Below are 576,716 nucleotides of genomic sequence, written 5' to 3'. Positions count from 1 at the left end.
GTAGAGATGATAGATAGATAGATAGATAGATAGATAGATAGATAGATAGATAGTCGATAGATGTAGAGGTAGAAGTAGAGATTATAGATAGAGATATCTAGAGTAAAGAAAATGGCCAAAATGAATTCGGACATAGTGTAACTCCTTCAACTATCTTTTTTTGGGGTAAGTGCCAACCAAGGTCATTAAAGAGAAGTATGCTTGCATATATGCAAGATACCCAATTATGATATTAACATGTATAAAACTTGTAGATTTGGGCGGGGGGCGTCCAGCTGGCTCAGCCAATGGAACATGTGACTTTATCTTGGGGTTGTGTGTTCAAGCCCCATGGTGGATGTAGAGATTTCTTAAAAATAAAATCTAGAAAAACAAACAAAACAAAACAAAACCACCAAAAAACAAATTTAAAAAACTGCAAATTTTGGGTTTCAGACTGGATAAAAAAGCAAGACCCATCTATTTGCTGTCTACAAAAGACTCTTTTTAGACATAAGGACACCTACAGCCTGAAAATAAAAGGTTGGAGAACCATGTACCATTCAAATGGTCCTCAAAAGAAAACAGGGGTAGCCATCCTTATATCAAATAAACTAAAGTTTATCCCGAAGACTGTAGTGAGAGATGAAGAAGGGACACTATATCATACTTAAAGGATCTATCCAACAAGAGGACTTAGGCAATCCTCAATATTATGCCCCGAATGTGGGAGCTACCAAGCATATCAATTAATAACCAAAGTTAAGAAATATTTAGATAACAATAGACTTATACTTGGTGACTTGAATGTAGCGCTTTCTGCAATCTACAGGTCTTCTAAGCACAACATCTCCAAAGAAACAAGATCTTTAAATGATACACTGGACCAGATGGATTTCACAGATATCTACAGAACATTACATCCAAACGCAACTGAATACACATTCTTCTCAAGTGCACATGGAACTTTCTCCAGAATAGACCACATACTGGGTCACAAATCAGGTCTTAACTGATACCAAAAGATTGGGATTGTACCCGGCGTATTTTCAGACCATAATGCTTTGAAATTAGAACTAAATCACAAGAAGAAGTTTGGAAGGATTTCAAGCACGTGGAGTGTAAGGACCAACCTGCTAAAAGATGAAAGGGTCAACCAGGGAATTAGAGAAGAATTAAAAAGATTCATGGAAACTAATGAGAATGAAGATACAACCATTCAAAATCTTTGGGATACAGCAAAAGCAGTCCTGAGGGGGAAATACATCGCAATACAAGCATCCATCCAAAAACTGGAAAGGACTCAAATACAAAAGCTAACGTTGCACCTAAAGGAGCTGGAGAAAAAACAGCAAATAGATCCTACACCCAGCAGAATAAGAGAGTTAATAAAGATTTAAGCAGAACTTATGAAATAGAGACCAGAAGAACTGTGGAACAGATCAACAAAACCAGGAGTTGGTTCTTTGAAAGAATTAATAAGATAGATAAACCATTAGCCAGCCTTATTAAAAAGAAGAGAGAGAAGACTCAAATTAATAAAATCATGAATGAGAAAGGAGAGATCACTACCAACACCAAGGAAATACAAACTATTTTAAAAACATATTATGAGCAGCTATACGCCAATAAGTTAGGCAATCTAGAAGAAATGTGCACATTTCTGGAAAACCACAAACTACCAAAACTGGAACAGGAAGAAATAGAAAACCCGAACAGGACAATAACCAGGGAGGAAATTGAAGCAGTCATCAAAAACCTCCCAAGACATAAAAGTCCAGGGCCAGATGGCTTCCCAGGGGAATTCTATCAAACGTTTAAAAAAGAAACCATACCTATTCTACTAAAGCTGTTCAGAAAGATAGAAAGAGATGGAATACTTCCAAACTCGTTCTATGAGGCCAGTATCACCTTAATTCTGAAACCAAAGACCCCACCAAAAAGGAGAATTATAGACCAATATCCCTGATGAACATGGATGCAAAAATTCTCAACAAGATACTAGCCAATAGGATCCAACAATACATTAAGAAGATTATTCACCATGACCAAGTGGGCTTTATCCCTGGGATGCAAGGCTGGTTCAACACTTGTAAAACAATCAATGTGATTCATCATATCAGCAAGAGAAAAAACAAGAACTATATGATCCTCTCAATAGATGCGGAGAAAGCATTTGACAAAATACAGCATCCATTCCTGATCAAAACTCTTCAGAGTGTAGGGATAGAGGGAAAATTCCTCAGCATCTTAAAAGCCATCTACAAAAAGCCCACAGCAAATATCATTCTCAATGGGGAAGCACTGGGAGCCTTTCCCCTAAGATCAGGAACAAGACAGGGATGTCCACTCTCACCACTGCTATTCAACATAGTACTAGAAGTTCTAGCCTCAGCAATCAGACAACAAAAAGACATTAAAGGCATTCAAATTGGCAAAGAAGAAGTCAAACTCTCCCTCTTTGCAGATGACATGATACTATACATAGAAAACCCAAAAGACTCCACCCCAAGATTGCTAGAACTCATACAGCAATTTGGCAGTGTGGCAGGATACAAAATCAGTGCCCAGAAGTCAGTGGCATTTCTATACACTAACAATGAGACTGAAGAAAGAAAAATTAAGGACTCAATCCCATTTACAATTGCACCCAAAAGCATAAGATACCTAGGAATAAACCTCACCAAAGAGGTAAAGGATCTATACCCTAAAAACTACAGAACACTTCTGAAAGAAATTGAGGAAGACACAAAGAGATGGAAAAATATTCCATGCTTATGGATTGGAAGAATTAATATTGTGAAAATGTCAATGTTACCCAGGGCAATTTACACGTTTAATGCAATCCCTATAAAATACCATGGACTTTCTTCAGAGAGTTGGAACAAATTATTTTAAGATTTGTGTGGAATCAGAAAAGACCCCGAATAGCCAGGGGAATATTAAAAAAGAAAACCATAGCTGGGGGCATCACAATGCCAGATTTCAGGTTGTACTACAAAGCTGTGGTCATCAAGACAGTGTGGTCCTGGCACAAAAACAGACACATAGATCAATGGAACAGAGTAGAGAATCTAGAAGTGAACCCTCAACTTTATGGTCAACTAATATTCAACAAAGGAGGAAAGACTATCCACTGGAAGAAAGACAGTCTCTTCAATAAATGGTGCTGGGAAAATTGGACATCCACATGCAAAAGAATGAAACTAGACCACTCTCTTACACCATACACAAAGATAAACTCAAAATGGATGAAAGATCTAAATGTGAGACAAGATTCCATCAAAATCCTAGAAGAGAACACAGGCAACACCCTTTTTGAACTTGGCCACAGTAACTTCTTGCAAGATACATCCATGATGGCAAGGGAAACAAAAGCAAAAATGAACTATTGGGACTTCATCAAGATAAGAAGCTTTTGCACAGCAAAAGAAACAGTCAACAAAACTAAAGACAACCTACAGAATGGGAGAAGATATTTGCAAATGACCTATTAGATAAAGGGCTAGTTTCCAAGATCTATAAAGAATTTATTAAACTCAACAGCAAAGAAACAAACAATCCAATCATGAAATGGGCAAAAGACAGGAACAGAAATCTCACAGAGGAAGACATAGACATGGCCAACAAGCACATGAGAAAATGCTCTGCATCACTTGCCATCAGGGAAATACAAATCAAAACCACAATGAGATACCACCTCACACCAGTGAGAATGGGGAACATTAACAAGGCAGGAAACCACAAATGTTGGAGAGGATGTGGAGAAAGGGGAACCTTCTTGCACTGTTGGTGGGAATGTGAACTGGTGCAGCCACTCTGGAAAAGTGTGTGGAGGTTCCTCAAACAGTTAAAAATAGACCTGCCCTACGACCCAGCAATTGCACTGTTGGGGATTTACCCCAAAGATACAGATGCAGTGAAACGCCAGTACACCTGCACCCCGATGTTTCTAGCAGCAATGTCCACAATAGCCAAACTGTGGAAGGAGCCTCGGTGTCCATCGAAAGATGAATGGATAAAGAAGATGTGGTCTATGTATACAATGGAATATTCCTCAGCCATTAGAAACGACAAATACCCACCATTTGCTTCGACGTGGATGGAACTGGAGGGTATTATGCTGAGTGAAATAAGTCAATCTGAAAAGGACAAACATTATATGGTCTCATTCATTTGGGGAATATAAAAAATAGTGAAAGGGAATAAAGGGGAAAGGAGAAAAAATGAGTGGGAAATATCAGAAAGGGAGACAGAACATGAGAGACTCCTAACTCTGGGAAATGTAGAAAGGGAGGTGGGCAGGGGGTGGAGGTGACTGGGTGATGGGCACTGAGGGGGGCAGTTGATGGGATGAGCACTGGGTGTTATGCTATGTGTTGGCAAATTGAACACCAATAAAAAATAAAAATAAATAAAAATAAAACTGCAAATTTTGAGTATGGATTTATCTTTTAACTTGGAAAGTGATTTATAAGGGACAATTCCTGCCAGTAACTCTTTGTTTATGACAAGGGAGACCTCCTTTGCAAGTGTACTTCACTACATGTAATAAGCATATCCAAATTTTATATGCATTCTAGTCTTCTAAATTAAATCATACTCAGGCTCACAAGAGAAAACCTGCAGGAACAGAGTACAACTGTTTTACCTATAAAGTTGAAAGCCCACTTAAAAATACATAATCTTTTTATATAAATTTCCCATAGACCTATAATATCTTATATAAAGTAAGTAAAAATGATGTTGGTCTTATTAACTGTTCTTAATCTGCAAGGACCAAAGTGTTAAAATGTATAAGAACATGAAAATAAAGATATTACTTTGTTTTCAGAGATTGTCAAAACAATAGTATATGTACTCTAAAGATGAAGAAATGCAATTTAACAATGAACAAAATTATTCTTAACCATTAGTTACTTTTCTATTTTTTAAAAGATTTTATTTGTTTATTTGAGAGGGAGAGAGAGAAAGAGCACGAGTAGAGGGAGGGGCAAGCAGACTTCCCACTAAGCAGGAAGCCTGGCGAGGGGGTCAGTCTCAGGACCCTAGAATCATGACCTGAGCCAAACACAGATGCTTAACCAATTGAGCCAACCAGTAACTCATTAGTTACTTTTCCATATAAAATTCATATTTTGTTTAATTTTTATTTATTTATGATAGTCACAGAGAGAGAGAGAGAGGCAGAGACATAGGCAGAGGGAGAAGCAGGCTCCATGCACCAGGAGATTCGATCCCGGGTCTCCAGGATCGCGCCCTGGGCCAAAGGCAGGCGCTAAACTGCTGCGCCACCCAGGGATCCCCATATTTATTTTGCAGAGTTTCTATCAAAAAGCCTTGCATCTAGGTGGGCCATATGGGTAGTTCTCACCAACTGAATATGAGGGAAAATTTATTTCATCACTTTCAGGTCAAGGTGGTGAAGAGGCCAGGGCAACTGAACCCTTCCAGCAGCTGGAAGCAGGACTTCAAGGATTTGCAGCATAACAAAATCACAAAAGGGAAGAGCCTAGGATCTTCATCACAAAGAGAAAAGCTGCCTGACAACTGGGAACACCCATATTAGCATATAAATGACCAAGAAATATTCATCACTTTCTTACACCATACACACAAAAAAATCCAAAATGGATTGAAGACCTAAATACCATAAAAATCCTAGAAGAGAACAAAAGTGGTAACTCTTTGAGATTGGCCAACCATAAATTTTTTCTAGATAGGTCTCCTAAGGCAAGGGAAACAAAAGCAAAAATAAACTACTGGGACTACATCAAAACAAAAAACTTCTGCACAGTGACGAAAACAATAAAGAAAACTCAAAGGCAATCTGCAAAATGGGAGAAGATATTTATAAATGACATCTCCGATAAAGAGTATCCAAAATAATATAAACTTATAAAACTCTATACCCCAAAACTAAATAATTCAATTTAAAAACGGGCAGAAGACATAAACAGACATTTCTCAAAAGACATACATATGTCCAAAAGACACAGAAAAGACGCTCAACATCACTCATCATCAGAGAAATGCAGATCAAAACTACAATAACATATCACCTCATACTGTCACATTGGCTAAAATCCACAACCCAAGAAACAACAGGTGTTGGCAAGGATGTGGAGGAAAAGAAACCTTCATTCACTGCTGGTGGGAATGCATACCGGTGCAACCACTGTGGAAAACAGTATGGAGGTTCCTCAAAAAAGTTAATAGAGCTACCCCATGACTCAGCAATTGCGCTACTGGGTATTTACCCAAAGAATACAAAAACACTAATTTAAAGGCATAGATGCACCCCTTTACTTATAGCAGCATTATCTACAAGAGCCAAGATATGGAAGCAGCCCAAGTGTCCATCAATTGATGAATGGATGAAGAAGAAATGGTATACATATACACTGGAATACTATTCAGCTAAAAATAGAATGAAATCTTGCCTTTTGCCATGATGTGGATGGAGCTAGAGAGTATAATGCTAAGCAGAGTCAGTCCAAGAAAGACAAATATCACAGGATTTCACTATATGTGGCATTTAAGAAACAAAACAAATGCGCAAAGCAGAAGAGAGAGAGGGAGACAAATCAAGAAACCAACTTCTAACTACAGAGAACAACTAACTGGTGGATTTCAGAGGAGAGGAGGAGGGGGGTGGGTGAAATAGGGGAAGGGGATTAAGAAAATACTTATAGTGCAGAGCACTGAGTAATGGATAGAATTGTTGAATCATGACATTGTACTTCTAAAAGTTACATAACACTGCATGTTAACTAACTAGAATTAAAATAAAAACTTAAGAAGCTGAAAAAAAATTCTCATCATAACTAAAATGGTCGGGTTTGTTTCTTATTATGTCTAATAGTATCTATATAAGAATACTGTTTTTCGGGTATCATAACCACATACTTTCTAATGCAGTGCTATACCATATAATGTTCTATAACAACAGAAATATTTCTGTACCATCCAATATGGCAGCCACAAAATACCTGTGGACTTTGAAGAAATAAACTTATTTATTTAACTTTAATTAAATTTAAATGTAACGACCATGTGTGGTTAATGACTACCATACCGGGAAACTCAGTTCCCATCTTTAGTAAGATCATTTCAACTTTCAACAGGATACAAGACAGTTTTCCACATACTCTGTGTTCCTGAACCTTGAAACGTCGACAAAAGTAAAGGTGAATTTTGGTTAATTATATTTTTTTTCTAAAAAGAAAAAGGATAATTAACAACTATCTAGATCTCTTGTCTCCAAAACATATTTTATTTTTCCTTCAGAAGCACATTTAAGGGTAATGTTTACTGTTGATCACCACTGGGGCAGAGGGCAGGAGGTTTGTCAGAAAAGTCCAGAGAATCATATTCTTAGCTACACAGGGTCAATTGTTGCCTGTTGGATAAATACTGCAAACTATACATATCCTCTTCCTTTTCCCTCATGTCAATAAAATTTCTCAGGCCACCAAGTTATCCAGAGCTACATGGACATAGATTCTATGTCAATAAATATAAGTGAAATATGAATATGAGGGTTCATAGAAATGCATATGGTCATAGCCTCTCTTTACTTTTTACAGTATTTCCATAACCACCTGGAATACCTGCATGATCCTGAGGTATAAACTTGGGAAAACTCCACCCGCTACACACCCTTCGCAGTGAACTCATCGTTGATAGCAGTGTAATTTATGTAATTCACTCTTCTCCACTGTTTGCTTGACCACTAGATATGTCACTCTCACCCATGCCCCAAAGTCCAGTGCAATGGCAAGCACCATTTGCACCTCGTCTGAGTCCTACGGCATGAAACACTTTCTGCACTCTGGCAAAGATGATTAGTATAGAGAGAAAACTGGAGTAAAGCAAATCAAATTTTCCTAAAGACAAAGTATAAAGTAGTTTTTTAATCAAAGGGCAAAGCAATGAGTAAATTCTGTTGATTTAAATGCTTTGCAATTGCTTAATATTTTTCTCTTGGCAATTTTACATGTTTAAAAAGAACATTTATTTTGAAAAATTAGTATTTATCACTGTTTGTAAAGATACAGAACAAACTAATCTAACTGAGATACTATCCAAAGAGGGAAAACAGAAAACAAAACAAAACAAAAAACAGATGAGGCTCTTGTCAATTTTTAATTGGCAAAGCAAAGAGCATCACACTAATAAAACTTAATTAAATCATTAAATATTTAAAATGAATTTCTAACTCTAGTTTATGGAATGAATTCCCTTTTATGTATCTGAAGCCCCATTATGAAGTCTATACATAAAGCAAAATCAAATGTAAAACCAAATAATTTAATGTATTCATCCCAATCAAGAATTCCATTTCATTTATCCTTCCAAATTCTAAATCACCTCAAGAACACTACATGACCATTTATATTTCCTTCACATCAGGAAATACATAACAAAACACTGTTACAAATACATTGCCCATGAAGTAGCCATACCTTACAAAATATAACTCATTCATTTTACATGTTTCATATCATTTCAATAATAATGTATAATAACATTGTCCAATTCACAGTGAATGTCAAATTTCTGGTAGAAGATATATATTTTTTTTTACTAACTTCATTTTTTTCATATAACTTACAACCAACCATCTATACATATGTATGTCTTCAATGTCCTTCAGACAAGCATTTCTTATACTGAGGAGTAGGTATTCACCTTGTAAGACAGAATCAGATTCATAACTACTTTCTCTGGTAAAGACCCATTATATCAACTAATTATTACATAGATTTGAATATGCTTATTAGATAACCACATCTCTTTTAGAATACTATATATAGTAAAAGCTTAACATAGTGATGCTAGGCTACCAATGTAGTAAATACCTATAAATACACAAATACATTACAAAAATCATAAGTACCCTCCCCTGGCAAGCAAGGTAGAAGAGAACACTCATTTGTTGGCATGTATACTGAAACTCACATTAAGGTGGCTTTAGCAGGAACTAGAGCCCATGCTAGACCCAGAACATTGATAAGTATGGAGATCATTTCCCCCTCTGAAATTTTCAGGCTCCCTCTGAATGACAGAAGTGCTTCAGACTCCTTAGTGTAGCACCAGACATCCAAGCCATCTGCTTCCAAGCCATGGACCTCCCTTCTCTTTGCTCTGCCCACCAGTGATCTCTCAGCATCCCATCTGTGTACCAAATCACAAACTGTACTCATTTTTTTTTCTGCCTCTTCCTTAGAGTCATCCAAATCTTCCAATTCTACCAAAACATCTTTGAACTTCTCCCCACGATCTCCCTTTCATGACTCCCTCAGTCCAGCCTCCATGACCTTCTGCACTTGCTTGGCAAGTGGCTTCCTGGTTTCTCCCTGGGCTTCCCTTTTGTGCACTGCACTATGTATGTTTTAAAACCACTTAAGAGCTTATTTGAATCTTTTCTTTTCTCAATCTCAATACTTTTGTAGGTTCTCATGCAGAGAAAGCAAAGGAAATCTTTGTGAGGAGGAAGACTGTCTAAGGGCATTGAAGTCTGTTTCAGGGAAATAATCTTACAAACACACCACTTAGAGCAGCTGCTTCACCTTAAAGTGAACAAACAACAACAACAACAACCCTATACACAGTTTTATTCTCTTTTTTCTTACTCTTGGCAGACATGATAGTTATACCTGAGGCAATGGTAGCTTAAGATTTTGGGTTTACAGACAAAAACTTCATAGTTTATAGCTACTATGTTAGATTGTTGTTTCCCCAACAGATATATTAGGGAAAATATCTGTTGCTTTCATATTCTCACTAAAAATTTTCTCATTCTACATCTCCTTCAAAGCTCACCAGGACCACTCCTTAAGGATATAATCTAAATTTGTTCACCTGTCATGCAAGTCCTTTGCAATCTGATCCGACACTATCTGACACACCTCAACCACAGACCCCATGCTGCAGGCAAAATGGACTGTTATGAGTGTTCAGCGTTCAGCTGCTGTCTGGACAAGCTGATACACTCTCATCCATGTTTTTGACCTGCCATTCTGTGAATTCTAAAACTGGAGTTATTCAGGCATTTGTCAGATCCTACTTCTAGGAAATAAGGAGACGTGCTTAAGGCCTTGGGATTAAATTTTAAAACCAAACAGATCTGCAAAATAAAGAAGCATTGTCAGATGATAGGAAAAAAAAGTCAAGAGGGAAAGTTATGAAATGATGAAACATTCAAGTGTGTCATTTAAAAACTTTAAGGGGACTTTGTATTCTCCAGTTTTATAAACTGAAAGCATTGATTTGAAATGTACATTATTATCTGTTTGTCTCTTAAACAACTGTATTGAGTTTTACAAAGAAATAATGGCCTTAGTATTTGCTACAAATGATAAGATTTTTTTTCTAGTTTTCTTAAATCATTCTTCTTTTGTCTATATAAGGCAATTTTATTGTGGTAAAGACAACATTTATAATTTATAAACATGATATAAGTTTATTGTCCAAGGTTAACCACTTCAACAAATAATCATTATTTTTATTGTCTAAGGATACCATTTCAATAAAGTATATTCTTTAAACATATATAGATAAGGAGTTTTTAAAAAGTCTGTACTCTCTTCTTTGGTCTTTTAATTGAGTACATTGAAACAAACTGTTAAAATGTTTTCCAGAAATATGTTTTTTTCAATAAAAACCCTCTTCTGCTACTTCCTGATATTATAACATGGAAGATGGGGTTTTTGCTGTCTTAATTATGCGTGGCTTTCTATATATTTTAGTGAGACTCCAACAACCTATCTACCTCCTGAGGGAAAAACAAAACAAAACTTCTTTCCCAATATGGCTGAGGTGGAAGGGGATGAGTTTGACAGGCCTATCGAAGAATAATGTTAAAAATAATTAAGTACTTAAAATGAATCAGACTAAAGAAAAAGGAGGGGGCTACATATATCACTTTGTATATGTTATTATTTGGTCTTCTAGAAAACAAATTCGGGAAACTGAGTTGGTGATAAAATTATTTTTATAATTCAATATAGAGTTAAAAATAATTTAGCTGAAACTATGGAAGCTTACCATATATTTGTCGGACTTAATGGATATATTTCAAATGATGCTATTAAACAAAAAAGAGGGGCAGCTGGGTGGCTCAGTGCATTGAACATCCAGTTCTTGGTTTCTGCTCAGGTCATGATCTCAGGGTCATGGAGTCAAGCCCCATGTTGGGCTGCACACTCAATGCAGAGGCTGCTTGGGATTCTCTCTCTCTCTCTCTTCTTCTCCTCATCCTCCCAGCGCCCATGCATGCTCTCTCTCCCTCTCTCTCTCTCACTAAAATAAATAAAATCTTAAACTGAAAAGAATGTCAGATACAAAGTCAGATGTATCAGGCTCTTCACCCATGCTACATTGTCCAACCTCCATGCATTAACTCACCTCCAGGGAGCTGTGATGGCCTGCAGAGGGCCCTCCTGAGTGACTAGTCAGCAAAAGGGGCACCAGTAACTACATTATAGAGGAGAACAGACAGCATGCCAACAACTGGAGAGTTAACTAGGTGGGGTCACTTATGTGGATATTCATGTGTGTCACTGGGCAGGAAAGACACTGCAGAGGACATTGGGTTTCAAAGGATCCTAAAGCAGCCCCCTCCAAATCTAAAATCATCTGTCATCACTAAGAAGATATTCTTTAAAGCTTTTTTCTTGTCATATGTCCTGTTTCCTCAAGATTATAGAGCTGGTAGAAACTGGTAGAAAACATACTTTCCACTTATTTACTTCATGTGGAGTGAATATGGTGCTGTTGTATCATGAAAAGGTATTTACAATATATATTTAAACATAATAAATTAATTAATGTATTACAGCATGAGTGATGCCCAAAATGTCTACACTAGGACATGGTCCTGGCCATGATCTATTTGCTTACTGTCATCCAAAGGCTGACCTCAGGTACCCCAAATTCATTTTGCTTTTAAGATGTCCTGGAATGGTTTGGGAAAGTTCAAGGCACTGTCCCATTTGCAATTAAATCTAAGCTGACCATTAGGATTTAGTTAAAACGCTGGCTCTGATTTCATAAAGTGCCCACTCTGATCTGTAGCCCCAAAGCCTTTAGTCAGGAATGGATGACTTACAGATAACGCATCCACCTTGGGTTCAAAATAAATTTGCAACCCACACGGCACTTACAGAGCCATGGCAGAAAGTACGCTATCTAATTAAGATCTAAAGAATGCTCAGGAATCCAGTGGTGGCTTTTCTTACCACTCCAGCCCAAGCATTTCAGGCCTTCTGTTTCCAATGGTGGTAGTAAGCAATAAGGAGTTGCCCCTGATAGAGTAGCATGCAAGCTCCTCATTTGTAAATCCATGGGAGAGTATATTGAGAGCAGTCGCCTACAGTGGCAGCCATAAAAGAAGATGAGAAATGAAGTATTTTATTGCTCCAATGATCCTTTTCCCTATCAGCTCACACACCCAACTTATTTTTCTGCCTTTTCTTGTCATATTTCCACCAGTGCCAGACCTGGTGGAAATAAACAAAACAACAGTTGTCAATTGTGGATAGCACTTATTTGATTTTTGCTATGAATAAAATAATTTTTTCTACCAAACAAATTAATACTGTCAAGAATCTGCAGGCAATAGATACACAGTTGGGAGTTTGTTTCAGGCAACTGGGATTCACCACTTAGAATTTTCAATTTGCTTTTACCAAAAAATAGTTTCATTTTTTGAGAACTGACTTGTGAAACATACCAAGAGTCTCTGTAAAGAGCATCACATACCGCATTTTTATTTATTTGAAAACAAACAGAAACTCTTGAGAGTTTAGTGAAAATGTCACTTCCAGTGTTTTTTTTCCTCTAAAGAATATTCCTTTTAGTTCTAAAATTGCAAAAGATATAAATTAGTAAAAGAAACAAATATTACAAAGCTGTTTTGTCTTAGAGAATCTCACAGAGTGTATCAAAAGGTCAATATTTCATTGTTAATACTCAAAACCATCTTCACTTTTCAGCTGACCTACAATAGACATTTTTCTTTCATATTCATGAGTCATTTGAAACATTTCTGTATTTCTAAATGCCTACCTCTGAAGTCACTACCTAAGAAATGATGTCATTGGAGTCAAGGAGAGGCTGACACCAGCTATAAACTCATGCAACCATATTAGTCCATTTTATAAGCAGGGTGTCATGGTTAGGTTGAAAATTCCTAACTCTTAAACAACAAACCAACCTTCAAAGATTTTTACTGTGACTATTACACAGTAGACACTACAAATGCTACATCACAGCTGTAAATTACCTTGGGAAATTAATTTGAGCATCATGAAAACATCCATGGAAAGTCACAAATGAATGCAGGTAACAGGAAAAGAATAAACTCCAATAATATTCAAGTTGAAGGTCTCCATAGCTATTTTTTTTTCAAACTTTCACCAATAAGAAAGGCAGGTTCATTGGATTCCAGAAAGCCTCTCTGTCCCTGAATCTCCTTCCAGAGTAGAACTGGCACCAGTCAGAAGTAGGTGACTGCCAGGCAGCAGCTACCAAATATCAATTACTCATTAAAATTTAAAACAGACTTAAATGCCTACCGCTCACTATTAACCAGCAGTAGAAGTGTTTCTATATCTTCAATTATTCTCCTTTTCAAGATGCGTAAAAAAAATGAGGTCTGAAAGAGGAACCAGGGGAAGTTTCTACATCCTCCTTAATCATTAGTCTCAGGCAATCTGTAATTTTTGTAAACTGCTAACAACCAAGAGGTATTTATAAATATTGGTAGAGAGAAGCTAACCAAAAGCCAGGGCCAACATTTGCACTTCTATTACTCAACACCGGTTGGACTGGGAATCAAACTTCACAGATCAACTAACTACTGACAAACATAAACCAGCTTCACCTTCCACATGCCAATTGCTTGTCAACAGAATAATTTGTCCTCTTTCTTTTACAACATAAACAAACACGGCTACACAGCAGCAACTGATCTCTTCGTGGTACTGTGTATGCAAAAGTAAACACCCGAGCAATATTGCGATTTAAAAGTAATCTCTCTGGGAAAGCTTTACTTCAGAAAGACTATGAGATGATAAGAAATTTATAAGCAGGGATTCCTGGGTGGCACAGCGGTTTGGCGCCTGCCTTGGGCCCAGGGCGTGATCCTGGAGTCCCGGGATCGAATCCCACGTCGGGCTCCCGGTGCATGGAGCCTGCTTCTCCCTCTGCCTATGTCTCTGCCTCTCTCTCTCTCTCTCTGTGTGTGACTATCATAAATAAATAAATAAATAAATAAATAAATAAATAAATAAATAAATAAATATTTATAAGCATTGTATGATCACAGGAGGGTTATAATTATGAAACTTTTTCAAAACATGTGGGTATATCGCCAGTTGCCAAAATACCATAATCTGTAACAATCTTTTCAAAACACATTTTAAAGTACATATCCCAGGGATGCCTGGTGACTTGATGGTTGAGCATCTGCTTTCAGGTCAGGGCATGATCCCGGGGTCCTGGGATCGAGTTCCGCATTGGGCTCCCTGCAGGGAGCTTGCTTCTTCCTCTGCCTGTGTTTCTGCCTCTCTCTTTCTCTCTCATGAAAAGGAAAAGAAAAGAAAGGATAAAAGAAAAAAGAAGAAAGAAGAACGAACGAACATATTCGTTGTCACAAAGAACTTAGAACTTTTCAATATCTAAAATTATAGCTATCAGTTCAAGGACCTGAGGAAGTCTGGTGTGGCTGTCCTGGAAGAGAAGGGAGACGATGCGGCACAGGTGGGTCCAGGGAAAAGTCCAGACCTGGGAGATCCATTGGCAGTGACACAGGATTGTAGACTTCATTCTCTGGACAAAGGGAGGCCTTCCAAGGGTCACAAGAGTGGAGATGTAATTACTTTATATTTTAAAGTGAAGTCGAACTGGAGAGCAGAAGCTGTATTGTAGGTGACAGAAGTAGATGCAGGGATGTTAATTCAGGGACTACTGATAATCCAGGAGAGGGATGCAACACTTTGTGATAGGAGGTCAGGAAAGAAATGGACAAATCCAAAAGAGTTTTAGGAATAAAGAATGGTTACAATTTGTAACACTGTATATGTAGAAGGGATAAGGAAAGCAAGAGAGAAAGACATTCTCCATCGGCAAAATAAGGATCTTAAGCCCTGCCATGTATTGTGTGGATAAAAATGGAAATGCGACACCCTATACCATGTATCTCCTACAGTACCTCATCCACAACAGAAACTTAAAAAAAGAAGAAAAAGAAAGAAGGAAAGAGAGAAAGAGATAACAAGCAAGCAAGCGATTTTTAGGATGAAACCAAATTTTGCTCAGTTTTTCTCACAATCAAATGCAAGTGGGTTTTTTTGTTGGTGGTGGTGGTTCTTTTTTTTTTTTTTTTTTGGTCTGGATAAGATCCTGTTATCTCTGAATCCTTCCCAGTGCATGCAAAGACTGCAGCCTAGCAAAGCAAAGGGAAGTAAGTGTGGCAGGTGTTTGTTACACTGCTCTGCCACCATATAGAAATAGCCCATGGAAAGGCATCCAGATGATGAATTGCCCACCTTTACCTGTTGGCAGGTACTCCTTGGACAATTAAAAAAAAAAAAAAAACCTACCCTATGAAAATAGACCTCAATTAATTTAAAAAGATTTCAAATTTAAATTCTCAGGGAAATCAAGGCCGTGAGTTTGCATTCTTTTCTGGACATCTATTTTACTGCTATGGGTTAAAACCTCAAGGTGAAACCCTTTGGATTGAAAAATTTCTGGAGGCACGGCACGGTGTGTATGCCACGGTCACCAAAGCAAAGTTCTGGAGAGCAGTACAGCTGTAGTTAAAACCGTGCACAAGGTACAAGGTACATGCAGGTTGAGTGGGCGCTTGTGCCACCGGCCACATGTTACCATCGTGGAGGGCAGGGCACAGGAGAACAATCCCGAGACATGAGGAACTTGTCCTACTTCTGTGACCAGAGATAGACTATCATTACCACCAAGGAGGAGTGTGGCCTTTCTACACTGCATGTTGACATGCATACATTTACACTTCAGATTTCATAAGGATGCAGTCCTAATAAAAGATAAAGAACTGAACAGGAATTTTCTAAATGTATAGAATCTGCACACCATTATGCAAAATTATTATTTTCCTCCCTGAGTAATCTACTGTGCCATACAGTGGTGCTGTATCATACGCAGCAATTAAATCACTGGGGAAGAAAATCTCAGAGAAAGTTACTCCTGAACGTTCTTTAGATTGCCCACGAAGAACGATATATGTGGTTTAGTATGTATGTTACTGTCTTGGAATAAACCTCGTACAGTCAGCTTTGGTTCCATCTTCAAAACAACCTGCTGTTTCTTCAGTTAAGAAACCGGATGAAGGGATCCCTGGGTGGCGCAGCAGTTTGGCGCCTGCCTTTGGCCCAGGGCGCGATCCTGGAGACCCGGGATCGAATCCCACATCAGGCTCCCGGTGCATGGAGCCTGCTTCTCCCTCTGCCTATGTCTCTGCCTCTCTCTCTTTCTCTCTCTGTGACTATCATAAATAAATAAAAATTAAAAAAAAAAAAAAAAAGAAACCGGATGAAACCAGGCCTGCCTGTAGTGGCTATATTGTAAAAAGTTATTTTTGTTTGTTTTTGTGTTTATCAAGCACATGTAATTAAGTAAGATAATGTCCTATAACTCCACTACATACAAAAGAAAACTTTTTTATCCATTTTCAAAACAGACACTCAAATAAAGTCCCACTCTAATTACTGACTGAAGGGAATGTTTAAGAACAATTTGCACTAGTGCATTATCTGATTTAACTAGTACATTAACCCTTTGTTCTCCATCTCATTAGAGAAAATGTGATGGCACTGACCAAATTATTTGTGTTCCTAATGAACTGGAGTGTTACGTGTGCAGAAGAATAAAAACGAGATCTGTGGGGCACCTGGGTGGCTCAGTGGTTGAGTAGTCGGCCTTTGGTTCAGGGCATGATCTCAGGGTTCTAGGATCAGGTCCTGCGTTGGGCACCCCATGGGGAGCCTGCTTCTCCCTCTGTGTGTGTCTCTGCCTCTCTCATGAGTAAATAAATAAAATCTTAAAAAAACAAATGAGATTTGTTTTCCTCTTTTCTTACACATATATGTACATAAATCCAAATTGATCCCAAAGTTGCCTCATTCTTTCATTGATACTTATTTAATTTTAGAACCAGAAGACAAATTGAAGATCCTTCTAATTGCTTGTGCAGATCTGCTCTCCATGCTTCTCACCCTGCTCTCCACCTCCACGGACCACATCGGCAAGGCCCCTGTCCATTCCTGCTGAAGTCAGCAAATGGGAAGCCTTGGCAGGAAGACTGATGAAAGGAAGGAGAATGGGGCAAGTGAGCTTATCCTCCCTGGCTCTCCCCTGTTAAGTTTGTTCCAGACACAAGTCACTGCTTCTTTCTGCAAGAGTCTCTCTGTTCAGTTTCAAGATATGCTCCCTGCCCTCATCTCTTTGGATGTATACTACTCATCTTTTCTTTTTTTAAAGATTTTATTTATTTATTCATGAAAGACACAGAGAGAAAGAGGCAGAGACACAGGCAGAGGGAGAAGCAGGCTCCACGCAGGGAGCCCGACGCGGGACTCGATCTCGGGTCTCCAGGATCACGCCTTGGGCTGAAGGCAGGCGCTAAACTGCTGAGCCACCAGAGATCCCTATACTACTCATCTAATACCACCTCACTTCCATACCTTTATAAACCAGCACCCCTTGAAATATTCTCATTTCATCATGCCACCTGCTTTCTGTTTGAATTCTAAATAATACCATTTTGTATTACAGATGAAAAATCTAAATCTGAGAAGTTAGGTGGCAAACCCGGAAGTAATACAATTAGACAGTCAATGAATGAGGAGTTGGAATAAACCAGACAACTCTGTTTCCAGAAATAGAAACTTCTCTGAAACTAACTAAAGTGGTGATGTTCACAGCCTCCAGAGCTGTTCATAGGAACAGACTTTGAGCACGAGTAGATGAGGGAGCCTGACCTCTGTTACCAGGAATGCGGGGCCCTGTTCTCCATACCCCTGTCTTTTTTTCTCATTGTGATTTCATTCTCAGGCAGGCTGTCCTCACAGGATAGAAAGCACAGCTACTAGAAGCTATAAGGTTACTCCTCCCAGTGGTTCTAGCAAAATTCCCCTAGATGATTGCAGTTAGGCTAGCATTATTCACATGCCCGCCCACAGACTAATCATAGTGAATTATGGTTGGTCAAATTAACACAGCTAGCCATCCCCAGAGTAGGATATGAGGGTCAGGGTCCCTCAAAAAGCATGGACTCAAGTGAGGAGTAGATTCTTGAAAGAAAGAAAAAAACAACTTTTCCCAGAAGTAAGGGTAAAAGAAATGCTGCACAAGCAGAGCCAACAGATAGGTATCTGGTATATAGGAACGAGAACAGAATCAGTTACTCTGAAACCCATTCGGTGTCTGTTTCACTATCACACACACACTTCAACCGAATAACACTTATAACTCGAACCTTATTTCAGGGAAATGAAAGAAAACTATCAAGGAATAAAAACAAATGACTGGCATCAGCATGACAGTGACAAGTTACACAGCACTTTCACATACACTATTCTCACTTAATTCAGCTATTCCAGGCTAGGAATTCCAAATTCCTTGCCTATAGCTTTCTTCAAGGTCAGACGAATGTTTGTGAATTTTGAGAATCTGAAGATTATTTCTAAATGCTTCAATTGTGTTCACATGTTGTTAAGAAACTACAGTGTAAACATTTAAGAAAAGCTCATGGTTGTCAGTTTTATTACGCTAAGAATTGCTGTGGAAATTCAGCCAGAGACCCATCAAGATATATTTCTGGGCCAAAGGCCAAAGTTCCAGGATTGGTCATGTCTTCTTTTCTGCAATCTGCATTTTACCCAGGACCCAGGGGTCACTTGAATACTAAAAATACAGCTTCCCCACCCCCTTTGAAAACAACTTGACCAAGACTTTTACCATAATATTGCAGAAATGCATGGATATGTGTGCTCACTTACCCAGAAATGTGTGGTTAGTATAAAAATCTCAAACAAATGATCAAGAGGTCAAGGCCAGTAAACTCTTGTGATGGTTTTGAAGTAAATTGTGGGTTTGCTCTGGTGAAATTTACTGGTCAGAAAACACATGAAGACCTCATGATGAAGCTTTTAATAAAGCAGCAAATAATAACAAACTTTGTCTGGATCTCACTAAATTTAGTGATAATTAGAACTTGATTCATAAAGTGGAGAGGAGAAACAAAGTACGCTAACATGAGAGATGGAACATAATTTGTTTTGGCCTTTCTTGGTAAAAATTAAAAAGTATTTATCAGCTATAAAAAAAAGAATGAAATCTTGCCATTTGCAACAACATTATTGGAGCTGGAGAGTATAATGCTAAGGGAAACACAAAGAAAGACAAATACCATATGACTTCATTCATATGTGACATTTAAGAAAAAAAAAACAAGCAGGCAAAGGGAAAAAAGGAAAAGGAAAAAGAGAGATAGGCAAACCAAGAAAGAGACTCTTAACTACAGAGAACAAACTGATGGTCACCAAAGGGGAGTTGGGGGGGGGGGGGTTGCGGGTAGGTGATGGGAATGAAGGTGGGCACATGTTATAATGAGCACTAGGTGATGGATGGAAGGGTTGAATCACACCTGAAACTAATATTACACTGCACATTAGCTATGCTTGGGAAAGAAAAGAAAAGAAAAGAAAAGAAAAAAGAAAAGAAAAGAGAGAAGAAAAGAAAGAAGAAAAGAAAAGAAAAGAAAAGAAAGCAAAGAAAAGAAAGAAAAAGAAAGAAAGAAAGAAAAGAAAATAAAAATAAAAAGAGAAATAGAGAAGGAAGAAAGAAGAAAGAAGAGAAAGAGACAGAAATAGAAAAAGGACCTCTCACCCATTATGCTTCCTTTCCCGTTCCTTGTCCTTCGTTCCCTTTTCCTTCTCCCCGGATTTAAAAAATAATACACTTCCTGATGTAATAACCTTTTCCTTCCCTGCCCTGCACCTCAGCCTCATTATACCCGTCCATCCCTTCCCGAAATCCCAAAATTGTTCCTTCGTTAATCCTTCCTTCTTTCCTTTCCCTGCACGGCCTTCAACCATTGTCCTTGGCCTCACTTGAACTTCCCTTCCCTCAATTGATCCTTCCACTCATGTCTTCCTCCACCTTTCCGCCGTTCCATTCCCTCCGTCACATTCCCGCCCTCCCTCAAAAATTTCCATTCACTTGACTTGAAGTCGTTGATACCCTCGACATAACAGGAAGGAGTGAGAAGAAGAAAGGAAGAAAAAAGTAACACAAACATTAAGATATTGCAAAGGTTATTATATATGCACATATATATGCATATATATATAAGTATATATGTATAATTGTAATACACTTAAAACTGTAGACAGATATTTTTCAGAGATTTTTCTAAATCTCTGAGTAAGGACAGCAGATGGATACCGAGGGGTCCAAGTACAATTCAGAGTCCCATTGTGGGATGTTTTAAATAGTATCTTCCTGAAAAGTGACCACAACCATTGATCAGCGTCAATGGGCCGACTGGAAGTCAGTAATCCCCAGGACAGAGTGTAATTCAGTGCTGCTAGTTAGAAAAACCAAAGTTGATAACATCTGTCAAAACTCAAAAATATTTTCCTAGCACTTGACATGAGAGTCAAGTAAAAATACCTGCTCTCCGGAGGAAAAGTCAGAGAACCGTGGACATACGGGATAGGAGAATAAAAAAAGAGGAGCAAGTGAAAGCTGACTCTGAAATTCTGAGCTTCTATCATGTATTCACTCAACAATGCCTAGGGAGCCCTTTTCTTTCCTACCATTTGCAGGATGGAAAGAAAGCAGCCCGATTCTGCTTTTTACCCCAGTTATTGAGCAGTATAAGAAGGAACAATTTCAGAGCATGCAATTTTATTCTGTAAGGAGCTGAAAGTCATACTTTAGTCTATAAGCTGCATCTGAGGAATTATCTAAAAATAAATTTGAAGGAAACTGATCAAAATCTTTGATGCCTTTTTTGGAGTTTACGTTGAATTGAAATGCAGTAGTAGGAACCAAGATTCAGTCACAAATGAGTCAGGTCCAGAATCAATGTAGACAAATCTCTGAGTGTACCAGCATCTGGACAATTTGGAATCCTCCCATTTTCTAAACAAATGACTGTGGAGCATCACTTAAAGCCCACAATTCAAATACTTTCCATCTCAATCTGTCATATGAACTTTGACATGTTAACACTGTGCTGGAAAAGGTCACTACCAAGCAGACTTACCACAGCCTGAGAAGCAAAGTAAGAGCTATTGCTACGGAAGGAACACTACTGGCTCACCTAACCCTTGATATGATGATGTCCAACGTGTTGGGGCAAAGTTACAAAACAGATCAGTTTCATGATTCAATCCCTGGTTCTCCTTCTGTGAGCTGTGCATCCTTGACATGGTTCAGTTACAGTTCATCATCAACATTTCCAGAAAGAATACAGAGGGAAGGGGCGTCTGGGTGGCTCAGTCTGCCTTCAGCTCAGGTCATGATTTCGGGGTCCTGGGATTGAGTTCTGCGCTGGGCTCCCTGCTTAGCGGCGAGCCTCTGCTCCCTCTGTTCCTCTTCCTCCTGTGCTCTCTCTCTCTCTCTTTCTCTCTCTCTCAAATAAATAAATAAAATCTAAAAAAAAAAAAAAAAAACCCAGAATATAGAGGGAAGAAGAAGAGTTGGTGGGAGACTTAATTTTATACAATCCTTCCATCACACTACGGTTAATACTTTCTAGCAAATCAGATAATGTGTACGTGACACAAGTGCCAAATAAGTAATGAAAGAATACACTAAACAGTTTACATGCTAAACTATAAATGCTCATTTCAGAGGACACCTTCTAATGTTATCCTAAAGCAAGTTCAATATGTAAAAATATCAGTCCGATCCCCCCAAAGAGTATATATAGACATAAAGATTGTTAAAGATAATCATATAAATAAATATATAATTAAACTGTACTTAGGAGAGCGACCGACAGCCATACAAGGGGTCAACCAGTATTGTAACAACCGTGGAGAAACGAACAGCCAGTGCAAACCAATTTGCTGAGAGTGAAAGAATCTAAAGGGTTAAACCACACTATCTCTGTGTTTCTCATTTTATATTCTCCCCTAAAATGTTATTTCTCCAATAAAGTGTAAATAATTTGCATTCCAAAAGCACGGGGGTGGGAGAAGGTCTGCCACTCTTGTAACCTAAGTGTACAAGATTATCACAGGTGCAGGCAATTAGCAAGCAGATTGCCCTACGCCCAGAGTCCTTAGGGACCCGTCAAAAAGCAGTAAAGAGACATTTGAGATCTCAGCTCAGTTACAAATAGAATGAAGCCGAGAAAGCTTATGCACCCTGTTCTCATCTTCTCCACTTTCTTTTGAAATTGAGAACACACATTAGGAGTTGCTTTGAAGTTAGGGCTGCCTGAATATGATATTATTGATTCCCATAGCATGTTTTTGCTCTGCAATGCGGATGTGCATTTTTCAAACATATTAAGCAAGGCTTTGATCTGATGTGTTACACCAGAACACCGTCTAGAGGCCGAAAACCATTTCTATATAAGGGTTTGCTGCGCTGAGGCAGGGGGAGACTGCTCTAGCTTGAAAGAGGTTGGAAATATCCCATCTGAAAGCTCTTTTAGTTCTCCTCAGCCTAAACATTTTACTCAGAGGGGTCAAAGGTCACCAACTGTCAAAACAAAACCAAAATTACACAGTGCTCCTGCAAGGAAGCTAAGCAGAGTGGAAACTCGGAGTTCACCAACTTGGCTCCTTAATGCAGCATGTAACAAACAGTAGAAATGCCCTTGAAAAGTAACAGGTATATTCTTACAAATCCTACTGATTTCCACAAGTCATTCAATATGTTTAGAAGATGAGACTCTCAGTTATCGATGCAGAGACTGATTTGAACTATTCTAGAAAGAGGAGTGGAGGGCTAGCGCAAACTTTGAACTGTCAGAGCAACCAGTCTGCAAGCCCCAAAGCACCAGATGGTTTCATAACCCTGAAGGTTCATAAATCTTTCTTTAAAGTTTCCAATTTCAAAAAGAGGCTGTTTTCTTTGTGGGATCGAGTAGTGGGGGAAATTTTTGCCATTAGGAATCTGACCCACAAAACCCTAATAGTCTTTTAAGCCTTCTCGCTCTACAAACTGGAGACAACCAGAGACAAACAAGAAGCTCAGAGCAGGATGTCATCTGCTAGCCAACTCCCTGTGAAGAGAAGATCGACCTGAGCTTAGATTTCTCAACCCTGACCGTCTCATCACAGCTTAAGGACGTTCTGTAAGTTTAAACATTTAGGGTCTGAGTTTATCTACTCATTACTCAGTCAGGAACTTTACAAGTAATTCTGATTTAAAAAAAAACAAAACACAATTCCAGCTTTTAAATCATATTTGGCGGAGCTCATGAAAAAAAAATGGAGAAATGACTTCTTAAAGGTCTTCCTGGATGGAAGTAACTTCAACTTTTTTTGTGAGCCAACTTTATCTCCATGCTTTTAATACACAGATGTGTTTGAGCTCCCCTCTTTCTCCTCCCTACCCAGGGGGAGACAGAGCAGACAAGCAAGAGAAGTACAGAGAACTGGAGGGAAAGAGGGGAAAGCCAAAGAACACAAGTAGCATGATATGGATAACCAGCTTATTTCATTTATAAGGGCCTGGGTGTGCGCCTGGTGCGTGGCAAGTTGATCTCAGTGGGATTCAGTATCCATCTTAAGCAGGCAATAAGTCTGCAAAAATTAGGGGCTTTGGTTTTGATATGGAAATTAGTGAATCAGGAAAGGGAATCTGTTCCAGGCAGATACATTGGTCTTGTATCACTAGGCAGCTGAAATCCACTAACACTACCATATACTCTGCTCTAGTGTCCATCTCCTATTCCATCTGAGCCTTCCTTTCATACACATATACCCTTATCCTCCTCCCCAAATCCCTCCTTCCTTATCTCAGTACATGAACATCTCATCTCCCTGTTTAGCACAATGTCTGTGGAAGGACCAAATAAAAGAGAGCATGAATATGAAATGCATAATAAACTATGAACCTTTCTAATAATCTCAATTATGATTAGTAATTCATACCCTAACATGCATAAAAGATAGAATGAAAAGTGAGACTTATGAAGAATGTCAAATGCTTAGGATTATTTACCTTACAGAAAATTAAGTCTAGGGCATCTAGGTAGCCTGGTTAATTAAGCTTCCAACTCTTGATTTCAGTTCAGATCATCATCTCAGGGCTGTGAGATAGAGCCCCACGTCAGGATCCAAGCTGGGCATGGAACCTAAGATTCTCTCTCTCCCTCTGACCCTGCCCCTAATCATGTTCTTTCTATTTCTCTCTCTTTCAAAAAAGAATTATGCCCAAGATCATTTAATAACAACATTCAAGTATATTAAGAATTATTATTAGGCTAAGGAGGAGGTCTTCAAACTCTGTGTAAAACCAGAAAAAGGAAAAAAAGAGTGACTTCAAGTGTCAAGGTATATGTAGTAAAAAATTCCAACAGTCTGGATTGTTGAATCCTGAAGTGGATGAATCATTAAAGGAGACTGTGGTCTGACTTCCCAGGAGTTGTATAAGAAGCAAAATGGTCACTGTCTGATGTGGCTCATACTTTGTAACCAAGCAAAAGGAATGAGAGTGATTAGGTCACCCCAATCATATTTTCCAATTCCAAAATGTCAAAGTATTATATATTTAAAAACCTTATGCAAAGTCCCTATAACTCCAGTATAACACACACACACACACACACACACACACACACATTAAAAAAATAAAATCTATTAACTTGAAAATCAGCTTAAAATTCAGTTATGCTGACAAGTAATAAAAAATATTTTTAAGATAAAATATGAGCACACAATAAATGCAAACTTTACAAAGGCCATTTCAGTCGACACTTCTGCTTACAAGACACTCCAAGGGGTTTAAAATTGTATCACAGGTGTGGTAATAGCAACACAAGGGCAAGTTTCTCTTTTTATTTGTATCACCATAAAGCCTTTAGAACCTGAGTTGTCAAAAAAAAATATTTTTTAAGGATTTTATTTTTTTAAGTAAACTCTATGCCCAATGTGGGGCTCAAACTTATAACCCTGAAATCAAGAGTGGTATGCTCTGACTGAACCAGCCAGATCCTCCCCCAAAAAATATTTTAGCCAAATCAAGAACTTCCAATTTTTCAGGGGCCAGTCATCATGAACATGGTCATAGTACATCCAGACAAATGTTAACAGCATCCTTGTTAATAGATCCCTCAGCTACACTTTACATATACGTACATATTTTATTTCATTTTTAATTTTTTTTAAGAAAATGAAGAGGAGAAGTTATAAATTCTCTTTTGACTTCAAGGTTTTAGAGTATGGTATTTTCACCTCTCTCATTCAGATTTTGCACTGAAAGAAAGAGAAAAGAATTACAGTAATAAAAAGAAGTCTACTTTTTAGATCTTTTGTGTAGTGGATTGTGAGACCCTGATTTCAGTTCCAGGACTATAGCTTTATTGTACGGTGTGTGTGGGCGTGGGGGGGGCATATATACACATACATACAAGTTCCACTGCTGCTCAAGCAACCTGAAAAATTTCATATGCTGCCTATCTAGTCCTGACAGGAAGAGTCCAGGTAGGAAAACAAAATCCCTCCTTTAGCATTACCTCAACTCTTTTTAATCTCATCAAGAACACAAGTGAGAGAGAGGGTGGTTATTATTCCACACCAGTTGTTTCAAAAGATAGGGAACTTTGGCATGTCTGGGGCCTGCATACCCACTTATACCAATGACCATTTTGGGGAAGATTGCCCTGTTGACTGGACCTAAAAGAGATGGCACCTACAAAAATTTTAAAAAGTCAAAGAACAGGCCCTGTTAAAACTGAAAGAGGTTGCTTTCCAACTACCATTTACTACTTATATGTTAACCCTTTGGCTTAAATAATACTCAAACTACCCAGTAAGCTCTCAATACCACTTCCCAGAAAATGCTGTCAAGAACAAGTTTTTTTTCCTACACAAACACCAATTCGAATAGATCAAATGTCACAAACAGTGAATAGTTAAGAAGAATAAGAGGTTTTTCTTTTTTAATTGAGGCATAATCAACAAATAAAATTGGAAGACGTAAAAAGAAAATAAAATTGTAAAATGTTTAAAGTGTATAAAGCTCATGATTTGATCCCCCTTCCCACTGGGTTAATTAACACATTCAACACCTCCTACATTTGCCCTTTTGTGGTTGACATTTAAGTCCAATTCTCCTAGGTTTCAATTACACAATACAATCTGAGCAAGTATTGTCACCATGTTATACATTAGATCATCAGACCTTATTCATCCTAGAATGGAAAGTTTGTAACCTTTTATCAATTTTTTCCTATCCCCCATCTTACCCTCCCCAGCTCATGGTAATCACTTTTGTACCCTGTTTCTATGAGTTCAACTTTTTAATTTTTTAAGATTCCACATATAACTGCTATCATGCAGTATTTGTTTTTCTCTGTCCTGTTTATTTCATTTAGCGTAATAACCCCCAATTTCATTCACATTGCTACAAATGGCACAGTTTCCTCCTTTTATGGCTGTATAACATTCTACTGTGTGTGTGCGCGTACACACACACACACACACACACACATCACATTTTCTTTACCTATTCATCCGGTCATCAACACTTAGCTTGTTTCTGTATCTAGGCTATTGTGAATCATGCTGCAATAAACATGGGAGTATAGCTATTTCTTGAGAGAATAGTTCCATTTCTTTAGATTTATACACAAAAGTGGGATTACTAGATCATATAATAGTCCTATTTGAAATTTCTAGAGAAACCTCCATAGTGGTTTTCTGTAATAGTCACACCAATTTACATGCCTACTGACAGTAGGCAGGAGCTCCCTTTCATGCACATCCTCCTCAACACTTTCTATTTTTTGTCTTTTTGATAGTAGCTATTTTAAAAGGTATGAAATGATACCTCATTGTGGTTTGATTTGTATTTCTCTCATGATTAATAATGTTGAACATCTTTTTACTCTCTGTTAGCCATTACGATGTCTTCTTTGTGGGAAAAATGTCTATTCAGGAAAATTGCTGTATATAAAAGAGATAAACAAAAATCAGTTGTGTATCTATACACCAACAATAAGCTATCAGAAAGAGAAGAAAACTATTCCATTTATAATAGCTTCGAATGAATAAAATAGGAATAAGTTTAACACAGAAGGTGAAAGATCTCTGCACTGTAAACTATAAGACATTGTGTAAGAAATTGAAAAAAACACAAATAGAAGGAAAGATATTCCATGCTCATGAATTGGAAGAATAGTGTTAAAATCTCCTTACTACCCAAAGTGACCTACAGATTCAATGTAATCCCTATCAAAGTCCCAACAGCATTTTGCACATGTAAAAAAACATCTTGAAGTCCATATAGAACCACAAAGACACCAAATGGCCAAAGTTTTCTTTTTCTTGAAAAAGAAAACCTAAGCTGGAGGCATAGTAGTTTCTGATTTCAAACTACACTTCAAAAATATACTAATCAAAATAGTATAGTATTAAAAATGACACAGAGATCAATGGGATAGAATAGAAAGCCCAGAAATAAACACACAATATATACAAGCAATTAACTTATTATGAAAGAGCCAGAATCTCCAATGGGAAAGGACAATCTCTACAGTAAATGGTGCTGGAAAAGCTGGATAGCCACATGGAAAAGAATGAAACTGTACCCCCATCAATATAAGACCTGGAATCATAAAACTTCTAGAAGAAAACATAAGAGGTTATCTCCTAGACAGTAGTCCCTTTGACATTGGTCATGGCAGATCTTTTTAGATTTGACACCAAAAACAAAGGCAACAAAAACCAAAATAAATAAGTGGGACCACATAACTAAACAAGCACAACAAAGGAAACCAAAGGAAATCATCAACAAAATGAAGAGGCAGCCTAAGAAATGGGAGAAAATATTTGTAAGCTACATACATAGTAAGGGGTTAATACATAAAATATATTAGAAACTCATATAATTCAACAGCAAAATATTTTTTTTTTCAAATGGGCAAAGAAGAGTAAGAGTTTTGATAAATTTCCAGATCAGACTCCAGATGATAGGCATGGCAAGCTTATCCTACCAGAGTAACAAAGGCCTTCCATGTCTCCTGGGCACTACTTTTTTATTCATTTCCACCCATCTTTTTTTTTTTCACCCGTTTTGTGATTGCAGTCCCTGCACTCAGAAGCTATCACCCTAGAGTGAGCTGTAACATGGGCCCCAGAAGAGCCCCAGTGTGCAATAACTAATATTCACATAGTTACTAATAGGTATATGAAAAGCAAGGTAACATCTATGGTTCAACAGCCCATTGCTCTCTAAATTTTATTTCAAAACTGAACGGCATAGTCAGGAAAAATGAGTTAGGGGACCTCAATAATATATGGATAAAAAATAATGAAAAAATGACAGCCTTAATGAATTATATGGTTTGGGGGAGATTTATTATTACTGTTGTATTTTTATCTCTTTTAATTCTCTGGTACATCAGGTTAATGATATACTATGAAGATTAATACCGACACAGAGGCACATGGTAATGAAATCAGAGTGAATAGAGAAAGACAAAGACAGAATATATGAGGCAGGAAGTGGAATTTTAGAAAGTCAGCAGTGGGATCCAAATGAAGGATGGTTTGCCTAGAGACAAAGCAAAGTTCTCAAAGTTGCTTAAGAAGCTGAGAACAAGCCAGAAGTGAGGAGGCCAGCTTAAGTTATATAACAGAAGAAAAAGTAAGTTCATAAACAGACGATGAAGCAAAAAGCCAAACTTTAAGAGAATCTGAGAATAGTATACATGTAGGTATGAAAATTTAGGAATGGAGGTAGGTCTGAGAGCAAATACACTCATCAGCATCAGGAAAACCAAAACACAAATGACCATGAAAAATAAATCACCAATGCACTCAGGTGTCTGCCAAAAAAACAAGGGAAATCATTATGGAGCCAAAATACAAAAGCTTATGCAAATGTCTGGGACCAGAGGATCCTTAGGCATGGGGTTTGGTGGATCAGAAAATGGAAGAGACTCCAGCACCAAGAACAAAGACTCTGAGGCAGGAGTCAAATCTGTGCACTTCTGGGAACTAGCCCAATTCTAATGCTTGAACACTATAACACCTAAAAGTGAATAAAGGCAGAGTTTGAATGTTGCTATGACACCGAGTTGAATAAAATAGTATTTGTCAATTTTTCTTGTTGAACTCTAAAGGTAATGCATATTTATCCAGTGATTATTGAGGTCTTTGGTTCAAAGTCTGGATGACCTATTGAGAATTTCTTTAGTGATTTTTACATACTTCAATAGGTTATCTGGTCATAAAAGAACAATTTTAACCGAACAAAATCATACATTTGCTCATCTACCAGTGAATGATCAATCAGACAAAGATTTTATGCCATACTTATTGCTACACATAAAATGTACTCAAGATAATCCCCCAATTGCTCTATAGCAATTAAACGTATATTTATATTTGTGTATAACACATGTAAATATACACAGAAATACATGTAGACAAACATATATATATGAGCTATTATTCCCCTTAATTTGCCACAATAAGCTCTAAGTATGTTGAGAGATACAGTCATATATTTCTCTAACTCATTCTTTTTTTTTTTTTTTTTGAGGGCCATTTCTTTTGTTTTAACCACCTAATTATAAATAACAATTTTGCTCTTACAGATGATGGCCATTTCCAATTGACTAAGAGCATAGAAAATCTAATAAGTGCTGATATCTTATCCTTAATTTAATTACCACTCTTCTGATCAATTGGAAAAACAATCATGTTCAGATCTCATTCAGGATGATAAAATCTCTCTCATTCATCAATCTTTTCCCAGGCTAAATTCTTTCTCACTTCAGTCTTGAATTCCACTTATTTACAAAGGTCACTAGCTCATTATTCCTCCAAGTTTGAATCAGGTTCTCAATATACTTTTTCCAGTTCCAGGGGCAAAAAGGATATCAAAGTTTATTAAAACTTGATGACAACATGAAAGTTAGATCAGACCCGACTAGAGCAGTTTTTGCAGGCATATTTTTTAAATTCTCTTCTCAGAAACATTTTTATCATGAAATATTAAAAATGAAGATTTTTTAAAACAAATAGGGACATTAAAATACTTTAGATAAAAAGGACACTTGCCTATCATCTGATATCCTTTTTACAAAAAGGAAAATAAACATTTTAAAAAATTCAATTGAAATTTTTTTATCCAAGTGCAGCAACATAACTTTATATAAAATAGATCATGGTTTATCTTATAACCATAGGGATGTTTATAATTTTCAGTGTGGGATATCAAAAGATTTGTGTTTTGTTGGATTTCAAAGGAAGATTTAATATCCTCCAATGTGCACATACCTGAATCTCCTAATATACTTTCTCTTTCTGCTGGTCTTAGAAACTCTGGGTCAAGAAAATAGAAAGAAAAAAGAGAAAGAGAAAGGGAGAGATTAGAGGGAGGAAAGAAGGGAAGGATGAAAGGAGGAAAAAACAGAGAGGGAGGGAGAGAGGAAGGGAAGGAGGGAGACAGACAGAACACAAGCAAGTGAGCAGGAGAGAGAGAAAGGAGGAAGAGCCAGGAAGGAAGAAGGGGGGAGGGAGGCGGAGAAAGGGAAAGAGGCAGAAACATACTGAAACATACTGAAGAACACCAAATGCAAGCATTTCTAGAAGACAGGCAATATTCAGAAGAAGGGAAAGACAAGGGTGATTTCTCTGTATTATAAGACTTTCAACTTGAGGGAAGACTGCAATAAAGTTCTTCTAGGTGGCTAAAACTTTCTTGGAAATCCTACAACTACTCTGGGCAATTGAAGCCACTTGAAAATGAGCAGACAATTTCAGAAAGGAAAGACTCAGTGAAGAGGAGACCCAAATTCTGTATAAAGTCTGTGCAAATTTCTGGCTGACCTCTAGCCGACTTCAATCAGCACAGATAAGAATTAAAGCACTGAACTAAGGTTTAAATTGTCATCCAAGAAATGTAGATTGAAGCTTTATTCTTGTTAAATTAATTGCCAGCTAAAACAAGCAAGCAAGAAAAATGCAATACTCTTCAATTAACTATTTTGAAATCCAAACACAATATATAATTTACAATGACTACAATTACAATTTACAATTTACAATGAAATTGATGGGAAGAAATGAAGAAATAGGAAAATGTCACTTATTTTCAAAGGAAAAGTCAATTTGCAGAGTTTGATCTTGAGATGACTGAGGTGTTTGAGCAAACAAGAATTTTAGAACAATTGTTATATCTATAATCAATAATATGAAGATAAGTATGATCAAAATGAATAAAAGAAGAGAATTACAGCAGAGAAACAGAATTAAAAAGAAACAAATGAGAATTCCAGAAAAGTGCAGTATTTTTTGTTTGTTTGTTTAATTACAGAATACAAATGACAGAGTCAGTAAAGTGAACGTAGAACAACAGAGATTAATGTGAGGAACAAAAGAGGAAAAAAGAAAAACAGAGCCTAAAGGACCTATGGGACAATTCTTAAAAGTCCAATTTACATTTAATTGGTGTCTCAGAGTGAGAAGAGAACATGGGGCAAAAGTATTTGAATACCACCCAAAAAGTTTTCAAGTTGATGAAAATAATAAATGTACAGATATAAGAATTTCAATGATACCCAAGCAGTGCAAATCCAAAGATTATCACATCTAAGCATATTATAGTCCAATTATTTGAAACCAAAAATAGAAAATCCATGAAACCAACAAGAAGGAACAGTATAGTGATTAATAAACATCTGACTTCTCATAAAAAATTATAGATGCTAGAAGACATTGGAATATCATATTTAAATTGTTAAACAAATATGACTAAAATTTCATTGGGCAAAGCTATCACTCAAAAGGCAAAAAAGGAGAGTTTAGATTTTTAAAACGAGAGAATTTTCATAGGCAAATTTGTACTATAAGAAGGGTTAAAAATGTTTCAGTCTAACAAGAAATGATACCAGAGGTAAATTTGGATTTCCAGGAAGCAAACACTAGAAATGCCATATTTCTGGATAAATAGATAATACTATTTCCTCTTAATTTCTACATAATATGTTTAAGGCAAAAACTATAACATTGTTTTGTGAGTTGTATCATGTATAGACATGTAACACATAGGACAAAAATAGCATAAAGAATGGGGAGGGGAGTAAATGGACCTATATATAATTGTAAGTTTTCTATATTCTATATGGAATGAAACCCTGTTGCTAACTAGCCTGGGAAAAATTATGAAGGCACACTGTATTTGCTAAGCAACTAAAAGAATATTTATTGGAATCTGAATGCAATCATAAGTCATTTTCAAGACAGTAACTGTCACTTCAATCAAATCTAAGGAAGTAAATACATTTAGACCTCACAGAATAATCATGGACTTTACATTCTTGATAAAATACATTTTATGTTGTTTCATTTCAATATATTTAACATTTTTCATAATTGCATTATATGCAGAAATTATAATAGTTCAAGAGAATCTGTAAAAGACTGATTTAGTCACAACAGTAACAAATTCCTAATTTCATTTTGATTATTAAGAGAATTTCCTGTCAATATTTCCCATTAAGGCATGTATGCAAATATTTATCACCCAACTGCTTATAGTGAGGGAGGAATAGATGTAATTTGGAAGAGTGGATGAGTAAAATGTTAATATATTCAATGGAGCATCAAAAGGAGTTAGAAATGACACAGTACAAATACATATAACAACCTGAATGCATCTTATAAACATAACAATGAAAACAATGAATAAGACAAAGAATGAAATCTCTAGGACCATATGTTTGAGATAAGGTACAAATATATTCTCACTCAGGAACAATATACATCTTACAGGAACACACATAAAGTAATTCCTATAAACATATTGGAATGATCAATTGTGGGGAAAAGGAAATAAAGGGAGTGTAGAAGGGGATAAGAAGAGATAGATGATATAGATAGATGATAATAAAAATAATAAAGGGAGCAGCTATGCATTGAACAATAGTGATAACGTACTCTGAAATAAATTACTCCTTTACCTAAGGTTCATTTAAAAAAAAAAAAAGGCAGGAAAAAAAAGGAATAGAATTTCATGACATTGCTTTTTTTTTTCCCTTCTTTGCTTTCCAGCTCTGGATATTTAGGATTCACTTCCACACTAGTTTTATAACTTAAATTGATTACACATTTTATGAAAGGTCCATCAGGCAATGCTTGGTAACTCTTTGCAATCAGAATTGAGAGCATTAAGCAGAATAGTTGCAGTGACCAGAGCAGAGAATCAGGCTTCAACACCTCCCCATTCCTAAAACCAAATTAAATGTGATTCACCGGTTTTAAAAAATTTTATTTGTAATGTTATCTTAATGATCTAGGCCAGAAGTTAACAAACTATACCTTGCAGACCAAATGTAGCCAAACAAGCTGTTTTTGTACAGCTCATGAGCTAAGAATGTTATTTATACTTCAAAATGGTTATGTTAAGTACCTACGTTATATCCTTAATTTTGCCTCTGGGCTTTCAAAACCTAAAACATTTACTCTCTAGCTCTTAAGAAAAAGTTTCCTGACTCCTAATGTAGATTCTAGAAAAAAAATAATTATTTCTGATATCCTTTCCTTTGTAAGACTTGTGTGTCAGATCACAAGAAATAATTTTAGAAATGCTTTTTTGGGCCAAAGGAGGAATCTGTCACTGACTGGCAAGCCCCAAACTAGAATATGGGGAAATGTGCTGCTGGTTGAATTAAAAAAAAAAAAAAAAAGATTAAATGCTACACATCAAAGTTCATTTGCAGAATAATTTAAGGACAGAACATAATATCTGCACTTAGAATAGAACGATTATTGCCACCTACGTCCTGCAAGACGGACATGATAGAATCTTCCATTCTACATGCTTTTCTTATAAGGCTGGAGCCCTTCCATTGACAGCCACTCCTACTCTGTCGCCTTGAATTTGAGCATGCCAGTGACTCTGAAGGAAATGCTATGTAACTTCCAAGGTTTGCGCTGGCTGAGCTTGGAACCTAGCCTCCATGCTGTGGGGAAGCCCAGACCACACGGAGAGGCAATGGGCAGGGATTCAGCTGGAAACTACAGCCGACAAACTACATCAACTAACTACCAGACATCTAGCTGAAGAAACCTTTCAGATACATTTGGCCCTAGTTACCCCTTGGCTGCAACCGACATGAATGAAAGACCCAGAGGAAGAATCTTGACAGATATTAACAAATTGATCATTATTGTTTTAAGCCACTAAAATTTGGGAGGACTTTTTTGCAGCAATAAATAACCAGAACAACTAATTATAGTCTGTTTTACTGAAGATTCAAAGGGTATTCATAATATTATTCAACATACTAAATAAGTATTGTACACATAGGCCACTGTCCCACAGGACATATTTGACATGTGTGATTTCGTGATACCTTAGCTTGATACCTTAACTGAAGTGTGGCCATTGCTGACTTCTAATTGGGAACATTCCTGAACCATGACATATCATACTCATCAAATTTGGTTGTAAACCAATGATTTGTCACCATCATGTAAGTATAGCCCCAGCAGCCAGAAATGGAGTCAATAATAATATGAAACTTATTTTCCTTACTCAATGACTTATGCATGACACTATATAACTCCTTGATAAACAATAAGATACAATTTGTTTCAAGAAATAAGCGTATGTCTTCATTCAAAATCTTGGAGTTTACTCCTACATAACCTCTTTCTGAAAAGATATGAATTTGAAATTTGGGGCTACAATGAAAGCAGACAGCTTTAATATCATCTTTTATGAAATGTGTGCTAAAATATATCAGCTGGGAGGGAGAATACATATAATAAAGTCTTTCATAACACTACAAAACAACATTTTTGGTTTTATGTTTGGAATGATAAAGTTTCCTTTGCTTGGAATGACATTGAAGTAAACTACAAGAAAAGACTTTTGAGATTTTTTTTCCGACAAGGACAAACCCATGACATTTTCACAAAGCCTTTGGTCTTAACCTTGGAAATCTGTCTGCTTAGGATAAAGGCAAAGAAAATGAGCAGGAAAGCTCTAAAGGTGGGCTGCTGTTATTAAATGCAAATATATTCATTAAGGAATTGGCCAAACAGGAAGGTATATTCCACTTTTAATGAATTTTTTAAACACACAAATATTCTGCAGGTGTGCGTTCATAATTTAATTAACCTTTGAAGGAAGCATTGGTTATCAGTGTAAATGGACCTGGGTGATAAAATGCTATCAGACCTAAGTTTTCACCTTTTATTTTATACACATTATAAAAAAATTTAAATGCATCAAAAGTAGACCTATTTCCACTTTCATATCTTTGACCTTCTTGCAGTCACTGAAAGCCCTAATGGCATCATTTTTATGGGCTTCTTAATTTGCATCGTATTGCTAGAAATAACCCAGATAATAGAAATAATACATTTGTTTTAAGAAATATTTTCTAAAAACAGTAAGACAGGGATGAGAAATTAAAACATATTTTGCACATATCTTGCAATATACAGTGACACTGCAACGACAACCTGAATAATTTAGAAAACATACTCATAGACGTCCACTACCCCACCCCCCAGCAAAAATTGATTAAAAGTGACATAAAATTTTTAAGGTTAAAATATTCTAGTAACATTAATAAAATCTACCCATCACTGTATATGTTATAGGATTCTGATCACAACACTAAAAAATGGTTACATTCTTCTAATCATCATTGCTTGAAAAGTAAAAATTATTACTGATTTCACTTCAATCTACAAAACTTAGCAAACAATTTCATTGACTCTTTTCAACTAATTTGCTCCCATGTAAACAAAAATTTTTAAAGTTCTCACCAAAAGTAAGATACACATCTACACACACAAATGCAAAGAATACTTGAAATTGCTTGAGACACTAATGGGGATAAAATTTTGTGTATTGACATCTGAGATTAAAGTTCTCTTTAGCTGAATCCTATCAATATTGCTTTATTTTTAATACTTCATTTATATGTACAAGAATTTGGAAGATATGGTTATTTCACATACTTATCTTCAAAACATATTCTCAAATGATAAAATAGATGTTTCTATATACTTGAGACCTTAATGGGAAAGTTTTCTATAAACCAAACACAAAAACATTCTCACAATTTCATAACTGTTTCCTTTATACACATCCACGACTTTCATTTATATAAATGGTCATTATTTTCAGGCATAGCTGAAAGTAAAGTCTATCTCTTATCCTGCAGTTATTAACAGAAACTTACAGCTTATATTCACTCTCTCTATGAAATTAATGTCCCTTTCTGGAAGAAACACCCTATTTCTCATCTATTAAGTTCATCGTATAAGGTAGGAGTACAAATGGCCTGTAGAAGAGAGGACATTCAAATGCCACATCACCCATAATGGTAATAATAATATTGCTTCTCTCAAGTGGTCGACAGATAACCTTTTATTTTTTTTAATCTACAAGAATTCTTTGACTTTCATTCTACTAATGATGTAGAAGTGACAAGTGAAAAAGTTAAATGAAGATTTTATGACACATGCAAGACTCCTATTAGTAAAAGAATTCTTCGAGACCAAAATGGCAGATAAACCAAAGACCAATTTGAAGTAGAAATAAAATTAATGGCTCTTCATTCCTTATCTACATAACTCATTAAGAAATAGTTTAACAAACGTGCTGTTTTTTTTTTTTAACGTGATTAAGAATCACACTCAAATTCTATCTGACAGTGTCAGTGTTCCTTAAAGGATTCAAAGTGTTTAAAACATTCCATTTCTCTCTCCTCTCTCTTTGGGAACTCAATTACCTTGGCATTTTTCCTTGAAGTAATGTGTTTCTCAATGTGTCTTCAAGGTCACATCTGCATCTCCTCAGCAAGACTTACTACCATCAGCTGTACATGAAGCTCAGGGGGCACAAGCATGAATGTGGAAGGCAAAAAATAATATTATCAGCATGGCAAGCAGGAGTACTGAAGTTCCAGGACAGTTCTGTCAGTAATTAAATGTGCTTACTGCATTTTCTTCACCTGTGCAATGAGCCATGTGGTTAGATGTACTCTCTAGTGCCTCTGATCTCAAATACTATGGTTTAGACAGATAAAGCCTTGTACAAGAAGTTACCCTTCAGGATGACTAATCTTCTTGATGGATAAACAGGTTGAAATTGAAGTGGACTCAGGCAGAACAAAATGGAGAAGCTAGTAAAAGTATCCAGGTCAAGATAACCTGGGATGAGGACAAAAGAAAATTTTATCAAAGTTAAGGAGGCAGAATCATTGCAACTTAGGAACCGATGAAGTGGGAGTCAAAGGAGACGAAAGAAAAGCAAATAAACACAACTCTGGGAGGTTAAGTGTGGGTCATGGAGAAGGTAGTAGTTCAAGAGAAGAGCTGAATAGTTATGGATTTAAAAAAAATATTCAGTGTATGTTGGTTGAAGACAGGTTGAAATGTGTAGCAGGTAAATGGCACTTCAGAGAAGGCAGAGAAGGAAGATAGAGTTGGCATCACCTTCATGGCTATTACAGGTAAAATGTCCCAGAAATGATATAGTTACAAACTCAGGGAGTTATTCTGAACTGGTAATGAAATATTCACTGGTGATTATGAAAAGAAAACAGAACAAAATAAATTGAACTATTAATCTTCTTTCCATGTATGGAAATACGACACCATCATAGTTTTTTGGAAAATTGTTACATTTTCATTATGGCCAAGTATGTCATTTATTGCAGAGGTTTCCTAGGTGTGTCAAATGCACGCACACATTTGATCTCCTACTCTTGTGTATTAGTTAATTTCCCCTCACATTTTCTTACTATACGCTTTATGTTTTGAATCCCACTACTAAATGCATAAAGATTGTTGATAGCCTCATCTCCATTGTATCACAAAGTATGGCCTTTTCACATTTTCACCTTAACTTTAAACTTTCCTTATAGTGATGTTGTCACTCCAGCAATTTTAAGTAATTTTTCCTGATGTGCTTTTTTTTTTTTTTTTTTTTTTGTACTTGCGCCTTAACGTTTCTTAACCACTTCGTTTTAGGTCAGAGCTTCTCAACATTAGAGATACAGACATTTTTGATGGTGTCATATTTGGTCTGGGTGGTTGTGCTGAATGTTGTAGAATATTTAGCAGCATTTTTGGACTCTGCCCAGGAGATGCCAAGATCACGCCACCTTCAGTTATGACACTCAAAACTGTCTCCAGACATTGGAAAATGTCCCCAAGAGTAGAGGCACAATCAGTCTGCAACTGTCATCCTTTGAAAATAACTTTTAGATGTATCACTTGTATCCAGCATCTAATTGGCATTTGCCACCTTTAAAGAAACAGGGTGGGGTATTATTCTTTTAATAAATAACTTGTCCCATCCTATCTTTGATGTTTGGTCTTATTCTGACCTTTAATTGTGCATGTGGGTGTGTGTATCTGCTTATGTTCCCTATGCTTCCTATCTTTTGTTGAATGTCTTTTATTTTGTTTGCATGTGCATGTGTGCCTGCTTGTGTGTGATATTTCCTTTTTCTGAGTTAGAAGGCTGCTAATCTGTTTCCATATTTTTAGCGGTTATAATAATTGCATCATCTGTCGATTCCCTTCCTTTTTTTAGAAAATTAGCTTGATTTTATCTAATGATTTCCCACTCTGAGCCATGAAAAAATAACAGGCTCATATGTCTTCCTATCTTGGACAACAGGTGTAATGTTGCTAGTTTTTTTAAGCTTACTTTTTTGCTCATTTTATTAGAATTAGGGAGAGCCAGAATTCTGTGATCTCCTTATCTCAGAAATCCTTATAATCACTGTGTACCTTAACTTTCCCTCTGTAATTTACATACACGCACTAATATATATATATATATATATATATATATACACACACACACGCAGTAATATCTATATAGAGAGTATAAAATATGTGTATATGTGTGTCTGTACATAGAGCAATTGGTCAACAGAACATTCCATCAATTATTATTTATATTTCAATCCCAAACGATAGAGAATTTTCTAAACAAATGTCACTGGAGTTACTCCCTGAGTATCAAAGTATATATTATGTTGGTAATACATTTTTCATTTAATGAATAAATTAAAGGAAAAAAGGGACATGTCCCAGATAAGATATTTTAGGCAAATTTCAACAGAAAAATGTATTTCAGGATGATGGGTATATACACTAGAACTGAAGTATATTATTTCCTGTGAAGAACTTGCCCTACTTCTCAATCTGAATTCTTTCAATACACTAAAAATGATGACCCATGGAGGAAGGCAGAGATGACAGCTGTCAGTACATGTACGGCTCTATGAGTTATTACACTATTGAAATACTTCTCTTCGGATCAGTACAGATTTGCTGCCCTGACTCCTCCCAACTGCCCTAGTCCTTCCCCGAGGACACTGACAGTCTCACCACAATTGAACAATTAAAGAATTAATGCCTATCAGGGAGTACGGCACCCTCAGGGACCCTGGTCTGTTGCTGGAGTGTTCTGTTCTGTTTGGTGGTGCCCATGCTAATTATAAAATTTAAAATTATCCCTGGAAGTAGCAATGGCTCAGAGTCCCACTTCCCATTAGATGATGACTCCATGTGTGTGTGTCCATATCTATATATAGATATATATCTCCCTGAAAGCGGTCATGCTTTAGAACTACTTCCCATTTGACAAGAGATCCACACACACAATGTTGGAGTATGAAGAATCTTTTAGAAGAAAAGTTATTATCTGCCCCACTTTGCATTAGCCTACAGCCAGTATTTGACACTTTTACTTTAAAAACTGTAATCTTAAAGAGTGAATCTGCGAAGTTTCCAGACACATCAGCCTTAGGTCTGGATTTGTCATATATCACCTGTTAAAATTTGTCCAAAGGTACACACTGTTCAGAACAAACATGTGACAAGATACTCTTAGGAGAAGCTAACACAGAGAACTCAGAGAATTAAATCAGAGGACATGAATATTGTATCAGTGAAAAGAAATTACAAGAGAAATTTCCAAACGCTTCCATTATGGCTTTATTATCTAAGGAGCAAATGCCCTCAAGACCCTGCTAACAGCTTCTTAGATGAAGAATTTGGGTTCTGGAGTTACTTAAGGAAGCTGATGACCTGCAAAGCCCTGGCAGAGATAAGCATTAAATACAAGCACTTAGGGGAAAATGTACATCTTAATATGCATGAAATTGACGTACATAGAGGATGTAACAAAATCATTATTTTTGGTTATCCTGAAAAAAGTGCAGTTCAAGAAAGCACCATTGTGATTGATTCTTTTTCCAACATACCCTTCATATTTGCTGTTATGTTTTATAGAAAACAACATACAACCTATCTGATCTTTCAGTCCAAGTTTTGGAAGATGGCTGTTGGGAATTCTTAAATCCATTAACAATACACTTTTCATCATTTTCAACTTTCACTTTGTTAAAGGCAATTCATGACTAATATAATTTGAAATACCATTGTGGTCCTCTTATCTGATGGTTTTTAAACTTCATTTCTTTTACTTTATATCCCACATAATATCTTGCAGCAGACACCTTTCAAGCTTTGTGATATATTTTTAACACTTTTGCATCACAAATGAGACAAGAAAAAAACAGTGCTATTCCAAATTTAAAAATAAACAAAAGAAAATTCAAAGAAACTACAAGCTCTATTCCTAATTAGTAAAAAAAGAAACCTGATGTTACTTAATGTTAAAAATTAGAATCATTTAGAAGAGATGACAAAATTGTTCATTAGTTTCAGGTACTAAAAATTTCATGGCAACTCTAACATCATTTCAGCTATATATTCCAGCTTTTGACAGAAATCAATCATCAGCTTCAGGTATATCCTAAGTCCCCAAATGGCAAACAAATGAAGTTTTGTAAATAAAAACAGACAAGTCTATTCTCAGTGAATGTCTTTGTTGCTCTAAATTATGGACAGGGTTTGGTAAAGAGAGAGATCTTTAAAAGAGTCACGTACAAAAATTAAGGTGAAAGGTAGGTGTAGATAGCAGAAAAAATAGGACAACTATAACTCTTTGCATAAAATATGCCCTTTGCATTATTAGATATTGCAACATCCCATTAACAGGAAATGGGGGTGGGGCGGGGGAGGACAGTGAGGCAGAAAGGAAGCAAAGAAAGTTTACAGAGAAATATGCCCTTCTTTGGAGTCAAATAAATCAATTGGCCTCCCAGAATAAACACTACTCAGGTGTTCCTAGATAGCTTTTTTCCTGGCCATCTACAAGAGTCACAACACCTTTAAATTTTAACATTATATTGTCAGTTCTTACAGCAGATTTTCCTATTCGTAAGTTTCTAGAAGAAGAGGGGAATGGAGGGCAGCATTAATTTCTCTACCACAGAGCACTGGTCTCTTAATAATTCAGACTTTCACTGTCCAGGAGAAAAAAAATGGATACCTCGTAGAGTCAATGAAATCCTGTCCCAGCTTCAGACTGATAGAGCCTATATATCACCACACTTGTTGCCTAGGATGTAAAATCTAGTACTGCTTACACTAAGGCAATTAGAAAGATAGTTTTTAAGGGATGCTAGTCATTAAGTAGTAATTCATTAAGATTTTTAGCTCTCCATAAGAGCATTTGGAAAATTGCTAAGGTACAATTATGGCAGTCAAAATTATGGAAAAAGTCAATGCCATTGAAAGAAATTATTTAAAACATTACTTCACCTGTTGATTTACCAGGAGAGGCATATGGTGACATTGAAGCTAATGGTCATGGGCTGCTTTAGATGCAAGGACTTAAAAATGAGAGAAAGTCGTCAACAACCCAGTTCTTATTCATTATAATCATTTCATTTAGGAAATCTCTAAGAGGCAGATGGAAATTTTGAGCCTATGAAGAAAGATGACTTTTGTCAGCTTGGCCCTGGAGGGGTGCTGGGTCATGGAAATAAAGTGGTCATAAATTAGTGACAGTTCGTCCACCCTATCCTTGAGGAGGAATGCAAATTATTGCCTTAGAATTTTGTTTTCCTACATCATACTCTGGTGTGTGTGTGTGTGTGTGTGTGTGTGTTCGTCCTTGAAAACCACTATAGTGCTTCCCCAGAATAAACTCCTGAAGGGCAGAGGTGATTTCTTGTTCATGCCCAATTGTGTTTGTTAAATGATTCATTTCCAAGTCTTCTTTACATCCCTCCTGATCCCTCGTGAAGTAATAATCCTTCCAGCATCTCACTTGGCCAATCACTTCAATATTATTTTTTTTTTTAGACTTTATTTATTTATTCATGAGAGACACACAGAGAGAGACAGAGACATAGGCAGAGGAAGAGGCAGGCTCCCTGTGGGGAGCCAGATGCGGGACTTGATCCCAGGACCCCAGATCACAACCTGAGCGGAAGGTGGACTCTCAACCACTGAGCCACCCAGGTGTCCCAATCACTTCAATATTCTTGATGCTGAATCTCTCCAGGCCTTGGTTCTTTACTCTGTCAACTGGGGTTGCTCATCTCAATTTACATAAATGTTAAAAGAAATGAAGAGATGAAAATACCCATTTTAAAACAAAGTACCATACATACATGTCATTTTGAAAAGAACAAAACAGAATGTGTAAAGCAAGAAAAAGATGCGGGCAAACATAAGGAGAGCATGATGGGGGATTGAATGTACCACATTCTCCTTATTCTATACTTCCTGATATTTCCTGGGTCAGTTGTGGAATCATGATTTCACCTCACAATTTTGAACTAGGAAAAAAAGAATCCCCTTTGCTAATACAGGAGACATCTAAGTGAAATATAATGCTATCTTCAAGAACCTGCAGAGAAAGAAAGGTAAATTTTAAAGCAAATGACTTCTGTAGTGGCACAGGCCCTTTCACTCAAAATAGTCTCCAGATCTCACCTTCATCATTTCTCTCATTTCCTTTTCGTCTAATTAATCAAAATCCTTCCTGGAATGTTCATTTCTGGTCAGTATGTCTTCCTGAATATGAATAAGAAATAAAATACCATTTGATGTTTGAAATTATGGGGGTAATCTCAGTGACGGAAACAGATGACTGGCAAAAGGGAAGGGAATGCCTAGTTAAATATATTCATGAAGATGTTAAAGGCTTATAAAGCCAATACCTGGGAGAGAGAAAGCTGTTGGACTACCAGATCTCTGGCGACGTGTGTTTCTCGAAAGCATCGCCACCATGGATAACAAAGGGTGGTCGCTGAAAGGTATGTGCAACAACTCATGGAATTGCTGAATTATCAATACTCTTCAGGGGGGTGGCACTCATTTGAAATTTTAGCTAATATTTTCTGAGCAAGAGGTTTCAAGTTTACAGAGTTTAGAAGAGCTATCTAGTCATTGCTCTGGAAAGCAATTGTATAAGGGCACAGTAGAACACTCATTCTCAAATGAAGATCCTCCTTCCAGAGACATTGGCTAATGTCTGAGATGTTTTTGGTTGCCTTAATTCGGAATGGGGGTGCCACTGATACCTAGTGGGTAAAACTCAGAGATGCTGCTAAATGTACCACAATATACAGGACAGCTCCCAGAACAAGGAATTATCCAGCTCAAAGTGCCAATAATGGCAAATTTGAGAAATTCCGGCCTGGGATAAGACCATAAATCTCTATGATCCAATTTATCACAACTCCAGAGGTAGATATTAACATTTTCAGGTTTTCAGACTCTGACATGGTTTGGCCACAATGAGTCAGCCTGGTAAAACTCTCAACTTTGAAATCGTAATATATGGACAATGATAGTAGAATTGTCTCTTATAATACTTTGTCAACTGGGTTTAAGCCAAGTGACATTTCAAAAAAGAAAAACAGCCTGGTAATAATTAACCATCTTTACTTTCTTGGTTGACATTTGCAAGAAAAATAAATTAGCAACAACCATAAAATTTATTTTATGAAATGAAGAACAAAAACATTTATCTATTTTATCTCCTCTTTAGACTGTGAGAATCCTTCAGATGATAAATGTACAGATAAATGTAGTCAGAGTTAAATAATATCTATGAAGTTATGAATTTCCTAGAACTGATATTCCAATTTCTTGACCTGCAGCGTACTTTTTATTTATACCTGTAGATTAAATATCTGCTCAGCTAAATTACATGACTATAAAGTACCTAAAATAAACTTTTTGGAAGTATCATGTGTTTGAAAAATTAAAAGTCTGTTATATGATTCACTTCACAACATTTAGATCTTTCATTTTGCAGTTAACAGATTGTGAGTTGCATTCTCTATTAACAAAAAATTTTAGATATTTTAGGCATTTAGGCTTAGGATGTTTTTCACACATAAATCTCTGATAAATGTCCAAGATTTGAAAAGTAGGTGGGGTTTTTTTTGTTCTTGTTTAAGATGGAACAGAAGAAAGGGATAAAATCAACTTTCTAGGCCATTGTTAGCATGGATTAAAGACAAAGTACTGTTCTTTCCAAGTAATGGCAGTGACTCTGCAAGCACTGAGCCATTGTCATGCTCCTGGTTACAGGGATGCTGCCTGAGAGCCCACAGGTGTGCGTGACAACCCCATGACAAAGTCAAAGTGATAATACAGGTGACCAGCTCCACCTGCTAATCATAGGACTTGAGGGAAATCACTTAACCTCTCTAAGCCTTCTGCTTCATCAATGTAATTTGATGATAATAATGAAGGTCAAAGCACTCACGAGGTTACCGGGAAACACAAATTAAAAAAAAAAAAATTCAAAGCCTTTGGTAAGGGGTCAAGCAATCACATAGGGTTTTTAAGGTGAGTTAGCAGAGCTAGGCCATAGTATCATCTTATGTTAGATTCTCTTCATACTCCCTATTAGCCATTGCCGATCATATTTATTCTCATCAGGCATGAAAGTAAGACAAACAGGTCTACTGTGCTATGGTTGCCATTTCAGGGTTTAAAAGGAGTAGTCAACACAGAGCTAAAAAGTTATAAATTCATAGAAAGCCCGGCTGCTGGAAATCTGCAGTAACTCCCAAGATGTTAAACTACCTTATAAGAATGACTTAAACACCCTGGCTCAGAGTTAATTTAAGCTCCAAATGTTTGCAAAGTACAGAAGGACTCCTGGGAGCAGTACAAAAATGCAGGGAGTAACCAACTTCTCAAACTATGTATCTGTGCAAATATAATTCTATATCTAAATTTACACAGCAGGAGGCGCGGGTTCTTCCCCACCCTGGCTATAACAGTACCAAATCCGGCTAAGGGCAGGGGGGAGATAAGGCTTCCCGGACAGAATTACTCTAGATAACCTCAGCTGCACAGATCACCTCGGAGTGGTTCGTGTTTTTATTTGAGCAGGGTCACTCCTGCTCCTGCTGCTGCTGGTGTCAGACCTACTCCTGTGCCAGAGCGTGGCCTCCCTGCCCATCTGTCCCAGCGGGGCTGTCAACTGCCAGGTGTCCCTCCGAGACCTGTTTGACCGTGCAGTCATCCTGTCTCACTACATCCACAACCTCTCCTCGGAAATGTTCAACGAATTTGTAAGTATCCTACTCCTTGCTTCTTCCCGGAAGGAACCTTACGTGAATGATGGGGCTCCCCCCATACCTTAAACATGAAAGCTGCAGGAACCAAATCTCAAATAACACACTTTGTAGATTCATTTAAAAAGCCATCAGTTCATAAAACGTGGAACAAGAAAGGGACAGTTTTGTGAAACCTCAAGGTTTCGTAAAGAGTTATAAGAACTCTTTAAAATTTTCCTTGAATTCATTGTCTTTAAAATTTTTTCCAACAAATTTTTTAAGTACCTGTATTAGCCAGCTGGGGCTGCCATAATAGATATCCCCAGGTTGGGTGGCTTAAACGTAAATGTACTTTCTGACAGTTCTAGAAGCTGGAAGTCTGAGATCAGGATGCCAACATGGTCAGGTCCTGAGAAGGGCACACATCTTCCAATCATGCCTTTGCGCTGCCTTCGTGGTGGCAGAGAGTGAGTGGGGGTGGGAGTGGGAGGTTCTCTGGTGTCTCTTCTTGTAAGGACATGAATCCTATTGGATCAGGGCTCCACCCTTATGACATCATTTGACCTTACTTACCTCCATAATGGCCCTATCTTCAAATACAGAACATTGGGGGTCAGGACTTCAACATAGGAATTTCGGGAGAACACAACCTATCACTCCTTAACAACATCTGGCATAAAATACTTGCGGGTGATATTTAAGAAAATGGATGCATGCTGATTTCTTGTCTTTGTGTGTAGAGCACATGTCTCCCTTAGACATTTGTCATCTAGCATACTAGATATTTTAAAAAATGAGAATCACACTGCTCTGAACAGAATTCATCACAAGAAAGTTAACACAAACAATAAACAAACAATAATAGCTCTTCTGAAAACCAAGAATGCTATAAATTATTGTTCTAAGATAATCTAGTTCTAGATTCAGAACTAGAGTTGAAGTGTTGGTTTAGAATTGAAAACAATATTCTACTTCTGATCATGGGATCATGGTACTTTGAAAGTTGTATCAGATCTCTTAGGTCGACCAAGGAGCAAACAGTGTACAAAAGGTTCAATAAATCAGTCACTATAAAGAATGTAGCTCAATGCTTATAATAAATATATATTCCATAGTTCTCTGTATTCATGGAATTTTCTTTCATCCTCAACTTTTTGATAGCCATTCCTTTGTCTTTCACATCTTCCTGGTAATCTCCTTAGATTTTCACAGCTTTGGGGAGAGATTAGCTTTATGTCAATGCTTTAGCTAGTTGTTGAGCAAGGGGTCTCTGTGTGTGTATTTTCATTGAGTCCACTGATTAATATTTCCTAAAGTATTATACCCTTGTTTTTTTACTTACCATTTTGAAGAATTGACAAAATTTTATTATGTACCTATGATGAGCATGGTAAAGTACAGTTGTGTGTATTTACATGTTGGTCAAAGAAAAGTCATAATTTTGTAATGCCTATTTGGCTTGGACCCCCAGTAAACAAAATATTAAATGGCAAAATATAGGTACATATGCACTAGGACATTGGTTCAAATACTAAAGAAAGAGTATACTTAACAAAAATACCTAATGTTTCATATTTTAGTATTTGCTTTCCAAATAGTATCTCATGGAAAGGGTAAAATTAAACAAACAAACAAAAAATCACAAAGAAGGGAATAGGTTGGAATTTTTTTTAAAGAGTTTATTTATTTATTCATGAGAGACACACAGAGAGAGGCAGAGACATAGGCAGAGGGAGAAGAAGGCTCCCTGTGGGGAGCCCAATGTGGGACTTGATCCCAGGACTCTGGGATCATGACCCCAGCCAAAGGCAGACACTCAACCACTGAGCCACCCAGGTGCCCAAGGTCGGGATTTAGAAAGTGAGATTTCTTTTTTTTTTTTTTTTTTTTTAATGCATTGATAGAGAAAAGTCTAAATGAAAGGCAGGGAAAGGGTAACTTTTTCTCAATTCTTTAGTTTTAGTTTTTTATGTAGTTCTCAATTAATAAAAAGATTATACATCTATGAAGTGTGTTAATATTCTGGTAATGGGCTCATTTAACCAATGCTCAAACAACTATAACTAATTAAATTTGCTTACTCGCTTTCAGGATAAAAGGTATGCCCAGGGCCGGGGGTTCATTACCAAGGCCATCAACAGCTGTCACACCTCCTCCCTCTCTACCCCTGAAGACAAGGAGCAAGCCCAACAGATCCACGTAAGTCTTCTATCCAGCTTTCTCACCAATACCACTGAGGCAGTACACTGGTGTTAACATGCTACAGAGTATCAGAGCTCCTGCATTAAGTAATGCTAATCATACAGGCAGAGAAATAGGGAGGAAGAGCAAGTAATCTGAGAGAAATGACAGAATATAATTGAGGAAGCATCAGTAAAACCAGATGCTGACTACAGATTGTAGCAACAAAATAAAAAAGTCTATGAGTAAGTAAATAAATAAATAAAAATCTATAAGTTGTTCATACAAACAACATTATTTTAATCAATGGCTTGAACCCAGGATCACATATATTATACCATATGAAAGCCCAAACTGAATTGTACTTCCATGATGTATAAAATAGAAGGTTTGAGAAATTCATGGATAGGTAAGAAATGCAAATGCAGCTCTATTTATTACATGATACCCTTGGCTGCTCCACTGGCAGCATTTCACACTACTGAGCACAGCACCGGGTGAGCCATCTCTTCCAGACTTTGAAGGCCCTCCTTCTGATTCTACTTCTACTTCTTTGACACCTAGTTCTGTCTTCAATCCTCTCTGACTTCTCTGTCACTTCTCACTTCTTATTTGTAAGATTCCCCCAAATTAGGTCCTGTAAAGTATTATGTTTTATTTCTCACAGCTACAATGATTGCCTGTGTTCTGGTGACCACAAAATCTGCCTAGGAAGCCCCAATCATTTATCCTAATTATTTTTTATCATAATAATCTCTTCCTTCTGATTTCCTGCCACAACCACAGTCTTAACATGACTTAAAATAAGCATCTTCACATATATATCCTCATGAATACAATCTGCTTTCTCTTCACAACTTTGTTAATGGGTACTGGCATTCTTTCTGTCTACTAAGCTCATTAATAGTAGTTATGATAATGATGATAATGATGATGTTAAAATTAAGGGAAAGGGTGAAGAAGGATGAGGAGTTAAAATTTATTGAGAGCCACTGCACTTCCAGACACTTTCACAAAGCAATGTACATGCATTACTGTTGCTAATCATCACACACACAAAAATCCTAGAACACTAGGCACTCTTATCACATTTGCTGAGATGAGGAAACTGAAGCTTACAGAGGTGATAGAATTTGGATTAGTGATGGGGTGGTAAGCTGTGAGTCTTAGCTTCATCCAGTTTGAAGCCCTCACCCTTAATCGCTGTGCTACAACTAACATGCTAGCATAACCAGATGGCCATTCACTCTGCAGCTTATACATCCTTCACTTCGTATCCCAGGACGTCTTTCTATCTCCACATCTGTTTGATTCTTCTCTACTCTTCACCTCCTTTACACTAGACTAGTTCACGGACCTCAGGAAAGCAAGCATTTTAAATCAGGGCCAAGCAGCTCCTAAGAGTTTCATGTGCGATCCCAACAGTGGGAAAATAGGGGGCAAACCTCCCTTGTAAATTCCACCAAAGCTGTTACTACAGCTAGCATCGTACCATTTTATTCATCAACACAGGTCAACAGAAGAGTCTGCTCTGGTAGCTGCCCGGGGGCAGGGGTTGGTACAGATTGAGGAGAGCATATTCATGAGTGCCATGTCTTCTTCGCTGTCCCTTTGTTCTAATATCATAAAATAAAACCTACAAATCACAAATGAATACATTAAAGGATGATGTGATTCATTAATATGAATGTGTCCTTGGATGAAGGAAGATGATTTGGGCCTTTTGTCATTGGCACTAGTGGAATCTGCCTTTCATGGGGTAGACACACAGTGAGTTCCAACAAAGCTCTTTTTTGGACAAGCAAAACTATCAGATATATAAGAACTCACTGAGTGGGCGGATAGTCAAATTTCCAAGGGAAAACTAAATTCTTCCTGCTATAAACTAGAATTCTCATCTGAGGAAGTAGTTATTCAAACAATCCAGATTTTTTTTTTAATTTTAGCGAAGTTTAAGCCAATAGCTTAAACCTTTTTATTTTTACAACTTTAACCACCTACAAAAAATGTCACATACACATAGGAATAACAAAGAGATAATTTAGGTCAGCCTCTCAGAGCAAAAATCACAAGTGACTAAACCCACTGTCTTATGCATTATTCTATTCTATTCTATTCTATTCTATTCTATTCTATTCTATTCTATTCGAGAGACAACAAGTAGAGGGAACAGCAGAGAGAGAAGGAGAAGTAGGCTCCCCACTGAGCAGGGAGCCTGACATGGAGCTCGATACCAGGACCCCGAAGGCAGACGCTTAACTGACTGAGCCACCCAGGCACCCCTTGTGTTATGCTTTTTTAAATACAATTGTTTTATATGGTCACTTAGCATGAAGACCTTCTGAATCTGATACTGAGGGTGCTGCGCTCCTGGAATGACCCCCTGTATCATCTAGTCACAGAAGTGCGGGGGATGCAAGAAGCCCCAGATGCAATTCTATCCAGAGCCATAGAGATTGAAGAACAAAACAGAAGACTTCTAGAGGGTATGGAGAAGATAGTTGGCCAGGTGAGCAGCCTCCTGATGCTTTTTTGTTTTCTTCATTGATGAAAGAGGTGACCTCCATGGTGAGAAGCAAGTTCCAAAATACCTTGCTTTGAAAGTACAAAATTTAGGCATTTTATATCCTAGGCTGCTATTAAATAATGAAGATTCTAGTAATTCACACGGATAGAATCTATGGTAAGTGAATCTTAGGATATGATACACGACAGGTGCAGCCATCCCCATTTGACACACAAATCCACCAAAGGCTTGCCCCTTCCTGGGGACCGGGGTTTACAATATCTTCTAGGAAAAGACAACTGGAGGGTGGAACTGGCAAGATAAACATTTCTCTTAAAGTATCCCAGGATACCTGCTACTGAAATTCTGCTCATGTTCTTTCTCTTTTCTCCCCACACCAGAGGATGACAGTGGGAATGGAGAAAAGAGAAAAGTAAAATCAGAGGAGACGGCATTTTGTGCTACTACCCCAGCCCCACTTCTATTGGACACATTTGTCAGAGAGAGAAGAGACTGTCAGGGATTGAAAAGATGAGGTCAGGCCATCAGTGCTGCCTCACAAGCACCAGATTTCAGGGGGTCACAAAAGAAGGGAGCATAACTTTTTGAAATGTTCTTTATTTTGTCACTTGCAGAATAGTGGTTTCCTCTAAATTCTGTGTTTTCTTTTGTGGGGGGGGGCTCCAAAATCAACAGTCATGTCATTACATTTAATCTCCCCAAATAATGTCATATTTAGACTAAGTTAATATTTACAATATAGATCTCCGATCAGATGGAAAAATTTTGGCAAAAGTGAGGTAACATTCAAATAGCTTTATGAAGTTGTCAGAAATGATGTATCATTCTAAAGAAGAAGATGGGACTGTAAGAATAACCAGAGTGATTTTATTCTTCCCTTACTATCTACAAACTATATGTTATCATGTGTCCTTTTTGTCACTTTCATGGAGAGGAGTATATCCAACACAAATACAAACCACATTTGCACCTTGAGACATATGAAATAAACAACTAGATTTTCAAGTTATTTTTATCATTACTGTCAGTTTACTTTCTGAGGGCACTGATTTGTTCTAGAATACTTCATTTGGTATTTTGGTTTTCTTTTTTTTTTTAACCATTTCTTTATTCTTATTCATATCATTGTCCCTTGTACAGTAAATTTCATCTTAGGGCCCAAGCACCAAAAAATAAACAGAAAAGCAAGGCAACAAATACACACACTACAAACAAACACACTTTAAATTTCAATGGGGAATCCCAGGTTTAAAAATTACTCTTACTCTTAAAAAAAAAAAAAATTACTCTTACTCTGTAAGAGATGGTTCAGTAGCTCAGCATCACACTTGGACTTGGGAGCTCTCAAAGCAACTGACATGCCTAGTTGCCACGCTGGCTACTCCGTTTCTCAATCCTCTGGGGATTTTCCAGCTTGTAAGGGCTCGGGAAGCAGAGATCAGGGTGCCTCTCCCTCATGTTCCTTAGTGTCCTTTTGTTATCATTGTCATGCTTCCCAGCCTACCACCCACCTCTCACCATTGAGGGGTCACTGCTAGCATCCTCACTCTTTTTCATAGGCACTTTCCTCAACAACTCCCACTCCAGAGATCTCAAAACAAAGCACCTTTTGCTCAAAGACATTTGGGGGTTCTCAGTCCTGGGTAGATTGTGAAAGTCTCCTAATTCAGCAGATATTCTTTGTGATAGATGTCACTAGATTATCTTCATCTTAAACCATCAGCTGCAATCCTTATCATTTCTGAGGTCTTTCATACATACACAACATGGAATATATAATCAGTTTGAAGCAGGGAATAGATAAATGTAATTGCGCTGACCTATCAGAAGAAATACGGTACAAAGAACATATCAGAAACAAGGTTTAGGACATGAAATAGATCTTCAAGTTAGAGAACAACCATATATATGGCACAACTATATTGCAACTGAATCTCTCTCAATATGTAGCACCTTTGTGGTTGGTTCTCTGTTTATTTCTATGCGCACATACTTCATCTGTGATCACATACATGTTAGAACACTTACACTTGAATTCAGCTCCCACTTTTTATACTATTAATAGATTTATGATACACTGGCTCAATAATATGTGCCTTTATCTAGAGAGCCTTACATTCATGCTTCTTCCCCAAATCTTCAGGAACAAAGATAAGCAAATACTAATAATACTAAGTCACTGTCTTTTGGTGATTAGGTTCATCCTGGAATCAGAGAAAATGAGGTCTACTCTGTCTGGTCAGGACTTCCATCCCTGCAGATGGCGGATGAAGACACTCGCCTTTTTGCTTTTTATAACCTGCTCCACTGCCTACGCAGGGATTCACATAAGATTGACAATTATCTCAAGCTCCTGAAGTGCCGAATCGTCTACGACAGCAACTGCTAAGCCCACATCCATTCTATCTATTTCTGGGAAGGTTCTTAATGATCCGTCCCATCGCAAGCTTCTCTTAGCTTTATAGCTTTTTAATGCATGCTTGGGTGTAATGGGTCTCATCTTAAAAAATAAAAACTGACTCCTTAGAGATGTCAAAAAAAAAAAAAAGGGAATTTGTCAAAGTTTCTTGTCTTCATTTAATAGAAAATAAAAAGAAAATCCATCACTACCATTGAGAAGTTCCCATTAAAATGTGTCACAAATAGCAGAAGCTAGCATTACAAATAAGACCATAAACAGCTTCTTTTAAAATCATAGTAAATTGTTACAGGTCACATTATTAGAATCAAAGAATTAGGTAATTATTCATCATGCTTGTCATTCTACCAAGAAGAGTGAACTCCCAGCATCATTATGAAAGTCAGCTACACACTATCAGCTAACTCTCACAGTGTTCCAACAGACAACGTAAGCACTCTGAGGCTGTGATGCACCCTCATAGCATAAAGTTTACTGAGCCATCTGCAACTCAGTCCATTCTGGCTGTTATAACAAAACATCATGGACTTAAAAACAATAGAAATTTACTTCCACAGCATGGCCAGGTGAGGGTTCTCTCCCAGGTCCCAGACTTCTGCTGTGTTCCAGAGTAGTGAAAGGACCCAGGGCAGCTCTGTGGGGTCTCTTTTATAAGAGTACTAATTCCATCATGAGGGCTCCACCCTCATAACTTAATCACCCCCAAACCCCCACCTACTACTACTATTGCCTTCTAGCATTTAGGATTTCAACATATGAAATTTGGAGGGTTAGAAATATTCAGACCAGGGCAGATTCAAACAAGAAATGGCATTATTCTTCTCCAGTGGCTGTATTCAACCATGTACCACTGAACTCATCTTGTTGGCCTTATCATGGATGCATCCCATGGATTCGAGTCACTCTGGATCTCATAAGTCCATTCATTTCTCAACTCCATTTCATATTCAACCTATTTAAGATTTTCCTCTGCCCTTTTGTGGCTCATAGGACCTAGCAGGGGAAGCAGGTGTTGTCAATTTCTGCAAGGTTTCTTTCCCTCCTACTTCTGGATCTCCATCTCTCGTTGCTATGCTAGAATGGGAGAGAGTATGAGGAGAGATGGGCAAGTTCTGGCATCACTGACTTCTGTGGTGCTGCCGTAGCCTTCTCATTGCCAATAGAAACTAACCTTGAATTCCCTCAAGTGGCAAGTGTCTGTCTTGTGAGACACCCTTGTGATTTTCAAGGATATTTATAAGTGGGACACCCCCACTGTCTAGTTTCTTTACCAGGGGATACTCTCTGGCTTGATTCTTTATCTACCCCACATTTGTGCCACTTGCAGTATTCTCCCCAGCCTCTGCTGCTGCTCCCCTTGCCTTGCCAGCAGCCTACCAGAGAAAAGTGGCTCAGGGTCATCTGTCTACTAGGGAACCCACAGCAAACTCATGCATCATAACCATTCCAAAATTTGGGTAGCTATTATACTGTTTTCCTTTTATCCCATCCTGGAGTCTCCTGACAATCCTTTTCTCTTCCTGTTCACATAGACACAAGTGGATCAGAAAGTTGGATTCATAAACACACATCAATCTGATGGATGATACGTGGTTTTCCCCTTCTTTTAAAAACAGTGAATAATTATCTCTGTCAATAATTGTCTTAGAGAGTTGGTCTTGCAAATACTTCCTGCTGGGCCACTGAATCACAACAACCTTCTCATATACTTAGTCTCCTGCTGGAGAAAGGTAACTGGATTAGGGTAGCTCAGCTTGTCCAACTGCTGCTAAACAACCCAGGATTAGGGCTGATCTCTGCTAGCTCTCCTTAGAAGGCAGTGGGATTGCGAGGCTGTTTCTGCAGCAGCTTTAGGGATTTGGCATGAATTCCTAGACAACAGACAAGAGGAAATACTCCATCCAACATCCTGCGAGAGAGGATATAAAAAGTTAAAGCAGGAGGAGGATGAAGAGGGAAGGGGTGGGGAGAAGAAGGGGAAATGTGAGTAAAAGACTTGAGTTTTGAAGGATGAGATGATATCAGCACTGTATTTGGTGACAACTTGAATCTATTGCTTTATTTTTACACCCTAAGAGCAAATATTATCTCATATTCTCCTCATATTCCACTTTATTCTTCTCTCTTCCTTTTCTGAAATTTCCTTTGTATTAGAATATTCTTTGCCCTTGCTGATTAGCTTGCAATAGCTCTAGAGACAAGCAGAAATTGACACATCTTCTGATCAGAACTCAAGGCAATTTCCCTCAACCATGTGGTGAAGCCTTTCTCACAAAGACAGGAACACTGTCCAACAAAACTAATTTCCCTCATGGTCAGGATTATTTTTATTTGAGTCCTGCTTCTGCCTCTAGCTGTGCTGACCCAAACCTTTTAGAACACAACAGAAATCTCTGCCCTAAACCAATCATGAACTTCCCTTTTCTCCTGGATGCATACAAAATGTCAGCTTTCTCATATTTCAGATTTCTTTTAAAAGTATGAGAAAAAACCTGTATGCACTTCCTTTCTCAGTCATTTATTGCTGGAAATATCTAATTCTATTGTGTTACAACTTCACTCCCTTTCCTTCAATTTCTAGATATTTCCAACAGAGAGGATGGTATTTATAAGGGGTGAAATTTGGCAACAATGCAATTGTATGAAACATAAGTTCATCATTAGCTCACAGACATCTTCATGTATTCTTCTCTTATAAAGTTTATTCCCAGCACAAATTCAAGACTTCAGATAAATAACTGAGGTGGTGATATTAAAAGGTTTCTCTCAGCTTGACCATGACATATAAACTGAATACTGTAGTTTTCAGACAAGATTGAGCAGAGCCATGGGTGCTCTGTAGAGTCAGCAAGGGGCAGGTGGAAAGGGGATATTTGGGAAGAATATAACAATCACTCCCCTGCCAACCAGAGTGAGTCTATTTTTTTGCTTCTTTTATGGATTTCCGTGTAAGATTACATTTGAAGAAACAGGCCCTGTTATAGAAAGAACAGCAGCAGTGATTACAAAAGAGAAACAAACTAACAAAAATCCTTGAAATGCACTGATCTCATAGATTTGTCAATCACATATCCTGAGCATGATAAGGACTTAAAGAGATTTTAAAAATCTCTATCTTCCAGAGGTTTGCTCTCAGGTTGTGGAGAGAGTGACATAAACATGCAAATTACTATCCTATGTGGTAGAGAATAGTCAGTACACCAAGTGATGCTAACCAAAGTACTAGAGTGAATTCAAGACAATGAGAAGACATCTGGTTGTGAGAACAAGCAAGTTTTATGGACTTAGGGTTTCTTCAAGGAGTTCTGAGGGGTTGATGGGATATTGATAGGCACAAATAGGATAGTATATCTGTCAATTCATTTAAAATCATTTTGGGATGTCAGTATCTCCTGCATTCTGAACTGTTAATCTAAAAGGAACCGGGCTGTTAATATTTATAGGTATCAGCAAATAATTAAGTTGATCAAAACACAAAAAAAAGTTCACTTTTTTAACAAACATGTAATAGCACTCATTATTATGCTCAGATGATATACTATACACATTACTGCAGGGTAGCAATAGGGGAAAGCATTCAGGGATTGCTTATGTATTATGGAGGATCACATACATCAATTTGGAAAGTTTGCACTTAATCTACAAGGCAATAGGAAATTAGGAAATTTTAGTTCAAGAGAGCAATATGTTCAGAATTGGAAAAGAGAAGCAATAATCTGGTTTGGAGGGTTGTGGGAGTATTGGACTGGCAGGAAAAAGAAGCAGGTCCAGGAACAAGTTGGAATACTGTTATGACACTAAAAGAAAATCAAAGAGGACTATGCCAAGCTGAAAGAAGCAAAGTATATGAGATGTGCAGGTACAGAATAGGGCTTGATCAAATTGAAGAAATGAGGGAGACGTTAAGAATCAAAAGGGCATCCAAGTACATGAGACTGGATGAATAAATAAAGGATGGGAAAGCCAGAGAGAAGAGGGGAGATCAAATAAGTTTTTGTCCAATGCATCTGAACTTAATTTTCCTGTATTTCATCAACTTTGTACCCGAAACCATCAAAAATTGTAGGTTACTTTAGCAAATGACAGAAATGAGTACACTCAAGAGCCATGGCTAGACTATATCAAATACCAGAACCAAAGAATTTATACTATCCAGTAATAATGAGTACTAAGTCACTGGTCTCTTTCAACACTAACATAAGGCATACATTGTAAAGCACAGTGGATGAGTAAGAATAAAATGAAAACAATCCATTTCTTTACAGAGCCAGCTCTGCAAAAAACCTAAATAAAAGTAATGCCCATCTCCCCAAAATTTGTCTTACCCTCTCCAGGAGTTTCTCATTCTCCTCTCATGAATCCTCTCCTGTTTCCTATCCCATTATTGTTTTAATCCCGGCAGATGGTCAAGAATCAAGAATTAAATACATAATTTAAAAGTATCTACTCCTAAGATAATATTCATATTTAAAGATTCTTGAAACTGGGAAGCCTTTAATCCCCTGAAAATATAGCTCTAATAGTGAGATGACTGCCCTCCAGCATCTTTCCAAAATGCCCTGTAGGCATCTAGATATGACTCTGCCAGTCAGAAAGCTTTTGCAATAACTATAACCTATTGGACAGCAAAGATAGAAAAGACAAATGGAGCAATGAACAACATTCAGAAAGCAATGCATGAAGAAATGGAAAAGATAACATAGGTTTTAAAAAAGGTCCACAGGGAACACCAAGGTAGCTCAGTGGTTGAGCATCTGCCTTTGGCTCAGGGTGTGATCCCAGAGTCCTGGAATTGAGTCCCACATCAGGCTCCCCACATGGAGCCTGCTTCTCCCTCTGCCTATGCCTCTGCCTCTCTCACTCTGTGTCTCTCATGAATAAATAAATAAAATCTTAAAAACAAAACAAAACAAAACAGGTCCACACTTGCATGCCATAGCAGCACAACAGGAGCCAGGAAAGCCTCAGTGACAGCTCTATATGAATTGGCTACAAGAAGTCTTACCCAACTCAACTGTTTAATCATGATTCTTTGATTCTAGCACTCAGAGCCACTCATTCCACTTAACTGTACTTACAAAAAGAGAATATGCTTATTACAGATTTGAAAGTTGCTAAGAGAGTAAATCCTAAGAGTTCTCATCACACACATAAAAATTTCTGTAACTATGTATGATGATGGTTGTTAACTAGACTTATTATGGTGGTCACTTCATAATACATACAGATATTGAATCATTATGCTATACACCTGAAGCTAATATAATGGTTAGGTGTCAATTATACCTCCATAAAAAATAAATAATAAAAATAAGTATTATTTAAAGGAATGGGTTTACATTTTGAATAAAGAAAGCAAATCAACCAATACTATTTTCTTTTTTATATGTTGTATTCTAGCCAGCATACTGGGTCTCAAAATTTAATCTCCAAATATAGTTTAATAAAAACCACTAAATCCTAAAAGTTGTGGGCAAGCCCTGTACCCTGCTGTTGGTCAATTAACAAATATTTGATGAATTCCCACATTACACAGGCACTGTTGTAGGCATCTGGTTTATATCATTGAACAAGGCAGGCAGACACTTTCCCTCATGGAACTGACATTCTGTCTGAAGGAAGACACAATAGACATTAATGCAAGTGCATTATAGTAAGTTAGAGGTGATCTATGTTATGGACAAAGAAATAGCAAAGCAAAGTAAGGAATTTAGGAAGTACAGGTGGAAAAAGAGAAGTAATTTTTATAGACAGGTGTGAACCATTAGGAAGAGCAATGGCTGACTTTCCTATGAAATCATGCAGACTAAGTGTTCTCTCAGACCCCAGCTTCAAGCTCTGTCCTGTTTGGTCAGATTTCCTTCTCTCCCACATGACTTCAAAAATGTTTCTGAGTCTCTAATCCTTATATGTATTCTCCAAACTCATGAAAACATGACTATTTTACACATCTGCCTTTCTTTATTCGAACTGAAAGAGTTGAGGGTAAACTCCTCCAGATTGAATACCTTTGTATGCAGCAAATTTTTAAAAATTTCTGTTCCCGAAATCACTAATCTCAAAACTTTTCTCATTTTATAGTCAAGTACCCTATCAGGACCCCAAATTATATAATTTTAAAATTTTCTGCATCTGTTGTTATTCTAATATATTATGGTATTTAAAACTATGCATACAATACAAATTAAAGGACAATGAGATCAAAATAAATAGAAATGCTGATAGTTTCTTCCCAAAGAAATGAGGATATTCACTTTTAAGATCACAGGACTAATAGATTCTGTATGCACACATATAATTATACTACAGTTTAACTATCATAAAAAATAATTCTTTTATATGCAATTCAAATCAAAGTACTCAGAGTGCCACAAGGGGCTGGGAATATTACATGTGAATAACTCTCTTCATATGCATATATAAAATTTTGTAAGCTCAATTAAGTAATCACCATTAGCCCCTTTTATTATTACATTAATTAGTTCAGTGCTAAGTAATAATCCAAATTTTACAATACAATTCTTTTCTATATGGATTTAAATCTCGAGGCATGACAAAAGTAGAGCAATGGCCTAGAAGAAAAAACAAAATCTAGTATGTTTATCATTACACATACCAATCTGTATAGAGAATTAATGAAGAAATACAAAACTTAAAATTGGATGAAACAGAAAGCATACTCACTCAGAGATGGAAGTGCAATTCTTCTAGAACATTTATTCAAATTCCCACTGCTTCCAAAGGAAGAGGGCTCCACTTCCATTTCTTTCTGCCTGCTACAAAGTTTTCCATTTTCCTCTACAACTGCCTTCATTTAAAAGTCTCCTCTAAAATAAATAAATAAATAAGGGGGGCACGTGATGGGATGAGCACTGGGTATTATTCTATAAGTTGGCAAATTGAGCACCAATAAAAAATAAACTTATTTAAAAATAAATAAATAAATAAATATCTCCTCTAGGGCAGCCTCAGTGGCTCAGCAGTTTAGCGCTGCCTTCAGCCCAGGCAGTGATCCTGGAGACCCAGGATTGAGTCCCACATTAGGCTCCCTTCATGGAGCCTGCTTCTCCCTCAGCCTGTGTCTCTGCTTCTCTCTCTCTCTCTCTCTCTCTCTCTCGCTCATGAATAAATAAATAAAATCTTTAAAAAAAAGTCTCCTCTAAGACATTATAAAAATATAAAACAGAACCTAGATTTCTGAATGAGACAAGATAGCATAGGTCTATTTGTGCCCACTCTTTGTCCAGGCAATAACAAGAGGCCACCAAAGGAGGTTTGTAAGAGTTGTTAAGAAGACACGGAATTCGTTTGGGACCTGAATACTGGAGAAGCAACACAACAGCATCCAATGAAGGTGACGCATAGTCAGCATTTCCTGACCCCCAAACAGCATCAGAAGACAGCTGAGGGAGGGCTATTCCTTCCCCAGATGGAACTCAAATGCATACCAGGTCAGTCAGGCCACAGCAACAAGGGGAATGGATTGGAAGAGTCTGAGGCTACCACACAGCACAAGCAAGAGACACCACACAAGCAGTCTAACTATGGAAGGCTTTTTATCCCCATGATCCTGTAACTTCCCTCCAGAGGGTACCTATAAAGAATTCCACCACAAGAAGCAGCACAGCCTGAGAAACACTCTCTGTACCCCTCGAGAAAAAGATCCCATCAGGCCAGCACCTGGCCATAGATGCCTCTGTAAGCCTGAAACTCCTCTACACATTGGGGGCACTAGGCAGACTATGTGGGGAGGACCCCCAAAAGAGACCTAACCACACAAGCAGCAGGATCTAGAAAGTCTCTTTGTCTCTAAAAGTCTAAAACTCCCATCCTCTACCTGGAGACATTGGTGCATCTGGGAGGAACTTTAGGGGGATCATGCCATAGTAACTTTGGGCTCAGGAAGCCTTTTTATTCCCATAGGCCCTTGTGGGTTTGTTTGTTTGTTTGTTTGTCTTACTTTAAGACAAGCAATGGTCCAGATTGGAGAAACCATTTTGCTTCCTCAGATAGCATCATTAGGAGCCAATGAGAGCCTAAGAAACATCAGGTAAGGCAAAAAGACTAAAACAACACGGCAAAAGTTTTGAAATTTAAATGCAATGGAAGCACAGCCCATAAAGTAGACCTGAAACTGCATGCTAACTATAAACAGGTTGACTTTCTGCCAGAACAAGATTTAAATAAGATCCAAACGTTTTCTAACATAAGATAAAAATGTCCAAGCAACAAAAGAAAATGACTTGTCATGCCAAGAACCATAACAATAAAACTTTGCATGAGTAAAGACAACCAACCAATGCCAACACTGGAATTAATCAGATATAATTATCTGACAGAGGTTTTAAATCAGCCATTTTAAAAAGACTTCGAGAAATTACAAATTCTCTAGGAACATATAAAAAAACTTATAGAAGAAGAAATAGAAGTTATAAAAAAAGAACTAAATGGAAATTGTACAAATGAAAGATACAATAAAAGAAAAAAGAGTAGAAACAACAGAAGATAAGAATCAGTAACTTAAGGACAAGTCAATGGAATTCATGGAATTTGGACAACAGAGAGAAACTTGAAACTGAAAAAGAAATGAATGGAGCCCCAGAGACCTGTGGGACATCAATAAGAAATCTAACATTCATCTCAACATATTCAGAAAAGAGGTAGAAACAGAATAGAGCTGAAAGACTAATCAAAGAAATAATGGCTGAAAGCTTCCTAAATATGGAAAACAACACAAACCTGCAGATTCATAATGCTCAGCAGCTCAAAAAAGGATAAATCCAGAGAAATCCACACCAAATCACATCATAATCAAATTTCAGGAAATGAAGGACAAAGAAAAAATATAGAGAGTAACCAAGGAGAAATGATGCATTATCTATAGGGAAACACCAAGTCATATATCAATGGATTTTTCTAGTAAAACTATGAAGGATATGGGGAAATAAGCTATACATGTGGAAAGAACTATCTATCACAAATTCTATATTTGGCTAAATTACCCTTCAGGAATGAAGGGAAAATAAAAGCATTCACAGATGAAGAAGAAAACTAAAAGAATATATCACTAGCAGACCTATTCTTAGGGACTGACTAAAGAATTTCTATAAACAAAAAGGAAGTAATGAAAGAATCTTAGAGGCTCGAGATAAAAGAAAAAAGAAGGTGGAAAGAACTGAGTATGTACAACAGACGGACCTTGTCCTCATGAGACCTATGTATCATATTTATTGATTGAAACAAAAAAATATAATACCACATGATATTCATGAGAATGGTATTTAAAAGTGGGAAAACCATAAATGGAAATAAAGTTTCTACATTTCACTATGGTAATACTAATAGGCTGCAATAAGTCATTCATCCAAAAATGAATAGATAGATAGATAGATAGATAGATAGATAGATAGATAGACTGACCCCAAAAAAAGAAAACACTCAAAAGCACTAGAAATAAATTAACATGTAATCTTAAAAAATGCCCAAGTAACATAAAAAGTCAAGAAAAGAGAAAGATTAATGATAACCAGAAAAACTAAAGAAAGTAAATAATAAAATGGCAGACTTAAACAAGGCATACCAATAATCACCTGAGTAGATTGATTTAAGTAGATAGATTTAAAGACAGATTGGCAGAGTTAAAAGAGAGAGAGAGAGAGAGACTGTAACAGTTGATTCAAAGAAACTCACTTCAAATGTAATGCCAGAAATATGTTGAAAGTTAAAGGATTAAAAAAAATGTACCATGCAAACAATTTTTAAAAGAAGCAGGAATATTTATATAAATATCTGATAAAAAAAAGACTTCAAGGTAAAGAAAATTCCTAGAGACTGGGGCGCCTGGGTGACTCAAGCAGTTGAATGTCTGCCTTTGACTCAGGTCATGATTCTGGGGTTCCAGGATCGAGTCCTACATCAGGCTCCTGCATAGAGCCTGCTTCTCCTCCCTCTGCCTTTGTCTCTGCCTCTCTCATGAATAAATAAATAAAATTTAAAAAAATTCCTAGGAGCAAAGAAAAACATAAGGACATTACATAAGGAAAGAGGATCAATCCATCATGAAGACATAATAATCTGAAATATATACACATCAAATAACAATGTCTAAAATATATATAAAGCAGAAACTTATAAAGCAGAAAGGAGAAATGAATAAGTTCACAATCATAGTTTTAGACTCCAACACCTCCTTCTCAGAAACTGATAGAAGAACTACAAGATGGAAAATCAGCAAGGTTATAGAAGATATGAACAATACAATCAAACAGCACCTAAAGGACAGAATTACAACACTCAACAATAACAAAATACATATTTTTTCAAAGTGCCCATAGAACATTAAGATAGAGCATATCTTGAACCATAAAACAATCCTCAACCAATTTTAAAATATTAAAATCATAGAATCTGTTCCCTAACTAAACTGCAAAAAAAGCCGAAAAAAACAAAACCAAAAGTGCCCAGAAATAACATAAAAATAAAAAGAAAATCTCTAAACATGTATAAATGAAAAACATTTCTAAATGATCCATGAGTCAAAAAGGAAATTTTAACACAATTTTAAAAATATAAAGAACTTAATAAAAATGAAAGTACACATATCAAAATATGTGAAATGTAGCTAAAGCAGTGCTGAGAGGGAAATTTATAAAATTAATGTTTACATTAGGGACATCTGGCTGGCTCAGTCGGTAGAGCATGCAACTCTTAATCTCAAAATTGTGAGTTCAAGTCCTGTATTGAGTGTAGAGATTACTTAAAAACAAAAACAAAAACAAAAATCTTTAAAAAAAGAAAGAAGGAAATATCTACCTTAAACTAGACCAAAAAAAAAGTGTACAGAAAATCTAACACAAGCAAAAGGAAGGAAATAATAAAAATAACAATAGAAAGCAATGAAATAAAAAACAGTAAAAACAATATGAAAAAAAACCCAATGAGGCAAAAAGTGGTTCCTTAAAAAAAAAATCAGTAAGATAGATACATTTCTAGCAAGACTGGGGGAAAAAAATGTCACAAATCACCAATATTGGAATGAAATAGAAGAGATATCACTGCAGATCCTATAGTTAATTTTTAAAAAGAACACTACAAATAATTTTATAATCATGAAATTGACAACATAGAAGAAATGATCAGTTTCTTAAAACTCACAAATTGCTGCAACTCAACCAAGGAGAATTAGATCATCTGAATAGTCATATAATGTTTAATGATAATGAAACTGTTATATAAAACTCCTGAAAAAAAAATCTTTAGCTAAGTTTTATTTTATTTTAATTTTTTAAAAGATTTTATTTATTTATTAATGAGAGATAGAGAGACAGAGACATAGATAGAAGGAGAAGCAGGTTCCCTGCAGGGGAGCCTGATGTTGGACTCGATCCCTGGGATCATGACCTGAGCCAAAGGCAGATGCTCAAACACTGAACCACCCAGGTGCCCCAAGCTCAGAAGGTTTTAAAGGAGAATTCTACCAAACAAAGAAGAATTACAATCAATTTTATAGCACTTCTTTTAGAAAATAGAAGAGAAAAAAACCTTCCCAACTAATTGCCCTATACCAAAAACAAAGGCAGTACCAAAAAAAGGAAACAACAAATCAATATCATTCATAAATTTAGATTTAAAATTCCTCACTCTCACCTAAGCCAGCAAAATGAATCTAACAATGTATAAAAATAGGTATCGAACTGTTTCTGCTCCCTTCCAAGGTCTGGTTGCACTACCTATCTCTTGAAAGAGTGTGCATTAGTCAGTGACACAGTCAGTCTGGGCCCTAATAAGATTATCATCATTACAGCAATATGGTGACAAATATTCAAGTCTGTGTCAAATTGTAAACTAACTTTTCCATTAAAGTTAATCTTGCCGAAAGTCATACTCAATGTCTATTAAAAACATATACAGCTAGCTTTGTATTATAGGATGAAGAAACTATTTCTACAGAATCAAATAATGGATATATTTGATATTCTTTCTTTGCCCCTCTAGACCTGGCCAGTCAGCATTTCTTTGGCTCCCTTTGGCCAATGACAGACACCAGTAAGACATCAGTCAGTGGAGAAAGAGAGAAGTACCTCTCTGGAAAGCAGCCAGACTTCCTCACTGAAGCCCAGAGCTCTAATCAGAGGCCCTCTGCTACAGTTATTAGCTACCCACAAAACTCTACAGATTCCAAAGTCCACACTCTTTGTTTCTGCAGCCGTAAAAGTATTAATGCTTCCTTGCTTCTGCCTGTCCCAAAGCTTTTTGTCATTCCTTGGTTAACCTTAACTCTGACTACAACTTCCTACTAGCTACTTAAACTCTAACCAGCTCATTAGGTTTCCCTTACGGTCCTCATTGAACTATCTTATTTCCTGAAAATGATACATATAGCTACAGAGCTGCTAGGTGAAGATAAAAAATCAACTATTCAACACAAAAATCTGTTGCACTGCTATATGCTAATAATGAAGTAGTAGAAATTTAAAAATCTCCCATTTATAATTACACCAAAAAGAATAAAATACCTAGCAAGAAACTTACAATAAGGTAAAAGAAAGGAATAGAAGATGACACAAATGGGAAGATATTCCATGCTCATGGATTATAAAAATTAATATTTCTATAATGCCCACACTACCCAGAGGAATAATATTGTTAAAATGTCCATATGACCCAAAGGAATCTAGAGAGTTAATGCAATCCCTATCAAAATACCAACAGCATTTTTCACAGAACTAGAACAAATAATCCTAAAATTTGTGTGGAACCACAAAAGACTTCAGGTAAGCAAAACAATCTTGAGAAAGGACAATGAAGCTGGAAGTATCACAGTTCTAGACTGCAAGCCATATTCCAAAGCTGTACTCATCAAAACAGGATGATATTGGCACAAAAACAGACACATAGATCAATAGAATAGAGAGCCCAGAAAGGATCCCACACTTCTATGGGCAATTAATCTATGATAAAGTAGGCTAGAATATACAATGGGGTTGATGAGACAGTCTCTTCAACAAAGGATTCTGGGAACACTGGACAGGTACAGGCTAAAGAATGAAACTGACTGCTTTCCTACACCACACACAAAATAAACTCAAAATGTATTAAAAACATAAATGTGAAAATTGAAACCATAAAAATCCTAGAAGAAACATAGGCATTAATTTTTTGACACTGGCTACAGAAACATTTTTCCAGATATTTTTCCTAAGGCAAGGGGAACAATTAAACAAAATGGCAACGTATTGAATGGGATAAGAGATTTGTAAAGGATATAACCAATAAGGGGTTAATATCCAAAATATATGAAGAACTTATACAACTCAATAACAAAAGGTCCCAAACAATCCGATTAAAAAATGGGCAGAGGACCTGAATAGACATATTTCCACAGAAGACATAGAGATGGCCAAGAGACACATGAACACACGCTCAACATCAACTAATCAGCAGGGAAATGCCAATCAAAACCACAATGCCATCACCGTACAGATGTCAGAATGGTTAGAATCAAAAGATCAAGAAATAACAAGTGTTGTCAAGGATGTGGAGAAAAAGACAACCCTGTGCACTGTTAATGGGGATGCAAATAGGAGCAGCCACTGTGGAAAACAGTATGGAAATTTCAAAAAATTAAAAATAGAATTACCATATAATCCACTAATTCTGCCATTGGACATCTACCCAAAGGAAATAAAAATAGGAATTAGAAAAGATACATGCACCCCTATGTTCATTACGCAGCATTATTAATAGCCAAGATATGGAAGCAACCCACATGCCCATCAGTAGATGAAAGGATTAAGGTGTGGTACAGACACACACACACACACAATGGAATATTACTTAACCATATAAAATCATGAGATCTCACCATTTGCAATAACATGGATGGATACAGTGGATACTATGCTTAATGAAGTAAATCAGAGAAAGACAAATACCATATGACTTCACTCATATATAGAATTTAAGAAAAAAAAAAACAAAATAAAAAAAAGAGATACAAACAAAACACAAAGTCTTAAATATAGAGAACAAACTGGTGGTTGCCAGAAGGGAAGTGGTTGGGGATGATGCATGAAAAGATAAAGAGGATTAAGAGTGCACTTATCATGACGGGCCCTGAGCAATGTATACGATTGTTGAATCATTATATTGTACAACTAAGACTAATATAACCTGCATGTTAATTATACTTCAATTATATGTATATAAAATATATATATATATATAAATATAAAATAAAAGCCATAAAGAAGTCTTCCCTAATTGGGTGTATCCAGCATTGTGCATGAATGGGGAGATTAAATACTGAAAATGTGTCAGATCCCCAACAGTAAGTTCAATTTGCTTCCAATAAAACAAATATCAGAAGCTGAGAGGTCAGCAAATGGCTAAGACAAATATTTAAATAAAAACCAAGATTAAAAAAAAAAGCTATTCAGATGCTTTTTCTTTACTTTTTTTTTTTTAAGATTTTATTTATTTATGCATGAGAGAGACAGAGAGAGAGAGGCACAGACATAGGCAGAAGGAGAAGCAGGTTCCCCACCAGAAGCCTGATATGGGACTCGATCCTGGACCCCAGGATCACTCCCTGAGTCAAAGAGAGATGGTCAACCACTGAGCCACCCAGGCGTCCCTTTTTCTTAACTTTTTACATAATTTTATAGGTATTTCAACCAATAGTCTTAACATAAAAAAGGGATATCATATCCTAAAAATACCCAGTAGGATTCACCAGATATCTAGAAAAGGAAGGAATCTTGAAAATCAAGTAGACAGTCCTGCTGTTTTAGAATTGTATAAATAAATCCAAGAATGATTACCTCATGTATCTAAACTCATAAAGTTAGATGACAAGAGTAGAAATAGAAACTAAATTTTCTAATTTCAATCCAGTAGAATATCTTATAACTATGCTATCTCTTAAAAACTCTACTTTTCACATAAGCACAGTCTGGAGCATGTACTGCTGCAAATCTAGCTTTTTCTCATAAATTTACGTATCTTATAACTTTATATATGCTATAAATGCATGTGTGATATGCTTCAGAGGTAACGTTTAATAAACAAATGTCATACCCTAAGTAGCCTGGAAACAAGAATTCCCTTGTAGATATTGACAAAGGTCATGGCTATCAGGGGCTCACCCAATAGCATTTTTTGGAGATCACAAAAATAAAAACTGAATAATTTAGTTGTTTCTAAAAAGTGTCATTAATATGAGTCACATCTTGAGTTATATTCCTTCATGTTAATTATCAAATAAATTCTTCTACATGACCATTAAGTTTCCACGACTCCCTAAATATCTGTATTTCTGATGACCAGACTCTTCCTGGCTCATACAATTGTCATCAAAGCTCCTCCAGCCAGGCTTATATGTTATCCATAAACTCAGCCAACTATCACATACCATATGTCAATATTTCTGCTTATATGTCCTAAATGTATTTTTAAACAATTTTTATTTGGAAGCTAACGTGACTATCCGACAACATTTAGGAAATCTCTCCTTTCCTTTGGGCTTTATTCCTGTGTTTATAGATGTCCCTTCATAATTGAACATAGAGTGGGAAATGTACTTTTTATGGTAGTCATTTTTTTCTGCCCCCCCCCACCATTTATTCAACTGAAAACAGGAAATGAAAAAAATTTGAGTGATGGAGTTGAACAAACTATAAACTACGTCTATTTCTGGCAGGCAGAGACCTATGTCAGTCTTCACAGTGGTTGGGGACAAATTCACTGCTTCTGTTTGCCTTTTGCTTAGTCTAGGATTTCACATAGAAGATTTCTCTAACGTGACAGCAAAGTGCACAAAGACAATATAAAGAATAAAGCAGATGCCAACAGCAGGGTGAACCCAAACTAATCTGAAAATATTGCTATAATTTTTCAGCCTTTTTTTTTCTTTTTCTTAGAGGACTAAGCTTGCTCGGAGTGAAATCTATAGATTTTAAATCCTGTAGACCATCCCAAAGTGAGAAACAAGAACATTCCATGAATACATGGACACCAGTCAGCTATAACTCTGACTGAATAGGAGCTGTTTGTTAGGGGGCAAAGGGAGGCAAGTCTGAGAAAATAAGTGATTGGCCCCTAAAAACAGGTATGTGACTGAAAGTTACAAGAAATCTTTCTGACATTGTGGGATACTGTTTGTCATCCTGAAAAATCAAGCATCCATACTGTGTACTCAATAACCAACTTTGGTATTATTTCAATAAGAAAATAGAGAATAGGGACACATAACTTTTGCTAGGGGGCACGGGTAGGGGGACTATAAAGGCCTCAAAAAGAAGAGTGCCATGTCCCAGTAAGGGTAGAGAAAGGAAGGCAGCAGGGTGCAAGAGGGGTATTTCACCAGTTTCCCAAGATGGCTGGACCTGGTTCTGAGCCTAGAGAAAAAGAAAAATGCACGTACTCTGCCTACTGCTTCTAAACCCACCTGGACAAAATTTAGGGGAGCGTAGTAAATGCAATCTTTCAGCTTTCGAAACAAAGAAAAGAACTTCTGTAAACTACCATTTGAACTTGACTATCATATTAAATAAACATTGCTTCTATGGCAAAAGAGTTCAAAATGGCTTACAATGAATTTTTCCCAGGTAAGAGATTTCCTAATAGGAGGCAAAGGAAAAAAAAAAAAAAAAAAAAAAAGATTATCTCAGGAACCAATTTTGATATGTCTAAGAAAACAGAAAAGTTTTAAATTTCTCTAAGCCACCAAATCATATATTTTGGGTAAAATAACTTTAATCCAAGATTGTGATTCATTAGCAAAGTCTTTATACCGTATATTAACTTTACCCCCATCATTCAACTAGTACTATCCATGTGCATAACTGTATTTTAATGTATGTAACCTGACTTGAATGTATGTAACCTGACTAATGTATGTAACCTTTCTTTATCTCAAAAGTGAGGCCAGAGAACTGAGGTTTGAAAAAGGAATTGTTTGAGTTAATCATTTAAAGTAGGATTAGGGGGCAGCCCTGGTGGCTCAGCGGTGGCCCAGGGTGTGATCCTGGAGACCTGGGATCGAGTCCCACGTCAGGCTCCCTGCATGGAGCCTGCTTCTCCCCCTGCCTGTGTCTCTGCTTCTCTCTCTCTTTCTCTGTGTCTCTCATGAATAAATAACTAAAATCTTTTTAAAAATGTTTAAAAAAAATAAAATAAAGTGGGATTAGATTTTCTAATTTTAGCAATAATCTCTTTATATATCATAATGGCAATCAAATCACTGACCACCTGAGTTCCCAATTTTCAAGTATGTTTGGGACTGCCCTGACATAAATATGTTTTACTTAGTTGTCTGTTTATTCAAGGGTTTATTATTTGTTTCCCCTGACAAAAGTGTAAATTCTATGAGGGCAGGGACTTCAAATTGTTTATCACTATACTTCCAATATCTAGAATAGTCCAAACCATGGAGGAGTTGTTGATGGAATGAATAAATTATATAATAAAATGATTTTCCTATATCCATCTTGTGAAAAAAGTATGAATTCTGAAGCTACTAAGGGGATATTTGAATCTGTGGTTAATGTTAGGATAATATCAATTCTAATTACTTTCAGCTATCTTTCAGTTGTCAGTAAATCATTAGCTTGTAACTTCACTACCAATATGGTAACCATCTCTGTCTTTACAAAAGCATTCAGGTTCAATAATGCTAATCTAAATATAATCCTAGAAGGTAAATATTAAGGAAAGTAATTCCAAGCCATTAGGTTAACTACAGGCCAACACCATTCAACAGTATCAAACTCTTGGCTTGAGAATCAAGAAACTAAGATTCTAGTCTAAACATTTACTTACTACTTGTGGGAACTTGTGTAGGCCATTTGACCTCTCTGAGCTAAAGCCTCATCTGTAAAATATCAAGATTGGATGTGATTGCCAAGACCCTTGCTTGCTTTAAAAGCCTATAAGGGCAATAAATTGAAGTGATTAGCTAGAGGAAAACTGTACTTTGCATATATACACACTAATAACAGAAAACATATATAGTTTTTACTGAGGGCCAGACATTCTTCCAAGTACTTAACATCAATTGACACACAAAATATCCAAATAAGCCTAGGAGCTAGCTTTCATCCTCTTTGTTTTAAAGAAAGAGAAACTGAGGCCAAGGCATTAGATCATTTTCTCAAGGTTCAAATAGGTAGATATGCACAGCTAAAGGCACCAAGTGATCTGCACTCTGTCTGCCATCATCCTCCTGTCTACCTCTTCTGACATTTCTATGCTTAAGCTCCCTGGACTTCTCTCTGGACTCTGAGTACACAAACTTGTTCCTGTCTCAGATCCTTTGTCCTAGTTTTGCTCTTTGTTGGAGGGTTCATTCTATGGCTGGTTCCCTTTCTTATTTGGGCCTTATAGCAAAGCTCATTGGACCCTCCTGATCCCTCTAACCAAAGTCATCAGGATACATAACCACTTCTTTTTCTTGGCTGTATCTGCATCTGAAATTATCTTCATTGCTTATTAATTCATTCATTGAGTATCTCCTCCTGAAACTGGAAAATAAGTTCCACAAGGGCAAGGATTTTGATTTGTCATCACTGTATCTCCAGCACCTAGAACAATAGTGAGGACAAAGTAGTTACACTAATTAACTACAGGAAAAACAGACATGGGAATGAATGAAAAACTAATAAAAACGGCTTTCCCATATTCATCCTAGGTACTCAAAAGTATGAATTCTAAAGCTACTCCCAGGATACATGGAATCTCTGTTATGCCATTTAAATAAGATTTTCAGACAAAGGAGAATTGAGTTTACTGACAATATTTAGTACCCACATTTCACAGAATTTCTGCTTTACTGTCAACTCCTATCAAAATAATTATGTAAACTTTTTTTTTTTAAGCGAATGTGTTCATTTTAGAGAGGAGTTCAGATCTTTTACTAAATCACCCAAGAAACTGAGCATCAGTGAGTCATCAAAAATGTTAAGCCCACAGAATCTAACACTTCCAAGAAACCTTAAGTTTTATATTAAAATTTATATGCTTGTAGAGCACAGCACAAGTGGTGTGCAGAGATAGAAGCAACAGCAACCATGTCTCATGCCCTCTCTGGGGAAGGTGGTAATATATCATTTTATCAGTACAGGAAAGGGGAACAGGGAACAAGTGTTGAGTGTGGTCTGCTTTTGGGGGAATGGCTTAAAGAACACAAGGAGCCCTAGACTGGAAGGGCATGAAATAAGGAAAGGTCGAAGCTTTCATTGTCCTCAAATTCTCATGCTCACTTCCCCCAATTATTTAAGGTAGCTTTAAAAATCCATACAGAATACTAAGAAAAGATAAAAACAAAGTGGATACAAAAAAATGGCATCAAGGCAAAATGATAATAGGACAAATTCATGGAGGGCAGGACTAAAATGAATACACAGCTGCCTACAGATCTGTGCCCCTGGACCTTTGCTAGATCACATATCGACTCTACCTTCTCTGGCATCTAGTGCAGGAGGCCTTAGTGGACAGAGCCAGGAAGTCCAGGATTCAGATGTAGCCCAATCAGGTGCATGATTCATAGCATGGATGGGCAATGGGGCCCAGGACAGGCACTGGTTTAAAAATCTAAGACAATGTCCTCCCATGGGTCCTCACAGGTGGGTTCCTGGATGGCTCAGTTGGTTAAACATCTGCCTTTGGCTCAGGTAATGATCTTAGGGTCTTGGGATAGAGCCCCACATCAGGCTTCTTGCTCCACAGGGAACATGTTTCACCCTCTCCCTCTGTCTGCTGCTCTACCTGCTTGTGCTCTCTGTCAAATAAGTAAATAAAATCTTAAAAAAAAAAAAAAAAAAAAGAGGACACTGAGTGACGAAAGAAATCCAACAGCACCCTTACACTAAAGGCAGCAACATGTTTCACGAGATTATTTCATATAAAATTACTCACTGTAGGCTGGGGGCCTTGTACTAAAAAAGCAATTCAATGAAAACAATTATTTGAGTAGCCAGCAGTCAATGCCATTCCCAGTCTGACCACATATATCTCCAATGGGAGGTGTGTCTGTGTGTGAGTAATGTGTGCGCGTGCACACATGTGTTTATAAGTATCTTTTGTTTAAGTGAGTTTTCCACAGAATTGGAGCAGTGGGACCTTAAGGTAGTATTCCCTAACACTTACCTGGAATGCAGCCATCCTGCATAGTCCCTTAGCTTGGAACAATACGTCCAAATTGGGATGGACTAATATTCTTGTAGGAAAGTCAAGGTGTCTGCCCTACAGGCCATACAATGAAGAGAGATGCCCTCAGTCCCTAAGGGAAAAGGCAAGAAGCTGTTCAAGGTATAATTTTGAAAATACAGATGAAGAGACCAAAAGATCCCCAAAGTTCACCAGTAGAAGGTCTATGGTTGAAACAAACTAATCTGAAAATTATATATGCAGGCAAACCAAGTATGCATGCCTTTTGGCATTTTTTCTTTTTAAGTCTCAGGAAAGCACTTTTGAAATGGTTCATCTTGAATAGCAGGTCATTCTCTGTACAGTATAGGAGAACTGATTGCAAAAGATATACCTAGAGAACTAAATAAGTTCATGTGCTGCATTTAATCAAAAATTATAAGGGGCACCTGGCTGACTCAGTAGAGCATGCAACTCATGATCTCGGGGTTGTGGGCTTGAGCCCCACGTTGGGTTTAGAGATTACTTAAAAACAAAATCTTTTAAAAAACATTGTAAGTCAGTTGTATGGTATGGTTAGTTGTTTTTTTTTTTTAAATGATGACTTTTGTTCTAGAGTGAGCCCCTCTGCTTGTCAAGAAATGATATGGCCAAATGTGTATTCAAGGCATTGCTGGCTCATGGTACTTACAAAGACAATACATGTACCTCTCTATTCTCTGCTTTGTTGTAATACTGTAGGAAAGCATGTCATTTAATATTTAACATTGATGTTCTATTTCTGCACTCATATCAGTTCACACATAATACATTAATGTAAATATAGTAATTCTAAAATACTTAATATATATACATACTTTTTTCAAAACAGACCCCCTAAGCTCTTCTGTAGAAATCTCATGGAGGACACAGTCCTTTATATTATTCTCTTAATGAGGAGTCTTGCACAAAATTCCTTTCTGGGATTAGTACACAAAATAATTCTACCTCTTGAACAACTGGTCTATCTTTAAACACATAAGGTCTGTGAACTATGGAATTGTCCAGGTTACAATTTTTCAGTTAATTGTTAAAAAGTTTAGTGCTGACATTTCGGTGTATTTATAGCAAGTCTGTAGGTGTTATAACATGCTTTTAATATTTTTGTCACTGTTTCTCTTTGAAAACTTCAATTGTTTTTAATTTAATTTACTTTGAGTGATGTTTTGCTATGTTTTCTTGGTGTGTTTTAAGTCTGTTAAATCTACCATAGTGGAATATATAATATGGGATTAAGTAGTCTGCTTTATTTAAAAACAAAACAAAATAAAAAACAGAAACAAAAACAAAAACAAGGGGCTCCTGGCTGGCTCAGCCAGAGGAACATGCAACTCTTGATCTCGAGGTCATGAGTTTGAGCCCCATATTGGATATAGAGAATACCTAAAAAGATAAAACTTAAAAACAAAAACAAAAAACAAAATCTGGTGTAGTTTTAAAAGCATATCATTAATAATCTAATTAGTGGAAGATCTGGAGGACAAGAAAATAAATACATTGTGGACTTATATTTTGATTACTTTGAAACAGAAATGAAGACAGCCTAACTTCCAAATATCCTTAAAATTTAAAAAACAAAAGTAAACTGATTTCCCTTAAAGTCTTACCTTTTTTGTTATATGTTGGGGGATGAATTGTTTAATGTTGTTTTACCTAAAACTATCAGAGAAAGTCTAATTGTGAAGTAAAACTGGATTCGAAATTTGAGCACATGTAGAACATAACACAGCATTCTAATCATGTGTTAGAGAATTTGCATCCTTTGTGAAAAGTATTTACTATCAGTATCTGAGTTTTTTTGCCTTATGTCATGCAGAAATAAATTTCTCCAACTACTATATTCCAAAATTCACCTCAATGGATGTAATGTTATATTACTATATGTTTTGGAAGCCAGTAGGTCACAGAATGAATTTAACAAGAATATGAATATAGTGATATTTTTTAAGTCTCCCAATATTTGGTAACTCACAGTGCTCCAGTTCACTCACACTTGGAATATCAAGTATTTAAATAAGCTTAATAGGAACAGAACAAATAAAAATATTTAAGTAACTTCCTTGAAAACTTCCATCTCAAATTTCTAGTGTAGCAACTTTTTTTTTTAAAGATTTTATTTATTTATTCCTGAGAGACAGAGAGAGAGAGAGAGAGAGAGGCAGAGACACAGGCAGAGGGAGAAGCAGGCTCCATCAGGGAGCCTGATGCGGACCGGATCCCGGGTCTCCATCCCGGACCCCGGGTCTCCATCCCGGACCCCAGGATCACGCCGCGGGGCCGAAAGCAGGTGCTAAACTGCTGATCCACCCAGGGCTTCCTGCAACTTTTTTCAAAGTATTTACTATGACATAAATCTTCTATTTTAATTCTTTTATAGCAAATATTTGATGACATTAATGATTTTGTCTAGTTTGACAGTACCCTCAATATCACTTTACGATATTTCTAACTTCCTTCCAAAGTTCTTCTTTACTATCAAATACAGTTTCCATACATATTGAAGGCCATATGTCTATATGGAGATATTTTCAGTTCAGAAAATGACTTAAGAAAAAAAGGCAATCTTTGTGTGTGTGTGTGTGTGTGTGTGTGTGTGTGTAAATGTCCTTTAAATTCAGAAAGCAAAATAGGGGAACCTGGGTGGCTTGGTTAGTTAAGCATCTGACTCTTGATTTTGGCTCTGGTCATGTTATCTAGTCCCACACGGGGCTCCATGCTCAATGCAGAGTCTGAGATTCTCTCTCTCTCTCTCTGCCCCTCACCCCCACTCTTCTCTCCATCTCTCTCTCAAATAAATAAATATAGTCTTAAAAGGGCGGGGGGAATAAACAGCCAAAGACCCACAAGGCTAAGAGACAGAGGGCACATGCAGTTTCAGTAGTTTTCTTTAATGAACGCTTTGTTGTTTAAACCTATTGAATTATCCAGAGTCTGGACATATTGCTGGACAATCATTACCCAAGCAACGTGGAGGAGATGGAAACTGATAAAGGAGCAAAAGGAAGCAAATGAGAACAAAATGAAATTGAGGGAGAAGATTAAACTGTTACAACAAATATGCTTTAACTTCTAAGAAGCACCTGCAGAGCTTTCATACACGATCCCTTCCAATGGTGAAGAGGTGGCACAGAAATATTTTCTTCATTAGTAAGACCAAATTTTAGGCAGCTAATGAGAGTATTCTTTGCAATTTTTGTGGTGACAAGAATGGTGCAGATGGGAGTTTAAGATAATGAAACTAATCCCACAATCACACATAAAAACCAGTCTAGTTTCTGACTCACAGAAGTTTTGTTTTTCTAGTTGTTTGTTCTTTTGTTCTTAATTCTTGGGGTGCCTGAATGGCTCAGGTGATAGAACATGTGACTCCTGATCTCAGGGTTGTGAGTTCGAACCCCATGTTGGGGGTAGAAATACTTAAAAAATAAAATATTTAAAAATAAATAAATAAATCCTATCCTGGTACAAGGCTTTATTGGGCAATCCTATATAATTGGAATATATAGAGTATATTTGGTCTTTTTGGCTCCAGTAATCAGGAAAATGAACTGATGCAAATGTATTCATCAGGCCTCAGAAAGTGAACTTACCACATGACATATGAAGAGACATATTGAATGTGACCTGATTCAGGCACTCTTTGTATATAGTTTAAAAGCACTTTATAAATGAAAAGTATTATTATATTTAGTGTAATCAATATCAGCAAAATCAGTAAGATTAGGAAATAATGGACTTGCTCCAGTGCCCCTTAATGTAACTTTCAGTATAAATAGTAAATGAATTTTTCCATCACCTGAAAACTATGTATTTCTGTCTAGTACCTGACCTAGTCATTTCAAAACAGTTTATTTTATTGACCTTTAGTAAAAAGCTATGCAACAATCTCAGAACCAACTCTGAAATGAAGAACGAAAGATTAAAAAGTATATTGAAAAGAAAAGAATCTTCTTTCAAATGAGAGCAAAATTGAAAAGCTCCAGCTTTGGTTTGGTTTCTACCTACTGAATCTCCATTATTCTCCGTCATTCCAAATCTTCAACTAGATAGTTTTCTGAACTCACAGAAATATCCTTGATCTTTTTAGCTCTCTTCTCATTTTCCTGGACTCCACGAGATTCAAGAAAAAGCTCTAGAGATGAAAAGATGTTCATTGCCTTAGCCTTGTCCACAGAGAAATGATAGTTGAGACCTAGAAGAGAGATAATCCCCAGAGAAGGAGGAAAAAAGCAGATGTTCTGGAAATAGGAATAACAGAACATGTGCATTTAAAATAGTGGAAAAAAACAGTAGCGAGATAAGGAGCTGTCCCCAGGAGAGAAGACAACCCAGAATCAATGCCACAAAGGCCAACTGCTTTGAGAAGCAGGGAATGCTCAAAAATGTTGAAATCTACAGAGATGCTATAAAGATGGACAATGAGCAAAGGCCACTATATATGGCTAAAACAATACATTAATAATATTCTAGAAGAGAGTCTCAGTGAAAACATACAGAATGAATTTGGATCATAAGGATATAAAGTAGACATGTAGATGTAAGATATTGACTCTTCACCCTAGAATTGAGGGAGTAAAACAAGTACAGTAGTCCCCCCATTGGTTCCAAGACCCCTGGGGGGGCGGTGCCAGATGCCAGAAACTGCAGATAGTTCAGAATCCTACATAGACTGTTTTTCCTATACATGTATACCTATGACAAAGTTTCATTAATCACTTAGGCCAAGTAACAATGACAACAAGTAGAACAATGGTAACAGTATGTTCTAATAAAAGTGACTGTGATCTATCTATCTCTCAAAATATCCTATTGTACTGTACCCACCCTTATTATGATGAAGTGAGATGATAAACGCGTAAGTGAGGAGATGAGGTGAGGAGAATGACGTTAAGCATGTGACCTAGCATTAGGCTGCTATTGACCTTCTGACAAGAAGTCAGGAGGAGGCTCATCTGCTTCCAGATCATAGTTTACTACCAGTATTTGAAATTGCAGAAAGCAAACCACAGGTAAAGGGAGACTACTGTAAAATGCTGGGGCAGAAGCTATGCACAGATAAAAACATATCATCATGAGACATGAAATCACATCCCTCCTCAGTTTTGGAAGCATTTATCTTTGCCCTAGATTTATCAGCTATTTATTTATTCACTGACTTTTCATTTCATTACTATTCTAAATATAACATTCTGTGTTATTTAAAAATATACACTGGGACTTATTCACCTAGATATAGTACGAAGTACCAAGTAGTGACACATTTTAAAAGAGCCCTTGAGCTACTTTTATTTAAAGGCAATTCAACGACTGTGACTCTCCTAGAGTAAATGCGTAGCACAAGTACATGCTAGTTCAGTATTCTTCACAGTTATATCATGCTTTGTAAATTATTGTGCTTTGCATTCTATTTTTAAAATTTAACTCAAGAGTTGTGTATCATTCTATTGGATTACCATAATAAGTTCAAAATGAAATGGAAAGAATACACTACAAATAAAATCCAAAGGATATTAAAAGTCTGTTTAAGGGATCCCTGGGTGGCGCAGCGGTTTGGCGCCTGCCTTTGGCCCAGGGCGCGATCCTGGAGACCTGGGATCGAATCCCACGTCAGGCTCCTGGTGCATGGAGCCTGCTTCTCCCTCTGCCTATGTCTCTGCCTCTCTCTCTCTCTCTCTCTCTCTCTCTGTGACTATCATAAGTAAGTTTAAAAAAAAAAAAAGAAAACTAAAAAAAAAAAAAAAAAGTCTGTTTAAAAGGCACCGTGCAACACCACAAATTACATCCCTTTGTACTACACTTAGAAATAAAATTAATGAAAGATACTTCCAAAATATCTCTACCAACCCATCTGGTGGTGCCTATTATGTAAACTCATGGTTTCTTATTTCTCCTTGTAGGTATTTTAACTATACAAGAGCCTAAAATTTGGGTGAGTGGCCTCTCAGTGACTTCTAAAAAATTAACACATTATTGTTATAAGTGTACATCAATATATAATACCATAAGACAAATGTATTTTATTCAATATTTTATAGTTATGGAGGGGTGGAGAGAGACGGACATGGTGGCTAGGTAGAAGAAGGCATTGAGAAAGGTAAACTATCAGCTGTTACAAGGAAAGGCAAATTATAGTTGCCCATGACATTTGTCGCTAATTATAACAATCATCTTCCTAGACAACAGGAGGATAATGATACTCAATCAAGAGCAAGTACTCACAATTTCCTCCCCAGGCTCCACAGCACCATTGGGTTCAGCTCCTGTGTCCTTCTCCAAGTGGCAACCAGATCGTTCTTTCTTGAATTCATTCTAATCCTTTAACCCTTTTTTCTAGCCCATGATCCACGAGTTCTTTGTCTTGGGATTGAGCAATCTGACTGAAAAGTCGACAAAGGAAGAGAGAAAAGAAGGAATCTATTCAAACTAGGAAGATACACATGAAGAACAGCAAAGTACAGACATCTAAAAACAATACATACCCATAAGTAAAATATGATGAAAGCACACCTATCAGATGACTTATGCTGTGTTGAATAATTCTCAAAGTATAATATACAAGAGACTTCTAACCTTTGTCTTGAGCTTAAAAATCTGTCTGAAGCCACCCATTTCAATGCCAACCCTTAAATGAAAAAATACATCTGAAAACATAATTATTGAAGACTAAACAAATACTACTCTAAAGAACATAGTCCCCAATTTTCCACTGCAATTTTCACAAACTGTTATATGTTTGTGAAGTATGTACTCAAAATATGTACTCAATTCTCATGCACTTTCTATAATAAGGGCAATTTTTGAAGTATATAAGCAAATATAAATTAACCAGATACTTTTATAAAGCTGGAAATACCATAATGTATAATCCCATAAATGTATAAATGAGGGGAAAGCTGCGTGCTCTGATGTTGGGTTGATAAAATATAGCTATCACAGACCTCAATCACATCAAGAAATATATAGTAAATGCTGACCAGAGGTTTTCATTGTGCAGTGAGGAGAGATCAAGGTGAAGTAAGTTTAAATTGCAGTAGGTGCGATTTTGAGCAAACAAGAAGCAATCTTTGACATGTCAGAAAAATCTACAAAGGGTGGTAATGGATTCAGCTTGATCTGCGAATGAAAGAAACAGCCATTCATTACTGTCGCTGCTATCATATTCAACATGGCCAACACTGGCTCCCTCACCATCATCAGTATCTATATTCAAAATCCCTACACAGTCCCTAATATTATAAACAATTATCACACACTGGATAATTCACTTGCTAAGACATGTTCAAGTAAAGCAATGTTTGGAGGCAGGGACAGATCTAGTTTGAGTGGGACTTGAAGCTTATACATTCTAGGGGGGGGGTCCCACTTTAAGAGAAAAATACAAAATTGTAGATACAAAATTAGGCATAAATATTTGGAATGAAAAAAATTGTAACAGATTTTAAAATATAAAAGCTGACAAATATCATCAACATTATAGACTCAAGGAAAACAAACATTTTTATTAACAATCTATCAGATCACCACCACAATAAGTTCGACCCCCATTATTTTGGCCTCAATCTCTTTCATTCCCTGTCTTGTAAAGATGCTAGACAACTACTTTTTAGTCTCTCCTTAAACATGGTTAACAAAAATTTTATTTTCTTTTTATTAATAGTTTAGAAATGACTCTTTTTGGTTTTGGATGCATTATCAGTGATTTCCTTTTTAATTTTTTTTATTTTTGCATTATCTGTAAATAAAGTTTTATTGATAACTTGGGAAAATTTATATTGGGTCTTGTACACATGAGCATAGAATTTAGAACAATTTGCACAGACAAGGTCCTAGGTCTATATATTTATATATTGTAAATTGCATTTTTCCTCCAACAGCCACACAGGTCCATGCTCAGTACCATAGCACACATTCATATGGCTTTAATACTTCCCATCAAGAAGCACGTGACAAGAGTAGGCACCAGAAGTAATCCCAGAAGTCATTCCTTAAAGCAAGATGACCAGCACTGATTTAATCATACATAAAAGTGACTATGAATCACATAAATAGATGCAAATAAGCCCAAACTAAACATATCCCTGGCTCAGTTTCTTTTTATGCAATCCCCCAAAATATCATTTGACATTAAGAAGTATTTGGGGCTAATAAACATATTTATTATCTGATGGCATATTAGGAACACATTTATATATCAAAATGTATTAAATTATACGCTTGAAATATGTGTGCTTTATCATATGTCAGTTACAAACTTGTTTTTATAAGTAATATATCAGTTCAAATCTAATTAGGGTACATAAAACACAAGTTTTAGGGAGAGTATTCAAATAGGAACAAACTTGGAAGTGATGCCCTCCTCAAGGCTGAATGAAGACCTTATTGGAAAAGGTAGTCTTACTACCCACGCCATAGCAGAGAAGTTAGCTGGACTGCCTAAACCAGAGATGGTCCATGGGTATTAAGCAATAGGAATGAATGAATGAATGAATGAATGAATGAGTAAATGGCCAACCACCCTTTCCCAGTTGCAGGTGAAACAATGCTGGTGCACAAAAGGAGTCAAGGTGTTGTGGGTACACTCATTGCCGGTGGGGGGTGGGGGGAGTTGTGTGTGTGTAGCAAGAGGTACGCAGTGTCTTATGTCAGGAGGACTGCGGAGAATGACCCTTTGGGATACAAATGGGAAGAGGCTGGTGGGGTATTGTGCAGAGGAGTTTGGAGTGTTGGAACCCTGTTGACCAAAGGCCTAAGCGACACTTGGAGCACATGGTGTCCATATCAGCAGGGCCACAGTGACTGCAGTGGCCAGGGCAGTGAGTGTTTTGAGGAACTGAGTCCTCTGTGTGTGTTTGCTGGGGCAGTGAGATGCTGACAGCCATGTAGCAGGGGCAGAAAGGCAACACAGCAGCAGACTGGAACTGGTGAGTCTGCAACCATAAAAGAGCTGAAATGTTACCAGATCTATAAACTGGCAAGTTAGCCTGCCACAGATGTCTTTCTATGTGTATGTGTACAGAGGCATAAATATGCAGAGGGGAGGGGTGTTTGTGAGCATGTGAAATCTCTTGTTCAGGGAATAGACCTTTCACACACAGAGCACTGTGTGTCCCTTCCTCATGATTCAATTCTTCCATACGGAGATGCGGTGGAGCATCACATGCTCTATTTCCACATGTGGAAGTTGTTTCAAATGAAAATACAGGGTGATGCAGTGCAGCACATGCACCCTGTGCGTAAAAATGAGCTTTGCACCACAGGAGAGGAACTCTAAAATTAGGAAACTCAAAGTGTATACAGGGCTGCTGGCACACCAGCCATCCTCCCTTTTAGAGACCTTTGCTCCAGAATATAAACAAATCCTCTCTGGAGATCCCCAACTCTGCCCTCTATATAACCACTTGGAATATAAACAAATGTAAACAAAATGGCTCTGGGGAGATAAATCAGTATCTCTCACCGGATATCTCTATCTTTATAGTTCTATTCAGTCATCCTTTAACTCAGGTGCCAGAGTTCTTTGTTCAAAAGCCCTCACTGCAAAAATGTGAAAATATACATAGAGCATTGACTCCCTACAGGAGTCAGAAAGAAAATTCACTCCTCTATAATGTCCTCCAGTGCCTTCTTTTGACAAAGCTTATTATCACACTTGCTGCAAAGAAAAAATGTTTAAAGCTCCATTCTCACAGAGCAGGTAAAGAGTCGACTTTGAGCTGAGATGTAATAAATTCATACCCGGAGCACCTAATAAAAATATTATAAATTTTATGTCTATAAGTTTGAGAACTAGATGAAACTGATAAATTCCCTAAAAGACACAAACTGTTAAAAGTCATATATGAAGAGACAGTCTGTAGAGCCGTATATCTATTAGGAAATTTAATTGGCAATTTAAAATCTTCCCACAAAGAAAATTCTATATCTACATGGCTTTATTGGTCAGTTCTTTCAAACACTGAAGGAAGAAATAAACACTTCCCAACTCGTTCTGTGATAATAGCATTATTCTGAATCCAAAATCAAACACATTACAGGAAAAGATAACTACAGACAAGTATCCTTCATGAACGTAGATGCAACAAGTTCTTTAACATTTTAGTAAATCAAATCCAACCGTGTGTGTGTGTGTGTGTGTACATTTTTTTTAAGATAATACATCATAAGTAAGTGGAACTTATCCCAGAATACCACTCTAGTTTAACATTAAAACTCAATGTCATTTACCATATTAACTGATGAAGACACGCACATATAATTTCAATAGATGCAGAAAAAAAATCATTTGGCAAAACCCAAATCCATTCCTAGTTTAAAAAAAACAAAACAAAAACTTTTAGGAAAGTAGCACCAAAAGGAAACTTCTTCAAAATAATAGCTATCAAAATAATGTAGTTAACTAATATTTAATGTTAAATATTGAGAAATGGCATTTGCTTTCACTACATCAACTCATCATTTTACTGGAGGTTTAAGCCAGTGTAATAAGATAAGAAAAAAAATAAAAGTTATCTATATTGGAAAGGAAAAAGTTAAACTACCATTAATCCCAAATGACAAGATCATCTCTGTAGAAAATCCTGTGAAATCTGCCCTCAAAAAACTAGAACTAAAAATTGTGTTTAACAAGGTCATGAGATCCATGATGAATACCAAAAAAAAAAAAAAAAAAAATCAATTGTAAATTTATAGACTGATAGTATTCAGAAGTTGACATTGAAACAAGCAATACCACTTAGGCAAGTGTCAAAAACAGAAAATAATTAAATATAAACATGATATGCAAGATATATATGCTGATAAATAAAAGAACTTAGAACTTTGCAGAGAGAATGTAAAGAACACCTAAGTAAATGGAGAGATGCAATTAGTTCACAAATCATACAATTCAATAACAATTCAATATCATCAGGTTACCAAATATCCCCAAATTGATTTGGACATTAAATGTACTTCCAATAAAAATCTCAGGAGGCTTTCTTATAGAAATTGACAAATGGATTCTAAAATGTATATGAAAATTCAAAGGTCTAAAATATCCAAAGCTACTTTGGGATAAATAAAAACAAATTCAGACGATTTATATCGTCTAACTTCAAGACCTATAAACCTATAGGAATCAAGGTAATGTGGAATTAGCAGAGACAGAGAATCATAACATGAAACCAAGCAGTTTATTTCAGAAAGAAACCCATATGCATGTAGTCAAATGCTTTTTAACAAAGTTTTATGGGGGAGAAAGAATGAGAGTTTAATAAACAGTGCTAGAATAATCAGATATCCACATTGCAAAGAATAAAAAATAACTTTGAGCCATATGTAATACCACATTCAAGTTTGTAGAGGAATTACAATGGGAAATAAGACAATATTTTGGGGTGCTGTTATAGTTATTAGTTTGGTTTTGGTGAGTTATATCCGTATATCAAAATATAGCAAATTGGGTACTTAAAATACATGTAGTTTATTAAATATCAGTTATACTTCGATAAAACCACTTCAAAAGCTAGTTATTTATGTCTGCTTAGAAATTAAAGGTCTTTTTGATACATGCATTCACATATATTGAGTGCATATCGGACATATTTAACAGATACTTATATTCATAAAATAGAACTGCTATTGTCATCATTTTTTGTTTCCCATCACAAGTTTACTAAGCATTTTATAAAAGATGAAATACTTCTACACATGTAAATAGTGTTCCAAGTGAAAGAGCATTGTTTGGTGGAAATCAAGAAGAGATCTTGTATGCTGGAAGCCTATTTTCCATATTGCTTGGCTTCATTTAGTTGGAGAAAATAACAGAGCCTGTCTGGCCACCAAAGAAATCCTATCATCACCACAGATGCTTACACAGTTGTTCTGAGGATCAGCTAGGATCTTGACCCCAGTTTCAGAAATGTAAACTCCCATAAATTGATCTGTACTATAAGAACAAATGAAACAGTAGAATAACTCAGACTCTCAACCATAAGGAATTCTAGATAGCATCTAATCAAACCCTTTATAATCTAAGTGAAGAAACTGAGAGATTAAATGACCTGTCCAAGGCTTGGTAATGGCAGAGTCAAATCTAAAATCCCAGAATTCTTGTGACCGAATCCTATGCCTTCTTACCACTGCAGCATTGTCCTTTGAGAACTTTCCCCCCTAAAACACCCATTAATCATATCCATATAGAAAAGCATCTTCTTACACTTTGTTTTATTTAAGTACATTTTTGTTTAATTATAATGAAAAATATCCCTGCAATCTTTACTATTGTCAAACCCATCTGCAGACTCCGGATTTGACCTTTTGGAAAATTAGCTATTTAATTTATACACACTTGGGACAATGTCCCCTGATTTGGTTCCTATTTCCTTGACACTCATTTTTCATTATCCATGGTGAAGACAATAGTCTCTGTCCTTCATCTGGAATAACTGTTTTGAAACCTCTTTTAAAACAAAAGCACCAGGTTAAGAGTAGTTTCTGTAACAATAGACTCTTTAAATATAAGAAAAATATGCAAAATCCCAGGGACCTCTTAATTATATTGGTACAATCCAGGTAGAATTAATTTTTTATTTAAATATTCCCCTGTTTTCTTTCTGATTTCAAAAGCATTTTATGTTCATTAAAGAAACTGTTGAAAACAGAAAAAAAGCTCTAGAAAGATAAAAATTACCCATAAACTAATCAATTAGCTATAGCATTTTTAATAGTTGACATTTACTCAATTATATAAGTAGAGAGAGATACCTGTAACCAAAGATATTTAACTAAAAAGCTATAGATAGATCTATAAAGCTGGAAGTCCTATCACATATAATTTTGTATCTTTTTTCAATTAACATATAATCCTTTCCCCATCACTAAAATTATTTGTAATATCATTCAGAAATGCACATTGTTCAACCATACTGCTATATTATTATTTAATCTTTCTCTTGTTGCTGAACATATATGTACTTTTTAATCTTTTAAGTGAGGCCAATTATGTGCATGTCAATCTTTATTAGCATTTCCAATTTTTTTTTCATAGGATACATTTCTGGACAACATTTTTTAAAGGTTCAAAATTTCCCAGTAATACATGATCATATAAGCTAATTCAAGTCTACATAAAGTTCTTCTTTAAAAAGAATGTGTGCCAAATGTACTTGGAAAGTAAGAATGGAATGCATATAAAATGTCTTTTCCATGCATAAGTAGCTAACAGGAATAGCAGCTAATTTTAAACATTTTGCTTTATTTCCCTTTATAGTAATAGTGGCATAATATTTGCACACAAATTCCCAGTATCTGGACATTATGGTGGATTTGAAACTGAAAAACTGTCATTGGCTAAAAGACTAGTTCCTAGAAGATCTATTTAAGATAAATTTTTAATAAAGGCATAAGCACATGGTGTCACCATGGTGATAAAAGGAAGCTGGGAATACCGTCTGATGGAATATAGGTTGAATAAAAAATAGGTTGGTGATACAGTAGAAGAGGTTCAGCCGAAGAAAGGATCAGAAGTAAAAGCAGAGGGTTTCTCTAATGAAGGGGAAAAAAACATCAAGAATCACAGAGGTATTAGTTTCCAATTAAATCATGTAAATGCCACATTTGGTTTTCTTTTGCAGTTTCTGTCGACTTATTAAACCTCAGGCTAGCTATGCAGTCCATAGTTCATCTTCCTAGCCATCAGTGGGCAAATCTCAAAAACAAGAGACAAAACGATTTCTTCCAAGGATGCTTCTTACAATGTACCGTGTGGCTTTGTTGTTTCTGAACGCTAATTCTATTGGGGCATAGGGATGGAAACGGGGGAGCCCTGCTTCTTCACCTCAAGCTCTTGGCTACACTCAGACATTCTCAAGATATAATGAGACCACTGCCTAAGAAGATAGAACAAAAGAGGGCTTTAAAGAAAAATAATGATTCTTTCCCCCTGCTCATTCCTGGGGCTGAGAATCTGTGGGGATGTTGTTTAGGCATAATTAGCTGGAGAAAATGTTCATTATGGTTTTTTTCTCCCCTTCGAAGAAGAGGAAGAATAGAAAGGTGGCGAGAACACGGGCCTGAGTGCTGTGTCTTTCACTTTATAGAAATCTGTGATCAGGACAAAGGTACTTACGATTTCTCAAAGTCAGCTTCTTCATCTATCAAATGAGGCTAATGCTTCACAGAATTGTTGTCAGGATTAAAGCACCTAATAGAGGACTTAGTGTGTAATGAACACCTGATAAATTATAGTGGGCATTATTATTAGTGTTATGTATGGATTATCCTGGGAGATATGAAAATATTTCCAAAATATTCCAAAACTGATAATCATATGGTACAAAGTGGATAAAAATCTAAGACAGTATGATAGTTACTAGGGAGAAAACATTTTAAGTCAATACTGTTTTATTTTTCTTGAATATTTCAATTGTGCTTGCTTTAAATACTTCTGCCAATACATACAACAACTTGCAGACTGAGGATTCTGCTACAATTACTTTCCAACCCTTGGAAATGTGCTCTCTCAGCCTAAGAAGGAAGTATGCCCAAATTTCTGTTTAAGATGATGAACGAAATCAGCACTTCCTGCACATAAATGTTCATAGGAAGTCACCTGGGGATCTTACTAAAACACAGATTTGAATTCAGTAGGTACAGGGTGGGTCTTGAGATCTTGTGTCTCTAACAAGTTTATAGGTGATGCTGATGGGCTGGCCTACACACCACACTCTGAGGTAGGGTCGGGACCAGTGGCTCTCAACTGGGAGTGATCTGGGGCCCCCAGGGGACATTTGTCAATGCCTGGAGACAGTTTTGGTTGTCACAACTGGGGTGGGGGTGAGGTGCTGCTGGACATTCTATAATGCACAGGACAGTCCCAACCACAAAGAATTCTTATTGCCTAAAATGTCAACAATGTCCAAAACATCAGTCGTGCCAAGGTTGAAAAACTCTGGACTAAACAAATCTATGGATCTGCTCCACTTAACATCAACATATTATCATGAGGAATAAAATATATTGTGTTTTATTCATACCTAGGTCCAAAGGAAGGAAAGACGGAAGGAAGGAAAGAAAAGGAAGGGAGGAAGAAAGAAAGAAACTGAAGGTGGGAGTGGGGTGTGAGGCTGGAAACATTATAAGTGTGTGTTCAAACCTAAATGATGAACCACAATGAGAGCCACAGCGCCCATAATGGGTCATCCCAACCTGACACACCCCTCAGGGTCGGGGCAGTAGTTCTATCATGTGGATTGTTTGGAAGCACAGGTCCTGGGCATAAATGAGGAGCAGGCAGGTATGAGGTCCACGAAGCTGTCTGCCCTGAGTAGACTGAGTCCACAGCTGCCTGGATATAATAGGAATGTAGTGCCTGATGATCACAGGTGAGGGGACTAGGTACACCCCACCTGCAGAGACAAAGGATAAATGCCATGAAAATGACTCTGTAATCTAGGCAGAGGAACATTATCTCAAACTGCCTTTTCTAAACTGATACTCTCTTCTACTGGGATTTGACAAATTATCATTTCACAAACTAAGTTTTGATTGATAGAATGATATCTACCAACATGTTTACTAATAATTTTTTCCCTAAATTTTCTTTTAGATTCATCAAGGAGTTTATTTTTATAAGTTGCCTTGAAGATTTCACAAAGATATTTTCATTAGCAAAATCGTAATCAACACCAGCTGTATTAAGAATTTAATTGACCCACTTGGGCAATCATTCATGTAACAAAATAATTTATCTTAGGGCAAGAGAGAGATAAAAGACAGAGGTTGGAGTTTAAACAGGAGACAAATCAAAATTACAGAGAGGGTTTATCACTTCTAAATGGTATCAGTAACATTTCTTGGAAAGAAAAAATGAGCTAGTATTCTGAATGCAAAACTGATCTCAGTGGAAACCTGAATGCCATCTTACACTAGGAGACATTAATCCGATGCCCTGGGACTTCCAGTCTATGGCCATACCACCCTGAATGTGTGTGCCCTATCTTTTCTGATATCATGACACTTGTGAGACATCCAAACACAGCAGTCCGAAATCTGGATAACAAGCTCCTTGTCTTAGTTTCTCCAAAAGAAATATGAGGTACATTTCCTGTGCTTTGATGTTTAGTGTTATGAGAGGAATAACAATGAACACATATAACCTAGTAGATTATGGACACGATCAATTACTGAATTTAGGGGGAAGCTGTACATTTTAGTTTTTCACATAAGATCAAAATATTTTTAGAACAGCCTCAGACAGAAAAGGAGAATACCAATGCAATTCAGAAATCTGGAGACTAATAACTGTGTGTGTGCATGTGTGTGTAATCCAAAGTTTGAAGATTGTATCTACATAGATTAACTTCTGTAAGGTCCGGAAAATATGAAAATGTTATCGACTTTATATACTCTGACCTTTCTCCAATTTCCAAGCCAGTTAATCAGTATTATTAAGCACATATTATGTTGCATAATAGGACTAGGTCTGTAACCAAATGCTATCATGGAAAAAGGCCTAAATTCCTTTTAAATGACACGGAATGAAGGTCTTGGGAGTGAATCATCCCTGATGATTTTTTTAAAAAATTCTAATCTACTGAGAGAAAGGGAGTGAAAAGACCTCAGAGAAGCTGTGCCTTCTTCACTTTGTCTTATGTTGTGTAATGGGAATGTAGAAATAGCCTCATTTTAAAATGTTTTATGAGCTTACCCCCATTGGTTAATAACAGTTGTAGGCGGTCTCTGAAATTTATCCAAACTTCCTGAGGAAAGGAAGGCTAATTAAAGTGAAATGTGCCTCCCTTGTCACATAACACTTGCTTTTTCCTTGAAATGGTCAACTTCAAGTCCATGGAAGTCCCAACAAAAACACCTCCCTAACGGGGAGATTTTTCCATGCCCTAGTCAATCTGTGTTTACATCCACCCGTCTATACCTAACTCTCCTATAATTAAATCAAGAGACTTAGGAATCAGTCTTAACAGCTACCCCCAAATCCTAAATGAATTCCTTAAGTAGTCTTTGTAGGAAAATGTGGGGCTTTTTAAAAGGAACGCTCGCAGTGAGGCAGCCGCACCTTATTTACCAGCCGGGAGCAAAAGCAGGCTTAGAGCTGTGTGTCAACACCGACCATTGTTCCTATTAGGGTACAATTTTCATGATATTTTTTAAGAATGTAAAATAAGGTGAGTTGGAACATGCAATTCTAATTCCTTTCAGGGCTTATCACTCTTCAAACATTCAATAGCCACCCTTAATACCATTACCTCTGGGATAACATTTGAGTAGGGCCCCTGCAATCTAACAACAAGAGACGGCCAGAGCAGGACTGTGGTTTAAAAGCCTGGTTAAAGATTAACACAAACAGTAATAAGAAGGTTCTTTAGGAAAGAATCAGGACAGCTGCAGCTGAATCCCAGCTACCTGCTGAGGGTTGCTAGGCAACATGGGCATACCACTGCCCCAAGGGTGTTTTACTTTACAATTAGGATTTTTGAAGGGGAAGAGGGGGAAGGGGGGTGATTCCTAGTGAAACTGATGTAGAGTCATATATATAGATACGTGTTGTTGTGTTATTTTTTTTAAAATAGGAAAATGGTGTCACTCAGTTCGTTCAAAGGTAGAATACTGACGATAAAAGCAGATTTCTTTTTTTGTATGTAACTGACAAAAATCTAGGAATAACATGGAGTTTTAAAAGTGACATTTTGACTCTAAGGGAGGAATTATTTGCAATTTGTTTTGAACAGAAGCTTAGTTCATGTCAGATGTGAACCTCCAGACAATCATTAGTTTAAACTGCCTGCTATGTGTTTAAAAATTTCAGTCAATTTAGAGCTGATCTGAATTGCAAATGTGATGATAATAAGCCATTAGGGAACTGCCTATCTTTTTTTTTTCTTCCTTGCACTTACAACCCTCTGCTTTAAGGAGCTCCGACGACACTGAAATATGAAAATATCATTTTAATCATGCGTGTTGTCGACAAACATAGAAAGGCCAGAGACTCAGAAGTGGCATTCAGAGGCTGGAAACAAGAAACTGGGCAAGAAAGAAGAAACAGACATGATCTTTTCTTGAAATCATATACAGTAGTAAGATTTCCCCAAAAAACAAATATTCGATTTTCTTGGTAATGCAACACACATCTCCGAGCCCAACATCTGGATAAAATTTATTTTCTTTGGATTTTGGAATTAGAGAACGTTAGCCCAAACCTTTTATGAGGTCGCTTGGGAAATTAAGAGAAGAGCTTCTACGGTCTAATTTCAGCTTGCAGTACAAATAAGGAGTTTTTAAGAGTGCTCATCAATAAAAATTCTTTAAACAGCACCGAGTGTTAAACTTTATGTTGATAAAATGAATTTAAATAAAAAAATTTAAAAATTTTAAAAAGACAAAACAGAAAATCAAATAATTCTATGGATCTAGAAAAAGAAAATAAACAGCCTATTTTGGTTTTCTAAAACGCTACGGCTTTCAGTAGTCTCAAAACCATCAATATCAAGAGGTATTTTATTCTCCCAAAGATGTTCCGGTTCAGAAGCTTACACATTAGCACAAAACCTAGATAATGAAAAATTTCAGTCAATCCTTGGATCTATCAATTGGCAGCTATATACCTAAGAGAAGAGAATGGAATTGAAAAAAAGAGGTGAGCTCCCCACATTTTCAGCACGTAAGACACATTTTCTTCCTTCTTAGATGCCCGTTTATTAAACCATCTGATTTCCAAGCTAAGAAGACCATTACAAGGAAAAGGCTGATAACTGATCAACCAGCCATATGAAATCACTTAGCGTAACTCTGTTAGCCTCTATACAACACCCACTTTCTACCCCTCTGAATTCACTAAAATTTGGCACTTGGCTTTGTTTCAATTGTATTAATAGGACCCCAGAAGTTTCATCTCTACCACTTGCCAAAATCTTTGGGAAATATGGAAACTTATGAGTAATGCATTCATGACATATTTTCTCTCAACAAGTTAAATATTTGCTATGATAAAGATAAAGTGTAACATTATTGGCAAATATAGCACAAAATGATAGAATTTGAGACCCAGGGGGAAGATCTTAGTTAGAATTTAACCCCAGTGGGCCTTCATCATCCAGAAAGTCAGGGCTCTGGCCGATCCCAATGTTTGTTTATATCCCCGAGAATGAAAGATAAGAGCAGGAACTCTGGTAAATTGGGGAAAGGGGAACCTTCCAAGTGTCAGCTTTTAGGCCCCATCTGGACTCCATAAAAATTAAAATTTTAAAAAAGAAAAAAATTCTCAAAAATAACAGCCCTTCTTTTCCATACAGTGTCACTTCACTTGATTTTAAATTATGCCTGTCTAAAGGATGGTTCTCAAAGGGAGAGGCTCCCGCTGGGTCTCAGCCAGAAATGTGAAGCAGAAATGGAGCCAATCATGCATATGAATGAGGAAAGCGAACCCAAGTCCGAGAAGGGATTTTCCTGAGCCACATGCACCTTGTGCTTAGGCAGTCACCCACTCCCTCACTCAACAAATATTTACTGAACCTCCTTGGTGGGCCAAGAATTGTGCTAGGCGCAACTAGGATACAAGGATGAATTAGATGATGGGTCCTGCCCACCTGGAATTTGTCAAGAGAAACAAAGCCTTCACATGAATAAACACCATAGAAGAAGGAGGTGAAATGTCAAAAGTCAAGCTGTTAGGAGGTAGGCATAGGAGGGCAGATTTTGGGGCAGTGTTAATAACCATGCTGCTCAAGGTGCAACTGTTCTCTGCATTTGACAGAGATTGAGCAACTTTCTGTTTTCTAAGCCAAGCTGTTTTAAATCTCCTCAACTCTCTGAAACCTCTAACTCACCACGATTCCCCTCCCTTGCAGTAAATGACCTCAATTCCCATCCTGCAGAGAAAATGGAATCCATCAGCTGGAAACCCACTCAGCTTCCTGCCAGCAGCCTACACACCCAATGGCATCCAAACCCATCACATTCCCTCTTCCCTCCCACAGGCTCCTGGTCCTGTGTATTCTGAAAGGCCAGTGCATCCATCTCTGCTTTATGTCCCATCAACTTACCACCTCTCTCCTCAGAGCCTTTATTGAATACTTCCTTGACCCTCTCCTGCAACTTCCAATGCTCCTCCTTGCTGCCTACTACTCATTGGCATTTAAAACTATACAAGTGTCTACTATCTTAACAACAACAAAAACAAAAACTCCCTCAAAAATCTCTTTCTCTTTCTATAGATCCTGTACTCTCTGCTCTGTCTTCTATGGTCACCCCTTGTCATGTGTACTTATTTCAACAAAGTCAATTAAAAGGAAATAAAATTTTAAAATCCACTTCTCAGTGGCTCTAGCTACAACTCAAGTGGCTCATGGTGACCATGGAGAAGAGTATAAACTTAGACCTCTCCAACGTCGCATAAACTCTATTACTAGATTTTGCCTTCTTTCCATTCTTCCTCCCTCTTTAGCCAAACTACACTGGGGACTTCCTCTGTGCTGACATTATACTCTTACCCCCTCTTTACTCTTCAACTCACAGCAATCTGACTTGTCCCCACTCCTGCACTGAAGCTGCTCCTGCCAATGTCATCAACCCTTCATGCAACTCAAAAGCAGAGACATGACCAGGATCTTCACTGTCTTGACTAATTTGTAGCTATCGGATACCAAGGACAATTATCTAAAAGAGTCTCATTCATTTTTTTATTGGACCCCACACTCTGGCTTTTCCCTCACTTCTTTGACTGCCCCTTCCTAGTCTCCTTCAAGAACTTTGCTTGCTCTGCCCACTGCATAAATGCCTTTTTTCCTTGGACCTGTCTCAAGGGCTCTACTCTCTTGCCTTTCCAGTTTTTCCCTGGATGACCTCACCCCCTCCCATGTCCTTCAATGACCATCTATGTACCCCTAATATTGCCACACAGAGACTTCTCCACTGAGCTACAAACCATATACACACTCCAGTAAGCTACACACACATAGACACACACCATGGGACATTTGAATCTCTTATTCAGTATGGCTCAAATTAAGTTTATCTCCCACATGCCACTGCTCAGATATGTCCCTCTTCCTTTGAAACCTCCAGCATTGAGTGGTGTCACTTTACCCATGGTAAAATCCAGGACTTCATTCTTGCACACAACCACTCACAATTCCAGTTATTTTTTTTCCTTTTGTCTATGCATTCCTCCTCATCCCTAATTCATCCTACCCTCCCCTCTCACCCAAATCACTATACAGTCTCCCTGAGAGCCACCCTTCTGTCTTGTCCTCTTCCAAACTACATTTCCCACTGGGGTCAAAATTATCTTTACAACAAACCAAACAAAGAAAAAAAAACAAAAAAAAAACAAAAAACAAATCAGCTTGACTCTAGCTTCCCTACAAGCCCTCAGTGGTTTCTAATTACCCTTAGGATAAAGTCCAAGTGCTTTACAGGATCAGGGAGTCCCTGCTGCCCTCTGTCTCTCTCCTCTAGGGCACACTAAACTCAAACTACACCTAACCACCCATTGATGTTCCATGGGCTGTATGCCGTGAGCAAACGCCTTCACCTTGGGTCTTTGACTGGAGTACTATCACCACACATAATCCCTTAACTTTGCTTAACACCTCAAGGTCTCATTTCTGATATTATTTCTCTGAGGAAGCCTGCCCAACCCCATAAGTCTAAGATAGGGGTCCTACCATTATGATATCTTTTGCTGAACAATAAAACACCTCAAATGTAATGGCTTATACCTCCAATTTATTTGGCCCAAGTATTCAAGAAGGGCTCAGCAGAGTAGTGTTGGCTCAGGAACCTTCCCATGGTTTCAGTTAGAAGGTGGCTATTGCTGGAAAAGCATCAGGGACACAGCCATGTAGGGACTGGCCAGACATCTCTCATGCTGTCCATAGTCTCGAGAGCTCTCAGTGTGGTCTCTCTACTTGAGTTAGTTTGAGCTTCCTCACAGCAGGCATGCCTTGGGACAGATGGACCCTTTATACAGCAGCTGAAGACTTCAAGGGGAGAAGTTCCGGCAGGCAAGGTGGAAGCCATGATGCCCTTCAGGGCCTCACCTCAGGACTCACGATACCACCGTCATAAACCAGCCCAGACTCAAGGAGGAGAAGCACAGATGTCAGCCCTTTAATGCAAGGTCACACTGGTATCAAGGTCACACTGTAGATGAACAAGCACAATGGAGGACATTGTTGCTGTTTCTTTAAAAAATGCAATCTGCCACACTACATTTGTTCTACAACACTCAGTATTCTTATCAAAGTACTAAACACACTCTGCTGTAATTGTTTGCCTATGTGTATTTTGAGTCAGTACTATGAGGTACCATCATTTTACAGCTGAGTATTGAGGCTCAGAAAGGTGAGGTAATTTGACAGAGATCCCCTCTCCCCCTCTCCAATAAGTGAAGTCACAGAATCTGGACTGGGGCTCAAGACTTTTGGAGCATTCTGTCTAAATCACATTGTTCTCTAAATAGCTTGATCCACTTTTCAACCTTTGGAATATGACACCTATGTTCATACCCTACCCCTAATAGAATCAGATGATCATTAATATTGAGGAGCACAGGTTTAATGAGCCTGGTACCCAGAGGCTCCCTGCTATTTGTAAGGACATACAGTGTGATCACAAAATCAAAGGCAAGGCCGATCTGCCACATTTAGTGCTATAGCACTGCTAGGACATCAGCTTCTGGATGAATCCACATGGATGCTGTGCATTAATAGACATCACTATTTTCACATATTCCCCTACCTTCATTTTTACCATAAGATCACGTTTTAAGTGCTAAGAGTTGTGAGGGCTCTAAGTCTGTACTTGCCTAACGTACCACTAAAGGCTTATCCTTTGTCTAGTACATTCCCTGCTACAATTTCAGAATTCCTGGGGTCACAGAAACTGATCCTCTTGGAGGCTTGCTTATTGCCCTGCCCAGGGAGGGAGAAGCACAGAGGTACCTCTCAACCAACCTCAGAAACCATGGACTTCAGGAAAGCAGGCTCGCTGCCTTGGCTGTCTCCAGCCACGTCTCACTGCAATGTATGAAGCAAGCCCTTTGTCATGGCCACCCTCTTACCTCCTACTAATGGGGCTACTCGGATGCTCATCTCTAAAATTCACAGTTCCATAACCTACAACCAAAAAATATCTTCTTAATTAATTTAAGATGTGGAGTTTTATCCAGTTTGGGTTAGTATGGCCAGGAGAAAGTAATTTATCTCCTTCTGAAGAGATTTAGTCCCTCCTTCTTCATCTTCCCCATGTCCTAGAGCCTTAGATTTTTTTTTTTTAAACTCATTATTGAGTATAGTTTGACACGCAAGGTCATAGAAGTTTCTGGTATACAACATAGTAATGGGACACTCACAGTTTAGCACAAGAAGTGTAGTCATGACACAATGTTATTCACTATATTCCCTATGATGTACTTTTCATCTCTGTGACCTATTTATTTTATAACTGGAAGTTTGTACTTCTTAATCCCCTTAACCTATTTCACCCATCCCCACCCCCACCAATAGCCATCAGTTTGCTCTCTGTATTTAAGAATCCAATTTAGACATTTTTTTAATTCTACATGCAAATGGAATCATACATTTTTATCTTTCTCTGACATATTTCACCTATCCCATACTTTAGAATTCCTAGCCTCCTCCACTCCAGACATACATCTATTATCGAAGAAGTTCGGGATCACTGGGTGGCGCAGCGGTTTAGCGCCTGCCTTTGGCCCAGGGCGCGATCCTGGAGACCCGGGATCGAATCCCACATCGGGCTCCTGGTGCATGGAGCCTGCTTCTCCCTCTGCCTATGTCTCTGCCTCTCTCTCTCTCTCTCTGTGACTATCATAAATAAATTAAAAAATAAAATAAAATAAATAAAAATTAAAAAATAAATGTTACTTTAAAAAAAAAAAGAGTGAAGAAGTTCCTCTGCCTAGTCTGTGCCTAACTTAGCTACTATCCCAAGGACTGTGGACAATGGGAATTATATGCCATAGCCCAAAGAGACAAGCACACCCATAATAATATAAACTCGTGTTTAAAAAAAATATATATATATATTTACCCACATCACTCCCATTATGCTGGCTACTATAAAACAAAACCGAAAATAGTAGGTACTGATGAGAATGTGGAGCAATTGGAACCCTTGTGTGCTGCTGATGCCAATGTAAAATGGCTCAGCTGCTATGGAAAAGAAAGTATGGTAGTGACTCAAATCTTTAAAGATAGAATTAGTACGGTATCCAGGATTTCTACTTCTGAATATATGCTTTGCTTGTGAGCTCTTGTTCATAGCAATTTACTCACAATAGTGAAAATATGGAAGCAACCATGTTTCCATGGACAGTTGGATGGAAGACTAAGTGTGCTATGTACATACACATGAGTAGGCCTTGAGGACATTCTGGAGATGGATGGTGGCAGTGGTTGCAAAACCTGTCAATGTATTTAATAACACTGAACTGTGTACTTGAAAATAGTTAAGACAGAAAAAAAAAGTAGGTAAGATGGTAAATTTTATGTTGTGTGCAATTTGCCACAATTCACACACACACACACACACACACACACACACACACGGGGTGGGGAGGGAAAATACAGATAGAGTTCTGGGCTTAGCTCTGGGTTAAGCATTTTCCTTGAGTTGCTTCACATAATTCTCACAACAGCCCTAAGAGACAATACTATTATCACCATTTCATAGATGCGTAAGTGGAAGATTTAAGTGATTAAATGATTTATTCAGGGTTATGCAAACTGGAAGCAGATGCATCACGATGCAAACCCAGGTCCTCTAGCACTAAAACTCACAATGCCCACCATTATATTTTAACACTTTGTGACCAGGACTATTCAGTGTTATCAAATGTCATCTTGTTACACTGAGCAAACTAAGACCATTAGCCATTCAAATTTGCTATAGTCCCTCCATAACCTTGGACGAGTAGTAGGGCATTGTAGTAGGGCAAATATGTAGAGTTGAACTACGTATTTTTTTTAAACACAGAATGTTTTCCACTAACTCAAACTTTTCTCTATTACCTAGCATTCAATGGACACAATGGATTCCTATTCTTAAATTTGGCTTTGGCCTCAAGTAACCTTTCATATATTAACACAGCCTCGTTATCATCATTAAGGCAACATGTGTCTTTTGAAAATCACCTTTCAAAGAAAATATTTTTATCAGTTATCTCACCAGTGGAATTAGCAAGCTGGACGAATGAACTCTTAGTTTAAACATTTCCTAAATCTCTAATTCTATTCTACAACTGCATTACGATGAGAAGGCTCATCAGAAAGATTAAGAGACTGGACATAATTAAGAATCTAATTCAGAGAGGCAAGAAGTTTCCATATAACCTCAATGTCCCACTATAGCCTCCTAGGTCTTGCCTTAGAAATTCAGCCTCTTAAATATTACTTTTTACATAACATACTCATGACAGCATTTATTATTAATGATCATCTGTGAGTTATGAAGGATAAAGTCATGTGAATGGAATCCAAACGTCAAACAACAGCCTCTCAGAAGCAACTGAACCTCATCCAACTGTAGGATAACTTTGGGAATGAGCTAACAAGTAATGCTGAGGAAAATGCTCTGGTTGAGCTAGTGATTTAATCTCTAAGAATCACCACAAAAATGTAAATGGTGAAGAGAAGAAAAAATGGTCACAGTATTAAAAAGTCACCAGAGTCAATCTCACAATAGGTCACCTGTATGTAGAACCCTGAGCTTTCAATCAGATGAATTCTGAAGGCTTGGAGGCAGACAAATTTCTTCATCTAACATTTCCTGGCTCCTTGGTGTTGGCAAACACAGTCAGGTTTGTGAGGGGTCAAATGTGTTGAACTCCTGTCAAACTTTCCAGGGTGGGTAAAAGTCAATAATTTTAATCTTAATCCTGAGGACATGGTGTGTTCAAGTTAGAAATCTACACCATATGTTCATGATGTGATTTCACAGAAGTCCTTAGAAGGTTTCTCCATAGGAGCTCTGTGAGATTTCCAAATTTCCTTGGCCTCAGGGGTTTAACCATTACAGTTATAAGTAAGAATATCATTGGTAAAACAACAACGACAAACAACAACAACAAACAATGATCCTTGTTGAGAATCTAGTATACGCCAGGCACTTCTACGTGCAGTACCTCATTTAAATTCTCATTACCAACCAGCAAATTGGATGGCACAGTCCCCATTACTCAGATACTGAACCACAGATGGATAAATGACTTTCTCAAATGTGTCCAGCTGGTATATGACCTCAGTGGAGTATATCTGACTCCAAAACTCATATCCTTTTACTACATCACCTGGTTTCTTTTTAGATCTATGAATTGATAGGTATTCTGTTCAAAATATGGAATATGCCCTTGTTTAGAAGGAAATGAAGCCCAGCAACATGTTTTCTGTTACTGAGCCAATGTCCCAGCTGACCTTGCCAGCTGCAGTGATATCATAATGTTAGTATCCCCTATAGAAAGAGCTCTTTATGTGAGTCCTTTAAAACTGTAGACTAGTCATTCTGAAAAAGTCAAGCAGCCTGAATTTATGCCCATAAGGGTTGTTTTTTTTTTGTTTTTATGCTCATTACTTATGCCCTTTTCTTTTTAAACTGAACTTGTCAAGCCATTTTTGCAAGTATTCAGTACATTGCCACCCATTTAATCCTTTCTAGAATATAAATTCGGAACTACTTCTATGGAACTAGAACATGCTCATTTTGATAACATTCAGAAAATTTAAAATTAAAACAGAAAGATGATGCTAAATGATCAAAAAGGCAAGAAAAAAATCACCAGGGCTAAGATGACTCCCTGTGACCCACCAACTCCACAGCTGTATACTCAATGAAGTTTCTGTTTCTCTGTTATCTTAAGAAGATGCATATTTGACTCTCTTGGAAGATATGAACAAAGTCAGTTGCAAACCTCCATGTAATAAAATACATTATTACCGATGAATTATCAAAGGGAAAAAATGAAAATGCTAAAAGAAGCAAAAAATGTTTTTGTTTGTACTCTGTGCCAAATGTGTCAGGTGTTTTCATGGAGAGATCTCTTTCCTAATACAACTTAATAAAATGGATTTTTTTTTCTCATTTTATAGATGGCAACAGAGGCCTTAACGAGGTCATATATCTTGCCCAAGGTTACATAGGGAGTAAATGGAAAACATACAATCAGAATTAAGCTCTAACTCCAAAACTCATTCCTTTTTCATTTTATTAAACTGCCACCTTTTAATTTTAAAATACATATGGAAGTAGTCACTTAACTATATTTCCATCTCCGGATAACTATTGTGGGGAATTCTTATAGGGTAATTCATACAGCAGAACTTGCCAAGTAAACACATTTTTAATGATGATGACCAAAGCACACTCAAGCAGTCATTTAAACAGGTGAGGTGATCATTATATTTCTCCCGTTTAAACAAAGTTTCCATTCATTTAAGAAATATAACATGGCAGGATGCATGTTAGGAAGAGATAAGACATGCTCAGAGCCAATATCCGATGGGGTGAGGCAGAGGCCTATGATGTGAGGGGGAAGACAGTGATGCAAAATGCATTTTATCTCAAAGAAGCAGATGCCTTGAGGTTCTTTCATTGAAAGCATTAAAGTTCAAGAAAAAAACTAGAGTCTCTCCCTTATTTTCCTCATCAACACAAAATGATTTATCTTCCTAACCTTATATCATAAATAGAAAACGTTTGCAAAATAACTGTGCAAATAACTATTGCAAATAAGTTAGTGACAGATTATCTATTTAACCACCATGATGTCATTAATATTGAATAACATCACATAGATCATTTGAATCAGTTATCATTTAAGTTAAACACATTGACATCCTTCATGAGTTTGCATTTTCCCTTTTGTAAGAGAGAAGCACCCGTTCAAAAACTAGAATGATAAACACAAGACAGACCACACTAAGAAAACAAGTGGGTCCCAGAGTCTGTGAAAACTCACAGGCTCACCCTCCTGCTTCCATTCCTTCTCCTGCCCATTTGGAAGCTCCAGCTTTCCCATCCCATGGCTGTTTCCTTCCCCCCAAATATGCCACAGTCTGGCTTAGTGTGAAAACTGAACCCAAAGCCACTGGCACAGGGTGATGGTCAACGGAGAAAGGTTACATGCCTCCTCATTCTTGATTTTCTCACTCCTTTTGAATGTGCTCTTGCCAGGAAGCAGGACACATAAAATCCTATTGAGGACTGCCATCTTTTCCCTGCGAGGGTCTTCCCACCCTTCTCTGGCCCTGACACGGAGAGCTGATTAGCTGAGATGCCCCCCTGCCCTAGCACAGACACTCAAACCCCCAGCTCCTTCTCAGTGGCCATGCTTTCCTTCTTGTCCTCTCATGCCTCAGACAATTGGTTAATTCCTCTTACTCATCCGTCTTCTATTGCCAGGAAGCTTTGGCTCACATGAATGTAGTTCTTCTGTTCAACCAGATTTTGGTCACTCCATTCACCATGACGTGCAGCTTGGGCTGTCCCAGCTTCTGCCAGCAGAGCTGGTTATAAGAAGCGTTCATTTATGTCTGTTGCTGAGCAGTACTCCAGACTCTTACATGGAAACTCCTATTATTTGATTTAGTGAGGAGTTTTTCAAGCCTCCTGTTGCAACTGGCTGGAAAACTCTGGACTAATGTCTCTGGGACTGTTGTTACACAGACATCCTCCTCTTAGGTCTGGGATTTTGGCTTCATGTTCTATCCACAGATACCTCATAGAATATCCTTGAGTCCTTTGCACACTTTTAAGGTGAAATAATGCCAAATAATATCATTTTCCCCAATGTGCTTTCAATAGCATGTGTCAACTTAGAGCATGAAAATCTGCCATACGGCTAAAAGATGATTATTGGGGAAAAAAATGTTGAAAGACATTGTACCATTCTGCCAGTCTATGGTGGAGTTTTTTTTTTTTTTTTTTTTTTTTTTTTTTGGCATTGGGTATGTATCAGAATCATCTATGGAGCTTTTTAAAAAAATATAGCCATGCTGGACCCAGTATGTCTGTGCCCCTTCCCAAAAGATCAGACTGCTATTCATGATTTTCCCATGATTCTGCTGCAACAGTATTATAAGGTTTATTCTGAGGCTTTTATAGGAATGTGCATAGTAAAAACCTTAACCATCTCCACTGTTTGAGTAATTTAAAGGAGTATAACCTTAAAGAAATGTTACAGTGTCTGTGAGATTGGTTCACATTCTAACCATGTATGCCTACCTACTGGAGCCCAGTTTAAGAATTCCAGAAGGTAATTGGGTAAATGGGATGAACATCCACGTAAATAAGATTGCTATTAGGATCTGCAAAGCTCCTACGTTTCTATGACCCTGTGATGAAGTAATTTGCCTTTCTGATAAAAGTGCTGTTCCCTTATAGGTCATTGCTTTAGTTATGCTGGAATCTTCCTGGTTGTAAAAATCAGAGATAGGCCTAAGCTAGCTCAAAGATGGATATATAACGTATGGCTCAATGAGACAGATAAGAAACTCCAAAAAAGATCTATGCAATTCACACTAAAGATTAGAACAGAATGCTATCCATGCTATTCATATTTTTTAAGGGTGGAATAGGTGTTGCCGTGATGGTTCTTGAATTCATCTCCTTAGAAAAGGGTTGGAATTGTGGTCTAGTCAGGAAAGCAGAAATTACTCTAGGTATTTCAATATGAGGAATTTAGTAGAGGAACTGGTTTCCCAAATGATGAAAGAGGTGAGAAGCCCATCAGGGGTAATAGAGCTCATTAAAACAGCTAAAATCTGCTGTCATCCTGAGGGTTGAAGAGGCAAAGGGATGTCCAGGGTTACTAGACTCCACAAAGGACAGCTATGTGGAGGAAAATGCAACCATGGATGGAAAGCCTGACTAATGGAAGCTGAGACCATTGATGAAGGAGCTTTCAGACAGAGCTGGAATCATGAAGGTAAAATAGTCTCTGCCTGAGACACCAACGAAGATGGGAAGAGAGGGACAAATATGGTGGCTTTTCCCTTCTTCCTGAAATCGAATTTCTCACCAGTGCCTCCCATTGGCTTAACACAACCAGTAGCTAGTGCTACAGATCAATGCAGAAGCAGCACAGGGAGTGGATCTAAGAGTAAAGGGGTAAATTTCAGTACAAAGGGCATCTGTACATCCCATGCCCATCACACCACCATTCCTGATTCATTGTGTCTCTGTCTTTGCTTTACCTTCTATTTCTAACTTCTCTTTGTATGCTGTGAATTGAAAGCCACCAAAACAAAGGGTATGTTTGGATTGATGTTCCCTGCTCAAATGAAAGTAGCGTTACTAAGGAGAGTTCTCATAGCAGGCCAGCCCTCTTCACCACTACCTCTGATTCAGCCACTGATCCAATCAGCTGTAGATTTCTTAGTAAAGTCACTTGTACAAAGCAAAACAACTAATACAAAAGGAGACATCTGAGCTAATTTTCTCAGGAGAGTGATATATCACATGTACAAAGCACGCTGAGGGTTTTTTTTTTTTTTTTTTTTTTTTTTTTTTCCCAGAAATGGTCAGTGTTATGGGCTAAATGGTGTCCTCCCAAAATTTATATGTTGAAGTTCTTAACCCCCAGGACCTAAGAATGTGACTGTATTTGAGAATAGGGTATTTAAAGAGGTAATTCAATTAAAATGGGGTCATTAGGGTAGGCCCTAATCCAATATGAGTGGGGTTCTTCTAAGAAGAGATGAGGACACACACAGAGATTACCATGTGAAGACATAGGGAGAAGACACCACCCATAAGCTCAGAGGGAGGCCTCAGGAGAAACCAATCCTGCCAAACCCTTGATATTCAACTGCTAATTTCTGAATTGTGAGAAAATTAACATCTGCTATTAGAGCCACCCAGACTGTGGTGCTTTGTTATAGTAGCTCTAGCAAAGTAATAATAGCTAATATAGTAGGTTGAACTACATGTACAGATCTGCTTCTGAAGATTCTGAAGTCCAATGGTGTGTTCCATATACTTAGTGATGACTGTTTCAGTTGCTAGTCATCATTAACATTGGTCTTTGTATTAGTTAGCTAGGCCTTTTCCTCTGTGTGCACATCACAGAGAAAGTTATCTTCCTCTTCTTATAAGGACACCAGACACATTGGATTAAGGCCAACCATATGACATCATTTAACCTTAATTATCTCCCTAAAGGGTTTATCTCTAAAAACAGTCATATGGAGGGTTAGGACTTCAAAACCTGAATTTTGCAGGGACACAATTCAATCCATACCACTCTTTAAACACTTAGTCTATTCCACTTGTAGTTGTAACAGTTGAAGATATTCCCATTTGGGCAGTAAAGAACTGGTCTAGAAACCTAGCTCAGATACCTCTCCTGAGTGCCATGAAGTTGATCACAAACACTCTGACTATTCCTCTCCTCTAAAACCAAATCCTTATCTCACCAAGTTATTGTAGAAATCTAATTATGTTGTTGGTAAGCATATTTTATGAATAGTAGAGTGTTCTTGCCAATATCTTCATTATTATCCATGTACCTCTCAATTCTTACCTGTTCTTATCTAGAATCACATCTATCTTTCTAGTTATCTTTCAGACAAACACCAGGTCTAGCCTATTTTCCTCATAGACATACTGCCTCAATTAACATTTCCCATGATGCCTGGGTCTTGCTTTCCTTTGCTTCCTATGTAATCTCCAAGGTCATAGCCATTCATAGTTTCCTTATCTATAAAATGGGGATAATAATACTATCTACCCTCATATGGGTGTTGTGAGGATTAAGTGAGTCAATAGCTATGGCACACTCAAAACGATGTCTCATATGTATTAATCACTGTAATTGTTTGCTATTGTTAACATCACTATCATCATTATCAGAATTATAGATAATTGATCATTTTTCCTATATGAGAAGCTGTTGCTTCCCTGATTCCCCTTCGCTCAGCTACTGGAGGTGATAGCTACGAAAGTTTCATGCCCACCACCTTCTCCAGAAGACTGTCATTGGCTGCCTCTCCTGAGAATGTCTGGGGTGTTGTGCCACCTTTCCCTGGAGGCAACTCATAGCCAGCGACTGACCAGTGCAATAATAGGTAAAATAGCCCAGTCTCCAATTCTCCGTGTAGGACAAACTCTGCTATATGATTCGTTCTCCAGGTTCTGCAATGATAACAATCTGAGGCTAAATGTTTTCTCAAACAACACATTCATCTATCTGGTATCTCTTATTCCCTTGAAGGGATTTCTGAAAACATCACTCCAATTATTCACTTGCAGGAGAACTCTTTGGACGTGGAATCTATGAAACCAACCTAAAGGACTCGCCTAAGCAGATAGTGTATTTTACACTTAAACTATGCCATATATATTTTCTCTTCTCTGCCATGATATCAAACTTCATCCCACTCTCCTGTTAGGTGTTTAATATTTTCTGGTTGATCAGTTGAAATACTGGCAACCAAATATCTACAGGAGGAAAGCTTACTAATTTGTTTTCAAGACCAAGAAACCAAGAATGTAGATGCAAAATACAGAAACCATGCAATTAGAAAACCAGCTCATCTGTCTGAACAACAAATGTAAATCACAATTAGTTGGGAGCAGTGATTTGTATTGAATGTGAACACTGCCAAAATGATAGGATCAACTGTGTCATTTGGAAACTGCATATACACCCAGAAAGCATGTGAGGAATATTGTCATTGAATACTGTCATATGCTTTGTGGATAACTTGTGTCATCCTAGTGACAGAAAATCCTACAGAAACGGCCTCTGAGGAAGGCAGAGGACAGGTCTTTATCTTTTCAGTCCTCCTGAGATTTCAGGAACAAGTTTCAATTAGAGGCAATAAAAGAATGAGAGCATCCTGCACTGCTGTGAACAACCAGAAGTTTTTACCTTATTTCACATTATGTTTCATATCATAGTAAAAGAAAAACTCAGTGTGATCCACAGATATAGAGACTCATGTACATCTATGACAGATTGGCTCTGCCCATCTCACAGTTATGACTACATGAAGTAATATATGAAAGCATATTATAAGCAGCAGTGCACAATATGATTATGTGGTCCTAAATTATTATTATTAATGATGCAAGTAGAAAGATAAACATTTCCCATAGATACACTTATATGTTTCAGGTATATTAATCAGGATTCACTTAGTAGTAAGTAGTAGAATCCTAACTTTAACCTCAGCCAAAAAGGACTCACCCATTTGGTAGATAGAACCTAGACAGTTCGGGACACAGGGTGGAGATCCAATTGTTAGCACTAGCAGTAGCGTTGAATGGGAACAGCATACCAGTAGAAGGGAATGCCCCAGATTGTATGATGTATCAGATATTTGACAGAGGCTGGGACTTTGTGACTAAAAGAACAATGTTATACCAATGGCTAATGCTGAGAGATATTGACAACACCATGGTTTCTGAAGCTTTACCATGAATCAAAATAACTTGGGAGATTTGGTAAAATACAGATTCCTGAGCCCCAATACAATTTCCCAAAGTTAGAAGGTCTGAGGTGTTGCCAAAGAATTTATATTTTTAATAAGCTCCAAGGTGATGCTGATGGTTCTGGTCTGGGACCTTTGAAATGGTTCTTCTGGGAAAAGTTAATGAAAAGGTACAGGTGCTAAATGAAAATGAAAGTGTAAAAGCCAGAGAACCTCTATGGTCCCTCACAAAGAGACTTCATTTCCTATGACACAAGGAAAAACAAAAAACAACTGGATTTGACTCTGGCTTAATAGTGAGAATGACCAAACTTCAAGGTAACCAAGGCAAGTTGTTAGATGAAGATCAAGACCTGGTTGGGACACTTTCCCTTGGGGATGAGATCATGTGGTCAAAGGTCCTTCAAAATTTTGAACCTCAGGGTGCTCTGCACCTTTGGAATCTGTGGAAATAGCCCACACATCCCTGTAAAGAGCTAGCATTCTTCCCTCCACTGAAGACCATGCTGAGACCTCTCTCCTGCAAGATAACATGTACCCACTTCTCAGTGTACAATCAATGGGCGCTGATCACTAAATTATGCAGCACGCCACACTCTATCTCAGCATCTGCTTCTGAAGAACATAAGTGTGACAGTGTGCCTCTAGCTGGTGAAAACTAGAACCTGAATCTCCACAGCATTCAGACTCGTTCTTTCTAAAACTTTTGTCCTCTGTTTTGCCAATCAGCTTAATTCTCACCTGCTGAAGGTGCAGTTTCTCAATCCTGTGTGTGGACAACACATTCATGAACTTATCAGATCAATAGGACAGTACTTCTGTGGCCTAAAAAACTAAGAGGCATGTCTTCTGGTCTAATTTGAAAAAAATCCAGGGAAAGGAACTCATTGGTCTGGCATGGGTTATATGCTCACATCTTGGACTAATCACTGTGCCATAAAAAATAAAAAAATAAATTAATTAATTAAAAAAAAAAACAATTATGGCATCTTGAGTCAAATCCTCATTCCTGGGGCCAGGGTCTATTACCAGAAGAAGAGAGAAAAGACATAGAATGGACAATAGTAAGCCATTTTTTAACGTGATTGATACTAATTTATAGCAGAATCTTTCCATATGTCCTCAATTATTTTGGCAGCTGAAAAAGGTGTGTGGGAGGGTAGAGAAAAGAAAGAAGAAAACAATGACTATTTCTTCTACCACAAATTTCCACATCAGACTGGCTATGAAATTAAAAGTCAGTAATAAATGTTGGTTGCAACAGACAGAACCCAAACTCTAATTTAAGCAAAAATAGAATTTTTGGAAGGCTCACATAACTGCAGGAAGTAGAGTAATTCAGCTGGCCATAGACTCAAATACTACCTAAGGCCACCCCTCTCATCCCTTCCCTTGGCTTCACTGGATCACACTGTGCTCAGAGACCAACTTTCTTTACAGAGCAGGGAACAATAGAATGTGAAGCCACCTGCTTCCTATTCCCCAACTTCATCACATATGAGGAAATGCCTTTTTGTCCTTCATCTCTAGCTTGAACAATTATAGGAAAATTTCTGATGCCCCGATTTAGTCACATGCCTGACTCTGTGACCAATCACGCATGATCAGGAGAAAAGTCATCTAGGGTTGGAGCCATTTGATTTCATAACTGTTATGAAAGAGGAAATGAATTATTCAAGAACATAGAATAATCAAAAGAATCATATGGCTAGGAAGGGAGAATGAGCAATTTCCATAAGAAGGAGTTGTACTTCATGTAAAATGAGGATAGTAGACAGAGAAAACATGGTCTTCATTTTAGGGAACATGAAGGTGGGATTAGCTTTTTACCAGAAGTAGGGGAAATCACAGGTAGAAGCCTGCAAAATTTATCATACCCACAAAAAAGAAAGGCATAAATTCCCCTTCAATCTCTTCAATCTTTCTGTAAAGATACAGGAAACAACAACAACAAGCCAAACAGGTCATCAGATATAAGTCCCTCTATGGACTTTCATAAACCACTAAGTTCAACTTCATCATTTTTCAGGTGAGGCAGTTAAAGCCCACAGAGAAGTGATTCATGGAAAGCCACTCTTTGGTGGTAGGTACCATGGTTTCTAGTCCAATACTCTTTCCATTATGCCTCTTACAAGAGCTCCATTCAAACGTGGTTAGTACAAATATCACCAAGATTCTGGACAACTATTGACCACACTTCTTTATTTAAAGGGCTGCTACAATTTTGAAAGATTTTTCTTTGTTCACACAAGTTTTTCCATCAGGAGCCAATAAATAAAGTTTAAAATATTGGAGACTAGGAGTGAACATAAAGTTCAAAATTTATATTCAGGAAATCAAGTTTTAAACACAATGTACTATACATTGACTTATGACCAATGACATTGACTTATGACTAAATGGCAATTTAATTACTTAACTGTAATCTGTCTCAAAACTATTGACTCATGTATTTTACACTCTTTGTGTACATCCTTCTAGAGCTGTAAGGAAGTTTGGCAAAAAAGAAAAAGAAGAGTGAGGACCATATCTACATTCAGACAGGAAAAATGAAAAATCAGTTAGCATATAAAGTACCACCAGAAAAAGTTAACTTGATCTTACTCTCTTATGGAGGCAATAAAACAAATTCACCTAAGTTCAATCTTCATGCTTTTGGAATTAATTATGAGTATAATTGGCCTCTCCCTCATCTGTCAGAATATTAAAATGACTTAAAAACTCAAACAGAATTACTAAAATATTTTAGGAATTCACTTCAGAGCTTAGATGGTGAAAGTTGTCTTTCTACATGTCAGTTTATAAAATTGAAATGAAAAATAAAATCCAACAGACCTTGGTGTCCTTTACATTGAGTTTTTCCATAATTTTGCACCTTCTCTGGAGTTTGAATAAGTCTGGAGGAGAGATAAATATTCATTAAAACTATTGAATCAAAAGAGACAAGGGAGTCAAGTAAAAGAAGATAAAAGGCATGAAAACTGAGCCTCGTGTCATGTCAACATGACACAGGATCAAGACGATGAGAAGAGAAAAGAAGGAAATGACAGAAAGGTAGAAGGAAGTGAGAGAATGAGGTCTTGGAATCCAAGTGAAGAGATCATTTCAGTGTGGATGAAGTGATCAACTATGTCAAATGATGAAGTAAGATGAAAATGGATCTTGTACTTGGTAATGTGGAGGCTGAAGGAGGATTTGATAAGAACCAATACATTGCAATGCTATCTATAAAAGATTAATTGGAGGGAGTTCAGGATGAAATGGGAGAAGACATGTGACCACTCATCAAAAATTGAGCAGAGAAGTGGTGAGGGAGCTGCAGGAACATATATGGTTACATGAAGTTTTTCTGCCTTTCTATTAAGCTAAGTGCTAGCAGAGTATGTTTTTATGCTGATGGGATGATTTAGTAAAGAAGAAGAAATTTATAAAGCAGGAGGAAAGAGAGAGAATTACAGATGAATAACCTTGACTAGGCATAAAGAAAGGGAGTGTCCTTAGAAGCAAAGACAGCTCATCTGAAGTGTTCCATGTACACTTGAAAAGAATGTGTATTCTGCAGTTGTAGGATAGAATGTTCTGAATATATGTTAGATTCCTCTGGTCTAATGTCTTATTCAGAGCTACTGTTTCCTTGTTGATTGTTTGAATGATATAGCTATAATGTAAGTAGGCTGTTCAAGTCCCCTACTATTATTGTATTACTACTGATTACTTCATTTATGTTTATTATTAGTTGCTTTATATATTTGAGTGCTCCTTTCTTGAGTGCATAAATATCTACAGTTGTTACACCTTCATGTTGCTCGTTCCCTTTCTGATCATGCAGTGTTCTTTGTCTCTTGTTAAGATGTTAAACCACACTAATTGTGGGAACTCAAGGAATTAGTCCCCTCTAATTTTCAAAGCCAAATGTTATGGGGCTTTGCATTGCAGGTTCCCAGTGCCTGGGGTTATTGGTAGGAGGCCTGTTTCTTCTATGTCCAGAACATCCCTCTTTCCTAAAGACAGCTGTGTGGTTCCAGTTAGCTCTACACTAGGTCTCTGTCTTTCCTACCATCTTCAGTGTAGTCTCTTCTCTACATTCAGCTGTGGAGAGTCTGTTTTGGCAGTCTTTGGGCCAGTTTCTGGGTTACTACTGATGACCCGGTTGTATCCATGAGACAAGGTGCACTTAGCATCTTCCTACTCCATCACCTTCCCTCAAAATCTAAATGTGCCTTTCTTGAAACATACTCATATATTTTGTGAACAGGCAAGTGAATGACGGTGGGGGGAAAAACATGTAATTCACTGGCCATATTCTAATTACTATTTAATTATTCCTATTATATTTTCCGTGTCTGTTCACTCTCACACTAAGATGGATATTTCATATCTTATTCTCTCTTTAGTTGCTCATCACTTTTTTCCAACTTTTCATTCTCAGCTGATAAGTTTTCCTCTTACTGAGAAAATATGAGCAATCTGAAAAGCAATTCCACATACTTTCACTACCACATCTACCAACCTACTTGCTCTTTCCATCTGTTCTTCTATTCCACCTGCTACTTTAGATGATGAACCATCTTTGCTTCTAAGGACACTCTCTTTCTTTATGCCTAGTCAAGGTTATTCATCTGTAATTCTCTCTCTTTCCTCCTGCTTTATAAATTTCTTCTTTACTAAATCATCCCATCAGCATAAAAACATGCTCTGCTAGCACTTTGCTCAATAGAAAGGCAGGAAAACTTCATGTAATCATATATGTTCCTGCAGCTCCCTCACCACTTCTCTGCTGCTCTTGATAGCTCAACTTTTGATGGGTGCTCACATGTCTTCTCCTCCCATTTCATCCTGAACTCCCTTCAATTAATCTTTTATAGATATTATTGCAATGTATTAGTTCTAGAATAGATCATATGTTAGGCCACAAAACAAATCTCAATAAATATAAAAAGTTGAAACTCATATCATGCATCTTTTTGACTACAGCACTATGAAACAGGAAAAATCTGGAAAGATTTTTAAATAACATGCTACTAAACAATGAATGGGTCAACCTAGATATCCAAAAGGAAATTTAAAAAAAAAAGCCATGGAGACAAATGAAAATAAAAACACAATGGATCAAAATCTTTTGGATGCAACAAAAATGGTTCTAAGAAGGAAGTTTGTAGGAATACATGCCTACATAACCTTACACCTAAAGAAGCTAGAAAAAGAACAAGCAAACCCCAAAACCAATACAGGGAAGGAAACAATAATGATGAGAGCAGAAATAAATGAAATAGACATTAAAAAAACAATAGAACAGATCAATGAAACCAAGAGCTGCTTCTTTGAAAAAAAACCAACAAAATAGATAAACCTATAGTCATACTCATTAAAAAAGGAAAGAGATAGAACTGAAAGAAAATAAAAAATCAAAGATAAATAATAACCAACATTACAGAAACACAAAGGATAAGAGAATATTATGAAAAATTATATACCAATAAATAGGACAACCTAGAAGAAAGGTATAAATTCTTAGAAACAAATAACTTCCCCAAACTGAATCAGGAAGAACTAGAACATGCGAATAGGTTGTTTACCATCAATGAAACAGAATCAGTAAACAAAAATCTCCCAAAAAACAAATGTCCCAGGCCAGACGACTTCATAGGTGAATTCTAACAAGAATTTATTTTTATTTTTTTAATAAGAATTTAAAGAAGAGTTTATACCTATTCTTCTCAAACCACTCCAAGAAATAGAAGAGAAAGGAAAGCCTCTAAATTTATTCTATTATGAGGCCAGGATTATCCTGATACCAAAACTAGATAAAGGCACTAAAAAAAAAAAAAAAAAAGAGAGAGAGAGAGAGAGAGAGAACTACTGGCTAGTATCTCTGATGAACTCAGATTTAAAACTTCAACAAAATATTAGCAAACTTAATCCAACAATACATTAAAAATATCCTTCACCACTATCAAATGGTATTTATTCCTGAGATGCAGGAGTGGTTCGATATTGGCAAATTAATCAATGTGATACATTACATCAACAAGAGAAAATGATGTCATACATTATATCATATGATCATATCAATAGATGCAGAAAAAGCATCAGACCAAGTATAACATCCATTCATGATAAAACACTCAACAAAGTAAGTATAGTCCCAGAAACATACATAATAAAGGCCATATATGAAAAAGCCACAGCTAATATCATCCTTAATGGTGAAAAACTAAGAGATTTTTCCTCTAAGGTCAGGAGCAAGACAAGGATGTCCACTCTTACCACTTCTGTTTAACATAGTACCAAAAGTCCTACCCACAACAATCAGAGAAGAAAAAGAAATAAAAGGCATCCAAATTGGTAAGAAAGGGGTAAAACTTTATTTGCAGATGACATGATACTATATATAGAACACTCAAAGGACTCTAACAAGAAACTACTAGAACTGATAAATGAATTCAGTAAGGTTGCAGAATACAAAACCAATATACAAAAATCCAATGCATTTCTATACACTAATAAAGAAGTAGTAGAAAGAGAAATTAAGAAAACAATCTCAATTACAAATGTACCAAAAGGAATAAAATACCTAGGAAGAAACATAATCAAGGAAGTGAGAAACCTGTACTCTGAAAAATATAAAATATTGATGAAAGAAATTGGAGATAGCACAAACAAATGGAAAGAAATTCCATGCTCATGGGTAGGGAGAATAAACATTTTTAAAATGTCCATACCAGCCAAAAGAATCTACAGGTTTAATGAATCCCTATTAAACCATTTTTCATAGAACGAGAACAAATAATCCTAAAATTTGTATGGAAACACAGATGACCCCAAATAGCAAAAGTGATCTAGAAAATAACAAAGCTAGAGGTATCACAATCCCAGATTTCAAGATATGCTACAAAGCTGAAATAATCAAAACAGTATGGTACTGGCTCAAAAACAAACATATAGATCAATGGGACAGAACAGAGAACCCAGAAATAAGCCCATGATTATACGGCCAATTGGCCTTCAACAAAGAAGTAAAGAATACGCAATGGAAAAAAGTCTCTTCCATTGGGAAAATGGGACAGCTACATGTAAAATTATGAAACTGGACCAATTCCTTATAATTCAGTTGACATGCAGTAAACTCAAAATGGATTAAGGAGCTAAATGTGACATCTAAAACTATAAAAATCTTAGAAGGGAACACAGGCAGTTACCCCTTTGTCATCACCCATAGCAACTTCTTTCTAGATATGTCTCCTGAGGCAAGGAAATAAAAACAAAAATAAACTATTGGAACTACATCAAAATAAAAACTTGTGTACAGCAAAGGAAGGCATCAACAAAACTGAAAGGCAACCTACAGAATGGGAGAAGATATTTGCAAATGGCATGTCTGATAAAGGGTTAGTATCCAAAATATATAAAAAACTGATACAATTCCACATCCAAAAAACAAATAACCCAACTTAAAAGGGGGCAGAAGACATGAATAGGTATTTCTCCAAAGAAGACCTTCAGATAGCCAACAGACACATGAAAAGATGCTCAACACTACTCATCATCAGGGAAACGCAAATCAAAACTACAATGAGATCTCTCCTCACACCCATCAGAATGGCTAAAAGTAAAAATGCAGGAAACAAGTGTTGGTGAGAATGTGGAGAAAAAGGAGCCCTCTTACACTGTTGGTGGGAATTCAGACTGGTGCAGCCACTCTGAAAAATAGTATGGAAGTTCTCAAAAGTTAAAAATAGAACCACCCTATAATCCAGTAATCACATTACTAGTTATTTACCCCCAAAATATGAAAACACTAATTCAAGGGGATATGTGTAGCCCTATTTTTATTGCAGCATTATTTAAGGTAGTCAACCTATGGAAGTAGCCCAAGTGCTCACTGATAGATGAATGGATAAAGAAAAATTGGTAAACTGGGACACCTGGGTAGCCCAGTGGTTAAGCATCTGCCTTTGATTCAGGTCATGATCCTGGGATCCGGGGATAGAGTCCTGTGTCAGGTTCACCACAGGGACCCTGCTTCTCCCTCTGCTTCTGTCTCTGCCTCTCTCTCTGTGTCTCTTATAAATGAATAAATGAATAAAGTATTTTTAAAAAAGAAGAATAGGTAAAAATACACAAAAGACTCTTACTCAGCCATAAAAAATGCAATCTTACCATTTGCAACAACATGGATGGATCCAGAGTATAATATTAAGTTAAATAAGTCAGAGAAAGATAAATACCATATGATTTCACTTGTATGTGGAATAAATCCAAAGCAATCAAAGAAAAAAAGAGACAAACTAAAAACCAGACTAAACTATAGAGAATAAACTAATGGGCAGTCAGAGAGGAAGTAAGTGTGGTATGGGTGAAATAGATGAAGGAGATTAAGGGTATACATATCATGACAAGCACAAACTAGTATATAGAGTTGCTGAATTGTTATACTGTACACCTGAATTTAATATAAAACTGTGTTAACTATACTGAAGTTAATTTTTCCTAAAGTCACATTTAACTTAGGTTGAGGTTATACGGTGAAGGGAAAGAAGACAGAGCAGTTATAATTATGTGCACAGGAATTGTCATGATAGTAGACTAAGCAATGAAAGCTTAGTAAGGAAGGAAAGGGGGATATAAAGAGAGTTGGGGAGTAACAGATACTAAGGTTGTATAGAATGAGGAGTGGGGGACATCTGCAGAAGTAAGCTGGAAATACAGGAGATAGTGTTTGAAGAGCAGGATACTCAAGATTTAATCTACACAAAGTGAGGTTAACCACTGGTAGCAAAAGGAACATATGCAAGGAAATGGATGGTTGAGGTAAGATGAATATGAAGATGGTAGGATGAAAAGAGATCAAAGACTTGAGTCCTGGTTATTGAAAAGATTACCTACATGCACCAGTAATGCTACACTACAGTAACAAATAATCCCAATATTTCAGTGGTATCAAACATATTACCCAATTTCTAATCACACAGTTGGATTAAAGCCTCTGCTGTCTCTACTGAGTGACTTAAAGAATCAGACAACTTTCCAATTTTGACTCTGTGTCTCAACATGTGGCATCTTTCATCACAGAGAGGATCTTCTCTTTCCTGACAATGGAAAGTTGATAAAATGGAGATGACTTGTTGGCTCTTCAGTGCACCAGCTCAGAAATGATACTCATCATTTTATCTGCACCACGTGCATGGTAACGTGGGATATTGAGGGAGCACTTCTGGCTGCCACACTGCGGACATGTCATTATTAGGAATTATCAAGAAACTAACATTTAAGAGAGAGGTGGTAAACCAGGTGCTTCACTCTTCAGAGAATAGAAGAAGTTGACCCAGAAGGTATGAATGTCAATGTATGAAACAAAGGAACTAGCAGGTAGTTGAGATTTTTGGCATAATGGCCAAGTTTCTGAGGGCTCCAGTGCTAGAAATTATCTCCCTGCTATCCTAACCTCTGTCGGAAATCTATGTATATGATGTCAAATATCCAGATATGGAATGAAATTCAATCATCTAGATCCTTCCTAAGGCAGTAAATTTGAAGCTATTAAAAAACGGACAGCGGATGAAGCTGATTAATACAGAGCTAACTGCGTTTTCCATGTGGATTACCAGATTTCAAGGAATAAAAATATGGGAACCATAAAATTTTACTGAACCTAATTTATTCTTTCCTTGATGATTTAGCAGGCACCTTTAGCTCCTAGAGTGACTTAGGGACAGAACTATGAACATTAATTATAATTCAACTACGGATGTGCAAGGCTATAACTCACATGGGCTCTCTGCATGCTGGGAGCACATGCAGCACAGCAAGAAGAGTAATGACCATGGGGAACAGAAGAGTCTAGAGTTGGGAAAACTAACCAGGTGTCAAGACTTGTCAACAGTTGAAATCCTAAAGTTCAAGTAGATAAGGGACCCTGGGTTTCAGTCAGAGCTGATACTTATATCCAGGAGGTACTACCCAGGGGGTGGGATAAGACCACAAATATATGCACTCACCATGCAGGCAGATAATGGATCTCCAGTCTAGTAGCTTAATTTATGTGGAGTATACAACTATTGGGTTTTCCAGTACACGGTCCATCAACCTGAGTTTGGGGTTTTCCAAGATAAGCTGCTACTTATTTTAAGGTCCAGAACAGGGCTCTAGTTCCAGGAAGAAATCGAAATGTAAACCAGGAAACTGACAAGTTAAGTAGAGGCTAAAGATTTTGGGTGTAGGGCTATATCAGGTACAAGAGGGCATGTGATTTCAGAACATAATCACCTGGTAAGGAGAGGGAATCCTATTTAGCTTCTTTAAAAAGCATAAAAAGAGGGGTGCCCGGGTGGTTCAGTCACCTAAACATCTGCCTCCAGCTTGCGTCATGATCTCAGGGTCCTGGGATCGAGCTTCACGTCAGCTCAGTGGGGACCCTCCTGGCTGAGTGGGGACCCTGCTTCTTCCTCTCCCCATTCTCCCCTCTGTGCATGCTCCCTTTCTTGCTATCTCTCTTGCTATCTCTCAAATAAGTATATAAAATCTTTTTTAAAAAGGACAGGGAGGAAACCTTAGTGTATAATACTAAGTGACAGAAGCAAATCTGAAAAGGCTGCATACATACTGTATGGTTCCACCTATATGACATCTTGGAAAAAGCAATATATGGAGACAAAAATATCAGTGCTTGGCAGGGACTGAACGAGGGAAGGATGACTAGGTAAGCACAGGGAACTTTTGGATGCATGAAATTATTCTGTATGATACAAAAAAAAGGTATATACATGTCATTATACATGTGTCCAAACCCATAGAACATATACCACCACCAATGAAACATAATGCAAACTATGGACTTCGGATGATTAGGCTACATCAGTAAAGGTTCACCAGTTGTAACAAATCGACAACTGTGGGATATAAGGAAAATTTCTAAGAAATTTTATTTTCTTTGAGAGAGAGCAGGTTGGGGTGAGGGCTGAGGAAGAGAAAAATCTTAAGTAGGCTTCATGCCCAGCATGGAGTCCAATGCAGGACTTGATCTCACAAACCTGAGACCAAGACTTGACCTGAAATCAAGAGTCAGATGCTTAACCAAGCCAATCCGGTGCCCCCATAGAGAAAATTTCTGTACCATCTTCTCAAATTTGCCATAGACCTAAAACTGCTCTAAGAAAATTAGGTATGTGTAAATAAATAAACAAACAAACAAATAAATAAATAAATAAAGGCTACTCTACAGTCAACAATATATTGCACACTTAAAAAATTAAGAGGATAGATCTCATATGAAGTGTTCTTACCACAATAAGATTCAAGCAAACAAACAATACAAAACAGGCTTAATCAATAGACCATCTTCTTGAGAGTCAAGAAGTGTTGGACAACACAGGAAATGACATGCAGAAATAAAATGTGAAGAAAAATTATTTACTCCATCTCAATGCCAGACAGGGGTGCTCTACCTGGATGCTTCAAGCTAGTATTCCCCACCCCTTTTATTTTGCAGGGTCTATACTTATGCTCCCTTATTTGGAAGTTAGGTCAAAATCCAGTTAAGAAAGTAATTTCTTTGTAATACAATTCAATTCACAGAAAAGAGTTAGAGAATATTTGTAGCTTAATATAGGATTTAAATTCTTATTGTCCTGTAGATGTTTTGCTTTCCTTTAATCTCATTCTCTACTCCCCAGGGATCTAAATCCCGGGCTATCTCTAAAACAAAAAAACAGATGGAATTGAAACTGGACCAAAGGACAGAGGACTGAAGAAAGTAGGTTGATGCCTGGGGTGCGATGGGAATAAGGAGGAAGAATAGAGTTTCAAAGACAGCGAGGTCTTTGGAAACTAAGAAGACAGTGGTGGGGGCGGGAAGGGAGGGAAAGAGGGACTTAGTTCACCTGAGAAGGCTTCCAGACAGACCAGTAGGGGACGACTGTGTAAAAAGCCTCAGAAATCTATTACAAAGGACCACCCAAGCAGGAGAGAGCTGGATGCCTGAGTACTGTAGAAAGTACTCTTAAGATGTCCACTGGAGGCAGAACAATGATCCACAGAGAAGCCTTGGCAATGCAGAAGGAATTAGGCATTTTCAAAAACATATGCCAGAGTTGGGAGAATTGCCAATGGTGTCCAAGTAATTTTACCCAAGGGCTCCTATTTACACAAAAATAACTATTTAGAGTTATTTGTGTTTTAACTTTGTTTATTAAAGTTAAAGTAAAAAAAAAAACTTGAAACAGACTTTGATTGAAATTCAACGTGCAAATCTCATCTATTTATAAATATAATACATTTATAAAAAGTCAACCAACTTTTGGAAGAAACTTTGATTAGTGTTGGATACACTCAAGTTATATAAACTTAGTTCCTCTTAAAATAACCAATCTCATTTAAAAACTTAATTAAATCCCCTTAGAAATTTTAAGCTGCACTTATAAATTAAAATACCCTTCTTCATATGCCTGGTTGAGTAAATTTATGATTTTAACAAACAAAATCTATCCAGGTTCTAAGAGAAGGTGTTCAAGGACTTGGATGGAGAAGTCAAGTGCCTAGAACTAGCAGGTGCCAGTCTCCATTTTGCAGCAGCTGGTACAGTTTAGGACAAGAATTTCAAATGCAAAAACACAATTCATATTTAGTTCTATTGGACACAGTCCAAGAACCTAAATACTGACACACCAAAGCAAACCAAAATTCTGGTGGTTTTCTGTTCTGTTCAAATCGTGCTCCTGAAAGGAGCACCACAGACAACCATTTTAAGTTTGAGCCCAAAGAGAATTCCTTCCAAATAAAACCCATATTTCCCTGGTATTCTGTAACTCCTAGGGGCAGAACTTCGTGTGCATCCTAGTGCCGCATCAGCTTCTCTATTTTTGTAGGAGACAACAATTCCCAAAAGTTTTGTGACTCAAGTTCCCTGGGAGGTTTCTGTTGTTTGATTGCTAGATTAAAATAATTCTGAGCAGGAATCAACTCAAAATGAACACTTTCTCTTTCAAGGTCCAAAGTGAAATATGGGGTAGATGTCTCTACAATGTCTGCCATCTTTCCTAATGTCTGTTTTTGTGCTGTATTGGACAGATTTATCAGCGTCTGTTTGAAACCAAAGTCATGTCTATAATCGACAAATCTATTTTAATTTCAGTAATTGACATGCTTTTGAAAATCATTGTGAGGAAAAACTAGTGATTTTGAGGATAAAGAAGTGAATTATTTTTAATTTGACAAAAAGAAATCCAGAATAATAGGGCAGATTTTAGTCAATTGCATAATCATTTTTCTACATAATGCTATGTATGTCGATAGTTTAAAGCCAACACATAGGTTGACTTTAATTTCAAATATCATTGTTCCTGAATGTAAAACAATTTCCAGGGGCACAAAGGAGGAAACTGCTGGCTAAAAAGAATAATTTTGAACAATTTGTACCAATTGGATTATTTTATAGTTTGTTGCCAATAAAGGTGTCATTATCTTTTCTCATGAGGACTGATTAGTGGTCACAACCAGAAGGTGAGGTTGGGGGAAGGGACGAGGCAGGTATGAGAGCCAGAAGAAAGTCAGTTGAGCTTAGAACTGCTAGAAAAGATTCCTCAGTGTATTTGTAGACTACACATTTCTCAAATAAGAAGTTTATCATGAGGATTACACTACCATGGGCTATGGCATATATAAGAGACTTTTCTTTGACTTAAGCATTTTCAACCCGACAAGGTTGTTTTATTCCCAGGCCAGTGGCGCCCTGCACCCATGGGTCTCTTACTGAAGCAGATGCATGACTCAGAGAAGAATGATTGCTTCCTTTTAATTTATGGTTTAAAGAATGTTGTGGAGATCAAGCTCAAAAATTAATTTCAGATTGGTCCCAGAGGGATTGCTTTTAATGGTTCTGTTAATTCACTTTGAGAGAAACGCTATTAAAGTTGATGAAAATGGCAAAGACCCACTAGCCCATTTCTAATCTAGATTTTGTTTGCAACAGACCTCATCCTTCTAATTAGAGTTGTTAGAATCCACTTTAATTTTATTAATAATAATTAACATTTATAATACTTCAGTTTACAAAGCACTTTCTCATTATCAATTAAGTTTTCAAATCATCCCAGTAATCTATTAAAGTAGCGTATTAGTTTCCTATTGCTGCTGTAACAAATTACAATAAATGTAATAGTTTAGAACATAAATTTATTATACTTTTGGAGGTCAATGGCACAAAACAGGTCTTACTTGGCTATATGATATGTCAGGTATACTTCAACTAAAAATACAACTACACACACAAAAGAGTTGTTAGCAGGATTTCATTCCTTGTGGAGGATCTGGAGGAGAAACTATTTTGTTCCAAATTTTCAGGTTTCTGGAGGTTTCCTATGCACCTTGGCTCATGGTCTCTTCCATTTACAAATCCAGCAAGCAACATACAGACAAGTCTTCCTCATGCTATATAATTCTGAACTACTGTTATCACATCTCCTGACTCCCTCTTGAACTCATAGGGTCCATGTGATTACAATGCCAAGCCTCTAACTAATCCAGGAGATTCTCTCTTACTTCTAATTCATAACTTTGTTTCATCAGCAAAGGCCTTTTTGCCATGTGAGTTCACATACTCACAGGTTCTGGGATTAGGATGAGGCATCTTTGGGGGATCATAATTCTGCCTAGGAACATTTTAAATGTTTAACCATTAGTGATGGCAAAAGTAAGAAGAAAATCATTTCACAGATGAGGATAATAAGACCAAAGGATCCATAATCACTCAGTATGAGATACAACTACAATTTAAAATTGATATTCAGATGTTAATCTACTGTTTGTTCAACTCCATTATGACATATTAAAGTACAAAGCAGAAGTTTCCATTAGGCATTTGTAGTGTACGTAAAATGACATGCTCAGCAATTTTTTAGATCATTTCCCAAAATTTTGCTTAGAGTTTTTTGTAAATAATATCCACCATACTTTCCACCTCCTTATTTTATTTATTTATTTATTTATTTATTTATTTATTTATTTATTTAATTTATTTATGATAGTCACACACAGAGAGAGAGGCAGAGACACAGGCAGAGGGAGAAGCAGGCTCCATGCACTGGGAGCCTGACGTGGGATTCGATCCCGGGTCTCCAGGATCGCGCCCTGGGCCCAAGGCAGGCGCTAAACCGCTGCGCCACCCAGGGATCCCTCCACCTCCTTATTTAATAATAAGGAGGATAAAATCTAAAGGTGATGGCTCTGAAAAGTACAGAAAAAATGCTGAAAGTTCTAAAGTACAAAAGCTCTGAAAAAATTTTCCTTAAAAAATGAAAAAAATACTTTCAGTTCTCTTAACATAATAGAAACTGCTCAAATGTCAACATTTTCACATACTATGGAATAACCACATAGTTCAGTAAGGAGGACAAATAAAACCATCCATAAAAAAAAAAAAATCTATAGCCCACACCTAAAGCATAACAAGGAATCGGAGAGTTGCCTCTGTAGGAACCATCAGAAAAATACTGAAAGACTAGAGCTACTATGCTACTGCCGTGAGTCATAAAGTTATGTGTCTTGGATCCAGGAGACACAGGCAAAAGTATACGTTATGTTGTTAGCTGGTAGGAAGAGCAGAATCTCAGACCTCTCAGGATCTGGCAGTTTAAAAAATAAAGACAACAGTAAAATTAAGGATAAATCTAAATAAGCATTAAGTATGAACAAGGATAATACTGGGGTGCCCACTGGCTCTGTCCGTGAAACACATGACTCTTGATCTCAGGGTGGTGAGTTCCAAGCCCTACACTGGGTATAGATGCTACTTAAAAAAATAACATCTTAAAAAAAAGAAGAATATTACTAATAGGGGCTAATTTATAAGAGATATTTAAATACAAAGAAGAGTAGATAATAGATTGAATTACCAAAAAGAGATGTAGCAGTACTCACAATAAAGTATAAAACTTGCTTATTGAAAGATGGATTTTCATACCAGATTTTAAAAACCTATTCCATTTCAAAAGCTACACAATGATATGTACAAATTGAAAAAAAAAAAAAAACAATAGTAGGAGTCCTAACCAAATAAAACTTGAATAATTTAATGTCAGACATTTAATATTTAATAAATACATCAAAAAATATCCAGCACTCAAATGAATTAATGTTCCCTGAATTAGGGTACACAGCACTAGGTACACTATGTATTGCTTTAAGATTGTTAATCACAAATACAGGTGTCAAATTATTAACGCAGCTAATGAGGTATTAACTTTAACTCAGGCTCTTGCATCTGTTTCCTGGTTACTAGGAAATGCCATAAAATGCCTCCTTTATTCAGAAAAATAATCATTGTGGACATTTTAAAATCTGAATCACTCTTCTGGGAAGATTCTGAATAAACCTGTGCCCAAATGGAGCTTCCACATACATCTCATAAAAGATTCATACATAGACACACAGAAATTTCAAAACACATTTTTAAAAGGCTAATGAGGGACTTCATTTACCTACACAGTCCCTTGTTCTACTTTGGTCCACATATGACAAATTTAATCATTCTAACCCTAGTGCCACTCTCATGTTACGAACCTAATTGTTGCCAGGATTTATTTTGTTTGTTTTATACTGAATCAGTGTTCCGGCTTAGAGGGCCAACATTCCAAGAAGCACAGGTTCTCTGTGTCATAGGTTATGGTTCCCACCGTCAAGCACCTGGAGGAGACCTTAATTCCTTAAGGAGATGGATCCATTTAAAATGTTTTCAGGGTACTGGGCTGGTTCAGTCTGTAGAATATCCAATTCTTGATCTCAGGGTTGAGAGTGAGCCCCACGATGGGTCGTAGAGATAACTTTAAAGTAGAATCTTTAAAAAAATAAAATAAAATGTTCTCTGGGTACCTGGACAGCACAGTCAGTTAAGCATCTGACTCTTGATTTCCACTCAGGTCATGATCTTGGAGTGGTGAGATAGAGCCCCAAATAGGCTCCAGCTCAGCACAGTCTGGTTGAATTTCTCTCTCCCTCTCCCTCTGTTTCTCCCACATTGCACACTCTCTTGCTCTCTCTCTCTAAAATAAATAAATCAAAAAAATTTTCTACACTAATGGCTCCAAGGTGGTGTCCTCTGACTAGGAGCATGGGCATCACCAGAGAACTAATTAGAAACACAAGTCCGTGGACCCCAACTCAAATCTTCTGAATCAGAAACTCTGAGAGTGGGGCCCAGTAAGCTATGCTTTAACAAGATTTTTAGGTAAGTTTTATTACCTAAGGGCTCTTCGATTCTCTGAAGAAGTTCAAGATGGGCTCCCCAAATAACAAAATACACAATTAAGTAAGACAAAATGGCAGAATGCAGTACTGGATTCTCTGGTCTTTATTTCCCTTATTCAAACTCCTGCAAGACTGAGATGAATCTTGCACTAGAATCTTTAGAAGTTTCAGGAAATAGAGAAGATAACTTCCGTATTCCTAACATGATAAGCCCATTTACAGCATGTTACTCTTAATCAGTATAGCCATGGTGGGTCTGCATACTGACCTACCCGTGTTACATAGAACAGACAAACAAATAGGCTTTTCAGATGGCAAATTCTTTGACTCACAGGATCACTAGGAAAAGACCTACCAAATGGTAAGACAGGAATTTAACATTCATTTCAAGCTCAGGGTTAAGTATCTTCCACTAACTCCATGAGTAAAAGAACAGATGAGCTGACATTTTTAGAGTACAATCAGAGTGAATATATTTGCTGTGTGTGTTATTTGGAGGATATGCCAAGAAGTTGGTTTGTTTAGGGTTCACGTTGACTTTAGGATTTGACAAATACAAGTGTCAGATACAAATATGCAGTTACTTGTCTTGAGCCATGAAGTTAAACTGAAACAATTAACATTCTATGTGAGCACATAAATTTGCCGAAGCAACCCAGAGGAACCCATCACTCACCTTTAATCCTTTTTTAAGTCTTTGCGATAACAGAGGAGATCTCAAGCCAGGATTCTGTAGAAGTGTAAGGGATGGACACTGGTTCTGCCATAAAAAACAGCAGAACTGGTCCTTCAGCAGAATATCATCATTCATTATTATAACAATTCAGGCCAGAGAAAGAGGCAGGAGCCAAATTTTCTGAAATATCAAGAACTCTTTTATGTTCTGAGATATTTCAGTTGAATAGAAGGCACCAATGCTTGCAAATTTAACATAAACGTTCATATGTGTTACATTGTCACCAGTTCTTATTTCGCCACACTTTAAAGAGTTTGACAGTCCAAGAGAAAGTTAACCAAGATGATAAAAATCTGTGATTCATGTCATATAAGGAATTGTTCAAGAAACTACTTTTAGAATGGAAAGGATAAAATTTAAAAGATGTTTCTACTACTGAAAGAGTCACTGGGTAATTTCCTAAATGTTGAAGCCCATAAATTGAAACTAGGACCACTGGGGGGAAAAAATGTTAGGAGAAACTGATTAGAGATCTATTAAATTTTTTTTCTAGTAGTTTGAGCTATCCTAAATTAGAATGAGGGTACTTTAGGAAGTGGTAAGTTGCCATTCCTGCAGTGTCCAAATAGAAGATAGATGATAATGTTGTCAGAATTTCTGCATTCTATGAAACAGAAAATATATTGGGTAAGAGCAGGAATCTGTGACCTCAGAAAAATGAACTATTATGTCCTTTAGTGTTCCCATTTATAAATTGGAAGCGAAATAGTTACATCTCAGGGCTCTTAGGTTTAAATAAATAGCACCAGGAAAAGGGTCACCACTGTGTCTGGCACATGGTAGGCACTAATAAATATAAAATGTAAATATAACTAACACCATGGTAATGAATCTAATAAGCATGTCATAATAATTTAATTGCTTTACAATGAAGAGGGCTTTGTGACATACCTCTTTTTATTTTAACTAGGATTCTAGTCTTCTAGTTAGCCTGTTTAGCAGGAAATATAGGCATACGGACATCTCAGGGGATTAGTAAATTATACCACCAAATTGGTCAAGGTTCTTAGACACAATTGGCCTTTGTATCTTTGGTATATTACTGCCCTTTATTATTTGTTCTATTCTTCTTTATAAACGTATATTACATCCCCATCCATTACTACACAAATTGCAGTGCCTTGTAAGTGGGTTACACTTCCCTGTGCATTGTAAGACTTCTCCACATGACTGGCTTTGGCTAAAGGTACAAGAGATGACAAAATGTGAGCCACATATAAGCAGAAGCTTGAAGACACATTGGTTGCTTCTGAAAGCCCTGTTGTTCCTTCCCTCCATCATAAGAAGTGGGGAAAGAATGTATATAATAGAGTTGAAGTGTGGACAGAGAATATACAGGATGGTTCCCTCTGTATACATGTTGGAATGTGAAGACATGTGGAGAAGACCAGCAGCTACTGACTTGACAGGTGACAAAATGTAATGAGAGCAAGAGGCAAATGTTTGTTATTATAAATTAATGGGATTATATGGTCATTGCTATCATAAGGAAAAACAAAAAATGTAAAAATTTGGGCAAGAAGAAATTGGTACCAGAAGTACAGTGATGACTTAACAATACATGAAATATGAGTGCATCCACCTTGGCACCTTCTGAACTCCAATTTTTATTTCCCTCTCAGTCACAATTTTTCAAATCTCTGCTGCTGCTTTCAGCATGGTGTTTGCAATTTTCTGTATACGTGCAACTCACATATCAGTTAAGGCCTCCTATGCAAAATTTTGAACTCATTTCTCTACAGTTTTTCTGTCTCCAAGATTCTGACCTTCACATCCTAGCAATATGGAAGCCCCACGTTATAGCTTCTGTCTTCTCAGGCCAGTGAGACTACCGTTCCCCACTCAGAAACTGGTGTTTCCCTTTGCTATGACTTGGTAAATGCCCTTGAGGAAAAAGTCAGTGAGATTTTGAAGCAAATCTTGATGCACACTCCTTCAATCAGAAATTGAAGTACCTTAAGTCCTGCATTAGGTGCCCTCCAGTGCCTTTGAGCTTTTCCAGAATGTATTTTGTTTAGCTTTTGTAGTTGTGCTTGGGAAAAGTGTTGGAGTGATTCAAGGCATTCATTTATGGCTAGAATCAGGAGTCCTCTGTGAACAATTCTAAGATTCCTTCTTCAATTTTTAGCATTTCATTATGGTATGCCTAGGTTTGGTTTACCTTTTTTCCTACATTGCTTTTGTGAGGCTCTCTGAGTCTTTGACTTGGTGTTTTTTCATTTTGTCTAATTCTCAAACTTTTTTTTTTTTTTTACTATTCCCTTTCTCCTCAGATTTTGATTACATATATGTTACATTAATTCACTGTTTCACATATATCTATCGTTTTCCATATTTTCATCCTTTTTCTATCTTCATGCCTTAGTATTAATAATTTATTCTCACTTGCTTTAAGAAACTTTTAAAAAACCAGAAATAGATCCACAGACACATTATTCTCTTGAGCTACGTCAAACTGTTGTCAAACCCACATATATATACCTTGACCCCAGTTATTTTATTTTTTAAACTTTTTTCTATTGGCCACAATTATCCTTTATTTTAGCACATCATTTCTTAAATATTTTCAGAGATATTTTCAAGCCCATTGTCTGAAAACTGCTGTATCCAGATGACTTAGATTTCTATTTATTGCTACTTCATCTCATTTTTGTTCAATTTATCTAGTCCTCTGGTGTGCCCCATTATTCTTTATTATATTCAGGGCATTGTTTATAAAAAATTAAAGAGATAACTTGAGGCTCTATAGGATATTTTCTTATGTGTGGATCGAATTTTGCTCCTGGCAATCAGTCAAGCTAGAGGTAAATCACTTTCATTTGATCAGGTATTTTCCTAACTTGAATCTGAATGTAAGTCGATCTTCTACTTGCCCCAAGTTAAGACTTTCTATGTTTTATTCACTTTCTTTTCCTAGTGTGCAACTCTTCTAAGGTGCTGATCCACAACCTGGAGTTTCTCCTAGGGCTTCAGTGTTGGGGAAACTGAACATTACTTTCAGGCTCCCCAGACTAGGAAGCACAGCAGAGTTCTGTGGAACATCCAATGCTCAGCTGCTGTTTGAAATTACCATGAGTTTTTGTTTTTTGGCTTTTCTTTCTTTCTTTCTTTCTTTCTTTCTTTCTTTCTTTCTTTCTTTCTTTCTTTCTTTTTTTTTTTTTACAGAAAATCAGCATCATATATGAGGTTTACCTCTTTATGATTCTCTGATCCCTAGGATCTTGGACTAAGTGCTAGTCCCCACTCCCCAAAATGAGAAAAATCTGATTCCTTCCACTTTCTTTTTTTTTTTTTTAATTTTTTTTTTATTATTTATTTATGATAGTCACACACACACAGAGAGAGAGAGAGAGGCAGAGACACAGGCAGAGGGAGAAGCAGGCTCCATGCACCAGGAGCCCGATGTGGGATTCGATCCCGGGTCTCCAGGATCGCGCCCTGGGCCAAAGGCAGGCGCTAAACCGCTGCGCCACCCAGGGATCCCCTCCTTCCACTTTCAAATCAGGATGAAGGGTCAGAATGTAACAAGACAGTATTAGTAAATTATACTAAAGGCATGAATAGCATCATGTGGAAACACAAAGCAAATTATGGCATATTACTGATGGATTCTTAAAGGAGGTATACTGTAGAGTTTTAACTAGAAATAAGATGGTCATTTATCCTATTTACCCATGATAATTTCAGCTTATGCCTGAGGTTCTGAAGAATTAACAAGTGCCTACTTTTATTCTCAAACATGTCTCAGCTTAAAAAGTCTATAGTAAATTATAAATTATGTAAGCTCACTCTGGCCATATTATTATTTAAACCAGCAAGAAAAATGGATGATAGTGGACAGGAGTGAGGACATTCCAGGAACAAAAAACAGCAAATCAAAGACCCAGCAATGAAACAGTATGCTGTGTTCAGGTACACCAACTTGCACAGCAATATTGGGGATACACATAAAAGCAATGAGTGGAAATGGGTCTGAATATACAACAAGGGCTGGAACATGAGAGTCAGTGAAGGTTATATTTCTGTGGGCAACTGAAAAGCCACTGGCCAAAGGAGATTTTGCAGGTAATAACAATAACTCACGTGAGAGATGTTGTTGACATAAATAAAGGCATGGGGAATAAGGAACAGATTCAAGAAACCTCTAGAAAGCAAAATCAAATCACATTTAGTTACTGAGTGTGTGGAGGTGGAGACTCAGTCTGGCCAGGGAGCTGTGACAACAAATATTTCTAAGAAAACTTACTAAAAATTACACGAAATGCATGCCTTCTGTTGTGAGCAATCTGTCCTACTGTTGTTATACAGATAAGAAAAGCCCCAGGGAGGTTGGGGGAGAAGAGGGTCACAACACAGAAAAATGATCCAGTCCTTACCGCTAAAACAATGGCACAATGGTTTGAATATTTCAGAACATCTGTTATTATGGATAAATTAACACCCTCAACACATGGGCATTGTTCTCTTTCTGGAAGGACATTGTATTAGTCAGCTCGGGCCACCATAACAAAATACCACAAACTGGGTAGCTTGACAAATTATAAGATATATATATATTTCTAGGCTGGGAAGCCCAAGATGAAGGTCCCAGCTGATGACTCCAAATGAGAGCCCTTTGCCTGGGTCCTTCAGACTTTCCTTTTAAATTTGTCCTCATCACAGGAGTGGGGCAATTGATAGAGCTTTCCTTTTCTTTAAGGCCACATTCCCATCAAATCAGGGTCAAACTTTATGAACTAATTTAACCTTATTTACCTCATAACGACCCTAGCTCCAGATACTGTCACATGGGGAGGGTTGTGGAGGGGTCAGGGCTTTATCATATGGATTTTTGGGAAGACACAATTCAGTCCATAGCAGACACATAATATGTTTTCATGGTCTCTCATGTGATTTCAGGTTTGTGTTCAGTTAAGCTAGTGAGGGGTGTTGATAATCTGAAGCATCCACAAGAGAGAAATGAACCAGAACCTCTTTACTGCCTTCTGAAAAAGCAACTGCAAAACACAAGTGTTCATGCTTTAGTAGCTAAGGTAGAAAAAACAAAAAACAGCAAGAAACAAAATTAAAAACTTAAGTCAATATAATCACATGAACAGCAGGGAATTGTGTCATTTTCTGAGGCCAGCTAGTGGAGGAGGAAAACTTGCTTGTCAGGGGCGATCTCTGAGAAGCTGTCTTGGGCATCATCCTATGAAGGTGGGTATCAGAAAACTGGCCCTGGCCATACACCTGCCCAACTACAGATCCAATATGCAGAGCACCCTCAGAATGCCACACTGCTTCTCTTATTCCTATCATTCTACCCTAGCAGATATTCATTTTCAAAAACTTTTATTGGGGCATATTTTAAGTATAATAAGACGCACCTATGTTAAGTATTTAAGTCAATGAACTTAAGAACATACACAGATCTACAAAAACAACAATTTAATTTCTGAACATTTCAATCATCCTGAAAAGAAATGTATACCATTTTATCAGTCCTCATTCCTCTGGTCAAGCCCTAGCCAGCCACCTATTTTGTCTCTATAGATATTCATTTTCTCTTTTCTTTTCTTTTCTTTTCTTTTCTAAGATATTCATTTTAGATGACACTGAAAGTGCATAGTTTTCTTCCATTTAAATTATTTTTCTATTTATTTAGTCTTAAATCACCCAAGGAAATAAATGATAGATCCAATTCCAATACTGTGGCTCTGAACACGGGAATCTGCTTTTACCAGGAAGGATCTCACATGTGGATGGGGACAGAGAAAGAAGCCAATGGGTTAACCTGTTGTTTAGAGTTTCTATTTCTGCTGTACTTCAGCATAATACAGCTCCATCAAACTAAGGGGGTGGCACCCCATGGAGGCTCTGATGGCAAGGCCAATCCTGTAATTGTGGGTTTTTTAAAAGATCTTATTCATTTATTCATGAGAGACAGAGAGAGAGAGAGAGAGAGGCAGAGGGAGAAGCAGACTCTTTACAGGAACCTGATGTGGGACTTGATCCCTGGACCCTGGGATCATGACCTGAATCAAAGGCAGATGCTCAATCACTGAGCCACCCAGGCATCCCCATAATTCTGTTTATAAGGGCAAATGGGATGCCAGTTTGCTAGCCCTATGTTTCTATTTGCCAAAATAAAAAATCAGCACACAGGAAGAAAAAGAGGGAAACAGGTCCTTGGAGTTCTGCTCCATGGCATTGGATAACCTTCTTTGTCCTTCCCTCTGTGGAATAAAATACAGCCCTATCTCCTAGGATCACCACCATAAATCCACGTGCATCTGCAATCAAGTTCTTGACAGATCAGCTTATTTGACCACAGTTCAGTGCTTGGTTAACTGTGTAGTTTTTATGTGCATTAGCTTTTTCTAAGCCAAATCCAGTTTTCCCTAATATTATATAAAATTAATCCTCATTAGGGATCCCTGGGTGGCGCAGCGGTTTGGCGCCTGCCTTTGGCCCAGGGCGCGATCCTGGAGACCCGGGATCGAGTCCCACGTCAGGCTCCCGTGCATGGAGCCTGCTTCTCCCTCTGCCTGTGTCTCTGCCTCTCTCTCTCTCTCTATCATAAATAAATAAAAATTTAAAAAAAATTAATCCTCATTAAACACTAACTACACATTAGATATTAGGAGAAGAGTGAAACATGGCAAGCACAGCCGCCATCATCCAGGGTCTAAGGTAAGACATTTAAATCAACAAACCTCAGTAAGGGGCACTTAGAAAGGAGATGAAGTCAGCAGAAAGTATAGCAGAGTCTTTTGAGGAGTGTGCATGTTCCGCAGGGAGTGGGGGGGGGGGGCAGGACCTCTCAACACTCTAATTGATTGGTTTTAAATCATAATATTTAGTACATTTTGAAATTCAAAGAAATACTTAAGAATGTAATTTTTACATTAATCAAATACACGAGTTTAAAGATTCATCACTTGAATAAAGGGTAGCATAAAATTCATGCTTGAAGAGAGATACAAGCAGTAATGCTGTGAAAAGCTCAGAGAGATTGCTTGGATAGCTCAGGAGGGCTTCATGGAGGAAGTGGTATCTGAGATATCTGGGATAGGTAGGCACGGAGCACAGATCTGGGAAACCCAGGTGTGTTTAGGGAGCAGATGGCATATAAAACAGTAAGCTTAAATCAGGTAACTCCCAAAGGCAAAGCTGCTTAACCCAAAGGGCAGGAGTCGTGATCAAGGACCTGGGTCGAGTTTATGGCAATTCTATGAAACAATACCAAGAATAAGAAAGGCCCAGACCTGGTAACTTTGCAGATAGGAAGCAATTTGATAGAGCAAATGGCAAAGAAGAGAGACAATAAGAATGATACCAGGGTTTCCAGACTCCACGAACAAGAGAAGTGATGGCATTTTTAGAAATGACGATGCAGTCTAGAGACTTGGTTTGGAAGATAATATGATTGGGAGCCCAAGGACTGGCCCTGAAGAGCTGGAGTCAATACACAAAGCACAATGACTACAAATGACAGGCTTCTCAGTTCCTTCGGGAAGAGTTCCAAGAGATGACTGTACTAGTGTCCTGATAGTCCCCCCACACTGCACGTTTCCCACAAGGAGCCCAAGCAATGGGCAGCCAGGCTCCCTGTCAGCCTTCATTCTCCCATTCTAGAACAGGCGGGGCTTCTGAGCAATTTGGTTGAACCTGTTTCAGATTCACTGGGCCTTTAAATGGCCTTTTCGGGGCATCAGGGTATCTTAGTTAAGTGGCCGACTCTTGGTTGCCATTCAGGTTGTGATCTCAGGGCCCTGGGATCAAGCCCCACATTGGTCTCTGCTCTCAGCAGAGGGTCTGCTTAATATTCTCTCTCTCTCCCTCTCTCCCTTTCTTTCTGTTTCTCCCTTTGCTCTCATGCTTGCTCGTGCTCACTCTCAAATAAATAAATTAAATCTTCATAAAAAATAATAAATGGCCTTCTCTATGCCTCTTTTATTTTATATATTCTTTAAAAAAAAGATTTTATTTATTTATTCATGAGAGACACAGAGAAAGAGGCAGAGATATAGGCAGAGGGAGAAGCAGGCTCCCTGTGGGGAGCCTGATGCAGGACTCAATCCCAGGATCCTGGGATCATGACCTGAGCCGAAGGCAGATGCTCAACTACTGAACCACCCAGGTGACCCTATTTTATTTATTTTTGTTTGTTCATGAACCATACATCCAGGTTGCAAGATTACAATTAAGACAAATCCAGCTCTCTGGTAGAAAGAACACAAGGTTTCCTTTAAGACAGAATAGGGGGGATCCCTGGGTGGTGCAGCGGTTTAGCGCCTACCTTTGGCCCAGGGCGCGATCCTGGAGACCCGGGATCGAATCCCACATCGGGCTCCCGGTGCATGGAGCCTGCTTCTCCCTCTCCCTGTGTCTCTGCCTCTCTCTCTCTCTCTGTGTGACTATCATAAATAAATAAAAATTAAAAAAAAAAATAAGACAGAATAGGGTTTGAACACCAATTCTGCTACTGAGTTTCACTTCTTTGACCTGGTCTTCTCACCTTGAAAACAGAATGCTAAGTTCAATGTTATTGTGAAGATTAAACATTTAAAAGGCATATTTAAGACACCGAACTTAGTCCATAAAGCCTAGGATGTATTTTCCTCTTCTTAAGAGCACGAAGCATAATACCAAATGATAAAACCAGAAGTTTAATGTTGGCTAAAGCTGAGGTTGGCAAATGGTGCTAAGTTGGAAAGCAGAAACACGGGGTAGAAGGGTAATTATTAATAGCTTGGACACTTAGCTGTATGCTGTTTACAGCATGCCCTACAGGATAAGAAACTCTCCAAGGTCAAATAAGGCAAATCATCTGAGCCCACTGGATCTCAAACACAGCACATGCAGAATCATAACCCTAAATGGTGCTGCGGGAGCTGTAATAGCAAAAAAAATCACACAGACTGGGCAGCATAAATGACAGAAATGTGTATTCTCACGGTTCTGGGAGCTGGAAGCCCAAGATCAAGGTCTCATCAGTGCTGGTTTCTTCCAACAGCCCTCTCCCTCAGCTTATACATGGTCTTCTATGTACATCTACGTCCAAATTTCCTCTTCATATAATGACACCTGTCATATTGGATTAGGGCCCACTCTCATGACCTCATTTAGATTTAATTATCTCTTTAAAGGTAGAAACTTCCAGTTTACAAAATAAAGTCATGGGTATGGAATGCACAGCATGGTGATCATAATCAATAATACTGTATTGCATATTTGAAGTTCCTAAAAAGAATAGATCTTAAAAGTTCTCATCACACGCAAAAAAACTTTTGTATTTATGTGTGGTGATGGGTGTTAACTGGACTTATTGTGATGATCATTTTGCAATCTTTATAAGTATCAAGTCATTATGCTGTACACCTGACATTAATACAATGTCATATAACAATTATACTTCAGGGCAGCCCCGGTGGCGCAGCAGTTTGGCACCGCCTGCAGCCCAGGGCATGATCCTGGAGACCCGGGATCGAGTCCCACGTCGGGCTCCCCGCATGGAGCCTGCTTCTCCCTCTGCCTGTGTCTCTGCCTCTCTCTCTCTGTCTGTCTCTCGCTCTGTGTCACTCATGAATAAATAAGTAAAATCTTAAAAAAAAAAACAACAATTATACTTCAATTAACATAAAAGGAAAGACTGTATCTCTAAAACAGCCACATGCTAAGGAAATATGGAGATTAAAACTTCAACATGAATTTAGAGGGGATATGATTCAGCCTATAACAGAAATCTCATCATAGAAAGTCTTTTCTGGTTTGAAAGAAACTGGTATATTATTCCCCATCTCATTTGCCATTCAAACAACCCAGAATGGCAGGCGGGATAGTCACCAAGTCCATTTATCAGGTTCACAGGAAAGTCAGTTGAGCCAGGACTCAAAGAGCCAGGAATCAGAGTCTAAATATAGCACCCTTTTCATGTCATACTGCCTCTCTGCAATGAGGGGCTGACAGCAAGCTCAGAGAAGGCACTGGTGACCTGCTAATTCTGTGTTGGACAGGAGACCAAACGCTCCACGTTTCTTTTCATCTCTAAGCTTCCATGGATCTTCTTTCTCCTTCACACCACTTTGGCACACAGCACAGTGCCAGACACACAGTAGCTGTTCAGTATATTTGGATTTAATTGAATCTAATTAAGCTTCACCATGCAGACTACACACATTTTCCAGTGCCCCTTAAAATATCCAAACTACCTGTCTCCGCGCTCTTAACTCTAGAGGTCTCAGCACTCTGCTGGCAAATCCTTAACATGACAATGTAGAGGACAAAGATGAAATGTAATATACTGTCCTTTTAATAGGTGTTCATTACCAAATAAGGACATTCTCTCTCTCCCTGTCAAAACTTTAAATGTAAAGAGCAATTCAATTTTATGGAGAGAGGTCAAGTGTTCACATTCGTCCCACTCCCACGTTTCAAGGCCATCATTTAAAATGCCTAAGTAATTTCCATTAAACCAACCTGTGAAAATAAAAAGAACTATATAATACAAATACAAATCCCTTGAGATCAAAGAATCCATATGAATTTTCTATAATCCATGTGAGCACTTCATAATAGGTACCTAAAACAGCACAGCATTTATTGCATTGAGTTTTAGATCAGAAATATAAACTGAGCCAAACAGTTCAACCTGGCTGACATAAAAAATGTGGGCATGATCAGCTTTAAGAAAAATGCTAGGTAAGGAAAGTTAATTTGCCAAGCTTATTTGCCAAGCATTTCATTTAATCTCCTCTTTCCTGCATTGGGGTTCTTGGAACTTCAAGATAAACTCCATTACCCAAATTCCCTACATTTTCAGGGTCTAGATCTTTCCTTTATATTTTCTTATTTCCCAACCCACCCTAATGTGGTATATATCTGATTTGAAATAAAACCGCAATATAAAACATCTATCTACCTATGTATGTATGTATGTATGTATATGCATATATATATATTGTTTTTTTTTAATTTGAGAGAGAAAGAGAGAGCATGAGTGTGAGAGGGTGTGAGAGGGGCAGAGGGAAAGGGAGAAGAAGACTCTCTGCTGATTCAGGGCTCAATCCCAGGACCCTGAGATCATAACCTGAGTCAAAGGCAGATGCTTAACTGAATGAGCCACCCAGGCACTCCTATGACATATTTTTAAATGAGACATCAAAAAGGCAATCATTTAACAGAGAATTTCAGAATTAATTGGTGACAGAGTCAGTTTGCTACTCAGCACCCATTACTTTGTCAGGGCCTTAGCAATCACTTGGTAGTAAACTAATACAACAAGGTTCACTTATTTGTGGTTGAGTCTGGACCTTGAAAATGAGTTGGTACTTCAACCAAGGACTTAAGTTTAATCTCCAACAGATACTGTAATAGCCCAGGGTGATAACTAAGAGGCTTTTTAAAGTCTATCCAATCATGATTTTGGCTCATTATTTTACCTATACTGACTCCTCTTCGTTGTTTCCAAAGACTGGAGGGTCGACAGTAACAACAGGAGACTGTGTTTCAATCCCTTTAACACCACCATTATAATATAAACCATACTTTTATTTGTGGCAGAATAGGATTTTGTAATATTAGCTTATACTCCTTGACCCCTGCCCCATTTATTCTGTTAAAGCATTTTTGTAATGTCTTGCTTTAGAGAAGGCATAACCCAGCAAAAGGCTGAAACAGAACAAGACAAAGACAAAGCAAATCAACTAAATGTTTTAACAGCTTAGTCCTCAGGAAGAAAAGGGACAAATCTCAAATAAGCAATAGTCTTCAGAGTATACTCAGGAGCCAAAGACAGCCATCTCACTCCCACGTTGGATGTTTCCCTCGCAGAGAAGGATAGAAGATTGAAGGAGAAGCAAGGGTGTGGACTTCTGAACAATACTGGTGAGATGGGGGTGTTGGAGAAATCCAACAGGAAAGAGTACATTAGCTCTTTTAGGCCTGGGAAGGTGGTAGGACACAGGAAAGAAATTTCAGGGAGGTGTATTTAGACAAAGAGGTTCTCAAAGAATCCCACAGAGAATCTCATGGGTCATCATGGTGGTGAAAAAGGACTAGAAAGCTCTCCATGTGATCAAGAGAGGCCTGAAAATTCTGGAGAGTGAGTCAAAATTAAGACGCTGTATGACAGAAAAGGATAAAGGATTAAATGTAAAAAAAAAAAAAAAAAAAAAAAAGATATCTCCATCCATCTCAGTATGGATGGATGCCAGCACAGAACAAGACCAGCATGGCTATACATGGTGCCTTGGGAGAGCACCCCCTTTTCAGCCTCTACCCTTTCAATACTGTAGCTCTATGTTACCCCCTAAAATGTAAGCATAACCCTTGGGGAAAGGGACACATCCCTGAAGTGTTATTAACATCTAGAGGTCAAAGGCTCAAATGTGAAATTAGGTTTAAATCTCGAGAAATAAGTTCAATTTCTTGCACACCTGAGTTGGCATACTGAAGTTCCTACCCATTAGACATTTCTCACACTTTCGGTTTTCCGCATTTGCCTCAATGAAAACCATTATAATCAACCTGCTGAACTTGAAGTGAAAACCCTCGGGCAATATAATTATAAAAATAAAGTTATTAAATATTAAATGGAGACCAGGTAAACCAATTTATGTTTTCTTTATTTCACTAAGGAGCATTAGTCTTGAAATAACATAAGTAAAGATTGGTGGGGTATTTTGGTTTTTTTTTTGACAAGCTGCTTTTTATATGCATGACATTCTTTAGTACAAATATATCTGAGACCCCAATTTTCTCCTGGTCTATGGAGACCATTCCTTGTCTTTGTTAAGTCACAGCTTGTCATGGCACAATTTTTTTCCCATTAAAATATTTATTTTTGTTCTCAGATTGCTGAAGATAATTGAATATTTAAGTTTTAAAATATTGGGGTATACTTGAGGTGCCATAAAATGCCTAGAGTTGAATACCAGTTTTCTGATCATTAAAAAATTTGGTCAGTTTTGTGAAAAAATGAACACCACTTATGTCCATCTTTGACGAGCTCTAGACTAAAAGAGTAATGTTGCCATCATAACAAACATCTATTTATATTCATATATATAGCCCCTCCCAAAGGCTGGTAGTTAGGATAATGTCCTAAAGATACCAACTCTCCAGCACCTGCACAAACACAAAAGGCATAGAGCATGGATTATCATCCCCTGTCAAGGTGATTCAGGGTCATACAATTAAAAATTAAAAAATGCTACCATCCTTTCTCTAGTTACATAACTACTCATTCAACAAGGTCATGAGCCTACAGATGAGGTTCATTACTTTGGCCATGAATGGCAACCACCACCAATAGGCAAGTCATAAAAAGCAGAGAGGACTGGGGAATTGGTCTGAGAAACCAGAACCAACACCAAAGGAAGAGCAAAGAAAGAAGAGGAAGCTGGCTCCGGGATTTTTGTCCTGATTTAATGTATTTTCAGTGTTATTGTAAAATTTTCATTATTTCAAGCTTTGAAAACCCATGGTGTGAGCCTTTTGTACCAAAATATATGGGCCTTACCAAAACAGCCATGAAATCAGGAGTCATTTTTCTCATTTTTAAACTATTGTATGACTGAATGGCAGAGGTCTTTTTCAATCCTCACATTTTATGATTCTTTGTCATATCCCTTTCCTGCCATTTCATCCCATCCCTTCCTTTCATCACTCTCCACAGTAAAGAGGAGCTTCTGACCCCTGCATAGATAATATATGTTATGGAAGAATCTTCCCTTCCTACCTGGGAAGCTGCCAGGGTGCTCAAGTGCACACAGTGCATAAAAGAGAAGCTTTTTCAATGGAGTGTGCATGGCATAATGGGCCATTTTTGAATCCAGCTCTTCTTAATTGAGGAAAATGATTTGAAGACCTCTAAGGTTGGACAGGACTTTAACTATGTGAGAAGGCATGAGTTTAGCAAAAGAAAAAAGGGAATTCCAGGGTTTTAAATTGTATGTTCAGTAGCATTGGGAAGAGAGCCAAAGGACTGCCAAAGAATAAACCTTAGCATTCATAAAGGAGTCTCAAGAATCATCCAGTCCCCGAGCATTATTGTGAAGATGAGAGAAAAAAATCCAAGAGTTTTATTCCTGGGACTAGAAACATACATTCCTCCAGAGCAGGGTTCAGAAAACTTTTTTTGTAAAGGACTAGAGAGTGAATATCTGTTGCAATTATTCAACACTGCCACTGTAGCCTGAAAGCAGTCATAGACAATATGTAAATGAAAGACCATGCTTGAGTTCCTATGAAAACTGCAAAATAAAAAAGAAAAATATTGCAAAAACAAGCTGCAAATCAGATTCAGCCCACTGACCCTACCATACCAAGCCATATATCACAGGACATTCTTCAAAATCACAGCTCACTGTTCCACTCATCACAAACTAAGGAAAACAAAAATAATTCTCCCAGTACAGCCAAAGTAGCCTTTAATGGCTTGAAATGATCCTTAAAAGGGGGGACATTTATTCGAAGGTAGTCTTTGCCGCCATATGCAAAAAGGCTGCCTGGGAAAAAAGACAACATGGATGAAATATCAGCCACTCTCAGCATGTTCCCACTTCTGAAGCGTGACTTGTATCATGGATTTCCCAGGTATGTGACTTCACTTAGCTTTAGTTGGGTTTCTGTCACCTGCAACCAAACATCCTCAGCAACTAACTGTTGACTTATCTGGGGTTCACCACTTAGAGCACTATTATGTCTCTTGTTTTGACTACCTTTAACGTAAATCCTTCACACATTGGATGCACACTTCTCTGTGGGCTCAAGTAGACATTAGCTTACCTATTTAAATGTAATTTATAAAGATTTTATTTATTTATTCATGAGAGACACACACACACACAGAGAAGAGAGAGAGGGGCAGAGACACAGGCAGAGGGAGAAACAGGTTCCATGCAGGGAGCCCGATGTGGGACTCAATCCTGGGATTCTAGGATCACGCCCTGGGCTGAAGGCAGGTGCTGAACCGCTGAGCCACCCAGGGATCCCCCCTATTTAAATGTAATTTAAAGAAAAAGCAGCATTATAAACACATAAGAGAATATATCTTACATTTGTATGGAACTTTGAGTGTATCACATACTTTTATTATAAAATTGTTCCTTATTACAATTGTGTGAGCTACTTGGCAAGGTTATTAAGCAAGGTTATTATCATCCCCATTTTATAGATGTAAAGGGAGATCATCTAATTGTGCAGTTCCTCAAAGTCTCCCATCACTAACAAGAATAGGATTCAAATCTTAAGAATCTTCATCTAATGCTCACTTAACTACATCTCTATGTGTACTATGCAGTAAAGCACTTCCTTGTCAACATTTTCACTATTACCTTTCTCTGTGCTTCTATCGTCTCTCATCCACATACCAATTTCTTTACCATCAAGGTTAAACCAAAAACTTACTGTTTCTTAGACATGGGGCTCTGGAAAATCAGGTAATCAAGCCTGTTGAGGATTGCATCTTAAAAGGCTCCAATTTACATTTGGTGACAACTCAAGGCAATGTGGGATAGTATGGAAATACTTTTATACACACAACATCTTGAGTGATGTGCTGCATTATACCGGGTTACCAAAATAATGGCCTATGGATACTCAGGATCCCCAGGAAAAACACTGCAATATGAGTAAGTAGGTTACTCACATGACTTTCCTGAGTTCAAATGATATATTGTGAACTCCAAACTTTGGAAAACATGAGCAAAGACCTGCACAGAAGTACTGATACTACATTGGGATTTATTTTCCTCTTGAAAAATGGAATGAGAGATCAGTTCTTCCAAAACTGGCTTTATAAAAGGATCCTTGGCATGCTTACTAATATCTCTTCCAAATCTATAGTTCGATGAATTACTCCCAATACTCCAATGTTGGGACAATTCACATTCCCTTTCTCATAGCTGTTCCTCTGGTTATTGGAAGGAGACTGACTTTTTTGCTTTAATGAAAACAATTTAATTTTACAATTCCCAAGTATTGAGTTACCTGGCAAAGTGCTTTTTATTTTTCTGTTGACTAAAAAGAATATAATAACTTAAATGTACCTCTCAATTTAACTTGATTAGACCTAGGGGAGATTATTTTCTCCATATGAATCCAGAATATTTGTCTTCCAGAATCTGAGGATATTAAATAGATAAATGCCAGATAGACTTTTCACATGATTCTTCAGTACTTTTCTTCATTATGATCATCACAGCTAAAATTAATGTGGGCTCACTCTGCTCCAGGTATGTCCCAGGCAATTCATATATTGAGGTGTTATTAACACCATCTGATGTTCAGACCCACGTGTTAAAACAGTGGGTCCATTTCAGAATCACACCCAGCAATGAGTTTTCCAGCTCCAGACAGGAACAGTTCCTTAGTCTTTCTTTGACTTTCATACTGCTGATATTTTTGAAAATTATAGTCCATTGAGTAGAATGTACCTCATAATGAGTTTATGAAGTTTCCTCATGATTCAGCTTATGTGTCTACAGCAAGGATATCACATATATTTCTCATTGCATCTATCTGGTACCACTGTTGACTGATGCCATCTGAAGACCAGCGGTGTTTGCTTTGATCATTAGGTGAAGGTGGTATCCACCAGGTTTTCCCACTCAAAAGTTATTCCTTTTCCCTTTGTCATTATAAATATTTTGTGTGGGTATATTTGAAAATATCTAATTATTCCATTCATTAAACTTTCAATGTATTCACTGATTTACTGAGATTACTAAGGACTTATAATTCTGTATTTAATAGGTTAAAATAGATTGCTGTCATTTATTTTGATGTTCAAATTACTGCCCATTTGACCTCTGGGAGCCTCGTAAGGAGGACTTCCATGTCCTGTGCACATATTCCCATCATTCCCTGAGCACCTCCATACTTTCTGGCAAAAGATGTTTCAGGCTCCTATTGCATATCCTCTATCTGAATTCTGAAATTAGCTGTTCTTCCCCCAAGAATATCTTTCTTCTTTTACTTCTCTTAGACTATTAGAAGCAAGATATGGCTGCTAAGAATGCTTGTTGCTATTGCAGAGTCTGTTCCCAAGCCCCTTCAAAGGGGGAATATCCATACACACACACACACCTACACAAATTTACATCTCCATGTATTACTCTTTAATGCAAAATCACGAGTTCTCATCAACACTATCAATTTTAATATATTCTCCTTTTCCATATTTTTAACTTCCCTGACAAGGAGAAACTTGGCTTCCATCACTCTCGATATATATGCCTATCTGATCTCACCAGCAAATACAACCAATTTCTCATGTCCCATTCTCTCCTGCCCCAGGCAGATGGCCTCTTCATCCCACTCTGGATCTAATACCTGGGCAACATCACTTCCTTCATAGATTCTCTCCTATGCTGCCTGGGTTTTACCACCCACAGGCAGCTACCCCTCAACGGGGATGTCCTCACTCCTCTTGATGTCTCACTCCCCTTGATAAGCTACTCCCTGCCATGTTATAGAGAGTTGAATAGTAGTCTGCCAAAAGACAGGCCTACCCTGTAGGATGTGACCTTATTTGGAAAAGGGTTCTTTGCAGATGTAACTAACATACGGCTCTTGAGATCATCCTGGATTAGGGAAGGCCCTAAATCCAATGACTGGTGTTCCTTATAAGAAACAGAAAAGAAAAGTACATAAAGACACACAAGGGAGAGTATGATGTGTATACTAGAATCAGATATTGAAGTGATGTGTCTGCTAAGGAATGATGACAGCCATCCAAAGGTAGGAAAGATGCCTGGGGTCGGTTTTCACTAAGAGCCCCCAGAAGGAAAAACCTTACTCATACTTTGATTTCAGTCTTCAGGCATCCAGAACCATTAAAAACTAAATTTCTGTTTTATTGTCAGTAAGTTGGTGGTAATTTGTTGCAGAAGCACTGGGAAATAAATACAGAATTTGGTGCCAGGAATTGAGACTTGGATAGATCTATTTGGGGTCTACATTTCAACCCACTACACAAATGGAGATCCTTCTTCATCCTGCTTGGGCTTCAAAACCCCACTCGAGACCATCCTCACACATGAAAATCCTTCTTACCTTGACAAAGCCCTGGTACCCACCCCCAGTCAGCTCTCCTATCAATGCCTACTCATCACGTGGGCTGGACGCCCTGCTCTGAGCCACAACTGCTCCCCCTCCACCCCAGACCCTATCTCCAGCTGCAGACACCTACCTTACTCTGCCTCACATTGAGGCTTTCAACTTAATTTCTGACACAGAAGAAGAGAGTAGAATTCCATTAACGTCTTACCACACTGTAAATTAATTTTGGTAATGATCCAGTATTTCTTGCCATTGATTGTTTACCTTCCTTCTAAGACAAAAGCACAAAAGTACCTTTTAAAATAAAGTGAAAGATGTCAAAATTATGCCCATTTCCTGGCGTGAGGAAAACACATATAATGTCCTTGACAGAGACAGAAATTCTTTTTGAAAATGGTTATCTGTCTTATTTTCAACACAGTCCTCTATCTGATCTAAGTAAATATGACATTTTAAAACAATAAATGTACTCATAAGTCCCATGTACTGAATTGAATACAGAGATAAATCACTTCATCACAAAAAAAGAAAGTCAAAGTGGCTGAAGATGTTGTCTCCCCTTTCAGCTTCTGAGATTTTTTTGGCAGCTTCAAAAGATACAATGATGATACAGCAACAGGATAAAATACAAGGTTGTTGTAAAACCATAAATAAACCATGATAGTCGCAGGAGATCTTAGGTTTATGTTATCATACTCTGACAACGAAGTCCTTAATGAAAACACACTATAAGTTCACAGTTATGAAAAGACCGTTCTGAAAGCCCAGACATGAGGGAGAAAATGGAAAATCAAGCTTGTTTCATTCTCGTTGCTTCCAACAGAACACTTGAGGAAAGCTTTGAGTGTTAGCTAAAACAAAGACTTTAAAACAATGTTTTGAAGTTTTACTTTTAAAAAGTTCTCTTTTTCGTTACACCTGCTGTGAATGGCATTCCTGCAGGTAAGTTAGCATCCAATGTAAGAGTAAAGCAAAGTTTATCGGTCCCTCTTGTTATGTAGCCCTGAACTACATGGGAAGTTTTATTGCACATTTGCTGCCTGCAGCTTTCCTAGATTGTTTAACAATTCTGTGCTTCTGTGACATAAAAGATGGGCCAGAAACCTGAGGCCACACTTTTCAGCTCCAGATCGAACATGACATTACACGCTGACAGCATTTGACAATTTGGCTTGTTCTTTTGAAAGCAATCAGACTGCACAATGACTAGGATGCAGGAAAAAAATAAATAAATAAAGCCTTTGTGAGGCAACATTTGCAAATTGCAAAAATGTAATTCCCATTATTCTCTGGCAAGGTTTAATTACAATTAGTAATGATTAATATTAATGAAAACTGTTTGTAAAGCGTGCAAGAGGGACATACCTCATTGGGGAATAACTCAGTACCATATAGTCTGGTCTATCATGCTGCAGAGAGAATATCTGATGTGAAGTCACACCCTCGCAGGACTATTTGGACTCACCAGCTTGCACTTCTTGCCGGTTTTAAGTACTAAAGAAAATTTAAAACTACAGTAGTCAATATAATCATTTCTCAAGTGGATCTATTCATCTCTCATCAAAAAGAAAAGCCACAATGAAAGAAGAACATTTTTCTGTGTTTGAATTACATTTAATACCATGGGATATAATGATGCTGAAGCCTTAAAATCTATAATGTTGCCTGCAGTGTTTGACAATACTAACTTTAGCCTGTAGAACAAATTACAGTAAAAAGCCTGCATATTTTGGTAGTCCATCAACCAGAAGTTCCTTTTTACTAGCAATTCCATGCTTTGCAAATATGGTAAAAATTGATATTTATGATTATGGCTGGTTGCAAGATTCTACTCATTCTCAAACAAAGGTTACATTTTGTCAGGCAGTTTTATTGTGTATCTCTTCTGCTCTGGAGTTTAAATCCAGTACTATCATGTAGTGTGTGTGTTAGAAACATAACCCATCATATTGCAGTATATATTATTTTAAGCTTTAATGTATAATTCACATTAGAGCGTTGCAAATATATAGCATACATTTGTTTTAGTATATATTTTATAATATATATAGATTACTCAATCATACAGTTTAGTTTATATACTTAATAACTTACTTCTGGTTCTTTTAACTTTTCTGTTGCTTCTTTGTCTCTGAGGATGAATAAATCTCTCTTAGCATCTCAGCTCTATTATAGTCTCACATTTCAATGGCCTGAGGAGTACCTCTTCTTTTATAACCCAATATTTGTTCAGGTGAAATTATAGTGATCTTGTATATGTAATGTATACATATATGATGGTACACCTGATACACAAACATATAACCTGCTGTTTCTACAGCACCTAATTAGATTCCAGGTGTTACTGAATTTTATCAGCATCAATACATATGTATATTGCCTCATTTAATTCAAACAGTTAACATGCACTTCAAATGGCATTATTCTAAAGATGAAGCATAGGCCTCTGAGTTGCCAAAGTCATGGAGCCAGGACTCAGACTGGACCCCAGGAGCAGCCAAGTGCCAGTCCTTCCGTTATACCACTCTTCTGATTTCTAGACTGGCCACCTTCAGGGTTAATAACCAACTTTTACTTCATTCATATACTTAATTTGAAAGCAAATTATCAATTTTTTCCCTTCACTTCATTTCCAGCCTTCTTCCGCCATTTCTGCTTTCTCTCTCATTACTTTAAAAGGTAGACTACTACAAGATTTTTGTACTCCAGCTAGTCTCTTTTTAAGATTTTATTTTTTTAAGTAATCTCTACACCCAACGTGAGGTTTGAACTCACAACCCCAAGATCAAGAGTCTTATTATGTTCTATCAACTGAGCCAGTAAGATGCCTGTCCAGCTAGTGTTTTGCCTCTTAACCCCATTCTGCGTATCAGTACCAGGGACACAGTTCACCATGTTATTCCTCAGTATCGAGGACAATATTTCTCAAAAAAAGCTGTTGCTTGGGGTGTCTCAGTGGCTCAGTCAGTTGAGTGTCCAACTCTTGGTTTCAGCTCAGGTCATCTCACAGGTCCTGGGATCCAGCCCCAGGACAGCTCCATACTCAGCGATGAGTCTGCCTGAAGATTCTCTCCCTATGCCCCTCCCCTACTGGTTATGCCCACTCTCTCTCCCAAATAAATAAATAAATAAATACTATTTTTTTTTTGCTTGAGAAACACACACGTGATGACCTAATAAACATTTCCGTACGTACATACACATAGTTGATCTGCATTATTCAAATTACATATTTGCAAAACCATCCACTTGCTAAAAGTGACTTAGGGCCCCCAAATCAATACTCATAGCACTGTTTCATTCATTCACAGACCTGTATAGTGAATAGAACAATTTTAGTACCCTGATGCACTTGCTCCCAGCTGAGCGTGAACAAGGTGATGCTCTGCCTTCTGTAAACAAGTATACTCTTCACATTCTATTTAATGTCACCCTTTCTGTATTTTTGAGCTTTTTGTTGGTGACTTTTAGAATGCTTAAAATTGCCTACCCCCAAGCGTATGCTAAAGTGCTAACTAGTGTTCAAAATGCTAGATGGCTATGCTTTGTCTAATGAAGAAAATACTTGTGTCAGATACGCTTTGTTCAGGCATGAGTTGCAGTGCTGTTGGCTATGAGTTCAATGTTAATGAATCAACAATATATATTAAATAAGGTGTCTTTAAACAGAAATACACAAAAAATAAGTTTACGTATAGATCAGTTGATGAAAATCAAGTAACCAAAGGTTCAAAGGATCCCAACCCTGCATTTTCCTTAGGAGGAATCATTCAGTATTTATTAATTCATTGTTTTCACTGACTCTATAGAATAGAACTACCACAGATGAGTATCAAGTATATATAACTAAACCAATGTTTCACAAAGACCCTTATTAATAGCAAGACATTTTGATAATTTCCATTCTGCTCTATTCTATCCATTTCATTCAAAGAAATATGTTGACTGTGACCCAGTACATTAACTTTACAACCTACTAAGGAGACAAGATACAAAGTTTAAAGGTCACTGATTTAAGACCTAGCATTAGAAGACAAAACATTTGCAATTGGCTCTTAAGGCCCATCATGATCCTACTTCATTCTCTCTCTAATCTTATATCTAATGCTCTGTCCTAACATGCTTATTTCAACTGGGGGTAAGGCAATTGAATCATGCCCACATTCCTATCACAAAAGTTCTCCCAACTTGCAGTCTCTTTTTGAAACCTGGCCAATACTATAAAAGGGCAACTCAAGAGCTATCTGTTATTTATTTAAAACACAAAACCTTCTCAGATTACTCAAGGTCACACCTGGATCTTCCACTACTTTGAAATCTCCTGGAACTAATTGTTTCAATGTGTAAACTGTCCTTGTGGAGGAGATGGAGGAGATTTTTGATGGATAATATTTATCTTCTCATCAAGTAGAATGCTTGAGAAATAGGGCCAATGTACTGAATTCAAATCACCCTTCCACCACAAATAACATAGTGGGCTATAATGGGCAGGGTCCTTAAATACTTAAAGCTTCCCATGTCCTCCTCTATAAAATGGGGGTAATACTACTAAATGCCACATTAGGTTCTAGATAGAGAGATAATACACGTAAAGTGCATCAAACAATGACAGGCAGACCTAACCGTTAAATACCTTTCAGTAGGGGCACCTGGGTGGCTCAGTTAGTCAAGTGTCTGCCTTCAGCTCAAGTCACGATCCCAGAGCCTTGGAATCCAGTCCCACATAGCTCAACAGGGAGTCTGCTTCTCCCTTTCCCTCTATTTCTCCCCCAGCTTGTTCCCTCTCTTGCAAATAAATGAACAAATAAAAACTTTAAAAATAAATACATAGGGCACCCTGGTGGCTCAGTGGTTGAGTGTCTGCCTTCGGCTCAGGTTGTGATCCCAGGGTCCTGGGATCAAGTTCCGCATCAGGCTCCCAGGAAAGAGCCTGGTTCTCCCTCTGCCTATATCTCTGCCTTTCCCTCTGTATCTCTCATGAATAAATAAATAAGATAAAAATAAATACATAAATATCATTTAGTTATGATTATCATGGCCACTGTTTTTATTAATATTATCATGGAATCATATAAAAATTAAGCAGTAAATAGTTTTTGTTTGTTTGTAACTTCTTTGTGAAATCATTTGATTTTAAATCAACTTCTCTGCTATTAGTCTGCCCTGGTTTTGTTTCTTGATCTTTCCTAAGAGAGTCCTCTATCACCTCAGAAGAGAGAATACTTTACACGACCTTATTATGTGATGAGTGTTGCATGAGATTTAACGAATATATCTCTGGTCTAGTATTCACAATAGTTTATAAGATGTAGATGGCATAAACATTAATATCCACACATATTAAATAACTGGCTCAGGGTCACACATTACACTGCTATAACAGGACATGTTCCTCAAAAGAGAGGAAAAGAGAGAATGCCAAGGACAGAGATGTTTTATTTATTTATTTTTCCAGGTTTCAGTCTTTTTGCTCTTCCCATGCCTTCTAACCTGCTTTTGCTTTCCTGGGGGTTTTAACCACTGCTATACAGCGAGAAATATTAGAAGAATAAAATCATTTAATCAAGTGAAAAATAAGAATCAAAAGAGCATTGAGTTTGTATATGGCTTTAAGTAATTAAAAGATAATGTTCCTGACACCTTTCAAGAGTCAGCGTGAAATATTCTTTCTGAACTATTTGTGTTGACTGTTCAATGAAAAGTATTTATTACATATTCTTAACCAAAGACTATTTGGGGTGCCTGAGAGCTCAATTGGTTAATTGTCTGCCTTTGGTTCAGGTCATGATCCCAGAATTCTGGGAGGGAGCCCTGTGTTGGGCTCCCAGCTCCATGGGGAGTCGGCTTCTCCCTCTCCCTCTGTTTCTCCCCCTGCTGGCATGCTCTCTCCCTCTAATAAATAAATAACTTAAAAAACTATTTTAACTTTTTAATATTGCAAGTAGTTAAAACTAATTTGCCCAATACCGGCCCAGTCAAAAGAATAACTGGGAAACACAGGAATATGGACAAATCATTCACTCACATGAAATTTAGCGTGCCAAGTATTTGTTTTTAACAATTCCAATGACAATATCTATGTATACTCTGGGTAATTAAAATCACTGCATCCTTCCCTCGATGCTTCAAGTTTATGTATTTGAAAGACATTCTGAGTTGGTAGCCATTAGACATATGTGGCTATATAACTTAAATTAATTAAAATTAAGTTATATTAGAAAGTCAGGGATCCCTGGGTGGCGCAGCGGTTTGGCGCCTGCCTTTGGCCTAGGGCGTGATCCTGGAGACCCGGGATCGAATCCCACATCGGGCTCCCGGTGCATGGAGCCTGCTTCTCCCTCTGCCTGTGTCTCTGCCTCTCTCTCTCTCTCTCTGTGACTATCATAAATAAATAAAAATTAAAAAAAAAAAAAAAAGAAAGTCAGTTCCAGGGCAGGTGGATGGCTTAGTCAGTTAAGTGTCTATCTCTTGATCTCAACTCAAGTCATGATCATAGGGTTGTGAGATCAACATCGAGTTCTACACTCAGCGTGGAGCCTGCTTACAATTCTCTATCTCTCCCCTCACTCCTCCCTTTCCTCTCTCTCTCAACCTCATTAAAGAAAAAAAAAATCAGTTCCATAGATCCAAATAGACACATTTCAAGAGTTTAACAGCCACATGTCAAGGGTGACTACTGTACTAGGCAGTGCAGACATAGTTCCATCATTGAAGAAAACTGTATTAGGCTGTAATCAATACTTATTAAACCTTCCTTTAAAACCTTCAGCTTCATTGTACTATTTGATTCAAACTGTTAGTCCATCTTCACTGAAAGAGGAACTCAACACCTCTGTTTCTTGAAAGAATTTAAGATTAGTATTTTTCATTTCTTCTATCTTTAACATAATTTACCAGTAAAGCCACTGAAGCTTCTAGTGTTCTTTGTTGGGAACTTTTAATTATGAGTTAAGTGTCTCTTATTGATATTCAACATCAATATATTCAAGTTTCCTATTTCTTTTTAGGTCAACTCTCTTAAATTTTGTCTTTCAATGATTTTGTCCATTTCATCCTTCTGATCAAATTTATTCTTGTGTATCTATAGGACCTGTAATAATGTGCCTCTTTCATTCTTGATATTGCCAATTTGTGTCTTTTCCCATATTTTTTTGATTGGTCATGGGATAGCTATCAATTCCATTTTCTTCACAAAGAATGAACTTTGAGTTTACTATATTTTCTATTTTCCCATTTTTTTTTTTGCAGTGATTCCAGTTTTTTTCTTTACAATTTCCTTTTTTTTATTTCTTCCTACTACAGGTTTAATTTTTTCTCATTGTCTAACTTCTTACGGTGGGAACTGAAACCATAGATTTTTAGAATTTCTTTTCCAATTAAAAAGAAAACTTTTTCCTCCTATTCATATACTTCTGACAGCGAGTCTATGGGGTTTTCCCTTATATTATGCAACTGTACAATTGGAAGATAACTTCTGGGTGTTCTAAAATAAATTTAGGACACTAACTAGCTTGAGTTAGCACAGACCCCACAGGTTAAGGTCTTAGGCCCACAAACCTGCCACTCTCCCCAGTTTTAGAAACCAAACCCAAGGCCCAGGTTGTGATTTGTACTCCAGACCAACTGGCTATAAATCAGGGGTTCCCATGATGGCATTCTCAGCCTCAGTAATTTGCTGGACTGGCCTGTAGAACTCAGGAAAGCACTCTGTTCACTGTTACCAGTTTATTATAAAGGCTATAGCTCAACAACAGCCAAATAGAAGATATGCATAGGGCAGGGGTAGGGATTTGTGGTGGGGAGAGGAGTGCACCAAGTCCTCATGTCCTCTCTGTCTCATTGACCTTTTTTTCTTTCCTGTTTATAGGATACATCTGGATATATATATATAGGATATTTACTGTAGGATTATGTAAACAGCATGAAATTACATTTTGCCTTTCTTAATCCTTTTGAAAATCTCCTCATTTTAGTTAGAATATTTATCTCAATACTGTTTAGTTTATGTATTTATATGACTAGGTTTGTGTTTACTTGTTTGTTATTTGTCAAATCTATTTTTTATCTTATCTTCATTGTCCTTTTTTGGGTTATTTGAATTTGGTTTAGAATTCCATTTTACTTTTCATATATAGGTATACATACACAAACCTGAAGCATCACTGATTAAATGACTTTCAATAGCCAAAGAATTTATAGGCATTGTCATTAAACTCATTGTATTATAGATATCAATGGTTTTCGACCACTGTTTTGGTCCCCAGGGGAATGTGTCTGGACATTTTCAGTTATCATAACTGGGGTAGGCGTGGGAAGTACTACTGGTGGGGAGATGCCAAGGATGCTGTTAAATATCCTAAAACACATGGGACAGCTCCATATGACACAAAACTATCTGGCCCCCAAAATGTCAACACCAAAGTTGATGAATCTTATTCTGCGAACTACAACATAAATTCTTAAATTTCCACAGTCATCTTATAGCTAGTATTGCACAATTTCACAAAGTAGATACTTTGTAATTATATGGGTCCAAAGCATCACCCATCCTTTTCCCTTGTTCTATTGCTATGACATATATTACAGCTATAAAGGTTATGAATACCATAAAAACATTGTTATAATTTATCCTTTAAACAACCATATGTATTATAAAGAAGTTATATGGAAAAAAGTTTATTTCCCCAGGTATTGCCCATTTCTGATACTCGTCATTCCTTTATGAGGATGAAAATTTCCATCTGGTATCATTCCCCTGAAGAACTTCTTTTAAAATTTCTTTCTTTTTTTTTTTTTTTTATTTATTTATTCATGAGAGACACAGAGAGAGAGAGGGAGGCAGAGACACAGGCAGAGGGAGAAGCAGGCTCCATGCAGGGAGGGTGACATGGGACTCGATCCCGGGTCTCCAGGTTCATGCCCTGGGCCTAAGGCTGCGCTAAACCGCTGAGCCACCTGGGCTGCCCTCTTTTAAAATTTCTTGCGCTGTAAGTCTGCTAATAACAAATATTGGTGGATTTCTCTTATCTGAAAAATGTTTTTATTTGGTCCTAATTCTTTTCTTTTATTTATTTATTCATAAGGGATACAGAAAGAGGCAGAGATACAGGGAGGGAGAAGCAGGCTTCCTGGGGGAAGCCTGATGCAGGACTCATTCCTAGGACCCCGGGATCATGACCTGAGCCAAAGGTAGACAGACACTCAACCACTGAGTCACTCAGGTGCCCTATTTTGTCCTAATTTTTAAAGGATATTGCTGGTGAATATAGTATTGGAAGATTTATTTTTCATTTCTACGTTATAAACATACTGTTCTACATTCTTTTGCCTCCAATGTCTCTGAAGAAACGTCATCTGCTGATCAAATTATTATACTCTTGTCTGTAATACATCATACTGCTGTATGGTGTAATACACCTCACTGCTTTGAAGATCTTTTCTTTATACTGGCCATCTTTCTGTTTATTCTGCTTGGTATGTAGTGGCATTCTGTCTTCCATCATATTTGGGGCAATGTTGGCTATTATTTATTCAAATACTTCTTTCTGCTCCATTGTTTCTCTATGTCTGAAACTCCAAGTACATGTAAATTAATCCACTTAATATTATCTAACAGGTGTCTGAAGTCCTCTCCATTTTTATTTCAACCAATTCTGTTTTTTACACTGAATAATTACTATTAATAGATCTAAATCACACTTTTTCCTTTGTCATCTCTATTTGCTGTTAGTCCACAAGTAAATTTCTTTTCAGTTCTAGAATTTCTATTGGTACTTTATCTTTTCTATTTTTGTGCAGAGCTTCCTTTCTCCTCATTCACTATGAATAGGTCATATTTATTTCATAGCAGATGGTCATGATAACTATTTTAAATATTGTCTATTACTTCCAACACCTATGTCAATCTATTTATATCAGTTCATGTTTTATTCTTATGAGGACATATTCCATTGTCTTAATTATCTATAGGTCATGCAATTTCGGATTGCACCCTAGACATTATGAATTATAAGATATTGACACTCTGGATTCTGGGTTGTTTTTTTTTTTTCTCCTGTGAGCGTTATCCCTTTAGCTTTAGTTTGCAATTATCTTCCTCGACCAAAAACTGCCAATTTTGATTTTTGGAGGACAGTTCTGGTCCAAATTAAGATATTTTATCATTACCTGAAATGCTTTGACTGTGTTCCATATATGTGAATCAGATAAGCCAGATAGCAACAAAATGTAAGAATCTCACTTATAGCTATTCTTTTCTGGGATTTCCTCTTATCTCGGCTGGGTAAGTTTTCCCCAGATTCCATTTTCTGGTTTCTGCTGTAGAAACACTACAGATTTCTTCACCAGCACCCTCTTCCCCTATATGCTATCTAAAGATTAAAGTCATGAAAACAGGCAATAATTCCATTCAATTCTCTTCCTTCAAGAAATGCCTCTGGTAGAGTGTGCCTACTTTTTTTTTTTTCTCTTAGTGACTTTGGCTGCTTTTTGTGTCATAACCAGAATTTATCGTTGTTTTCCAGCAAAGGTGTCCATCTGTAGGATCCTACTTAGTTATTTCATAAAGCAAAAGATGCCTTTCCTTTTGTTTTAATGGTTGTTTTCCACGTCAGGAGTCCTGATCTCAAGAGTTACTATAAGTTGGTCAATCAACATATTCCTTTCTTTTAGTCAGCAAACAAGATGTCCCTTTAGTGTTTTCAAAGTGTATTCAGATCTGTTCAGTTCTTTCCATATTATCGACAACTAGATTTCCTAGAAGGTGAAGGGTCCCTGATAGATTTTGCTGCATTACGTATTTTGTGATTCAAGAAACAAATTGTAGAGAGCTAAAAGATCTTGGGCTTTAGTAATGTGATTAAAACAAACAAACCAGTAGCATTGAGGTAGTTCATTCCCAAGATAATATAGAAACAACTACTTGATTCTAAATCAAGACATATAAGCCCAAGTCCAACATCATCAAATTGCTTACCATGTCTATACCTGTTTCCTCACCACTTAAAATTTTTAAAAAGCCACCACAACTCTAGAGGCTGCAAGGAGTTTTCGACCATATAGGAAAAGACTCTAAGATAGAAGTCTAAGTCTAACAATGTTAAGTAACCCGTCATGCTTTCTCACTACTTTAAAGCAGTAATGAAATACACTAAACAACATGAACATAATCAGTGATCTATTCATTCTCTCTCAAAACTTAAATTCAATACTATTTTCAAAGAGCCCCACAGCTTGTTCATGATGATGGTGGTTATCCCACAAGTTTACAGTTGCTATTGCTCAAATGTTTTGTTATTACAGGCAAAGTTATAAAACCTTTTATGATCCTTTAGGGCATCCATTGCAGCTATTCTATTCCAAATTCCATAACTTCCCTATTATCGTGAGTCCTATGGGTAATTATGCCTTTTGGCATTGTGAAAACCTCAGATTGAATCCACTTGAAGCCAGCAAGCTGCATTGAAAGAGGAAAATTCCTTTAAAAGCCAAGACATCTGGCACTGCAAAGATTAGAGGGGTCTTAGAAATTGATTTCAATCAGCTGACTGATTGTGAATTGGTAACTGACTACACCCATCTCTATATCACTGATGAACATTCCAAGTAAGCTCTCTAGACTTAAAACATGAAGGTGGGAACTCCCAGAAGGAACCTCCAACCCATCTGTGGGAAGTTCACTACTCCCAAGGATTTCATAGGGCATGCAGCTTTCTCAAGGCTCCACAACCACTCTGGTAGTCACAGGCTTCTGAGACTTAAAGAACTATTCTCCACACAAAAAGTGAACAAATTATAGCACTAGATGAGAGCTATCACACAGAAATATAATGTGAGCTACACACAAATTTTAAATGTTCTAAAGCCCCATATTGAAAAAGTAAAAGAGGAATTTAATTTTGATAACCATATATTTATCCAATATATCCAAACTATCATTTAACATGTAATCAATATTTAAATTAATTCAATATACATTTTACATTCCTCTTACTGTGGTAAAGATTCTTAAAAGACCAGAGTGTACTGTATCTCATAGCATATCAATGCATACACACTGCCCAATAAATACTCTCTTTATTTGGTACTTTTGCTATATATTTTTGTTTAAGGTAATCATACTTTATGTCCCAGAGGTTAAAAATGAGAACAAATCTGGTAGAGTTTCAGACCTAGGACTCTTCTTTTACTTTAATATAGGGAATATCACCAGTTCCTTATGATACAACTTTAACTGTGTCACATCTTTGTTTGGAAACTGACTTCCTTTAATTCATGAAAGAGTCCACAGACCATGACTGACAAAAAAGATACTTTGGTTATAGCTCCAAAAAACATATGATCACTTTTTCTGAACATTGATGGTGCTCCCCCCCCCCGCCAAAAAAAGGAGAAACAGGCCCAAAAGAAGCAAACCAAGACTAAATTGCTGGCATGTAACCTTTAACCAGTCAATATGGAATTTCCTGATCAGCATGAGGTCATCTGCAAGATGGACCCCCACTCATCCCCCAAAGAAGGTGACTTGGCCTGAGTTACTCTTACTGGTAACTTCCTCATCCTGTTCCATTTCTGCCTATGAAAGTTTTCCATTTTGTACAACTCCTTGGATCTGCTTTCTACTTGCTAGATGGATGCTGCCCAATTCATGAATCATTGAGGAAAGCCAATTAGATCTTCAGATTTACTCAGGTAAACTTAGCTTTTCCAACCACAGACTTAAGGAACAGAACTAGAGGGAACTACTTATCACAATGCTGTCTTCTCACTGGGTAAAGCCTGTTGCTTGAGAGACTAGTCATTTGTCTAAGCTCATACAGCTGGTGGACAGCAGATCCATGCTGGAAATCCACACTTCTGGCTTTTAACCTTCTGTTCCAGTATGCTGAATGCCCACACACTCACTATGTATAGATTTCTATTGCAAAGGATCACATCAGGATTCCTCCTAGTTCTCCTATATGAGCTCTTCTAATACTTACCTTAGGCATGAACAAACATAAATGATTTTGAAAATGTAAGCATTGGAGACTTCTCCTGAGGTAGGAGAAAGAGGCATAAGGTATAGCAGGGTCACAGAAACACACATGTTGGAATCAAAGTGGAGGGGCAGTTAGGGAATGAGCTCTGGAAAAAAAACTAGCTGTGTGACCTTGAGCAAATCTCTTAACCTCTCCATGACCCAATCTCCTTATCTGCAAAATGACTGGCAGTGGGAGGATTAGATTATTTCTGAGGTCTCTTCCAGTTCTAAGATACTTATTCTAATTCCTGCTAGACAAATGGTTATATAATAATAACCTTTCTAAGTTAGTCTTCTGCTTAGAAGAAAAAAATAATTCTGCCACCTGTTCTCTCTATGGATATTTCTAAGGATTGGTCAAATAATACCGAATATTTTATCAAGAAATTAAATCTCAAAGTATCATGACCATAACAATTTCTAAGAAAGAGCGTCCTATAACAGAAAGCATCCTACAAAGCAATAGCATGGCTAAAATTACACTTTTCTTCAGGAAATTTCATTGTACTTAAATAAAAGTTGGAAATTATGACTTCTCTAACAATGTTGCATGGATTCTTTTTTTTTTTTTTTTTTACATTTTTAACTGAAAACTAATCATTTACATTGGGCATTTTGGTTTAAACGGTGTTAACACCACTTCCACTGCTTTCAATTCATTCAATAGATGAATATATAGCACTTTTTCTGAGCCAGGCAATGGTGAGCTAAATTGATATAAGACTTGCTCCCATGGAGTTATATAGTCCGATGTATAGATCTGAAGGAAATTAACATAATCGTTCTTTAAGAATTGAGTATAGTACAGCCATATCAACCTTTTATATTCAAAACTGATCTTAAAAAAAAAAAAAAGCAGCTCTCTAAAAACAGAGACCTTAATCTGTGTTTACCTTTCTACTCATACTTGCGATTTAGATGGCAGAGGGGAGTACATCATTTCTAAGCAGAGTCCTGGACATACAAACTCCCGGAAATCCAGTATAGTCTTATATGATAAAGTGGTTCTTCAAAACACCAAAAGCTTCTGAGACTGTACCTCTATTGCACAGCATCCCATCACTACTTCTTCTCAAGGAATTCATAGTTGTCCATCCTTCCTATGCTCCTCAGAAATGAAGCCATCCCCACCAACACCAACTCCCAATTCTCAGCAATAAACAATACAGAGAATTCATGGAAAGAGAGATGCAAATGTTTGAACTCCATTTGCTGGCCCTCACCTGAATTGTCTCTAAGCAATTAACATTTAAAATTTTTCTGCAAGACTCCATCTACACAAATATGTGTTCCCTTAAAAAAAAGAATTAGAGCTCTTTGATGCTTCATTCAGGAGTCCTCGTATTTTATAAAGATTAATGACTGCCAAACATCACTCCTGCTACTGATGTGTTTTCTGATGAAGCAATTTAAAGTGCAAAATCCTATATCATTTTTTTCCTGTAAAAAATGTAAAGAGATTTCCTTAATGAAATTACAAAAATTATAATTCTGTTTCACCTTTCACTCTGAAAATACCATCAGTTAGATGTGCCAGTGGTTATCCTTGGGAAACAATCTGGCATCCCTCATTCTTAAAACTAGAAACCTAAACCAAGGTTGGTTTGTAGTATGAACTTTGATTCCTATGGTCCTGGAAAAAAAAGGTGAAGTAAATGTGTCCATGTAACGGAGCAAGGAAACACATAAACCCATAGTGGACAGAGAAGGAAAAAAATATAGTAAACCCAATGTTGTCTATAACATATCTTCTGAGCATCCTTTGTAAGGTTGATGTCTGCCTTTGATAACAAGAGGCATAGACGGAATCCAATGTCGTATATCAAACACATCTGAAAAGAAAACAGGAGAGGAAAAGACCACTTCTATAAGGCACCAGTCCAATGCCAATTCTTATGTACTGGCTTCTTTCAAAATATTCAATCACACCTAATAATTGGCAGGAAACACAAAAAGGCTCTCACTTCCATGCTGCTGTATTCACTCCCCCTGCGGTACGTGGCCATTTGTGGCCACTAGCAGCAACAAGGGGAAATCCTCAGAGAGATAAGATATGTTCAGTCACACCCTCACCCCTCCTGGCTCTATACCTCTCTGGTATTAATATACTTCAGTTCATGGGTTAGGAGAGGGTCCTTAAAAGCATCAAAGTAATATTTTTTTTCTGGGCAGATAGAGAACTAAAGGATTTTTTTATTATTAAAGAAAAATAAAAAGACAAGTCAAAATATCAAATTCCACTGATGTTTCCTGAACACTTTTCATTTAATAAGCTTCTCAATGGTTTGTTAGAACCAAGAGCATGTCTCGCTCCTGGAATAAGATACATGTTTTATGAAATCGCCACAAAAGAAGAATAATCATTCTTTTGTACAAAACGCTTGCCGTATAACAATTGCTATTTTTGCTACTTTACAAAAATTGGTTTCCCATCTCTACTATGTCTAAATAAAAAATGTATACTTAACTGTTTCTGATCATAGAAGTTACAATAATGTTTATATTTTCTCATTTACTGATTCCGTAAGTAGACAAATAAGACCTTCATTTTTTTTTTTTTTTTGTGATGTTCTAGGACAATGAGATAGATTGACTCATGAATTTCACCATGAATGTGTACTTACTACTATCGGTGTGGTAAAATTCCAAGTGAGTAATTTAATTTGAATCAGTATAATATACAGAATGGATAAGCTTCTTTTTTTTTACATTTCCTTTTTTAAAATTTAAATTTAGGTAGTGAACTAATAGTACATCATTAGTTTCTGATAAGCTTCTGACAGTCACTTGCTTCCCAAATATTTTTTGAGCACTTAGCATGAACCTATCACTCTACTATGAGGTGATGGGAATATCATATTAAAGACAGACACCCTTCTCCTGCCTTGTGGTTCTCACAGTTAATGGCAAGGATCAGAGAGATGAAAAGCAGGAATAATGGTTTAATAAGTGGTCTGCTTGGGGACCTCAGGGTGCTCACACAAGAGGATAACCTAGGCCACATGTGAAGGCCAGAAAAGGGGTTCTGGGGAACATAATTACTCAAGAGAGGCCAAGAAGGGACAGGGAAGTTAGCCAGGCAATGATGAATAACAAATGCTCTTAACAATTCAACACAAAATCAGCTTAAGACTGAGGAACCTTTGTGGACATGTGTTACTTCTAAGCTGTTTAATCAGGATAAATTTTCTGGAGGAGATAAGCCCTGAGTGTAATTTTCGAGAAAGAAAATTGTAGCCTTAGAAGAGCCGTTTTCCTCAGCATTGGTCTTTGGCCTTACTCTAAACAGACAAAAAAAAACAAAAAACAAAAAACCAAAAAAAAAAAAAAAAAAAAAAACAGCAACAAAATAAAAAAACCCTACTGTGCCTCTAGGACATTCCTAGAAGAAAATATGTTAAAACACACCCACAACCAATTAAAAAAAAAAAAAAAAAAAGGCTGACACAGCCAAGCACACAATTCACTGACAGCTTTTTGGATACCTCCAGACTTCTGGGCTTCTGTGTCTCCTTTGCTCTTGGCTTCAGGACTTCTGATTCCTCACAATAAATAAAGAGATGCCTCCTCACATGAAGGAGAGTTAGCCGCAATGATGCCACTAGGATCTCAAAGCCTCACACCAGCCACACAATTCTTTGTCTACAGAATAACTCCCCAAAATGAAGCAAGAACAGAAGCCACAGCACCACACACATTTTTGTGAACATTCACCATCTACCAGGAGCATTTTATGTTCCTGATCTCACTTCACCCTCACAGAACTCTGGTGAAGTAGGTACTCTCATTATCCTTATTTCATGAGGGATAAAGTTCAAGTGTCATAGGTCACATAGCTGGTGTGTGCCTGTGTGAGATGTCAACCCAGACTTGCCTAACACCCAGGCTTGGGCTCTTAGACAATACATGCCCCTGCTCACTGCCCCGATACCGTCAACCAAGGTCAATGAACTCTAACCATAAAACAGAGGAGAGAGGAGATGCCAATGTAGCAAGAGAAAAGGTAAAAATGCATAGTGTAGAACTTCTAATACTGAAGGTTAATTACTATATAACGGAAAAGAGACTGAGGAGGTCAAGTCAATGAGATAATGCAGCATTTAAATTGATTAATAGAATCTGTAAACAATAGCAAGCTGCAGTGGCAATGCTTCCAGATTTACCATTTTGCACCTTTTGATTATTGGGCCAGCTCTTTGAACCAACAGAAGTAGGGGCTCCTCCTGTCCCTCAGAAGGAGAAGGATAATTTGGGGAAGTATCAATATTCCATTCTTCTTTTTTATGTATCAGATTATAATAGCATTATATATTAAGAAAGAATGACATTCCTTGCTCTCATCTTTGATTTTTAAAAGAAACCACTCTGTGTTTATTTTAAACACAAGGGAATAAAATTTGGTGGACTAGCAATGAGTTCTCATCTCTAAAAAATAATATTGGCCCCTTTGTCTTCATTTTTTTTAGTTGTTTGGAATGCTTTATAATATCTTGATCTTCAGTATACATGTCCTTTGTAATCACATCCTCAAAATATCATAGGTAAAAATTACAAAAGAAGGTCAGCAAACTATAGCCCATGACCAGATCTGGCCGATTCCTTGTTTTTGTAAATAAAATTTTATTAAAAATCATGCCACCCTCATTCAGGTACCCAATGTCTAGGGCTGCTCTCTCACTCTACTAGCTAAGTTGAGTGGTGGCTATCTGGCTTTTTATCAAGAGGTTTGCTGTGCCCTGCCCTGTACCACTGAGAAGTCTGCAGTTAGAAGACTTCATTATTCTTCTCTACAATTTGTCTTCCATATTTCCATTAATTCACTCATTTATTCATTTGTTAATCAACTAACATTTGAGGCAACTTCCACGCACATGGCATGTAGATGAAGACTGGGTTAGAGACTCAATGGAGAAACAGAAAAAGGACCATGTAATGAATGACTGCTCTAAAAGTAGGAACTTGGGGAAAAGGAAGCCCAAAAGGTGTCACCTTGAGGAAGTCAGATAGGTCTAATTTTGCTTTGTTACAGAGGTGATCACATGGGTGAAAACCATGAATATGGTTTGTTAGTCCTTTGCTTGGGAAACTCAGGGGTGGCCTCACAAGACAGTAAACTAGTCACGCTTCAAGGAATGGAAGAAGGTTGTAGGTAAGGGGAGCAAACCAAACCAAACCATTTACAGTGACTCATACAGGTCCAGGTAGTATTTAGTTTGGGGACTTAAAGGTATTTGACATACTATCATTTAAATAAAAAGGCTGAAAATCTCTGGGTTACATTATTGCTCTCATGACTTCACAATAGACACATTCTGGTTTACTGTTAGATCGCCAATATTATAGTGTTCTGATGGTTCAGAAGAGACGGAGCCTGTTCATGACATGAGGAAAACTGATCATTTCCAGGCACCCAGTACCGTCATCCCCAGCGCTGCCCCAGATTATAAAGATTACATTATGTTAGGTGTTAGAACTCAGTAAAGGAAATGAGTTCTAACTGTATTTGGTGCCCCACAATGACCAACTGCTATGTTCCTTTTTCACTGCGCCCAACAACATCCCCCAAACTCACAGGTCCCAAATATTGAAACTTATACAAAGTGGAGAAGCTAGCCTCATAGGTGAGCAGAAAGTAAATACTTACCTAATGAATAAGTGATTGACAAAATCATTGAGTGTGATTGTTCCTTTGGCTTTTTGATCAATGGCAGCAGGTGAAGCTAATACTATGGACATACATTATAAAAGTTCAGCTTGACAATAGAAATTAAGCTTGACCATAGCTAAGGCAGCAAAAATAACACTTGAAATAGCCTTGTCTTTTGCTTTGACCCACCTGATATTTACCTCTCTCGTAACAGAGGAAAGCCACAGCAATGAAAAATTCTTAACAACCTAACCAACCAAATAAGATTCACGCTGGACGATTTCAATGTTATCAATTTATTATTAATCAAACAATAAATACTTGATCTGATTGGGTACCTGGACACAGGCTGTACTTAACATACAAATTAGGCATCTGTCCTTAACAAATATGAATGAACTTATGCTAACATTTTTCCCTTATTAAGTGATTTTAAAATGGCACTTTATTTCTGTAACTTTGAACTTAAATGACTGTCCATTGACCGAAGCAAGGAAAGTAGCACAGAAGAATTCAAATGCCCACTAAAATAAATGAAATTCCTTCATTTTGGAAAGAGCAGCACAAAGGTAATCTTTTATTTAACAAATATTAATGGATACTCTTTTCAGTTAAGAAACATTGTTAGTGTGGTTGAAAACCTTTACAAATAAATGTTATTTGGGGGATTCTCAAAGTTAGTAAGGGTATGAAATATCAGTCATCAGAAAATATACCGTATTTTAGCTTGATAAGGTAAATTTTAGCTTGATTTATATGCTGAAATGTAAATACTGCTGGGCTTAAAAACGAAGAAGATTGATGGATTTCTTGACTCTGACACTATTAGAGCATATTTTTGTTGTTGTTTTGACTGTGGCCTCTGGTATAAGTGGAAACCACGGTTTAAAAACACATGTATCTAAATCATTCTGAATATTCCTAAAAACCTAAACGAAAAAAATCCACTCCTACATTTCTTCATCTTTTTCATGTGGCCAAGGAATCCAGTGGTCCAAGTTCCTAAGAATCTACACTATTCCTCTCCCTTATGTAGCCAAACTTCTTGTTTACTTGTGATATCACAGCATGTGCTTACAAAAAATTAATTTCAAATCAAAAAGGCAGGATAATAATTACTTTCAGCAGTAAAAGTTTACAGAGGGACACTACCATTTAAGCCCAGATAGTGTATAATTAAGAACAAGAAAAATCAAAGTATTCTTGATTAGACATTCATTGCTTTTCTCTTTCTCCTGATGGACTTTCAGTTTACCTTAAAAGATCTATTAAAAATCACAAGCACACAGACACTTGGAGAATGCCCGAGTGGGAAAGGAAAAAAACGGGTCATCTTATAAAATTGATTATGTGAGCTCTCTACATGCAGTGCTTATGTCAGCAACAAGGAAAAACAATCTCCAGATAAATTCTGCAGATAATATTTTTTCTGGGGAAAAAACCTAGGTCTTTCTGTATGTTGTGAAGCCGAGGGGGTGGGGTGGGAGCAGTTAAGTTTTATCCAAGAGCATAAACATCAGGCCGGCTTTTGAAAAATGAGCCAAACCCAAAATAGCCCAGAAAAAAAAAATTGTAATAAAAAAAGGGCATACATGTATATAGATATATATATCCCCCCCCCCATCTAAATCTGGAATCCTTACTATCTTATTTTAAACAAGCCAGAGATTGCAAGCTTCAATCTGTTTGGATAGAAAAGAATTTATATAAATGTTTTGTTCCAGCCCAAAAGGGAAAGAGTTTAAATATACAGTGCATGAAAGATGCATGCCCAACTTCAAAACAGCTTAGTACACAGAAGAGAAAAAATAATCCAACCTTCTGTTGGTCATTCTCAGCAGACTTTAAGCTTAAATATCTTGCAATTTGTAACATCGTTTCAATGACCCCACCAATAAGAGATTAACCAAATTTCATAACTGCCCTGTTCTCTCCTCCCCTCCTGCCTCTTGGAGGGGAGAACGTGAAGGTCAAAGAACAAATGGAAACAAAAATCTGTATTTTGCACCCTTTCTCTGCACTTGAGAAAGAAAAACGAGGCAGATAAATCTGTATAATACTGAACCAAATCTCTTTAATTCCAGTCAGCTTTTATCATTCAGTCACTGAGTCTGTGTGTGGAAAAAAAAAAAATCATGCTAATTCCCCCTAGCAACAGCCTCAGCCTATCAGGAGACTTTATGTACCATGCAGCTGCCAGCCAGAGAGAATAACTCTAAGTAGGTCAGGCCTGTATTTCTAAAAATGCTACGGTCTAGTAACCCCACTGTCCCGTCTGTCTGCCCTGCCCCGTAATAACCTCAATTGCTTGGTGACACAATGACATACTACCCTGTTAGAGTGCAATCACATCATGCTACATTATTCTGCTGTGAGCGTGGCTGCTGGGTGAAGGACCCTCAGAGGGACAGCATTAATCAGGCAGGCATTCATGTTCACTAGCACTTCACTCTAGAAATGGGGACCGCATTAATGACCAGCTGTTGGAACTAACACAAACAAAATAATGTCTTCCACCCTGTTGGGTGCACAGAATACACTATTCTGATCTGGCGGGTTCCGCTTCTTGACTAAATGGAAGATGTAAATTAAAAGGGCTCAGACAATGTCAGCGTTGGCAACCCCAAAGTAAGTATATTTAAATTATATTACATGTGATTCAAAAAGCTATTGATTTAATATACACAGCTTTCCCTGCCTACAATTTTCCCTAATTCATATTAAAAAGGGAAATGCATATGCGGGTAACGCAATACAAATGCGCACATTACCCAGGAAGCCAAATGCACAGAGCTGAACTAAAATTGACTTCTCTCCGGGCAGAGAAACAAAGCAGGTCAGGAGTAATTGTGTGGCGTGAACACAAATACAAATACTAAATGAATGCTGTGGAGAAGCACCGAAGAAAACAAGAGTAAACATCCCCAGCCCGCCGACCAATCAGCTCTTCCCACCATGTCTTTGTGGGGGCTCCTACTCCACCCCAAATCTCCAGGCGCGGGAGAGGGAGTAGGAGGGGGGTGGGAGGGGGTAAGGGAAGTGAACGTGGCCTTCAAGTCCTTTCAGCCACCGTGGTGCCCTGACTTCCCACGGGGCTTACTAAGAGACGGCTGTTTGCCTGCAAGACAGCCAAGGCTCCCACCAGGCTGAAACCGGGGCTAGCAACCCAAATCAGAACCCCACAGCCGACTGTGAGTCCTCCAGTGGGAATTTGGGAAGGTAACTGACCACACGTCGTGGAATGCAACTTTTGACTCCTCTCCATTCAATTGCACAAAAATGAGCAAACCAAAAGTAGGCGCAGGGTGCAGGAGTAGGACCCACAGCCCTGTTTGGGGCAACTGCTCCGAACCTACGGGCCCCACGCCTGTGCTCTGTTTGCACGGTCCTTCTGACTTTTTTCAGGGTTCGTAATCTCATTTCAGGAGCATACACCCCCTGACAAATTGAGAATTCAGCCTTCAATTATGCAGAATTCACCAAGTCTTAAACGCAGAATCCATCAGTATTTGATTTACAAACAGAGACAATTCCTTAATCCATTTGCCCTTGTTTGAACCGGGTTTGATAACTTAGTTATGACTATCTTCTTCACTTTGTGGCACACATCACATAGTTATTCTTGGAGAGATCCAGTCACTGACGCAACCATGAGCCGCTAATTACAAGCTGCTGACATTCTGCTTGTCTATGCAGCTTTGAAGTTCTAAGTCTGTTCTCTCTTATGTGCTTGCTCAGTCTCATTGGACACCCTCCTCCTCCCCGCTGCCTCCTTCTGCCCCGTTATTCCCTCTCCCCTTCTCTCCACGGTAAGCTGTTCTGGATTCACTCGTGGACTATCTCGAGAAAGCGGTAAGAGCGATCAGATCCCCCAGCCTGCTTTCTTTCCATTGCCTCCCCACGCTCCATGCACTCAGATCTACAGTTTGGAAGTACAGTAATGAGATCCCTACCCACCCCCGCCCGCAGGAATGCATCAACAGCTGGCCAAACATAATCCAACACACAGAGCTGCCTTTGTAGAAATAGTAACAAACAGTGGAAGGGCCAGACAGGCGTCTCAGAAGAGCTTCCCCATGACAACAGTTGTCAGAAGCTCCTCCTCCCCAGGTCTGAGCTGACTCCACGGAGCTGGGGTTGGATCACCATAGCTCACTCATCTGAGTCCAAAACCAGCCTCCAGCGCCTCCCCCAACCTCAGCAGAGGCTGTTCCGAGGGCACCCGCCTCCCTACACAGTAAGTTAGATGCGCGCTTTCCCTGTGCTGACTCTGGCCACGCTTTGCCGCAGGTCACGCGCCCGCCCTCCCAAATGCAACACCACGCCACCGCCCCCCCAAGCCTCAGGAACAGCATCCTGCACCTGTGCCTACACCCATTCCTAGCTCAGAGCTGGCACGACCACTTCTCTTCCTTACACGAGGATTTTAAGTTAAAAGCTAAACTGGAATTCTGCAACACGTAAATATAACACTGCATTCGTCTCTATTGAACACTTAGCATCTGAAGCCTGTGGTAGCCAGCTGGTCTCAAAGTCATCTGGGATACATTTATTTTGATTAAATTGATCAGATTTCTATTTACAGGATAGAATTCTTCACCATACTGAATACAGCTGTGTTTACAGGGATTTGTAGAAGAAGAAGAAAACAAAACTCCACAATCAGTCCTAGCAAAGCACAGAGCACTCAGAACTTCAAGGAGTTAAAGCTGAGGGGTCTTGCTTTCACATTAACAAGAAAATTCTGCATGCAGCTGCTTTGGCCATGCTCTCTAGCTAGTCAGGAAATGGGTGTTGAGCTGAAGCTGAAAATACAAGCTGCAATCAAGCCCGATCCAGCAAAGTGACAGACTTCCTGTGTAAAATGGTCAGAAATCTTTCTTTTCATGTCTCTACATGCACGCACATGCATTTAAATCCATGCTGCAAGGCTGCTCTTTTCTCTGGGGACATGGTACAGTCACCTAGCCCATCAGTTTCTTCCTTGACAGCCCCGGGGACATCCAGACTACAATTTACAGTTCCTCCATCCATGTACTGGGTTATAAATTATGCCATCCTCCCTAGAATGGGAATGCAGACCAAGCGGCAGACAATCAAGCGGCATTCGGCACCTCCTCTTGCTTTTCATGCGCTCCCCTCACTCTGCCTCTCTCCAAGTCTGCCTCGCCAGGCAGACACAGCAGATACCTGGTTCATCCATCTTCAGCTCCACTCAGGTAAAATGCCACCACATCTTGGCTTGGTTCTCTCTCCCCCCCCAGACTCATCCCTGGGAGCAGCCCGAGCTGGGTGCCTACGGCAGGGGCTGTTGCTGCCCTTGCCCTGCAGAGGACCGCCGGGCACAGGATGTATTCCTAACTCCCCGGCCCCGGTCCTTGGCGTCCTCTCTATCCGTCCCACCCTGGGTCTTCTGCAGCTTCACCCTCTCTTCCAGCTGCGAGGGGCCCCGGTCAGAGCTCCAGAGCAGGTGCTTCTTCTGCACGGCGCCGACCGCCGCTCCCGCTTCGGCCAAGCCCAGGCGGGGGACGCCGCAGGAGCAGCTCAGGTAACCGGGGAAGCTTGCTGTGCCCACAGCGATGCAGCCCTGGAGCTGTGAGGAAAGACGGTCTGGCTTCAGAATTTAAAAAAAAAAAAAAAAAAGAAAAAGAAAAAAGAAAAAGAAAAAGAAAAAAAAAAGAGAAACACAAAACAGCGCAGCTCAGCGCTTGCGGGGGTAGAAAAAAAAAAACAGACACAAACCATATAAAAAAAAAAAAGCAAGAGTTAAAATCAAATTTCAAAAAATAAAAAATAAAAAGGAATACATAGATCAGGGTACTTCGTGCGACTTTTATTTCTGACGTTTCTCGGTTTATTGGCCGCCCCGCCCCCTCCAAAATCTCTCCTGTCCCTGAATGCTACTGTCCATGAGTGCCGAGTCACAAAGGCTCTTGCTCAAAGTGCTGCAGCCCCAGCATCACATGAGAAGCCACATGACAACTACAGTCGGCTGCTGATGTGGTCAACTACTTTACCGAGGCGGGGGGGTGTGCAGGAGGGAGACAAATCTCAAGTGAGACCGGCCCCTCTCACGCTGCCACGAAGAAATTTGCTTGCAAGAACAATGGGAAGAATGCATCTCCGAAGAAATGCTTTTGCATACATATATACTTTCACATATGCACACTTGCGGAGACCGAAGAGACTACAGATACTTGAAGACATTGGGAGGGTGCTGTACCTCACACACTAGCTGGATGGCAGCAATATTATTTCTAGTTTGTATTAGTCAAAGCTGATTCCACTTAAGTGGATTCCTGAAAAGCACACACCATGTCTTCATAGCATGATCAGGCTTGGAAAACCAATTCTATTATCTCTCCCTGCAATCTGTATCTGAACCTGCATTCTGAATAATTTATTTTTAGACTTAATAAGATGCTTGCCAAGACCGCTCCCTTTCTTCGGCGAGTGGCGCGGGCGATAGTCACCCAAGTGGGAGAAGCCTGTCCCTTTGTAGGGAGAGGAAACGAGACGGTGGTGTTCATCATTTTCAAAAATTGCAGCTTCTTATTTAAAGGCACACAAACACACAACAATAAAGTTCTCCCACAAGTAATCATTAAAAACAAGTGAAATGTTTCTGCTTCATTGAATTGACATGCTTCTTATTTGCAGTTTGGCATCTCATGCTGGCAAATGGTGGTGATATTTTTCTAATGCTGTTCATGGCTGCAGCTAGAGCCCTTAAGCCACACGGATATTGCCACTTCTCAGCAGGGTGAGAGCAAACAATTGCTTTCTGGAGCACCTCTCTGCAGAGGTGCAGCTTTGCCAGGTATGTTTTAATAGTTACAATAAGGCAGAGAGGAAGGAGATGGCCTCAGGGTCTTGATTCCCTTACTTAGGAATTAAGTTGCCTTTTTAGGACATCGTGCCCATGATGTCAGAAGGAGGTCTTTTTAGAAAGACTGATCATGCCAGCTTACTAGAACAAGAGAATTGTTAAACAGGCGGCAAGATGGCCTAGACCATGGCTTATTCGAGGTGTAGATATCAGGGAGAGAGGCCCTGCATTCATTAGAGCTGCACTTACCAGCCTCCCATTGTGTGAGGGTGCCAGGGACTGTTCTAAACCCCGAGAATCCAGGGGTGAGCCAAATGGGCATGGCCTTCCCGTCATCGGTTCAGTCTAGTAACTACACACATCCTTTTCCCTTTGAAGACAGCCTCCTTTCGATTTGGACATTCCTAAGTTACCAAGGAAGACAGCAAGCAGCCACTTTTACACTCTTTCCTTGCCATCATCTTCTAAGAACTGCCAAATCCTGTGGATTCTTTCCTTACAAACACCCCTTGAATTTAAGATTTCCATCTGTTCCCCATTTCCAGAGTCTAAGCTCAGCACTCATGCCATCACCCTCAGCAATCTTCTTTCTGGTCTTCCTCTTTGCATTCCAGACCATTTGGTGGCCTGCTACCCTATGAATCCTGTTAAACCATCACATTTGTGATGTCCAGAACCCCTGTCTAGAGGGTCTGGACCACCCTGTCCCCAAAACTGAGGACAGTACTTACTTGATCACATTCATAGGTACCAGTAAAGATGCCCTGTTATCTGACTGTAAACTATTTTTTAAAGATTTTATTTATTTATTCATGAAGGGAGAGAGAGAGAGAGAGAGAGAGAGGAGGGAGAGAGGCAGGCAGAGATACAGAAAGAGGGAGAAGCAGGCTCCTTGCAGGGAGCCCAATGTGGGACTCGATCTCCAGACCCGGGATCACACCCTGAGCCAAAGGCAGATGCTCAACTGCGGAGCCACCCCGGCATCCCTGACTGTACACTATTTATACAGATTAATCTATTCCTGAGCATTGGAATACACCATCCATTGAATCAGAAAAAAAAAAAAAAAACATTACTGATTTGGGCTTCCTGTTGTTAATAACAAGGCATAAAACGCTGTGAGGGAAACAAAGACACTTGGGGCACTGTCCCCGCCCTCCGTGAAGGTCTCTATGGAACCAATGGCACGTGCTCTATTGGCACTAGCCATGTACTATCCTAAGCTGCTAGCTCTCTCTTCAACTTGTATTTCTCATAAAAAAATAAAATAGGGTGGTTTGGGGATCCCTGGGTGGCTCAGCGGTTTAGCACCTGCCTTCAGCCCAGGGCGTGATTCTGGAGTCTTGGGATTGAGTCCCACATCGGGCTCCCTGCCGGGAGACTGCTTCTCCCTCTGCCTCTGTGTCTGTCTGTCTCTCTCTCTCTGTGTCTCTCATGAATAAATGAATAAAAAACCGTTAAAAAATAATAAAATAAAATAGGTGTTAGGTCTACCTGCTAAATGAGCATCAGATAAGTAGTGCCAGAGAAGGACTGAGAAGGGAAGCATGACTTCTACCTAAAAACCGAGAAAGATCCCCAGGGAATCCTGAGATTTACAGTGAGCTAGGAGATGTCTGGCCAGGGGAAGGGGTAAGGTTTGAGTCATAACCAAAACAGCAATGACAACATGGATAACGCAAGCACTTATTATGAACAATTTATGTACATGAGCCCACTTAATCTTAATGATCCTAGGAGGGAAGCATTGTTCTTTTCAATGCTATAGAACAGAAACACCAAAGAGGGAGTAAGAAGTTGTCCAAGACTAAATGACGAGTGAGTGGACATTCTGGTCCGTGACATACTTTCTTAACCACCTTGCTGGACTGTCTCAGAGCTGGACACACCGTGGAGATAAAGGAGGCCAACAGTGTGAGAAGACATAACTAAGCCTCAGGGTATGTGCAAAGATCAATTTGGTTCAAGTCATACTGTGCTGAGAATCAGCCAAGGGAACATCCAAATTGCATGATATGGAGTCTGGTAGTCACAGCTAAGATCAATAGGGGAGGAGGGACCTTGTGTAGAAGGAGAATAAAAAAGAGGCTCCCACAATAGTCTCACCGTAAGGGGATGGTGCCTGAACTCTGGCAGTAGCAAAGGAAAAATCAAGATGGATTCATGGAGAATGAGGAGAAGGATGGTCACAGAGCTGTACTTTTTTAAAGCCTGGATAAATAAAGCAAGCAGTTCCCTGTGCTTAGGAGTCATGTCATTAATCTCTGTTTCCCCAATAGCTAGCTCAATGCTTGATGTATTTTTAAAAAATGATGAATGAGTGAAGGAAAGTCATGGAGGTAGAAATGGGAAAATGAGAAGCAATGCTTCATATAAGGAAAAATTCTACAGAGAACTTAGAGTTTCATAGGACATTCAAGGGGAAAGGTCCATCATGAAATTATATACAGAGAAGTGGACTTTTCTCTTTCCATCTTTGGCCCAGATTTTTGATGATGGACTCTCCCATCGCATGCCTCAGATATACTTTTCCAGCCTCCTTAGATGAGGCAGTGTTTGCTCCCTCCCCCTCTGGCCACCCCAGTTGTTACCCACTGGCTGTAGACCTACCTCATCTAGTCTAGCCCCTAATCCAGACGCTGCACTCACCAAGGCAAGGAAGTATGTATTAAGAGGTTTTACCGTTCTTTCATTTTTTTATATATATAGCAAAGGGAAAAAACAAAACAAAGGGAAGTTTATCAGCTTTCTTATACAATCTTAGCTAACCAGAATACTAAATTAATGAACGCACCTCATTTCTTAGGCAGTTAATGGAGGTTAATATGACATACTGCCTCTGGCTCTGGAAGTAAAAAAGGGTGTTATTGCCTCATATTATAGCTGGGGAAAAAAAGTGCTAATAATCTTTCTCATCAGCAATAAAGAATTGGGCTTTTAATACCCAGATATATTTTAGTAAAAGGCTAGTATATCATCTCTAAGTGGAGTTCAAGAGCAATGTTAGATATAACTAGGACATTTCAAGAGCCTGCTTACACTAGAGACAAAAAAAAAAAAAAAGAAAAAAGAAAAAGAAAAAGAAATACACCCAAAGCCTAATTTATTCTTGAAGAAAAAAAAAAAGGAAAGAGAGGTGAATTAGAAAAAAAAAGTGAATTTATGTTGGACTTATGGATTTATGTTTTTATTTCTTCTGCTTCAGATCAGTTCTAGGAATTAATCTTTAAATATTAAAAAAATGATGGATCTTGCAAATAAGTGATTTCAAGTAAATGGGGAATATGTGACAAGGTCATTGTTTTATTCAGTGACACGCACATGTGTTATGTGGACTGCTAACGTAAGATGATGTGTACAATACAAGAAGGGTGTAAAATGAATGAGACACTGTCTAGGCTCTTCAAGAGTTTACAATACCCTTACTCTGAAAGCCACTACCCATTTTTTGATAAAGGGGACCTATTATTGCTTTGGAAGACAGTAAGGACTAGCAGAGGTTAGCCAAAACAAAAAACAAGAATATCCAACACATACGCCTTTTTGAGAGGAAATCAGCCCAACCAGGCTACTCTGAGGTCTTATCATTAAAAAATAAAAGATTAAAAAAGAAAAACAACGTAGCTTGGATGATATGAATATTCAAATGGTGGTACTCATAAGTTCCAGAAGTGAATAAGAATGTTATGCTTTAGCTTTGCCATCCTGGGAAATGATGGTGCTGATGAGAGAGAGAGAGAGAGAGAGAGAGAGGACGGGTCTACAGGTTTATTTAGTAGGTTGCTAGAGGGCGGGAAATAGCATGCCATGTTTTCTAACTTCTCCAAAATGGATACAGAATTAAGATGAGCTCTGCAACAAAGCAGACTGACAAAGTGACTAATTGCTGGCTGCTGGCAGAGAACTGATTTCCCCTCTTTCTGTTACCCAGTATCATTACCCTGCTCCCTTACACGGGGGCCAAGTGGCAATTTTAAGGTGGAAGGACTGTGTTTGTTCACCTGTGAGTGGTTTGACCTTAGACTTTACAGAGCACTGTCAGGAAGTCAGTTTTTCCATGCTCTTTACAGTAAACAAAGACAGTGTGGCTGGGCTCCAAATGTTACAGAAGGTCAGAGACCAAACTGCCTCAAAGACAAAGACCGCTTCCAGAAATTGAAACACAAAATAGATGTAAGCACCACCAACATTCCAAACTGCGATCCTGTCTGTTCTCAGTGTTTGGTTCAAACAATGTGACACGAATCCAGCATCAGTGCAGAAGAGAAATAGAATCATAAACCCCAGGTGCTGGAAAGCACCATAAAGGTCATCTGGTCCAACTGCAAATCTGAACTGTGAATGCTGCCCTTTAAAATATCTCCACTACGCAACTATCCGGGCTCCCAGGGAGGGCCTCCAGTGGCTGAAAATGCGGTGTCCTGGAAGGGAGACAGGCCATCCCATCTTTGGAATGCCATAGCCTGATTATTTAAAAGCCCTGAGCTAAAACGTCTGATTCCACGTTGGGGGAAACTTTGCTGTACCTTCTGTTTCCTGGTTGTCAACTGAGAAGCTTGGGAGCTCAAGTTTTGAATGTTCTCCATCTAAAGGTCCTTCAAATACTAGAGGGAATCGACCACGTAGGTTTTCGTGCTCTCCAAGGAATATTTGCAGTTTCTTTTGCCACTATTGTGTGACTTCTACTCCATTCAACATCTCCTCAGCCAATGAATTCATTCTACTTTACTGATAGTTCTTTGAATGAAGTGTCCCATGGAACAGAACACAAAGTCCCAGAGTGCAGATATACCATGTAAATGGTACCATCACCATTCTCATTCCAGGAGGCCAGATCTTGATTCGCACAGCTTCACCTGCCTCTGCTTTCCTAGTGGATACATTTCACTGGTGACTCCCTGGGCTCACCTATGCCTTCCTGAACACAGGTTCCACCTAAATCACATTATGGCCATTGCTGGATAGGGACTTTGTGCAATTATTTGACCTTTTATGTTGTTTTGGGTCACCGCATAGAAGATCCCATGGTATGAACAAAACATACGAAGGTAAGGCAAAGTAGTGAACTATCCTTGAAGGAAACAGGAATGTATTTATAAATATAAAAATCTCTTGGGGCTCCTGAGTGGCTCAACGGTTGAGCATCTGCCTTTGGCTCAGGTCATGATCCCAGAGTCCTGGGATCAAGTCCTGTAATGGGCTTTCCATGGGGACCCAGCTTCTCCCTATGCATATGTCTTTGCCTCTCTGTCTCTCATGAATAAAGAAATAAAATCTTCAAAAAAAAAATAAAATAAAGATTTCTTCCATCGGAAGATACAACCCCCAGGAAGGCATACATTTCTAGAAGACCATGAGTATAACTGTTCTTTTTCCTCTATTACAATAGCACTGCTTTGAAGGAAATGCCTCCAATTATGTAAAACAGCTCTGTCTAGAAGGGAGAATACTGGCCTGGAAGTCAAAAGCTCTAGGTCGCAGTACCCATTCTGCTGTGGGGTATTCATTTGCTATCTGACCCCGTAGGTAAGGGGCTGTTTTCCAATGCTGGTTTCTTGATGCGAAGTAAGAACCTCAACAATTATGTACCTTGAGCTGCACAGCATTTGAAAAGTTAATGTTTATGTGGGATTTTAATTAAATTTCTAAAATCTGTTCTTGAGTACTACAGCAAAAATAAAATATTAACCCTTTGATAAACTTTCCTACAGACTTTTACATTAAATGGTTTCAATGCAAGCGAACAGCACATGGGCAGATCATAAAGTTCCTTGCGTCCATGGTTGTTTTAAAAGACATGCCAATTAGGTAAATGATGCAAGCCGGACTAGGGGTTGGCAATCTTTACCCTCTGATAAAAATAAAATGGTTTCAAATAGGTGAGCCAATTACTGAGATTCTTGGGGTAAGGCAAGAAATAAATGTCATAATGTGATATCATCACTTTTCTATAATCCAAATGTCTCCTTAAAATGTCTTTAATTAACTATACAGAGGGAACCTTTAGGTCGAGAAGATTCAGTTTCTTTCACATTTTTTAAACTAGAGCTGTGACAACAGAGCTGCTTGATGTCGATCAGCAGTTTTCACAATGGAAACAGGATCCCCATTCTTAGAAGGTAGGGAAGGATGGCAAATCGTTACAAGAGGATACCAGCTCACCTGGAGATCTCACCATGAGGTTCGAAGACATGTGAAAACTTCCTACTATTAACCTCATGGAGCACAACAGTTGATCTTTTCACTAAGTAGGTTATTAGACTATGCAATTTTTCTCTAAGATCAAAGGATTGAAACTAAAAATGAGAAAAATGGGCTTTTCTCAAAATTGGAGCTCAGTAAGGGCCTAGCCTTTCTCTTGCAAGCTCTTTGACTGCTCTGGCGTCAGCCCCAGATCATTGCTAGGGAGTCGGCACAGAGTTCTCAACACACTGGGCTTACATAGCAAGGGCCATGAAGCACAGCCGGGAGTCTGAAGGAGAAGCAGCAGCTATGCGGTAGAGGTATAGCTCCAACACAGGTCACACCGAGGACAGGGACTGATGCTTTCTGATATGTGGTTGCAAAATATCTCTAGGTAGCAAACTGTTACATAATTAAGTGCCTCCTGGTATCTGGTTATGAACAAAAGTTGTAAACATTAGCTTATTGTCACCAATGGAGACTCTAAGATGATATTAGCACAGATGACCACATCTCCATGCAGGCAGTGAGGCAGACTTTTGAAGGAAGCTTTAAGATAATAAAATGGCTATGTTTAGGATGCCAAATGCATATAGATATCTCACTGGATGCAGAAGCAGTGAAGCTTTCACAAGCAATAGGGGAAGCAGGCATATGCCCAAGACCTTCAATGAGACTGAGCAGCTCACTGGAGCACAGCTCCCTGAATGTGATGCTCTTTGCCACAGCTCCTCTGAGGTCAGTGCCATAGTGCTATGGTGTCTGCAGGAATGTAAAACTATGCAAGGGAAGAAAAGAGCGCCAGAATCGGAAAGACAAGAGATGTTTATTTGTTCCTCTACTTGCTTGAATGCATGGTTAATGTAGAATTCGGCCCCTTAGGAAAAAAATTCAATTATGCTTTTGAAAAATATTCTGGGACATGAGCGGCATTCTGTGTGATTTTTTTTTTAAGTGAACTGTGGCTCAATGTTTGACTTTTTCATGAAAATGATTCAGTTTACATTGAACAGTGGTTCTCGACACTCTCCCTCTCAAATATGCACACGTTTTATATGTAGGTATTATGTGTATTATTTTATTAAAATTATAAAGTTACATAATTACACCAGTATCTGAAATTATATAAAGATTGTCAATATAGATCATTTGGTTAAATTTAATGGAGTTGGCTCTCATTTTTGATACCCTAAAAAACAAAGATTTGCTATTAATGAGGATATCCAAAAGAATAATTTTAGCAGAATACAAAGACAATTTGATTTTTTTTCAATTATAAAATAATTTTTTAATGTTGAAGTATTGACACACATGTAGCACTTCTTGGTATGACTACAGTGAGAGAACATATTTATTTATATGCATATACAAAAAAGATGAAGACAATCTTAGTAGTTTGAAGTTACCAAAGCTGAAAAAAAACCCATTTATCAGTAAGATTTACCTGATGCAATAAATGTTGTGAAACTGGGAAAGGAATAATAATATTGAACACTTAATTATTACTTAATAATGCTGTGAGAACTCCACATTTAATCCTCACCAGGAAACTTATGAGTTAGACATGCCCTACCTCCATTTTACAGGGGAGGAACCAGCAGTAACAGAGAGGGTAAGTAACTTGACCAAGGCTACACAGCTAATACATGTGAGCGGTAGGGAAGGGTAGGCTACAAATTCAGGCACTTGGGGTCCAGACCCCATTATTCTGCCTGTATGTCCTCCTTGTCTCTCCCCTCTCCTACCTGACCCCAGACACAGCCAAGTACGAATCCAGCGCAGATCCTGTTCTTGGGTCTGCCTGGCTTTTTGTTTTATTATGAAAACAACATACATCAAAATGCAAGGAAGAAAATAGAACACTTCTTTTTTTTAATAATTTTATTTATTTATTTATGAGAGAGAAAGAGAGAGAGGCAGAGACACAGGCAGAGGTAGAAGCAGGCTCCACGCAGGAAGCCCGAAATGGGACTCGATCCCAGATCCCCAGGATCACAACCTGGACTGAAGGCGGTGCTAAACCACTGAGCCACCCAGGCTGCCCTAGAACACTTCTAATGACATGTTTACACTAGTGGGAATTACCTAAATGACATTCTATAGAGTTTTGAAAAGGATTAGAGCAGGGCACAAAAGTTGACAAGTCTGCTCCTACCACACAGTGACTAGAAACACATGTGAAGGTGTAAATCAGTAAGGCTGAGACATGGCTGGCAGCAGTGGAGAGCCAGCTAGAAGGGGCTAGGGAGGTGAGGGAGTGAAACCCAATCAAATCATCAGACTGAGGACGGTGAGCATATATTAAGCATCCATGATAGAATCAGGTATTCTAGAGGAGCTCCAGAAAAATTTCAATCTGATTTTTATGACAGCTCTGCTAGTCTGTTATTTTTCTCATTTTACAGATGAGGAAACTGAACCTCCCCAAAGATTAAGCAACTGCCTTACAATGAAATAGTTAACACCAATTAAGATTCATACCTCACTTTATATGACTCTAAAGCCTGTACCCCAGATTAGTCATACCTTGATAGGCCATGTTCAAAGCATCATCTAAATGAAAAAAAAAAAAAGGAGGTCTGAGCAAAGAGGTCACACCCAGAGTATCTGGGTCAGGTGGAATGGCACCTTTGAGAGCACTGGGTTCAGAGGATCAACAGAGCATGGCCACCTGCTCTTTGGTCATGAGCTTCAGCCTTGTGTTTGTCAAACAGAGTTGGAATTAGAGGTGCCTGGGTCATTTCAGAGCCAAACAAAATTAGCTGCTGCAAAGCCCTTTGGGAATTAATCAGTGTAAATAAACACATCACCATATAGTATGAGCTCTGATCAAGTCTGAAAACAAGAGACTCTGGATTATCAGAAATGACCAAGATGTTCATGGGAAGCCAATAAGCAGGGGCAAACTGTAGGATAGAGCCACATCTGTGATGGAGGAGGTACGACGGGCCACAGACAAGATGGTGAATTCTAGATAATAAGAAATGTTCATGGGATGGAAGAACCACCTGTTTTATGTAAAGCTCCAAATAATGAGATCACAGTGGACAGCCACTCAAATAATGCCTTCATAATACAGAGTATTATTGAGAATAACTCAATTCACAGGGAGCTTACGGCGGCCGGCACTAGATGGCCTGTCAGGAAAAACAGAACAATAATTACAGAAAAGAATCATATCCTCAGAAAAACAAAAATTAATCAAACTAAGTTTGTAAAGCCTATCTTACAGACACATTGTCTGGACTCATGCTCTCAAAAATGTTGTGTTTTTTCTTATGCCAATTTATTTAGTTAATTTAATGTTTTGTCCTGTTAACTTCTAAACTGGACATACTCTATGACTCATAAGATCTTAGAACCTTTAAATTTTAACAATTATAAGAAATTCATAATCACAAAGGACAGAATTCTTTTGCCCAAACTTAAACAATAACAGAACGGTTTCTGTGTCTGCTGTAGAAAAATCAACCTATGACAATCACCTTAAAAAAAAAAATCTGAACTCCAATCAACTGGAGGTAATTCTTGACCAAACACAAATAAAACTGATAATAAGCAAATTTCATTAAGATGGCACTGAGATTAAAATGAAAGACTTTAACATGGATCAAAATTTAAAATTTTTAAAAATTTTAGAATAGTTTTGGATATATTAAAAATGGAAAAGCGAGAACAGAATCCCATATTAGTCCCAAGCTTCCCTATCATTAATTAATTTCCATCGTTTTCGCATAATATTCTTTTTCTGTTCTAGTATCCCAAATAGGACACCTCATTATATTTGTCATGTGTCCTTAGGTGCCTGTGGGTTATGTGCTTCTCAGACTTGCCTCCTTTTTTATGATCTTGAGTATTGCTCAGGTATTACAATAGCCCTTACATTTTGGTTGATCTGGCCCTTTCCTTATGGTCTATTTGGGGTTATGGGTTTTGAAGAGGAAAACCACAGAGGTGAAGTGTCATTGCCATCCTCACCACATTACATTAAGATTACATACCATCGGAGTACCTGGATGGCTCAATGGTTGAGCATCTGCCTTTGGCTCAGGGCATGATCCCAGGATCCTGGGATCCAGTGTCCCATCAGGCTCCCTAGAGGGAGCCTGTTTCTATTCTCTGCCTATGTCTCTGCTCTCTGTGTAGCTCATGAATAAAAACAAATAAATAAATAAAATCTTAATTAAAAAAAAAAAAAAAGGCTACATACCATCAACATACCCTGAACTGTGGCTATGCACCTTCAACATCTGGCCATGGTAGTGTTTGGCACATTTCTCTATCATCGAGTTACTCACCTCCACAACCTCACCCACTTTCCATACTGTGCTTTTCCAAAGGAAGGAAGTCATTATGCACAGCTCAAACCAAGGAGTGAGGAGTTACTCCCCAGCTTTTTCTGAGTAGAATATCAACATACATTATTTGGATTTCTTCTGCAGGGGATAATTCTCTCTTCTCTCCCACTTACTTATTTATTCAATCATTTTTCATATTAATATAGATTCATGGATACTTATTTTATACCTTGAGTGATAAACCAACACTACCACAAACAAAAAATTTTAGAAAGAGATTTATTCAAGTTCATTTGCAAAAACAGGCTGCCACTTTTTGTCTCCTGGCCAGGGAAAGAGTGTAGGTAGAGTCAACTATTTGGAGGTCATAAACACCATCAAGAATAAGATGCTGAGGATTTGCAGGAAGACATTTCCACTATTCTGTTTACAGAGAAAAAAGGATACACACTTTTTGTCCCAGGGGACATTCTCACTTTATTTCTGATATAGCCGAAATAAAATTCATTACATAGTCAGTGTCTTCAAAGTTAACCATGGCTTGGTTATTGAAATTTGTCAGACAAATGCTGAGTCTACACTTAGAAATAACTTTAGTGATATAAGTATCACACAACTCAATATATTGACTGTATTTATTTCACCATATATTTATAAATGTGAAAAACATTGGCTTTTTAAAAATTGTGTAAAGTATACAAGAAGGTTTAAAAATGTAATGGGAGTTAGAAAAGTATAATAAATATTTTAGATACTTACTACCTATCATTCATTACCACTAAGTAACTTCGGGCCTAAAATGCATGGTGAAACTCCATAATAAAAAATATGCAAAAGCAGTGGAGCAGAAATGCATAGAACAAGTATAGAAGGGAAGGAAATCAAGACAATAAATAGATTTCATTCATTCAACAAACAGTTACAGAGCGCCTGCTATTGGTCAAGAACCATTAAAAAGTAGTGCCCAATGCTGGGTAAAAACAGTTATCAATTTTGGTCTCATATCTTCTGCTGGGAAACAATAATAGCACTATGGAAATGTACCCGAAAGTGTAATGCGGCAGGCCTTGGCTCTCAAACCCTGTACATTTCCCAAATTGTTAGGAGTGGTCCTTGGCCTGACAACTGAAACATGACCTCTGACTCCTTGGAGTAACTTACCAGTTGTGTCGCTGTACACCTGAGGCCATGGGCAATACCAGATAGCTTATATTAACCACAGGGTTTATAGTGAATGAGCACCTATTTTTGTAAAGCTTGAAGTGTTGGAACACACTGAATGAATCTGACCTCTAGGGGAGCTGCAGACTGAGAAGATAAGGTACCGCCTGCCTGTATAATTGACCCCCAGTAAAAACTGCACACCAAAGTCAAGTGAGTTTCACCAGCTGGCAACACATGCCTTATGTTATTGAAAGAACAATAAGTTGCTGACAGAATAAGGAATTGTACATGTCTCCAACTGGGAGAGGACAACTGGAAGCTTCCACCTAGTCTCTCATGGATTCCACCTCTACATCTTTTTCCTTTGTGGATTTTAACCTGTGTCCGTTCACTGTAATAAACCATAACCATGAGTATACCAGCTTTCTTGAGCCTTGTGAGTCTTTAGTGTTTAGGACAAATCCTTGGGCCTAAAGGTGGTCTTAGGAACACTCCAACTTTAAACTATAATAAAAATTGGGGCACATACTCTGAAATAAAATAATATTAATTTATGAAAGCTCATTACATAGTTACCTGAAGTAGAATAGAAGGTCAGAGAAGGCTTTCCTGAAGAAGTGTTGTTTGAGCTGAAAAATTTATTACAAAATGGGGCAAGAGTGGGAAGAGCTTTCTGGCATGGGAAAGTACATGGGCAAAAGTCTCTGGTGGGGGGTGAGCCAAGTATATGTAAGGAGCTGTAAATGGATGGCTGTGAATGGAGCACAAGGAACAGAAAGGATGGGAGAGAGACTCAGGAGATCTCACGGGTTGGGACTGATAGACCATGTAAAGAACATCCCAAGAGAAACAGGAAGCTATGGAAAGGATTGAAGCAAAAAGGAGATCATTGGGGCAGCCTTCTTAAGTTATAATTCTTCCAACAGGGTGGAGAATTTACTGGAGGTAATGAGTAGATGGAGTAAAATCATGGAGACCTCTTTTTATAGTACTCAAGATGACAGATGGTGGTATCTCTACCTGGGATGGTAGCAGTGGAAATACTGAAAAAAGAGAAGCTTTTAATAGAAATTTGGTTGGTCAGACTGAAAGAGATTGGTGATAAATTGGACAAATAAAAGAGAGGTCATGGGAGATGGAATCTAATTTTCTGGCTTGTAAACAAAAGATGGTTGACCTACTCATCAAGGCAGGAAACAGTAGATGATTTTGGATACATTGAGTCTGATGCATCTTTAGAGCTGAAAGTAGAGATATTTATAAACAAATAAATACATAAGTATCTAGAGTACATAAACTTAGGTTTTATTCAAATATTATAATTAAAGCTATGAATTCGAGGGGCATCTACTATTAAGCACTTTATATAAATGAATTAATCTGATCTTTACCACAACTACATGCGGCAGATATTATAATGATCATTATTTAACATGTCATGAAACTGTTAAGACAGTTAAAGCCATTTGCCTAAGTCACGCGATTGGGAAATAACCCCAGATACTCCTGCCCCCTGTCATGCTAAGCAACCTCTCATAATAAGCCAAGAAGGGGATGCGACGCATTTTGGAGGCAGTATGGAGTAGAAAAGGAGAGAGATTTTGAGGGTAAAATTATTTTAAAACTAATTAATGGCAGAGGAAGCTGAAAATGTTAATATGAAGAATAGTGGACATGGACTGCCCTAGAAGCTAAGAGGAGTTACTGTACAAAATGAGGACTTCTTACCATGCTCTTAAAAGTCGACTCAGAGGCACCCAGGTGACACAGTCAGATAAGCAGCCAATTCTTAATTTCAGCTCAGGTCATGATCTCAAGATCGAGACTGAGCCCCTGCATCGGACTCTGTACTCGGGGGGGGAGTCTGCTGAGGATTCTCCCTTTCATTCTCCTACTGACCCTCCCCCACACTTTCACCTTCTCTCTAAAATAAATAAATCTTAAAAAAAAAAAAAAAGAGTTAAGAAGCTCACCATGGGATTGACAAGAAAAAGTCACTGTAAACTTAGGAAAAGCTATTTTGTCAGAAGGATGAAGGCAGAACTACATGAGAGAGGCAGGGGGAGGCAAGGACATGAAGACAGAGCTATGTTTTCTGCTAACTCTGGCCATAAAGAAGAAGAAAAGAAGGCAGACCTGTAGGAGGATACAGACTCAAGAAAGGGTGGGTTGTTGGTATGTAAAACTAGACCAACAGTAAGCTTTGAAGTCAATGGGAAGGATTCAACTGAGAGGGAATAGTTGACTATACATGTGAGAAAAGGGGTACATGGACAGTGTGAGCTTCCTCTGTACTCAGGATGGGTCAGATGCAAAACACATCCATTCACGTACATTCAAGTAGAGTGAGACAGTGAAGGGATACTATACTCTTCACAGAATGTCATAGAATCTAGTAACAGATCCAGGCTCTGCTACTTTGCTCTCATCTTCCTCAGGCTCTCACTACTTCCTTTCCTTACTCAACACATCACATTTTTCTGGCTTCAGATACTCCACATATGCTGCTCTTTTGAGAACATTCTACCCTGTGCCCAATACTGCATCTCTTCACCCAGTTTCTAGCCTGGTATAGGTGGTCAATAAACCATTGTTAAAGGAATGAAGTGTGTTCAAAACACTTTATTGAAACAAACAGCCCTCTGAGGCACAGGACTGGGGATTTTCGTTTCAATGTCATTCTGCTTCCAGGTGCCATTACAGTATTTTCACCAACATAAATTTGAGTTGTCAGTTATGATTCTACTCATAAGTGGGACCTAGAAACAAATTAATAAACAAACAAAAAGCAGAATCAGAACTATAAATATAGGAGAACAAACTGATGGCTTGTATTCTCTGGCCAACTCTAGAGAGTTGGGCAAGGTGAGTGAAGGGGGTGGGGGTATAGGTCTTCCGTTATGGAATGAATAAGTCATGGAAATAAAAAGCAGAGCGTAAGGAATGCAGTTAACAATACCTAAGAGTGATGTAACAGGACAGATGGTAGCTATTCTTGTGATGAACATAGCCAAACATATAAAGTTGTCAAATGACTAAATTATAAACTTGAAACTAGTGTAACCCTGTTTACCAACTATACTCAAAGAAAATCATAAATTTTTTTTCATCATATAGAAAGAAGATGCTGAAGTGTTCCAGGCATCCTGACCTTCTATTTTTACTACCTGTTTATTTTTTTTTTAAAGCCCTAGGTTTTGAGGGATGGGGCAATGTCTGTTTGTGTTTGTGAGTTTTAAGTAATCTCTATACCCTAACATGGGGTGTGAACTCCCAAAATCAAAAGTCACATGCTTTATTGACTGAAACAGCCAGGGATCTTTAGTTATATTTTTAAATCCAGACTCATATACAACTCTCCCACAAATACAGAAAGGTATACATGTGCCATTTTATCTTATCAAAGAAGTATTTTCAAACACATACATGTGTGTGTATTTAGCATGTCAGTGAATTCTATTCTAAGCCACAATGTAGAAAACCAAATTCTAAACAGAATGTCAATCAATTTACAATGGGATGCACAAGTGTCCATTCAACCAGATGTTGTCAATCTGACCGATGCCTATTTTCATCCTAGACAAGGTATACCTACATGTTGGCGAACCCCACATAAAAATGTGAGTGGAAACAAATAATCTGATTAAGAAATGGGCAGAAGAAATGTACAGACATTTCTCCAAAGATGACCTACAAATGACTGACACATGAAAAAATGCTCCACGTCACTGAGCATCAGGGAAATACAAATCAAAACCACAATGAGATACCACCTTACACCAGTCAGAATGGCCAAAATTAACAAGTCAGGAGATAATAGATTTTGGCGAGGATATGGAGAAGAGGGAATGCAAGTTGGTGAAGCCTTTCTGGAAAACAGTATGGAAGTTCCTCAGAAAGTTGAAAATAGAGCCTTCCCTATACCCCAGCAATTTACTAGGTGTTTACCCCAAAGATACAAATGTAGTGATCCAAAGGAGCATCTGCACCCCAATGTTTATAGCAACTATGTCCACAATAGCCAAACTATGGAAATAGTGCAGATGCCCATCAACAGATAAATGGATAAAGATGTGGTGTACATATACACAATGGAATACTACTCAGCCATCAAAAAAAATGAAGCCTTGCCATTTGCAATGATGTGGATGGAACTAGAGGGCATTATGTTAAGCAGATTAAGTCAGTAAGAGAAAGAAAATTATCGTACGATCTCACTCATATGTGGAATTTAAGAAACAAAACAGGACCATAGTCCCCTATGGGATGGAAAAATAAAACAAGACAAAATCAGAGGAGACAAACCATAAGAGACTCTCAATTATAGGAACCAAACTAAGGGTTGCTGGAGGGGAAGGGGTAGGGGGCGTGGGGTAAATGGGTGATGGACATTAAGGAGGGCATGCGATGTAATAAACACTGGGTGTTACATGCAACTGATGAATCACTAAACTCTACCTCTGAAACTAATAATACACTATATAATAATTGAAATTTAATTAATTTAAATTAATTAATTTTTAAAAAGAAAGAAAGAAAAAGTGTGAGTAGGACCATAAAATAGACCAGAAGCTTCCAGAGGCTTGGGTGGGCATAGAAATTATTCTTGAAGCAGCAGGAACGATTTGGGGGAATGAGAAACTCTTCTACAACTTGATCGTCTTGATGGCTACATGACTGCAGGTGTTATATGATTTCTTAGAAGCTCTTAAGAAGTTTCTTTTAGGGGTGCCTGGGTGGCTCAGTCTGTTAAGCATGTGCCTTTGGCTTAGGTCATGATCGTGGGGTCCTGGGATTGAGCCCTGTATTGGGCTCCCTGCACAGCATGGAGCCTGCTTCTCACCCTCAACTCAAATTAAAAAAATCTTAAAACAAAGAATTTCTTTTATTGGTGGGAAATAGTTTTGTGACAACAAAGTTATATGGCACAGTTGGTGACTCAGTGAGCTTTGGAACCCTTGTATCTGGGTTCAAATCCCAGCTCTCTAAATGAATTGCTTGGTAATAACTAAATTATTAGAGTGAATTGCTGAATCTACCTAAGTTTTATTTTCCTGAACTGTAAAATGTAGATACTTCAAAATGTAAGAGTAGTTCAAAAGTAATTTTGAAGATTCAGGAGGACAGTGTAAAGTTTTAAACACGTACCTGGCACATAATAGATGCTCAAATTAGCAATAGTTTTTCTGGTAATGTTCAAGACTTTTATTTGGGAATTCCTTTCCACCAGACTATGCTTTAATGGGCATCAATAAATTTACCTTTGAGACTTTTCTCTACTTTCTTAGTCACATAAATATAACCTGGTTATATTTATACAGCCTTTCTTAAAACAGGATGCAATACGCTGATTGTTTCTGATTAGCAAATTATAACTGTTTTCCAGTCCTGCCTCTTAGATTTTTCCCAGGGACCACCTTGATTCTTGATTAGAATCTATGTGCTTTTTAATCTCTTGAGTCCTGTATTTATAGAAAATTTTCAGTCAGCACTTACTCATAATAAATCATATCTATTTTGCAGAGACTTATTCAATTTAACTCTTAACAATCTTGTATCTGAGTTGTTAGGGTATACTTTCTCATCATGCCATGTATTAAATACATTATTTAAATATCGTCAAAGAATTAATGTGAGACTAGGCAGTAGCACCTTTGTATTTATAGGAATCAAGATCGAAAAGAAAATACTCTTGCACAGATATTACCTTAGAGCAACGAGCTTCAATCTGCTAGGACTGTCATATTACACCAGAACTTGACAGAGGGAAAAATGGATAACTGATACAGGTGTGTGTGTGTGTGTGTGTGTGTGTGTGTGTGTGTGTGTGTGTTTATGTATATCAGGTCGGGTCTGTCCTGGAATGCAGCTAACAGGTGGCTGACTCTTCCTATAATCTCATTAACAGCATCAAGAAGGCAGGAAAGGTAAGATATTGAAGGTGATGAGGTATCTGTGAGCAGAAACCTCAGATATTCCCAAATGCCAGAAACAAGAGTCTGAGTTAAATAGAAAGAGTGGTAGTCTGCAACCAGAGCATATGCCTGATTATCTAAGAGAGTAGCAAGAGTGCCTGGATCAATCTGTCTTGTAATAAAGCAATGTTAAAAGAAGTATTCTCATCAGTTGATGCTCACAACTTGTCATATGTGCCAGTAAGCCTTTGGAACAGAGAGGATTTATGATAAAACATACTTGAAATTATTAACATGTGATACTTAATAACCTAGGAGATGCAGAACTTTTATGGACATGGTCAGACATCTTGAGACATCCCTATGCTCAAACATACTCCATGAAACAGTGGTTCAAGCCTTCAAAAATCCTTCCAGGAAAAAAAAGAAAAATCTAGCTTCTGGCCTTAGAGCATTCATAAAGCTGGGTTCCATTCTTCTACAAAAGAAAATACATATGAGGTAGCCAAACCAACATGAATCAGTTTCAGACAGTAAAGAATAGACTCATGACAAGTCTGAGCAGTTGGTGACAAAGTACAAAGACAGAATTTTGGATTTGGATGTTTTATAACTGGACTCATTGCAGGATGAAAAGAAGTATGAGCAAAGATGCCAGAAAGAGAGAGTGGCTGAGATTTAAATTCTGTTTGAACCCAAATATTAAACTATCTGGAAGGGAAAGAAAGTCTTAAGTATTCAGGAAAGGTAACAAAAACCCAGAATGCACACCACGCAATTAATCTACCTACCACAACCAAAGAAATAGCTCCCTTCCTATTTTTTTTTAAGATTTTCTCTATTTATTCGAGAGAGACAGACAGACAGATAGACAGACATAGGCAGAGACATAGGCAGAGGGAGAAGCAGGCTCCATGCAGGGAGCCTGATGTGGGACTCGATCCTGGGACTCCAGGATCACGCCCTGGGCTGAAGGCGGGCGCTAAAGTGCTGAGCCACACGGGGATCCCACTGCTCCCTTACTATTTTAAAAACCTTTAGAATGAGACTCTAACTGGAAAAGATCAGAAAATTAACTTTTTATTCATATTTTCATCTTTCGTTTTTAGAATTTTCATAAAAATCTGGTTAAAAATCTCTATTATTTATTTTTCCTATGTAGATACAGAGAACAAAATAAAACAGAAATCAGAGCTTCGTAGGTCAGAGAATAACAAAATACTAGGACTTTGCCAGTTTCAGGGTATCTAGAAACTATTTACCAGGTAGACTGAAGATAAAGGATTAATAGATTAATATAGATTATGAAGCAGTACAATTTTTTTAGAATAAATTTTTATGACTTTTAATGACTTGCAACACTCTGGGACAGAAAAAGAAATCACGGATAGTCATTTAGCCTCCATGTGATCCAGTTTTCTCATTAGCAAAAAATGTTACTGAGATAGTAATAGGATTAAAAATATATTTCCCCAGGACATATCATATTAAATTACCTAACAAATCTCAGAAAAGAGGGCCAAAAAAATCCATCATTTTTATTAAAGCATGGCACTGTAAAATTCAAGACACAGAGTGATGTCAATCACTTTGATCTGAGGATTGCCAAGGAGGCTAGAACCCAGGAAAGGGGAAAGGAGGAGGTCTTGGCCCGTACAGTATGCAAAATTGCTATAAAGTTTCAAAATTCCAAATTCCCATTGCAAACTTAATGAAGTTACACATCAGCTAAGGCAAAGCTGCTCACTCTACTCAAAATTTACTTTTTTAAAAGGCACATCAGGGATGCCTGGGTGGCTCAGTGGTGGAACCTCTGCCTTTGGCTCAGGGCATGATCCTGGGGTCCCGGGATCGAGTCCCACATCAAGCTCCCAGCAGCGAGCCTGCTTCTCCCTCTGCCTATGTCTCTGCCTCCTCTGTGTGTCTCTCATGAATAAATAAATAAAATCTTTTAAAAATTAAAGAAAAGGCATATCAGAGGAGATGCCTTAGTGGTTCAATGGTTGAGTGTCTCCTTTTGGCTCAGGTCATTATCCTGGGGTCCTGGGATGAGTCCTGCATCAACCTCCCAGCAGGGAGCTGTCTTCTCCTTCTGCCTATGTCTCTGCTTCTTTGTGTGTATCTCGTGAATAAATAAAATCTTTTAAAAAAAGGCATATCAAAGAAAATATATTTTGTGCTTATATGTGCTTCATTTTGTTTCACAAAATAGATCCAAGTGTCTTGCCTACTGTATAACAGGCATTATAACATGCATTACAATATATATTACATATGATGAACATTTGTGCAGAATGCATCATGCTGCGAAATTCAGAGATAATACCTATTTCAAATCACAAAAATTGGAATCTCTCCCAAAAAGGAATTCAACTGAGAATGATGTGTTTACTTAATCCAGCAATTGAACCAAACATAGTGTCTTTTTATACCTTCATGCCCAGTTGAAGTTGAGAGCTGGCGGTCTGTCGGAAAGTCGGTCTTGAAGCACTGTGCTGGGCATGGCAGGTGCTCAGATAAGATGACAGGCTTCCAACACCCTGGCATCTCATGTTATTGAGGAGAGGAATTAAAAAAAAAAAAGTTAAGATACAGAAGGGTCAATGCAACAATAGAGTTCAAGACAAAGGGGAAGTCTAGCCTAAATTTACTTGAGGCCAGGGAAGACTTCATTGACAGTGCAACAGCTGAGATGGATCTGGAATGAGAAATAGAAATCAGCCATGTAGACCAGAGTGGGGCTTATTGTTTCAGGGAGAGAAAACAGCACCGTGACATATCTGGAGAATTGCAAAATGTTCAAAGGGCTCTTATAAGTAAGGGAGATTCCATTGGTGGGTTCCATCATCCAAGTGACAGAATTTAACCCGTATGGGGAGAGGAAAGGAATGTGCCATGGAAAATTAAGTGAAGGAGAGTGGTAAGAGCATGCTTTTTATTTTAGGATATATCAAAAGATATTTCTGGAAATCCTGCCCAGGACCAGGGTGATGAGACATAGGTGACAGAGAATCTAATTAGAACAAAACTGTGATAGACTAATTATAGCTGTGAGTCACAATTGAGAGAAACTGGTGGATAATTGAACATGGTAGGAGAAGATGCACCAGGACCATTTAAGAATCTAAGTCTAGAGCGGGGCCACCGCCTGAGAGATACGGAGAAACAGAGTGGTTTGGAGTGGGATGCCACAGAAGGTAATGCAATCATTCAAGAAGTAAGCTTTTAACCATTTGTTAAGGCTTTGGCACCCTTGAGAATCGCATAAAAGCTAGGAATTCTCCTCTCAGAAAGATGCAAATACCTAAATCCATACTGTAGATGTAGAATATGATCTTGGGGCATTTGCAGCTCTCACTTCTGAAGACTCTACTTTTAAGACTCTCCAAACAGAGTAAGAAAAGAAAAGCAAGGCAAAAACCCTGACAGCAACTGTCACTAAAATGACTGGCAAAGGAGGACAGTTCAGTCAAAGAAATGATCAATCAGACAGTTGGATGGGAAGCCAGGAAAGAATGATGTCATGGCTTCAAGAAGGTTGCAAATTTCCAGAAGTAGGAAACAGGCAGCAATACCAAATGTTATTAGGAGGTTACGTGGGATGAGAATCAATCATAAGCCATTGGTGCTCACTGGTCTGTAGATTTGCTGCTCCAGAAGCCAGACAGTTGCAGCAAGATGAGAAAGACGACTCAGAATCTATGCAGACATGCTTTTGAAGACCGGCAGCCCGGAAGTGGGAAGGAGTAGCAGAGGTAAGACAACAGATGGTTATTTATTGTGTATGCATAGGGTAGGGGCAAATCTTGAGCATATGTTTTCAGTTGAAGAGAAGGAGCAGAAGGGTAAGAAAGATGGAGACAGAAGAGGGAGGAAGAAAATGGACTCAGTATCTTCTTAAAATTAATCAGGTCATTTTATGGAGGAAAGCAGACATTTTCCGTCAAGTAGAACAAGCAGAAGAAACACCTTTGGTCGGTAGACAGCAGTGGATACGGAGGAGAGAACATGGAGACAAGTGTCCCAGATGCCATTTCTTGGTCAATTATAAGGAAAGGTCACCTGCACGAGAGGGCATCACGTGCGGTTGATGGTGGAGATGAGAAAGGCAGGCTTGTGTCACAGAGACTAGTACATGACCCCTCACCCACCACCACATGCCAGATAGCAAGAATGACCCACAGCACACAATGGAAGCTCGTTAAGTACACATGGAACAAATGATGACAATTTGAGGAATCTAGGCACATAATACAATGTAGAACAGCTGACATGTCAAATGAGAATAAAAGCTACTAAGCAGGGAAACATAAAAGGTGCTCCAAATATTTTCAAGGTGTCCAAGAAAAGAAAGCCCCGAAAGGCTGTTATTTATTTATATGCCTTTGCACAGAGCACTGGATGACCTGCAGTGATCTTAGGAGATACACAACCTTCTCAGGAGCTACCCAACGCCGCCATCCTTGTACATCCTTAGAAAACAGGTATCCACTTAATGAATAAGTCATCACTGACAGCTGGCAGATAAGACATGCAGTGTTCTTATCCAACATCCAATATTCTTCAACAGAGAGGGACAACACAGAAAAATTAGGTGATTATACTGTCAGTTGGTCACCTAGCTCTGCAGACCACACAAAAGTGGAAAAAAGCAAGCAAGCAGGACCAAGCCGACTTCTGTGCAGCACGCAGCAATCTAGATAAAGGAGAGGACCAGGTAATCTGCACTTTGTATTCCACGAATGACTTTCTCACGTCAAAATCCATTCAAATTTGAAAACAAAAATCCCTCTCAAATCCAAAATAACGGCCAGTGAACAACAGGGAATGGAAGGCATATTATTAAATCCCTTCTGATAAAAGGCTGTTGAACTGGATTCTCAGCGACTTGGGCGCATGATGGGTTACAGATGCTGTGTTCAGGTGTCATTTGAATTCACATTATATCTAATAAATCACAGTATGTTCACTTGTCCTATTAAAACTGTATTCTACTTTACTAGGTCTGAATAATTTGTATAAAATTGATTGCTACAGTTCTCACTAGAAGCTCTAATTGCATTCCTGGTATAACTTAAAATGATAACCTTATCTTAATTAGTAGCATGATGCAGAAATGCTTTTGAAAGCCTCTGAGAATTAACCTGCATTTTTAAACAGGAGCCCTGGGGCTTAAAAAAAAAAAAAAAAAAAAAAAAAAACAACTTAAAAAAATATTCCTGTTGAGTACGTGCGGCAATGTTAATTTATCAAAACTACAAAAGGAAATAATCACATAGTGAGGGACCAAGCAAAGCAGCTAACACTTCCACTGATCAAACAGTCTGCATTTCTCTTTGCAGAGGCACACACAATGAAATTCTAGGGCCAAGATCTCCTTGGCTCCCACCCATTCTTGGTGCCAAGAGGGGTCTCTCTCTGGTTATTCTGATGAAAATCACTACTCAGAGTAAGTGGGGTGCTACCATCATGGAAGTGAGTGGACAGATCAAGGCATCTACTGACCTCACAGGGGCTTCACCACCATGAAGGTCAGCTTTAGTATTTCATAAGCTCCCAGGCCAGGCTTCTTCCTGGTCAGTCATTCTCTCTCATTCAGTTAACTCTGGACTTCCTCGTCCATCCCATGCTGTCTAACACCACTTTCTGTCTACCCATATTTGCAGTGTCCAAGCAAAGCTCCAGAAGCAAAGGTCCCCTGTAAAGAGATTAGACTGTGTGTATGTTTTCCATATTATCACTCTGGTAAAGAGATGTACATTTAAACCACCCTAAACTATATTAATGGCAAGATAAAAAGACTTCACAGTGAGTCATCATCCTAAAAACCCCAAAGTAGATGTTAAACATTCTCCAGTACACTGCTTGCAGATTGAGCGTCCTTCTAAAAAACATGATGCAGCTTGGCATGTATTTTCCAAAGTCTAGCCCAAGAAATATATTGGGTAGATCTTATTATCATCCCAAACTATAACTATAGCCACCTCTATAAATGTTAAATGCATGTTTTGATAAGAAGACTACTCTCTCAAGTTTGGCCTCTGAGGTCTATGGTTTCTATCCCTAAGCTAGTACCACTGGAGGAATAATTATCTTCCTATAATGCAATTTGACATTCCCTTATTTGAAAACGAGTACAATTCAAAAAAAATTTATTTTTTAATTTTAAAAATTTTTAAATTATTTTCTCCCTACTAGAAGTTAAGGAACAGTTTTAGAGGTTAGAGCTGGTAGAGAATATTACAGCAGGATAATCACTGGAGCTGAATATAAAATTAGCAGAAAGCAGAGAGGTATGAATACTTCTCATGTTTGGGGATAAAGTCAAATAAAGTTCCATCTATCTTAATTTATAAGCATAGAATACAGTAAAATCAAACAGGAGAAAACAGGCAAATACTAATGTTAGTTCAAAAGCAACTTTTCTTACAGTTTCTGGTACCTTCTTTAATGGCATTAAAACACTATTTAAAATATCTATTATATGTAAGGAGCTATGTGTTGTAATTGATGTTGAGTATAAATTGCTCTTATAAAATAGTAAAGCATTCTTTTAATTTACATGCAGCTTCTCTTCCATAAGATAGGGCATTTCAGAGAAGTATCATCGTGTGACATATATGGGCATTTATGGCATATCTGACATCATATGACATATATAGATTTCTATAAGCAAGTTTCCCATATCTGGAAAGTCTTGTAAACGTATATAGGACTGGGCTCATTTTCTCTTATTTAAAACTATCTGTGGGTTTGAGAGAAAGGAGACTAAACATTGCTTAGCACTTTAAAAATTCAGCCTGAAAAGCCCCACTGAAAAAGACATCTTAATCAACAGATATTTCAAATTGAGTGACCCCAAACCTGTTTAACAAGACTGCTTGTTCTAAAGAAGGGAAACCCTCAGATAATTTCACTTGCTTTTAGTTTCACTGGTGTGACAACCACACTCTGATAGCATCTTAAGGTTGCAACACCCACGTCTTCTTCCTACTGCAGCTAGAGTCTCATTCACAGCACTAATGTGCTGAACAGGGACTATGGGAAAATCTTCTAGTGCTTTCTGGCAGCCTATGTAGCATTGCTGCTAATTCTAATGCCCAGCAAGCATAATCATCATAACCTCTGCTGTGATCCCAACAAGGATTCTTCAAACTCCTTATAAATGCATTAATCACCCCTATGAAAGTCACTGCTTGCTTTTAACGAACAAAGATAATGTATGTTACTGGGATTATACCACTGCATGCACAATCATTAGAGAAAGATAGATCAGAATTTATGATTAAGCCTTTGGACAGCAGGGCACTATGTTAACCATAAAAATCACAACTTGCAAGGATAGTGGCCAAAGCAGAGGAACCATTAAAGACTTATAATTAGCATCAATCAAGGTGACACTACTGTTGACATCTTTATTACTTTAAATACACTAATCAAATACTTCTGCATTGAGATGGAAAGATTGATAGGTGGCTAGACATAGAAAACATCCCTGTGGAGGACAATTTAAAATGATCTGTTCAAAAGGTAACGGGGAAAAAAAAGCTTTGGTATCAGTCAAGTGGGATCCAAACATGCAGCTCTGAAGTGGAAAAACTCAAAATGGGCCTGCTGGGTTGGCAGGGTTCTCTTGCGGATGTTTTATCACCAAGCATTGCTACAAATAAACACATACCCGTATGTCCCTTCTGTGCAACCCGTTGGAATTGCTTAATTTAGATGAAAAAATAACTCAGGGGAATAGAAGCTTCAGGCTACTGTGTCAGGTAAATAAATAGCTGAGCATTCCTGCCCGGTATTTACTCACTGCCTAGCCCTCTTCTTGCATGTGTGCATGGAAACACACGATACAGGGAAGCTGAACTCGGTATTATTTACATAATTACAATAGAGCTGTCAATATTATCTAATTGCATCAGTGCTCAATTTCATACCACACAGACTCTAAAATATACTGTTATTATTGCTGCTCATATAAATATTTCCATCTTAATGAAAAAGAAGCCACTCAGCATCTTTGCCACCCCTTGAGCCCATATGGCATTATTCCTTAACAACTGTAATTTTGAAAAAGGTACTTTTCTCCAAACAGTTTCTGGCTGTTGCAATGCTCACCAACTGAATCCTTGACGTTAAGGGATTAGATAAGAGAGAATGTGTGTTGTTTTCAGGTAACCATCTGGCTTGGAGTCAGTTCAGAACTACAGATGAAGATTTGGCAAGGCAAAGCTTCCCAAGGGGACAATTTCATATTTGCCAAAGGAGCTTATAATGAAGAACTATTGTGAGGAAGACTCAGGAGCCCAACTATCATGGTGGCTTCAAAGTTCAACTTTACTTCTAGGTTCTTAATTGGTGTATCTACCACTAGGTTTATTTTGCTCTTTTTAAGATTTTGTTTATTTATTCCTGAGAGACACAGAGAGGCAGAGACATAGGCAGAGGAAGAAGTAGGCTCCCTGTGGGGACACCGATGTGGGACTTGATCCTAAGACCCCTGGGATCATGTCCTGAGCCAAAGGTGGACACTCAACCACTAAGCCACCCAGGTGCCCCACCACTAGGTTTATTTTTTTTTTTTTACCACTAGGTTTAAAATAGAGAGTATATCTTCTCTGAATTAAACACAGGCTCCTTAAAAAAAAAATGTGTATATCCATAAAAAAACAGGTGGGAAGAGTAGAAGGAAATTCCCCATTGTTTCTTTCCAAGCAATGAAGAAAGAACTGAGGAAAGAGGATGGGGACAGAGTTAAAATACTTGGAAGGATAACATTACTCAAACTATATTGCTCACAAGTCACTGAAAGAGTATCAGAGGACTCAAGCCCACTTCCATTTTTAATTTCATGGTTAAGAGAAGAAGATTTTCCAATATAGCCTGATAGCCTCACAGAGGCAAGGTAATAAGAAAAATGCAGCAATTGAGCTACTAAAAATCCCACTAGTTGAAGCCAATATTTATCAAATCACCCCTCCAACAACATTATGCTACAATTTCTAGAGGGTTCCAAGACTCTGACCTCCCCTGAAATGATAATAGCAAACCCTGCTGGCCCTTAAAAGCGTAGTAGCCTATTTCATTTGAATAGGTTTTTGCAATTGACAAAGTTATTTTATACACATTAAATTATGCATGAACTGTGAGGTAGATACGATTATTTCCATTGTACAGATGAGATCAGAGACTAGGAGAAGTTAGGGAACCTTTTAATGGGCACCTGGTCTGCTGACTCAGTAACCTTTTCACTATACTATGCTGACCCTGAGTTACTATCAAGTGTTCCAAAACTCAATTAAGGAGAGAAACCACAAATTATAGATGCTGATTACCTAGAGGAAAGACAAATTTTAAAAGGTACTTTAGCAAGAGAAAGCTGTTTCATTGAAAACCAGTAAGATAAAAAAAAAAAAAAAAAAAAAAAAAGAAAACCAGTAAGATGCAAAATGAGCAAGAAAAATCCTCCTGGTCTGAACATTGGTTTGCTTTGTTCAGAGACTGGTCATCTTTCTACCCTACTCCAAGATTTTGTTTTTCACTGCTAAGAGTCATTTGATTCTCACTGACGCACAAGGAATGAGGAAGGTTGTGTAATACTGAAAGAGGCTGACCTTACCACTCTGGAAAAATTGCCAGCCAGACACAAAGTGTCGGCTAATAATGAGTCAGGGATGGGCTCAAGAGTATCAAAGACCTTTATGTCGAATTTTTAACAAAGAAGTTTGGTATAAACAAGACTTAAGGGCTGGGAAATGACACAAGAAGAGGACAGTCACTTCCTCATCAGAGGACATGGCTTTTGCCAAAATGTGCTGAAATGTGTACACAATATTTGCAAATAGACATGACTTAGAGAACTCTTATCAATAAGTGCTATGTTCTAGATCCAGATGCGGAAATATTTGAGGCCTGGCAAATTTTCTATCCTACCCTATTTGAATAGCTCAAAGCTATTTATATACTTTCCAGTTAATACCATTCTTATTAAAAAAAAAAAAAAGGAGGACAGAAAAGATAACACTAAGAGGGCTAAGCAGAAATGGAAGAACCAAAGAGAAAAAATAATTGCAAGTAAAATACATAACAGATAAAAAAGAAAAAGAGATGCTCATCGAACAATAATGGCAAAAGTAGTTGGTCATAAGCACAGTATTACTCTGTGTCCCATTGTGTTGTCTTTCCCAATGCTTTAATGCCTCTTGCACATTGTGGAACCAGCTGCCATCCAAGCCTTCAGTCCTGGATTGACTACACAATAAATCTATATAAAACAAATGGAGGATCTTCTCAATGTTTTTAAAACAGGTAGGGATATTTTTCATTTACATGTTGCACAATGGAGACATTATAGTAGAAAAAAGGAGCTATAGATATGAAGGAAATTGAGTTAGTAGTATAAAAGATTTCGATCATTAAAGGAGCTTATTATCAGAAATGTCCTCCCAATCTAGCCCAAAATAGCCTAACAAGTCATTTTATTTTTTAAAAAAGATTTATCTGTTAATTTGAGAGCGAGCGAGCAGAAGGGCAGAAGGAGAGAAAGAAAGAATTTCAAGCTGACTCCCCACTAAGTGCAGAGCCTAAAGTCGTGACCTGAGTGAAATCAAAAGTCAAAGGCTCAACCAACTGAGCCACCCAGGCATCCTCCACAAAAAGTCATCCCAAATCATCTATGTGCTGTGTTGTCATTTTTGTAAAGGGATGGATAAGGAGATTTGTTTAACCCGAGTGTCTTTAAATACATTGCCCACCAGATTGGACAATAATGGATATACAGTGTATAACAAAGAGTCTCAGCATCACAGGCCCAAAAACATGGGTTTCCTAATCTCACTTTCTTTAGTCAGTGGTAATGAGTAGAGATGGGTTAGAAAATTCAACTTAAAGACTCTAAAATATGAATATAAAAAGAATTTCAAAGGAACTTAAGATGTGAATTTACAATACTCTAATAAAACCCTGATCTGACTTTGAAAACAAAAATCATATAAAAAGGACGGACACACTCTCTTAACATTCTAAAAGAAATCGCGAAAGTGTAACTTGTATGATTGGAGAAGGTTCTACAAGGCCCACTGAAATCTGATGGAAAATAAAAAACTCCTAAGCAAGGAGAAAAACATTCTTTGATATGTAGATCTCAGAGAAACTCACAAAGTGGAGTTTCCACAAACCTGGCTAGGTACAAAATACATTAGCAAGGACAAATAGCATTGAAGAAAGCCCTATAGATCTATTTCTACCATCATGAACTACAGCTCAACAAATTCAAATGGACTAAATATTGAGAATAAAAAGTTTATAGTGAAAGGTTGACATACAAGATGCAAACATAAATAAAAGCAGAAAATCCTTGACCATCAACTTAAAGTCTCCCTCCCAATTTTAATAGCACCCATCTATCTAAGATCTGAGCTATAGACATGTAACACCAATTCATGATCCTGAAGTGGACCTGCTAAAGCAAGGCAAAGACATGCAGCACTTCAGGGTTCTAGGTCAAGGCCAGGAATATAAGCCATAAATTCACTGATGCTAAAGATGAATGAATAGCCAAAGACACACAATGGTCTCTATTACTCTATATTGAAGCTCATAAGAGGTTTCCAATTATCTTACAAAATATGTTTGCTCTCTGTCCTTTGTATTCTGTTAGATTCTGTCCATTATATGGCTAAATCTACTATACATCAAATAAGAGTGGATCATTTCTAATTTAATAGTGACACAAATCCTTTGGAGCTCATACACTATTGACATTGACATAGAATATTGACCTTGAATTTATAAAATATTGACTCACTTTCATTGTTCTCTGCATTTCTCCTAGGATAAGAAATGATCAGGATGAGTTTTCCATAGGCTGTTGTTTTGTTGTGCCAAGATGTAGCCATAGCCTATCACATAGACAGGCTATTCTAGTGAAATTTTGACTAACACAACCAAAGCAAAAGAATGAGTTGCATACTGGTAACAAGAGAATATTTTCATTTCAAATACATCCTGATTAAGCTCTGCAGTAATATTTCTTTAAAGAAGTGAAAAAGTGTGTAAGAGACCCCAACAAATAATCATACCATTGCAGAGACTAGGATTCCAGAGAGAAACAAAATGAGGGCCAGTGGAGTAACATTTGTGGGGACTCCTCAGCATAGAAAGAAGCTCTGAACTATCAGATGCCTTGCTTCTTTTCTCCGTCCTCAGCTACCTGCTCTGGGACAAATCTTCAATTTCTTCACGTGAACAGAAACATAATAATACTGACATTACCTCATTGTGTTATGGTGAGAAACAGATGAGAAAGTGTATGGGAAAGCATTCCCTACATTACCAAATATTACAAAGACATAAATTATAAATGAGACCATGATACATATGTAAGTTATAAACAGAGGAAGGCAGACTAGTGTGGTTAATTTGAAATTTATTCATTATGACACAGATGTATAAAAACCAATTTTGTAAATAAAATGTTTTCCCATCACAGAACTGACCTCATCTTGCTCAGAAGTCTCCATTCCCACTCGGTGGCAAAATGAGCAAAACAAAACAGAACCTTAAAGCTTATTCATTTGGTATTACTCAGGTTCCTCAGAAAATAGTCTTTTGGGGGACATTTTTAGGGTTTCTGGGCTTTTTATCTCTTGCCTCTTCTCCTGAAACATTGGCATCTCCTCAAGAAGAAGTTTAAGTAAGCAAGATTGTGGTGGCAGAGTAGGGTGTCTACTCTGTTTATTACCCTTCTGGGAGGGCTGCTCCGTCCTGAGAAGGGCAGAGCTACTGTGGCTCAGTCTTTGGGTTTAAATCTCTACCTTCGCTGGCTGTATCTGTTTCTGAAGTGTCTGGGGTGGTTCTCTCCACGAGTTTCTAGCCGTATCCCCCAGTTGACCAGACACTCCATCTTGGCTCCTATTCCTTACCTTACAGACTTGGCTATGTCCACTGTGGGGATCGCAGGTGGAAAGGGGCACACTGCACACTCTGTCACAGATTCCGCTTGCTCTGTGAACCTATAATTGGTGCTATTGCTGACTTATAAGCTCAGTTAACCATCTCTGCCCCAGCAGAAAATCTGGGCCAATTCTAAGACATGAGTTACCTGGAGAAGAGGTGAATAGAGTGGCCTCTTTGGAAGATGACACTTTCTGCTCTACTGCACAGGCCCGGGGTGGGGTGAGGTGGGGTGGGGGAGCCCTTCCTCAACCTTCTTGTCATTTTAAGTCACCTTGTCCCAGCTCCCAACCCCCAAAATCTCATCAAACATCTTGTTGCCTCACTGCAGGGGGCCTTCCCTTTCTGTGTGGTTCCATCTCACTTTTATAAGCTAGAGTCTCAGACCTTCAGACTTTCTTCTCAATATGTAAATGGAAGCGTTAGCATTTTCAACAAATCCTAGCTTATACAAGAACTCTTCTGACAAGTGCACAATGACACATTTGTTCCACAATTTTTACTGCATCTGCCATGCTCCTGAAGCAAGAAAGGCCATTGATTCCATGACTGAGGCAGGTGCACAGCAACAAGATTTACAGTGAACGGTTTTAAACTATCATTAAATATTTCAAAATTTTATTCCTATTCAAAGAGCTAAGCCATTTAAGAATATTAGAGATTTCAAGGGCTTCTTGAATAAAGGTAACTGAAATGACAACCATATACAGTAGCTGTTATTAACCCATTTTAGAGATGAAGACATGAGGGTTCAGAGAAGATAAATAATTTTTCCAGGTAGGCACAGCATGTAATGACACAGTGATGACAGAATTTAAACGCAGGTTATTTGTACTGTAACTCCAGCATTCTTTTTACCACTAATATAAAAGTCCCTTGGCAATGTCAGTCAACTCCAGAAGGGAAAATATGAACACAAATCTCTGCTACTTACCCAAAAAAAAAGAAAAATATATGACTTTGGTGAAGATTGCAAGAGAAATTCAGGTAAGTTATTAACTTACTCATTCAACTAGCATTTGTTGAATATTTCCTAATATAACAAATACTACACTAGGGATCAAAAATCTAAATTGTGATAAAGAACTTATATAATGCCAAAATAAACAAAAACAAAAACCAAGCAATCTAATTAAAAGATAGGCAGAGGACCTAAATAGAAATTTTTCTAAACAAGACATACAGGTGGCCAATAAACACATGGAAAGATTCTGCTCAACATGCCTCATCATCACAAAAATACAAATCAAATCACAAAGAGATACCACCTCATACCTGTTAGAATGGTTAAAATTTTAAAAATAATAATAAAAAAAAAGCAAGAAATAAGTGTTGCTCACCAATACTTGTTGGATGTGTAGAAAAAGGAACCCACCTGAGAATGCTTTGGAAAACAGTATGGCGGTTACTCAAAATATTAATGGAATAACAATATGATCCAGTAGTTATACTACTTGGTATTTACCCAAACAAAACAAAAACTCTAATTCAAAAAGACATTTGCATCCCTATGTTCATTGCAGCATTATTTACAGTAGCCAAGATATGGAAGCAACCTATATGCCCATCAATAGATGAAAGGATAAGGAAGTTGTGATATGTATGTTTGCATACACACACACAAAATGGGATATCATGCAGCCATAAAAAAGAATAAGACCCTGACTTCACTTGTATTTGGAATCTAAACATCGAATAAACAAAAAGCAGGACAAGACCTATAAACAGAGAACTAATGGCTGCCAGAGGGGAAAAGGAGGGAGCCAAACTATGGGCAAAAGGGATAAAAGGGGAGTGGTAAATATAGGCTGCCAGTTATAGAATAAGTCACAAGGATAAAAGTTACAGCAGATGGAATATAGTTAATGGTATTGTAGTGGCATTGTATGGTGACAGATGGAGCTACACTTGTGGTGAGCACAATATAAAGAATAGAGTCGTTGAATCCCTATGTTTTACACCTGAAACTAATGTAACATGTGTGTCAATATACACAAGCTAAAAAAAGACTTCACAATCTGATTAGTTTTAAAACATCCAAAAAGAAAGTTTAAAAAATTAAAAAATAGGGACATCTGGGTGGCTCAGTGGTTGAGCATCTGTCTTTGGCTCAGGGCATAATCCCAGAATACTGGGATCAAGTTCCACATGGGGCTCCTTTCATGGAACCTGCTTCTCATCCCTCTGCCTCTCTCTGTGTCTCTCATGAATATATAAATAAAATCCTTAAAAATAATTAAAAATTAAATTAAAAATAAAAATTGCCCCTGCTCTTAATTAAACCAAAATACAGTAGACAAGATAGACAAATGTAACTATAATACAACTAGGCAAGTTTAGCACTATATGATTTTAAGTATCATAGTACTCTTAGGGTTTCCAAGTCAATTTTTTTCATGCTTCAAATGGTTACTAGAATTTTACAGTAATTCTACAGGTAGAAGATTTATTATACATTGGGATGTGAGAAATTAACTTAGTGCAAAATTCCCGTGTCAATATTTTTTTTTTTTTAATTTGCGAGACCATGCACAAGTGGGGAAGCAGAGGGAGAGACAAAGGGATCAATCTCATGACCTTGAGATCATGACCTAAGCCAAAACAAAGAGTCAAATATCTAACCAATAGAGCCCGTTCTCTCCCAATAAATCTTAATCACAAAGGGAAAGACAGAAATGTAGAGTATGTAGTAACATGAAAGTCATGAGAACCACTCATGTTCACTTTCTATCCACTTATCCCTGGTCATTTTACATCTCAACAGCCTCAGGAGACTACAGCTTCCTCTCGGGAGCTACAGCTTCCTATAAGACTATGCTTCCTCTCGGGAGCTACAGCAGCTGCCCAAACACAGACACACACACACACACACACACACACACAGAGACACACACACACACACACAGAGCACTAAAAAATAAAATTTGGTAAACTTCATTAAAACATTTTCTGGGGCACCTGGGTGCCTCAGTTGGTTAGGTATCTGCCTTCAGCTCAGGTCATAATCTCGGGATCCTCAGATTGAGCCCTGCATCAGGCTCCCTACTTCATGGTCTCTCCCCCAGCTTGTGCGCTCTGTCAAATGAATAAATAACGTATTTTAAATAAATAAATAAACATGTAATTAATAGGCTGATGCATTACTTAAAACTGTTCCTTTTAATTTTAAAAAGTACAATTATACCCCAAACATAAAATAGTCTAGAGATACTTCCATAAGGGAAATACCAGACCCATTTTTCCTCTATTGTACAGGGGGAGCATTTATATATCCCCACATAATTACATATTATGATGCAATGATAGAACTATGGAAACATAGATACATGTTTATATATATATATGTTATATGTTTATATATATATTTATGCTAAGCACAAGCAAACATAAATATGACAACATATTCTATGACAATTTCAAGTTGAAGAATTACCAAAAACATACAAAGGCAAAGAAAAAAAAAAGACCTAGAAAACTATTTCTGCCATCTTGCTTATTCATCTGTGAACATCCAATATGCTCAGTGCTTTGACATCTCTATTCATTTTCAGGTCTGAATCAGCTACAGACGTATGACCTTAGACTGTGGGATTGGTTTGTCAAAATTTCTGAAAAACATGACACAAGAGACAAATTTCATGTGAATATAAACATTTTCGTGGTGTCCTAAGCCACAACTTCCACAAGACATGGAGACCCCTCAATAAAAGAATGTGTTTATTCAACTCAATTGTCCAAACATTCATACCTATTTCTTCACCATAAAGCTCATATTTGTAGGATTGTGTGTGGGTTTTTTTTTTTTTTTTTGCAGTTGTGTTGCCAAAAATACTTGACAAGAGCATTCTATAAAAGTCTCTGTATGTTGTGAAAGGCAAAGGGAGGCCTCATTCTATTTATGCTCTACTGGGACAAACTGACCTCTCTATGTAAACTTTAAGCAAAAAGAAAGACACCCATTGGATTAAGTAGCACAAGTTGCTCCAGGTTTTTGGGCCTTAGAGCAACAAGCTGGTTTTTGCATCTGGCAAACATATGTAGGAAACTAGGCCAAATATGGCTGATAGACTTGGCTGGGTTCTTCCATGTGACCTACTGAGACAGCCAACCTAAACTTCCCATTGTCAATTCAATTCCCAAATGAAAATGCCATTTTCTTATTCATATGTGTCAATATTTAAGATATAGATATAAATAAGCCCATCTCACATGTTTGGAGTAAAATGTAATGCAGTTTTTAAAATAGCAAACATACTGTATTTGTATTCTTGGAAGGGATGAATATTTAGTAAGATGCATATAATGGAAATGGATCTGACCAAACAATCTTATCCACACAGTCAAGGATTTAGAAGCATAAGAGAAGAATGTTTCCAGTGCTTTTGCTGAAAACAAAAAGGCATGTGGAATGCCTTTTACATTGACGAGAGTAACTGGCTACCATGACTAAATCTCTAATGTCAGATGAAACTTCATGACTTCAACTACATTTGCAAGTCCAGAATTTCTAGAGGTTCTACTAATTGTCAAATGCAGGATTAAAAATACTCAAATAGCCACATGCTTTAAAATGTTGACAACAGGGGAGCTGAGGTGGCTCGACTAAGCATGTACCTTTGGTTTAGGTCATGCTTACCTAAACAAGGGCTCCTTGCTCATTGCTCAGCAAGGAGTCTGCTTCTCCCTCTCCTCCCCACTTGAGCTCTCCCTTGCTATCTCTGTCTCTCTCTCAAATAAAATCTTTAAATAAGTTAAATCTTGTTAACAGACTTACAACTATGTTACTACTCTCTTTCAATACACTTGACACGTTGAGGCACCTATCATCCTAAGAACAATGAGATGCATGTATATGTTTGTACAACATTTGTCCTGCAAGACACCACTACCCTAGTGGAAACCTCAAAACTCATGCTATTTAGAGTTGCAAGCTGCTCTTTTTGGGTCTCATCTTTCAAGACATTTTGCATTATGTCAAGTAAGATGGAATCATTTGAGTTATTGTGTCTATTATATATTACTACATCAGAACGACAGTGGTTTATTGCACCATTACCAAAAAGCTGTATTCTGACAAAGTGCATATCAACACACATCAGTAAAGAGGAAACAACTTTTCCTTGCTACTTTGTTCAAAAAAAAAAAATTACCAGGAAGATGTAGGTGACATTAATATATAGGTCTCTAGGCATAGATAAGTTATTATCTGACATAGGAATATATTGAAACTCTACAAATTATTTGCCTCTTAATATTGCACATAAAGATATATGTACTCCCAGGAACCCCTCAATACACATCCCAGACACATCAACTAACCTTACACCATTCCAACTGTCCATTTCCTCTCTTAGAATGAGAAATTTTCCCATTCCACTGACATCTTCCCCATCCTATAAACAAGTTCAAATTGCTTTTACTCTTAGAAACCACTCCTGTTCCAATGTCACTATCTATGCATCGATCCTTCTTTTCCTATCCAAACTTCTGGGGGAAGTGAAGTGTTTTTACTTACCCATCTTCATTTCTGAATCCAATTGATCCTAGTTCTAATCTTTGCCAGTCCAATGAAACTGCCTACTTGCTAATGTTACAGATAATTTTTTAAATTGCTAAGTACAATGGACCCCTTTCATTCCTCACTTGGGTGAGGTCTTGTTGACTGGAACCCATTCTTTCTTTTTTTAATATTTATTTTGAGAGAGATATAGGGGAGAGGGAGACAGAATCTCAAGCATATTCCCTGCTGAGTGCAGAGTCCAACATCTGGTTCAATTTCACCACTCTGAGATCAGGACCTGAGCTTAAATCAAAAGTCAGGCACTCACCTAACTGAACTACCCAGGTGCCCCAGACTGGACCCCATTCTTAAAATCATATATCCCCTCAAGCATTCGCCTGCACTTTGGAGTAGCCCATTCTTTGATTTGCCTCAATCCCATCAGCATTCCCACTGTCCTACCTTTGAAGCAATGATGCAATGTCCTACCTTTGAAGCATTGTGTAGCACTTATGGGGACTCAGAGCCAGACTCTCCTGGCTCAAATCTGTTTTGCCACTTACTGGCTGAGAAATTTAATGTCTCTATCCTTAGTCTTTCATCTGTAAATTGGGATCATACCAGTATTATTAGCCCCTTGACACTTGTTGGCCAGGTGGTAGAAATTGAGGTGTGTTCTCTGTTGCTCTAATCAGGAACATGATGAGTTCTTGGGTCTTGGAAATAAACCTCCTCCTGGGTCCTGCCCCACTCCTAACTTGTAGGCCTGAGCCCAAGATATACTGCTGTCTCTAACCCAGAGAGAGAGAGAGTTTTTCCAGACCCTCTTCCAGCTGCAATGAGCTTTCACCAGCATCCTAAAGACAACAGTTTCTTGTTCTTTACCCCCATGTGATTTTAAGGCTTTTGTTTGTCAGAAGAGAAGGGTGTAAATGGCAGAGGCAAGACTTCCTGCCTCTCCTCCCACAAGAATTGATCCACTCCCCTGGCCTGCACATAAAAATGACTTCTCAGGACTCTTGACTTAACATTTTTATGCATATATTATGCATCAGAAGAGCCTGGAGTGACTACAAATTCCATTAGTGTCTAGAAGTTTTACCTCCTCTTACTATCCCATAATGGGCTTTTGACAATTTGTTAGCAATGTTACTTGAATTCTGCTTGCCAGTATCTATACACATAGCCTTGGTAAGCAAGTGCTTGCACCCTATCTCTCTTTGGAAGAACTTGTCTTTCCTTAGCTATCTCTCTTAAAAAAAAAAAAAGTTCTTATTTATCTATTCATGAGAGACACAGAAAGAGAGGCAGAGACATAGGCAGAGGGAGAAACAGGCTTCTACAGGGAGCCCAATGCATTCTCGATCACAGGACCCTGAGATCACAACCTGAGCCAAAGGCAGATGCTCAACCACTGAGCCACCCAGGTGCCCCCTTCCTTATATTTTAAGGTCACTTGGCTTCTTTGGGACCTCAGCCTTCTTGTGACTTGAAGAATTGTTATGTATTTGCATATTTTCTGCCATTTTGTTGCTGTTGGGAGGATGGGAACACTGGTCTTTTCATATTTTTACATTCTCAATAGAAGCCCATAGTAGTGACTTTTCAACCAAGGCCCCAAAACATTTCTAAAGATAAAGAGAGATCTCAACCAGTGACGCTAGAACAATTGGCTATTTATGGGGTGGGGGTGGAGGGATGAACTTTTACCCATACTTCACATCATACATGAAAATGTATCCCAGATTATCATAGATCTAAACAGCAAAATTAAATAATAGAACTTTTAAAGGAAAACATTAAAGAATATCTTTGTGATCTTGGAGGAGGCAAAAATTTCCTACAATGCAAGAGAACATTGATAACTAAAGAAAAAAAATTATAATGTAAACCTCATTAAAATTAAAACCTTTGGCCTTTGAAAGACCTCACTGGGAAAATAAGTAGATAAAGCTACATACTGGGAGAAAATATTCTCAGTACATGTATCTGACAAAGGAGGGCTAACTCCTACAACTCACTAATATTTCTATTAGTGACGACTCAATTTGTAATATGGGCAAATTACTCGAATAGGCATTTCACAAAAGAATATATGTTAAAAGCCAATCAGCTCATGAAGTAGTACTCACCAACATTAGTTGTTTTGGAAATACAAATCAAAATCACATGAAACACCATTTATACCTACTCAAATGGCTGAAACCTGAAAGACTGAGGACACCAAATGTTGATGAGGATGTGGGGGCAGGGGGAGGGGCAAAAATTCAAAAAACCCTGAACTCTCCTGAATTGCTGTTGGGAGGAGAAAATGTTATGGAAGTTATTTTTAAAGTTTGGAAACTGGTATGGAAGTTACTTTTTAAAGTTCAACACCTACCTTTTGGGATCTACCAGAGAGAAATGTAAAATAAATAAATAGATAGATAGATAGATAGATAAATAAATGCACATATATATACACACACACATATGAAATAAATAAATATTAAATAGATAAGTGTGTGTATATATATGTATGTGTGTGTGTATATATATATACATATATATATTTCAATCTGTTACATAAAATATTGCTAACAGTTTTAATTTTAATGGCCAAAACTGAAAGTCATCCAAGTTGGAAACTGTATTTAATAACTTGGGGCACACCCAGACAGGAACAAGAAAAAAAGAATGATGACTATAGAGCAAGAGCATGAATAAACATCAACAATCTTAAGAGGAGGAAGAAGTCCAGCCACAAAAGAGTACCTACTGCATGATTCCACTATAGGAAGTTCCAGAATAGGCAACACCAATCTATGGTGAAACAATCAGAAGAGTGGTCGCCTTGGGAAGTGAAGATGACAGGTTATACTGTAAAAGGGTTGAGGTGCTCTATTTCTGGGGATAGAAACATTCTACATATTGACAGAGGTGCAGGTTATATTTATCAAGACTCATTAGATCACGTGCTTAAAATCTGTTGAATTCTCAGTCCGTAAATCTGTAAATTATATCTCAGTAAAAAGCCAACAGTGGAAAAAATGTACACACACACACACACACACACACACACACACACAATTAGAGAGAGGCTTTCTCTGGCCACCCTTCTGGCATGAAGGAGCATACCCCTCTCTCCATCTTGGACACTTGGGTCTGCTTTACTATTTGTGATAATTTTCATTAAAATACCACCTTCCAGCATATGCTAAACTATTAATTATCTCTACTGCCTATGAACATGGAAGTTTCCTGAAGGTAAGTAAGGACCCTCTGTAAGTTTGCCACTGTTAACCAGTATTGATGGCTGTGGCAAAAAGGCAATAACTAATCAAACCAGATGCTGAACTTTGGTTTGCTTTCTTGGTTATTTATATTTCTTCTATGCTTGCCTAATGAGGATGTTTTGAAATCAGAAGAGGTAAAGCATGGGAAAAGTACTTTGAAATCAATAAGTACTCTACTACATAAAGGATGATTTAAATATGAGGCCCTAGCTATTGTCCTTGAAGATGTCTAATGTAAGATGGCTTAAATTTTTCTGTACAACATTTCATTATGGTTGTAAACTTTCTTCTAAGAGTTGTCTCCAAAAAGCAAGAATGAGTCCAGGGGAATCAGGTGGCATGCTGGCAAAGTAGAGCTTCTGTCTAACTGGCTAAGTCACATGGATTGCTCGCTTTCCTGAAGTTTGTGACTTTGTCTTAACTCCATGGCTAATGGGAATTCATTATGAGAACACTTTTTGGGATAAAAGCATCACAGAAGTGTTAGTCAGATGGGGAGTTTTGAATTAAACCTCTCTTCCAGGATTTATAAATTTATAACTAATTAGAGCCTGTCCACACCTCACCTGAAATCATGTTAGCAAGATCCATATTAAAATACATTTATCACTAGTAGGGGTGAAACACAGTCCTTTATGCCATTGCTGGGCAGTGGAGTAACAAGATTTTTTTCTATTTCAAGATTCCTTTAAAAGAATCAATGAATTAGTTTCAAGGAAGCCCCAGACAGATTGCCATGGTTCCAGAATGATGGTACCTTGGTCATCTGCCAGATATAATCTGATGGATAATTACATACATGCATGCACAATCTCACGTGAGGACACAAGCACAGAGTTTTTAAAAATTTAAATATATTAAGAAAGAAGAAAACTGGAAAGATCATAGAATAGCTGATGGAACATGGAATACAATGCATATTCATTTTATGATGCACAGATTACTCAAGATTTAGGCAAATGATTACCAAGCAATCTGTTATAACTTACAGTTTATAGTGCCCTATAGTGGCTAACACTATAGGTATCTTAGATTAAAGGAATCTCTTGAACTAATGCAAGCAATTTGAGAATAACAACCCAATATTACTGACATAATTGGACCAGTATAATTTATTCACATGTAGAACCAACTCAACTTCCAGAACACAATATTCAAGCACAAGCAATCCATATTAAGAAATTGTGTAATGATGACATCATCAATCTATTGTATGAACCGAAATACTATTAACCAGCAGGGCACAATATTTCAATTTAGTTCAGAGTACAAAGAAGGAATGCAGCATTCTGAGGGTCTCCTTGAATTCTGGGCAATAGTTTCATGACAGATCAGTTAAGAGACTCACAGGTTTCCATATTCAGGATGGACAATTACCTAAAGATCGGTGGACATGCATTCCTTACATAAACTCTTATGTTCTTAATCAAAGTTGAAATTCAGCTCAGTTGAAAATGGGGCACAATATGGTCTTTGTGAAGCTCTAAGTCTAAAGAAACTAAGAAAGAAAAACCTCTTCACATACAATTTGACTCATGGTTGTCTTTTATTCATGGTCACTGTCAAGGCCATTTCCATTTACTCAGCCTCATCTGTTTACTTGAATCTGGCTTATACTTACAGTGAAGAGAATCACTTGTAAAGCAACAAATTCATCCACAAATTAAAAAGAGAGTGCATGCTAACAGTTCAGAATTTTAAAAAATAAAGAATAAAAAAGACTTTCTTCTCTCCTATAAATTCTCTCTTAATGCTGTAGCCCAAGCAGGTAGAGTTACAGTTCGATACAGTTATTCAAAATGTTATCAGACCAAGTTTTAAGCATCCCTTACCTTTAGGAATTCCAAAAGATGACAAGTTGTCCAACAATTTAGACAAAAACATCTATGGTTTAAGCAGCTGAGTATCTCTACTTGCTTGCTTCCTCATGTGAATTTATACAGAAATAAAGACTTTGGGCAAATGGAGTCAGATTTTTAAAAACATAGAGACCTGTATTACAATAAAAATTTCCCAATAATAGGAAATTGAGAATGGACTCCAGGGTCCTGAACACATAGCACTCAGTGAAATAGAAAGGAAGTGCTTTTACACACCCAGTGGGTTCCTCCACCCTAACTATTCGTCTTCAACCATTAACAAGTCACAATGACCAATAGCTGGTTGAGCACTGCATCAAGTCAGACCCCTGGCTGGGAAGCCAAATACAGTACTGGAACCCGCAAACTGTGAGGACAAACTGACATTCGCTGACAGTTCCAGGATCTGAATCAAGAGGCAGGGCAAAACTCCCATCTGCTGTCCATCTGCCATCCTGCCCCGATCAGAAAAGGTTATACCACGAACGACTGACAGATGGGCATTGCAAAGATCTATTAGGGAAAAAGAGGGGTCTGAGATGATTAGAATAATGACCTTTGATTCAACATAGAAATCCCAGTAGTAATGAAAATCATGCATAATTTCAAGGTCTTTTAATTGTGCTAAACAGATAATGTGTCTTTTGCCAAAAAGAAAAAAGAAAAAAATGAGGCTTGGCTTCTATTACTAAGTACAGAGTACACCAAGTACTATATACCTGAGAAAAAAAAGTTAATAATATATATTGTACATACATATAAGCACATACATATGAAGTATTTACCTGATATTGTTTTTCCACAAAGACACATCGATGAAGTTTAATATAATGTAATTAGAATAAAACAGAAATATTTCATAGGTTCTTTTTTTTTAAGATATTCATTCATTCATTCATTCATTCATTCATTCATGAGAGACAGAGAGAGAAAGGCAGAGACATAGGCAGAGGGAGAAGCAGGCTCCCTGCAGGGAGCCCGATGTGGGACTCGATCCCTAGATCTGGGATCACGCCCTGAGCCAAAGGCAGTCACTCAACCACTGAGCCACCCAGGTGCCCCGTTTTTCATAGGTTCTTGATAGTGTGCATTTCCATCAAAAGTCTGCCCTATATAAACAGGAAACTGGGATAAGTCAGCTCATGTATTAAACAAAAGACTTAAGACAAAGGGAATAGTAAACGCCTAAGCTAAAGCTAAGTGTGTGTTATGTTTCCATAGCAAAAACAACTCCTGCAAGGGAAATAAGCCCCCTAGACAAAAGGCAGCTATTCAATTCACACAACACACAAAATATATCTACCATGTGCCAGGCAAAGTGCTGGATGCCAGGGATGGAAAGATGAGTAAGACACAGATGGCCTTGTTCTCATGAGGAATGGACATATGATTGCTTATTACATAGTAAATTCAAAGAGATTAGTGGGGAAAAGACATGCTACCATGTGGTTGGTCTTTGAGGAAGAAAATAATCATATAAGTTGTTTGGGAAAAGAGACTCTCATAGAGGTGGTATGTTTTAATTTTCATACGTCTTTTATAGGTTTACAATGCTTAATTTTTCTTTAGAGTTTGTACAAGAGAATCAAATATGGACAGTCCATGTTTGAATAAAGGGCAACTAATCTTTCAAAAATGTTAACTTTTTTAGCATAACATACATCTGGGGACCATTTTTTTCTTTTTATAGCAAAGTATCTTTTTAAAGTTGACAAGAAAAAGGAATAGAGATACTGCTATACTAAACACAATTTATAATGAACTCATATAATATGAAAAATGTGAGCTATAATCCACAAAAAGATGCATATAAGAAAATTCTAAGTGTTTTTATTCATAACAGCCCAAAAATGGAAGCAAGCTAGCAAGAGAAAAATGGACAACCAAACTGGAGCATATTGATAAAACTAAGTAACTCCTCAATGGTGGAAATGAAAGAACTATTGATACATACAACACACAAATCTCAAAGCATTTATGTGAAAGAAAGGGTACACACTGTATGATTCTATTTACATACAGTTTAAGAACAGGCAATCTATATGTGCTGACAAAACCCAAAATGATTAACTCTGGCTGAGGATGGAAGATATTGAGAGGGAAGGGGAATGAAGAAAGTTTTATGCATCAGGGCCAAGAGACATGATCCAGACCTTGATCTGGGTTACATATGGAGAACATGTATTTTTGAAAAGCCACGGTGCTTTACACGAAGCTTTGTGCATTTTACTGAATGCAAATTACAGCTCAATTTTTAAAATGTGAAACACTGAGGTAACTTGATATAATAAAACAATGATTAAACACAAGTATTTTCTACATCCTTGTTGCCATACAACAAAAGCTCTAAATGGTGCATCATTTTACAAATAACAATGTAAATTCAGAGAATTGCTATTTTTGTACTAACCATATCAAAGGGCAAAGAAGAAGAATAAATGCTTAGAAAGTGCACATTACAAAATTCTTTCACCTGAACTGCAATGTGTTCCTTATCTGAGCCCTATTTAAATAACTTGATCTAATTCAGGGTCAGAAGGGTATCATAAGCATATGGAAAATCCTATGCTATATCGCATGCTCATACATCCTATGTTTAAAAAAAAACAATATAATTTCATTTTTGCATAAAATGGCTTTGTTGCCCTCATTCTTCGTTTCCTTAAGAGTCTTACTTAATCACTACCCAAAAAGCAGAAATCTTTAATACACAATACACACCAGCCTCTGTTTATTCTGAGAAACAAAAAAAGAATATTGTACTATTTCCAAAACACACATCATTCAGACATAATAATTTATCCTTTGATATTTTTACTTTATCATTATATAAACTCACTTTCATAAGGAAGTTGGCGCTGACCTATACTATATGTATTTCACAACAGGAAATATCACCAATGTTAATTCTTAAACTCCTTATTCTTAACTGAAACATATTTAAGTTACCACAAAGTATCAGTCCTAAAGGGCTTGAACAATACCTACAGATTAGTCGTGTGTTAGAGTTATATATAGCTTCATTCTGATGGCTCCAAGCATATATAACCTATTCTATCCTGAACAACCTAATGGAGAGAAAAAAAGCATACTATTGTTTTCAATGCCCTTGAAATAATAAAGGCAAAGTTTACTTGGAATGCAAAATCTGAAGTATTTTTCTTAAATTGTGTTTGTGTTTGTAATGAACACAATTTGACTATCACTTCTCTTCTCTGCACAATTCACACACAGAGAGAATTTTGTCACAATGGCTTTGCTAATCTGAAGATTCTATACTTTGGCATAGTTAATGTTTTTCTGGAGGAAAAAAATCAACATGGGTTCTGGTTCAATTGTGGTGGGTAAGTCCACTATCCCCCATTCTTCATGCAGATTACAATTAAAAACCTTAAACTTTATACACACACATAGGTACATATACACATACATACACATGGCAAAACATATATATATGTATACATATCTATCTCAGTCACCTGAGGACCCTCAAAAGCAGGCAGATTATGGAAGAGAATCAAAACTTGGAAAAGTGATTCACATAATAATGAGTTTCTCATCTCTATTTTTCCTGTGCAGTATGACCCCAGCTGCAAGGTGCTGAGCAACGATGGCTGCACAAGCAGGTAAAATCTCAGATAAACTCTTTCTGGCAAGAAAAACAGAAGGGAAGATTCCAGCAGGCTCAAGAGTTTGGAGAGCATCCCAGAGATGAAAGAGTGAGAGAAAGAGGATCCCTTAATTTTGTGAATATGTATTGTATCACTTAAATTCTTGCCCTACACACATACAAGACAGTCCCAATGAAGGAATCAAAGGCATTGGGTGCTGAATGGAGATCTGAGGCTTCTGACCTCATGCAGCAGGGATGCAACAAAGCAATCCAGGCAAGCTTGAGAAAGATAAATGGAGGTGTGAATCACCTCCCCAAAAGGGGGGACACAACGTACAGTCTCATTCTAAGTGACTCAATTCCTTGATAAAATAAACATCAACATCTCCAGATGGTTATGATAGAAATATTATGATACACTCTGCACAACACAATCCTCACAAAACCAGAATACAATCCCAAACTATTCTACATACAAAAACAAAACAAAAAACAAAACAAAACGGAATGTAACGGAAAGGAAAGGAAAGGAAAGGAAAGGAAAGGAAAGGAAAGGAAAGGAAAGGAAAGGAAAGGAAAGGAAAGGAAAGGAAAGGAAAGGAAAGGAAAGGAAAGGAAATTTCCTTTCAAAGGAAAAGAATTCAATTGAAAATTGAAATTTCAATTTTCAAAGGAAAAGACCAGAAAACAAACAAACCCAAAAAGATGGCCTAGGTACTGGAGCTATAAAAACATATAAGCAGCTAAGATTGACTATGCTTTATGAATAAAGAAAATACTCTTGAATGAAAATACAAAAGCTCTCAGTAGAGAAAAGCAAAATAATAAAAAAAAATTTTGGAGGCAAACAAAATTTAAAAGGAAAAACTCACTGGGTGAACTCAATAGCAGTATGTAAATAATAAAAGAAAGAATTAGGAACTTTAATATAGATGGGGGAAAACAGTGAGGGAAATAAAATGTAATAGATGAACAGAGTCCCCAGAGTCCTGCAGGATATTTCTAAACACCTAATGTATATATGGAGTGCCACAAGAAGAGCAAAGAGAAATTGAAAAGAACTATTTTAATAAAAATTGTATTTATTTAAAGTGAGCAACATGATGGTTTGATATATATACATGTAATGAAACGATGACTAGTCACTATTTTGCTGGCAAATCACCAAAATTCAATGCAGTATAACTGACTGTAGTTATCACACTCTACATTAAATCTCCATGTTTATTTATGCTACATAACCACAACTCTGTACCCTCTGACCAACATCTCCCCATTTCTCCCAACTCTACACCTCGAATACCCAATATTCTATCTCTGCTTCAATTTTTTTGGATTCCACATGTTACATTGTGACATTTTTGGAAAACAGTTTGAGTAAGTAAATGCCTAAGAGTTCATAAATATAGTCATATACATAAATTTACAGATCCAAGAAACTCAGTGATTCACAAGCACAAAGAAAACTACATCCAGACACATCATGGTCAAACTAGTGAAAAACAAACATAAAGAAAAAAATATTAAGGCTTTATTTGAGACAGAGAGTAGGAGTGGTGGTGGGTAGCAGAGGGAGAGGGAGAAGCAGACTCCCCACTAAGCAGGGAGCCTGACAGGGGACTCCATCCCAGGACCCTAAGATCATGACCTGAGCAGAAGGCAGATGCTTAACCAACTGAGACACTCAGGAGGCCTTAAGAAAACCTTTTTGAAAAAAAAAATCTATTTATCTGGCCCATTGTACACAGGAAATGGTTTGCAATACTGACGATTTCTCAGCAGAAACATTGCAAGCCTAATGACAGAACATCATCTTTATGAGCTGAGTGGAAAAGACTGTCAAATCAGAATTCGGTAGCTAGTGAAAATATTCTACAAAAATGACAGTAAAATCAATATATTTGATGTGACATATAAGATTTGCTAATGGAAGTTCTCCATACTGAAGGAAAGTGACAACCAGAAGGAATGAAGAAAGAGCAACACAAATGATAAATTCTTGGATCATGTAAAAGATTAATGTTTTTTTAAGTTCTTTAAAATGCATATAACTAAAAGAAAAACTTTTATAAGCTGGTATGATTTTCAGTGTACATATAAAAGCTATAACATAATGGTTGACAGGGGATAACCTGTATCATTGGAATTTTCCTACATTTTATGTGAAATGGTACAGTAGTAGCTTAAAATAGACTAAAATATTTGGTATATCAATATGTAATTCCTAGAGAAAATACTTTTATAAAAGAAAATACAATGAGACTTTGCCAAAATATACACATTAAACTAAAGTGGAATACAAAAGAATATTGAAATAATATAAAAGATCACAGGGAAGAAACATGTGAGAATCAAAAACTAGAGGAGACAAACAAAAAATATAATGGAAAAAATATATATGTATAATGGAGAGTATAAATTAAACCAGAGTCCAAAGACACTAATTAAATGGCACAGCTTGGCAAAATGAACATAAAAGCACGAACCACTATACACTAATCATAAGAGAGACTTGATTTATGACAATGAATAGACAAATATATACTATGCAGTTTATAAGCATCAAATGGAACTTTAACATCGGAGAACACAAATTTCAAGACAAAAAGTATTTCCAGATTCAAAGGAATATTTCAAATGACAACAAGGGCAAATTATCCAGGTAAACAATTATGAATGTCAATTCATCTCATTAATAGAGACTCAAAATATATAAAACAGTATTTAGGGAAGAAATGAACAATTTTACACCCTTGGTAAGAGATTGTAATACTCCTCTGAGTAATTCTTAGTTAAACTAGATTCTACTCTTCCGCCTCCAAAAAAAAAAAATCAGCAAAAACACAGATCTCAAAAACAGCACTGCTTTGATCTAATTAACACTTATAGAAATCCCTCATCTATCAAGTTCAGAACACACATTACTTTCGCATATGCATAGTACATTCACCCAGATAAATTATATTCTGGTTCAGTAACAAAGTCTCAATATTAAAAATTATCAGAATCATACAGATTATATTTGCTGATCACAACACAGTTAAAGTAGCAAAGAATAATAACATAGAGAAAAACACCAAATATCTGTAAATCAAATAACACACTTCAAAATAATACATGTATAAAAGACAAATGCATAAAATAACTAGAAATTATTTTGTTTTTTAAATTTTTAAATATTTTATTTATTTACTCATGAGAGACACACAGAGAGAAGCAGAGATATAAAGGGAGAAGCAGACTCCCCTAAAGGAGCCCGATGCAGGACTCGATCCCCTGATCCAGGATCATGCCCTGAGCAGAAGGTAGACGCTCAACCGCTGAGCCACCCAGGTATCCCTGGAAATTATTTTGAATACAACATACTTACAGTTGTGCAGTGTAGAGAAACACATGACTTTAAATGTTCATATTAGAAAAAACAAGTGAAAGAAAATGACCTGAGATTTCTATCATAAAAAGCTGACCAAAACAAACAAACAAAAAAGAGCAAAAACTTAACCCCAGGGTAACTAGAATAAAACAGTAAAAAGCAAAAATCAGTCAGAGGAAACTACAGACAAAATCTAATAGCTACTTATTTCCAAAAAAAAATCAACAAAATTGACAAAGCCTTAGCTGGAATGTTCAAAAAAAAAAAAAAGAGAGGAGACACAAATCAATAATATCAGGAATGAAAGAGCTCATCACACAGATCCAATGGGTTTTAAAAAGGTAAGAAATACATGACAGTAAAATATATAACAACTACACAAACTGACAAATTTCTTGAAAAATACAACTTATCAAAATTGGCACATGAAAATAGAAAGTTAGAATATATATGAAATTATGAAACTTCTTTCCTAAAAGAAAACTCCAGGCCAAATGTTTTTAGTAGCAAATTCTGGCAAACTCCCAAGTCACTTATTTTTCATAAATATTTTGAGAAAATAAAAAATTTGGGGTCATTTCCCAACTTTGTAAGGACAATACTAACACCAAAATCTAAAAAAGATCATATAAAAAATCACATTTCAATATCCCTGCAATAGATGTAAATATCCTTAACAAAATGTTATCAAATGTAATTTAATTGTGTGTGTGAACACACAGTGATAGCATAAGTAATGAGACTTTTTTTAAGATACAAGTTTAGGGGGATCCCCAGGTGGCTCAGCAGTTTAGCGCCTGCCTTCGGGCTGTGATCCTGGAGTCCAGGGGTTCGAGTCCCATATCAGGTTCCCTTCATGGAACCTGCTTCTGCCTCTGTCTCTGTCTCTGTGTGTGTGTCTCTCTCTCTGTCTCTCATGAATAAATAAATAAAATCTTTAAAAAAAAGATACAAGTTTAGTTTAACATGCAGAATGAATGTCATTCACCCTATTAATAGAATAAAGGAAAAATTATTTCAATAAATGCAAAAAGAAAAGTATTTAACAAATTTCAAAACTTTCATGATTAAAAAAAAAAACAACTCTCAGCAAATTAGGAAAAGCAGATAATTTCTCTAAACTGATAAAAAGCATCTAGGATAAACCAACACCCAATATCACAGTTTAAGAATGAAAGACCTAATTTTTCCCCATGAGGTAAGAAGGCAAGGATGCCTGCTTTCAATATTGTCATTTAACATTTTACTGCAAGATCTACCCATTGCATTAACTGAAAAAAATCAGTAATAAAACTATCAATATTTGCATGCTTATATTGATTACCTACCTAAGAAAATACCAAGTAACCCATAAAAGTCTACACAAACCTGTTGAAAGATTTAAGTGTGCACACATATGTTAATATTTTTTAAAATGATTCTATAATAATGTATTAGTAGCAAATATTGAAATTAATTTCTTATAATTCCTTTTACATTAGTGAGGGGGAAAAGGAGTACCTGGGAATAAATCCAAGAAAAGTTACTCAAAATCTATATACTAAAAAATATAAAATACCACTATATTAAAGAAGAAATAAATGGAAAGATGCACCATATCCATAGTTGGCAATTGTCCCAAACTGATCTATAGATTCCATGTAATTCCAAATTAAATCAAGTAGGTTTTTTGGTTGAAATTGACAACTGATTCTCAAATTTATTTAAAGTTTCAAAGAATCTAGATAGTTAAAAGTTGGAGAATTTGCCTTACCTACTCTCAAGATTTACTATAAAGCTATTCAAGAATGCGTGTTACTGGCAAAAAGAGAGAGATCTACATTTACGGGAAAAAAAAAAAAAAGAGTATGTCCAGAAATAAACCGACATAAATATGGCCAAGGTTTGACAACTGTATCAAGCCAGTACAATGGAGGGAAAAAAGTCTTTTCAACAAGTGATGCAGGATCAATTGGAAATCAAAATTTAAAAAGTATAATGATCCTTATCTCACTCTTGACAATCATAGATTCAGAAAAGACTACAGACCCAAATGTACAACCTAAAATGGTAACATTTCTAAAAGAAAACCATACGAGTAGATACATGTAATCTCAGACTGGGCAGTTTGTGCAGAAAGAATGCACAGACACACGCAAAAATACAAATAACTGAACCTAAAATTGGTAAATCAGACTTTGTCAAAATTTAAAACTTCTGTTCCGGGATCCCTGGGTGGCGCAGCGGTTTGGCGCCTGCCTTTGGCCCAGGGCGCGATCCTGGAGACCCAGGATCGAATCCCACATCAGGCTCCCGGTGCATGGAGCCTGCTTCTCCCTCTGCCTGTGTCTCTGCCTCTCTGTCTCTCTCTGTGACTATCATAAATTTAAAAAAAATAAAAAAATAAAAAAAAATAAAACTTCTGTTCCTAGAAAAATACAACCCCCCACAAAAAGCAAGCTATATGCAGCAAGAGCATTTTCTCCACACAATGTCAGATGAAGGACTTATTCAAACACTGAGAAGAGTATTTACAATAAAGTACAACCCATCTTTTAAAAAAGAAAATAAACAAGATTTAGGCACTTCACAACAGAGAATACCCAAATGCCAAAAGCGCATGATGCAAGCATCATTCATCCTCAGAGCAAAGCATATTAAACACACATCCTTTAGATTGGCTGAACTTAAAAAGACTGACCATAACCAGTACTGACCAGAACTTTGAGCGAACAGACTCCTCCTTTACTAACGATGGTGGAAATGTAAAATGGGGTAGTCACTTCTGGAAACCACTTGGTAGCTTCACAATATGTTAATCAGGCATGTATCCTACACCTCAGCCAGTGCAATTTCTAGGTATTTGCCTATAAGAAAATAAAAAACATATATCCACACAAAGATTTGGCTGCTTAGTTTGCAATTCCCATTAACTGGAAATTAACCTAAATGTTCAATAAACAAATGCAAATTTGGCATATCTGCCCACATAATGGAATAACACAGGGCAAGGGGGAAAAAAGGAAAAAGGAATTTTTTTTTTTTTTTTAAAGATTTTATTTGGGCAGCCCAGGTGGCTCAGCGGTTTAGCGCCGCCTTCAGTCCAGGGCCTGATCCTGGAGACCTGGGATCGAGTCCCAGGGATCGAGTCCCACATCGGGCTCCCTGCATGGAGCCTGCTTCTCCCTCTGCCTGTGTCTCTGCCTCTCTCTTTCTCTCTCTCTCGCTCTCTTTGTGTCTCTCATGAATAAATAAATAAAATCTTAAAAAAAAGATTTTATTTACTTATTTGACAGAGAGAGCGCAAACACAAGCAGAGGGAGCAGCAGAGGGAGAGGGAAAAGCAGACTCCCCCCTGGGCAAGAGAGCCTAAGGCAGACACTTAACTGACTGAGTCATCCGGGTGCCCCGACAAAAGGAAATTTGTATACACACAATAGCACAGATGAGTATCAAAAACACACTAAAAACATGCTAAGTAAGTGAAGAAGGTTGGCCAAAAAAGTGTATATTTATGATTCTATTTATGTAAAATTATAGAAGATGGAAATTATGGTGGAAAAGACAAACCTGCAAATGGGGTCAGAAGTAGAGACGGATTGCAAAGGAGCTCTAAGGAAAGTTTGGGGGATGATAACATTATTATTTATCTTGATAATGAAGATGTTTTCGCCACTGTATAAACATGTCAAAATGGATCACATTGTATTTAAATATATGCAATTTTATACCTCCATAAAGATGTAAAACAGATATGTAATGGTCTTGCACAAAGTCTACAAAACACAAATACAACCAAAATTAAAAAGCTGCCAATATGCAGGTGTTTGGTTTAAAGAAATTAAATTTAGCCCCTTTTTAAAAATATCAAAATGGTTTCTATTTTTTTCAGGATAAAAAGTAAAAAATATATTTAAAAAGATACTATTGTATTTAGTATCTTTAGTCCTAGCATTTCAAATGCAATGCCGTCCTGTGTTGCTTTATAGACTGATTCACTCAGGTCCCATGGGACCTCTATAATTGAAATACTGAACCTCATAACTTATTATATATATTATTACACCTAAGAATAATCTATAGAAAGGTCCAAGAGTGATCAGAGTATTAACAAAGTGATTTATTTCACCAAAGAGACTACTTCCCTACAGTCGAATTATCTATGCACGGTTTATATAGTTATAGATTTAACATAAAACCTTAATATACATATTATAATCTAAAACACTTCTTTTTCTAAGTAAAAGCATGCATACCATATTTACACGTATCTTAAGAGAAACGATGAGACCATTTCGCATTCCTGGGGTGCATTTATCCCTGTATTGCTTTCATGGCTACTGAATGAAGGTAAGTATGATGAGACTATTAGAATAACCTCTAACAAACTGTGTTACAGCATGGCTTTGCTTCTACCTACCTGTTACCTCAAACAAGCCATAGGGATTCAGATTTCTCGTCAATAAAATAAGAAGGTTGGGTTTAATGATCTTTTGAAATTTTCTTTCAACTTTGAACTGTGTTTTATTTTTATCCCCACACGCATAAAGAAAACAGGATCAAAGGATGCTGCTGAGAAAGGCCAAGGACACTGTACAAAGCAGCAGGTGCAATCTGACCTGGGGTTGGAGTCCCAGACCCCACACACCCAGCACTGCATTCCTTCCACTGCTCTGTAAGCCTGCCTGTGGGGGTCTTAGGAATAAGACACATCTCAACATCTGCAAGACTCTGCTGAATTTTTACTTGAACGAGCGAAGAAAAAAATACACGTGGCATGGACCAATGATTCTAAGATACTTGGAATTTTATTTCAGTATATAAAATTCCTAGTACATTAAGATTAGGAAGAAAAATAATTTTTTGAGCAGATAAATTTTATGACTGATTTCGTCTCAATATTTATTTTGTAGAGATCTTTAATAAAGGTGTGCTCAATCATCTGACTACCAGCATCTCTTTTCTCAAAAAATAATTTTTGTTTAAAAAAACAAAAAGGTTATTAAAAGAAAAAATGGAGAGTACTTAGGCATTCAAAGCAAAGCTGAGGCTTCACGCCCACTTCCTATTTTAATCCACAGGGCTCTGGGTGTTTAGATTTGGAAAGTGGCACAGTAACACAGGAAGAATACGGATTGTAGGACTAGAGGCACTGAATTAATACTTGCTGTTTCTATTTAATTTTATTAATAATTGTATTAATTTTATTAATTTGAATATCTGTTTAACAACTTTGGATTTTGAGGAATTGCATTTCAATGCCTTCCTCTGCAAATCAAGATCATTTCTCACAGAAAAGTAGCCTTCTTGCCCATTGTTATGAAATTTTTCTTACATACAAAAATGTTAAGAAAAGTACACAGTGAAGAGCATTTTCTCTCCATCTCAATTCTACAATTAACATTTGGTAACATTTGCTTTTTCTCAGATACTTATTCATCTTTCGATCCTTCTCTCATTTACTCAATTTTCTGATCCATTCCAAAGTTAGTTACAAATCTCAACACACATTACTCCTAAATACTTCAGCATGCAGGAAATGGACTTCAAAATTTCCCAAGTGTTTCATAAGCAAAATGTATATATAGGGAAATACATAAATTTTAAATGTGCCATTCAATAAGCTTTGATAAATGTATATACCCATATTAACACAAATCTCTGTCAAGATAGAGAACATTGCCGTCACCCCTAAAACTTCCCTCATGACCCTCCTGGTCAAATTCCTGCCCCAACCCTCCTCTTCTGATAGGTTTTCATCACAAATTTATTCTGCTTGTTCAAGGACTTGACATAAATGGAACCATACAGTAGATATTCTTTTGTGGAAATTTCTCATGCAGCATTAAGGTTTGGGGGATTAAAAAAAGTTTGGGGGATTCATCCATGTTGATGCATGAATCAGGAATTCTTTTTTATGGATGAAAAGTATTCCAGTTATGAATCTCATAAAATCAATCTACTCTTGTCTTGATGGGCTATTTCCACTGATGGCTATTCTAAATAAAGCTGCTATGAACATTCTTCTCCAAGTCTTTTTATGGACATGTGTTTTTATTTCACCTTGGACCTAGAAGTAAAATTGTAAGTCCCAGGGTACATATATGTTTAGTTTTATAAGAGATTACCAAACTTTTGTTCAAAGTGGTTCACAAAAGTACATGTCCATAGAAGACCTAAGAGCTCCAGTTGTTCTATATCCTCACTGAACTTTGTCAGTCTTTGTAAATTTAGTCATTCCAATGGATGCCTCTCATTACAGTTAAATTTGTACTTCCCTAATGATTCATGATACTTAGCATTTTGGGCCCATTATTGATTTATACATCTTCATTGGTGAAGGATCTGAACAAGTTTTTGCCTCTGTCCTTATTGGACTTTTTATTACTGAGTTGTAAAAGTACATTATATTATTGTGGGAAACAACACTTTGTCAGATATGTATTTTGTCAATTTCCCTTTTTTAAGATTTTTTTTTTTATTTATTCATGACAGACGCAGAGAGAGGCAGAGACACAGGCAGAAGGAGAAGCAGGCTCCTCAAGGGGAGCCCAATGTTTTACTCGTTCCTGGGACTTAGGAACCACACCCTGAGCTGAAGGCAGATGCTTAACAGCTGAGCCATCCAGGCATCCCATGTATTTCATCAATTTCTTAATGTTTTCTCATTAACTCGAATTTTCAATTTTGTTTAAGTCCAATTTATCAGTTTTATGGTTAGTGCTTTCTGTAATCTAAGAAACTTTTACTTTCCCCCAAAGATATTCTCCTGTTTTCTCCTAAAAGCATAATATCAGCTTTTATTTCCAGGTTCACAATCCACTTCAAATAAATTTTTGTGGATGGTATAAGGTAAAGGTTGACATTCCAGTGTTTCACAGTACCATTTTCTAAAAATAATTTCCTCTCTCCATTGGAATGTTTTGGCATCTGTGTTGGTAACCAGTAGACTGTATAAGTGTGGATCTATTATTAGGTTCAATTCTGTTCTGCCCTATTTTGTTTTGTTTTAATGAAGGTATCACAAAATCTTGATTACTACTGTTTCATATGGAGTAAGGAAGTCAGAATTTGTTCTTTTTCTGGGTGCCTTGGTGGTCATGGTCTTGACCATGGTCATGATCTTGGGGTCATGAGGATCAAGCCCCACATGGGGGCTTCATGCTCAGTGGTGAGTCGGCTTCTACCCCTCCTGCCCCGCCCCTGCCCCTCCCCCTATTCACTTCTCTCTCTCAAATGAATAAATAAAACCTTAAAATAATAATGTAGTCTTTTTCAAGACTGCTTTGGATATTCTCGGCCCATTTCATTTTCATATATATATTTTAGAATCACCTTGTCTTTCTACAAAACAAGCAAAAAAGCCCATGGAACTTTGGTTGGGATTACATTCAATCTACATATCATGAAATAGAGATCTTAACACTATATGCTTTTTAAATAGAATGTTAAAACATTATTTTTCCAGGGCTCCTCACTGGCTCAGTTGATGCAATGTGCAACTCTTGATCTCGGGATTGTGGGTTCAAGCCCCATGCTGGGTGTAGAAATTACTTAAAAATAAAATCTTAAATTATTTTTCCCATTCTTTGTGCTAGCATATAAAAATACTTTAAGTTTGTATATCAACAACATATCCTGCAACCTTGCTAAATTCATTAATCCTTGTTTTCCAGATTCTTTAGGATATTATAAGCAAACAATTGTGTAATTTGTAAATAGTTTAACTGCCTCCTTTACAATCTGTATTTCTTTTTCTTCTCTTATGGCATTAGCTAAGACATCCAAAACAAACAACAGCTGAAAGAGATGAGAGTGGACACCCTTGCCCAGTCATCAGTTTTAGGGTGAAAGCATTCAGCATATCATCATTAAGTATAATATTAGCTAAATATGTTTTGTAGATTCACTTAATCTGGTAAAATTCTTTATCATTCCTGTTTCAAGTTTTTTTCTAGATGGATGTTTCACATCACTAAATGATTTTTCTACATTTTTTTTAAGTCATCATGTAGCTTTTTCTCCACTATCCTGTAGTTTTGGTGAATTGCACAGATTAATTTCCAAATGCTTAATTTTGAGTTTGAAGGGATAAATTCGATTTGTGATATAATCATATTTATGCATTGCTGCATTGTTTAATATTTTGCTAAGGTTGCTACTTTTTAAAGTTCTTTCTTATTTTTTGGTTTAAAATCAGGATTATGATAGCTATGTAAAGTATGGCCTCACCCTCTCCTAGCTTCTGAAAGATTTTGAATAAGATTGGTCTTATTACTTCCTTAATTGTTTGGCAGAATTCACCAGTGAAATCATCTGGGCCATGAATACTGTTTAATAATTGCTGTGTCCCAGGCACTACATAAGATATTTTATCTCATATTTATAACAATTCTTGAAATGACATAATACATCATTTTACATATGTCAAAATTAATGATTGGCAAAGATTAAGTAATTTATCCAAGGGCATGTTGCTAAGATGTCAGATATAAACACACTATTATGTTTAGCTCTCAAGTTCTCCCTGTATGGTAGACCGCAAGTTATACGGAAAAGTATCACTTAAGAAATGCCATTATATATGGCGTTCATAATAGGAGCAAGTGGCTCTACTGGTCATAGTTGCCTTTCCATGACAAGAAGTTATTTCTCTAAAATATATTAAATTCAGGGGGGATCCCTGGGTGGCTCAGCGGTTTAGCACCTGCCTTCGGCCCAGGGCGTGATCCTGGAGACCCGGGATCGAGTCCTACGTCAGGCTCCCTGCATGGAGCCTGCTTCTCCCTCTGCCTGTGTCTCTGCCTCTCTCTCTATGTGTCTATCATGAATAAATAAATAAATCTTTAAAAAAAATAAAATAAAATATATTAAATTCAAAGTTCAATTTCAGGCATGCTACTATTCTGGTTCTTTTAAAAAAAAAAAAGGCACATTAGACAATGAAGTTAGTTACACTTACTATTAACCACAGATCACATTCACTACACACACAGAGACACACACACACTCACTCCATCTCGGTATTATTTCAAACAGTTGATTATGTAATTGTGCTTACTTAGAGGCTAGAAGTATGTTAAGTAAGTCACTGGCTGTGCTTATTCCCTTACTAGTAGTCTTGCCATCATATAAGGGGATTGAGAAGATTTTTTATACTGCATTAGACAGTGAAGTGCTAATTAGTAAATAAAAGAACCTTATAAAGAAATCACATTTGTGCAGCATGAGTTACACACACACACAAGAAAAGAAAACCAAAAACCTAACATTTTTATTTGTTCTGACACTGAAAACAAACACTCAGACCTTTAGATTCTTTATGGTTCCCTGGTAACTCAAAAGAGGTAGATCATATTTGTTTCTCAAGATATTTCATTGCCTAATGGGTTTAGATCATAAGTCAAAAATGAAAACAAAACAAAACAAAACACATACGCACCAGCCATGTCAGGCATACTGGCAAGTTGATTGGGCACTGATTTTATCATGTGTGAAAACAATTTTAGAAAGGAGATACAGGCACACAATCCCAACATAACACTTTCTAATATTATTTTCTTCATTTGAAATAATTAAATAAGCAAAAAAAAAAAAAAAAAAAAAAAAGGAAAAGAAATCTACCCAGTCTTTTACCAGCTACACTTTACTCCATGCATTTTTCTCCATCTCATAAATGTGAATTCAGAATGCTGCAGGTTTCTCAGCACACAAGACTAGGGGAAAAATTAGCTTGACAGAGCTCAGTTTTGACAGCGTATCCAGCTGTTTATAGCTTTTCATTTTTTCCATAAACCTAACCGGTATCAGTATATGTAAAGTTTCTAACACTTCCAGCTAGGAAATACTTCACATAAGAAAAATGCTTTCCTTGGAGTTTACAAATGCCATTTGGTCTAATTTTTCAGCAAGGGTTTGTCTCGTTAGATTATGAGATTTTTCCTGGAGAGCAACAAGAGAATGTCTCCCATGCTGTCAGGAAAGGAGAGTTATATTTTTGTTCCTTGGAAGAAACATATAATGTGTAATGGGCAAAATGTCAAGTGGGTGGGGAGCCATTAGCCCACAGAAACCTCCAGAGAGAGCTCTAAGAAAACGGAATTCTGAATAAGACACTACACTAGCATATTTTGTTTCAAAAATAGTCCAAGGAGGCAGAAGGAGGCTGGGTTTCATGGGGGCAAGACTTCCACCCAAAGTTCCTCCCTAAACAGCAAGAGATGGTGGGGCCTGCGGGCTGACCAAAGTCAGCAGTTATTTAGTGAAAATTGCATTTCACACACTGTTTAGAAACTAACAGCAAAGAATGAACCTAGAGGGTCAAGGCAGGATCAACACGGGGACGTACAAAGATGTAAGTTGGAAGCTGGTTCAGAGAGAGAGTACAGGAACAATGAGAGAGCTTCTTGGATGGTTTCTAGGAGAACTTTTCTGCCTGAATTTCTTGTCTGTCTATGGGAAGTGCTGGAATGGCTTGAAAAGCTAAGAGCAAAAATTAGAGAGGGGAAGACAAACCATGAGACACTCCTGACTCTGGGAAACAAACAAAGGGTTGAGGAAGGGGAGGTGAGTGGGGGGATGGGGTAACTCGGTGATGGGCACTAAGGAGGGCATGTGATGAGATGAACATTGGGTATTATGCTATATGTTGGCAAACTGAACTTAAAATATTAATATTTTTAAATTAAAAGAAAAAAAAGACTTAGGTTGATTCAACTGTTAACTATAAACTCTACATTGGACCAACTATCCTGCCATAGAATATTACATTCCTTTATTAGTCTAGTTAATTCTTATTTCTTGAACTCAAATGCTTTACTACAGAGGATTTCTATTGTAGGTAAGCCTGATAGTTTTAAAAACTAGACAAAAAAAAAAAAATAAGATTTAAGCTAATGCCCCAACATGAGTAATATTTTCATACGGCATCAATGGAGGAATGCATTATATTTCAAACCCAAAGCATTTTAAAAGAAGTTGATTTGTAAAATATTTTTCAGCCATCCACAGATCCTGCACATGAGTCTTTACTTAGTACCATGAGTAAAAGAGCGAGAACCAGGAGAGTCAGGCTGCAAGGGCTCAAATTCCAATGTCACCAGTTACTGGCTATGTGATCCTAGGAAAGTTGTGAAAGCTTTTTGGAACTGCTTTCCTCCACTGTACACTGGGGGAAAAGAGGTATACTTATCTCACATAGTTGTTGTAAGAATGAGCTCTACATCAAGAATTCGGAGACAATGCCTGGCCAGAAGAGGTGATATCCTCATGTCAGTTGTTGCTGCTGTTATATCATGAGAATATAAGTATTACTTTTATTCTTTTTACTGGACTAAAAAATGATCTATTTCAAGAAATTCCAAAAAGCAGGTGGCCCCATCCATCTTAGCATCTGCCAAAATCCTTCCTTAAAGAAACTGAAATCACTTGGCATAAGGTCAAACTTAATGAGTTCAGACTGTATCTACAAATCCACAAAGATGTGGAAAAGGAATGATCTCTTTATAACCCAGTTATTATTTCAATTGCCTGGATCTAATATATATATATATATATATATATAAATATACCACAAAGATACCCTTTCCCTTATAGAATCAGATGTGGTTACAGAAACTAAGAACTCAAAATTCTCCTAGCTCCAATCTTTACCTCCTTCCTCAGACTCTACAGCCAATTCTCTAAGGATCCCTATCCACACAGCTGGAATCCCTCAAGGTGATAAAGCCAAAATAGCAGTGTCAGGAAGGCTGCCACTTTTCCTGGTATCCCAGGCCACAGGAGGAGCCTCTCATGGGGCTGCAAGTTTCCCAATGTCAGAAATTAAAGCCAATCTGCTCTGAAGGCTTTTATTTATAGCCTTTCTGTTTCCCCCAAATCCCAAATTCTATATTCTTTTTTAAAAAAAATATTGTATTTATCTATTTGAGAGAGAAAGAGAGAGAGCATAAGCAGGGGGGAGAGAGAGGAGCAGACTCTCCACTGATTGGGGAGCCAGATGCACGGCTTGATCCCAGGATCCTGAGTCATGACCTATGCCAAAGGCAGATGCTTAACAGACTAAGCCAGTCACCCAGGTGCCCTACAAATTCTGTTTTCACATGTCCATTAGAAATAACTTTAAAATTTAGGTATTTCTGCAGTTTATATAAGACTCTTTTTACCTATACAAACTCTAGATAACTTTGCCATGGACAGGATCAGTTACAGGCGAATAAATGTGCACATATTGAAGTTGTGCAGAGTATTACTGAGCTGTCTTGGTATGTTTGGCCTTCACCAGCCTCCACCTCTGAACTCTATTTCCACATTGAAATAAATGACAGAGCACATAGAAGACTCCCCTCAAAGAGGGAGAAGGTGCAATCCATAGACTTCTAAAGTCTTACCAAAAGATCTTAGAATCAGTTGTGGAGCTGGGGTTTGGGAACGGGAAACGGCCAAGAAAGCAGAGTTTTGTTTAATATTTATAACCAGGTAACTGAGAGCCCAGAAGAAACTTACATGGAGAAAATAAATGTTAGGATAAGAGAAGTACACTGAACATTATAAGCCCTCCTATATCCTACTTTGCTGTTAATCGTTGCCAGTATACCTTGGGAGACTTGAATCAGTACTCCTAAAGTAGTCCATATCTATAATTTTTCAAGAAAAAAGAGATTTCACAAATTGATTTTAACATCACTATGTTATCAGTGTTGTTAGTGCTTTAATAAAAGGACATTTGTCAGCTGGGAAGGCTGAGTTCTGATCCTTCTCCAGTAGCTACAGACCTTCACTGTCCAATATGGCAGCCATTGACCACACGAGGCTATGGCGTTTGGCAAGTCACTAGTCCAAACTGTAAAATACACTGGAATTTGAAGACTTCGCATGAAATAAAGAATGAAAAATACCTCAGTAACTTTTATAGTGATTACACATTAAAATGATACTTTGGATCTGTTGTATTAAATACAACATTTAATATTAATGCCACTTGCTTCTCCTTATATTTTTTATGTGACAACTGTAAATTTTAAACTTCTTGATGTGATTTGCACTTGAGGTCCATGTTCCATCTGGACAGCACTGGGCTGAACCAGTAAGAGTGCAGGGGAGGGAGTGGCAGGGGCAGGGAGCAGATTTTCTGAGCAAGCAGGTTCAGAACAACTACCACAAAGAATTACAGAATAGTGTTTGTCCCAATATCCCATCCTCAATGTGATATGGAAATCTTGAAATGAAGAACCTATCTACTGTTGCAAGATGTGATTCCTGCCCTACATGGTAAGAAATATAATCAAATAATTAAAAAATATATGCATGGACATTAAGGAATAGACAAATAGAAATAACTATATGCTTTCCTTCCTGTCTTCCTATTAATTCTTATCCATTCAATCCATCAGCCTAACCATCCATCCACCCAGCAGCAGAAATATTTATAATACTAGAGGAAGCATGATGGCCTGAAGAACACAGTCAGCTCCAGCTACAGTTAGAGTTAAAATGCTTTTTGGAAATGTATTGTATAAGACAGGATCAAAAACAATTGCCCATGCTGGGAAACTGGAGGAAGGAAGGAGTTTTAGAATTTAGGATGCCCTGGACCAATGGTTTTCAAACTTTGTTCAGGACATAGCTAATAGAAATTTTACAGAACTCTGATATATCATTTGAAAAATCTGGCTGAAGTCTTCTCTTTCTGAAAAGCCAGAGAGCTGTTACCTGTGCCTTCTCTCATCTCTGTCTTCCATGGCATCATAGGCATCCTGGTACTTAAAACTAGATAGGACACAACTTGAAAGTGACCAACTTCTAGAAATGGGGCCTCAAGAGTTTTCCTCACTTTTATAATTTCAAAAAATTATAGAAAAAGTTAGGAAAGTGAGAATTGGGAATATGTCTTGGAAAAACAAAGCACTCAGCCACATCATAGACATCACAGGTAATGTGACGGATTCATATACTAATAACGAGATATCCATTCTAGGCTGCACTCCTAGTCATTAGTCTTTTTTTTCCTAATTAAATGGCAACCAAGGTAAATGAAAATATAGACATCAGAAGCAATAACCTGATAAAAATCAAGAAACTAGCTGCTGACAGAGAAGAGAGAGGGGCAGGCAAGAAAATGAGCTCTTCCTTCAATTCTGATGGTAAGAATGTTTCCCGAACAATCCTTATACAATTTTCCTTCCCCTTCTTCATTTCCCATTGCTAATATTTAGACATATGTTTCTGGGAGAACAAAAAGGTCTAATTTTCTGTTCAATAGTTTAGTTGCTTATCATCTGAGCCCAGGTGAAAAGCACAGTGACAAATCACTGTCACTTATTACTATCAATCAGGAAAAATGCAATCATGCTATTTATCAACATCCTACAAATATGGTGACACAAAGTGACATATAGTACAGGAACATGTCTACACAAAGTTTTGGGGTCCCCTATTTTATTAACTGCTTGAATCCAAGAAATCCAAAGATATATGGATTTTCCCACTTTTCTACTATGCCTGAATAATTCTCTTTTTCTTTATTGAGAAAAACAATTAAATCTCTCTCTGTGATTCTTACTGTCTGTACACATACCTTCTGCCAGATGGTGCTTTAAGAACCAACAGCATTCTATCCAAGACTGTACCTTCACCTTGGGCTTTGACCATCAGCAGAGTGTTTAAATGTTAATTACCTATAAGCTTCAAGTAATTCTATTGGGTTAAATAGAGAAAGCTATTCTTATCACTTAAATGTGAAGCTTAGGTATAATAAGCTATCATAACATAATATGCAGCTACCAATATTCAACAATAACAGAATAGTTAGCCTGCTACTCTAGCTGCAGCCTGGCTTCTCATCCCAAAAAACTTATTCAAATAGTTTTACTCTAAATATCAAGTAATATGCATTTATATTTTCACAATTAATTCACCTAAGAAATTAAACTTTTCATTGATGGAAGACTGACAAACATTATGCTGAATTCTAATTTGCACAAGATATTTCCTTGAATTTTCTTGAGCCAAAATATACTGACAGAAAATTTCAAAACTTAAAAAAAAAATAAAGATGTAAACAGATATAGTAAGTAGGGTCAATTATTGTTCCTCTCTTAATGACATTGTCAGACTTTGTACATTTTTGTAAAGAACTTTCAAACAGAAGTAGCACTGTGACAAGCTGATGCAATTAAATGTAGCTTGATGCTAGGTTAAGAATCCAAGGCCGTACATGATTCTACCATTCCACATCAAGATAGCCTCTTTTTTGGGTTTTAAGATTGATTTTATTTGTTTGTTTATTTGTTTGAGAGAGAGAGAGAGAGAGAGCATGTGTGAGCGAGGAGAGGGACAAGCAGACTCCCTGCTAAGCACAGAGATGGACATGGCCCCAATCCCAAGATTCCAAGATCATGACCTGAGCCAAAATCAAGAGTCAGATGCCCAACTGACTGAGCCACCCAGATGCCCCACACGAAGACAGCCTTTAAAGAAATAATGGAAATCAGTGTTCAGGAAAAAGTTCAAGACAACAAACTAGTGCCCCCTTCTCTCTAATTCAAGTGCTAAGTCAAAAAAAACTGTTTACATTTCCTACCATCTAAGAAGAGGTGGCCTTCACATTATTAATTAATAGACCAACACCACTTTGTCTCTAACCAATAGTAAATGCAATTCACACCCATTGCCTCCTTCAGGAAATCATCCCATGTCCTCAAGGGATCACCGGCTTGGGTATATTCTTCATCAGAACTATAGGAGAGTAAGACCAAAGAAGTAAAGCAGGAAGAGAGAGAAGATTAAGTAGAAGAGGGGGAGGAGGAAAACAATAAGGAGAAAGAGGAAAATAAAGTCTCGTTTGCATATGGGTATACGATCATTTATACACAAATGTCAATCAATGAAAGAGGAGGTAGAACAGTAAATAATTCAAGCTACAATAAAATGCCACTTTTCACATGTAATAAGTTCTTTAAAAATTACAATATCCATTGCAAGTTAGATTTTGGTAAATTTGATCTTGGAACACATGATGGATAACCTCATTAAAGGAAGATGTGCATATGTATCAAAGGCAATATTCATCACCCAACAGCTTAACTTACCACATCTCTCAATAAATAAAAAAATTCAAAACACAGGGGAAAAAAAAAAGTTATGTGTATAAAAGGTTCATATTAAAAAGAAAAAACAAAAAAAAAAGCCCACAACACCCCCCACTACCAAAACAAAGTAAAATAAAAACAATTTCTCTGGCTTAAAACTCCATACTGCATCATACAGCAATTTTTATTCTTAATATGTTTCTGCTTTTGCCTTTTCTTTCAATGGGACCATCAGCTCCCTGAGAATGGAAACCATCTTTTTCATCTCTTGCTCTATATATTACTGCCATCCAGTACTCATTATTAATAAGGTAAAAGTCAAATCAGATGGCCAACAGGCAATGGGCATTCTTTACCTAAGTGGTCAGATTATGAAACTGGATCAAATTCTAGCTGTGTCTTCAAATACCCATAGGGAATTCTGACTTCAAAATGTAGATCTTTTTAATAGATGAATTCCTGGCATAATACTAGTACTTCATAATATTGTTTTCCTGTATTTTGAAAATACTTGCCCATAAAATAAAAGAATGAGCTCTTAGAAATTAAAAATTTGACCGCTAAAAAACACACAAAGGAAAAAGCTAGAAAACAGGCAGACTCTCCCACAAGCTAAGGATAAAGAAAGATGAAAAATGTGAAGATAAGACATGTAGAGGATCAAGTGGGGGGGGGGGGCGCAGTGGAATCCAACCTCTGACTAGCAGAAAGGAGCTCTATAAGAACGAACAGAGAAAACCTAAGAAAAACATATCAAAATAATAAATGATGTGCCAGAGGGCCAATGGGGGATGTAGAGTCTGGATTACTCCAAGAGCCACTTAGAAATTAATAAGACCCAAACATCATTAGGAAATTTGAGAATACAGAGATTAAAAGAGATCCCAAAAGCTTAATGAGAGAAAACACTGAACCCAGAATAAAAACTCAACTTCTTAAAGAAGTTTCTTCTCCCAGCAAGAAAACAAACAAATAAAGATCAATCATTTCAGGGTTAATAAATTGTAAAAGAAGGTTAAAAGCCAGGTTTGAAGCAAACTCAATGCTGTATGGTTTCAATTAATTGATAAAATTAAGTAAGGAGTCTTCCTTTGACCCTCTGCATTTGACCCCTTTCACAGAGAGGTATAGGGGTCATGAAATTGGAAAAAAATGTAATCAGAGCATCTTAATTGGCTTGTAGTGAGCATTACTTATGTAGTGCTAGCATAAACACTGGTTACTGGTTTTCAATTTTTAGTATCAAATGAATACGTGACAAAGGAGACTCGATAATAGTTACAGAACAAAATTGTTAGCGACTATACGCGATGTGAAAATAAGTGCACACTTTGAACATGATGGAAACTGGAAGGAATACAGAGAAGCAGAGATAATGATGAAGTGCCTGTATCTTTATCTCATTAAGTAGATTTTTAAATAAAGTATTGCAAAGTTATCTAAGGAAACCAGGAGTAGTTTTTTCTTATTTAAATGATACACACATTAAAAAATGTGTATTGAAGAAATTCATAAGACACCGAGACATTTGCATCCATTGAGATTGGTGTTGGGTGGTGTCTGATTTTCTTCATTTTACATTTGATTCAAAGTCACTATGTTAGTGCAGCCCTAGTGGCGCAGCAGTTTAGTGCTGCCTGCAGCCCGGGCTGTGATCCTGGGGACCCGGGATCGAATCCCACGTCAGGGCTCCGTGCATAGGGCCTGCTTTTCCCTCTGCCTGTGTCTCTGCCTCTCTCTCACTCTCTGTGTCTATCATGAATAAATAAAATACAATCTAAAAAATACAAAAAAAAACAAACAAAACTAAAGTCACTATGTTAGTAGTTAACAATTAAAAATTAGGCAAAACAAAAGACCTCACATGCTGTATGTTAGTCTATTTGATAGGAGGCATTTCTTAGAAACACACCAAATACCATCTGGGTGCACATTGTACAGAAGACAAACTGTGACATTCAATTTACAGGCCAGACAAGATCATTTTCATGACAAAAGCATATCGCCCGACTGATATCTGAACATCACAGAGGCTCATTTTGGCATGAGGTCATATTAAGTGTGCCTCTGGACTCAACATGTACTTTCTTATTTCAAATTAAGAGGAAGAACTGGGGACGCCGGGATGGCTCAGTGGTTGAGCATCTGCCTTTGGCTCAGGGTGTGATCCGGGAATTCCAGGACTGAGTTTCATATCTGCCTTCCTGAATGGAGCCTGCTTCTCCCTCTGCCTATGTCTCTGCCTCTCTCTGTGTGGCTCTCATAAATAAATAAATAAATAAATAAATAAATAAATAAATAAATAAATAAATAAATAAATTTTAAAAAAAGAGGAAGACTGACCAACGGTACTCATCAAAATGCTGACTTGGCAGAAAAGGAATAATTATCAATACTCAGTACTGTCTCGGCAATTGAAGGAGTTGATAACCCCACGTCCTCTCAGACTCCTGTGCTCTTCAGTGTAAACAGTCTTCCTCTACTTCCATCTACCTATATGTTCATAAAACTTTCCTTCTAAAGATTCAGGCCACCTTATACATCTTCTTTTGATTGTCCTTATGAAAAGAAATCATTGTGCAACTCCATGAAGAGGGGAAAGGTGATGCTCATGAATCTTTTTTTTTCAAATGGACAAACAGGTATGGAAATTAAATAGTGAAATTACCACAGTGAAGGAGGACCAACATTCCTGTTTTCTGACTTCCTAGACAGCTTTTTCTGGAGCCACAGCACAATTATCTCATGGCATTTCAATGACATTAGTGTGGGAGTTCACAAATTCAGATCAGAACAGATATACACAGCTCAGAGTCAATGGCCATAATGGATTTAAAGTGCTTAGCTAGTTTAATTCCACCTATTTGAAAAATAAGATGAACAACTTCCAAATTTAAATATACCTTCCCTTAAGTTGCTCTCAAAAGAGGATGATTTTTCTCCAGTAACATTTCTTTTTTTTGTTTGTCTGGGTTTTTTTTTTTTAATGAATTTATTTATTCATGAGAAACACAGAGACATAGGCAGAGGGAGAAGCAGGCTCCCTGCAGGGAGCCCAATGTGGAACTTGATCCCAGGACCCTGGGATCATGCCCTGAGTCAAAGGCAGATGATTAACCACTGAGCCACCCAGGTACCTTTTTTTTCCTTTCCACATAAATTTGTTTTTAATAAAGGAGTTAATTTTCTTCCGATGTAAAACGATAGCAGTTAAAAACTTCATTTTTAGGGATGCCTGGGTGGTTCAGTGGTTGAGCGTCTGGCTTTGGCTCAGGGTATGATCCTGAATTCCTGGGATGGAGTCCCACATCGGGTTCCCTGCAAGAAGTCTGCTTCTTCCTCTGCCTATGTCTCTGCCTCTTTCTCTGTGCCTCTCATGAATAAATAAAATCTTTAAAAAATAATAAAAATAAATAAATAAAAATAAAAAATTAAAAATTAAATAAATTAAAAATTTCATTTTTAAAAGTAAAATACATACGAACAAGTAACTATGGAAATTTTACATGAAAAAAATGAGGAGTCAGGGATTTCCTAAAAGAGAAAATAAAGGGCATAACAGTTTTTAGAGCCACGTGAACTGTAATTACTTTGCTAAGAGACTATAAGCCAGCTGTGGGCCAACCTTACGACATCCAGAGCAGAGCCTATTCTTCATACGAATTTTTTTATTGCAGATATACTAATTGGTTCTTTATATTTTCAGAGGGTGTTATGTTAATAACTGTCTACTGAGAGTACTTTTAGGACTGGAAATATTGGCTTTCTCCAGGTGAACTCTCACATCACCTTAATTCACCCAGGTGTGAACTGAAGGCTGGTCAGTATTTTTCTCAGTCACATTTAAGAGGAAGTTGCTTGAGGGGAAGGGGGTGCCTGGGTGGCTGCCTTTGGCTCAGGTCATGATCCCGGGGGTCCTGGGATGGAGTCCCAGATCAGGCTCCCTGCAGGGAACCTGCTTCTCCTTCTGCCTGTGTCTCTGCCTCTCTCTCTGTGTCTCTCATGAATAAATAAATAAAATCTTAAAAAAAAAAAAAGAGGAAGTTCCTTGTCCATGGATCCTGACAACATGTTAGGAGAAAGGAGGCGTAGGAAGGGGACATCCCTCCACGTGTTCCAGCAGGATTACAGTAAGCATCAGACTGCCAAACTTCCCCCAAATGCTTTTCTACCACCGTCTGGAGTATCTCATGAACTCATCCTCACACAGGGGAACAGAGACTTGCAGAGGACAGGGAAACAAGGAAACTTTGAGTAACCAGAGTCCAAGTAACAGAGGAATTCTGGCTTCAGTGCATATTTGCCCTTCTAACAGTTTGGAAGACTACCACCTGTGATTTAAGGGAAAAGCATCAAAGCCCAAATGAAAAAAGTGGGTTTTGCCTTTGGAGGAAAGGTTTATGGTCAACAGAACTATAAGAGAGGGACAAACACCACCAGGTTGAGGAGAGTGTGTGCATGAGGCTCTCTCACTATGGAAGCAGGGGGTCACCTTCAGGGTGGTGGCAGTGGTGTCTCCAACCATCCGAGACTCAGGCATGCCCAACAGGAGGGGTCCAGCCGTACGGCAGGAGGGCTCCTCAGGACAAAGTACAACCTGGGATCAGTCCCCTCACAACCCCCCTGCCCCACTACCCCCAGAAGTCAGCTTTGCTTACATTTCTGACCAGCTTGCAGACAGGAAGCATTCCCGGCCTGACAAAGAGGCAAGCAGAAGCTCAGAGTAGATTGCATTTCTGAGGTTCCAATGCTTTAAAAACGGAAACCATATGGGAATTATTTTATTATTCCACGGAAGCCTTCAGGTGGCTTTAAATTAAAAGGAATATTATCAACCACATCCCTGGGCTCTTTATTCCCCCTTCTGCATTCCCTCCTCCTCTTTTCACATCTTACAAGCCCTGTGATTTAACAGTGGAAATTCCCTAAATATAAATTAAGCATTATGTCCACCCAAGAAACTCTTCCTGGCACTCAACCAGTAGTTTGGCATTAAAATCTTTCATGTGACTCCTGGGAGATTAAGTGAGGGGGTCAGGGGAGGAAAGAGAGAGAGAGAGAGAGAGAAAGAGAGAGAGAAAGAAAGAGAGAAAATGAATGAGGAAACAGATTTTTCCTTCTTGAGAATTACTCTCCAGTATGTAAAGATACTTGTTGAAAAGTATACATTCCAGTGTCAGAAGGGATGTCATCTCCTTGAAGAAATGTAACCACCACACCAAAATGTAGGTCACATCTCTGAGAAATGGCACCAAAATTTTGTGCAGCAGTAACTACCGCGCATACAGATTTCCTATAGCGGGCACCAGGGCCGGTGTGATCAACCCCTCCACAGCCAAACACCTAGCCCTTATGTCTTACGTCTGAAGAGCTAGTCATACTGAGGGCCTGAGTCAGGCTCAGATGATAACACTGCAGCAAGACACTCTTCCCAAATCCTTGTAACTTGTAATAACCAAAGTTTACGTCTTGCTCACACCACATATCCAATCCGGATCAGGGTACCCTTTCCATGAGGCCCCCTCAGGGATCAGACGGTGCAGGCTCCATGTCAAAGTGTGTTTCCATTAAGGTAGGTAGGAGGGATAAAGTAAATCCTATAGTGACTCCTAAGGCTTCATCTGGGAAGTAACATGTGACCTTTGCTCACATTTCATGGGCCAGAGCCAGTCACATGATCATGTCTAACATGAAAGGAAGGAAGAAAGTACATCCATATGGAGTGTCCCGAAGGAGGGCAAACAGATGCATTTCTGAGCATCCTAAATGACCACAAGAGTCTCACAAAGGCTTTAAAAGACAAAAACACCTCTTAGAACCCATAAAAGGTATCATTTGATTCTTGAGGTACATATAGATCTCCTCATAATCACTCCTAGCCTCCAGGACAGGGAATTCAATGTCTGCCTGCCAAAAAAAAAAAAAGGCTGGACAATATGTTACAGTAGCTCTGACTCCACTGAAGCCCAGGGTTAATACATCAGGTTAAGCCAGAAGACAAAAGTCTTATAGCCATCGATAACAAAGATAACGTGAAATGAGTGAATAATGCCATCTTTTCCTCAAGTACTTCCTCGGTTCCTTAGGAGGCAGGAAAGGCATGCTCAGCCTCCAGTAAGCTTGTTAAGACAAATTCATAAAGATATATGGAAAGAATTTCCTCACTAGTCACTTAAAGAGGACCAAGAGCATATTTCATCACTCACCTACCCTTAATGCAGATGCAAATCTTCTCCCCATTAAGCACTCGGGGACACAGTATTCCATTTTAATATGAATAAGTCTCTCTCCACTTAGTACATACAAAATGGCAAAAGAATGTCTGCATAAATCTTGGCTTTCCCAAGAAACCGTCCAAAAACTATGTTATCTAACTAAGAGAGAAGCTGAAGGTCAAATGGAAAGGAATACATAGAAGAGGAACCTTATTTTCCCTAGCTCTGAAACACTTTCTTAGCATTCCTTCTCTGGTACATTAACCCTGCCCTACACCCTCAACTTTTAAATGGGGAGGAGTAAAGGAAGTGAATTGGAGAGAGACTTGAAGGCTTTTAGTACTGTTAGAATACTGCTTACTGTTTACTAGATACATGGAGAGACTTAAATAAAAAATTCATGCCAAACAGTAACTGTACAAGAGACCAGCTGTTCTTATTTATTCCAACAGACATGGTTACAAGACTCTGAACTCTATTATCCAGGCTCAGCCAACTACTCCAGCAACAATCGCACAGGCTTTGAAGCATTTGGGGTTGCAGAACAAGGTCTTCATTTTACAGAGAAATGCTGAAGACAGTTTATTCTAAGAACTCTAGGTTCTACCTGAAAGCTATAAAGTATACCCAAAAAATAAAATAAACAAACCAAAACAACAACAAAAAAATCCAAAAAAACAAAACAAAACTCACTGTAAACTCAGCTCCTAAATTACTTTCTTTCTCCCCCACCCCTATGCCCAAACAGGCCAGCTCCCCTCATGCACAAGTTCTCATGCTCATCCTTGATGCCTGATGACATCCTTTGACATAGAACCAGATACTGATGATCCCAAGACAGATAGCCTTTCAAGGGTGAATCTGGAGTGAATGCATGGACCTCCATCCTGGAAGGTCCTCGAATACAGTCACCTCACGTGAGAGGTTTGTGAGCACTCTTATTTTTTATTTTCTTATTTGGAACCACATCAGTAAGTGGCTGAAGACCGTGTAACTGCAAGGAAGCAGCTCTAAAGACTAGCTTTTAAGTATTGAAGGGACAAGTGCAAAAGCAACCTCTACTGTAACAATGGACTTTCCAGAGTGTTTTCTTTTTTTTTTTATTTTTTTTCTTTTTATTTTTTCCAGAGTGTTTTCAAAGCACTCTGTGCTGTGCTAAGAGCTTTATCTTCTCATTTAAACCTCAAAACAATCCTATGAGAGGTGTCCAGTGATTTTCTTCCAAAGACATGGTTTGCAAAGGGAGGGAAAGAGTGTCACTTGACACTGGAGAAACCTGGCACTACGTGACCTCATCCACGTGATCAAGGTCAAGAGTGCAAAGCCATGTCGAATGTGTCCATCCTTGATGGGAAGCGTGGAGAACAGTGATCCACCTCTGCAGTCTTTCTCTCAAAAATGCATAACTCAGTCTAATCTTGAGGAAAACATCAGGTGAAACCACAAATCAGAGACAGTCCACACCATACTACCTGGTATGCCTCAAAACTGTCAAGGTCATCAAAAACAAGTCTGAGAAACAGTTACAGAACAGAGGAGTCTAAGGACATATGAGTAAATGTCATACATCCAGGAGGGGATCCCCAAACACAGAAAAGGCATTAGGAGAAATTCATGAAATTCAAATAAATTCTACAGTTTAGTTAAATATAAAGTACCAATGTGAGTCCTTTAGTTTTGACAAACACACCTTAATAAGGTAACATGGGGTGCCTGGAGGACGCAATTGGTTGAGCATCCAACTTGATTTCAGTTCAGGTCATGATCTCAGGATCATGGGATTAAGCCCCGCATTGAGCTCTGAGCTCAACAGGGAGTCCACTTCAGATTCTCTCCCTCTCCCTCTGCCCCCTCCTGCTCTCACATGCGTGTGTGCATGCTCTCTTTCTCTCTCTCTCTCTCTCTCTCTCTCTCAAATAAATATTTTAAAACATGGCAACATGATAACAATAGGGAAACCAGATGAAGGATATATGAATATTTTTCTGCTATCTTTGCAACTTCTCTGTTGATCTAAAACTATTCTACAATAAACTTATTTTACAAAACCTCTGAGGTTAATGCTCTTTATCTCCCTCCTAGACAGGAAAACGTATAGGGTAAACAGCTTCCCAAAGTTACAAGCTAACTCGTCAGATACATCTACTCCACATTGAAGGAACCAGTGGAATAGGGCTATAAAATATGCCCTTGCCTAAGATCTATTAATATGATTTTATGCCAGATACATGCTAAGAAGCGTCTGCTAAAGGCATTTCACTTACATCCCTCATAATAATGCACTTGTATCTTAGCACACACTTTTAAATAAAGAGGCCATAACATTATATTCTCAATATCTCATCTTTATGTCCATCACAAATTTCAATTACTCAGTCAATGCCATGTGATGATCACATTTAAAAAGAATTAGTTTCAGGTTTTGCAAAAACGTTGATGCTTCAACATTCCATAAGAAGAAAAAAACATTAGCCAATGGACATTTCACCCCTCATGCTCCATCTCTCACTCTTCCTTGTTAACACCCACATCTTCTCATCCGGATGCTGGATATTTCAGTGCTCCTATGCTCAGCCTGTTGCTGTAATGGGATGAGGGGATTATAAACCAGGATACCCTTCAGGAGGAAATGCAGCTATCAACAGAAGACCAGCATATGCTTTGGGTTTCATCAGATCCTGAGAGATACAAGATCAGCTGTGGCTACTCCAAAACCGAAAGAAAGCAAAATGCCATCTGAAATACAAATGCTAACAGTGTTATCTACTGAACCAATGTTTCCCACAATGTGAAGCCAGCCTCTCTGGGAAAACTCTAACATCTTCCCAGGAAAGCTCATGTGGTCCAAGACATATTCTTTTTTTTTTTTCCCCTTGAGATTTGCCAAAAAATCAGACAGTAGGATTCAACAAATATTTCTAAATACTGTACTTAATATATTGTTCTCTGTGAGACGATAAAGTGGAAGTTATCCAACAACTAAGAAAACAGGCTGCCGTCTTTGTGTGATTAGATTAGGCTGTCTAAAGTCATGTTTTTCTCAATCGTGTTCTATTTACAAGGGTTTTTTATTGCTTTTGTTTTTCAAGGCAAGTAATTCCTCAAATTATTGATTTTATCACTCTGGGCTTGTTTCAGGAACAGCTTAAACTCTCCCCACCCCGGACCCTTCTTTATACTTTAAAGTATCCCAAGACAATTAGCTAATGGCACCATATCTGGCTTAACAGGAGAGAAGGATACAGAGAAAAAGAGGATGTGAGAATAACCAATTTTCCCACAATATCACAGAAAACCAGCGGGGGAGCTGGACAGATGGAGCTAACTCTCCTGATTTACTGAACAATGAAAATAGAACCAAATCCAAAGTTTGACTTGTTCTCTTCACCAATGGGAAAGAAATGAGCAAAATTCATAAAGCCACAATCATTCCCCCAGACAAATATACACAACAACAACTTGGCAAATTGATACTCATCCAAAACAGATCCTTTCTCAAGAATCTTTGTTATTTTTATAGCTGAACTCATGAAAAATCTTTTCATTTGGGATGCCTGGGTGGTTCTGGCTAGAATTTCAAAATTTCCAACCTTTTACCAACAGAAGAGGCCAACATATTGAGAGGCCACAGGGAAAGTGACACTTCCAGGAGCAGCCATCAGAAGACTGCCTGTTGGGTAGATTCTTGGGGATTCAGAAGCATGTAAGCTTCTAGATGAGTATCTGCACTTCTGGGGAATCCTGATCCTCCCTCAGATATCCTATTCATATCCTCCACAGTCTCAGCATTCCAGACAGACGGACACTGAATTCACCACGCTAATCTCTCCCCTTCGAATCCTGTCCTACCACCCCAAAGGACACCTGCTGAACATTAAACTGAGATTGAGTTTCAAAGCCAAAAGCCTACAAAATAAGTAGAGGTCAGATTTTTCAAAGCATTTGCCGCTATGCTTTTGAGAGTCCTTTAAAGTTTTCATAAATGGTGTCAAGTTTGCCCAGTGATTTTCTGCTTGCTTGACCTGGAGTCACCAACTATCCACATGGTAGGAAAAACTTAACCATGTGAGATAGTATAGACCAGATAAAACACATATGTAAGAACATGAAGCAACAGGTCACTATTTAGTGCTTGCATGTCCACAGAATTTTCCGATTAGTATTAATAGCTCCGTTGGTAAAGCCACAGTTATCAGTCTAACAAGTAGAACTGATTCAGCCATTTGCCATGTGGAAAGCACATACCAGCACTTGTACAGTGTCTGGCACACATATATCAATGAATAAATCAACCAGTAGTCTTTGACATCTACTCAACAGCTATCTGCGGGAACGAGTGGGGAGAAAAGCTCTTTTGCTTCCTGATCCTCACAAGTATTTCTGGATAAATTTTACTCTTAAAATTATATTTCCATGATTAGCCTTTGTTCCATTACTCAGGCAATACATATAAATATTAGAATATTGTTAAGAACAAACAGGCAAAAATAAAAATACATTACTACCTTTGAGTCACTGAGAGATAATAACTTTAAGTTTTATATATAAATCTCTCTCAAACTATTTCTAAGACCCAGACATCCATGTATGCATACAACACAGTATTTTTAAATAGGAGCATAGAAAAAGCTACAACACTGTTTTAATGCTTCATTTGGTATTTTATTGTGCTTTTCTACTATAATTTATATGGCCACCCTAATACTAGGTTAGACAATTATAAAATTCACATCAAAAATAAGATTGTGATAAAGAATCCTTGTAGTAAACCCTTTTACACTTGTTCGATAATAATCTCAGGATAAATTTGCCTTGGAGCTGTTTTGCCAGAACTATGAAAAAGCTCATTTTGTAGCTTTTGATCTTATATACTGCAAAACAGTCTTCAAATAGTACATAAAATTCCCTCCTCCATAAAATCTTTTCTCCCCATGCCTATAGGGATATTGGATTTCTAATTATTCCCCAACTTACCCAGTTTTGATAGTTCAAGAGTGGATCTTACTTTATTTTATATTGTTTCAAGGGTGATTGTTCTCATATTTAAATATAAGTAATATGCATAATATTTTGAAACAGCAGCTCAACATGGATGTTCATAACCAATAACTTACACAAGTAGCTTTGGTAAACTAGTCATTGCTTAAGAGGTACAATATAGATTGAAGTCCTAGTGTGAAATGGTCGGGTTTTCTACTTTTTATTTTTATTTTTTTGAGATCATTCAAAACTTTTGTAGAAATTTCCTAAAGCTCAATATACATCAGAGTGGTTCAATTAGAAGGAGAGATGTGGTTTTTGTTTATTTTTAACTAGCACCATCACCTTACCATCAGATATTTAAGAATATCACATTATCACGGCGCCAGGATGACTCCATCGGTTAAGCATCTGCCTTCGGGGATACCTGCGTGGCTCAGTGGCTGAGCGGCTGCCTCTGGCTCAGGGCATGATCCTGGGATCCAGGATCCAGTCCTGTATGGGGCTCCCTACAGAAAGCCTGCTTCTCCCTCTGCCTGTGTTTCTGCCCCTCTATGTCTTTCATGAATAAATAAATAAATCTTTTTTTCTTGAAAAAAAAAAAAAAAAGGGATCCCTGGGTGGCGCAGCAGTTTAGCGCCTGCCTTTGGCCCAGGGCGTGATCCTGGAAACCTGGGATCGAGTCCCACGTCGGGCTCCCGGTGCATGGAGCCTGCTTCTCCCTCTGCCTATGTCTCTGCCTCTCTCTCTCTCTCTCTGTGTGTGTGTGTGTGTGACTACCATAAATAAATAAAAATTTAAAAAAAAATTTAAAAAAAATAAAGCATCTGCCTTCAGCTCAGGACATAATCCCAGGGTCCTGGAATGGAGCCCCACATCAGGCTCCCTGCTCAGTGGGGAGTCTGCTTCTCCCTCTGCCCCTCCCCCTCCTCCTGCTTATTCTCTCTCAAATAAGTAAATAATATCTTAAGAAAAAAAGATTATCACATTCTCTTTAGTTCATGGCTCACTTGAGTTTTGCTTTAAACTGGCATGTATGTCTACAAATATATGTGTATATGCACATACATCTATACAAAGGCAGACATCTACATACTTTTGATATATATCCACGGGCACCAAATCTTGCATTTTTCCCCTTAGTCCCAGTAAATCGGCCACTGGGATGCTATGAGCTACACTTGCTCTGTCCCACGTCCCACAAATACAACAGGCCTGTCTTAGCTCTGTGAGGAGGGAGCCCAGCCCCACACAGTCATCATAACTGACATCTGTGGGCAAGACACCGAGGTACACCTCACTCACATGTGCCTGTTGGAGAATGCTCACTCACACACCTGCTTTAACGGTGTGAGTTCAGCCTGTGGGTTTTCCTTGATTGATGTCGGTATAACTGCTTCATGTTCTCTGTGGGTGAAGGGAAGTGGGCTCTGCTCAAAGCAGTTTGCGGTGCCTTCATACTTCCACTTGAGATTACACAAGGAATAGCAAGTTAAAGACATGGGCGCATGTGCCTGTAGGCTCTCCATACCCTCACTGACAGAACAAAAAGGCACTCAACCCTAAAATAAAACAACAAAAAAGAGGCTTTGAAAACCAGGAAACAAGCAAGCAGAGGAAGCATCTGTCGCGCTCTGCAGAAACCTTCCACCACGAATCACACACACATACCACCACCGCCCCCACCACCACCATCAGACCACTGATGGCACGACATCCAGGACTTCTTAGAGACTCTTCATTTTACTCGACTAAGTGAAGTGGTGTGTTGCTCAAACCGTAAGAGTATTCCTTGAATTGTTCTGACCCACAAAACCGGGGGATGAGTTGGGCAGAGAATGCCTACCTGAGCAAACCTCATAACCCTAGAAGAGACTCAATCTATCCTTTGAACAGGTTGTGATAGATCACTGTCCACGTAGGTAGCTTTTCATCTTTTCACATCCATTTCTGTTTTCAAAATAGAAGCCTGCTAAGAGAAAAATCCAATTTTGGATCTTGGTACCCCCACCCCCAGCCAAACCATCCGCCACGTATGTCCCCAGATGGGTAATCTGACAACACTCCACTAGCTTCAATTGCCTCATGCTGTGTACTCCTTTCAGGCTTTCTTCTATGAGATTTAAGGCAATAACTGTCATTTTAGGGAAAAAATGGTAACAGAAAAAATCCAAGCAGAACATACCTATATATTCTAGCCAAGTATATGCCCAAACAAAAGAAAACAAAACAAAAAAATCACCAATTGGATGACAGAACATTTCTGGCTTTTTAAACCATCCTTACCCCAAGTCAAAGGACCTAGAGTGATGCTGACAAAAACATAATAATTTTATTTAGTTGAGCTATGTAAAATTGCCATGTTTGTATAACTGCAATACTGACAAGTTCCTAAGAATCAGCCTGAATATTTCCTTGGATTTTCAACATGTCACAATACTTGTGGGTGATTTGGATGAAAAGTTGATAAAGGGCAGAAAATCACCATTTTCTTCATCTCCAATTTTCAGCCTTTCTCTTTCCTCTCTTTGCCTCCTCAACAGGGTCAGATGGAGGTGGGAGCAAGAAGTAAGGCTAAGAGGTCACTCAGAACCAAATCTGGGTCAGGGCCCAAGCTCAAGGACCTGAGGCAGACTTACACTTCTACTCCTAAAATGTTTTTAAAGCAGGGATCTAAAAATAACCTTCTGTCCCTCTCATTTTCTTCTGTTCAGGGACTTTCATCCCAATAATGACATTCACTCACACTAGGTGGGTTGAAGACAAACATACGCCATGTGGTTTGATTTTTGGACTCTAGAAACTGAGCTGATCACAAATCATTTTTCACCTCTTACATCTGTTTTCTCCTACTGGTCCCAGAACCGCCTTGACATTTTTCTAACCACCTTGACTTCTTTTCTCTAAGAAGCTTTTCAATGGAGCACATAAGAGTTTTCCAGACACCTTCACAAAATGAAAGAAGAAATTACTGCACTGTTGTCATCCTTCACCATTTTGAGACGAGTGTATGCCTTTAAGGGAAATATCCACATCTAACGGAAACCCATCATTGCAGGAAGAAGAAAAATAAGCGGAAAACCTTGTATTTCTTCACCACACATATAATAACCAGGAAGTCACCCCCCCACCTGGTGTGGCCAAATGTGTGCTGGAACTCTCAGACAGATGTCAAAGATCAGGCATTAGAAAAGATACCAATTGAATATAATAACATAGGGGAAAAAGTCCTTTGAAACCTTAAAGAATTGGAGCATAGAATGCTGATAAAAGACTGCTTTCAATCCACTTCAATCCAAATCAAAATTAAATTTAACTTCCACTTTTAAGAAAATATATTAATTAGGGCATCTGGGTAGCTCAGCGGTTGTGTGTCTCCCTTTGGCTCAGGTCATGATCCTGGTGTCCTCGGATCAAGTCCCACATCGGGCTCCCTGCATGGAGCCTGCTTCTTCTCTCTCTCTCTCTCAGTGTGTCTCTCATGGATAAATAAATAAAATATTTTTTTTAAAAAAAGAGAATATTGATAGAGTATTCTCATTTCTGTACCTCTCCCTCCATGCAAATTCCAGGAGCACAAATCTAAAATTACAAAGTCAGGACTCAGGCAACAACAACAACAATAACCACAACAACAACAAAAACTCCACAACCAAGTGTCTACCTAACATGAACTAAATTATAAAAGGTTCCCCCTCGGATGCCTGAGTAGCTCAGCGGTTGATCACCTTCCTTCAGCTCCAGGCATGATCCTGGAGTCCTGGGATCGAATCCCACGTCAGGCTCCCGGCATGGAGCCTGCTTCTCCCTCTGCCTGTGTCTCTGTCTCTGTCTCTCTCTCATAAATAAATAAAATCTTTTTAAAAAATAAAAATAAATAAACAAATATACAAACAAACAGATAAATAAATAAATGATTCCCCTCTACGGACAATGCCACTCTTAGGAGCAGTCTCTATTGTATTATTTTCTTAAAGACACTTTCAATTTTATACTGCAAGATAAAAAAAGAAATACGGGAAGGCCAGACACAGGTCCCCCTACTGTCCTAAGTAGTAGAAAAGTGTATCCAACTTTGCAACATGATCAACATGACTTCAAAGAATTGGTATCAGCTCTCTTGTGATACTTGGCAACTGAAAAATATAGTAACAACAACTCATGTATATAGCAGTCATACCAGCGATGGACACAGCCAGTTTTTTTTTTTTTAAAGACTTTTTTTTTTATTTATTTATGATAGTCACAGAGAGAGAGAGAGAGGCAGAGACATAGGCAGAGGGAGAAGCAGGCTCCATGCACCGGGAGCCCGATGTGGGATTCGATCCCGGGTCTCCAGGATCGCGCCCTGGGCCAAAGGCAGGCGCCAAACTGCTGTGCCACCCAGGGATCGCGACACAGCCAGTTTTAAGGGTGTCAGGCATACTACCTCACTTCATACTCTTAATACCCTTCCCAGCAACTGTGTGAAGTGAAGACCCATTTTCCCCTCTGACACATGAGGAAACTAAGAGTCAGAAAGTTAAGTAACTTGCCCATATGAAAGCTGGTGATGAAGCTAAGAGTCAAACCCAGTTCCTCTCCATTCCGTAGCTTCTGTCAAGTTCTCTCACAAACTTTGCCTGCAGAGGCCAAGTAAGAACCAACTCTGAGGGGGTGAGAAGACCCCAGGGAACTGGAAACTTTGCAGCACCTTGCCCACTCAGGATGGGTATCAGGTAGTCAGTTACTTAGCCTCAACTGATATTCACCACAGGAGATACAGTTCCAGGGAAACCAGATATTCCAGTTTCTTTGGAAAAATTCACCAAATTTATACAGACACATACATTTTAATGTTGGCAGCTAGTTCTTTAAATACATACACATACGCACTTCCTTGTATGGGCAAACACTACATATCTGAGGGTTAGATCAGGTTCTGTGGGCCACCAGTTCATGAAGTCTGTCCTACTGCACACTGATTCCTATTTATTACATCCACCAGGAGGCCACACAATATAGTCCAAGTCCAAAAGTTCCAACAGGGTCATTATTAATTCATATTAGGGCTCTGTCCATTTTGCAAGGAAAAATTCTCCTTAAAACTACAAATATTTTCAATGGATGGAAAAGAGGCCCAGTTTTAACAACAGAAGCATCTGTTTTATCACATGTTCAGTACCTGAAAATGAGCAATAAAATACCATCAGAGCCACTAAAAGCAGGCCAGTCCAATAGCAGTGAGAGCGGCCCCTGGGTTCAATTAGTCCATGCTTTGCCAGATCCACAAACCAGTGAGAATTTAAAAAAAAAGGTATATTACAAAGGCAAAAAGCACCTGCAGGAACCACTCTGCCCATAACCTTTCTTGTCCCTTTTCCCCTTCAAGTTTGATGATTTGGCAGTTCTGGAACTCTTCCGAGAGGAGTCAAGACTCACTCTGCCAGCCCCAGCTGTTCAGAGCGCAGCCCAATCTGTTCCATACAGTTGGCTGTATTATAACAATAATGTGGCTACAGTTCACCTTCATTTGCTGCAAAGATCATTAACTATCCCTCAGAGAGATATAGCATTAAAGAAAGAGGGTGCCCAAGGCATAATAAATGGAAGTCTCTGGGTAACAGGGTTCAGAAAAGGTAAGATGATGCCAGCAAGGCCACCTGACAGTGTCTGTGGTCAGAGAAAAGAGAAGAAAACAAGGACAGGCAGGAGAGATGGAAAATCAGAAACAGAAAATGGAAAAGCAAGAACGTGCCTGGAAAACATGTATGTTCATGTGATGAGAGAAGAGAGAATAAAAGAAAATTTGAAATAAAGACAACAGTACATTTTGCGTTCAATCATAGGAGAGACATGATTCTACTTGTCTGACAACTCAAACTCTCTACTACAGAGGGAAGAGTAAATGTGGAAGGGGTGAGAACAGGAAAATGAATTATAGTCCCATATAGGAGGAGTGCAACATTCTAGACAATTTTAATACTGTAAAAGATGGTGAATTCACTGAAACTAGTCTTTAAGTCACCTATCTGACCTCCCATTCATAAAGCTGCTGAATTACAGTGTAGCCTGGGTGTGTTTCCTCATTTCATTCGCGCACTCAGTTATTAAAGACTTATATGAGCCTCATTTGAATCTTACTCTCCTGCCACTCCATCTTCCCACCCAATCAACTAAGAGATCAGGGACCTTCAGAGAAACTTCTGCAGAGAGAGTGTTCTTGGGTTGATAACAAAAGCATCAAAATCGGTACTTATTCTAAGCTAATTGCAACTGTATTAATTTAAACTCCATTCTAATCAATAATGGAAAGATCACTGGCGGTAAGTGGGGACTCGACTGGTAGACCTCACCCCCCAAGAATTTACATTCTTTGGAATTACACAGGTAATACTTTTAAGAAGCAAACACAATAGCTCCATATTCTCCATCTTCACTGCTTTCTTTATCTTGTTTGTCCTTAGTCACATCTATGTCTAGAACAGTAGTCCCCAACTGGGGGCAATTTTGTCCATGAGACTTTTATGGTTGCACCCTGGGGGAATGGGGTGCTACTGGCAATTAGTGGATAGAAGCCAGGAGTACTAATAAATTCTATAATACACTGGAAAGCCCTGTACAATACAGAATGATCCAGCTCAAAATGTCAATAGTGCAGAAGTTGAGTAAACCCTGCCTGAGAATTGTTTCAGGGATTAAACTACCTCTTAGGTTCATATTCCATTTGGATTTTAGGAGTAGTCATTCAGAGGGAGTTTCTAAATGATACCTTGCTATCAAGAGAATACCTCCCCTCCACATAACAGTAACATTTAACACAAATGAAAAGGAAAGCAAGGGGCAGAAATTGGAAACTAATTTAGAAGCATGGACGGAACCCTGGTAAATCCTACAGTAGCAGCAAACTTTACAAAAGATTCCAACCAGTGACTTCATTACTAAAATGTTTTTTTTAAGGCATAATCTAATTCAATTCACCTAGAAGGTAGCTTCAAAATGTGTGCCCCAAAGACAGAAAAAAAGAAAGTAAAGAAAGAAAAGAAAAAAGAAAAGAAAAGAAAAGAAAAGAAAAGAAAGAAAGAAAAGAAAAGAAAAGAAAAGAAAAGAAAAGAAAAGAAAAGAAAAGAAAAGAAAAGAAAAGAAAAGAAAAGAAAAGAAAAAGTGAGATTAATAAGGAGGAAACACAGCCTTGGCCACCTCTTGTGGATAGAGACAGATACCCCGCCCCTCCATAGCTACACCAAAGCTCCAAGACTCCGTGTTAAAGCTCTTATATTGGCTTTGAACAGAAGAACCTCACCTGAGGGTTGAAAAAAGTTATGCTTTAGCCCCTTCCTGAAAGAAGAGAGACAATCCTCCCAACCACACCTGGAAACTAATTAGTAGTCTTTGATGTACTCATCTGTCCTCGGCCCCAGAGTCATCCTAACATTTATAGCGCTTGGTAAAAAGTTATTTGCTGTGAGGTAATTTAGTGTAAGCTCAGGTCACACTACAATCTTGCCAAATAAACAGAACTGCCAAGGATCCTTTCCTGTTGCTTTAGTCTTCAGACTGATGTGGTTGCTCACCTGGTTGGCGCTCTTCCCCCCTCCTGAGCCGCACTCATTTCCCTGGGGTTTTAAGTGTGTGTGGCAGGCTGCAGGAAGGTCTGACATGCTCAGGCTCTTTGGCTTTTTTGGATTCATCTTGGCAGTCATACTTAGACTTAACAGCTCCTGGGAAGGAAAAAGCACAAGGGAGGTGCAGTCTTTAACAGGGCTGGAGCTGTGGCTCCCCAGCCTAAGAAGAACATGTCCTACCCTGTCAGGATGGGGAAATCACTTTTGAAGTGGAGCCCAGGCCTCCCCAGTGCACACCATCCACCAGCTATTGTTCCAGGGCAGACTTGCACTCCACTTAATAGAGACACAATGACAAAGACATCCATTCAACTGTCTACTGAATGCTCACCATTAACAAGGTACTGGGACCAGAGAAAATGGACTGGGGAAAGGCCTGTGTCCTTGGAGTAGAAGAAAATATTGCAAAGGAAATTTTATTTGAACAATGTGGGATGGGGGACGCAACCTGTTCCCTCTTGTGTGCTTAGAATACAGAATGTGAAATTGGTGACTTATTTTATGAAACTGTCCGTGTACTTTAAAACAAAAATAAAAACACGGATCTGGTTTTGTTACCATCCCAGCTATTTCCCAGATCTCACCCCAAAGTTGCTTTTGTAACCCACTGTCGATAGACTCCCCTACCATGTAATGGAGATAACAGCAAGTTATTAATCTCTGGCTTTTACAAAAGAGAAAAATCCAGGAGCAGGGGGAGGGGACCATTTCTACTGTAACCAGGTCAGTTAAGGAAACCTGTAGTATCCAATATTCTTATACCCACTGGAATGTATTAAAACACCAAAATCCTGTCCAGTTCAATCCCAGAAGGAAAACATGCAGAGAACGGCAGTATTCAGCATTGGGCATTGAAAGTGTTTTCAAGTCTGGGCAGAATGCTAGAAATTACTAAATCAGCCAATGATGTTACACTGAAGAGAACTCTCATCCCAAATGTAATTACCTTACAACCCCTGAAGATTTCTTTCCTTTGATCGAAGGAGGTTAGACTGAAGGGAAAGGGCATATATGGACAGGGTGTAAAGATGACCAGGAGATAAAGGAAAGGAGGATCAGGAAAAGAACATCTATACTCTCAATTCAGCAGTTCATTTAGTAAAATGACAGATCGTTCACACACTTCTTTTAACTCACAATACTCAATTTGTCATCCAACACTACCATCTTTATTAGATATATTGAATTTTTAAAATTTAAATCACAAAATGAATTATATAACAAAATGTGCCTTTTTAATTCCATGCTAAGAATGTGTTTTCTCCTCCGGTGACTTTTTTTCTGGAATAAATACCAAGTTGATCGTTATGCCTCCTACTCATCTTCTAGTTTCCCTGGATCAGAACATCATGAACAATATATTCAATTGTACCTGTGTGTGTATGCATGTATTTATTTTTGACATCATGTTCTTGTCAAGTTTTGGCAACTGTGCTCTTTTAACTTACACAACCCCGTTTGGGACACCCAGTTGCTTTACCAAGCAAATGAAGCAGTCGGAATCAAGTTGCTTAACTCCAGCCACTAGTGTCAGGGAAATTTTATTGAAGAGTATATTTTTCTGAATAACTATGGTGGATACCACATTTTTGTGAGTCCTCCTGGAGAGTGTACATGAACTATCAGTGAAGACCTGTCCATTATAATCCTGTAGTTTATAGTATTTGTGATTTATGACTGGAAAATCATCTACTTCCCTGATGATCAAGGAGAAGTCTTAATTATATATAATGTAATTAAGGAGACAGTAAATCTAAAACAAGTAAAAAGAGCTTCATACTTATCTTAGCCATCTGCAAAGTTTCTTATAGACACAAACTATTTGACATCATGTTGGACAGTTTTATGAGCTTCCTAGGAGTTGTATGTTATTTAAACAAGAACATTTTGCTGTCCTGATATAAAAGTCCAAATTAGCACATTTAAGGAACTCAACAGAGGAAGTCTCCCCATTAGCATGCCACGCTTCTCTAGGATAGCCTACAAAAAGCCAGAGGAAGCAGTGAATGGGCACTCGCATAGTCATCAAACAGACATATTCTAATGGTATCACAAAAAACACTATCCCCTGAGGAAAACAAATAGGACAAGGGTGTAGAAAGGAAAAGCAGAAAACGTTATATTGCACTGTGTCACAGCATGTGGCTTACTTTCTTCCTGACTTCCTTGGTATAATTAAAGCCTGATGTGGATAACACCTACATCTAATTCACATCTATCAAACCAACCAGAAAAAGCAAGAGCGAGACAAGCAGCAGAAGCCCAATTCTACCCAATAATAAAGAAAGAAGTGAAGACAGCCTGGGGAGATCCTTGAGCCCTGACTGTTGGTGGCGTATCCTTCACAGGTAAATGACGCTGGTCACAAGGTGATGATAATTCTTCCTATCCTTCCAGTGCTCTGGGCTTTTGAGGAGTCTAGTCTCCTACACACATATCCCCTATTTTCCTTCCCACCTCTACTTCTCCTAGAGAGCTCAAATGTCTGCTGATAAACATAGGAGGAAATACCTCCTTCCTCCCTTGTGCCCTTAAAGAACTTTGCATTCTGCTATCATAGCACTTCTCGGACTGCATTTTGATTAGCTGAGTACACAAAAGTGTGTTCTACCAGAATCCAAATGCCTTGGGGACAGATTCAGCATCTCATCTACAGTTTATCTCCAGTGTCCAGCAGAGGATCTGTCTTACATAGTAGGTGTTCAATAAGCATCTGTTCAGTAAGCATGCCAGTGAACCAAGAAGTGTTTAAATTATACAAAAGACTAAAAGCAAAAAGATGGAGGGGAAAGGACCTCCACCCTTCAATCACTACATCTGAAAGGATTCTAATGGCAGGATATTTTTAAATATAAAAGAAAAATGGATTCTCAAACACAAAAAGATCAACAATCCCATGTAAATTATCACAAGGGCAGTGGACATTATAAATTATAGCTACGAAACTCTAGTCCTTTGAAACCTAGGTGGTATTTCCTTTAGTTCTACTCTTTGATCTTTCCTGAGATTTGTTTTTCCGTCGCTGAGTGGTTCAGGCTACAAACCAAAATGATGCAGGGACACCTAAGTGCAAAGACACAAAATCTTCCACTCTCTCCAAGCACAGCTAAAACTCTAATTACCAGGAAGTGTGCCCAGAGAGCTTTTGCTAACCATTCCAAATGACTGAATCTTTTCCCACCCTCTAACTATGCCTTGAGTTCCATTTCATGACTACTTATAAATAATAAAAAAAATATGATGGTTTGGTAATACACACTCAAAACTAGTTCCTAAGTCAAACAAGGCCAATTAAAGTTCTCAGGGAGTCACAATCGCTAACTCATCAGGATAGGAGGTAGCATTGTAGAGTGGCCGTGGAGCCCCTGCACTGGGGTTTGAACCCACGCTAGCTTTGAGACTGTGGCAAGTTATGAATCCTGTTGTGCTTTGGCCACTTCATGTATTAAAAAAAAAAAAAAAAAAGAAAATGGTACCTACCCCCCGGAGCACTGTGCAGAACAAAAAAGTCAATCCAAATAAAGACAAGAGACACACATGTGATACACATTAAACATTCAGTAATAGTCAACTGCTATATGGTCATCTTTGAATGTGCCTCTCTTTTACATGATTCCTTTAGTAGAACATTCCAGAAGATGAGAAAATGCTCCTTCTGAGAAGGTCAGTGACAGAAAGTCACTGTCATTTCATAGATGGCAATATAAAAACCTGGTCCTAATGTATGCTCCTATAGGGCATGAAATCACTGAAGGTTTTGAAAGGAAACATAATTGTAGTATTAATTTTATTATAACCCATATGATTGCACAAAAGACATCTTGTTGAGCCACATAAAACGGACTAAAGAAAAAAAATATTTGATTTTTTGATGCTTACTAGCAGTGTTTTAGGCCAAGTTAGTGCCTCCCTAAGTATATTTCCTTCTCTGTCCAATGAGATTAGTCATGGGTCACCATGACTAATGCTTTTGATAAAATGTAATATATATGAAAGCACCTAATTACAGATGATCCACACAAACTTTATATCTTTATTCCTCCCAATTTGTATCTAAATCTCATTTGCTGTGATTCACCTCATTTTCCAAGATCCTCTTCTTACTTTCCCTCTCTTCCACATTGGATCACGTCAGAAAGAAAAAAAAAAAAATACTAAGGAAATCGAACCTAATGAATGAGTTCCCTGTTTCTTTGAGCCAAGAAAATCTGTTGCAATATGGATGTGAGGGGGCCAAGAAAAGGTGAATGGTTACCAGAAAACTATAGCAAGAAAGTAGATGGTGGAATATGCATTGTTAGTATCAAGCTAAGCCTGGACTTTAGTGGAGGATAATAGACGTATCCTATGATGCTCATTCTTCACTTTGAAAACAGATGGTGAACAGGAGCTGAGAACACTGAATTGCTTATGCTTCTGGGTCTTTCTGCAAGATTAGAGAAGACAATAAATAATAGTGTATATGTAATCTGATAAAAATCAGATTGCGGGCAGCCCGGGTGGCTCAGCATTTTAGCACCTACCTTCAGCCCAGGGTGTGATCCTGGAGACCGGGGATTGAGTCCCACATCAGGCGCCCTGCATGGAGCCTGCTTCTCCCTCTGCCTGTGTCTCTGCCTCTCTCTCTCTCTCTCTCTGTGTCTCTCATGAATAAAAAAATAAAATCTTAAAAAAAAAATCAGGTTGCACGTTCTCTCCTCTCTTCATAATTGAGTAACATAGCAAATTAAAGATTGGACATGAACTTCAAGATGATTTGTGTATCGTTTTTTATTTATTAACTTTTAAGCATCTTATTTGTGCCTCCGATCTACTATTAAATTATCACTGGTTCGCAGCCCAAAGGTTTTGATTTTAGATAACAGGAAAAGAATAATTCACCACCTAAAAAGATAACAAGGAAAGAAAGGATATCTTAAATTCTGAGTTCCCCATGTTCATTTAATACAAAATCCAAATTAACCACAATAAGTAGTTGAATGAAAAACTAAATTTCTGACCCTGCACTATATATACTCATGCAGTATCACAAATGAAAACAGAAGTGTGTACACACACACACTCTTTTTTAGCCTTTAAAAGACTAAGATTCAGAGGGGTGATGTGATTTGACAAAATCCATATAGCTCAGAAACACAGCACGGCGATTTGAGCCATGTGTTCTAAATCTGACAATGCACGCCCTCTCCTCAGACTATGCCTCCTCTGTGCACACAAATTAGCAAAGCAGAGTTTCACTATTGGAAAGGCAAACTGGAATCAACTAGCAATGGTCATGGAGCATCTGCTTTACCTTCAATGTGTAAGGAGCCACTAAAACTCTATTAGGAAAATAGCATTGCTGAAGAGGAAGGGAAATAGTATCTGCCACAGACAGATGGAATTTAAGAACTGAAACTCTTCTTCCTGTAACAGTGCTTTCTCCTGGTCAGATGCTGGTCTCCTGAACAGTTTCAGACACACTGTTTAGTGAAAGGATAGTCAACAAGTCACTCTTTCGAACCTTCCCAAATTTCTAGGATATACCATATTTATCATGATTATCTCCTATATCCAAACTCTCCCCAGAGGAAAAAAAAAAAAGGAAAAAGGAACCAACATTTTCCTATACTGTGAAATCCAAGATCAGCTTTTATGAGATCCACTAAACACATAAAAAGAAATAACCAAGAATACCAACAATTTTGAAAGAGAACAACATAGTTGGAGGACTAAACCTACCCAACTTCAAGACTGAATAGAAAGCTATAGTAACCAAGTCAGTGTGGCACTAGTGAAAGAATAGAAAAACAGATCAGAAGAAGAGAATAGAGAGCCCAGAAATAGACCCATAAAAATACATTCAACTGATCTCTGACAAAGAAGAAAAGCAATACAATGGAGCAAGGACACTCTTTCCAACAAATGGTGCTGAACAACTGAACACCCGCAGAGAAAAAAAGAAGAAGAAGAAGAAGAAGAAGAAGAAGAAGAAGAACAACAACAACAACAACAACAACCACCACCACCACCACCACCACCACCACCACCTAGATTTGCACCCTTCACAAAATTACCTCAAAATGGATCAAAGAACTAAATGTAAAACACAAATTTACACAACTCCAAGAGAATAACATGGAAGAAAATGTAGAGGAATGTGGTTGGGCAGTGATCTCTTAGATACACAACAAAGACACAATCCATGAAAGTTGTAATTGATAAAGTAGACTTCATTAAAGTTAAAATTTTTGACTCTGTGAAAGATATTATCAAGAGTCACAGACTGGGAGAAAATATTTGAAGAAGAAATATCTGATGAAGGGCTCTGCATCTCTAAAATATCCAAAGAACCCTTAAATCTCAATAAGGAAACAAGCAGCCCAATTTAAAAATGGGCCACAGACCTTAATAGCTCATCAAATAATATGTACAAACAGCAAATAAGCACAAAAAGATGTTCATCATATGTCATCAGGGAAATGCAAATTAAAACAACGATACCACTACATACCCATCAGAAGGGTCCAAATCTGGAACATGGACAAACCCAAATGTTGGCATGGATGCAGAACTACACAAACTCTTAAACATTACTGGTGGGAATGCAAAATGGTATAGCTACAGTGGAAGGCACTTGGGCAGTTTCTTCTAGAACTATACATTCTCTTATCATACAGCAATCATGCTCCTTGGTATTTACGCAAAGGGGTTGAAAAGTCTGCACACAAAAAAGCCTAAACACAGATGTTTAAAGCATTTTCACTCATAATTATCAAAACCTGAAAGATAATCTCGGGAGATTAATGGATAAAGAAATTGTGGTACATCCAGACAAGGGACTACTATTCAGTGCTAAACAGAAATGAACTAAGAAGCCACAAAAAGACATGGAGGAAACTGAAATGTATATTACCAAGTGAAAGGCTAAATTCTTTAGGATTCCAACTTTATGGCATTCTGGAAAAGGCAAAACTATGTAGACTGTAAAAAGGCTAATTATTGCCTGTGTTAGGGAGATGAGGAGGGATGAACAAGTGGAACAGAGAGAATTTCCAGGGCAGTGAAAATACTCTGTATGACAGTAAACGATGGATGCACATTATCACACATTTGTCTAAATCCATAAAACGTGCAACACCAGTAATGAGCCCTGATATAAACTATGACCTTAGGGTGATAACAATGCATCACTGTAGGTTCATCCATTGCAACAAATGTATCCCTCGGATGGATGGGGATGTTGGTAATGGGGGAGTCTGTGCATGTGTAGGACAGGGAGTATTATCAGAAACCTCTGTACTTTTCTCTCAATTTGAACATAAAACTGCCCTAAAATCTATTTTTTTTTTTTCTTTTTTTTTTTTTTTTTTTTTTTTCTGAAATATTCTATTTTTATTTTTTATTTATTTATTTATTTTTTTTATTTATTGGTGTTCAATTTACTAACATACAGAATACCCAGTGCCCGTCACCCATTCACTTCCACCCCCCGCCCTCCTCCCCTTCTACCACCCCTAGTTCGTTTCCCAGAGTTAGCAGTCTTTACCTTCTGTCTCCCTTTCTGATATTTCCCACACATTTCTTCTCCCTTCCCTTATTTTCCCTTTCACTATTATTTATATTCCCCAAATGAATGAGAACATATAATGTTTGTCCTTCTCTGACTGACTTACTTCACTCAGCATAATACCCTCCAGTTCCATCCACGTTGAAGCAAATGGTGGGTATTTGTCATTTCTAATAGCTGAGTAATATTCCATTGTATACATAAACCACATCTTCTTTATCCATTCATCTTTCGTTGGACACCGAGGCTCCTTCCACAGTTTGGCTATAGTGGCCATTGCTGCTAGAAACATCGGGGTGCAGGTGTCCCGGCGTTTCATTGCATTTGTATCTTTGGGGTAAATCCCCAACAGTGCAATTGCTGGGTCGTAGGGCAGGTATATTTTTAACTGTTTGAGGAACCTCCACACAGTTTTCCAGAGTGGCTGCACCAGTTCACATTCCCACCAACAGTGTAAGAGGGTTCCCTTTTCTCCGCATCCTCTCCAACATTTGTTGTTTCCTGCCTTGTTAATTTTCCCCATTCTCACTGGTGTGAGGTGGTATCTCATTGTAGTTTTGATTTGTATTTCCCTGATGGCAAGTGATGCAGAGCATTTTCTCGTATGCATGTTGGCCATGTCTATGTCTTCCTCTGTGAGATTTCTGTTCATGTCTTTTGCCCATTTCATGATTGGATTGTTTGTTTCTTTGGTGTTGAGTTTAATAAGTTCTTTATAGATCTTGGAAACTAGCCCTTTATCTGATGTGTCATTTGCAAATATATTCTCCCATTCTGTAGGTTGTCTTTGAGTTTTGTTGACTGTATCCTTTGCTGTGCAAAAGCTTCTTATCTTGATGAAGTCCCAATAGTTCATTTTTGCTTTTGTTTCTTTTGCCTTCGTGGATGTATCTTGCAAGAAGTTACTATGGCCGAGTTCAAAAAGGGTGTTGCCTGTGTTCTTCTCTAGGATTTTGATGGAATCTTGTCTCACATTTAGATCTTTCATCCATTTTGAGTTTATCTTTGTGTATGGTGAAAGAGAGTGGTCTAGTTTCATTCTTCTGCATGTGGATGTCCAATTTTCCCAGCACCATTTATTGAAGAGACTGTCTTTCTTCCAATGGATAGTCTTTCCTCCTTTATCGAATATTAGTTGCCCATAAAGTTCAGGGTCCACTTCTGGATTCTCTATTCTGTTCCACTGATCTATGTGTCTGTTTTTGTGCCAGTACCACACTGTCTTGATGACCACAGCTTTGTAGTACAACCTGAAATCTGGCATTGTGATGCCCCCAGATATGGTTTTCTTTTTTAAAATTCCCCTGGCTATTCGGGGTCTTTTCTGATTCCACACAAATCTTAAAATAATTTGTTCTAACTCTCTGAAGAAAGTCCATGGTATTTTGATAGGGATTGCATTAAACGTGTATATTGCCCTGGGTAACATTGACATTTTCACAATATTAATTCTGCCAATCCATGAGCATGGAATATTTTTCCATCTCTTTGTGTCTTCCTCAATTTCTTTCAGAAGTGTTCTATAGTTTTGAGGGTATAGATCCTTTACATCTTTGGTGAGGTTTATTCCTAGGTATCTTATGCTTTTGGGTGCAATTGTAAATGGGATTGACTCCTTAATTTCTCTTTCTTCAGTCTCATTGTTAGTGTATAGAAATGCCACTGACTTCTGGGCATTGATTTTGTATCCTGCCACGCTACCGAATTGCTGTATGAGTTCTAGCAATCTTGGGGTGGAGACTTTTGGGTTTTCTATGTAGAGTATCATGTCATCGGCGAAGAGAGAGAGTTTGACTTCTTCTTTGCCAATTTGAATGCCTTTAATGTCTTTTTGTTGTCTGATTGCTGAGGCTAGGACTTCCAGTACTATGTTGAATAGCAGTGGTGAGAGTGGACATCCCTGTCTTGTTCCTGATCTTAGGGGAAAGGCTCCCAGTGCTTCCCCATTGAGAATGATATTTGCTGTGGGCTTTTCATAGATGGCTTTTAAGATGTCGAGGAATGTTCCCTCTATCCCTACACTCTGAAGAGTTTTAATCAGGAATGGATGCTGTATTTTGTCAAATGCTTTCTCTGCATCCAATGAGAGGATCATATGGTTCTTGGTTTTTCTCTTGCTGATATGATGAATCACATTGATTGTTTTACGGGTGTTGAACCAGCCTTGTGTCCCAGGGATAAATCCTACTTGGTCATGGTGAATAATTTTCTTAATGTACTGTTGGATCCTATTGGCCAGTATCTTGTTGAGAATTTTTGCATCCATGTTCATCAGGGATATTGGTCTGTAATTCTCCTTTTTGGCGGGGTCTTTGTCTGGCTTTGGAATTAAGGTGATGCTGGCTTCATAGAACGAATTTGGAAGTACTCCATCTCTTTCTATCTTTCCAAACAGCTTTAGGAGAATAGGTATGATTTCTTCTTTAAACGTTTGATAAAATTCTCCTGGGAAGCCATCTGGCCCTGGACTCTTGTGTCTTGGGAGGTTTTTGATGACTGCTTCAATTTCCTCCCTGGTTATTGGCCTGTTCAGGTTTTCTATTTCTTCCTGTTCCAGTTTTGGTAGTTTGTGGCTTTCCAGGAATGCGTCCATTTCTTCTAGATTGCCTAATTTATTGGCGTATAGCTGTTCATAATATGTTTTTAAAATCGTTTGTATTTCCTTGGTGTTGGTAGTGATCTCTCCTTTCTCATTCATGATTTTATTAATTTGAGTCTTCTCTCTCTTCTTTTTAATAAGGCTGGCTAATGGTTTATCTATCTTATTAATTCTTTCAAAGAACCAACTCCTGGTTCTGTTGATCTGTTCCACAGTTCTTCTGGTCTCGATTTCGTTGAGTTCTGCTCGAATCTTTATTAACTCCCTTCTTCTCTTGGGTGTAGGATCTATTTGCTGTTTTTTCTCTAGCTCCTTTATGTGTAAGGTTAGCTTTTGTATTTGAGTTCTTTCCAGTTTTTGAATGGATGCTTGTATTGCGATGTATTTCCCCCTTAGGACTGCTTTTGCTGCATCCCAAAGATTTTGAACGGTTGTATCTTCATTCTCATTAGTTTCCATGAATCTTTTTAATTCTTCCTTAATTTCCTGGTTGACCCTTTTATCTTTTAGCAGGATGGTCCTTAACCTCCATGTGTTTGAGGTCCTTCCAAACTTCTTGTTGTGATTTAGTTCTAATTTCAAGGCATTATGGTCCGAGAATATGCAGGGGACAATCCCAATCTTTTGGTATCGGTTCAGACCCGATTTGTGACCCAATATGTGGTCTATTCTGGAGAAAGTTCCGTGTGCGCTTGAGAAGAATGTGTATTCAGTTGAGTTTGGATGTAAAGTTCTGTAGATATCTGTGAAATCCATCTGGTCCAGTGTATCATTTAAAGCTCTCGTTTCTTTGGAGATGTTTTGCTTAGAAGACCTATCGAGTATAGAAAGAGCTAGATTGAAGTCACCAAGTATAAGTGTATTATTATCTAAGTATTTCTTCACTTTGGTTAATAATTGATTTATATATTTGGCAGCTCCCACATTCGGAGCATATATATTGAGGATTGTTAAGTCCTCTTGTTGAATAGATCCTTTAAGTATGATATAGTGTCCCTCTTCATCTCTCACTACAGTCTTTGGGGTAAATTTTAGTTTATCTGATATAAGGATGGCTACCCCTGCTTTCTTTTGAGGACCATTCGAATGGTAAATGGTTCTCCAACCTTTTATTTTCAGGCTGTAGGTGTCCTTCTGTCTAAAATGAGTCTCTTGTAGACAGCAAATAGATGGGTCCTGCTTTTTTATCCAGTCTGAAACCCTGCGCCTTTTGATGGGGTCATTAAGCCCGTTCACATTCAGAGTTACTATTGAGAGATATGAGTTTAGTGTCATCATGATATCTATTCAGTCTTTGTTTTTGTGGACTGTTCCACTGAACTTCTTCTTAAAGGGGAATTTTAAGAGGCCCCCTTAAAATTTCTTGCAGAGCTGGTTTGGAGGTCACATATTCTTTTAGTTGCTGCCTGTCTTGGAAGCTCTTTATCTCTCCTTCCATTTTGAATGAGAGCCTTGCTGGATAAAGTATTCTTGGTTGCATGTTCTTCTCATTTAGGACCCTGAATATATCCTGCCAGCCCTTTCTGGCCTGCCAGGTCTCTGTGGAGAGGTCTGCTGTTACCCTAATACTCCTCCCCATAAAAGTCAGGGATTTCTTGTCTCTTGCTGCTTTAAGGATCTTCTCCTTATCTTTGGAATTTGCAAGCTTCACAATTAAATGTCGAGGTGTTGAACGGTTTTTATTGATTTTAGGGGGGGATCTCTCTATTTCCTGGATCTGAATGCCTGTTTCCCTTCCCAGATTAGGAAAGTTTTCAGCTAGAATTTGTTCAAATACATATTCTGGCCCTCTGTCCCTTTCGGCGCCCTCGGGAACCCCAATTAAACGTAGGTTTTTCTTCCTCAGGCTGTCGTTTATTTCCCTTAATCTATCTTCATGGTCTTTTAATTGTTTGTCTCTTTTTTCCTCAGTTTCCCTCTTTGCTATCAACTTGTCTTCTAGGTCACTCACTCGTTCTTCCACCTCGTTAACCCTCGTCGTTAGGACTTCTAGTTTGGATTGCATCTCATTCAATTGATTTTTAATTTCTGCCTGATTAGCTCTAAATTCTGCAGTCATGAAGTCTCTTGAGTCCTTTATACTTTTTTCTAGAGCCACCAGTAGCTGTATAATAGTGCTTCTGAATTGGCTTTCTGACATTGAATTGTAATCCAGATTTTGTAACTCTGTGGGAGAGAGGACTGTTTCTGATTCTTTCTTTTGAGGTGAGGTTTTCCTTCTAGTCATTTTGCTCAGTGCAGAGTGGCCAAAAGCAAGTTGTATTGGGAAAAAGAGAAAAAGAGAGGAGAGAAAGAAGGAAAGAAAAGAGAAAGAGAAAAAAAGGGAAAAAAAAAACGAAAAAAAAAAAAAAAAAAAAGAAAAAGAGAAAGAAAAAGAAAGGAGAAAAAAAGGGGGTGGGGGAAGGAAACAAATCAAAAAGCAAAACAAAACAAAACAAAACAAAACAAAACAAAACAAAACAAAAGAACCACCGGGGAGTATCTTCTGATTCTGTGTACTTTAAGTCCCTTGGCTCCTCCTGGAAGTTGTCAGTCCAGCTGATCTTCTGGGGGAGGGGCCTGTTGTGCTGATTTTTCAGGTGTTAGCAGTTGGGGGAGCTGCTGTGCCCCTGCCTGGTGCAGGGCTCGGTGGGGGTTGTTTACCCCGTGAGGCCGCAGGAGGAACAGCCCCAGTGGCAGGGCAGCTCTGGAAACCTGGATTCAGCTCCGGCAGGAACCACGGAGCTCTCCGTCTGCAGGGCCTGGAGGCTCCGGGGCGGGGCCGCTGATCTGCTCAGCTGGGGCAGGAGCGTCCTCGCTGTCCTGGGCCCTCCCGGCCTCTGCCTGTCCCGGGGGAGGCGGGATCCTGGGCTGTGTCCCGGCGCCCTGTGCTCCGGAGCCTGCGCTGGTGGATTCGCGCTCCCGGGCCGCGCAGCCCCCTCCGCGGAGCCGCCGCCCGAGCCCCTCCGAGCTGCTCCTGGAACCGCGCAGGCCCCTCTGCACGGAGCCTCTTCCTCTGCCCGAGCCCCTCCGCGCTGCTCCCGGGGCCGCGCAGCCCCCTCCGCGGAGCCGCCGCCCGAGCTCCTTCAGCTGCTCCGGGTCCCGCCGGGTCCCGCCGGGTCCCGCCGTGCGCGCTGCAGCCCTTAGGGAGCTCGGCGCACTCTCCTGGGCGCGCAGTTGCTGTTACTGTCCCCGGGAGCCCGAGGGCATCCCCGCCCTCCTGGGTCCTGCTCCAACTCCCCGCGAGCCCCTTTCCGCCCGGGAAGGTCGGTGCAGCTCCTGCTCCTCCGGGACGGGGCTCTCCTGTCCTGGGGACACTCGCTCCGGCCTCAGCCCGGCTCCTCGCGGGGCCCCTCCCCCTTGGAGGCCTTTGTTCCTTTATTTCTTTTTCCCCGTCTTCCTACCTTGATAGAAGCGCGAACTCTTCTCACTGCAGCATTCCAGCTGGTCTCTCTTTAAATCTCAGGCCGAATTCATAGATTTTCAGGATAATTTGAAGGTTTTCTAGGTAGTTTGGTGGAGACAGGTGATTTGGAGACCCTACTCTTCCGCCATCTTGCTCCTCCCCCCCCTAAAATCTATTTTAAAAAAGAGAAAGAGAACCAAAGAAGAATAAAATATAATCATACCGATATTTATAGTTTTAGTCTCCTTGGAAAAAAATGTATAGCATTCTTCATCTTCTTAGATCTAGTTAACACAAAATTTGTTCAAGAACAACCAAGTTCCATGAGATCATCTAAAGAAACAAATTATCAGTAGGGAACAATAATGATGGGTAAAGATAATATATAAATGAGTAAAAAAAAAGCACTTCTTAATTCATCAATACAAGTACCTATGTAAAGGGTATACTTGTATACATATGTAGAAAATTAAAACAGCTTTAAAAGTCACTCACTGTGAGCCCTGGTTATGATAGAATAAAAAGTGTTATCCCTTGACAAGTATAAAATAAAAATCTTTGGCTCATGCCAATTTGGAATGTAAAGAGAACCTAGAAAACCACTGTCAGGAGATATGAATGTCTATGTTAGCAATCCAAATCACACAGAAAGGAAGAGGAATAGCTCCCACATGATGTTATATATAGACTAATATAAAAATGATTTACTTAGGAGATAGTGTCTATGTTGGAGGGGAACACAAGGTTATAAACAGCTTTTATTCACTTGGTTCAACACCAATGCAAAGCTCATGCCTTAAATGGCTCCATGAATGGTTCATTAGGTGCCAACTACAAGTCTACAAATGCGTTTATTTTAAAACAAGAGCAAGAAGAGGCTGGCTCATGGTTCATACAACTTTCTGAGGACCAAGCTCTCATATAAAGCTTTCTGAATGAGCCCATATACCTACCAACTACAGTTTTGTTGGCTTTCATATGCACCTAGGTATTTTTTTTCTGCATTTCATCTAAAAATAATCCACACAGTCAACAGAGGATTATGTTAGAGAGAAGCATCTGAATTCTGGCTAAGGTTGAAACTCAGTTTTTAGAAAGCCAATTAAAATTCTCCAGGCTTCAGGGAATACCTGAATAAACTAATCTGCTCATTCTACTTTTAAAACTTCCAAAAGGAGTGATTCTAAAAGCAATGTCTCCTTTTGAACTCAGATTTTTTTCCTTTATAAACAGACTCCTTTCCAAAGACAAACTAAAATCCATGACATTGGGTCTTTACCTCAGTTTCTTGGGTTGCTTTCACGAGGAAAGTCTCCTCCAGTGGGTGAGGCGAACTAGTCAGAGATGCAGATAACTATTTCCAGCATACTCTGAGTGTTGAGCATACAAATGGCTATGACCAATCTTGAATACCGCATGATATTCTTTAAGCAGTATAAACTACAAATATTGTAATCCCTAATAAAATAATAAAATTATAATCAAAAGTATTGGACTTAAAAGCAGAACCATAATGCTGAGTGAAGGCTTAATGGTAATTCACAATAAAATCTTATCTCATAAAAAATGAAATAATTTCATATTTGGATATGAGGTCCATAAAAATCAAGTTTTTCTACCACCTTTATAATTCTAGTTAGTGGTGAAACCAAGACTATACCTCCAGTCTTGACTCCTGACCATTTCTTATCATTGTAATGAATTTTTTTTAAGATTTTATTTATTTATTCATGAGAGAGAGAGAGAGAGAGAGAGGCAGAGACAAAGGCAGAGGGAGAAGCAGGCTCCATGCAGGGAGCCCGACGCGGGACTCGATCCTGGGTCTCCAGGATTATGGCCTGGGCAGAAGGTGGTGCTAAATCGCTGAGCCACCCGGGCTGCCCTGGAATGAATTTTTTATTCTACATCTAACATATTTAATCAGACCATGGATTCATTCCTTTCTCATGGCTAGATGTTAGTAATTTGTGTTCACAAATCACTAAAAGTTCAGGGATCACAGAATATGCACTCAGGACTAGACCAAAGACAAGTCCTAGGATTGCTGAGGGCATCGGCTATTGCAATGGGACTGTGGGGCCTGCAGGGTGATGCTATGTGCACTCCACCAACATACACACTGAAGAGGCAATTCTCCAATACTAGTGTCGACCAAAATCAATTGAGAGAGTCAGGAAATGTCTATCTTCTTTTTCAATGAAGAGAAGGTAAGGGGGAAAAATTGAAGTAACACTATTTGAACAGTCACTCCTGCTAGATTAGAATAGGGCAGGGATGATGGAAAGCACAGATAGATTTCCTTTACCTAAGTTCGAGGTAGAACTAAGGTAGACAACAAACTTGGAGCAGAGATATCACAAAAGCCCCAAGCTTTCAGGCTAATGCAAATCACCACTGTTCCAGAGTTCTGAAATTTGTTACCTATACTATCATTGAAAAAGGCTAGTACTGGGAAGAAAGAAATTCCCAGCTCCCACAGCTTATGAACACTGAAACTGGTGCTAGAAGATGTCCAAAAAAGGTAAAGGAAAAAGTCATTTGGCCAGAACAAGGTAAATGGTCTCATGGATATTATGGATGGATGGATGGATGGATGGATGGATGGATGGAGAAGGGTAAGCAAGAGCAGTTAAAGGACATGGATCTTGCTTTTTACATTTTTGCCTTAACAATGGCAGCTCTTAGGACTGGGACTATTACAGCTGATGGAGGTCAGAAAATGAGGAAACTGTTAGTTTACAGTCCACTCTTGACAATTTAGGGTGATAGATATAAAATATTTTCTCAGGCTACTGGTTGTATGTACCTCCTGTCCCCCCTAACAGGTAAGACAGATCTGGAGAATGTTCAACAGATTACAAACTGTCACATATGTATCTTGTCTAATAGAACCACCACCCAAAAACAAAAACAGAAAACAACAAATACTCTCTCTCCATCTGACAAATGAGGAAAGCAGAACACCAAGAAATTGCAAAAATTGCCCAGTGCTGACTGGTAATTGGAAGAGGCTGGTTTCTAAGCCAGAGTTCCAGATGCCAAGAGTTCTAATCCATAGGCACTCACAGAAGGTAACATCTCTCTCACTCTTCTGCCCTACACTTACGTTTAAAGAGCTGAGCACAAGAAATTTTTGAAAGTTGGGTTTTTAGATTTCAATTCTCCATGTACTTCCTACCCCTAGATTATTACTAATAATGCAGAGTTGGGCTTATGTCTGACCTCATGGGTCTTTGGAAGAGAAAATAATTTTTTAGAAATAAAACAAAATATGAGCTTAACATCTGAGGATTGGGAATGGAAGTTAATCGTTTTCTCTGCCTTTGTTCTGGGAACCAGAGGGCCAACTCTCCAGTGGAAAAGTCAATTCTGTCTTCCAATCAAATAAATGAACTCTTCTACATCAATCTTTATGAAAGGGATACAAAAAGAAGGAATATAAAGGTCAATTTATGGATGCCAGGAAAAGAGAACATTTGTTCACTCAAAGCTAAAGTCTGTCCTTCCACCGAGGCCTCAGAGGAATTAACTATCTTTTTTGAAAGGAGGATTCGTAATCCAAAATAGTAATGTTCTTTCACCTCCCAAGACAAACTTTCTTCAGATAATTGGGATTTGAAAGAGTGCTGTAGCTTTTTACATCTTGTGCCATCGTGAACATGGGATAATTAGCATTCGCTGCTAAAGTTATGAAGTGACCCCTTGGCTGTGTTATTCAGAAGCACCAGCTTCCAGTTTTCAGATTATAATGAAGACCAAGAGACAGAACTTCAGATATGTTTGAACATCTGGGGGCTGTTTTCCCCACAACCAACAACTTCACCTCAAGTCCCAGCTTTTAAACCGTTAAAACCATGGAAACATTAATAATGACCCTTCATTAAACCTCAACTTCCCCTCCCACTTGTACTTGTGACCAATTTACTCGCTTCAAAGCAAGCAACGGCATCCTGTTGAGTTAGTGAGTAGGATTTTGTGTCTTCACCCAACACCTTCAACCAGAAGAAAGCCAGAAGCCACAAAAAAAACTTCATGATCTCAATTCTCCTAGGCCAGTGACAGCAATTATGTAACCCTAGTGTTTTTTTGCTTTTATTTTTTATTTTTTCAGTTGCTATGGGAAAGATTGTATTTGGGCAGCTCCATCTGCAAGAGGTAATTACTGGCCTTCCAAATACACACACACACACACCTACAATGCTGGGAAGAATAAGTATACATAATTAAAGAATTTTTCAGAGGCCAAACAACTGTTAACCAAACAGTGTATTACTTAGTTACTGGCAAAAATAAACAAGGGCAATTATTTATTGTCAATTAAACTCAACATTTTCAGAAGTATTAGTACCAATTAATATTTCCCCATGGGATCCCTGGGTGGCGCAGCGGTTTGGCGCCTGCCTTTGGCCCAGGGCGTGATCCTGGAGACCCGGGATCGAATCCCACATCGGGCTCCCGGTACATGGAGCCTGCTTCTCCCTCTGCCTATGTCTCTGCCTCTCTCTCTCTCTGTGACCATCATAAATGAATAATAAAAAAAAAATTCCCCATAATTTTGTATTTGTCAGGCACTATGGGCTACTTTACACTGATCATCTTTGCACGGAAAAGCTCTATGAACATAAATTTGTAATTCCAATTGTAATAAATAAATTTGTAATTCAAATCCAGAGCCCACAGTCTGTTGGCCATAGCTCACAGTGCCAGACCATGCCCCATGTGAGAACTATGGCGAGCTCCTGGTCCGGTCTACTGACCAGTCCAAGCAATTCAAATGAATCACTCAATCTATGCAGTAAAACTAAGAAAAATGGAAATGACTTTTGGTAGCAAAATGTATATGGTCGTAAGCCACAGCAATAACAATGATCCTCTTTCATTGCAGTGGCCCCTCCTTATCCACAGGAATACATTCCAAGACCCCAGTGGATGCCAGAAACTCTAGACTATACCAAACCCTACAGAGAACTGTTTTTGCCTACACATACAACCCTATGATAAAGTCCAATTTATAAATTAAACCCAGTAAGAGATTAACAACAATAATGAATAATACAATAGAACACTTTCAATAATATACAATAATAAAAGCTATGTGGCTGTAATCTCTCTCTCTCAATGTCTTACAGCACCGTACTAACCTTTCTTGTGATGATGGGAGAGGAAAGATAACCTATGGGATGAGAAGTAGGGAGGTGAATGATGCAGGCAGCATGAAGCAGCATGAGACTGCCATTCACCTTCTCACCACATTCCAGGAGGATCACCTGTTTCCAGATGACAGCTGACCACAGGTAACAAACCAAGAAAGCAAACCATGGATGAACATTGATCCAGAACAACATTAAGCACACATGTGTGACCTTCAAATAGCGTGGCCTCGGTTTTCATATCAATGAGTTAACCCCCTACCTGATATAATACTTCTTGTCAATAAAAATACTATCTGCTAAGACCTATTATGAAGCCAACATTGAGTTGAAGGAGTTTTGTGAGTGTAGAGTAGTGGCAAGAGTAGTTTTTCTACCTTCATCTATTTTATTTTCCTGGGAGAGGAAACATTTTTTACTTTGGCTTCTCCTTTACATTAGGTAATTATTTAGGGTCTTTAGGCTATAGACCAGATTCCTAAGGCTGGGAGGCATATACAATTCCTGGAGAAATCTATGCTAATAAAGTTTAAAATATGATTAAAAGAGATTAGGTGATGTCAGAAGCACAGCCTCAGACTTGGCTAGCAGTATTAATCATTCTGAAGGGCCAGACTCAACCCTGTCTCCCCCAAAGTCCTCTTGGCTCACTGTCTTTGACTCCGCCTACCAACACAGGGATTCAACACCATGGCACCCCAAGGCAGCCCTTTTCCATGAGGACAGCATGCCCAGCAGCCAAAGTGCTCCCATGCCAAATTTGGCAAGACTCTGGCTCCAGTCCCTTGGCCTCATCTGACCCTCTCTCTCTGCCACTTCACTCATCTCCTGGAGAGACACATTATGTCCAAGCCTATTACACATCAATGGTAGGAAAGGAATTTCAAGTCCCTGAGTGTTAACTGACCAGGGTAGAACCAGCCCTGGCTTTTCAGGAGGGAGAAGAGATGGAGGGGTAGGGAAATACCACGATACTTTTGCTCTGCCAAATTCCTATCCTTTTTTTGACCTTAAGCAATGCCAGAAGAGAAAGCCAAAAGGAGGTGGAAGGTAAGTGGAAGTGGCCCCTACCCTTCCTTGTGCTTCCAGGCTGACTATCTGTAAACACATCTTTACCACCCTTCCTCCTTGCAGGGAGCCGGGGAAATGCACAGGCTTGCCTAACTGCAGGAGCTGCCTGAGAACCTGGGCACAGAAGGGGTTCAGGATGGATCCACAAGACAGCTCATTTGATGACAATGACCTTTCCATTACCACCCACAACTCTTAGTGTCACTTCCCAGGGGTGAGTGGACAGGTATCTGGACAAAGAAAAAAAAAATCACAATGCTTTCCTTCCTTTCCTTATCTCCATGCCACATTTTTATCCTTCTGCAGGTGCTCCAGCCCAAGGAGTGAAGAGGTGCAGCTGGTTAAATGAAGTCCCCTCAAGGATAGGCAGGCAATTCTGCCCCTGGGGGCAAAAGGCAGGCCGGGAGTACTGGGATGTGGACCTGAAATCCCAACTCACAGGCCCGTGGCAAGAGCAGAGCCTGTAATTAAATGTAAACATGACAGTGGCTCTTAATACAGGAGGCAAAAAGTGAATGTCTGATGGACTGGGGTCCAATGCAGAACTCCAGTTCAGTGCCCTCCGATGAGGAGGTAGCTCAAAGGGATGGGGTCTAGAGATGGCAGGACAATCCACATTGGTTGCAGGAATCCCCTCTTCTGGGCCGCTGTGACCCTCGAGGCACATCTCCCTCTCTTGAGCACACAACACCGTGTTTATTCTTTAGCAGTGCATCTGGCACACTGGGGCAGAGCCGAGGGCTGACCTCTGCAAGGCTTCGAGCCCCTGACTGAGTCTGCTAGGTCCTCCATCTAATAAGGTGACTACTAGATGCATGTGGCTCTTAAGCACTTGAAATGTAGCCAAACGTAACTGAGGAGTGCTACAATTTTAAATGCACAGTATATTACAAAGACTAAGTATGAAAAAGTCGACTGTCTTCTCCATTTTTATATACATTACATACTGAAATAACATTTTGGATATATCATGTTAAATAATATGTACAGTTAAATTGGTTTACCTGTTGGGCTTTTCTTTTTTAACAAGGCTGCTAGAAAATTTAAAATCACCTATATGGCTCATATTACATTTCTATTGGACAGCATGGTTCTTTCTGTATATTCCACTAATGCTGTTGAATGAATGAAAGAAAGAATGAATGAATACTGACTTAAGATTATCAGTGATCTTTTCATTTTTTCTATTTCTCTTAAAAGTTTTATTTTTGAGTAATCCCTCACCCAACGTGGGGCTCAAACTCATGACCCTAAGATCAGGAGTCGCATGTTCCACCAACTGAGCCAGCCAGGCACGCCCAGCAGTAATATTTTTAAATCAACATAGAAATAGTCAATAGGAATGGTTAGAAAGGAGTGAGACATAGTGGTTTCTGAAATAATTTCTATCTGGAGCTACATTTCATTCTGACTCATCTGCTGCTGAGAAAATGCTTACTAATCAGCCAGGACTCAGAAAGGATGAGCGGGCGACAGACTGTCTGTCGGCCAGGCCACACCACTGACATCAAGCTCAACCCCCAGGCCTTCAGGGGAGACTGAGCCGTGCAGAAGACCCAGCAGACAGAGGGCAAGGAGCTGTCACGAAGAGATGAAACAGCTCATCGGGGAGCCTGCAGTTTTCCAGGCTCCTTGGTATCCAGAGTCTACCTATTTGCTCAGCCCAACTGTTTACTTTTAATACCTTAAGACTGTTATAAGAACATTCACTGCAAATCAAAACCACAATATTAATTATGTCACACATATCAGGATAACCCCCATACGAAATAAAACAAGGGCTAGTGAGGATATGGTGTAACTGGAACCCTCTTGCGCATGGTTGTTGGGAGTGTGCAATCCTACAACCACTATGGAAAGCAGCGTTGAGATTCCCCTAAAAATTAAAAATAGAATAACTATATGATCCAGCAATCTCACTTCTCAATATGCATACCAAGGGGAAAAAACTCTGAAAATAGATCTCTAAGATATACGCACATCCATGTTCATGTTCATTACAGCATTATTTCCAATGACCAAGAAGTGGAAGCAGCCCAAATGACTGTCCAAAGATGAATGAACAAAATGTCCTATATACATACAGTGGAAAATTATTTAGCTTTAAAAAAGGAAAACTATCACATGCTACAAAATGGATAAAGCTGGAGAACATCGTGGCAAGCGAAATAAGACAATCTTGAAAGAATACTGTCTGATTCCACGTATATGAGATATCCAAAGTAGTCAAACCCATAAAAACAGAAAGTAGAATGGCAATTGCCAGGGGCTCGGGGAAGTGGCGAAGAAAGCTGCCATTCAAAGGGTACAGAGTTATACTTCTACAAGATGAAAAAGCTGAAAAATCTGTTGCACAACAATGTCAATGATACTTAACATCACTGAACTGTACACTTAAAAATGATCAGAATGATAAATTTCATGTTGTATTTTTACCACAATGAGAAGAAAATGCATGGCACAATCAATGCTCCAGATAATGAAGAATCCACATGAGGACCCTGACACAATAGAACATCTCATCATCTTTTACCAAAATAAAAGAAGAAAATGTGCTCAAATGGTTGCACACCAATGTAATAACAGCTTTACGCACCACAGTCAAAGGTGGAAATAACCCAAATGCCCACTGACAGATGAATGGATAAGCAAACTGTGGTATCAGAATACTTGAAAAGGATGAAATTTTTTTTTAAAGATTTTATTTATTTATTCATGAGAGATGCACAGAGAGAGGCAGAGACATAGGCAGAGGTAGAAGCAGGCTCCATGCAGGGAGCCTGATGTGGGGCTCAATCCCAGGACCCTGGGATCACAACTTGAGCCTAAGATAGATGCTCAACAACTGTGCCACCCAGGTGCCCCCCAAAAGGATGAAATTCCAGCATGTGCTACAACATGGATGAACCCCGAAGATGTTATGCTGAGTGAAATAAGACAATCACAACAGTCTGTGACTGCATGATTCTACTAATACGAATCATCTATCTGGAATTCAGAGACAGAAAGTAGCAACAGTGGGTGCTGTCCATGGGGGTAACGGAGAATAGAAATTTATTGTTTAATAGGTGGAGGTTTCAGTCTGAGGAGATGACAACGTTCTGGAGATGGACAGCAGTAATGCTTGCACAACACGTGAAAGCACCTAATGTGATTGAATTATACATAGAAAAATGGTTACAATGATGTATTTATGTTATGCATATTTTACCACAATAATAAAAAAAAAAAGACAATATGCCAAGAAAAGAAGGGCAAAGGAGGTGAGACTCCAGAGGAGACAGGAAGACGTGAATGGCTCTTGGATCATCAAAAAGGAAATTCTCACGCACATGACTGCCTGGGAACGTTGGTGGAGCATCACCCCTCTCTAAGCCACACGGTCACTAGGACAGCATTTTGCCTTCTGCGAAGGGTACAACCTTCTCATTTTGTGGCTCAAACCTGCAGTGAGATTCAAAAACTAGACTGAGGGTGCGCACACAAGTCAGAAAGAAGGGAAGGTGTGCACACACTCTGTTTTCACAAAGAATTCTCTAGTTCGTTTAATCCACCACTCATATTCTTAGCCCAACGTCTATCTTCGTCCAAGCCTAAGTCAGCAACAACAAATTCAGTTGTAGTGGTGGTGAGAAGATGCTCTCAGACGCTATAATGTCATTTCCAAAATTATCTAGCAAGGCAAGAATAGATATCATGTAGCAGACATTATGCAAAGTGCTTTTTATTTTTTTTAAATAGATTTTATTTATTTATTCATGAGAGACACAGAGAGAGAGAGAGAGAGAGAGGCAGAGACACAGGCAGAGGGAGAAGCAGGCTCCATGCAGGGAGTCTGATGTGGGACTCAATCCTGGTTCTCCAGGATCACACCCTCAGCTGAAGGCGGCGCTAAACTGCTGAGCCACCCGGGCTGCCAGCAAAGTGCTTTTTAAATTACAGTATTTTTAACAACAACCTTGAGTTATTAATGCCATTTCACAGATGAGGAAACTGCATCTGATAAAACACGTTCAAGAGGAAGGGGAACCCTCTTGCCATGTTGGTGGGAATGCAAACTAGTGCAGCCACCATGGAAAACAGTATGGAAGTTCTGCAAAAAGGTAAAAATAGAACTACGTTAGGATCCAGCAACTATACTACTAGGTATTTACCCAGAGGATACAAAAACACTAACTCAAAGGGATACATCCTCCCCAATGTTTCTGGCAGCATTATCCACAATAGCCAAATTATAGAAATAGCCCAACACTGCATATCGATTGATAAATGGATGAAGTAGTGGTGTATATGTGTGTACACACACACACACAAACACACACACACAATGGAAAACTACTCAGCCACACAAAAATGAACTCTTACCATTCTCAATGACATGCATGGAGCTAGAGAGTATCATGTTAAGTGAAATCGTAGAAAGACAAATACCATATGATTTTCATCACATGTGGCATTTAAGAACAAAACAAAAGTTGGATAAATAGGCAAACCAAGTAAACAGACTCTTAATGCTAGAGAACACATTGATGGTCACCAGAGGGGAAGGGGGTGGGGGAAACAAGTGATGAGGATGAAGGAGTGCACCTGTTGTGATGAGCACCAGGTGATGCACAGAATTGATGAATCAGCATATCATATACCTGAAACTAGTATTACATGGCATGTTAACTAACTGGAATTTAAATACACACTTAAAGAATATATGTGCCCGGGACACCTGGGTGGCTCGGCAGTTGAGTGTCTGCCTTTGGCTCAGGTCATGATCCCGGGTTCTCGGGATCGAGTCCCACATCAGGCTTCCTCCATGGAGCCTGCTTCTCCCTCTGCCTGTGTCTCTACCTCTCTCTATGTGTCTCTCATGAATAAATAAATAATATCTTTTAAAAAAAAGAATATATATGCCCAATACAAGAGAGAGGAGATTTTTCACTCAGGCCTGGTGGATTACAAACTAGGTCTCCTGACTGCTGTGAGGGCACACTTTGTAAACTGAGACCACCTGAAGGGGAGGAAAATTTGCAAACTGGAAGAACCAGAAGAGCAAGCAGGGTAAGACTGAGAAGCCACTGACTAGCTAACTCCACTGCCAAGATGTGGGTAACACCTAACTGAGCCACAGAAAGGTCTGAAATCTCGTTTTAGGAAGAATGATTACCATGTCAAAGTGAACGTCTTTTTAATTTCTGAAACTTGGCCTTATAAACAGGAATCAAAGGAAAATTTCTCAATCTATGCAAAAAAAATTCTGGCTGGGAAAGAACGTTAATCTCTCCTACCAGGTCCTTTTCTCCAGGTTATATATTAAAGGAGTTATTATTCAAGAGGAAGAAAGAAATCAGAAGGGAAACAGAAACATATTCCAGCACGTGTGCTGACCCTTAATGATATTTTCCTCAAAATTATTGGTGCTTTCTAAAATAGTGTACTTTATATAAAAGTCAAGCCATGGTATGAGAAATATCATCAGAGGACTTGATTCTTTTTTTTTTTTTTTTTTTTTTTTTTTTTTTTTAGAGGACTTGATTCTTAAGACTCAGCTGTAATTGATGGCTGGACTACACACTCAACAGACTCAACAACACAGACCTCAGATTAGTGGATAATTTGGTGAAAATGGGACAGAAAACCCACTAAGGAGCAACAGCTTCTGGAATCCATTCTACTCGTTTCCCATCTCACCTGAAAAATCCAGAAAATGACCTTCAGATAGGCCTGGAATCAAAGCCTCTCCTTGCATGAGAAGCTTAAAACTATACAGACTTCCCCATTTGCTCTGCTCTTCCCTTCACAGTTATGATTTCTGAAACTCCCAAATTTCTTCCCCTGCCAACAAAGCCTGGTCACACATGATACTGCCCACCCTCTCATCTCTCAAGATACATTTCTAAGTGCCTGGAAAACACAAGAAGGGGAAAACAAAGGGCAAATGCCAGTCTGTGACCTCTGTCTGGACTGAGTCAAGCGTGATGTGTGAATCAGGTGTGTGGAATGGAAGTTTCCATGGCAACGAGACTGCAAGGCAGCCAGGAGAGTCACATACTCTTTCCCCTCAGGTAAGAGGAACAATGAGGCCACTGGAGGGATGCTGGGGGGGACCAGCAAGTTCAGAGCTCCCAGGGGACTGTAAGGACCCTCGCTTGCAGGTGGCTCCATCACCTTCTGCTGTGGGATCCTTCCCCACCAGCTCTTTGTGATAATCTATCACGTCTCTTTTTAGAAGGAAAGGGAAGAACACATTCAAGAAGTGGTCTCTAAAGGGAGTTATTTATGAGAAAAATGTAGAAAGGACGACAAGAGAAAACATGTTTTCGTCACATAGGAAAGAGCAGCTCTCATAGACAGAAGTCCAGCTACGCTGCCAGCCTGAGCTCGCCGCCTGTTGGCCAGAAGGACATACATTTCCACCAAGTTTCTTTGCTTGACCTTGCAGCAAGCTCCTATTTGTGAACCTGATGTGTAATGAAGAGCTCCTGAGCTCCATTTTGTTTTTACAACGTTTTTATTACCGTTAGCTATATACCGTTACTTGACCACGATTCTCAACTTTTAGGAAAAATAATTTTTTTTTAAATAGCTTCCATTTTTAAGACCCATGGCTTGAAGACAAAGGAGAAGGTATATCATTTTAATGAAATCAAACTCAGCCTTTGGTTATCTACCTGGAGAAGGGTAGTCAAAATGCCAGATCTCTGTTGACATTATGGCTTCTGAGGCTATGTTCTAACTTCAGTTTCACAGATGTTATAAGGAACTGGAATAGGGTGTGTGCATTTGGGCCAGAATCGTGTTGGGACAGCAGACTTCCCTTCTCTGCTCTCCAGCTCATAAAGCTTTGCTCCAGAAGAGCGGGCTTCAGGTTGCTTCAGAGCACTAGTCCAGACCCTGAAGAAGAGGTTACCTTGTTACCTCTCCTAATGGCTCTTCTTCAGCAGACTACCCTTCCCATTGCATCAGAGGAACCTTCTGACATGGCAAGCTTGGGCCAATCCAGGCCTGATGTCCCCTCCCACTGCACTGAGAAGCTAAGTCTCTAACCATGGTTTCCGAAGCCACCCCGGATCCACCTACCTCTTTAGTTTTATCTTCTACTGCTTCCTAATTGGCACATCAGATTCCAGGCAAATTTGACTATTTTTGAACTCCCAAATATACCAACCACCACCCTCTCTCACCTTTTGGCCCTTTAAGGCATGGATTCCTGCAAAGGAATCCCCCAATTTTTTCCCCAACACAAAGCTAACATATCACTTCCCCTCCTGGGAAACTAAGTCCCTCCCAAAATTTCAGCCTTAAAGTACCTTCGTGATACACCCACAACACCACCCATGCAGACTGTACCAGACAGCTCGGCATCAAGAATCCTATCCAACTGGAAGGGGAAACAGGACGTAAACTTTGTGCATCTTTGTCATAACTTGGGGTCCTGCCCATAGGAGGTACTTAGTCAAGATCTGCCAAAAACTAGTGAACCAGTGAAAAAGCACATGAGTTAACAGAAAGGGCCTACATGACAGGCATTGGCATGACTGATCACAAGGGGCAGGGACCACATCTGGGCCCGAGTCTCACAGTCTGCTTCTGCTATCTGTTAAGTTACTTTTCAGGAGAGTTTCTAAACTTCACTGAACCTCGGATTCCTGCTTTAAATTGGTGTAGCAGTGCCTGTCCAATGAGTGTCAAATGAGATAGTGTTTGGGAAACTCATTGTGACAATGTTGTTGTCTGAACATAACGGCATTTTCAGGAGAAGACTGAAGAGTGAAGGAGCTAGAATAATGACTGCGGGAACAGCAGTAGTCAGGAATCTGAAGAGACCTGTGTAGCAGGTCTAGAAAGGAGTTACAGAATTTCACGGTGGGCTTCCACCGACCACATATATTGACTTCAGAGAGATCATTATGTTCCCCTTTTGACCATCATACATAGACATTCTCCTTACCTCAACTTTGCACTTATATACCATATTTATTTCCACAAAACACTGCTACTAATAGTTCGTAGGCCTTTGTTTATTGCCTTTGCAATCATTAATACCTTCCCTTTCCCTGTGCTCCATGTAAATCCTGTCATCCTTTCATATCCATGATAAATGTCACCTATACCTATGAAGTCACCTTTTTTTTAAGTAAGATGTATGCCCAACATGAGGCTTGAACTCACAACCCAAAGATCAAGAGTCAACTGCTCTACCAACTGAGCCAGACAAGCACCCCTCTATGACGCCTTTCTTGAATAAACTAGTTCACACTCATCTCTCCCCTCCTGATCTCCTAGTACATCAAGGGCCCACATTTCACTGTTCATTGCTTGATCTCTAAATTCTTCACATATATATATTCCACATCCCCTTTCTAAAATGTGGGGAGGACCTCCCACGACGAGGAGAGCCACATCTGGGTTATAAAATGTGGGAATCTGGCAAAGGAGGAAAGATGAAAGAAGCATATTAAGAATTAGAAAATAGCACTGATTAGGCTACCAAGAAAACAAAAAAATGACAGGAAAAAATTACCTTGTCACTTCATTTCTAAAGCCTTTGAGGTTCTGTGGTAGTTGAACAGGACACATGAAGAGGGCATGGAGTCATGCTTGAGAGAGAGGGAGACAAGCAGGAAACATGAAACAAGGATACCAAGTGATCCTCAATCCTGACAAAATGAACAATAGAAGAAATGGAAAAGCAAAAGGAAATATAGACAAAACAGACAAATTGCCACCAGTGAGATCAATCAACAACATTTTGCTGAGTACTCGGTTCCCCATGCTCTTCCTGGTAGTGCTTAACCTGACACAATAAACCACCCTGACCACAATTAGCTCAGCAGAAAAGCTATGGGGGAAATTCTGGGATAAACTTATGAAGAATTACAATATGACCATTAAATACTGTGTTTATTATTACAGAAAGATAATTAGAATTCCAAACACATATACAGTGAGATCCTACTTAAATAAAAATGCATACAGACATAAGCACATGGAAATAAATACTAAAAAAATATATCCAAATTCTCTCTGGTTTATATAATTATAGGTTATTTTTATTTTCTTCTGGAGGTCTTCCTGTATTTTCCAAATTTTCTACATTAAGCATGGATTACTCTATAATTAAAAATTATATTTGGATATTGAAACATGAAATAGACATTTTAATTGGAACTCTATTTAGAGAGAGTGGTCCATGAAAAGTGAACATAATCCCTACTCTCAGCTGCCTAGTGATGGAGCCTCAATTCCCCCAGAGGAGAGCACATTTCCCTTCTAAACCTCATGACTCTGTGGGACACTAAAGATGACATATAGGCTTGTTCTCTCCACATCTTTTTGTCCACAAGAAATGACTTTTAGAAATCCTTCCACTACTGTTCCTTCCATAAGAAGAGATTTATAAGAAGAGTAAATATTAACTTTATTTCAGGTCTTGATTTTTCCAGAACACCTAAACTCCATGAACTACTCAACTTTCTGTTCCTTCTCCACTCTGTCATCCCATCTCCATCGGCATGTCCATCTCTTGTAATGCAAAGTGTATGTCTCAAATACTGCCCCAGACCAAGATGGCAGCATTCTCTTTGATTTTGTATGTACTTTCTAGAACATTCAGAGTAGCACCCTCTATTCAAACAGAACCTAAAAGTTTCAAAAACACAGCTCCAGTTTGGTCACACCTTTAGCATACTTACAAGGGTCCCAGGAAACAACCGCATGTGTCAGAAGTCAACATGGTCATTCAAGATAACATGTGACAAATTGCTTTCTCAACTACTCAGTCCACATGGGAACCAGGAGTGGGAAGTAGAAGCTGGAAACAACCCACCGCTAAAGAGAGGGGGGAAAGTGGTGGTAACTTTAAATGAAAGAGAGGAGTTTGAAATTTTTCTATTACCAAACCAGGCAATTAAAACATTAAATGTGAAATCCGAAGCACTGTAAATTTCCTAATATGGTATGAGTGCTGAGTTTCCCAAATGATGCTTTCTCATCTTTCAACATATCAAAGAGCATGCCAAAACCCCAAAGAAACATTTCCATTTTGAAAACAAAAATAAACCACACACATCCACATGCTATTAATAGTGTTGTCTTGCCTTAAAGACCCTGTATCCTTAGTCGGGGGAAAAAAAAAAAAAAAAAGAAACCACTGCAGTTTACATAAATGTGAACGTTATTGAAAACTCCTGTCCAAAGTCAACTGGACATGGGTAGGTAAGATAGGTGGGACAGAGGCAAAAGTAATCAAATCCCTTCTATATTTTCATTTCTGGAGACCAAATGTTATGTTCCTCATTGCCACACCTAAGAACTTTGTAAATATGTTCTACATCTTTAGCAGCGTTTCTTAAGAGAGTGTAAAAGAAGGAGAGCTGGCATAAGATACACAGGTCCAAGCCAACTCCTCAACATTAGGAGGCCTATGAGAGAGAGACAGAAGCTTATGATGGAAACTGCAGAAGGAATTGCCAGAGGAAGCAAAGGACATGTCAATGATCCCAAAATCTGGCCTATAAACTCTTGAACCTGCCACCATAAAAAAGGAAAAATGCTGTCCCATGGCATTTTATGTTTAGAGACAGGAAGAGGCTTTTAAATGTGATGTTCTCCTTCCTCAATTCAAATACCCCTGAGCTGCTATGTATGTGCTCAGCAGAAAGTCAAAGGCTTGGTATGGTGGGAAGTCTATGCCATGGAAGCTGCTCACAGGATGCTTCCGTGTTGGAGAGGGAGGAGAAGAACTGACACATAGAACAACGAACGACTGTTCTTTCCATTCTAAAACACTGACTGTGCAACTAAAGTGGTCATTCCAACCCCAAAGTCTTTTGGAGGAAAGAGCTGTTCTCCCCTGTCTCCATGGACCACCTTTAACATTTAAGCTCTGTATCATAGGCCTGAGGATGTCTCTACAAGGCCAAACAAATGGGAAAACCAGAATGATTTAGGGACCAAACCCACCCCTGACCCAGCAAGGTGAGGAGGAGTGAAGAGAACTGAGCTAAGATACCAACCCAAATACAACTAGGAAAAAAAGGAAGTAGGGTGAGCGGTGAGGTAGAAAGACCATTTCTTCCAAGCTAACAGACTCAGGTTCTGACCTTAACCCAGCTACTTCCTTCTACAAACTGGGCACGTTGACCTCTATTTCTATCCTCTTTACTTACAAAATACTTCTCTAAAGCTATGTGGTAGAGATTCTTCTAAGCACTCTACAATTTGTTATTTAACCTCAACAACAAATGGGACGCCTGGGTGGCTCAGTGATTAAGCATCTGCCTTCAGCTCAGATCGTGATCTGAGGTCTTTGGATCAAGTCCCACATGGGGCTCCCTGCGAGGAGCCTGCTTCTCTCTCTGCCTGTGTCTCTGCCTCTCTCTATGTATGTCTCTCATGAATAAATAAATAAATCTTTAAAAAAAATTTTTTTTACATCTCAACAACAAGCAACTGAGGTTAGTCCTGTATTACACTCACTTCACAATGGGGAAACTGAGGCATGAACAAATCACATACTCTAAGAGTGGTAAATTTGTAATTATATCCTGGTGGACTGGCTCCAGTCCCAGCTCTGGAGCTCTACACTGCCCCTCTTATAAAATACTTACTTTCAGAGCTGTGGTATAGGTGCCATGAAATGCATATATAGCACCCAGCACAGTGGCTGACATTTAGCAGAGGCTGATAGATAGATCTCCCTCCTCCCATTCCCCTCTCCCCACACCGTGGGAGGCTGGAGGCAAGATTCTGCACACAGAGAAAAGCAGCTATGTCCATCTGCAAAGGCTCAAGGGCTCCAGGGCAAGCTAGAAAACAACTCACTGTCTTTATCCCCTGAGGCCTGGAACAAGAGTTCTAACTCAGGCAGAGATGTCCAGCATTTCCAGACAGAGCCTGCCTCTATTTATTATAATCTGTATTCAAGGCACAAACATTGGAGACAAGCCTTAGTGAAACCAAAAGATTTTACAAGTTTTGTACTAGGAGCTATGTATATATATGTCAAACACAAATACACCACATGTACCCACACGCACACACCATCTAAAATTTACATCGTATCTACCAGAAGGGGAAAATGATCCACTTTCCAGAACCTTCCATGGCCTAGAAACTGGCAGAGGGTCTATATCAGGCTGCAGCTTGCTTTAAGACACTCTGCACACTGATGGGGAGCTAAAGGACAGAGTCCTTTTTGAAAATTACTAAGGACAAATTAGGCCCAGCGTCCCTGGGTAGCCGTGTTGTAAAACATGAGAAAATTTTGTTTTCCAGCCCTTTGGCAGTATTTTCATGAACCGATGACAATAAAATAGAGGATAGAAACTATTTTTGTATGTTGTTATTAGTCTAAACGATCACTGAGAAAGGTGCACATGTTACCAGTTAAGTGACTTACTGACTCGGGCAAGTAGTGGCCCCCACACACAAAATAAGGGATCTAACAGAATTAGAATTTTCCTGGTGCCCAACCACTACACAGTGATAATTATAAGAAGTTTACACATGCTACCAAGTTAGCAGCGCTGTCTCTACACTCTTCACTTCTTCCTCAATTAATAAAAGCACCTGAAGACCATTAGTTTCTTGCTAGAAAAAAATATATATATATCAGTACAATGAAGTATTGAAACTGACACTGAGAATGTGCTAACATGGTTTAAAAGTCATTAAGAAGGAAAGCTGAGTTTCTACATTTTCAGGCTCAGTCACTGTGGCTACTGGGTTCACGGATGCCTGCCAAATCTTGCAAAATTATAGCACTCCTATCCATGTGGTTTCTAAAACTATAAGCTTCGATTGTGAATAAGCTTGATCTTCTGCTTTGCAAACCCATCAGCTGCCAGTCTGCTCTCGTGGCACGCCGTTAGGAGAGAATCCACAAAGTGCCCAGGTGCACACACCGGGAATTGGCTTCCTCCCGCACATTCACTACAGTTAAGCACAAGTGAGAGAGGTGGGGGAGGAGGCTTCCTCATCACAGGTCCACTAGGAATGGCAGTGTTCTGTTAGGGAGACAAGGACACCATCCCCTAACTCGTTCATCTGCACAACGTCCCCCCAACATGAGAGAGGCCCCTGAAATTGCCTGCCAACCACACTGAGGCTTGTGGCTCAGCCCAGGAACACTACAAGAGAGGAGACAGGAACAGAATAGGAAATAGTGAGCAGCTAAAGAGGAAGACGAGGATTTTCAGCCTTGGACCTGTGTGCGCAACCAGGTCTATTTATGACCTCAGCCAATTACCCCTTCGTAGGGAGATGTGTTATCTTCTTAGTCATTTTGAAAAACCATTAAATGAGGATGGGGGTGTGGGGCGGGGGGAAGGACTGAGCTTTTCAGTGTGTGTCTGTGAGTCAGCAAAAGCCGGAAGCCTTACAAACCAGCTTCAAACAACAAGCTGGAAAGGAGGACAATAAGCTCCCACCCCCAGGCAGTGAGAAATTGCATTATCCTAAGAGATCACGGCCACCCATGTTCAGAGCAGATAAGTGAGAACCCTCTCTGCTTCTGGCCAATAGGAGACCTGCAGCCACAACAGCTCACAGAAGCCCTGGGTGGCCTCCATCCCAGCTGCTCCAAATGGTTGCAAGGCAGAAACACTGCAGCTGGGTGGTGCTCAGAAGTGTAGTGGGTGGGAGGAATAGCAGGCAGAGGGGAGGGCAGCAAGCTGCATCCCCCACCAGGTTCTCAAATCCCCTCTTGGGGCTTAGGGAAATCTGGGGTCTGTCTTGAGGCTGATCCCTAAGGTGGCTGGTCAGAGCCAGGCCTCACCCCCATTCCACAACCAGAAACTGAAACTGCCTTAGAGACTCAGAAACTGGGGAAATCACCCCACCAGGCTGCTCTTTCTGCTCTAGGAGCAATGGTATAATTAATGCCACTTGCTGAAAGATGGGGGCATTCCAAATTCAGTCATAAGGAAGAAAGAAGCCTTGCCGCACACCCTATGCGGCACCCACAGAGCCCCTTAAGACATTCTCTTTAAACAGGCCAATCTCATCTAGAAAGCATGTGTGCAGTAGCATTTTAAATTAAAAAAAAAAATGTATTAACTCTCCTCTGAGTGAGAAAAAAGAAAACTCTTAACATTTGAGGCCAAGTGTATGAAAGTCATAGTATGAGCCCACTTTGGGGATCCTGTCATTTGCCTCAAGAATTATCTAAATAGAAAACATTTGTTGCTGTGAGTACCTACTGTTACTTTCTTACATTTCCTATTGTCACTAGTTATGTTTTTATGTTTTCATGTCTGTGGCTAATGCCAATGAGGTATACTCAAATGGCAAGGAAGACAGTCCAAAAGTCTCAGACTCTTATATCTGCACATCTGCACGCCATTCCCATACCAAACAACCCCTTCACAGAACCTGATTTTGTATGCAAATTCTTTTGAAGGAAAGTATATAATTTTTTATTATATGCACACACGAGTATAGGTGTGTAATAAATGAGAAGGGACACAAAAGACAGAAAAATTCACATGAAAATTGTAGCTCCATCTACTCTAGGAGGCTGCCAACATTTTAAGCAAAACCCAAATGGGCATAGGTGGTAAAATTGAAATTAAGTCATCTGGCATCCAGATGAGAAAAATGGAGGTTAAAAGTCAGGGAGCCGTTTTGCACTTGGCCTCTGATTTGCTGCAGGGCCTACCTCAAGTCGTGCTATACCTCTGTTATAACATCTGCAAAATGGAGATAACACTTCACGCTGTCTACCTCAGAGAGCAGTTAGAAGATTAGATACCAAGAAAGAAAATCCTCAAAGCCCTTTGAGTTTCTCATAAATATAAGACATGCGATGTAATAAAATACCAGTACCCTCTACAGAAGTCCTAAGATGCTCAAGGCTATAGAAATAGGAAACAGACACAGGCAATACTCCACAGTAGACAGCCCATGGGGCATAACATTTAAAATCAGGGAGGCAGTGGGCAAATCTGACTCCAGCTTGCTTCCGTTGAAGAGGTGGGGAAAATAACTCCAATTCAGGCCTATTCAGATAAAACAAAATATCCAGGGAAAGAAAAGAAAAGATAAAGCAAGTTTTGTTTCAACAGATTGCCAATATGTTGAAAGAGGCAACCCTGACAGATAGAACTCCAAATTCTTGCCTAAAGGTCCAGATCTACAAGATGACCATCCCTTGACTATAGTCTCAGGTTCAGTAAACTCTCCTATAAAGGTAAATTGGTTCCACTGAGGAGTAAGTGTAATGACCCCCTGATGTTGAATAAAAATTTAAGTGAGGAATACATTAAGTTAGAATGCTTTTAATCAATTTGCACTGGAAACAAAAGCCAACATGGACTGTACAAAGGCAAAGTGATCACAGAGGTCGATTCTGAATGGAGCCATCATAAGGCCCTAGAGCAGCAGCCACCAGAAGCTGGAAAAGACAAGGATGCTCACCTGAAGAGAATGATTACTTCCGGATTCATAAGGAAATTGGGAGAAGGGCATTGAATATTATATACCCTAGGATAATCTGAATTACAAAAAAATTGATATCTGAATTGATTAAATACTTGTTTCCTATATTACACTTATTTCTATATTATGTCAAGCACTTGTGCATCGTATGTCACATTAAATTTTTAAAAAGATGAATACTATCGTATTCTGGCTCTCAGAGTCTAGCGAGTAGGAGGCACAGATGCAATCAAATAGAATACAATGTGGTAATGGTTAGAGTGAAATATGAACACAGTGCTGAGGAAGAAGAGTGGAAGAAGTAATGAATTCCGCATGGAAGAGGAGGGTGGGAAGGGGATCAGGGGAGTTTCAGGGAATCTGAACAGAACCATACCAAATGAATGATACATTACCAAGCACAGACAAGAGGGAAAAGTGCATTCTGGCTAAGTAGAAGGCAGCCCATACCTCACAGAATGTCGAACTATGTCCTAGTTAACCAAAGAGCCAGGAGACCATTCAGGAGGCTCTGACTGGCAAGGCCTCTGTGGGAGACAGAGAGGGAGCATCACAGGGTAACATTTCTGAAAAGGGACTTGATATTTTCTCTAACTCCATATAATGTTCCAGGTGCAGGGGAGGTGGATAAGGAGGCCAGAGAAGCCAAAGGGCCTGGCAAGCTTAACCATGGCTCAGGAATAGTCAGGAGCAGGGCTTCCAGGAGAAGGAAATGTCCCACGTTAGGTGTGTAAAACATGGGATAGTGGTCTGAGTAATGGCTTCTGAACATAACAGATCCTAATTCCTGGAAACTGTACATGATCCCTTCTCTGGCAATGACTTTGCAGATGCACTTAAGTATCTTAAGGTGGGGAGATTATTCTGGATCATCCAGCTGAACCCTAAATGTACTCATAAGGACACTCCTACGAGGGAGGTAGGGGGAGAAGACAATGTGGCCATGGATGGAGATCCCAGAGGGAAGCCACCACAGGCCAAAGAAGCCACCAGAAGCTATTAAAGACAAGGAACAGATTCTCCCATAGCCCTTGTCAGGAGTGTGGCCCTGTGAACACCTAAATTTCTATTGTATTAAGCCACTAAATTTGCAGAAATTTGCTATGATGACCATTAGAAACAATACACAGGGAGCAAAGAATTACTCGCCAAGGGCTTTTGGGTATCACGATTACCAGTCTTGGTAAGAATGATTCAGATGAAGGCACCTCAGCTACAAAGAAATAGAAGTCCAAGCTGAAGCCACATAGGAAGAGTAGATTATTATACTAAGTAACTGAGCAAAAAAATAGGGAATGAGGCCCACGTAAAAGCCGCAACTGGGTCAATACAAAGTGGATGGAAGACCTGCAAACCATACCACCAAACAGTGACACACAAAGAACTGGGTCTGCATAGTACAGGAAACAATAAGAGATACAGCAACTTGGAGGTAATCATGGAGCCCCCAACTTCCTGGCCCCAGATAGTCACTTCGTTTTAAGTGCCCACTGGATATGGAAGAGAGGGATGGAGAACATTTACATGCACCCTGGTTCAGTCGAGATGCTCTCAGAAACTAGATCAGGACAAGAACCATCTAATCAAAGACTTCAGTGGATCCAGATATGGTACAATCAGGGAAATGAGATATGAAATGCTAAAAAGCTTACCATGTGCCCTTTAGTCAAGATGTAAAACTCAATGAGATCCATTTCAGGAGGGTAGGGGCAAGGTGTGATATCTCCAGTAACCAATACAACCCTACAAGCAGGGGACTGAACGAGCCACAGCTGGAGATGATAGAGGCCAGATAAAATAACTGGACGAAGGTGGCAGATTGGCAGATATTTAGAGGAGAAGGCAAGTAACTTGCACAGCAAATGAGTGATTAGTGGAGCATGGGGGTAGCAGATAAATGATGACATTAATTTTTCATTACCAGACTGGCAGGAAAAGATTATAGTAGAACAGAGAGAATAAGTGTGCCTCTAGCTATACTGAGTCTAAAATATTAGCGGATTGGGATGCCTGGGTGGCTCAGCGGTTGAGCGTCTACCTTTGACTCACGGTGTGATCCCAGAGTCCCAGGATCGAGGCCCACGTCAGGCTCCCTGCATGGAGCCTGCTTCTCACTCTGCCTGTGTCTCTGCCTCTCTATGTGTGTCTCTCATGAATGAATAAATAAAATCTTTTAAAAAAATTAAATACTAGTGGGTCATGCCAGGGGTGACATCCAGAAGACAACAGATGCTGGCATCTGAAGCTCAGAATGTTAAAAACGTTTGCACGTTCAAAAGTTGTCTGTAATGTGCTCTTTCACCTTCTTCCTCCTGATGCATTACTATGAAAGGAATCCAAAAAAGATCACGAAAATGTTAATATCCAAAATCAACATTTGTGAACTCTTCTCCTACCACCCACTCATAAGAGAAATCTCATGCTGGCAGCACTTAAAAGTAAAGAAGTGTTTCAAAGAACAGTAGAAAATAATTCTTACCATTAGCCTTTTCCCTCTTCTGACAGTGTTCAGGACATTTGATGGAATGGACAAAAGAGAACAACCATCCATGGACCAGAGTGGTGGAGAACGATGTTCGATGATGATCCCAGGGATGACCACATGATGGAAAAGATGGCACATTTGATGAATTTGCAGAGGACATCCAGTTAGACACTCCTGGAAGAACAAATGCAAATCCTATGGAAAAAAAAAAAAACACAGTATATTCACTAATATGGACCACCTGGGAAAAGAAATGAGGGTGGAGGGAGGGCGGTGTGCTGGGGGGGGGGGGGGGGCACAGAGGAGACACACACCGATTTATCTGCGAAAGTACAGGTATGCTTACCAGGTGCTTAAAGGATGCATTTGTGCCCTAGAGCTATAGAAGCTATGCTCCCCCCCACCAAAATGCTCAAGTGTACAGTGCTCTGCGGCAGAATGCTAGCCTGGAACCAGCTAAAAGGTAGAGGAAGGACCTTTGGACCACAGCAGTAATGAGAGGATGGTAAAACAGCACCTCTACCTTAGTGAGCTTTTGGACAAGAAAGACAAATATCCATAAGGAACAACTGCCACAACAAAAAGGACATCATAAAATATATGTAAATAAACAGACATGAGCAAATAGGCTTTATTTGTTAAGACCTATTACAGAAACACATCTCATGGTCTCCAATTGAACTCTGAAGGTCAAGGGACGTTTAGGGAAAGTGCTATTCCAGAAAAAAAGGGACATTAGCAGCAAAAGTCCAAAACATGCCCAACAATTAATCACATCACCTTACATTTGCATTGCATTTATATGAACACTGCTTCCTAACACCTCATCTGAACCCTAGCAGAGCTATGCATATGGTGATGCCTCCAAGATTTGACCATGGATTCACTCTGCTTTTGTTTATTAGGTGCCTACTTTATCAATCATATGGAGGAGAAATATAAACCTAATAATCCCTGCCCCTAGGAAGTTAAAAGCCAGTAAGATGGAAAATATAAAATACAGAAGTATAAAAATAGAAAGCAAAATGTAAATATAAAAATGGACAGGTAACAGTGAAGTAGCCTTATAAGGCAAGAAATGACAAAGCAAAATGAAGGTTATGAGTCTTTAAGCAAAGACAAGGTGGAAGTTGTGAGCTGAAGCTCAGGAGGAATGGATCAAAGACAAGGGAGCAGAAATGTGGGTGAAGGAGATACCAAAGGACTGGAACAAAAGAAGGCAGGAATGAGGCTGACATGATTGGAGTTAGAACACTACACACAGAAAATCAATCCTTCCTGCAAGAGAGAAGATGGTAAGGGCCAATGATGGGCTTTACACAGAACCACTGGAAATTTTAGACCAGAAATGAAACACAAAATATGGGCTTTAATCAGAAAGTTCCACCACCAAGACAAGACCGCATACCTGTCTCATAGAGACTAATTAGGAGGGGGTCATGATCTAGGCATAAAGCCATGAGTTCCTGATCAAGGAAGAAGCAAAGAAAGAGTTGAAGGAAAGACAGCTGGGGAGAAAAAAAAATACTAATGGCAACCAAAAGGTTTCAGTAACCATGTGGATGAAGAAAATAATGGGAAAGGGAAAAGATAAAAATTGTTTAGGATTACACTTCAGCTCCAAGAAGATTAAGGAGATGGCTAATAAGTCACTGGGAAGAAAGAAAATGGACACAAATTGAAAAGTGATTCTGCTATAGAGACGCCAAATTGGAGGTACAGATGGTATAACTTGAATGAAATCTCTTCTGGGGGGCAGGGGTAAGAGCAAATGTGTGCACTGTCACTGCTCTGGCAGGAAGCTGAATAAGGGCTATAATCTTAGAGAAACCATTTACAGAAAGAATTCAGGGGCTATGAGATGGAAAGGTTTTGGAATTTCTCAAACACATCACAGCTTCTGATTTTAGTGGCAAACTATTAGGAAAAATCCCAAACCAAAGAACTTGGAAATACTTCAGAGATGAGGCTGGGTTTATACCATGAACATATTTCTCAAAATATTTCAAAGACAAACATCTAACAAGCAATAGTCATCCTAAAATACCAAGCTCAATTTTATGGTTAGTAATGACAGCCAACAGCATTCGATAGAATTTCACTAAGAAAATAAGTTATGGCTAACTAATAATTTGATTTTACTCACTAATGCCATGACAAAAAAAAAAAATCAAAGCAATGTCACCAAAAGGTATGTAGAGTCTCATATTCTTACTAACTGCCCCCCCCCCCATGACATGGACAATCATAATAATCTCGCACATATAGATTTTTGGTTTAAGACCGTAAACATTGTAAGCTCCAGGGTCAAAGGGCCAACGAAGGTTTCTGAAACTAAGAAGGTAAATTGAATATGGATTGTTTTCAACTTCTGGTAAGGAACACAAAGTTGGAGTCATTTCTACAACTGCGGTGACTGAGCGTTTCTGGCGTTGGTCGTTAATTGGAAGGGCAATGATACGGTTTCTGTGTACATATAAACACATGTAATAATCAAATCCTATCTTCCTGTTAAAGAGATCCTCATCATCATATTACAAACAAAAACATCACCCTGCTCTCCTGTCTCATTCCCTCCTCCGTCTGCAGTAAGACACCAAAAATAAAAGGAAAACCATTTTTTGAAATTAGAAAAACAAAGATGTCTAGTATTTGTTATTAATTTATTTAGTAATAATGACCAATTTATTTAATATTTATTATGTACCTAATACTATTCTAAGCCCTCAAATATTCTCACAAAACTCTATGCAGTAGCTACTGTTACCACCAACCCCATTTTACATAAGGAGAAACTAAGGCACAGAGAAAGTGAGGCGGTTGACCCAAAATTACATCCCTAGCATGTAGACTGCCAGGATTTGAATCTAAGCAGTAGGATTCCAGTGTCCTACACTCAATCTGCATGCTGTCTATCCTGTTTCTCAAATACATGCTCCAACACCATACCTTCTATTTAAAAAAAAAAAAAAAAGTAAACTATTGTTTAAAGACAGTAAACATTGTCTATGACCTAAGTGTTTTTTGATTATTTCAAAAATCTCCAAGAGTACCAGATACAAACAAACCAAAATAGCCACACACATACACTTTCTGAAGACAGTTTAAATAAAAAGGATTCCACATGGATGCAGAAAATTTTGACCATTTAGGGTGACAAAAGACAATGAAATGAGATATATTTAAAGACAAGTTGTAAGCATCCACTCCCAAAAAAAGCAATTTCTCCTAAAAGACACACTTATCTACTTTTTAAAGTAGAGCTTGAAGTAAATACTATGTTACTTTTAAGATAACTTCAGGATTTATTCTGCACTTCATAAATCTTCCTTAAATCTTCCTTCTATCATCCCTAATTGAAATCTAAATCTCAGTTTAAAAGAATTACACAAGATCGAGTACATGATCATGATCATACAGGTTGAAATATCAATTTTTAATGAAAGTTGTCATATTACAAACAAAAACATTACCCTGCTCTCCTATCTCATTTCCTCCTCCATCTGCAGTAAGACACCAAAAATAAAAGGAAAACCATTTTTTGAAATTAGAAACACAAAGATGTGTAAAGAATAGATTTTAACTGAAGGCCTTCACAAGTAACAATCCAATTAATTGCAATTTTAATTTGCCTCACATTTCTCTGGATCAAATGTTCTCAATTGGCTACTTTTATCTAAGACCTTTATTTTCAATGAAATAGTTTACTTCAAAACCAAAAGGAAAAAATTCCTCCATAGTTATTGAAAGGCAGAGAAAAAAGCAACTAAGGATTTTATTGATGAAATGCGATTTTCCATGTGTTCTATTTCAAATATGGGCAGAGGAAGAAATGATTTTGGGATCCAATCTTGCATGATCCTGTGATAATCCAGAATTGATAACATAGCACACAAGTATTAGATCACGTGGTCCTACCAGGACGAATCCAAATGGAGTTTTAGAAGTGAAGTGCTAGAAATAGCATTAAAAGCTTTATCAAGAGTTACAGGAGAGGGACACCCCAGGTGGCTCAGCCGTTTAGCACCATCTTCAGCCCAGGGCATGATCCTGGAGACCCAAGATGGAGCCCCATGTCGGCCTCCCTGCATGGAGCCTGCTTCTCCCTCTGCCTGTGTCTCTGCCTCTCTCTCTCTCTGTCTCATGAATAAATAAACAAAATCTTAAAAAAAAAAAAAAAAAAAGAGTTACAGGAGAGACTGGAAACCACCACAGCCCCATCATGTCTTTATTCATAGGTCCTAGTGAGCCCTTCCTTGAACACTATGGTTGGTATGGGGGATAAAACGGGAAATGTGGGTGGCCATGTTTCTCTCTTTCTGACCATACACGATCTAACAGCTCTTAATATCCACTGTAATGCCAATGTAGTTGAAAAAATACAAACAACAAGGAGTCTTTTAAACTCATTGTCAACGAGAACAACAGAAGCCAGAAAATCAGTACTTTAAAAAGAAACTACATTTAAAATATACCTTGAAATCAGCTCCTATAAATGACTCTGGGATTCCATGAAATCTTGGGACTTCTACGTACTTTAAAAATCTTAAGGACACTTGGGTAGCTCAGTCAGTTAAACATCTGGCTCTTGATTTCAGTTCAGGTCCTAATGTAACGGTCCTGAGATAGAGCCCTGTGTCAGGCTCCATATTCAGCAAGGAGTCTGCTTGAGATTCTCTCTCTCCTTCTCTTGTCCCTCCCACTGCTCTCATGCCTTCTCTCCAAATAAATAATTAAAAAAAAAAAAACTAAATAAAATAAAAATCTTAGCTGCTTAGATCTATGCCTACAAAAATTAAAAATAGCAGGTTGGCTTAACAGGTCATAGTTTCTTATTATTCCCCACTTCAGAAGTGTTTCTTAATGCCTCACCCCAACATAGAACAATCTAAGACTATCTTTTCCAAACCACATAAAACAGAAACTAGCACACAGGATAGCTGCTCATGAGTTCTCTAGGAAAAGATTCTGTGCTTAAAGTGTGAGACACATAGTATGCTATGGTCTTTCCCTCCTGGGGATGCACTGTATACATGAGTAAACTCAAGACTCTGAGAAGTCCACATAAACTTTGCAAAGTGTTGTCTACACTTATATGATAGAATGCATTTCAACAAATACTTCATGGGGGATTAAGAACTGAGCTTTTGAAAAGTTGCTCTAGGTTCCTGACCTCAGCATTAAATTTAAGAATTCATCCCCCAAGTTATCCTTAATCATAACAACACACATTCACAGCTCTGATGAGCAAGGCATATCTAACATCTCAGATTCCCTTACAGAAGGCTCTCATCCAGTCAAATTAATCTCTTCCCCATGTCCCCAACAGTTAATTGCCCTACTGTTTCGTTCAGACCATTCTCAGCGGTAAAATTTCTGCCTTCAATCATTTTATTCAACTTAAACCCCACCCAAATCCCTCCTGTGTCTCTTCCAACTAATGTTCCTTTCCTTGAATAGGTTATTCAAATAAAATAGCACTTGCTCAGGACTACCTAATACCTATATTTCATAATACAGATACTCATGTACATATTTGCTATACAGATATCTGGTCACCCAACCACCCAAGGATTGGCTGAGAATAGGCTCTAAAAGCTCTTAGTTTTTCCTTCATTGCCTAATATATAGTATTTTGCTTCAACAGAGTGGATACCCTATACATAAATGTTGATGGATTAGAAAACCCATGCCAGCAGCCATTCAAGTAATATTGCAATACTACACAGGTTTCGAGCATTAATTAACAGAATGACACCCGAATGACTCAAAACACTTAATTGTGCATATTTTTATCCTCCAGAAAATCTTTTGGCTTGGTTTAGATATTATCAACTTAGGTCTACAAATCAACATCTCAAAGGGATTCCTTAAGAATGACTTAATATACACAGACCACACTCAGACTTTGAAAACAGTGAGTAGCATTAGGATTTCCATGCCATCTGGGATCCTTAAGTCCATTCCTTACTCCTTAGTCTGCATATCAAAATCTGTAACTCCAGATATATTTATGTTGTATAAACACAAGACTTATTTGATTCCCTATCCAAGATATCCGTGTGGCCCTCTCCCTTTCAGGGGACCTCAGGTGATAAGAGCCTAGCTAAACATATAGCAACAATAAGTTATTCCCATCTCTATGGAAAAAATAAGTTCATTTGTAGCAGTATCCAATTTTAGCAAATCAAACAAGGAAACTCAGTGAAATCTGAGGTGCAGAGGATTCACAAAGAATGCTGGACTTCGAGGTAACTGGATAATACACCTGGAGGGAATATAATATGCATTTACCAGTCTGACATCTGAAAAACCACTCAGGAAAATGACTGGCCTAATAGTCAAATGTTACATTTTCTTAACCAGGTAAAAAGATCAATATACCATTATATATAGACCAGCTGAATCATTGCAAAAGCAGTTCATTATGTAATTCCAAAATTAGAATCACAGTTCTGCGGCTTACATTAAGGAGCATACAAACTTCCATAGGAAGTCATAGGAGGACTGATTAAAACCCTGGAGCAAGTGATCCAGGTGCAAATCTTGAGTCCATTTCTTACTATAATCTTACTGGGGGCAAATTTCTTCTGCTTTTCACTGAGTTTCCTCAACTAACAAATGGGGATAAAGTAATGATCTACCCCATTATGTTGTTATTAAGTTTCAATTCGGTGATGCCAGGACACCCTTACGACATTGAGTAGTGCACACTATGCAATATATATTAACACTATTACATCCCTATGATCTAAGTAAAAATTTTAACTTAAAGGCTAGTACTGCAATTACTAAGTTAGGGCATATATAAACCTCCATCATGCTGCCCTTAATGTTAGACATGTTGTGTGGATTACTTATTGCAGATGCAACAGAAAGGACTTGCTATGGATATTTATTAGTAATCAATATTAGCAATCCCTAAGTCCTACATATACTTGCAGGGAAGGTAAAATTAGAACATTAGGCAAACATCATCACTGGGAAATCCATTAGGCAATTTAAATTACAATTTTGCTTTGGCCTTTGTGTGAAAGCTGTATGTTTGCACAGCACTATCATTAATTGATACACATCTACCATGTTTGTATCTTCACATGGGTTTAATATCATGTAGAAAACTTTGAACATGAACGATACTAACATTTTTCTCTTTCCTTGATGAAAGGAAAACTTACCAAAAAATTTGTTTTGGTTCTTTCATTTAACACATTAACGGATGCTTTATGTGAAAAACGTACACATTTTCATCTTATTACCCTAAAAAACTTAATACATCCACAAGTTCTTCCATTATGAATAAATGTAAATTATTTTAACAAAGTCTTAAAAGGTATCATTTGAGGAAAGAGCTCAAATTCAAACCTACTTGATAACATTTCTGGTTATTCATTATTTATTCTATCTTTCCTCATCTCTATTTCCTGTATTTTCTTTTAAAAAATTTTAAATAATCTCTATACCCAATGTGAGGATTAAATTTATAACCCTGAGATCAAGAGTCAAATCCTCTACTGATTGAGCCAGCCAGGGGCCATCGATATTTTTTAACTCACTCTAGGCCCAGCATGAAGCTTGAACTCACAATCCCAAGATCAAGAATCTCATGCTCTACCAACTAAGGAAGCCAAGTGCCCCCACACACACCTCTATGTCTTAATCCTTTCCTATCACTCACTATACCTCAAGATCATATTCTTTCTTATCTTTAAATCTCATACTTCCTTTGTATATAAGCTTTCAGTATTGTGATTCACTTTCTAGAAGTCTCATTTCTCCCCTTTTCCTTTGAGAAGAATCGCTTGTTGGTATTGAATGCTGATACAAAGTGAAATGACAATGTAAGCAGCTAAGATCCAGCTTCAAATCAGCTTGTTCAAGCCAATGCTGATTCTGTAAGGATATGCTCTCCCCTTCATAGAAGATGGTAAGACTTGATTTCCACTTACTATATTCTCCACACCACAGGGCTAAGGAACAAAACGGATTTAAATGATTAACATGCAAACTGAAAATAATTTTGAATTATAGCATACATTGAAAATTTTCTCATTATACATATAACATATGAAGCATAAGTTCTCATTATATTTATAATGACATATGCAATGAGATGTGTTTATTCATATATGGAACCTAAAGCAATTTTATATCTTCTATAATGAAATCTAGTGGTAACTATTATTTAAGAAAACGAAATTCTGAAATTTTATTTTGGTCTGATTAGCACATTCTTAGTATTATAAAACTACCTGAGTTTTGCAAGATGCCTGTGTGCCTTGTATATAAACATGCAAAAAGGCCCAGAAATCCCATACTATCTGCTGTCCTGGTTATTTCTATGTAGTAATACTGCTTAGAGATAATAAACAACATGTTAGCTTTCCAAGCAATGTTTGTTTTTAAAAGATCTTGGTATTTTTATTTAGAATTAGGGTTATAGTTCTCTTAAAAGTGAGCATAAGATCATCTAGCTGAAGTTCCTCCCTAAAATATATATTAACCATAGGGGACCCTGAGGACATGAATCCCTATCCAGAATTTGATATAAAGCTGATTTCATCTTTGAATCTACCTAAAAGTGGGATTAGTTAATGAAGAACTAAAAAGGACACAGAAATTGTTTTATCTAGCAGTATAAACACAGGAATTCAGCCTTAGCAATGAGGATCCACCAAAGAGGTGAGGAACAGGAGTCAGCTCTCTCTAGCCCCTCTGCCTTTCTGTCTAAAGGCTACTGGCTCCATTTGCTCACTATGCAAGCAGACGACCCCATATATGGCCTGTGGACCTGCTGGTAGCTAAATGGAATGGGTCTGACACCACTTCACCTTTCTTTACAGAGGTCACTGACCTCAATTTTCATAATGAATCGCTTTAGAAATGCATTTGTTTCTAAATACTCCAGAAGAGGTCAGATTGGTCTGAGATAGCACTTCCTTACTTAAAACTCACCCAGAGTGCCAGCTGTAGGTCAAATTGTGTGTGTCCCCTGTATTCCTCCAGGACACCTGCAAAATGACTTACCAAATCCTCTTCATCCCCCAACTATCCAATCTAGCGTAACCCTGTCCTTTCCCCATCCCCAAGGATCCCTCACTACAGAGGCTTACTCGGCCCAGCCTTCTCTGCTCTACATCTGACCAGCATTCCTTAAACACTGAGTAATACACAAAAGTTCACTCATACTCCAAGTTTTGACACAAGTTATTTTATTAAATTTTCAAAATATGTATCCAAACGTCACCAGGAATAAAGCCCTTAAGCTTGTACACGACTCTAAAGCCAAAATAAATTTATAAGACAAATTCCAGAAAAGCTATGAAACCAACACAGTGTAATAGTATTAATTGAATTAGATAGAGGAGGCCTGAGCTCACAGCCCAACTACAGTAGCAGGGAGGCAACAGCCAAGATGCTCCCAAGCCGAGAGGGCTTGCTCTACTCTGGCTAGCAGAGTGGTTCAATTCTCCCGCCACTTTTCCAATTAACCTATATCGGAAACGGATGTCACCTAGCCTAAACTTGGTGGAAACTCATCATTTATAAATCAATGGTTAGCCCAAACAACGACAATGACTGAAGAGCAGGCACAAATGTAAACACAGGTGTGTAAGTTCCCTGGGACGATCTTGTTACAACATTACCATCCAAGTGATTCAGCACCTATTTATGCCAGTTTATTATTGTTACCAAAATGAAAACACAAAGTTGTAGTGCCCTGGAAGAGAAGGAAGTCCCCCAGAGTATGTGCGCTGGACAGAAGTCTACACAGCCCACTTAACGGACGAGGTTCCCCAGATACTCTCCTTCTTCCTGACCCCCAGTTCAGCTACCATATGGCAAAACAATAGGATGAGTGGATCCCTCCCAAGGAGCCAAGTCTTACTTTCCAAGAATATTCATCATATAAAAATAAATTCTTGGAAGAGACTACTACGTCTTTAATCCAAAGAGTATATTTTAAATTCTAGAATCCCAGCATGATGGGCAGAGAGAGAAGGAGGGGAGGAGGGGGAAAGAAAGCAGGGGAGGGCTGGGTCGCTCAGTCAGTTGAGTGTCTGCCTTCAGCTCAGGTCATGATCCTGGGGGTCCTGGGATGAGCCTTGTTATCAGACTCCATGATCAGCAGAGAGTCTGCCTCTCTCTCTCCCCTATCCCCTGCATGTGATCTCTCTCTTTCTCTTATTCTCTCTCTCTCTCTCAAATAAATAAAAAGTCTTAAAAAAAAAAAAGAGAGAGAGTGGGCAGGAGGAAGCACAGGAAGGAGGGGAGCTGGAAGGATTTCTTTTGGGGGACAGTTTTTAGGAAAAACTGATTGAATTCCCATCGTTCCCTAGTGCACACACATTCCACACACTTCTTTTCATCCCTCAACCAATAGCCTTTTGATCCTTAATATCATTCCCACAGCAAATGCCAACCTGTGTGTGCCTGATGATGAGAACCCACATAGAGGCACACACACAGCGCAGCCTGTGCCCCACCTCAGGTCTACGAGCTTAGGTCTAAGTAGTTCAAAAGCACCAGCTCCTTCCTCCCCCTCCCCTTTTCCTTTCTCTAGAAAAGTACACATGGGTCCCAAAGGAAGTAGTAGCCCTAAAACAAGAAATGTGTCTATCATCTGCTGTAGCTGTGCAATCCCAAAGGCAGGACGCGTTCAGGCCAGGCCGGAGGAAGAGCAGTACATCCGTCCCCAGGAGGACTTGCACAGTCTCCGCCCAGCACGTCTTCACCTCAGCAGAAACAACTACATTCTCAATCAGTTTAACTCACCTCCCTTTTTCCCAGAGATCTACCACATGAGATTCGTTGTGAAGCCAGTGTCTTTCAAGAAAACCAAACTGCAACGAGATGATCATCATTGATCACAGGGCCAGGCATTAGTGCAAACTCAGATCGTGCCAGTCACGTGCCACACAGGGGCCCTACCTCTGTTTCCACCTTTGGTCTCACAACACTGAGGTATGTGGGATTACTACAAGGGATAGTGCTGTCGCTGTTTCAGTATCCACACACACTGTTCTTCTAAGCTGAAACATTTAAAACTATTGTCCCCAAAAGGTCATTAGTGTGCCCTGGCACAGAAGTCATCTATAATTGACATGTGGTTGGGCACCTGGGTGGCTCAGTGGTTGAGCATCTGCCTTCAGCTCAGGGTGTGATCCCAGGGTCCTGGGATCGGGTCCCACATAGGGCTCCCTGCAGGGAGCCTGCTTCTCCTCTACCTGTCTCTCTGCCTCTCTGTGTCTCCCACGAATAAATAAATTAAAACTTAAAATAAATAAAGACTCTCATCTCCAATCAAGCTTACATTTTGAGGAACTGGAGGTCGAGACATTGACAGATGAATTTGGCAGGGGGGGAGGGGGTGGGGTGGGGGGGGACACACAACCCCATAACTGACACCCCTATTCCAATGCCACATCAGTTCAAGAAACAGGACACTGGAAGCCCTTGTATGAGTCCCTCCCAGGTCACAGCCTTTGTCCGGCAGGGGTAGCCCCTCCAATGGCTTTTGCTTTCCAACTTTTGATAATTTTACCAACTTTATTTGATGTTTCTAAATCTATACTTTTTTTTTTTTAACAGAACCATTTAAAGCAATAAATTAGCCTCTGAGTAGTGCTATAGCTGCATCCCTCAGTCTTTGATACCCGAGGCATGCATTATTGACACTTCCAAATACACCCTTTGACCTGTGGGTTTTTTAGAAGTGAACTGTTCAATTTCCAAATGTGGGGGAATTTTCTAGATGCCTTTCTGTTACTAACATCTGCCTTAATTTTGCTGTTGTCAGAGAACATACTTGGTATAATTTCAATCCCTGTTACAGTAGAGAAGCCTGTTTGATGGCTCAGCACATCAACTTCACATTTAGAATGTTAATAGTAGCATATTTTGACAGAGCTGCATTCACTATGGCCACATGAATTAAAAATATCAGTCACTTATAGGATTGCATAAGTAAACAGAAGCAAGCCAACAACAAAATTTATTTAATGAGGTGAGAATTCGGTTTCTACTTGGGGAAAATGGACAAAGTATTTATTTTTAGTTGCCAAAATATTTTTTTTTTACCCAAATCATTAACAGACTGAAAGTAGTATAATCCTATCTTAGAATTATACAAAATTTTAAAACTTTTTATACAATTTCTAAACTGATTCTTCATACAACTTCTAAACCAAATACTAATCACTCTGCTTCTAAGAGACACATTCTAGGTGTTATCAATAGATCAGTAACAACATTCCTTAAAACTTACCCTGGGTCAAAGTGAACTGGACTAGGACTTGAGATTTTTTTTTCTTAAGAAATATCCGGAAAATGATTGTCCAATATCAACATTCATATATCAAAGTTATATAAAATAAAACTGTAAACCTTTTCTTCAAAGATTTCCAAATAGAAGGGAAACAAAGCTATAAAACCACTTGATTTCCAAAAAAGGATGTTAACTTTAAAATACTGCAAAATTGGGATGCCTGGGTGGCTCGGTGGTTGAGCACCTGCCTTTGGCTCAGGGGGTGATCCTGGAGTTCCAAGATCGAGTCCCACATCAGACTCCCTGAATAAAGCTTGCTTCTCCCTCTGCTTCTGCCTCTGCCTTTGCCTCTGTCTCTGCCTCTCTCTGTCTCTTTTTCTCTCTCTCTCATGAATAAATTTTTTTTCTCATTATTAAAAAAAAATTTTTTCTCATTATTAAAAAAAAATACTGCAAAATTTCTAAAAATGAAAACACCTAATGCTTATGGCCTTTCTTTAGTAAAGACTATTTAGTAAAGTATTGTTCCCCCAAAGCTATTTAAACAGCACAATTCAGAAGTAAACCTTATTTATGTGAGTTCCCAGTCACGGATTTGACCCACATAATTTAAGTTATATAAATCAAAACAGCGAGGCAACATTCTGGAAGGCAGGGTCTTCCATTATACAGTTTTTCAGCTTGAAGATAAACATGAACTAAAAGTAGCATAAATGTTTCCTGGATGCTTTTTGTCACACAGCTAAGTAGAGAGGCTTTCTAATGTCCAATTTTTAAATTGCTCCAAAAATGATTTCCGTAAATACTATGGAAATAGCATGATTAGGGCCAAAGTAGAGCATGCTAACTGCTCACATGTTTGCAATCACCTTTTAAAAGAAGACTCCATAGACACACCTTCTGGGGTCGCTGCATTCCAGCCTGCAATTAGTAATATTGTGTGCACAGAGCTGGTGGCTGGACTATGCTCATACTAGTTCAAACATTCCTCTGCTGAGCCTGTGTTAATGAAAATTCTCCTTTCCAAAGATTCTTTTGGACCATTCTTACAGAAATCTTGTAGCAGAGCCAGCAAACGGCCTCATGCAGATCTGCAACTGTACATTTTTCAGGCATTACACGAGATTTTCTTATACAGTTCCCTATTAAAATGGTTTAAATTCCAAACCAAGCCTTGGGAAACAGAGCAGACACTATCTTGAGCCCTTCTACAGCATCTGGCAATGGGGTGAGAGAACTGAAATGAACAAACAAAAGTAGTTTTCAGCTCTTAAGTTGGAGAAGCAAATTAATCCCTACTATGGGAACAAGGAATAAAGCCTTTTGTTATCATTGATCGTGAAATGTTCTTATGACAATTTTGATTTTACCAAATTAGGTTTTGGCCATAGCCTGCAGGTATTTCCCTGTTGCATTCTGGATTAATCCTCCTTTATAGCTGACTCCTGTCAAAATGACAAAGGAGAATTGATTTCTTTCGGTGAGGTATCCTTATCAATGGAAACTTGTATGCATTGATTGATGGGGTGTTAGAGGAAAGGACCATTAATTGATTTGTAATAAATAAAGCACAATCTCCACTTATGACTAGCAATTGATAAAGGCAGCTTTTCCTTCATTGGTAAATTTCTTTATACTAAAACGTATGAAAGCAGTCCAACTCAACCATTACTCAACTTATTAATGTAACAGCTTTATTCACACAATTCCCACTGACACAGCCCAAAAGAAAGGTCGCTCAGCATGGTCATCATATTAAATACGTAAAAAATTTTAAAGTCAAATGGAAACTGTCATTTAAAGTTACAACGTGGTGTAATGGAAAACCCTGTGGCTCTGCAATCAGATGATCTAAATTCGAATTCCAGCTTGGCATTTATTAAGTATTTTAGTAAAGTTGTCTGGGTCCTGGTTTTCTCCTTCCCAAACTTTGCAAACCTCCATACATTGCAGAATAATTGTAATAAATGAGCAAACCATATAAAATGTATGATACATAGCAAAAAGTGCTAAATAGCCAGTTTTACTAGTATTATTGTTTAGAGCAAAATGTTAAGAGTAACCAATTTTCTCATTTCTGCATATCCATATTAACAAAGCAAAGTAGAAATTCCACTGATTGGGCTTTCTCTAGAGCTCTTTTTTTTTTTTTAACTTAGGGGGGAAAATACTTTTTTTTCAAAAATAAAATTGTGTTATTACAATATTCTTAATACAATGGCTTTCATGTTGTTGATTTTGCTTTCACAAAGGAAGTGAAAGTGACTCTAGATTTTTAAAGTGCATTTATAATATTTAGGAATATCTTCCAAAGGTCTTCTAATTACATGGATGTTAACTATTCTGAATTTATAATAATAAACACATCTCACTGCTCCTGAGGAGGTAGGACATTGGCAAAAATGAGATGAGGCACCAAAAGGCCATGTGTATGCAATGTGGACTCAAACAGAAGTTAATTGCTCTTATATTTCCCTTCTTATAAATACTGATGGAGAAACAAAATTGATGCCATAAGACTGAAGATGAGGAAGATGAATGTTCCCCCTGTCAAAAAGACAGAGAAGAAAGAGAGAGATCTCAATAATACACTGTATTGTATACAGTATGATAGACTATATCCCCTATGCTGTATTTTTCCTCCCTGTGACTTCTTTTAAAATTGGAAGTTTGTTCCTCTGCATCCCCTTCACCATGTCACCCATCCTCCCATCCCTCTCCCCTTGGCAACTACCAGTTTATTATCTCTATATTTAGGTGTCTATCTTTGTTGTTATTTTGTTAGCATCAACATATAAGTGAAATCATATCATATTTATCTTTCTCTGTCTAGCTTAATACATTTAGCATAATACCCTCGAGGTCCTCCACATCACAAATAGCAAGATTTCAATCTTTTCATGGTTGAGTAATATTCCACTGTATCTATACCAAATTTCCTTTCATTAGTTTTTATTTAAGAGGCTCAACGTGAGGCTTGAACTCATGACTGTGAGATCAAGAGTACATGCTCTACTGACTGAGCCAGCCAGGCACCCTCACATTTTCATCTACCAATGGACATGTAGGTTGCTTCCATACTTTAGCTATTGTAAATAACACCACAACTGACATAGGCTTTACCATTTTTAATAAATCACCTAGATGAAGCCAAAGAAGGAATATTTATGTTTTAAGACAGCTAAATAAAAACTATTATTGGTATTGTGCATTATTTTCCCCCAAAATACCTTGATAGACACAATGACTCTTGTACAACTATTCAGTAAGTTAAAACACTTAGTTTTCCATTTTACAAATGAGGAAACAGAGACATTGTAGAAAATTACTATTTTCAAATAATAAAGCTAGAGTCAGGATTTAACCTCAAGTCTTTTGACTTCACATTTTGACCAAAACCTGAGATAGGCAACAACCACAGATGCAGGATCCTAACAGGCCTTGACAAGCAACAGTGAAAGGAAACATCGGAGAAATGCCATAAAATAGAGTCCCAGTGTGTTCTTATGGGTAACACTTTGTCACATGGGCATTTTTAAACGTTTAACTCAATGAGACGTCTGAGTTGGTAAATTTGCTAATCCAGCCAAGCTGATTATCTAGAGTAAAAATGATCTTGGTCCCCCCTTCTCTCTGCTGGTCACAAACTACCCAGACAATAGCATTCAACATTCTGGGTAGATTATAAAAGGGATAGAGGATAACTAGAAAACAGTTATCATGATGGTATAGAACAGGAAATGAGATCATATGAAGAATACTTGAAGGAATTATAGGGTGTTAAACTAGAGAAAGCACAACTATTGAAAGGAAGAAAAGACCAATGGATGTCTTCAAAATATACGTCATATGTTATTTTATGTGTCACAGGAGAGAATGAATTACACAATTCAATAATATATTAGAGTTTGAGCAGAGGGAAGTGAGACCCATCACTATGGGTGATATAAAAGAAGAAATTAAAGGAATTCAGTCTTAAGCAATCAGAGCAGCTGTGTTGGTTTTCCAATGTGGAAATGCTACAGCTCACATAGGCAGGCAATCAAGGAGTGCTGGATATGAAGTACGAGTAGGAGCAAACAAGGAAAAGCTGGTACCCATCTCTCTCACCAACTCCAATATAAAAGACAAGGTGGACCTGCAGGAAAAGGTGGCACCTTCAGCTCAGAGCTGCATACTTTGTCCAGGACCCAGAAAAGCCAATGGAGGAAAGGATGCACGAAGTGGAGCAGGGGAGACCCAAATGCATCCCCACACCAGCACTGAAGGCCAGAGACGAACAACAATGTAAGTGAGCTGCAGTGTCTGGCTTCCAACAGACCTTCAGAGCATGAAAACTGGATGTTCCTTCATTTTACCTCCAAAACCTTGTACAAACTTCTCTCATGACCAACCCTAACCAAGAACCACATAAGGGGGTTGCACCACTGTGCAAAAGAGGGATTCTGGGAATTACGGTTTCAGCATAGCAAACTGGGTGCAGTGCAAAGTCAACAAAAAGGGACACTTAGATTTCCGACCAGCACAGACACATGAAGCACCCAAAGACTCTAGAAAGTAGTGGCCTCTCTAGAGAATTATCACTAGAAAAAGTGATTCATCCATCAGATGTGATTATTTAAGATCCTTTCCTACCCACGGGGTACCATTATTCTACTGCAAGGCATAGGTTGGTTTAAAAAACATATTTTGAGAGTAAATGCTCATAGTGTAGGCATGTAGTGTCTATACCATTATACAAAACAATCATGGATGGGGCGCCTGGGTGGCTCAGTTGGTAAAACATTCCTTTCTTGGTTTTGGCTCAGGTCATGATGTCAGGGTCATGGGGTCAGCCCCATGTCAGGCTCCACACTCAGCACGGAGACTACTGAAGACCCCCTGTCCCTCTCCACCACTCCACCTTCTCACTCTCTCTCATGCTAATAAATAAATAAATAAATCTTTAAAAAAAATCATGGAAACAAATTCAGAGTTCTAAGTTTTAGAGATCAATAGTGATTTATAAACTTAAAAAATATTCACAATATCCATAAATGAATATAATTTTTTTCATTCAAGTGTTATACATTCTAGACTCCCAACAGCATGGGTAGCACATATGAAAAGTATATTATTGCTTAGAACATAGAAAACCCAATAACATCCCTAATACAAGGAGGCAGGAACAATAACATCTTGCCAAGCTTTCAATTCACTGGGGCTGGGGCAAAACCCTCTCCTTCCTCAACACTCCTTCCAACGGAACTCCATCAGGGGGCATCATTTCTCCTGTTCCTGCCCTACATCTAAGAGTCTGATACAACAAGAGGAGGAATCACAGAGGCAGCTTGCATCAAGAACATGTAAGCCCTGCTAAGGAGCTTGTTCCTCATTCTAGTCCTGACCAAGTGCCAGTCAAGCTCAGACTTGCAAGATCAAAAGTTAGAGACACTCATCCAAGTCAACCAAAGGGAAGGTTATTGCAGCCTACCAGCACGACAAACACCATGAGAAATTCTCCAAATAATGAAGGAAAGACCTGTAGGAGAACATATGTTTAATTGCCTACACCAGTAACTTTTGAACTTGTAAAACTGTACATGCCCTTTGGCATCAAACTTGTTTCAACCTTCATATCACTGTTTCTCCTACCCAACTAATTCACAGCCACTGAGGTTTTTGCCCTGCGAGATCTTAAGCTTCAGAACTTTTATAAACCACTTTACATGCCAGATGGCGTTTTGCTTTTATTCATCTTAAAATGTGTCCCATCTTCTATTTCTGACTTGTCCCAGTAGTTTTCTTTGTCCCAACTTCCGCTTCCGGTGATCAACCACTAAAGGCAAAACTCACTAGGTAAACAGCCTTGGTGGGAGTTAGGGTGGGGGGGTTACTTAAACACCACCAAAGTCTAGTAGTCGAGGTTTGTGGTAGTTTCCCACAAGATTTAGTCTAACAGCTTACACTGGAACAGTTCAAATACCTCCTGCTAGTGGCATTGCACCAGCTCATGCCATATGTACAGGAGCCACCCGCCAATGCATTCGATGCCAGCAAGAATCCGTAGATTAATGAAATTCTCCACCAGTGCTGCAGACATGCCTGCAGCTTTATTTCTCTTAACATGATATTAATGCATTTCAGGCTCCAAGTTTATGGCCTCTGAATTTTTTTTTTTTTTTGATGGCTAAGTTACGCCTACCAAGACAACCTAACATCCAGACAGCAACCCCAAGGGCAATGTGAGGAGGATTTTCTGATTATGTCATCAAACAGGAAACCTCACAGAGACTCTAGGATTAATGTATTTTCCACTGGAGCTGAAAGCAGGCAGAAAGTAGTCACTAGAAGGGAGAGAGGGAGGGGAAAATGTTGGTAGGGGTGGAGGTGGTGTCTTGAATATGACATTTAAAGAAGTAACTCACATTTATTCACATCTTAAGCCTCCAAGCAAATAAAGATTTTAAGACTTCAGTTGAATGTGGTAATAAGCAAATTATGTAAGCACTGGATGTGAATGTACCCCACAAAGAGTTTCTCTAGACCATGGCACCATTCTTGCTCCAGATGGCATGGAAAATAATTTATAAATGACAAAAGTTCAATGGGTGTATGGCAGCTGTTCAGTTGCAGCTCTCCGGCCACCCACTTCAGTAGAACGGAGAGCTTTCAATCAACTCTTGTCTCTCGGAGGGCCTTCAAACAGCATCAGAACATGTGGACAATATGTTCTCAGAAAGGAGCTGGCCAAATATGAAAGATCAGAAAATCAAGTTAAGTAGAAATGGAAAATACAAATACATAACATTTTCTCCAAAACCCAGAATACCAAGTAGGGAATAAGAACACAGAACTTTTGAATTTTCACAAGCAAACTTGGCACCATCTCCTTTTTCTTCCCCTCTCCCCTAGAGGTACTCACAGGCTTTCCTCACACAGAATGAAGTGGATGAAGGATTTAAACAGTACTTAAAAAACAAACAAACAAACAAACAAAAAAACAGCCAATATTCTGCTTTCCTCTCTCCCTTCATTCATTCCTATCACCCCTGACATTAAAAAAAAAGCCTGCCAGCTTATCATGGCCAACTGCTACTTTGCAGCCTAGTAGCACCCACATTATATTTGTGTTCCAAGCCTCCAAGCAACACAAACAAATCTTAAAGGTCCACCATAGGAGCACCTGGGTGGCTCAGTGGCTGAGCATCTGCCTTCAGCCCGGGTCATGATCCCACCGTCCTGGGATTGAGTCTCACAACGGGCTCCCGCAGGAAGTCTGCTTCTCCCTCTGCCTATGTGTCTGCCTCTTTTTGTGTCTCTCATGAATAAATAAAATCTAAAAGAAAAAAAAGTTCACCATATTGCAAAATAAAATGAACAGGAAGGGCAGCTTTTGCTCAGTTGCTATTCAAGCCTAGGTAAGTCATTCACAAAGAGAAAGGTGAATGCAGAGGATAATGTTCACTAAATTCTTGGAGTACACCAAACTGATTTATAAAACCACTGAACAAACCTGAACAATTGGACGCTTCCGAAACATCCGATTTCAAGCATGACAACAGAACAGGTGAGGTTATAAATTAAGCAGAGAAAACTTTTACGATAGTAAATATTGTGACGCCATCTGCTAAACAGAATCTTTAGAATATACTCTGACTGACCACAAAAGCTAAGTGCTAATCTGATCAAGTTGGAGCTGGATAGAGTGCGCAAATGATGATAAACAGCTGGCACCCTTCTTTGTAAGCTCCCAAACTCAGAAAACTAAGATGGTGTGACTGGAAGGCACCAACCTACCCCTCCATTCCAATGTCAGTCCTCTCCATAGTTAGATCTCTTAAAGGAGGGGACCATCCAGGGCCACCAAGATAAATAATGTTCCTGCACCCTGGCAATATCATGGGGTTAGGATGTTAAGAAAAAAAAAAAAAAGAAAAGAAACCAGAACATCATAACAAAGCACCAAGTATCACATTAAGCTTACAACAAACAATTTTAAGTGAAGATACTTGAAGTCACAAAAGATTTTAAAGGACCACCAGTTCTAGTTAAATTGTTCTCCATGTTCGTAATTAATCTCCTTTAAACCCTTGGAGGTATGCTTATCTAGTCATTTTTTTTTTTTTGATGGTCATTGAGCTAATTTTGCACTTTGTCAATTATCTTTCATACATTCACCTACTCAATGAGAAAGAAGAACTAGCAAAAATTCATAAGATATTGTGTGCTTGGAGGGAGTAAGATCAAGAGAAACGTTAAACCAATCATCTTCTGTATCTTTTTTTAAACACATATTTTCTATACTTCCCGTTTGCTAGAGATGAAAAATCAGAAGTACACAGTAGAGTTTTCTTCAAGCTGTAGAGCATTTGGAGAGCTGAGCAGTAGATGTAGAGATCTGGTAAGTGTTAAAATTATTCTGAAGATACTAAAAGGATCAAATTTCATAGCAAAGAAATTTTATTCACTGTGCAAAATATCTCTAGTTAAACAAATTATTCAAAATCTAGGACTGAATACATTCAATAAAGCTGTCAAAGAACAAGGATCTGTTGTCTCTTTTCTTTGCCTCAAGGAACTTGGACAGACAGCCACCAGACAGTCTGCTGAACTCCCTGCAGCCCTCAAGGGTGAATTTCTGTAGGACGATCTGTAGACTACAAAATGAACTTAAAGCAGTTGTGTAACTTAAGACTCCCTGTGTTAGGATTTTATATCAAAGTAGTTTGAGTCTACAGCTGCTCCTTACCAGTTTATTCAGCAAAGATACAACCGATCAAAACCAGCAGTGCAATGTATTTAATAAAATCATAGTTATTCAGAATAACAGATTTTGAAACAAGGTTAAGTTACAGCAGCCAGCGCTATTACATATGCTAGAGCAAATAACATAATACATAGCTGCTTATGTGGAATTAGAAATATTGGCCAGAACTTCCTAAGCCCGCTCCTCATACCATAACCTCTTCTGGCTGTAAGATCTGGCTACCTTTTATGGCAATTACCCAATTTATAATGTTTTAATCCAAATAAACTAATTATTAAAAGCAGTTCATTACTACCCAACTTCAAGACTTAGCATAGAGCTACAGTAATCAAGACAGTGTGGTATTGGCAAAAGAATAGACAAACAGATCAATGGAACAGAATAGAGAGCCCAGAAATAGACCCACATAAATACAGACAACTGGTCTTTAACAAAGGAGCAAAGGCAACACAAGGCACAAAAGGGTAGTCTTTTCAACAAATAGTGCTGGAACAACCGGATATTCACAAGCAAAATAAAATAAAATAAATCTAGACAGACCTTACATCACTCATAGAAATTAACTCAAAATGGATTACAGATCTAAATTTACAATGCAAAACTATATAACTCCTAGTAGATAACACAGTAAAAAAATATGTACATGATTTTGGGCATGACTGACTTTTTAGATAACACCAAAGATGTAATCCATGAAACAATTGATGAGCTGGGCTTGATTAAAATTTAAAAACTTTTGCTCTGTGAAAGAAAAGGTCACAATAATGAGAAAACAACTCACAGACTGGGAGAAAATATCTACAAAAGACACATCTTACAAAGGACTGTTATCCCAAATATACGAAGAACCCCTAATACTCACCAATAAGAAGACAACCTTCCAAAGATCATAATAGACCTCTTACTAAACAAGATATGCAGATGGAAAGTAAGCATACAAAAAGATGATCTACATATATCAAGAAATACAAATTAAAACAATGAGATACTACACATCTATTAAAATGGCCAAAATCTAGAACACCAAATGCTGGCAAAGATGTAGAGCAACACGAACCCTCCATACATTGCTTAGGTAAGTGAAGATTCCCTTTCCATAGGATTCAGCAATCATGCTCTTTGGTATTTACTCAGAGGAGCTGAACACTTATATCCACATAAAAGCCTGCATACAGATGTTTATGGCAGCTTTATTCCTTAATTGCCAAAACATGGAAGCAACCAAGAGGTCCTTCAGTAGGTGAATGGATTAAAAAATTAATTAATTAAAAAAAACTATGGTACATTCAGACAATGGATTATTATTTAATGCTTAAAAAAAAAAAACCTGAAAAACAAGGAGTGATCAAGCTATGAAAACATGGAGAAATCTTAAGCACTTGTTACCAAGTGAAAGAAACCAGTCTGAAAAGGCTACACTGTATATAATATCACGTATGTCATATTCTGGAAAAGAAAAGGCGATGGCACCAGTAAAAAGATTAGTGGTTGCTAGGACTGGGTAGGAATGAATAGGTGGAATGCAGAGGTGTTTCAGGGCAGTGAAAATACTCTGTATACACCATATGGTGGATACCAATCAGTATAGCTTTGTCGGAACCCATGAGAGGAACAACACCAGGAGTCCAAGAACAAGCTGTGATATATGGATTCTGGGTGACAATGATGTGCCCATGTAGGTTCATCTTTTGTAACAACTGTACTACTCTGGTGGGAGATGTTGACAATGGGAGAAACTATGCATCTGTGGGGGCTGGGGGTATATGGGAAATCTGTGTACTGTCCCCTCAATTTTACTGAGAATCTTAAATTGCCATAAAAAAATAGTCTTGATTTTTTTAAAAGACTTTATTTATTTATTCATGAGAGACACAGAGAGAGAGAGGCAGAGACATAAACAGAGATAGAAACAGGCTCCTCACAGGGAGCCCAATGTGGTACTCAATCCCCAGACCCAGGATCACACCCTGAGCTGAATGCAAATGCACAACCACTGAGCCACCCCAGGTGTCCCAGTCTTGATTTTTAATATCATAAAAACAGTCTTTAAAAATCATTAAAATGATCCTAGATCATCAATGTCCAATAGAACTTTCCATGATTCTAGCAATGGTCTACATCTATACTTTCCAGCCTGGTACTCCCTAAGAATTATCTGAATACTAAGCATTTGAAATATGGCTATTACAACTGAGGAACTGAATTTTTAGTTTTATTTAATGCTAACAGATTTTATTTTATTGGATAGTAACTAAAATATTAGACTCTATGGTTTGTTTGTTTGTTTTTAAGATTTATTTGTTTATTTACACTATGACTAATGGAGTATCCATTGATTGTTGGCCATGTGCAGGGCATTCTCTCCAGGATTGACTTAAGTTAGTATTATCTCCATTTCTCAGATAAGAAAACTGAAGTCCTTATCTGAAAGACAGAGAGAGGCAGAGACACAGACAGAGGGAGAAGCAGGCTCCCTGCAGGAAGCCCAATACGGGACTCAATCCCAGGACTCCAGGATTATGCCCTGAGCTAAGAGCAGACGCTCAACCACTTAGCCACCCAGGCGTCCCAGACTGTATGGTTTTAAGATAGTCTATCAGTAGGAAAAAGAAAATCATTATTTGAGCCCTGATTCAACAGTCTAGAAGAATTTTGTAATTGGAATTACAATTTCAATGAACCAAACATTCAATGATCTCCCAACATCTGAAGGAGATACTTTAGGAATCAAGTCAAGGTAGAAACTGACATCAATCTAAAAAAAAAAAAAAAAAGTCTATTTTAAAATAATGTCATTTTCTATAGATTATAGTACTTTTTTCATACAGCATTAGTATCTAGAAAAAAAAAGAATGAATTAAAAATGGAATCAGGTACATGAGTATTTTAGGAAGGAAAGCTACAATTGAAAAAAAATCATCTGATTCTATCAGTATTATTCGTCCCTAATTTTAAGAATGGGAAGATAGAAAAGGCCTTTGTCTAATACTTCACAATTTGCATTCTTATACCTTGATAGACATAACAGTGAGTTGATTTTGTCAGGTGTAAACAGTGTTTTCACACTTCTTACAGAAGTGTGCCTTCGTTATTATTCAACATTTAATTAAGTCATAACACCAGAAAAGATCTGGTAGTGAGTTACAGCATACATGCTCTACACAGCCAGCTAACTACAGAAACAGGGTGCTGGATCTTGAGCCTATAAGTAATACATCAGGCAGGATTTCTGGTATTGACAGAAACAAGCACAGGAGAGAGAACTGAGGATCACGGTCAAATATAGACACAACTGGATGGTGGCACCATCACCCTGTGTGACCGTAGGCCAAGCACATCTCCTAAACTGCAGTTTTCTTATCTGAGAAATGGAGATAATACTAGCTTAAGTCAATCCTGGAGAGAATGCCTTGCACATAGCCAACAATCCATGGACACTTCATTAGTCATAGTGTAATAAGATGACTGTCTTTAGCTATTTTAAGTTACAAGACTCTGGGATAGTTAACTCCTCAGTATTAATCCACTCGTGGCCACATGTGGACAGGTAAAATCCTAAAAATCCTATCCAGGTTTTGTGTTTTGTGTTTTTAAATTCTTTATCTCATAGGATGAGTGGTCTTTTTGACACATCCCATTCATTCCCTATGCTCAAGACACTGCTATTTTTAACAGGTAGTGAAGGAAATAACCACTTCATCCAACAGTCTTTCCAATTCTTATAAACATTCTGTTTCTATTTCCTCAGATATTGCCAGACACTAGGTTAACTTTTGGAGGAAAGATTAATGAGGCAAGAAATGGATGAAAAAAATCATAGATTCTGAATGATCTGAAGCTGGAGAAACCTTAAAGACAATCAAGTCTAATTCTCTGATTTTGTTTTTTGGAACCTAGACCCTGAGAGAGTGAACTACCCCAAATTTCTGAGAAACTCTATGCCTGTGCTCTTCTTGTCATGGAACTTTGCATCAGAAGTTGATATCAATATTTACTTAGAGCTCAGTGGTTCTTTGAACTTGGTGTTCGTCAGAACTTTTCAAGTGATGATAATTAAATTATAGCAAATGATCATGGGTCCATAAGAAAAAAAGTATGGATTGCGGACTATTATTACACTTACATGAGTTTTTTTCAGAGGACATAAGTAAATGGCCCTAGTCAATCATTTGGGTAAACACATGGAAGAAAGTATACCTTTGTAAACTCCCTCTCCTCCCCCCCCCCCACCAAAAAAAAGAATACAGAAAGACCTATAACCTGCTGGATATTAGAAAGAAATCCAATCCCAACAGATTATTTAGAAGTTCCACTTGTGTCCCTCTCCTCTTGTATTAAATCTAAGTCCAAAACCACATTGACTTGCTATAAAGCTAATATGTTCCTTTCACTAAACAAACTGGCTCCCAAGAAAGCCTAGAAGAAAATAAATTCAAATCAATAGTTATCTTAATTGTAAACATATCTAGTGAAAAAGTTTAAGGAAATCTTGAAAACCACTGGCTAAAATACATTTGAGATATTATCGATGATATTATATTTCCCATTACCTGATTGAGTTGAACAGACTGCCCAGATGGAGAAGCAGGAATGAAAAACAGTGTTAAGTGAAGACGAATTTCATGGGTTTTGGTCTCCCCACCACACACGGAGTCTTTCCCCATCTTTACTATTCCTTGTCTTCAGGAACAGACAGGTTCCAGAGTCTTTGGATCACACCAAAAATCTCACTCTCCTTTTCTGCTGTTTATTCCCAAATTCCAAATGCATAACACTTTTATCCACCATCACTGAATAGTGGAAAGGACACAAGCTTTAAAAACAAATGGCACTTTTGAAACTAAACTCCCCCAGCTGAATGAAATAAATTAGCTGAATGAAATAAATTTGTTTTCTCTTGTAAAATACATGTTTTATGTCATGGGATAATTGGAAAGTTAAACGAGATAGCATGTATAAAACATATAGTACAATATGTGAGACAGGATGCACCAAATGGGCAAATATCTTTATCGTATCCAGCTATAACAGAAGTTACTTTCTTTACAACATTTCAAAAAGCAAAGAAAACCATATTACTTCCTTCAAGGGACTTTCAAGTCAAGTGCAGAGGCCCCCTATACTCAGAGGTGAGTGGCACTGCGTATAGCAGAAGCCACCCACCAAATGAAGGTTATAGCAAGCAAGAAAGAGAAGTTCAAGGGGAGGGCGGGTTACACGTTAACTCAAACAGCTGGAGACACTTCCTGGAGCAAGCAGGACCTGAATTACGAACTGAGGCTCAGGATTGAATATGCACAAAGGAGCAGGAAGTCATCCGGGTGCAGAGACAGCAATGGCGAAGCTCAAATGCTGCGGTGCAAACATACTGAGTGGCCTGGGGAACACTTGGCCAAGCATTCATGTAGGAATCATGGCTGGAAATTAAGTGGGGTTCAGATTGAGTACCTTGAATGTCAGGCTAAACAGTTCAAATTTATCCTACAAATTTTTCTTAGCAGGGGAACAAATAAGGACACAGTGATAGACTAGGAAGACTCAGGGGCAGGGAGGCAGGGAGGCAGGAAAGGAGGGTGAGGAGAGAGGTGATGGGGACTAGTTTTTACCTACCCAGGGGGCTGGGTCAGGGTGCTCCTTTCTGTTCTGGGTTAGTACACTAGAATTCAGATGGGAATGCCTCAGATAGCAGATAAAGCACGTGCTTATTATTTACCCACTGAATGGGGAAAAGAGTGACAGCAGATGGGGCAGGTCTTTTTAGGATTACAAAGAACCAGAGGAAGTTGGCCAGGGATAGGCATGCACCATATTGAATGTGGGGTTCCTAAAAGCAGAGTTAGTGGCATGCAGCAGGATAATAAGTAGGGATTAAGGTCCTGGCAATGGACCAGGTAGCTTGAAGGCTGGGTGGGATGTGAAGCAAGACTGATGAAGGGAGCCAGGAATGGGGTGGCTATAAGAAAGTACTTTAAGAAAGTCTATTTAATCCAACAAAAACAACAACAGCAACAAAAAAACTAATCTTATGGAGTTGCTCTGGTCTTTCCTCATGATTACTATCCTTAGCATGCTTATTCCAGGTATAAAACACAAAAGCCTATGGAGATAGATCCTCATCCTTTATATGCCTGTAGCTCCAGCTTTAGAATGTTCTTCCCTATTCTCTTCTTGCGGCAGAATCTGTGTCTCCTAAAATGCCTAAAAGCTTGGTGCTGGTGTGTGAAGGCTAAGTTCCAATAACTCCTAAGTCTCAGAAAGATCTCAAAGGCTAACCTCAGTCATTCTGGGCTATAGCAGCAAAGCAGACAGATGCAGCCCTCACATTTAGAGAGCTCACGTTCCAGGGCACAAGCGGGAAAAAGGACAAATAGCAAGTTAGATGACTACATTGCAAGACCATGTCAGAGACATAAAGAGATTCTAAAATAGACAGGCAATAGACATGGCCAGCCAGGCCGCCTTTGGATTGGGGAAGGTGAAATCTAAGCTGAAGAAGACAGGGGCACTGGGGACTATCACCAAGGAGAAAGAAATCACCCTTGAAAGAAATTAAGGAGGAAGGCAGGACAAGATAGAGCACACGTTATGTGGCAGGCACTGTGTTTGGTACCTTCCAATCATTGTCTCCATAGTCTTCCCAACAACTCAAGTTGTTATATTAACTTTTGGTGGTTGAAAAAACAGGCTCATAGAAGTTAAGTGAGCTGTCCAGGGAGAACAGGTAACACATGGTCTCATCCGACACCAGAGTCCAAGGAAAGTTACTGATCAAGGGGAGCGTGCAAGGTGGTTTGCTAAAAAAGACTGCACGTTGTAGTCCAAGCTTGCAGGTGTGAGTAACAAGGGGAAGCAGGAGTGAGGCATGTGCACAAGTGACACCACAAAGGAGTGACCAGGACTTGGTGACATGCCATGGGGAGCGATGAGCCTACAAGCCCAGCAGAATGCAGCTGACACTCCAAGAAAGAGGACTCCCTGGATTCCTGGGTTTCAGCCCCAGACAATGAGTAATGAGGTTCTAGATTTGTTGAGCTGATGTAGGGTAGGTAGGCAGGGTACTGAGGGGATAAAGACGTCCTAACAGGTGAGTGGAAATAAACTCAATTTTGAAAAAAAGCTGATCCTGCAGACATTAATCTAGAACCACTCAGCCACATGGGAGTCAGCAGCATTACTACGGTTTCCTACATGGGAGCCCAGTGTCTATATTGGCTAGAAGAGCAGCCTGACATCCCCCAACCTTCAAGCCACCCAATGACAAGACTAGCCCCAGACTTACAGATGCACACACAGACACACACACTCCTTCTAAGTTAATGACCCTACTACACAAACTCACAGCAAAAGGACATCTTATTTCAATTCAAATGCACCGAGTTAAAATGCTCTGAAATCATGTGGGCTTAGACTTACTATTATTCAATTGATGTCATTAAAATGGAGGAGTTAGTCTCCTAATTATTCCCTTCTGAGCTCTGCTATCTGTCTGAAAAAAGGAAGAACACTCATTTCTGTCCCCAAACCAACTTGTCTTGGAGAAACAAGATGGGTTTAAGATAGCAAAAACCAAGTTTCAACATGCAGGTGGGGAGAGGAAGGAAAGTGCATGTCAATAATGCATAATCCCCTGCCCCTCAACCCAGGTCTTGCCTTCTTCCATGTGGATTATGCCGTCTGGCTGCCACAAGGTGAGGACAGACCATTCTCTCTGCTTTGGCCTGCCAGCCAAGCTTAGCGCTCTAGCACTTCATTAACATGCTAACATGAGACCATGGTTTTGTGCAAGTACCATTGTATATACACCTTTTAAAGTCTCTATCAACCATGTCTGGAATGCAGGGAAATGACTGTGGAAAATGACTCAAATGCCAACTCACATCACTATTAATAAGAAAACATGCTGCTCGGGAGGCTTCTGCACCCCCGCCCCCCCATTTTAGGGCTTTGGCAGATTAATCATTCTTTCTGTGAACATCAGTAACAAAAGAAGCTGATTTCTCTGAAGCATAAGCAAATCATAACTCTACCAGGAAAAAAACAAAAACAAGGTATCAGAAATATATGGCCATGGTTTTGGCAAAAGGAATGGACTAAGTAAGGGTTAGAAAATTTGATTTTGATTTGAGATCTTCAGGCTAACTCTGCACTCTTCAGTGAGTCCTTTGACCTCCCTGTGGATTAGTTTTATTTATATTATGGGGGGGGGGGGTGGTATCTGAGATTAACCTGAAGATTTCTTCTATATGAATAATCCATGATCAAAGAATATTACTGCCTGAACTGCTAAACCCTTAATCTCTATAACTACTTTAGGATCGTTATATGTATTATTTGCCTTCATCTTCTATAGGTTCCAAGTATTAACAAGAATACCAGTATCTGGGCAGCCCAGGTGGCTCAGGGGTTTAGTGCCGCCTTCAGCCCAGGGCCTGATCCTGGAGACCCAGGATTGAGTCTCACATCAGGGTCCCTGCATGGAGCCTGCTTCTCCCTCTGCCTGCCTCTCTCTCTCTCTCTCTCTCTCTCTGCCTCTCATGAATAAATAAATAAAAATCTTAAAAAAATAAAGTAAAACATGTTTTCTAAAAAAAAAAAAAAAAAAAAGAATACCAGTATCTGCAGAGAGTCATTTGAACTGTAAAAAGGTATAGATGATAGAACAGAAAAACAGTTAAAACTGATGGAACCTATTAAAATGATGTTGTTTTCCTGTTTTAAGCTATACATTCAATGCATTCCAAATTCGACTTTCAAGTGTATTTTGAGGAAGTTAATAGACTTCTCAAAGTGCATATGAAAATACTTCAAACATACCTAAGTCCACCCTGAAAAAGAAGAGCAATATGGAGGACTTACTCTGCTAGATATTGAAATACAGTAACAAGTTATAACAACAAAACAGCTTAAGTGTGGTTAACAAACCAATGGAGCACAGAGTTGGTACCAAATCTAGAGGAAACAGAAATCACCATATGAAAAAGAACTGAATTCCTACTATACACACATACATACACACACGTATATATACATATGTATATACATATGTATATATGAACTCCAGATGGGTTAAAACTTAAATGTAAAAGATTAAACTATAAAATAAAGTAGATAATATAAATTTTATGACAGAGAGATAGGGATTAATTTATCTCACAAAGCCCCTGAGTGGAATCTTGATGAATTACATTAAAGATCCTGACTCACTAAAAGAACATGATGGACAAGGTTAATAGAAAAACAACAGGCTAGGAGAATACTTGGAAAGTCTAAAACCAGCCAGAGACCATCTGGAATATACAAAGAACTTTGTAAATTAACAGGAAAAATATAAAACCTACCAGTGGACAAATGTACAAAGAATCTGAAGGGAAATTTACAGAAAAGGAAAATCCAAATAATAGTAAGCCTATAGAAATAACTGAATTCATCAGTAATCCTATAAAAACAAGAAAAAAATCATCTTACATCCACTAATCAAAAATATAGAAAATTAGAAAACTCAATGTTAAGTATTGGTGGGAATGTAGGTATATAAACACTCATACTGCTGGAGGGAGTGTGGACTTGTGAATTAATCTGGAGATCATCACAGTACTTGAAAAAAACTATGCTGTTAAGGGTATCTGAGCCGTGTGTGTGTGTGTGTGTGTGTGTGTGTGTGTGTGTACACACACTCTAAGGCCAAGCAATGCCGGTATCCACTATTTGTCTGGACCCAAAATGAATGCCCTTTGATATTTTCCAGCAGAAGGGCATGTCAGAGGCTATTCACAGCAGCCTTGTTAGTGGTAAGCTAAGATGGAGACAATGCAGGTGTCCATCACTGGGAAAGAATATAACTGTATTCTCGGCACAGTAACATACTCTGAGCACTTAGACTCAATGAGCTAGATGTACACATGGCAATAGTCATGGACCTTCAGACGATGCCGGGTGGAGAAATCAGAAAATAGGATATATAACACATTCACATAAATTAAAATATAGGCACAATAAATTCAAAATATGAAACTGTATGTTTTGTAAAAACACATTCACTGGCAAGTACCTACACTTTGAAAATCAGTTTTTTTAAAGATTTTATTTATCTCCTCATGAGAGAGACAGAGGGAGAGGCAGAGACATAGGCAGAGGGAGAAGCAGGCTCCCTGTGGGGACCCTGATGTGAGATTCAATCCCAGGACCCCAGGATCACATCCTGAGCCAAAGGCAGATGCTCAACCACTGAGCCACCCAGGTGCCCTGAAAATTGAGTTCTTGTTAGAATGTAATGGGAAATAGTGGGGAATGTCTGATGCCAGCACGTATGCAGCCACAAACAAGTGGGTCCCCTTTGTATGTTTTATATGTATATGTATATCTGTATCAAACAAAAGTTGAAGAAAATAACACATATAATTACATGTCATGTCTTCTGTTTATATCGTTCCCTATTTTTAATGCGGATTTCTATTGGCTAAATAGATTGCATGACCTACCAATTGTTGACAACTTTCAATTTTAAAGCACAACTGCTCTAGACAACAGTAAGATCATTCTAGAGAATCCCTGGAATAACAGTGCCATGCATTCATTAAAAATTCAAGCCCAGAAAGCAGAATTGAGGCAAGGTCCTTCTTGTGCTGCTTCTCCCAGACTCACATCCACAGGGAATCACTGGGAGTCTGGGGCTGCTCCTGGTCACGTGAGTCAGACCTACACAGCACTTCCGGAGAGTGAACTTTTCACCCTGCTTCAGCCCTGGCTTGCTGGCCTAGGGCCAAAACTAAAGCAGGAAATGATATGCCACTTGCTAAAGCATAAAGGGATACTTTAACACAGAAAGGAACTTTTTTTTTTTTAATAGTCCTTACACGCATTTGAATACTATGTAGATATAAGAAAATGGAGCCCTCTCTTGGAAATCTACATTTGAAGCACAGGCTAAGGGTAGAAGGAAGAGGACCAAGAAAATAAAAGAGAAGACTTGGGAAAGGGGGGAGGATGCACATAATCCAGAAGAGCAAGAAACCAAGTCAGAGAAGGAGATGCTGCAGAGACAAGACAAGTCGACAGTCTCCTCAGTTGTAGCTCAGTGAAAAGTTACAAGCAAACAAAAATAAAATTTCTGTCCCAAATCAACTGAAGATTGTCTTTTGAGGACAGCTTTAGTTATACCAGAAGGGCTTACCAGAAAACACATTTATTGAGCCAATACTCCAAATAGTCATTTTAAAGTATTTAAATAGGGCTAGAGAGGTCTGGGCTAGAAGAGGTTAGAGAAGGAAAACCACACATGTACACTCACACAATTAAGAGCAGGATGCAGAATTTTGCTTCCACCTTGGCAGCTACATCCAAGTAGAGAGATGAGAGATGCACTGGCATACATAGAAACAACACTACTACCCCTCTCTACAGCCAGCAGCATTTGAAAGCCCCCATCAAAGCCCTGGAAACAATGCCTCCCAGAGGATATTTTGAGCAGGAATACCCAGGAATTGGCAGTGTGAGCTTGGGTTTCAAGTAGGCATCTAACGGAGAGCTATAATCAACTTTTCAGAAAACAGAATTAAGTAATTAAGAGGCATTATTAAAACAAAACAAAAACCTAGAAATAACTAAGTTCCCTATAATCCATATAACAAACGAGACCTGGAGGAGAGAGAGGATTCTTACAAGGAGAGGAATGATTTCTGGCCTTTCAGGCAGAAGGCAGGCAGTGCACATAAGGTGGGAGAGAACAGAGGAAAGCCAACAGGCTGTGGACAGGTACAGAACCAAGAGATGGACACACAGGAACCATGAAGTCATTTTAATGTTTTAGTGTATTTACTAGTATCTGGTCCTCAACTTGAGAGTATGCGCAAAGTGCCAAAGGGGCACATTCCACATTTAAGATAATGACCAGCTACTGGGGATTCTGATGAAAACATAGTAAGAGGACAATCATCTTAAAAACTCATTTATTTAAAAGGCTCTTTGCATTGTACAATTGCTAATCATCAGAAAAATTCTGTAAGGTCAGTGACAACCCCTTTTACGGATGAACAAACAGAGGACTACAGATGCTAAGAAAAGTCCTCGGGACCACGTGGAAATAAACAGCAAAGCCAAGATTTATCCAAGATTTGTACGTTCCTATGACCTAAAATTATTTCCAATAAATTTTATTTCGATATATTTTATTGAAAAAATGGTAATAAACTTTTTGGAAGGTTACCTCATCTCTTTTTGCTTTGGATATACATGTATCCAACACATCAACATATTTATAGATGGTCCATTTGATGCACAGAGGTATATTTAAGATATATCTATAGAGATCTCCTACTTCATATATAAGTATATATTTAAGATATATGCTGGAGATAAATATAAATTTCTTTTGGAAATATATTTATATATTTTTGTTTCAAGGGCAATTTTCAGTTGTGATGTTCATCCTACAAGAAATAAAATACTGGATGCCTCTTACTCCCATTTGATATTATTAAACTTCCATTAAATACATATTAATTTACCACATGGTGGTATCTAGAAAAGTTTATGTGGCCCACTCTCAATTTTCATTGTTTTTCTTTGTCTTCCACATTTACAGACAGAAACCAGGAAAATAGGCATAGCTCAGTCAGTGGCTCAGATCATGATGCCAGGGTCCCGGGATGGAGCCCCTGCATTGGGCACCCTGCTCAGCGGGAAGCCTGCTTCTCCCTCTCCTTCTGCCCCTCAATCCACTCACACCCACGTTCTGGTTCTAGCTCAAAAAAAAAAATTTTTTTAAGACATTAGGAAAAGAAACCTGGGAAATAGGACTACCTTCATATCTAAATTATCATAAGAATAAAATGCTTAGTGGGCATTTAAAAAGATTGTTTGATTAAAAAAACTTACTTTTTCTAAGAATGATCCACCCACTTTCTCTCTCAGTGAATAAGACAATTTGGAAACAGCTACCATTTTTCGAATGCCTTCTGTGTGCCATTAAATTCTTTTACCAACACAACACTGGGAAGTAAAATTGAATATACCCATTTTACCTATGAGGGGAAGCTACACTAGACAGATTCATTTGTAGAAGCCATACAACTCTTCTTGGCAAAGTGAGATTTCAAACTCTGCTATACCTTCCACCATGCTCAGCCCTCCACACCCTCATTTTTATCCTGAAAAGACACCTCCTCTATTATTTACTAACCAATCCTTAATAGCAAAATATCCATACTAAGCACATTCGCACGCTCAAAGAAAAAAAAATTTCTCAATTTTCATTCCTGGCTCATCTTTGAAGTTAAAGTTTGTTACTGAAGCTGAAGAAAAATCTTAGAAGTATGAAAGAAATGCAAGTGGTATTCCAAGTAACAATATGTGTGCGCCCGAGTGAGAAACATGAGAAGAGCATCTGCCAAATTCATTTTGGCCTCATTTGATACTATCTCACTGATCTGGGTCCAACTTACATTTGTTTCTCTCTGTCCCTCCCCCATTTCCTCTTCATTCCAGAAGCATACAAAACTCATAGCAAAGAAGCAGGATAGAGTTTCCAACACAGTGAAATCACCAACAAGGAAGGGAATGGCTATCCAACTAAGGAAAACCTACATTAAAAACAAATCCTTACAGGATCATAAATAATAACCGGAAACAAAATCATCTAAATATTGATTATAAAGGCAAATAGGTTTTTGGAAGAGAAATGCTCAAAAGAACTAATTAAATATGCCTTTTAATCTGTACTTATGCACAGGGCATTGTAATTTACTATGAGTCAACCTCAAGCAGGATGTACTTTTTAATTCAAACTTATTTTTTTAAGTCTTTAATTATGTTTAATTCCACTTCCAGCTTTTGTTCTCCAGCACTGATGTGTATCTGTTCAACTCTGATGCTAACGAACCTCAGAATCCTGATACTTGGAACTAAGCACCATCAAAACTATGCAATGGTTCTGAAGGTCTAGAAATTTCATGGCACTGTCATTGACTTTGGAAGGTTTTTAGTCTAGTATACGAAACCAGTAATATTTTGTGAAAAGGAACAGCTCTCAATCAGTTATGCTTTACAAAAAAAGTCAAAGTAAAAATGGCCTGTTGATTTAGATTTTTAAAGTCACCTCTGTGATTTCTCCTTGTGGTGGTATTATAAGTAACCCCTGGTTCTCCCCTTCCAACTTCTTGGTAAAATTAAGGGACTGGAAGTCATCAATACAACCGTAAAGAAAATACAATGTCCTAGACAACTCTACAGGCTAAAAAGTCCTGTCTTTTTTTCTAGACAATGAAGTATCAGCTAACAAAAAACACCAATGAATATTTCCTTTCTAATATTCAGGGACTTGGGTAATAATGCTATCAAGCCTGGTCTGCAAGTCTCTTCCTCCTCTTCTTCTCAAAAAGATAAAAATAACTGTCGGGCACTGGGTTAATCCTAGGAGATGCCACAGGAAATATCATTATATTTTAGGGCCCTCCTTCACACATTCATACTCTAATGGAGTAGATAAAGGCAATGATTATAATTCAGTGTGAGGAGGAGTGTTCCAACAACAGGGTGCCATGGAAACATACAGGAGGTACTGTTAACATAATCCAAAGAGGGGAGGTGCTGAGATGTTCAGGAGAGTTTCTGTAAGAGACTAGGAGATAATCATTTTGCATCCACTAGGATGTCTGTAATTAAAAAGATTGGCAATAACAAGTGTTGGTGAGGAAAAGGAGAAATTGGAAGACTCAATCACTGCTGGGAATGTACAGTGGTATAGCCACTTTGGAAAACAGACAATTTCTCAAAAATGTTCAGCATAGAATTCTTCTATCACCTGGTAATTTCCACTCTTAAATTTATACCTGAGAGAACTGAAAAGCTATGTCCACACGAAAACTTGTGCATATATGTTCACAGCAACATTTTTCAAAATAGCCAAAAAGTGCAACCACCCAAATGTTCCACCTGGGTAATCAAAGTATGGTGCATCCCAACTGATGAATGTGTAAACAAAGTATAGTATTATTCAATCATCAAGAAATATTGGTACATGCTGAAAAACGTATGAACATGAACAAACCTTGAAAATATTATGCCAAGTGAAAAAAGCCAGACACAAAAGGCCACAGATTGTAGAATTCCATTTTGATGAAATCTCCATAACAAGGAAATTCAGAGATGGAAAGCAGATAAGTGATTTCCAAGGTCTGAGAGAAGAGAGGAATGGAGAGTAACTGTTAGTGGGATGAGCTGTTTCTTTGTTGTGATGAAAATATTCTGGAATTAGACCATGGTGATAGTCTTACTACTTTGTGAATAGACTAAAAACTACAAAATAACACTTTTCCTATCTCAATGAGAAATAAGAGTGACCAGGTACTAACACAGGGGTCAGGAAGAAGAAAAAGAGGAAAGTGGCAAGAATGGTAGATAAAGAGAAGGGTAAGACTGACATGGGCCAAGGGCAGGGCAAGAAGGCAAATGAGTGTGAATGAGGGGTGTCTCCTCCCACTGGTGGCAGAGGTAAAGTGGGAAGCGCAACTTAAGTGTATAAGGAAGAAGAGAGGGAGTTCACACCTAAAGCTTCTCTTATGACCACAGGCAAGTAGCCAGAGCAAGAAGTTTGAAGTAAAATGAAGAAGGTAAAAACCAGGTCTGTGGAGGAGAAAGTGAGGAATGGAAAAGAAGCCAGTTGTTGGAAGTTTCCCACACTTGCTTTAAAAAACTAAAAAACAACAAAATCTAAAAAAAAAAAAAAAAAATCAGCTTCTATGTTCAACACTATGAAACAATTTACTTGGACACAAAATGAACAGGGAGTCTCAGAAGGGATTTTCTCCTCTGTCAGACCTCCAGGATCCTTGGACTGGAGTGTAAGGGGCCCTAGCTCACTTCCTGTTGCCTTTTTTACACCAATGTTTTATCATTCCCAAGGCTTTCCTATTTAGTCTGTCAATTCTTTAACTCCTACAATAACTTGCTTCTTCATTTACTTGTATATTCTTTCCATTTTATGATATTATTTCAACAAGTAGGTAGTAGGGATTTCAAAAATTCATGTGATAAGGGCTTTTATGAAGTTTTTCATAAACTTAAGGGAAAACAAGTTTTTCTCCTTATTTGTGGTATTTTTTTTAAGAAAACTTAATTTTCATAATCTTTAACATGGAGAAACCAGAATTTTATTTGATGCATTCCAGATCTCAAAACAATTATTTTCCATGCTTCAGTAACTAAAAATTCATATTTAAATGAATGGAACTCGCTTTTACTTACAATTGGTAATGTAGAGAAGTCAGACACTCAAGATTGTGTCCAAAACTTCCAAATCAAGATTTAGATCTCCGCAGGATAAAAACAACAGAGTAACTCTACAAAATGATTTTACTTACAGACGAAAGCCAGTGATTAGAATTCTGTATGAAAGGTGTGATATGGTTCCGAGTAAATCATATAAACACAGGAGTTCTCAAAAAGTACTAAAGTGTAATTTCTACTCAATAAATATTAGTTAACCATTTTGTGAAAGCTTCCTATATAGTTTTCGCATGTAACCTCATTGGTTTCTTATCTCAATACTACTTTTCAATAGTATTGAGCAGCTAGTAGATAGCAGAGCCAGGAGTTGAACCCAGGGATTCTGGCTCCAGGTTCTGAGTTCTTAACCACAACACACAATACTCTATTGCACGAAAGACTCTCAAAGCTTAGATGGCATGAGGAATTCTAGATGACTTAAGCCTGTCTAATTGTTAATGTTTCTCAAAATACATAAACATGATCCAGAATTCAAAATACAATACATTCAGGATGATATGGAGAAAACAGACCATATCAATGGAAGGGAGCCTGGATTTTTCAAGCAGAGCTGAAACAAAAAAGAGCTGTATGTGGAGATACTTCTCAAGCTCTCTCATGCCCAAATTTGCTCAATGAGTTTCTTTCCTCTGATTAGTCCCCTCATGATCCATTCCTTGGGATGTGGGTCAAAATCTGTGTCTCCTCTCACTCTTCCAATTAGATTCTTCTTTCATTTTATACTTTGGCAATGCTGGTCCAGCCTGGATAGTTCAGCACTTACTAGGGTGGTACAATTTCAATTTGTGTCTTCAGGAATGCCTGGGTGGCTCAGTGATTGAGCATCTGCCTTTGGCTCTGGGCATGATCCCAGGGTCCTAGAATTGAGTCCCCGATAGGGAGCCTGCTTCTCCCTCTGCCTATGTCTCTGTCTCTCTCTGTCTCTCTCATGAATAAATAAATAAAATCTTAAAAACAAAACAATTTGTGTCTTCAAATCCTTTTATCAAAGGAGCAAAGTATAAAATAGAAATGCATAATGCTCAATGCTAAGTATCATGTGTGATACGTCAAGAGTTTGACCAGAAGCCCCTTGGGGACAGGGAGCCCTTGAGGGCCAGGAACAGGTGGCAGGATGTTGAGTACATCATGGACAACACGGACTAGCAGTACACTTCCTTCCCTTTAGGGACAGGCCCTGTTTGCCAGCTCATTTTGGTGCATAAATTTACTTACGTTTGCAAATATGTACACATGTTGAGATTCAATGTGAACTTGAAAAAAGACCTGGAGTCATTAGATTTCCTAGGTATTTCTACCAAAGTACATATTTTTCTTTGGATCTTGATTTTAATTCTCCAGTCTTGTTTTCCTCATATTTTGCGTTGATCCTCTCATCATTTCCATTGTGCTTCCTAAACATTTAAAATGCGTGCCCGCCCCCTTATAAAACAGTAAAAGAATCCCAGGGTGCACTTAAGGGTAGGGGCTGGCTGTGAGGATAAGAGAAGCATCCTGAAGAATCAGTATACACAGGGCTAATGTCCAAAATCAATGGCATTTCTGTCTTTTTATCATTAGTGTAAGGAGGGATCAAATTTCCAGCAAATGAATGAAATTTCTTTTAACCAGCTTCTCTAGTATGTATGCAAATTATAGATATTGTGATGATAGCAGCAAGATTAACAGTCTTCACAAAAACTCCATGACATATGTACTATTGTCAATTATTTTATCGATGAAATAAAAAACAGTTTGGTTCACCTGCTTAATGTCACACATCTGGTAAGTAGTGGAGGCAGGATCCAAAGGCCAGACTCCGGAATATTCAGTCCTAATCCCCATAATCTAAAAGGCCTCCCCATCATTATGATATTCACAGTATTGACCCAAGGAAACTCAAAAGTTCTGATTCTTCTCTCAGAAACATTGGAATTAATTTGTACAGCTACACAAACCACACCACAAGTCCAGTAAGTCCTGATTTCATGAAACTATACCCTTCTCTATGCAATTTCACCAAAATCCAAAATGAAAAATCCCATTTAATGACCATACCTTGTATGTTTCTGATACAAATAAACTAAAAATAGAATCCAGAAATGTTTTATTTTTGTACGATAAAGTAAAAACTAACAGCTATGCACTTCTGTACTAGTTATTTTTCATTCTATTTCAAAAGAATTTCAAACATGCAGAAAAACTGGATGAACTATTCAAAGAGCCTCCGCATTCCCATCACCCAGAGACCCTATTCAAGTTGTACCAACTGGCCCAACAGTGTTCTTTCTAGTCAAAAAGAATGCATTTCAGGACCACGCTCTGTACTGAGAAATCTGAGAGGATGACCTTCAATCTACAGCAGCACCCAGCTCTTCCTTGAACTTCATTAACTGAAGATTGCCAGTTAATTATTTTGGAGAAGGCCCCACAACTGGGATTCCTAAGGCTGTCTCATGAGAAGATTCAAGGATTGCAGTTTGGGCAAATGATGCTGTGTTCTCAGTGGATTCCATCATATCACATGCGATGTCGGTTTATTCCATCAACGGTGATAATTTTTTTTTAAGATTTTATTTATTTATTCATGAGAGACACACAGAGAGAGAGAGAGGCAGAGACATAGGCAAAGGGAGTAGCAGGCTCCCTGTGGGGAGCCAAATATGGAACTCAGTCCCAGGACCTGGGGACACGATCTGAGCCAAAGGCAAATGCTCAACCACTGAGCTACCCAGGTGCCCCCAGTGATAACTTTGATCATCTGAGTCAGGTCAACTGTTCTCCACTTCTCCAACAGAGTTACTGTATTATCCTTATAATTAATAAGGCTTTATGGACAGACACTTTGAAATAGTATAAACATGCTGATCCTTATCCAACTCTTGCTCACTAGATTTAGCACCCACTGATGTTTCTTACCTAAATTCTTATCCTGGAGGCTGCTGAAACCACCATCTTTCCAGTCCCCACATTCTATTTATCAGACTGCTTCCTAGTTTAAGGAAAGACTATCTGCCTTCTTCTCACTTATTTATGGCCCCATGGATTCCTGATTGGTTTTGTGGAATATTGTCTCTAGTATTATTTTGATGCACATTTTGTCCCAGGTTTGCAGGAGTAATTTTTTGCTGACTACTATGTCCATCTAGCATCATTCTTTGGGAAATCCTCTATTTTCTAGCACAAGATATTCCCCACTTTGCACATTCCCTGCCTCAGCCCAAGAACTAGACATTTTTTCAAAGACAAGTGGTTCCTTTTAGCAAAGACTGGTGACTCAAAACCAAGATCTGTACAATCAATGAGCTCATATTCTCTGGGTCATCACTGCATCCTGGCCTGTTCCATGAGGAAAGTTAAGAAGCAGGTGTGCTCCGTGTGTATGTATATCTATATACATATTCACAACTAGGCAAAGGCTTTAACATTTATATTTGTTTCTACATTGAAATTCCTATATGTAACTTCTACATATTGACATCCATGAGTTCACATCAATACTCGAATTCCACAGCACAGCATTCATTCTGGTTTTATATTTGTAACTGTCTTCTGACAGTAAGAGGTCTGGCTCCTATTACCTTCAAAAGATTTGCTCATTGGGCTCCCTAGGCCTCCTTGCTTGGACCTGCCTAATGGCTTTTGGACTGAATTAAGAAAGGGAGTAGAGAATAAAGGAAGCCAGCAAGCAAAGAAGACTGGCAATACTAAATTTTTGAGACGATCATCTCTTTACAAAAAAAAAAAAGTAATCCAGGTCCAAGACCAAATATATCACCATGCCATCTCATTTCTTAGCCACAGGAGGTAACAGAGTTTAGAGCCGCTTTCCGGTGGATTCTCATCTGTCTTCCAATGTGCATTAAGACAGGCAGTTGTTCATATATTTACAACAAAAAGAGCTGACATTTTAAAATATATTATTGAGCAATAAAAATTTCAAGAACCAGGTGTCACTAAGTTTTCTAAAACAGAAGAAATTTGAGCATATCCTTACGAACATCTCACCCACTTATAGTAAAAGGTGGGGAAAGCAGGACCCAGAAAGCTCACAGGATTGCCCAAAGTCAAAAAGCTCATTAGAAGTGAAGCACAATCCAAAATCCAACCCTGAGGCTCCCGACTTCTGCCATCACTATGCTATGCTGTCTTTAAAAATGTTTTCTGAGGCACTAAACATACAATTTTAAAATATATCCACCGAGAGACATGCAGTGCTATAAGCCCTCATGAGAAAAATTTATACCCACAGACGTAGCAAGCCAATTTTAAATAACTAGAAGAGAACAATGTCTTTCATGGGAACATTAATAAAACACTTACTCAAATGTTGAACCATAAACATAGTTCACATAACCAAAAACAGTTCCTTATTTTGGAATTCTGCACTTGCCCTGAGTTGTCATAATTAGCATCAATCACCACAGTGCCATGGTTAGGAAGAAATGCAGAATGGGGATGGCAAGACCTCCTACCTTATAAGCATTCCGAAAGGAGGAAGTCAGTGCTTGTGAAAATACTATGTAAATGGGGCTATGCTATACAGCTGTAAGTGGCTCTTTTTTCCCTTCCCTTTTCCCTTAATATAACATTTCTGTCAAAAAAAAAAAAAACTGATTGAATCAACTCTGTCCACAGGGTTTCAACTCTGGCACCAAACTCTTACTATACATCAAATCAACTAGGTCATTCCAACCTTTGGTGTTGCAGTTTCTCTACTCCTCATGTGGAAAATGGAGAGGAGGGCACCTAGTTGAGAGGTGGTTATGCTAGTCACTCGAGGGGAAAAAAGCCCGCGTAAGCCAGGTATCCAAGGCTCAGTTACGTGACAACTCCCTGACCGTCACCACCTTGTCACAGCACCAACATCATGATCTCCATCATCAGAGTTATTACTTTCAAACCTTGACGTTGTTTGCGACACACAAATAAAAGCTGATTGAAAAAAAAAAAAAAAGCTGATTGAAATGTGCTGTGATCATAAATAAAACCAAGCTCTTTCGATATATACAAGTGAACATTTAGGCAACTCCTAAATCATTTCACTGTTTTTCCAGATTTGGCCTCACACAGTCCTGAAGGACAATCCCAGTTCCTAGCTCTACTTCCATCAGGACATGGGATGTGGTCAAGTTTACCCAAATATCCTGGGTCTCACTGAATGTGTCGTTTACATTATGTGATGTGATACTCTGGTGCTTAATAAAGGATGAAATTTCAGACTAAGATACAAAATTTAAAGAAATGAGTTGGTTTTAAGGCAATGCGGGGAAAGAAGATAAAACCCTTAAAAGATTTAAAACAGATTAGGAACAAAAACTGTCTTCAAGCAGGCCAAAAATGGTGGCTCTCGGTTCTTAATACACGACTCCTGGCAAACTCAGCTATGCTTTATTACTTAAAGCTTAGCTTTTTTTTTTTTTTAACTGTTTTTATCTTTTCTAGAAAAAAAAATGTTGAGTGTTCAATGAAATACCAGGTGCACTGTGCCTTTCACTCTTATTTTAAAGATACACACACACACACACACACACACACACACACTGTGGTTTATAGGCTTCAGCCTCGCCTGTCAAGCAGGAATTAAAATCTCTTTAAAAAGCAGCTTTGCATGGTTCATGTGTCAGGCCGACATGAGCTGGATCAGCTTACAGAAGGGGCCAGAGATAAGGCATGCCAAGGAGCCAGAGGAAACAGCCCCCAGAAAAATCTATGACTTCCTTACTCATCTACCCTACCTTCACTCCATTCCTCCCCCTCCCTTATAAGAATTGGTGCAAAACAGGAGTAAAGGGTAATTTCCTTCCCTTTATTAACAACACAGCACTAGATTCTGAAATGTATTCATCAAGAACAAATATGAGTATCTATCTCCTATTTCTCAAGATCACTTTAGTTTTCTTTAAGTCTTGAGACAAAACCACATTGGTTTAAAGCTCTGCTCTCGGGCCTTTGATTTTATTAAGTCCAAATGTACAAAGCCTGCTGAGCAAGGACTGTTGGGTTTATTTTACAAGAATGCATCAAATATTAGCTGAAAATTGGTTGTAAATGGGGCTACTTAAGCCTCCACGGAAAGGAATTGCAGGGACTTGGGATTAAAATTGCAGGAAGCCAAAAAGAAAATTGAGGACGGAAATGATGACTGATGGGCTTGGTGCTATTATCTCCCAGAAAGCTAAGGACGCGGAGGCTTTGAAAAAAAAAAAATTACATAGGTGACCTTGAGCACAAGTCCAGACTGAAAAGTCCACTGGGTGTAGCTTCCTGCAGGGATGGAAGTCCAGCAGGCTGAACTCTTCATTTCCAAATGGGTGATGAAGATGTTTCAGATAAGCAGCTCTGATTTCCTTTTAGCATGCGGAGCTGCAAGCTGCAGCTCCAGAAGAATAAATGTCATGCAGCCCTTGTAAAATGCTCCGTCTTCAGTAGCTGGGGTTGGAAAATTTTTAAATGGTCTTAGAGGATTTCGTGACTTTGGGACATAGGCGATTGGAGGTTAAAAATGGACTTCGTCAACAAAATTACTGTATGGGCTTTTTGTCTTCATCCCCTATCACCGCACCCAGAATGGGAGCCTTGAAACCATTAAGGAGACTCAATCTAAACTCTCTGAAACTGCTTCAATATGAGAACTAGAAGTACACCCCAGATCCCAGGGAATTTAACTACTACAAATTCTCAGTCTGCACTTGATTTTTCTAAGAGTAGGTTTGCCCTAATGCAACCCTTCAGATCAGTGGCTTTTGGATCAGCTAATACCAAGACCCCTTTATTCACTGTAAAAATCACTAAGGACTCCAAAGAGCTTCTTCTTATGTAGGTTACATTTATCATCATTTACCATGTGGCAAATTAAAATTCTTATATATATAATATTTATTAATTCATTAAAACAGAACCTAAAAACCCATTACTATTAACACTGTTTAAGTGGTAAGTTTTCATAAACAATTCAATTTTCCCACAAATGTAGTGAAAATTGTGGCCATTTTATATTGTTGCAAATTTTCTCATGTCTGGCTTCACAGAAGACAGCTGGAGTGTCCTATCTGTTGCACTCAATCTGTTGTGATATCTTATTTTCCTTGAAAGACATAAAGAAAACCCATGCTCACACAGATAGTAGTTGGCAAATGATGAAATAATGTAATAGGCCTTTCAGGTGAATCTGGATATTCTCTCCTTGATACTACACCAAAACTCAGCAACAGGGAGTTTCTATAGGAACCTAGGCCCCCATCAGTGAAGTTTCCATAGTCTAATACATTAAAATCTATTGAGTTCTTTAGCACTTGATTTTTATGCCCATGCAAAACTCTGCAACGCCAATCACTGGTCCCGCAGAAAAAAAAATACTGAGTTATGCAGAGGCTCTAAGTGCAGTGAAAAAACTTCCCCATACATCATGAGAGAAAGAGAAAGAAAAAGGCAAATAATGTGTTAATATTACTACAAAAATAGATTTGACCTTGAAGATCCACCAAAAGATAGCGGGACCCCAGGATCTGTGAACCAAAATTTGAGAATTGCTGGTGTAAGCTTAACGTGGTGCCTGACAATGGGGGCCAGATAATGTGTTTAAAAAACAAACAAACAAAGTGTCCCCCAGTTGACGTTCAACCAGGAGTTAGTCAAAGTACTCAAAATGCAAGACTGGTTTCTAAGCCTGTCTATGTGATTTCTAAGCTTGTCTGTTAGAAATTGGAAAGGGTACAACCCATTGGATTTAACATTTTTCACTGTTAAAGCATAAGCAGAACGACCACGTTGCTGGTGGAAATCCAGATATGAACATGTTTTATGACTAACAAGCCTGAATCGCTTATTATTGATTTTGCCCCTCTTTTTGAAATGTTGAGAATAGTTCTTTCAAAATCATTACTTGTTAGTGGCCCAACTTCTACAAAGAATGTTTTAGACTTGTGGTCATCAGAGGCCTAACTGATACACCTGTATCCTCAAACACCAGCTCCTAGGGCAGAAACCTCAAGTGCCTTATTCAATACTGAATCCCCAGAACCACCACCTAAAACAAGGGCCCCTCAACTATTCAAAGCTCAAGAAATATTTGTGGAATGAAGGAATGATTTAGTTTGTATTTGAATACTGTTGAGTATTTCAAGGCAAATAGGACACTGTGTGTACCACATTGAAGCTATAAATAGGAGCCACCCTAGCATTAATGAATTCTGCAATATAATGGCATTTTTATAGGTAAAGGGGGGGAAATGGATGAACTGTTTATATATAAGGCTGCTTTAATTAAAAAAAAAAGCTTTAATTCACAAGTATATTTTTAGTGAACACCTCAAGAAATTCAGATTCCAAATTCAAACCCTTTAACAATTTTTAATTCAATGGAACACAGAGAGTAGCTAAGGAAAATTGAATCCCTGCTATAGACAAGCTGTTGTTGCAATGCAATCTGATATTTTATTTAAAGAGAAAAAAATAAACGTTCTCCTGACCCTTTAAGGATCAATATTCTAGGCAAAAGCTGGGCAAGAAACAATACTTTAAGTGAAATACCCATGTGTGTGTGTTTGCATGTATGCATATGGATAGATCACTGGAGTTCTCATTGATCTGTCACGGGTGCATTAAAGGTTTCACTGTTCCTTATCTCAGAACCGAAGACAGGAACAAGGTATAGGGAGGAGATGAAGAAGACTAACTTTACCAATGCCCCAGTATTCTACAAGTTGTGATCATTTGGATTATGTATGTTATGGGTTGTTTTATTTTCTTATAGTCCTTCTTAGGAAGAGAAAGTGGGTCTTCTTGGTGAACAAAAATGACTGTTTGTGCAATAGAATTGATTATCTGTTCAAGATGGCTTATGCTGCCCGACTATAAAAAATTGCAGGTGGCTTTGGTTACAAGAGATGCCATCAATCATCCCGAACTATTGACACATTTTTATGTACTGGAGTCTCAAATCACTCACTAAGGTTACCTATTCATCCATGAAATCTAAAATTTGGAGTCCTACCTAAGGGAAAAGAAGGGATTTAAACTGAAAAGTCTTCTCTCCCTAGTCTTACAACAACATCACATTTTTAAAGCTAGGTGGGAAAGAAAGGAATATGTTCCCTTAAGCTCACCATCCCGGGTTAGCACTGGTGTCCTGTGACCACCCTTGTTTAAGTGATAACTCAGGGAGCCAGGAATCCCAGGGATTGGGAAAAGCTACTTAAATTCTTCACAGCTTTGATTTACAACTGGCCATGAACTAATAAAAATTACAGTGAATATTTATTTTTCTCCAACAGGGTGCTTGTCACTGGACAAATTGCAGATAAAATTAATTCCGGTCTGGTCCCAGGAGCTTAAAAATGACTAAGCTCATGTTAACCTTCCTGCATTATTAGAGATAGTCAAAGAACTAAACAGCTGAGAGTGACAATCTCCTCTTGAAGAGATGGCTAAAAACACAGCAATTATGGCTTGTGTGATTTCCTTACCCTAAGAAGAACCTGCTGGGAAGGCTCGCCTGTCAGCTAATGACCATGGGGCCATAATTTCTAAGCACTTAATGCTGGATTTGAGATGAGGCAGCAAGTTGTTTTACTGGCATTTCTTTGCTAATATAAAAAGTCTTAATTTAGGTCTAAATTAATGAATTTTGTTGCTCCTTTATCCCTCGGTTCCTCCTTAAATTCCGAGCTCTATGCCATCCCACTTTCGTCTGCTTTCCAAAACTAGCAATCACTTCCTAGAACTCTGTTATATTCAACCCAATGAAGCACAGGAGTCCTTCCAAATAGTGTTTCTCTTCTCTCCTTCTACCCATTATTTGGGCATTGGAGGGTTTGTCGCAACCTCTATCCAGCAGAACCTTATCAAGCAAAAACATTGGTGAGTGGTAAACTCAATTGTCTAAAGAAATGAAGTTAGCACAGACACCAGAACAACACATCAGTAATATTACAGTATACAGACATAATATGGTTTATGATATATTATGGTAAAAGACAAAACGGAGGAACCCCACTTGGCAATGAGAACAATTACGGCAGACTTTCAAATCTGTGTGCTTTGTTCACTACACCTATTTCTGGCACTATTACCATGATCTGCCATTTGTTTAGTCACATATTCAGTATGTTACGCATGGCAGACATAGTATTAGATGCTAGCAGTAAAATCAGAAAATCACACTCCCTACACCCAAAAATCTTACTGTGGTCCTAGGTTGTCTATATGTTCCAAAAAAGTTTTTTGGTTTTTTTTCCCCCCTTAAGGCAAAAAATTAAGGGAAGTTTGGAGGAGGCATAGGGAAAGGAAACATAAAGGAAAGAAGGGAAGAAGAGGGAGACGATCCTAATACTGTATTGGAAGTGGGGCTTTCATAGTAAGCTGAAACAGGAGAAACCATATATTAAGTGCACGAGGGAGGGAAGAGCGTGAAAGGTCCACCTGAGGACAGGTGTGGAACAGAGTCTGGAAGGACAGGAAGCACTCACCTGATGAGTTGGGAAAGAGTGGGGGTGGCAGGAAGTTCGCGGCAGGAAACAGCAGAGAGGGGACCCTCTTTCCCCAGGCCTGAAAGCTCCTTTAAGACATTCCCACCTTCACAGTCCCCAAGTCCTGACCTCTCCAGCTTGGAGTTCTGAAGGCTAGCGCTGACCCCACTGTTCCCCCTGCTGACTGCACCCCAGGGGGGCACCTCTCTCATAACCTGCCCTCCAGCAGTAGTGGGGGGGGGTATTAGTGGCAGCCACAGGTCACCTCTGGGCCCCCTTATGGCACACTCCTCCACCTCCCAGCCGACCTGCTATCCAAGCAGGCACTCCACTGCTTATTTGAGCTTCCAGGCACTGTACCTGGCTCAGCCAGGTGACTCCAGGTTAAAGTCCTGAAGCCTTTCACTCAGACTAACTCTAGGATCTTTAGCGCCTGCATCCACCTCCTGATCAACTCCATGCTTCACCACGTTGCTCCACTGGAGGCAGTGGCCTCTCTGCCTGACCAGGAGACAAGGCCATAACACGGGACACACCTGTAGCTATCTTACAGGCTTAGACATTAAATGAGAAAGTATACACTAACCTAGCACAGTGCCCAGCATTTTATAAGCCCTCAGTAGTTAGAGGACAGAGGGTGGGGGAAAGAGGGAGAGAGGAGCTTCTCTTTTTAGCCACTCCAAGACCGCGCTGGCTCTTCTTTGCTTCTCATCCTTAAAATGTCCCTTAACAGTTTCATTCTGTCACAACTCTCCCTCCTGGGAGCACAATGCAGTGTTCGTTTTCTCTATTCATTATCGACCGTGCCAAGCTTTAATGCTACTCACAGTATGATCCCTTTAAGGGGAAAACCACCGTGTCTAAGGTTTAGTGGAGTAAAATGTTTCACTCCCTCCTCATTCCACAATTAGTCACTGTGTCCTTTACAATTCTAATCTTCCGCGCCCCCCCCCCCCCAAAGTCAGCTCCATACCTAGCACAGAGCCAGACATGGGGCTTGAACTCATGACCCTGAGATCAGGACCTGAGCTGAGATCCAGAGTCAGAAGCATCACCGACTGAGCCGCCCAGGTGCCCCAAAATTCTAATCTTCTAAATTCCACTCTAATACCGCCCCTCTCCATCCCCATTTCCCAGAATATTCATTGTACGAGAGGTAAATGAATATGCACCCAACGTAGTCACTAAATGCAATTACATTCTCCAGGGAGACATACCTGCAGTTGTACTGTTTGACATACTATGGCTCTTATGAGGATTAAATGAAACAATAACAACAATTTATAAACTCTCTTTAAATACAAAAATATGACAAAAATAGGTGATGTTTTTTATCATGGCCATGGCAATTATTTCTAATAACTTGATCAAAAAAACTTCTGACAGACAGGGCAGCCAGGTTAATGGCAAATTTTAGCATTTGAAATTTTTGGAACATAGTATCTGAGTTTCCAGACATCTAGGATGAGACCATCTTCAATAAGTAATCCAACTTCTTCAATAATACCATGGAGGAGATGAGAGAGACCACCTTTTCCAACAGAGAAGTAAATAACGAGGAGGAAAAACTGTCCACACAGCCTCTATGTGAAGGCATTAGTGGTGCACAGAGGCCCACAGATTCAAAGGGCCTTGGCTGCAGAGAGAAGGGAGCCTGGTATTTGCTGATTTACCACAGAGCCAAAATCTTATGAGGCTGAACAGTCTCACAGAGCTGGGTGGGCAAAAACTGGAATTCATAGCCTGCTAGGGAATGGGGCCCAGTAACTAGCCAGACCTGCAGTTGTGATTCCAAAGTGCTAAACCAAAGGAGTCAGCATAACAAACCAGACACTGAGCAGCTCACACGGAGACGAAGGCCACCTTTGGAGCAGTTTAATCCTGCCTGCACCAATCCTTGTACCTGTACCAAGGTGCTGTTCTCTTACCCGGCCTGCCTCCCAGAAGAAATATAAACACTCTCTGAGAAGATCACCCACAGCTAAATGGGATGTGTATACTTTTAATACACAATGCCCAGCATTCATCAGAAATGACCATGCTTGGGACGCCTGGGTGGCTCAGTGGTTGAGCATCTGCCTTTGGCTCAGGTCGTGATCCCAGGGTCCTGGGATCCAGTCCCGCATCGGGTTCCCCACAAGGAGTCTGCTTCTCCCTCTGCCTGGGTCTCTGCCTCTCTCTGTGTCTCTCACGAATAAATAAATAAAATCTTATTTTTTAATATAATCATGTTTACAAAAATAAGAACAAAAATCAAAAGAAAAGAGACACCAAGAGTTTAGATATTGCATATCAGAACACCATTTTAGAATAACTGATTAGTATGTGTATCTTATCAGACAGTAAACTAAAGAATTTCAGTGCAAAATGAATCAGGGGGACAATTTAAAATATAACCATTTGATATGAAAATATTCAATGTATTATTTTAACAGCATAGCTATATAGCCAAAGAGCTTAGAAGAGAACTGGACACGGAAAGATTCGGATCAAAGCATGGAGAGAACAGAGGAAAGCAACCTAAAAAAAAAACCCAGATTAATACACATGTCATTAGAATCCCAGAAAACAATGGAGTAAAAGCACTATCTGATGAGATAATGGCTGAGAATTTTCAAAGCCTGATAAGAGAAATCAAAGCCACAGATTTGAGAAGCCATGTGTATCTGGAGTTACGTAAATATAAGGAAATTCACGCCTAAACCGTTATAATAAATCTGCTGAAAAACAAAGTGAACGTTAGGAAAGCTGTAGGGTGTGGGGATTCATGGGGGAAGGGGTGCCAGGATATTCAAACAGGCAAAAGTAAGACTGACACAGTGTCAGTGCAATAAACTAGAAGACGCAATGTCAGAAAGGATAGCTCTAATGAAGTGAAAAGAACGTCTCTAAAAAAAAAAAAAAAAGAACATCTCTAAGAATTCTACAGCTAGTGGAAATATTTTTCCAGAATAAAGTCATTCAAATGAAATCTGAAGGATCTTATCACCAGGATACATGAACTGAAGAAACTCTAAAGGGAGTTTTTAGGCAGAAGGAAAATAATCCCAGATGAAAGCATGTCGTACCATTCCTCCCATGGAGTATTTTTGAGTAGATCTGAAACTAGTAGATTGAAGATCTGAAGATTGACAAGAGCCTTTAGGTCTCTTGCTTGATCTGTCCTGGTTGATACTCGTTTCAGCGACTTTAATGACATCGATAAAAAATAACAGAAAAGATAGAGTTGTAAATATGTTGTAAATATGCCCCCACATACCACAAAAACAAACCAATTCAGTTTTACTGAAAAACTCTCATGATTTGGAGATATTGATGTACCTGTATTTCCGGAGCACCTTGCATCCGTGCACCATCATTTGCAAAGCAACAAAATCTCCAGCTGTCCTGAGACCTATTTTAAGGTTCCCTAACAGTTACTGATCGCCTACTGTATTATATGCCTGTTTTCATGACTTTTGTACGAGGCAGTGTTACTTTATGGGGCAGAGTGTAGCCATTGTCTTCCTGGGGTAGGTGTTCTGTGGTTCTCTCTCCTGACTGCACACAACTGAACATATTTTATACAGTATATTTTATCCCTCTTCTAGAAGGAACAAATTCTAGAATGCTCATAATAACGATTCGCTTTTTGTTGGTTTTAACTCATCACTACACCACAATCTCCCCGACACTCACACATCAGTGGTCTCTGTACATCATTTCGCACGGTGTTCTGCACAACAGAGCCTCTACATAAATATCCACGGAATGAAATCTTGACAGGGAGCAGTGGGCCCCAACTCGCATAATGGAGTTCAGTAGAAACAAACACAAAATCTTCCATTTAAGAAATCAAACATGAGCAGCATGAGCACTAAGTGGGGAAGCCCTGCCTTGTGATTTGAACAAAATACCTCGACATTTTAGCTAATTAAAAACTTAAATATTTCAAATGTGCTGTTTAGGCTGAGTCTCACTCTGAAAGGCTAAGGCATGTTTAGCTTATATGAAGCCATCTTCCCGTCCAAAAACCCACAGAAACTGGCTCTTGCTATTTATCCCAGACATAGTCTTAGAAGACCTCACAATAAAACACTAGAAGAAACAGCTCCCCAATGAGAACTGGCATTCAACAGAAAATCTCTTAGCCATTCCAAAAAGAATTTTTTTTTTTTGAGGTACCTGGCTGGCTCAGTCAGAAGAACATGCAACTCTTGACCTTGGGGTCATGAATTTGAACTTGCTGGCTGAAGAGATTACTGAAAAGAAGGAGGAGGAGGAGGAGGAGGGGCAGGGGGAGGAAGAGGAAGAAGAAGAAGAGCATCTTACCATTCCCTACAGTTCAAAGTGTATTGACTCAACCTGCCCTCATTTGGAGCTCTGAACTTGTGCCTGGGTCTCTCCACTTCTGAAACAATTTTGAATTTTGTTAAGTTAAACTCTGTACTCTCATTTCTTTGGTTATTTACTTAACATTCCAGGGATAAAATTGTTCAAAAGGCAAGTCTAGATTTTACCCTATGCTATTCTTAACAGAAAAAGACTCACTGCAAAGGTCTGGGCACTGACGTTTCGGCTCCCCGGTCTCATTTTACTGACCATTTTGTAACCCGCTTTGAAAACATCATACAAACACTCCATCAGACTTGGCACTCTTTGCTATTATGATCGCAGGATTTATCACCTTTCTTGTCCATTTATTCTTTCCCTGAATGCTGTCCTCAGTGCTTCTACCTTCAAGGAGAATTTTTTTTTTTAAACACAGGTGCATATTTCCTTAACAAATACAAAAAGTCAATGTAGCAGAATAGAAGGAGTGTATGGTTTAAAGTCACCTTCGGGCTACCACCCCAGTTAGGGCTGAACAAGTTGCCAAGAAACTTAACCTTCTCAGCTTCAGTTTCCTTATCTGTGAGAGGAGGTTAATACTCTCAAGATCTCAGTACTGTTTTCAGAAGTGAATCTTTAAACCTCTGAACGTGGTAGCTGAGAACGTGCACAAAGACACTCATGTGTGTTCTCTTTCTGTCCGATGGTTTTCTGTTACCATATGCAAGAACGAGTCCCCTTCTGTTTCCAAGCTACACAACTGAGTGTTCCTCTCTGGTTTATTTCAAATTCCCTTATTTCTAAGCCATACCTTGCACGTAATTCAGACACCTGACTCATGCTCACCTCCAGCCTCCGATAGTTCTAGGAATTACTGACATGTTTTCTATTCATCATAAATCATGCGGACTGTTCATCAAAAATCATTCTTGTCAAAGCCCCCTTTCTTGCTGTTTCTTTACAGCATCCACCTCCCAAACTACAGCATAAATATTAGCTTATAACCTTGAAGATCAAATTAGTATTTCCTTTCAATGCGCACTCTTCCTGTTTCTTCAGAGTGGCATTCCACCCAACCCATGACTCCATCATTTTATATACAAAGTCCTGCTCTAGAAAACCATATCCTGTCCCTGGTATCATTTACAAACGCACTCACTCCTGGGTTACATCCTTTTTCCTCTACCAAGTTACAATGTCGACCCTCCAATCGTGTCTCTCAGAAGCCCTCAAATTACTTTGGTTGTCCATTAGGGACACCCACGTCATTAAAACGCCAAAAAAGAAAATATTTACAAATAGAAAGGCTTTCTTTTTTATTGAGTGTTTACTATATCCCAGGTCACCTCATAAGCCCTTTACACATATGAACATGTCAAACCTCACAACTCTATGAGGTTTGAGAGCACCCAGCTAGTAAGTGAAAGACGAGGCCCCCACGCTCAGATACACCAGCACCACTACGCTATAGGCGACTTCAGCCACAGGTGTGCTAGAACCTGGTTAGGTCAATACCATTCCCGGTGGAATGCTGGGGTGACATGATCTAACCATGGTCCCTTGGCTTCACACTTATGAAAGCTCACCCTGCACACCAGAACAAACAAGGAGACAGATGAGGGGACACTGGGATTTGCAAGGCTTGCACCCTACTTTCTCACGTCCATGAGAAAGCTTGGAAGCATTAGGTGAATCACTCTCCCCTTCTCTCCAGAAAACTTGCACTTTTTAATAGTCTGGCAGATAATCTCCTACACCTTGTCCTCTTCTGCTTCTGATCCACATACCAATTCACTTCATGGCAGTTCAAACAGGTGTACAATTACTTGTTGTTTCTGTATGCAGGTTATGTGCTTTCATCACATTTTTTAAAGGTGTATCTATTGAAAAACATAGGCCACATCTAAAAACACTATTTTGAAAAATAAATAAATAAAAATATAAAAATAAAAACACTATTTTGGGGGCACCTGGATGGCTCAGTGGTTGAGCATCTGCCTTTGGCTCAGGGCATGATCCTAGGGTCCTGGGATCGAGTCCTATATCGGGTTCCCCACAGGGAGCCTGCTTCTCTCCCTCTACCTATGTCTCTGCCTCTCTCTGTGTCTCTCATGAATAAATAAATAAAATCTAAAAAATAAAAATAAAATAAAACACTATTTTTAAAAGTTTATTTTTCTAATATTTCATCTTTGACTTAAAATGTGGTACTGATAATAAGAGGCAGATCCTATGGGATGTCTTTTTGTATTTAAAAATATTAACTGGGTGGCTCAGTCATTTGGGCACCCAACTCTTGGTTACAGCTCAGGTCATGGTCTCAGGGTTGTGAGATTGAGCCTTGCAGCAAGCTCTGTGCTGGGTGTGGACTCTGCTTAAGGTTCTCTCTCTCTTCCTCTCCCTCTCACCATCCCCCACACCGTCTCTTTAAAAACTAAATTAAGAAAATTAATTTAAAAAATATTAACTGAGATATGTGGCATGAACAGAAGCTTAGATCTTCCAGTGCCCTTCAATGGTTTCATCTTCTACCTCGCCCAGGTCACACACCTCAAGATCCAACATACCTACCTCCTTGGTATTTGCTTAACATACATTATTTTCACACCTGGAATGTCCTTTATGTACTTTATTCAAAAATGTTTATTTAGATAGAAAACAAAGTTGAACAGTGAGCCTCTTCCTAGTGGAAAAAACAACTAGCATTCAAATGATCGTGCAAATCTCAGAGTACAGCTGTGATAAGTACCCTAAAAAAAAAAGGTGAGCTACTTGATGAGCTCTTGCAGCAGAAAGGATTTAAGGAAGCCAGGGCTCGCCTAAAGAAGTAACGTGAGATCTAGAATCTGAAGGACTGAACAGGGAAGACAAATGGGGGCAGCTTTCTAGGGAGAGAAATGTGCAAAGGCCCTGGGGTAAGAGAAGGCTGGTGAGTAAGAGGAGGCAAAAGAAGACAACATCCTTCTCTGCTTTCAAAATCCATCCTCTTCCATCAAATACCGCTCAAATGTCACTTCCTGTGTGAAGCTGTTCCCTCCTCTCCATTTTCACTGTAAGTGGATATGTCCCTCATATCATTACAGCATTTCGTTCATCCTTCTGCTAGCACTTAGCTCACTATATTATAATTATCTATTTATACATCTGTCTCCCTCAACAGAGTAAGAATTCATGGAGGACAGGAGCGATAAACTATTATCCTTGTGCGTCTAATCACAGATAAGCAAATTTTAAATGCCAAATGTTTTATGAATGAAATAGGACAACTTCCCCCAGGCCACACACCCCCAAGCATTTTACCCTGGAACTGTTTTTACCTACTTCGCGAGTTGCCTAAATTTTTTGCAGAGACTCAGCTGTAAAGCAGCAACTTTTCAAAAAGTCTTTTTTTCTCCCCAACCTTAATGAATCATGAGGTGTTATTTACTTCAGCCTCAGAAACAGCTGCCCAGACTTTGTTAGCACAACGTAATTCATTTTATAAATATCACACAATTATCTAATTTCTAAAAGTCTCTGCATGCTTTGAAAGGTGTTATTTTGGAAACAAGTCCTAGCCCATCCTAGGGAAATTCCCACACCAGCATTGTCGTGGCTAAGTATATCCACAGAAGCAATGGAAGGCCAGAGAGGAAGCATAAATCCCCTGAGCTGCTGTGTGCACTGGGCGTGCTGACAGCCTGCTGAGGAGGGGTGGAGGGGTCTCCGTGCACCCCCAGTCTCAGCTCCCCTCACCTGGCCTGCTTGCTCTTACAGGTAATAATTCTAGAGCCCAGCAGAGCCAGCACTCAGCTTCCCTCCACCAGCCCCTCCACAGCAGCTGCCTAGCTGCCTGCCTGCCTGCCTGCCTGCCTGCCTGCGCAGGACTTGCCAGCACTACAGTGGGAAGGATTCTGGACACAACAGTGGCAGGCTTGTTTGCTGGCCTATCTGCTGAGCCCTCCAGATGGGAATAACCCCCTCGGAGGGTTTTCCCTACGGGGTGTCAGCAACTCCATTGCAGATGGTCCTGCCACCTCCAGATCCAATCCTACCCTTCTGGGGAGAGGAAAAACAATGAAACCAAGATCAGGGTACTCCTGTGGCCACCTAATCCTCAGGCTCAGGGGCCATTTGATATGGGGGTTGTCAGTTAGACCAGGGAGTGTGGAGAGCCCTATCTGGACCTGACATCTCTGCAGGATGGTTGGGGGCGGGTGGGCGGGGGGGCAGCAGGGGTAGGAGGGGTCATTCAAAACCATGCCTCCTGGAGCCCTGTTTACGATTTCAAGCAGATGTGTGCTTATCGTTCCCATACTCCCAGGCACGCTCCTGGGGCCCTTGAACTAAGAGTATATCCCTGAGAACAGCCCTCAGCCCACTGCACACCACTTCCTCCTCTGACTTGTCTCCGCTCTGAAGGGCAGGATGTGGACTTGATGGGAAAAGAGCCCTGGCCAGCCCAGCCAGACGGCTGCCCTTTGATCTCTTCCCACCAGACCGTGTTACTTTGCAGGCTGGGGTTTCTTTCTTTTTTTCTTTCTTTTCTTTTTTTTTTTTTTTTTTAATCTGGCATACATGGAAGTCAGTCCTTTATTACAGATTTCCTGCCTTTATCTCACTTAATTATAAAATCTCCTGGGAAGAAGGAAAGGATCCTAGGCCATGCCAGGGAAAGGAGCAGACCCCATCAAGGAAAGAGGAGGGCCAGGTCATGAGGAAGGAGGGGAGTCACCTGACCCACTGGTCCGACCAGGGCACTGCTGATATAGATGCATTCAGCTTTGTTTCACAATCCTGCATGACTTAATCCTTTTTAGTTCCCAGGATGGAAGCTGTTTGTCTTACACACCGGAGTCCTTGGCCTATGTCCCTTTTCTCAGATGGGACCAGACTGGGGGAAAAACTGCAGTAGGGGAATTTAGACGGTGTCAGGAGGGAGAGTCCCAGTCATCTGGGTCTAAGGCCTGTCTTCATGCTTCACACACACCCCACCTTCTAAGGAAAGGGACCTCCTTAGGGATAGGTCAGAAGGAAGCATTATCCTCTGGGGACCCTCCTCCATGCTGAATGACCCTGTCCCCAGTCCCCTCTTCCAAATAGGCATGCCTCCTCTTCACTTCTTGGGTTCAACTGCATGCCTTATAAGGGGCATTTCCCACCCTTTTGGGAAAGTGTTTGTTGACCAACCAGTCACTCCCAATAGCATGGAAACCCCAAGAGGACAGAAAATGTGTAGTATATAGTAGGCACGCAAATATGAATGAAGGGACACCTGGGTGGCTCAGTCGGTTGAATATCTCCTTCGGCATAGGTCATGATCCCAGGATCATGGGATCAAGCCCTGCTTTGGGCTCCCTGATCAGCGGGAAGTCTGCTTCTCCCTCTCCCTCTGCACTCTCTCTCTCTCAATAAATAAAATCTTTTTTAAAAACTCAAATGTGAATGAAAATAACAAAGAATTTCCAATCAGCGGGCTGTCAACACAAAGTCTCAAGCCAAAAGCAATTTTTTTCATTGGTATACTTCAAATTCCAGAGCTTTTAAACATATTAAACACATCAGTATTTATTCAGAAATTATTATATACTAGGATTAGTCATAGTAGACAAATTTCAACCCATAAAAGCCTCCTTGCTTCACCCTAAAACTTCATTTTGCCCCTCATTTCATGTATTCTGTTGTAGTAGTGAGCCATTTACCAAGGAGCTGCATTCCTCACCCTTGAACTCTTTTGAAAAGAAGCTGATGTCTTTACAAATCCATTCTGAGCCCTTGAGAAAATGCTGAAGAGCAAGATTCTGGCACCAGCTCCACTCCATCCGCCTGTCCCTCTGACACTCATGGTCTTTCTAGTTTTATGATGCTGCACTGAAGCTCACTAGCTTGGGTCCAGCTCCCTGGACCAATGGCCAGAATTTACACCCCAGGCTTCTCCCGTTTTGACTCAGCAGTCCTGCAGGCCACATGCATTAGCCCTACAGCTCCGTAAACTACAGATACAGGAAAACTGTAGGGGAAGATTATAAACATGTCCCCAAGTGCTTACATGTCTCTGAATTGTTGTCTCATCTCCCCTCACAGCTGAAATGCGAAGAAAGGTAGGATCTCCAGATCCACAGGACCAATTATTTAACATATTTTTTTTCCCCCAGCAATTCAGGGCTCCTAGCTTTTAAGGCAGACAAGTACATTCTAGAATCCAGGCGTCAGCAACTTTTTCTCTTAATGGCCAGATAAATATTTTTGGATTTCTCTTTGTACCAACTACTCAGGTGTGCTCTTATAGCCCCAGAGCAACCACAGACAATACGTAAATGGGTGAACAAGGCTTTGTTCCAATAAACTTTATTTACAAAACCAGGTGATGTAATCAGTGGTTGAATTCATCAACATTCCCAGGTAATACTAAATTATGAAAGATCCAAACTTCAATAATGCTGTCCCAAGCATAGTTCGGTCAGCTAGCACTGATTTGGGGCTAAAAACAACTCAACCGCTCTGGGCTAGTGCCTTGGCAAAGAAATATATATGATAATAATCTTTTGTGTTTAAAGACCATGCTTCAGAACAATTGAAATGTTTCCAACATTGGTGGAAATCCATGTTTTTCCTCTTGAAAATAACCTTGAGTTTTAGGAAACTACATTTATATAAGAGCCAAACAGCTAGATGATATAAAAGCTGTATAAACTCAGAAAGATAACTAGGCCACACAGGCATCATATCAGTGACTGATTGGAATACAATCATCTAAGCGGATCTAACCAAAGCCACCCCATTCAGTCATTTCCAGACAACCAAGCTAGGTCATGGGGATAAAAATATTTAACAATAAAAGTATATATCCAGAAAATATTAGCACTGAACAGGATTTGATGGCTCATCTAGGAAAACCATGAAAATTATGCCAAGAAAAGGAGATAGAAACTATCCCTTGCCCAAGATCACAAAGCATTACCAGAGGACAGTAAACTATGTGTCCTGAGAAGTAGGGACAATACAAGTATGGCTCAACACCGTATTCCCAGCCTTGACAACACTTCCTGGCATAGAAAAGGCAATTAAGAAATATTGGCTGCATACGTACATGAGTAAAGAATGAAACAACAACAAATGAGCCAGACCTCCATACTTTCCCATCAAAAGTTGCATGGGCTAAGAAATTCCTTGTTTGAAAAGAGTATTCCGTGGGTAACTTTCTCCCTGATGTTTAATCGTGCACTTAGTCCTTCAGACACCACAATAAACTGCTGAACTAATGCAAGTAGCCTAAAGGAGTAGAAGCACCACTCACGGAGGCTAATTCCGTCCTCAGGAATTATTTATGCATGACGAGAATCTGTCTGGAACATAAATGATGTCTTTATCTTCAACTACTACTCACAGAGGACTCAGCCTGAGTGTACTAATACGGTCTGCCCGGGGTTTCCCAGGACTTGCAAAAAGTAACCCTGATTGCTCAGAGGGGTTATGGCTTATTTCACATTATCTACACCCACTCATCCATCACCGTGTGACTCGGTGGTATACAAAGCAAGCTCTTCAAAGCGAGGGTGAGGAGGCACTCTGACTGTTGCCATATTTTCCCTTCCTGACAACAGACAAGACAGATGCTGCCCCAGGAGACTTGGAGAGAGAGAGAAGTGCTCCTATTTGACCACCATAATATCTAAGTACCTCCCCCAGCTCCACACTTGAAGGTCAAGTGGAAGCAACCTGCATTCCTTCCACAGGTGTCGGCCTTCTAAAAGGAATGCAGACTTTGAGCTCCATTTATGTTTTCAAAATATTGCTTTTTCTTTGAAGTAACTTGGAATGTGTAACTTGATCCAGACTGTGAGATTTTACATTCACCCAGACTGAATTTCCCTGACAGGACTCTTCAATATCTCCACTATTAATTAAATGTTTTTAGAAATCCCACAATGAAGAGCTGGAAGATAAATTTTCTCCTACTACCTCTCCTTGGAAAAGCCATGCATAAGTATGTGTGCATGTATACCTGTGTGTGTGTGTGTGTGTGTGTGTTTGTGTGTGTGTGTGTGTGTGTGTTGTGGGGAGAGAGGCCAAAATATCAACCACTTTGGGCACTCCTAAGTCAGCAACAATGACTAGTTAGCGGGAAGCTATTCGAGAACCCAAGTAATTAAAGACAGGGAAAGGCCCTTAATCATCCAGTCTTTTAAAAAAAACACTACCAAATATATTTGGCTAATTTACAAAAATACTGCCAACATTCCCAACTACTGCAAAAGCAACAATAATGATATTATATTAATTACCAAATAATTCAAACACTTAAAATATAGGGCCAGGGAAATAAATACCATAGATAAAACTTCCTCATTTCTTTGTTTTATGGACAGAACACTCTTCTGGAAGTAATACTGAGCCTAGAAAAATTCTGAAATACTAAAAAGGAGCACACATATAGGTACTTTTCATTTCACACACATACACTTTTTCCAGGGTGACACATTTATACCTCTATAGAAGCAAAATGCCAAATTCAGAATAAATTCAAAACATTTACAAGATAAATTCAGACATCTGAGGGGGTTTTCCCACAATTAAATTTGCAGTGCTAGGAACAAACTCAGTTTATTTTAAGATTGCCTGCCCAATATATAAATTTCCCTTTGTGTTTGAAATACTTTTATCAGATAAGATAGCTTTTGTTTAAACTGCTATTTTCAGAATTTGCTTTGGGGTTTCAAATACACACAGTGAAGTAACTTGAGATTTCCTACCCTGCTCTAAAAATGTGTGTCTTCTCTCTGTTTGTATTTAGTAATTTCCTGTCAAATAAGCTCACATAATTAACTTTCCTTGCTCCAACCTACTTTTTCCCCCCTATTCCTACTTCCTGAGGATGGTAATAAAATGCTGATTACATTCGGCTACTATCTGCCTTCTCTTCCATCCCCCCCTCCCTGGCTCCCTTTGTCATAAACTACACTCAGGTTTCAACCTTTAGTAGAGAGAGACCTGGGACAGAAATGAAGAGCCAACCAGATTCAGAGAGCTCCAGTCCATCTGCATTTATTGGGTAGCTCTACTCTCAGGTAGGGCCAATCAAGTGAGGGGAGAGATGTCCTGTGGTTTTGTGGTTTGGCATGGCTTTTTTTCCCAAAATTCAATGAAATCCACATCCCCCCTCAGCCATCCCTGATACATATGGGACTCTCCTCTTTCTGATTCCTGATAGAGAGTTGAGATGGCTGGGAGAATCAATAGTCCTAAAAGGCTCCAGACTTGAAAGAATACCCACCAACACTTACAGAATTCTATTTACAGATATAAATAGAAATTAAATCTGGCTTTTCATATAACTGAAATCAACACATGTTCCTTCTTGATAATTAATCTCTCATTTCACACTAATTGAACACTTAATAGATAGCATACAAGTAATTCATTAGTATTATTACCTGGGCATTCCAAAAGCACACTTCCAAAGATGGCTCATAACAGAAAGGAAAAAAAAAAAAAAAAAAACCGTGAATCTATCAAATTGTATTGCCGGTACTTCCAGAACACAATGACTGATAACCTTCAGGTACATCAGAGTTTCTTACTCCAGCATTATTAACCTACCGGATCAAATAATTCTTTGTTGTAGATGGCTGTCTACAGGATGTCTAGTAACATCCATGACCTTGAGACATCTGATTCAAGTATTATATTATCTTCAACCCTTCCTGTTCATGACCATCAAAATATCTCTGGACATTGGCTAATGTCCCGAGGACAAAATCATCCCCAGTAGGACAAAGAGATAGACATTAAAATCAGAATAATAAATGGTGCTGTTCTTCCTACAGACAAAAACAAAGAAAACTCTAGCTATTTTATCATATGGAGGGGTTCACCCTTCTAATTCCAGACAATGTTCCATACTGACCACGCAATGTTTGAAGTCAATGATGGCTGACATCATACTATAGCGACACCTAAAGTTCACAAATGACACATCCCATTGTTGCAAACCCACTGCCACGAATAAAAGAGAAGTCCCAAGGGATAGAATCATAAACCTCTTCATAAACCAGAAATGCCAACTAGCAAGACAGGCTAAGACCATGGTTGTTGGAATCCCAAATGGCAGCACCAGTGGTGGTTCTGAGCTTGATGCCTAGTACAGTCCACATCCAAGCAATTTTACTCCAAAGCGTATACCCTAGAGAAGCTCTCTGACATATGCATCAGCTGACATGTGCAAGAGCATCCATAACCGCACTGCTACTGACACTAATGCAATAGAATACAAGTGCACTAATGGGACAATGAGTATATTGTAGTATTTATAAATAATGTAATATTATTCATAGCTATAGTAATACAACTGCAACTATGGGTAACACTAGTGAATCTTCAAAACAGGACGTTGGATAGAGAGCAAGTCACAAAAGACTAGCTATTTTGTTTATTTCATAGTATTTTTATGAAGTTCAAATATAAATCTAAGTCTGTTAAATCTATTTTTAAAAGCCCAACATGTATGTTTTTAAAAGCCAATAAGCAACACTAAATTCAGACTAGTGGTTTTTTCTGGGGAGGAAGTAAAAGGTTATACACAGGTAAAGGAAACTGCATTGGAAATGCCTGTGATGAATTAACTGGTATTCATTTAACAGCATGCTTCATAACATATAACATATAATATTATATATACAATAGTATGTGTGCATGTGTGTACTCAGTATATATTAAATATTATATAACAATTTTTAAATTTCTCTTGCAGGAAAATGTAAAAAGAGACCCAAGAAAAACGGTAGCAAACAAACAAAAAAAACCCCACAAATTTAGAAGATGGACTTCAGTAAAATAAAAACTGAAGTCAATGGGTTATACAAGCATGGGGATATATGAAACAAATGAAACAATTGGCAAAATACAGTAAATGTGATGGACTGACTGATAAAGTACTAACCAATTTTTTTTTATGTTAAGATGTAAGTTCAAACTCTAGCAACAAACACAAGATGAGAGGGGTCATTTAATAGATTGAAGAGAAATTTAGCATGCCTTACCTCAGTTAGGAAGAAGGTAAACATACTGAAGAACTACTTATTTCATTAGGAAGCTGTATAGTTATATGTTACATAGGATATTAAACACTTAAAAGCAATCTCTGGAAAACATTAGAAATCTCACCATGCATTCCAGTGGGGTCAGGGGGAGACTTATATCAGGAAATACAGAAGAAAACCTAAAAAGAAAAGAGGGGGTAAATAGGAATGACTAAGTTGCAAAGAGGTAGAAAAAAATATGTAATTATAATAAGTGTGTCTTGATAAAACACACTCACTCAAAGAGTCTGATAATGGCTTAAAAGAAAAAACTGAAATAATACACCAAGAAAACCTGAATATAAAACAATCAGAGAAGATAGTCCTGGCAAGGCAAATAACCAGAAGTAAGGCTGTGTTATAATTAATATCAGAAAAAGTAGAATTCAAGCAAAACACCTGAAGGGTTAAATATGGACTCTACATCATTTTTAAAAATGCACCTGTAACATTCATAAGCTTATATTCACCAAATATAGCCTTAAAAACAAAATGCAAAAAAGTTATGACAAGATCCTGTCAAATCCAAAATTCTAATGAGATTTTAACATACTTTTATCAAATACTGTAGAGTGTTGTCCTGTTATAGGGCATATCTTCCCCCTCCCCTGTATTTTTTTCTTCAAAATTTTCTTAATTTTTCTTCTCCTTTGGTTCTTCATGTAAGTTTTACGATTGACTTGTCGTATTCCACAATGGATAATACAGTTTCAAGGTTTAATTGAGTAAAATATTAGTAAGGATATAAAACATTAAAATCAGCTATCCAATAAATGCATATAGAATCTTGTAGCCAGCATGTAGAGCATATCCATTCTTTTCAAATACACAGGGAACAGATACTAAAATCAACTCTGTACTGTCATAAATGAGGTCTTCATAAAAATTCAAAGATCCATATCACACGGTACTTGTTCTTAAAATTACTAAAATAGAAAAGAGATATTAAGCATTTATACGAGAAGAAAGGAAAAGTAACGAGCTAACTACCCAACTTAAGATGAATAAAGAACACACAAAAAAAGAAACTAGAAGCATAAGAAAAATATGTAAAAAAAAAAAAAAAGTACAGGCGATGAACTAAACCCAAAGTTCTTTTGAACATTATTAAGACACATGATCTGCTGTCAATATAATGAAAAATAGAAAAGGCACACTATCAAAATGGATACACACATCAGGCATTAAACCATTTATGCCAATAAAAATTTAAAATTACATACTAGCATAGTTTCTCTTTATTGAAATATCACAGCTAATAATTGAAGAATTAGAACATCACCAGTTTGGAAACCCAAAGAAAATGATGCATCTAAGTAATGACCCATAATGGCTGCTAAAATCATAAAAATAAACAGGCCTCATGAGCCTGCTGATAAAACACATCACAAATAATTCTTACCAAAATAGAGAGACTGAGAAAGAGCAACCCTAAATTCAAGCAAACCTCGACACTGTATTGTACATTGTGGAATACAAGTCAATCTTAAAACTTACATGAAGAACCAAAGGAGAAGAAAAATTAAGAAAATTTTGAAGAAAAAAATATGAGAGAGGGGGAAGATATGCCCTATCATGGACAACACTCTACGCTCTGTCATTAGAACAAATTAACACAATGCAGGGACTGACAATTAGACTATGGAAATGGAATCCATATTTCCAACACAGAGCACCTGTGTGGCTCAGTTGGTTAAGTGTCTGCTTTGAGCTCAGGTCATGATCATAGGGTTCTGGGATCCAGCCCTGTGAGGCGAGTCTGCTTGAGGATTCTCTCTCTCTGCCCTTCCCCCTGCTCTCTCTCTAAAATCAGTAAACCTTTTTTTGTTTTAAGTGGTTTGTCCAGGGGTGCCTGGGTGGCTCAGTCAGTTAGGCATCTGCCTTCTGCGTGGGTCATGATCCCAGAATTCTGGGATGGAGCTCCACAGCAGGCTCCCTGCTCAACAGGGAGTCTGCTTCTTCCTGCCCCGCCGCCCCCCCAGCTCATGCTCTCTTTCATATTCTTAAATAAATAAAATCATAAAAATAAAAAGACTCCCAATTCCCAATACAAAGTCATGAACATGTGGAAAACAAAAGATGTAAGTAGTCACTGGCAGTGTGGAATCTGGGTGTAGAAAGACAACTCAGCCCACACACCCACAGAGGTGTTACCAGAACATAGAGAAGCCAGAGGAGAAATGTTCATGAGGGACAGTGATGAATCCTGTGGATAGTCAGAAAAGCACGGAGGGCCCCCATGTCATAGATACAGTCAGAGGTGGGATCTTCAGGATGGAAGGCTACAGCCAGGAGGTCTGTGATGGAGGACACATGAGCAACCACACAGTGCCGAAAAGCAACAGGAGACTTCAATGGTGACCAGTAAAAACACAGGGGACATAGGAGAAGAATAATCATCATTTGAAGCCTAATCCATTTGACAGACATTGAATCCCTATCACCAAAGACTGAAAACCAGGACCCTTGTGTGAAGAGTGGAGGATCTCAATCCACATATATCAAAATGAGCAACATTACCATGTGGCACAGTGGTAAAGACCAAGGAACCCTGACTGTGAAATCAAAACCAAAGGTTCAAGCCTGGTCAGTGCAGTGTAGCGGTATGGCCTCAACTCAGGTTACATAGGCTGCTGTAGCATACCAGGATCTTGGATATGGTATCTTTGTATCTCCATGTCCCCATGGGTAAAACAAGGATCATGACAGTACCTCTCTAATAGGACAAGTGTGAAGATTTAAAAATTTAATATGTGTAAAGCACTTAGAAAAGCTCTCAGAAAACAGTAAGCACTCAATAAACCCTAGCTGTTATTACTACCAGCTTGCTCGTTGAATGCCTTTGGGCCTAAGTCCTTGAAATCCCTGAGCTTCTGTTTCCTTCTTTTTAAAAACATAATATTCCTGTCCTCATAACATTGCTATATGGTTGCAGAAGCAAATAAAAAGAAAAACAGCTTCATAAATTGCCAATGTTATACCAATAGCAGTTTTAGAACTAAGTTCCACCGCATTTCAAATAATCCAGGGCTCTTTTTCTTGTAGAGACGATTATTTGCTAACTCCCTGGGTTGCCAAGAACTTCATAGAGCAATTTCACTTTACAAAATTAGCCACTCTCAGTTCATAATAAGTAATTAAAGGAATTTTCTCCAGAAATCTAGCACATTAATCAGCTGGATACAGCAGATGGATGTCCAGCCTTAGAGATGTCTAAACAATTTAGTTAACCTTTAGCAAAAATACATGTGCACCCTAGCCAACAAGATCAGACTTAAAAGATGTCAATGCCACTTCTTAAAGCACTGTATTTGCAATGTTTATCCTTTCTTTTTATTCTCATTTTTAAAATGTAGGACAACTTTTTTGATAAAAGTTTTTTGCAAGTTCATCTTTGGAGAGGTGAAGAAATAATGCATGCTCATAAAAGAGGCTACCTGAAGGATCCCAGAAGCAAAATTGGAGAATACAAATATATTTTTGGAAAATGGATGATTCTCAAGTATCATAAAATACCCCACCCACACCCAACCTCCTAATCCACATTCAAAGCTGGCCCCAAATTAGTTAAGAAGAGGTTACTATCTTTGTGGATGGGTCCAATCCTCTGCTTCTTTTCCTCATCAGCTCTTCACAGCTATCCCTACCTACTCTCTTTCAATTTTGATACTTTTACTGATTGTCAACCACCTTTACCAGAAAATGAAAAGAGATAACTGGAAGACAAAATCATATTAAATTAATCCATCTTTCTTTTTTGAGGTAGCTCTAATGAAGAGTTTAGGAGCAGAAAAAAAATAACTGAAAGTGATGGATTGAAATTATTTGAGTCAATAACACATAATGAGTAATGACAAGGAAGTCACAGCATACAAGCTTTTTAGAGCTGTAAAGAAACCTACCAGGTTACTCATTTTATATATAGAGAGATATAACCTGAATGTCAAATTTATTAAGGAATCAGGTAAAAGTGGTAACCCAGCATATTTTTGGTCAGAGAGGTGTGTACTGGTATTCCATAAAAGATTGTAAAGATAATCAGTGTATGGAGCCCAGCCAGAGGGAGAAGCAGGTGGAGATCACCAGAGCATCCAATGCTCTACCATGAGATGAGAAAGAGCTAACATACACAGGAAGTTGATTTATGGTGAAGTGGCCCTGCAAGCCATTTAGAAAAAGGATGGTACTTTCAACAAATGACTGGTTACAATAAAGTGGTCCTTTATTTCACAGCTTACATAAATGCCAATTCTGAGTGGGATGTAGATCTACATATGAAAAATAAAACAGGGCAGCCCGGGTGGCTCAGCGGTTTAGCGCTGCCTTCGGCCCAGGCTGTGATCCTGGGGACCTGGGATCGAGTCCCATGTCGGGCTCTCTGCATGGAGCCTATTTCTCCCTCTGCCTGTGTCTCTGCCTCTCTTTCTCTGTCTTCTCATGAATAAATAAATAAAATCTTTTTTAAAAAAATAAATAAATAAAACAATAAAGTTTCCAGAAAATGACACAGAATATCCCCATGATTTGGAGATAGAAAAAAATACTCAAGACGACACAAATGGCATTAATCACAATGGAAAAGACTGATGAATTTGAGGACATTAATATTAATATCTCCTATTCAACAAAAGGCACCACTAGGAGAGCAAAAAGGCAAGCCACAGAGTGGGCAAAGATATTTGTTACACACTTAACTATCAAAGGGCTCATTTCCAAAGTACACAGAGAACTCTTACAACTCAAAAAATTGAAGTAAAATTCAATAAAAAATGAGCAAGTAATTTGATCAAGTTGTTCAAAAAGAGGGTATCCACATGTGCACTAAGTATAAGAAAAGTTGTTGGCTAGATATTCACCCAAAGAATGCAGAATACTAACTCAAAGGGATCCAGCACCCCAAAGTTTATAATGGCATTGTTTATAATAGCCCAAGCATCCATCAATTGATAAATGGATAAAGGTGCAGTATATATGCATGTATATATGTAGATAGATGATATAGATATAAAGATATAGATATAGATACACACAATGGAATATTAATCAGCCATAAAAAGCAACAAAATCTTTCCATTTGCAACATGAATGGATTTAGAGGGTATAATGCTTAATGAAATTAGAGAAAGACAAATACCATATGATTTCATTCATATGTGGAATTTAAGACACAAAGAAACAAAGGGGAAAAAAGAAAGAAATCAAGAATCAGGGGCACCTGGTGGCTCGGTTGGTTAAGTATTTGCCTTCATTTTGGCAGACATGATCCCAGAGCCCTGAGATTGAGACCCAAGTCAGGCTCCCTGCTCAGTGGTGAGCCTGCTTCTCCCTCTCCCTCTGCTACTCCCCCTCTGCTTGTATTCTCACACGCTCACTCTAATTTTTTTTTAATCTTAAAAAAAAAGAAATCAAGAAACAGACTCTTGATTATAGAGAACTGATGGTAACTAGAGGATAAGGGGCAAATAGATGATGGGGATTAAGAAGTGCACTAGCTTTGATGAGCACTGGGTGTTGTATGAAAGTGCTGGATCACTGTATTGTACACCTGAAACCAGCATAACACGGTGTGTTAACTAATTGGAATTAAAATAAAAACTAGAAAAAAAGACTGATGACTTCATTAGCCAGCCAGTAGAGGAAAAAATAAATTTTAAAAATGATGAGATACTTCTATGAACCCACCAGAATGGCAAAAATGAACATGTCTGGCAACAGCAAATGTTGACACAAATGTAGAGTAATGAGAAACCTGTTGGTTCACAATCTCCTGAGGAGCTTCCCAGGTATAATCTCAACCCTCTTCAGCACTGAACTCTCACTGTAGAGAGAGAAAGATAGAGAGGCAGGCTATCCCAGGTTGGAGGTGGCAGTTTTAATAAAGCAAAAGGAACTTACATATGAGGCTTGTCTTGGGTCCCAGCAAGACCAATAGATCACCCCCCCCCAATACATCATATCTTGGAAGTTTGCAGAGAGACCCTAACTGGGTTCAGTCACATATACGACAAAGGCGGTCTCCACACGATGTCACTATCTCAAGGCTGTCTTCTTAGAGCAGCCTGTGGGAGCAGGAAAGGCAAGAGGGACCCACATTCTAGGAGTGGGGAGGAGAGGGAGCGTGCTGTGCAGCAATGAAGAGCCTCTGACTACCTAGGTCCTGGCTCACAGGTCAACTGGCAGTCACATCTTCTCAATGACCTTCTCCAACAAAACTTCATATGCTTGTCCTGGTAGCATAAAAAGGTACAACTAGCTTCAAAATCTCTATGGCAATGTCATTTGAGTGTACAAAAACCTCATACTCAGCAATGTTGCTCCTGGAGCAGGTTTGTTTGTGTGAATATGCACCTACCTACAAAACCATATGCACATGCATCAAAAGATTTGTACAAAAACAATAAAGGTTTTAGGAGCATCATTACTCATGCTCCAAACTGGAAAGAACCTACATCCATTAATGGTAGAATGAACGGTCAATAGAGTGATATTTTACATGATGGCTAAAATAAATAAGAGAAACCCCTTGAACCTTTCAAATAGGATGTGGGGGTGGGGGGGCACATTTGAAAGACTATAAACAATGATATTCCATTTATATATAATTCAAAATCTGGCAAAACTAATCTAAGGGAAGGCATGAGGATGGTTTCAGAGGCGCTGGCAATGACTCTGGGGCTGCCCATGTGAGAATCTCTAGCTTCTTTGAGCCATGCATTTATGATTTGTTTATAACATACATTCACAAAAGAAAAATGTTAAATAATAAAGGAAAATAAATGCTTCATTTACTTGCCTCCAGTAGCTCTGCTTCTAGAACATTGAGGAAAGGATACCAAATATAAAAAAACAAAAAACAAAAAAACAACCACATATTAGGCATGATAGGCCCTGGAGCATTATTTATAATGACAAAACAGGAATACTCAAGAAAAAAAGGTAAATTGTGGCAGATCTAATTAGTATACCAGGACACAATCAAAGATCTTACAAAGATTCAGCCATCTATGCAAACTAACCATTAAAGACAAGACTGAAGATAGGCCAGATGGAAATATGCCAAAATCTCTGCAATATTTAAGTAGCCAGGTTTCATGTGACTTTGCTTTAAAAGATGTGTTATACTTAGACTAGAAAAAAGACAAAAAGGTTTACAGCAGAATGCTTTGATCTTTCCTTAATACAGCTGAGGGGGTGAGTGAAAAATTGCCTGTCTGACTCCATAACAATGCAGACAATCCCCTGGATGAGAGATGTGAAGTCACTTGGATGGGTACCCACTAACCTACCTGCATATACTTCTGCCTCCATAGCCATCACCTGCTAAGACAGACAATTTTGTTCTTTAAAAGGCAAATGAGGGGCACCTGGGTGGCTCAGTGGTTGAGCGTCTGCCTTTGGCTCAGGGAGTGATCCTGGGATCCTGAGATCGAGTCCTGCACCAGACTCCCCACGGGGAGCCTGCTTGTCCAACTGCCTATGTCTCTGCCTCTCTCAATGTGGCTCCCATGAATAAATAAATAAAATCTTTTTTAAAAAATTTAAAAATAAAAATAAAAAGCAGATGAATGGGAGATAATGATGTAGGCCCAGGAATTCTGTGGAATATAGGATTGAGTTTCTCTGGCTTTTGCCCCAGGGACTAAAGAGAAGACCCCTTTAATCAATCACTCTGGAACTAATGTGATATAAGAACATCAGTCTGCTATTTGAAGGCATGCTTGCTGTTCTGGTCTTAATTATAGGAAAAGAACACTAAGGAAGCACAAGGCTACATGTGCTGTGTGGAGTTATGAAGAATACAAAAACCATCGCTACCCTCCAGCAGCTTAGAATCTTGTTTACCAGACGACACATTTATAAGATAAAAACAAATATTAAAATATCATGGAATTAAACATTTACATTAATTATCATCCCTGTTTTTCTAAGCTCTAACCCTACCAGTGAGGCTGCAAGCCTGGAAATTTACATTACTCAGACTCCTTTGGCCCAGCAAGATTCTAGGGTTATGTTCTTTCGGTGAGATGCACTAGCTCCTGTAGTGGAAGCAGCATAGGGCAGAGCAGTTCTGTAGTGACTCGGTGGGCAATGTTGGGACAAATGAACACACACACCAGGACTGGCAGTCGTGGTCTCCTGCAGTCCCTGATCTGGATTTTCCCCTCCAGTCCTTTTAACAATAGTAACTCAATGCCCTGTATTAAATCCTTCTCGGCCTGAAAGACATAAATAGATTCAGTTCCCTTGACTAACCCACAACTAAATCACAAAGCAGCAAAATCTCCTCTTCTGATCCCCTTGGAAAATAGGCCAGATTTTACTAGACGTGAGGGTTTTTTTTTACTCTATCACTCACTCCTTTTAGCTATTTTTGTAAGTTTCCTCTCTGCTCAATGCCAAGAATATGAAACACGGTGAAGCAGGAAAATTAGTTTACACCTCAACCATTGGACAGAGATTCATATGCTCTCGGATCACTGATGTTTATCCTTTAGGATAGGAATGACATACTAAGTACAGCATGCCACTGCTTGAGTTTAATTATATAATCACTGAAAGTTTTGTCTGATTTTAAATTAAGCTTATCAAAATTATGTGTGAATATGAGTGTATTTATGCACACATACTCATATGATATCATTATGTGTGAATGAGTGTATTTATGCACACATACTCATAGGATATCATTATGTGTGAATATGAGTGTATTTATGCACACATACTCATAGGATATCATATGCTTTTTAAATTTTGTCCCCTTACCTAGATTCCCATATTCCTATATACAAAAAAACCTGTCTTGTGATAATTTAGATTACCTAAAACTATATACAACTCAAAAACAATATAGAAATTAATAGTCCTCACAACTTACATGCATGACTCCATTAGTGTAGGGGAGAGAAAAAGCCATCTCTATTGTTCAAAAGTCAACAGGAATTAGGTCAGACTTCTGGTTCTGGGTGAGATGAAATATAAGCATATTTCAAGCACCTCTTCCACTGAACAGAACTATACAATCTGAACACATAATATAGAGGAGAAAACTCTGAGGAATAAATAAGCATATCAAATCATGATATAGAGTTTGAAAACTCTGAGGAATAAGTAGGCAAATCAAAAAAGACCGATGGGACTAAAGCACCAAGTGGCAGTGGGTTTACTTACCATTTATTGACCAGGAGAATCTTTTAGCCTGACCTTAATATAGCCAGAATCCTACAAATGAGCATTGCACTCAAGTAGGTGAAAGCTACAAGTGCTTGATAGTGGACAGCCCAGGTGCCTCAGTGGTTTAGTGCTGCCTTCAGCTCAGGGGCGTAATCCTAGAATTCCCAGATCGAGTCCCACGTAGGGCTCCCTGCTTCTCCCTCTGCCTGTGTCTCTGCCTGTGTGTGTGTGTGTGTGTGTGTGTGTGTGTGTGTGTGTGTGTCTCATAAATAAATAAAATCTTTAAGGAAAAATAATAATAATAATTTTGGCTCATGGAAAAAGAACGGGGACTCCTAACACTCCCAGGAGTATGGAAATCCCCAACTTTGTTCTGTATTTTCCCTTTCCTGCCAGTTTTCTGATGCTCTTGCCCCTAGACAGTTCTGTGGCAGTGATGGCAGAGAGCTGTAACAGGAGTCAGTGAGAATGAAAACTCTGATGATGAAAATCTTTCTACCCACTTCGTAAAGTTGTGATCAGAAGACACTGAGGCCAACCCCTTGCATTTCTTTTACACTGTCCTTCTGCTGCTTGGGCACTAATAGAGATGCACACAGCAGAACCTAGAGAAATAAGAAGGTGATTCGCCAAGAAACTGCAAGGTACAAGGAAAATGGAGAGGGAGATGCTCAGATCATCGCCACGCCCAAAATGGGTGGATCAGATTGTAATTACATACCAAAGGTTTTGAGAAATGAACTAACAGATGGGCGGCTAGAAGGTACATGCTCAGAAAGTAACTAAAGAGTACTACGAGGACTTTGAAAAGTAAACTGATATTGAAGCATAAGCACCCACCGAACAAAGGTTGAAACCTGCAGCCTAAATCTAACCAGGCCAAATGCCTGCCAGGTCAAAAAAAAAAAAAAAAAAAATCAACATTCTTCATAAGATTTAAACACAACCCAGAGTCTCATAATGTAATCTTCAAAATATTCAGGATAGATTCCAAAATTACTCAACATACCAAGTACCATAAGAACTTCAACTCATACAGGAAAAGATAGTCAACAGACACCAATGTCGACATGATACAGATGTTGAAATTCTGTGACAAAGTCTTTAAGGCAGCTATTATATAAATGTTTCAATGACCTATCATGAACATTCTTGAAACAAATGTTAAATAAAATGTCTCAACAAAGAAATGGGGAATATAAAGAGAAAACAGGGATCCCTGGGTGGCGCAGCAGTTTGGCGCCTGCCTTTGGCCCAGGGCGCGATCCTGGAGACGCGGGATCGAATCCCACGTCAGGCTCCCGGTGCATGGAGCCTGCTTCTCCCTCTGCCTGTGTCTCTGCCTCTCTCTCTCTCTCTCTCTCTCTCTCTCTCTCTCTGTGACTATCATAAATAAATAAAATCTTTAAAAAATAAAAAATAAAGAGAAAACAAATGTAAATCCTAGAACTGAAAACGACAATCATACAAAATTTTTTAGATCACTCAGGAGCAGAGTGAAGATGGGAGATGAAGACAGTCATTGGACTTTAAGCTCAATCTAAGAAATGATCAAATCTGAAGAGAAAAAAATTTCAGAAAATAAATGAACAGAGCTTCAGAGACATGTAACTCAATAACAGAAGAAGGTCTACATTCATGCCATCAAAGTCCATGAAGGATATAGGGAAAAACCTGTGTGGGGTGCCTAGATAGCTCAGTAAGGTAAGCCTCTGACTCTTGATTTTGCCTCAGGTCTCAATCTCAGGTTCATGTGATCAAACAACATGTTGGGCTCCACGATGGGTTAGAGTATACTTTAAAAAAAAATGTGCAAAAAATATATTTGAAAAAACATGAGTGGAAAATTTGCTACCTTCAACAAAAGACACGAACCTACAAATTCAAGAATCTGAGCCAACCTCAAATAGAGTAAACCCAAAGCCATCTATGCTAAGACAAACTGCTACAGTCTAAAGACATGGCATTTAAGATGGTAAAAAAAAAAAAAAAAAAAATTCTGGAACCAGACAGTGGTGATGGCTGCAAAACATTTGACTGTAACTAATGCTATGAACTGTACACTGCAAAATGGTTAAAATAGTAAATTTTATGTTATGTGTATTTGACCACAATTAAAAACAACAAAGAAATAATTTCAAAGTAGCCAAAGTAAAATGACATGTTACATATAGGGAAATGACGATTAGAATGATTGTGGATATCTTGTAGAAACCATTGAGGCTAGAAAGAAGGAAGTAGCATAAAATCTTTAACAAACTGTAATCTCAGGTTTTATATCCAGTAAAAACATCTGCAATGACAGCAAAATAAAGACATTCTCAGATGAAGAGAAGCAGATAGCAGACCTGCTCTAAAAGAATTACCAAAAGAAATTCGGAAACAAAGAAAATGATACTAGAAGGAAACATAAACAACAAGAAAAAAGAAAAGAAATGGTAAATATCTGGATAAATAAAATAGACTACTCTCCTCTTGAGCTCTTTAAAATGTGCTTGATGGTTGAAAGCAAAAAGTGCCTGATGGGATTTTCAATACATGTCGATATTATATGAGACAAGAACATCAAGAAGGAACTCGAAAGGGACCTACCGGAAGAGTTCTACAGCCCAAATACAGTGGTAAGATATAAATTATATGTTAAAAAATTAAGTATGTATTTTGTAATCCATGAAGCTACTGCTGGAATAAAACTATACAAAGAGATATCAAAATCACAATTAACATGGAATATTAAAACTGAATGAAAGGAAAAGTAAAGTTAAACAAAAATAATGGACCAGTGGACCTAAATCCAAATATATCAATATTTATATTAAATACACATGGTCTAAACACAGCAATAAAATGTCAGAGATAATCAAATTGAAATTTTTTTAAGATCTATTTATTCCATTGAGAGTGAGGGAGATGGACCATGTACATGAGCAGAGATAAGGGCAGAAGAAGGGCAAGAATCCTCAAGCAGACTCCCTGATGAGTGCAGAGCCAGAGGACATGGGACTCAATCCCAGGAATTTGAGATCATGATTTGAGCCAAAACCAAGAGTCGGCCACTTAAAGCGAAGGAGCCACCCAGGTACCCTTCAAATTGCATTTTTTAAATGACTCAGCTATGTGCTATGATAAATTCACTTTAAATATATTTATATAGGTAGGTTAAAAGTTAAAGGATGAAAAATATATAATGCAAATAATTTTTAAAACCCTTAAAAGCAAACAATACAGGCAAAAAAACATGAACAACATTTCTCTGAAGATATGCTGATAGCAAATAAGTACATGCAAAGATCTTCAACATCAGTAACCATCAGGGAAGTCCAAATTAAAACCACAATGAGGTATCACTACAAACCTATCAGAATGGTTACGATAAAACAAAGTGACAACATCAAATTCTGGAAAGAATGTAGAGAAACAGGATCATTTATGCAGTGCTGGTGGGAATATAAAATGATACAACCACTTGGAAATCCACTAAATAAGGTTTAGCTTCTCACAATATTAAACATTTAAAAATTACTCAGCAATAAAAAAAGAACTATTGGGACAAGGTTACATGAATCTCTGGGGAATTATGCGGAGTGAAAAAAAGCCAATCCCAAAAAGTTATGTGCTATATGATTCCATGTATGTAACATTCTTGAAGTTCCAGTTATCGAAATGGAGAGCAGAGTACTGGTTGCTATGGCTGGGGATTGGGAGGAAGCGGAGGAAAGCCAAGTGTGGTTATGGAAGGACAAGAGGAAGGCCCCTTGTAGCAGTGGAATTGTTCTATCTTGACAATGGGGTAAACACAGAAACCCACACACACACAAGTTACATGTAAAACTGTAGGAATCTAAGTAAGATCAGTGATTTGAATCGATGTCCACATCCTGACTGGGACCTCATATTATACTCTGTAAAAGTGTTATGATTAAGAGAAATTAAATCAAGTGTTCACTCCTATGCTGCATGTGAATTGATAATTATGGCAGATTAAAAATATTTGTGACAGATTGAGAGAGAGAACGCATGAGCATGCACAAGTAAGGAGCGAGCAGAGGGAGAGAGAAAATCCTCAAGCAGACTCCCTGCTGAATGCAGAGTTGGACTCAAGGCTCGATCTCAGGACCCTGAGATCATGACCTGAGCCAAAATCAAGAGTCCAATGCTTAACTTATTGAGCCACCCAGGTGCCCCAGATTAAAAATATTTTTTAAAAAAAAGGAAATTGGGGTGAAAGACTATATAAATATCAGAGAAAGCAGTCTTTAGAACAAAGAAAATTATTAGGGATAAAGATGGAGTACCGCATAATGAATGATAAAAGAACCGATTCACCAGGAAGACATGTGTATATGCACCCAACAACAGAGCTTAAAATACACAAAGCAAACCTGACCAAAAAAAAAAAAAAAAAGAGAGAGAGAGAGAGAGAGAGAAGTAGATACAGATACAGTAAACTCCACTGCATACATGGTTTTGCTCTCGAGGTTTCAGTTACCCACGTTCAAGCACAGTCTAGAAGCAAATGATCCTCCTTCTAAGGTACAGTCAGAAGATCAACAGTAGCCTAACACTATGGTCACAATGCCTATATTGTTCACCTCACTTCATCTCATCACACAGGCATTTTATCATCACACATCGCAATAAGGTAAGTATAGTATAGTAAGATCTTTAGAGAGCCAACGTTCATATAACTTATCACAGTATATTGTTAGAATTGCTCTATTTTTAATATTAGTTATTACTGTTAATCTCTTACTGTGCCTAATTTGTAAATTAAACGTTATCATAGGTATGTATCTATACTGAAAAACAGTGTAGATAGAGTCCAGTACTATCTGCACTGGGGATCTCAGAACACACCACCCACAGGTAAGGAAGCACTACTGTAAATCTGCAATTATAGTTGGAGACATCAAACTCCACCCCTTTCAGTAATATAGGTCAAACAAATAGACAGAAAATCAATAATGATAGCGAAGAACTGGATTTATCAACCAACTGCATCTATACTTGACATACAGAGGACACTCTATCCAACACCAACAAAATACACATTAAGAGTAAATGAAATATTTGACAAAAATAGACCATAACATAGGCCATTAAAAAATCTAGATTTTAAAAGATTATAACCATATAATGTATATTCTCAGACTGTAATGCAAATAAACTACAAATCAGTAACACAAACATCTTCAAATATCTGGAAATGAAAATTCAAATACAGACACTCAGTTTCATTTACAACATTTGAAGATTTTTTAAAAAGATTTCATTTACTTATTCATGAGACACACAAAGAAAGATAGAAAGAAAGAGAGAAGGAGGCAGAGACAAGGGGAGAAGCAGGCTCCCCGAAGAGCAGGGAACCCAACAAGGGACTCAATCCCAAGACCCCAGGATCATGACCTGAGCCGAAGGCAAATGCTTAACTAACTGAGCCACTCAGGCACTCCTAACATTTGAAAAATTTATAATTAAATCTAACTAAGTTCATTGTGCATTAAAATCAGGAGAGAAGGGATCCCTGGGTGGCGCAGCGGTTTAACGCCTGCCTTTGGCCCAGGGCGTGATCCTAGAGATGCGGGATCGAATCCCACGTCGGGCTCCTGGTGCATGGAGCCTGCTTCTCCCTCTGCCTGTGTCAGTGCCTCTCTTTCTCACTGTGTGCCTATCATAAATAAATTTTTAAAAATTAAAAAAAAAAAAATCAGGAGAGAAGGGTGCCTGAGTGGCTCAGTTGGTTAAGCATCTGACTCTGGATTTCAGGGTCATGAGTTCGAGCCCCATGTTGGGCTTCATACTGGGCATAGAGCCTACTTTAATTAATTAATTAATTAATATCAAGAGAGATTTAAGTCTTTGATTTGTAAATCGCAAGGTAAGCCTCATTGAGGCTTGTGTATCTCCCACTCTAATACAGCCAATATTGGTGTGGAGCATTAAGAAATCATTTGATCTACTCTGAAACTGCAAGCTCACACCAAATAAGTACTACTCCCTGATCAGTTGCTCATAAGTCACTAAAAGACTATTAACTTTATCAATAGGATCTTTTTCACCTTAGTTTTCTGTTAATCATCTTGCAATATATATTATTAACAGCAATAATCATTTAAGAATTCAGTGCTATAAAACATAACTAAATCCATGTTGGGATTCTGTATGCCTTGGCCTGATCCCATCTGTCCAGCTTCCTTTTGCTTTGAGATAAGTTTAGACATTTCATGCTTGAAAAGATCTCCATTTCTGAAATGTGAATGACTTTTAGACTCTTGAAATACTTAGGAGACTTTCTAATTTAGAGGAAATAAAGTTTGGCTTCCTAAGGACATAGGTCAAGGTTGAGATAATCTGTCAAATATGTCAAATGAAGGAGGAGTTGGCTAGGGCATATTTTAATATTCTAATTGTATTTGATGCCAGTGTTTCTGTATCATCTAATTGCAAAAATTACACTCTCGTTTCCGATAGATAACAATATAGTTATTTTAAGAGCCAAAGGAATATATGCCAACAGATTATTATGTGTTAATAGATGTAAAATATGCCTTTTTACAATGATCCACATGAAGAGAAAAAAAATGTTTAACATCCATTGCTTCCATCTTCACCTTACCTTCACTCAGCAAATATTTACTGACTGTCTTTTGGGTGCCAGACATTACACAGTCATTGCTCTTTAGAAACACCCAGTTCAACAGGGAGACAGACACATAAACAATGACAATTTAATATGCTATTTGCTGTAACAAAGGGGTCACAGACAAAGGAATATTGACAGAGGCTTCAAGAGAAAACATCCGGGCTAGGCTGGTGAGTAAGTGGCACAGTCTCCAGGAGGAAGAGGAGAAAGGAGGAGGAACCAAGAAAAGGACAGGTCCATTCATGGACAGAACAGGAAAGAGCATTATTCCTCAACAACAGTAGGACCCAGGACACTTGAAACAGAGGATGAGGAGGGAGAAGACAGGAGGACAATTCAGAAAAACCAGTTTGGGAAGGGTCTTGTCTACCCTGGAGGATATGAAGCAAGGGAAAGAAGTCATCAGAAACTTCCTTCAGAATCCAGCTCTGGAGACAGTATCTGTTGCCAGCAAGAAATGATAAGAGAGTGAATGAAAACACAGTCCAGGGATATTTAGCAGATGAAACAGAAAAGACAGTGACTCAATTGGCTGTGAGGAAGGAGTCGTCAAGGATAAATCCCAGCTTCTAACTTGGACCCATTCTAAAGACAAACAATATAAGGAGAAAATATTGGGTGTAGAGAATGAATTTGTTTCTAATCTGTTGGTGTCTAACGTGATGTATCTCCCACATAACTAGATGGAGCCTTATAGCAGAACAGTCAGAACAGGAATGTGGGTTTTAAGAGAGCCACCAAGGGGCTAGAGACAAAGAAGTCAGCGATTAATAAGTTACTGAAGTCTCTGGGGACAGATGAAATCAAACAAGGAAAATATAGTATTGTAATAAATGTAATTGAAAACCGATTGGAAGTTTCACTACACAGTTCCCTTTGTTTTAAAGTTTGTAAGCCATGTTCCAAAACAATCATAAAAAAAAATAACTATGCACTGTTCTTCCATCAACAGTGAACTCCACTTCTAGGGGAGCCTGGGTGGCTCAATCGGCTAAGTATCTGCTTTCAGCTGAGGTCATGATCCCAGACCATGGGGCTCTCTGCTTAGGAGGGGAGTCTGCTTCAGCCTCGCCCTCTATGCCTGCTTTCTCTCTCTCAAATAAATAAATAAAATCTTTTTAAAAATAAATAACAACAACAACAAAACCACAGTGAACTCCACTTCTAGAAGGCCAATTAGTAACTCCTATCTCCTACCTACTCCAGCCTGGGTAGAGTTACAATGGGTGATTAAATAGAACACAGAGTCAGCAGGCCCTGTTCTACCTAAGTTCTCATCAAAACCCCAAAGCATTAGTAGCCTCACTTACATAGAACACTTCTCTCCTCTATTCCTTACCACAGCCTTGTCCCTCCTGTTTGTTTGTTTTTTTTTTTTGGGTGGGGGGGGAGTATATCTATATGTCAAACATACACTACAAACTACAAACCCCTCTTGGAGCAGTTGGTATAGGATAAAATATGATTAATTACTTCAGATATAAATATAGTAAGGAGGAATCATATTGCTTTAGATATCTGTGAGGAAACAGTGAAGGAGTCAGAACTAGAATGGGTGAAAGGAATTACAAAGTCCAAGTAAAATGTGGGTTGCCCCATTAATAATTGGTTTTGGGCATCTAAGTCCACCTCACCTATCTCTAAGTGTACAATGCTCCTGGCAGGAGAACTGAGATGGAGGCCGAGAGTACAGGAAAATTCCTCCAAATTTTAGGCACTCAAGAACTAATATAAAGTAAGAGAGGGACCTAGCAAAGACTCTAGTATTCAATCCCTCTTCCAGAAATCCAGGAAAGCCAATGCTACTAAAGCATCTGAAATTGAAAATAGCATTCTTATCAGAAATCTTTGATAGCAAAATATTGTAGAAAGATCCCCAAACCAGGAAATGTGAAAAAACCAAGAGTCTTGAAGGGTCAAATACCCCAAGTTGACCTGAGCTTTGCAAACTTCATTTATGCATTCAGCAAAGTGATCCTGTGCTGTACTATTGCCCTGACAGAGACAGATGTACTGAGAGACGAAAAACACCTGGAGACTTTTTGCTCCCATCTCCTAACATAATGTTCTAAATAAAATATCTTAATATTCTGTGAGGTCTCTCATTATCACCAGCCACATCTCCAGAAATAAAGAAATATGAACTGCTGGTATCTTGTTAGGCCTGTCTTTCAGAAGTTGCTTTGGGGGCTTTCCTGACTTGCCCTCAAGATTTTTCAGACTGCTCTGTAATAAAGATGATTGAAATGCATATTGTGTTAACAGATACTTCCTTGGAAGGAAATAAACAGGCGGACAATACCTCACTCATCAGAAACAGCCAGACATACCTATAGGGTATGCAAAGCAAGCCAAAATTCTTCATGTTTTGAAAAGTAAAAATAATTTAATACAGATCTACTAAGAAAAATGTGCCAGCAATACTCAAGATGATGTCATATCAGCTGCTAAGTTCAGGTCAACTACAGTGCAACACGAGGCTTGGGCCTGGAGACCAGCAGAACCCAATCCACTGTGCCCCCAAAACCAATCCACACACTTGCTCATAATCTACCCAAATAACACTTTCCACTCTGGATAGTGATACAGTAATTTGGGTATCAAATTCTGGCCTTTCAAATGCTAGGCACAGAATATACTGGAGATATCCAGTCTACAAAGTGTTGTGTAGTTCAGAGGGGGCCATAAAACCTCACTTGAGCACTGTCAAAATAAAGAAGTTTGATTTTCCTCAACCATTCCGTGTCCGTCATCACTGACCCCGATGCTACCAGATGAAAACTGATGTGCCCCTGCCTAAAATATGGGCAGCAATCAAGGCAAGAGAAATTGACAGGAAAAAGTAGAAATCAGATAAGAGAACCCTGGAGAGCTGGGTTTGGGTTTTGTTTAATGCTTACTCTTAGCCGATGCATCTCACGATCCACTTCTACCCACAAAGTTCTCAGGTAAGGTAAGGAGGGCAGCCGGCACCACCACCACAAGGATATGTCTGCCCTCCAAAACGCCACTTCTCTACTTTCTTTAGGAAAATTCTGCTGAAGTGTCTCTTCTGCTCTCCTAAAACTATCACCACATAGTAAGTATAAGCATCATTTCAATAAAAGCAGAGTAGGAGGAGGTCAAGGCTGTGTATACATCCTAACGCCCTAGTGATAGGGACAGAGCAGATTTATGGCCCTGGTCAAGTGTTTTTATCTTTCCATAGGAGACAGCTAGTTAGGACTACAAGAGTGAGATACTAACAAGAATGCAGTCCCTCTCACTCGTTATCATTTGTAAATTCCCTGCCCAATTTGATAACAAATATCACTTTTTCTTCAGTGTCATTGGCAAAGAAAAGAAAAAAACATCACTGTGATAACAAAGGTGCCATTATTTCTGGTAGCATTTTCCTGGGTCCTGTTAATAATCACACATGCAGTCGACGCATGGCCCTAGGTTCTCACATCACTAAATAAATACTGCCTAGTGGCAAATATTAGTTATCCCCAACTTTGCATTCCAAAGGAGTCATGAAACCTATCAGAAAGGTCAGATCTCAGTAAATAAGGCCAAGGCAAAAAAATGTTTTAAAAGTCTCCTATTCACACTATTTCCTAGTTTCAACACCAATTCCTGTGTCTCTGAATCTCAGTGGCATTTCCAACAGACATAACAGTGGTCATTGTGATTCCATTATATTTGACATTATGCATTTGATTGCAGTAGTTTATAAAAACAGAGTCCTAGATGCAGCTTCTAGATCAGGGACTTTTAAGATTTGTTAAATACAGGGTACAAGAACGGCCTTAAATTACACATTCAAAATTTGTGTACATATAGTTTTCTCAGGAAAAATTCCACAGTTTTCTTAAATTCTCAAGGACTCATACTACACTTCCCTTTTTAGAAGAACTGAGAGCAAACTGATTGTTCTCGATTCTTGCTGTGCATCAGAAGAATCTATGGAGAACCTTTATAAAAAATCTGTGTCCTAAGACTCCACTTTACCCTGACTAAATCAGAATCTTGATAGACAAGGCCCACATGCATTAATCTAAAAAAAAAAAAAAAAAAAGAAAAAAAAAAGCCTCTTGAATGATTATAGTACACACCAGGGCTCTGAAACATTATGTAGCTTCAACAGAAAGTTCTTTTTGTCCAATCACTGAACTTTAAACCTAGAAGAATCCTATGAAATAAAAAAATTAGAACATTCCTTTTATAGGGAGGAGCCAGATCTGTTGAGAAACTTGCCCAGGACCATAACTAGTTAGAAATGGAACTGCTGCCAGGACTCTTGTTGCTCAAAACAAGATTATATGCAAATGGATTCTCCCCTGAAAGATATAATATGAACCCCAAAATGTACTGCTTTTAGATTCTTTAAAATCACAATTACTTTTTTATAAGAAAAATCATAAAATCGGGTTTAACATTCTTTCTACTCAGTTTTCTACAACCACCTCCTGAATTTCTTTAACAGAAAAAGTTCACCCCTTATATCTCATATGTAAAAATTAACCAACATCTGCATAAAGACTGTAGTAAATATACAAGAATCATAATAGTAGGGATAAGCCACAGAGGGTAGTTGATTATGATAAATACTCGGTGAAGATTGGCTGACCCCTTTATCAACTGGGTGAGAAATTCCTGATTATCCTAATTATGGCTCACCACAATTGTTTGTACTTTTCATTCTAGCTGTTTTATTTTAATTATCAAAAAAAGAACCAGACCATCCCCACAAAGGGAGATAAAACAGCCAAGGAATCTCCTGTGCTTCAGAAGGTATTTACATATCCCAAACCAGAATAGATCATTTAATAGATCAAATAGCATATTTATCCCAACAGAAAACTTTTAAATGCAATCCAAGTATAAGCGGGGGGAAAAAAAGGAAAGGAGGAGGTGACATTTCCTTTGTTAAACTTCACAATAAATTTACACCCGGATTCAGCAAGTGCCTTTCAGTGGCTTCACAGTAGCTGAGATAATTATACTACAGCCCTCTTGATGTATGAGTCCCCATTGAGAGAAGTCAGCTGAATCCCAAGGACAGCATTCCAGGGCGGTAAAAAGAATTCTTTCAATACACACCCACTGAGTGGCTTGGTTCAGACAAGATTTCCCCCTACCCCAGTGAAGGAGACAGTAGAGGGCATGGGGCAGAGTTCATTTTGTTGACAGGAATGCAGGCAGGTACATGAAAACTGCTAACATGCAAGTACTCATCAGACACCAAGAACTGATCTCAAATTTTAACCTATTACCTCCAGGAGATCATAAATGCTAAAGGACTAAAAAGTTTCAATTTATATGTTTAACCTCTCAGAGAGCCTGGGACAATGCCTCACATACAATGGAGAATGAGTAGACAAGTGATGAATTGAATGAAAAGGAAAGTCCTGAACCTCAGTCCCAGAGGGCACAAGTATTCCCTGCAACTAATGGTGCTCCACACCACATCTTGTTTGGTTACCACTCCTCCCCCATCTGTATCTCTGGTGAAGGCAAAGTGTCTAGTCCCTGGCAGGGGCACATTTTATATATAAATGACAGGAGAGCAAGCCACCTTCAAGGAACCTAACAATTTTATATATTTTATCCTTATTTCCGGTTTCTTCCTATTAAAGTGTCAGTTCTACAAAGACAGGAAGTAATGTCTGCATACAGATATTACAAACATGGCTAAGCTAATACGTAAGCAAAAAAGAAGTAACCAATATAAATATTTTTTAATATATGTTATCAAACAAATAAATATTTAAGTAAAAACAGACTGGGCTTCACCCTGGAGAGACAAGAACCATAAGGCATCATCCTACCTGGTAGGTCTCACTCTTGTCACTGTGTAACATGGACATGATCCAGGCTGAAGTGGAAGCTGAAACTTTCCTGCTAGAAGTCTTTTCATTTATGTGATATTAATACTTTATAAATGCAAAATTATACATATTTTGCAATAAATGCTCATTCTAATCCTGTAGGTGGTGCCATCCTTAGCCCCAGGCCACAAGACTCCATGGCCAAAAGCACATGCCCACTAGGATCCCTGAAACCCCTTCTGTATCGTGGTCTAGGCACTATGGCCCTATGTTCCCTGTTCAAACAGCCCAAGTTCATTTATATAGAGACTGTGCAGGATTTGCCCCCAGATACTCACCGAACCTTCAACAGACAAACCCAAGGTCCACAAGGTGAGGTGTGGACAAGAGTATCCACATGTAGCCTCATGCATGCTAGGCCCATGCTTCTGTTCATGCTACCTGACCAGGGGAAGATAGCTCAAGAATTTGAACACTAGGGGCACCTGGGTAGCTCAGTCGGTTAAGCATCTGCCTTCAGCTCAGGTCATGATCCCAGGGTCCTGGGATTGAGTCCCACATGGGGTTCCTTGGCTCAACAAGGAACCTGTTTCTCCCTCTCCTGCTCCTGCTCCCCCTGCTTATGTTCTCTCTCAATCTCTCTCTCTGTCAAACAAATAAACAAAACCTTAAAAAGAAAAAAAAAAAAAAAAGAATTTGGAAACTCAAAATTTAAACCTGGCCTTCAAGGTTATCATGAAGGTATATTTTTCAGAGTAGGACAAGTGCTGAACATAATGACAGTTTTTTAGTTTGATTTATAACTTCCAAATACTTACCTATACAGAATGTGGACCTGCATTCACATTCTTGTCCTGGGCACCACAAAGAAAGCAGGGCAGTGTTAGGGAAACGGGCTCAGGGCAGGCGGCCGTCGTAAGGGTCCAGAGCCAGTCACCAGGAGAACCAGACCTCAAATCCAACCCTCTACACCCTCACTGTCACTTCTCAGAGCAAACCTTCTCTCCCCTCCACTCCACTGCTTCCAAACACCTGGGTGTGGCCTCTCATGTCGTGATTCCATCACCCTGAAGAGTTGAGGCCACCGGTCTGGGAACCCAGAGGCCACCCTCCGGCATCCTGCGCTTTCTCGTCAATACCACAGGAGCCAAACGCAGGCAACTTTAAGTCCAAATGTTTGCTCTACCTGTGCATGCTTGTAGCTACCTGTAGTGTAGACAGAATTTATGCTACAGGTAAGCAAGCAGTGACACATGCCTCAGGAACCTCACAAGATGCAGCCTGAGGCTTCTGAACATACATCTTTTTATAACTCTAAACCCAGAAGTGCATTAGTGTTCTTGCAAAACAGGCTGTACGGCAGTTTAGAAAGCCTACATATAATACCTTCATAAGACCTGTACTTAGAGATCCTTTCATCCAAGAAATTCAAAGCACTTTACAAGCTCCGAGCCATTCAGCCAAACACTCCAGGGAGGTATGCAGGTGGCCAGGGTTATACTCATTGACAAAGAAACTGAGGCAGGCTGACAGCCTTAAGTACCGTTCTTTAAAACAGTCTGTGCTTTTGGAAAATAAATGGCTTTAAACATCCACAAAAACACACCACCGATATGGGGGAGGGGGGCGAGACTTGTACTATTTTTATAGAAATGAAATTGAATGTAACAGAATTAAATACTATGTCACAGAAATCTAGGCCTTGCTGTATTTCTTTCAACCAAAAGGCCAAAAATGTACGCTCTGTCCACTGCAAGTAGCATATCATTAGATTTGAGATCCCATTACCCATTACCTTTCAAAATGCAAATTTCACAATCACAAATTTTAAACAGAAATCACACACTACACGCCCCCAATCAGATTAGGCTCTTACACCTTTGGTCAAAAAGCACTTAGCAAAGGTGATTAGCATGTTCTCTCTAGGCTAGATAGGAATCAATTTCAAACCAGAGATTACCTTCATTTGCTTTTTAGTGGGAGGTAAATGGCCCCAGGGAAGTCTGTCTGAGAGTGGTGGAGGAAGAGTCCTCATAAATAAAGAAGATTAGGCATTCAGGAAGAATAAAACATATAAAGTAGCCCTTGCAGTTACCTTCATATAAGCAAAACAAACTCTGCACTGAAAACATGTATCTCAAAGTTCTATTCTTAATAATCCAGCACTTAGTGAACACTTATTGTATGCTATCCGCTCTTCTGGGTGTCTGGGTGTTTAGCAATAAACTATTTTACAGACAAGGAAGCTGGCTCAAAAAAAAAAAAAAATTGACCCACACAGCCTCAAAGAGCTCATGGTGGTGCTGGGAAAAAAAAAAAAAAAATCATTTGTTCACTCACTAAGCTCAACTGCACAGAGTCTGAAATACAAACGTTTACATCAATCTTCCAGGAAGCTTTCCATCTGATGGAGGAATGTGCACATGAAACAGGTTTCAAACAGGCACCTCAGAAACACAGGAGCAAAGCAGTGGAGGCAGAAGAGGGCTGGGGCAGGAAGGAGGGTTTGCAGAGAGAAGGTCCATTCCAACAGGCAAATTAGGGGAAGGGGGAAGGAACTTTAGACCGGTGGAAATGTCTTATGCTAATGTACCAAGACATTCGAGAAACAAACCCAAGTCACCTGGGTTGTCTGGCATGGCTCCAGAGAGCCAGGATACATGAGAAGAGTTAGTAAAATGTAATCTGGGGCTGGATAGGTATGGGTAGATAGGCATTGGATATCCAGAGCTAAGGTATACACAACTGTCAAAGTAATTAACTGCTCAGTAAGATAAGTTTCCTGGAGGAGGGCTGGGGGGAACCTCCCTTGGATTCTAGAGTGGTGGTTTTTGTCTCCTATTGTTTAAAAGGACTGACCGGTTTATTCTTCATCATTAGAGCTAGCACAGAGATAATGGCCTACAGGTACCACTGCCAGCACCTTCCTTATATTAATTATTTCAGACAAACCCAAAAAGGTAAATTTTATTACTATGACCATATTCCAGTAGAACTGAGGCACAGTGATGTTCCAGAAGAAACACCTGCTAGATGGGACTTTATGGGCTTCGTGTCCACAAAGCACACCGCAAACCAAGTGCAGAATTATTGCTAAGAATTTCCTTTCTCTCTAATTCCCTATGCTGTTTCCTCCCATCCTGTGCATCCTCACGATGCAAGTGTTGTGGACTCCCCAGGAGATGACTGATAAGCTCATGAACACTATCTTCTCGTCCATCACATAGTGCCTGCCACTTTCCTCCACTTCAGTCTCATGGAGGTCTATCTACCAATAAGAACCAGTGTCAGGGTGCCTCAGTGGCCCAGTCGTGTAAGTATCCAACTCTTGATTTCAACTCAGGTCATGATCTCAGGGTCATGAGATCAAGCCCTATGTCCAGCTTCATGTTCATCATGGAGTCAGCTTGCAATCCTCTCCCTCTTCCACTCCTGACTAGCACATTCTCTGTCTCCCTCTCTCTCTCTCTCAAAATAAAAAAATAAAATAAAAAGAAAATCAAAGGAAAGAGCCAATGTCAAAGGTGCCATGCCCAATGTACTAATTTAGCTGCTGAGACACCAACAATATCATATCCACCTATTATCCACACCACCTACTCTTATTGCTGCCAACCCCAATCCATGATGGAGTGAGTGGTGTCACTTTACATATCAATGTGGCACACAGATATTGGTCAATCAGTTCCCTTCAGTTTTTGGTTTCACCTTTTTTTTTTTTAATTTGGTCTTTTTAAAGATTTTTTTATGTATTTGAGAGATTGAGAGAGAGTGAGAGAAGGAGAGGGAAGGGGAAAGAGAGAGAGGGACAGAGCAAGCATGAGCAGAGGAGGGTCAGAGGGAGAAGCAGAGTCCCTGCTGAGCAGGGAGCCTGACGAGGGGCTTGATCCCAGCATCCTGAGATTATGATCTGGACCAAAGGCAGACACTTAACTGACTGAGCCACTCAGGTGCCCCTGGTTTCACTTTAACATCATCAAATATCCTTAGGTTTCTAGCCTGATTCTAGGAGGTGTTGAATTGTAGAATAACCCAAATGATTGTCAGCATGCCCTCCTTGAACTCCTCCTCCCTTCTAACACATTTTGAAGCTTGGTTTACATAAACAATCCTCCATTGGTTAACAAGCTCCTTTAGACAAACATGAAAGATGCATAAAGTCCACAATTCAGGTTTTGAGATTTGTAAAGTACTTAGAATAGTTCATGGCACATAGGAAGCACTCATTAACCATTGTTTGTTATCATAAGTATTTATTCTCAGATATGTATACTTAAAATAGTTATTGCTTTGATTGTATAAGGTGCCACCAGGTTACCTGTCCTTTCAATATTTCTTGTCCAATTCAACTAACTCTTCCCATTGAACCAGGTCTTTCCCACAGTTTCCTCCAACAATGACAAAAATAGACTCCTAGAAACCAAAACACCAGACCTCTAGACTTGCCAAGACAAGACTGAATTTAAGACTATGAGTAAGCATGGAGCAGGCCAAAGCCATACCACTGGTTACACCTTAAAGTCTGCTTTCACGCATGTATTTAGAAGTATCCATGGATGGGCGAGACTCCTGAACGATAATATAGACTACACCTGACCAAAGAGCCCCCTCCTGCTGACCTGACTGAGGGCTAAAAAAGAATCATGGCCACATGCCTTGCACTTCGGTTGACATGTTGACACAAACCCAGCTGCTGTCAGACTGTGTGACCTCACCCCAGGATGGGAGCCAGACACTTCACTTGAGATCTCTGCATTTATCAGATATGGAAGGTGTTTACTTGCTTTCTCTTTTGGCAAAACGAAAGAGAGCAGGGACCAGAGGAGGTGAGAAGGTAGAACCACAAACTGTCCAGACTCCATTACCCTAAATTACTTGATGAATCAATATTCCTTGTTCCTGTTTCAATAGGAGGTAAACAACTATTAAAAATATCTGATCTTGGGACAGCTGGGTGGCTCAGTCAGTTAGGTGTCTGCCTTCAGCTCAGGCCACGATCCCAGGGTCCTGGGATCAAGCCCCACATCAGGCTCCCTGCTCAGTGGGAAGCCTGCTTCTCCCTCTCCCTCTGACCCTCCTTCTGCTCCTGCTCTCCCTCACTTTAAAATAAATAAAATAGGGATCCCTGGGTGGCGCAGCGGTTTGGCACCTGCCTTTGGCCCAGGGCGCGATCCTGGAGACCCGGGATCGAATCCCACGTCGGGCTCTCGGTGCATGGAGCCTGCTTCTCCCTCTGCCTGTGTCTCTGCACCTCTCTCTCTCTGTGACTATCATAAATAAAAAAAAAAAAAAAAGATTTTAAAAAAAATAAAATAAAATAAAATAAAAATAAAATAAATAAAATATTTTTTTTAAATCTGATCTTCATTGTGCTTTTAATCTCTTTTCCCCCTATATCAGAGAATGAATATTCGTAGCCTCCTCACTAAAGGGTATCCCCCTTCAGGGCAACCTCAGGCAAAACCCATTTCCCTCTTCTTCTACCTTTATACCCTTCTTCTATCACTCCTTGGTCAGTAGACTGCAGTCCATTAACTGTGACAGAGTCCAGCATCCTGGCACATCCCTTTCTCAGCATGTCCCAGTGGGAAAGCCAAGATCACACTCATTGTAGACATTGTCCTGATTCTTGGCTGGTTGAATGATCTCAGGCCAGTTTCCTCACCTCTACCTCTGCAGCCCTATCACCACCAAAATCCTCCCAAGTTATGAGCCCACAAGGTGTTCCACCATGCACAGACACCAAGAATCACGGGAAACCAGATCCCAGTCTTACCGTATAGGTGAAAGAGCTGTGTCCGTAGGAGTGGGGGCCACCTAGGGAACAAATTAAGACAACTGAATATAGGAGGGAAAAAAAGAAAACAAAAGAAACACTTCATCTTAGCCCCTAAGTGGAATTCAAAAGTGTGAGGGCCCACAGTGCAATGCAGAAGAGCTGGCAAGGAGCCCAGTGGTACACCTGAAATCTTTCCTCTCTACCAAGGCAGACTATTTTTATATCTGATGTACTAGAAAGGGAAAATTAGGCAGATGGAGTGTGTTTTTATACATATTTTTTAAAAATTAGAATATAGCACTAACTTTACAAAAATGGCTTAGCGAGTTGTTTCACCACTGATTTTAAAGTAATTTTAGGTGTTTTTAAGACATACAGCCATTTATTAGGTGATATAAAGCATAGGCAATCAAGAAATAATATTTCAATGGAACTGAATAGCTCTCTACTCTTTCTTTTTAGGAAAGATCAAGCTAGGGCCAAAATGTTCCACTCTGTTCCCTCTTCTTCATTTAACGAATGTCCCATGTGTCAATAACACACATTTAGAAGCTCCAAACAGAGGAAGCCATATGTATGACCACATACATTGAAGAATTTAATCAGTTAATGTTCAGGATCTACCCAAACACTGACAGCACACAATCAATGGAAGAAGTTACTTTGTAAATTGGATTTTTTTTCCCCCTTGAATTTGAGATCTAGAAGCCTGCATGGCTTGACTTCCCTGGAAATTTTCCAGATCTGCACTTCAGTTTCAACTTTGTAGATTGGGCTTTGTTTCTTAAAGACAATAGTGAATGGTTTTGCTACTAGCTATTAAATCTGCTTTTAAGAGCAGTCTAGGTATTCTTTGCGAGAGGCTTCTGTTATTCTCATCACGTGTTTTTATTTTTGATTTTTCTTCTTTCTTCTCCATTTTAAATCCCCTCTCTTGGTGGCACGCCTAAGTGCTCAGGTAATATACATACAAATGCTTCAACGGACAGATGGGTAAGTACCATCTCGGGGTGCCCATACTTCTTAGTGAAAAAAGTACCCACAACAGAGTGCAGTAATTTCATCCCCTCAAGTGCTATAATGATCCCTGCAGGGGTTAGTTTGCAAATAAAATTGCAGCACAATGGATATATAAATTAAGGCTACCAATAATGCTTGACAATACAATGAACTAAGTTTTCTAATATTCCCATTTCTAATACACACATTGCACAAAACCAGAAAAATCACTTTAAAACCAGTAGCAACATAAAACTTGTTAAACTATTTTTTTTTTTTTTTTTTGCAAAGTCAGTGCTATATCCTCATGTTTTCTAAATCAATAAAATGGTTTTCAGGAATGAAATATATACTCCAGGAGGGTAAACCTCCAAAGAGAGATCCTTTTTTAAACTGGAACTTCTCAGCTTTGTAGTTTAATCTCCAGAGGCACAGGATACTTGGGCAGCACATTAATGACCAATGTTGAAGACATCTTTGCTAAAGTGCTAAATCCCAACTGGGTATCTTGTCATTAAATTTTAATACATTATTATCCCCATTTTATAGGTGAGGAAATGAAGGCAGAGAGAAGTAAAATAATTGGCCTAAGGTGACATGGCTAGTAAGTGGTAGAACCAGAATGTGAAGCTGAGAACGCCAGCTCCAGAGAATTTAGCTACCGTTCAAGATCACCCCAGTAGTAGTACTCAAGTCTCTACTTTTAAAGGGGTGGGAGGACTTTGCTTATGAGACATTCTTCCTGCCCAAAGCCCAGAAACAGCATTCCTACTAAGGTCCCCCTGAATTATGGGGATTGGTGTCTACCCACCTGTTCCACTTGCTTTTAGGAATCTAGACACGCTCTGTCTCCAGAACTGTGCATATACCATGGAATGTCAAGGCCATCAATATTATATCACATGAATCTGAAGGTCGGTTCAAAAGGGTACCAGTTATTTATGGGAATGTGTTAGTCACCTCAGGCAGAGAGGAGAAAACGAAGAGCTTGGAAATGTTCCCATTTTACCTTAATCTTTAACATAAGAACTCTACTGCCAACTACTAACACATTCCAAAGTCAAAGGTAAAATCAGTATTTTTAACATAAAAATATCACTTGTAGTAGTCACTTTTTAGGATTTAATGTCACCAACAAGTCAAAAGATCCCATCACATTAGATAGTACCTGAAAGCTCTCAAAAGTAAGCAACTCCTCCAGAGTGAGGCTATACCTTAATTTGAGGGTGATTTTTGCTCTAAAGGTGGTATCTGCCATTTGTAAAGAACATGAGAATAAACAAAGCATAGAAGCCTGTATCTGAAAAAGAAGAAGAAGAAGAAGAAGAAGAAGAAGAAGAAGCAGCAGCAGAAGCAGCAGCAGCCTGTATCTATACACTGGTGATGAAACAAACCATTTGAACATTAGCAGATGCCCTATTCTACTTCTGAATTTGCTTGTTTAAAAAAAAAATTCCTGGATAAAGCCCTCTCCAAGGCCAAATAAACCCTTTTGCCCTAAATACATATTTTTTCTTCTTTCTTTCTCTCTCTCTCTCTCTCTCTCTCTTTCTGTCACATGCACACACACACGCACACACAGTTGGGGAAAACTCTATAACCCCAACCCCCTATTTCAGCACTTCAAAACTGGAATGAAGTACATATAAATAAAAATGAAAGACTCAGAGAAACAGGCTAATTTTTGGTAAGCTCAAAAATAGATAACACTGCTAAATTTATCATTACACTACTAACATTCAATAATAAGAACTCACAAAAAAATCATCTGTGTTCTATAATTAGGCTACTGCGTTTCTCTGATGTCCCAACAACCTAAAGAATGTCAAGAAATAAAAAGTACAGGGCGAAGATATACAAAATTTAAGCACACCTACATAATTTAACCAGTGTTGATACGCTCACCTTTTTTAATGGAAATTTTAAAAGAGTAAGATGGGAAAATTCAGAGGACTCTACTGCTCAGCCTGAATGGGTATGTCCCAGAGAGTATCGAAAATTGTATTCTCCCATTTGAAATCCTCTGAGTTTTATCTTCTTGTTTTGACTAGAGGTCTCTTGATAAAGGGCCTGCAGTGTTATAAACTATCCCATTACTCACTCTCCTCAACTATCCCCAATGGAACAGGAAGGAGGTAAATCTTGGAGTCCTGCACTTCTATTCCTTAATCATACACACGAAGACCCCTCAAAGCAATAAATCTGTCTTTCACTGTAGCACCATGATTCACACCTAAAACACAGCGGAGAAGACAGGTACTTGGAAATGCCATGCCCCAAGAAAGGTATCTTAATACATTAAAAATAAGATTACTTAAGCAAACTGGTGGTGTTTCTTCTCAAACAAGACATCACACCAGCAAGTATATCATCCTAATTAAGAGTCATCAGCTGTGTTAAAGGCAAATTTTATAGAGCAAAGCTTTCCAAACAGAACATTTCAGGACTCAGTACCCTTTCTAAGCTCCATTAAAAGCAAACATCTATATCATGTTAACCCACTTGGGCATGACTTTAATTAGTGGAATTGGCCTGGTTGTTAGCATGACTTTCCTCTCATAAATTTGTCAGGGCAGAAACATGACCAATGAATGCTAAGTTTTAAGATGCTACCTAATTATATAAAACAACTCTTAGTTTTACATAGAAGTGGTTAAGAATCACAATATACTATCAATTCTCAAGAAAAATATTTGATGTTAACCCATTTTCCAAGATTATGCGCCCATTTATTGACTAGACCTTGAACAGAAAGAAGACATGTTTTCAATAGTCAGAGGATTCTTTTACTTTGAATTAAAAAAAAAAAAAGGCAACTTTCCAGGTTTATGTGAATTTTTTAAATTTGGGTGGGTTTTCCTATTCAATACACCAGTGCATCACTTTTATTTATTTGTCTTGTTGGGGAGAGGCAGTAACAGAAGTGCACAGTCAATACTTTTAAGCACATTAAAATCTCTCTAGCTGGAGAATAAGAACAATGCCTCCCTCTTGCCAAGCAAAAGCCAGCAGCCAACAGAACAAGGCCAAATGATAGAAAACACCTCCTGCAGATTTTACTAAACTTTTTTGTTGAGTTTGCACCATTATTATCAGCTGCCCTTCACAACTGCCAGCCTGTTACATCAAATTTCCTATCAGCTCAGTATCAGTATGATAACAGTACAATGGTCTCCCAGCTCCTAGATTTGAGATTGATGAGTAGATGCTAATGAGGGCTCTGTCTGCAAGATATTTTTTTATATTTGACTCCCTGACCTTAACTTTATTTCATTCAAAAATCTGGAACTAAAGCTCACATTGGGCGCTCAGAAATGCATGTAGACACTCTCTCAGCAAGAACCAGACCAAGCTGACAGACGGCTTCTTTAACTGCTTTTCAGCAAAATGGCCGCCTCAAGGATTAGCTCTGAAATGGCTGAGAACAGGAATTTTCCTAAGGACAAAGAATGACACATATTTTTCACAGGAGTAAATATATGGGATAAAAGCATTTTTTTAAATAAGAACACCATGGTACACTTGGAAGAAAAAAAAACAGTACTGAAATTGAAAATAGATTTTGTTTCTTAAAGAATGAATTCAGTGCTACCACACTTTTAAGGTTGTTTTATTTTTTATTGATTTTAAAGAGCTTTCTAATAAGATTATATGCCCTACATTGTAGGGCCAAAAGCTCTTTGACTCAATTTAAATGAATTGTGGTCAGCTCAACTTTCAACAAAGGACTCTCTTATCCACACTCCATTAACATTATATTAAAACGAAAGTATCTCCTTTGACTTTTTGGTTGTGCTGCTGGAAAACACTAATAATAATGCCTGTGTCTGAATGTATATGCAAACAGAAATACACTTTCTCCAATAAGCCTGTGTTAATAGATCTGGCATCCATAGTAAAGTACATGGACACAATATGTTACTTAACAAAAGAGTACATCTTGATGAACGTTCCAGCACAAAACATGAGTTCGTGGGGATTATTTCAAACTTACTAGTGGCATGAATTAGTTTTTGAATGACACTTTTTTTTTTTTAAATCACAGTTGTGTTATGTTTTACCTCCAGCTTTAAAGCCATGCAAATGGAAGAAAACCAATCTTAGTAAACATTCCTCTGACTATCATCAGGTTTAGGAGAATGTTATTTCGAGACCTAAAGAACAATGCAGTATAAACCACAGATGCTGGTGCCTGTCAGATATGAAATGTCCAAAGATTAACCCACAGCAAACTCTCCCAGTACTGCATTCCAGGGTCACTTAAATCCGAATGTAAGGAAGACGCCTTTTGGCTAAAAATGTAGATGTCAGGCAGCTGCACGTCAGACTTTAAAAATGATCTTTGGAAAAATCTCACAGGCTTATGCTATCCTAAAACAGCAAATACTGACTTTTCTTTCTTTCTTTCTTTTCTTTTTTTTTTTTTAATGTAATACCAGTAAACCACATTCAAGGTCAGAAAAAGTCTACTTGGCCACCTGAATAACTCTGCCTTATTTGGTATCCAAAATTAAAAGGCAGAGATTTTAAAGTAGTAGTTAAAGGCTAGATTTCGATATGAAAACTTAAAATTGGGGCAGGGCATAAGCCAAAAGAAGGACAACTCATTTAATGGCATTTAGTAGGCTTATTTGTTAAATATACACGTTTTCATATACAGTCCACAAAGTAGTACTAAATTTAACCAAGAATGGCTAATGTCAAAACCAGACATATATGGAATGGTTATGTATGTTTTCAACAGTCCCAAAATTGTTAGGCCTGCCTCAAGTAGGCTAACAGATACCTAAGTATTATTAAAATTGTAAAATATATGAAGAGGTATGCAGATCAAGGAGCATGCTAGGCAAAACATGACTAAATTGAGATCCCTGGGTGGCTCAGGGGTTTGGCACCTGCCTTCAGCCCAGGGTGCGATCCTGGGGTCCCAGGCTTGAGTCCTGCATCGGGCTCTCGGCATGGGGCCTGATTCTCCCTCTGCCTGTGTCTCTGCCTCTCTCTCTCTCTGTCTATCATGAATAAATAAAATCTTAAAAAAAAAAGAAAAGATTAAATTATATCCTTAAATCTATCTTCCCTTTAAAATGCACCCCCATCAGACACACATTCACCACCACACAGAACACAACCAGAGGATTGCTCAGAGTCTACAGCCAAAATGACAGCCCGGCAGTTTGTGGGTTTTATAAATGGTGGTTTGAGATTTAGGTTTTGTTTCTCTATATAAATAAAATATCCATGGAAATATTCTCCTGACACTAGAGCATCACAAAAAAGATTCATAGACCAAGTGGTTTACAAATTTGTCGTGATCAAAGCAGAAGACCAGCTAGTTCAGAAGTCCCCTCTACCTGCCACTTGATTATGGATAGCCAGGCATAAAGCTGGTTTTATTGATTTGCCAGGAAATGCTCCCTGCCATCAAGTTTGGCACTCAATAATGAACCATAGATACTCGATTTCAATGAGGCACTAACAATCTTCCAAGGAACAGAACCAACTTTCTAACAACATCTTAAAGGTTGAGGAAGAGGGTGAGGAGGGAAAGCACAGACTCAAAGGATGGGTATTAAGGAGGAACAGAGGAGGCAGCAGAGTTTTCTATTATCTGAGGATCACGCTAAGGTACAATTATGTTCAGACTGCAAAACAAGTATGCATCTAAGAGTTTTGCACTCCAGGTCCCAGTATGAATAGAGTTTATGAGCTGAAGGGAAACTTTGCTGAAAGTTATCATGGTTTACTGGTGGGTATTTTTGTACAAATTAAAAAAAAAAAAAAAAAAAAAAAACACTTTTTTTTTTTTTTTTAAGCCCACCACTGATGCTGTGAAAGGCTCAAGAATTATACAAGGAAGCATAACTATGTCTCTCTAGCTCTGTCCGGTTGGATAACAAGCAGCTAGCAGCTCTTGAAGCTGAAAAGTTCAAAGAGGGAACTTGTTATACCAGAGCCCTAAATCTATAAATCTTACAGCTGACATTTCCCAACCTAGGGCAAAAACAGATTAGAAGATCAGGAGGGGCATTTCTATTCTTAAGGACAGAACCAGCAGCTGCTGTCCTCATTTGGAATACTTGGCTCATGCAAACTTGTTTACGCATTTGGTGTATTCATATAATTTGCCAATTTGCTAGGCCTGACACCAATAAGGTGGCTGGACATTTGCTGTTGTCCATTTGTTGACTCACACTAACTCCAGGCCTGATGCCACATAAAGAGAACCTGGCCAGCTAGCTGAGAGAAGTCTTGATAAAAGAACAAAGTCTTGATTTCTCTTTGGGGTAGCAGGGCGGGGGGGGGGCGGGGGGGGGGGGTGGTTGTCAAGAAGTATCTTTCCTTTTTAAATTTTTCTAATAACCCTCTTGTTTATTCCGTCCTTTTATCAAAGCTAGGTTGATTCCTAGAATGTTTCAATAAATAGTCATAACCACTACTCAAAAGTCAGGCACTTTAGGTAAAAACAGCTTTAGGTATTCAGCCCCAAAAGAACACCAGCTAAACAAACATTTAATCTGAGAATGCAAACACATAGCCAGTCTTGTTCATCCTAGCACATCATTGGGCCAAGCTTCTCTTGCTAGTGAGAAGCACAACTTCAGGAAGTTGCTTTTTTTTTGTTCTTTCCTTCTCTCACCCTGAGACAGCAACAATTCATACATACATACATCAATTCGTGATCTTTCCAGAGACCAGTGTTGTTCTTTTCCAGCTGTAATATTTAATGAAAAATCTCTAAAGTGGGGTAACAGAAAACTATGCATTTAAAAAAACATTCTTACTACACTAAGGGTATTTAAATATGGCCAGAACCACACATTTGGCTCACTCAGCCAATACATATAAGATTTCAGGAGCATCAAGAAGCCCTACTACTCTAGAACTCTCTTCTAGGCAGCTTGTCAGAGTACCCAAATCCCCACCCTTTAATTAGTGTACTAGGTATCAACTCCCTTAGATAAAATACCTACTACCTCCTTAGCATCAATTTGCTTCATACAGGGATATAGAGACCAAGACCAAAAGGGCAGAAACAGTTCAACAGGTAAACCACAGTCTGAGGGGGGAATATAACAGAAGTTTTATTTAAGGAGAGAAGCTTATAACTGGTGTGGACTGTCACCAAAGGCAGTAGGAGGATCGAAGAAGAAGGAAAGAAGTCCAGGGAAGCCGACCAGAACACAGAGAATTTTCATCCCATACTGAAGTCAACAACATTGAGGCTTGGCTTCCTCCAGCAGAGAGGAGTCTCAAGATTTATTTTCTCATAATCTGCACCATCAATCAGGTAAGACCAACATGTATTTGCTGGGGAAAAAAGGGGAACAAAATCTTGCTTGCTTGTCTTGCTTGGAATTTGGCCCATCTCTCCCCATGCCCTGGGTACCCGCCAACTGTTTGCCTATAACCCACGGATACCTCCCTTCTTCCTCTTTGCTCTGTGTTCTCACTCTTTTCTCCCATCTTTTCATAAAATTCTAGGAATAAGAATTAAAATCCTCTTGGGATGCCTGGATGGCTCAGCAGTTGAGCATTTGCCTTCAACTCAGGTTGTGATCCAGGGGTCCTTGGACGGAGTCCCGCATCAGGCTCAGCCTGCTTCTCCCTCTGCCTCTCTCTCTCTGTGTCTCCCATGAATAAATAAAATCTTAAAAAACTAAAAAAAAAAAAAAAAAAAAAAAAAAAAAAAGAATTAAAATCTCCTCTCCCCAAGTAAAGACAGGAACAATCTTTTTGAAATTCCATCCACCAAAGCTGTTTACATTGAGGAAAAGTGTTGGTCTGTTTACTCAGAGTACAGAGACTTTTAAGGGAAGGAAGGAAGGAAGGAAGGAAGGAAGGAAGGAAGGAAGGAGTAAGAGAGGGAAGGAAGGAAGGGATGGATGTTCTTGGAGGTGGTATGGCTTCTTTCGTAACACCGCCCCTCCACCTCCACCCCCCCCCACACCCCACTCCCCCCCTCCCTCCCTTCCAGTCCCTTCCCTTCCCTCCCTTCCCTTCCCTTCCCGTCCCTTCCCTTCCCTTCCCTTCCCTTCCCTTCCCTTCCCTTCCCTTCCCTTCCCTTCCCTTCCCTTCCCTCCTCCCCCCCTCCCCTCCCCTCCCCTCCCCTCCCCTCCCCTCCCCCCCTCCCCCCCCTCCCCCCTCCCCTCCCCCCCCCTCCCCTCCCCTCCCCTCCCCTCCCCCCCCCCCCTCCCCTCCCCCCCCTCCCCTCCCCTCTTCTTTGATTTTGAGTCTAGGCTTCATCCCCCAGAACCAGTTGTTTCTCACAGTTGTTATTCTGGCAAAGTCACTTCCCTATTTAGGTTGCAGACCAACAGTTCAAAGCCTACCAAAACATTAAAATATTAGCTCTGTGAATGGGATGACATCCAACCAGAACTGGAAGATTAGGCTGAGGACACGGTCAACCAGAGCAGGCCTAGCTTTTACTGTGTGACCAAGCAGCATTTAACATTTTGGTAGTAAGATTACAGGAGCCTGGGCCATAGATCAGCTGACTCTGGTGCCCAATTTGAAATGAGAAGCCTAAGGAACGTCCTGAAGTTTATGCAGTTGTGTTCAGTAGTCAGGTGAGCTCTCCTAAGGAGAATGTTCAGTTATCACACAAAGCAATCTCCCTACAGCAGAGAGCCCTAGTTCCCTCCCCCTCGCCGCCACTTGAGAATGGGATGGAAGCTCTGAGGAGGCTCAGCTCTGGCACAGTTGGAGCAGCAATGCCCAACACCTTTTATACCTCAAAAGACTATCACTTCTTTAAGCATCTAATGCTGCAAAGGAAGCAAAACTGGGTGAAGTCAAGTTCCAAGGAGTGGGAGTGTGGCACAGAGCAGAAGGCCCCCCAGGGATGGGGTTCTGTGGTGCAGCCAGAGGCCCCCAGGAATGGGGGTGGAAGCAGGAGAACACAGCGGAGTTCCCCACAAATTTAAATGTGGGAGATAAGCGGGCAAGTCACAAAGCTAGCATCTGATTAGGTGAAAAACGTGCATTATGGCTGAATAGACCATAAGAAGTTAATTTTCAAGTTTTTTCTACTTGTTCCCCTCATTCTTCCTTTTTACCCCCAAATGACAGTACCTATCCACTTTGTTCACAGCTCCACATTAGCTTATTCAACATCAAGCCACTTGAGAAAAATCGGGAGATAATTTACTCCTAAAACCTTGACAAAGTTGAAAAAAAAATTTCGACATTATCGGGCTCAGGCATTATCACACTTCCTGGGAGTTATGCCCAGCCCAAAGCTCCTCTGGAATGTCATCGACCATGTTGAAGACAGCAACATTTTTACAAATTCAATAAATACACACACAAGACGCAGCATCAACTTTGGTTCTTATGTCATTTCTCAGGGAGAAAAGGAGGAAGATTTCAGCAGCCGAGGCTGGAGACCACCACTAGTGACGAGGCACAGTGGGGCTTGGGGCCCCCGCTCCCAGCTGGTAGAGCAACACAGGCTTGGCCATGAACTCGCTGCAGGGCTTCATTATGTCCTCTTTACCTGTCTAGAAGGTACCTTCTTATCATTGTCCTTCACAGCACAAGAAAAAACAAATTGTGCAGTAAAGAAAAATGCTTTTAGAGCCCAACACAATGGGAGACACACTTGAGGTTTTCCAGCCACTCAAGTTGAAAAAGGAATTGAAGATGGACCCTTCCCTTCTCCACTGAAAAACACAACAAGCATTACACTCTTGGGAATAGTACTTCCTGAGATCTAAAGGAAAAATGCCTTTGTCTTTGAGCTCTGCTTCCTTCCATTAGTGGACTTCTAGACACTTCTGACAGCTACTCCATCTCCTGTGTGCACCCTATTCTTATACTCGGCCTTGTACCAGCTGTGACTCACACAGAACGGTCAAGTCAACATGGCTTGTTTAAAAAAGAGAAAGTTATCTGCACACCCAGGTTCATAGCAGTATTTTTCACAATAACCAAAAGGTGGAGCAACCCAAACATCCATCAGCAGACAAATGGATAAACAAAATCTGGTAATACCCACCCAATGAAACTTTGTTCAGCCCTCCAAAGGATGTTTCTTTCCTTTGGAGGGCTGGTTAATATTCAAGCCACTGCACACAGAAACCTTAAGGACATTATGCTGAATGAAACAGGTCAGTCACAAAAAGCCCAACACTGTATGATTCCACTCACACGAGTTGTCTCAAGTAGTCAAAGTCTTAGGAACAGGAAGCAGAATGGTGGCTGCCAGGAGCTGGGGGCTGGGGGCTATGGGGAGTTATTATTTAATGGGTAGAGAGCTGGTTTTGCAAGATGAAGAAGTTCTGGAGATTGATTGCTCAACAGTGTGAATCAACATTCATTTGATTCTCCAAAATAGTAGCTGCTAGTGTCAATCTTGTTTTAGAGACAAAGGAATTGAGGCCCAGAGTGATGAAATAACTTGTGCAAGATCACGATTCCACATTGACGGGACTGATGGTGGTGAATGCATACGTCACCCCCTTTGTGTCTCACACATACACACCCCTTCTCTTTCAAAAGAATCTTCCTCCAGCTTCTGATACCTCCACATCACTGCTGTTCTGTGAACTTTTCTTACTTGGATTCTCTGCCAACAGGGATACATCTGACCCACCCTTTCCTTCTGGAGATTATCTCTTCCTCAGTTTTCTGGACACAGTTTTCTCCTGGTAATCCTCCTACTTGTCTGACCACTCCTTCCTTATCACATTCCTAAGAAGCAGATTTTCTTCCCCACTTTGCACCAAAACAATGGCTAATGGATGACTAAATGAATGGTGAAGCAAGATTAACTGGAGCTAATTTAACAGATCCACAGGGTTCTTTGGAGGCTTGTAATAGGTTCCAGAGTCTTCCAGATGCAGATCCTCCAGAGTTGTCACTTAGAGATAGGATTCTGTTTCACTTACTTTACACCTCAAAATGCCTAGCGCAGTATTTGGCACATAATAAAGCTTAAGATTTCATTTAATCTTAACATAGCTAAATTCTCACATTCAAAACCGCTTTCCCTAGTAGATGCTGCCAGATTTTATGGAGACAAGCTCTCAAACTACTCAATAGTCCCCCCACCTCCTTCCAGTGCCACTTAGGGGTTGCACAGACGGCCCATTTAACAGCTACAGCAGGAGGAAAGCATCTTGGTTGTACTTCCCAGGTGGTTCACAGAGCCTTGCCATGCCTCCTGGTCTAGGGCGATCCAGGCTATTTTGTACGTGCTTCTGCCCAATACTGCCCCCTCCCTCACCTTCACATCTCAACTGCCATTCCTGCCCTCAGAGGGTCTCACCTGATATGAAAGCACTGAATGAGATTAGAACAGTCAAATAATTTTCCCCCATTTTCTAATTTAATTAATTGAGTTAAATATTTGAAACCCTAAGGAGAAAACCCAAGGAAGTTCAAAAGGTATGTGCATGCTCAAGTCAGCTACATTTTGGTGAAGAATAAATTAGGTTAGCAATAGATTAAGTCCATCTTAATATATCTCAATGACTAGAAAGTTCTGGTCTTTGTTACCTTCCCTTAAAGTCTCTGCTTTGCCCACTGGCTTCTGTAAATGTTCTCCATTTCACCCTTTTTTGGATAGTACATTCTGAAATCTACTTCAGATCTCTGACCTCACAGATGTTCTCCTATCAGTTTTGTGCTCAGCATAATGGAATGTTAATAGGCTCTTATAATTTACTCCACAAAAATCAACAGTATAGCACTTGCTGGGTAAAATAAGGTCCTCTGGTGGGTACAGCTATCCACACAGCTTTGGATGTGAAAAGTGACTGCTTCAAGGAACAAAAATCCATCATAGGAAATTTAGAGCTTTCTTAAACTGACTTTTTTACTTGCTATAGATATTAAGACTAATGTCTCACCTCATTCCGTACACCCCAAAAAACAGTAAGGGAAGAGATCCTTAAGTAGCCTAAAGCATGAACAACACCCAAATTATGGCAAAACAATAAGATAAAAATTCATCAGTGAATGATCGTCAGAGTTGTGAATTTTGGCTAGTCCAAGAGAAGGCCTAACGTTTCTCTTAAGTCTAAGAAACAAAAAAACCTAACACATAACAATAAACAACCAGTTGATCCATTTTGGACATTCAAAATGAAAATGATGGAATTCAAAAATCAATTTTTATAGAAAATTTTCAATAAATAAAAGGTCATTTTTTTTATAACAGAGGGGTGATAGTACATGAGGTAAGTCCAAGCAATCATCAATTTTTAAGACTGAGTAGACTTTTTCCCCAAAGACGACACTGCTTTTAAAGATTAAGAAACCCCTTTCCTGACTTCTCAGAGTTAGAGCAAACATTTTCTTTTTTACCAGAGTTATCTTGAATTATATGTGTATTCAAAGTTTAGGCTCTTTTTTTTTTTTTTTTTTGCTGTTTTTTTTTATAGAACACTTATATAAAATCATCATTTCCAAGCCAGAAGGCTTTTATCTCAAGGAGACAATTGTCTCTGAAGCTCAAGTATCTCAAAGGGACTAACTCCACCCAGAGAAAACTGAAGCACAGGGCAGGTTGTGTGGGATGATTGGGGAGCCGGCCTAGAGTAGCCCTGGGGAAAGGAGTACTCTATCACAGTCTGACTTTAGAATGGCTCCCAGGATAATAATCAAACAAGCAACCAACTTTTAGCCAGTTTTATTATTGTTATTAAATTCTCTATCAACGAGGAAACCTCTCACTGCCTGTATTTGGAACTGAGAACACCCATTGGCATACCACTCTTGAAGAACACATTATATAGAATATAATTTTCACCACCACCTCCACGAAGCCTTCCCAGCTACTATCCACCCCCCAGCTCCTCTATTGGAGGACTTGTTAAAAATCGCATATTCTGTTTATTTTTCTCTTTGTTAGATGAGGAGATCTTAAGGTCATGGACTCTGAAATTACATTCCCACTATATGACCAAATGCTTTGCAGAGTGCCTCAAATACAACAGGTTCTCAATACAGCCAACAGTTTAAGGAAAATCCACTGACCATCTGTTACTGACCAGACCCGGCCCCAGGCCCTGAGGTTACAGCAGTGAATAGAATCTGTGAAAATGCCAGCCTTCATCGGGCTTACATTCAAGTCATCTTTGAATGGAAGAACAGTAGAGAACATTTCTTCTTGATGGCTTAGAAATTTACTCAATGAAATGACAAGTAAAACATACATCTAGCCTACTTTTACATAATTCCTTCAAATTGTAGAAGTTCAAGCCTGAATGCCAATATAATTTAGAGGCCTGGAATTATCACCTGACCCATTAATTTCCCTTAATCAATCTCAAAGGCATGAGACAAGGCCCTTACATTTCTATCATATTACTACTAAGTCCACAAACTCTAACATGTCCCTTGGATGCAGACCACAATTATCCTCAAAAACTGAAAACCATGTTGGGAAGGTATGTTTCAGGGGGATCAAACCTGTGCAACCATCCAATACTAACAACTAAAACATATAGAACATAATCTTCCAACTCCTTTCACATTACACATTGTCTCTTTTGAACCCTCAAAGAGCACATGGAGTGGATAGTTCAGAGTTTCTATCTCCTCTACGGACACATAAGTGGAGGTTCAAAGAGTTTACGGCACTTGCCTAATTTCACACAGCTGGTAAGTTGCAAAGTCAGACTTAAAACCAGAACTACAGACTCCAACATCAATAGTTATACTCTAACAACATTACAGCATCCAGGGGCATGTGGGTGGCTCAGTCGGTTCAGTGTCCGACTCTTGATCTCAGCTCAGGTCTTGATCTCAGGGTCGCGAGTTCAAGCCCTGCCCTGGGCTCCACACTGGGCATGGAGACTACTTTAAAAAAAAAAGAAAAAGAAAAAAAAGTACAGCTGAAAATGGCACTGGAAATATACAGAACACCCAAACTCAAGATGATTCTCTTGCCAACATTGCCTCCTTGCTTATATACACATACTCCCACAATCTAGAGACCCAAAGGCAAATCCACCAGTTACTAGTGATGAAGGGAACTCCTTCTGCAGTAGTCAGATAGTAAACCTTCCTGACAATTTAGTTATAAGTAGTTTATGTAATTGCCTCACTCATTTCTGGATCACTGACAATGGTCTTTCCATATTACTAACTATAAGGTCAAACATAGTAAGCCCCATCTGTAATCTCCTGAAGGATCAGGACACATACATTCCCCATTCATCTATAGCCCTCAGTATATCTCCTGACAAGCAGCAAGAGTGATCACAAATATTGAATGAATGAATGACATTACTACACTAGCAACTGTGAAAATGAGTTTAAGAGCTTCGGTTCATTTTTCTACTGCTTCATTCCAGTCTCCTATTAATTAATTTTGAGCCACTTAAAGGCAGAGATGCTCTCTGTCTTCCAGTATAAATCATGTACAGAACCCCAGATGGTGTCATGCTCATGTGGCATGTGTGTTGCATCAATATTTGCTCATTGATTTGTTGCTCAAATACCACTACTGAGTCATGTTTGTCTGGCAAATCATGCGATTTTAATAATTAGCGTCTGAGGTGGGAAAGTGTCTTTTTATTAAAAAAGTAGGGGTGAACATGAAGTATTGAGAGTGATACTAGTCTACTCAGAAGGACGCTGGATGCAAATAGATCCCAGCCAAAAACAGAAAGAAAGAAAACTTCAAGTAGATAAAATCTGAATGTAACACCACTTTTATTGTTTTTTTACATACACACACACCAAGGAAGCATGCCAAGTAATACAAGTACCCTCAACACCTCTGGGAGTTTGAAGAATCACTTTCTGTGTACTTGCAACGCAGAAACAACAACTATTGCTCCAGGAAAGGAAAGAAGCTCATTCTCAAATCTATAATCACAAATTTTAAAAATTGTTCTGCCCAAAAGTACACACACTAAACATATTAGGTCAAGCAAGATGTTTTAATAAACAGCATCTGATTCACTGAAGACTAAGTAGCCTTCTGATGGGAATTGGGATTGGAGTGGGTGAGAACAGTACAGATCATCCAATAAAAGAACGCCTTTATGTAGTTATCCCTGAGATCTTCAGGAAATGCATTAATTAGCCATGCTTCCATGTAATAAACATAATTTTTCTTTGATGGTAAAGAATTTTCAAATAGTTCAAGTCATGCTTTTGAGTCAGAATTTTAAGTGTAATGAACTGTGATGATGTTGTTCTAGAACACAGAGCCAAATGTAAACAGACCACAGGATATGCCTGGGAAGAGACACGAAAGAAAGAAAAAAAAGAAAAAGAAAAGAAAGAAAAGAAAAGAAAAGAAAAGAAAAGAAAAGAAAAGAAAAGAAAAGAAAAGAAAAGAAAAAGAAAAGAAAGAAAAAAAAAAGAAAGAAAAAACGAAAGGACTAAGAAGGTGCAGTTCACCTTACTTAAGGAAGGGAGGAAGGAAGGAATTCCCTCCCCCCCCTCCCTCTCCCTCCTTCTCTCTTCTCCTCCTTCCTGCCTTCCTCCTTCCTTAATTCAAGGAAAGGGAAGGAAGGAAGGAAGGAAGGAAGGATGGATGGATCCCTGGGTGGCACAGCAGTTGGCGCCTGCCTTTGGCCCAGAGCGCAATCCTGGAGACCCGGGATCGAATCCCACATCGGGCTCCCGGTGCATGGAGCCTGCTTCTCCCTCTGCCTATGTCTCTGCCTCTCTCTCTCTCTCTCTCTCTCTCTCTATCATAAAATAAAAATTAAAAAAAAATTAAGAAAGAAAGAAATCCTTGATCAATTTGGCTATCCTATATTTCTCCTAAGAGATGCTCAAAGGGAGCACATGTTGATTAAAGAGTTGGGATTTGTGCATTCTGGTTATCTGAGGCTCAATTTTAGCTTCATTGAGAAAAATAATTCGCTATTATGAGCTCAAGCAGATTGCCGCCAAAGGCAACGATGTTGTTAATGCTTAATTGAAAACTCTTCTGAATTATTAATAGCATAATTTCTGCCTTCGGATAAATATTTATTTCAATTGAAGCTTGTCCAATGTAAAATTATACTGCCATGACAAACTAGCAGCACACCCTTAAAAGGTACAAGGTTTACATTATTTCACACAGTAGACACAGCACTGAAAACTAGGGTATATATAAACTGTTTTTTATAAATCTCATCACTGCAAAATGTTCTAGGCTAATCCGTCTACCTAAAGAATCCCTGATAACGCTCAGACCATAGTTATCAGCTACCATCTAAATTATATTTCATTTGCACTTCTAAATCTTTTTCTGTTTCTTTCTCCAAAGGAAAAGCACTTCATAGGCTATCTTTTCCAGGAACATCTTTCACAATGCACAATTGAAAAGCACACCACTGGTAAGCAGTCCCTACCCAAATGGAGCGTACTTTCCAATCATCCAAAACCAACTAAATGCATATAATGTCAAAGGGATACGTGGACAATGGCGCTACAGCAAAGCAAGCACACGAGAGGAATTAGGGAGGCCACAAAGATGGCAGGAGTGAGTGGTCAGACCACAGAGTCTTACAGGCCACGTGTAGTGGATACTGTTGTCTACCACCCAGAAATCCCTCCAAGACCAAGACACTGACTCCTCCAGGCACTAGGAAGGCTGCTTGTCAATGGCTTCCAGTGAAGTTACTTCTCCATGAGCTGGGAAACAAAGGAAATTGCTTCACTGGAGTTTCAACCCCCTTCTTGGGGTACATCCAGTGGCCTGGAGGTTAAGGGTAGTAGACAGAGGTCTGGAAGGTCATCCCAGCTTCAGAGATCACTGTAACATCAGCCAATCCTTCTCCTGCCACTGCATCAAAGCTCACCCTCTCACTCTAGGCAATCCTGCTTCTCTTCCCCCTTGGAGGTGTTATTCCCTAGAACCTCCTCCATGAGTCTCCCTCAAGCCAATTTCAGCCTGAGTCCATATCCTGGGGACCCCCGACCTACAGCCTCAGGGCAGGTGAGTGCATTTCTGTACTTACTTTCATTGAAATGAAAGGTCTTCAGAAGTCAAAGCAAAGGACAGCATAGTCTGCCTAGGGTTCCAGAAGGACTACCCTAACTGTGCCAGAGAGCAGACCATCATGGGAGTCAGGAGGCTACACAGGAAGTGTGGGAACAGTAGAGACAACAAGAAGGAAGCAGAAACCTAATGTAACTCACAAAGGCACAGCTGGAAGGCTTTAAAGTGGAAAAATAGGCAAATGGGGCAGCTCCAGTCCTCCTCAATTCATGCCTCTAGACATAGAGGCCCTACACATACAGTCATTCCTCCAGTTTCAAATTTTCCAAATCACTACTGCAGGACTTGAACACATACTTCACCTTTTTTATAAAGGAGAAGTGCCAAACAGCACTCCAGACATGGTTTATAAGTTAAATATCCAGGGCACCTGGGTGGCTCAGTGGTTGAGCATCTGCCTTTGGCTCAGGTCATGATTGGGGTCCTGGGATCGAGTCCCGCATTGGGCTCCCCACAGGGAGTCTGCTTCTCCCTCTGCCTCTCTCTGTGTGTCTCTCATGAATAAATAAAATCTTTAAAAGATAATAAAAATAGTAAATATTCAAGAAACAGAGGAATGAATGATACCAATTCACAATCAGTCTCCTCCAGTAATTCTTGTTCCTCTTTGGCTCAACAATCCCAGAAGTGCTATCCACCCAATCATTTCATCTATAAAAAAAATAAAAATAAATAAAAATTTAAAAAGATGAGCGCCCCACCCCTCCCCTGCTACCATTCCCTACAAACACCACACCACAAGCATCAAAAAGTCCCACCAATTACATCTCCAAATACTTCTCACATCTTTTGCTTCCTGGCCACACTCGTATCCCTGCCTTAATTCAGGCCTTCATCCTGGATCCTCACTGGATTCCCTACTGCAGTTCTCCCTTTTCTCAATCCCATCATCCTCCACACCACTGGAAAACTAATCTACTATCATACACCCTTCAACCACAAATAGGAACCCAAGTTCAAGATCTGACCTTGGCTCTGCTTTTCAGCCTTCCTTCCCACCCCACTATTATCCCCACCTCGGAGCTTGCTGATGTAGTTCCCAGCCTCTCCCATGATGTTTAAAACCCAGATCACCCCTCTGACTAGAAAGCGTGCTCCTCTTCCTAGATTGGATCCTAAAGAATCAGGTGGAGTTAACTCAATGAGAATATTTTCCCAAAAGTGCCCCCTAGAATGGATTAAGCTTTCAGAGTCCTTATTACACTGAACCAAAAGCATCCATTTCTGCACCCACCACCACTGTACTCCAGACTCCTTGAGGGCCAAGACCATTTCATGCACATCTTTCAGCTCCAAAAGACAGCATCATGTCCAGTAAATGACAGGGGAGGGGAAGAAGAAAAAAAAAAAAAAAAAAGCTAGACTTAACTTCTATCATTGCCTAATATTTTTATTTATTTACTTTTAGCATTTATTTTAAACAGAATGAGAGAGAGTGAGCACGAGCGGAGGGAGAGACAAAGGGGGAGAGAGAGAGACTTTCAAGCAGGCTCCACACTGACATGGGGCTCCATCTCAGGACCCTGATATCATGACCTGAGCCAAAACCAAGAGTCAGACACTCAACCCAAAGAGCCACCCAGGTGCCCCTAATATTTTTATACAGGTGGATGAGTGTTTAAGAAAAAAAATACAGTGGCAAAAAAAAAAAAAAAAGCAAATACATTTATGTATAATAGAATGGAATTTTAAAACAACTAAAAATTCAACAAATGCCAGAAGTATTCCAGCTGCAAATATTTAGGATATCCTAGTCTCAGTGCACTGTTTCCTTCTAAAAAAAATAATACAAAACACATTATTAACTAGTGCTTATGGTTCTCTTCTCCCAGAAAGTAACACAAGCACACCCAAGCAATGAATAAAAATGAGTCTCTTGGATATTTATTCTGGGACTTTATATATGGTGGAGGACTACACAGAAAAAGCTACAGAATTATTTTCTGGACTCTTTTCTCTAAAGTTTTGGGTAAATTCTTCCTATGTCATTCCCAGAGTTAGAATACTTAAAATAGAAGTGGTGGTGAATGTGGGTATAAAAAAGGAGTTCTAGTCAAAATAAAAAAGTATTAATCCAAAGGAAGTTCCAGTGTTAATAAGTCCTCACCACTAGTTAATAAACTTTGCCATGAAATTTCTAATGATTTTAATTACATATTATTTATGCCAAAAGTACTTGGAGAGAAAAAGAGAGCAGGAGGGAGAGGGAGAGGGAGAGGGAGAGAGAGAGACAGAGAAAGAAAAAGGCTTCGGTCAAGTCCACGTGTGCCCGTCTAGCCATGCAGTCATGTGGTTTCAGCTGGGCTCTTCCAGAAGGGCATGTCCTCACAAACCTCCTAGGAGGAGCTCAGGCAGGAAGAGGACCCGGGCAGGAGCTGTGTGAAGTGGCAGAACCATGAGTATGGTCATGGAGTCAGCAGACACAGCAAAGATTCCACAGAGGGAAAAAAAAAGAAAGAAACCACCAAGGGCAGAAGTGGCCCAACTTCTGGGAGACCCAGTAGTTAGAGGAAGGTCTTTTTTAAACTCAGTGGAAAAGGCACACATACAGGAGGGCACCAGTGTAATTACCAAAGCCACTAGGCCCTTCTGCCAAGCTGGGTTGATGTGGCCTCTTGACCAGATTTTATTCTTGGCTTCTGCTGTCTGCTTGTCCCTCTGCTCTTCCTGCTACTAAATAAACGAGCAGATGCTCGCTCCGTGTACTACAGACTCTCAGCTCTCCATCTTCTGCTTGGTTTTGGCAGCCACTTCAAATGGTAGGGCATCTGTGAAATGGACCAAAGCCCTCCAAAATTCTACTTTGGGGTTATTGAAGAATTTATCCATTTCCTGAGACTATTGTAATAGTCTTTCTCCCATGGAATATACAACAAGCACAACCCTGACAATCACTAACTAGTTTCTGTTATTTGTCCACTCTAGGCAAATCCTTATCATTGTTCCAACACCAGAGTGGGAGAAGAAACAGAGTTTGCTCTGAGTGGTCACCTCACTTTCCCATCTGTCTCCACTCTCATGTACCATGACTACAGGTTAACTCCCAAATTTGTCTCCAGACCAGATCTCCGTGCTCAAAGCCTGACCCAGAAAGCCAAGGATACAATGGACATTTCAACTACAAATGGCTTAAAACTGAACTAGTCTTGCTCTGGCCAACGCGCTCCATCATCTCCTGGTTTCTCCCACCTCTTGACTTGGGAGGCATCCTTGAACTTCTCTCTTCAGTCTCCCATCCCGTCAATAAGCTATCCTGCCTACACCACACTCTAGTGACCAAGAATAGATACTCCTCCATCAGATTTAAGTATGCTTTCAGAGTAGCCCTCTCTTCCAGACTCAAGCGGGCAATGCCACATCTGAGTGTGACCCACTGTGTGCATATAGCAAATGTCTTCCTCCTTCCCTCAACTCCCCCTCCAGGCCACGCCCCATATCCCAAGTTCAAAAGCACCAGCATGCATCGAAAGGACCCATCTCCTTACATCTTTGGGAGAAAAAGAAAAAAAAAAAAAAACTGATCATGTTTATGAAGCCACTGTAAACTCTTCTCAAGTGAAAGCTTAAAAGAGCAGTCCACACTTCACAACAGCATCCTCTCCAAGGAAAGTTCAAGAACGAAACATCATATTTCAATAAAAACCCAAAACAACCCAGTGAGTCAGTTTAACAGTAACAAGTTGCAAAGCCAAACTAACCTGGATGGAGTCTTAAAGAAGAAAGTTTTGACGAGAAGAATACAAAACAAAGTCAGAAATGGTGCAAGCCCATGGCTGAGACGGATCGAGAGAGCCCCTGCAGTCAGACCCCGGGGATGAGACACCTGTACATTGATTGGCTCGACACTGGTCACTTTTCAGCCTGTCCTCAACCTGCTGAAATGTAGCTCAGATGGAGGGGTGGCAGGAGGATACACTTCCTTAACACTGGACTTTCAATGCAACTCCAAGTTGAATTTCCAAAGAATAAAATGCCTAACTCGAAAGAGCAGGCTTACAGCCTTAGCTCTGGTCGGTTTCCTTAAAGACCATTCCCCAGTCAATGGCTACATTTGCATGAGGTCCTTTCCCTTCCCATCTTTGGAGAGCAGAGTCACCACTTCTAGGACTGACCCCACATGAGCAGTGTTGATCCTAAACCCAGGGTACCACCTGACACCCCACAACCTGGTGGCAGAGGGGAGAACAGAGGTGGCATAAGCTCGTTTCTATAATAAAATTCTTCTTTCCCCTGGGTTGATTACTCAAACTCTAAAGACTCCTGCTCCCTCCCCCCCATTCCAGCCCACTCGCATTTTCCTTAGGCTGATTGACTCTAGGAAAACAAGTATTGCATTATGCTTGACTCCCTGGAATGAGATCAGTTCTAGTTTCAAATTCCCTTCCAGAACAACCCCAAGGCCACAGACCCCGTAAAAATCCCAGCTGCTCAACGGTGCAGAAGGCCTAAGCTACAACAAGAAAGCATTACTTCAGTCCTAATCAGCAAACGCATCCTAACCCTGGACTGGCATCCTCACAGGTCTGTCCCACAGCTCCAGGCAGGAACACGTCTGTAAACAACCCCGTCTCGGCTCCTCCTCCAGAGGCAGCACAGCCAAGGCGAGGCTGCAGTGCAGCGTTCAGCAGTGATTTTCTCCAACTGGCACCATCTGTGCATGCCCTGCCAGACGTGCTGACAGAGCAGGCTGCATAGACCATTACTAATCTACCGGGGTCAGCAGGGTCAGGCCTGCAACGTGATGCCTATAGATTTCAAAGGCCGGCCTTCCCTCCATGCCAGCTAATCAATCTATGTTGAAAAGCCAGCACATTTTGATTCTTCTTTTAAATTTCAAAGAAAAATCTCATTTTAAAGCTCTTAGTGTGGGGATCGCTTGCATGTAATCAGTGTCCTGATACCGGCTGAGTTGTAGGAGAGCTCTGGGGCAGGAGGCTTACCCACTGATCCTTTGCCAAAATGGGGTGACCAGGCCAGCAGGGCAACTTCCCTCCCACAACGAAGGCCTTCAAAGCAGCAACATAGGGGAAGGCCAACATGGATCAAGATTCAAACTCTACTGCAAAGTGCCTCCCCCTAAGGGGAACCTGTGAAAGATAGTAAATGCCAACAACTATCCTACCAGGATCGTAGTGTGTGAGCCTGGGCAGCGTAACTTGGGCTGGTAAATAAAAACACAGCATCACCCACCTTGTATTTCAGAATCCACTCACCAGGGCTGCCAACTGCTATCAGCTGCCAATCAGGTGCTTACTAAATGCCTCCTGTGTGTGAAGGGCTTTATATTCCCTGGTGCTTCTCCAGGTCTGTCCCTGGGAAAAGGAGATACAGTCCACAGGAGGCCAAGGGCCCGAGGAAAATAGGATGCAAGTCTAGCCTCTAAAATGCCCATCAGGTAAGCACACACTTATTTCAGGTGTGACACAGTACCTAAAAAAGATGTTTTTAGATAATTCTGTAAATACAATTTTTGGTGTGTCAAGACCAGCTACTGTCATCATTTCTTTACAGATGGTATGTTATTCTAGATCTTCAAGCCCTATGATGACTCAATCTGCTAAGAGTCAACCAACCGCCACAAAACTGAGACATCAGTAATAAGCTCCAAAGAAACCAGATCTGTATTTATGATGATTAAAGGTTTAAGGAAATTAAGATAAGTGACCTCATCTTCTTACTCTTGCTTAGATATCAGTTTCTCCACTTAACAGAGTTTAAATTGGGCTGAAAAGGTCAGAGTAAGGAGGAATCTGTGGAGCTATAATATAAGGAATAATCTCTCTAACCCAGATTGTTTTCCTTGTAAAACTCCAAACTTGTGAAGAAGCAGGCAGGCAGGTTCACAGATCTGCCATGGCCACTTTGGCATCATCTGAAGAGTAGGTCCCGTGAGTTTTGGGGTAATTTCTTCGTCCAGTTTTTCCAGATTTCAGGCAACTCTAGGTAACTGCAAGCTAACTGGGCTGGGAACACATCTGCTCCTCCTGGCTCCTCCCCTCACAAGGGTGGCTCTGCATTATCTACAAGTAAGTCACACCATCACTTAGGCTTTATCTATTCCAGATCAAAGCAGCATTGCTATCATAACAACAGACCTTCTCACAGCCTTTAGACTTCTTATCTGGATATTATAAAACAAGCCAAGCACACAAAACAAATGGAAACACTTAAAATGAGTGGTTTCACATCCATTGGGACTTTACTAACCCATCCTTAGGACCACCTGGCATTCCAGGTTTCATTCTTTTTATAAAATGAACACCTTCACATTCCAGGAGGACTTGTTTTGGTCTTTGAGAAACAGATTTTATGAGCCCTAACTTCAACATTAGGCTTTGGGCATAAAGCTTTATGATGTCTTTCCTCCACCTTGAGGCTCTATTCTGTTTTAGTGGCTGAAATTGTTCTAGACACCAGCATCTCCTTTGTTTAAACAAGGGCTGCCCAACATTTCACTTCATTCCTCCCTCCCTGTCTGCTTCTGCTGGGGCAGGAGATAAGAATCTAGACAGAGACTTTCATCGTGTTTTACCTGTAACTTGTCTAAACCACCAACTGACAAACACAGGCTCTGCCTTTAAGCACCAAAGGAACCCAGGGCATAGAAATAGCTGCACAGATCTGTGCCTCCAACCTAAGTTCCAGTACAGAAGCAGCGAGCAGAATGATCAGAAGGCAGGATGCCTGGATGATCAAATGGCAAATCCCTGAAGAACCTAAAAATACCAAGTCGAGCAAGAAGGTAGCAAAGTCATAGCAAAAATACAGCCATGGAACTCTTAGTAAAGACCTAGACAACCAAGTTCTAAGTAGAGATGGTAAATCCATGTGTCTCCAACTGCCCAATCATCACCAAAAAAGCAACCAGGATAGATGTGGTCAGATTCTTCCACTTTAAGTGATTCATGTTCCTATCAAGGCACCTACACACTCCTTTGCCTCTTCGATTTCTAAAGATTTAATCGTACTTCACTAGCCTATTGCTGAAAAGTAAGATTTATGTTTGTTTTTATCATCAACTATTGCTACAAGTGTGAATATTAAAGCATAAACTTTAACTCTGCATTTATAGGATTACACTTGTTTGTCAGGGGGGAAAAAAACCATCAGTTCTGAAGATGTAAACAAAAGGACAAGAGGAGCAAGGCTCATTTTATTCTCCGCCTTCCGTGATCACTTAGATTTTATGTGGTTTACTAAGATTCTAAGGAAGATTCTTGCAGGGATCTCAGAAACCCAATCCAACAGGAAGCCCCCACCAAACACCAGGCACTAGGTAGGGCCCCGGGGTACTGAGATAGGACCCTCTGCCCTCTTAGCATCCTGGAACAAAGGGAAGCAAATGCTCCTAAGTCCTTACGGCTATAGTTTAACTGAAGAGAGTTGCTTACATGAGATATCGACACAACAGCCAACCTTCTAGTCTGGGTTCAGAGAGGGAGGAAAAAACCAGTTCCAGGATTAGAACACTGAGAAATATTTTGGTTTCTGATAAAATGTTGGTATAATATTAAAACCAGTTAAGAGTGATCAAAGGAACCTAAAGGAGAAACACTGTGGTCACTCTTCCTTCATGTGCCATTAGCATTTGCCCAAGGGCTGCCTCTGTGACAAATCAAAATGGCTTGCCCCAGGCTCTGCTTGCAGAAGCACAACTGATTTTGCAAACATGTTATATTCCAGTGCCTTTTATAAGATTTAATATAGTTCTTCCTTATATAGACACTTTCTCGACAATGGTTTTAGGTGATCACTATCTAACTCCCAATTCTTACTCCAGGAAACCAGTTAAGAATCCTTAACAGAAGAAACAGGACAACCAGTTACCCAGCCCCCCCACCAGGAAGGAAAAAAAAAAAGCTCTTACTGTAATGTGGGAAAATGGATCACCAGACAGAGAAGCAAAGATGATCACAAAAAGGTGTGAAACAGGAAAACAGAAAGGAGGACTCTTTTTCTCCTTTTTGTCCATGTGAAATGCCAACCTGTGGGAGTGAAAGGGGTAAAAGCTTCACTCCAGAACCTCAAGTTTCTAACACACAATCCAGAAACCAACAAAACACCATTGGACCAAATCCAAAGTTATTCGAGTGGGGCTGATTCACATAGCTGACCTTGCATTTCATGGCAGTATCACCACACCTCATAATACAAATTATTTAAGATGCTGAGGCATAGTCTCTGCCCATAAATATTTCGTTAGTATTTTTTCCAGATGCCCCATCTATTTTCGCCACCGTGTGCACAGTTCAATAAACAAGGCCATAAATAAAGACTGACTTTTTAAAGAAGGCTCAGAATTATATGCTATTTTTAGACCTTTATTGATCATTCCACAACGTGCCATGTCTCCATTTAAATTGTGGAGTAAATAGTATACTTTTGGTTTCATAGGATTATTTTAAATATCAACTTTAAAACTCACAGAATTGCCGAGTCCTAGCATTTCAGAAGTAAGAGCCTACAAGCCAACTAGTTTATCTTTCCTGCCACTAATGGGAAAACAAAAACTCACTCAAGTGACTTGCCCAATGGCACACAGTTGGAAACCAGTCAGGTTATACCAGCCAAGCTGAAATACAGTGACTAAAACACTTAGATGGGCAAAAATTTACCTTTTCAGTTACTTTGTATCGCAATAAATTATAAATAATCCAAGGTTTCTTTTTAAATATATCTGAATTAGTACATTTCAAAATAAATCTATTTCAATCATTTAATGGTTTGGTTAAATGTAATGTTTTCATAACCACCTTTCAAAGCTTAAGCACATGTTGAAACTCACTGGACCACCCAAGTTAAAAATCTAGTTACGCTATTTAATGTTTATTTGGTTTGTTTCTAAATGTGTATTTAAGTGGCAAAGTCATAAAAGGAAGAATTAATGATAATCGATACCAGATCTGCAACCATGGAACTCTTCTTGAGTTTACAGTATTTAGTGAAGTCAGCCAAGGAGGAAAAAAAAAAGTATTCTAACATGAGAAAACTCTGTATAATACTTTAAAAGCAAGTCCCCAGCTATATGCTGTATTTTTTTTAAGATTTTATTTCTTTATTCATGAGAGACAGAGAGAGAGAGAGAGAGAGAGAGAGAGAGAGAGAGAGAGGCAGAGACACAGGCAGAGGGAGAAGCAGGCTCTATGCAGGAGCCGGATATGTGACTTGATCCCGGATCCTGGGATCATGCCCTGAGCCAAAGGCAGACGCTCAACCACTGAGCCACCCAGGCGTCCCTATATGCTGTATTCTTAAAGCACAACTATCCAAAGACCAAAACATGATCCTCTGAAAAATACTCATCTCAGAAGGAAAAGGAAAGGAAAACAAAGACATCTCAGAAGTCGTAGAAGTAGCAAAGGAGATTCAATGCCAGAGAATAGGTTTTTTGCCTATTCTGATACCTTCACAGCTATCTGTCACAACTTTAGATTCGTTTTTTTAAGATTTTATTTATTTATTCATGAGAGACACAGAGAGAGAGACAGAGACAGGCAGAGGGAGAAGCAGGTTCCCTGCAAGAAGCCCTATGTGGAACTCGATCCCAGGACCCAGGATCACATCCTGATCCAAAGGCAGATGCTCAACCACTGAGTTACCCAGGTGCCCCACAACTTTAGATTCTAAAACGAAGTTCGAACTTAAGAAGACCCAGCAACGAAGGATGTATTTACTTATCTAAACATGCAGATGGCTCATACTCTTAAGGAATGGTTGTGATTTATCTGGAACTCAGAATACAGCTCCTCATAGAAATAGTAATCATAACTGGTGACTAGGATTCCAGATGGGCCTACAGAGACATTTTGTGAAATTGCATATACAGCTGAGGCAATAAAGGCTTGTCATTTATAGAACCCAGAAGGGAAAGAATAGCTAAGGGGTAAAGGTGCCTACAAGGAGGAAAGAGGGTTGGCAGGGACAGAGGGAAAGCCTGCTTTCATTTACAGCCTCTCCTTGTGCTTACCATCTGGCTAACCTAAGTGGCAATCACCACTCTTGCTTGCTCTGACCGCTCTGACCCCCTCCCTCCTATTCTCCAGCTCTGCCTTCTGATCCTCCTCTTAGCCCTCCTCTTGAACACCAGCCCTCAAGGAAGAAGAACCAGAGGTACAAGTGTTGCAATTCCCACCTGCCCATACTTCTAATAGGCAACAAAGCCAAAAGAGCACCCGGTATCTGGAACAGAGGGTAAAGAGGAAGAAAGGCAGGAACCCCAAAGGTTCTACCAGAAGTGCCAGTCCACAGAAATCAACAGCCTTCAGGTCTTAGCCTTCAGCTAAACCACCCCAGGGCAGCCCAAGCCCAGGAAGGTACTCCTGACAGCAGGAGTGAGAAAGTAGGCACATGGACAGAAAAACAACTAAAGCCAACTCTGGATGGCTTTTCAAAAAAGTTAGGAAATGGAAGATTTCTTCTCTAAGAAAGAGCTGGGCATAAAATTAGAGGGAGCCGTGCACGAGGCTGGCTTAACTCCAGTGAAAGGGGCGAGTACAGGTCTCACTTGGTGGATCCCTAAATCCGGTTAATGTTCTTGAAACACGATGTACCAAAATAAGAATGTACGGAGGGTGAGCTTCAAATCCCAAAGAGCCTAGGACGTATTGGATCGTGGTCCTGGCCTGAGATGGAGAGGGCTCCTTTAAGTAAGTCATTGCATTGCATAATTGCAAGATTGAAACGTGGTACCTTATCAGTACAATGCATGGCACAAAATCTGGCAGCCGATGACGTAGGAGCTGTCAGGAGTTTGCAGAGCCAAGCCAGTTCTCAAGATTAGTTCGGATCTGGAGAAAGCACAGGGGATCCTGGACACTGGATGCCCGGCCAGGGCCCCTCCTTGGTCTAGGGACGGGTCAAGCAAGTGCTCTTAAAATGGAGCTATGTCCCCCCAAAGACACTCCCCTGGATTTTCAAGAATATATGGTGTCTGCATGAACACCATGCAAGGGGCTCAAATTAGGCTCAGCTGGGGCCGACCTGTCTTTACCCGTGAACTGCTGGGCTCCACCCCTTCAGTCTCTGCCTCAAAGAGGAAAAGACAAGTAGAGGCAGAGGAGGGTGCAGGGTCTACACAGGGTGCAGCAGAGAGCAGAGCCTCGGGGCACCCAATTCAGAGACCACAGGAGCGGCTACTCACCACCACGTGTTGCAGAAACCGGCTCAGGACTTAGGCTGCCATGAGTTAATTCAGCTGTAGGACTAAAATCCACATATGCGTGACCATTACGTAGTCCTGTGGCTCCAGCAAATCTCCAGATAATGAGAGAAACCGTGTGACACTCAGGGAAGGCACTGGGCTGAATCAGAAGACCTAGATTTTCGTACCGACTCCGCCGGCTAATCTTAGGGGAAGGGGCAAATCGCTCCCTCTCTGGCACTGAATTTCCTCATCTGGAAAATACACAGCAGATGGGCTCTTCCAGCACAGAATTCCAGCTGACATGGAAACTGCCACTCAGAGCCATTTCCAGGTCCCCCTGCCCCTGGTACAGGGAGCCCCCCTGACTTTCCGGCCACCACACTCACGAGCTCCCAAGATTTAATGCAGTGGGAGAAGCAGTGCCCCTCCTTGGGCACACTTAGGACACCAACACACGGTCACCAGAACACACATACTACACAGCACAGCACTGGAGGGAAGAGCCACGAGCCCGCTGCTCCTCTGCGCCAAGAAACGGGTCTCCCCCCAGGTGCAGTCCACACCACCCCCGAACATTGCTGTGTGCGTGCAGTCACGTGGCATTTCAGCTTTCTGCCTGGTCTCATGGGATCCTGCGGCAGAGGCCTCCCAACGAGGTAACTGTATTCCACCGGGCAAGTGGCTTCAGTGAGTGACAGCAATGCTGCTCGCAGGCAGTGTAGACACTTGGGCGTGCGTGTGCCCAAGACGAGTCTCCCCAACTAGGCTCCCAGTAGCTCTGGGGCAGGAACAAGTCCATCTCCACATTAGGAATGACACTTAACGAGGTGATGGACTCAATGCCTGTGAAGCAAAATAAACATCAGTCTGCACAGAGCCTGAGAGGTGCGGCTCACTGAGGTGCTCCAGTTCTTCCAACTCCTGCGCAGGTGACCCTGTCCTGAAATGCACCTCCCCCCACCCACCCAAAGAACTCCTAGGGCTACTTCCCCTCCTCCTCACCTGTGACTTCTTTAATTTAAATTCAATTAATTAACATATAGTGGATTATTGGTTTCAGAGGTAGAAGTCAGTGATCCATCTGTCTTATTTTTTTTAACTTTATTTATTTATTCATAAGAGACACACACAGAGAGAGAGAGGCAGAGACACAGGCAGAGGGAGTAGCAGGCTCCATGCAGGGAGCCAGATGTGGGATTCGATCCCGGGACTCCAGGATCATGCCCTGGGCCCAAGGCAGGCGCTAAACCATTGAGCCACCCAGGGATCCCTGATCCATCTGTCTTATATAACACCCAGTGCACACCCCATCACGGGCCCTCCTTCATCCCCATACCCCAGTTACCTCGTCCCCCCCACTTCCTCCCCTCCAGCAACCCTCAGGTTGTTTCCTAGAATTAAGAGTCTCATGGTTTATCTCCCTAATTTCGTCTTGTCTTATGTCTCCCTCCCTTCCCCTAGGATCCTCTGTTTTGTGTCTTCAATTCCTCATATGAATGAGATCATATAATAATTGTCTTTCTCTGATGAGACTTATTTCACTGAGCATAATGCCCTCTAGCTCCATCCATGTCGTTGTGTTTCGCCAGTACCTAGATTTGAACTTCCCACTCAGGAAAGCACAGATGGTGCTTCCTCCCTTCCTCCCCTCACTACTGAGTTCAAAAACCCTTCTCTGTACTGTGAAGTACCCAGGGGATGTGAAACCTCTAACACTGTGAGGAGGGGGAAGGAAAAGCACCACTTGGAGATACTTTTTGCCAAGCCCCAAATCTCTAATATCTGATTTAAATTAAACTATTCGTTTCAGACCCAAAGGAAGTGGGCAGTTGGTAAAGTTGATAGCACAGCCCTAGCAATCAGGGCACAAGGAAACACGCCGTTAGAGGGTACCCAGGCTTTGTCAAAATTCAGCAAATGCACTCAGTAGAAAATTGAACTCGATCTGGAGAACCACTTGGTCCTGCTAAAGAACTATTACAGTAAGAGAGGCACACCACGGGACCCTCCTCACTCCCTTTACTGTCTCCACCTGAAGCAACTTCCCTTCTCATGGTCGCCAACCTATTATCCTCTCTCAGCTTTGAAAGCTAACTGTCCAAAAGCTACATTTCCTCAATGGAGCCAATTCCTAATAGCATTCCCTAGGAGTGCTCGGCTTCCAAGCCTTAAAAAAGAGCCAAGAAATCTCAGGCCTTGGAGATTTAACAACTTTGTGTGGTATGCCTGCATGGCCTGCTCTCTTTAACTCCAACTATAAATCCCCCTTTAATATCTTGACAGTAACAGGGAGGGGGAAAAAGGATTATAAAAACGATTAAAAAAAAAAAAAAAACAAACCTATGGTGCTGATACATGAAATCCTGGATCTACTTCTCGATCCATTCACAGACTCTCTGGAAAACATTAGGAGAGACATGCTGAATGGGTCCCTCCCTTTATGAGGGAGCTTTTTATTAGGCCGTGTTGACATGGTAGCTGATAATGCTTCCAGTCTTCCTTAAGCAAATAAGGAGCACCAAGGCACCTTCAACTGCATCATTACATACATCTGCCTCTATTATTTTATCTAGTATCTTTTATAGGTCTCGGGGATCTGCCCAGTACACTACTGACAACAGAAATCCAATTCTTCCAAAGACATTTCCATTCATGCACAAAGAGGCCAGTAAATTATCACCAACAATCCACTGAAGGAAACCTCTAGAGCCATGAGTCATCTTTGCCCTCTGATACAACATACACCATATACAACGTGAAGAAAGGCCACAAGCTTAGCAACAGTAAAAGTCCTGGAGGCTAACAGGGAACACCAACTTTTCTGGCAAGGATTCAATTCTGGGATGGGTATCTGGTGTCATAACAGCAAAAGAGGGAGAATCCGTGAAATTGCGTTTACTGAGTGTCCGTGTCTCGCAAGCAATTAAGGGGAAATAGCTTGGCTTTATTCACATCAGGACTAACAATTGTTATTTTTTTCGACTCCTTTTCTATCATTAATGGCATCTTGTGCAGATCCTACAATTCAGGGATAACTCTGGGTTCGTAAAACTCTAGGTCAATTTAATTTTTATTTTCTCAAGGTCACCTGTGGTTTATGTAAGCCCCCAGCATAACACCAGGCAAACCTGTGACACCCCCTTCCCCCAACTATAAACAGAGAGGGCTGGGATCTTTTTTTTTTTTTTAAGATTTTTTATTTATTTATTCATGAGAGACACAGGGAGAAAGAAAAAGAGAGAGAGAGAGAGAGAGAGGGGCAGGCAGGCAGAGGGAAAAGCAGGCTTCATGCAAGGAGCCTGACGTGGGACTCGATCCCAGGTTCCTGGGCTGAAGGCAGCACTAAACTGCTAAACCACCCAGACTGCCTTTTTTTTTTTTTTTAGATTTGTTTATTTGAGGAGTATCTGGGTGGCTCAGTCAGTTAAGCATCTGCCTTTGACTCAGGTCATGATCTCCAGGTCTTGGGATTGAGCCCCACTCTGGGCTCCTTAATCAGTGGGGAGTCTGCTTCTCCCTCTGCCACTCCCCCACTCATGTTCTCTCTCAAATCTTTTTTAAAAAGATGTTATTTATTTGAGATAGAGCACACATGCATACTCAATTTCTCCAAGCAGATTCCCAACTGAGCATAGAGCCCAATGTGGGGCTCGATCTCCCAGACCATGAGAGCATGACCTAAGCCAAAACCAAGTCCAATGCCCAACAGACTAAGCCCTCCAGGTATCCCTGGGATCTACTTTTTTACTCCCCCCGCCCCTCCCTGCCCTGAGCTGTCCATACCCCTCCTACAAGCAACTGTTATGGAGGGAAAGACAAATGTCTCTCTACATAGCTGGCCATGACTCCTCTAATACTGGCTGGTGTGTGAATTTTCCCAAGGGACCTCCAAACTGTACAGCTTCTCTGATGTAGGTCTGACCCCAGCCAGCTATGGCCCAACCTCTTCCACCCACCCCTTGGCTCCCATTACCAGAAGACAGCCTCAAAGGAATAGTCTAACAAGATGGATCAAGACCATCTACCACTCGCAGGGTTCGCTTCACCCTCCAAAAGCTCTCCTGTTCCTGCCAAACTAAACAGAAAATGTGTGAGCTGCTCCACTGGTAGCCCCTTCTCCTGTCATGCCTCTCAGTTCTTTCCTTCCCAACCCAAACAGGCACAGGGAGAGATAGACATGTCTGCCTGAGCGGACATTCAACCAGGAAATCCAAAACCATTTTCTGCATTCTTGTAGGCACCCCCAATCTCGGTGGGTGAGACTCTTGGAATCTTCCCTCTCATTTCTGATATAAAGTTGATGAGTCTTCCTCCTCACTTTCCCAATGTTCCATGCAGACTAGAATAGGGGGTACAGGAGGGGGGTGGGAAGTGCTGGCAAAATGGAAAGTTTTGTTTTTTCTTATTAAGCTCTTTGGAGAGGTGTCTGGCTTCAGATGGTCATGGCTCTCATTACACTGTGAGGTCTTCAGAGCCTCGTATTTTAGCAGGAGCCAGAAACACCTATTGTAAAACAACAGAAAAGTCTGAAAATTATTACCAATGAGTTAATAGTATAGAATCACCCAATTACCCTGGCAATTTTCAAATAGAAGCAATAAGGCACCTGGGTGGCTCAGTTGGTTAAGCGCCTACCTTCGGCTCAGATCATAATCTCAGGGTCCTAGGATGGAGCCCCAACTCAGGCTCCCTGGTCAATGGAGAGTCTGCTTCTTGCTCTCCCTCTGCTCCTCAACCCTGCTCATGTGTTCTCTCTTCTCTCTCTTAAATAAAATCTTAAAAAAAAAAAAAAAATAGAAGCAATAATATGAATTCTTAAAGAAAAAAAAAAAACCTTTCATATGTGAGAAGGTCCAATATCATTAAGGCACGAAATTCAATATATCCCTTAATCCTTAATTGTTGTTAACACTGACCAAATCCTTAGCATCTTTATTTGGTATCTGTTCATCTGACTTCTTCAGACAGATATGTGTTTGACCTACTCCTTAAAGTTGCACTTTTGTTGATTCTATTATGTTTCTGGTTAGGACGATGTAAGTTTACTTCTGTTGTCCAATAAAGTTTCAGTATTAAAATTTGTTTTTATTATTTAGAGAGATTACTTCAACTGTACTTCCTATTATTGTGAACTATGAAATTCAAGGCCACCATAATGAAACCAATCTTTAATGTGAATTCTGATTGATCCCATTTCAGTTTTATTTTGTTTCTTTGAAATATTTTTTAGCCTGTTCTAAACAAAGTATTTTGGACAAAAGTATATGTTTGGTTCAAAATACATTAAAACAATACTAATCTGTTTGTTAGCTTTTAGGTTTCCAAAACCCACCAGTAAATTATCTCACATTGCCTTTACAACAATCCCACCTACTAAGACATGTGTTTTTAATCTGCCTTTTAAACATATGAACATTATAAGACACCAAAGGATTTTTTAAAAAGTTATCACAAGATCCAATCAGGTTTGTTAAATATGAAGAGGGATGAAATAGGGAACTTCTCCTTCATCTCAAAATCCTACAAAAATGAAAGAATGCGCTAAATTAGTTGAGAGAACTATTATCTATGGAGAAGCTGAAGGAACTTGGCTGGTGTCCTGTTAACTTCTCAATTCCAAAATAAGTTCCTTAGTTGCAACCTGGATCACAAGATATACTTCCTTACTTTCCCACGATTCCACAATATGGGCTTTTGGATAGACCCAAAAATTTTTTCTTTGAATCACTCAACAATTTTGGAGGATTAAAAAAAAAAAAAAAGATTGACATTTGCACTGCCCCGGATCTTTTAGATAATACATTACCACATTTTTAAAATAGAGATAATAGGAGGCATGATGAAAGTTATGCCTCTAAAATGTTAAATAATTTGCTGAGCGTCTCACCATAGTAAGCTCTACATGTGGCCCTCAGCCCCAGGTCTTCTCACTTTAAATCCTGCACATTTTTTCAATATTCTAGGTGGGCTCGTTCTCCCATGGCACCAAGAATAATGTCTTGGACAGGTGCTAGTTAACTCATTTTATAACTTGCACAGTTCTTACACATACTATATCTCACTTTATTTTCCCAGTGGCCCAATAGTGAAGATTAAATAGATGTTACATCCATTTTCTAAAAAGATTTATTTATTCGGGGGGTGCAGAAGAAAAAGAGAATCACAAGCAGACTCTTCACTGAGCATGGAGACCAACACAGGGCTCACAATCCCACAGCCCTGAGATCATGACCTGAGCTGAAATCAAGAGTCGGATGCTCTACTGACTGAGCCAGCCAGGTGCCCCCAATGTTTTGTCTCTTTTAAAGATAAGGAAATCAAAGATTAAAAGAAGTTGCCTGTCAAAAGTCTTCCTACTAGAAAACATTAGCACTAAAAGTCTTCTGGCTTCTTCTATGGTGTACGTTCCCTCCCTACAGGCCCACCAATGTCCCATTCACCCCCGCTGGGCCCCAGTGACATCCTAAACCCCCTATAGTGCAACAGAGTTCTCACTCTCCACAGTGAGTTCTCACCCTAGGGCACAAGAACAAAAAGAAGTCAAGAAGGAAAATGAACAAGTAGATCTTGAGCCCTTAGGGACGCCTGGGTGGCTCACTGGTTGAATGTCTGCCTTTGGCTCAGGGTGTGGTTCTCCGCTCAAGTCCCACATCGGGCTCCCCTTGAGGAGCCTGCTTCTCCCTCTGCCTGCGTCTCTGCCTCTCTCTGTGTGTCTCTCATGAATAAATAAATAAAATCTTAAAATTAAAAAAAAAAGGAAAGATGGTGATTTACTCATTAGCTTCATTATGTGTGGCTTCACACCTGAACAAAAGTCAAGGGAAGTCAAACTCGAGCTGCCATAGGGGACACCCCTCATCCTCCTAAGATGAAGATAATGCCAAACAAGAAGACCTAGTAGGCTCCTCTGTGTCTTTGCTGCACCCTCCTGTTGTCTGTTCTTCATGACTTGACCCAATTCATGCCTAGAAACATTATCAGGAAAAGAAGGGCCATATTCTGTACATATGTGCTCTGGGAGAGGCAAGGCTGTGAGTTACATACTTAAGAGTCATCGCGTGAAGTACAATTCTGCATTATTTCTCTTGTTATCTACAAGGGAGCAAGTTAACATTGATAAAATAAGTCTTATGTTTATAGGGCAAACCTGGAATAAAGAGTTAACTCCTTTTACCCACTAAATTACCTGGTTTTGTGACAGATACTTGGCAAATTTTTCGACTATTTTTTAAAATATTTTATTTATTTATTTATTCATGAGAGACACAAAGAGAGGCAGAGGCATAGGCAGAGGGAGAAGTAGGCTCCCTGCAGAGCCCGATGAAGGACACAATCCCAGGGCCCTAGGATCACGCCCTGAGCTGAAGGCAGACATTCAACCACTGAGCCACCCTGGTGTCCCTTCTTTTTACAATTTTATAAGCATAAGGCCCCATGAGAAAGCTATTATGCCCATTTCTCATAGAAGGACACCGAAGCCTCCAGAAGGAAAATAATTTACCAATAGAGAAGATAAATGTTCAAACCAAAGACTTCAGGTGAAATCCCAGTTCTGCTACATAAACATTGCCTCAGGAAGGAAGCATCCACAGTCACATCAAGGAGATTCCAGGTATCCTCTCATCAAACACCACTTCACAGAGCCAGATCCTTTGAAGACGATACACTCGTTCAACATTGCAGCTTGGAAGGTCATCGCCATGGTTTTAAAACTCTGGAATTTGGTATTGTGGAAAGCTAGGCAACCTAGAAATTGACATTGGCTGCCTCTATTTAACAATGGGTCCTGGGTGGCTCAGCGGTTTAGTGCCTGCCTTCGGCCCAGAGTGTGATCCTGGAGTCCCAAGATCGAGTCCCACATAGGGCTCCCTGCATGGAGCCTGCTTCTCCTTAGGCCTGTCTCTGCCTCTCTGTGTGTGTGTGTGTCTTTCATGAATAAATAAAATCTTTAAAAAAAATGGATCATTGGAAATTATGCACAGTTAGTTACATGAGCATTCTAAAGCCAAACCACTTTTACTATCTCTGGTGCCCTCAATCTTATAACACAGATAGGAAGAATGAGGAACATAGAAGTAAGCTCTAGATGCTCAACAAGATTGTTCAATGACTGAAGCTTCATTTGCTTAAGGCGTAGCCATTTGCAAAGTGCTTACCAAGCTACAAATCCAAAAAAAAAGGATTTTTGCTGTAACCCTGCAAGCACTGGGGTGCCCTTCACTAGGATGGAATGGTAGCAATGGCTGCCGAGTGTCATGGCATATATAGTAAGACAGCACGCTCAAAAAAAAATGTGGCCAACCATGAGAACCCTGATGTTTCTGGTCCCTGAACCACTGTCAGAGAATACATCACTTCTACTAATGGTAAAAAGCGGACAAGAAAAACGAGACTGCTATTCCCAGAATATCACTGCTTTAGCACACACTCTAAGAGGCATCTGCTTTGTGTGGGAGCTGTGATTCCCTTTCCCCTCCCCTGCCATCCTCTGGCATTCTTGAAAAATGACAGAAGAAACAATAGCTCCACAAAAGTTATTTTCACAAGCCCAAAGCCAAATAAGGGCCAGCAAGTCTGTGCAGAATTACAAGTGATGGAGGGGGGGATACATCTCACACCACTGATTTGCTCTGACGGGGGTTTTGTGTAGACGATGGAGATGGAAAGGCTTATTACTGTCTGTGATGGAGTCATGAAACCACGTGACCGAGGCACTTCCACATCCCTGGCCACGTAGGCATCTTTGTTTTCTATGCTGGAAGACATTCCTAGAAGAGGCTCCTCACATGCTGGGAGGTGGTTGAAAAAGTGTTCCTTCCTCTCGTCCTAATGATGGACAAATCCTTTCTACCATGTTCCTGGTGGTTCCATGGTTGGGAGTCCCCCCCACCCTTGCAGTCCTATTTATGGGTGTCAGCAGCTAGCTGGTAACAGGGAGAGAAGCTCCAGGTGCTGACGGGAAGAACTCTCCCTAAGTAGCATTTTCCCTCTAAAGTATCACATTCCTGAGATGCTGTAACTGAAGTATCCTTAATTTCCCACAGATTTTTTATTTCAGTGTGAATAAGAGCTGTAAGCTCAAGGAGGAGTCCTCTCATAGGAAAAAAGACCAGCCACCCAGAAAGCCCCACACAACCTTTTCCTTTACGACTCCAGCACTTAGACACACAGACCTGGGTATACACAGGACTAAGTGCAACAGACCAGGCTCATGCTCAGTGATGCACAAGGAAGGGCTGCAGAAACCCTGCAGAAACACCCAGAAGGAATTTTGATGAGTTGTTCTAGGCAGAGAAATACTTCTATAGCTAAAATCGCCCTAGGTTTCAAAAGTAGATTTTAAAGACCATTTCCTACCTTTATATTTTAAACACACAAGAAGGGAATCTCTGGTTTTAAAAAGATAAAAACTATTCGTGGACATTCGTTTTGTAGAACTAGAGCAGATTTCAGACATTTTACCTAATACGTTGCGAAGTAACTTTTTGGTGCTAACATCAGATTATTGATGTTCTGACATGGGAACATTTTGGACTGGTCCTAAAAAAAAAAAAAATGCAGACAATTTTCAACTGCTTTTAGAAAACTACCTTAAAAAGATCTGCAACAGACACCCCTCATTCTGTACCAAGTGGGTGAAGGGTAGGCTGCGTGGAGAGAAAGTATGGAGGGGAGGGGAGCACAATACATGGTAAGTATAACTTTGATTAACCTCTGTTTTATAGGTAAGGCCCAGAGGCATGAGCCCCTTGCCTCAGCTAGGAAGTTATAGAGCTAAGACTTGCTCAGGTTTCTTCTCTTGAAATCCACATTCTTTCCACTGTTGAAATTCTTATGTATCAGAGATTTTTTTTCTTATTTCCATCATGTGTAAGGACGATGGACTTTCTTTGTCCAGCCTGGCTAAGCAGCATTAGCTCGTTTGTACTACTATAGCTTGTATACTTTTTAAGATTTAAAAGAGAGAGAGAGTAAGCATGAGTGGGGTAGGGGAGGGCAGAGGAAGAAAGAGAAGCAGACTCCTCCCTGAGAAGGGAGCTTAATGCGGGACTCGATCCCAGGACCCCAGGACCATGACCTGAGCTGAAGGCAAACACTTAACCGATTGAGCCAACCGGGCACCTCTACAGCTTGTATACTTTTTAAATTCATTCACACCCAAAGATGCCCTGTGTATTGGTTTCTTGTTCCTGTAGAACTGACTACCACGTGTTTAGTGGCTTTGACAGCCATATGTTATAGAACAATTCTTCACATCTAAAGTCCAGCACATCATGAGGCTGAAATCGAGTCTTGGTTGGACTGAGTGTTCATCAGAAGGCTGGGGTGGAGTGGGGCATGGGGAGAGGGAAACCACTTCCAAGCTGATTTCCATCACTAGAATTCAGTTCTTCGTAGTTATAGAATTGAGGTCCCAAGCCAGCAAGACTGCACCAAATCCTTCAAGGTTCTCTTTGATCACCAAGACAAAATACTCTGCTTTTAACAAAGCTGATGTGATGAAGCTATGCTCACGTGGATCATCTCCCTACCTTATGGTCGACTTTAACTCCGGATTCACAGAGCTGGGGATCACTGAGAGTGCACCTGCAGAAAGGGGACCTGGAGGCTAGATGAAAATTCTGCCTCCCACACAATGCTTGCTTTCAGACCATGTTTCGTTCCCCCCAACGCTGCCTAACTACAAAAACAATTCCATCCAAATTATCCATGACCCAATAGCATGGCCACAGTTCAGAACTTTCACAGAAATAGGTTCTATTGCTTGAAACAGAAGGCAGAGTGTTTTTTTTTCCTACTTTAATCATTGTATCATTGCTCATAATCAGACTAAAATGAGTCAGCTATCCCCCAATAACTAGCACATAGCCATAAAAACTGAAAGGGGATCAGAGGCTTCCCATTAAATGTGGGCACTACACCTCCCTTCCTTTTGTGCAGCACCCCACCACAGTGGTGGTCAGGGCAGTTTTTAGATTGCCAGAATCCTCAAGGTCAAGGGGACGTGGATGACAACAGCTCTGATCTTGCAGAAGCTTGAAGTGGCAAGGAAACACAGGAGTGACCTAGCAAGCCTTCAGAGGGATCCTAACAGCAGCCCAACCATTCCAAGTACCTCTGAAGGAGGGCGTTGTTAGAAATGCAAAGTCTTAGGTCCCTCCCCCAGCCAACAAAGTCAGAATACACATGATAGATCCAGGTGCTCCACATGCATATCAACTCTAAGTAGCACATTGGTCAATCTATTTTGCTGTTGAACATATCTCAGTTCTCATGTGTTTCATGAATTCGAAATTCAGAAACAGAGCAATTTTATTTACCTTATGTCAGGAATCCAAATGACAAAATGTCCAGGAGACAAATACCACAAACTAGAAAACTGACTGGACTTTGTTTTCTTACATTAAATACAGTTATTCGGGGATCCCTGGGTGGCGCAGCGGTTTGGCGCCTGCCTTTGGCCCAGGGCGCGATCCTGGAGACCCGGGATCGAATCCCACATCAGGCTCCCGGTGCATGGAGCCTGCTTCTCCCTCTGCCTGTGTCTCTGCCTCTCTCTCTCTCTCTCTGTGACTATCATAAATAAATTTAAAAAAAAATTAAAAAAAAATACAGTTATTCGTCACCAAGATTTCATACATTTTTTATTTTAGATGTTGCTGTAACGTTAAACATTTACAATTTATAGTACATACATAAACATTCAAAATTAACATGATGAGCTTGTTTTATATGACTTAATTTGTAAGTTTTTAAAAAATGTTTTTAAATTCGTTTTCCTTTTTGTTGATTTCTTTTTAATTGTGGTAAAACATATAAGGAAATCTAGCACTTTAACCATTTTTTTTTTAAAGATTTTATTTATTCATGAGAAACAGAGAGGTAGAGACATAGGCAGAGGCAGAAGCAGGCTCCCTGATAAGAGCTTGATGTGGGACTTGATCCATGGACCCCAGGATCATGACCTGAGCCAAAGGCAGACGCTCAACCACTGAACACTCAGGCGTCCCTCACTTTAACCATTTTTAAGTGTAGACCTTTGTGGCAATATGGACATTCATGTTGTTGTTACTGTCCACACAATCCAGCCACAGAACTCCTCAAAACTGAAAATCTGCCCATTAAACACTAACTCTCATTTCCTCCACTGCCAACCCCTGGGAACCACCAAGCCTAGGAATTTGACTATTCCAGGCACCTCATACAAGTCAAACATGCAAGTATCTGTTCTTCCGTGACTGGCTTATATCACTATGCATAAGGTCCTCGACGTTTATCCGTATTGTATCAGGTGTGAGCATATCCTTTTGAAATCTGAATATCCTACCCTAAGTACAGACCACATTTTGTCAACGGATACTGGGGTTTCTTCTACCTTTTGGCTATCGTGTGGACATGTTTTAAACTGCCTCCCCCATCCCATTCCCATTCTTAAAAATGATGGTCTTATTGAAATAATAGCAACTTATTTTGGCCTTAGGGAGAAAAATAGAAATCTTTTCTGGAAAACACAGGGATAGAGGCTGACCACAGAAAGTGAGAGGCGGGGGATCACCACCATGCCTTTGACTTGTGGGTCTTTCAGGACCTCCCAAGGTAACCCCACACTTCCTTTTTTTTTAAAGATTTTTATTTATTTATTCATGAGAGACACGGCAGGGGGGCAGGGGCAGAGACACAGGCAGAGGGAGAAGCAGGCTCCACGCAGGGAGCCCGACATGGGACTCGATCCCAAGTCTCCAGGATCACACACCCTGGGCTGAAGGCGGTGCTAAACTGCTGAGCCACCCAGGGCTGCCCACTTCCTCCTCCTTCATGTGGCTGGACCACCCTCATTTTCTCAGCGGTATATAAAAAGTAATTCCTGTCGGGGTGCCTGGGTGGCTCAGTCGGTTAAGCATCTGCCTTCAGCTCAAATCATAATCCCGGGGTCCTGGGATGGAGCCCTGCATCAGGCTCCCTACTCAGTGGGGAGTCTGCTTCTCCACTCCTCTTCCCAGCTCATGCTCTCTCTCTCAAATAAATAAAATCTTTCTAAAAACAGAAGTAATTCCTGTCATTACCAACCTGGGAGAAAAGTAGAGAAAAAGATCATTTGGATTAGTGAAAGTTCTGAATTATAGATTTTTTTTTTTTTAAAGCAAAGCAATCTTACTACTTTCCAACCTGTAAGAAGCTTACAAATGGTCAGTGGAGACTTAGGCTCATGTTCTAAGGAACACACAAGAATCATCATTATCATATCAAGTGCTAGGATGGAAATGGAGTCTTCTGAAGTACTTGAGGACACTTGAAAACAGTTTACACTCTAAGATTTTTAAACACACCACATCCTCTACAATATAACTCCGCTATGAATTCAAAGCATTGATAAAGGTTTACCAAGATAAGCTTCATCCCAACACTTGAGGTTAACAGGTTTTATTTCATCATTAAAATTCTCTGCTATGAAAAAAATAAAAATAAATAAATAAAATAAAATTCTCTGCTATGGACAAGTTTGAAAAGAAAACTGAAAATATTTGAAGGCAAAAACAAAAGCAGCTGTATGATGGATGGGTATATTTAAACTATCTAGGTCTAAATAAATAATTTATTTGTAACCAACAAATTTAATAAGAAAAGGGGAGGAAAAAAAGAGAGAGGGAGAACTCCCATCATGCAATATCAGCTTAGGGGAAAGAGAAAAGCAGTAACATGACCAAATTTTTGTCAGAGGAATAAGTGATCAAAGACAAAGGCAAGCTAGAAAACAATGAAATATCAAAAAACCCAATAAAAACTCCCTCAAGCTTAATAATGCTTTATGTTGGAAGGTTGTCTATTATTCAGTTCCAACCCTCAACTTCAAAAGTGTAGTAAGAAAGAGATGTCTGTAGCTTTGAATCACTGAATGATCGCACATAAACAAACCCATCCTCTCTTTCATTTGTTTTCCCTGAACATTTTCAAATTGACAAGTGCTAGAATTCATTAAGATCATTACTCCCCACCTGGATTTGGCATCTTTTAGAGGAGGAAAAAAAAAAAAAAAAAAAACCTCACATTCCTTTTCTATCTCATGAATATATTCTGCAGAGATGCAAACAAACCAGCAGTAAAAATAAGCAGAAGAACACTCTGAGAACACAGCACTTCTAGCCTATGGGTATCAGCCATTTTGCATCTTAGCAGGACTCTGAAGGCCTCTCCTTGCTAAAGACAGGCCAGGCAGACATCACAAATATTTAAAATCCTTCCTTCCCCACATCCTTGTGGCTCTATCTTGGCAGGTGAGTGAAGAAAAACAGACTAGCTCTAAACCTTCTTGTTTCTAGGGGCTCTGCTCACCTGCGGGTGAGGTGTGAAAATCAGAGCATCACTGAGAAGAGGAAACAGGGAGCCCACACTAGCAGATCTGCCCTCTTCTTCATCCCCCTAATTTTTGTTTTGAATAAAAACAGAAGTCAGGCACATAAGCATTTTCAGAGAATGATTATTCTGCTTAATGAGGCATATATTAAACATCTTAACCAAAGAGTAGTTAGGACTGCCTACTGCATGCCGGAATGGAGAACCAGCGTGGAAAATAAGTTTCCGCACCCTCCGAGGGCTAGTGTTGCGTTGGGAGGCAGAAGCCACGTACCTCTCCCACCTCTCTTGCGAGAGAAAGGCCATTCACAGTATAAAATCCCAAACACCTTAGCCTAGCAACACTACTGCCAACAGGTGAGCTCTCTTCTCCAGTTTCAATACGGCTCCCCCAGGAAGGCTTCCTCAATCTGGCTGTGACTTCCCTTCCCTAGGTCCCTTACAGGAATTGTGCTCGGAGGTCCAGAATCCACAGGACAAGTGGCATTGTTTGTTTGGGTTTAGGGTTTTATTTATTTATTCATGAGAGACACACAGAGAGAGGCAGAGACACGGGCAGGGGAGAAGCAGGCTCCCTGCGGGGAGCCCGAAGCAGGACTCGATCCGGGGACTCCAGGATCATGCCCTGAGCCAAAGACACATGCTCAACTGCTGAGCCGCCCAGGGATCCCAGGACAAGTGGCATTGTGATCCTGTTCAAACCTGCCTGAACCCATCAGCAGGAAGGAGTTCTGCTGGGTGTATTCCTATTATAACATGTGACTCCGTGTGTTGTGCTCCGTGTTTGCTGAATCCGTTTTTTTAATCCATTTTTAAAATAAGCCCCCCAAACGGGTGTGATTCCTTGCTCTGTACTGGCACCGCCTTGTCACTGTTCTGGTTTGTCTCCTCACCAAGTCCCCTCCACCTGCTGACGATCCATCTCTCATTCCCAGCATTCCCGACCTATGGACAGAGCCAGTGGTTCCTCCAGCTGTGCACGACTTTTGGGAGTTAGGTCTGGGAGTGGGAGACTTTTGTTTGCTTGTGTGTGCCTGGGGGGGTTTTTTGTTGTTGTGTTGTTGGTTTGTTTTTTGTTTTTGTTTTTAGGAATTCACAGTAGGACTTCGATAAATAGAGTTGGAAACCACTAGACTTTCCACATGTTCTAGTAGGCAAGCCCATCAGTGCACCTCTGGACAGCCTACACCCATTGTGTGATGCGTATTTATTCTGGACTCACCGTGTGACATCTGGATTAAGCAACACGTTATGAATTCTTCCTTGAATGTTATTCCTTCATTTATTCTATTTGTTCAACAACAAGTATTTACTCAGCTTCTTCCAAGGGACTCCTGGCTTCGTAATAAAGGATTGCCCACTAACGACTTAATCTTGAACTCCTTCCTCCGGGGAAGATTTTTTAAAGCCCAGAGCAATTATGTAGGATTCCAATTCAGGACAAAGTGGGTGGTAACTTACATTTTTAGCTCTCAAGTGGGTGCTCATAGCCATACGTAGCCCGAGCGTGGAGATTATATACTAAATTTACAACAAGGCTCATCTATACAGTATAATTGTGGATTTCTAAGTTTTAGTCGCCAAGCCGCAAGAAATGAGGCAGCTATTCAGAGAAGTGGATTAGTTTAGCAAATATTCTGTTCTTCCCCAACATCAGATTTCAATAAATCCGGTTGCAACTGAGAAAATGTTCCATTCTTACCGCCCACCTCCCCCTCCCCCGCCGCCAAATTTGTGTATTTGATATTCTCCATGATTCCTATTGGACTGTTCACCTCCCATCCACTCTCAAAAGGGTGATTGACATCCTTCACGATTGTTACAGGTTTCCAAATACACCAGCTCTTGGGTGTGACACACTTTGGCACCTGGAGTCCCCATCAGTTCCAAGCGACAACTGAAATGGCTGCAAACTAAAATGGCAGAGGGATGGGACCCCTGGGTGGCTTAGTGGTTGAGTGTCTGCCTTTGGCTCAGGTCATCAGGCCAGGGTCCTGGGATCGAGTTCCACACTGGACTCTCCATGGGGAGCCTGCTTCTCCTTCTGCCTGTGTCTTCTCTGTCTCTCTCTCTCTTTATGTGTGTCTCAACAAATAAAATCTTTAAAAATAATGATAAACTCAAATTAAATAATTAAATTAAATTAAAAGAATAAAAGAAAAGAAAAGAAAAGAAATAAAAGAAAAGAAAAGAAAAGAAGAAAAAGAATACGAAGAAACAAAGAAAGGAAAGAAGAAAATAAAAAAGAAAGGAAAAGAAAAGAGACAAAGAAAAAAAAGAAAAGATAAAGAAAAGAAAAGAAAAAAAAAAAAAAAAAAAAAAAAAAAAAAAAAAAGAAAGAAAAAAAAAAAAAAAAAAAAGAAAAAAAAAAAAGAAAAGAAAAGAAAAAAAAAGAAAAGAAAAAAAGATAAAAGAAAGAAAGAAAAAAAAAAAAAAATAAAAGAAAAAAAAAAAAAAAAAAAAAAAAAAAAAAAGAATAAAATAAAAGGATAAAGAAAAAAGAAAAAAAGAGAAAGAAAAAAAAAGAAACAAAAAATAAAATAAATAAAATGAACAAATAAAATAAAATATAACATAATAAAATAAATAAAATAAATAAATAAAATAAAAAAATAATACATAAATTAAAATATAAAATAAATAAAATCAATAATATAACTAAAATAATCAAAATAAAATAAAATAATAAAATAATAAAATAAATAAAATAATAAAATAAAAATAAATAAAATAAAATAAAATAAAATATAAAATAAATAAAATAAAACAAAACAAAATAAAATGGCAGAGGGACACTTTAAGAGTGAAAACAACAGTGCAGACGACGAAAACAAGAAGCCCCAACAGGGCCGGGTGCCTCGGGTCCGCGCAGCGCCGACGAGAGCGGGGCGGGGGGGGGGCGGCCGCTCAGCGCAGTGGCTCAGGCTCCGCACTGGCTCAGGCTCCGGTGCAACATCCGCCTTTTGTTCTCGTGCAGAGGCGACCCTTAGAAAAAGAAAAAGAACCCAAAACACAGGGAGGAAGCCGCTCGAACCTGACTTCTAATTAGATCCCTAACATCGCCGGAGGAAAAGGAAAATGGATCTGTCTACGGTTTCCTTAAAACCCGCTGGGCTTTATCTGAAACCCCGGCCCACACGTCCTCGCGCCCCGCCCCGCCCCCCCCCCCCCCCCCCCGCGGGGTTCAAGAGTTCAGCGGCGCCCGGGGACCGGAGGGTGGTCAGGCCGCGGGGGCGGGGGCGCCACGGGATCCTGCAGCCTGCGCCTCCCTCCCGGGCCATCTGCAAAAGCTTAGGTCGCGCAGCCACACCGACCTGCAGGCCCAGGGTCATCGCTCAAGCTGCACCTGCCCGGGATTAGGTTTCCTGCGAGCGGAGGACTGTCTCTCCCCTCGGGCCGCGGGCGGCAGTCAGGTGAGCCGTGGCACCTCCAGCGCCCAGCAGAGGCCCGAGGCCCCTCGCCAAAGGGCTGAGCCGGGCGCGCAACTGCGTGATTCATCTCCTTCAAAACCCTGTTCCTGAAAGGCTTTTGCATGTTTTTATCACTTCTTGTTTCAGCTCACAGATAATTAAAGCCTGTCAGAGAGAGAGGGCTCTAACCTGGAAAATAGACCATCTCTATGATTCATTAGAGCCCGTAAGAATGAATGGGCCTCATTGTCTCTTCTTTTTTTTTTCCCCTCCTCTGACCCCAAAGGCCACTAAATCTATGGTTTCTAGGCTTGCTGGAAAACAAGGGAAAACTGAAAAGTAATGCAGCATCTCCCTCTAACCAGAGATATGGTTTCAAGACACACATCAGTTGCACCTGCTTGCTAGGCTTTTTGCTAAACCAAGGAATACAGCCATAGCATTCATAAAATAACCTTGGACAGCCATTTCATCGGTGTTGGGGGCAAAGTCTTAGATGCACTTTTACTCCAAAAAAAAAAAAAAAAAAAAAGCTTCGGGGGAGGTAGGGGTGGTGAATTTATACATTTGTGTAGGACATGAAGAGATCCTACCTCAGAGTACACTGACAAACAAAGGAGCGTATCGTGAAATAGTTCTACTCAAAAACCCAGTTAGGTATTTTAAGGAAGGATATGGTTATTCTAGCTAACATTCCTAATGAGAAGTCACAGCTTTCAAAAGTTGCATGTTCCATAGTTACATGTAAAGAAAACACATAGACTATATTTATACAAAACCCTTCCCAACAGTCAATCGAAACTCCATACGCCTCCTTCGATCAGAGTGAACCAGGAGGAAGGGAGGACAGCTAGGCCTTCCCCGACCTCTGGGGGTCACAGATCAATGCAGGGGTCACACAGTTGCTGGGCAGTGCCTTTCCTCCTGAGAATGTCAATCAATCCTGCACAGCAAGAATGCTATTGGATTTTACACACACACACGCACACACACACACACACCCGCACACATACACAGAACTCGGCATGCCACAAGTGTGATGCATCCTCCTGAAACACCATCATGAGATGAACACCGAGTGGAAAAGCAGGCCGGTTTAGATGGGACTACAGAGTTATCAGAGGCAGAGAAATAAAATTAGGATTTAAGAAAATAAAGCAAGCACTTTCCATTACCATCCACATCCCTCTCGCACCCAGAAGTGCCAACCTTGACTGTGAGCATACTAAGACATTTAAGGCTGACAGAAAGAAACTCCCATCTACTGCATTAGCACTTAATACGGGTAAATGTCAACCATTGGTGCCCAGGTGTTGAAAAGCGTCTGCCTCACTTTTCAGCAATAAGACAAGACGAGCTGAATACCTGTGGTGGATTATTGCAGTGCTCAAGTGAAGGCCAAAATGACTCTGAACACATGAGAAATATCATTCTTTCAAAACGCTCTGACTGAAGTGACTCATTTTCGATTATAAAATGGATTTTATACATTTCAGCTTTAAAAAAGAGAAAGAAAGAAAACAGGCAGATCAGTTTATTTTCTGAGCACAGTATTAATGACAAGATGACATCACCAACAGCCAATCAGAAAGCCCTCCGGTGTCTGGTGTTCTAACACCATTTCATATTTATGGATAAGCACCAGAAGGGTGTCAACCCTAAGCTGCATTTCCCTCCCTACTCACTTCTAAATAAAGTGCCTGCTTTCATTCAGCAGCCAAACTGCCAAAAAAAAAAAAAAAAAAAACCTTCGCAGTCGCTCTTCCGCTCTTCCTCCTCATCCCAGCCGGTTTTCTGACAATCCCCAAACAATAAGTGGAAGGCGGGGGACAGTGGCTGGAACCTTGTGTCATTGCTTCCTGCAAAGCTGCTGAACGCGTTCTAGAGCTTTAGGACAGTCCTTCATTAACAAACCAAAGCCAAGGATTCATCTGTGAAACCCCAAGGAGCAGGAAGGATTGCACTGTCAATGGCAGGGTCAAGGTTCTCTGGACTCAAGAAACAACTGAAATGCTTTTCCCTACTTTTTTTTTTTTTTCTTTTACTATCTACTCATATGGCTTCCAACCCCCCAACCTGAAGGACTGAGAAAAGTTAATTGTGAAATGATTAATCCTTGGCCAGCACAGACACAGGAGTTCAGGAATTCAGCTTCCCACTCCCAGACCAGTGGAGGCCAAGCCTCTCCATGGACCCCAGGAGCAGGGAGCCACGGGGACAGATCCTGCACATCTTTGATGGCGATACTGTTCTCAAGGCTGGAGCTAACAACAGAGCTGCTGGGAGATGTGGTGGCCAGAGCAGGAGCATGGCCCAAATTTGTCTTCAGTCTAAAGATCAACAATCTGGATGAACAGAAGTTGATGATGCAATTAAAATTCTAGGTGGCACACAGAAAAGGTTGACGGCACCCATGAAAAATCCCTGCCCTATTCACCCACAGCGTGCAGTCTGCTCTCACACTTCTCCCAAAACCTTGTCAAGAAAGGAATATGGCCCTTTTCATTTTCCACACCCCTAACCATCTGATGTTGTATCAGGATTGCTGGATCAAGCCCAAACCCAGAATTATAACATGTAATAAAATATGCTTGGCCATGCAGCAAAGATGACAGAATTTGGCATGCTGGCCTGGAGCCAGAGTGACAGATCTTAAGCTGATGTTCCTTTCCTACAGATTTAACAATGTACAAGGAGGGAAAAAAAATGACTCTACTCAAAGCAAATTCAATGTCTACAAGTTCCTTTGGCTTTGAACTCACCACCCCCCATGCCAGAAACATGCAAATACAGTAATTAGCCTGTACCTTTATATAATTCACTTGCTTCAAAGATAAATTAAGATTCAAAGGGATAAGAGGAGTTGGGGTCCCCCTTGTTTGGGGGCCACATAATCAGAATCATCTAACCACCCTTACATGCATACCCACTGAAGCCAACACAAAGATTCTCCCTGCCACATGGTATTTCCATACAAACCAGAAGGATGACAATATAAGGAGAATATAGTTGTGTGTGAAGCAAAGAATATGACTCGGACCTCTAAATCTTAGGTCATTTGAGACTTAAGGGAGAAAAAAAAAAAAGTGGAAAAAGTGTTCGATGCCTAAAAAAAAAAGCATAAGGGGAAAAAAAGTTCCTTTTGTCCCATATGCTAAGCAATGGGTGTTCTCATTTTGAAAGTTATAAAAATTCACCAAGGCAAAATGAAAAAGCAAGACAAGAGAATCTGAGCACTCAGGAAAGGAACATATCAAAAGGCAGTATGCTACTATCATAAATCCAAAAATAAATATTTAAGTAAATGTTTCAAAAGGGCATCCTTCCCAATACCCTTTCCTAAGACAAATGGAATCCTTTCCAAAACCTACCTATTAGAAGGCCTTGTTACTACTCTATAATCTTGGTGCTCCATGGTAGTTGGCAGAAGGAAAAACTAATTTGGATTATCGGAAAATCATTTACATTTGGTTCTAGTTGTATTATATGGGGGTGGTAAGTTGGCAACCAATTTCCCTCCCTAATTACGTTTAGTTTAGAATTTTCAATTTCATATTCCCTCAGCACAAACCAACTAACAACTACAGACAGTGACTGGCTGGTAATAGGAGAAAGCCGATTGTTTTCTGGGTCCTTTGGGTTTTTGTTTTTGTTTTGAACGGTCACAGATAAGTTGTCCACACATACTAATCATATTGATAGAATTAGCCGCAGCAAAGGGGTACAAGTGCTGGTAAGCATCCAGATGCCCAGATTTGCCAGGGATATGTGTGTGCAAAGGTGTGAGCAACAACGGCCGGGTTTAAGAAGCACTGTGACAAACCAAACCCATGTCTTTCATTATCAACTCTCCTGACTCAATTCTCCATGCTCATTACCCTGACCCTGTCCCCGGCGTCAGTTCTTCAAAGGTAAAGCTGTTGCTTCCATTTCTTCAACCTCTAATTCAAATCCAACATATTCACAACACAGTTATTCCAGTCAGAAATGGCAGGTTGAACCTGGATTCCAATGCTGATTCCAGAGGTTCCACATTGAGATTAAGTGGTAAGTCAGAAAAATATTTGGAGAATGAATGCCCAGTGATCTCATCCAGTAGACAGAGGTGAGCCCACACCAAGATTCTCTTTTAAAGAAGTACAGAAAGCCCTCATGTGTGTTGATGCATCACAGTACCTGATTCTTCTGCCATCTTTACGATGAATTCTTCCCTGCGTATGACTAAGCAGTTGAAACGGAAGCTACCTCCTGAGGCATCCTTTTACTCTTCATCTCATTCTAGCCTCTGTCTTTTCATTCAAATCAACCCAATGGTGTATTCTTTTAATATAATCCCCCTGGGGAACACAGAAGCCTCTCATCTGCTTCTGAAATTCATGAGAGGAAGTTTAGAAAAAGTATGTATGTGGAATGGGTATTCCCAAAATAGGACGCCAAGGCATGAAGAACAACCATCTTTCCTCTCTCCTCTCCTCCTCCAGGTAAAATTCCCTTATGATGCCCATCAACTGCAAAATATTGTGTGTGACAGATCCATGTTCAAATTACGTATGGGCATTGTTTTCATTACACATTTGAAGTGTACAGCAGATGAAGATAGGTTTGAGATTTTAGGAAAAACGTCTTGTCTCATTCAAGCGACACATTTTCAGATGCGTTGGCAACTTGGGGGTGGGCACAGGGGAGACACATTGTTCAGTTGATACAAATTACTCCTTGTACACAACACAGGATCAGTTAGGCATTTTTACATAGAAGATAAACTGAAAGCTGACGTTATAAATGTAAAGCTGAGGTCATAGAATGGAAAGACTATGTGGATAAAACAAAACTAAAACATCACTTTCTGTTGGTTTTTTTCTTTATGATTGTATTTACTTATTTGACAGAATACAAGTAGGGAGAGAGGGAGAGGGAGAAGCAGGCTCCCCGCTGAGCAGTGAGCCTGACACAGGGCTCCATCCCAGGACCCTGAGATCATGCTTAACCAACTAAGTCATCCAGGTGCCCCTAGCTTTCCGTTTTTAAGAAGATTCTAATTTGACAAGAGGCAACTTGACTCCCTGGTTCCTTGGATAAACAATGGAAACAATCCATTTGCCCAAACAAGGAGGGTAGACTTCTATGGGCCTCACCATTTACCACTCAACATCCTGTCCCCCAAAACAGGAAGTTAACCACAGAGCTGGGGAACTTGCCCTATGTTTTTCGAAGGAAGAAGAAAGAACTCAAGAGTTAACTTTTTATTCTGAAACCATACAATTTAAGATAGTCAAATTGTTCATTCTGTTGATAATGACTCTAAGTCAGTTCTTATAAAAATTTCATCTAAATAGTTTGCATTTTGATGTACAGGATTTGGTTTCTGTGTAAAAATAAAGTCTCTTACTGGGAACAGCAAATTCATAGTCACATTCTCCCCTACTCCCAGTTAACAGGCAGTGTCTGCATAGAATGTATAGAACATTCATTAGAGGATAAAGGAAGACAGTTACACCGTTACAGGTCATGTTTTCCACACACAGGTGATGGAAAATGAACGGGTATGGAAAAGGACCACGCACGGTAAAGGTAGAGTTAAGAAGTCCATTTCTTAATAGGCATCCAGGAGGCAGATGAGGTCAAGGTACCAAAGCATATCTCCTGGTTTCTCTGTTTACTGGTTTTCATTCTTAACTTTCATCTAATTATAACTAAGCCACTGGATTTGGAGAGAAGGCTAGGATATGAATTTCATGAAAACATACAACTATTACTAAGATACTTATTTATCCAGGCAGATAGATAATCCTAATCACCAACCATCACATTTTTAAGGAATCTAAGAGGCCACTCTGGCATTCATAGCACTTAACTCTTCAGTGCAAAACAAGATCTCCATGCTTGAAATTACCTTCTAAGTTTCTAAAGGGAAGAAATAACCATGGGTCAAATTCAGAGGCCTGGCCGATCCTTGCCTGCAAATCACCACGCTATCATATGAATAGGCAGGGATCTCACAAATACTTCCTTAGACTATCTACCTCGTCTAGAAATCTAAAAACTTAGGTACCTCCTCCTATACATAAAGAATTTTAGATATTATATTGACAGGACTTTATTATGCCTTGAGTATCTGTGACACATTTCTTAAAATTGGAGTCCTACTGAGTGAGAGAGAAACACGCACATAGGAAAGAGGACTGATACCAATTAGTGACATTCTTGGGGCCATTCCACAGAGCTGTGCAAGCTCTGCCCTATACAATGATGCCTACACGAAGGTTATGAGTGAGCGAGCACACACAGCCCTCACCTGCTCTCCAATCACAAGCTCTGGAACCAGCAGAGACACCTTTTTTCTAATTCATTTAAGTTTGGAGAATCTGGGTGGCTCAGTGGTTGAGCATAGGCCTTCGGCCTGGGTCCGAAGAGTCCTGGGATCCAGTTTGGTATCAGGCTGCCCACAGGGAGGAGGAGCCTGCTTCTCCCTCTGCCTATGCCTCTGCCTCTCTCTGTGTGTCTCTCATGAATAAATAAAATCTCTTAAAAACACATATATACATATATTCTATAGATGTGTATCATTCCAATATCAGATCTGAGTCCATCCACCCAATTCCTGTCATGCATATATATGAAGACATTCAGCTCACCCACCTAGTCCTTAGTAGGGGCTCTACGAATGGCTCCTAGATCTGAATTTTTTTGAAGGGAGAGGAAAGAATACCCACCAAAAAGAGGAGATGAAGAAAGAAAGGAATTAAGTCAACAGGAGACAGAAGAGAAACGTGACCAATGTCTATGGACAACATGGCGGAGAGAGGACAAGACTGGCAGGATTGGACTCACACAAGGTTATCTTTGGCTCGCCATCCATTAACTTGAGGGCAAAATAATTTCAGTGATTTCAGCATGGAGTGGTTAGGCCAGAGTCATGGATTTAGCCTAATGTGAATCACATGGTTTCTGTTCCAGGGCCAAAGATTTTGTGCGTACTCAAACTAGCACTTTGCACATGTTTCCAACTAGTCATGAGGGAGGCCAGAGCACTGGGGCACAGAACTCCATCATCCCCAGGGCAAGAGGGAGGGATCACCAGGTACCTGCTCTCCCTACATTGGTCCTTTGGCATCAAGTTTACCTGGAAATTAAAGCACATCACTGAATCAAGACAGTCCCAAGTCTGGGCAGGTCCCAGAGTCACCCAGCACCCCTCAGTTATGTGTGTGTCACTGCTCTTGCTTCTAGGTGGAGGGCAGGGACTGCTTTGAGATCCTGAGCATCTTCATTCCCTTACAGGACAATTAGGCAAACAAGGCTTGAGAATTATCTTGAAACTAAGAGGAAAATGTGTTCCATTATTCAAATGGACACCCCATTCGAAATTAAACATCACATTCATAGTCTTTTCTTCAAACTCCTGGGGTGATTGCTTCACCTTAGAGTCTCATGTCCCCACAGTATTAAGTCAACTTAGTAGTGTGGATCTGGTAACAACAGCAATCTCTAGCTTTGTTTCTTTATTAGTGGCTTTATAAAGTAACTGCATTTTTTTTTTTTTTAATGAAAGAGTTTGCTTCAGGTCTAACTCATGCATACCAAGCTTCAGTTTGTGGTGAAACTTAACAGTCTCATTATAAACCCTTGCATGCTGGGAGTCAGGAGGATGGAAATACTGGCATGACACCAGCCACAGCTGGTGCTGCAAAAGTGCATTTAAATACATGGGCCCTCCCCCAGCAGCCAGTCCCCAGAGCCTGGCACTTGGTAATTTTAAACAATGAAAGTGAAACTCCTCAGCAGTGAAAACCATAATATGGACTGGAGATTTTGGACTTCTGGTAGAAGACATTTAGTGTTAACCAAGACATACTATAAAAAGCACTTGTTCCATTTGTTATTAAATTAGCAGAATAAAGAACGCCTGGGTGGCTCATTGAGTTAAGCATTTGCCTTAGGCTCAGGTCATGATCCCTGGGTCCTGGGTTGGAGCCTCCAATCAGGCTCCCTGCTCAGCACAGAGCCTGTTACTCCCTCTGCCTCTGCCCCTGACTCCCCTGACCCCATCACACTGCCTGTGCTCTTTCTGTCTTTCTCTCACAAATAAATAAAATCTTAAAAGAAATTAAAAAAATAACAGTGTAAGCAGAGAAATACCCAAGTCTTGTGGAAGAAATAACTTTACACTGTACCATTTCTCCTAATAGCAGAGCTAAAAAAGAAGGACCAAACAGAAAGCAGCTGTGATTTCTGACATAGGAGGTCAAAGGCTAAACAAAGAAATCGGTCTGTTTAATTTTACATCTTATTTGCCAGTTCAAATATGAATGAGTAAAAAGGAAAGAATTCCATGGGAAATGACCATTAAAGCTAGAATCTCCTTTACTGAAGATACTTCAAATTGCAGTCATTTCAAAGGCACAAGTATGTATATTAAGGTGGAAAAGAGTACAGAGATAAAAAAGGCAAAACAATACACCTCACCTGGGGGTCTTAATGATCAGATCTCACAGATGAGATTCATACAAACTGGACTAACTCGTAGACTGGCAGCTGCTCTCAGGGTAACCTTCCTGATGACATCGTAAACCACGCTCGTCTCTTTCAGACACATCCTTGGCTCTAAGCTGGACTGCACAGCAAAATAAGAGGAAGGTTGTGTATGCAGTGGGTTTTCCACACTATACCCCAATTAAGCTTATTCAAAGATGTAACTATATGGCCTTTGATTTTTCAAGTCCTTCTGTCTTCAATAATCAAAACCACCAAGCCTAAAAGAAGACTCAAACATTCTGGAAGATTTGCTTAGAAACAGGAAGAAAAAAATAAGTCCACAAATAATACAGTTTAATGAAAGGTGTGTATGCTCCCTAGAAAACAATCTCTATTAAGGGAGCAGCTTCAGCCACCACCTGCCTATGTATGATTCCCCCCATTCTCCTCTCCAAATGACTCTCCCCAACTAAATCACCTATGCACATACTCAGATCTCAACTTACAGGCCAGACAGGAAACTAAGTCAGCATGCCCAAACCAGAACTTTCAGTCTAGTCATCTCTCTGCTGAATACTCCAGCTTGATCTGTGATCCCACCATCCACCCAGCCAGAAACCATCCCTAATCATCATGTATCCCATTTATTCCCCATATGTACAACACAGTATCATTTTATGTTTTAATAATGTCTCTTTTCTGTGTCTACCTTTGCTAGGTTTCAAATTTTTACATCAAGCACAGTCCCATGCTCCTTCAACCTTCCTTCCGATGTCCCATCAGAATATGGCTTTTAGCCCAAAAAAGCCCTCTCAGTTCCTCCAAATTCTTGGAGGATTATCCTTGTCTACAGATTCCAGAGTCTTCGGCAAGAAGTCAGTAGTGGTGGAGTGGGGCCCAGGAAGATGCATTTCATATGCCCTCTGGGTGATTCTGATTGGAAGGTCTGAGGAACAAGAGACGCAAGACATAGGGCTCCCCTTAAGAGTATACAAAAGGTGCCTGAAGATACAGCCAGGGGTTAAAAAGCTTGAAAATCCTGAGTCTCCCTCTTCATAATATGCCGTTCTGCCCTGAAATATAAATCATGAGTATACTCTACCTGCATGACCATTCCCAAAAGATATCATTATGATGCCCTCAGTACAATATGAAACAAGGAAAAGAAAAAAGGTGTACTTCTCAAATAATTTTGCTTATGGAAGTATTTGTGCACAACTATAGAGAAGATGTAATGAATGAGACAGATGCATCCATACATCAAATCATCATGAACACAACAGCTACAAGTACATACCAGCAAGGTCTTCCCAGATCATTCCAGTTCTACAAGCACCTGCAGCCACTGATGACATGATTACCCTACCTTGGGAATTTCTAGTAAAAGTCTATACAAAAGCATGTACCATCTTCCCCCAATTTACATATAGTAGTTTTATTCCCGGAAAACTCAATGTGTATATTAAAATGTCACCACAAATGCTTTGTGCCCATATGTGGAGAGCAACGTTAGGTTCCAATGCAAATACCTGATAACAGGTCTGTTTTGAACCTTACATAAGCATCTGTTTAGACATTTGAGGGTCATGTTCAACACAGGACACGTGTTCCTGTACAGGAGTACTCTGTGGTTGCAAGATAGAAACATCCTGTGTTCTGTTCACTAAATGCCTGCAGGGCCCCCAACCATTCAGGCTAAAAAGAAACAAAATCCATGAAACATACACACAAAGTATCCCACAAATTTCCAATGCCCCCAGAGCAAATGGCATATGATCTAGCACCCAGTCCAATCTTTCCACATAAATGAGTGTGACAGTGACCTTTATGTCTCTAAGTCCAGTAGACATGTGGCCTTCCTCAATTTCTGGCTATAGTTGTGCTCTGCATATTCCCCTTTTATTGGTTTTTATAACAATCTCCCAATGTCTGTCTTTCCTTACTCTTAGCTTCCTTTGCCTCCTCAACCATTCCACCTGGTTAGGTGATGTGCTTCAGCAAATCTGGTCCAGTCAGTCCCCACTCATGATCTAAACAGATCTATGTAGGTACCTTTACCTCAAATTGGCATCTCCCAACCAGACGGTTCTGAACTCTAGAGATATAAAGCCAACCACCACTTAACCTCTCCTTTAGATCCATCAGATGGGGTTAATCATGTTGTTTCATGGTCTACCTTGTACATCATGCCCACCTTCACTTGTCCCCCCAGCTTGGTCTTCCTCTATGCTAGAAGGTAGACCTCTAGCCATCTGATGGTCATGTCAGACACCTTAAGACCTCCTCCCACGTACAATGCATCACAGAATTCTATTAAATATTTGCCTCGTTTGCCAGTTTTACTCCTGGTATGTAGCACAGCACTTGGTGCCAAGTAGGTACACAATAAACACATGTTAAATGAACAAATGACTTTTACAAAAATAGTGAACATTTTTTTAAAGATTTTATTTATTTGAGAGAAAGCAAGCACAAGCAGATGCAGAGGGAGAAACAGACCCCCCGCTAAGCAGGAAGCCCAATGTGGGACTTGATCCCAGGGCCCTGTGATGATGACCTGAGTCGAAGACAGACACTTAACCCACTGAGCTACCCAGGCACCCCAGAAATAGTAAACTTCTTGTAGACCTATCCTTCCTATCCTTCCCCATACCATTTTCCATGATATCCCAGCCACATGAACACCCCACTTTCATTCCCAAAAGCTTACAAGTATGTATTCTTTAATTCTGAGGCCACTTCCTCAGGACAGTTTCCTTTGACCTCCTCTGGCCATGCACTGGGCTCTTCTCCATCTGCAATCATGATGCTACGCTGACAGTACCATTGGAACAGCATCGCTGCCTTGCAATGATGTGGCAGGAGGACATTCTTCCTTCCTTTGGATTTCAGCACATGGCAAAGAGGTAGGCTCAGCAAGAATTTCTGAGTGATTTAATAGTTTAAGTTCTCTCTCCATCTACTTTACACCACCTCTTCTGGTCTGGCCCAGGAAAACATGGCAAAAAGGTATTGAAAAGATTGGGGAGATGATCCTGGCACATTCCCATAACTACATAGACCTCGACACCCAATCTTCTCCCAGTCTTTTATTAGTAACGATAGCTTGGTCCTTAGATCCCAAATCTGGTAAAAGCCATGTGGGGGACTGCAGGGAGAAGCACACATCACCTACTTCACGATGGTGGCCAAAGCCTTCCAGGTAAAGACTAACACTGCAGAGGCACATTTTCCCAACCGTGGGAAAAGTTGTTAGCAAGAGACTATACACACACAAAGCTATTGGACTTCAAGGCTGGAGGAGAAACAAAATAAACAAGAACTAAATTAGGGTTGAAGATTTCCCAGCTGGGATCCACAGGTAGGGCTGGAGCTGCAAAGGCCATCACCAAGGACTCCATTCCAACCCTATAAGACAGCCCTCAGAGACCACCAGAAGCCAAGCTGGGGAGTTTTAAGATTTTTCACACAACCCAGCATTCATACAGCTTTTGTTTTTTCCCTAACCTAACCCCCAGGCACTGTAGAAACCTCAGGCTTTCAGCTCTTCACTTCCTAACTCCTCTCCCCCTCCATAAATTAAGTTAATGAGAAGTTTTCCAAAAAAGTACATTCTCTTAAAGGCTCTGTTATTCTAAAGTTAATGGCCCTGACATGTAGCCAGGCCAAATAGTCACAGACAGCCATAACTCTTGCAACAGCTCCAAAAACTAAGCCTCAAATGTCACGGAGTCCTACCCTGATCTTTCTTCCCCTTTGATTATCAGTGGTTGCCTTCCTTCCTCCCTGAACATTTTATAGCAAACTCAAATGCTTCAAAGAAAGCGGTTAAGGATGTGAAGATTGAGAAATACATTCAATCTTAATGCTATGATCTTGTCTCTTCCTTCCTATATCTTGTCTCTAAGAGAAAAGGACAAGAATAAATTTGATTTCCCACAGAACAAAACAACAGAAATACATCTATGTCTACAAGGGGGATTGACCAATTCAAAATGCCAGTGGGCTAACATACAGCACACACTTACTGCAAGGATTGTGTCATATTTGTAATAGGTTAAGTAATTTTCACATGAGCAATGAGTAGACAGGTACACAGTGAAGGAATTATGACAGAAGTGCTTCAAATCACATTCCTAAATGAACACTTAGGTTATGTTTTTAAAATTGTATATGTATGTGTGTGTGTGTGTGTGTGTGTGTGTGTGTGTATATATATATATATATATATATATAATATATTTGGATTGGTAAAAGAAAGCCCACAGTGTATATAAAAAAGGTTGCAGGAAGTTAAAAAATATAGGGCTTTACTGTTCGGAAAAGCAGTTACACATTGCTTCCTTGGCTTAGTTATCCAGATAATCAAAATTCTGTGTTTGAAACTCTTGGAAGTCCTCTGGGATGGTGTCATTGCAGTGATACTTGAGGTTGGACCAAGTTTTATTTATACACACACACACATAATATAAACAAAAATACATGAGAATCTGATTTCAACATATATAACGGAGTACAAGGTCAGAATCAACAGTAATATTGGAGTTATTAAGCCTCGAATGTAAAGTAATTAGACACACATTTATGAATCCACTTACCTTGAAAGTAAAATGTGAAATATCATTTCCTGGATAAAATGGGTCCAAATCCCCATATCTACAGTTGACCCAAAAATATGGGCTGATACACCCCAATGTTAGTACCTAACACCCCAAAAAAAATCAGGAGGAGAGGAGGAGAAAAGGGAAAGAAAAAGTTGTATCTGTGTCCCCTAACTGACCACGGGCTTATCTGAACCAGCGACTGTCACTTTGTCGGTGTGTTCCTGGGACATTGTGTCTGTCACTGAAAGGCCCTACAGAAAATAGACACCATGAGACAACCGGTATTGGGAGATGGACAGGAGGAGCCAATACATAGAGAGTCTTCTTATCAAACACACATTTGAGAGGTAAGTTAATCACTTAACTGAAAAGACACACCTGCTGGTCTGCGTCCTCTGGACTGCCTTTCTCTACACATCGTTAGAGAATCCTATTTAAAGAAACTCAGGGTTTCCCAGGCATTTCTGCAGATCTCCTGTGATCCAACAGCAACCCATCAAGTAGGCACAGCCTCGGTTCAGCTCAGAAAATTGAGGTTCAGGGAAGTTGCAGAACTTTCCCAAAGTGACACAAATAAGTGACCAGATAGCCCCAATATAGATCTTCCTATTCCTTAGTTAAGAGGTTATGTTTTTTGTAGTACGGACTTCAAATCTACAACAAGGAGAGTAAAAGAAAGTCGGGGGAAAAATGAACCTGTTGTAAACTCCCAACTATCCCCCCAAGTCAGGAATATCGCAGGCAAATCCTATACAGATGACTAGGGAGTGAACTTGCTGCAGGATGGAAGCAAACTTATTTCCACGTAGTAATTATCTTTCGAGTCTGCTTCCTCTACCGGACCCTACACTCCATTTCCCAACATCACAATTTTTTTTTGTAGGCTATGGAGGAGAGTTTATTTATTCAGACCCTGAATTTGTGATGTTACTGGCTGTAATTCCAGCGGACAACATGCTTACCACGGTACACCATGTTCCCTACCAATACATCTTACCATGAGGTAAGAATGCCCCAGCGCTCAAGAAAAGAAGGTCTGCGGATGTTTCATATACACACAGACATTGCTCTTGCAGTATAACTCACTGTGCACGTATCATTAAGGATCAAAGCACAAGCAAAGCAAAGAATGCAAAAGGAATTCAAAAACATCAAAGTTAATTACATTTGGTTGTCCCAATAGCTGTGACTCCTTCAATTAAGACGCTGCTTTGGCTAATCTTAAGTCAAGCTGTGCCTCTCCAAAAGTCAAGCAATAAAAACAAAAGTCAAAACCTCTAAAGCGGAAGCATCTTCCCCTCTACGGAGGGCTCTGTATTTACTAGGGCCTCCACAGCTCCTCTCAATGTGCAACTGTCCATACTCTTTTCACCATCACACGGCACAGCAGAGCCTGGCGCTCCAACACCCGGCACCCAGGCAGATCCTCCACAAACAGGTGTTCCAAGAAACCTCTAGGACCTGGCTCTTCACCGCTGTATTTAGGACACACACCCCCTACATGGAAGAAGGGGATGAGCAAACCAAACCTAGGTCTGCTCTGTTGAAATGTCTGAGATTATAGGTGGCTGCTTGGTTTACAGGGAATGACAAAGATTCCTCATACCTCAATTCTGTTTATTCTCATTCCATCTCTGGCACAAGGGGCATAGGCTGGGTCACGTAATGGCCCTGTTCTCTGCCTCTTCATCCAACTTCCAAACTCTGAGGGCAAGAATATTCAAAGATTAATCTACTCCGTGGTACTATAGGGGCATCTGGCTGGCTCAGTTGGTGGAACAGGCAACTCTTGATCTCAGGGTTGTAAATTCAAGGCCCGTGTTGGATGTAGAGATTAATTAAAAAATAAAATCATAAAAAAAAATCCACTCAATGGTATACCATGTACAGTGTTAAAAAAAAAAAAAAAAAAACCTGTTAAAGAACACAGACAATCTGGCTCTCCCACATATTTACATGTACTGTTAAAAGGGCAAAGACCACTTCAGGTTGCCACTGGTAAAAATGGGTCAAAGAAAAATCATTTTTTAAAAGATTTTATTTATTTACTTGGGGGAAGCATGAGTGGAGAAAGGAGCAGAGGGAGAGGGAGAACCAGACTCCCAACTGAGCGGGGAGCTGACATGGGGCTCAATCCCAGGACCCTGAGGATCATGACCCGAGCTGAAGGCAGATGCTTAACCAACTGAGCCACCTAGACACCCCAAAGAAAGAATTATTAAGGCCACTGGCAGCAACAGTGCTTTACCATCCCTGGAATAATTTCTTTCCCTCCATTAATACATTTATTTTTCCATGGTAGGGGGGCAGGAAGGGAAGTTCACTTTGCCAAGTACTTACTGTATACCAGAAACTGGATGGTGGCATTATAGATGTGGTTCAATTTACTCCTTCCCACAAACCTGTACAATAGGGAAATGATCTGAATTTTGAACTGAAACTCAGCAAGGGTGTATTCCAAATGCATCTGTAGGAATTTCAGTCAAGTATATTTCAAGAAAAATCTATACATCTGTCCTAAAGGCGTGACTCCCCTGAAACCACAGGTCCTCAAGAAGTTGAGAGGAGACATGAACGTGGCCACCAGCTGCCATAAACCCGAAATACAAGCCTACTACTCTGTGTCCACTACACAATCCTCCAAGCTGCTAAGCCACGTACTTCATTTTGATCTATGGTTTTAATTTCCTAGGTGTTGTCACCTTGGGGAGAAAAGCATCTTTCGGCCCATCCCTAGGTCTCCTCGAACCATTTAAAAACACCACCATCTGATTCAATGGAGCAGTCTGCTAAACATTTCAATGGGTTGTCATGGCCTAGTGGTCTATAAAAACTAGCTCTCCATCCTGCACTTCCACTTCTAACTCTGCCACAAACTGGCGGTAGCGCAGGGCAAGGACGCAGAATGCACTCTCTTCATCACTCTCTCCAGCATTTGGAGCAGGGAACCCACTTGCAGAGTTCCCACACAAACTCTTCGTGAATGATGTAATGGAAGCTTGGCACGAAAACTTCTTTTTTTTTTTTTTTTTTTTGAAAACTTCTTTTTGACATTAACCTTTTTCCTTTTCATCAAAGGTGCCAATGTATGACAACGAAACTCAGATTTTCCGAGATCAGTTGATACTTCTAGAATTCCTTACAGATACATTGAAAAAGGTGTTCTGCTTCAAGTCTCAGAACGAATTCTTATATCAGATGGGCTGGAGTTCGCCTGTTACAAAACCGGGACCCTTACACAGATGCTTCAATGGACAAGTATGACAAAGGGTGTGACCACATATTCCCTTTCCAAATCTCTAGCAGTATTTTCACTCTGAACCTTCTACCTGAGACCCACCCTGTCCTAGATTATTAGAGAACATTCTATACCAGTCATATTTAAAAAGCCCCCCTTCAGGAGCCTGTATGGCTCAGTCGGTTAAGCATCCAACTCTTGGTTCTGGCTCAGGTCCTGATGTAGGGGTTGTGGGATTGAGCCCTGAGTCAGGCTCTGTGCCCAGTAGAGAGTCTGCTTCAGATTCTCTCTCACTCTCTCAAATAAATGATAAAATATTTTAAAAAGATAAAAATAAAAAGCCCTCCTTGCCACCCAGAACTAATATTTCGATCCAAATTCACCCTGAATACCAAATGCACCTGGCCTGATCAGCCTGATGAGATCTTCATCAAAGTGGTATGTACACCAATGGGTATGTATGAGCTTTTTGAGCTCAGAGGATTTCTCATTTGTATCTGCAGAGGTTTTCCTTGCAAATATACATCAGTGTGTTAAAATTTAGAAGGTCTAAGATATCCCCTCAAACAGCACGCCCACTACAGGAACAAGTGTGGGGGTTTTCTCGTTCCTCCCACAACCTTTAAAGAAATTAGAGACAGAAGAGAAAAATCGGGCTTCTTTCTTGGCAGTTCTTTCCCCCTCCGTTAATAGCATAACATTGTCCAAAAATGATCCAAAAAAACCTCCTGCTACCTTAAGACAAGGAATACTACTAAACCGGGAACCAGTGGTTGCCAAACTTGAATGTGCCTGAGAAATCACTGGAGAGGGGCTTGTTACAACTTCAAAATCCTCCCCCGGTGTTTCTGACCAAGCAGGTCTACACAAGAAGCCAGGAATTAGCACTTTCATCAAGGCCTCAAGTAGCTGGATGCTGGTGGTCCCAGGACCACCCCTCCAGAAACCCCAGGAAGAGGGGTGAGCTCAAAGGGCTGAGTGAGGGACAGAGTGGAATCTGGCATTTGGAATTCTGATGTGGGTTTTTTTTTTTTCTTTTTCTAAGCTGTTTATGGTCTGTTCCCTTGCTCCTGTTGTAAAGTCTGTTCAGTTAAAAATTCACCAAATACACCACAGACAGAAAGAAGTCTGGCCTAAAAACCCAGATAACACTAATGGTAGTAAATGGATTTTCTTTTTCAATAGGGAACCTGGTTTGTGCCTAGCCACCCTTTTTCAAGATTTATCGAGGTCCACTCTCCTTGCTTTCCTTGCTGTCCGGGTGGATCTTGTTTTCAGGTACTTTCATTTGAAGCAACATGCCCATTGCCAGTAAAACTGGCCCTAGCAGTCTTTGTTCTTTGTAAATCGCACTGACTGCATGCTGTGTGGTCAGGTAGATTTAGATTTTAAAGACTGGACAAGTTTTTTCAGGCAAAGCTCATACAAATTTGAGGTAGAAAAATGTACCAGTGAGGTAATGACGAGAAGACAATCACTCTACAAATACACACACTGAAGTGGAGGGCACTAGTGGGTTTAAAAAAAAAAAACAGAAAACCCTAAAGAACAGACTTAACAAAACATCAATAAAGCCAGAGCACAAAAAGTCTAATGGATAAAAAAGGTGTTTATAAAGAGATTAATATTCAATTAAACATTTATTAAACAGCATAAACTGCTGTCAAAAGCAGGAATGAAAATCGAACCTAGGACTCTGAATTTCCAGCTCTTATCAATAAAGCAATTCCCCCAAATCCAAAATAGCTGCAAGGCTCTGGTTATTCTCTAATATATGGCTTAAATATTTATATTTTAAGTGCCTTCAGCTCATAGTCCACATTATGAACATGCATTAACATTTATGCAACTTTGTAAGGCCATCTCTAAGATCAGACCAAATGCACACTTGAGCAAAATAAACATTTCCAATGGTAGGCTAAAGTTGTTCCCATCATTACCTGATAAACCTGACACCGACACTCATTTGCCATCTGTCCTCCCAGAATAATGTTCTTTAGGAAATTCTCCAGTGCAAAAAAGTGCTAGAATCCAGAAAACTATAAGCACGATTCCAGATCCCAAGCTTAGAACCTGAAAGAACATAAACATTAAGAGAATCCAGCCCATCCATTGGTTGGGTTCACAGGATCCCATTAGCTGATTCCATAAATACTTGTATATATGCCCTGCTCAGTCCTAGTCTCAAAAGATAGAGTCAAAGTCCTGGCCATACAGTACTTCCATTCTAGCAGAGACCATCTACCAACAAGCCATGAAATATTTACTGTAACTGCAGACAGTGTTAAATGCTAGGAGGGAAAACAAAACGGAGGGCAATACAAAGTGACAAAGTCTTGGGGGGCAGGGGGTGGTGGCCATAATACTGCTATTTTAAATGTAAAGGTGGGCAGAGAAAGCTTCTCTGAATGAAGCCTTTAAATCAATCATGGACTAAATCCAACACTGAGAATAATATTAACTCCCACTCCCCAGAGTCACCAGGAATCACTAGCCTGCATGAAATGCTAAAGGCTGCTTACAAGAACATGAACGAAGGAACATTGAAGAATTTTTAAGAAGGGAAGAAATGTGTGAAGCAGCCAATAGGACAGAGAGGCAGATCCTTCATCCAGCCCTGCTCATCGGAGCCAACCAAGACCATCACAAGCCTGGCTTACACGTAGAGGGCCACATCAGTCTCAGTCTCTCTCTCTCTCTCTCTCTCTCTCTCTCTCTCTCTCTCTCTCACACACACACACACACACACACACACACACACACAACAAATCCAAGGAAACCCATTGTCCTTTAGAGTTCTTTTTCAGGGAAAGAATGGAATATACGAATAGTTTATACCATCAGATCCAAGTAACAGAAACAAATTTTGCAAAACCTTATTACTAATTTTATTGTAATTGTGATCAGATATAATCTTTCATTCTTCATAAAGGAGAAACAAGCTTCAAATTCCTAATGTAATTCTCATTTAAAACAGGCACTTTTTTTTTTTTTTTTAAGATACCAACATCCTGTATTAAAAGGCAGGAAGCAACTGCCTTAGAAGTTTGCAGAGTGAAATAAATCCTGTATTTGAAAGGGAATATTTGAAGAGTCCAACACTACAGGAAAACCATAATCTATTTCAGATTAAAAGACTTTTTTTTTTTTTTTTTTTTTTTTTTTTTTTTTTTTTTTTTAAAGTCATAGCTTTCTAGTAGCTGGGATTAGAGTCTGGTTAAAGCTCTAATCATTCATGCTTTTAATCTGAAATTGGTCCTTAAAAGCTGTAATGAATTAAACAGTATACCACCCACAGAATCAATTGTAAAAATATACTGTAACTAAAAGCATAAGGACTCAATTCATTTCCTTCCTCATTTTTCCATAATCCATTTGATCCCCTTCCTGTCACCTCATCTAATCATGGCCTGGGTTTTCATTAAGATCCTCCCCGGGGATTCCTGGGTGGCTCAGTGGTTGAGCATCTGCCTTTGGCTCAGGGTGTGATCCTAGAATCCCCGGATCAAGTCCCACATCGGGCTCCTTGCACGAAGCCTGCTTCTCCCTCTGCCTATGTCTCTGCGTCTCTATCTGTCTGTCTGTGTCTCTCTGTATATATATACCTCTCATGAATAAATAAATAAAATCTTTAAAAAATAAAATAAATTTTAAAAAAAGCTCCTCCCCATTTGCTCTCTGAATTCATTGCAGTAGTCCTCTAGGATTTAAAAGACAATTTTATAAATGTTACCATTTACAACTCAGATGTTACAATGTAGAGTGATTCAAATTAAAGTTTCCAACACTTCCCAATAACTAGAAATATTAGACAAGTCTTCAACCTGGATGAACACTCTCCTAGCACTACTCCATACGTTCACTTCATCCACCATCACCTCTACAACTGACCATGTTTGCACAGCATATTACAATTCTCAAAGCAGTTTCACATACATTAATCACATCTGATCCTCACAACAACCTTGAGACCTTTTAATGACCCTAACTCACAAAAGTAAATTACTTAAACTAAGATCTGAGGCAAACAAGTGCATGCATGCAAACTGGCTTTTGTTTTCATCAAATCCTTAGTTGGTAACAATCAGCTTCATATTTTAGAATAATAGGATTTTGCTGCTGAGCAGACCCTAATCAACCCTCCCTCTGAACTCCTCAGTTTATAGACAGGAATGCCAACCACTCGGCGTCTACTGTATCTAAAATTATTCAGTTACTGTTCAAAGGCAATGTCCAGATAATTGATGGTGTAGGTAGCAAATTAACAGTTTCATTTGAATCTATATTATGGATAAAGAGAAAACTAATCTTTCATCCAAGGTCACACAATTAATAACACTCCTTATACAAACCTGGGCCTGTCTGCCTTCTTTACCACAAGGCTAATCTAGCTGATGATTCAAGATAAGAGTGGGAGGGAATAGGATCCCAGGTAAGGCTTTGACTCACAAGTTAATTCATAATCCAACTTTAAAAGTAGAACTTAAATGGTAAGACTGGAATGCTCTTAAATCAACTACATTTTCACTCTTACTGGCTTTGCTCAGTGGCCATATCACAGCCTATGTGAAATATAATTATTGCTGGTTGATTAATTCTTTTAGCAGGTTTTTGGGGGTTTTGGTCTTTGTTTTTGTGGTTTTGCCTACCAAACAAAATTTAAATCAAATCTAAGAAAATGTTAACCGTTTTCCCCCCACCTTAAAAAAAACTTAGTGACTATTGGACCTCAATCTGTGAAAATGACTGTTTCTCTTCCAGGTTTTGATTCTGTGCTTTAAGTCATGGGGCGGAGGAATATAATTATTATAAGAACAACAGCAGCTTACATTTGTGTAGTGCTTTATCACTTACAAATGCATTACATTATCCTATTTGATCCTTATAATTCACTGTGGAAGTAGCATGGGAATGATTACCCATTTTCACAATTAAGTGAAGGCTCAGAGAGGTTGAGTAATTTGCCCAATGTCACTCAATTAGTAAGGTCACAACAAGGTCACAAATCCATGGCCTTTTGCCTGTAAGCCTTGGGCTCTTTTATTACTTGGTCAGAAAAGCATCATCTAAGGAAATGTTCTGATGACCCCTATATGTCACTCTATAGTAAATTCATTACCAAGTATACTCGAAGGGTTTTCTACTCTATCTCTAGATTGCTTATCCTTCCATTAAGATAACTGTCACACTGTCTTAGAAATGATAGAAGCAAACACTACATACAGAACAGTGCCAAGATAGAGGATGTCAAATGTCCAAGTTCTGCTGAAAAATAGAATTTGGGCCACAAGACCCATTTAGGGAATCCACTGATATGTTTCAGAATTAAACTAGTCAAGGGGGCTGATCTGTCACCCGGTGGTGTCAGGAGAAAAAAAGAATAGGTCTGGGGCCAAAGAAGGAAGAGCACAGAACCTAGGAAAAAGAGTGATGGGGAAGACCAAGCTACTGACAGAAGAATATGGGAACCACACATGAAAATTCTTTCTGTGCATCCTTCTGACACAAAACATCCTTTTACATTCATTTGGTGATTCAAATTATTCATCTACTTACCTAGCTACTAACAGCATCTCTCAAGCCAAGAGACTTTCCTTGGGATATTTTTAAAACTTGAAAGCTAGTTGGGTTGTGTTTTGTTTCTTAAGCACAGATTTTTTTTTAATCCATTAAAAATGGGTAAAAGGTATGGACAGACATTTCAGCGAAGAGAGTATATGGATGGCAAATACACACAAGATGTTCACGTCATTAGTGGTCAGAAATTCAAGTTAAATCTACAATGGAATCACTTTACACCTATCACAACGTTGAAAATGAAAGACTGTGACAACATCGAATTCTGGCGAGGATGCAGAGAAACTAGGTCACTCATACATTGCTGGCAGGAATCCAAAAATGGCACAACTACCCTGGGAAATGGGTTGGCAGTTTATTTTAAAAACCAAACATGCAGTTGCCATACAACTCAGAATTTCACTCTTGGACATTTACCCCAAAGAGATGAACAGGTACATTCACATAAAACCTGTACACAAATGTGCAGAGAGCTTCATTCATAGCAGGCCCAAACTGCACACAGGCCAGATGTCCTTTGACAGGTGAATAATTAAACTACGGTATATACAGTATCATGAAGTATCAGTCCACAAAAAGAAACCAAGAATACATGTGAGTCTGATTTATCTCCCAGGAATTATGAGGGCTTTAAAAAGCCACTCTAAAAGGTTACAAACTGTACAATTCCATATTGTGTATACACACACACACACATTTTTTTAAAGAAATGGAGAACCTGAATGGGCACCTAGCTCAGTCCAGTAGATCATGCCACTCTTGATCTTGGGGTTTGAGTTTGAGCCCCACATGGGGGTAGGGGTAGAGGAAAGAAAGAAAAGAAAGGAAAAAAAGAAAAGGAAAGAAACAAAGTTAGTGGTTTCCAAGGGCTAGAAACAGGAGGGGTGTCATAGGAGGTTAGTAGGTATAGCTCTGAAGGAAAGAATCCTTGTGCTGTTGGAGCTGGTCGGCACCTTTAAGGTGATCATGGATATACAAACCCCCCACATGGTAACAATGTATAACCTAAATGGGGATCCCTGGGTGGCGCAGAGGTTTGGTGCCTGCCTTTGGCCCAGGGCGCAATCCTGGAAACCCAGGATCGAATCCCATGTCGGGCTTCTGGTGCATGGAGCCTGCTTCTCCCTCTGCCTGGGTCTCTGCCTCTCTCTCTCTTTCTCTCTCTCTGTGATTATCATTAAAAAAAAAAAAATAGCCTAAATGTGCGCAAATACACCAGTTAAAGTGAAACTGGGAATCTAAAACTGGTAGACTGCACCAATATCAATATCCTGGTTATAGTGTACTTTATTTTCATAAAATGGTACCATTGCAGAAAAGAGCCAAGGCTATGTTATTTCTTACAACTGCACGCAAACCTAAAATTACCTCAATTAAAGTTTCAACTTAAGAATAGATCGGTAACAAGTATTTGCTAGCTTAGCCATCCCAAAATTATATCGCAATAATTTTGCCTTCTTTGAAACAGAAGCATTCTTGGTTTCCTCTCTTCCTACACAACTGCTTATCATAACTAGCTTCCATTATATATACTGTGAAAACCTTTGGTTAAAATGAAGCTTGTGCATGAAAGAAGCCCTTAACAAAACAGAACATACTGTGAGACTTCATTTGCATGATGCTGGAGGAAAGGCCAATCTCCTCTACGATGGAAAAAACTAAGATCCAAAAAATAAATAAATAAAAGAGCCAAGCAGTGGTTGCCAGTTGACAGTGAGAGTCAAGGAGAGACCAGAGCAAGAAATACCTCGCTGGGGCAATGGTAATATTATCTTGATGGGAGTCTAAGTCACACAAGTATATCCATTTATCAAAACTCTAAAGGACCTATAAGACTGCTGCAACTCATTATATGAAATTTTACACTAACTGTAAATAATTTGGAATTAAGCTTCAAGTACTAGCTCTTTGTTGGCTTTATATTCTTTCAACCAAAGATTCCTGTACACTAAGATACCAATGCCTGTGATATATCCAGGGTCACCAAACTACATGGGTTAAAAAAAAATTGTTCACAATTATCCCATCTCAAATACACTTTTGTCAGGGAAAGGAAATTGCAATCAGAATAACCATGAAGCAAATTCATATAAAAAGTATCATTGAATCAGCCTAAATCAAATTAAAACAGATATAATTAGGGCCCTCTGAAAGTAATTTTGGCTAACACTTTGTTTACATGTAATATAGATGTAGCAACGACTGACCTCAGGCACTTTCAGCTGCTTTTATATTAATTATTACATCTGCTTTTTATATTCCAGCTCAAAATATCCTTTATAGGTCTGAGTAGCCTTTTTTTTTTTTTTTTTTTTTTTTTTTTTTTTTGCCAAACTCACTTCAAATGAGTCTCAGATCCTACAGGGTGGAAGCCCTGGGAAATCTGCATATTGATACTGATGTAACATCATTTGGCCTCTTGTAAGAGTTTCAGGTTTTGCTTTGCTTAACCATGATTTTGTTCTGTTCAGGATCCTTATTTTGGTAAAATTGCAAAAGGGACGGTGGGCTGTTCTTAATTGCAATTATACCCAGTAGGACCCAACCCTTTCACTTAATAGGGTTTACCCTGCAGAGACATGCCTGCTTAATTGGCCAGACAAGTCGAGACGCTCATGAAAATTATTCCTTGACCCTACCAACAATTTGAAGAGAAGATAATGTGAGAAATACCGAGTGTCTACCTCTCCATTTTAGCCTTAAACTTTGCTCATAGTCCAGGCTCCATCACCGGCAACTTTTTAGGTTAAATTACTCTGATTGGTGGCATATACTTCATTGTCAATTTGTGGACATGAGATCTATCACCGAGAACATGAAGAAAATGTATGATCTTGATTCTTCAATGCAGTGAAGGAAGCAACTGCTGAAATATACACAACCCTTAAAATATTTCAGCAACAAATTTTAGGTTCACACTATTTGTTAAAAATACACAAATACGCAAAAGTTTCATTTCATCTCTCAGGAAAAAAGTAAGGATAAGCAGCGAAAATGAAAAGGTAGAGGAAGGTAAAAAATATCAGAGGTTATGCCTTGAAGTACAGTTTCCCAGGTGACGGTCAAGGAAAAGGTAACAGATAAAGATTAGTTATAAACACATTTGTCTTTTAATTATTGGCAATCACATGAAAATAGATGCTAAGACTCATGCTCATGGATCCAGGAATGTCTAACCTCTAATCAGGGGCCAAGTGCTGGCCCACTTTCCTGCTCAAACTGAGAAACTGCACTTTCAGCTTTTATTATGCTTGACCACCACCTTTAATGGGTTTCTATAGTGAGTTGCAAGTCCCAGAAGGTTGCAACAGAACCAGACAGAAATTCCATCTCTAGCTATCAGAATTAGTCAAATCATTTGACTGAATGCTATACTATTTAGGTACAAGAAATGGTACCGAATTCACTAATCAGGCAAATCGATTTGGAGAGGACAACACAACTTTGCCCTTTTGTCCAGTCCAACAAAAAAGTTTCTATACCACAATGTTTTCTAATTAAAAAGGCAAAGAAGCAACCCATTCGTGGTGTTTCCATCTACCAAACAAAACTGGATTTGCCATTTTCAGGCACTAACAGCCCTAAAGAGCTCACCCAGGAGGATGTAAGTGATCACATGCTTCCCTTTTAAAGTTGTTTTCAGGGTGCCTGGGTGGCTCAGTTGGTTTAGTGTTGCCTTCAGGTCATGATCTCAGGGTCCTGGGATCCAGTCCCACGTGGGGCTCCTTGCTCAGGGAGGAGCCTGCTTTTCCCTCTCCTCTCTTCTCATGCTCCCTCTTGCAATCTCTCCCAAATAAATAAATATTTTTTTAAAAAAATAAAGTAGCTATTTTCATACAGTTTGCTTCTGGTGATACCACCAGTGTGAATCCTCAGTCTGTTTTCATTTCTTCCCCTGATAATAGTAGGCACTTCAGTACCAAAAACGTATTTCATGAAATCTACCACAGTTGAACAGGCCAGAGAACTTTATTAATGAGGAATCCTGCAACCACTTGTCCTAAAAAGATTGAAAAAACTAAGTCTCGAAGCAATTTGAGCACTTCTTTCCAAATAAGAGGTTTCTATATGGTGAGAATTGGCATAGTCAAATACCATGTGATGGTTACCATCCAGGAGGGAAATGTCTGTCTCTCCCACTCCCACCACCACCCCCTCCCCCCCTGCCTGTCTACAGACAGCTCTATATGCCCTTGACTGCAGTTAAGTTCTTGAAAGTCACAGGCCCATTTGCAGGAGGCAAAAGAGTGCCTTGCACTATGAATGTGTATTTTTTTTAAAACTCAGCATTTCTTCACTGCTGAAAATCTATTCAGAAATCCCTTCCTCCTTAAGCTAGAGAGCTTTTTCAGCCAGGGGGCCAACAGATGCTGATATTTCAAGAAACCTAATCTCTTAATGACTGGTATCAGGAAAGAGAGGAAGACTGTCAGAGTCATCTTGAAATAAGCTTCATCTCAGGTACATGTGAGCCCATACATGCGAGCCAAGAGTCAGGACTGCCAGCAGCACAGCATCAATGTACTTTAATCTGCCGGTCCAGGGGTGCTTCAGGGGAAGCAGTTCATTTATTAGTTCACACGATCCATTCTCTGAGCATCACCTATGCACAAGTCACTCTTCTAAGGTACTGGAGAAAAAAATTTAAGGAAAGGCACGTTAGGATCTTTATTTTTTTTAATCAAAGGGAAACCAGCCCTCACATACAGAGTTGATTCAAACAAGACTGTTAACATCATCTAGGTCATTAGAATTCCTTCTTCAAAAGCACAGTTTTCAGCTAAGTTTTAAAAATCTAGTATGGAAACAAGTGGATGGAGTTTTAGGAAGATTGAGAAAATCCTCCCCCACCTGAGTTATTTAACTCTCTTCTCACTGGCAAGCTATTACGCGAGAATGGATGAAGAGAAAGATCAACTTGGTAGACACAAACTTCTTTTGAAAGATTTATTCATGAGAGACACAGAGACAGAAAGAGAGTGAGAGAGAGAGAGAGAGAGAGAGAAAGGCAGGCAGAGACACAGGCAGAGGGAGAAGCGGGCTCCCTGTGGGGAGCCTGATGTGGGACTCCATCCCAAGACTCCAGGATCACAACCTGAGTCAAAGGCAGACGTTCAACCACTGAGCCACCCCGGTGTCCTGACACAAAGTTAATTTTCCTGTGTGCTCAGAACAGTGACTTTCCCTAAAAACAAAGTTTAGCTCAATGAACAGCTCGAACATAAGGTACAGTGCTACAGAGCTGCCCCCCCAGGTTCCAAAACTAAGTACAGACTGAGCTTGGTTCTCTGCCCTGCTTGAGTAGAAAGACCCTATTCCAAACCCCATCAACACTGGTGTTCATAGGTCTCATCTGGAGAAGTCTTAAGGGGTTGCATGGGGAGGCTCAAGGGCCACAGAGGGGTGTAGAAAGGACGACCAGGTAGGGGGTTGGGTTTTCATGCTGTCCAACAAGCACCAACAGCCAACTGGAGTGTGTTGTTTAATGGTACCGTGAATTGTTTTCATCCAGAAAGCTCTGCTTTATGCAAGTAATAAAATCATGTGGGTAGGACATACAAAGAAAGAGGGAGATCTGGAACCAAGGAAGTTAGTTTACTGCCCATCTCTGTATAGGTGACTAATGGTAAAGTTAAAGCCAAGCACTTATAACACGGTGAGAACATGTGGGGTGCCCCTGTCCCCCACCCTCATTTATTTCCCAGGCTGTTCGTGCAGAAGGAGGGACATGGGCTTGCAGAAAGCACTGCCTGGTTTCAGACATCAGCATTCATCACAAGGAATCCCTTAGCCTGCACTAGAGCCAGACCCTTGGGCCTATGGTTTGGGTCAGAGAAGTTTAAGGGATCACAGGGCGCCTGGGTGGCTCAGTCAGTGAACTGTCTGCCTTCAGCTCAGGTCATGATCTCAGGGTCCTGGGATCGAGTCCCACGTCCAGCTCCCTGCTCCTCCCACACCTGCTTGTGCTGTATGTCAAATAAATAAAATCTTAAAAATTCTAATTTCTAGTATGTATACTTTAAGGATTTAGGAAAGAGAGTATGGGGAGAATTCAAATAGTTTTCATTTCCCTTAGGTGGCATGCACAGAGGTTGAATCTAAGGCTAATATGCATCAGTAATGGAACAGTTTATTCAATTTGCCGACCTAGGTGGTGCTACTTCTGGTTCAAATGTTCTCTTAACAATATATGGAAAGCAAGTTGTTTAAGAAACATTCTCCTCTGGGCCACGTGTCAAGCACAGCTTGATCATCTCAGACGGCAAAGGCTCAAGCCAACAGCTGTATGTCACTGTTGAAGAGGAGGGTACTTTCTATGGAGTACCTTTTTTGGTAAGAAAAATCTCAGCAGTTCATAAGTGATCTTAATTTGCCACACTATGTTTTTACGGACATCTCTGAGCAATTAAAACAATGTTGCAAATGGAAATTGCTCGTGCCTCATTGCAAATTTTATTGCCGCGGTGGAGTCCTTAAGAAGCACTATTAACTTTAATGGTGACCTGTTGCTCCCTGATTATGAGTCATCTTCAATAAAGTAACTCAGGGATCATCTCCAGGGTGGTGGGAAGAGGATGCACAGCAGCAGCGAGGAGGAAAGGGGAGGTCCCAGGAGGGGGGAGGAAAAAAAAAGAACACACAAATTAGCACACAGGAGAAAGATGGGAACCTAGCAGGAAGGCAAGACTCATTCTATTCTCTTGCTAGAGATCAGAATGTACATCACCCACCCCAGGCTCACCCCAAGTGGTGCGAGTTACACAGAAGATTGAAAGCCCTGCACATAGGAATAGACTTAACACAACTCTGAGCATTTATAAATTTTATTTCATCTGAACTGTATCCGACTATACGGAAAAATCCATTGTCCTACACACTTGTTCAAGTAGGTTAGCGAAAGTTACAAGCTCTGATCATAAAAGATTTACTGGCTCATTGTGAAAAACTGAGGAGAAAGTGTGAAAATGAGCATACAGGTTTGTAATCCCTACTTACTGTTCTGGGATGCTTCCTTCCTAGCCTTAGGATTTTTTTTACACAAATATCATAACATGCAATCTTCTAGTCCTTTTGGGTTTTCAAGAATTGAAGCAGATACTTAAGTTTGACTTAAAGTTCAAGTTAAACTTACATGTACACTGAAGACAGGTCTAAGTGGTCTTAATATTTAGTATTTTTCTCCTGTGTTTTCACTTACATACCTATCTCTCTACAGGTTTATGATAGGGATGTTGTCATTGTTCCCTTGTAAAAGTGCTTTTTGCAGAGAGATGATGTTCCTGAATAAGTCAGAAGCGTGCACCTTTGAGGTATAGAAGACATGCATTCCTAAAAAAGAAGTGTAGAGTAGGAAAAAGTAGTGAATTCTGCAAATCTTAACCACTTTCGCAACTAATCCCAGTGGCTTAATAACAGATGCTAACTTTGGCCCTCTGAATTCTACAACTTCTCATGCATCCCAGACTCTGCATCATGCCCTTAACTTTTTTAGAGTAGCTTCACTTTCTCAAACATGTCCAAGTATGTTTAGTTTAGTAATTCCACTGTAAAAGTAAACACAAGTGGGAGGACAGAAAGAAAAACAATGGTTAAGAAAGGGAGGGGGGGAGGGAGGAGGGGAAGAAAAGGAACGGGTGGGGAGGGAGAAAACGTGTTAACCATACCCAAAGGCCTAGGACATTACATACATACATTGCCCAGAATTCTCCCTGAAAAGATCTACTCTCAAGTTCACAGAGCAAGAAAGCAAGTTCAGATTGAAGGGTGGGGAAGGGGGGAGGGAGAGGAGGGCAAGAGAGAAGGGGGGGGACCAGGCTTGCATTCATCAGAGGGAGGCAGAAGAAACATTTCTGAGCCCCCCTCTTCGCTTCTGCTCCTCCAGGTCTGAAGTGTGGGGCCAACCCTAAAGCCAGCAGAGCTTAAAAAGTCCTGCCCCCCTCGCTGGGTGCTGCCCCCCCCCCCCCCCCCCCGCCCCCCGGCCGCTGAGTCAGGCCTTGTGGCCGAGGGCGCCAGAAGGTCACTGCTAGGTTTGGCACGAAACGCTCACGCGGTGAAATAGGGGCCTCCGAAGAAGAATGAAGCAACAGCCAGCAAAGAACCACTTTGCAAACAGACTTCCAAGGAGAATTAGCCTCTTGAAATCCTCTGTGCGAAAGTTCACACCATAAAACAGCTGCTTCTTCACGTCTCGGGGTCCTAATTAGCCCCGAGCTCCTGATTTGCACAGAACTTCTGGCCAATGGTGTCCGGGCCGCCGCGCTCCTCCCCGCTCCGCTCAATCCCATAAGTGCTCTTGGTCAAAAACGAGGTCATAAACTTGTCCGCTGAGAAGCATTTACTGTCGTTTCGAATGGCGTTTTCTGTTCAAGAGGTTATGATAATAAAGGAAGAGCTGCAAACAGGCTTTGGAGTCCTAGCAAGGCTTGCCAGCGTGCAGCGCGGCCTCCCTACCTCAGCTCGGCCCTTCTGGACTCCAACCCGCTGCACTCCGACTTGGGGGGGGGGGGGATGCAGAAGAATCATTTCTAGAATGACTATATCAAATTTTACTTAGCCCTCTCCTCCTCCCCCCTCCCAGCTTTAACCTAACAGCTCCACGCCAAAAAAGTAAATTCCCGTTTTAAAAAAGCATTAACAGGCCTCACCCCCACCAAAGTTTACAGCAGAGTTACATCCTGTTACATCCTGCCGCAGAGAGAAGGATGGGGCGGGGTGGGAGGCAGGGAAATGGAGCAGGGCAGCTGTTTTTTCAATAAACTCCAGCTCCAGCAAACCTCCCACCAGTTCTTCCACACCCCCAGCAGCGAAGCAAGAGGAGGCAGCAGGAAAAGTCATCCCCCCAAGGCAAGGCAGCAGGAGAATTGGGCTGGCTCACTTTCTGACCTCCCACACAACTGACCAAGGTCCTTTCTAATCCACGGCAGGGGGGGTAGGGGGGAGGACAGGAGGACGTGGGCCAAAGGATTGCTCGGTGCTTCCTTGGATGCTGTGCTGACTGAGCCCAAAAAACTCCAACCTCCTCCCCACCCTGCACCCCTGCACATCCAAGCAGAGGCATCGGGCAAGGTTACAAAAGGAGCATATAAAGAAGGTCATCCCACACCTTCCAATATGCTGGAAGGCCGCCCCACTAAAAGGGCACAGCTGCTGTCAACAATCCTGTGCTCCCCAGCCAGCATGCCCTCCCAGCTCAGCAACTAGGCTCCCCTTGCTCCTCTGCAGTGGGAAGGCTGGAAGGGAACCGGAGAAGGGAGGACCCACCCCTACTCAGGCCAGCTGAGAAGCTCTAATTTGTTAACCTAGAAAACCCTGGGGCATTGTAATCAAAGAGTGACTCCGCCCCAGCAGTACCTCTGATGATTTTTTTCCCTTCTAGTGGGCAAGAAGAGAAAAGGGAAAATGAGGACAAATGTGTTCAAAACAGAAATACTGCATAACACTAACTTGGTTTTGGGCAAGGACCAGATTATAGGCTCAACACCTCCATTTCTGTCCAAGTGGAAAGAGAAACTACAGGGTAGAACCCTGATCCAGCTGTGTGAACTCTGGTGCCCAGAGACTCGGCCAGCCCCAGAAGATCAACATAACCCCAGATTGCTCCTCAGTCCCCAGCTGGCCTTTTTTTTTTTTAAATTCTTGAGGGTTCTTTTAGTCCTTCTTGGTAAACTGATGCTTTTTATGCTGTGATTATAATTACTACAGAATGGTCTCTTAGCTTCCAAATTTATGTTCTTGGTGTGAAATGGTTCCATGCTGGAGAAGATGGTAGGCGTATATGAACTTCTCTCTCAAGACGACTCTCAAACCTTTCTCAGGTGACTGAACTGTAACCAAAGAACATGAATGGGTGAGGTGCTCACAGGTAACTGGTTAAGAAGAAAAATCTGGATTATCGACAGCATTCACTAAAGACCAATGTCCTAACATGTGGCTCATCAGACTGTGTGCCAAAGCATCATCGTTTTACAAGGGGCACGAATTCCAGCCCTTACCCATCCCTAAGAGTAAGCTCAAGAGAACCTCATTCAACATTAATTGCCTTGAAGGCCCATCTGAATTCTACAAAACTAAAAAAGTGAAATTGCTTTAAAAGGCAAAATATACCAAAAGAAAAAAATTTTTACAGTTTTAGCCAAATTTAGAAAAAAAAATTGTTGGTGCAAAAATTGTATTTCTAAAATATACCTAGTCTCAAACGGATGTCACATACCTTCGCTATACTTTGGGTGGTACCATTTATTTACAACTCTGTACATACTCTATTTTTCTTCAAATTAAGAGAAAATAAGGTAAAATCTAATGAGCCAACTCCTAATTCCACATTAGTGGAATGTAATTTGGAAATCTGATTCTTTTTTCAGACTCTCCTCCACTTCTAGGACTATCTAAGCATAAATGGGGGACAGGAAAGAATCAAGTAAGACCTGGAAACACCCAGCTATCATGAACTGTAATTTCCTAAGTAAAGCCAAGGCAGTAGGATTCATTTTTAAGATTTTATTTATGAGAGAGAGTGAAAACGAGTGGGAGGGGTGGGCCGAGGGAGAAGCTGACTCCACACTGAGCAGGAAGCCCAGAGTGGGGCTCCATCCCAGGATCCTGAGATCATGACCAAAGCTGAAGGCAGCCACTTAACAAACTGAGTCACCCAGGCGCCCCCAAGGCAGTGGGATTTAGTAGCTGATTGGAGGCTTGTCAAATAGACCATTCCAGGAATAAAACCAGTTCATTTTTTCTTTAAGTTTTGACGGTAGAACTGAACCAAGTTGTAGGAAACTTACCTACACATGCTTAGAGAGCCCTCTCCTCTCCCTGCCCCAGGTGTGGTTCAGTGTTCACTCACCTTTGTCATAACTTGTTAAAGAATTATTTGCAACCCAACAAGAATATTTATGAACATATCTGACTTGTTTTCGGTCTTTCTGCAAAAACAGAGTATAGAACTCTTGGATCTCAGTGAGGCCCCCCCGCCCCCAATCAGGAGACATGAACCCAACCCCTTCCCCCTCCCAAAAAAGAATCCAAAAGGGGTGAGTCCAGGTGTTTCTACATCTTACTATAGAGTTGGAGTCACGTAGCCTTCATGCCCCAAGAGCCATAGGATTACTATTTGGAGTGTCAAACACTGCTTATCCATTGGATTAGATTCATCAATAAAAATACTTCCGAGTCACCTTTTCTAAAATTGACATAGCTGTAAGAGCCATAGGCAGCCAATCAGAAACCTCCATGTAAAGTCAATATTCTTTAAATAAAAGAGTCGATAATCCTGCACATTTAAAATAGTAATTTACTCCACCTGACCACAAACCATTTACAGTGTCTGCAGCAACTATAAATCAAAACTGCAACAACTAAACAATCAACTGAGCTGTATCATATTCTCCTGAACGCAGGAAACTTAAGCACCTGGTATTGATATTGAATGGGGAAGGACCAAATGAAAGAATTTATATCCTTTGCCCAGAAAAAAAAAAAAAGAAAGAAAAAAGAAAAAAGTTCTGTGAAGATTAAACCAAAGTACTTTAGGAGAGAAAGGAGAAATGAAGCCTAAGTTCTAGACCTACGAAGTTAAATAGGATTATTCAAGGAACCACAAGGTCTATGCTCCACGGCTCAAGTGTTACTAAAGAACTGACTAATGTAGTTTGATGTTTGTAAAAGTAGTACAGCTACATCTTTGCACTTTCCAGATACAGAGTGGGCCTCTACTCTGTTGGCCTTTCTGCAGGAACAGACTTGGAAATGGTTATCTGGGAAGGGCCTGTTTATCTCCATCTCTGGGCCTGTCCAGAGACATGTGGTTCTTTCAAGAATGGCTAATTGCCTGTAGAGTACATTTCAGAGGGCAGCAAAACATAAAAGCATGAGAAGAGAAAAACAGAATCACCTACACTGCCTCACTAGACTCCACGTTAACTGAAGCCATCGGACTCTCAGGCACCATTTTAATGTTACTTTTTAAAAACTGTCAAAGTACACCACACCTCCTACTGCTGCCATTTCAGATGGAGTGTTGGGGTTCCCTTGGATACCCCTTAGCCTGTCCACTTGACCACACTGTGCCTTGAGTTAGTACCATTAACACAATGAAATCTCAGTATCTCTCTCCTTCAATCACAAAGTGATGGAAAAAAGGGGCGCAATCTTAAAAATGCTTACACTGACCTACATTGCTGGGAGATGACAATTTTTAAGTCTCTTACAGTGTGATTATGACGACAAGCATGAAAAGGGATTATTCTTAACTGACATAGAAAATTAAGGCGCTAACGTCCAGGTAAGACAAAATACAAACCAAGCTGGAAGCATTTCCCTTCCTGAAAAGCACTCATCAATCATTCTGGCTGTCTGGTGATAATGCTTCAGCAAACCTTCCGGTGAAATTAGATTCTTGCCAATTCCTATGCATTTAAAAGAGGACAAATATGTCACAGTATGCAAAACATGTGATCAGAAAGACATTTAATTTTGAAGCATGACGATAAATGTCAGCTAATACTTCGGAGTTTAGTGCCTCTGAAACATACCCTTTAGAAGGTTCCTGAAATACAGTTTATACACTCAACCAATTTTCCTTTCTTCTATAGTTTCCATTTGCAAAATGGCTTGGGATGTACGAAAGACATGTGACTGACATCATGCTTGGGCATGAAACCCAGAGAATAAAAGACATATCAATTAAGAAAAAGAGAGCGAGAGAGAGAGAGAGAGAGAGAGAGATGCAGCGATGCATTTTCCAGGACTTCCCTAGAGAGACAGGCACCGTATCATATCAAATCAAAAGCTTTTGCCTATGGGAACTTTTATTACAGCTCCTATCAAAAGGACAGGAAAAAAACAGCTTTCCGGTTTTCACAGGAAAAGAATGATTTCCAAATTACGACTTTTGAGAGCTCAGGAGAAGGGATGACTTATTTGTAGTAAATGTGAAACACATGGTTTTCTCAGAGCGTTTCTGTCTACCCTGCAGTTATTTCTCTTATATGAAAGAGATAAATTATTAAGATTTAAACACAATACCCCTTAGAACGCACTGTACATTTCTGTTTAAAGCCTGAGGGTCGAGACTTTAAATCACAATTCCAAGGGTAAGCAGCAAAACGTCACCCTCCTTACTCCAGAGACAGGCCGTGCAGTTATATCCTACACACCATGGAAACCTGGGTTGGGTGGAGACAGCAGCCAACAGAACATCTGCCCCGTGAGCCCACCACTGGAAGGTGGAGAGACAAACTCCAGCCAACACAACAAATCAATGGTCTCACTGGGAAAGATGGGGATCCATCCACCAAACCGGGAGTGGAACTTTGTTTTGCCCTTTTGTCATTTTGTCAGGGTGTTTACTCTTTATCCCAGTGGCTCTTAACCCCCAGCTGTACAGTAAAATCATTTGAAAGATGGAAAAAAGAAAAAAAAATAGCCTTGTGTGCATGTAGAGTTGAGAATCGCTGTTCCATCCTATCTGGGTTCAACTTCATGAAGACAGCATCCAACTCTATCATCTAGATGCCTAATGAGAACTTGTGAGGCAAGCTCTCCTTCGGCTTTCTTTTTTGAGAAGTGCCAGAGGCTCTCAAGGGAACTTCAGTGCATGTGCCAAGTGTCCTCTCCATGGCTACACGCAGAGTGTCCCTAAGTCTGGAAGACTGGAGGCAACCCTATGGAGTTGTAGCTCACTCTCTTCTAGCCAGTCTAGCCATTGGCTTTCCACCCCACCCCCACTGCCTTTCTCACCTGTGTCACAGGCTGGTCCCCAGGGAAGGCGTGGGAGAGAATTTCTCTGGAGGTCTATCCAATTTCCTAGCAATCTGTAACACAGGAAAGAGCTCTCCACAGTCTGTCACTGTGATGCAAATGCTACTCACAGATACCTAAAGGGTCTCACCCTAAACAAACAAACACCCTGTTAAGCAGAGTTAAGCACAGGCCCTGAACAATTCCAACAATGCGAATGCAAATAGCAAAGCCGGTGATTGCACTCAATTATCTTTTATTGTTGCAAAAGCTGCCTGCCTTGAGCACCTCCACCGCCCCCCAACCACCACCAGACATCCACACCCACAGCAGCTACCTGCCTTTCTGCTGGACCACTTCTCAGGTAATGAATAGGTCCATGGGCATACAGAAGATTACGTTACCAAAACCTTAGTAAGACCTAAACCACAAAAAAGTTGTTCCTATACTGTCAACACAAATTATTAACTTCTAGAAAATCTGCTCATTCACAAATTTAAAATAAAAACCACCTTGGGGGGAAAAAGGGCTACCTTACACTCGACATTACGGCAACTTCAATGATTAAAAAAAAAAATTATCTGGGGATCCCTGGGTGGCTCAGCAGTTTAGCACCTGCCTTCGGTCCAGGGTGTGATCCTGGAGTCCAGGGATCAAGTCCCACATCAGGCTCCCTGCGTGGAGCCTGCTTCTCCCTCTTTCTCTGCCCATCTCTCTGCCTGTGTCTCTGCCCCCCTCTCTCTGTGTCTCTCATGAATAAATAAAGCCTTTCAAAATAATAAACATAAATTTAAAAATAAAAATAAAAAAATTATCGAGGTACATTCGACAATACAGCAACTTCAATGATTTAAAAAAACGTCAAGGTAAAAGGACAGCCTAAGAAAGTTTAAAAAATTAAATCGCTGTGTCGCTAGGTGAATTCCATCAATAGTATGTTGTATTGTACATCAATCGCATAGTCTTAATACTTATTACTTTTGGTATTTATAAGTGGAAAGGTCCATAAAATAAAGACACATTTAATAGTTTTATTTTTGTTAAATGGCTGGTAAGTACCAGGCACTGCGCTGAGTGTTTTGCATATTTTATTCCATTTAATTCCCTCAACTCAATGGGGAAATCACCAAGGTTTCTGTTTTATAGAGGACTGCCTGAAGCTTCCATAGGTAAATCAACACGTCCACCATCAGCTAAGCTAGAGGATGGCTGAGCTGAGATTTGGACAAAAGTCTGGCCAACTCCAATGCCCTTGATCATTTTTATAAACTATTACAGTATAGATCTTCCATAAATAATGTGCTGGAATACTACTTTCACCATCATTTATTAATTAAAAAAAAAAAAAAAAGAGGCAGGGAATCTGAATTCTTTAACTTTTAACCCAAGGAAAGCAAAGTATTCATTATGGAGTCCTGGTGAGAATTGTAGGTTTGGAAACCTGTCTGATCTCAACTGGCCTGAGGCAAGTTCCTAAAGTTCTGAGCACTTTTCATTCTCTTCTGTAAAATGAGGAGAGTAATGTTAACCTTAGGTTGTTGGACAGCCTAAATCAAATTGATTTAGTCTTATTAGACTCAATGACAGCTTTCTTCCCTCTTTTAGCCAGTTTCTTACTCTGTCAACTAGGGATAATAAACACTATCATGCCACTAAAATAGAGGGCCTTAAAGGGGGAGGAAATTATGAAAACAGAAACACTGAAAAGCGATGCTTTTAAAAGACTGTGTTCTGATCACTAGCACTTTTAATGGAGTCCTATAAGAAATGATAAACTGTCACTTAATTCCCATTGAGGAGTTCCCACTTAAGGAAGTCTGAACTTAGTTATTTCGTGAAGCAAATGATCCTGACTCATCTGTTTTTCAACTCTGAATCTTCTATTTGGCTTGGCTTTGTTTCGGGTTTTGACTCCTGCATTTCCACAAGGTTGGTTTTTTTTTTTTCTTTTAAGATTTTATTTATTTATTCATGAGATAGAGAGAGAGAGAGAGAGAGAGAGAGAGAGAGAGAGAGGCAGACACAGGCAGAGGGAGAAGCAGGCTCCATGCAGGTAGCCTGATGTGGGACTTGATCCCGGGTCTCCAGGATCACACCCTGGGCTGAAGGCAGGTGCTAAACCATTGAGCCACCCAGGGATCCCTCCACAAGTTCTTATTAAGTACCCATTAAGTGCTTGGTCCAATAGGGAATAAAAATATATGAAAATATGATTCTTACCGTTGAGAAGCATGGAATATATGTTTGGGTTTTCTTAAAGTAGGCATACATATAATGTGTGGATTAAGCAGCAGTTGCTAGTGGATAGGTCACACTATTAAAAAGTAGCAGAAAAAAATAAAAAATAAAAAATAAAAAGTAGCAGAGAAGGTAGTTGCTTGATGGCAAGGGAAAAGTTTTTCTTTGTTTCGTTTTAAAGATTTTCTTCCTTTATTTATGGGAGGAGGGGGCAGAGGGAGAGAAAGAATCTTAAGTAGGATCCATGCCCAACACAGAGCCCAACATAGGGCTTGATCTCACCACCTTGAGATCATGACCTGAGCTGAAATCTAGAGTCAGGTGCTCTATTGACTGAGCCACCCAGGTGCCCCATTCATTGTTGCAAAGATTTTCTATGTAAGTAATCTCCACACCCAATGCGGGGCTTGAACTCACAGCCTCAAGATTAGGAGTCACATTCTCCACCAACTGAGCCAGCCAGGTGCCCCAGTAAGGGAACAGTTCTGCACCTTGACTGGCAAGATGGTCGCTCAAATACACAAGCGTGATAACACTGCATAGAAATAGGCACTTCCCTGGGGATCCCTGGGTGGCACAGTGGTTTGGCGCCTGCCTTTGGCCCAGGGCGCAATCCTGGAGACCCGGGATCGAATCCCACGTCAGGCTCCCAGTGCATGGAGCCTGATTCTCCCTCTGCCTGTGTCTCTGCCTCTCTCTCTCTCTCTCTCTCTCTCTCTCTCTCTGTGACACTCTCATAAATAAATAAAGAAAAAAATATATTAAAAAAAAAAAAAGAAATAGGCACTTCCCCCTAAAGAGAATGCATATAAAAACTGGTAAAGTGCAAATAAGGTATCAGAGTGAAGAGTATTGTCCCAAAGTCAATTTCCTGATTTTGACAACATACTAAGATACTAATTGGGGGAGGCTGAGTGAAGCGCATGTGAGAACTCTGTACTGTTACTGTAATATCTTGGGAGTCAAACTATCCAAATAAAGTAGTACTTTAAAAAAAAAAAAAAGCATATGAGGAAGTTCGCTTATAAACAGATATGGAAAGAGGTCTAGTATGTATGGTTAAGTATAAAACAGGAAGGTATTACACAATGTGTATAATATGCTACCTTTTGTGTAAGAACAGGAAGTATAGAATGGATACTCCTATTTCCTCATAGAGCAGCAGAAAGGGACCATAAAGTGCTGTATACGAAACTACAAATAGTGATTTCCGTGGGAGCTGAAAATGAGGAACCTGACAGAAGATGCTCAAATGTGGAAGATTTTTTTTTTATTTTGGGGAGTTTTGCATCATGCAAATGTAATACCATTCAAAACAAAGAGACAAATGAAAAGGATAATAGCATATGACAGCATCCATGTAGAAATCTCTACATCAGGTTTACTGAAGAGTTTACATACATTACTTTTAATCCTCAAAACAAAGGCCAAAGTGATTGATATACCTTGACAGAGGATAAGCCAAGACTCAAAAGTAGTTTTAAAATCTGTCACCTAAATCTTTTTCCACATTAATTCAACTCGTCATTCTTACCTAAATATTCTTGTATGCAGCTTTTCCTTTGCCTGAGAACACTCACCCGCCATCCCCGCCACCACTACCCCGTACCTTGTCCAGACAACTCCTTGGTTTTTCAACTTGAAAAACCAAGCTCCCACCCAGTTTATTTTTCTCCAAACCACATTCCTCAACAGAATTAGTACATCTCCTGTCTTAGCTCTGTGTCTCATACTAAGTTAAACCTATCTTAACCATTATTTCTTAAAGGTCCTTAATTCCACAGCCTCTAGCAAAATGCCTGGCAACTATGACTTTTGCTCATAGAATGTTCCTTCAGCTACAAAGGACTCTCTAATCCTCACCAAGAGCATTCAGAAAAAATAAGACCTCATTAAGAGGACCCATTCACTTGCTAACGGGTATAAATAATGATTCTTGGATATTTTGGGATAAAATTGGCTACAAGTACTTGTTAGAACACCAGTATCTTAAGAGGAATCACGCAATTTTAACTGGACATAAGTAGATCTTCCTTACAAACTCTAATACCAAACTTTTGAGTGAGGTTTATTCCCAATACTTCTGGTAAATTCTTTACAAAATATAAATTCATAGAGAAGTAGTAAACTTTCATAAAAATAGATTAATTTTTTAAAAATTCCTAACCATGATCTTTCTGAATTTCTTTTTCCAGGAAATGGGTTTACCTTTTAAAAAGGGAAATAAAGGGCACGGTGTTCAGAAGAGAGCTTGGTCCTTTGTTGCTGAACTTCTAAAATACTTGGTGATCATTTAATATGGCATGGGTTTCAAGACAGACACACAGAACTGACTTTTTCTCCTCAGAATCTGTCCTCCAGAGAATGCTGCCCACATAGCTTATAAGTTAGATCAATGGCAAAGTGCCAGGCCAGTAGGGCATAGTGGTCAAAGATACACAGTCTGAAGTCAGATGCCTGAGTTCAAATCTTGACTCTGACAATTCCTAACTGTGTCCTCAAATGAACCTCTGTCTCATTTGTGAAATCAGTTATACTGGTATCAAACACATTGAAATATTGGGAAAGATTAAATAAATCACGACACATATAAAGGGCTTGGAACATGTCCATCACACCAAGGATTGGATGAACATTAACTAGTAATAATATCCTAACTAACATACAGTACCTGCTCAAATATTAGCTACAGGGAGCTTCCCTATTTAGGTAACCATAAGGTGTCTGAAATAATCATCGGGTCAGGATTGTTCTAGAAGGTAGAAAAAACATTGAAAACACCAAAAATGTGAGGAGAGGATGTATCTTTGGGTGGTATATGCTCCCAAAAGGAGCTATTGCACTACTTTCCAAGAGATAAAGTTTACTCTCTAGGGAAAGACATATGCTCCGAATCCCAGATTATCCTCTGTTTTGAGAATTTTGGTTAGCCAGAGAATGCTAATTTTGGAAGCCACTTTAATTTTTCCAGAGGTCATCTTAATGAAGATTCTAAAACGTAGGTCTTTCTATGATGCCAGACTTTGTTTTAAAAAGTGTATCTCGATGGGTCTTTACCAGGGAAAAGTGGATCTTTATGTCTCGTCAGGTGTGTTCTAAAGGTTTGTAGTGCCATGTGTTTATCTGTCCCTATACGCCTTTGGGGACCTTCACAAATCATACACAACATACTAATTCTCATGAGGCTACAAAAAAGGCTTTGTTACAAACAATATTGAAGTCACCTAATCAGTATCAAAACCAGCATGTGGGTATCTTACACAATTGGACAAAGACACTTTTCCTGGGGAAGCAATTCAAAAATATTGATACTCCAACAGATATTTGTCCATCTATGTTCTTTCTAGCATGAGTCATAATAGCCAAAGGTTGGAAGAAATCCACTCATGCTATTGATAAGTGAATGTATAAACAAAATGATCTGCACATACAATGGAATATGGTATTAAAAATTCTGACACATGCTACAACATGGATGAACCTTGAGGACATTATACTAAATGGAATAAACCAGTTACACACACAAAAGAAAATACTGTAGGATTCTACAAATCATTATCTACCGTTTAATTCACAGAAACAGGTAGAATGGTGACTGCCAGGGCCTGAGAGGAAGGAAGAATGGGAGTTAGTGTTTAGTGGGTACAATTCCAGTTTGGGAAGAAAAGTTGTAGAGATAGATAATGGTGACGGTTGTGCAAGTATGTACTCAGGACAACTCATCTGTACCTTTCACGCAGCTAGGATGGTAAATTTTATGTTTTACCACAAGAAAAAAAAAATGCTATTCAGTACCTACAACACATACAAAAGAAAGTGTTGGCTCCGATGGCTCAGTCAGTTAAGCATCTGCCTACGGTTCAGGTCATGATCTCAGGGTCCTGGGAACAAGACCCACATCAGGCTCTCTGCTCAGTGGGGAGTCTGCTCTCCCTCTCTCTCTGCCCCTCCACCCTGCTTGTGCTTGTACTATCTCAAATAAATAAATAAAATCTTTTTTAAAAAAATAAGTGGGTAGTTATCAATGAACTTGAGCTAAAGAAACAGTTCATCTAGATAATTTGGAGCAAGAGAAACCCTCAGGAACAATACAGCCTTGGTTCTACTTAAAACACAACAACAACCATGCCTCCCTTTTGTTTTAGCTAAACACTTCACCTTAGTATCAAAATGAATCTTCCCAAAAAATTAGAGGGAAAAATATTCAAACTCTGCTCCCATTCCAAGTGTCAGTCATATAATACACGTTTTGTTTGATACCTTGGCTATCCTCAGCAGCACAGAACTTGAGCCATCCATAATCTTTACTGTCAAAGCAATGCCTAATAAACTTCAGTGAGGTTAATCCCATTAAGATCTAACATTGTTATCCTTTTTAAGTGAAAACACATTTAATTAGATCACAGGAATACACAGAGAAGCAGTCTGGTTCCGTCACTTCAGTGTCTGTGTCTGAGGTCATATGGACAATATCTGAGCATGGGTAGGATTATTTCCTTCTGGTGCTTTCTCTCTTTCTCTTTACCTTTCCCTACACCTTACTTATTGAAATTGGATAACATCTACCTACCAAAGAGCTGTTGGATCCCCATCACTACCACATCCCTCACCCCACACCTTCAGTGACAGAAGCTTTCAAAAAAGCCCTTCTGCGAAGTTAGTCTGCTGCACATCTGACCATTCGTTACTTTTAAAACACTCATAAATTAATGGGACAAACTATCTTTGTCCCTAGAAAAGGGTAGTGGTATACACTGTAAATTTGATCTCGGGATTGAAGAACAGAAAAGGATTTCACGGGCAAAGAAGATGGGACAGGATGGCTGGACAGCCGTACCGGTTTAGACAGGCAGGTTTTACTATGTCAGGTCACAAATAGTCACTTTTGTAATAAATAGAAAACAAAAGGTAATATGATCCACAATTGTTAAATTTGGGGACTGCTTAGAAACCTGTATGATCAAAATCCACTCCCCGGAACGGTCTAACAGATCCGCAACTCAAATCACATGTCTGTATGAAACATTATCTCTACTTGGTAGAGTCAACCTTTTGGCGTTGGTGTATTAGTTTGACTTAGTACAATCTGGAAAGATAAGTACAAAAAGTTTAAGAAAATTTGAATTCTTTTTCTGATTTTTCTAAGATTTTTTTTATTTCGTTCTGATCATGGATTTTGCTCGAATTAAAAACAGGTGGCATATGAATATTTGGTATTTCTGGCAGCAAATTTGCATATCAACAGAAAACTTTTTAATCACATAACTCATATTGTAATCACATGAAAAATAGCTTTCGCTTTTCTCTTGGTGAGGAATAACATTTTAGAAGGTCTAAGAATCAGAAACCCTCACGGCCAACCAACACCTCAACCTGCTGTGTCATAAGGAGTCCACAGAAAACTCTGAGCTATACATAAAGGTGTATTTTCCTAAAAGGCACGTTAAACCGTCGACCGTAACCAATCAGGTTTTAAACGTCTGCTGTCAATTAAGAATAAATAAATTCCTGAATGATTAATTTTTCCCCCATTTTAGAAAATGAACTCAGGTCTTATTTTGGCTGCATCTGCCATCAGCAAGGAGAAAGAAAGGGCATGAAATAAAATAAGCACTGGCGTCAAGAAAAGCTTACCTCCTCCCCGCATTTTTTTATTGGAAAAATAAAATTTGTTTTCCAGTACGATATTTCATTTTTTAAAAATCTGTTTCTACTCAAAACTAGAGTTCTATTTATTTTTAAATGAGGCACACGAAACCTCCCAAGTCCAACTCAGATTTACATCTGGCTAATCCTCCAAATGTGACCGACCAAGTTCATGCTGTTTATTTCTGAGTTCTGTGATTTTTGGATAACACGTGTGAGAGATAGCAAATTAACTACTGCTAGTCAGCAGCAAGCCAGCAAAAGATGTCTTGGGAAGCAAGTGGGAGCAAATCCTGCAAGTCAATTTCTAATCACACTTGCCAGAAATTTGGGGGGAAAGGTTACCAATCCTGCCAAGAAAAATCAGTGGTAGAACTTGTTTCCCTTTTTCCATGGAATATTTCAACACTCAACCAACAAATACAGCTCAATCTTTCCTTCCCGTAACCTCGGGACTGCAAGGAAGGCTCTGGTCTCATTGATAGCCTCAGAAACATTAAAATGGCCCACCCTGCAAAACATCAGTCTCTTTCCCAGAGCAATGTCCACTTAGATGAAGGGCAACTGCAGAGGTTGACTCACGGGCTACAGAAATACGCATTGTACCCCCGAACCCCCAAGACACCTACAGGTGTGCAGAGAAACCCTAGTCGAATCTCCTTACCTAGAACTGGCCAGAAAGATTGTGGCATGAATTTGGGCCTCAGCTGAACACAGAACAAGCCAATAGCTTCAAGAACCACAGTCCGAAAAGCACGTATTCGTTTGGAGGAAGCCCCCGGAGAGTCACACTCTTGCGATGTATTTTCACGTAGTTCCTTACCTCTATCCCGAACCAAATAAATTCCTGGTTGTGAACCACCGCCACCGGTAGCGTCCCCTGGAGAACCTTCAGACCACGCTGATGCTGATGCGAGGACCGAGCCCTGTCCCCTCCTGACACCAACTCCCAACTCAACTGAAACTCTTGAGGCCAGGCCAGGTGACCGGGGCCTTTCTAGAAGCTGCCCGGGTGATGCTCCAGTGCGGCAAGCACCTTAGTACCCCAATTTTTAGCAGTGTGCTCTTTTTTAAAAAGTTTGTTTCTCCACCAAACACACTCACAGAAGTTATGGTTCTAATTGGGTCTGTCCCGACATTGTTTCCGGGGCCAGAAGGTTCTAGTCAATGGCCTGCGCGTGCTGGCTTCCCGACAAGGGAGTGGGCTCAGCAGGATGCTTTCTGCAGCCACAGATGGAAGGGGCTTGGTCCAGGCCCCCGGAAGGCAACGAAAGCCTTCAACCCCAACTTGGTCATGAGAAAGCAAACTCCCCATTTCCCTCGACTCACATAACACTCCTGACACCAAACGTGCGCCTTGCCCCCCACCCAGCGATTCTCCACATCTCGAGGGACACAGACTGGGGGTACTGCAAGTTCGTTCAATTCTGACTCTGCACCACCTGCCCAGAGTCGCACAGACCCCACAAGTTAAGGCCTCCAGCCACAAGAACGCTGCCCACCCCAAAGGCCACTTGCAAGCCCCGATCACAGCCTGTGACTCCCACCCACCACCTACATGGAAATCAGGGGTTCCCACAACTCCTTTGTCGGTTCATTAACTTACTAGAACAGCTCGCAGGCCTGAGGAAAACAGTTTACTTACCAGATTACCTGTTCATTATGAAGACTACAATTCCGGGACGGGCAGACGGGGTTGATGCCTGGGGCAAGGCGCAAGAGGCGGACGTGGGCCTCCTGGCATGCTCTGCTCCCAGGACCTGCCCAGCCTCAACCCAGCAGCTCTCCAAACCCCTTCTCCTAGGGTAGGTATAATGAACTAGATGATTGGCCACTGGTGTTTAACTCAACCTCCAGCCCCCTCTCGCCTCCCTGGAGGTCAGGGGGTGGAGCCTGCAAGTACCAATCCTCTAATCGTCTAATCACACGGTGGTTCCCCTGGCAACCAGCCCCCATAATTAGAGGCTTTCCAAGAGTTGCCTTATTAACAGAAACTCAGGTGTGGTTGAAAGGGCTTGTTCTGAATAACAAAACATATCACTCCAGAGCTGTTTCAGGAGCTAGGAACAATAACCAGATATTAAAACAAAAGACGCTTCTGTTAGTCTTAGGAAATTACTGAGGTTTTAGGAGCTCTGGCCAGAAGCCAGGGAGGAAGACCAAAATATATATTTCCTATTATATCACAATGACCCAGGTATAAGTGCACCATCTTGTGTATCTTGAGTATCTCAGGATATTCTGCTGTGTTGAACCCAAAGACAAACATAAAATAGGGTGTGTATAGAGTAAAACATTGGGATTTTCTTTAGACCACTATTTTTCCTTTAACTCTGCAATGGGTTAGAATCACCTAAAGAATCACTCCACCCCCAGAGTCTCTAACTCAGTCTGGGATAGGGTTCAATTATTTGCATTTCTAGCAAGTTCCCTGGTGATGCTGATGCTGGACCACACCTTGAGAACCACTGCTTAGACTAAAGTGGTGCCTCCCAACATACAAAATACCGGAGATTCTTTTCCCCCATACTCTTATGAAGATATAATTAACATACAGTACTGTTTACATTTAAGGTGTATAGCTAAATGATTTGACTTTCACATATTGTGAAATGATCACCCCAATACGTTTAGTTAAGATCCATCATCTCAGGTACAAAAAAAAAGAAAGAAAAGAAAAGAAAAGAAAAGAAAAGAAAAGAAAGAAAGAAAGAAAAGAAAAGAAAGAAAAGAAAAGAAAAGAAAAGAAAAGAAAAGAAAAGAAAAGAAAAGAAAAGAAAAAAGAAAAGAAAAGAAAAGAAAAGAAAAGAAAAGAAGAAAAGGAGGGGAAACAATGTTTTTCCCTTATGATGAGAACTATTGGGATCTACTCTCTCAACTACTTTCAAATACACCACACAGCAGTACTAACCATAGCCATCATGTTGTAAATGGCATGCCTAAGATTTGTTTTTATAGTATGTGTCTGTACAATGAGAATATTGAACAGACTGGGTGTTTCATATAAAAGAATTCTTGTTGGGGCACCTGGGTGGCTCAGTTGGTTAAGTGTCCAACTCTTGATTTCTGCTCAAGTCATGATCTTCTTCATGGGTTGTGAGACTGACTGACCCCCATGTTGAACCCTGAGTCCGGCTCCAAGCTCAACACAGAGCCTGCTCAAGATTCTCCTTCTCCTTCTCCTTCTCTCTCTACCCCTCTCCCTGCACTCTCACTCTCTTGGGCTCTCATAAATAAATAAATAAATAAATAAATAAATAAATAAATAAATAAATAAATAAAATCTTTTAAGAGATTATTGTTAACTATTGTTTTAGGTGTACAAACAATATTGTATCTATGTAAAAAAAAAAAAAAAAAAAAACAAAGAGCTCTCATCTTCAAGAGTAATGTATGCATTGAAAAAAATTTTAAAACACTACAGATAGTTGCCACCTGCCTTATACTCGAATTGTCTCTTCAAGAGCAAAGCCTTACCCTGAAGGTAGGGATTGCCATTACCATGCATGTTTTCTATCACAACATACATATATGAGTAGATAAAAATGAAACCAAAAATATAATAGGGTAATAGCATAGAAAAGAAACTAAAATAAATAAAAGCAAAAGGTGGCCATGAGGATCTTTAGGGCAACCCAGGAAAGAGCAAAAACCAGGCCGCAGCCACAAAGGGAATCAGTATGACCCTTTATCTGTAAATCTCTCCCACCCAAAAAGTCTCTTACCTGAGCATGCAGGGTGCTAATGCTTCCGTAGTCACCTGAGAGTACTAGGAAAGAAAGGGAAACTGAGTCAAAAGTTGCAAGAGTAAACAGAAGGACACAGCAGACTGACATTTCAGTACACATTTTGGTCTACCCTGAAGATTTCTAGAAGAAAAGAACACATAAGAGTTGCTTTTGGACTTGCCCGCTCTAGAGCCATCCCATGCCACAGACTCACTACAGAGTGCTAGGCCCTCCTTATACCTGGAATTAAAGCTGGAAGCACCCAACAACCTGGTTTTAGCAGCAGCTCTGCTACTCCTATTGTAAAGCAATGCAAGCTTGTCACTCTCCCTTTCTGGGGCTAGACTTCATTATCTGAAAAATGAAGGGTTTTAAATGTTCATAGTGACTACCAGAGTTAACAGTGCATTTTTACACATGAAAAAATATTAGCCCTGGGATGTAATCAGAGCAAAGAAAGAAAGCTAATACAAATATATATATATATATATATATATATATATATATATATATATATATTTATAATCCTGACTCACATCATATATATCAGACCCCATTGTCTATTGCTTATTTCATTTACCCTCTAAAACCATTTTTGTAAGGCTTGTCTCAACATCAGTAGAAGGCTATGGACAGAGACTGGCTGAGAGTATGCAGTAACTTGCCCAAGGTCATAGAACTAGCCATAGCAGAGCCATAGATCAAAACCAGGAGCTGGCTGACTCCAAAAGGACTTTCTTCCCACTACACCATGGGCACTTTGCTGAGTGCCATCCTGTTGCTGGTAGACTCACATCAAAGCCACAGTGAATCCTGACTCCGGGACTTACAAAGACATGCAAGGTCATACCAAGGGTTAAGTTTGTTTTCTATGCCAGGACTTCTCTCTTTTAAAAATCTGATATTTTCTAAGAATGTATTTGATTATAGAAATACTTGCCCAAAAGAATACCCAACAAAATTAGCTTATGGTGTTTCTAAGTCTTTTTATTCAAAAAATTTATATTTTCCTTTCCCTAATAGTCTTCATTAAAAAAAAAAAAAAAACAAACACAGTTTATAAGAACAGGTTATATGTCTGGCTATAACAATGCAGATGCTTGCAGGTTCTTCCCTTCCCTAACATTTTTAGAGGCTACACCCCCCAAACTACTTATTTTTCTAAGCATCTGGTTTCAAAAGCAAAGTTCCTGGCAAGTCATGATAGATTTACCTATTTTACATAGTGGCTACTTCTTTTTTTTTTTTTTTTAAATACAATTCTAGAGATTAGAAATATGCCACATTTCCTATCCGGCCAAGGCAGCAAAACAGCTTCAGTGGGTGAACACACTGCATCAAGCAACTGTCTGGCTCTCTGGGGCTCAAGGTCATTTTTCACTCCATACAGGGATTCACGTAATTGGCTACGCACATTCGTCCATTGAATCAGGTGGCAAGACAACCTATTAGATAGATCAGTGGTCTGATGTAGGACACAGCTGCTCTGCTCCCTCCAGGCTTAAAATAATTCAGCACTATCAACCTCCCCCATTAAGTACAATTAATTTTATGAAATGGAGAAAATAAGCATTTTATTGGAAATGGCTGACACACGCTACACACAGCAGAAAATACCAACTGTGCACAGGACACCAGCTTCCCCCGGTTCCCACTGACCTCGAGGTGCTAATAAGGGAATTCTGCAAAGCCTGCATTAAAAGGGATCCCACATTTAGCCAGCCCTGACCCCAATCCAAACTTTTCTCCCACTCCGCAGCAAGAGGGCCTTACTAATTGGAATGTGCAGAACATGTGGCCCGAGGACCAGGTTTCACCAGCATGCACCAACAGAGCATCAACAACACACACACACATGCACACCACTCGGATTCCTTAGCTTTTAAAACCATCTAAATGTGCACAATAAACATGGGTTGAAAGATGAACGCATGTGTTTGTGTGGGTAAAAAAAAAATAAAACTTTAAATTAAAAAACACAGGTGGAAATGGTTTTCATGAGCACAGATCTCCCAGTAAGATTGATGGTATTGACCAGACATAGAAACAACAAAGATCCCCGGTGAAAAGAGACCCTCTAATCACATTAGCTTGTAGTTCTAAAGGAAGATGGTTGCTCTGGATTTCCCTTTATACATAGCAACTTCAAAAAAATCCCCATTTTCTTAGTACATCTTTATGGAGGGAAGCTTGCTTGCCTTTGAAGCCTAACACAAAACAAACAAGAGTCTTTACAAGTCTTGTCTGACCACCCAGGGAGAATCAAATAGTATTTTTTCTCCAGTAGGCCACCCCAGGATATTGTGAATAAAAAGGAAAAGGAGGAACTCATCATGTAACCGGGATGTGTTTTTCTAGTGTAGTTGTACACTGTTTTAATCTAAATATTATGGTATATTTTTTCACTAGCAAAGCCAAAGCAGATCTAATTATTCCTTTATTAATAGAGAAGTTCTGAAATCGCGGGAAATAGATTAAAGCCAAGGGAACAGCACAGAGGTGGGGGGAAGATTAGGGAATTGTCTTCTCAAAATCCCAAGAATGGAACAGGGATTTTTAAAAAGTGCTGATGTTCAGAATGGCAGGCCGGTGGAGCGGGGCGAGCTGTTTTTTTAGTACAAAAGCCCTCCACAAAACCTCTCAGGGGCCAGACTGCAGGAGACACCAGGGGAGGGAATTTCTGGATACCACACTGAAGAACTTAGATGCATGCAAGTATTTTAGAATCATAAGAAAGCTGTATAGTCATAAACATCCTAAAATGCACTCCTCTAATCATGTTATGTCCCAGCACCAAATCTCCACATGGGCCAAATGAAAACCAGATCCTGTAGCCCGGCATGAGGGAAGTCCAACCAGCTTCCCACGCCTGGTTTCTACTACTACCTCTGGGGTCCCTGCTGTTCCTCCCATAATGCAGGGCACTTCCACCTGGTCAAGACCCCACAGATGGTCTTTTATTCTCCTGAAACACCCTGCCAGCCTCATCTCTCTCCTGACTCATGGACCTCCTCCTGAATCACCGCTCGGCTCCTCCACTGCCTGGTGGCTCTGGGCTAATTACTTATTCCTATTCCCTGCCTCACTTTCTCCATCTGCTAAATAGGAATATGAAAGCCTGTCTCACTGCTTTGAACTAAAATGAGCTCCAAGTGAGGATGGTAAGCAACTCATATTCAGTAACTTAAGTGTTATTTCCCTGCACTCAATAAATGCCACCTTCCCCCACTCCAGACAGTCTTCTTTAACACCCAGAGCCAAAAAACATCTCCCCCTTCTCTGAATTGCCCTCCTAATCTCACGGCAGCAGTGTTGGGTAACTGGTCATTCTCTGCATGCACTATTACTATCTCCCTATTGTCACCACACCCTCCAGACTGTGCTCTTTGGAGGTAGGACCCCCGTTTAATTCATGTTTAATTCAATTGGATTCTTTCCAATGTCTCGTGCATAATCAAATATAACAACCTCAGGGTTCTAATATTAACAGTTCCTTTTAAATACTCTAGATAAAACCCATTACTCTGTAACTAAGAAAACAGAGTCCAGGGATGCCTGGGAGGCTCAGTGGTTGAGCATCTCTTTATCTCAGGTCAAGATCCTGGGGTGCTGAGATCAAACCCCACATATGGCTCCCTGCAGGGAGCCTGCTTCTCCCTCTGCCTGTGTCTCTGCCTCTCTCTGTGTCTCTCATCAATCAATAAATAAAATCTTCATAAAAAAAGAAAGCAGAGTCCAAGTGAGATGAATAATCGCACTAAGTAATAGTACCTCTTCCTATATGACCAACTTTGAATGGGGAGGTGCAAAGGTGGGTTAAGGAATGGATAGATGGATGAACAGATAGACATAAGGACAAACCAACCACCAATCAGATACAACATCCAAGATATCATCAGCAATTCAAACCCTGGGAGATAGTGTACTGACCACCATACAATGGCCACCTCACCACTCATCCTTTCTTCATCTACTACACATTCTTAAATGTCATTCCTTGAAGATTAACTAGTTTAATATATAACTGTATTCAAAACTTTTCAAATAAATAGCAGCTCACCTTTGCCTTGGGTAGCTTATTCGTGCCACAGCTTTTACCGAGAGCCAAAAGCCTGTGCCAGGCACTTGCTTGGCCCCACAGGAAGTGCACAGGGGGGTCATCCCTGTGAAGAGCTCCAGCTCCATATCCTCTCTTGTTCTCCTCCACTCTGCCATCCCCATCTGTCCCTCCATTTATGCCGCAGAGTGGGTGCCGGAACGAGAAACCCCATCACAGAGATGATGAGGGGGGTTTATGGGAAGGCCGATTGCAAAGCACTTGGCAAATACTTCACTCTGAAGGTTTTGGGTATAAGAGCCCATTTCTCTTCCCTCTCTAAGGTTCAGGAGACTTTGCAAACCTCTCAGATGGCAGGAGGCTCCAAACCAGGACCTGGAGCCCAGGAAGAATGTCCCAGAACACCTGCCTATGGAGCCACACGGCGGACAGAAGACAGCCTTGGAGACATTCTGGAATGTTGCTGCGCCATGTTCAAAAATGTCCTCCTCTCCCCATCCCTCTCTGAAGTCTCAAACTCACCGGAAGTGTGATGTGAGTAATACACCAAGTGGAAAACTCCAGTTCTTGGTACCGGACAGAAGATACAGAGCAAATTCATAGCAAACTGAAGACACCACACACAAAACAAGTGGCCATCACATCGTGTCAATCACTGTCCTTTCCCCTGTGAGGTTCCAGGACACCCCAGGGTCATCTGAAGTAGTTAAACAAGGCATTTCCTGTTGCACAGGACCTATCGGAGGTCACTATCGTGACCGTTCAAATGTCACACCATCAGAAGTTCTCTCGGGCCATGCCATTGGAGATCACGCTTCTGGCGACGTCTCCATCCCCACCCTCTGCTTGGCTTCTTTACAGCATTTATTATTATGTGACATTAAATCGTATCTTGTTTGTTTGTTTGTTTTTGCCTGTCTCTCCCACCAAAACATAAGCTTCTTTAGGGCCATGACTTGTTTTCTTCACTTCTGTGTTCCCAGTACCTCGAACTGTCTGTGACCCGAGATAGACGGTGAGGGAATATCTAAGTGGGAGAATGGATATCTCCTTCCCAGATCAGAAACCTGCTAACATAGACCCAATGTTACTAGCTACTGACAACGATAGTTTCTCGTCTGTTTAAAGGAACAGCCGACTGGAACCTGGCTTCTCTCCACTCATACCCAAGCTAACTGATGAAGAAGCCCAGAGAAGGAACGAGGTGCTTCTACTAACTATCCTGGGCCAGCGAGTGCATAGTGGGAGGCTCCTGGGCAAACTGGAGTGAGGAGGTCACTTTAAGCCTAAAGCAAAAGCAGATCTGAGGAGGGTCACCACTGAGTACAGTCACCAACTAGTCTAGATGCTAATGGCACAACCTGTTGCCGGGGTGGACCTGAAGGATGTCACCCTTCCCATGGCAGTGACGAAGCTGCGAGGGGATGACATTTCCTGTCTGTGTCTTATGGGGCCCCCGCTGCTAACCAGACTGTGAGACAAGGTTACAATCTTCCTAAGGAAGAGTACACTGGGAACAGGGACAAAAATCAGGTTGGAGGCCTTTTCTTTATTAGAAAACGTGCTTGTTGATGAATACATGCAGTAAAAGGATCTCTCTGCACAGAGCTGCAGGCAGCAAATGAAAAAGAATTAAGAATATCTAAATTTAGGGGTGTTGGGGTGGCTCAGTGGGTTAGGCATCTGCCTTCGGCTCAGGTCATGATCTCAAGGGTCCTGGGATGGAGCCTCCCATCAGGCTCCTTTCTCAGTGGGGGGCGTCTGCTTCTCCCTCTCTCTGTCCCTGGCCCCTACCCCCTACCCTCTGCTCCTGCTCTCTCTCTCTCTCTCAAATAAATAAAATCTTTTTAAAAAGAATAGCTATTAATTCATTAATTCAGCATACCTGAGAGCACAGTAATTTCTGCACACATAACAAACTATATGCATTGAATATCTTTTCTTCCTTCCATGATAAATCATCTGTTAGGCAGGGGTACCCCGCTGGCTCAGTTGGTAGAACATGCAACTCTAGATCTTGGGGTTGTGAGTGGGAGCCCCATACTGGGCATGGAGCCTACTTTAAAATAAATAAACACATTCTCTTTTAGGCATAAAACTAGACCTGCATTAACTATTAACTCGGCAACGCACAGGTTTTCGTTGCACTTGCAGCCTGAGAGAAACACACCCTTTCTCTTGCTACTTAGAGAGTAACTCAGGGACCTAACAACCTCATATTGCTTCTGCTCTTCATCCGTTCCCTCAAACTGAGACATTCTCTCAACAAAATTGCCTTAAAGGGATACATTGTCTATAATAACAAACTGCAAGGCCAGCTAAAGTTCATACTGATCCTATGACAATCTGTTTGCTTTTCCACCTTAGGTGCAAGAAAACCCAGTAGGCACGCTAGAAAATGTCCTAGGACCTCCCTGCTCTGTGCTTAGGCAAGCCTCAACTCGCTCACACATAAAAATGCTGGTTTGGTGGATGCACACTGTCCCCGAAACAGTCTCCAGACACAGGAAGAAAAAGAGTGAGATCTTTGCAGCCTAGTAGAGAAGCAAACATCAATAAGGAGTTGAGGGAAGAAAGGGAGAGAGGAGGAGAGACAGGAAGAAGGGAGCAGAATAAAAGATCAAGCACAGTGGACAGCCAGCCATGCCAAGAGAGAAGACAGCCACAAATGACCTTTTGCACCCCAATCACTCTGAACGTCTCAGACGCCTCCAAACCAGGAGCGAATTCCCTAGCAGGGGGCCAGGACACTTCTGGAGGAGAATTTGAGCCATTTTCCTTTTTCTTAAAGAACAGCACTAGCATCTGCCAAACGAGGTCCTCAACTGCCCATTTATCTTCTCCCTCCCGGCCTCCGAGCTCCCCTTCGATCTATCATAGTAAACACCCCCCCGCCCAGCTCCTCACTGGACTCTCAGTCTCAATCATCGTCAACAACAAAGACATTAGTGAGGGCTTGTCTCTGCATGGCCCCATGCTAGACATTGTACAAACCCAGGTTAACAGACTCGGTCCCTCCCGCCTTTGAGGCTCTTCCCAAAGAGATCATTATTTGGTTTTATAAATTTTACTACCACAAAAACTCCAGGTCCATGTCCTATTCACAGCAGGTCTGTGACTTTGGGTACAAAGCACAGCACATTTTATAAGCCCCTATAAATCAAAGCGAGCTCTCTCACACTCAAGGACTGTCTGCCCATGCAAGCCACAAAATGGATTTCTAAACCATGAGACCAACTGCCTCCTTTCTTCTTTTTCCAATGCATTGGAGTTGTTTTTGCGATCCTGAAATAGCAGGATGGTCTTATTCAGGGCACAGCCAACCAGAGCTCAATACATATCTGAACCATGTCTTGCTGACACACATTAAATAATCATCTCCCAGGATAATTATGTTGGACACATCACTTCATCTATGGAAATATTCAGGTGAAAAAATATATATATTAAATGGAAAACAGAAAGGGAGTACTACAATTTCTGCTTTTCAAGGGCAGGAGGAGGCTTCCTTTCAGTAAATCTATGTTAAAAGTTTAATTTTCTTTAAGGCACTTCTATTCTTATGTTTTAAAATACCATCAGCTCTGAACTATGTGAGCCCAGAAAATAAATATTCCTGGGATTTTTCTTGTAGGGAAGTTCAAATGGTAGAAGAACATTTGATATTTTCAGTTTTCCCGAAGATCAGAAGGACTTTCAGAATAATGCATTTTTCCCTCAACAAAGGGCATCTGCAAAGCTTAGTCTGCTGAAAAAAATCATTCTGACAGTCTTAATGTATTCTTTTCAGGAAAGCCCTGTTCAGAGAATTCCACAAAAAAAAAAAGAAAAAGAAAAAAATCAGTACCCCAGGAAAGCACCAATATAAATCATTATAGCTTCTTACAAATTGATGAGGCCAAAGTATTTTCAATATATTCTAGATATTAGATTGGGGGTAGGGAGAGAAATAAGAATGATCTTGACTATTACATATTTTTTCACATTCCCTTGTTGGACCAATATTAAAACAAATATTAGAACGATTTGCCGGTCTTTCAAAGAACATCTCACAGAAAAGCCCACTTCTGGAATCCAACTGGAAGACAAAAACATCCTTAAGGTAGGAAATATAAAATTGCATTATTGTTGTAACTGAGAACAACAACCTCGACAACAAGAAAAATTATAGTCTAATATTAACATAACAAGGCTCCTTTCATCCAGGACTCCAGAATATTTTGCAAACACTCTCTGTTGCTGGGATGATGCTACTAGGGAATTCAAATATGAGGAATTTTAATGACTTGACTCAGGTCACTGGTCATCTTGAGTGGTAGACCAAAATGTAAATACTTGATTGTGGTCTCCTGATTTAAAGACTCAACCACATAACCTTCAATTAATAATTTACAGAATCCTATTTCAGGGAAACCCCTTTCGGTCTTTTCATTAAATTCTGATTTTTGCCTTTTTTCTTTTTTCTCTGTTTCCATTACTCTCACCATAGCCGGGGCAAGGTGTAGGGTAACTGGGAAAGCCCCTCAGTGGTCTCCCTAAGTAGCTGTTAATGTCTTACCACCCCACCCCCATGCCCCAGATCTCTCCTACAACCCTCTAGCCCAGGATAGTAACCCAAACTCCCACACACACCTGTTTTATCATATCCTTCCCCCTTACCCATCAGAATGTTCAAAGAAGGGACACCTGGGTGGCTTAGTGGTTGAGCCTCTGCCTTCCACTCAGGGTGTGATCCTGGGGTCCGGGGATCGAGTCCCATATCGGGCTCCTGACGGGGAGCCTGCTTCTCCCTCTGCCTGTGTCTCTGCCTCTCTCAGTGCATCTCTCATGAATAAATAAATTAAAATCTTTAAAAAAAAGAGGGATCCCTGGGTGGCTCAGCGGTTTAGCACCTGCCTTTGCCCCAGGGCGTGATCCTAGAGACCCAGGATTGAGTCCTACATCAGGCTCCCTGCTTGGAGCCTGCTTCTCCCTCTGCCTGTGTCTCTGCCTCTCTCTCTCTCTCTCTCTCTCTCTCTGTCTCTCATGAATAAATGAAGTCTTTTTAAAAAATTAAAAAAAAAAAAAGAATGCTCAAAAACCTCTACCATTGATCTCATATTTTTGTCATTCCTGGACATATACCTGACACAGGGACATCCCAATTCTTCTCCTCACTCCCTGTTTCTTTATGCTACAGAAAGCTCCATCATTTCTACTGGCTTTGGTGTACTAAATATATACCCAGTGAAGGAGATATTTGAGTTGGAAGAAACCCTGGAGTCCATTTAGTCTAACCCTGCCACCCTATCCACGCAGCCAGCATTGTTGACATCTAACTTCTTTCTCCTTCACGTTATTGGAAACGAAAAGTTCACTGCTCTGAAAAACAGTGCTCTGTCAGGCATTTTAACTGTGAGAAAACTCTCATCTGAGCTGAATTCTTGTATGGTCATTGGGACGTCCACCCCACAGGCTCAATTCTGTGCCCCGGATTGATAACAAGTGGACTTGTTTCTGCAACAAGATGGCCTTTGCAATGTTTGAAAAGCACTGTTGTTTATCCTTTATCTTCTCAGCTCCGAGTGCATGTGGCAAGGCCCTTCCATTTTCCTCAGGAGACCTGGTATCTGGGTCCTTTGACACCCAAAAACTCCTCTGATTCAGTGCTGCCTAACTACTCAGCTTGTGCACAAAGAGAAAATGATAGTGTCTATATAGCATATTGGGAAGAAAGGCAAGGGCCTCACAAGGGTTGTGAGGTTGGAGCTCCAGCTCCACCTCATGCAGTACCCAGATGGGAAGCACTGAGCTGACTCTGGTGATTACTCTTTTAAAGTCTGGCACTCAGGGCACCTGGGTGGCTCAGTGGTTGAGCATCTGCCTTTGGCTCAGGTCATGATCCTGAGATTCTAGGATTGAGTCCCACATCAGGCTTCCTACAGGAAGCCTGCTTCTCCCTCTTCCTATGTCTGTGTGTGTGTGTGTCTCTCTCATGAATAAATAAATAAAATCTTCAAAAAAATAAAAATAAAAAAATTAAGTCTGGCATTCAAGGGGCACCTGGGTGGCTCAGCGGTTGGGCATCTGCCTTCGGCTCAGATGGTGATCCCAAGGTTCTGGGATCGAGTCCTGCATCAGGCTCCACAAAGGAAGCCTGCTTCTCCCTCTGCCTATGTCCCTGTCTCTCTCCATCTCTCATGAATAAATAAGTAAAATCTTAAGAAATAATAATAATAAAGTCTGGCACCCAAAATTGAACACATTCTGCACAGCCGATCTCAAATCCAATTTATTTCATCCAATGTCCCCCCAGAAACTAAAGCCAACTCATTTTGTCTTCCTCCTGATTACTAAGCACACAGTACCTGCTTGAGCAGGATTTGACATTTGACATCATGACTTTTGACTCCTATTGACTTGGGGACTTTCCCAAATGAGCATCTCATTTCGTGCATCAGATTCACTTTCCCAGCGGGACTCCCACTTCACTAGGAGCTGAGTGTCACCGTCCTGTCCTCACGCCCATTGGTTCGCCTTCCAGGTCTGGGCACCAAGTAGAGCCTCCTGCACACACGTGCAGAGCTGAAGCAGCCTCTGGCCAGGAAAGCATGGCTCACAGGCTACGGTCTGGTTCAAAAGATATAAACCGCACCTGAGGAGGAAGTTTATCGTTCTGTCTGTTTATTCAGGCGTATCTAAACAATGACACAGACTTTCAGACTGGGAGACTTCGTACAAATAAATGCTTCCAGACAGGTCCAGATTGGGAAGGAGGGCCGTGGAATTCCAGCTCCTATCTGGGATATGAGGCCCAGACACTCGTCCCTCAAGTTATAAACACGATTAAACGATGTTACATCGTTTTACTTAAAGCTCTGTTTGCTTTCAGACTAGACTTTAACATTTCATAACGGTTCCCATCAGAATATGGTAGAAGTGGAGAGTATTTTGATTTAAGCTTGGGTTCAAGTACAAAACTCAAGCTGTGCTAGTTAAAACAGGCTCTACTTCTAATTCAGCCTCACAGTGAGGTCAAGACTCTTGGATTCCCCTAATCTTCTTCCTCTAGAACTGAAATGCCTGGGAATTCAGTGAATTTACATATTCTTCTTTGGCCATGAAGCTACGGTCACAGGGTCTCAGCCAAGCTCTTGGTCTCAGGCCTCTGGATTCAGGCTGACTTTCTCCCAGACTGCTCAGCCCAAAACTCAACCCTGGGAGAGCAGATTTTAAGGTACCAATCCTGCCACAGGAAGAAAAGGCCCTCCCTGCCTTCCTTTCCTGGAGAGGAGACCTCCCTCTCGTTTTTCCTCCTCTCCCACTGCTCTGGGTGCAAGTGTGTACATCTGAAACTCCAATAGATTCATGAGAAGTCGGCACTGGTCCCTCTGGACATGATCCATTTTTAAGCGAGCTAGCTCTGAGAACTTGGACACTTGACAGATCCTGGAGGAATGAAATACGAGGAGAGAAAAGGAAGTTTGACACGGGGAGAGAGACTGCTCTCCGGGGTGGGGAGAAGCTAAGAGAAGGGGAAATATTAAGATAGGATGTGTAACATGAACTTAACGGCAGATCACACCATTGAGCAAAAAAATCTGGCTTCTCCGTTAAAGTTTGGAAGTGGAGCAGTTCCTATAGACTTGTCACTCCATGCAAAAAACCTTGTCCTTGTGGCTAAGGACAAGAACCTTAGCACTGCCCCTGAATTCACCTTCCCATTCACACTACTGGTCCTGTGTACCCAAGGCAGTTGCAGAAAGAGGACAAAAATGATTTTACACAGAAGGTAAAAAATTAGGATAAAAATAGGTGTAAAACAGACTAAGTTTGCCCCTCTTACCCCTTACGATCCCAAGCAGGGAAAAAAAAAAAAAAAACATTCTGATGATTCTGGAATGACCCAAGCATAAGGGCAGAGGAGGCGGGAGGCAAATTTTCAACACAGAACCACAGGGGAAAATTAAATCCCAACTCTGCTTCTACCTCTGAAACCGACATTTCCATACACATCTCTTCTGTTTGTCAGAAGCCAACATTATTCAGAAGTGCCACCAATCCATAAGCTCAGCCAGCACTGAGAAACTATTAATTTTAATTCTACACCAGGGCCTTTAAAGTCTGAAGGGAGGGGTGCCCGGCTGGCATAGTTGGAAGAGCGTGCAACTCTTGATCTCGGGGTTGGGAGTTCAAGCCCTGTGGTGGGTGTAGAGATAACTCATAAATAAGTAAATAAATAAATAAATAAACAAACAAATAAATAAATAAATAAATAAATAAATAAATAAATAAACTTTTTTAAAAAGTCTGAAGGGAGGATGATGGCTGAAGGACAGCCATAGCTAATTGTTTAGTTCACGTTAATACAAGGAAAACAACTGGTAAAGAAAAAAAAAATTTCCATCCTCATCTACATTAATGTCCATTTCTTTTAAAAACCAGTAAGTAAGACAACGTGCAGGAAATGACAATAATGTCAGCTTAACACCTAATTCAGTGAAGACCCTTGATTGATGCTCTGTAAATTATTTCATAAACAGCTGATTGATTACTTAAAAACATCAGAATTTATCAACTAAAAACAATACGTTGACGATTGCCTTGTCATGGGCAAGGAATATAGAAAAGATAAATCCAAATGATAATACTGTTTAAATCTCCAAAAGGGCCATGACCAAAGGAAATGAGAATTAAAACAAAAAAAAATCTAATAAAAGCATTTCATGATTCATAATACTTATACTGCATTTCTTTCAAATAAACTGAGTCTGTATAGTTGCATCATCCCTAGGAAATGAATATGACACAGAAAGACACAAAGACATGGTGTGAGCTGAACTAAGACTGTTAGGAAGCTAAAGTTCTTTAGAGACAGGGAGTGTAAATGCTATACAATAATATTACAAGAAATGCTTTCAATCAGCCTGCTGTCATATGAACCATTATCCAAGACGGTTTTTCTAAATGTACATTAATTCTTAAAATTTTCTCCACTCTTTACCATGATTAAGATGAGCTCTGTCTTCTTGTCTTCCTACAATCTGTTTTTGCTGACTACTGTCTTATGGGTAAAGTGTATAATTTTTTTCATTATTTTCTAGAGATTCCTATTTCTTGAGACTATTTTGCTGAGGATATCATTTGACGTTTTGAAATAAGCCAGCCCACTCTAAATTACTTAGCTACACATGGGTAGAAATACCCATGTATTGGGTAAATACTTGAGAGTTTTCTCAGGTTCCTGTATGTAAAAGAAATTATACGTTTATCTTCTCACTGACCCATTTTAATTTCTTTTTTTAAGGAATGGGGGTCATGCTATATAAGGGTGCTTTGTGCTGTCCAATGATGTGAAACAAAATGAAGCCAAGTGGACTTCAGACAAAAGTATCAGACTTCACTTGAGTTTTAAACAAAAAAGAACCCTCTCTCACTAAAAATAATTTGAAAGGTAAGATTAATTCTGTATATCTCTGGAAGGCTTTATTTCTCAAATTACCTAAGTGATTACCTTTGGTAAACTAAATAGATCATATACAGCACATTTTCTTCTCCGCAGTGCTTGCATTTGATTTCCCAATAAATCAACTTTGTGAAAACACTTATTCATCTCAACTTTGAGGGTGAAATTAAGGATGTTACTGCATGAAGAACATTAAGGATATTATTGCATGAAGAACAATCTTCAATTGCTTTTACCTACTGATGTTTACATAGACTTGAATAGATGAATTTGAAATTTTTGATTCAACTACGTAAAATAAAATAAGTTAATATCATGGATTAAGACACACCAAACAATCCAGGCATTCAGAGGAGAGGAAGGAAGCAAGGACTGGGTATTCTTTGAAAACAGAACGAAGTCTTCTACCAAACCCTACAGAAGAGGGACTCTGGTTCAAGTCACAATTAAACAGCAAAATATGTCGTGAGTACCAGGGACCCTGGTGAGAAGACTTGGGCAGATTTTCAGGACACCAAGCATATGCACGAAGCCTGCTGACTCTGAGAAGTTCGGGTGGGAGGTGGGCCTTCCAAGAATACGCAGAGCAGTTAGGAAGGAAAAGCCCCACTAGAATTGAATATACCCAGAGATGAAGAACAATAGAATGATCAAAAGCAGATTCTTCTTGAAGAACAACGGGGGTCAGCCAAGCTGCAGACTTTAGGACTTTAGTATAGCCCACATAATGCTTTGTCTCCTTGCTGTTTGTGGAAGCGTAAAGACAGAATGTATTTTGTTCTTGTGGTGAGCGAGGCATGATATACAGACTTGTCCAATCACTATGTTGTACACCTGAAACTAATGTAACATTGTGCTTCAACTATATTTCAATTTAAAAAAAGCATGTTCATAAAAAAGGGGGGGGGGATGTATTTTGTCCTTTAAGGAGTGATTTTAGCTTTGGATTTTCTATTTGAAAAAATGTTACATGCCATATCTAATTTACACACACAAGACCCCCTAGGGATCACGGAATTCTTTAAATAAATCAAATATTACATGCTTTCTCCAACTCTGATTTAATTATGAGAACTGATAAGTTTTGCTGCATTTCTTAAAGGAAACTCCTTGAATAAATTAAGGCACATCCATTGCATTCCATCAAATGTTATGTGGCCATTCATAAGAATAAGGAAGATGTTGGTATTTGGGCCTGGAATAATGATCATACTATGTGGACATGTGCGGAAAAAGGCAAGCGGCACAAGAGGTATAGCTGCTCACATGGACCCCGGGTGCCTTACCTGGTTAAGTGTAAGGTGTAAAACAATTAAAGGTTGGTTGGCTGGCTAGCTGGCTGGCTGGCTGCATGGATGGATGGATGGGTGGATGGGTGGATGGGTGAATGGATGGAAAATGTTTATAATGGCTCCTTATGAATTCAATAACTTGTTCTTGTGTGAACAACTTCAAGTCTTAGATTTGGCCAGTAATGGGAGAGAAAAAACATTACTACATACTGCGCTGCAAGCCTTCAAGAACAAGTTCAGCAGGAGTGAGTCTCAGGTCTAGGAATACATTTCTTTAGTGCTGTCAAAATGAATCTCCAGTTTTGACTCATTCCACTGATTAAAATGACTAAAGTAGAATAGTTAGGTTTGTCCTCCCCCCGGCCCCTTTCTGGCCCTTCTACACAATAACTCTTGGGCAACTTTCTCACACAAAATAATTCTCAGTACTCCTGAAAAGAATTTATTCAGAACCAGCACATTCAAGGAAGAACCAACAAAATTTAGTCATGCTTCTTTCTAGGGATTTAAAATAGTCCGGCCCCATAGACCAAATGAACTCAAAAATTACAGTTTTATGGCATTTCCATTATGGGCATGAAAGCAATTCTAAGAAGAAAAGGAAAATAAGTAAGCCCTATGCAGGTTCCTCTGAATTGGGGTTGGGAAGGGAGATGGACAACCCTTATCACTCTCCGATCAGTCAGAACTTGTGACATATGTAACAAGAGCAACTGTCACAACAGTAGCAAAATTGTTTCCCTTCAATAAAGGTGTTGGCTATGAAGAAATAAAATATTTACAAGGTCTTAAAAATGGATATTATTCCTATTTTTGCTCTCTTGATAGGCAACAATTTTGAGACACTTATTCTTCATTATAGGAACAATAACCACCCATCTGAACAGCTAACACACAATCCTTTGCCAATATTTAGTGAATAAATTGTGCTGGATCATTTTACACTAGAATTATGCCAACATCTTTGATCATTTCTTCATTTCACTCTCTCTTTCATTAAAACAAATAAAATTTTACTTAGAAAAACTCTTGGTTTTGTCTATTCTCTGGGAAGGATTTTATTTTAAAACAAGCCCTTTCTTCTACTTAAGTGCATTCTTCCAGAATCTATAGTTGGCGTCTCTTGCTTCTTGCTCTTCTTATCTTACCCATCCTTCAAGGACCAGCTTAAATTATATCTTAATCCTAACAATGCTCCCTTACCAGAATACTCTTTTTGAAGAATTCCTATTTCACTGTTGTTATCTATTATTTTGACACCTATTAACTCTTTTAAACATGACGATGCTTGGGTGACTCAGTGGTTGAGCATCTGCCTTTGGCTCAGGTCATGATCCCAAGGTCCTGGGATCGAGTCCCACATCAGGCTCCCCACAGGGGAGAAAGCCTTCACATCAGGCTCCCCACAGAAAGCCTTCTGCCTTTGTCTCTGCCTCTCTGTGTGTGTGTGTGTGTGTGTGTGTGTGTGTATCTCTCATGAATAAAAAAATAAAATCTTTTAAAAAATAAATTAAATTAAAAATAAAATAAACATAAGTTTAGTGCTTCATATATCCAAGAACTGTCTCTCCATTGTTCTTAAGATTCCATAGTTCATAGAAACAGCAACTATGATATACTTTCTCCCTTTCTCTCCTTAACCACCGTATGCCAGGCACTCAGCCAATAGTTCTTGAATGAATGAGTGAAGGAAAAAAATGAACGATCACACACTAAGCATTTTCAAAATGAGCTTTGGAATTAACCACCCATGTGTTAAGGTGATTTTCCCACAGATGTTCCAAAGCCCCCTCGAATTTTCCAGCTAATTAAAAGGAGCAATGAGTAGAATGTTAAAGTAACAATAAACACAAAAGATAGTTACATGTTCCATCTTAGTATAACACATTTGGAAATATGACTTAATCAAATATAATCCAGTAATACTAATGTTGTAGGCCAGGCTTTTGGTTTTGTATTTTCAGAGTTCTGTACCCAGAAGTAATACAACCTAATATAGGTTTCATTATGTATTTAAGAAACATACATTTCCTTGAAGTATCATAAGTTCCAAACAGGGATTCTTAGCCCAGACAGATGAGAAGCTGCTTTGATTTTCTTTGGCTTGGGTGAGGCTACCCTTTTCCAGAGCTTCCCAAAAGGTGGCTGTGAGATTTTTACAGGTATCCATATTGATCTCCGTGGGGCTGGGTTGACTGGATGGAGGATTCCATGCCCAGAGCCCTGGGAACAGCCACAGCCCCTGGGACACATGCAACCTTCTCCATTTACTCCTGAACATGCGCTTATAAATATTTCAGTTGTGCCAAAATGAGGCAAAGCAGAAAAAAAAGTCAGGGTGACTCCCCTATTCTGTTACTGAATTGGTGAATACCAGTGCCTTCCCCCTTTTGCACATATGGTCAAAGTAATCAAAACTCGCTATAATATGGAACAAAAAATCCGCAGATAGGCTACAAGATAGAGAAACAGAGAAAAATAGATAATGCACTTACCATTTGGGAATGTCTTGCCTAATAAGCATATCTATTGTGGGGAAAATAAGTATTATCTAAAAGCTGATCCCAGAGTCTGTCTTGGGGAGGTAACTGTCTTTATTTGGGAAAATATCTTTATAGGTCACTTGAGAGCAAGGGGAGATAGGAGAGAAAGAAGATACTGTAGCTAAAACTCAACGTAAGAATATTGCAGACATTTGAGAACAAGGGGGAGAGAGAGAGAGGGATGAAAAGAAAGGAGAGAGAAAAGGATCAGCAATTTGCAAAATCCTCGAGTCTGTGGAGAAAGGACAGCCAGTAAGATACTGAACAACATGGATGTCTACTATAAATTTTAAACTATTGGTATTACTACAATTGTAAAGACCCTTAGGATGACCAAATTTTCATTAAAATCTCTACACTCACAATACATTGCTTTTTCTGCAAAAATCATGAAAAAGAGCTTGAAGCTCATGTTTCAGTTTGTGCAGAGAGAGGAGAAAGACAGCTCTGCAGGCGGAGAAAGGAGATTAAGAGATCAGATGGAAAATAAACTCAAGACAAGAAATAGCCAGACAACCCCTAAAAATTCAAAGAAATCTTGACAGGGGCTGATGATGGAACTGGGTTCAAATTTACAAAATCTATGGAGTGAGGAAATGAAATCTTAAGAGGTAAGTCAACAGCTACATTCTGGGAGATAGAGTAATAGATAAAGATATGATAAAAATGAGTGTGTAGTAAGAGATGTAACTGGCAATAAATCATGTTCCTATCAAGAATATGAGTGCATTTTATAAAAATGAGGTTTAATTTAATTCCTTGTAACCTCCTTTAAATAGGCTCCCTTAGATCCTCGAGTTAATGGAAAGAAATGACTTTGTCATATATGTTTGCTGTAGGGTCACCAATCGCTCAGACACTGACCCACAGAGTTCTATTGAAAAACCCAAGGGATCCCTGGGTGGCGCAGTGGTTTAGCGCCTGCCTTTGGCCCAGGGCGTGATCCTGGAGACCCGGGATCGAATCCCACGTCGGGCTCCCGGTGCATGGGGCCTGCTTCTCCCTCTGCCTGTGTCTCTGCCTCTCTCTCTCTCTCTCTGTGTGACTATCATTAAAAAAAAAAAAAAAAAAAACTATTGAGTTTGCATGTCTACCAACATAATGATGAATGTATAGACACTTTTGTTTGTCAAAGCTGCAAAATTTTCATAAAATTATCACATCATTAATAAGAAATTCTAAATGGCTTCACCTTCGTGTATATAGAGTTAATATATTGATTTGATCTCATTATTAGGGAGTTACTATTAGTGACCCGTATGTCCTGAGTATATCCAATCATTAGACTTGGATCTGGCACTGAATTATTCACATTTTCTCAACATAAACCATGTGTTCCACAGGTGACATGTGGCAGGCTGCTGCCTAAGGATAGAGTTACAGTTCCCTGTCTCATTCAGGATCCCAAGCTATGCCCATCAGACAGCTGAGACTACTGTGCTCTCAATCTTCTTGAAAGTGTGAGGTTGTTCATAAAGACACTCACCTCACCAACTTGCTCATCCTGGTTTTAATAGAAACTGGTCTTTTTCTTCTGAGATTTTAAACCAAGGTAAACACCAGCTAAGGTATTTTCCAGAATCAATGTTTGTGTAAAAGGAAAACATTTTCACTAGAGTAAGCTACTTTTTAGTATCTGCATTTTTAGAGTTCTCAAAAAAAATTTTTGGGGTGCCTGGGTAGCTCAGTTGGTTAAGTGTATGCTTTCAACTCAGGTCATAATGCCAGGGCCCTGGGATGGAGCCCCACATTGGGCTATCTGATTGTCATGGAGCCTGCTTCTCTCTCTCCCTGCTGCTCATTTTCTATCTCTATCTCTATCTCTATCTCTATCTCTATCTCTATCTCTTTCTCTTCTCTCTCAAATAAATAACATCTTTAAAATATATATATTTTTGCTTTTGCTGAGTTAGTCTATTATCTGCTCCTGCTATACTCAACCACAGCTGATGATGTCAAAAGCTAGCAAAGAAGTGGTTAAAAGCTCCACTTCCGCCCTTTAATTATGTTTAAAATGAATTTCAGCATGCAGACTTAGTGCCTTCACAGACTATGGAATAATCCACAGGTGCAAGAACTTCTACTTCCCAAGTGACACAGTGGCTTATGCGTGCGTTTTCATAGTTTAGTAAAAACATTCAGGTTGTTATACAAAGGAGGGAGAGAATATAAATTTATGATTAAAGAAATCAACTAAGGGATGCCTGGGTGGCTCAGCGGTTGAATGTCTGCTTTTGGCTCAAGGACATGATCCCAGAGTTCCGGGATCCAGTCCCACATCAGGCTCCCTGCATGCAGACTGCTTCTCCCTCATGAATAAATAAAATCTTAAAAAAAAAAAAAAAAAAAAAAGAAATCAACTGAGATCTGTTTGGAACACATTTTTTTCCTTCTAAAAATCACTCATCCTTACATTTGGGCAACACAATGGTGATTTGTAATGCACTGAGGCATTTGCAAACTTTTCCCAAAGAGAGAAACCCATGTCTTCATGGTGACATGTTCCTTCTTAGATAAACATGTCACAATTTTATCATGGGGTATACTAGATTCCACAGCTTTTCAGTTAAAAAAAAAAGAAGTCTTATATTTATATTTAAATCTGGAACTGTAAGCAGTCAAATGGAAGCCATCTTGAAAAGTACAAGAAATAAATTACTTTTGAAGGAAAAAAAAAATATAGAACACAGTTATGCTCAAAACAATAGCTATCGGCAGAAAACATGAGAAGACACATAGCAGCTCATTAAAAATTCAGAAGATATTGGAAAAGTCAAATTTAATTTTCCTACCTTCACCAAATACGTTGAAGGACATTTGACAAATTCAACAACAAACGGTTCTGTGAAATTTAAAAACTCACAAGTTCTATCATCCTATCTTTGCTTCTCAACAGAAGCAAGAGACTGGCTGCAAACCATTTTCTAAAAGCTTACCTCACAGGGACTAAGGGAATGTAGATACGTAGGGGAAACAAACCATTGGTTAATGAGGTATCAAGAGCTCAAAGCAGTCAAGTTAGGGAGACACCAAAAGGTAGAGAAGTATGCTATCTTTGTTGACACTGCCACATTTCCAAAGGCTTTGGGCTAACTAAACTGTGACCATCATGCACAGATATTAAGATTCACTAAAGACCTTAAATGTTGTCCTGTTCTGGCCCTCTGTCTCCTGGTGGATACTGCTATCCATCGTTCAGAGAAAATACAGACCTATAACATTTTGGTAACATTCGCTATGTAAAGGCTGCCCACTACCCCCTTCCCCACCACTCAGCCCCCAATACCCAGCCAACTCTTATGTTCTCAGCCATTCACATTTGATTCTCATTCATAATGGTCACAGGGTGAAGAAGAGGTTACAGCACCAGAATACAAAACCTCAGAGTCATTCAACACATATAGCAGCTACTGTGTCTAGGGTACCAAGAGAATAAAGAAGCAAAAATGACCCCAACCCTGACAGAATGTGGCTGGGAAAAATAAGACCAATACACCAAGAGTCACTAATGGAGGACAAGTGGAGTAAATAATGGGGTACCGGAAACGTAGAACAAAGCCTTGGCTGGGATCAGGTGCTTCTGTAAAGGGAAAGACTCCCTGGCCAGAGACTGCTGGGCAAGGCAGGAAGGGCACCCACAGGGTAAGCAAACACTTGTCCAAGAGTAGAATTGGGACAAATGAAATTTTGCAGTGTACATGTTAAACAGCTCACATGATCAGGACATTGTTACAGTTCCTCGAAGCCTCACTGATGGTCCCCAAACTGACCTACGTGGTACCGACATTGTAATCCATCTGCTATGTCCCACTGTACTTGGAATCAATTCCCTACACACACATGCCACCCCCAGTTCATGAAGCCCAATGACCAGCCTGGCACCTGCTGGCCCCGCCTGGCCCCATCTCTCCCGACTCCTCCACAGTCATGCTGGCCTCCTTGGGGTTCCTCACACCAAAATCCTTCCCCACCCAAGGCCTCTGCTCAGCCTGTCCCCACCACCACCTCAAATGCCCTTGCCCCATCATCAGAAAACAGAATTCTTCATAATTCAGATCTCAGTTTAGAAGGGGCCCCGCCAGAGATCTCTCAGACCAGACCTCACCCTCAGCAACCGCCACATTGCCACCTTCACCTCACCCTACTTTAATTCTCTGCAGAGCAATACCTGACATTTCTCTTGATTATTATTTTTATCACTGAAATTAGTACAGTTGAACTTCAGGAGTCACAGATTTTCTATTTACAAACTTTCCTACCTGGCTAAACTTTATTTATCAATACCCTCCGCACTTTCATGTCATTCACAAAAAGTGCAGAGCAGTGAAAAATTTGTGTTTCCCAAAGCACATATTCCCAGCTGAGGGCCAAGAAGGTGATACTCTGCCTTTTTATTTCAGCTCTCATTCACTGTAAATGATAGTCCTTTCTGTAGTCCATTCACTGCCCAATTTTTGCATTTTTGTTGATTTTTGTTGGTGATTTCACTTTTTAGAATGCCCCCCAAGTGTGGTGTGGAAGTGCTGTCTGGTGTTCCCAAGTGCAAAAAGACTGGTGTGCTTACCAAGAAAATACACGTGTGTGATAGGCTCCATTCATGCAGGGCTTTGGCCATGAGTTCAATGTTAATGAATCAACAATATATATTAAATAAGGTGTCTTGGGGCACCTGGGTGGCTAAGTGGTTGAGCATCTGCCTTTGGCTCAGGGCATGATCTGGGGGTCCTGGAATTGAGTCCCACACATCAGGCTACCTGAGTGGAGCCTGCTTCTCCCTCTGCCTGTGTCTCTGCTTCTCTCTCATGAATAAATACATAAAATCTATAAATAAATAAATAAATAAATAAATAAATAAATAAATAAAGTGTCTTGGATCAGAAACACACATAAAACAAGGTTATGTGTTGCGGTGGAAAATGTTATGAGCAGAGGCTCACAGGAACCTAACCCTGTATTTCCCCTAGGAGCAATAGTCCTGCATTCGTTAATTCACTGTTCACAGCAACTTTAAACAGTGTAACTACTGTGAAAAACAAGAACCGAATGCACTTATTTTTAATATATGTATTTTTGGAATTCTCCAAAGAAAGACATTTTGCTGAGTAGTCTATTTTGCTCCTGCTACACCAGATGACAGCTGGTGGTAACACAAGTAGCAGAGAAATGGTTAAAAGTTCTACTTTTGTCCTTAATTAGGTTTCAAACACATTGTTGCATGGAGATGAAGTGGGTTTACACAGCTATAGCATAATTTATTTTCCCCTGCAAGCAGGGACCATGTCTGTCTTGTTCCGGGCAATGGATCAACCTCGCCTTGCACAAAGTGGGTCTTCGTTAAAAGTGTAACGAACGAATGAAATATTCACTTCATGCCAAATAAAATCCTATTTCTTATATTTATATAAGACATTATATACATTATATATTATATACATTATATGCCAAGTCTAAGGTACTAAATTACTGCCTCTGCTTATCCTGGATGGCATAAAAAATTTGAATCAATTGGGCACGGAGGTGGCTCAGTCAGTTAAGCATCAGGCTCTCGGCTTCAGCTCAGGTCATGATCTCAGGGTTGTGGGATCGAGCCCCAAGTCCAGTTCTGTGCACAACAGGGAGTCTGCTTCTCTCCTCTGCCTCTGCCCTTCCCCCTGCTCATGCTCTCTCTCTTTCTCTCTCTCTCTGTCACATAAATAAATAAATATTAAAATTTTTTTACTCAATTATATGAAAATGAAAGGACCAAGAACTATAACAACAGAGTCCTGGGTTTGGATTCTAATTCTAAATTGCCACGTGTGGGAGCTTAAATAGCTTATTTTACCTGTCAGAGCCTCACTTGTTCTGTAGATGAAAATAGGGATAATACCACCTGCAGCACATGACCATAATATATTAATGTGATCACAGAAAGGCAAGTTTTAGTATACTGCCTCACACATTACAGATCCTGAATAATATCAGCCCTCCAAACTTATGGGGAACCATGAGTCACTCCAAGTAGCCTGAATGGAGTGATAGGAATGAAGTGCTCTTTTGGCATGGCAGAAAAAGAGAGGATTTGGGCAGCCTCCGGCAGGCAAGCCAATTTTTATGTTCATAACTTTGACTGCCAATCCTCTCAGCTCTGCCTTCAAAAGAGATGCCTGTCCTCAGGAGTTGGTATCTCCCCTGAGAAAAGGCACAAAAGTTCCACTCATTAAAACCTACCTTACCTCACACCCAAGGAAATAGGAAAAATATGGCATGAATCCACAGACTACTTTTTTTTTTTTCATTTATTTGCATGTTTCTAATTGTGGTCAAATATATAGACCACCAAATATACCTTTTTTTTTTTTTTTTTCAAATATACCCTTTTAACCATTTTTAAGTACATCCCATTTCCTGAATACAATCACTGACAGGGGCTGTATGAAATTTGGCTGTCACAATATTACGAGATTGGAAAGAACACAGCTACACTTAGATTAACGATCCTTAACCCCCTTCCCACCATTGTCTAATGAATGCCTCACTTGGGAAATAGACATTCTCTTGAAATTTAGCCTGTCTTCCTCATTCTTGAAACTTCAGCCACTTTCTGATAGGCAAAAGAAAAACTTTTGTGAATAGTTTTGTTAAATCAATAATTAGCCACTAAAACATTTTGTGGGTGAATCTCTATTTTACAAGATCTACCCAGATGTCCTAGTTGCTGTAACTGATATAAGTCTCTTTCTCTGCATCTATTTCTTTTTCTATATAGTAACAGAGTTAGGGTGCCTAGCTGAGTCAATAGAGCATGCAGTGCTTGATCTTGGAGTCCTGAGTGCAAATTTCACATTGGGCATGGAGCCTACTTAAAATAAAATACATTTATATAGTAAGAGAGCTGGAGGATGTTTAAGACCCATTTCAAAAAAAAAAAAAAAGACCCATTTCAGGTCACACATATTATTATCATTCCATTATTAAAATCCCAGGAGTGATGGTATTCCACACTATCTACACACAGACTAGAATGTCACATCAGGAAGTACAGCCCAAAAAATTGTAGTCTTATGGTATCACATATTCCCAAACAAAGCATATCAAGCAGTATATAACTGCCACTGAGATAGCTGCAAGAGAAACAAACACCATTTCAGTGACCTCACACAACCTCACTTTATAAACATTATGAAAACCTCTCTACACTAAACTGTTTAAAGGAGCAAGACTTAGTTTGACTTATAAAGCTCTCTAATGTCATTTCAATGACTTTTTCTTAAGAGTTTTCCTGAATTTATAGGCAGATTAATGTGGGAAAGTTTTACAACAAGCCTTCCTTCATTTGATGGATGAAGTGAGCCATGGGTTTGGGTCCCTTGCACGGGACCTCTGATCATTTGATCATGGACCTGTTGAGCTACCCACAGATGTTCCTCTAAACTCCAAACTTTACAATTGTCCATCACTTGTCTCACTTGGTCTTCAAAAGTAAGTATCACATTCAATTATTTGGTGTTCTCCAGTATATTTGTCTGAGTCTATGGCATTTCAAGAGCCACCTTATTAGCAAACAATGTCACCCATTGAATGTGGCTCAGTACTACAAATTCACACTTCATATTTTTCACTAAATGAGTGATATCCAAACCCATCCCATCAGAAACACTTTATTCCAGATAGCCACTACACAGCTGGAGATTCCAGTAGAGAAAAGAATCTTCCACTTGTTGACATAGTAAAAATGCCATTAAAACTGTAATATATTGTATTTCAACTTTTATGTATGAGTTATTAAATAGGAGAATAAAAGGAAGAAAGAAGAGGGAAGAGGAAAAGAAGAAGGAGAAGGAGGGAGAAAGAAGAAAGAAAGAAAAGAAGAAAGAAAAGAAGAAAACTAGAAAATAACTAAGTGGTAGATTTAAATCCAATCAAGCCAATAATTACATTAAATACAAATGAACGAAACATTGCAATTAAAGGAGCATATAAGAAAAACCTACAAGTAATATCATACTTAATTGTGAAGGACTTAATGCTTTCTTCTGAATTCATTTATTTTAAGCTTATGTTCACCAAAAAAGCATTAATAAGAAAGCGAGCTGAGGGGCACCTGGCTGACTCAGTGGGAAGAGCATGTAACTCTTGATCTTGGGGTTATAAATTCAAACCCCATGTCAGGTGTAGAGATTACTTTAAAATAGAACCGGTAGGGCAGCCCAGGTGGCTCAGATGGTTGAGCATCTGCCTTCAGCTCAGGTCATGATCTCCAGGTCCTGGGATCCAGTCCCGCATCAGGCTCCCTGCTTCTCCCTCTGCCTATGTCTCTGCCTCTCTCTCTGTATCTCTCATAAATGAATAAATAAATAAAATCTTTAAAATAAATAAATAAAGAGCTCCTACAAAGAAAACTATAGGCCAGCAGAAAAACTAACAGAAGATATACATTTGTTTTTACTGAAGAGAAACACAAACGGCCAATAATGTATACATAAAGATGCACAATCTCATTAATTCTTCAGGAATGCAAATTAAAACCGTAAGAAATAACTTTATGCTCCCCACAAAACCAAAGGTAAATTAACAAGAATGTTAAATAATAACAATTCTTATTCACGACTCATGAATATAATCTAGTCATTCTACTTGGGAATATATTCCAAAGAAATAGTTGCCCTGTGTACCAGGACACATGTTCAAGAACGTCCACAGCAGTATTAATTTGCAATGACCAAAACTGCCAACAACCAGTCTTAACTTCTCTCAGAAGCAGACCCTGAGGTAAGATTGAGGTCATTTAGAAGGAAAAATAAACAGGAAAACTGTTAGAGGTGTGGACAAGTAATTCGGGCAAGGAAAGACGGCTACTAATGGGTAGATTGTTAAACCAGTCATTATGTGGATGACTGGAGTATCATCTCATGGGGAAACTATGGGAACTGGAGTCATCTGAGGAGCTGACGTATTCGTCTCCCAAGCTGCTTCCAAGGGCACCTCCAGCTGGCCTCACGCAGTGGCAGCATGGCTCTCTGCAGCTGCAGTGGGGAAGAGCCCTCAGACACAGATGCAGGGTCCCACATCTGGAAGTTGCTGAGAGCTCCAAGAAAGATTCAACAGTCATGGGTGAGGCTGACAGAACCTGTCACACAACTAAACCCAAATATTCACTGACAGGACCTGGATAAACTGTGGTCCATTGAATTCAAAATAATACAGTAGTAAAATTATATGTACGACAACCACACATATCACAAGATATGTACTATTATTCATAGGAGGGGCACCTGGGTGGCTCAGTGGGTTGAGCATCTGTCTTCAGCTCAGGTCATGCATGATCCCAGGGTGCTCGGATGGAAGAGTCCTCAGTGGGTTCCCTGCTCAGTGGGGAGCCTGTTTTTCCTTCTGCCCCTCCCCCTGCTCATGCTCTCTCTCTCTCTCCCTCTCTCTCAAATAAATAAATAAAATCTTTTAAAAATATATTATTAACAGGAAAAAGTAAGTGGTGATAGAAGAAATACAGTACAGGTCCATTTATTTAAAGATTTAAAACATACAAAAATACATTATTTAGGAGCATACACAGGTGTGATGGAAATATTAATGAACACAAGAAAATGACAAATACAGAATCCAGAAGACGGAATTATGTAAAATATACTGATACTCCTGAAACCACTAACACACTACATGTTAACCAACTAGAATGCAAGTTAAAAATTGACTTGTGCTTATAATAATCACAATAACATGTTTTATTTTTAAAAACCAACTTTACCTGCACAGAGGAAAACTGCATCTGGAGTACAAGTGAAGGGGTATGATTAGGGATTAAAACCAGATGGGTTCCCTTCTGTTAGGGCTGGATGGCAGTGCACAGGTAGGTAGTGTGCTGCTACTCCTTATGACAGAAATACATGTACACTCCTATGTATGAAATATTTCACGGGCACCTGAGTGGTAGCCCAGGGGGTTAAGGATCTGACTCTTGATCTCAGCTCAGGTCTTGATCTCAGGGTTGCAAGATCAAGACCTGTTGTGGGGCTCCAGGCTGAGCTTGGAGCCTACTTAAAAAAAAAAAAATTTCAAAAACCGTAAAAATCTGAAATAAAAGATATCAAAATGTTCACATAACTATCCCTAAGTGAAGAACAATGGATTTTCCTTTCTTCTTTTTGTCTGTTTTCTATGATAAACATGCATTCCTTTCATATTAATCAAACAATGTAAAGCCAGTCAAGTCCCCATAACTCCCCCTATTTTTCCAATCCTAGCTCTACCCCCTTATATACATGGCCAATCTAGAAAAGGAGAGAAATCAGCTACTTGATTCCCTATTGTAGTTATTAACTTACACAGAGATCCCTGGTTTGCTAATTCAGCTGCAAATTTACATTTGCCCACAGGCACTGAAGACAAAAAAAAAAAGAAAGTAGGCCAATTCTAAAATAAATCATCCAGTGGGCAATTAAAAACTTGATAAAAATTGAAGGGAAGAGAGAATCAGAACACTACAGGTTAAATCCTTTTAGAACAAATTTCATCTGAATATTTCTATTCTCTCCTGAAAGAATTGACTTGGATTCAGATTATATCAAACAGTGCTTACAACAACTGAAATATACATTGAGACTCAACATATTTACGATAATCACAATTTTTAGTCTGAAAGTCAAAACTGAAAAGAAGGGGGGAAACTGTGTAATAGATACAGCTTCTGAATATGAGAAGACGAGAGGCCCCAAATGCTTAAAATAACCAACTTGTGTATTCATCGAATGCCTCGTCTACTTTTTGTCAATCCATAAAAACTAAAATCATTTCTGCTGCTCTCAGAAGTTACATCCATCACACAATACTGGTTCCCCCATTGGAATGCAAATTTATCATCAGTACCAGCCATCCTATCCCTGTTAAAACAGAAAAAAATGTTGTTCAACTGTTGTAAAAACTCACCACTCCGTCGACTACTAGAACGGAGTGTATTTGTGATTCTTCCCAATGTACGTGTTCATTCGATTAGCAGAAACATGTTTTGATGATGCTCTAGTTGCTATGCCTTCCTTTAGGACTCCAAAATCATTAAGGTTTATGTATTCATAATCTGAGAGGCCTAAGTGAATAGGCTGGAGGGCCCCAGGAGCACTTAAAAGCTAGTTGGGAAGAAAAGTGCCTGCCCAAATAGCTTTGGCAGAGCAGTGGACCGTGAATCTCCTTTGTGAGCTCAGAGAAGCTTGGGCTGAAGTGGCCTCCCATAAACTCCTGCTCACCCAAACCACAATGTCTGCCTCGTCAAGTCTCCAGCCTTGACCCCTGACAGCCCAGTCCATTTTCCCTGTTCTTTTAGCATGACTGCCTATAACAAAGGTTGTGCAGGAATGTCCCGTGACCTACAATGTTTATCTCAATCCAAAGCTCTCTGAACAACCAAGCCTGGGAGCAGCAGGACGGCCTTTGCTCCTTTTGAGGGGAGAAGCCCTCAAATTTTGAGGCATGGCAGTGGGCACCTGGTAACTACATATAATTTACAAAAAGCATCATATACGTTAGGCTAAGAATCTGAATTCAGAAAAATCCTGCCACCACCAACAAAGGCTGAGAGATGAAAAGCTGAGTCAATCACAAAAATAACTAGTGTGTTTCTTCCATGCCAGTTTACTAAACCTTTGGTCCAAGTATTACTTTTGTTTAATAAAAGAAGGAAAGAAAAAATATTTTCCGGTTGTCCAATACAAAAAGCCAACTTCAAAGGAGCTCTATAAGTACCGTAAGGTAGTATTGTCACCGAGGCAATTTCAAAAGGCCTTTCAAACCACTCTCGGATAACTAATCTGTTATCTGGCAACTCTTATGAGAAAACATCTTTAAAGAGTCCATAAACAATCATTATCTTCAAACAGCATCCTTAAAAACAAAAATCCCTGGATAACATAGATTTGTTTTTCATTTTTGCCTCCCTCAGACTTTACTTCAGAACACTTGTCTTAACCTTTCTAATTTATATATTTTTTAAAAGTCTTTAATTCAAAAGCTAACAGCAGAACAGGTATTACCACAGATTCTGTAAAAATTCACCTTGCAAAAATGGGTTTGAAATAAAATCTATCTTTGAATTTAGAGAAAAGGGAGAGAGACAACAAAAGGATAGAAGTTTAAATGAGGAAAAATCTTTACATAATCATTTACTTTTCCATTTTAATTAAACCTGAATTCCAAATGACCCTGAGTTTATTAGCAAGATAATTCTTTGTAAGGCGCTACTGAGCAGGTTCTATAAGAATTTTATGGTTTGTCAATATCAAATGGTAAAGAGTAATCTAAGAATTCAGTTAAGCCAATAAAATAAAAGGCAATCACAATACACCCGCTTGGTCACCTGAGAATTCCTTTGCAGACAAAGAGGGAGGGTTGCGCAGTGTCAAGTCCCTTCCAATACCACCAATTAAAGCAAAAGCTTCAGCTCTGAATATTCCATTTCCTCCCCAATGTACCTCATTCCTCCTACCCCAATCAAGAGACGGCTCCCTTAAGCTCAGGATGTATTTTGAGAGATGGAATTAGAATTTCCATAGCTGGAAACTATTCACAGATCACACAAATACTGGTCCATATAATTGAAATAACTTTTGAATCACCAAAATGTACTGTGTCCTAGTGCACCGTTACCTCAAGAGAGCTCTGCTTTTGTGTGCTATTCATAAGGCAGTTCCACTTCCAGGCCGAGTGACCTTTACTAAAACCCAGCATAAGGATAAGTCTTGAAACAAATGTCCTATTGAGGTTGAGCATAAATGAGTGAGTGTGTGCATGAGTGTAGATAAGCGGAAAAGGGTTGAGGAGGAAGAAGCAGAGTGTGTATGTTGAGAGGAAATTCTTCCAAATTCAGCATGAGAACACTGGTAATCCACGATGCTCTTCAATCTGGTATGAAGTATCACTTAAGTAAAAGAGGTCTAAAAGCCCTTATCTTAGAATTCTCCATATTCCTGAATAAAAGATAACTTTAGGATGAAAGAAATCAAACAATCCAAGAATTAGAACCCTATTTTTGGTACTGCAAAGCAGGATCATGTTTTGCTTTTTTCTAGCGATAATATATTATTTTAATGCAATATTTATCGAAAGAGAAAGCTAGCCAAATACTGTGACTCAAAAGTCTGCTATGTTATACGAGAAACATTTCTGTCCAATAGGCAAACAGCCCTGCCTGGCTCTTTCTCCTCTGAAATTGCATTGTTATTGACCTCTCCTATGGAGGAAGTGTCCCCATAGAAGAAAGCCAGAATTGCATTCACCGAGTGTGTGAATCACTCCCACAGCATTAGCATTAATGAAATCTGGCAACTGCTACAAGCATTTCTGTGCACACCCTCTTTTACACAACTGCTATTACTTGTGCTAAAAATTCAGCTGTCACGTCTACATTTTTTTCCAAGATAATAATCCTGCTAGTAGAGTCACCAAAGGGCCATAGCAGAAAAACCCAATGTAGAGAGCACTGAGGGTTGAATAGCCCATTGTCTGTTTTGGAACAAGAGGGCTGTATTCCCAAGGAAACCAGAGTAAAAACTAGATTAGAACAAAGACTTAAAATTCAGAAAGGGCTCAAAAGTAGCTGAAAACTCACCCACATTTTTTATGCTTGGCATCATTTTGTATGTTTCCATTACAAAACAAAAATGTGGAGATGATATAAATTTATAAGGGAAGCACTTTGATATAAAAAAGACTGTTTTTTCAATTTCTCCTAAGCGTTTAGAATGCTTTGGGGGAAACAGAATATCCTTCATATTTTACAAACCTCTACAGTGAATTGAAGATTAATCAACCGTTTACGCATTCAATTTTGTTTGGGCCAAAGATATAAGTCATAGCAAATACATACTATTATTTTATACTTCTGTCTCTCTGCACAGTTTATTCAACAATTTCACAAATCACCATATGCAATCCTTACAGCAACACCGTGAGGTAAGTATGACTGGTCCATCATACGGATGAGAATACTGATCTCCGTGCAGAAGATATTTGATCTGGTGATCAGCACTCTTGGAGCAGCCTTAATGTGGTTGGGTGATTTCTGGCTTTCTGAGTCCCACTTTCTGGGTATATAGAACTTAGGAAACCCAGTTCCCTGGCCTCCTTTGCAGCTAGGGTGAGCTCAGTACCACCGATGAGATCTGCCCTTGCAAAATTGGGATTCACGTGTGAGCAACGAGAGGAAGGGCACTCCATACTGGTATGGATCTGATTTGCTTTTACTGGCCAGGATGGCAACCAGGGTATCCAGCATGGGGGCCAAGTCTTGTTGCAAGGCAGAGCCCCCAGCACAGAGCAGCACTGCTACTGACAGCAGCTGTAAGCAGGCAGATCTCCCACCACCACTGCAAACCACAGCACCTAGTGCTTGTGAGGCAGGACAGGTGACAGCCCATACTCTTGAGCTATTTCTCTGGTGCAGTTTTGGACATTGCTCCTGAAAACGTAGCTATGTGCCTATCTCTTTGCCCCTCCCAAAAGGGCACTCTCCCGTGAACTTCCCAATATCCTTTCAGCAGACTTCACTTCTGCTCAGATTCCATTCCTGTTGCTTGCAATTAAGGATTCTGATTAATTTACTGAGGTTGTGTGCAACATTGATCCTTATGGGGAAGTCTTCTCTGGACAAGGGGTGACCATAAGGCTGAGTCCTAAAGGATGTATAAGATCCAACCAAGCAAAACTATGGGGAAAGGGGAATGGCATTCTAGCAGTGCAAAGGTCCTGTGGTAGAAAAGAAAACCAGTGAGGCTGGGGAGAACTTAATGAAATGAGGCCAGGAGATGGGCAGAGGCCGGAGCACAAGGGTGTGTGGCAAGACATGTTCCACCTCTGGCCTTGCATATCAGAAAAAGAAGTCTTACAAAGCCAAAATAAGTATAGACATAAGCAATATACATTCAAAGTTTCACTCTGAGAAATTTCAGGGTAAGACTAATTACAGGATACAGGATAGGCTTCAAACATGGTAAGATAGTGGTCATCTTTCCCATACTGAAACAGTCCCAGGCCCTTCACCTGTCTAAGGAATATGCCAGCGATATTAGTCTAGCGGTGAACACAATGGAACTGAAGAAACTTGGATTTGAGCCCTGACACCAGTTACTTGATCTTAGGGAAGTCATTATTTCCTGGGAAGGTTGCCCACATCCATAAAATACGGAAGAATCTGCTACCCTCCATATCTCACAGAATTATTGTAAGGTTCAAATGTGCCAAGAGATATGGGAGCTCTATATAATACTAGGTATTGTTGGTAGGGAGATATTGTGACGATGGTAACAGTGGTTATTATTGCTAGAGTAAGGTCTTCTGAACCATAAATAGGGATGTCAATATACTGCAGCTATCAATATTTCCAAATGGGTCCAGAAGAGAATACAGTATTTTTGAAGTAATTTGTCCTACGAAAAAAATGCTATGTGGGTGATGGATGTTAACTAAACTTACTGTGGTAATTATTTTGCAATATATGCATCCTTCAAATCATTAAGTTGTATACCTTAAAACTATATAGTATTATATGCCAATTACATCTTAATAAAACTGGTGAGAAAACTCAGCAATGGTCAACCTTTTAGCATGATACTCTATCCCTTTTTGGGCCTCCTCACTAAAAACTTATTTTCAATGAAAAGTCATTCAGAGAGCCACAATTAAAACAAACGGCCTGATAAGAGTAGCTGGATTTATTTATTTATTTATTTATTTATTTATTTATTTATTTATTTATTTTTAGCAGCTGGATTTATTAAGAGTTTACTATGTGTAAGATACTGTGTTAAGTGCTAATAAAATTTTTTTTAATAAAAATAGTTTTATCAATGCAAAGCACTTTGTGATTTACCTTTCTAATCCTAAACTAGTTCAAGGTAAGGACATGAATTTTTTTGGTTCCCATGGTTTTGACCTCAAATGAACTCACAATCCAGAAGACGTAAAGGAATATATTACAAGGTGACACATTATTATAAAAGGTAGACCATCATTTTTAGGACAGAGAGCTTGCGTTTGTTATCTGCAGAAAGAAATAATTATTTTTAAGAACCAAATTTTGGGGGGTGCACCTCGGTGGCCCAGTTAGTTAAGCATCTGCCTTTGGTTTGGGTCATGATCCTGGGGTCCTGGGATCAAGCCTCAAGCCATATGGCAGGTTCCCTGCTCAGCAGTGAGTCTGCTTGTCCTTGTCCCTCTGCCATTCGTGTTCTCTCTCTTTCTCTCTCTCTCTCTCTCTCAAATAAATTAATAAAACCTTTAAAAAAAAATAAAACATTTATGACTACTTGAATGTGTGTATGATGTATGAGTCACCATATAAGAGCACAGACAATATAAAAATACTTTTATTATAAAATCAAAATAAAATTAAATATAAAAATAAATATTTTTACTATATATATTGAAAATAAAAACAATGATAGCTAACATTTATAAGCACACTTAAGTGGTCCTAGACACTATGCTTAATGCTTCACACAGAGTGACTCAGTAGGTAGTAATGCCTGACCATGCAGATTGGAGTTGGGGTAAATATTACAGGAAATTGTAAGTTTTTTAAGGATGACTTGGCCATCACAATTAAAACAAGGTAATGTTTATCATCTTCACCTGCATCTAGCCATATTCTTTCCCAATTTGAATGTTAAGGGTAACTCAATAAATTACAGCGTGAATTCTCAGACACCCATCTGGTTTGGCTATCTACACAACCAAATCTGCACATGAAAATCCATCACATTCTGAAAAAAAGTAGTAATAACTTACATGACATTCCACAGCCCACCGCTGAAGGACATTCTAATGTTTTACAACTTTCCCAGTCAGACTGTGAGGAAAGCAATTTTGACCCGAAGTCAAAGAGGTGGGCATGAGTTTCCAGATAGCAAAATAATCTGTAAGTTAAAAGAGAACGTTGAGCCTTTTCTAGAAGTAGAAAAGGGTATTAAGAAATGACAGCACTAGTAAGACTTACTGTCAGAAAAAGAAGTACCTCCAAGAACTATTTAATCCATTAAACTGTTGCCCGACTATTCAAGTATATTCAGAACTTCATTTGATCATGCCCTAATCTTCCCTTACATTTTAATTAAGACTAGCTGGGCATATAAGTGAGTTTTGAGCATAATATCCTAGGGTGAATAAGACTGGAAAGAATAGAAATAGGTCCCTCACAGAAGGAAATGTGGGGAAAGGCAATCCTTGGGGATTCTTTGATCCTCCTCCAAGGGAGGGCACCAGCAAGGTGACTACAGTTGGTGGCATTCAGAAGTCATCTGGAAGCACTTTGCACTTCCTCGGAAGTGTGCCAGTTCATGGTGAAGGCAAGGATATGCTTTGTGGCATATCTCCTTCTCAATTGTAATCTGTAGTCTTATTTCTGCATCTTGGTATCATACCTTTAAAAAGCAAAAAAATCTAGTGTTACGTCTTGTCTCACACTTGACTTGTTATCTAGACTATCCATCCATATATTATATTTTGGCTAATTTGCATAGCACCTGCCATTCACCACCTTACATTCCTTTCCTTTGTGTTCTCTGTTTCCTCTGTCCCTCCCTCTCCCTTGTGCTCTGTAACTATGTGAACGCACGTGTATATAAAGTTACTAAACCATATGTATACACAAGCAACCTAAAACTGAATCTGATTCTAGTGTTTTAAAGTTAAGGAAACTCAGGTGCCTGGGTGGCCCAGCGGTTGGGTGTCTGCCTTCCTCTCTGGGCATATCCCCAGGTATGGGATCGAGTTCCACGTCAGGCTCTCCTCATGGAGCCTGCTTCTCCCTCTGCCTGTGTCCCTGCCTCTCTGTGTCTCTCATGAATAAATAAGATCTTTTTATTTATTTATTTTTTATTTATTTTTTTTATAAGATCTTTTTAAAAATAAAGTTAAGGAAACTCAACATCAAGGACCAGGCCTGCAGACTACTGAACTGAAATATTTTTACTACTTTTGGTCTCTTAAATTTTCACAATTACAACTGTTTTCAAATTTTAAACATCCTGGGCAGCCCAGGTGGCTCAGCGGTTTAGTGCCGCCTTCAGCCCAGGGCCTGATCCTGGAGACCCGGGATCAAGTCCCACATCAGGCTCCCTGCATGGAGCCTGCTTCTCTCTCTCCCTCTCTCTCTGTGTCTCTCATGAATAAATAAATAAAATCTTTAAAAAAAATTTTTTTTTAAACATCCTTTAATTTTCCAGGATTTTTTTTTCCCCGAAGTTGTTATTTCCTACCATTACAGTACATCTCTAAGTCACAGGCTCCCCTATCTGCAAATCAACATCATCCATAGGCTATTTATCTCTAAAAACAACTTCAGCTCATATTTATTTTATTCATCAGTTAAGGTGGTAGAGCTGAGATATGATACTCAGAACCCAAGCTCTGCAATCTGCAGAGAAACGATTTTGCATCCATACAATTGCTTCCTGCCAGTGGACTGCCCTAGTACAGCCTTGGGAATTTAAATGACCGATTTACCCAGGGAAAGAAAGCTTATTTTTAGTAAGTGGAGGGAGGGGGGCTGGAAATGTTGACTTAATTTATTTTACTGCCTGTGAATCTACTTTGGAAAGGAGAAGCAGAGTTTGATTAATTAGATTAGCAAATTCAGTAAGTTGTTTATTCAGTTGGGTGAATCAATGTTTCCCTGAATTGACTTTAGCTTTATTTTATGCTTTCAAATCTATCCAGTAGGTAAGATGTTGAAAGCCCAAAGCCTTTCTATCCCACAGCTCTTTCGAGTATCTTTTCACATGTTAATTGGATCTCTTTGTGATTGGAGGCAGACAGATTTCACAGCCCCGCCCCCGCTCCTCCCCCCACGCCAGCATTGGCTAACACGTATAGATGCAGGAAAATTAGATAATAGAAAACTGACTACATCCCCATTTTTTATGCATCTCAGTTTGTAGCATTTCTCCTTTCGTGCTGACTCCAGTTTTAAATTTTATCTCCACCCAGGATTAAAACCGAAATGAAATAAGAAGCTGCTTCTCTATTAGTGACAGCACATTTTAAGATCATTAGGAAAGAATTATTAGAGTAAACTGCTTTATTTTGTTTTAAATAGTTGCTAAATTTCTCAAATATTTGCTAGTTTTCCTTCCTCTCTTAACGATCTTTCTTAGGAAGTTCCTTTCATCTGACTTGCTACACAAAAAAATCATTCCTCATTCATTTGTTACTGAGATTTACAGGAGTACAGCTGTTCAAACAAGTACTTGCCTATGAAAGCCTGAGAAAATTGGGAAAGATAATCAAATTAAAATTCCAGCTATACATTCTTTTAACAGCGCAGTTTTTATATTTTATATTTAAAACATATTAAAATAAAATGGATAAACCCTGCAGCACCACAGACTACATTTTTCCATTAACGACCTAGATGACATGTTCAAAAGGAGAAAAACATTAATTCAGCAACAAATCAAATGTGCCTTACTAGAAGAGTTTTTTTTTTTTTTTAATTAACAAAAAAATTGAAGATCCAAGAGAATGGGAGCTGGAGATCCTAGCAGTTGGGGACCATTAGAGATTATTTGGCTCAAAGTGACAGTCAGAAAATATGAGTGCCGGTGACCTGGGCATGAGAGTGTTGAGTGGCTTCTGATAAACACCAGACACCACTGATTTTCAGCTGAAGGTAGAACTGGAAGTGCTTTTATTCAAAGGCTGCAAAAATCACCTTCTCCAAGGAAGTATCCATCTCTCTAGTTCTCTGAAAATGAAACAGATTATAGGATCAGTCTCCCTCCAACTAATGAGGCATATTCAACTGGCCTTGAAATTGGAAAGTAGAGAGAAAAATCAAAATTGTAGCGGTCACCCTTCTGAGTTTCTTCCCTTCCTCTCTCTAATGCATCTGTCCGCTGGCTGCGCTAGCAAAGGACAAGGTTCTTATGTCAGTTTGTATTAATTCTTTTGAATTACAACTGAAAATAATGTTCACCTCCATAGATAAGTACTGTGTTTCCTAGTGGATAGGAGAGCATCCTCTTCCCATAGCTGCTCAAGATCCCCACCTCCAGTCACTCACCAAGTCCTATTTAGATCCTACCTAACAAAAATCTTCCATTCCAGCCATTCTTCTGCATTCCCACAGCCCCGCCCCTTGTAGAGTTACAAATCATCTACCAACCCGATTAGGATTAGGGCAGGATCTGTCTGGTCTGTCTTCAAATTCAGCCCAAACCCTCTTCACACACAGGCTGCCCAATCTTTCTAGGTAGCAAATCTCTTTCTGGCATTAGAGTAAATCCTCAACACTCAGAGCTCCAAACACCAGCCGGCTGGGCACCAGATCCACCCTGCTCTCTGCTTCCACAGCACACCTCACGGTACAGCCAGGCTAAACCATTTTAATTTTCCCTGTATTTAACTTGTCCAAGCATTTCTCATGCTCCACTCCAATGCTGTCGCTATCCATACATATCTTCCTAGAATGCAAATTCCATTAAGACAAGGGCTGAGTCTACAGCATTCAATACTGAATTCCCTCCGGACACCAAATGCCCAGCCTAGGGCCCAGCACTTTGTGAGTGATCAAGATTTATTCTACTGAATAAATTAATTAATTAATGAGAAAGTTTTTACACTCAAACAGTCCTGGAAGTCTCCATGGTAAGTTTTTCCCTAGAAATGGGCTACAAAGAGGGCCTCTTTTTCAAATGTTTCCTAAAACTTAACCTCTAAGACTAGCACTCAGTAGGTGTTCCATAAATATTTGGTTTTGGATAAAAGAATGAACAGGGCCACAATGCCACTAAGTGTGTGACAAAGTGGTATTGTTTTTATTTCTTTTTTAGGTGGGCCCCATGTTAGGCCAGGAGCCCAATGCAGGGCTTGAACTCATGACTCTGAGATCAAGACCTGAGCTGAGATCAAGAGTCAGATGCTTAACTGACTGAGCTCCCCAGGTGCCCCCTGAAGCTGTTTTTATTAGAACTACTTGCCAGACACTGACTATGAGGCCAGAACATGTCAATCCAGTTATGCAGGTTATTCTGGGTCTAAGTAGTTGTCTTACCCCACCAAACAACCTAGATTGATGTGGATGGAACTGGAGGGTATTATGTTGAGTGAAGTAAGTCAATCGGAGAAGGACAATCATTATACGGTTTCACTCACACCAGGAATATAAGAAACGGTGAAAGGGATTATAGGGGAGAGGAGGGAAAATGAGTGGGAAACATCAGAGAGGGTGATAGAACATGAGAGACCCCTAACTCTGGGAAATGAACAAGGGGTAGTGGAAGGGGAGGTGGGCGTGAGGATGAGGGGACTGAGTGACAGGCACTGAGGGGGGCACATGACAGGATGAGCACTGGGTCTTATATGTTGGCATATCAAACTCATATATATATTTATATTTATATTTATATTTATATTTATATTTATATTTATATATTTATATATTTAAACCTAGATTGAGTATTTTAAATGTTTGTTGTGGTTCCTATGTTAATTATACCGCTGGTTGCTACTCTTTACTCCCAGGTAAAGCCAATTCAAAAAGGGCAGCACTAATAACAATGTTGGTCTTTCTCAGATTCCCAAGTCAAACTGCCAAAATGAGAAACACTTCAAGTTCATGTTTGTTTCTCTTAATTCTAAACAAACAAATAACCTTATCTTCAGGAGGAGCTCCTCACTTTCTAAAACGATTTCAATGTGGCAGCCAGTCACCATGCCCCACACTACATTTTCTGTAAGCTTCGCTGACTATTTGTTGGAGTGGATGAAATAGCTTCTCAGTCTTAAAAAAGGGTGGGGGGTGGGGGGCAGCCGGGGTGGCTCAGCAGTTTAGCGCCGCCTTCAGCCCTGGATGTGATCCTGGAGACCCGGGATCGAGTCCCACATCCGGCTCCCTGCATGGAGCCTGCTTCTCCCTCTGCCTGTGTCTCTGCCTCTGTGTGTGTGTGTGTGTGTCTCTCATGAATTAATAAATAAAATCTTAAAAAAGAAAAAGAAATCGCTTCTCTGGCCAATTATGGTCCCCATTTATTACTATTCACCTCAGGCAAGAACCCAGATCTGGGTGTAGATGTTTACTATAAAAAGAGTGGTAGTAATGGGGCACCTGGGTGGCTCAGTTGATTCTTGGTTTCAGCTCAGGTCATGGTCTCAGTGTCTTGGGATTGAGCCCTGCATCAGGCTCAGTACTCAATGGGGAGTCTGCTTGTCCGTTTGCCCCTCCCCTGCTCATGCTATTTCTCTCTCTCTCTCAAATACATAGATAAAATCTTTAAAAAAAAAAAAAAGTGGTAGTCAGAACCTGCTTTCACCCATTCAAAAGCACCCAGTACCTGCAAGAGGAAATCCAAAGGACTTTACACAGAGGCTTCAAAACCCGTCTAGAGTATCTACACATCTCCATCTCATCATCACCAGTGATTCCTGGCATCCTAGACGCCCGCACGCTACTCAGAGATCTGCACACCTTCCTATGTGCTTTGCATAGGCATTTCCTCTGTTCGCAATGTTGCCATTCCAATCTCATTCCTCACCCTGTCCTTGGACCTGGCATATTCTCCTCAGGCCCAGGCAAAATCAATTATTCCTTGGCCCTTTCTTTCCTTACCTCTTTCAGGCCACTTAACACATTAGATATTGCAATTACTACTCATGCATCTGTCTGCCTACCAACCTGAGAGCTGCTTATAAGCGGATAACCACTTCTCACTCATATTTTTATCGCAGTGTATATAAAATAATAACTAGCATATGAGAGTCCATGAATTTAATGAACTTAATGAAGGAATCTGTTTCATCCCTGCCAACGACTGAACCCGTGTAATAAAATTACCAGAATATGACCATAAGTCCACCCATCATGATTCTATGCATCATAAACATCAATAGAAAACCAAAAATGTAAATAGTATGGTTTACTTGCTATGTAGACTTAGGATAAATTACAAGACTAATTAATAGCAAGGCAATGGCTCAGCCTCTGACAATATAACCTTGAATCATTGTTCCAACTTGGCCAGGAGTTGGAAACAATTTGAAAGGGAATGTTTAGAGATTCTAAAGGACACTAGCTATCTGGCCCTTTTAATATTTGCTCGGCAACTATTTGCTGAATACCAGCAACATGCCTGGCTGGCTTTGGCAGTAAAAGGACCATTGAGCTGTTTAGAAAAAGACCTCTGACCTAATTTAAGAGCTTTTCAGTCTGGTATATGAACTAAGGTGATGATAAGGCATGACATATAGAGGTCACATGAGTATAAACACGGGATTATTGGAACTTACAGGAGGATGAAGTCAAGTTTGTTGTTTTGTGGCCTTTTGTTACATATTGCTAGTAGGGTGGTACATGTGCTCTAAGATGACAGTTTGGGCTCCTTTTAGGCCAAGACTTACAAACTCTTGTTTTGCAGCAGTACTCTCAAACAGCAGTCAGGAGCTGAGGAGTGAGGGGCCCCTTCCTCCCAGGAGGAGAAAGGAGGGCAGGGAGGTCTTTACACTCTTCTGGGTTTTCCTCCTGTGCTGGTGGTTTATCACTGGGAAATCATAGGGGAAAATAGTTTAAATCCCAGAAGACTCAAGATGAAGCTCCAACCCAAAACTTATCTCCTCCCAGGAGATGTCTAATGAAGACTGGCTCTTGCACTCCCAGAGCCCATATTTAAGTACATATGGGAGCTCCCTGAGCATACATCAATAGGATATAGTCCTTGCCTTCAAGGATATCTCTGTTCTCACTCACAGAGCCAAAGTAGCTGTAAATGTTTATTTGTTTTCACTGCATTTATTATTGTAAATCTTCATGTTCAGTGGATGTTCAAAGCTAAAAAAAAAAAGTAAGGGGCAGCCTGGGTGCCTCAGCGGTTTAGCACCACCTTCCGCCCAGAGCGTGAGTCTGGAGACCTGGGATCGAGTCCTGAGTTGGGCTCTCTGCATGGAGCCTGCTTCTCCCTCTGCCTGTGTCTCTGCCTCTCTCTCTCTTTCTTTCTGTGTCTTCCATGAGTGAATAAATAAAATCTTTAAAGAAAATAAAAAAGTAAGAAAGAAAAGAAAAAAACTAAGCCATGAATTTTTCTGGTCCCATTTCTCACCAATCCAACATCCCCAGGAAACACACTCTCAGACTCAAGTTCTCTCTATATAAAGTGTGACCTGTATTGCATGGGCATGAAATCTAGATATGTCCAGATCTCCTACTGTCTCAAACAACCTCAAAGGTCACCTTTCTCTGGGGACCACACAAATTGTGCCCAAAGTCAAGTATATTCAAAATGACTTTTGGTAATTCAGAACAAAGGACTCATAGCCAAGAGCAGGGATGAATCCACCATTTGAAATTATATGAAAAAAATCTTATGTGCATGAGAATGTATGGGTTTCTTCTTGGGGTGAAGATCCATTGCTTTCAAAACGTTCTCATGAAGGGCCAGTGAGAAGCCACCTGTATGCCTCAGTCGGTTAAGCATCTGCCTTCAACTCAGGTCATGATCCTGAGGTCCTGGGATGGAGCCCCAGCTTGGGCTCCCTGCTCTGCAGGGAGCCTGCTTCTCCCTCACCCTCCCTCCCTGCTGTTGTGCTCACTCTCTCTCGCTCTCAAACAAATAAATAAAATCTTTTTAAAAAATAAATAAATAAATAAAAGGCTGGTGAGACAGATAGACAAGACAGACACACATACACACTCCTAAATAAATGAAATCCTGCTAGTTTCAGTGAAGAAAACATTTTATTATACAAACATGGAACAATTTTCATTTGTCTCATGAAAGGTGTCAAACTCTTTTCCTATGCCTTTTCATCGAAAATGTGATTCAAAGATCCACATTAGCAGGTGAGTGCCAGAGCACAAAGATCCCATGAGAAGAGGCAGCAAAGAAATGGAGAAAAAACACCCAAGTAATACATGCTTGAAAAACTTGAAGCATGAAAAGATTAAAAAAAAAAAAAAAAAGTAGGTCTCCATGACTTGACATTCAGAAATAAGCAGCAACATTTCATTCCTCCTGGCTCCACAACCCCCTGCAGTAGTCATATCACCACTATCCTACAAAAGGGTACTGAGCTACCTCAGTGTTTCTGAAACACTACAACGTGGCTACAGAACAACACAAAGCACCTGCCATATAACCTCTCAAAACTAACACTGGGAAACAATATTAAGAACAAAATACCTACATTTCATTCCAAAAACTAACTAGAGCGGGACATGTGAGTGCCTCACTGCTTGAGCATCTATCTGCCTTGAGCTCAGGTCAGGATCCCAGGAGTCCCACATCGGGCTCCCTGCATGGAGCCTGCTTCTCCCTCTACCTATGTCTCTGCCTCTCTCTTTCTCTCTGTCTTTCATGAATAAATGAATAAAATCTTAAAAAAAACTAACTAGGGTAATTTGTAATTTGTCCCTAACAATAAAGTGGTATGACGATCTGTGGAAAGGAGTGTTTTTATTTTTAAAATAAATTAAATATATGAGACTAAAATAGGTTTTTACCTACAACACAATTTATAAGCCACAGGGTGTCTCAAAATGGGACTATGTATGTGAAGACCCCCTTTTAAATCTGATCCTGCATTTTGATCTGACAAAACCAGGGCTGATGTATTTCCTTCTGTCGTTAGAGTTTATAGACATCCTTTGCTGAATGAATCCAGAAGGAAATGTCTCTGCTGGTTCTGTTATTCGCCATTGTCCTTTTTTACCTGTGGTGTGAAGATTCAGCCCTCTTTGATCCTGAACACCAAGCAACTTTCATTTCTTCACACTCCCCAGTCTCCTCTCAGCAGCTCCATGTGGAGATCTCTGGGTAGCTTCAGGCATATCCAACTTCTCTCTGATTATTTATGTTGGTGACAAACTCTTTCTCACCAACTGTCTAGGATCACTCAAAGACACATGATTTGTAAAAGCATTCCATTTCCCAACTGATAATTTGGAAAGTCGAGAGCTCCCAGCTTCAGCTGGCCCAGTGTTAGCACATCGTTGAGCAGAACTCAATTCTTACATTTTATCCAACTTTGTCTGTAACATCCATATGCTCGCCTCACTTCCACATGAGTTCTCAAGTCCAAAAAACATTAATAACAGCAACTATCCTGTTGCTTTTTTCAAATCCTAAGCAATTACATCATAGAATGCACACAAACCCAGATCTGGCATTTGTTACCAGTATGACCTTCAAGCCAAACTTTCTTATCCTCACCGATTCTCACTTTCCTCATCTATAAAATGGGGAGAATACCACCTTCCTCACCACACTGCAATTAAATAGAATAACGTGTGTGAAAGGCTTGGCAGAGACACTGTCCCAAAGCCAGTGCTCAGAGCTGTCAAGAATTTATTTATTCTGAAAGCAGAGAGTCTTAATTATCTCAAGAGCAAAACTGTTGTGCATTTTTTTTTTTTAGGGAAATGTAAATGATTTACATTTGAAGCACAAGCAGACATTCCTGTTCAAAAAATGTCAAGGTCAGGGCTCCTGGCTGGCACAGACGGTAGAGCAGGTGACTCTTGATCTTGGGATTGTCTGTTTGCACCCCACGTTAGGTGTACAGATTATTGAACATACAAAAAAAATTTTTTTTAATAAATAAATAAATGTCAAGGTCCTCCTGTGACAAGCCCCTGGTCTGGAAGGACACTGAACTCTTCTGTCTCATTCCTTGTCCCAATTTGTTTTTTTCTTCCCTCTCTCTGCAAATGAAAATAGCACAGGGGAGACTCTGCAAGCAGGATAGCAGGGCAATGACAACTGATAAGGACCCTGGATGAAGTCCTAGGGCAAACTGGTTGCAGCGCCTAACCCCTTAAAAAGACTGATTAAAGATTTAAATGGGGGCAGCCATGTGGGAGACACACATGTGGTTTTAAAATATCTGAATTCCATTGTGCTGTTCTTGGTAAAATCCGTACCGACCAAGGGAGCTGACACTTTCAATAGAACACATGGGCCTCCATTGTATTTAAGACCCCTCCAGGTATTTTAAGCACTGGGCTTAAAATAAAAAATAAAACAAAGGCCCACTATCTGTCCACGCTCCATCTTGCCAAAAAGAAGAAAATAGATTGTTGTGTGTGTGTTCTTTTTAAAAAAAATAGGTCTGTTGTAGGATGATTGTGGATTTACGTAGCCCATTCGGCAGGATTTTCCCACTAAGCTACAAAGCAAAAGATTTATTTTGTCATTGTCCAACACAAACAATTGAAGAAACTCAGCCTAGTGCAAAAATCCCCAGGAGAAACAATCTGCAATTTAATTAGTGAATAATGGAAGCAATTTAAATACAATTCCAGGCATTTTTAAAAGTAATATTTGAATAGACATCTGCTACATCTAGTAAGTGTTTAGGCAAAGCACAATAATCCCTGATCTGATGAGATGCCCAAGGTTATGAACAAGACTGTCTATTGTTAGAGCAAGACCCATATTTTAAAACAAATGCCACAAATCCACCTTCTCAACACCTACCCCAGCCCCACGAAATAAAGAGATAGGGCAGATAGATGAAGAAAATATCAGTAACAGTCTTTTGAAGGGCAGAGTAATGGAAAAAGAAAGGATTTCAGGGTCAGAGCACTGAGCTGGAATTCTGACTCCATCATTACCTCTCTCCTCGTGCCAGCTCAATTTCTTCAATTATAAAATGGGAATACTAATGTCTACCTCTCATGAGTTCTGAGCATTAAATGAGAATATTTATAGCAAAACCAGATAAGTGTTGGGTGAAGATGGAGAAATGTTAATATGGAGAATACAAATCAAAATAGTGATATGTCACTACTGCACTTTCTACCATTAGAATTTTACTGTTTCAGCTTCATGGATTTATGTGTATAGACAAAATATTTTCATATGCAGAGTTTCAATTCCTTGACATGAAAGAGACCTGCAGATGGATAGTGGTGATGGTCAACAATGATAAAATGTACTTAATATAACTGAAGTAGGGGGCAGCCTGGGTGGCTCAGCGGTTTAGCGCCGCCTTCAGCCCAGGGTGTGATCCTGGAGACCTGGGATCGAGTCCCACATCAGGCTGCTTCTCTTTCTCTCTGTGTGTGTGTCTCTCATGAATAAATAAAATCTTTAAAAAAAAATAACTGAACTAAGGGACCACTGGGTAGCTCAGTGGTTGAGTGTCTGCCTCCAGCTCAGAGCATGATCCCAGTGTCCTGGGATCGAATTCCACCTAAGGCCACCATGAGGATCCTGCTTCTCCCTCTGCCTATGTCTCTGCCTCTCTGTCTCTCATGAATAAATAAATAAAATATTTAAAATATATATATATATATAAGTGAACCATATACACTACAAATGGTTAAGATGGTAAACTTTATATTATATGTGTTTTGCAACAACTTTTAAAAATTATTTTAATAAAGTTTTGACCATTTTCTGGTGGCAGAAGGGAAACCCCTTCCTTTTCCTCCCTATGTTGGTCAGTGGAAGAAGCCAAGAATGGGGGCCGAGGGAGTATACTGTGAGTATATTGCAAAGGCATGTACAAATTCTAGGACCTCAGCCAAACTTTCAGAAAGGGACTTTTTTTTTTTTAACCTTTTGCTAATTGCAAACAAAATAAATTTCAAAATGAAGGTACCCGTACATTGGCGCTCAAGCCCGCAAACTCCTCTGTTTTGTACACTTTCAGGACCACAAGTGATATTTGTATTTATTGAGGGGTAATGAATATGAACACTCGAAATTATTCAACAGTTTTGATTTGAAAATGTTCAACGGACTCCCAACATATGGCCACAGCAAGTATTAAAAAGGAAAAGGAGGGAGTGCCTTGGGTGCTCAGTTGGTGAAGCATCTGCCTTCGGCTCAAGTCATGATCCCAGAGTCCTGGGATCTAGTCCCACAACGGGCTCCCCACAGGGAGCCTGCTTCTGCCTCTCTCTGTGTCTCTCTCATGAATATAAATAAAATCTTAAAAATAGTAATAATAAAAGAAAAAGAACACACAAAAGAAGAAGCAGCCACATTTTCACTCATGTAGTTATGGAGATGGTGGATGTTCCTGGATGTTCCTGGATACACCTAGTGATGAGCTAGAGAAATCCACATATGATTACAAGCCCAGACGCAGAAGTGACTAGGACCAGTAGAAAGGAGACTGAAATGAATCCCCAGTGCTCCCCGCTCTGTTACCAACTGAGTTACCCCGTAGAAATCACCAAAACCTTCTAGGCCTCGGTCTTCACATTCGGGAGGACTGGCTGACAGTGAAGTTCCGTCTTGGTTCTAGCCGTCTGTGACTCATTGCTCTATTCTCGGCTTTGTTGGGAGGCCTAACCACACAATATATGAACCCATCTGCCATAGACTGAATGTGTGCTCTTGAATTCCCGGAGTCAAAACCTAATCCACAACGGGATGGCTTTTGGAAGTGGGGCCTCGGCTGTACCCTCATCAGGATTAATGTCTTTATAAAAGGGATCCCAGGGAGCTCCTTCCTGCTTCCACCTTCAACGGTACAAGGACAGATCGAGAAGACAGCTGTCCATGAACCAGGAAGCAGCCCTCACCAGACATGAATCTGCTGATGCCTTGATCTTGGACTTCACAGTCTCATAACTGAGAAGTAAATTTCTGTTGCGTATACCACGTGGTCTTCAGTTTTTTGTTATTGTAACCTGAGACACCATCCCCAATGCATTGGAGGAAAAGAAAGAACATGAGAAACAACTATACACAAAAGGATGCCAGGGAGATAGCAAATAAGAACCTCCATGACCGAGGCTGGGCCCCCACAGCTCCAACAGATACCACGAGAAAGCACATGGTGATAAAGGCAGACAGCCCAGGTCCACCTGGTGGACCACAGACTCCGCCTCCAACTGCAAGTGCAAGATGCCAACTACTCCTGTCGCCAGGGGCTATCCCAGCAGTCAGTGGGAAACCTCACCAGCCCCAAGAGCCTGGGTCAGAACTACCACTTAGCCACAAAAACTCTGCACACTGTCTCCCCTCTGGGATCAGAGATTACAGTGGCACTAACTCAAAGTGATCAGGAGAGGAGAGGCCATGTACTTCAAGGTCTGAATTACAAAATGATTTCTCAGGAATCCACACTTCTTCGCATATACCAAGTTTTAAACCAAGATGCTGAATAACGCTGGAAAGGAATTATTTTGATTCAGTCCAAAATGGGACACTCCATACTACTGAAGAAGACTATGCAATCCTTTACAACATGACAACTGAGACACTTGAAATTTGATACTAAGCTGAAAGGCTCTTTTTTTTTTTTTTTTTAAGCTTTAATTTATTTATTCATGGGAGACACAGAGACACAGAGACACAGGCAGAGGGAAAAACACGTTCTGTGCAGGGAGCCCAACGTGGGACTCGATCCCAGGACCCAGGGATCACTCTCTGGGCCAAAGGCAGAAGCTCAACTGCTGAGCCACCCAGGTGCCTGAGAAAGTGTCTTTAATCTTTAACTCTACGGGAGGCTTTCTGATATTATATTTCCTTTACATTACATTTCAAACTCAAAATCAGTAGTAAAGACGCTGATTTAAGTTGAGTAGAACCCACACCTGTGTCTGCATGATCATAAATTTGCAAATTGGTGAAATCATCCTTTATAAAAATTCCAAAATTTCAGGTGAAATGAAATAATAGTAAAATGCCTCCTAGTTTCCTATAAATACCTGTTAAAACACCCCAGCAGGGGGGAAATCTCATCATAGGGGGCAAAGACATGGTCATAGAGAGCCAAGACATGATCAGGAAGCCGGCATAATCATAATCTGGAGACACCTCCACCCTCCCACAGATTGTGGCTAGATTCAGAAATACCATTTTGCAACCTGCCTCCTGAGCTATGAGGTGGGCAGTGAAAGCAAGGGGTCTCACCTTCACAGGTGGCACCGGAGCAAGAAACCACATCACCCTGACAAAATGCACAGCCTGCCAGGTCGGTGACCCACATTCGCATTCTATGGGTCTTCCTTTCTACACCTAATAATACTATTAGAAACGCTCTAACAGATTGTTTTCAGAGCTCAAGAACCTACTTCTTGCAAGGAGAGCTGCACAAGAGAGAAAAATGCTAGATAAAGGCAAAAGAGCAATCTTATTTCAAACTAAAACATGATGCTGGGAAGTGGATGGCAGAGGCAAGATGAGAAGCCCAGGAAAAAGCCTTCCTTGAACACTCTTTTTATCTTAGTAGGCCTCAAGAATATTTTGGCTTGGTGCCCAATTTTCAAAGCTGCAATGTCCCTACAAAGTACTCCACCCCACTTCTCCACATGACCTAAGCCTGGAAAGAAATGAACATCCCTGCACTGCTTATAGGAAAGAGAATGAATCCCACACACAGAAAGAGACATAGCAGTTACTAAACACATTGCTAGACATCATCAGCTGAGCTCATCACAATGCAAATCAAACTGCCCTGCAGTATCCGAAAAGAAAGAGGGACTCTGCCAGAGTCCACAGAAAACCGCGAGGGAATTGGGGAATCCACAGCAAGCCAGGAAAGTGCCTGAGTTCCAAGCAGAACAGGGGACAAGATCTGCAGCAAGATGTGGAAGGAGCAAGGAAAGCCTTTGCCGCCACCACCACTCCACGGGGCTCCAAATCCTAGGTCAGGTCCTTCAGAGAGGTTTCCTTCTTGCAAAGACTACTGGGAGGAGAATTCAGACCTAGCTAGGGGCACCCAAGTGGCTCAGTCAGTTGAGCATCCTTGTTTTGGCTCAGGTCATGATCTTGCAGTTGTGGGATCAAGCGCCGCATGGGGCTCCATTCTAAGAATAGAGTCTGCTTCAGATTCTTTCTCCTGCTCCCTCATCTTCCTCCTCTGTTCCGCCAAGTTCACACTCACACTCTCTCTCAAATAAATAAAATGTTAAAAAAAAAAACACAGGATTCAGACTTAGCTAAACCTTGACTTTTAAGATCTCAAAAATCCTGATGGGAATAGGTTTCAAAGTGCCATGAGATAGGAACTCAATAATACCCCTTTGTAGAAAACTTGGTCCTAGGAAGACTTAGAGACACCAGCAGTTTAATATTACAAAGATTTCCTCCAAAATGAAGGCTGTTGGCAGCCCATGACTGTCAGGATTAGTTGTGTCAACTCTGCACATTCGTGTAAACCTTGGAGAAATGCTTCTCATCCAAGACGGGATATGGACCATGGGGTTCCAAAAACTATTCCATGGAGATATCTGCTGTGCTTGAGCAGTTGCTTGCAAGCAGTCAAAGGCAGAGACATAGAGGTCTGGAAAGAAGAGATGGAAGCCCCATTTTTATGTGCTGATGGAAGAAAGACTATCAGTAAAGCCTCCCAGAGAGGATTCTGTGGATGTCCTACCTAATCAATTCAGACTTCAGTGCTGAATTAAAGTGCTTCTTGATCTCTGGAGAGATGCCAGACTACTTTAGCAATGTGAGGAAGGCTATGGATCTGCCTCTCCCCCAGAAAAAGCTCTACACCCACGAAACTTTGCACACGGCTTCCTGGGGCTCATGTCACTCAAACCTGTGTACACAAAGCTAAACGGTTATGCTAAACGGTTATGTACTATGTGGTTGTTTGGCTAGAGCTACAGGTTAAGCTAATAACACTGCAGGTAAGTTGGGATGTTCCTTTGAGAGAAATGAGTATTTCTTTCCATCAGTTGTCCTGGGAAAGGGTAGATCCCAAAGGAGGAAATAAAGGCAGAAAAGACCCAGGCTGAGAAAGAAACTCACCTTTTCTCCCTAATTCTAGTGGGATGTTGGCCTGAACTCTCAGGAGTCTAGATTCACATCCAGGTACCCATGAATGGTGAGGAGTGCTGACTTCCTCCTACCACCTGGGGACACTCAACCTAAATGTAAAACCTTGCTGATGACCTGGACCCATGGGTCCCCAAAATAATCCTATCTCACAACTTTTTGCAAAGTTATTCTCTGTGCCATGATCCTCTCCCATTACCCTAAACTTTTAAAAAGTCATGGTAGGGATCCCTGGGTGGCGCAGCGGTTTGGCACCTGCCTTTGGCCCGGGGCGCGATCCTGGAGACCCGGGATCGAATCCCACGTCGGGCTCCCTGCATGGAGCCTGCTTCTCCCTCTGCCTGTGTCTCTGCCTCTCTGTCTCTCTCTGTGTGACTATCATGAATAAATAAATAAAATCTTTTAAAAAATAAAAATAAAAAAATAAAAAAAATAAAAATAAAAAGTCATGGTAAATGTTACAGCCTCAATTTAGAAATGTTTGAGGGACTAGTGAAAGGGTCTATGTTCAAGCTTGACTAAAGTGATAAAGGGAAGAAGAACCCCTGAAGCTAACACAGTGATGGTGGCTGTAAACCGTGAGACTGGGAGCCTTGAAAACAATGCAGTGGCAGGCAGGTGACAGCAGATGTGCAGGAAACAGCTAGCCATACATAAAAGTCTGTGAATCTTCACATTCTTTCTCAGGAGTCCCAGAGAAGAGGCTAAAGGCCTTCTGTTCCAGGGCAAAGCAACAAGCCAGAGGGTTGTAGGTTAGCCTGTGAATGTGAATGTGAATGTAGGTTAGCCTTATATCAAAATGGGGGCCACTTGGAGAAAACAGGAGAGCTGGAGAATGAAAAGTTAAAGACTACCCTGAAAGGTAAATAAAAAACCAAAAAGCATTACAATAAGTAAATGAACCCATAAGCTGGATTTTGGGGGGAAAGACTATGCAAACCTAACCAGAGAAAAATAGAAAACGCAAATTTAAAATAACTATGTGTTTAAAATTTTATCATTGAAGGTTACCTAATCTATGATTTCATGGTAAAAATTTTATTTGTTTTTTCCAGCTATAATGAGATATAATTAACATCTAACATTGTGTAAATTTAAGATGTGCAACATAATGATTTGATACATCTATATTGCAGAATGATTCACAGTAAAATTTTTAAATCTCAATAAAACCGGTGGCTGTATAGATTTCAATTCTCAAAAGTAAAACAATAACACAGGAGAAATTAAGAAATGGATAAAGTAATTTACACCAACAAAGAGACTAAATGCCCATTTGGTTTTATTGGCCAATTATTTTAAATTTCAAGGATCAGTAATTTCCATGCTATATAAACTGCTTCAGGACATTAAAAAAAGAAATCCCTAAAAGACACAACAGCCACACATAATTGATACCTATACCTATCAAAGAGAGTGCAAAATGAAACCACAAATTTGAAGGGTAAGACCGAGCTTTGGTTCCTCTATGTTGCCTGGTAACCATCAGTATCACTTAATTTGACATTACGGGATGGAATTAAAAAAAATAAATCTCTAAATCCAACCCTACTATCTACATGTCTGGTATCTTCACCTCTCATGAATCCCCCTCATTCTGGCAGCATAGTTGAGAATACACAGAGTGACTGAACCACAACTGGGCATGGGACACAGCAGCTAGCCCCTTATCTCTACGGCATCCTATCCTTCTACTCTCCATCAGTCAGCTACGCTTATCTGGTCCGAAGTGTTTGATAAAATGCTTTGCCATTCAATATTTCAAATGTAAATAAACTACTGCATCATGTATTGATTTTATTTCAGATGCAGTTCCTCCAATGCCTTAAGAATAGTAAAGTCTATATTACATGTCATTCTCTTAAAGATCATTTTCTTGGAGAGGAAAAAGTAGTCAAAAGCGTGATGGATTTTCTTCTTCTGATGGATATGAGGAAACTCACCAGTGTAACAACTGCTGTGATAGATCTATAGAGCTGAAGCATTCTCAAGCGAAAGAAATAATAATGGGACATCATAACTTGCCACAATGTGGTTATAACAAGGTTTGGATTGGCAGAGACAAGACTGGAAAAAACAACCCCGTGACCGATAACCTGATTTCTGCCTCTTTGTAGTGACTCGAACTTTGGTTCCCATAAATATTAGCAATTCCTCACAAGTTCTATAAGAAAGAATTACAGAATTTAAAGCTGCAAAGAATCTTCATTTCATCTACTGATTTTACAGATCAAACAACAGAGGACCAAGAGACTAACGACTTTTATTCTGTCTCCTGAACTTATCAGGCCCAGAAGAGATATCTAGTAGTGGTTGTAAAAAATGCCTAGGACCTTCCATTTCCTCCATGCTGTCTGCCTTAGACCAAAAAAGAGAAACAACTGGTAAAGGGATCCACAAATAATTCAGTTTCAAAATACAGCAGCGTATACACCACAGGCAGGAAATGTACCCTAGTTTCACATGATGAATAATTTAAGACTCAATTCAGAAAGATTTTAGATCCAAACACTTAAAGAAATCTTTATGGGTTTCTGATGAAGTTGATACTATGAAATAAATTATTTATCCTCTCTAACCAGCTCAACATCAATGGGCATTAGAGGCAGAAAGGTAGGTGACCATTGGAAGAGGGAAAGCATGCGTTCACCCTGACGTCTCCCCCTGAACTCCCCAGTAATATCTGGGGAGACCAATAAGCTGATTTCTAAGCATCTTTCTTGTACCCAAGCGACCGCCCCCTGACCTCCCAGAAAAATACCAATCTTCCTAGTGAGCCTTCCACTTGCTTCAAAAAGAAGGGATTATTACCTCACCTGTTAAGAAGCAATACTCCTGTAGCTTTACTTTTCACGTTCTCAACCTTAATATTTTGCAATTGCAAACCTCAATGTCTCACCAATTATTAGATGAGGTAAAAAAAAAATCAAGGAGGGCTTTATCACAGAGAAGCAGTTGAACACAAACGCTGTGAACCAGGTCTTGAACAAATATATCAGAATGCCAGGCCTTGTTTAATTCACCTTCATTATTAATAAAGATTCACGGGAAACTCAGAGAAAAGTGAATTGAAAAGCCACAAAAAGGAAACACTTTATTCAAAAATGATACACTATGTTTTACAAGAACATTAACTATGTGTTAGTATAATATCTCCCTAAGATTAATAATATTCACTATTTAAATTTAGCAAGTTCATAGTAAATTGCTCTATTTTGTTAGAGATTTTATTTATTTATTCATGAGAGACACAGAGAGAGGCAAAGACACAGGCAGAGGGAGAAGCTGACTCCCTGCAGGGAGCCGGATTAGAGACTCAAACCCAGGACCCTGGGATCACAACCTGAGCCAAAGGCAGGCACTCAATCCCTGAGCTACCCAGGTGCCCCTAAATTGCTCTATTTTAAAATACGAATATACATCCACGAGTACTCACATACACACATGCATGTGTCAAAATAATTGGGTAGATGTTTCTAGAACTCAGAATATGGTTTTCCCATAAAATAACGAGGAAGCCTCGTTAACATCAGTAAGCACAATCTAAGTGCTGCAAATTTTCACCCTAAATACTTCTGTTTATCCTTTTGCTATAACCATTGCCTCTTTCCACCATGGAATTGTACTAAGCAATTTCATTTTCGTGCACTTTTATCACTTTCTACACACCTGTCAGGGGGAACACCTTTAAGGTCCTCTGAGCCCACCATTCTGGGCTATTTGTCTTGCTAAGACAAATTTTTGGTCTTTCTGGTCACATACTTTTGGTCTGTGCTAGACACCTAGGAAAAGGATGAAGTGAGCAATCTTCCTCTCATTGTCTAAATTATTTCAATGATAAAAGATCAGAGTGGATATGTGGGGGAGATAGAAGGAGAAAGAAAAAGGCAGAAGAAAGAGAGAGAGGCCTGGGTGGCTCAGTGGGTTAAGTATCTGTCTTTGGCTCAGGACCTGATCTCAGGGTCCTGGGATCAAACCCCATGTCTGTTTCTCCCTCTCCCTCTGCCTGCTGCTCCCTGCGCCTGTGCATTCTCTCTCTCTCTCTCTCTCTCTCTCTCTCTCTAGTCAAATAAATAAAATATTAAAAAGAAAGAAAGGGGGGAGCGCTGAGAAGAAGAACAGAAGGCAATGGAGGAAGAAGGAAAGAGGAAAGAAAGGGGAGAGTTATTCAAATTTAGTAGATGGAGAGAATGGGAAGAGGATTCATCCCAACCAGAAGAGGGAAGGAAGGGGAGAGAAAAGCAGCCCAAATGAATAGGACTGAGCAGCTCAGAGGCAGGAGGGCTTCCTCACCCGTCAGACTGCTGGGGGGCCTGGGGAGTGGGGGGTTGTAGATCAGCATCCTGGGGGAAAGCACAGCAGGTGCAGGCAAAGGGAGGCCCGTTCCAGACCACACTGGGCACTACCCCAGCACCGACACCAGCTGCGTGAGAGCTATTCCGTGGGTGTGGATGGGGAACGGAGCTATAGCAATAACAATTAAAAAAAAACCACAAACAGTAAAACACCTACTCTGTGTCTGGCCACTGGCCAATTTTAAATGTTTTACCTGTATTTACTTCATCGAAAACTCACAAGAACCCAAAAGGTAGGTACTACAATGATGCTTGTAGTACTGAGGCATTGAGAGAGAAGGAGGTGCTTAAGGCCACTTAGCCAGCCAGCAATTCAGGAAGGTTTTCCGATGTTTCAAGAGGAGCAATCAGGATGAGCTTGAAGGGTGAGGAAGAGTGGCTTTAGGTTCTACCGTGAGGAAGGCCTGGGAGTGTCCTAGGACTGGAAAGCATAAGAAAACACTAGGAAGACAAATCAACAGATTAACAGAATAGACTTGAGGAAAGTGGGGGTGAGGAAAAGAGTAATGGATGTCTATAAGATTGGTCCTATTCTTACTACTGGAATTAGCTTAATCCATTCCTTTGGGGCCAAACCTCCACCCAGGGATTTTTCTTTCTTGTGAAAAGGAGCACAATGACGCATCTTGTAAAAGGAAATGCACCCTGATTTATACTTGGCACCCACTGAAGAGAGATACACTCCCTGAAAGTACACAGTAGGTGGCCCGAGCTTAATTTCCCCATTCTTCCCCTGTGTTCACCAGCCCACAGTCAGTGGCCTCAAGATGGAGGATGGGGAAGCTCAGCGCACCCCAGGCCTAGCCTCCCACAAACACCCAAAGCCCATTATGGAAAAGTGGGCCATGTGGTGGCTCACCTATCAATCTAGATCCTGTCACCATGAGTTCCAAACTCACACAATCTCACGAGGCCAAGAAATCTTAAACCCCAAACTTCCTCCAATTTAGGACACATTCCCTACACATTTCCATCTCTTCCCAAGAAAGGTCCCTACACAACTTCTTAAATACAGGCTATATTTTTTTCCTCTAAATTTGAGGAAATTTCCTTAAATTTGCACTGGTAAAAGGCAAGACATCCTATTCCTCCCTCATCATACACACATGCAGAAAGTGGCATCTATTAGAAATCAACCAAGACATTCAAAACGCTGGCACATAGAAACATAGGAAATGACCCTCCAGATTTCTTTCATTTGCCAAAAGACCAATTTGTGACTTTAAGTCATCCTCATATGAAGCCTGCCACTCTACCACTTAGAATTCTTATACTTTGAGAATTCTAGATTTCTACTGATGATCAAACACATCTTTCCCAATAATCCACAGAGAAATAAGGCTCTGCTTCTAAAATCCTCTGATAGTCTTCATATGTGAAGCTTAAAAGAGGCCACAGGGAAGAACAGAGTCAGGACCCAGGACTCTACTCCGGGAGCAACATCAGCCCCATGTGGGCAGCTGACTCCTTCCCCAGAGCCCAGGTCTTTGTGAAAAGGTGGCATGGGCTGGCGCAGGCTGACACTGAGAACCGTAGGCAGGTGGAGTTGTTCTTCCAACAAATAACTAACCCACCTGGAAGGACCACCCTGTTTGGAGAATTCAAACTCCCACTGCTTTTTCCAGACAGATTTTTCCAGCCATCGCCTCTCCAAAATGAAAATGTAACAGCTTGCAACCACTGCAATATCCTTAAGATGTAATAATGGAAAATGAGAGGTTATTGATTGGAGAGGGAGGACAAGTAACCACAATGGTGTCATCAAGTCGGAGAAAGAAAATTAACAGATGAATTCTCCAAGACTGAGATGTTGCCACCCACCGCAGATGGCAGAGTTGTGAGTAGTCCCCAGACAAAGCAAGCTGTGCATTTAATATGGGAGACAGTCCCCAAAAGAAGAGTGCACATCCTCTCAATCATAAGGGAATTCCACATTCTAGAGTACGTGGAAGCGAAAAACTTAGTTGTTGAATCTATTCTGTTCAGCAATAATACACATACACACACACTCCACGGTGTCTTGCAATTGTGTGTGAGACAGATTCCTTCCAATAAAACACTCAAAGTGTACCACGGAGCCACAATTCTTTTACATGTGCTTAAGTAAAACAGTGCATTTTTAAAGGAGTAACTAATACGAAATGTGGTGTGCCATGCCGTCAAGGAGGAGACAATGGAATATTACTGAATTATAAATGAAGCTCCTCTCTGTTCTCTAATTTTGCACCCAAAGAGTAGGGAGGTAGCCTCTCTCTACGGGAACACTCCCTTGGTGAGCATGTTCAGCTAGTGAGGCTTGCCATGTCACTAGGTTGTCAAAGCACGTAATTTACTGAGCTATTAGCTACATGATGCACTAAAGAAGTGCAGTAATATCAAACTTTGAATTCCTAAAAACCAAGGATCTCGAGTAGGTATGATTACTGAAAATTATCTCATTCCTCTTCAGTGATTTAAAGCGAATTTTAAGTTATAAAGTTTTCTTCCCAGAACAAAATAAGTATCTTTCCTCAGCACCATGCTAATATGTTTGTCTCTACAAAAAATGGCTTACAGGGGCACCTGAGTGGCTCAGTGATTGAGCATCTGCCTTCGGCTCGGGTTGTGGTCCCAGGGTCCTGGGTTTGAGTTCTGCATTGGGCTCCATGCAAGGAGCCTGCTTCTCCCTCCGCCTATGTCTCTGCCTCTCTCCCTGTGTCTCTCATGTATAAATAAATAAAATCTTTTTTAAAAAAAAGAAAGAAAAATGACTTACAGTTGACCAGGAACTCAAGAAAATCAAGATTTTTTTCCCCAAGAAATAAATCCTTCATGAAGAGAGAAGAGCGCATCATGGCCCAGGCAAGTATGTATCCAATTATTCAAGAAAGAAGTGGGAATGGGTGGTAGGTGTGGACTTTGTTTCGAGAATTTTAAAATTCTGCTCTTTTCAGTTCTTCCCTTCCTTTAGAGTATGGCATAACTGATGCTATCAAAATCTTCTGGGAGCATAGGGTATGTAGCAGCAGGTAGCAGCTTGGTTTGTACTAACAGGGCATTTGATAGGTCAAGGTGACCTGGGGCTAACCTTAACCCTAGCTGTGGGCCATGGACAGGTTAGCCAAACTCCCAAAGGCAGTTTCCACATCTATAAAATCTGTCTCACTGGGTTATTCTAAACAAGAAGTAGAATAAATGTCTAGCACAAGACAAACAAAAACAAGTAATTCATAAATTTAGTGTCTTCTCATAATCATCCTTCCCTTGGAAAAGCATAAGGGAATTTTCTGAGCATTCTATGGGGTGAATGGCTACCTTACTCATGCCCACAGCCCCCAAACCCAGAAAGGTGCCTACCATATAATTGGGATTTCATGAATGTTTGCTGAATTGTGAATAAATGTGTCCCAAATGTCCTGTCTCCAAGATTCCATAATGTGCCCAGATCTCTGTGGCTAAACAAGTCCCTGTAAGGTGGAACAGCTGGAGAGGGAAGCCAGGAGAACGTGTAGGCAGCAGGGGTTTCCCATGGTCTTCCTGAAGGTGCACTTCTTCCCTCTATTGCATCTTCAGGCTGGAAATATTTCCTGTGCCACCAGCCTGACTTGCAAATGTGTGGGTGTGCCATGCCTTGGGAAAAAGAGATGGAGTTAAGCGATGGTGGTATCAACACGGGCAAATTTAGCGTGCAAAATTATAGGCTCTGGGATTTTTAAAATACAGAACAGAGTGTCTGGTGGCCCTGCATAGTTTTAGCCTAGGAGGGAGGGAGTCTGACCAGGAGCACTCTTCTATCTTTGTCTAACCTGGATGTGGGCAGCGCTGGGCTTTTGGTCACCCAGCTAGAGTCCTCTTTGCCAGCAGCTTCAAAAAGCACTTTGAAATGCATTTAAGCACAAAAAAGAAAATCCTGACTACCGAAACTGACTCCAGTACATTTTCGACAAGCTCATCACTCTTTTCTGGAGGCAGGCTTCACTCTAGAAAGTTGTCACTGTCTAGGCGAGGCACAACACAGAAGCAGAAAAGTTTAATACTCTTCTTGTGAGATGCAACATGGCACACAATGCCCTAAAGACTGTCATCAGGCTTTCAGTCAACAGCTCGGCACTAAGCCATGACCGTAGGCCCGTGACGTTTCAGATAATGGGAGACCCCGATACACAAACCCACCATCTGCCACACCTCACCTTTTCACCCCTACCCCGGTCCATCTCCGGCGCAGTGGCCCCTCCATCATTCACAAATCTGACCTCTCCATACTGGACTCTGAAATGCGCGGTCGGCCCAAATACAAAAGACTCCCTTCTGTTCACAAAAATACGATCTGGAGTTCTGTAAAGAGAGGCTCTCTTCTGGGGCTTGGCAGGGAACCAGGCATGGACCCCTGGGACTACCCCCATGGCACGAGAGGCAGGTCCCCCTGGACAGTCTGGGGGGTGCTTCTTTAGCCACGAAGCTTGACTTTCCTGTTTTCTCTTGAACCTCTGCCCTCCTTTCTCTTGTGCCAATTGACAAGAATTTCTTCTTTGTAGCATCTGCACATTCCCAGGTTCTTTTCGATAAGGGAAAACAGAGGAACACAGATGAGCAAAGAGCTCAGGAACACGAAATTGGGAAGGCATGGGTCTTTCATTGTTTTCCCCCTTCGTTCAACAAATACTTGAATGTCAGCTCAATTCATTTGGCCACAGCCATGTAATGCTGTAATGGAAGGCACTGTGACACAGACAGTGCAGAGGTAGCTAAGACATGGTCCGTTTTCTGAAATAGCATGTGCGGAGTGATGGCATACCAAACACCCTAAGAGCGTGGACCTCTTGCACCAAAGTAGCTGCCCCATGCTACTTTCAAGTAGGTTCCATATCCAACTTGGAGCCCAACTTGGGGCTTGAACTCACAACCTGAGACCCAGACCTGAGCTGAGATCAAGAGCCAGACAATTAACCAACTGAGTCACCCAGGCACAACTCCATATTACTTTTCTTAAAGGTGGGTCACATTCCCCTCAACATGTCAGACTGGAGCATATGTGTTTAGCCTCACCACCCTTCAAACACCAGGCCCTGGAGCTCCTGTTACGTATTAAATCTGTAAACTAAAAAAAAAAAAAAAAAAAAAAAAAAATCTGTAAACTATGTAAATGCTTCCTGCCAACAGGGCACCCAGGATTGCACATCATGGTCAACTGCCTTCCTCAGGAGATCACCAGGCATAGGAGTCTACCCACCCAACATGGTAGTACTCAGTTAGCAGTGCTTATTCTAATTCTTAAAAAAAAAAAAAAAAAAAGATTTTTCATTTATCTATTCATGAGGGACACAGAGAGAGAGAGAGGCAGAGACACAGGAAGAGAGAGAAGCAGGCTCCATGCAGGGAGCCTCATGTGGGACTCGATCCCGGGACTCCAGGAGCATGCCGTGGGCCAAAGGCAGCCACTCAACCACTGAGCTATCTAGGTGTATTCTAATTAGAATAATTAGAATTATTCTAATTCTTGTAGTCATGTATCTCTTCAGACTTCCACTCCAAGAACCTGCAAATCTCACAGGTTTCCTAAAAGGCATCCCTGCCTAATAGCTAAAAACGAAACATGTAATGGAAGAAGAGAACCACACCATGCATTTATGAAGTAAGCTATTTGCAAAAGAAACCCAAGACAACGTTATAGCAACCTAAATAGGAAAGAGAAGATGGTAAGGAACATAAATGATGATTTGGAGTCAACAGGAAACCCTGCCCAGAAAATAAACCATCTTGGGGCACCTGGCTGGCTCAGTCACAAGAGCATGCAACTCTTGATCTTGGGGTGGTGAGTTCAAGCCCCAAGTTAGGTGTAAAGATTACCCAAAAAAAGGCAATAATAAACTTAAAGAAAATTTAAAATAAGAAAAAAGTTTAAGAAAACAAAATGTCTTGGGGTGCCTGGGTGGCTCAGTTGGTTAAGCACCTGCCTTAGGCTCAGGTCATGATTCTGGGGTCCTGGGATTGAGTCAGGTTCCCTGCTCAGCAAGGAGTCTGCTTTTCCTTCTCCTTCTGCCCCTACCTTCTGCTTGTGTTCTCTCTCTTTCAAATAAATAAAATCTTTAAAAACAAAACAAAATGTCTTAAGTGACAACCCAGTACTCACATTCTTTCCTCGGTTTTCTCTATTTTATCTTGCCAAAGCAGTACTATTTCCTAAAAGGCCTTTCATGGAAAAGAGTTATGGCTGTTTTTAGTCAGCAGGTGTAACACGAAAAACCATGTGGATTATCACAGACAGTAATAAAAAACAATGCCCATGTTGACATTACACACCTAAGTTTTGATATATAAGGACATATGAACAGGGTATCCAATATCTTAGGCCAGGGAGCCTAATAAATTGAACAATACAAATGCAGAAAACATATGACGGTGTATTTCCATAAAATGCAAATTTTCTTACCCAAAATGCAAATAATATGCAGTCTTTAAAATCAATTCCAGAAGTATAGTGAGGTCAATACAAAGAAAACTGTTATTCTATACCATCCGCCTTTTGCATTCAAATTTGGTCCCCAGTTCTACAAACTTATGACTTGTGCATTATCTTAAACATGTTACAAAATTTATCATGCTTTCCAAACCTACCTCTTTGCCCCTCAATATTACAATACAGTTAATAAGCAGAATTTAAACATTGAAAGAAATAGGTTATTCTAGGATTTGCTTGTATGGAATTTTGGTAAATGTGAACTTGCAAGCCCAGAAAAACATGGTGGGTATTTTGAGTGCCATAGTAAGGGAGTCTTAACGATGCCCCACAGAACTCTGTGTCTCACTAGAGTGAACATCAGTAAAGGACATTCCTGAGTATCTACACCCATTTTAATAGTCCCTCTTGTACCACTGCAGATAACTCTCCCACAGCATTTGTGGTTTGCTGATGGGAGTGATTTTATCCACTCAAAGTCAATTTTCATTCCCAGTGACATCCTTACTTTAGCTAGAACTACCCATATATTAGTCTTTCATTATAAAATAATGCCCTGCTTTCAGACTCTCACTCTATTTTGGTACATCCTTTTAAAGTAAAATGCATGCCATTAAAATACATTTGTTCCATTGAGTCAGATTTTTAGACTCATTATGATGCTCATTGTTGACACAATAGCTCCTTCAGATACACAACAATCTGTCATAAAAGACCCATACTTGGATGGGTGACAAAAGTGTTTTTGCAAAGGCTGTCTTCTCAATGCAGTTGCTGTCAAAGACATATATTAATATCGTCCTAGTTAAAGAGTATTTATTCTACAAAGTGCAGACCATTTAAATAGAAAATGACTTCATGAGCTATTTCTGCAAGTTCAGTTACTTCTCAGAACACAGTGTTGTTAGATACCCAGTGGGAGAAATGAAGAGCAACCAGTAGAAGGTTATAATCCTGAGCGCCTTACCAGTAGCATATTCTCTCCCATGACATGCATATCCAAAGTTATTAACTTTCCACCCTTTCCCATAATCAATACACATTTCAGGTTTCAACTTAAGTGAACTCTTTTCTTGTATCATTAGAATGCAAATAGCCTGTGTGAAAATGCTACCAGGTTCAAAATACTGAAGTTGGGTCATTTGTTATAAAAGTAAACCTTAAAATAAAAATGTGTTCTCCCCTCAGAAGTGTTAAAACTAGCATCTAAAATGGAGGAGTGACATAATTCTTCAGAGTGAGGTCATGTTTATTCTTGATCGTACTTGGTAGACTTAGGACACAAAGGCATTATTCTGGGCAATTAAAATGCTAAAATGAGCCAATACCAGGTAAACAGAATGAAGAGGAAATACAGAATATTTTTCACAGTTTCACTTCTATAACATTTTATCTGCTGTGCTGACATTGAAATTCTGATTTCCTTCTCTCTAATACACAAAGTATGAAACGGAAAGATTTTGAGGGCCTCTATTACATTTTTAGAAACAAAGATCTAGGAAGACCCTTTGGGAAAAAAACAGAATCCAGAATTAAAGGATTTGCCTGTGTTAAAAACAAGACAACAGACCCAACATGGAGTCACTTATGCTAAGCCCTATAGCATCAAAACAAGACTTAGTTACAGTTTTGGCTCTCCCAGGAGTGGATTCTTAAACCAGTCAATCAGGAATCACCTGATCAGCACTAAATCAGTAATCTGCTTGATAGACCCTGCAGTGCTCTAAGGGAACATATCCTTGCAATCATCGAGCCACTTTTTGGCATAGAGTAACTTTCTTGTTCCTGCTCTTTCTGCCTGTAAAAGTCTTTCATTTTAAACATTTCCTCAGAGCTCCTATCTATCTATAAAATGGGTGCTGCCCAATTTGAAGCAATCTTTGCTTAAAACTTTTAAAAATTGAACATGCTTCAGTTTACCTTTTAACACCTAAGATAACACAGCCAATTTGATGACAGAGCAGAGACCAGAGTTTAATGTTTACTTATGCCTAATTCAGAGATCTCTATGTCACATAATCCTGTTTCCTGTCTTGAAAAACAGTAGGTTATAAGAAGTGGGCAAAATCACCTTTAAAAAGACAAAACAGAAAACTAAAAGCAGTATTAAGGTTGCATACATGCCCAGTAGTTAGATTACCTTTGAAAGTAAGTGGAAAAATGGTAAAATAATTGTATCTCAATAAAATTGTTACATTTTTTTGATCCCAGACATAAATATACAATATCTAGGAATTTTTTTAATATTTTATTTATTTATTTATTTATTTATTTATTTATTCATAAATAAATATTTATTTATTTATTCATTAGAGACAGAGAAAGAGAGAGAGAGGCAGAGACATAGGCAGAGGGAGAAGCAGGCTCCATATTCATAAATAAATTCATAAATAAATATTTATTTATTTATTCATGAGAGACAGAGAAAGAGAGAGAGAGGCAGAGACATAGGCAGAGGGAGAAGCAGACTCCATGCAAGGAGCCCCATGAAGGACTTGATCCCAGGATTCCAGGATCACACCCTGAGCCAAAGGCAGATGCTCAACTGCTAAGCCACCCAAGGCCTCCCACATTATCTAGGAATTAAAAAAAAATGCAGAGCCTATTCAAAAATTTATCAGGAAAACATAAAAGAACATTGAATATTACTTGTTACTGGATGAGAAGAATGAATGATGTGAAAATATCAAAACTCTCCCAAATCAGTCCGATGTCATCTCATTCAAAGTCACAAATCCTATTGAACCCTAACAGGAGTAAGAAAGCCATCTGAAAGATTAAGAGGGTCAGAGGAAGGCCAAGACATGTCTTTTTAAAAGGATAGAAACAAAAAAGAGAGAGAAAGAGACAAAAAATTAATTTTTTAAAAGATTTTATTTATTTATTCATGAGAGATGCAGACAGAGAGACAGAGACATAGGCAGAGGGAGAAGCAGGTCCCCACAAGAAGCCCAATATGGGACTCTATCCCAGATCCCAGGATCATGCCCTGAGCCGAAAGCAGACACTCAACACTGGGTCACCCAGGCATTCCAGAAAATTGGTTTTTTTTTTTTTTTAAGATTTTATTTATTTATTTATTTATTTATTTATTTATTTATTTATTTATTTATGACAGACACAAAGAGAGAGGCAGAGACATAGGCAGAAGGAGAAGGAGGCTCCCTGTGGGGAGCCCGATGCAGGACTCAAGCCCAGGACCCCAGGATCATGCCCTCAACCACTAAGCCACCCAGGCACCCCAGAAAATAGATATTTTATGCCAAAATAACTTATGAACTTTCAAGGCTTAAAATAGTATTATACTGGCACAGGATTGGATAGTATGCATTGAGAGAGTATACAAAGCCCATGTATAAAAAAAATCAATATACAAGAATAAAATATTAATATATGTAGTAATAATTCAGAGAAAGAATTGTTCAACATCTGGGATAAATGGTCATTACTAGAAAAATAATGTTAATCCATACTCTAAACAATATAACAGCATAATAATATAGCAAAATAAGGTCCATGTGAATTGGAGTCAAATGCAAGAGAAATGAAACAACAGGGAAAAAATAGTACAAACAGCAATTTTGAAATAGAAAAGGACTTTACAGTAACAAAAAGAATACATAAGCAAAAAGATTAATTTGACTATTTAAAAATATGAAAAATCTATACCAGAAAATTCCATATGCTGAGTTAAAATAATGTACAATATGACTACCTAAGTGATACCGCCCTTAATATATAAAGAATATGCATGATCAATAAAAAGAATGCACAAATAGACCTCTCTGGTCATTCCAAGACTAATGCAGTAATTAATAGGAAAAACATTCAAGCTCAATGGTAATCAGAGAAATGCAAATTAAAGCAATTTAATATCATCTTTTATCAACAAATTGGCCAAAAAAAAAATTACAGAGAATATTCAGAGTTGATGAGCATAGAAAAAACAAGCATTCTCATATAAAGCTAATGGGAATGCACATCAGTATCAATAGTTTGAAGGACTACGTATCAATTGCTATAAAAATACAGACTCATTAACCCAAGCAGTCAATTGTAGGAATTACTCTAAGAAAATAATCAGAGTATGCACCCAGATGTATCTACATATGGCTATTCATTAGAGCATGATTTACACAGTAAAAATATTTTTTTTAAAAAAACTCTATATGTTCACCAAGAGGCAATTTATTAAATAAATTTTGCCATGTCTTTTAGATATAATGTTAAATGGTCACTATAATGTATTTATAACAGAATCCCTTATGCCTTGGGAAAATGTTCACAATGTACTATTAAAAAATGAACAAGGGAGGCGCTTGTGTGGCTCAATCGTTTAGGCATCTGACTCTTGATTTCAGCTCAGTCATGATCTCAGAGTCCTGAGATCAAGACCTGCAGCAGAATCTCCACTCAGTGTGGAGTCTGCTCAAGTTTCTTTCCCTCTGCCCCTAACCCTGCTCATTCTCTCTCTCTCTCTGTCTCAAGTAAATAAATAGGTCTTAAAAAAAAAAAAACAAAAAAAAAAACAGAAAATCTATCATACAATCAGTCTTATAATTAAAATTCTATTTAGTATGTATATATCCTTAATGAGACCGGAGAACCAAAAAATATTAACTTTAGCTCTCTCCAGAATGGTGGTATTATCAATGCTATTTATTGCCCTATTTATTTATTTATTATTTATTATTTATTTATTATTTATTAGATTTCTCCTAAATATCCAAATTTTATAAAATTAGAAGTATTAATTTTCCAAAAGTTAATTAATTTACCCATTCATTTCCCGTGGGCATTAAAATATACTAATATTCAAGATATTAAAATTAAAATATTCTAATATAGGAATCCATTAAAATGTGGTCACCTGATAAAATTTCGACTTGAACATACTGAGGATTTGGGGCATGAGAAAAAAAGTCAAAGTCAGGATGATCTCTTTTTTCCCCTTAGAACTTTTCAAAAGTTTTCATACTAGAAAATATTGAGCATAAACAGGAGTAGAAAGAAAAGTAAAATGAACTCCCATTGACCCATAACCCAGCTTCAACCTCCATCCACTTTTCCTCTCCTTTGGAAGCAAATCTGAGACATCACATCATTCCTTTCATAAATATTTCAGTATGTATCTATAAAAGAAAGGAACTCTTTCTGTTGTTGCTCTTTAAACATAATCAAAATAACATTACTATGCAAAGATAATTCATAGTAATCCCTCAATATCACTAAATATCCAGCCAGTGTTCAAATTATCCCAATTATCTCATAAATGTTGTTTTGTTTTACAGTGAGTATGTTCAAATTAGAATCCAAATAGGGTCTATACATGTGTGTAAATCTTCTAATCTACAGTTTTTAATCCCTATCTTCCTCCCCCAAACCTCCACCTTGCAATTTCTTTGTTGAAATAATCAGGGTTGTATGTGCTATAGAGATTCCCAGAACCTGGATTTTGCTTACTGTATCTCTGTGATGTGGGTAGCATGTTCCTCTGCCACCTCACATTTCCTGGAAAATATACTGGTCAGGCCTAGAAGCTTGGTCAGATCCAGGTTTGAGTTTTCGACAATTCTACCAAATGATGGTATTCTATACATTCAGGAATCATGTCATGTCTGCTTGTCTGTCTTTTCCCAGTGTTAACAGTTACATTGGTAATTACTGCCTAGGCACCTAATCCATGAAGGATTACAAAATGGTGGTACCCTACCATTCCTTTTCATGTATCAGCTGGAACACTTCTATAGAGAAACTTCTCTTTGTGAGCTACTCAGTTGCTTTGAGATATAAATTATACAGCAAAGTAAGGATAAATATTTGATTCTTTCCCTTTCTTTACATTTTCAAAGTAATAAACTAGTTCCTAGCACAAGGTGATCCTTATAAAATGCAAATCTGCTCCCATACCTTCCCATACAACCTTTAAAAGGCAAACATTGCTCTTAGAAAATATAGTTGTGAAGCCTGCTAGCCCATGAACAGCCTAACTGGTTGATCTTTTCTGGAAGTCTCTCTGATCCAGGACACACATGTTCCCCACCACCACCACCACAGAGCCTTTGCACAGGCCATTCCCTCAGCGGGAGATACTTTCCCATTGGCCCCCTCTCCTGCCTCTACTTCATTCCTGTTCATCCTTCAGAGTTCAAGTGGCACTTTCTTTGGGAAGCCTTCCCAGCTCCCAAATCCAGGTCAGGCTTATTAGTCACACACTCCTTTGCTTCAAAGCACTCATCTCAATCTGTAACTGAACAAGACTTTGTGTTATTCCTTAATCATTGCTTGCTTTTCACCTCCAACTTGAAAGCTCGTAGAGCAGTCGACAAGTCTCTCTGGGACCACACTGACCCAGCCCAGTGCCTAGCTCTGTGCCAGGTGCATTACAGTTTCCCGGTAATTACGTGTGGAAAGAAAGAAAGAATGAGTAAGTGTGTGTGCTTGGGTTCTGCTATTCGCTTATCCTACTTCATTCAAAAGGCATTTACTGACCAGAACAGCTAACTTGTACTGGGCATCATGCCAGCTGCCGGGAATTTGATGTTGATCACAATCTAATCTAGGAGGTGGACAAGTAAACAGACAATTCCAAGGCAGGGTTTATGGTTCAATCACACAGGGGAGTGAGCACAGAGTAACAGCTAAGCACTTGGGCAGATGTGACAACAGGACACATTTAAATTAAAACAGTATTCTCTGCTGGTAAGAGGCAGTATCGGATTGCCTTTTTAACCCAGCTGGATCCAAGTGAATGAGGACATCGGGACCAGAATGATTTTTTTAAACACATGATTTCAACTCATTAAGACAAGTTTCTCTGACTATAACTCAAGGGCTTAAGGCTTGTGCCCACAACATGAGTTCTATGAAGCTGCTTACAGAATTCTCTGACCATAAATACACAACACAGATTAAGATCTTGAGATAAATGCAGTGCCCAAAGGGGTATTTTTTAACTAGAGCCTTCACAAAGCTAGAGGAAAACACACAGTGAATTCTCTCAGTGATTCAGACCAAATATAATTGCCAAGTCACTATTAGTTGCATAAAATATATCATAAATCCTCAACACAAGATATTAGGTATAACAAATCATTTCATTAGCATAGATATCCTTCTCGCAGAAATCTGGCTCTATTAGAATTGAGAGCTATGATTACAGAACTATGATTAAATCAAGTAAAGCAGTTCTATAATCTGTTTCTTCCTCAATACTTAGGACCTTCAGGGTGAGGATGCCTTAGACTTATCTTTATTTCCTGAGTGTTTATCACACTAGTGGAATAGAGTAGGAGTCGAACAATGATAGAAAAATTGAAGGAGTGATTTCAGATAGAAAAGCTTTAAATAATGCAAGAAAAGATGATGATTATAAACAGCATGACCATAATTTTAGTGTCCAAACCAGGGCACTTCTGAGAACGAAAGAGGATGCTGTTGATTAAGGATAAACCTAGACTGCCCCAAGTAAACCAACTCCTTCACCCTAGAAATAAAGAACCAAACTATGCAAAAAAGATCAAAACATTTTTTTATCCACTTCAAAATTAGAAGAGTTTGGGGAATTTGAGGGATAATTCAGTGTCCATGATTACTTTAAACAGCTTCACAAATGGTTTCAAAAATAGAGATGGAAGGAAAACTTCCAAATTCATTCTAGAAAGCCAGCATTACCTTGATCCCAAAACCAAAAGAATTAGAGACCAATATCTCTGATGAACATAGATGCAAAAATTCTCACTGAGATATAAGCCAATAGGATCCAACAGTACATTAAAAGGATTATTCACCACAACCAAATGGGATTTATTCATGGGCTGGTTCAACATTCACAAATCAATCAATGTGATACACTACATTAATAAAAGAAAGGAAAAGAACCATATGATCCTCTGAATAGATGTAGAAAAAGCATTTGACAAAATACAGCATTCTTTTTTTTTTTTTAAGATTTTATTTATTTATTCATGAGAGACACAGAGAGAGAGGCAGAGACATAGGCAGAGAGAGAAGCAGGCTCCATGCAGGGAGCCCGATGTGGGACTCAATCCCGGGACTCCAGGATTATGCCCTGAGCCAAAGGCAGCCACTCAACCGCTGAACCACCCAGGCATCCCAATACAGCATCCTTTCTTGATTAACTCTCCACAAGGTAGGGATAGAGGGAACATACCTTAATATCATAAAAGCCATATACAAAAAAACCCACAGTAAATATCATCCTCAATGGGGAAGAACTGACAGCTTTCCCCTAAAGTCAGGAACACAACAGGGATGTCCACTATCACTACTGTTGTTCAGCATAGTACTAGAATTCCCAGCCTCAACAGTCATACAACAAAAAGAAATACAAGGCATCTAAATCGTCAAAGAGTAGTCAAACTTTCACTGTTTGCAAATGACATGATACTCTATGTTAAAAACCCAAAAGACTTCACCCAAAAATTGCTAGATCTCATATAGGAATTCAGCAAAGCGGCAAGATATAAAGTCAATGCATAGAAGTCCATTGCACTTCTATACACTCACAATGAGACAGAAGGAAGAGAAATTAAAGAATCAATCCCATTTACAATTGCACCAACAACCAAAAGATAGCTCAGAATAAACCAAACCAAAGGGTAAAGGACCTGTACTCTGAAAACTATAGAATAAGTATGAAAGAAATTGAGGAAGACACACACACACACACACACAAAAAGGAAAAACATTCCATGCTTATGGATTGGAAGAATATTGTTAAAATGTCAATGCTATCCAAAAAATCTATACATTCATTGCAATCCCTATCAAAATACCTTCAATACTTTTCACAGAGCTGAAACAAATAATCCTAAAATTTATATGCAATCAGGAAAGATCCTGGATAGCCAGATGAATGTTGAAAAAGAAAACCAAAGCTGGTGGCATCACAATGCTGGACTTCAAGCTCTATTACAAAGCTATAATCATCAAGACACTATGGTACTGGCACAAAAACAGACACATAGGTCAATGGAACAGAATAGAGAACCCAGAAATGGACCCTCAACTCTATGGTCAGCTAATCTTCAACAAAGCAGGAAAGACTATCCAATGGAAAAAAAGACAGTCTCTCTAACAAATAGTGTTGGGAAAATTGGACAGTCACATACAGAAGAATGAAAGTGGATCATTTTCTTACACCATACACAAAAATATACTCAAAATGGATGAAAGATCTAAATGTGAGAGAGGAACCCATCAAAATCCTAGAGGAGAACACAGGCAGCAACCTCTGTGACCTTGGCCACAGCAATTTGCTAAACATGTCTCCAGGGATGCCTGGGTAGCTCAGTGGTTGAGCATCTGCCTTTGGCTCAGGGCGTGATCCCAGGATCTGGGATCGAGTCCCACATCAGGCTCCCTGCGTGGAGCCTGTTTCTCCCTCTGCATGTGTCTCTGCCTCTCTCTCCCTCTTCCTCTCTCTCTCTCTGTTTCATATATAAATAAATAAAATCTTTAAAAAAAAAAAACATGTCTCCAAAAGCAAGGGAAACAAAGGCAAAAAAATGAACTACTGGGACTTCATCAAGATTAAAAAGCTTTTGCACAGCAAAGGAAAGAGTTGACAAAACTAAAAGACAATCTATGCAATGGGAGAAGATATTTGCAAGTGTCTTATCAGATAAAGGGCTAGTATCCAAAATCTAAAGAATTAATTAAACTCCGTACCCAAAAAACAAATAGTCCAGTCAAGAAATGGGCAGAAGATATGAACAGACATTTCTCCAAAGGTCTACAAATAGCCAACAGACACATGAAAAATGTTCAACATCACTCAGACTCAGGGAAATACAAATCAAAACCACAATGAGATACCACCTTACACCAGTCAGAATGGCTAAAATTAACAAGTCAGGAAACAACAGATGGTAGCGAGGATGTGGAGAAAGGGGAACCTTCTTACTCTATTGGTGGAAATTCAAGCTGGTGCAGCCACTCTGGAAAGCAGTACAGAAGTTCCTCAAAAACTTAAAAAATAGAGCTACCCCACAACCCAGCAATTGCACAACTAGGTGTATGTCCAAAGAATACAAACATAGTGATCCAAAGGGGCACCTGCACCCTATGTTTATAGCAGCAATGTCCATGATAGCCAACTATGGAAAGAGCCAAGATGTCCATCAATAGATGAATGGATAAATAAAATATGGGATATATATACAATGGAATATTACTCAGCTATTAAGAATTTTAAAAAAGAAATCTTAATATTTGCAACATTGTGGACAGAACTAGAGGATATTATGCTAAGCGAAATAAGTCAGAGAAAGACAATTATATGATTTCACTCATATGTGGAATTTAAGAAACAAAATAGGATCATAGGTGAAGGGGGGGCAGTAAAATAAGATAAAATCAGAGAGGGAAACAAACTGTAAGAGACTCTTAACTCTAGGAAACAAACTGAGGGTAGCTGGAGGGGAGTTGGGGGGGATGGGGTAACTGAGTGATGGGCATTAAGGACAGCACCTGATACAGTAAGCACTGGGTGTTATATGCAACTGATGAATCACTAAACTCTACATCTGAAACTAAAACACACACACAGGGAAGATACTTTAATGATCAAAACAGATGAAAACATACTCAAACTCATTTGTCATCAGGGAAATTTAAAATAAAATCACAGGGATCCCTGGGTGGCTCAGCAGTTTGGTGCCTCCCTTCTGCCCAGGGCATAGTCCTGGAGTCCTGGGATCAAGTCCGGCATCGGGCTCCCTGCATGAGCCTGCTTTTCCCTCTCTTGTCTCTGCCTCTCTCTCTCTCTGTGTCTCTCATGAATAAATGAATAAAATCTTTAAAATAAATAAAATAACATAAAATCACAATGAGATTCCAGTACCTAATGAAAAGAATGCCTACAATTTAAAACTTGATGATAATATCAAGTACTAGCAAAGCTACAGTAACCAGAACTCTCATACATTACTGGTGGAAGTGTAAATTGGCACAAGTACTTTTAGAAAACTGTTTGACAGTATATACTAAAACTTAATATACACCCTATGATCCATCAATTCCATCCTACAAAACAAATGCACATGTATGTTTAACAAGTAACATTTACAAGAAAATTCATAGCAGCAGTATTCATAACAGTCAAAATGGCAGAAACAAACAGTAGAATGATTAAACATGGTGTGGCGTATTCAAACAATAGAAAATGGGCATCCCAGGTGGCTCAGTGGTTTAGTGCCGCCTTCAGCCCAGGGCCTGATCCTGAAGACCTGGGATCGAGTCCCATGTCAGGCTCCCTGCATGGAGCCTGCTTCTCCCTCTGCCTGTGTCTCTGCCTCTCTCTCTCTGTCTATCTCTCAAATAAATAAATAAATAAATAAATAATTTAAAGATAAAAAAAAAAAACAATCGAAAACTATACAGCCATGAAAGAAACAAACTATTGCTAACACTCAACAACATGATTGAATTTCACAGACAGAATGTTGAGAAAAGAAGGCAAACACAATAGAGTACATAGTGTACAACTGCATTTATATTAACGGAAATCTATTTAAAACGTCTTCCTATGGTGATGAAAGTCTTGACAGTAGTTACCTTTGGCAGAAACAGTAAATGGAAGGGACAGAAGTAGAGCTATCAACATCCTTAATCTAAAGCGTTCACTTTGGGGATGCCTGGGGGTGCTCAGTAGGTTAAGGATCTGCCTTCGACTCAGGTCATGGTCCTGGGATTGAGCCCCTCATTAGGTTTCCTGCTCAGTAGAGATTCTGCTCCTCCCTCCTACTTGTGCTCTCTCTCTCTCAAATAAATAAATAAAATCTTTTTAAAAAAGAGTTCACTTTATGATACACTGTACAATTGTACACTTAAGTAATATAATATACTTTTATGCATATTATATTTCATAAAGTTTATGAAAAATACCCAATAGGTTATATTCTCATGCTTTCTTTTTCTCCCAAAAAATCTTAACTCAGCAGATATATTGGGGGAAAAAATCACTCCAATGACTTCACAACTATCTTAAAAGGGCTCAAATAGCAGGTACTAATTCAATAAACGTTTGATGATCATGATGGGCTTCATAAGAACCAACCCAGCATTTTCTCCATCAAATGTTTTATTTTAATTTATTTATTTTTCCTATCTTTTATTCACTGTTTTATTCAATACCAGACCAATAAGGACTACCAAAAAGTGAGAAATGAGAAGCCACCAAATTTGACCCACTGATGAGAGCTATGATAGAACTTCAGAGGGTACTGGCTGGCGCAATCAGAAAAGCACATGACTCTTGATCTCAGGGTCGTGAGTTTGAGCCCCATGTTGGGGGCAAAGACGACTTGGATAAATACTGTTTTTAAAAACTACAAACTCACTAAGAAACTCTAAAATCAATTTCTAGCTTATTCACAAAACAGTTTAAGAGAAAGTCCACAAAATTTAAAATTCTGACTCCCTTTATATTCAAAAGAACAAAAGAAATGAGAAAAGAAGTAGGAGTATGAAGAAATAACTACTAGCATTTCTTATGTGCTGAATTGTGACCCCAAAATTCCTAGCTCCTTATACCTCAGAATGTGACTGTATTTGGAGATGGAGTCTTTAGAGAGGTAACTAGGGACAACTGGCTGGTTCAGTCAGTAGAGCATGTGACTCTTGACCTTAGAACACAGAACTGAGTTTGAGCCCTACACGTGAAGAGTAGAGATTACTTACAAATAAAAATCTTTTTTAAAAAATTTAAAAATAAAGAATTAGGTTAAAAGGGCCATTAGGGTGGGCCCTCATCCAGTGTGACTGGCACACTGACAGAGGACATTTGGACACACACCCACAAAGAGAAGACAGTGTGTAGAGATACAGGGGGAGGGTGGTCATCTACCAGGGAGAGAGGCATGGAATAGATCCCCCACTTTTGACGCTCAGAAGAAACCCTATGGACACCTTGATCTTGGCCCTCTAGCCTCCAGAACTGTAAAAAAGTAAATTTCTGTAGTTTAAACCATCCAGTCTATGGTAGTTTGTTATGGCAGCCCTACCAAACTAAGGTGAACCATTCATTGAGGAAGTTCAGAAATGTCAATGTGCTTATTCACCACACTTGATCTTAGCCAAAAGGCCAAGAAACAATCGGTGTGCTTACTCATGACTGCCTGTTACATCCTACTACACACATGGGTCTCAGAGTATAAGCTCCTTTAAGGCAAGACTGCTGCACTTAATTTATGTCAAACCCTCTCCTGTAGGTGTGTGGTCAATGCCTTTTTTCAACTTCAAAACACTAATTTATATTCCTCTCTCAAGGCCCACTTTTGTTTTCTAAATTTTTTTAAAGATTGTATTTATTTATTCAGGAGAGACACACAGAGAGAGAGGCAGAGAGAGAAGCAGGCTCCCCACAGGGAATCTGATGCAGGACTCAGTCCCAGGACCCCAGGATCATGACCTGAGCCAAAGGCAGACACTGAACCATTGAACCACCCAGGCATCCCCCCACATTTGCTTTATCCTCTCTTTGTATCTGTGTGACCCAGGAACCACAGAAATGAAAAAGTCCTCCTGCTTTCCAGAAACAATGAGTATGAGAAGTACCTGTCACGAAAACACAAAGAATACTTCTTTATAGAAGATAAGTAGGGGTATTACCTTCCCACTAAAAAGAGGAAATCAAAATGGGGGAAAAGTCACAAAGACAAAATGAAAAAGGATTATACTAGAAAGTAGAGCGTAGCAATCAGGAATATGAAAGCTCTAATTCCACCTCTCAGTGATCATCCTTCATCTGCATAGTAGGGAAAAGATCCCAGTCCCACTGTGAGCATCTCTAGTCTTTCTACTTTCTTTTAAGGTGTTATTATCTATTCATGAGAGACACAGAGAGAGGCAGAGACACAGGCAGAGGGAAAAGCAGGCTCTCTGCGGGGAGCCTGATATGGGACTCAATCCCTGGACCCCAGGATCATGCCCTGAGCAGAAGGCAGACACTCAACCACTGAGCCACCCAGGTGTCCCATATTTCTATTTTTAACACACAGGATGCACTAAATCTTTCCTAAAATATACGTCTGGCTACACAGAGTGTGGAATTAATTCGACCACACCGATAGCAGACCTTCCAGAGATCATTTACAATAATCTGTCAGTATTAACCTTTTGATAAAAACATAAATTTGTCTAAATATAGAGCGCTTGAAAGAAGTGTGGAGGTCCATCTTTATTATACAAATGCTATATCAGCAAATTAATGGAGGCAAAAAATCTTGATGCTGAGAATAGCAATGACCCTCTTGGACTTAACTTTCAGCAATAGGAGACATAAGCCTGGGATTCTAGCACAGGATGGAGTGATTCACAACCAACTCGTTCTTCCTGGGTTAATCCTAGAAATGCCAAGCTGTGAAATTAAGGAAGAACCCTTTCAGGTCCACATACTCAGTATGTAATGACAAATGAGAAGTCTCTATCACGGTATTTTAAAAAAAAAAATTTTAAGGTTATTATTATTATTTTTAGCAATCTACCCAATGTGAGGCTAGAACCCATGAACCCAAGATCAAGAGTAGCATGGTTTTCAGACTGAGCCAGCCAGGTGCTCCCCTAGCACAGCATTTTAAAATGTTTGCAGACATATGTTGTTAACATTTAATAGCCACAATCTGCAGAATTTGTGTATATCAGACATTCCTAGAGACCCATCCAGTGTATCTGTGTTACACAGAAGATTCCAAATTGCCCCAAGGATAAAATCTTTCAGTGTTGGAAGCAGTCAATATATACTCAATTTCTTTCGAACACTAGCCAATAGCCCACACTCTTACTGTCATTTCTTCAAAAGGTGGTGTAGGGGTAAAATCACCATGTTATTTTGGATATTTGCATAGACTTAACTTTACCAATGTGGTTTTTTTTAACTAAAAACATAATTAAGCGATATGTATGCATTACATACATATACATCATGTATAACCAAATATTTTAGTATATGTGCTGCCGAAGCGAGCACAATAACCAAATATTAATCAAAATTAATACAATATTCTTGCTACAGAATTCCTATTTCAGGAACACAGGCTGTCTAAGCCAGACAACAACAACCTCGCGATGCTGAGAGTCATCTTCCAGAAATCAGAACCTTCCTGAAGGCAATCTCATGTCTGCTGGTGGCTCTTTGATGTGTGCAAGAAACCCTAATAATTAAAGGACTTTGAGTGCTTTCCTTCTACTGCATGCAGTGGTAACTACAAAAACTTCAGCATATCATGATACACATAATATTTATAGACTCTTCAACATTTGCAAGCCATCTTGAGTCTCTGGTGCTCAAAAAGGTAGAGACCTGACCAACTCTTCCATGATAAAATGTAGAAGAACCAATTCTAATAATCAAAAATATTCCTGAGGTGCCCGGGTGGCTCAGTTGGTTAAGTGCCAACTCTTGATCTCAGCTCAGGCCTTGATCTCAGGGTTCTGAGTGCAAGCCCCACATTGGACTCTGCAGTAGGTGTGGAGCCTACTTTAAAAATATATGTACCTCAAAAAAAATATATATATATATATATGTACCTATATTCCTTAAATGTGACTCCAATTCCCTTGGATGACCACTTGACCCATAAAGCCTAGCAGGGTAAGGCTGTATCTAGCTCAAGCCCTGTAACTTCCTCCTTGGTCAAATCACCCAGCTTTGGGAGAAAGAACCACTCTGCCTTTCCCCTCTTTCACAATCCAAGGACCTGTTCCAAAATGAACCACTTCTCAGAGTGTCAAACAATGTTAAAAACGTCAGCTGAAACGTTTTCACAGTCCATAGCCAATAAGATCAGCCCTTGCCTCATTTCAAAGAAAGATATTTGAAATCTGTGTTAAATATATTATTATCCACACAACTCTCAGGAATCTTGAACCAAACTTTTAAGAGCAAGTAAATAAAACTTTATTGGCTCAATAAAGACTGATATCCAGGGCTCTCTACGTGCAGTTACTGTTGAGAATGGAACTCTGTTAACTTAGGAAATAAACCAAGTTTCCCTAAGCTAAAAATCTATCAATGGTATTCAACAGCATCATCCTTTAGTATAAAAAAGTAAGTCTGAAATCCAGGAGCAGAAATCAGAAAATGAAAACAAACACCCTGTGGAAAAGTTAAGTGAGACACAGTCTCTCATTATCATGAGGGAAATTATCTTATGCCAAGATCCTGCAAACCTATCGGTTGAACAACATTGCAGATAATATATTTCCTGGATTTGAAAGTACTAGCTAGACCTGCCTGCCTCTTGGTTCTTCTGACAATGAGAGGTTTCTTACCAGATGTGTAACAGAACTCAGCTCCAAGGAGGGAAATCAATCTACAGCAGTCCCCCCATCCTCCACAGGGGTAACAATCCCAGGCCCCAGCAGGTGCCTGAGAATGCATATAATACCAAACCCACTAGACACTATTTTTTTTTTAATTTTTATTTATTTATGATAGTCACACAGAGAGAGAGAGAGAGAGGCAGAGACATAGGCAGAGGGAGAAGCAGGCTCCATGCACCGGGAGCCCGATGTGGGATTCGATCCCGGGTCTCCAGGATCGCGCCCTGGGCCAAAGGCAGGCGCTAAACCGCTGTGCCACCCAGGGTTCCCTATGTTTTTTTTCTAATACGTACACACCTATGATAGAGTTTAATTTATCATAGGCACGATAAGGGATCGACAATAACTAATAATAAAATAGAATAATTATAACAATACACTGTAATGAAAGCTATGGGAATGTGGTCTCTCTCTCTCTCTCTCTCTCAAAGTATCATATAGTCCTGGACTCACCCTTTTCCTATGATGAGATGAGAAGACAAAATGCCTCTGTGATGAGATGAAGTGAGGTGAGTGACATGGGGTCAGGCTACTCTTGACCTTCCAACCTTACGTCAGAAAGCAGATCATCTGCCTTGGGGGAACATAAGAAGGGAGAACCACGGATAAGGAGGAACTGCTGTGTTCCTAATCACTGTCATTATACAACGGAAGCAAAAGTTTTTAAAAGTACAATCATGGGGTACCTGGGTGGCTCAGTCGGTGGTTAAAATTCTGACTCTTGATTTCAGCTCAGGTCCTGATCTCAGGGTTCTAGGACTGAGTCCCATGTTGGGCACCACACTGGGTGTGGAGCCTGCTTGAGATTGTCTCTCTCCCTCTGCCCTCGTCCCCTCTCCTTCCCTGTCTATAAATAAATAGCACAATCACAAGATGAAGAGGTGGTTTCCACCCATTAGGTTTCTTTACAAACAAAATAACGGGAAAACCAGATTTGGGTGTAGATCCAGAAAAACAAATATTTCTACTTTTAAGTCACCAGCTCCTTTCATCTTCTTCCCCGCACTACCCACACACACACACACACACACCGCCCCCCCGAAATAAACTACCTCATTTTTCTTAAGCTGGTTGTGATATCTATAGCTTGGTAACTGCTTCCTGACTCACAGGAAAACTGCAGAGTGATTATCTTATTTCCACAGGAGGGAAAATATGCACCCATCTCGTGCACCCCTTCAACACCACAGGGATGCAACTTTTTCTAGAAGTTCTGCAGAAATGACCCCCTTTCTCTGACCATTCTACACAGATAAGGTGTAGTGTAAAACCAGACATAATTTATTCTCTCTCAGAGAAGAGTTTTCAACATTTCCAGCAAGGTGAGCTGTGTCAAAGAAAAGATCAAAGAGGCAAATACCCTTGACCTCATAGCAAAAGGGAACATCATGTTGACCCCCACCAAAGAAAATATATTAGGCTTGCCAAGTTTCACCTATTCTAAAACAAGCCAAATGCATGGTTTTTACAACCAGTGATTCAGAGAAAGGGAAACCATTACGTTCATAGTGATCTGTACGCATCCAAATATTCTAATAGTAAGATTTTAAAAGAAAGTTAACAGTTGCTCCACTTTCTCCATTTCAATGTCTATTCCAATTAAAGTTACCCATGTTGTGCAACATAAAAACACAAGGGTTGGCTCATTTGGCAGAGCATGGGATTCATTTTTTTAAAATATTTTTTTACAATTTATTATTCATGAGAGACACAGAGAGAAAGAGGCAGAGACACAGGCAGAGGGAGAAGCAGGAGTCTCACAGGGAGCCTGATGTGGGACTCGATCCCGGGACCCCAGAATCATGCCCTGAGCTGAAGGCAGATGCTCAACCGCTGAGCCACTCAGGTGTCCCCAGCATGGGATTCTTTTTTTTTTTTTTTAAGATTTTATTTATTTATTCATGAGAGACACAGAGACAGAACAGGCTCCTCGCAGGGAGCCCGATGTGGGACTCAGTCCTGGGTCCCCAGGATCAGGCCCTGGGCTGAAGGCGGCGCTAAACCTCTGAGCCACAGGGGCTGCCCCTCTGAGCATAGTATTCTTGATCTTGGGGTTGTAAGTTCAAGATCCACATTGGGTATAGAGATTGCTTCAAAAAATAAACTTAAAAAAAATCTTTAAAAAATAAAATACAGGGCCAGTTTTGGATATTTTTTCAATTCACGTAAATATGAGAAGCAGGGATCCCTGGGTGGCGCAGCGGTTTGGCGCCTGCCTTTGGCCCAGGGCGCGATCCTGGAGACCCGGGATCGAATCCCACGTCGGGCTCCCGGTGCATGGAGCCTGCTTCTCCTTCTGCCTATGTCTCTGCCTCTCTCTCTCTCTCTCTCTCTCTCTCTGTGACTATCATAAATAAATAAAAATTTTAAAAAAAAATATGAGAAGCAAAAAATGCCTGTGTTTTTATTATGCTCACTCAATAAATTTAGCAAAGGTATGTTGCTTTTACTAAGACATTTTAGAGCTCTGTTTTCAACTGTGGAATTAATAATTCTTTTCCAAAGTCCAGCTGTGTGTGGGAAGGTTTAATACTAACCAAATATTTTTTTCTTTTAATTAAAAATAGAAGAATCTTGGGGCACCTGAGTGGCTCAGTGGCTGAGCATCTGCCTTTGGCTCAGGGCATGAACCTGGCCCTGGGATCAAGTCCCACATTGGGCTCCCTGCAGGGAGCCTACTTCTCCCTCTGCCTATGTCTGCTATGTCTGCCTCTCTCTGTGCCTCTCATGAATAAATAAAAATCTTAAAAAAAAAAAAGAAGAAGAAGAAGAATCCATTAAAAAAAAAAAAAAAAAAGAAGAAGAAGAATCTTAACACCAGCCTCAAAAGTCATACTATTCTCCCTAAACCAGTCAGACGTTTGTCTCAAGTGTTGTTGAAATTATAAATTCTTCCCTTGATAAGTGTTTTTCCACAACAGTTGAAGGAGGATCAGAACACTCATTAACTATTGATGAAAGCAATAGCAAACCCACAACTGATAGCCAAGAACAGGTAACCAGTGGCCACCTACCCTTTATCATGAAGATCACCTTACTTAGAATGACAATTACATTATAAAGAGACTGAAGTTATGCAAAAATTCTTAGGAAGTGCCCAGTGAGTGCAATACTCCAGACATATTTACATCATTTAAAAACAGGGGGAGGAAAAAAACAGGCAAAAAACTATTTGACTAAGCTTATATGAGCTTTGGTAGGATACTAAAAGAAATTTTAGCTACTACCTCCAAGTCATTTCTTATTATTTGTTTCACCCCTACACAAAGCAAGGGAAACAAACAATGGCTAAAAACAATTTCCTGTCCTAAATTCCATTTATCCCCCTAAAATCAAAAAAGAGCCGAGGGAGAAATAGGCTTTACATAGAATGAACAGTCTAGGTATATATGTAATTAATTCTCCATCGTGATCACCTTTCCCCATTAGATAATAGATTTGGACTTGATACTGGTATATTTAATAGAAATGCATTAATGGAGTCTCCAAATTCAGTTCAATACTTAGAGAAACTTTAACAAAGAGTCCCTTGAGTTTCTTCACCTGTAAATGCCAGTCTTGTGCTTCTTGGTATCCTGCACAGCCCCCTGTACAGGAGAGAACCTGGAGCAGCCCATGTGGAACCCATTTAAGCAAAGTGTCAATCACCTTATTTTCATCAAAAATCAAATCAAGTCTTTGCCACAATGAGGAGCTGAGTTTGGAAAAAACTATTACAAAAAGATTAGCAAATATAGGGAAGAAGTCACCCATTTTTTTTTTCTGGAGTTCTGTGTGTAAAAGAAAAAAATAAATATAAACTATGCCATTTAACAATGAGTACTCAAGGCTTCAGCCTTAAAACCTCTGCAAATGCTATGGCTACACCTTGAGGCAAATATTATCCCCATCCTACGGAAGAGAAAACAGAGGTTTAAGGAAAGCTAAGTAACTTGCCCCATAAGAGCACAAGAGAAAATCTGAGTCTCACAGCAATGGAAGCTTGGTCATGGACCCTAAAACTTAAGAGGAAATTACATACTTTACAAAAGCTCTAAATGATGTGGAGTTTTGTGGTAAATTCTGTTTGGGTTGCACAGCTGATACAACTTTTGTATCAGTACAGGACTATACATGCATCCCACTCAATAACTTATGAAATCCAAATTTTACATCTAGTTAGCAAGAATAATTGCTTAAAATAGGAGCCTCCAGATGGTATAAACATGCACTACCCAATATGGTAGCCACTAGCCATATGTGGCTTTTGAGCACTTAAAATGAGGCTAGGCCAAATTGAGATGTACTGGAAGTACAAAATACATATAAGAATTTAAAAACCAAAGAATATAAAATATCTCATTAAGAAATTTTTATTTTGATTACATGTTGAAGTCATATTTTTAATATAGTGAGTCAAACAAAATATATTGCTAAAAATCATTTCATTCATTTGTTTCTTTTTCCTTTTGTAATGTGGCTACTGGAAAATTTCAAACCACATGTGTGAGCTCATATTCGTGGCTCACATTATAGTTTTCTTGAACAGCACTGGATAAACTGCTAAGAATATTCTTCTACGGGGCAGCCTGGGTGGCTCAGCAGTTTAGCGCCGCCTTCAGCCCAGGGCATGATCCTGGAGACCTGGGATGGAGTCCCACGTTGGGCTCCTTGCATGGAGTCTGCTTCTCCCTCTGCCTGTGTCTCTGCCTCTCTCTCTGTGTGTCTCTCATGAATAAATAAATAAAATCTTAAAAAAAAAAAAGAATATTCTTCTATGCTCATCTTCACCACATCAGTTGCAAGGTTCATCTGTGAGCCCTGGACACTGAAAATACTAGTTAAGGCTTTGCTGATGCCAAAATTTGTGGATTTTCATCACTATTGAATCATTATTTCATTTAGTAAAATAATTATTTATTGAGCAACTGCTATATCCCAGGCAAAATAATACAACATATTGTAAGGTATCATACATGAGCCTGTCTCTAGGGAATTTCATAAGGAACCTTTCACACAAGGTCCCAGTCACAATAGCTGATACTTTAGTAATTATTATTAGTCTGTAGCTATTAGTAGTAAAAACTAAATAGCATATTTCAAGTAGACTTAGACAAGTATGACAAGTGACAGGAGTACCAATAACAATCCAAGGAATTAATTGGACATGTGAGGTGGGTTAACTTTTTTGTTATTGTTTTATTTTATTTTAAGTAACCAATACACTCAACCTGGGGCTCAAACTCACAACCTCAAGATCAAGCATTGCACACTCTATTGACAGAGCCAGCCAGGCGCTCCAGGTGAGTTAACTTAAAGCTAAAACTTTCTAATGTTAATTTCAACCTTAATCAGAAGATAAGATAATTATGCAAATATCTGCAAGACTTTATCACTAAAAACAATGAGAGTGACTAAATCTTGCAAAAGTAGTAGCGTAATCTTATTTCTATATGGCATTGGCCAATGCTTAAGAAAAATAAATCTCACAATAAATCTAACAAAACCACTACCGGGGAGCCGGACTGGCTCAGTCATGGGAGCATGCAACTCCAGATCTCTGGGTGGTTAATTTGAGCCCTATGCTGTGCATAGAGATTTCTTTAAAAAAAAAGAGGGGTGGGGGGGAGGCAACAGCAAAAACAAAATCATCAACACATTAACTACATTGCTGCATGCTGTACAATTTGCCTTTCCTTTGCCATTAGTTTAAGAATATTTGGCAAAATGTTCTAGCGATTTATTTTAACTCCTATGTGGCTTTACAACATAACTGAGATTGTAGAGGAATAGTTTAGAGAAGACCTTGTCTCTCAACAGGACAAAAGCAAAATGCCTATAAGAAATCTTATAAGAAATGTCATACTGCTGGAAAGGCTAATGTTCAGCACCAAGCCAGTCTACTGAGCTGAGAGTCCAGATTTTTTCTGCAGCCTCCCTATGCGTAAAAACAAACTTTGTATATTTCCCCAAGAACATGATCATGCAGTTCCCATTCAGCCAAAGTCCCAGTAAATAAATACACTGGGGTTCTGCTTGAGTAAGTAAGAACCAAGCTCCTAAGTTCCAAATTGCATTTCATGGAAGATTTGAGCAGAAGGCATTTTGTGTTTGATCTAGAAATCCCAGGCCACTGTCATTTTGATATTGTCAGTGCAAAAGAAGAGAAAGCAGGCACCAAGGTAGTATTTAATTAAGACGTCAAACCATTGCCTGGAATGACTCGCTTTTCTTGTTCTGCTAGATGAAGTCTCCTTGGTGGTATTATTAATACTGCAGCATAGCAAAGGAATTGCTACACTAAAAGGTGGTGTAAATCCAACTTCCAGATGCAATAAACTCATAAGAGACTAAGCCTTAGGGGCATTCATTTCTTCTTTTGCAAATCAGATCTTGCTGGTCTCACTTCCCATCCAATGAAATTTTAAATAAAGATCTTCAGGCCCTGAATTTAAATACAGATCTTCAGGGGCACCTGGGTGGCTCAGCAGATGAGCGTCTGCCTTGAAGGTTCAGAGAGTGATGCCGGGGTCCTGGAATCAAGTCCTGCATTGGGCTCCCCACAGGGAGTCTGCTTCTTCCCCTGCGTGTGTCTCTGCTCCTCTCTCTGTGTCTCTCACCAATAAATTAAAAAAAAAAAATCTTAATAAGTAAATAAATAAAGATCTTCAGGTCCTGAACCAATGAAGAAGTCGGTCCAAGTACTCAAGCATTTGAGTGTCTGCAAAGGTCAGAACTTGCATGCTGGACAGAAGCCAAGTACTTTGCCCGTCCTCGGAGTCTGCAACCCCTATTCATGTCCTAGGGCTGCTTTAACAAATCACCAGGGCTGAAAACAACAGAAATATTCTCGCATGGTTCTGGAGGTCAGATATCCAAAATCAAGGTGTTGACAGTGCTGTGCTCTGTTTGGAGGCTCTGGAGAATCCATTCCTTGTCTCTTCTAGCTTAACGGTGGCTGCTGGCATTCCTCAGCATTTGGCCACATTACTCCAATCTCTGCCCTTCGTATCACCTTTTGCTCTGCTTGCTCTGCGGAGACATCTCCTTCTGCCTGTTTCCTCTAGGGACACTTACGATTGCATTTAGGGCCACTCAGATAACCCGGGAAAATCTCCCCATGTCAAGATCCCTAACTTAATTTCATCTGCAGAGATCATTTTCCTTATGGGATAATGTCTACAGTTTCCAAGTATCAGGATTTCCTCTCATGCAAGGCATGGAGGAGTGGGGTGGGGGCATTATCCAGCCAGAGCTACCTAGCCTCTGCGGAATCAAGCTGAAATGACTGCAAACTTAAGCATAGGTAGGGGCAAAATGGTGGGGTGTCAGAAAAGCTTCTGCCCAAGTTTCAGAGAATGCAGTGCGTGTTGCCTAACTAAACTAGGATGGTTCTCCTAGGCCTGAATGAAGCTCTGCTTCTCTTCTCTCAGATGTTCTCAAATGATCCTAGAGCTTCAGAAGGATCTAAGTACTTAGCCATTCTAGATGCTCTTTAAGATTTTATTTATTTATTCATGAGAGACACAGAGAGAGGCAGAGACAGGCAGAGGGAGAAGCAGGCTCCCCACTAGGAGCCCAATGTGGGACTCAATCCAGGGACTCCAGGATCATGCCCTGGGCCGAAGGCAGGTGCTCAACTACCGAGCCACCCAGGTTTTCCTTTTTTTTTTTTTTAAACGTTTTTATTTATTTATTTGAGAGAGAGAGAGAGAGAGAGGCAGAGACACAGGCAGAGGGAGAAATAGGCTCCATGCTGGGAGCCGGATGTGGGACTCAATCTCTGGTCTCCAGGATCACACCCCAGGCTGCAGGGGGTACTAAACCGCTGCAGCCACCAGGGCTGCCACCCAGGTTTTCCATTCTAGATGCTCTTAATGATCTCCTATTTGCATCATCTTTCTTCTACTGCACTCCTTCACATTTTTATTCTACTCCATTATGATCTTACATAGTCTTTTTGTTTCTGTTTTTGTTGAAGTCATGTCTTGGGGTCAGTCTTTTCAGAGCTATAGTGAGCAACTACCTTTGATACCCCCTGAGAGACACAGGAAACTTGCTCCAAATTATTGCCCAATAGGACATGTCACTGTGCCTAAAATTCCCCACATTGCTCCTATGGACTAAACTGCACATTTGCAACCAGAATTCAGTTCAATTCAACTGAAATCCTATTTTGTAGTGGTTTATGCATTAAATGGTCAAGTTACTGAGTTTTCATAAAAGAAACTTCAGTCATTATTTCCAAAATGTATGTTTGTCAAAAGATTAATTCTGTGGAGTTGTGTTAATGAATATTCTGTGAATTTAAAAAACAAAAACAGGGATCCCTGGGTGGCGCAGCAGTTTGGCGCCTGCCTTTGGCCCAGGGCGTGATCCCGGAGACCCGGGATCGAATCCCACATCGGGCTCCTGGTGCATGGAGCCTGCTTCTCCCTCTGCGTGTGTCTCTGCCTCCCTCTCTCTCTCTCTCTGTAACTATCATAAATAAATAAAAATTAAAAAAAAAAAACTAAAAAACACAAACAAAATTAAAAAAAAAACAGGGAAATCATGATTCCATAGAAAGTTAAGTTCAAGAAGTCATTTTTTTTTTAAGAAAGCAAAATTTGAACCACCAGACATATTAGGGCATTTAGTAAGGGATATACACATGGTGTGTCAAGTTCCCCAGATGTACTTTATACAACATAGACACCTCTCTTCCCCTTAGGCTGTATGATGGCAGAAACCATATCCCGCTTTGCTTAACTTTCTATCCCCAGCATTTAGTCCAGGCCCGACCCACAATAGGTATCAGTGATATTTAAATGAGGGGTTGCAAGGTAGATGCTTTGCAAATGGATAGATGAAATAACATCCTGAGAGACCTAACTGCTCCAGATGAACAAGAAAAGGAAAGATGACAAAAGGAAGAATGGAATTAAAAAAAAAAAAAAAAAAAAAGGAAGAATGGAATACAGCAAAGGAGAAGGCAATTGAGAAGGTGGGAACTATAAATACTAGCCATCACATTTCCCCTATATGACAACTTTGTTCAAAGCCGGTTCTGCTGGTGAGCTGATGCTGGATATTTACAGATCCCTTATAATACATGTTGGTTTAAGAGGAAGTGCTATGAACTGCATGCTTGTGTCTCCCCCCTCCGAATCCATCCAAATTGAGGTCCTAATCTCCAATGTGATGTATTTGAGGGTAAGGGCCTTGGGAGGTAATTGAGTTTGAATGATGATTCAATTGAGTTTGAATGAGGATGGGGCCCCCATGATGGCACTAGTGCCCTTAGAAGGGGGGTGAAGAGACCAGAGCTCTTTTTCTCTCTGCAAGGATGCAGCAAGAAGGCAGTGATCTGCATACCAGGAAGACAGCCCTTATCAGACACTGAACCTGCTTACCCCTTGATATTGGGCTTCCCAGCCTCCAGAACTGAGAGGAATAAATGTCTGTTGTTGAAGCCACTTGCTCTGCACTCTTCTGTTAAAACAGCCCAAGGTGACTAAAATGGGCACAGTGGCACAGTGTTTGCATTCAGACACATGCGTCCAACCTCCTGCTCTACATTAACAGCTTCCACTTCCTCACTTGTAAAAAGTAGATAACAGTGCCTACTTTATGGGGTTGTTGACAGGTTTAAAGATCATTTCCCTGAAGACCAGCATATAGGCATCTCTGAATAGTTCCTTTAACTGTATACTTTTATATCCCAAGAGCTTCACAAAGTACTTTAGATAAGCATACGACTTGATAATATTACTTAATTGACCTATTCACCTCTGTAATTAATAGTTTCTTTCCTCTCTCCCTCCCTCCTCTTCTTTTGTTTCATCTTCCTGTTTAGCCTGGGTAAAATGTGGTCACATAGTTTAAGTTCAAAAGGTACAAAAATGTATACCATGAAACATCCAATCAACAAGCAACAGCATTTCAATCAACAAGTGCTTGTAAATTAGGCTCAGAATTAAATATTCCTAGGTGCCTGGGTGGATCAGTTAGTTAAGTGCCCAATTCTTTATTTTGTCTCAGGTCATGATCTCAGGGTCATGAAATCGAGCACTACGTCAGGCTCTGCTCTGGGTGTAGAGCCTGCTTGAGATTCTCTCTCTTGTTCTGCCCCTCCCTTCCCACTCATGCTCTCTCTCTCTCTTTTCCTTTCTCTCTCTCAAAAAAAAAAAAGAAAAAAGAATTAAATATTGTTCATTCTGGGTTTAAGCATTTTGTTCAAAACAAAATGCCCTACTATTATTCATCACTCCAAAGGGTCTCCAGGCAAAGCTAACCTATTTCAGCTGCTTTGTTACAGTTCCTTATGTGGATTCATCAAATAGTCTGGTTCATAAAGAATCACCACCACATATATTATTCAGCCATCACCAGTTTTCAAAGAATCAAAACACTAAAATACATTTGATAAACATGGTACTCAGCCCAACTTCATTCTCTTTAGATGACTGAGAGGCTCTGTATTTCACTGAACTTCTGGAATGTCAGTATCTTAATGCAATGCCCTGGAGAGAAGAGCAGACAGGATAACACCAAATGGAGAGTTCTGATTTTAAAAATAAGTTGTAGGACTTTTTTTTTTTTTTTTTTTTTTAGCAACATGTCATTATCGAAGATTATTCCATAAGAACAGGAGGGCTGAGATACAAAGATGAGAAGCAAGGACAAGAAATAATAGCAGGGTAGGTAGGACTAGGCTCAATTAAGGCCAGTGACAAAACCACCAGGGACACCAAAGACCAGGATATGCAAAGATAAACCATTTGAATTTGTACATCAAGTCCCTGAATTTGGATAACTAAGTTGAATCAGTAGTTAAATAATGACAAACTGATGCAAAGCTTAGGAGTCAGAAAATAGCATGGGGACCACAAGAGGCTGGAGACTCCATGCCCCTTTTCTGAGTGCCTGGGTTAACTGCTAAGTTCCAGAGGTGATCTAATAAGCCAGCACTCCCTAAACTCATCACTGGCTTTGGAAGCCTAAGAACACACAAACCCCGGCAATCCAGATGGAAAACCACAAAGCAAGTACATGGCATTGTGGTGGGAGCCAGGTAGACAGAAAGAGACGTAGGAACACAGGGTGACCACACGGAGCCAGAGAGCCAAGAACTGCCCACCTTCGGGTGTTCTCAGTTTTTATTTATTTTTTTTTTTTAAATTTTTTTTTTTTTTTTTTTTTTATTTATGATAGTCACAGAGAGAGAGAGAGAGAGAGGCAGAGACACAGGCAGAGGGAGAAGCAGGCTCCATGCACCGGGAGCCTGACGTGGGATTCGATCCCGGGTCTCCAGGATCGCGCCCTGGGCCAAAGGCAGGCGCTAAACCACTGCGCCACCCAGGGATCCCTGTTCTCAGTTTTTAGACAACTTCTTTCTTTGACATCTTATTGTATCCCAATGAAAAGAGATGACAGCGTTCTCAGTTTTTCTCTCTAATAGCTTAGTTCACTCCCTAAGGTTCACTTTCCAACCTAAATAGGAGCTGTGGAAATGTAGGTCCAGTCCAAAATGAGCCTCACATAAAATGAAAGCAACAAAAAAGCATAGGCAATGGACCTGCTGGTGTGCAGTATTGAGGGAGATTCAAGTTCTCTTCTTCCTTCCAAGGCAGGCTGGAAAAGCAGGGGCTCAAGAAGCCTCCCAAACCCATACCAGCAGAAGGCCTTGTTCAAGCAGGGTGTACCCAGACCCAAGAGAAAGCAAGCAGAGCATGTGTAGCTTGGCCTCATTCTGCTACAGGCTTTTAGAGAAGACATCCTATTCCCTCTAATGGAGCTGTAATATCCAGAAAGCTAGTAAGATTGAATCCTGGGATGGGGAAGGAAAGCATGGAACAGGTCACTTGGGCCTACTTCAGATCTAGGCCCCATGGAAAAGGACAAGAAATCTCCCAAGAGGCTCATTACAATCCAGAGCAGCTGCTCACCAAAGCAGATAGCGCGGAATGAGAGTCTTGAATGAAGAGCATGTCACTGCACAAATCCTTCTGCATATATATCAAGATGGAGATGGGGGCAAGGGGCAGAGGGAGAGAGAGGCCTAAGTTCAGGGACAAAGCAAAGTGAAGCCATAGGGAAGTCTTCCATGTGAGGTTTATGATTCAGCTACTACAAGCCTACCCAAAGCTCTTCCTTGGATATCTGACTTGAAGAAGAAATGAGATGAACAGATGATCCAAAAACCGGTTTAGTTTGTTTGCTTGTTTGTTTTTGCTACAGAATGGGGATTCTAGGATTATTGTTACATATCTTCTCTGGGGCATTTATTACAAATAATGACACTATCCCATTAAAATCTAATAAGTAAAACTCTTGAATGCCACTAGTTTCATGATCATGCTGACTTCTCAACTACCGCTTTTAAAACAATCATTTAGGAATTTTAAAACAACATCAGAACAGACCATCCTCCCTTGAAGCCTGATTAAATGTCTAGGTCTCAAAATATATTAACAGTATTTGCGGAATAAATCACCTCGGGGTGCCTGGGTGGCTCAGTTGCTTGAGCACCTAACTCTTGATTTCAGTTGAGGTCATGATCTCAAGGTTGTGGGATGGAGCCCAATGTCAGTCTCTGTGTTGGGTGTGGAATCTGCTTAAGATCTTCTCTCCCCACATCCCATTGCCCCTCCTCCCCTCTCTCACTCTTGCTCTCTCCCTCTCCTTTTATTATATTTTTAAGATTTTATTTATTTATTCATGAGAGACAGAGAGAGAGAGGCAGAGACACATGCAGAGGGAGAAGCAGGCTCCATGCAGGAAGCCCGATGCGGGACTCCAGGATCACTCCCTGGACCGAAGGCAGGCTCTAAACTGCTGAGCCACCCAGGGATAACCTCTCCCTCTCCTCTTAAAAAAATTTTTTTAAAAAGTAAATCATGTCGGGGATCTTGGGTGGCTCAGAGGTTTAGCCCCTGCCTTCAGCCCAGGGTGTGGTCCTGGAGTCCCGGGATCGAGTCCCGTGTCGGGCTCCCTGCATGGAGCCTGCTTCTCCCTCTGCCTGTGTCTCTGCCTCTCTCTCTATGTCTCTCATGAATAAACAAATAAAATCTTTATAAAAGTAAGCATAATCCTTTCTAAGAAAAAGAGTAAATCATGTCAACATGAAATGAGAAATAAACTATCTGGTTGCATGGGATCTCTCAAGGGCATATTCCTCTTGACCTTGTTCACATTGCTGGTCTCCAATTAATTTACATTTACCTTGTTCCATTTGCTAGTTTGGTTATTTGGGCTAAATACTTCTCTGAGCCTCAATTTCTTCACCCGTAAAATGATAATGTTACTAACACCTGCTACATGGGATTGCAGAGAAAATCAAATAAGAGGATGTATAAGATACCGGGACGCCCATCTGGCTTAGTCGGTAGAGCATGGGACTCTGGATCCTGGGGTTGTGACGTTGAGCCCCACATGGGGTGTACAGATTATTTAAATAAATAAACAAATAAATAAATCTTTTTTTTTTTTTTTTTTTTTAAAGAGGGTAGATAAAATACTGTGGCACAAATGTCCCAGGTTTCTGTAATGGTTATTCCTCCTCTGAGACACTAAACTATACATTTTAAGATGTATATGTCATACCCACCAAGACCAATAATTAAACTGAAACTTAAACTTAAATTTCTCTTCTTGGCCTCTATCTCTAGAATCAATTACCCAGTATGAGAGAAGTACTGTTTGGATTCTTATAGGTAGATACCGTATAATTCAACATATTAGTATTAAGACCACAGTTATAAAATTCTAGGTATCATAATTTAAGCTGGTATCTACTTTAAAGATCTGAAGAGAGAAAATTTTTAAAAAATTTTAAAGCAGGAGTGTGTTGAGGTGCCTAGGTGCTCAGTCAGAGAAAGGTCCATGTTTTGCTCAGGTCATGATCTCAGGGTCCTGGGATCGAGCCCTGCCTCAGGCTCCCTGCTCAGGGGAAAATCTGCTCTCCTTCTCCCTCTGCCCCTCCTCTGCCTGTGCTTTCCCCTCTCTCTCTCAAATAAATAAGTTAAAATCTTTAAAAATAATAATAAAAACAAGAGTGTCACAGAAATCAATTTCAAACATTATTTTGCTTTTCAGATTTTCAGGGACGTTCAAGCATGAATCACTTGACATTCCATCATTCCACTGAAATAACCATGTTGTCCTACATGTTGTGGACTTTGCAACAGAGGCCAGCATCAACATCCTACACATAGATGGGTTTACCTATCCTTATTGCATGTTAAAACTCAAAATAAAAAATAGATTTTAAAAGAACTAATATAAGAATGACGTAGACTATGAAAATACAGTCTTGGGTTTCGTTTTGTTTTGTTTTGTTTTGTTTTCTTCCCATCCTAGCTCCGTGGCTGCCAAGTTGTCCAACACTTAACATAGCCTAAATATCTTTCTATATCTTAAGCCAAGGATTCGGTGGCTGTTAACTTACACTTAACCAAGATTATAAAAAACTGTTACTGAAATGCCAAAAGAAGTTACATGGTACTTCATAGGAAAGGAATGCAGGGGCTCAGCAACTGCCCAGAGTCACTCACCAAGGCTGTGCTTGTTTGGTGATTCGTTTGGACAGGTGAATTTTCAGAAATTCTTACCCTGATAAACAGAAAACTAACCTGAATTGCCATAGGATGTATTATTTCTGTTTGAGTTTGTGGCTACCTTTACAGTCATAATTGTCATATAAACCCAGCACTTGGCTCTGCTTTGTATGTTTATACCACTAATATGTCTTTAGCCTGGCACACAGACATATGGCTGAGTTTCATGGTCACCTACATGCCAGCCACCACACTGCTCTGAAACTGGGCACTGACATGCATAATGAGCCTCCTCCTGGGTCCCAGGTGTTCCTGGATCAACCCACACCTCTCAGAATAATCCCATGCCCCTTTTTAGTGACTAGTTTTTCTCATCGGCTTCTGTAGTTGCCCTGGGAAGGCTTCTTGACTTCTTTGGAAGTTTTCTCCTTCTTAAAAAGTTACAAAAGGCCAGGATGTGGAGATACTGGAACTCTGATACCTCATTGGTTAACCCTCAAACCTGTAAAATGGTACCCCTATTTGGTCAGACAGTTTGGCAGTTTCCAAAAAGTGGAATATAAATTTGCCATACAATACAGCAATTTGATGCCTACATATCTACCCAAGAGAAATAAAAACTTGTGTCCATGCAAAACCTTATGCATAAATGTACATAGCGGCATTTGTGATAGTTAAGAAGTTGAAACCACCCACATGATGAACGGAAAAACACCAGATGAACGGAAAAACAAACGTGCAATATCCATACAATGGAACACTGTTCAACAATAAAAAGAAATAAGCTTCTTTTTTTTTTTTTTTTTTATTTTATGATAGTCACACAGAGAGAGAGAGAGAGGCAGAGACATAGGCAGAAGGAGAAGCAGGCTCCATGCACCAGGAGCCCGACATGGGATTCGATCCCCGGTCTCCAGGATCGCGCCCTGGGTCAAAGGCAGGCGCCAAACCGCTGCGCCACCCAGGGATCCCAGAAATAAGCTTCTGACACAAGCAACAATATGGAAAACTTTATAGTAAGCAAGAGGCATCTGGGTGGCTCAGTCAGTTACGCATCTGACTTTTGGTTTTGGCTCAGGTCATAACCTCAGGGACCAGAGATGGAGCCCTGGGTCAGTGGGGCTCTGTGCTCAGTATGCTTGAAAAATCTCTCTCCCTCTCCCTTTATCCCTCCCCCAGCTCTCACATGCGCACACACTCTCTCTCTCTCTCTCTAAAATAAATAAATAATTTTTAAAAAACTTTATGGTAAGTGAAAGAAGCCAAACAAAAGAACTACTAATTGTGTAATTCCATTTAAGTGTGAAATGTCTAGAAAAGGCAAATCTATAGGAGACAGAAAGAGACCAATGGTGAGGGGGGAGGGGAATAGAAATTGACTGCAAATGGGCACAGAGGATATTTCAGGCATGATATAAAGTTCTAAAAATGGTGTGCATTGGTAGTGTGTGTGTGTGTGTGTGTGTATGCGTGTGTGTGTGTGTATATATATATATGGACAAGGATTCAACCCTTCCTATCTTAGGTTCCCAAGTGGAGACATAACACTTGACACTACAGGAGCTCATAACCGAAAGGAAAAATTCAGCTAACCAGGAAACAGAGCATTGCTGAGCTGCTAAGTTAGCTAAATTAGCCAGTCCCACAGTAGCACGGCTCCAAATTTCTTTAATGTGAAACGAAAAATTAAATAATAAAAACCCTTACTTTTTAAGCCACTTTTGGTTAAGTATTTTCTTACTTGAAGCCAAAAGCATCCTGATTGAAACAGACTAGAGATATAGTCACCAGATCCTCTTCCATGGTATAGGATTCACATAGATCGTTAATTTTAATGGATGAATAACATCTTGAAGATATACATGCTATAGACTGAATGCTTATATCCCCCCCTCAAAAAAATTCCTACATTGAAACCTAATCCCCAGTGTGATGATATTTGGAGATGCAGGCTGTGGATTGTGATTAGGTCATGTGAGTGGCACTTCCATGAATGGGATTAGTGTTCTTATCAAAGAGATCCCAGGGAGATCCCTTGACCCTCCACCATGTGAGGGCACAGCAAAAATTTAGCCTTCTATGAACAGGAAGCCAGCTTTCACCAGATACTGAATCTGCTGGTGCCTTTAACTTGGATATCTAAGCATCCAGGACTGCCAGAAATAAGTTTCTGTTGTTTATGAGCCACCCAGTCTTTAGTACTTAGTGACAGCAGCCAGAACAGACTAAGACAGGGCTTTTGTGGTGATGTACATATGTTCAGGCATTTCTAGCTAGGTTGTGTATAACTACCTTGCATGGCATGAGGCACATTTAAGATGGCACTGAGGGGCTCCTGGCTGGCTCAGTAGAATATGCAGCTCTTGATCTCAGGGTCATGAGTTCAAGCCCCATGTTGGGTGTAGAGATTGCTTAAATAAATAAAACTTTTTTTAAAAAGATGGTACCTAATAGTTGTTATACTAAACCCAGATTTCGGGATGCCTGAGTGGCTCAGCAGTTGAGTGCTCTGCCTTTGGCTCAGGGCATGATCCTAGGGTCTGGGATCGAGTCCCACATCAGGCTTCCTACATGGAGCCTGCTTCTCCCTCTGCCTATGTCTCTGCCTCTGTGTGTGTGTGTGTGTGTCTCTTATGAATAAATAAGTACAATATAAATAAATAAATAAATAAATAAATAAATAAATAAATAAATACCCATATTCCAATTCAAGCTTGAACTAGCCCTTGCTATCACTCCACCCTACTTCCCATCCACTCTCCTCATGTCAGCATGAGCAGCTTAAGCATCCCAAATGCATTCCAGTTGTCATCTCATGTTTCATCCCTCAGTGTTTTTGCACATCACATTTCCCAAGCCTAGACTGTTCTTTCCCTTTGACCAGATGCTAAAATGCTATGCAGCTTTTAAATCCCAACTGGAGATAGTCTTCTCTGACCCCAAAAGATAATCACTTTCTCTCTGATTTAAATACTTTGTACATGTTGCTATTACCACCTCTATCACATTATAGTGGAATTTGTTTTATTATTACTATCTCTCCTACTGTGAATGGCAAAGGGTTTTGCAGTTTAAAGATAGCTCTAGGGATCCCCGGGTGGCTCAGCGGTTTGGCGCCTGCCTTTGGCCCAGGGTGCGATCCTGGAGACCCGGGATCGAGTCCCACGTCGGGCTCCCGGTGCATGGAGCCTGCTTCTCCCTCTGCCTGTGTCTCTGCCTCATTCTCTCTCTCTCTCTCTCTGTGACTATCACAAATAAATAAAAATTTAAAAAAAATTTTTTTAAATAAAAATAAAAAAAAATAAAGATAGCTCTATCATATATTTAGAGGACTTTGGAGAAATCATTTTACTTCTAAGTCTTGATATTTTCTCCTGTAAGATAAGCATAGACATTATGATCCCATCTCCCTCAGGCTGCTATGAGACTTCACTAAGATGACCCATGTGAAAGCATTTTACCAACTATAAAGTATGGACAAATTCTAATTGGAACAGATGAGATTTTTTTTAAGTTAATGTAACAGACCATACAAATAGAGAAAAAGATGTGATCTCTCACCATTTACCAAAACTGCTCTAGCCAAGACTACCATTGAGCTTCGACCTCCCAAATGCCAAACCTGAAGCCCTATTCTCAATTGTCCTCTTGTTCAATCTATCAGCAGCTCTTGACAGAGATGATCTTGCCTTCTTGCTAGAGACACTTTCTTCACTGGGCTTCCACCTCCACGGCAGCTCTTCTCACTATCCTTTACTTGACCCTTCTCTTCTTCCTCACTCCTAAATCTGTACCTCTTTTCTTCATATACTTACTCCCCTGGTGATCTCATCCAGTATTATGGCTTTAAATGGCACTTCATGACATCTAACGCACAAATTTGCTTCTCCAGATTTCTTCCCTGAAAAACAGACTTGTGTATCAAACTGCCTACATGCTCAAAAATATGTCTAAATGTGTCCAGACTAAGCTCCTGGTCTCCCTGACACCAAGCCCACACGTCATCTCAGTTCATTGGCATTTGGTCCATTCAAGTGCTCAAGTCAAAAAATCTTAGAATCATACTTGACTCCTTTCTTTCTCTCATACTTCTTATCCAATCCACCAGACAATTCTCCAACCAAAATATCTTTAGAATTCAACCTCTTGGGAATCCCTGGGTGGCTCAGCGGTTTAGCACCTGCCTTTGGCCCAGGACGCAATCCTAGAGTCCTGGGATCGGGTCCCGTGTCGGGCTCCCTGCATGGGACCTGCTTCTCCCTCTGCCTGTGTCTCTGCCCCTCTCTCTCTCTCTGTGTCTCTCATGAATAAATAAATAAATGATCTTAAAAAAAAAAAAAGAATTCAACCTCTTGGGGCACCTAGGTGGCTCAGTGGTTGAGTGTCTACCTTTGGCTCAGGTCATGGTCCCAGGGTTCTGGGATCCAGTCCCACATTGGGCTCCCCAAAGGTAGCCTGCTTCTCCCTCTGCCTATGTCTCTGTCCCTCTCTGTGTGTGTGTCTCATGAATAAATAAAATCTTAAAAAAAAAAAACAATTCAACCTCTTCTCACTACACCTCCATACTACTTGTACCAAGTTGACATCCTCTCTTAATACCTGAGAAAGCTTTTTAAATAGTCTACCCTTTGCCCTGCTCTAGGTCTCCACTCACCCTATTGCAACATTAATTATAGCAGGTCAATCACTGTTTAAAACCCCTCAATGGTATCTCATCCCAAGCCATGAAAAATCCAAAGTCCTTATGATGGTCTTTTAAGAACCATGTGATCTGCCTACCATATTCCTATTCCCTCTCTGATCTCACCTCCCACCACCACCCAGCTGTTAACCCACTCCTTGCTGTCTTTGATTATAACAACCAGGCACTTGTCATGCCTCTGCCCCAATGCTCCTCTACCTGACATGGCACAGCTCATTCTTTCACTTCCTTCAAATCATTCCTCAAATGTCACCTTTACCATGAGGTCATACTTGGCCAACTCATCAAAAACTGTAACCTTCCCTCCCCTATTCCCTATCTTTCTCTCCTGGTTTAGTTTTCTTAACAGTAGTTACCACTTTTTAACATCTGTTTTATTGCCACTGCTTAAAAAGATCCAAGAGTGCAGGATTTTTATTTTTTGTATCCTCAGGGCTTAGAACAATGCCTGGCACATAGAAGGCACTAAATAAATATTGCTTAAAAGAATGAATGAGGAAAGAATAGATGGCCAAAGTAGGTTTCATAGGTTCCTGATAAATGTATTCTTAAACGCCTGTGTCTTCCACAATAATGAGTACAAATACTACCAAAGCTCTTAGAAATGTCTGGCATTTAAAAATCACCCAATGTAAAAAATTAATTAATTAATTAATTAATTAAAAATCAGCCAATGTGAGGGCATAAAGAAGAAACCAAAGGAAATTTGGGAGCACCTAATAAACCTAAAGAAATTCATAGCAAATAAATAAGTAGAAACAGTACTCAAAATACAACAAAATACGCAGGCAATCACCTCCTAGACTTGTTATAAAGTTTAAAGTGAGATAAATGCTTTTTATTTACTTAGAAGATGCTTAGTATGTATTCTAGTCATCATTTTTAGAAGGCAGAGTTGAATATTTAGATTTTCTTACTATGCAAGTTTATCGTGAACACCTTGGTATATTGCTCTTGTTTCAGTAATTGGAACTAGTCCACATTAACAGTCTCAAATAACCAAGGCTATAAAGTTTGATATTTCTTGTAGAGTTATTAAGTATATCTAGCTATAATTTAAGAATTAACATCATATAAAAATGTAATGGAATTTATCATTTTAAACTCCGTAATTACAAATTGTTTATTAGTAGCTGCTACACTAATGATATACTATCTGCTGATTAAAATTGATCATGTCCACAAACAGACAGATTTGTATCCAACTCAAAAAAAATTCCCATTTTAGTATCTATTTATTCTACTTTTTCCCCTTTATATTATCATTTCTAGGCAACTAGAATTACAACTGAGAGAAAGCATACCTTAACATTTCCATCAGAAACTTCCTAAGGGCAAATGAATATAATCTTCCTCAAAGTAAATCATCAGTCAGAAAAGGCAATATGTCTTGCTAAATTACAGATCTAAGAAATGAAAATTCAGGACTTTAAATTTTATTACATAATGATATGCTATTCTTCTGCATGTTGTTTATACTGAGTTTTTTATTTAAGTAAGGACCATTCTATAAAAACTAATATCAGAAAATGCACTAGAGTTCTTGATTTCTCATCCAGAAACCACTGAACCATCACTTTATATTACAGCTGAAAAGTGAATGAACAAAAATTTTAAAACTAAGTCTACTCATCATGGTTAGCATTGAAAATCTGAGTAAACCAATTCTAGAGACTCACTATTATCTCAATTTACAGAAAGTTGTGTCAGGAAATGGAAGGAACACATACTCCAAGTGGAAGCCATAACCTTCAACAATTGCTTATACACATAAGACTTACAAATAAATGTTGTTGAAGTGTTAACCCACACTTAAATGGATAGAGAAAGCGAACAGAACATATTTTTAGAGAAAAAAAATTGAATATGTAAAAACTTCTATCCAACTGGACTGAATATTTTAGTGAATATTTTTGGTTAATGTGGCTTGAAACTTATAAAACAGTCAATAGAGAAAGTTGGAAGTATCGAGACACTGCCAATTCATTGTGAAAGGTAACAATAGTACCTCTTATTCTATATTTATAGATCTTTATCCCTATTTCCGGTTTTTTTTCTTATGTATATGCTTTTTAAAAATATATTCCCAACAATGACCCCACGGGTTAAGTATTATGATCCCCACTTACAGCTGAGGAAACTGAGACCCAAGGAAATCAATACCGCAGCTGGTGCATCACAGTGAATCCCAGCCTGAACTGGGGTTCAAACTCAGGTCTGTTTCATTCCAAGCCCATGTCTGAGCCCCCACACTGGGTGGCCAATAGAACAAATTCAAACACACTCAGTTCAGACATTTCTAGGTAAAACACCTTCTGAGAGGCAATACTGCACTCTCTACCCCCAGCTCCAAAAAAAAAAAAAAAAAAAATACTCCAGCAGATAACTTTTGTCAAAAATATTTGAGGAAATCTGGCATTTCCATATAGCACACTTTCCTGAAAGTATACTTTCCAAAAAAATTAAAAATATATTTCCTGAACTAATACTCCCTGAGCTAAGCATTCACATGAAATAATTATTATTAATATATAAGAAGTTTCCCATGTCACTAAGTCTACTGTTCAACAATTTAAAAACAAATCTCACAAGAGAAGATGCACCCTAATTACAAGAGCAATCAACAAATTACAAAATCTTAAAGCCAAGCAATTTCTTCAAATTTCTTTAACCTATCCTTCACTTTACAGACAATAAATTAAAGCTCAGGAAAGTGAAGTAGTTTGTCCAAGTTTATACAACTAGAAAAAAGCAAATCACAATATTTTTCTCAACTTACAGCAGGATAAAAATATTTCCAATTCCCAATTATCATCTTTGACCAGATCTTAACATTTCCCAATAAAGTAACATGTCAGTGATATCCTCCATCTGTAGGATTTTAAACCTCCTTAAACTTGAATCATTTTTGAGGATCAAATCCGACAACTTGAGTCATTTCAAATCAACCTATCTTAAACAAAGAAAACTCTGACTTTCCATGGCAAGTAACTGCAAAGCAAGAAAAGTCAATACTGGATCAAAATACTTTTTTCTATTACCAACAGTATTTACGTGAACTCTTAACTGCTTCCTCACAGAGATTAACAAAAATGAATCCTAAGGACTTAAAGGAAGGACTAGAAGATGCTTCATGAATGCTATAAAAACTTGATGTTTTCTATAAAGATTAAATAAATTTACAGTCTTCACTGTTACACATAGTTAAGTATTCATTCTGATAGAACTTGTACTTTATAGGAACTCCCATTAATAGGAATTCATTTCTTTCGGGCCACTTTTGGATTCTATTCACCAAAATGGAATACCAAAGGTGAAAAAAAATAATGCAAACCACTAAAGTCCTGCAAATATATAAACATCCACTGCCATATTTAAAAACACAATCATAAATAAACTAGGACACATGCTCATTGGACCCAACCCTGTTACATAACTTTCCTTAGTGACTTTATAACCCACATTCCTATGTGTACTAATGTTGAAGAACACGTTGAGAAATTAATAAAGTTTCATCAGAAGTACCCAAATCATCATTCCAAATGAAAATGAACCTACAAAAAGCCATTCAAAACCAGGAAATCCATAGTCATAAATCACTTTAATCAGGCAACAGTTGGACAGTTTTCTAATGGCAATAACCACCAGCCCCAAAACGAATGTCTGTAGAGTATTGAAAAAGAAACGTACCTTCTTTGAGGCAGAGAATCAGTCATCAAACTGTAATAATCCACATAGGGAAGGCATCCTCAAAAATCCCAACACCCTCACGTTTAAGTAACTCCAAATGAAGAAGTTTGAAAACTTTCCATCCAGAAATGACTTGATGCTGTATTGGTACTTGGCATAATGTTCACGGATAGGAGGATCCAGTAAGAACAATGCAGCATGAAGGTCAATGCTCCGTGTGATGCTTTCTAGATGCTGATAATAATAATTGCACCTATACAATTGAAATTAAGTAACGTCAGCTTCCAAGTCATCCTACACACTCAGTTTCTTTAAAAGAAAAGAATAGTAACCGTAGCCATAATAGATGTCACATACATAGTTCTGGCACTTGAATCATTTCTAGCAGCAAGTTTTAAATAATGGATATTCTCTACCCTACTAGGCAAAATCATAACTTTAGGAAGTTAAAATAGACTGTGTCTGGGTGTTTCCTCCAATTATTAACAGCATATTCAGTTTGATACTTCATTAGTCATGTCAAACTGAAAATGCAGGTGAGTAAGTCCAAGGGTGTGAGGAAAGCTCAGGGGTGGGGACAGCAGAGGAAAGTAGAGAAGGTGATAAATTGCCTTGGTATTTGGACGGATCCCATAAAACATACCTGAAGATAATGACCTCAATTTGCATTGTTGAATTCGAGAAGCCTGTTCCACACATTCCTAATATTCAAGCACATGGTAACAGCCAGAGCAAACTACATTTGCCCACTTTTGACACACTCCCATCTTTGTCCCTAAATGTCTATTCCCCAAGTGATGGGACAGATAAACAACTTTTTCGAGAAAGTGGGCAAGCGCTGAAAATTTTCATAACAAGTGGACATGTTTACTAGTTCTGGAGTGGTCCCCTCACTTGAGCAGGAACCGGCCTACAGAGACTGCAAAGCCAGGCTACTTGGGAGAGCGGCTGGGGAGTCTCCCCCAGCCTGTAAATCAGGAGGGAATCGCGCTGCCTCTCCACCCCGCAGGAGCAGCCTCAGCCATCCCTCTTTTGGGCGGGCGTGGCAGCTAGAAACAAAAGGTTAAAACACAAAAGGCGGGGCGGACTGCTGGGTCTGAGGAGCTCCGGGGGCTCGCGTTCCCCTTTCTAATCGAACACAATGAGAAGGGGTAGGGGGGTGGGTGTTAAGTGGGAAGGGGGATCACAGAGCTCCAGCACTGCATAGGCGGTTCTGGGTGGGTCGTGAGGCTGCAAGGGGCGGTCGGGACGGCCGACTCTTACCTAGTGGTCCAGGCCCCATCCCTCCATCCCTGCATCTCTGACAGTCGGGAACCTGTGGCTTCCTCCACCCTCCCCCAGCCCGAAAGAAAACTTTCGGAACTCTTACCTGCGCGCTCCAACCCCCAGCCCGCAAACGCAAGTGTCCACTCCCCCGCAGCCCAAACCTCTTCTTGCATTCTATTGTTGCAGCTTTGGTGTTGTGCGCTGGCTCTGCAGAGCGCTCCGCAGACGGTTAAGTTCTGAAACCCTCACCTCCCCGATCTCTTTCTCTCGCAGGACCAAAGTCGGGGCGGGGTGGGGGGGGGACGGGACTGGTCCCCATCCGTTTCAGCAAGTTCCCTGCCGTTTGCGTGTAGCTGGGGGGGGAAACGAGGCAATGCCCCCTGGAGAGACCCTTGCCCCCCATCCCACCCCCATCCCCACCCCACCCCAGCTCCTCCGGTAACGAGGCACTTGCGACCCACGCCTGGCCTGTCCGGCTGTTGCCTCTTAAAAAAGCAACAAATAAAACAATCTGTGCAAGTTCGTTAAAGAACAAAAGAGGAGGAAACAGGGAAAGGAGGTAGAACTTACCAGCCAAACTTCGCCACCGGACTACGCCTCCGTCCCCCGAAGGGCGGGGAGCCCGGAGCGCCGGGGGGAGAGGGAACCCAGACCTCGGTCCCCGCTCACCTCCGCCCCCGCCTCGTCGCCCTCGGGAGGGACCCTCCCCGCTGTGCAGCCCGCGAGGCGCTCGGACACTTGCGTGGGGCCTGACAGCCGGGAAAGTCGCGGCGGCAAAGTTGCGAGGAGGAGATACCCGGGCGCCGGGGGAGAGGGGAGGAGAGTTCATCAGAGTTCCCCCTTTTGTTCCAAGTCCCGGAGCAGACAAAGAGGCGGCGAGCGGCGGCAGGTTTCTCCCTCTCACCCCTTCTTCCTCTCTCCCTCCCCTCCCCTCCCTCCCCTCCCCGCCCCCTCCCTCTCCCCGCATCTCCCGCCCGGCTCGGGGCGGCTCCGTCCCCAGTTCCACGCAACTCGGCCCCGACCTCCTCTCCTCCCGCGACCTCACTCGAAACTTTCCCCGGGAGATGCGGGTCCCGGCCCCTTCCCGCGCACCGCCCTTTTATCCTGCCCCCCACGCCGTCCCCCCCGCCCCACGCGCGCGGGTCTCGGGGGGGAATCTCCAAAATCATTGTTTCCGGGAGATGCACCTCTTTGTTTGCACTTTCCCTGCCAATCAATGCGAACCATCCACTTTGGCATCGAGTTTCTGTCAGTTTCCCGTCCTCCCGGGAGACGCTCGGCGAAGGGTAGGGGGTCAACCCCACGAGATCAGCGCATTTACGCTACCAGAGGTGGGGCGCACCCTGGGCTCTCCATCCTCTTTCCGACGCTCAGACTCACCCTCCTCCACCCAACGCACCAAAAGAACCCCCAAGGGGCTCCAAGTGTCCAGAAAGAACTCCCCACCCCAGCCACCCCAGCCACCCCACCCACCCCAGCGCTGTCCCTTGGGGGAGCACTGCAAGCCGCAGGACAAAGCCGGCGCGGGGCGGCGGCGCCTCCACCCCCGGGGCTACCTGTTGCTGCCCGCGCAGCAGGGCTCGTGCGGGGACTCGGAGGCGCCGTCCCACCTGAGCGTCGCGCCCACCTCGCCCGCCCCGCACTGCCCGAGCCCCAGACCGCGACGGCCAGGCTCAGGGGACCCGCGTGCAGTGCTCCGTGACCCCCGCGGCCCTGCCCTGGCCGCAGCCTTCCGCCCCCGACCCTCCGCCTTGGGGTCCCTCGCCGCCCCCCGTCTTCTCCCCCCTGGCGCGCCTGGTACCCTCCGAGCATCCCCGGTCTCCGTCCCTTCGCCCACTGCCCTGCCCTGGGCAAATCAGGTGTCTCGGGCCCAGAACAATCCCAGATCCTTCGCCAGGGCCTTTACCACTCGTTCCCCGACCTCCAGAATCGGGGAGCCCCCCCCCCCATCCTCACCTCGCCCCATCCCTCGTCCCTCATCCCTACTCCGGGCCACCGCACTAGCTCCCTGGGGGACCCCGAGCAGCGCTCGCTTTCCCCCCCACATTCAACTAGACTTGGAGAGCAGGAGAGCCGGGAGGCGGGGGGGAAGGAGAAAATGGGGGGCCGCGTGGGGAAGCA

At 39.5% G+C, this 576,716-nt stretch overlaps 2 protein-coding genes and 1 long non-coding RNA gene across 3 annotated transcripts; 2 read left to right on the top strand and 1 right to left on the bottom strand.

Annotated features, from left to right (window-relative positions):
- Positions 1 to 43,317: 43,317 nt before the first annotated feature.
- Positions 43,318 to 52,908, top strand: PRL (prolactin). Its single transcript, NM_001008275.2, is given in 5 exon segments — positions 43,318 to 43,387; positions 45,486 to 45,667; positions 47,744 to 47,851; positions 50,163 to 50,342; positions 52,558 to 52,908. Coding segments are annotated over 5 exon segments (690 nt in total). The 5' UTR covers positions 43,318 to 43,359; the 3' UTR covers positions 52,750 to 52,908.
- A 136,206-nt stretch (positions 52,909 to 189,114) lies between these two features.
- Positions 189,115 to 220,889, top strand: LOC119867672. The gene is made up of 3 exons (XR_005384390.1): positions 189,115 to 189,246; positions 212,659 to 212,705; positions 220,595 to 220,889. It is a non-coding gene; the product is annotated as an uncharacterized LOC119867672 (long non-coding RNA).
- Positions 220,890 to 236,786: 15,897 nt separating this feature from the next.
- LOC102151579 lies at positions 236,787 to 574,852 on the bottom strand. Its single transcript, XM_038583970.1, has 9 exons — positions 573,973 to 574,852; positions 573,330 to 573,582; positions 507,337 to 507,464; positions 473,227 to 473,270; positions 379,120 to 379,160; positions 351,802 to 351,856; positions 288,597 to 288,797; positions 250,881 to 251,027; positions 236,787 to 236,882 (listed from the first exon to the last, which is right to left on the bottom strand). The coding sequence occupies exons 2-9, from the start codon at positions 573,353 to 573,355 to the stop codon at positions 236,787 to 236,789; spliced, it is 738 nt and encodes a 245-aa protein (XP_038439898.1). The 5' UTR covers positions 573,356 to 573,582; positions 573,973 to 574,852.
- Between the last annotated feature and the right edge of the window lie 1,864 nt (positions 574,853 to 576,716).

This window comes from Canis lupus, chromosome 35, assembly GCF_011100685.1.
Source record: "Canis lupus familiaris isolate Mischka breed German Shepherd chromosome 35, alternate assembly UU_Cfam_GSD_1.0, whole genome shotgun sequence".
In the NCBI taxonomy this organism is placed as follows: domain Eukaryota; kingdom Metazoa; phylum Chordata; class Mammalia; order Carnivora; family Canidae; genus Canis; species Canis lupus.
This window is presented reverse-complemented; position numbering and strand designations above follow the sequence as displayed.

Bases quoted from the DNA above. Each gene is read 5' to 3' on its own strand.
- LOC102151579 (XM_038583970.1), bottom strand. From the start codon at position 573,355: ATGACTGATTCTCTGCCTCAAAGAAG. The intron at 251,028-288,596 runs GTAAGAATTATT...TTTCCTTCCCAG, and splicing joins GAAGAGGGAAAAGGCTAATG to GAGCTGTTAAGTCTAAGTAT. The intron at 236,883-250,880 runs GTGAGCAACCAC...CCGTTTTTAAAG, and splicing joins GGGGGAAGAGCGCCAACCAG to CATTGGAACCTCAGAAATGC.